The sequence below is a fragment of the Lynx rufus genome, unplaced genomic scaffold (genome assembly GCF_022079265.1).
Source record: "Lynx rufus isolate CCGP_SWC_20201006 ecotype Redwood Valley unplaced genomic scaffold, mLynRuf1.p SCAF_17, whole genome shotgun sequence".
Classification (NCBI taxonomy): domain Eukaryota; kingdom Metazoa; phylum Chordata; class Mammalia; order Carnivora; family Felidae; genus Lynx; species Lynx rufus.
The window spans coordinates 16,389,866-16,966,581 of NW_025814831.1; the positions used below are offsets into that span (position 1 = coordinate 16,389,866).

At 43.2% G+C, this 576,716-nt stretch overlaps 4 protein-coding genes and 1 pseudogene across 11 annotated transcripts; 2 read left to right on the top strand and 3 right to left on the bottom strand.

Annotated features, from left to right (window-relative positions):
* Nucleotides 1-860: 860 nt before the first annotated feature.
* On the bottom strand, nt 861-35,267 carry SPATA7 (spermatogenesis associated 7). Its single transcript, XM_047079737.1, has 12 exons — nt 35,261-35,267; nt 32,827-32,901; nt 30,880-30,975; nt 26,543-26,590; nt 17,918-18,051; nt 11,201-11,673; nt 9,991-10,057; nt 7,189-7,304; nt 5,795-5,848; nt 4,743-4,820; nt 1,692-1,749; nt 861-1,445 (listed from the first exon to the last, which is right to left on the bottom strand). Exons 1-12 carry the CDS (start codon nt 35,265-35,267, stop codon nt 861-863), a joined length of 1,791 nt encoding a protein of 596 aa, XP_046935693.1.
* Nucleotides 35,268-44,553: 9,286 nt separating this feature from the next.
* Nucleotides 44,554-45,451, bottom strand: LOC124512434 (60S ribosomal protein L32-like; annotated as a pseudogene).
* A 41,552-nt stretch (nt 45,452-87,003) lies between these two features.
* Nucleotides 87,004-209,323, top strand: KCNK10 (potassium two pore domain channel subfamily K member 10). Its single transcript, XM_047079809.1, has 7 exons — nt 87,004-87,055; nt 141,770-142,104; nt 161,978-162,095; nt 172,907-173,067; nt 200,771-200,957; nt 206,695-206,837; nt 208,703-209,323. Exons 1-7 carry the CDS (start codon nt 87,004-87,006, stop codon nt 209,321-209,323), a joined length of 1,617 nt encoding a protein of 538 aa, XP_046935765.1.
* A 5,273-nt stretch (nt 209,324-214,596) lies between these two features.
* On the bottom strand, nt 214,597-360,862 carry GPR65 (G protein-coupled receptor 65). Of its 7 annotated transcripts, XM_047080261.1 has the most exons (6): nt 360,350-360,862; nt 347,176-347,251; nt 285,271-285,381; nt 269,536-269,622; nt 268,986-269,049; nt 232,219-233,753 (listed from the first exon to the last, which is right to left on the bottom strand). In XM_047080261.1, exons 1-5 carry the CDS (start codon nt 360,396-360,398, stop codon nt 268,986-268,988), a joined length of 387 nt encoding a protein of 128 aa, XP_046936217.1. In that variant the 5' UTR covers nt 360,399-360,862; the 3' UTR covers nt 232,219-233,753. The 7 variants fall into 7 exon arrangements, with proteins under 7 accessions (XP_046936219.1, XP_046936220.1, XP_046936217.1 ...); XM_047080263.1 differs by lacking the exons at nt 232,219-233,753; nt 268,986-269,049; nt 269,536-269,622 and adding exons at nt 214,597-215,011; nt 232,082-232,202 and having other exon boundaries at nt 360,350-360,859; XM_047080264.1 differs by lacking the exons at nt 232,219-233,753; nt 268,986-269,049; nt 269,536-269,622 and adding exons at nt 219,536-219,717; nt 232,082-232,202 and having other exon boundaries at nt 360,350-360,860.
* On the top strand, nt 360,797-422,514 carry GALC (galactosylceramidase). 2 transcript variants are annotated; one of them, XM_047080259.1, is made up of 18 exons: nt 360,797-361,029; nt 370,374-370,442; nt 370,691-370,754; nt 372,551-372,664; nt 374,637-374,776; nt 377,116-377,154; nt 379,834-379,964; nt 387,779-387,934; nt 389,008-389,132; nt 389,956-390,083; nt 403,277-403,366; nt 404,126-404,212; nt 406,312-406,462; nt 408,736-408,916; nt 412,353-412,516; nt 414,157-414,233; nt 416,821-416,924; nt 420,611-420,734. In XM_047080259.1, the coding sequence occupies exons 1-18, from the start codon at nt 360,835-360,837 to the stop codon at nt 420,633-420,635; spliced, it is 2,040 nt and encodes a 679-aa protein (XP_046936215.1). In that variant the 5' UTR covers nt 360,797-360,834; the 3' UTR covers nt 420,636-420,734. The 2 variants fall into 2 exon arrangements, with proteins under 2 accessions (XP_046936215.1, XP_046936214.1); XM_047080258.1 differs by lacking the exon at nt 416,821-416,924 and having other exon boundaries at nt 360,801-361,029; nt 420,611-422,514.
* Nucleotides 422,515-576,716: the final 154,202 nt, after the last annotated feature.

Below are 576,716 nucleotides of genomic sequence, written 5' to 3' on the forward strand. Positions count from 1 at the left end.
AGGTTGATAGAATGTTTGCCCTCGTAAGAAGGGACACTTTTTCACATAGATGACACACTGTTCTAGTTCACTGATAACTAGAAAGTCCTTGAAGCTTTAGATACTGCAGGAAAGTGAGAAAGAAGAAATTAAAGAGATTAGAGACCAGGCTTAATGTTTCGAGATCCGTGCCAGATCATAAACCATTTCCCACTGCATACAAAATCACTTAGGTCTGGGTGAAACACGCTCCCCCGAAAAGCAACTTTAGAAATTGGGGCCAACAGATCCTAGGGAGACCGCAGTGATTCTCACCTTCCATACCCGTGTATAATATCTGCACCCCTCAAGTGTGGGCAGCACCTATGACTTCCTTCTAATGATGGAAGGTCATTCCTGTGGTTACGTCGTTGATATGGGACTCTATCTCACTAGCAGTCTCTCTCCCGTTAGCCTTAAAGAAGCAAGCAGCCACGTTGTGAGCTGCCTGCAGAGGGGGCCGAGTGGGAGGGAACGGTGGACGGCCTCTAGAAGCTGAGGGCAGCTGACGGCCAAAGGGGAAGGAATTCTGCCAACAACTGAAAGCAGTTTCAAGCAGATTCTCGCCCCAGTCAAGCCTCCAAATTAGCCCACAGGCCCAACTGACGCCTGAATTGTAGCCTTGAGAGACCCAGAGCAGGCACGTCTAAGTTGTGTAGACTCTTGATCCACACCCATTGTGGGATAAATAATACATGTGTGTAGTTTGATGCTGCTAAATTTATGGTAATTTATTATGGAGCATAGAAAGCAAATACAGAAATCTTAATATATAAAAGAGAAAAAAATGGGAGAAAAGGAACACTGGATGATTGGTCATTTGGGATATTTATTAATGAAGATCAAATATCCAAAGGGCAATCCTCAATGCTCATTTCCATGATTTTAAGAGTTGGTCCTTCCATGTCACGACTGTTGTCACCTTGGACACCGTGAAGCTGAAGGGACGGGGAGAGTTCCGGGCTCAGACAACATAACTCATTCGAGGTCTCCACCTTTTCAGTGTCACTGTCGCCTTCAATGACATTCACAGAGGTTTCTTGGTCTGTTAAACTGTCTGAGACACTTGAATTTTTTTCATCCGAAATTGAAGGTCCGGGATTTGCTTCATCATTCACTTGTTGAATTATAACCCCTTCTGAATACTTCGATTTGTAGACGGGCAGGAAAAATTCATCCGGTGAGGAGAGTTTCTCGTTCTCACCCTTTGGTACGGATAGTAACATATCCAAAGCTTTTTGGTATTGCTGACGCTCCTGTTGAATTGTGGCATCGTGGTTACTTTTATGATGATTTTCTTCTGAGTCCTCAGCCTGTTCAAAACCCAGTGAATTCAGCATATCGACATCATCCAGCTTTACTAAGTTTTCCTTGGATGTGCAGCCTAAGTCCACCTTCAGGATACGCAGCAGGTGGCGCATTTTTCCCTAGGATTAAGACAAGAATAATGACATTAGCTGAGCTAGTCACACTGAACTACTTTTGCGGGCAGTGCTGTTAATCTCAGCAGGATTAATACTTACTTCACGCACGCTCCCCGCCCCCGCCACGCACACAAAAGGTACAAGGGCAAAACCGCTCTTGTTTTTAATGCATTCTTTGAGGCTATGGAAAAACTTCAAAATTCTTTCTATATTAGAATTTTTCTAATGAATGTCTGAAGAAAGACAAACCTCCTCCAAATGATGTTTATTTTGTTTTATGTGTCGCTCAAATAGTCGTTCTAAAAACCTGAAAGATAAATAGAAATGTTAATGTCTCAAAATCATAAAATCAACCAAGTACAAAATGGTCACGCAATAACAAAACTGCTAAAGGTTGGAAAATATTTTTCAGATTATTCTTTTTCTTTGCAAAACTAAACACTAATCCTTCCCTGTTCTGTCAAGTTCTCTGATTTGGGAGATAGTATGGGTCTTAAGTTATATTACAGACGCCATTGTTTCTGAAAGAGTATATACCACTTATACTTCTGTGAATATTTTATTTTATTTTTTTTGTGTGTTTTATTTATTTATTTATTTTTCAATATATGAAGTTTATTGTCAAATTGGTTTCCATACAACACCCAGTGCTCATCCCAAAAGGTGCCCTCCTCAATACCCATCACCCATCCTCCCCTCCCTCCCACCCCCCATCAACCCTCTGTTTGTTCTCAGTTTTTAAGATTCTCTTATGCTTTGGCTCTCTCCCACTCTAACCTCTTTTTTTTTTTTTCCTTCCCCTCCCCCATGGGTTCCTGTTAAGTTTCTCAGGATCCACATAAGAGTGAAACCATATGGTATCTGTCTTTCTCTGTATGGCTTATTCTGTGAATATTTTAAATGAGGTCCAACAGTTCCCTTCCCTCTGCCCCCGCCATAAAACAAAAACTTTTTTCTTTTTTCTCTCACCCACGTATGCACACAACAAATGCCTTTTCCTCCCCTTGTGTCTCACATCCACAACCCCCCCCAAACCAAACCCTAAAGAAAATTCTCTTACATGGAATTATTTTACAATGCTTCCTAAATTATACTTGAAAAAAATTCCACTGATGGTAAATCCACATAATAACCTAAAAGCTATCACTTATTAAGTACCACTAAGGGCTAGACATTTGTGCTAGACACATAATCATTATACCCCTAATCATGACCAATATTGAGAGAAAGGTATTGTAAAGATCATTTTAAAGATGAGAAAATAATCTAAGATGATAATTTCCTCTCTCCTAAGGTCCAAAACCATTAAGAGAATTTAACCCAGATGTGTCTGGCTCCAGAGAAAATCTTCTCACAACTATACCACACTTGTGGTGCTATCATATGAATGTGTCTATACCTTTGCTGAAAACTCATTTGTTGCCATTTTTATTATCAATGAAATTAGCTAATCTTAGATTTAGTAGTTCTGAATTACTTAGCCGTTTTTAAAAAGCCCAAGGAATCCATATTCTACCCTTTACAAACAATACATACTGTCTGGGTATCAATTTTGTTTTTCTAATCAACTATATATTTTGAACACCCTTCTGTATCAATAAATTCACTTCATTTTTTTTAAAGTTTATTTATTTTGAGAGAGAGAAGGAGTACAAGTGGGGGAGGGGCAGAGAGAGAGAGAGAGAGAGAGAGAGAGAGAGGATGAATCCCAAGCAGGCTCCATGGTGTTAGTGCAGAGTCCAATGGGGGGCTCGATCCCACAAATCGCTAGATCATGGCCTGAGCTGAGATTAAGAGTTGGACACTCAACCGACTGAACCACCCAGGCGCCCCCTGAAAACATTTTTAACCACTTAAAAAAATTTTTTTTAAATTTATTTATTTTGAGACAGAGAGACAGAATGCGTGTGAGTGGGAAGAGGAGCAGAAAGAGAGAAAATCCTGCGCTGACAGCGTGGAGCCTGACGCAGGGCTCGATCCCATGAACCACAAGATCAGGTCCTGAGCTAAAATCAACAGTTGGATGCTTAATCAGCTGAGCCACCTGGGTGCCCCCCGCCATAACGACTTTTTTTAAATGAAAGAAGTAAATAGAATACTATATTTAAAAAAAAACTTAGCTCTTTTTGGTATATCTTTTTATAGCAATAATAAATGTTTGCTTTAATTTAAAAAAACTTCACATAAGAATAGAAATAATTCATTAGAAATGTTGTACTTGACATAATACAACAGAGAAAGCATGTACACAACATGGAATTCTAAGATATGCAACATAAAGTGTGCCTCACTGCCCAGTGAACTTTAGATGAATAAATGTTCAAGCTGACCTAGGATCACACAGTTTCCTTAAGATGTGCAATATCGAATCCGGTTTTGTAAACTTTCCATTTCACTTACAGTGTGTAAACCTAGCCTTTAATTTGTGCTCACTTTACTAGTAACAGTTGTTAACAAAAATGCTTGCTTTGGATTCTTGTGACAAGTTTCAAATAGTAAAATGAGGTAATGGATCTTTGCAAATAAGAAGCAAAAATTCAGTTCACTAGTCTATATAACTAAGAGATATAATAGTAATTTTTGTTTTTATGTAGACTCTATGGGATTTTTACACAGATGACAATGTTGTCTGTGAATAAAGACAGTTTTACGTCTTTCTTTCAAATAAGGATATCATTTTTCTTCTTTTTCTTTTTTTTTGTGATAGATTTTTTAAATTGAAGTATAACGGACAAACGTTATATTGGTGTCAGGTGTACAACATAATGATCCCATATTTGTATGTATTGTAAAATGATCACCCAAATAAGTCTAGTGAACATCCATTACCACACCGTTACAGAATTTTTTCCTTGTGATGAGAACTTTTAAGATTTATTCTCTCAGCAGCTTTCAAATATGCAACACAGTGCTATTAACTATACCCACCGCCCTGTACATGTGTTATATCCCCATGACTTATTTATGTTATAACTGGGAGTTGTACCTTTGACCACCTTTACCCATTTTGCCCGCCCCCACCCTGGCAACTGCCAAGCTGCTCTCTGCGTCTAAGAGATACAACCGTATTTAAATGAGTAAAACCTCTGTTCTCCCCTGTAACTCCCCAAACTGTGAACTTGCCTCATATAGTGTGAATTAAACATTCTTTACAATTTGCTACCAGTTATAAGATTATGTCCCCCCAAGAAAGCACTATAATTTTTCATTTCCTAGGATATGGAAATAACTTAAAAAAATTAACCTCATAAAGAAGAGTATTTAATGTACTGTTTGACCGCCATAATTAAAAAATCTAACCTGTTTGAAAATAAACCAAGTTTCAGAATTTCATCTGTTACATCTTCAATGAAACTCAGATACAACAGTTCTTCCTCACTGTGAAGACAAAGCAGTACACAGCATATAATTATTTCCTACTTACTCTGAAAACTACAGGAAATATGAGTACTTAATTAGGAACATCTATCTCTGCTATGACAAATGTACTGCTATCTCATATTACTAAGAGGAATAATATAAAACAAACTATGTCTATCTTCTATTTTTTTTAATGTTTATTTTTTTTTCAACGTTTATTTATTTTTTTTTGGACAGAGAGAGAAAGAGCATGAACGGGGGAGGGGCAGAGAGAGAGGGAGACACAGAATCGGAAACAGGCTCCAGGCTCTGAGCCATCAGCCCAGAGCCTGACGCGGGGCTCGAACTCCCGGACCGCGAGATCGTGACCTGGCTGAAGTCAGACGCTTAACCGACTGCGCCACCCAGGCGCCCCTTTAATGTTTATTTTTGAGAGAGAGGCAGAGAGAGAGGGAGACACAGAATCTGAAGCAGGCTCCAGGCTTGAAGCTGTCAGCACAGAGCCTGATGCAGGGCTTGAACTCACAAACTGTGAGATCATGACCTGAGCCGAAGTTGGATGCTTAACTGAATGAGCCACCCAGGGGCCCCTATCATATATATATATATTTTAATGTTTATTTATTTTTGAGAGAGAGATAGAGCATAAGCAGGGAAGGGGCAGAGAGAGAGGGGGAGCGAATTGTAAGAAAAATTAGCATTCAGTCCTGACTGATTTAATAATGGTTTGTGTGATTCTCTTTTTTATTTATTTATTTTGAGAGAGACAGAGACAGTGCGAGTAGGGGAGGAGCAGAGAGAGAAAGAATCCCAAGCAGGCTCTGCACTGCCAGCCCAGAGCCCGACGTGGGGCTCGATCCCATGAACTGGGAGATCACGACCTGAGCCAAAACCAAGAGTAGATCTCTTAACTGACTGAACCACCCAGGTGCCCCATGATTCTTAATTCTTGATTTTCCCTAGGCACAATGAAGAGGTCAAAAAGATCTTACTCAGAATGGAGTTTTCTCTCTGGAGGAAACTGCAAAGAATACTGACATACTGCCCTGGAAACAGAAAATGACAATATTTGAACAAAACAATGATTGGCATGCTGTAAGTATTCAGTAATATTATATATCAGTAATAATAGATTGTAGAATTTTTAAAGTTCTTTCATATCTGTGATACGATCTCATCTTCAGAACAGCCCTGTTTGGTATATGGGGTCGGTATTATCTTCCCACTGACTGATGAGTTCACCAGGGGGCAGAAAGGTTGGGTAACTTACTGAAGTCATGTTGTTAGTAAGTAGCAGAGATATTTTGAACTAGTCTTGGGAACTACAAATTCACAATCCTTTTTAAAACTGGACTACAGCACTTATCTTACATAATTTTACTTTGACTACAGTTAACATGTAAATAATGCTGGAGACAGATATTTCCCTATGAAAGACTGTTTTTTAAGCTGATTATTATACTAAATTTTGTCATTATTTAGTTATATCATCATTAGTTAATTCCAAGCTTTTTATTTAGGTATGCTCAATTAAAATATTTTACTTTTTAGATAGAAACTACTAGAAAAGATAAATATTCCTTTCTTTAGGGCATTCTTTATGTCCATTGCAGAGACGCTTAAGAGATAGCTTATAAATCTTCTGAGCACTGAGGCATCATGAAGGTCAGCGGTGAACTGCCCACAGCTTTGCAGGCACCATCTCCCTGGGGGAAGGGCCTGGGCTCTGAGGGATCACAAGGGCTTGCCTTCTGGTCGGCTGTATGACACCTCATTCTTGCCTCTTTTTTAATCTCTAGCCCTTTTTTACTTCCACCTTCTTCATCTCATACATAATCTCTGACTCTGGAAATGCATTTGACAGCTGAAACTATCAAAGGCATTTTTGCTAAGCCATCATTTTTGTTTAGGTGCTGTATTCCGTGATTACTAAATACGATGGGTAGTCTGAAAAACAGTGCCCAATACACAGGGACAGATAAAACCCCAGCACATGGTGAATATTCACAATCATGAATTAGGAGTCCTCAGATTGTGAGGTTCTTCAGTATTATTTCTGCCATGTAAACTGGTTAGCATCACTGCTAGAGGATTTGCCTTGAGGAAAAAAATCCTTTTTCCTACGAATAGCAATGGCATATAAAACAAGCCAGTGCCCCCGCTTTTTTCATTAATGAATTAGCAAAATAAGTTCATTTAAACTTTTACTGAGTACCTACTTTGTAAAATTTCATTAGTAAAACTAACACTGCTACTGAATTGTGTAACACCAAAATAGATTAGAGTTCATGTAATTAAAATAGTACTTATGTTGCAAATATCGGATGTCTGTTACACAGGAAAGCAGTTAAATCTACAGTTGAAATGACTTCTGTAAATTGTTTACCTTGGTGAGGAACACTGGAAAGTTCCACCTTTAATCTCATCCCATGGTAAGTCATGCCCTTGTAAGGGTAAAGGAGTTATTTTTCCTTTGGTATCATATGTCATACAATTAGATGCCTGAGAATGAGAAAAATCGATCTTTATTTTGCTTCAAGAATACATTATGAAAGCAGAAATAAAACAAAACAGCAAACTTCAAAAAAGCCAAGGAGGGGCGCCTGGGATTCTCTCTCTCCCTCTCTTTGTGCCCCTTCCCCGTTCATGCTCTCTCTCTCAAAATCAACTTAAAAAAAAAAAAAAAGTCAAGGAAACAAAGTGGAGACATCCAGTAAATAAAAGTGACTGCTATATTATAACAAAGGATGTTTTTAGAATACATTGTCTACCCAACTAAGACTTCTTTCTTAAGTTTATTTAAAGTAAGGTAAGACAACTGCTTATTTCTTACATTTTAATGAGGGATATATTTTTTTTAATTTTTAAATTTTATTTAAATCCAAGTTAGTTAACATATAGTGTAACAATGATTTCAGGAGAATTTAATGATTCATCACTTACATACCACACCCAGTGCTCATCCCAACAAGTGTCCTCCTTAGTGCCCATCACCCATCTAGTCCAACCCCTACCCACCTCCCTCCATCTACCCTCAGGTTGTTCTCTATATTAGAGAGTCTTAATGAGGGATATTTTAAATCTGTTAAAGAATTACCACAAATAAACATGCAAAGAGAAAAATGAAGCAAATGTGCAAGTTTTAAGTAAACCTGAGAAAAAATACCCCATTATAACAAATTCAAACAGCTCATTCATGTCAAATGTCCATGTATCAACTACGGAGAAGCAGTGGTAGTTCTGGTGGTTCCGTCGATACTATTAACACACACAAATATCGGCAGCTTATTTTTTTTTTATTTTTTATTTTATTATTTTTTTTTTTTAAATTTTTTTTTTTCAACGTTTATTTATTTTTGGGACAGAGAGAGACAGAGCATGAACGGGGGAGGGGCAGAGAGAGAGGGAGACACAGAATCGGAAACAGGCTCCAGGCTCTGAGCCATCAGCCCAGAGCCCGACACGGGGCTCGAACTCACGGACCGCGAGATTGTGACCTGGCTGAAGTCAGACGCTTAACCGACTGCGCCACCCAGGCGCCCCACGGCAGCTTATTTTTATAGAACCCTTACTACGAGCTGCATCTGTGGCGAGCATTTCCTTGCAGTATTAGATGAGTCTTTACGGTGCTCATTCATGCACAGTGCTGCTAGAATTTGGTCTGATCCTCATGACCTTCAAGCAGACTGCTGGGGGCAAGGATTATGGAGTAATGGGACACACCATTTCCTTACCAGGTTATGGACAAGCATTTGGAGCACAACGTCATGAAAATGGACTTACTTCATTTATTTAGCTACCTACTGAGCTAACTCTCTTCCTAAATCTCAAGCTAGTCACAGTCCTCCTCTACTGACCCCTTCTCGGGCAAGGCACTTTCCCTGTATCAATTATTCCTTGATAAGTGACCCTACATGGTAAGTACAGTTTCTCTTGATGCAAAACTCCGCTCTCAGAGGGTAAGGGATTTGCCCTCGGGCTCTGAGAGGCAGGGCCCACGTCAAACAGGTATTAATGGCTGACATGGAAACCTACAATTCGTATTCAGAAGGGAAGATGGAAGTTCAGTATGATTATATTTTATTCTTTTTTTTTTTTAAGTTCATTTATTTATTTTGAGAGAGAGAGACAGAGAGAGAGGCAGAGAGACAGAATCCCAAGCAGACTCTGCACTGTCAGTGCAGAGCCTGACATGGGGCTCAAACTCACGAACTGTGAGATCATGACCTGAACTGAAGTTGGATGCTTAACCAAATGAGCCACCCAGGCACCCCCATATTTTATTCTCTTATTTTCGAGTCTGTGTTTGACATTTTAATAGACAAACTGTTTTTGCAAACAAATATAAATTAGGATACAAGTGTATGATTAACACTCCCAAAATAAAAAATAAAAACAATCAGTTTATGTGAAAATCAGACTTAAAGCTGTAATATTTTAAAAGAAATGACTGCTGGGTCGCCTGGGTGTCTCAGTTGGTTAAGCATCAGATTCTTGATTTCGGCACAGGTCATGGTCTTGTGGTTCGTGGTTTCAAGCCCTGCGTTGGGCTCTGTGCTGACAATGAAGAGCCTACTTGGGATTCTCTCTTTCTCCTCTCTCTCTTGCCCCTCCCCAGCTTGTGTTCACATTTTCTCTCTCAAAATAAATAAACATGCTTAAGAAAATAAAAGAAATGACTGCTGAACACTCAAAACATACACAGTGTAAAACAGAGCCTATGGTCCAGAAAAAGTAAAAGCAAATGTAAGGGGTGATAGCGACCTTTTCTCATAAAATGTGTAATTTCCAATAATATAATCAGTGGCAATTCTTCAAAAGAAAAATTACAGGCATAGAAATTAAAATGACTTCTATACAGCTTTTCTGGTTCCTTTAGTAGCCAAATCTGCATCTTTGAAGCAACATTTAAGGTATTTTATTCACCCATTCCTCTATCTAGCAGGCCAATCAACCATCTAGAAAAGATGCTAACAACAAATGACTTCTCAGACGGGGCAGGATCCATCTGGCCACTCAAAAGGAGCAACATGCCTTTGTAAATAGGTAGTCTTTCTCCATGCTGGCGACATCATATGCGAGAAGTGTCACTGAGAGATTCTTGAAGTCCAAATAGCTATACATATCCTATTAAGTGAAAGTGGCTGTAATTCCAATGCAGTACACAGAGAGATCTCACTTTTATTACCTGCTTTATGTTCTTTTCTGAATCTGTGAAGTTCTTGGTCTCAAATGCCTCAAAATCAGATTTAAAGCTGTAATATTTTAAAAGGAATAGTTGTCAAGCTTTCAAAATACAAATACCGTGATATGATAACAAGTTTACTGTCTTAAAAACCCCTCAAACTAAGAGATGAAATCCATCTATTCTTATAAAATGTGTAATTTCTGATTATATAATCAGGAAACAGATATGGTTTGGATTACACAGCTTCCTTTTCCTTTTTTTCAGTAGCAGCTAGATTTCAGCTGGATAGAATGGGACCAGGGACATGGGAACTATTATCCTCCAAAGTGGTCATAAATACAATCAGAAAAGGATATGATATGCTTGCTTTCCTCATTCCCCTCCACTCTTTAATCCTTGGGATTAAACGTACGCAGACTCATCTGATATTTCTGTACCTCTTATCTGTACCTAGAGAAAAAAATACTAGAGCTAAATTGTTTTTTGCTTTCTAAAATTAACTAATACTTAGGATGAGGTAAATAGCTCTTTATATAGCACCAGGAAAAACCATCACAAGTCAGCTAACACTAAATACTTTATAAGATTTGTTTGTTTCTTCAATCATTTGGCAAACTTTTACTGAATATTCATTATGTGCCAGGCACTATCATATATGAAAACATTATTGAGGCAAAATCTATGGAATTTCCAGAAGTTACCCCAATTGCCTGAATTATTCCTGGGGAGTTGCTCCTATGTAACAGTGGAGTTGAATATTTGTAGGGAAGGGAACCCAGGGAGAGTCAGAGAATCGGCTGTCCTCTTTCCCTCTCTAGCCCACTGTTTTGCCATTTTTAAAATGAAGCAATAGACATATTTACACAAATGCTACTTGATGACATATTTTAAGGATTCTCTGAAAGTATATTTAAAAGCACATACCATGTTTGAAACAATAAATTAAACTATGTAACATTCCTGTTTGTAAGGAAAGCTTGACAAGTTTAATAGGTACTTTTCAACAATGACTTGGGTAGTGACACTTGGGTAGTCACTTGGGTAGTGACACATGCAAAAGGAAAAGACATTAATCTCATTCCAATCAAAAAGGCACTCCCAGACCTTCAGTTGGGCATGTTAGGTACATGACGTAAAATAAGGAATATTATTACTACTTAATTTCTACAACACCCTGAAGGACTTACTGTTGGCTGTGAATGGGCCATACCTGCTTAAATCAGTCTGGGTTTCCGCTTCTATCCGCTGATCTGTAAACTCCTTTTTTCTTTTGGCAGGCGTATAGTATCGGTAATGTGACAGGAAAGATTTTGCTTCTGTTTTTAAAGTGCGTGGAGTGAATGGCAACTGTCTGTTGGAAAAGAGCTCAGAGTGTTTATCCAAAAGGTCCCCACTCGGTGCTTTTGAAATAACTAACTGAAACCGATGGGTATTTGGGCGCGTGCTCCTGGGCCCTCTGCCGTACGGAGTTCCAGAGCACGGTTTCCTAGGCCCAGAGGGGGTGTAGTCCACGTTGAACACGGAGGAACCGGAGTTCTTCTCAGTACCATTTGTGAGGATTTTATCAGATTTAGGTAGATTCAACTGCAGTCTCTCTGAAGAAGTTACTGGTGACCTTGTGAAGGATGGAAATCCATTCACTTCTCCGATTAACACGTCTTCATCTTGTGGTTCTCCTGAAGGCTAAAAACATTTGGTTTGCTACAAATTCTCATAACTGGGGATCTCTCCAGATTATATACCCAAAAATGGTTGCCTTAGGAGGTCTAGAGAACTATATATTCCTGAAGGTGTTAGCATTGATATGAACTTCTATTCAAGGTTTTGAATTATTAATATATAAAAATATAATTCTAAACATAACTAAGACCAGTCATTTTTCTTTCTGAAACTAAAAAAAAGCAATTATTCATATCTACCTATATCTGGTCTTGAACTTGTACATTGAGATCTACAGGTAGATCTCAGCTTTATCTGAAGGTTTCCAAACCAGCTGTGCGCACCAATCCCCTTCTTAACCACTGCTGGTGGCAGCACCCCCCTTCCCATCGGGCCTTTAGGGCAATCTCCGGGGCCAGCGGCGCCTGAGACTTGAAGGCTTTGAAGAAATGAAAAGGAACTTCTCTCCACTTCTCCTCACAAGTGGGGAGAGCCGAAAGGGAAGGCGTTTTGGACTGCTCCATTTCTTTTTGGTTTAATTTTGGAAGAACCATTTCTACAGGGTATCCAGAAAATCTTAAAACATAGATAATATTTTATTCTTTTACAGGGTGGATGTCCAAGAAGCTCTGTCTATGATTCCAGACTTTATGGACACCTGTGTATGCATTACAGAACTTTGAGGCACTTTATTAGGTAGAGGGGAAGTTACATAGAAGTCACGGATTCTGAGGTGACAATGACTAGGATTTAGCTGTTACATCTGTCCTACAAGCTCACGGGGAGAAAAACAAGAGAAAGATGAATCAGCCGAGTAAGAGAATAGCTGAGTGCTTCTTGTGTGCAAGGTACTGTTCTTGCCATTGAGTAGAATAAAAGAACGATTAGAACTTCTATCACGCTGCTAGTGGGTTACTACGCTTACGATGTGTAAGGTATAGTTCTAATTAATTTACATGCACAACTCATTTCATCCTCACATCAACTTCTGGGTGGTAATACAAATACTACTTAAAAAAATTTTTTTTAAACGTTTATTTATTTTTGAGACAGAGACACAGCATGAGCAGGGGAGGGTCAGAGAGAGAGGGAGACACAGAATCCGAAGCCAGCTCCAGGCTCCGAGCTGTCAGCACAGAGCCCGACACTGGGCTCGAACTCACAAACCGTGAGATCATGACCTGAGCCGAAGTCGGACGCTTAACCGACTGAGCCACCCAGGTGCCCCAAATACTACTTTGATTTCAGAGATGAAGAAAATGAGGCCGTGCAGGGTCTCACAGATTTGAACCCAGGCTGAGCTTATGCTCTCCACGATGACATCATATTATCTATTATAAAGACTCAATTGAAAATTATATATTTCAGGTTTTTAAAAAATAAACTCTACACCCAATGTGGGGCTCGAACTCATGACCCCAAGATCAAGAGTTGCATGCTGTACTGACTGGGCCAGGCAGGTGTCCCCGTATTTTAGATTTTTTACACCATGAGGAATTTTAAACTGATTTTAACTCTTTGCCTGATGGTGAACCAGTCAGCTAACCTAAGTACTGATTCATCTAAGTAAGAAAACTGCAGATAACTGAATAGTGTAACTAAAGGCAAAGTCACCGATTTCCTTTCCAAGTGCTTTCTAACCTGATCTCAAATACAAGGCAAAATTACTCAAAGCAAGGAAATATTTTGGCATTAAATTCTGAGTCACTAGGGTCCTTTTTTAATGATTTCAATATATTAGTTTTAAAAAGCACTCCCAAACAAGACTCGCAGCTTATATACCAGAAGAGTTTGGCTCCTGGGAAAAAATTTCTAAGTACGATCTGAAAAATCTTACAGGGCTATTAAATAATAATCACAGGAATTATTTATACTTAGAGGAACGGTACAAGCTGAGATCAGAGGCGGCAGAAATGCATAAAGCATTAGACTGCCTGCAAGAAAACTCTTATCAGTAATGGTTATTTAATAAACAAAACGAAACACCAAAGAAAGTCTTTAATTTTTTTTTTTTTTTTAATTTTAGAGAGAGTGTACACAAGCAGAAGAGAGGGGCGGAGGGAGGGAGAGAGGAGAGGGAGGGAGAATCCTAAGCAGGCTCCACACTCAGCTTGGAGCCTGACGCAGGGCTCGATCCCACAACCCTGGGATCATGACCTGAGCTGAAATCAAGGGTCACTCAACCGACTGAGCCACCCAGGTGCCCCCTCAAAGGAAGTCTTTAAAGGCAGAAATATACTCTCATCTGTCTCAAATGGGCTGGAAAAACTGCTTTTGAACTGACTGAAGGCAAGAACCTTCTTTACTTTTAGGTATCGTAATTCCAACCTTGCATCCTACACTTTTTCTTTCCTTGGAAACCTGTAGGACATAGTATGAAATCAATTGTACCAATCTGCTTTTTGAGATTATATAACGGTTTCCTGTAGGTACGAATATTGGAAAGCTTGGATGGATATAATTTTCACAGAAAATAAATAACACACTGGTAAATTCACCAAAATCTGAACAACAGGTAACTGTAAAGTTCTAAAACCAGAGAAGGGTTTATCAATTATATGTGAATAGAACAAAAATTCTGGTTGTAATCTGACCGCCTTCATTTCTTAAGTCAGCTTTACAGTTCAATGTGATTTGTTGTGAACTGTGATTTAAGAATTTATATAAAGTGATAATCGTTGCCCAGCTTATACACTCATCATGTTTTCACGTCAAGAACACGTACCCAACTTTTACAATCACAGAACAACTGAGTACTAAATCTTTTTCAGGGACGATGTCAGAAGAAACAGCACACAAAGATTTTGCAATTGTCAGATTTTAAAACAGTCGAGGAGTCATTTCAATTGCAGAATAGGATGGGTACAAATTATTTAAAAATCTGATTAACATTTGTTTTGCAAAAAAGTTTCAAATTCTAGTTTAAAAAAGAAACTGATAGCTCTTGTTTTTCATTGTTTTATATTGCTTTAAAAATGTTTCAGGGATGCCTGGGTGGCTCAGTCAGTTGAGCCTCTGACTCTTGATTTTGGCTCAGGTCATGATCCCAGGGTCGTAGAATCAAGCCCACTGAGCATGGAGCCTACTTAAGATTCCCTCCTTCCCTCCCTCCCTCCCTCTCTCTCTCTCTCCTTCCTTTCCCTCTGTCCCTCTCCCCCGCTTGTGCTCTCTCTCTCTAAAAAAATTTCCTAGATTTATTTAGGAATATGGGTCACATTCACATATTCAATTAATACTAACAGCACACAGTAGGTGCTGTACCAGTGATGTGAATGACTGGTGAATAACTGTGTGGGGTTACAGGGTACAGACTGGAAACACACTGGAGGCTCCTGAGGTGACAGCGTGTGAGTCAGAGTGTGAGAGAAAGAACAGTATGAGTGTCTGGACAATTAGAAGAAACGGTTTTTGATTATATGATCTCACATATATAAATGGCTAATATGTTCAGAGGCTAAAGTTAGCATGTTCTTTTTAATTGTAGCAAACTTTTCAGGATATACAGGTTATAACTAGGATAGGTGTCTATTAACCATAAAGCCCAATTATTAAAATAGTATACCCAAAATAATAATTTGAATCTGAATTCGTCTAAATGTTTATCAAGGCTTATAAAAAATGTTTGCAAATTGCAAGTTACTGTGAATTCTTTTTTTTTTTTTTGTAATTTTTATTTATTTTCAGAGAAAGAGAGTGCACTTGCGCTTGCATAGGGGAGGGACAGAAAAAGAGGGAGAGAGAATCCCAAGCAGGCTCTGTGTTGTTTGTATATAGTTTTTGTCCACTTGGAATTCACAGTAACTTGTGGGGCATCTGGGTGGCTCAGTCTGTTAAGCGCGGACTCTTGATTTCGACTCAGGTCGTAATCTCATGGTTTCTCAGAGCGAGCCCCGTGTCAGGTTCCTTGCTAACAGTGCAGGCCTGATTGGGATTCTTGATCTCCCTCTGCCCCTCCCTCACTCTTGCTCTCTCTCTCTCTGTCAAAATAAATAATCTTAAAAAAAAAAATCTTTTAAAAAAAAGGAAACACTTTAATACAAAAAATATTAAGATAAAGAAGTTCAAAGCACAGTGATAATAGGTTTGATTTGATTCACCAAGAAAATATATCATCTCTTAATCTGTATATATAGAATAATATACTTAAAATCTACAAAACAAAAATTAGTAGTACTAATTTTTAGAGAAATAGCTAAATACATAATCATGTGGAATACTTCTCTTAATAAATGATAGACAAGACAAAAAAATCAATAAGATTTGAATATATAAAAGATATGAAGTTTAATCCAATGAATACAGAATATATTAAATACTGCACGCAACAACTACGGAATATATTTTCTTCTCAAACACATAACGACACGGTGCATTTTAAGAAATCTGCCTCCCTACTGGGCTATAAAACAAATTTCTCAACAAATTTCAAGAAATGGGTATCATATAGATGTTCCCTGACCACAGTACGATTAGGCTAGAAATCTGGAACAAAGAAAAAAACTAGGGAAAAAATACATACAGATATTAAGAAATACTTCTAAATGACTCTTGGGTTAAAAAAGAAATAATGGAAAATACTCTTAATTGCATTGTAATAAAAATACCACATATCAAAACTTGTGGGATACAGCTAAAGCAGCATGTGGAGGAAAATATATAATCTTAAATATGCTTATACCGTCCCAGAAGTGAGGATGAGAATAAGCTAAGCAAAAGTAGGAAAAGTAATGCAAAATAAACCCAAAGAAAACCAAAAGGGGAAAAGGTAAGAGCAAACATTAATAAAATAGAAAACAAAATACAACAGAGAAAATTAATGAAGTAAAAAATATGCCCTTTTTAAAAAGACTTTAAAAACTGACAAATCTCTGGTGAGAAAAATCAGAGAGAAAATAAAGGCACAAACAAACAACATGAGGAATAAAAGGGGGAAATAATACACATTCAGGAGAGATTAAGAGATTATATTTAAACAAGTCTCTGCCAAAAATTTGAAAATTTAGATGAAATGGACAACTTCTGACATAAATACATTAAAAAATAGTTCTATAATGATTCAAAACATTGAAATAGTGGTCAAAAATCTTCTCAAAAAGAAAACTCTAGGCACCCAGATAATTTTAATGTTGAGTTCCATCAAATTCAAGGAATAAATAGTTCTAAATTCATATAAATTATTCTACAGGAAATAGCACATAGACATGAGTAGAGAAGAAGGAAAATTATAGGTCAGTATTGATAACGGAGGTAGATGCTAAAATCCTAAACAGTCTTAGCAACTCTACCAACTATGTATAAAAAAGGTATTGCACCATGCATGACAAGGCTATGTTTATACAAGGAATGCAAAGTTGTTTTAACATTAGAAACTTGACTGTAATTCACTACATAAACACATTTAAAAGAAAAATGATATCACCTTTTCAAAAAATGCAGAAAGAGTATCTGATAAAATTAACATGCATTCATGAGAAAGGAAAAACAAATCCTCCATCAGATGTTAAAGGGTGTCCCAGAACACCAATAGCAGGGGTCAGTAAGCTATAGCCTGCAGCCAAATCTGCTCGATTTTTTTTAATGTTTATTTATTTTGAGAGAGAGAGAGAGAAAGGGGCAGAGGTAAAGAGAGAGAGAATCCCAAGTCATTTCCACGCTGTCAGCACAGTGCCCAACGCGGGGTTGGATCCCACACAACGTGAGATCATGACTAAGCTGAAATCAAGAGTTGGGTGCTTAACCAACTGAGCCACCCAGGCACCCCTGGCCTACTGTCTTTCTTTTCTTCTTCTTCTTCTTCTTTAATGTTTATTTATTTCTGAGAGAGAGAAAGAGAGCGAGTGCAAGAGAGCAGGGGAAGGGCGCAGAGAGAGGGAGGCAGAGGATCCGAGGTGGGCTCTTGCTAACAGCAGAAAGCCTCACTCAGCGTGGGGCTCAAATTCACGAACCTTGAGATCATGACCTGAGACGAGGTCACACACTCAACCGAATGAGCCACCCAGGCACCCTTGCACTGCTGCTTTCTTAATAAAGTTTTACTGGAACACAGCCGTGCCTGTTCATTTATATAGCGTCTGTGGCTACTATCCAATGGCACAAGGGTCATGAGCGACCGTGGCCTGAAAAGCCTAAAATATTTACTATCTGGCTCTTTACAGGAGAAGTTTACTGATTCTGACATATGGCAAACACGCTACCACAAAGTCAGGTTGTACCACTGATGGAGTAGCTTAGAAACATCCGCTTTTAAAAGGTGAAAATACTATCTTACCTTTTGTAGAGTGGTAAATAATGACTTGGAATTATTTTTAGAATTGGCCGGCACTGCTGTCTTATTTAATTTCAACTCCTTTTCACATCGTGCCAATTCCTTTTTGAGTTTCTCTCTTCGTTGTTGGTCTGCATCTGAGGGGGAAAACAAATCTTTTAAAATGTAGAACAAAATAGAAAAATTAAGGTCTTGGTCGTGGAAGAGGCATAAAGGGCACTTTTTTTTTTTTTTTTTGCTAAAAAATGTTTACACTACTGATATATAAATAAAAATCCAAATACGTTTCTGTATAGAGAAGCTAACAAATACTTAATTTACAGAAACTGTAAGTGCGTTAGCTATTTTTAAAAAGTGTTTATTTATTGAGAGAGAGTGCACATGTGTGTGCAAGCAAGTGGGGAAGGGGCAGAGAGAGACAGAGAGACAGAGAGACAGAGAGAAAGAGAGAGAATCCTAAGCAGGCTCCAGGCTCAGTGCAAAGCCCAATGCAGGGTTTGATCTCACAAGCCTAAGATCATGACCTGAGGCGAAATCAAGAGTTAGATGCTTAACTGACTGAGTTAACCCAGGTGCCCCTGCATTAACTATTTATTATTTTTTTTATTTTTATTTTTTCTAAAAATTTTTTTAACATTTATTTATTTTTGAGACAGAGACAGAGCATGAACAAGGGAGGGTCAGAGAAAGAGGGAGACACAGAATCTGAAACAGGCTCCAGGCTCTGAGCTGTCAGCACAGAGCCCGACGCGGGGCTTGAACCCACGGACCGGGAGACATGACCTGAGCCGAAGTCGGATGCTTAACCGACTGAGCCACCCAGGCGCCCCTGCATTAACTATTTAAAGACCATAAACAAGATGTGACATTTTGGCTCCTGGCTAAGCCTAAGAGCTCAAGAAAGCAATTCCTAGCTGATATTCAGAGATATGAAAGTTAGAAAGCTTGATGTGTTGTGACTCTGTCGTTACTAAATGCAGAGTCTGAGTTGATCCACAGACTCTCAGCCAAATGCAGTATTATTGTCAATACTATCACATACAAGTTTAAGTTTTATAAATGACTTAAAAAAATAACATTATTTGCAATCAGGATAACGGATTTCTACTTCTCTTAACTGCTATTATTTGAAAATATAAATGAAAACAATGGTTTCACACTTTAGGATGCAAGTCAAGTACTGAGTTGTTATCAAAGATTTATCATTGTATAAAGGCTGAAAATAGCGAAATGAAAGCTAGATTACTAAAAAAAAGAAAAAAAAACTTAAAAAAAAAGCGGGGAGCCCAAAACAAGCGTTAGCAAGGATGTGGAGTAACTGAAATCCTAATGTGTTGGAGGTAAGAATGTAAAAAGGCACAGCCCCTTTGGAAAACAGTTTGGCAGTTTCTTTAAGAATTGAATATACTTGGGGCGCCTGGGTGGCTCAGTCGGTTGAGCGTCCGACTTCGGCTCAGGTCGCGATCTCGCGGTCCGTGAGTTCGAGCCCCGCGTCGGGCTCTGGGCTGATGATGGCTCAGAGCCTGGAGCCTGCTTCCGATTCTGTGTCTCCCTCTCTCTCTGCCCCTCCCCCGTTCATGCTCTGTCTCTCTCTGTCTCAAAAATAAATAAACATTAAAAAAAATTAAAAAAAAAAAGAATTGAATATACTTTGGGGCACCTGGGTGGCTCAGTCGGCTAAGCATCCAACTCTTGATTGTGGCTCAGGTCATGATTGCATGGTTTGTGGGTTCAAGCCCCAAGTCAGGCTCTGCAGAACCTGTTTGGGAGCCTCTCTCTCTCCCTCTCACTCTGCCCCTCCCCCATTCGCACATGTGCATTCTCTCTCAAAATAAATAAACTTAAAAAAATCATTAAAAAAGTTAAATATAATTTTACCTATGACCCAGCAATTCCACTCTCCGGTATATACTCAAAAGAGATGAAAACTTATGTCTACACAAAAGACTGGTACATGAATGTTCTTAGCAGTGCTACTCATAATAGCCAAAAACCCAGAAATGATGCAAATATCCATCAGCTGATACCAAACAAAATGTGGTATTATCTATACAATTTAGCAATACTATACCAATACTAATACTACTTAGCAATTAAATGAAGTACTGATACAATCTAAGGAAAAGGTGAATCTAGAAAACATTATGCTAAGTGAGAAGTCTAATGTAAAAAACCACAGAGTGATTCAGTTTCTATGAAATGTCGAAAAAAGAAAAATCTATAGATTAGTAGTTTCCTGAGGCTAGGGGTGGCCATAGAAAGCAGCTGCAAATGGGTACAAAAGATCTTTCTGGGCTGACATAAATGTTCTAAAAGTGGTTTGTGCTAATGCCTGTACAATTAAAAAAATTTTTTAAACATTTATTCATTTTTTGAGAGAAAGAGAGACAGAGTGTGAGTGGGGGGTTGCAGAGAGCGAGGGGGACACAGAATCTGAAACAGGCTCCAGACTCTCAGCTGTCAGCATAGAGCCCAATGTGGGGGGGGCTCAAACTCACAAACTGAGATCGTAACCTGAGCCAAAGTCAGATGCTTAACCAACTGAGCCACCCAGGTGCCCCTATGCAATTTTTTTTTTTTAATTTTTTTTTTCAACGTTTATTTATTTTTGGGACAGAGAGAGACAGAGCATGAACGGGGGAGGGGCAGAGAGAGAGGGAGACACAGAATCGGAAACAGGCTCCAGGCTCCAAGCCATCAGCCCAGAGCCTGACGCGGGGCTCGAACTCCCAGACCGCGAGATCGTGACCTGGCTGAAGTCGGACGCTTAACCGACTGCGCCACCCAGGCGCCCCTGCAATTTTTAAACTTAGTAAAAATCAGTGAATTTTATGGTATGCAAATCATTTGTCAATAAAACTGCTATAAAAAGTAAAGTCTTTTAATGCATTCGATTTATGGGACTATTTGATCAATTCAACAAACTCTGTAGAGCTATTCTAGTGTAGATACTATGAAGATTGAAATGATCAAATCAGTAGTAGTCTGTTAGATAGAAGAATGTATCTTATAAAAACAGATGGCTTAAACCCAGAGATTTCCTTTTTAAAAAGTGTCTATAAAATGTGTTTCTAAGTTATATTAATTATAATGAGCATCAGATCTATAACACAAGAATAATGAATATTAATTACACTTTAGTTTGGTGATAACAATCTTTGTAATTCTTCTGGCCATCACAATTTTCTTCATTGACATGGCAAAAAAGAAAACCTCTTGTCTCAAATGACTGAAAGCAGAAAATACCGTGTGATAAATAAGCACTAGCTAACTCTAAATTCCAAAAACCAAAAATAGGAGCAATTCTTTAAATACAACCTATATGCTGTCAACTCTCAATTTTTTTTCTGCATCCTGGACCTCTCTCTTGAACTCTAGACTCAAACTCCGACTACCTCCTTAAGATCTCCATTTGGCTATCTAATAGATATTTATTTCAAACTATTATAACGACCACGAGTGAGCTCTTGATTCACTTCCTCCCCCAAATCTCTTCCTATCATATCCCTCATTTCAGTAAATTAGAACCTATTTTGATTGACAGGCTCTAAGTGTTGGGAGTCATCCTTGACTCCTCTTTTTCCTCATACCCTATCCACATCCAACCCATCAGTAAGTACTGTTGACATGCATTTGAAATGTTTCCAGAATGCAGCCATTTCACACTTCCTCTACTGCAACCACTTTGGTCCAAGTCACCATTATTTCTTTTCTTTTCTTTCTTTTCCTTCCTTCCTTCCTTCCTTCCTTCCTTCCTTCCTTCCCTCTCTTTCTCCCTTTTTTCTTTCTTTCCTTTCTTTTCTTCTCTTTCTCTTCTTTCTTCTTTCTTTTCATTCATTCATTCATTCATTCATTCAAGTAAGCTCTACACCCAAAGTGGAGCTTGAACTCGCGACCCCAAGATGAAGAGTCACATGCCCTACTGAGTCAGCTAGGTGCCCCAAGTCACCATTATTTCTTACCTGCATTCCTGTCTCCTAACTAGTCATTCTGCTTCTACCATTGCCCCTTACAGACTGTTCTCAATTCAGTAGCCAGAGAGGTGCTTTTAAAAGTTAAACTGGCTCTATTACTGTTCTACTCAAGACCCTCCAATGGCTTCCAATTTCATCCAGAGTGAAAACCAAAGTGCTCACAATGGCCATAGCTCACCAGGTCTGCTCTCCCTGTCCCACCTCAATAACTTCCCCTCCCAGCACTCTTCAGCAGGCCCATTTCACGTCAGCTATGTAGCTTTCCTTGCTGTTCCCTGAACACACAGATCACGATGCCATTTCAAGGCTTTTGTAATTGCTATTTCCTTGGTCTTGACTGTTCTTCTTCCCCCATTTACCCACTTGCCTCTCCTTTAAATTTTTTTTTTTTAACGTTTATTTATTTTTGAGACAGAGAGAGACAGAGCATGAACAGGGGAGGGGCAGAGAGAGAGGGAGACACAGAATCAGAAGCAGGCTCCAGGCTCTGAGCCATCAGCCCAGAGCCTGACGCGGTGCTTGAACTCACGGACCGCGAGATCGTGACCCGGGCGCCCCGTCTCTCCTTTAATTCTTTCAGGTTTCTGCTCATTTTATCAGTGAGCCATTCTCCAGCAGACTCTCAAAGTCTCTTATCCTGCTTGATTTTTTTCTATTGCATTTATTACCTTCTGACATATTCTGTATTTACTTTTTTCTTTGTATTTACTTATTGTCTCCTTCAACTAGAATGCAAGCTCTATAAAAGCAGGTAGAACAGTATCCAGCACATAGTAGGTACCTAATAAATATTTGCTGAATTAATCAACGAATAAATTCTAGTGAACTAAACAACATATTATGCAAAATACCTGATTATTTTAAATTGGTGAATATGGATTTTAGATCCCAGGGTTTGGTTCAGTAAGGGGATTAATACATATATTCAGGCAGGCTTTTTATTACTCAAACTAAATAAAAAAGAGATAATCTTATTTTATATATTTATTGTTCAGGAAATTAATATCTGTATGAAAACTAAGCAAAACTTTCCCATTTAGGGGTGATTCTAGTTAAACAGGATTGTCTGATAATGACAATTGGGTAAAAACATCTTTTTTTTTTTTTTTTTTTGAGAGAGAGAGTGAGAGCGAGAGCAGAGGAAGGGCAGAGGGAGAGGAACAAAAAGAATCTTAAGCAGGCTCCATGCCCAGCGCAAAGGTCAACGTGTGGCTCGATCCCACAACCCTGGGATCATGACCTGAGTTGAAATGAAGAGTCGGACACTTAATTGACTGAGCCACCCAGATGCCCCAGGTAAAAACATCTTAGTGCAAATGATTCAGATTTTTAAAAAAAGATTCAATTTAGCTATCTAGCTATTATTTCATTTTCTTGTGTGTGTGAACTCTATACCTAACGGGGGGTCAAACTCATGACCCCTGAGATAAGAGTCACGTGCTCTACCAACTGAGCCAGCCAGGTGCCCCAAATGATTCAGATTTTTTTTAAGCTGGTAAATACTAAGCCAGTTTTTTGTGCTATAAAACATCATTAATATGATACAGAAGAAAAAATATACACCACAGAAATTAAAAATCTGGAAAGATCTTAGAGATTATCTAATTACCTTTCATTTTACAAGAGTGGAGGGTAAGAAATAAAATGACTTGCCCACATAACTTGAATGCTGTGGTCAATTTAGTCTGTAAAAACATACTTAATTCTGTACTCTTGCCTAAAACGCCTTTACTCCTCTTATAAAATTATTTGAACTCCAAGATTCCTTCAAAGATATGAGAGCCTACAGTAGGGCCTGTTACAAACTTACGTTTGTACATAAGGGAATACACAGAAGGAGGAGAATAAAAAGTGCCAGGTACAGGACCTGCAAAGACACTGTGCTCACTGAATGGCAGCTGGTGGCAATTGGCTCAGCTTAAAGGTCCTCTCGTTCCACTAAGAAGATATCCAAGAAGAGACCGGGTTCAAACGATCCTGCAGTCTTTGATCTTTCCCAGGTTGCACCTAAGGGGCATTTCCCTACCTATGGTCTCATTCGTTCATCACTTAGGATGCACTACCTTGGGCTGATACTTATTTTTTAATATGGAAATCCTCTCTGATTTTGTCTTATTAGTAATACTGAATTACTAGTAATACTAATGATCTACTACTAGACAAGCACAGGCCATGTCCTTTGGCTATTTTTAAGTATATATTTCCTGATTTGAACTCAAAGACTTCAAATGGTATCTTTTAGAACATTTTAAATAGGAATTTCAAATTTTGTGATCTGATTATTTCCTTAGTAAAGATTATTTAGAAATCTTGGGTCACTATAGCTTTTCACATACATATAACTATCAAGCTTATCAGTTAAGCTATTAGGATACAAATAGTAGACAATATCTATCTGGAGAAAAATGCTGGTTATGGTAGTTTAATGAATCATTCACTAACCTTAAAAAGCCAAGGGATATGAGAATCCTTGGCAAGCCCTTTAGAACTACCTAATTTTTTTTTTTTTTAATTTATATCCAAGTTAGTTAGCATACAGAGCAATAATGATTTCAGGAGTAGATTCAGTGATTCATCCCCTACATATAACATCCAGTGCCCATTCCAACAAGTGTCTTCCTCAATGCCCCTTACCCATTTAGCCCACCCCCACCCAACATCCCTCCAGCAACCCTATTTGTTCTCTATATTTAAGAGTCTCTTATGATTTGCCCCCTCCCTGTTTATATATTATTTTTGCTTCCCTTCCCCTATTTCATCTGTTTTGTATCTTAAATTCCACATAGGAGTGGAGTCACATGATATATGTGAAATTAGTCAAGACTAATTTTGCTTAGCATAATACCCTCTAGTTCTATCCATGTTGTTGCAAATGTCCAGATTTCATTCTTTTTGATTGTCAAGTAATACTCCATTATATATGTATATATTTATATATTTTATATACATACACATATATATATTTGTATGTATATAATTTATACACACACACACACACACACACACACACCTTCTTTATCCATTCATCAGTCAATGGACATTTGGGCTCTTTCCATACTTCGGCTATTGTAGACAGTGTTACTATAAACATTGGGGTACATGTGCCCCTATGAATCAGCACTCCTGTATCCTTTGCATAAATACCTAGTAGTGCAATCGCTAGATCATAGGGTAGTTCTATTTTTAAGTTTTTGAGGAACCTCCATACTGTTTTCCAGAGTGGCTGCATGAGTTTGCATTCCCACCAACAGCACAATAGGGTTCCTCTTTTTCCACATCCTCACCAACATCTTTGTTTCCTGAGTTATTAATTTTAGCCATTCTGACAGGGGTGAGGTGGTATCTCATTGTGGTTTTGATTTGTATTTCCCTGTTGATGAGTGATGTTGAGCATTTTTTCGTGTGTCGGTTGGCCATCTGGATGTCTTCCTTGGAAAAGTGTCTGTCTATTCATGTCTTTTGCCCATTTCTTCACTGGATTATTTGTTTTTTGGGTGTTGAGTTTGATAAGTTCTTTATAGATATGGGAAGTACTACCTTAATTTTTATACGTAGGAATGAAATCCAGAAAAGTTAAATAATTTATCTAAAGTCACACAGCAATTCAGTGGCAAAGCCTGGGCTGAATTCTAAGTTCCAAACTTTGAAATACAAGCTTCTTTTATTTACGGATAATTTTTAAAAGTTAGAAAATGCTTCCTCAAAAGGCAATATATCAACACCCATTAGGATAGCTACAGTCAAAGAAAATAACAAGTGTTGGGAAGGATGTGGAAAAACTGGAACACTTGTACACTATTGGTGGAAATGTAAAATGATGTAGCTGGTATACAAAAATACCATGGGGGTTTTTTCACAAAATTAAAACTAGAATTACCATATGATCTAGCAAGTTCACCTCTGGGTATATATGCAAAAGAACTGAAAGCAGAGTGTCAAAGAGATATTTGTACATCCACGCCCACAGAATTATTCACACTAAGCAAAAGGTGGAAACAACCCAAGTGTTTACCGACTTACGATTGTATCAACAAAAAATCTTTAAAAAGAAAGGAGATTCTAACATATGTTACAACATGGATGAAATTCAAGCACATTATGCTAAGTAAAATAAGCCAGCCACAAAAGGAAAACTACTGGATGGTTGTACTTACGTGATGTACCAGAGTAGTCAAATTCAGAGAGACAGAAAATAGAATGGTAGTTGCAAGGGGGGTTTGGAGCAGTTATTCTGCCGGGTACGAAGTTTCAGTTTTGCAAGGTAAAAAGGGTTTTAGAAATGGACGGTGGACGGTTGTACCGAAATATGAACACGGCTAATGCCACTGAAATGGTTAAGATGGTTAGACTTAAAAATGGTTACGATGGTAAATTTTATGTTATGTGTAGTTTAGTTCAAAAGTCAACATGTCAGGGGCGCCTGGATGGCTCAGTCAGTTAAGCTTCTGACTCTTGGTTTCAGCTCTGGTCATGATCTCACAGTTTGTGGGTTTGGGCCCCGCATCGGGCTCTGCACTGACAGTGTGGAGCCTGCTCAGGATTCTGTCTCTCTCTCTCTCTCTCTCTCTCTCTCTCTCTCTCTGACTCTCCTTTGCTCTCTCTCTCTCAAAATAAACTTTAAAAAAAAAAAGTCAACATGTCAAAAATTACTTACATTTGATGCTGGCACTCATGCTTAATGGAACTGAGCAGTCTACGGCAGCTGAAAGAAAAAAATCAGTTGTTCAGTATATTCTTAACATTTATAAATGACAACAAATATCAAATGTGGAAATCACAAAAAGTTCCAGAATTTGCAGTTCCTTGTTTTGATTTTTATGGTACCTCTAGAAGCGAAAAACATAATATCCTTGAGAAAAAAAAAAAAAACAAACACTGGTTGGGATTAACAGCTCATTGGATACTGCAGAAGGAAATATTAGTGAACTTAAAAACATAGCAATATAAACTATTCAAAATGAAACGGAGTAAAGGAAGACTGGAAAATAAATGCACAGAACGTCCCTGACCTAACCTACCTGAATCATGCACTTAACATACCTGTAATTGGGAGTCCCAAAACAAGTTCCTCCAAAAAAGCAAAATTAGACGCCCTACACCACCTGATTTCAAGATTTACTGTAATGCTATAGTAACTAAGCAATATGCTAATATAATAAAGACACAGAAGATCAATGGAACTGAAGAGTAAGTCCAGAAATATACCCTCAAATATGGTCACCTGTCTTTCAAAAACTGCCAAGGCAATTCAACATAGAAAGGACAATCTTGGGGAGCTTGGGTGGCTTGCTGGTTGAGCCCCCCACTCTTGATTTTGGTCATGGAATCGAGCCCTGTATCAGGCTCAATGCTGAGCATGAAGCCCCCTTAAGATTCTCTGTCTTTCTCATTCTCTCCCTCTACCCCTCTCCCCTGCCTGTACTCTCTCTCTCTCTTTGTCTAAAATTAAAGAATAACAAAAAACAAACGAAAAAAAAGGACAATCTTTTCAACAAATGATACTGGAAGTATTTGGATATTCATAGGCAAAAAAAAAATTACTCCTTATATCATATATACAAAGTCACTCAAAATGGATCACAAACTGAAAAAAAAAATGTAGGAACTAAAACTTACACTTCTAAAAGACAAAGAAAATCCTAGTGACCTAAAATTAATGAAAGATTTAAAAAAATTTTTTTTTGTTTTATTTTTGAGAGAGAGAGAGAGAGAGAGAGAGCGCGCGCGCGCGCAAGCAGGGAGGGACAGAAAGAGAGAGGGACAAAGGATCCAAAGTGGGATCCACACTAGCACACTCTGAGCCCAATGTGGGGCTTGAACTCATATGCTGCAAGATCAGGACATGAGCCAAAGCTGGCCGGTCAACCAACTGAGCCACCCAAGCACCCCAGGAAAAGATTTCTTTTTTTTTTTTTTTCAACGTTTATTTATTTTTGGGACAGAGAGAGACAGAGCATGAACGGGGGAGGGGCAGAGAGAGAGGAAGACACAGAATCGGAAACAGGCTCCAGGCTCTGAGCCATCAGCCCCGAGCCTGACGCGGGGCTCGAACTCACGGACCGCGAGATCGTGACCTGGCTGAAGTCGGACGCTTAACCGACTGCGCCACCCAGGCGCCCCGGAAAAGATTTCTTAAACAGGATATGAAAAGTATAAACTACTATTTTTTATTTTTTTTTAAGTTTATTTACTTATTTTGGGAGAGACAGAAGAAGGTGAGCAGGGAAGGGGCAGAAAGAAAGGGAGAATCCCAAGCAGGCTCTATGTGCTGTCAGCGCAGAGCCTGATGAGGAGCTCAAACTCATGAAACTGTGAGATAACGATCTGATCCAAAATCAAGAGTTGGATGTTTGACTGACTGAATTACCCAGGCACCCCTGAAAAGTTAAACTATTAAAACAATCGAAAAACTGAACTTGATTTCACATGTCACAAAATATAATTTTTCTCTAGATTTCTCAATCATTTAAAATATAAACTTCAGGGGCACCTGGGTGGCTCAGTTGGTTAAGCAACCAATTTTGGCTCAGGTCATGATCTCACAGTTTGTGGGTTCGAGCCCCACATCGGGCTCCGTGCTGACAGCTCAGAGCCTGCTTCCGATTCTGTGTCTCCCTCTCTCTGCCCCTCCTCTGCTCATGCTCTCTCAAAAATGAATAAATATTAAAAAAATAAAACAAAACAAAATAAAATAAATAAAACATAAACTTCATAAAACATTAACTAAAATTTAAAACTTTAGCTCTTCTAGGCACCTGGATGGCTCAGTTGGTTAAGCGTCCAACTCTTGATTTCAGCTCAGGTCATGATCTCAGCATTTGTGAGATTAAGCCCTGCATCAGGCTCTGCGTAATCAGCTTGGAATTTTTCACCCCCCCCCCCCCGCCCCCTGCCCCACAACTCACGTGTGCTCTTTCTCTCTCTCTCAAAATAAATATTAAAAAAAATAAAAAACACAAACTTTAGCTCTTCAAATGAGAAGATAAAAACTTTTTTAGAAGACATTAGTGAAAAACTGGTGAAATTCAAAAAAGTCAGTAGTTACTAGTATTCTATCAATAGTCACTTGTTAGTTTTAATAACTACTATGGTTATATAAGATTTTAACATTAGGGAGAACTGGGTGAAGGGTTTCTGTGACACCGTACTGTTTTTGCAATTTTTCTATAAGTCTAAAACAATTTCACAATAAATATTTTTTAAAGAATATGAAAAGGTAAGTCTCAGGGAGAAAATATATCTGATATACGACCTGTTTTTAATACATAAAGAACTCTCACAGCTTAGTATTAAGAAGACAAATAACTTATCTTTAAAAATGGGCAAAAAATTTGAACAGATATTTCACCGAAGAAGATCTACAAATAGAAAATAAGCACAAGAGGGGTGCCTGGGTAGCTTAGTTGGTTGGGCATCTGACTTCGGCTCAGGTCATGATTTCACTGCTTGTGAGTTCGAGACCTACATCAAGTTCTGTGCTGACAGCTAGGAGCCTCTCTCCCCCTCCCCTGCTCATGCTCTGTCTCTCTCTCTCTCTCTCAAATATAAAATAAAATGTTAAAAAAAAAGGAAAATAAGCACAAGAAAAGTTGTTCAACATCATAGGCATTAGAGAAATACAAGCGAAAACCTGATGAGCTACCACTATGTCTCCACTAGAATGGCTATGAAAGGAAGTACTGTTCTGGTGAGGATGTACAAGTGACAGAAATACACAATGGCAGTTTCTTACAAAGTTAAACATGTACTTACCACTTTACCCCACAATTCCACTCATAGTGAATAAATCTAATCAAGTAAAATGGAAGCATGTGTTCAAAGACTGTATGTGAAGATTGTATGCTTTACTCCTAATGGCCAAAAGTGAGTCAAAACAATCCAAATATCCACCAACTGATGAATACATAAACAAATTATGGTATAGTCACTGACTGGAAAACTACTTAGCAATAGAAAGAACTACCGATGCACACACCAACATGGATTAGTCTCCAAAGCATTAGCTAATTCAAAGAAGCTAGACACAAAATGATTCATACTGTATGATTCCACTTATATGAAATTCTAGGAAAGGAAAACTATAGTCATAGAAAGCAGATCAGTGGTTGCCAGGGATTGAAGGAGGAGACTGATTGCAAAGGACTAGGGAGAACTTTTTAGGATGATGGAAATGTTCTACATCAGGGGTCAGTGAACGTTTTCTGTAAAGGGACAGATGGTAAACTTTTCAGGCTTCGCAGAGTGATGTGGTCTCTGTCACAGCTAGTCGACTCTGCCTTTTAGTGCAAAAACCACCATAGACGATATGTCCAAGAATGAACACGATTGCCTTTATATCTGGACAATGAAAGTTGAATTTTATGTGACTTTCGCATGTTACAAAATATTGCTCTTTTGATTTTTTTCTGACCACTTAAAAATATAAATATAAATATTATTTCTAGTTCAAGACCTGTACAAAAATAGGTGGTGGGAGGGTCTGACCAACAAGCTGTAGTTGGCTAGTCCCTGTTACAGAATGATTGTTGTGGTGATCATACAAATGGATATATGTTCCAAAACACAGATGCTTAACTGTACACTTAAAATTAATCATTTTATTATATATAAGTTATTATCTCAACAAAGCAACCAAAAAGAAAAAAAAGAGCAGCTGGTATCTTCTTTGTACAATTTCTTTAGATGTGAAAACAAAAGCAGATTATAAACTTTCATTATATTAACATCAATATCTAACCACAAAAATGTATTAGGGATAACACAGGTAAAATGAAATAAGTAGTTATTATATAGATATCACATAGAGTTAACAAAAATGGCATTCTGAATTTTCTATGTATAAAAGTTATAGTTAACAGGTGATATCTTGCTACATGAAACATAAATACATTTATATATAATATATTCATTTCTGCCACAGATTTACCCTAACTAGAAGTGAAGCTGAGGATTTAAATTGGATATAGAAAGTTCACATTTGCACATTTTTACCTTTGGCTGAAAGGATTTTATTATAGTGAACAGCCATGTGATTCTTGACCAGGTGGAGAGTACTTAGTCTGAGAGAGGAGGAGTCAGTGCAAAAAGCTAAAAATTAAAACATATTTAATCATTATATATTTAGAATTAATATCAAGTTATGAGAAAAACAAGATATTGATTATTAAGCTCATTTTTATAAAATGTCCTGAAAATTAACATACTGACATATCTGTGATGCTGGGTATGTCCTAGCCTTCATCTTGCACTGGTAACTGACAAGCTCTTGACTACTTGGGTTCAAGCCTTTCTAAAACTGAGAGTTTGGGAAGAGATTCTGGAATATAATCTATTATCATTACATTTACAAAACTATTTCTTATTGACAGACATTAATCTCATAACTAAAAGCGTTTAGCTTGCTTGCCTGATTATAAAATAATGTTAGCATTGTTAATAGTTGAGTAAGTCAAACAAATCCAAAACTCTAAAATTCTCTGCAAAGATTCTTTTCTGAGGGGCGACTTCTAATTTTACACCTGAAAACACGATCAGTTTACTGCACTTTTTTTGAAGTATTAGGAATATACTAAGACAAATACGATCACATAGAAATTCCATAAGCTTCTCAATCTCATCTAAACTGTTTAAAAGATACCTTAGAAATAATTAAGCACTTATATATGAGTGTATAAAATGTAAATAAATCTAGGCATAACTTTTTAAACATTAAAAACCATTTTTGAGAATACATACATATAGTTAAACAAAACCAACAGCTAAAATGGCATATAAAGATTGAAAAGTAAGTGAATATCCTGTCATGACCCCTAGCCTCCCCTCCCAGAAGTATACTCTACTACCATTTTTATGCATCCTTCTAGGGAAATTCTATGCATAATACAAACATATACAGTAACGATAAGCTTAATACTTGTACTACAATTAAAATTTATTGAATAGGTACCGTGCATGCACTGTTCTAGATTCTTCACATGTAAAAGCCATTTAGTCATTATTACCATTTAAAAGAAGTGGAGACCAAGAGAGATGTGAATTAGGTCTTCAAGGTCGCACAGCTGATAAAGGACGCAGTTTAGATGTGAACCAAATCAGCTTCATACCTAGAACCACTATACCTACAGCAGCTCCACACATATATTCTTAAAAAAAAATGTTAGCAAACTACATATTGTTGTTGTTCATCCTGTTTTTCTAATGTATGTATACTTTACATCTAGTTTAAAATTTTTAGTTAAAAATAATTTTTCAATGTTTATGACTCTGCTTTATGTGTATATATACTTTATTACCAGAAATAAGTAAGTTAATTGAAAATGCGATCCGTCTTTCACTTTTAGAGGAACCAGAATCAAAGACTTTTCATGTAAGTAAGGAAAAAAAGATTTTCAATTATTTTGCCTAAAAATGCAGTTTAAATTTTGAAGCTATAATTATAAAAATATATTTTAAGTTCATGTTAAAAATTTAAAGCCTTTAAAGTGTGAAAACACAGAAAATTCAGATTTCCTTTTCATAGGATCGAGAACTCCAGTTGGAAAAGAGGCCCATCGGTGTTTACTCCGGATACAAATTGCATTTTTCAAGTGCTCTTCCCTTTCAGTCCCAGTGTCTTTAATAACCTCCTGACCACCATTTTAACAAGGAAGGTAGGCTGTATGCCAGGGTGGTCTGCCAGCAAAGAGTAGAGGTGGGCCGGAGATACAGCAGGGAGTGGGAGGCGACCAGGTCCACGTCCTGGGCACAATAGTAGTGTGAAATGATGGCCTCCTAAATTTTCTCAAGAATCCCTATACTATTTAATTATAATTAACAATACGAGGTTCAATATTGATTACATGAAGTAATTTTTCATCATGTCATACAATTTACAAATAAAGGAAACAAACAGTCAACCTTTTAACAAATAATCTTTTACCATTTAAACACCTCACTTACCATTACTTTTGGTGCTCAAGTGTCCTTTAAATAGGCATGGTGAACCATATCTGGGAAGGACAGAGGTTGCTCTGACTTTTAACAAAAAAATATAAATTAGGATAAGTAAAACACATCTTTCACGAAAACAAAAATACTGAGCATTTAAAAATAATAAATCTACCTTTGATTTTAAATATCAGAATTGTTTTATTTTGTTTATTTATTTTTAAGTAGGCTTCACGCCCAGCACGAAACCCAACGTGGGGGTTAAACTCACAACCGAGATCAACAGCTGAGCTGAGATCAAGGGTCGGACCCTTACCTGACTGAGCCACCCAGGCGCCCCTCAGAATTGTTAAAATTTTATTCAATCATATTACTAACCAGCAATGATACATCAGACAGACAAAAATTCTTCTGCCATAGATAAAAGGCCTTCTCTTTTAACAAAGTAAGTTGTTTCCAGAACAGGTGTACCTTGAGACTTCAGTTTCACTGGATAAAATGATAACTATATCAATTATGTTATCTGATACATATTAATTTTATTCTGTATACCACTGACCTACCAGATTTTTTAATAATTTTCAGATACAGTTGAAGTGAGATTTTGAGTTAATACATATGTATTAATTATTTAGTTAATCATAGGCCAGTCTGTCCTTAAAAATAATTTTAAGAAAGTAATCCCCGGGGCACCTGGGTGGTTCAGTCAGTTGAGCGTCCAACTTCAGCTCAGGTCATGATCTCACGGTTCGTGGGTTTGAGCCCTGCGTCGGGCTCTGTGCTGACAGCTGGGAGCCTGGAGCCTGCTTTGGATTCTGTGTCTCCCTCCCTCTCTGCCCCTCTCCCACTCACATTCTATCTCTCAAAAATAAATAAATGTGAAAAAAATTAAAATAAAAAGTAATCCCCTTACAAAGCAGTTTAATAAATTAGAAATTATATAATATAATGTCACTATGTAGAAGATATATAAAAATGTCAGAATCAGAACTTAATTATTAAAAGATGTCTTAAAGTTCATCTAGTCCAACTTACTTACACTCTTGTCTGGATCCTATCTCCCCTAAAGTCAGTGTCTCATCTTTCAGACCAGATGGATGGAAAATTAGACATCAACCTCCTCACAAAATTAATTTATTTCCTCCAAAAGTAGATTGTGTATTGAGGGGTAACCTTCAAGATAAGAAGGCTGAGTTACAGAGTTTAATGTAATTTAACATGCAAAATATGAATACTGTATCACTAAGACATGTTTTAAGTGTATAAAATGGTCAGTCTGCCATCAGGTGGGCTACTATAAGCTATAAAGGTGTGGAGGGGGCACAAAGTCTGGAAGAAATATAGATGACTGAAAATAGAAAAAGAGGTGTCTAGATAGAACTAAAATCCAGGACCAGAGAACAAAGTCTGCTAAAAGAGACTAAAATAGAAAAACAAGTTGAGATCAGAATGTCTGAGAAGATCCTTCTGTATCACAGGCCAGAGAGCAGGAAGGAAAAAAATTAACTTATTATTTAGGACAAGAGAGATCAAGATTACACCATTTGAATTGGTAATGACAGTCATGAAATTAGCATAGTTTGTTTCTACCAGGAAAGAAGGGGATCTGAAACCTAAACACACAAAAAAGCAAATTAACCAACAAAAACTCTCAAGCAGACCTTGTGTCTATGGAGGAAAAATAAGTGTTTCACTTTTTGCCTGCCCAGAACCCAATGCCCCTGTATGTGGAGACAGGACCTCAACTTGCCCTTGGGGAACCACTAGCCCTTCACTTTTAGTCCAAGTGGTTCAAGTACAGCTTATTCTACTGCTCAGAGGTGGGCATATAATCCAAATCTGACCAGCTATGCTGAGTGAATCAGGAATGACTATGTGACCCAGGTCCAGCCAATGACACACAATCCTGGGACTTTTACTGGAACCATTAGGAAAGAGACATTCTTTCCACTGGGCTAGAGCCCAGTGCAAGACAGAAATCAGCCTGGAACTTCTGGTGGCCATCTTGCACCATACAAGGGAGACCTATCTGAGAATGAAACCTACCTGGAGAAAAGTGGAAGACAGAGAGATTCCTGGTGATATTGCTTGAGTCTCTGGATCTAACCGAAGCTCTACCCTTACCAGACTTTTCTTTATAGGAGCTAAAAATTCTCTAAGACAGTTTGAATTGGGTTTCTTCACTTGTAGTCAAAAGTTAATTTATTGAATACTAACCGTGCCAGATACTGTTCTAAACACTTGGTAGCTACAAATGTACTTGATCCTTACAACAATCCAATGAGACAGGTATTATCATTGTCCCACTTTATAGATGAAGCACCATGAAGTAAAACATGTAATTTGCCCACGATTACACAGCAACTATGTGTAACAGATTCAGAGTTTGTGGATCTCAATCCAGGGGAACCTGATAAATGTTATGTGTTCTGACTGTTCCACTGACCAGCCATTCCTCCATATCTCTCTCTCTCTCTCTCTCTCTCTCTCTCTCTCTCTCTCTCTCTCTCTCGGGCCTCTCTATTCCCTGAGAAACAATGATATTGAAATTAGGCCAATTAATAACCCTACAATATCCTCTAAGTGCTCAAGTGAAAGGACAGTTATGTATCTCTCACTTTAAATCAAGTTAGAAATGACAAAGCTCAGTGAGGAAGGCATGTTGAAAACCTCGACAGGCCAAATCTAGGCCCCTTGTATCAAACACTTAGCTAAGTTATAAAAATGCAAAGGAAACGTTCTTGAAAGAAATTAAAAGTGCTGCTCCAAGAAACACATAAATGATAAGAAAGTGAAACAGTCTTATTGCTGACACATAGAAAGTATTAGTGGTCTTGAGAGAAGATCAAACCAGCTACAACAGTCCCTTAAGCCAAAGCCTAATCCAGAGCAAGGCCCCAACCCTCCTCATTTCTATGGACTAAGAGAGGTAAAGAAGCTGCAGAAAAGAAGCTTGAGGCTAGCATAGGTTGGTTCAGGAGGTTTAAGGAAAAGAAGCCATCTCCATAGCATAAAAGTATAAAGTGAAGCAGCAAGTTACCCAGAAGATCTAGCTAAGATAATTAATAAGGATGGCTACATTAAACAGATTTTCAACATAGATGAAACAGCTTTACATTAGAAGAAGATGACATCAAGGACTTTCACAGCTAGAGAGAAGTTCCTGGCTTCAATGCTTCAAAGGACAGGATGACTCTTGTTAGAGGCTAAAGCAGCTGGTGACTTTAAATTGGAGCCAATGCTCATTTACCATTTCAAAAATCCTAGGGCCCTTAAGAGTTATGCTAAATCTACTGTGCTCTATAAATGGAACAGCAAAGCCTAGGTGACAGCACTTCTGTTTACAACATGGTTTGCTGAATATCTATCTATCTATCTATCTATCTATCTACCTACCTACCTACCTACCTACCTACCTACCTACCTTGGTGTTCCTGGGTGGGCTCGATGGATATTTTAAGCCCACTGTTTTGAGGTCTACTGCTCAGAAAAAGATTCCTTTCAAAATATTACTGCTAACTGACAATGCACCTGTTCATCCAAGAGCTCTAATGGAGATGTACAATTAGATTAATGTTGCTTTCATGCCTGCTAACACATTATCCATTCTGCAGCCCAGGGATCAAGGAGTAATTTCAACCTTCGAGTCTTATTATCTAAGAAATACATTTCATAAAGCTTTAGCTGTCATTCCTCTGATGGTTCTGGGCAACAGAAATTGAAAATCTTCTGGAAAGTATTCACCATTCTAGATACCACTGAGAATGTTTGTGATTCATAGGAAGAAGTCAAAATATCAACATTAATAAGTTTGGAAGAAGCTGATTCCAACCCTCACGGATGACTTTGAGGGGTTTAGGACTTCGGTGGAGGAAGTACCTGCAGATGTGATAGAAATAAGAAACCTAGAATTAGAAGTGGAGCCTGAAGACAGGACTGAATTGATGCAATCTCACAATAAAACTTGAACGGATGAGGAGTTGCTTTTTTTTTTTAAATTTTTTTAATGTTTGTTTATTTTTGAGAGAGAGAGAGAGACAGAGGCAATTGGGGGAGAGGCACAGAGACAGAGAGAATGAGAGAGAGACAGAGAGAGAGAGAGAGAGAGAGAGAGAGAATCCAAAGCAGGCTCCAGGCTCTGAGCTGTCAGCACAGAGCCCGACGTGGGGCTTGAACCCACAGACTGTGAGATCATGACCTGAGCTAAAGTCGACCGCTTAAACGACTAAGTCACCCAGGTGCCCAGAGGAGTTGCTTCTTAAAGATGAGCAAAGTGGTTTCTTGAGATGGAATCTATTCCTGGCAAAGATGCTGTGAAGATTGTTGAAATGACAACCCAGGATTTAGACTATTACATAAACTTGGCTGATAACCAGAGGCAAGGTTTGGGAGGATTGACTCCAGTTTTGAAAGAAGTTCTACTGTGGGTAAAATGCTATCAAAAGGCATCGTTCGTGAACAGAGAAATCGTTCGTGAAAGGAAGAGTCAGCTGATAGGGCAAGGTTCAATGTTTAATGTTGTCTTATTTTAAGGAATGCCACAGTCACCCCAACTATCAGCAACTACCACCCTGATCGGCCAGCAGCCATCAACATCAACGCAAGATCGTCCACAAGCAAAAAGAATACCACTTGCTGAACGCTCAGATGATGGTTAGCATTGGTTAGCAATAAAGTATATATATTTTTTAATTTACTTTTGAGACAGAGAGAGACAGAGTGCAAGTGGGGGAGGGGCCGAGAGAGAGGGAGACACTGAATCCAAAGCAGGCTCCAGGCCCCGAGCTGTCAGCACAGAGCCCGACGCGGGGCTCGAACTCACGGACCGCGAGATCATGACCTGAGCCGAAGTCGGACGCTTAACCGACTGAGCCACCCAGGCGCCCCAAAGTATTTTTAAATGAGGGTATGTACATTATTTTTTAGACATAATGTTACTGCATACTTACTAGACTACAGTGTAGGGTAAACACAACTTTTATATACACTGGGAAACCAAAAATTTTATTTGACTCAGTTTACTGAGATATTTGCTTTATTGTGGTGGAACGGACCCTGCAGTATGTCCGAGGTATGCCTCTGTACTTTAAATTTTACATATATCCTTTCCCATGCTCCCACCTCTGCCATGGGATCGTATCTAAAAATAATGGCTCTAAGGTTTCACATTCCTCACCTGGACTCAAAGCCTGTTCTGCCACTTACTATGACCTTGGCAAGTTGTATATGACCCTCTTATTTACTGTGAAATGAGGATAATACCTATCAAGATGTTTTTGTGGATTGCATAATGAGATAACTTGGGAGTTGTTTCTGTTACACAGCAAGGATAGCTTATGTTGTAAAATTTCTAAAAAACATAAACATTAGGGGAGCCTGGGTGGCTCAGTCGGTTAAGCGGCCGACTTCGGCTCAGGTCATGATCTCGTGGTCCGTGAGTTCGAGCCCCGCGTTGGACTCTGTGCTGACAGCTCAGAGCCTGGAGCCTGTTTCAGATCCTGTGTCTCCCTCTCTCTGACCCTCCCCCGTTCATGCTCTGTCTCTCTCTGTCTCAAAAATAAATAAACGTTAAAAAAAAAAACATAAAAGCATGTTGGTTTGCTTTTTCTGGAACTTACGTTGACAGTGTCAGAATATACAGTTTGCTATCAATGGATAGTAATCTCGTATGTTCACAACAGGACTTATTTTGACCAATGATTGTGTAATAAAAGCACACTCATATTCAAAAACGAGACACTGCAAGGAACCATCTAGCAGCTTGGTTTAAAGATACTTTTAGGGGGTGCTTGGCTGGCTCAGTGGGTAGAGCATGTGATTCTTGATCTTGGGGTGGTAAGTTTGGGCTCCACATTGGGTGGAGAGAGGACTTAAAAATATATACAAATAAATAAAGATACTTTAAAGATATACAAATAAATATAAATATTTTTATATAAATATAAAAATGTATATATTTATAAATAAATAAAGTATAAATAAAATATATACAAATAAATAAAGATACTGGGTCCACTTGACCCAGACAGTATTCAATAAAGGGTAGGTGAATATAGTGATTGTGGATTAGTCCTTTGCCGATAACACTGAAGCCAACAACACTGCATCATTTGTAAACATACAAGAAATGCAAATTCTCAGCCCCCAGCAGACCTACTGAATCATAATCTGTTTTTTTTAAGTTTATTTATTTTGTGTGTGTGTGTGTGTGTGTGTGTGAGAGAGAGAGAGAGAGAGAGAGAGAGAGAGAGAGAGAGAGCGTGAGCGGTGGAGGGAGAGAGAGAGGGAGAGAGAATCGCAAGCAAGCAGGCTTTGCACTGACAGTGCACCGCCCGATGCGGGGCTCCATCCCACAAACCGTGAGAGCATGACCTGAGCCGAGATCAAGAGACCAACTTAACCAACTAAGCCACCCAGGCGCCCCCATAATCTGCATTTTAACACGATTCCCAGGGGATTCCTATTCACATTAAAGTTAAAGAATCCCTGGGTTATTTGTTTTGTGCGGAGGACGGTGGTTACAGAAGGGAAGATTTCGTATTTAACCGATTACTTAAAATGTGCCAGGAGTTATATATTATCCGCATTTAAACTTCAAGAACTCTATGACATGGACATTTTACTGTCACATTCGAGAGATGAGGAAATTGAGGGTCGTCCTTGCGGAGAGCAAGGGAGCTTGATCTGGGGGGACCTAAATTTAGTTCCTCTGCCTCGGAGCCACCGAGGTAAGAATGGCTGCATGCGCCGAGTTCAAGAGACCGGGCCTCCACCAGTCAGGGCCACAAATTCTGAGCAGGCAGGACCTCGTCCTCCTGTGCGCGGGTTAACACTGGGGCCAACAGTGGCGAGTCAACAGGGGACCTGAAGCCCCCAGGGCGCAGCCCCGACCCGCGCCCACGCGCCACGGATCCCGGACCCCAGGCCCGGTTACGCGGCGGCGCGAGGCGGCGATCGCCCTTGAGAGTTCCCTTTACCTCTCCGGCTGCCATTCATGCTTAGATCCTCTTGCAGCCGCCGTGAGGACACGCCGGACCCCCTTAGGTCCTTCCCCGGGCAGGGTCAGCCCCCGCAGCAGGGGACTGGCGCGCAGGAGCCGGCGCCGGGCGGCAGCCGCTGGAGACCGTCGCTAGGCCCGTTGCTAAGGGCCGGGGCCGCGGCGCCGGGATTGTGACGTCACCGCGCAGGGACGTGCTCACCCGCAGCCGAGCTCCCGGGGGTACAAGGAGGGAGGGGGAGAGCAGTTGAGGATTGTGGAGTGGGGAACGAGGGGAGGCGGCCTTTACTGGGCGGGGAAAGTGTCCCAAACACCGGTCTGTGGCCCTGGGATCCTGCCAGTCGTCCACAGAGCCGCCTCCTGTCGGGAGGTAAGTCACCGGCACCTGGCAGGTCTTGTCCCTGCGGGAAGAGCGGGAGACAAGGTGGCCTCATCGGGTATCCACGTCCCCTGGGTCCCGGAAAAAAATCAAAAGCAAATGTTGGTTGAGGTCAGGGTAACATTTAGTCAGTTCCCAATAGTTAAATTTCAGAGCAGTGAGCGAACATTGGGATTAGTGAAAATCCTGGGGGTGAAAGATATCTATATATTTACCTCTTGATTTTTAACCCCAAGAATCAGTTTGCATTTCCTTTCTGCTTACTGAACACTACCCCTCTTCCCTCCCCACCCCCAGCCTTTTTCATCTTAAGGCTCCAATATGTTTTTCTTTAGGCTGGAAGAGAGTTGCAGTATGAACAAGGCCTTGATTGATCTGTGGCTTTCTACAATTTGTTTAATGTTGAAGCAGTTACCTAGCTTTGGATCCTTGCAAATAAAATCATAATAGGGCAGGGAACATTCTGTAACCTGGTGCTTCTCCTTAGTGGCACCACTGACGTTTTGGGCTGGGTGCATAATTCCTTGTTGTGGGAGGTGCCCTGTACCTAGTAGGGTGTTAGCAGCATCCATGGTCTCTACCCACTAGATGACACTAGTAACCCACCCACTCCACCTCTGGCTGTGACAAGCCTGTCTCCAGACATTGCCAAATTTCCCAGGGGTAGGTGGCAAAATTGCAACCCCTTTGAGAACCATTGCTGTGATGGAAAAAGTACTGGCTTTGGAGGCAGATACGTGGAACTTTTCTGCCACTTGCCAACTTGATCTTTGGAAACCTCTCTGAGGCACAGGTCCTTCTTTTCTAAAATGTAAAAGACGCTATTAATGTTGTAGTTGCAAGGATTAATAAGTCCACTGCCTGGAAAATAAAACGAGGCTTTCAACAAATAATAGTTTTCTCTCTTTGTAAGACCCTATCTCAGAAAAGCTGGGGTATCAGAAAAATTCAGATGTAAGGGAGTAAGTCAGGAATCCTATGACAAGGAAAGGGGAATAAGCCAGAAATTCAGTTACAGTAACATCTGAACTCCTGGTTCGCTAAGACTAGGGAAAGGAGAACATTAGATTAAAAATCTGAGGAATGTGGAAGGATGTGTGATGGCTCTGTGGCCCCAACAACAAAGGTCTAACATGGGTAGAGAGTCACGTGTTACCCAGAGAACAAAAACTCTCTTGCCTACCTACTCACTGATACTTGAAATCCCTGTCTAAGAACATGAAGCCTTTTATTCCACTACTGGCATCTGGAAAATACCTTGCATATAATAGGTCTCTGGTAAGCATTTGTTAAACTGAATTAGAGCTAAAGCTTAAAGGGCAAACACCCCTGGGAAGATAACACAGTGACTTGATTCACACGAAGGTGATGCCAGCTCCTCTTATGAAAGTACATTTTAGGATATAAAAGGTGGATATTGCTTTTAAATATCTCCAAGATCAGGAGAGGGTTCTAGAGACAGCATTGCTTGGTACCCAACTTCAATTGAAGCCATCCTCATTATTTAAGTATTTTGTTCCAATTCTTTCAAAAATTTACTTTCTCTCTCCAGTTTTAGCAGCAAACATGTTATCCTAAGTTCAATTTAATATGTCCTTGGCTTTCACTCTGTGTGTATAAACAAGAAAGACAGGGTCCTTTCTGGTTGCTATTCCCAGGAGGCAATCCATGATCATAGGCAGGATGCATACAGCTAGTATGGGCTTATGGTAGAGTTAGTTCCCAGAAATACCCCTCCACTGGGAAGAATCACCACCAGGTGCAATGGACTTGGAGAGGGGCCATTCCTAAAGACCTTTTATTTAATATTTAAGTATGAATTTCATATTAAGAAATTATTCCAATGGTATACTTTTTATTGATATCTAGAAATTTATATGTTACATTTTAGAAGGAAATTATTTTTTGGCCCTAATGAATTGGCATGCTTACTTTTACTATTGGGTTTCCCTTTTTGTCTTAGCTGATAGAAAGCATAAATAAAATGTATGCTCAGTTGCAATAATTATTCATAGCCTATTTTTCTATTTACCTCTAATTGCCTTTATTAGGCAGGTGGCTTTTTTATTCCACTCTTGTTTTAATGACTCAGTTAAACTTCTGTTTTATTGGAGGAGCTCTAAGCCCTTTGGAACTGGAGATATAAATAAAATAAACTATGTATCACACATACCATAATATATAGTCTAATACATATAATAGTTTATTTACTGCATTTTATTTTATATTTTAAAAATCATTATTTCTACATTTAGTCTATATATTTATAGATAACCCTTAGTTTCATAATTCAGAGGATTCCTAGAACTCATGTTTGTCTGTTTGGACCTGCTTAACATCATGGTGAAAATTATCCAATAAAAGCAACAAGATGTAAAAGGCCAAGATAATCTTTTTTCCATTCATTGTGTTATCATGAACGTATTTTAATCCTGAAAGTCCCTGAAGGACAAAAACAAACAGGAAAAATTTTTTAAAGAAATATATAACAGGGCGGAGTAAAAGAAATACAATTACATGATGTGTGTGCATTTTGTGTTGACCAGTTTCAAAACAAAATCCCTTAGGTTTTGGTGACTGAAGAGCACTTAAGAATGTGAGCCATTGACTAGCCCTTAGTCATTCTCCAATCAAAATACTGCAGCTCCTGATTCATCTAATACTAAAAGAGAAAACAGAACTTGGACCTTGGAGGGGTTAGCATGTTACACAGTAATGGATTAATTTGTTGTTTGTCACTAGAGGGGGCTTTAAGAAAGTTTTTCTTTTTTAGAAAGTTTTTTTTTTCTTTAATGTTTATTTATTTGAGAGAGAGAGAGACAGTGTGCATGCGCACACACGAGTGGGGTGGGGGGCAGAGAGAGAGAGAGAGAGAGAGAGAGAGAGAGAGAGAATCCCAAGCAGGCTCCATGCTGTCAGCACAGAGCCCCACATGGGGCTCGATCTCACAAACCATGAGATCATGACCTGAGCTGAAATCAGGATTTGGATGCTTAACCAACTGAGCTACCCAGGTGCCCCCAAAAAGTTTTAAGCTGCATACCTGTGAGCAGAGCAGCCAAACTGAGGCAATATTAACCTACAAATCTTACTCAAGGAGTATAAGATGTAACTGAAAAACATTTTTAAAAGTGACCCTTAGGTAGAACTTTTCCAACTATAGTTAGTGACATACATGGTGAATTCATTTTTGAGCACAGGAAAAAAATTAATGGATTAAAAAAAATTCTCATCATTGTCAATCTAAAGCTTGATTTTTCTTAATTTTATTGTTTAAAGCAGGAGAGAATGGCATGACCATAATTCTCTATAAAGCAATATGCGCCCAACAGACAGAAGAGAGTGATAGCAGGATATACTGACCCCAAATGACCATTCTGAGTTCTAGTAAGGAATTGAACTTTGCTATCTCAGCACAGGCATAATCTTGCACACGGTAAGTGGTCACTCTAAGAACTATAGCACCCTCTGGAGTTTGTGCTGCATTTAATGTGCTCCATTGTATACTTTATCTTCATTTTTCCTATAGTGGAGAAGAACACGGAATTATGGCTCTATAGGCAGCTTAGCTGCTTGTTATTACTAACAAAAGAGTCAATCATATAGTGTGGCTCTTAAGTGAAGGCTGCTAGAATTGCAGATATTAGGCCCCTTAATACCTGTCATAGTCTTCCATTGCTCTCGTTTCTCTCCAGCTGTGTTCTTTATATCTTTTCCTCCAATTAAGAGAACAAGTCTCTGTGAATGGAATTTAATCATTCTGTGGTTACTAGGTAACCTGTTGCCATAGCTTAAGAAGAGCATTTTATCTCTTCTCCACTGCCAATCAGTTGCCACAATACATTGGGGCAATGCTTGGCCGAAAGGCTTGATAATCTCCGTCTAACGTATTCCCTGTTTACAAGTGGCTTCACCGTTAAAAACAAAGCAAAGCAAAGGACATAACCAAGTTGTCAGTCTATCCTGGTCATATTTATTTCACTTAAAAAGCAGGGTTCGGAGTTTTAACAATTAATGGATTTTGGAAAGTTGCAGTGAAGCTCTTAGAAGTGCGTCTGTGATTCACAAACTACCACACACGAATCAATTAAAACAACAACTAGGTTTTGTTAAGCCACCGATGAAAACCATACTTTATTTGTGCCCTATCTAGTTTTCCTTAGGGATTCAACCTCCTCTCCCGTCATACTTTGTCTTTTAGGGTATCTGCCTGCAATATACTCCCCAAACACTTTAAATTATTAGGCTGAATGACCCAAAATTGCCCTTTTATAAATCAAAAGTGGTCAAATAGAGACAATGCTTTCTTTTCTTTTTAGTTTTATGGCTCTATTTACACAAATATGACAGGCACCTAAACTGTCTATTCATTTTCTTCGCTGCGCAGCCTGGCTTCAGGATGGGTGCCTCTGACGGCCAGTGGCACTGCTCTTTCTGCAGCAGCTTTGCGGTTCTTGGAGGAGACATTGGGAGTAATCTCTGCCCAGTAAGATTTTTTGCACACACGACACTTCAAGCTCCTTGACCTTGTGGACTAGGAACTTCCGGAAGCCACTGGGCAGCATATGCTTTGTTTTCCTGTTGCTCCAGTAACCGGTGTTGGGCATCGAGATCTGGCCCTTGAATCTTCTGCCCACCCTATCGTCAGTGCCTCTGGGTCTCCGCCAGTTGTGCTTAATTTTGACATATTGGTTTGACTGGTGCCAGATGAACTTCTTAGCTGTCTTTTTTTTTTTTTTTCTTTTTGAGAGAGGGAGAGAGAGTGAAAGAGAGAAAGAGAGAATGCAAGTGGAGAAAGGGCAGAGAAAGAGAGAGAGAGAGAGAGAGAGAGAGAGAGAGAGAGAGAATCCCGAGCAGGCTCCATACTGTCAGTGCAGAGCCCAATGTGGGGCTCGAACCCACGAACCACGAGATCATGACCTGAGCCAAACTCTGGCACTTAACTGACTGAACCACCCAGATGCCCCTCTTGGTTCTCCCTGTCTCCGTCTTTTTTTTTTTTTTTAAGTTATTTATTTATTTTGAGAGAGGCAGAGGCAGCGTGAGTGGGGGAGGGGCAGAGAGAGAGGGAGAGAGAGAATCCCAAACAGGCCAGCACTGTGAGAGGGGAGCCTGACAAGGGGGCTCAAACTTACAAAACTGTGAGATCATGACCTGAGCCAAAATCAAGATTTGGTCGCTTAACCAACAGAGCCACCCAGGGGCCCCTTGGTTCTCTTTTTAATGATCTTGGATGTCACCAGAGGTCTGAGGGCAGCCATTCAGGAGGCATTTCCCACAGTGAGGACACAGTCTAGAAATTTTGGTTGTGCTCCGGGCACAGAAAGACTTCCTCTGTGTCATTTATAACATGTGGAGTGGATGTTTATATATGATAAACAGACAAATAAGAGACTGAGTGATTCTCTGAGCCTTCTTAATTTCCTTTTTATTTTATTTCATTTCATTAAAAAAAATTTTTTTTAACGTTTTATTTATTTTTGAGACAGAGAGAGACAGAGCATGAACAGGGGAGGGTGAGAGGGAGAGGGAGACACAGAATCCGAAACAGGCTCCAGGCTCTGAGCTGTCAGCACGGAGCCCGACACGGGGTTCAAACTCACGGACCGCGAGATTGTGACCTGAGCCGAAGACGGACACTTAACCGACTGAGTCACCCAGGCGCCCCCTTAATTTCCTTTTTAAATGAGCCTCACAGGGAACAAATATTTCTTTTTGCACCTCAGAAAATTTGGGGGCTAGAAGGATGCCAGTGATTCCTAAACCAAAATATCCATCTTGTAGAAAAACCTACTGGAGCACAGAGAAGATAAATAATTAGCCTATACAACTCAGCTTTCTGACTCTTGATTTAATGCTCATTCCACTAAGTCAAGAAATAGGCAGCTAGACAATTATTTCAGTGACCTTTCATTATGCCTGTTTGCACTTTTATGCACGTGCTACCTAAAATAATGGAAAAATCTTTTTCATGTGCAATCATGGACATATAAAATGGGAAGGGTAAATGAGACTTTGCTTCAGTCCTTTCTCTTAGGCAAACCTGTATCTAAGCTGTCTAAGATAAGTGTATGTATATTTTAGAGTCATATCTTTTTCTAAAAGGCTAACATATATTATTCTTCCAAAATGAAATAGAGCTCAGTTGAGCCCAGTGTTTCTCCTACCTCGAAGATGATTACTTTGCCGTAATCCAGAAAGACTGTCATTGACATTGAGTTTAGGAACATTTTATTTATTTTGTTTTGTTTTGTTTTATTTTATTTTATTTTATTTTATTTTATTTTATTTTATTTTATTTTATTTTATTTTATTTTATTTTATTTTATGTTTATTTATTTATTTTGAGAGAGAGAGCATGCAAGCAGGGGAGGGACAGAGAGAGAGAATCCCAAGCAGGCTCCTGTGCTGTCAGCACAGAGTCCCACACGGGGCTCGATCTAACAAACCATGAGATCATGACCCGAGTTGAAATCAAGAGTTGGATGCTTGACCGGCTCAGCCCCCTGGTGCCCCAGGAAACTATATCAGAGAATTATTTCTGAGAAGGGGCAGCTTCTCTTTTTCAAGGGTGAAGAAAAGAACAACACTAATAACTTCCTGTAAACTAAAAACTGTCACCTGTTATTTCAATCCTTAATTTATTTTTTTTTTAAATTTTTTTTTCAACGTTTATTTATTTTTGGGACAGAGAGAGACAGAGCATGAAGGGGGGAGGGGCAGAGAGAGAGGGAGACACAGAATCGGAAACAGGCTCCAGGCTCTGAGCCATCAGCCCAGAGCCCGACGCGGGGCTCGAACTCACGGACGGCGAGATCGTGACCTGGCTGAAGTCGGACGCTTAACCGACTGCGCCACCCAGGCGCCCCAATCCTTAATTTATTAATGAGTTATTCCAACTCATTAATGAGCACCTACTATGCACAAGACCCACGACTCTTCAGCTGACATTTTCCTTTCGGATTCTACAACACACAACCATATTCTCTCTAGTTCATTTACAGTGACCCTGGAACCTGGGCATTTATAGAGATATTGTAAAGTGGCAGGTAACATAGAATAACCATTAAGTGTGTGTTGGAATCCACTTGCTTGTGAATCCTGGCTTTGCTGTTTCCTAGCTGTGTGACCTTGACCAAAGACTCTATTTCTTCATGTGTAAGATAGCAGAGCATAATAATAGTGTCTACTTTATGTGATTGTTGTATGATCAGAGGTAATATGAATAAATAGCTTACCAAAGTGCCTGCCTGGCTGCCATAGTTTGGGTTTCCCAGAAGCTGACCCTGGGACAAGGATTCAAGTACAAGTCATTTATTTAGGAGGTCATCCCAGTAAACACCAATAAGGGGGACATAAGTGAGACAGAGAAGGGAAGGAAGCTGTAAAGGGTTCTATCTAGTGCATAACTGGAGCTCAGTCCCTCCAGAGAACTCTGGGAAACAGAACACCACAGAGTTACCCTACCCAAGGGTGGGGAGCTGGGCTATTTATCCACCACCCTGCTGTCAGACCATGTTTAAGGGCTGCTGGAGGCGGGGTGGGGGGTAATTCCTGAAGGGCAGGTAAAGTGGGCTTCCGTGTTCAGAGAAAGCTCTAGGCAATAAGGTGCAGGCACTCACTGTTGCAGTTGGGATTGGCGAGCAAGGAAGTGGCATTGACAGGGTCCACTTTCCTGGTGACAGTAGCCATTCAACATACATTTACTCCTTGTATTTTTAAACATCATTACCATTAAGTAAGCTTTTGGGTTCTTTTCAAATTGCGTACGACTGGCAAAGAGAAGGCGTTTGTTGTGAATACCTGTTATTTTTGTCTGCCCAGCATCCTTTCTCTTTTCTTCCTTCAGGAAATACATCCCTTGTCCTTTGGGTGATAGTCTCCATTTTTCCTCCTTCTCAGTCCCCTCTTCTCCTGCCCCTCCTTTATCACAGGAAAGGGGAGTGTGACTCTGGCCTGGCCAGAATGTGTCCAGCCAGCTGGCTATGGGGATTGATTCAAAGATGGGCACAGAAATCTAGTCAGCATCCGGTCCTATCAGCATCCTCTCTGGGACCTAGCTTCTACAGCTATTAGCACTGACTCTTTCTGCTGGGTTTGCTGAGCTGGGAGATAGAGGCCTATGCTGCTGACTGCTCTCTTACTCTCTGTGGAAAGCACAGGTACAACAGATAAGGGGAAACAGAGAGAGAGAGGAGGAGGGGGGAGAGAGAGAAGAGGGAGGAAGACAGAAGGAAACATCCTGAAGACATTATTTGAGCTCCCCCAATACAGCTCTGGTGGAAGCATTTGAACCTGACCTCCCAGTTCTAGGAGCCAATAAATTCTTCACTCTCACATGCAAGGGAAGAATCCTAATGGACACATTTGTAGCATTTCATGCTCTACAATTCTAGGACATCTTTTAACACCTCCTTTTCCAATGTAAATTCCTAAGTAGTTATAAAAGCTGCTAGCAAGATGGTGGAGGCAGGTATGAACTGGCGGTATCTTTCTATTCTGGAATAGCCTTCCTCTCCTTTGAGGTTCTGGCGTTTCATACTTTATTTCTCAGTCACAGCATTGAATAACTTTGGATTACCCCATGAGAAAGTTATTCCCTTTGCCATTCTTTCACTCCTAATTACATCAAGGAGAAGGTCTCAGTGTGATCCTACTATGGCTTTAACACCTGTCATCTCAGCTAATCTTCCATTTTTAACAAAGGCTGAAGTTCAGTTTCAGGCCATAGTATTTGAGGCATCCTTCTTTGTCTTTGTGGTGGTTGCTTATGGCACTTACTACTATTCTTCCAATTATAACTGAGGTATAGTTTTTCTTTTAAAAATGTTTAATGTAAAAAGTGAGTAAACTCAAAGGAAAACTACAAAGGAAACAATAGTGTTTGCTGGTGTAACAATGTGGCAAAAGACACATAGGTGACATGTAAAAGACTGGAATTTGGAAATCACCTGCTTAGTATAATGGTATCCGTGCTTCCTCAGAGTAAAAAAAAAAAAGAGATTAGGTAGACAAGGTACCACTCACATTTTCACATTTTCCACCCTGCGCTGTCTCCTTAATTCATTCCCTTCTGCCTGGATCACAGGGGCAAGTGAGCAGATGTACTGGCTAACATAGACATGTATGTAACCAGGGAGTGGAATCAGAATTCCCCTTTCTGTAGGCACCTGTGAATCCACCAATGAATGATCTTCTTGGCATCTTCCTCCCTTGGTTTCCAAGAAAGGATGCAACTCTCTTCCTGATGACAGAGAAGAGAGGCAGGAAATGGCTTCTTATAAGAAGAGGTGATGATTCCACCAAAAGGTGATGACTTCTTTCTTTTTTTTTTTCCAATCATCTTCACATTTTCTTTTGGGTGGATACTGAATAATGGCCATCCAAAGAGATCAGGTCCTATTCCCTGGATTCTATAAATGTTATTTTATAAGGAAAAGGGGTATCTGCAGAGGTGGTTAAATGAAGGATCTTGAGATGAGATGGTGATCGTGGATGATGTGAGTGGGTCCTAAATACAATCACAAGTGTCCTTGTAAGAGGGAAGTGGAGGAAGGTCACACAGATGGAAGAGAAGACAATGTGAAGATAGAGGCAGAGATCGGAGCATGTGGTCCACAAGGCAAGAGATCGTCAGCACCACCAAAGCCAGAAGAAGCAAGGAATGGATTGTCCCCTAGAACCTCCAGAGGGAGTGAGACCCTGCTGCCATCTTGATTTTGGCCCAGTGATACTGATTTCAGACTCAGGCCTCCAGAGCTGTCAGAGAATAAACTTTTGTTGTTTTAGACTACCCAGAATTTGTTACAGCAGTCCTGGGAAACTAATACGGCAGAATGAGATGTTGTCTCTCAATGACTGTCTCCAAGACAAGCATTTCTCAGAAATAACAGTGCAAGTACCCATCTCTTTTTGTTCTGATTTTTTATCTTGATTACAATTCAGGGAGCCCAGGGGAAAAAATCCATCCCACTGAACACTTAACACCATCCTTTTCCAAAAAGGAACATCACCAGGGCGTCTGGGTGGCTCAGTTGGTTAAGTGTCCACCTCTTGATTTAGGCTTAGTTGACAATCTCTCATTTGTGAGATCGAGCCCTGCGTTGGGCTCTGTGCCGGGCGTGGAGCCTGCTTCATATTCTCTCTTTCTCTCCCCTGCTCCTCCCCAGTTCACAAGCATGTGCACGTGCTCTCTCTCTCTCAAAAAGCAAATAAATAAAAATAAATAAGGAACATCACCATTAACTCCTAGCATGGTCATTAAAAAAAAAAAAATCTTGCTTTCCAGACAACTGAGAATGTTGTTTTTCATTTATATATAACAAACAAAAGATTCTCTCACAATTTATACTGGAGGCTACTACTTGCTCCCAATATCTATTTTCCCTTAAATAATAATTGCACTCCCAGGTTTTGGTTGGGCCATATGGAATCAAAACGTTTCTCTTCTTCCCTCACAAGAAGGATTCCCATGTAACAAAATTCTTGTTAATGTGTACAATAGAATGCTATGCTCCATTGACTTTTCCAAGTGGCAGTAAAGTTACTTTTAGGAGGATCCATTTACATAGCTTAGTTTGGAGACTATAAAAATCCTAACTATGATTGGTTAGGATTATGTATAACAGTGAATAATAGAAAACACAAAAGTTTAGTATTCTCTTTTGTGAATATCTGACTCCAGGATTAGTGTCTACGGGGTCTATTCCAGGATTGGTACAAATCCCCACAGTGTCACTCGTGCTCCATCTTGCCTGTCACCATACTGAGCATTGCCTCATTCCCAGGACCACATCATGGTCTGAGATGGCTGTTCCAGGTCCTGCCATTACATCCACATTCTAGTGATGAAAGGAGGAAAGGGAAAAAGAAGGGCACTCTCCCTCCTTTATGGGCACATCCCTAATGTTGCATACATTTTACAAGAGCATGGAAGCATTGTAGAATTAAGACTTTATGAGATCAGAACCTTTGGGCTGTGTGGTCTTGGCTAGTTGTGTGGCCTTGAACAAAGCACATCTCTGAGCCTAGATTTCCTAACATTTTATGTATGTATGTATGTATGTATGTATGTATGTATGTATGTTTGTATGTATGTATGTTTATTTTTGAGAAAGAGAGACAGAGCACGAGCGGGGGAGAGGCAGAGAGAGAGAGGGAGACGCAGAATCCGAAGCCAGGCTCCAGGCTCAGAGCTGTCAGCGCAGAGCCCACATGAGGCTTGAACTCATGGACTATGAGATCATGACCTGAGTCGAAGTTGAATGCTTAACTGACTGAGCCACCCAGGCAGCTCTCAGCTTCCTAACATTTAAAATAAGAGAGTCAAAATGCAACAAATGTTGTTTCTAGTACTTTTTCTATGAAAAACTGGGTATTTTAAAGATAGGTTTTTCCTAGTGTTCTAACAAAGGCTAAGCCTCTAAACTTTGGAGTTATTGTAGGACTTCTGCTATCAAGCTGCTTATGGAAATGGCAGACCTAGTGTCAGTGATTTCACCGATATTTTGTTCTTAGAAAATTATTCATGGTCTTAAATCACATTCAGACTCTCGGATTGTTGACATTACCATCTATAAAAATTGAAGAGTTTCAGGGTGAGGAAGTAAATTACTCTGCTTGGTGCTTCCCTGATGGATTGGACTGAGACATGTTATATCAAACCTATAAGAAATTGATTTCTTTTACCCATTTCCATTAAACATGTTTTTACCCATCCCATATACCATAGTTCAATGTCTTCCAATGGTTACAGTCTAAACTAGAAATCACAAAAGCCTTCAGGGGGTGGGCAGGTGACATAGATGTATGAGGACAATAGGTGCTTAGTCACTGGTACTGCTACCAGATATAACCACTGCTCAGGTACTTTGCCTTTTCCATGACAGACATAAGCCTTTTCATTCCCAGGCTGTACATCACACATAAGCACTAAGTGATAACCCATGATCTTTAGGGATTAGTGACCCAATCTGGTGGCTTATTAAGAATCTCCTAGGAAGCTTTGAAAAATATGATTCTTTGCACTCCCCCAACCTCCAACCTCACCCCAGATTCTGATGAAATTTATTTTCGGTTAAACTTGGGCATTGGTATTGTTTTCCACATCGCCTCTGGTGCTTCTCAGGTGCAGCAGGGTTGAAAAGCACTGGCGATATACTGTTAGAAGCTTATACTACAAGTAAAGTGGGATAATACGTTTGCAGGTAGACTCTCATTAAAAAGAGATGCATCCAGGGGTACCTGGGTGGCTCAGATGGTTAAGCATCCAATTTCAGCTCAGGTCACCATCTTGCTGCTCGTGGGTTCGAGCCCCGCATCAGGCTCTGTGGTGACAGCTCAGAGCCTGGAGCCTGCTTCGGATTCTGTGTCTCCCTCTCTCTCTCTGCCACTCTGCCACTTGCTCTCTCTCTCTCTCTCTCTCAAATAAACACTAAAAAAATTTAAAAGACCCTATTTTTTGCTTGCTTGCTTGCTTGCTTTCTTTCAGTTTATTTATTTTGAGAGACAGAGAAAAAGAGGGAGAGAGAGAGAGAGAGCACAGGAGAGGGGCAGAGAGAGAGGGAGAGAGAGAGAATCCCAAGCAATCTCTGTGCTGTCAGTACAGAGCCCCACTCGGGGCTCGATCTCCATGACCCAAGCCAAAATCAAGAGTTGGATGCCTAACCAAGTGAGCCACCCAGGCACTCCTATGCTTCTTTTCTGATCTCAACAAGCTGATCCTGAAATTTATATGGAGAAGGGAAGGAGCTGGAATAGTTAAAACGGTTTTGTCAAATGAAAAAGTTGGGAGGTCTCATGTTACCTTATTTCATGACTTACTATAAGGCCAAAGTAGTTAAGACAAAATGGTGTTGGTGAAAGTTTAGAACACAGATAAATGCAACAGGAGAGAGTCCAGAAATAGACTCATCCAAATACAATCACTGCCTTTTTTTGTAAAGTTACAAAGGCAATTCAATGTAGAAAGAATTTCCCCTTCAACAAATGGTGCTGGAACAACTGAATGTCCATCTGTAAAAAAAACTGAACTAAATATTTATCTCATACATTTTACAAAAATTAATTCAAAATGATTTCTAGACTTAAGTGTAAAACCCAAAGCTAGAAAACCTCTAGGAGAAAACTTGCCTGATTTGACAAAGCATGACACCAAGAGCATAGCCCATAAAAGAAAAAATTTTGATGAATTCCAATTTGTTAAAATTAAAAATACTTGGTCTGTAAAAGACACTTTTAGGACAATGAAAAGATAAGCCATAGACTTGGAAAAAATATTTTCAAATCACATATCTGATAATGTTCTTAGCTACGGAATATATAAAGAACCCCTAAAACTAAGTAGTAAGAAAACAAACAACCTGATTTTTCTAGATGGGCAAAAGTTCTGACTATACACCTTACCAAAGAATACGTAAGGATGACTCACTTCTATTTGAATGGGGAAAATAGTAATTTTACTCTGGGGAAATCTTTTGGATACCCCTTCACCAAGTGATCACCAGTAGTAAGTCATGTTAATACCATGTACCTCCTGAAATAATGCAATTCATGCTATATTTTTCCTTGAATCTATAACTTTGGTCCAATCAGGAGAAAACATAGACAAACTAAAATTGAGAGAGACATTCTAGAAAGATATATTACAACTACTCTTCCAAAGTGGTGAGGTCATAAACTGCAAGGAAAACAAGGTAAATGTGTTGGACTAAAGGTAACTAAGGAGACATGATAACTAAATGGAAGGATCTACATGTGGCTCCTGGGATTGGATCCTGGAACAGAGAAAGGACATTAGTGAAAAAAACAGAGAAATTCTAATACAGTCTGTCATTTAGCTATTTGTTCTGTACCGATGTTAATTTCCTAGTTTTGATAATTAAATGATAGCCATGCAAATCATTGACGTTGAGGGGAAGTTGGGGAAAGGGTAGATGGGAATTCTTGCAACTCTTTTCTAAGTTAAAGATTATTTCCAAATAAAAAATGAAAAAAAAACCACTTTACTCAGGTTAGTAGGTTTTATCCCATTTCAAAGATGAAAATACTGAGGCACAAAGTGATTAAGTGACTTTCCATAATTTTAATGAGTGTCATATCTAGTGTTTCAACTCTGGTCTGTCTAACTGTAAAGCATGTCTTTTTTCATTACCCAACTATCTTTTAAATCATGTTTCCCCAATTTTCAAGCTTATAGGACTATCTTTTTTGCTTTGTTTTAATTCCAAAGTAGAGGTGAATCTTTGTATTCCCAGCACCTAACGAGATGATTTCTTTAGGGAATGTGTCCAATAAACATTTGTTGGTTGGGATAGCATTTCTCTCCTCAAAAGTGTGAGTTATCAGGGCACCTGGGTGGCTTAGTTGGTGAAGCATCCAGCTCTTGATTTCAGCTCAGGTTATGATCTCAGGGTTGAGAGAACAAGCCCCGTGTCAGGCTCTGTGCTGGGCATAGAGCCTGCTTAAGATTCTCTCTCTCCTTCTCCCTCTGCCCCTTCCCCACCATGGCACATGCTTTTGCTCTCTCCAAAAAAAAAAAAAAAAAAAAAAAAAAGAATGTAAGTTCTTCACTATCTTCATAGAGACTTTTCCAAAGTCATACCAACATGCTTGTGTGTAATGACCCAATGTGTTTTCCTTCATCTTTCCCCAGCAAACAGGTGGGGAGGCTAAAAGAAAGGTGATCAGAAAGGCAGTCAGAGCTAACACATTCAGAGTGAGCCTCATCCATTCTTTCCCTGGGCTCTTGCATACTCTATATAAGTCACAGTATGCTAACTGCTATAACAAACCTCCCCCACCTCCTGCCCACATTTCAGCAGCCTGATACTATAGATGTTTATATTTTCTTTTCATAAATTCCAGTCCATGAGAGTATTGGTATTGCTAAGCTTAGCTTCACATAATCATTCAAGGATCTGGCTATGGAGGCTCCATCATTCTTTAAACATGGCTGCATGGGTACTTGGGCATGGATATCCAGCTGGCAGATGAGGGAAGAAAGGAGAATTACCATGGAAATTCTAATGCACCAGATGCAGAGGTGGCCCACATCACCTCTGCTTACATTCCATTAGCTCTACTCTCAAGGGAGGCTGAGAAGTAGAGTCTAGCCTTGTGCATGAGAAGAAGAGGTTATGGGTTTGGTTGTACACATGCCTGTCGATGCCCAAACATGAAGTCATTTGTATGGACGGGCTGGACTCAGCACTCAGAATCCCAGCAGCAACTACTAAAAGCAGACTCCAGCCAATCCCTCCGCCTCAGCATTGGTTGGAGAAAATCTCCCACTTCTTTGCTCTCTGTTGTGTCCTCTTCTCCTGTGCCTTGTGCACGAGCAGTTCCTGACAACAAATGCATGGGAACAAGTGGACATAAAAGAGAACAAAGCTGCCCTTGTTCCTCTAAACCCCAGCTGTCAGGGCACATCTCTAATACTTCAAGTACTGATTCCAAGTGTTTCTTGGAAGTGATCTCTTTAAATCAAACCAAGCCAGAATGCACTTAACATTCATCATCTCCTGCTTTTATGTAGCTCGATAGTGTGAGGTCTGTGGCATCTTGTCAGGCCCTTTGTTGTTGAGCAAGAACACATTTGTTTGAAAACAAAAAAAAGATGGCACATCAGAAAGAAGAGCCTGATTCTACTGCAGCAAATACAATAGGCCCACTCTTCTTCCTGAGCATGGGCTGCCATTGTAGGCCCAAGTGTTCTCGCCCATGGCCATTGTCTCTCCTACAGAGAGGCTAGTCTTACAGTGAGCTAGGCCCCAATGGAGGGCTTGTCATATCTAAGAGCCTGGAAAAACTATAGGCATTGATCAAAATAAACATTTTCTTGCTGTATCTTAGGGAGACAATTCCTTTTTCAGGGAACTGGATCTTCATCCATCCATTAAGTAGATGATTTGGATAACTTACTTTATCTCTCTTTCTCAATCCCTTCACCTATAAAGTGATATATGAATATTACCATATAAGGCCATTGTACAGAACAACTTAGATGATCTTTATAAAACACTTAGAAAAGTGTCTGGCACTTTATGAACACTCAGTAATTATGAACAGTTTTTATTATTACTGCTGTTTTTGTTGGTAGTGGCATTGGAGGTATTTTAAAAATACAGAGGCAAGAAGGGTAGTTAGAACACTACTTTAGTAATCTAATAATGGAGTAATAAAATTAGACGTAAAGTTGCAGTGGTGACATAAGATAATAAAGATGTATTGTTTGAATATAAAAAAAATATTTTCTTAACTTGCCCAAAGCACCTGAAATACTTAGTCATTACAAACATGTAGTCTAGCTTCATGTATCAGATGAGGTTTGTATAAATTTTACAGTGTAAATGTACACATCTTTCCAGCTGTTATTTTTGAGAATATTTCATCTACAGAAAGTGTTGAATTACAGCTTGTCATATATTGACACAAAGCAAATTGAAGACCTATGTGAAATATATAATGCACATTATATGATTTCTTTGCAAGAGTGGTTACATGGAGTCTAGATCCTAGACCATTGTGAATGCACATGAACACCAACATTTGTACCTGTCGACCCCAAGTGCTGGCCCTTTGACCACAACCAATCAGAATTTAGTGACTTTTGAGTCCTGAGCTTTTGCCCACACCATATGCTGGCTCTCAGAACTCAATAACTAATTGAGTTCTACTAAGCTGGAATAGTAGTAGTTGAGAAGCACCATTTTAAACCAACATTGAACTGGGGCACCTGGGTGGCTCAGTTGGTTAAGCATCTGATTCCTGATTCTGGCTAAGATCATGATCTCATGTTCATGGAATTGAGCCCAACATGGGCTCTGTGCTGACAGCGTTGAGCCTGCTTGGGATTCTCTCTCTCTCCCTCTCTCTCTCTGCCCCTCCCCTGCTCTCTCCCTCTCTATCTGTCTCTCAAAATAAATAAAAAAAACATAAAAAAAACCCCAACAACATTGAACCATAAAAAACTTGAAGTATCCGTGTTTAGTGATTGATAGCAATAATGCTAATGATGATATATTCTTTAAAATATTTTTAATTGTAATATTTGTGTATGTATGTATTATTTTAAGTTCTTAGTTTAATTCTAGTTAGTTAACATACAGTGTAATATTAGTTTCAGGTATAAAATATAGTGATTCAACACTTCCATATATCGCCCTGTGTTCATCATAACAAATGAACTCCTTGATCCCCTATCACTTTTTTCATTCATCCTCTCATCCTCCTCCCCTCTGGTCACCATCAATTTGTTCTCTAGAATTAAGATTCTGGTTCTAGGTTTGTGAGTGTATCTCTCTTTCCCTCTCTCTAATCTCTCTCTCCTATTTTTCCCCCCTTCACTCGTTTGTTTTGTTTCTTAAATTTCCCTTATGAGTGAAAGCATATGGTATTTGTCTTTCTCTGACTGACTTCTTTTGCTTAGCATTATACTCTCTGGCTCCACCCATGTCATTGCAAATGGCAAGATTTCATTCTTTTTTATGCCTGCATAATTTTCCATTGTATATATACACCACATCTTCTTTAGCCATTCACCGATCGATGGACACTTGGGTTGCTTCCATATCTTGGCTGTTGTAAATAATGCTGTTATAAGCAACAGGGGTACATGTATCCCTTCGAATTAGTGTTCTTGTATTCTTTGTGTAAATATCCAGTAATATGATTGCTGGATCATAAGGTAGTTCTATTTTTAACTTTTTGAGGAACCTCCAGACAGTTTTCCACGGTGACTGCACCAGTTTGCATTCCCCCCAACAGTGCCTGAGAGTTCCTTTTTCTCCACACTCTTGCTAACACCTGTTGTTTCGTGTGTTTTTGATTTTGGCTATTCTGACAGGTATGAGGTGATATCTCATTGCAGTTTTGATTTGTATTTCCCTGATAATGAGCGATGTTGAGCATCTTTTAGTGTGTCTGTTGGCTATCTGTATGTCTTCTTTGGAGAAATGTCTGTTCATGTCTTCTGCCATTTTTAAATTGGATTATTTGGGATTTTGGGGGGGGTGTCGGATTTTCTAAGTTCTTTATTTATTTTGGACACTAACCCTTTATCAGATATGTCATTTGCAAATATCTTCCCTGATTCAGTAGGTTGCCTTTTAGTTTTGTTGATTGTTTCTGATAATAATCTTGATGAAGTATAAAGACACTCTAAAATGTCAAATAGCTAGAGATGAAAGGTCGAAGCTGTAAGATACGATAATATTTAAGATTGTATAGAAAGGTTCAAAAGCAGAACTATGAAAGGGAACAATTCGTCTCACTTGTGCCCTGGAACTGAGTGTCTTTCTATCTCTGGAGCCCGCTCTGTTTCTCTGGGCTCTTGGCTCCAAGCCTGGTCAGGCTGGGTTGAGGGAGGGCCTACCAGGTAGGTGTATGACCAGTCTGAGGCTAATTGCTTTCTAGCTTCCAGGCCACTATAAAACGGTACAAGGAGTAGGACCATCTTGTCCACAATGAGAAGGTTTTACCCCTCCCAGTCAAGTAGTCAGGCAGATAGGGAGGAGCATGGACAGTATTCTTTGAGCATTTACTCTATGGGAAATACCATATTAAGTGCCAAGGGAATGATACAAAGTTGTGGTGGTAGGGGTGGGTGGAGGAAGACAAGGGCCTGACCTTAGAAATCAGATGTGACTTGAATGATTTTTATGTGAGTGTGGTCTCTCTGCAACTCACATCCCTGCCTTAGGGTAACTGTACGTTCCTGAAGGACAGGAATCCCGCTGAATGACAGCATGCTATAGGGAAAAAAAACCTTGTCAGTTTGACCTACTCTGATTCTGCTCTTATTTAACCCCTTCTGAGCCCCATATTTTTCCTGTATAAAATGAGCATAAACACGAGTGCCTGGGTGGCTCAGTCGGTTAAGTGTCTGACTTCGGCTCGGGTCATGGTCTCATGGTTTGTGGGTTCGAGCCCTGCATCGGGCTCTGTGCTGATAGTTCAGAGCCTGGAGCCTGCTTCAGATTCTGTGTCTCCCTCCCTCTCTGCCTCTCCTCTGCTAGCACTGTCTTTCTGTCTCTCAAAAATAAATAAACATTAAAAAAATTTAGAAAAATAAAATGAGTATAAACAGTGATCTAAAAGGGTTGTTTTCATGCACATTAGAGACTCCCAGTTAACCTCTCTTCCCTTTGGATCTTGCTTATAATAGATGCTTGATAGAGAAATTAATTAGGGACATTTTGTAGAATTATAGAGTTTTTTTTTTTTTAGTTTTTATTTAAATTCCAGTTAGTTAACATACAGTGTAATCTTAATTTCAGGTGTACAATTTAGTGATTCAATACTTCCAAATAACACCTAGTGCTTATCACGACAAGTGTCCTCCTTAATCCCCACTATCTATTTAACCCATCCCCACACCCTCCTCCCCTCTGGTAACCATCAGTTTGTTCTCTATAGTTAAGAGTCTGTTTCTTGATTTCTCTGTCTCTTTTTTTCCCATGATTGTTTGTTTTGTTTCTTCAATTCTGCATGTGAGTGAAATCATATAGTATTTGTCTTTCACTGACTGAACTTGTTTCACTTAGCATAATACTCTCTAGCTCTATCCACTTCATTGCAAATGGCAATATCTCATTCTTTTTTATGGCTGAGTAATATTCCATTGTGGATATGTACCATGTCTTCTTTATCCATTCTTTTGTTGATGGACATTTGGGCTCTTTCCATAATTTGGCTATTGTTGATAATGCTGCTATAAACATCAGGGTGCACGTATTCCTTTGAATTCCAAAGAAGACATCCAGATGGCCAACAGACACGTGAAAAGATGCTCAACATCACTCATCATCTGGGAAATACAAGTCAAAACAACAATGAGACATCACCTCACACCTGTCAGAATGGCTAAAATTCACAACACAGGAAACATCAGGTGTTGGTGAGGATGTGGAGAAAGGGGAACCCTCATGCACTGTTGGTGAGAATGCAAACTAGTGTCACCACTGTGGGGAACAGTATGGAGGTTTTCCAAAAAGTTAAAAATAGAACTGCTCTACGATCTAGCAATTGCACTACTGGAATTATAGAATGTTAAAACTGGAAGAGCCTTTCAAAATCATGTAGCTCAGCTATCTTATTCAATTTAATTATAATTCTCCTTTTCTTAGAGTTATGAATTGATGGGAGAAGAGCTGCTCCCATCAAAACATAATGACATCTTTTCTACTAGATAGAAAAAGATAAAAAAGAACGAGATACCAAATATTGGTGAGGGTGTAGAGAAACTTTATGCACATCTTTAACAAGCATGTATATAGATTGGCTCAACTTTTCCAGGGTGCTCAACTTTTCTGGATGATAGGAACCACAAGCTTAAATATATATGCTGTTTGGTGTAGCAATCTCACATCTAGGAATTTATCCTGTGGAAGTAATTGACCAATTAAACAAAGATATGTTCGTAAAAGAATCTTCACTGTAGTGTTGTTCGTAATAGTGAGATGCTAGAAACACTCTTAATATTCCTAAATAGGGGCTTAGTTAAAAAAATGATGATACACCTATTTGATAGAGTGTATCACAATTCTATATTAATTTGTATGGAAAGATTTTCGCAACGAAGTGAATAGGAAAAGCAGGTCCCAGAGCGTCATGCAGGGTAGCACTTCATTTTATGTACATTTATGAAAGTGCACAAAGAGATGGGAAGATGGTCACCATGGTCACGACAGTTGCTTCTGCATCATTTAGGCTAATTTCTACTCTCTTCTTTATAGCGTTCTAAAATGCATGGATTGTCTACCTGAGCATGTACTGATGCTATTATCAGAAGAAAATCACAAAGCTATTTTCATTTAGAAATAAGGTAGAAAAATAAAGACCTCTCAGGTCTTTCAGGGAAATAAAGACCGTATTTCCCATTTAAAAAAAAAAATGTTTACTTATTTATTTTTGAGAGAGCAAGTGAGTGCACAAGTGGGGGAGGGACAGAGAGAGGGAGAGAGAGAGAATCCCAAGGAGGATCCACGCTGTCAGTGCAGAGCCTGATGCAGGGCTTGAACACAGGAACGGTGAGATCATGACCTGAGCTGAAATCAAGAGTTAGACACTTAACTGACTGAGACTCCCGGCGCCCCCTGTATTTCCCATTTTGATAATGGTACTTGGGTGGTGTCACTGTGCAGAATCTATTATTTTGTATTTGTTTGTGTGTTTATTTTAAAGTTTATTTATTTATTTTGAGAGGGAGAGAGAGAGAGAGCAAGCAGGGGAGGGGCAGAGAGAGAGGGGGAGAGAGGGAATCCCAAGCAGGCTCTGAGCTGTCAGTGCAGAGCCCGATGTGGGGCTTGACCTCATGAACTGTGAGATCACAACCTGAGCTGATATCAAGAGTTGGACACTTAAGCGACTGAGCCACCCAGGCGCCCCTCTTTTTATTGTTTAACCTGACTGCCAAACCAGTTGTGTTCATGGTCATAACTATAGAAAGCCCATACTCCAATTATTTTCTCATGTTCTCCGTATCCCCTTTTGGACGTTTTGGGAGTTACTACAGGTCTCTTTTTGAAATGAGGCAGTGAATATATAAATATGTAAATAAATAATAAAGATTATTCCTGCCTTTAGCTAATTGTAAAGCTCACACCATCATAAATCCATTTCTTCCCTAAATAAAAGCAAATGGTTAGCCATTCTATAGTGTAAACCTGTCCTTAAATGACAACCAAACAAAACAGATTTCCTGTCTTGTGATAAAAGAATGTTAAGGACTACCGGGCAAGATGTAGGACGTGTACTGAGTACTGGTTGCCATGGTTTTGGCTGAGGATGGGCTATTTAAGCTTATCCTTAATTTGGATAGGCATGAGTCTCAGCTTTGCAGGGTTAAAAATGGTGCAGAAGGCATGGCTGTTTTTAGACTGAATGAGAGTCTGGCTATAGTAACAGCTAAAAATAGAAGGCCCTCTCTTTAATTAACCCTTTAGGTACCAAATTGGATAAAAAAAATTGCAGTATATTCTCTTTAGAAAATACAGCTGGAATGACAGAGAAAGCTGTTATCTAATTATATAGCATTTTTGAACAAACATCCTGACATTAAAGAAAAAACACTCTGCTATATATAAATATGTATATGTATATGTATATGTATATGTATATGTATATGTATATGTATATGAAAAAGGCCTGTTTCAAGCTTTAAAAATCAGCTAGTCAGTTCCCATGGCAGCTTTACTCTGTCGAAGGATTCCAGATCATAACCAATGTAACATTTTTAGCAGCTAATTTCTTCTTCCATTTGCAAATAGCACTTGGGAGTAAACAGACAGTGGACTTTTAGCCTTGGTTCTGCTGCCCATATTTCGTGTGACATGCTGTGCATTATTTAAAAAATGCAGATGGCCTCTGTATCAAGGACTTTGACACTGAAAATAGAAGAATCTATAAAAGCTAGATAAATAAGCATATGCTAGTTTCCACTCGGGATTTCCAACCCCTCTTTTTGGAAACCGTGGAAACTCTTTGATGGGCACATCGTGGTTTGGAAAGTCCATTCAAACCAGAATCAGAAAACAAAAGGTCCAGGTCTAGTCCTGCCCCTGATTGCATCTGAGATCTTGGGCAAGTCATTTAATCTGCTTGGGTCTCACTTTTCTTTTCTTTTTCTTAATGTTTATTTATTTTTAAGAAAGGGAGAGAAAAAGAGAGGGAGAGAGAGGGAATGAGCGGGGGAGGGGCAGAGAGAAAGGGAGACACAGAATCTGAAGCAGGCTCCAGGCTCCAAGCTGTCAGTACAGAGCCCGACGCAGGGCTTGAACTCAGAACTGCAAGATCATGACCTGAGCCAAAGTGGGACGCTTAACCAACTGAGCCACCCAGGTGGCCCTCTCACTTTTCTTTTTATAAACTCTTCAGTTTGAAGATGAGTTGTCTACTTCAACATGTTTTATTATTTCTTGGGGCGCCTGAGTGGTTCAGTCGGTTAAGTGCCGACTCTTCGTTTTCCGCTCAGGTCGTGATCTCGCGTTTCGTGGGTTCAAGCCCCGCATCAGGCTCCATGCTGATAGCAAGAAGTCTGCTTGGGATTCTGTCTGTCTCTTCCTCTCTCTCTCTGCCCCTCCCCTGCTCATGCTCTCTCTCTCTCAAAATAGGTAAATAAACAAATTTTTTAAAAAATTTTTTATTATTTCTTGTTTTTAAATAGTTGAATGATTTCTTCACATAAAACTCATGTGGAAGCCCATTATGGAAACAGAAAATGAGCTGGTCTGCTTGCTAAAGTTGGCCCAGGGGCATCTGGGTGGCTCAGTCGGTTAAGCATCTGACTTCAGCTCAGGTCACGATCTCATGGTTTGTGAGTTTGAGCCCCACATCAGGCTCTGTGCTGACAGCTCAGAGTCTGCTTGGGATTCTCTGTCTCCCTCTCTCTCTCTCTCTGCCCCTCCCCTGTTTACGCTGTGTCTCTCTGTCTCAAAAATAAATAAACAATAAAAAATAAATAAGGTTGGCCCAGGTTTGGGAAGAGTCCTGAGTATTTCTCTCTGGGTCTTTATCCAACCAATTCCTGGGCACCTTTGACATATTGAGTAGGATGCCCCAGGGCTCCTCAATGGCACGACTTGAGGACCATCGGGTTAGGTAAAATTTCATGTTTCATTCAGCTTTAGAAGTTAGTCTGTAGTTCTGAGAAATCTCAAAAAAATAATGCCCTAATAATTTTTTAGAAGGTTGGAGTCCCCATATTATACCAACAAAAATAAAGGATAGCAACTTCCAAAAGATAGTAATTAGTATTTTCAACATTATGGGTTAGAAAAACTGTTGTCTTGGGGGTACCTGGCTGGCCTAGAGGGTAGAGCATGTGACTCTTGATCTCAGGGTCATAAGCTGAAGCCCCACCTTGGGTATGGAGCTTAAGGAAAAAAGAAACAAAACCTGTTTTCTTGATTTTCCTAACACATGACATCAAGGGATACTGATGTGAGTCTTCTTCACTGCCTATTTGTTAGGAGACCTCACAATAAAATGATTTACTTCTTGATGCATCCCCTTTGCTATTTTGTCTGTTTACAAATGTCTCCCCATTAACTCATTATTTTGTGATGAACATTTTTTTTTTTTTTTGGTATTCTTTTTGGATTTTCTTATGGCGTGAGATAGCCCACGAGCTCCATTATTCTGAATAACAGAATGCTGCTTATAAGGATCTCTTGTTTATTGTGAATGTTAATCCAGCCTCCCCCTGTATTTACGCAGAACTGTTCTGCTTTTATTTACAGAGGAAGTTGCAACAGGGAGAAGAGCTCTGGTTGGATCAATGACTTGTGGGCTCACAGGGAGAAAGCTGGAGAAACAGATTCTGTTTCAAATCCGACCATTCGTTATTCTGTGTGTTTTGGGTACGGGGCTACTGACGGGAAGTAGCAATAGAACGAAGAAGAAAGCACATCGTCTCAGATTTTCTTCATTATTTCCAACAAGACTCAACAGGATCAACAACGAAGACTCTCTCTGATTCTTGCCTCAATTTCATGTCTCCAAGAGCTGTGATCTGCGTAGGAATGAAGTGTGGTGACATCTGCAGCTGGAATCGTGAGCGCTTCTGGGTGCTGTGCTCCAGAGATAAACTAAAGCTGAGCAAAAATACTATGACTTAATAATATGATCCTTATGAGAACAAAATATTGTGTACATCCCCAGATGATTAAAACTAACATTTATACTGTGCTTTCCAAGCCACTACAGTGGTTATAAATAGTTTCTCTACAAACTATTTATAGAGAAATCACATCAACCACCCACCACTTGTTAAAATGGAGCAAGTATTTTCACACAAAGGCAACTTTACAAAACAGCAGGGGAATTGGTAATGGAAGGAACAGATAGGCTGGAAATGACAGGCGGGAGACTTAACTGATTTCTTCCTTTTCTATTTTTAACCTTTAATGTGTAATATATATTCAGAGAAATGCACATAAGTGTCAGCCAGCTGAAGTTTCACTAACTTAACATACTTGCGTAGCTGGCAGCAGATCAGGAAGTGGAGTATTACAAACCCCCCGAGTCTTCAGGTCCCTGTCCTTCCAAGGTTACCTGGCATCTTGTCTGCTAACTGCACAGATTAGTTTAGTTTGTTCTTAGCTTTTATAGAAATTGAATGCTACCGCATGTTTTTTGTGGCTGGTTTCTTAGATTTTATTTTATGTTTGTGAGACTCATCCATGCTGTTTGTTCATTCTGCTACACAGTGTCAAGTTGTGCAACCATACCACAATTTATTGATCCATTCCAGTGTTGATGGGCCTTTTGGTAGTTTTTGCTTTTTGACCACTACAAATTGTGCTTCTCATGAACATCCTTGATCATATCTTTTGGGCATATGTTTAGGAGTGAAATTGCTGTCATAGAATAAGCACATTTCCATGTTAATAGGTTCTGCCAGATAGTTTTCCAAATGGTTGTGCTAATTTACACTCTCAACAGTAGTGGAGGAGAATCCTGGTTGCTGTATGTACTTTCCAACATTTGTTATTTTCTAGCGGGTGAGTAATGCTATCACTTTATGCTTTCAATTTGCATTTCCTTGATGACAAAGTTGAGCACCTTTTTATATGTGTGTCGGTTATTTGTTTTCTTTTTTAAAGTGATCTCTACTCCCATCACGGGGCTTGAACTCACAACCCCAAGACCAAGGGTCACATGCTCCACCAACTGAGTCAGCCAGGCGCCCCATATGTGTATTGGTTATTTCGAGAGCTTCTTTTGTGAAATGTGCCTATTCAGGGTTTTTGCCCAATTTTCTGTTGGTTGTTTATCTTTTTCTAGATGTTCTATATATATACTGGATAATCTCTTCATTTTCTTATGTACAATGTGATTTTTAAGTGTTTAGGTTTATGGTAGGTATGTTCTTCATGTTTTCACGTACTCTGTTTATGCAGACTATGCATCAATATGCATCTTAGATCCCTGTATATTCAGGCCTGAAAAACTTCTAACAGCACTTAGGTGAAAAAAGTAACCTTATTCCAAAGTTGAAAGTATTGCATGCAATCAGCTACCATAAAATGCATCATTATTATTTAATGACATTTTACATTCATGATCTATTTTTTTATTTTTAGCTTTTTCATATTGCTTGATTCATTGCTTAAAATGAATATGAAGATAAGAAAGACAACCCTCCCTCCTCAAATGTGAGAGAATAATGATCTTGCTTTGAATTTGTTAAAATAGACCATGATATCTTATTTGGGGAAGTTATCTATGGTGAAGTTCATAAAAATATTAAAAATTCTGGTTTGGGTTTCAGTTTTGCAACCTACTAGTGTTTCTTACATTAGTCAAAATAACCTTGAAATCATCATTTATTTGGAAGGACATTTGCCATTTTTGTCTGTCCAGGATCCTTTTGGCGACAGTGCCCAGTATCTTTTTGGAGAGCCGCCTTGATCACAGTTGGTCTGCATGTGTTAAGCCCACTATCAGCTTCAGCAGAGGGCAGGTACCACTGACTCAGACCTGATCAGATGAGCACCACATTCCTCAGGGCATAGCCTTTGGTTCAAGAATGACTGTGTGATCCATCCGTACCAATGACATATAATGAGATCAGTTCTGAGACTATAGAGGGAAAGGAAGCCTCTTCCATGCTGGACTTGACTTCAGGAGGATGTGAAGTAGAGCTGCTGTGACCTTCTTACAACCTCGAGAAGACACTCTGTTGAAAACAGAGCCAGACCAGAAAAAGCAAAGCTAAGAGATAGAGAGAAATGGAATTGAAATAACATTTTGAGCTCCTGGATCAAGCCATGACTGAAGCTAGTAGTATCTGGACTTTTCAGTAACATGAGCCAGTAAATTCCTCGTCTGCTTAAGATGGGTTGGATTATCTTTTTCTGATGCTTGAGACCTAAAAAGCCTTCACTAATGCAAATATCTGGCCTAGATGGGGTTTCCAACCTTACATGAACTATAGAAAAGTAAGGTAAGTATAGGGTTTTAAGCAAAGCCTCTTCTCTGAAAGGAAAGTACTGTTTCTTTCTTTAAAAAAATTTTTTTTAATGTTTATTTATTTTGGAGAGACAGAGAGAGAGAGAGACAGAGTGTGAGTGGGGGAGGGGCAGAGAGACAAGGTGACAGAATCTGAAGCAGGCTCCAGGCTCTGAGCTGTCAATACAGAGCCCAACACAGGCCTCGTACTCACAGACTGCGAGATTATGACCTGAGCCAAGGTCAAATGCTTAGCTGACTGAGCCACTCAGGTGCCCCAGGAAAGTACTGTTTCAAATAGTAGTTTTAAAATTTAGGTACCAGGATTTTAAGTTTCTCATAGGGCTTGTGTATAGAATTAGAAGTTTAGGGATGCCTGGGTGGCTCAGTTGGTTCAGCATCCGACTTCAGCTCAGGTCATGATTTCACAGTTCATGAGTTCCAGCCCCGTGTCAGGCTCTGTGCTGACAGCTCAGAGCCTGGAGACTGCTTTGGATTCTGTGCCTCCCTCTCTTTCTCTGCCCCTCCCTCTCTCATGCTCTGTCTCTGTCTCTGTCTCTGTCTCTCTCTCTCTGTCTCAAGAATAAACATCAAAAAAATAAATAAATAAAAAGAAGTTTATTGTAATGTAATGTTTGGTTAGGTTTCATTTGGTAGAGGGAGATGAGAGAGGAGAAATGTGTGTCTTATCTATGGTCGTAAATGATCACTGTATTCATGAAAGTGGTTCCCAGACACCTGTCCTTGAACCTGTTCTATCAGAATTCCTTCAGGAGTTTGTTACAAATACACATGTTGTATTCTGCCCCTGGGGGTCTGGATCACTAAATGTGGGATGGTGCCTAGAATCTGCATTAGAATTTTTTTTAATGTTTATTTTTAAGGGTGGGGGTGCAGAGAGAGAGAGGGAGACACAGAATCCGAAGCAGGTTCCAGGCTCTGAGCTGTCAGCACAGAGCCTGACATGGCGCTCCAACTCACAAACTGTGAGATCATGACCTGAGCCAAAGTTGGACACTTACCCAACTGAGCCACCAGGCACCCCTAGAATCTGCATTTTTAGACAAATCCTGAGATTGGGGGACCAGTGCTTTATTACAGGATTTCCCTCGCTAATCCCTGGCTGCTGATGTCCAATCTTCTTCCAAGAATTCTGAACCAAGCAAGGGAAGAAACTGAGCAGGAGAGGCAGTCTAAGAGACGGGAGAGAGAGACACAGACAGGCTGTTAGAGAAACGTACCTGCTGAAAGATTGAAGGTTGCTGGGGTGGAGTGGGAGGAGGGAAGAGAGAATTTATATTAATATTGTTCTTTAAAATCAGAGTTTTGTATAAATAAAAATAAGTTGGTTTGGAAATGTGAAGGTGCATGCATATTCCTTTTCCCTCCATGGATGCTTTACTTATGTGGAAGAGAATGAAGAGAAGGTAGTCCTCGCTCTTCTGTGACATTGTTGAGTCAAAACATGTCATTGTATTTCGCACACGTTGGTCTTTGTTTGGAGCCACAAAGAAGACAACAACTCCACTTTCTAATTGGCCATTGATACGATAGATAAGAAAACAGTGATTATTAGTTTTCTCCAGGAATCTTCTAGTTCCTTCAAGTCTATTACCATACAAGCCATAAATACTAAATATAATATAATAAATAATATAAATATAAAGGTTTACTTCAGGGACACATGTTGATTTCAGATGCAGTTTTATATGTGAAAAGACGCTAGGCTCAGTTGTTACATGATAGGACAGGTGCTCAATAAATGATTGTTAAAATCATTTACTTTATAAATCTGGTGTGAGGAAGAAGAGCTGACCCTTCTCTTACAACCCCAGGAGCATTACATTACACTAGCCATCATCACTTATATGCTAGAAGGGAGGGGAACATAATTTGAAATATGTTTTATCTGAATCCATGTCATAAAGATCTGTGAATCTGGGACCTCAGATCTCCATATTATACTGTATTTAACATTGAAAATGTATTTTTTAAATTAAAATAAAATTAAGTACAAATAAAGCTGGGTAGAACAAACTGTGGGAACTGCCTTTCCAGTCTTGCTATTTCATATTCTACCTTAGAATGTGAACAAAACAGGTTCTTTTCAGTGTCAAAATAGAAAAGTGTTTTTCTCCTAATCAAGCTCAAGCTCTTTGATTTAACAATTGGCTTGAATGCCTTTGTTGGGTGTGCACATTGCCATTTACTGACCTTCTCGATCAAACCACAATAAGAAGTCTTATACATAACTGTGAAATATGTAAATTTTACTTCCTTATCTGTCAACTCAATATATTTACTGTTTTGATTACTGTGGCTGCTGTCCCTCTGGCAAATAGCTCTCTTAGTTACCTTACAGTGGAAAAAGCATGGATTTGGAATCTCACTTGGCTCCTGCCACTAGTCAGGTGAGTTACATTAGCAAATTGCCAGGCCACTCTGGCCTTCTGTCTCCTCTTCTATCATCAGAGGGGCTGAAACCAGTGGTGTATATGTAGACATAAGAGTGAATGGGTCTAGGACTCACTTATAGACATTGGCTCCCAGGAGACACAGCCAAGTAAATAGTATACTTGTATCTTCTGACCAGAACCCCAAAAATAAGAAATAAAAAAACTAAAGGGAAATTTATTATTTCCTAATGACACAAGACAAAACAAAACAAACTCCACAGGTCATCTTTGAAGAATGCTAGGGAGCCAGCTTCTTGGTACATAAAGAGAAAGGATTGAGCATCTACCCTGTCTCTCCTGTATCATCGATAATCAAAGGTAATCAAATAGTTTATGAGGGAAATTTCTTTATACAGTAGTTCCAGCTAATAAATGCAAACATAGTGGTAGAATTAGAATAGCACCATTTTGCAACTGCAGATGATGATTCTAGGCATTGATCATGAATGAGCATAGAACAGCTAGGGGGCAGGCTAACAGGAAAGTTTATAATGGGTAGATCAGGTCAATAACTCCTGAAAGCATTGGTCGATCTTAGTGTCACACAAAAAGATATCCAGGCATTAATGCGATACAATGCAGTCCCAAACCCCACCTAGAAAGTGTTCTTCCCAAAACTACTGAAGCTGAATCTACTTGAGGTCTAATCTCTAGTTTACAGGAAACACGGAAGATAGGAGCATATTGAAGACACCCAGGGATGGATTAAAATCCAAGAAATTCTACCAGGCAAATGATCTGAGCTGGTTTCTTCAATAAATAAACTAAAAGGAAAAAGGAAAGAAGGAGAGGGAACTCATAGATTACGAGAACTAAGATAAGTATGAACCAAATACGGAATGCAACATTTTGTTTGCATCTTGTTTCAAACAACCAACTGAAAAAAGAAACTGTGTATGAGACCACTGGGGTATTTTTTTTTCTTAATTTTAGAGAGAGAGCACGTGCGAGGGGGGAGAGAGGCAGAGGGAGAGAGAGGGAGACTCTTAAGCAGGCTCCATGCTCAGCATGGAACCCGACACAGGGTTCCATTCCACGATCTTGGGATCATGACCTGAGCCAAAATAATAGTCAGATGCTCAACCAACTGAGCCACCCAAGCGCCCCAGACAGTTGGGGGGAAATTTGAATACTGACTAGATATTCGATACTATTAAGGATATTTTGTTAACTTTTAGGTAACATATGGCATTTTGTGATGCTAATAAAAAACTCATCTTTTGAAGTATTTTTGATGGAAAATATGATGATTAGGATTTGCTTCAAAATGATCCAGTGCCAGGGTGATGGATGGAAGCAGAGATGAAACCACTTTGGCTGTGTATTGGCGATTCTTGAAACTGGGTTCGGGAAACAATGAAGGTTCGTTATATTATTCTCTCTGCTTTTGGGTGTGTTTGAAGATTTCCTTCATTTAACTGTCCTGACTAAACTGGACACCTACTATTTGTACAGGATTTTGGATCTATATTTTTTTCAGTTTTTTGTGGCTGCCATAACACATTAACACAAGCTGGGTGGGTTAAAACAACAGAAAGGCATGCTCTCACAGTGCTGGAGATCTGAAGTCTGAAATCCAGCAGGGTTGTGTTCCCTCTAAGGGCTTTAAGGGAGAACTCATTTCTTGCCTCTTCCAGCTTCTGGGAGCTGCTGGCATTGCTTGCCTTGTAGTTGCGTCACTCTGGTCCCTGCCTCCATGGTTACATCGTCTTCTCTTCTGTTTGTAATCTCCCTCTGTCTCACTCTTTTTTTTATTTTTTATTTTTTTTAATGCTTATTTATTTCTGAGAGACAAAGCATGAGCAGGGGAGAGGCAGAGAGAGGGAGACACAGAACCTGAAGCAGGCTCCAGGCTCGGAGTGGTCAGCACAGAGTTCGACAGGGACTCAAACTCACTGACCTCGAGATGGTGACCTGAGCCAAAGTCAGATGCTCAAATGACTGAGCCACCCAGGCCCAGGCACCCCTCCCTCTGTCTCACTCTTATAAGGACATGTGTCGTTAGATTTAGGGCCCATTCAAAGAATCTTAGGTGATCCTTAATTAATTAGTTAATTAATTATTAAAGTTTTTATTTAAATTACATACAGTGTAATATTAGTTTCATGTGTACAGTTATAGTGATTCAACACTTCTACACAACACCCGGTGCTCATCACAAGAAGTGCCCTTCATAATCCCCATCACCTATCCCACCCATCCCCCACCCTCTTCCCTCTGGTGACCATCAGTTTGTTCTTTAAAGTTAAGAGTCTGTTTCTTGGTTTGCCTCTCTCTCTTTTTCTCTCCCTATGATCATTTGTTTTGTTTCTTAAATTTCACATATGGGTGAAATCATATGGTACTTAATTACATCTGCAAACACCCTTTTCCCAAGTAAGGTAATATTCACAAATTCCTAGGATTTGGATGTGGACATATCTTTTTGGGGGTCACCATTCAACCCACCACAATGACAAACTTCAATAAGAAGATTTGAAAACTAATAACCAAAATGAGTGTTTCAGTCTTTCTAAATTTGATATCAAAGAATAACTGTCAGGGGACCACTGGCTGGCCCAATCAGTAGAGCATGTGAGTCTTGATTTTGAGGTGGTAAATTTGAGCCCCACATTGGGTGTGGAGATTACTTAAAAAACACACACACACAAAAAAAAACCCAACTATCAGAGTTATCCTTAATTCCAAATAAGTGAAATATCCTTGATGTCTTTCTTTCTACTTTACCACATAGACAAGTCTTATGGTTTTTACTTCCAAAATTTAAATAAAACCTATTTTTCCCCATTGACACTCTCAGTGACTTACTCTTATTTATCATATTCTACAGTGGTCTTTTTACTGATCTTCCTGGCTTCCAACCTTGTCTCACTTCATTCCATTCTCTACTCGGAAGCCAGTGTAATTAAAAACAAAACAAACTCCACAGATCTAATCATTGCTCCTTCCTTGCTCATTACCTGAAATGGTGGTCCGTGCTTCCAGAATAAAATCCAAACTCTTTACCATAGCTTCAAAGCTGGGAGTAATTCAGACCCTAACTCTTTGTCTACACATGTCTGGGGCCATTCTCATTCTTCTCACAACTGTCCACCCCTCTGGCTTCTCTTCAACATGCTCAACCCAATTCCACCCAATGTAACCCCTAAAAAGGAGAAACTAGGAAGTCTTTACCTAGAATTGTATTGATAATTGGATAAGTTGTTTTAAAAAACAGAAATAGTAATTTATGTTGAATACAAATACATTATAAAACATGTAAACAAAGTGTAAATGCTCTCTTCCCATCCCCCCCACCATCCTACCCTCTAAGATCATGACCTTTTGGGTTACATTCTTTCAGAACATATGTTTAAATATCATAAATACATTATTATATAACTTGGTAACCTGCTTTTTTCTACCTAACAATGAATTGAGAATCTGTTTTCATGTTATTACATATATAGCTTTATCATTATTTAGGCTTTTGATCCATATTTCCAAATCACCCCAACCAAAGACTTGTACCAACTTGCATTCCGACCAGCAGTACATATATGTGCTCACTTCCCTACATCTCTGGAAATTTTTGTAATCTGTGTCAATCTGAGAGATTGTTGTTTCAATCTGCATTTCTTGGATGGTGGTGAAGTTGAATTTTTTTTGTTTCTGATATTGCTCACCTGTAGATCTTCATGATTGTGTAATTAAAAATGTTTGCTTGGAGCACCTGGGTGGCTCAGTTGGTTAGTTGTCTGATTCTTTATTTTGGCTCAAGTCGTGATATCGCTGTCAGTGCAGACCCTGCTCAGGATTCTCTTTCTGCCCCTCTATCATTCATGTACATGATCTCTCTCTCTCTCTCTCTCTCTCTCTCTCTCTCTCTCTCAAATAAATTTTAAAAGAAGTGTTGCCTTACATATTATTTTATTTTTACCTTTTATATTTTAGAGAGCACGATTGGGGTAGGGGCGCAGAGGGAGAGAGAGAGACAGAGGGAAAAAGAGAAAATCTTAAGCAGGCTCCAGGCTCAGCTTAGAGCCCAACTTGGGGCTTGATCCCATGACCCTGGGATCATGACCTGAGAGAAATCAAGAGTTGGACTTCCAACTGACTGAGCCACTCAGGTGCCCTAATGTTTGGTTACATTTTAAAATTAAATAGCAAACTATCTACAGAAGAGTCACGTAAGCCACTCAGCAGCACTGCTTTGTAGAGACCCCACCACCATGCCCTGGTGCCTTAAAACTGTTCATGTTTGTGTATTCAAGGGTATAGTCTGGGCTTTATTGTTTTCATTAGGGAATTCTTTATTTTCTTCTTGTAAGATGTGAGTTATAGAAAATCACTCACAAGTGCAGATGCATGAGGCACATGTACCCCAATGTCTATAGCAGAACTTTCAACAATAGCCAAATTATGGAAAGAGTCTAAATGTCCATCAACTGATGGATAAAGAAGTTGTGGTTTATATATACAATGGAATACTACTTGGCAACGAGAAAGAATTAAATCTGGCCATTTGCAGCAACGTGGATGGAACTGGAAGGTATTATGCTAAGTGAAATAAGTCACTCATAGAAAGACAGATACCATATGTTTTCACTCATAGGTAGATCTTGAGAAACTTAACAGAAGACCATGATGGAGAGGAAGGGAGGAAAAAAGTTACAGAGAGGGAGGGAGGCAAACCATAAGATACTCTTGGATACTGAGAACAAACTGAGGGTTGATGGGTGTAGGGGAGAGGGAAACGTGGGTGATGGACATTGAGGAGGGCACTTGTTGGGATGAGCACTGGGCGTTGTATGGAAACCAATTTGTCAATAAATTATATCAAAAAAAAAAGAAAATCACTCATGATATTCATGGTACCATGTCTGATATGATGCTGTAGATTTTCAAATGTACTGCTAGCTTACTTATGCTGTGATACAGCAGAATTACAGAAGGAATTACAACAGAAATACATTTAACTGTCCAAGGTCCTGAAATCTCACATACTTTTATTCTACAATCATGTGTATTATTTTGAACTCTGAGTGACTTTCTATCATTTCATACTTCTTATGTCCTCTTTCATGTATGTTTTTCTAAGGTTATACATTTGAGTGTGGATCAGTTGACTAAATAGAACAATTTTACATGTCATAGAGTGCCACAGTTTTAAGAGCTACTTAAAAAAAATCCAGAACAGATAAATGTGCTTACAATTGTGATTGGAGACCAAGTATCTTCAAACATAAGTGGGGGCACCTGGGGGGCTCAGTCAACTGAGTGTCCAACTTTGGCTCAGGTCATGATCTCACGGTTCATGAGTTTGAACCCTGCTCTGTGCTGACACTCGGAACCTGGAGCCCGCCTCGGATTCTGTGTCTCCCTCTCTCTCTGTCCTCTTCCTGCTCATGCTCTGTCTATCTCTGTCTCTCAAAAGTAAATAAACATTAAAAAATTAATAAAAACATGAGTGAGCATGATCCAAGCCACAGCTGAACAGAGACCTAATTACAAATGGAAATTTTAAAGAAAGAGGTGAGCAGACCTCTTTAAGATCTGCATCAGGGATGTAAATAAATTAGATGATCAACTCAAAAATCAGGAGTGCTATACTTAAAATTAAAAAAGAACCTGTAAGGCAAAAGGGACATGTGGAAATAATGTTTTGCTTTAATGGAAAATATGGAGAGCCAAGGAACAGGATGTGCCATTTCATGAAAAGGAATAGTGACATTGGAAAGACACACAGTTTGTACTATTTTTGAAAAATCTAGTCCTTACCAAAAACAAAGGTCAGCTGTGATCAGATATGTGGCTCATACACCATCTGTGATGGGAGAAGGAAAGTCAAACTAGACCAAGGAAGGAAGTGTCAGCATTTATTGAATGAATGAGCACTCTATGTAGCTTTATAAAAATAGGCCCAGTGCAAAGAGAAAAATAAATTAGAAAAGATAGTTCCTTTCTCTCTGAAAGAGATAGGGCAGACACAGAAAGAGAGGACTCAGAATCCCAGAGTTTAACCCTTTCTTTGAACAACAGCTCAGAAAGGCTAAGTGACTTGCTCAAGATCACACAGCTTATTAACAGCAAGACTGGGGCTAGGAATTGGTAGTTCTAGTCTCTATCATGGTGGTCTTTCCAGTTGGACGGCTGTCCTATATGCAAAAAGTGTAACATTCATGTGAATAAGCATGCACCAGAGTTAGATGCAAAAAGAGACAACAAAATGGAAAGATGATAGAATTAATGGCATGAGAAGGAATTTTGCAGTGTGAATCAGGGGAGATGTGTCAGGTTTGATAAAAGTTTTAAGGAGGGCAATGAAGAAGACAGAGGTGGTGGTAGGTACAAAGTTACTGAGGGGAGCCCCATTAGCCGTATTCAAGCATAGGAGTCCAATCAGAGAAAGAGTTGGAGGAACGTGTTCAGCAAATAAAGGACAAGAGTGTCATAAGTGCTCAAATAACCAGGCTGCATCTGAAACAAGGAGTTTCAGATAACTAAAATTTCTGGTTACGCACATTTGCTTTTTTTCCCCCATAAGCCACACTGTCCACTATGGTTGAAAATGTTTCTCAAACATGGTATTCCATTTTCTGAAGGCTTGAGGCCTATCAGGATATTTCTGTTCCAGTTCTGACTCTGTCACAGACCAGCTGTTTGGCCTTGGGAAAGTCACCTTACCTCTTAGAACTCCATTGCTGAATCTGTAAAGCTGCGGGCTCCATGCCAGACTTTGAATTTTTTAAAATATTTATTTATTTTGAGAGAGAGAGAGAGAGAGAGAGAGAGAGAGAATCTGAAGCAGGCTCCAGTCTCTGAGCTGTCAGCACAGAGACCAACATGGGGCTTGAACTCACAAACTGTGAGATCATGACCTGAGCCTAAGTGGGAGGCTTAACTGACTGAGCCACCCAGGTGCCCCTCCAGTGACGGACTTTGCGTGAAAGAACCACTTGGGGCTCTTGTTAAAGGAGTAAATCCCCGGACAACCATCTTAGGTCCATTGAAACAGGATCTCCAGAAGAAGCATTTGGACCACGTAATCTTTTTTTTTGTTACCAGGAAAGTTTGGAAAGCTCTCATACATGATGTCTGACGTTCGTTCTACTAATGATTACATTCTATGATTCAGCTTTCTCACTGGAATAAGCTCAGACTTTCTAAAGCAATTGCATCTTTGTTCGACGGACTGGGGATCACTGCCAGTATAAACATTGTAAGAATCTGTAGCTTTGCATGGAGAAAGGGAAGAAAAATGGACAAATGCTCTAGCTTCCAGTTATCTCCTTTTGAATATAAAATTTAATAAACGAGCTCTCTGATGTCAGCTTTAAAAATTCTATCTGCCAGAAAAGACACTCTATCTTCAATGTGCCTGCATTACAAATAAAAATCTCAGCATCAAAGACAGAAAATAGTAGGTGATGCTATCTCCTAGGGATAAAGTAGAAGAGAGCAAAAAATCTCTGTAAATTTCACATCCTCTCAGTAGTTTTTCTATTTTTTAACATCTATTTTATTTTTAGTTTTCTAAAAGTAGGCTCCATGCCCAGTGTGGGACTTGAACTCCTAACCCTGAGATTGAGAGCCCTGTGATCTACTGACTGAGCCAGTCAGGTACCCCAGGAGTTTTCCTAATCCAATAACAACTTACGCAGCTGGTCAGAAGTAGAAGGTGATATTTTATAATTAAACATATTTAACATTAATATTTTAGAATTAAATTTATTATTTCCATCATTCATGGCACAAAAGCAGTGGAGGCATCACTGTAATATGAAGTTCAAGCCTAATGGTATAGATTTCATGAAAGAACATGGCTAGGATGTTGAAGAGCTATGATAGTTTGATCTTCTACTAACTGAGAAAAATAAGGAAAACAAGAAAACCTGAACATGTCCGGAAATGATAAACATAATAATTATATATATGAATAAATGAATAGTAATAAAGTACTTTAAAGTTAATTTGAATTCATGTATGGTATAAAGTACTAAATATTTTTTTCCCCAAAATTGACCTTGAATAATTGGAACCCATCATATACTCCTGCTCAATATATCCATCTACATATCTTATATAAGGGGCCAGAGCATACAGTTATGAAGTTTCTGCATTGCACCAAGCTGAGGGGACGAATGGGGGCTGAGGTCCATTCCAAGTTTTTGACACAGTGCTGTGCTTCCTGATATCAGTATGTCCTCCCCCACCTGACTCTGCATTCCCAAGGAGTGTCCTCTGACTTGAACAAAGGCACTGTCTACAAATCAAGGCAGTGCCATGGTGCTTTTTCCACTGGAGGGAGTGCCACTCACTAATAGCCATTTAGGCTAGCAGGAACTTTGTTTATATTATCATACAGGATAGCAGTGGCCATCTAGACTGGCAGCGACCTTATGTATATACTAGCAAATATAGTCTTTGACCCTTCCAAGATGTTGCTGAGGGCAGATTTAATTCAGTGAGTTCTGATGAGCCAAGATTTTACTTTGGTCCAATGGATGGCGGGATAGTAATTGATGGTGGTTTTCTAAAAATGTTGGGTTCTTTCTAACTGAAGGTTATAGTCACTTAGAACTTTATGGAATCCAGGGATATGGCTCTTTGGAAACTCTTTTTGAAGAATTATGCCCCATATTTAGAAAGAAATGAAAAAGAATTACCTTCCATAAAAGATATAATAAGACTCCTAAAAATTACAGTTGTCAGCTTAACTTTGATTCCTGATGAAAAGGGTGGTACAGATCAGTAATTATTTTGCAGGTCTGAGTGGATCAATATTTCAATATGTATCAGGAACTTTATATGACTATTTTTAAAACACAGTATCAGAATCTAAATATAAAAGTATTACGTAAACTGGAAGGAGATCCTCTTTCCATAATCAGCATTATTAATCGACCAGCAGACCTAGCAACATAATGTGGTTGTGCAGAAGTGGGTAAGACCTGGAAGGATCAAAGTAATTTCAACAAGGCTGTTTATCTGACTAACTACTTCAAGATGGCCACATGTTTGGTATGGTTTGGTGTGACGTCAGGGGCAATAACAAAGGTTATCCCACCTCCTTTCCTACACCTTTTCCCCAATACTTCTTTTATCTGTTTGATGATGCCTGATGGTCTAAGATTCATAGTCACTTTAAGGGGGGGAGAATATAAAGAACCCCAAAGCATAGGGCGATGTCAATGCAATGGGAAAAGGATAGAGATGGTTTAGGCTACCATTTTGAGTGAAACTGACTACTCCAGAGATCAAGATAACTTTATGTAATTAGCTCTGGGTAACGAATGGTAATTTGATCTAGAGATGAATGGGGGCCTGGTTTGAGTTCTACTGCCATTCCTAACTAGCCATGTTTACTTAGACAAACGGTTGTCCCCTCTGAGCTCCAGTTTTCCCCTTAACAAATATGTAGGTGCCTAATACATGCCAGGTTTTGTTTTAAGTGAAGTCAGGATGATAATAGTAACCATCTCCTAGGATTGTTATGAGAAATAAATGGGGTAATCTTAACAAGTGCTTGTTATGTGCCTGGCAGGGTAAGAACAGTCTGATGGATTACGTACTAAGAATGATCCTGTATATTTGTAAATGTCTGCATAGTTTACAAAGTACTTTCATATCTATTGTCTCCTTAAGCAACCCTAGAGGTAAAACTAGCCTGACATTTAGTACCCCATTTTGTAGATGAAGAAACTGAGTGAAGCCTCGCAAATTCCCCTGCTTGGTTGTACTTCCTACTGAAGACGATGGCTGGCTAAAATACGTGTAAGTTGGCCGAATACTTTGTACTTATTACTTATCCTTATTTTATAGATGGGGAAACTCAGTAAGGCTTAGACAGATTTAAAAAATTTTTAAAGAAGTTTATTTATTTTGAGAGAGAGAGAGAGAGAGGGAAAGCGCGAGTTGGGGAGGGGGGCAGAGAGAGAGGGAGAGAGGGAATTCCAAGCAGGTTCCATACTGTCAGTGTGGAGCCCGACATGGGACTCAAACCCACAAGCCAGGAGATCATGACCTGAGACAAAGTCAGACGCTTAACTGACTGAGCCACTTAGGTGCTCCAAGGCTTAGAGAGATATTGATGCTCTTCTCTGAAATTTGTAGTAAAAAAGATGCTTTTAAGTGGGGTGCCTGGCTGGCTTGTTTGGTGGAGCATGCAACTCTTGATCTCAGCGTGGTGAGTTCTAGCCCCAGGTTGGGTGTAGAGATTACTTAAAAATGAAATCTTGCAAGGGGCGCCTGGGTGGCTCAGTCGGTTAAGCGTCCGACTTCGGCTCAGGTCATGATCTCACAGTCCATGAGTTCGAGCCCCGTGTCAGGCTCTGTGCTGACAGCTCAGGGCTTGGAGCCTGCCTCGGATTCTGTGTCTCCCTCTCTCTCTGCCCCTCCCCTGCTCATGCTCTGTCTCTCTCTGTCTCAAAAATAAATAAAAACATTTAAAAAATTAAAAAAAAAATAAAATCTTGCAAAAAAACCTCAAAGATACTATTAAGAAAAGTATGAGTTGGCCAAATTCGTGTATATACTGGTAAAAGGGTAGATGAAGTTACCTGAAGTTACATGAAATTACACGAAGAAGAAGGCATTGGACAATTTCATCTCTAATATATAAAAGTAACCGAAAGGGCATCATTCTCTTCATCTTCATATAAGTATTGAAAAATTTAAAGAAGGCAGAGATTTAGACTGGAAGTAAGAAAAACTTTGACCGTAGCAGAGTTTCTTAAATTTAAAAAGAGCCCTTGAATACAGGGTTTGAAATGTCTTTCATTAGATGTATTTACTATTCTTCAATGGTCATTTCAATTGGAACCCGATTTAGAAGTAGAAAATTGAACCAGGAAGTATCTTGAAACGACCTCTTCCAAATCTCCTTCTATGATTCAGCAAACACTTAGATGCATTAGTCGTAGGAGAGGAAAGTTCTCACACTACATTTGTTCTAACCATTTTCTTTTTTTTTTTTTTTTTTTAATTTTTTTTTTCAACGTTTATTTATTTTTGGGACAGAGAGAGACAGAGCATGAACGGGGGAGGGACAGAGAGAGAGGGAGACACAGAATCGGAAACAGGCTCCAGGCTCTGAGCCATCAGCCCAGAGCCCGACGCGGGGCTCGAACTCACGGAGCGCGAGATCGTGACCTGGCTGAAGTCGGACGCTTAACCGACTGCGCCACCCAGGCGCCCCTCCATTTTCTTTTTTTTTTAATTAAAAACCATTTTTTAAAAAATGTTTATTTTTGAGACAGAGGGAGAGACACAGAGTGAGAATGGGGGAGGGGCAGAGAGAGAGGGAGACACAGAATCTGAAGCAGACTCCAGGCTCTGAGCTGTCAGCACAGAGCCTGATGTGGGGCTTGACTCCCTATCTGTGAGATCGTGACCTGAGCCGAAGTTGGACACTCAACCGAGTGAGCCACCCAAGACGCCCCTGTTGTAACCATTTTCAGCCAAACAAATATTTGCTATAAAAGAGCAAAAATGAAGTAAATATATTTTAAACCTTCCCATTGGACACTGAGACTATGTCCCACCCCATACTGAGCCAAACCTTTTCTATCGGTTAGACTTTCCCACGCCTTTCATTGGCTTCCTGAGGGAAGCATCTGTCAATATGTTGGGAAAGTAGGGTCCCTCTAAAAGATTTTCAACTCTTTGTAAGCTGAAAGGCTTTGGCATGAGACTCACCATAAATAAATAGGTTGTAGAGAACATGTATGACTTCTATGCGCTTTAACATTTTGGTTCAAGTTAAAATGTTCCTAGAATGATACGAAAATCTGGGCTCATTTGTTATGGTTGTAACTTTGCTGAATTCTTGTTTTTAAATTTAGTAAAATACCATATGTGCCTGTCTACTTGGTGTACATATGTGAAAGCACTCATTCATTCCTCCCTGAACCATGGCCTTTTGGGGGATGAGAAACAGAGATAAGTTCTTCAACTAAGGCTAGGACTAAGTCTAGGGGAGAAACGTGAGAAAGCAGGGATACAACTGTGTTCTCTCCCATGGATATTGTCATGGACACTGAATTTACAGAAGGTATTGAGTTCTTTTACTGACCTGCCGTGGTCAGTAAGTTGACTTATGTTTAGCTACATCATGACATAAACATTACCAGAAAGCAAATGAATTTGGATTCTTAAAAAAAAAGTCAATGCCATTAAAAAAAAAATGAAGGGACTTTTCTGGAATAAAATACACTAGAAATAACAAACAAATGCAATCTTTGACAGCATCCTGGTTTTTACCAAACACCTATAACTGTTCTGTGTGTTCAGAAATTTTAAGAATAAAAAGTTGAGGGGAAAACCAAAAAATTTCAGCGCCATCTCAGAAAAATTATGTGGGATTATGTTTTGGCGGTAACCCAGAGAGAGGGAATCACCTTAAAACGTGTTTTAAAGAAAGCAGGATTATATGTGTGTGCATTTTTGGTAAAATGTTGGGGATAGTGCCTTATGGGAACTCAATATTTTCTTAAGGACCAAAATTTAAAATACAGAAACTTACAAGGGAAGAGGAAAGCAGTTCCTAGTTATGAAACATGCTCGTCAGCGTGATGCTTTAAGTACAACTTGTTTGGAGTTCATAATATGCTGTCTTCATTAATCCGCAATCAGAGGTTTGAGTCACCAAAATAAATCTTCAGGGTTTAGCACACAGAGTTTGCTATTGAGCAGTATGACATATGATACCCTCTGCCCTTTAGCTACTGATGTGACTCCAGCTTTTCCAAGCCAAAAGCAGAATCCGAGATTACAGCAACATATATTTAAGGGTGTGTTTTTGCAGATGCTGGTTGGGACATGAAGCCAAATGTAGGCGTGATTAAATGCTTAGAACAAAGTGGAAACTTCACTGGGGGAAACATTTTTGGGAGGAGAGATTCAAGTTAACTTGAACGCATAACCTTGTTAGTTCTACCAGAGTGGGTAACCACAGGGTGCGTGTGTGCGTGTGTGTGTGTGTGTGTGTGTGTGTGTGTGTGTGTGTGTTGGGGGGGGTATCCTCACAAAAGGACACGGAAACTTCTCTGCAGTTCTTTGGAGAAGGAGACCTGGAGATGTCTTGCAGGGGGGGTGGGGAAGATCTTGGAAGGTGGGGATTTCTTCTGGACTTCAGGGAGAAATGATGAAACCAAAGGGGAACAATTCAAAGCAGATTAGTGAATTCATTCTGGTATTCGTGAGTTCAAAGTGGAGTCTAATCAGATCTGTCCTCCCGCGTCTGTTTGCCAAGCCGGCACCAGGCAGGATTCCCCAAGCTGCTTCATCACTCCCTGCGATTCTCTGTCCAGGACGTTCTCCGGCCTCACCCCGGAATCCGTGTTCAACTCTTCTCCGGCTGAGCTGTTCTTTGCCATCGCCCCCCCCCCCCCGAGAGACCGACTCCCCAACGCGGCAGGCAGCACCCCTCGGCTCTCACACCCATCCCGGACTGCGGCGTGAGGAGGGGGTAGCAAAGCCACCAACTCTCGGAAAACTTCCTCGCGGGAGGTGACTGGGGTTTTCCGGCTTCCCCCAGCCCTCCCGCGCCCGGCCACCAGGCAATCGTTAAAGTGGTGCGACAACTATTGCAGGTTCTGAGCTGCAGAGGCCGGGGCGACCCGCTGCGACGCTTCCCCGGCGGGGATCTGCGCCCTCTGCCACCGAATGCGCCCAGGACGCGGCCGCCGCCGGCCCGGGGCTGCTGGCGGGGCCCGGCCAGTGCGGGCAGACTTTGCGCCACGATGCTTTGTTTTCCTGCCGCAGGAACCCGAGGCGGTCTCTCTCCACCAGACTTAACCCGCCCGCAGCAATAGCCATGGAAGTTGCGGCGGCACAGAGGGAGAGGGAACCGCTCCGCGCGGCATCTGTTTTGGATGTTTTTTCTCTAGACAGTTCGCTTCTTTCCTCCTTGGGGTAAGTGGAATCTAGTGCGTAATAACCAAGGGGCAGAATCGGCGGCGGTGGAAGGGGGTTGCAGAAACACAAAGGGTTAATGTGCTAAGTTGTTTTTCTTGTGGGGGGGGGGCTCTTCCTTTACACCCTCCAGCCCCTCCAGCCCTTTCCACATACGCACTTTGGGAGCGGGGCTTGGTGTCAGGCGCATTTGGGGAGGTTGTGCTGGCATTACTTACTTACTTATTTACTTAATTTTTGGTGGACCCCTCCCCCATTTGTGTTGTCCACATACTGAGAAGGGAGAGTGAAAGTGGAGGAAAGAGAAAGCCCCAGAGGTTGGGGTGGGGGGTGGGGGGGCGGTGAATTAGCAGAGAGATCCTAAGGGCCTGTGACTAGGGCAAGTCTTCAACCCACATCAGGCACTTCAGACCCCTGATCCTACTCCTTCACCCCAGCAGGTCCATCTGAAACCTGCCTAAGCCTCCAAATAACGGTCCTGCTGATGCCTTTCTGGGGCAAGGTTCTCCCAGGGCCCCATGAAACTTCTGAGGGAAATCTCCAGTCTGTCTCATCCATAAGACCTGCTCTATATGTGTTTGTTGATTGACTGGATGATGCACCCTAGGGCTACATTTTGCGCCAGGGGAATTTGCCTTGGATATTAAACTAATTCCCTGATGTAGACCTCAGGGCAGCAGGGTAGCCCAATTCATTTTGCAAAGGAGGAAGGGCTGGGGTCCTAGATAATAGAGTATCTAGATCTTCACGACCCAAAGATCCTATCTGATGGCTTCAGGGTCAGATTTATGGGTGCAGGGACCAGATGAGCTCCCTTGGGTTAGAATCTCTGTGTTGTGACCTTGGGTGTGTTCCTTTACCTCTCTGGGCCTTGATCTTCTCATCTGTAAAATGAGGCTGGTTAGAGCTACTTCAACATGACACAGGGAAGATAAATACAGAGAAGTATGAGGCTGTGAGGGGCCATTTGATACATGTCAGTCTTTCTTCCCTATTCTCAGAGGCTTTGGGGGAGAGGGTATCTTTCTCTGGGGGCACCTCTCTCTGACTCAGATGCAGAGGAAAACATTGCATTGCAGTGACTGGGCTCGAGCCCTCCTGCCTGTGAGCAGTTAAGGAGAGGGCAGAGTGAACCTCTGAAGGCTGTTTCAGGAGCTTAGAAGCAGCTCACTTCGGGTTTGGGGACAGAATTTTTCTGGGGTCATGGCTGGAGAAGCAGAAATTCCTTGTTTGTCTGATTTCCGTGTCTCATCCATCCTCCCGCACTTCTCGTAGAGGGAAACAAAGTGTGGAAATGGACTCCCAGAGAAGGTGGCTGTTAAGTGCCTTGGGAACCTGTGTCTTCCCAAAGGGCTGAGGGGTCAGAGTATCACCATCAGACTGACACCAGGTTTGCCTGGATGGGGTCTGCATTGAACTCAGGAGTCCAGTCCCAGCAGCCTGCAGGGTCAGTGACAAAGCACTTACCAGCCCTTCCCACAGATGACAGTGGACCTCTGTGGATCTTGCCCTGGGACTCTGGAAACCTGGATGTGACTGCGGGGGATGGGAAGGACGCTGCTGAAACGGCTCCCAGAGGCCTCAAGGTGCCCTAGAGTGGGAACTGCCAACGTAGGGGTTCAGGACCATAGCAGGCAGTCTTGGGAATGAGCCTGGTAGTCACTTTCTTGTTCATAATTAAGGGCAACGACAAATCTAACCGGACCTCGTGGGCACTCGACAGTAAGACCCACGGAAGCAAGGTCCATACCTGTGCCGGTCTCTGCCACACGGCCAGCACCTAGCGCAGTGATGGCACGTAGAAGGGGCTTAAGATACAGGTCGAGTGGACAGTGAATGGACAGGAATTTAAACTACTTTCTGTCCAACACTACTTCATGCAGCTCATGCCTTCATTTAGCGAGTGTTTCTTGAACATCTACTATGTGCAAGTCTCTGTTGCTAGGAGCCGAAATAATTTTGTAAGCATCATTCATATTGGTACTTCGAGTGGCCCGTTCGAGAGCATTTCAGCACCACCTGGCTCTTCTGGAGATCGAGGCCTCACGGAAAGCCCCTGTGCGGCTTCAGTGAGAGCTGGGGTAGGGGAGAGGCGCCAGGTTCAGCCTCTTTCCGGGAACATGTGTGGGGTTCCTTTGCACTTGCCCGGTCTGGGCCCCCGGGCTCCCGGGGCCGCTAGGTCTTGGCAACTCCAGTTTCCTCTGGGGTCGTGGCGTCTCTCTCCAGCCGCCTCCCCCGCCTCCGAGCAAGCGGCCCCAGCCGGGCTGCAGGTAGCTGGGGAAGGGACCGGGCTGCGCCTGGGGAGCGAGCTTCTCCGGGTGGGGAGAGCGCGGCCAACGCGGAGCGGTCCCAGAACAAAAGGCTCATGGCTGGCACCGGCCTCTTTCGAGTGCGCTGGGGACGCGGGTTCGGGGCGCAGGCGGGAGAACCGGGCGCGGGGCGGGGGACTGGAGTGAAAAAATGAAGTGAGGAAAAAAAAAAAAAAAGGGTGTGTGTGTGCGCGCCCAGGGTGGCAAGAGGTCACCCCCGAGGCCGAGGTCTGCGGCGGGGCGGCCGAGGCCCTCCCTCCGCCTCCTGCTGCGCCTTCCAGGCAGCCAAGCGTGTCTCCGGCTGCAACTCCACCGAGCGCGCCGCGGCTGCCTCCACGCCTGCCCGCCCGCCGGCCGGCCGAGCCAGTAAGTAGCGGCGCGCCCGGCGCCCGCTCCCCGCCCCGCCGCGGCTTCCGGCCGCCGCGCCGCGCCCGCCGCCGCCGCCGCCCCGCGGGCAAGTCCGCCGCCGGCCGCCGCTCCCGCCCGGGCGCCGGGAGCCCCGCGCGCCGCCGTGGCCCCGCGCCTCCACCCGCCGCGCGCTCTCCCGCCGTGGCGCGGCGTCCGCGGCGCGCTTCGGGGAGGGTCGCCCTCGCCGCGCGCTCCCCGGGTGCCGCGCCACCCCTCCGTCCAATGGCTTTCGGGGGGTGGGGAGTGGGGGGCGTCGCCCGGGGCGGGGGGAGGCTAGGAGCCGCGGCCGGGGTGGGGCGTGTGCGCGGTGCGCGGCCGAGCGAGGCTGACGTGCCCGCCGGAGCGCGCGCCCGGGCGAGTGAGTGTGTGCGGGAGTGTGTGCGCACACGCCTTCGGGGGCTGGAGTGACACTGCAGTGGGTTTCTCCCTCGCGCCGGCCCTCCGGCTGCTCAGCCCCCCCACCTGCCGCCCCCGCGTTTGGGAAGCAGCTTGGCTCTTTTATCTTCCCGAGCCTCCCTCTCCATCCACCCCTCGCCAGTCTTACTTTTCCTTTCACCCAGGGGGCTGCAGCTGGCCACCCTTCCGCCGGTGCCAACACCTAAGCCGTTTCCAGTGTCTCCTTAGCCAGTCTTTTCCACTTATCTTTCTCCGGGGTTCCTCCACGAGCCAGTCCAAGGCTCCCCCATCCTTGGAAATTGTTTTGTTGGACTGCCGTACCGAGGCGTGTAAAGCTTGAGGACTTTATTATTATTTCGATTCTTTTCATCTCCTCCCCTTCTGGGCAACGGAGCCATGAAATTTCCAATCGAGACTCCAAGAAAACAGGTGAACTGGGATCCGAAAGGTTGGTATTTCCTACTTGGGCGGCCCTCGTCCTGCCTCCACCTCCTGCGCGCGCGCGCTTCCGTGAGTGGAAGCACTCTTGCTCCCGGCAGCGTGTGTCCTGAGGCTGGAAAATGCGCCTGGGAACCGCAGCGCGGGTGGGAGGAGGGCGGAGGCAGCGTGGGCTCCAAACCCAGATAGTGCCTGTCATTACCACATAATCATTGTCCCTCCTGGATTGTCTCAAAACCTATTTAAAGATACACCAAGCCGGCTCTTTGGCTTGAATTCACACCAAGTGTCGGTATTTGCTTTTGACTTTGCGTGTGCGTGTCTGTGTGTGTGTGTCCTTTGTTTCTGGTGATCTTTGTCTCTCAGGCAGATGGGTGGGGTGCCTCCCCCTGGATCTGGAGCTGCGCAGCCTGCTCAGGGTGTCCTCGGTGGGAAAGGTTTCCTGGCAGCAAGTGAGGCTCGGATCTGCAGCACGGGTCCCTGGAGGTGGCCCTTCTCCTAAGGCACGGGGCATAATGGAGCCCCCAGGGCCTTCCGAGTCTTCTCTCAGTCTTATTACCAAACCAGACAGCTAGTTTGGCTCAGACAGGACTAGAAGTGGGAGGGGGAAGGGGTTTGCGAGAAGGGTGGGGCTGGCAAGGGCTGGGGAGGGGGCGCGCAGCGTGTCCGCCCGAGCAGCAGTGTGGTCTACAAGCTCTAATGAATGTTGGACAGCGTTCCCTTGGCGCAAAAGAGAGCGACCAAGACAGATTTGTGTGTGCCTAGCGTCGACCACCGTGTCTGTAATTAGCATACAGATGTTAAGGCCCGTCTTGAATGACTGCCAGGCGAGCGGAACAAGTTGCAACCGAGTGTCCGGTTTTCGCAGGAATGCGTTTTATCATTTCTCCCAGCCTCTTCTGAAGCTGGGTTGGGCTAGGCAACAACTCTGTGTGTGTTGGGTTGCAATTTGTTTATCTGATGTGTGTATATGAGTTTAATATTTTTTTGGTTTTTGTTTGTTTGTTTGTTTGTTTGTTTTTGCGAGGGCATTTATTCTTTTCTCCAGACCAGAAAAGCAGAAACCCACTTATTTGTTGAGTAAATGTATTAGAAGCCGACTGGCTATTCACGAGTGAAGATGTGTTGCCTGTTTTCAACACTGAAGCTGTTACACCTTAATACAACCCAAACCCAACCCAGTTTTTGTCTGTTGATCTCTGGAAAGTGTGCCTTGTTTTTTTTTTTGTTTTTTTTTTTTTTTAATTTTATTTTGGTCCCTGCAAAACATATTTATTGAATGCCCACTACTTACCAAATGCTGTCCCTGGAGATATAGTCAGAATAGTATAGAACAAGTCTTCTTGGACTTTATAGTGAGGGACGTACACCTAAATCAGTCAATGCACAGAAGAGTGCCTAATTGTATGTTTATGTACAATCCATGAAGGAGTGCATCAGGGTTTTAAGAAAGTGTAGAAGAGATTGACAAGGATCAGGGAAGGTGAGCAGTCAGGGAAGGTAGTCAGACCCTTGTACTGAGACCTGGAAGATATGTAGGGCTTAATTGGCTACCGAGGAGGTGAACTGACACAGAAGAGGAAACAGCAAGTGCAAAGGCCCTGCGGCAGAAGGAACATGTGTATCTGAGGAAGTGAAAGGCTGTTTCCATGGCTAGCGTGGAGAGCAAGAGAGCATGTGTTTTTGAGACGTGGCTGGTGGATCCGTAGTGTCAGACCCCAACAGCCTCATGTTGTTGTAGGTAGGGTAGGATTGTGGGGTGGGGACAGGAGTGTTGTCTTTATCTTAAGTCCCTGAAAGTTTTCAAGCTGAGAAGAGGTATGGTCTGAACTCCGTTTCGAAACAAGCGCTGTGTGGCTCGGGTGAATGTTAGGGACCTGACACCATGGTGACAGGGACCAGGGTAGTGGCTGTGGTAATGGAAAAGTGGATGGGGTAGGGAGCTCTGGAAGGCAGAAAGAAAATCAACAGGTTTTGTGTGAATGCAGCGTGGAGGTGGAGTCATTGGAAGAACCGGGAAGACAGCGAGGGCAGGACCAGTCTTGCAGGAAAGCTCGAGCGTTCAGTCTGAAACTTGTTGACTGGGAGATGTCCCTGAGGTGTGTCAGGTGGGCAGCTGTCTAAACGATCATACTGGCATCTTCAGGGAACTCTGGTCGGGATGGAGGGCTGTGAAGCTTGCCTTGGTTTTGAGAATACGTTTCTGGATAATCGTCGTTCTCTCTCTCTACACATGACAGTGATAAACAAACACAGATGAATCCAACATGTTACAGCCTGACAACAGTGGAGAAGTGCACAAGTAGCATCTACAGTCACAACGGATGGTGCTAAAAATGAAAAGACTCCAATAAAAAGACCAACATTTAATGAGACATCATTGCATGCAGGTGTTTCATGCACATTATTTCATGCAATTATTCTCATAATATACTTCTGCGGTGGTATTGGCCCCACTTGATGGCCATCAGGGTGCCACTGAACTACCTTCCAGTAAGATGCTCTGACTTCATGCACGATCGTTCTTGCAGGTGGGCGTGGCAGTAGTCTTTTCTAGCCAGGAGGTGGAGGCAGGAAGAGAGTAAGGGAGTGAGGGTGGTATATCTCACGCCTGTATGGAACCACGTGCTCTACACACATTAAAAAATAGTTTATTATTAACTAATCCGTTACAATTTAACTAGAAGAATGTTATTTGCTCTTATTTAAACTTAAGAAGATACTGGCCTAATTTTGCGGGTGGGGGAACTAAAGAACAGAGAGGTTGAGTAACTTACCCAAGATCACACAGGTAGTGTGTGGTGCTGTTGGACTAGAACAGGGGTCCTTTTTTTTTTTTGTTTTTTAATTTTTAATGTTTATTTTTGGGAGAGAGAGAGAGAGAGACAGAGCACGAGGAGGGTGGGGCAGAGAGAGAGGGAGACACAGAATCCGAAGCAGCCTCCAGGCTCTGAGCTGTCAGCACAGACCCTGACACGAGGCTGGAACTCACAGACCGTGAGATCATGACCTGAGCTGAAGTTGGATGCTTAACTGACTGAGCCCCCCAGGCGCCCCAAGAACAGGGGTCCTTATACATTCTTTGAGTCTATGTCTTAAGTTGTTGGGACCTCTGGCTCTTGTCTGTGAGGCTCCCAGAGCTCAGGGGCTGGAGAAGCTCATTGTAAGGAGAAAGAGAAGAAGAAGGAAGAGGAGGGGGAGGGAGAGGAAGAAGAATGCCTTTCCTACTCAGTCCTTTCTCCATTAGCCCATCTAGCCAAATAGAATCTCCGCCTCTACCTCTGGTGGGCCAGTCACTGGCCACTGGACAGACTTTGGGTCTGTTCTTTGGAAGTTGGGGCTTACGCAGACCAAGTGTATTTTAGCAGGGCAGAGATGAAGGGGAACCTAGCATTATAACAGAAAAGGAGAGGCACACTTCCACAGACTGTAGGTTTTGAGTATTAACAGATTCGAACCTTCAGGTGGAGGTGCTCACAGATTGTGGAAGGAGGTTGTAATTATGATGTTTTACTTACAGCCCCATTACCTGACAATTTAATAGCACAGAATGAAGGCGGATTGAGAGCAGATTGGTTTTGATTGCCCTTGCGTGAATTAAGCAAAGCACTGTCAAGAGGTTTAGGTGCAAAACGAAGACCTAAATGTAAAATGATTATTCTCCGGTGAGCTGTGGCCTTCCTTCATATTTGTAAAGCTAAGCCTATGACAAATAGTTACTGCTTGTGTAGGACCTCAGAAAAAGTTGAATGGCACCAAGTCTGGCTTTTGTAGGAGAACTTATGTACATTTTATTTATTTATTTTTTATTAATTTTTTTTAACGTTTATTTTTGACAGAGAGAGAGGCAGAGCATGAGTGGGGGAAGGGCAGAGAGAGAGAGGGAGACACAGAATCTGAAGCAGGCTCCAGGCTCCGAGCTGTCAGCACAGAGCCCGATTCGGGGCTCGAACTCACGGACCGTGAGGTCATGACCTGAGCCGAAGTCAGACGCTCAACCGACTGAGCCACCCAGGTGCCCCAAACTTATGTGCATTTTAAATCACTGGGATCACCTGTTGGTATTTTGCTGAAAACTGGGATTGGCTTGCTGCTTTTATGTATATTTTTTAATGTTTATTTATTTTGAGAGAGAGAGAGAGAGAGAGAGAGAGCGCGTGCAAGCGGGGGAGGAGCAGAGAGAGAATCCCAGGCAAGCTCCACGCTCAGCACAGAGCCTCGTCCGGATCTCACGACCACGAAAGCATGACCTGAGCCGAAATCAAGAGTCGGACGCTTAACTGACTGAGCCACCCAGGTGCCCCGCTTTTATGTATCTTAAGGGGTTTTAAAAAGCATTAAGATCAGCACACAATATTCCCACACCTCAAGGCAAGCAGCTCAATATGGTGTAAAAAAACCCTGGATTTGGAGGCAAAAGAATTAGGTTCTAGAATAAGCTGTAGCAATAATTAGCTGTGTGACTTTGGGCTGCTCATTTCACTTCTTCTCATTGCCCCTCCCATGTGCAAAGGGACCATTGACATGGCCTCTTTGACCCTATCTCTTCAACCCTCTCCTTTGATCTGACCTTGGGGCCATTGGCTTCCTTTTGTTCCTCAAATAGATCAAACTTGGTCCTGTCTCAGGGACTTGCACTTTCCACTGCTTAGAACGCATTTTCATGTGGCTGGCTCCTTTCCACCTTTGAATGTCAGCTCAAAGGTCACCTTTTTAGCAAGGGCTTCCTTGTCGCATCCGAAGACCTCCCCTCTCATTCCCCAGCCTTGTCACTTTCTACTATGTCGCCCATTCAGTTGTCTTCCCGGCACTGGTCATTGTCCAAAAGCCTCTTACTCATGTGTCTCATTTGATGCCAGCCTCCCTCACTAGCGTATGAACTTCATGAACAGGAACTTGCCCTGTCTTGTTACTGTCATGTCCCCAGTGCCCCAGGAAGAGCCTGGCACCTAGTAGACACTCAGTGACTTTTGCTGAATGAGTAGATGGTTGGCGGGTTGGAGTGGAGAAGATCTCTAAGTCTTCCCGCATGAAGGAAATTCCAGGACTCCTCTAAGCTACAAGCGGCAAAGTACAAATAAGGAGAAAGGAAGAATATTTCTGTATAACGGGGTATTGGAAAGGACACAGACATTTCCACTTGTTGCAAACTCCCATCTCTCGAAAAGTCTCCAGCAGACTGTTTCCTCCTGTTCTCCCTGTCACCAGGAGTGAAAAGGCTGAATGGGGGTGCGGTGGGGGCTGGGGCAGGGTGGTGACGTAGCCTGACAAAGATACGGTTGGTATTCAATGAGTAATTCGGCTCAGATTAGCCATTGACAAGTAGCTCTTTTTAGGTATTTAAATCCACTTGAGAAAGAAGCAAACCTTCAGAGCTGAAGCTGGGTTTTTTAAATTTTTAATTATTTTTATTTCTTTAATGTCTGTTTATTTTTGAGAGAGAGAGAGCGTGAGAGGGGGAGGGGCAGAGAGAGACAGAGAGAAAATCCCAAGCAGGCTCCATGCTGTCAGCACGGAGCCCAATGTGCGGCTTGATCTCACGGAGCATGAGAACTCACGAACCATGAGCTCGTGACCTGAGCCAAAGTCAGACACTCAACCGATTGAGTCACCCAGATGCCCAAGGAGCTGGTTTTAGTTTTTTGTTTTTTTTTTTAAAGCTGCGTTTTTAGTGAGTACCTGAATGCAGAATTCCAGAGAGGCCTATCTTGTACATGTTTAGCGCTTTTCAGTTTACATAACGCTTCTTACAGGTTATCTCATTTGTTTTAGAAACAACCTTATTTTTGTTGATATTGGAACCTGAGGTTTGTTGAAGAGGAAATGAGTTATTTAGAGGCCCAAGGCTGCAAACAGGCAGAGCTGGGGGCCAACCCCGTCCTTTCGATCCTTAAAGTCCAGGCCAAGGCCAATTTCCCTCAAGCCTTCCTCCCTTCCAGGGTCTTTGTCCATCCCACACGCTTTCATTGACTCTTACCCGTAAGTGTATTCAGAAGTTTCTCTGAGAGATTTAGAGGAAAAAGGCTCTCAGTCTATCAGTGAGTCGGTAGTCGCTGGCTGTTTTCTGCAGGCCATAAACTGGCTGGCACTCTATCCCGTGAGTTCAGTTGAAGACCCTTGGATTTCACTTCCGCTGTCCTGGCTAAAAAAAATTTCAGTCTCTTATGGCCATCAAGGTCACTTGAGCGCTATCTTTGCTAATGTGTTTCCAGACACACATTTGTATAGCTTAGACTTGCTGGAAAGAAAGCCATGTATTTTTGATTTAGCATCCAACTTTCAGGGGATCAGCGTTCCAAATGGGATTAATAAATGCGCCCAAATCACCGCAATTATCCTAGAAAGTAAAAAGAAAAAATGTTCCAAAGATCGTCTGGGCCAAGATTTGGTTCGGGGTTCTTTTCCAGCAGTGTCTGAGGGAGCTTCACCGTTCTTTTGCCCATCCCAGTGTTCACTGAGTGGCATTAAGACAAGACAGGTTGATTTTGCTACTTCACCCTGTTTCCAAAAACATCTGTGCTTTGGCTCTGTCTTAGTCTCCTCAGGCTGTCATGACAAAGCACCATAGACTGGGTGGCTCGCACAATGGAAATTTATTTTCTCACAGTTGTGGAGACTGGAAGTGCAAGATCGGGGTGCCAGCAGGATCGATGTCTGATGAGAGCTCTTCCTTCGGGTTGCAGGTGGCCACCTTCTCACTGTGCCCTCACAAGGTAGAGAGACAGCACTCTGGTGGCTTCCCCTTCTAACGAGGACAACAGTGCTATTGAATTAGAGCCCCACTCTCATAACCTCATTTAACCTTAATTACCCCCTTAGGGCCCTATCTCCAATACAGTCATGTTGGTAGTTAAGGTTTCCACATATGAATTTTGCAGGGGACACAGTTCAGTCCGTAACAGGCTGTATATTAGCATCATAAGTCAGATGCATTAAAAAAATACAAGGTGCATCTTGCCCCAAATTGGGAGACTTCAACCACACCTGCGATATGGTGTGAAGGGTATCTCCTATGGCACAGAACTGGGGGCCCACTGTTGGCAAGAAAAAGGTTATAGAGATAGTGGATTATTTTATTTTATTTTATTTTATTTTATTTTATTTTATTTTATTTTATTTTATTTTATTTTATTTTATTTTATTTTATTTTATTTTGTGACTTTTAGTCCATAGAGAATTAGAAGAGTTTAATGAAACAGAATGAAGCCATTTTACTGAGAGCCAATTAGGAGGTTTCAGTTTGGACAGCTTTCTTGGCTGAAGCATAAAGGTGAATTAAAGGGAGAAGCTTCTGCTGTACTCAGATTCTGTTCTAAACGGCACTTACAAGATGAAGAGACACAGACAGAGACAGAGTCAGGGGCTCAGCTCTGCATGACGAGGTTTTGGAATCTCCCTAGATGTCAGTTACACCCACCTGGCAGATTTTTTTTTTTTTTTTTTACGGTGGTCAGAGGAACCATCCTCATCCACCTTTGGGCTCTGGTCCTCGTGGTATTGTCAGTGGACACTTAACTGTTTATCTAAGTTAGGCTCATTCCTGTTACCCAGCATTGAGAAACAAAACCTCATATTCTACTTTCAAGAACATTTATTTGTGGTTTGCAGACAGAGTTTGAGATGTTTTTTTTTCTCCCCTCAGAAGTGTCTGGGACTGAGTACTGTGAATTGAAAATGAAACCTGACTTTCAAATCCTCCATTTAGGGTCGGGGTGGCGGTGGTGGTGAGTGCCAGAACCATCGGCAAGGGGGTTGGGGGGAATTGCGTTCTCTTCCTCCTCCACTCCCAGAGCCGGGGAGGCTGGACGGATGGGCATAAGAGGTGGTGTGGAAGGGTAGGTAGGTAAGATTTCAGGGGATTCCATTTTCTATACTATCAACTTTGGTTCCATGACTCCCCCCCTGCCACAGAGGGACCTTTGAAGGAGACTAGAATGGTAGTGAAACATAGGATTTGGAGAGTTAACTGCTGCAATACGCAAACCACATCGTCATAGGGAACTTTACCTCCCTCATTCCCATCTCCCTTCCTTCTTCCTTCCTTCCTTTACCCCTCCTCACCCCTCACCTGCCCTCCCACAGAGTTCTGACCTCAGTCGCTATCTCTTATGCAGAGGATCCCATTTTTTTTTATTCATCTACCCAATGTAGGGGTGTTTGTAGTGTTTCAATTTAAAAAGAGATGCCCACAGAGACAGTGCAGATTTACCCAAGTGATAGGAATCTGGAAGTCATGGTGACCTTTGCAGAATGGCCCCAAATGCTAATTTGTATTTCTAAAAACAATTTTAATACCAGGAAAGTGAGTTACTTATGTGTAAGAATGCCTGTAGATCCCCCGAATATCAAATATTTTCTCAGGATAAAGACAACTAGTGTAACTTACCAAATTTAGTGTAATAGGAGCCTGACAGTCTGAATAGAGATGCTTGGTATCAGGTGTGATATTTGACAATTGAACATTTACTCACCTTTATCAGATGAGATAAGGAAGCAGGGTCCAAATGTTTAAGAAAAAATGATGGGAGAAAAAGCTTAGAAATGAAAAGATTCTATCCATTAACTTATTTTTTTTTTCTTTTTGCCTGAAAATTTGGAGGAATCTGTTGTTATCCGTTGTAACCATGAACCAACCTGGGTCAACTCCTAGATTCTACTGGTTGAGAATATTGCTTTGGGCCAAAGGCATTCATTTCTTTCGATGGAATTTTTTTTTTTTTTTTAATTTTTTTTTTTCAACGTTTATTTATTTTTGTGACAGAGAGAGACAGAGCATGAACGGGGGAGGGGCAGAGAGAGAGGGAGACATAGAATCGGAAACAAGCTCCAGGCTCTGAGCCATCAGCCCAGAGCCTGACGCGGGGCTCGAACTCCCGGACCGCGAGATCGTGACCTGGCTGAAGTCGGACGCTTAACCGACTGCGCCACCCAGGCGCCCCTTTTTTTTTTTTTAATTTTTTTTTTCAACGTTTATTTATTTTTGTGACAGAGAGAGACAGAGCATGAACGGGGGAGGGGCAGAGAGAGAGGGAGTCTTTCGATGGAATTTGAGGCCATATGGGAAGTAGTTATGGTATATCTGGTTCAGCATATATGTCTTTGAAACTTGGTGGAACTAAATGTATGTTCTATTTATTTAACTTAGCTTCTGGACTAGATGCTACCCTCTCTACAGGATTGGAGCTTAAGGTGGAAGGATCTGGGTTCTAGCACTGGCTCTGCCACTCTTATAGGAAAGGAGACGGTTGAGATGTTGATGGCTTGATATCCTTAGTTCACCTGGGTCCCATTTTGAGCTGTATCACTTACTAGTGGCGGATTTTGGCAAGTACCTTCATTTGTCTGTGACTTAGCCTCACATGTAAGGTGGAGATGATGACACCCTATACTTCTCTGATTTATTATGTGGGTTAAATAAAGTGATATATGCCAACTCTCAAAAGCATCCTGGAGCATTGTGAAGGCTCCGTGTGCCTGCATTATGTTGTTATCACGGTTGACATGGCCCCTGTTCTGAGAAGTCAGGGAACACTACGGCTCCAGCCGCTTGAGAAGCATCTATTTCATTATACAGATCATCTGGGAGCATGGCCTCCTGTACAGCCCCCCTCCCTGGGACTCTCCTAGACTGTCAGTATTCTTATCCCAGGTTTCAAAAACCTGGGTTGTTCTGGTCAAACCAGAGAAAAGATGAGAGAAAAAAATATAGTTTGGAATCATAATGCTTGAGTCTGAGTTCTTGTTCCACCAATTGCATTAGTTAGAATGATAAATTGGACAAATCATTTAACCTTTTTGAGCCTAAGTTTTCTCTTGGGTAAAATAAAGATCACAGTCAGCACCTGCTTCACAGTTGCTGAAATGATTAAATGAGATAACAAGTGTGAACAAGCTTTATAAAATGTCAAGTTCTGGACCAGCATTTCCCAAATTGCGTTCCATAAGACAGAAGTTAATCTTGTCAGATACTGTGAGGAAAAAAAAAAAAAAGGGCTTCATGGTTGGTCTACAGAATGATGTGTGTTCATTCATGCCTTCCTGAGGAGTGGGTATTGCTGTGGGACAAAAACTCTAACATTTGGTGGCTTAAACCAATGACAAATATTTATTATCTAATAGTTTCTGTGGATCAGGAATTTGGGAACAGCTTAGCTGGGTGGTCTGGCTCAGGAGCCACTACGTGGTTGTGGTCGGATGTCGGCTGGGGCTGCTGTCATCCGATGGCTTGACTGGGGCTGGGGGATATGCTTCTGAGATGATGTGTTCATGTGACTTGCAACTGCTGCTCACTGTTGGGGGGAAACCTCATTTCCTGCCAATGTGGCCCTCTCCACAGGCTGTTTGAATGTCCTCCCAACATGGTGGGTGGCTTCCCCCAGATCAAGCCGTCCGAGAGAGAACAAGGTGGAATTGACGATGCCTTTTATGATTCAACCTCAGAAATCACATATTGTTACTATAGCCACAGTCTTTTCATTAGATGTGAATTACTAAGTTTAGTTCATTCTTGGGATGATTAAGCTCACTTTGGAAGCAAGGAGTATCAAAGGATTTGAGGCTATATTTTAAAATTACTGTAAGCATTTTCCCCTCTTATTTATTGAATGTATACTAAGTTCCAGGCGCTCTGCTAAGTGCTTTATAGTCATTATCTCATATAATCCTCTTTATAGTCCAAAGAAAGAGATGGAATTATTGTCCTTGCTTTCTGAATGAGGAGACTAAGTCCGACACAGCTCAAGCGACTTGCACAAAGTTACCTTGTAGTTTTGTCACTTAAACTGGACCTGTCTGTTCATGCTGGAGCTCTCACCTCTACCCCTACACCCCCTCTGATAATCCTGTAGTACAGAAACCTGGTTGATTTTATTTAACTCTGCGTTTCCCACTTATCCACAGAACAATGATTCACTGAACTCATTTACCCTTCCTATTTATTACCTGCTACTCAAAATGATATTTTAGAAAGACAGTATGATGTTGATTTATGTAAGGAATGAATATATGGTCTCATAATAGATCCCAGGATACCTAGCAGTCCAAGCAAATTATTCAATTGCAAAAAGCATCCGTGGAGGCTGTCTCGGGTGGGCACGATGCTATGCATAAATCTATAGGACATTCACCAGAGAATAACCAACACGATAAACCCAATTTCTTTTGAATCCAGAGGTGAAGTGTGACAACTCTTGGGCCCACTTCTTGTTCAGATTCCCCTTCTTTGACAACCCCCTTCCTTTACAGATTCGGTGACTGAACATCTAGCCTCCTTGGACAAAGCCAGAAGAACAGGGCATCCTTCAGGCCGAGCAGCAGAAATGTCAGGGAATGGGCGTCTGGTGTGTTTCTGCAGCAGACCTTGCGTCTGTATGGTGTGACCGAAACCCAAGTCAGAATGTAGCCAAGATGGCAGGGATGGTGTGCCGGGGGGTGGGGGACCCACCCAGCACATGGGAAAAGCCATTGAGGGAGGCCTGTTAGCCCTCTCTGTCATATTTTAAGTAGGCTTTTTTCTTTTTTAACTACCTTGTTGCTTTTTCTGCACATTCTTGTAGAGAAAACGATTTCCAGGAAAAAGGATGCATTTGATGCCTTAGAGGTTCTCATGTTTCCAAACACTGCATGCCTGGCTTATCATTCTTGAAGCAATTTTACATTCTGAGGAAAGTTTTGGAGCTTCTGTGTCCTGGGCGGAGGAAGATGAATACAGTTTCTTTTGAGTGCCTCCACAGGCTTTGTTGACTATGTCACTTCCCGCACAAAATGGCAAAGAGGCCCTAGGCCCGCGAGAGTGGGTTTGAAGGAGGCTGCCTGAGGCCCCCTCCCCCTCATCACATTCTGGAGCCACCTCTCGTGGCGTCTGTAACCATAGTAACCACGGGCTGAAAATTTCTCAGGGTACTCATATGCCAGTGTACTTGCCTTCTGGTTCTGTGATTTCCCCCTCCGTTCCTTCATCCAGGAGCTACCCCCACCCTCCGCTTCCACTTACCCCTGCTAAGAGATGGACTTTCAGAGTGAATTTAACTTGTGACTAATTCTCCTACTTCCTGAGGCCCCGTTCTTCCTGCGCCAACAACTGGTTTATTAGGAGCCACACTGAGCCACATGCACATCCTTTCCTCAGTGCTTCCACTTTTCCTACGAGAAACGGTCGTAAGTCATGTAGTGTACGTACCGTGGACGTGACCGCAGCTGTGCACGAGGCTCGTGGTTCATGGTGCTGTTTCCAGTAATGCCCCTGCAGCTAAGTCTGGTTTAGATCTCAGGAGTATTTGGGTGTGTTATAAAAGCATAGAGAAAGCCAGTGAGGCACAGTAAGGTGAGCGCTGGTCTCAGGAGACCCGGATTGTGGCTCTGGCTGGAGAGAGAGGTAGGCATGGTGGGGTGCTGGCCATGTTCTGCAGGATGTGGTAGGTCATACGAAAGAGTTTTGCTGCTTCTCTGAGAATACAGGGAAGGCACTGAATGGTTTGAAGGAGGAAGATGACACGAGCAGATTTTGTATTTTTACAAATATTTGATTTGTAATAAATCACATATGAGTGATTTTTAAACCACTCATAAATTGAATGGTTGATTCAGCAAATGTTTATGGAGGACGCTTACTATGTGCCAGGCAGGGTGCCGGGTGCCTGACTCACCTGGGGGACTTCGCGTTTCCTCTTACGAATCATAGGAGTTTTGTTTTGTTTTGTTTTTAAATCTAGGCAGGAGAAAAGCTTTTCTTGGCATCTTTGATTTAGGATAGCCAATGCCAAACTGCTGGTTACAAATGGGAGGTGTTATCTTAAAACAATGGCCACTGCGTTTTCAATGTTTGTTAAATAACCTTTTCCCTGGCTTTGCTACATGGCCCTTGATTCTGTCATCATTTACATATCTGGAGTCAAGGAATCAGTAAAACCAACAACTACTGAGGGCCTGTGTTTTGCATTTCAGACAGCTTTCAGAAGCAGTTGGCTATCAGTCCAGCATAATGGGCCTGAGAAAAATTGTCAGCATCCCCTCCATACCCACTGTCACTTTGTTTCTGGAGTGTTGAAAGGCATTGTGACATTAGGGTATTTCTCCTTTGACTATAATGGGAACCCCTGAGTCTCTGTGGCCTCAGCTCAGAAGGCTTCCCAAAAGCCTGAATTAATGAGACGCTGTGATGTGCTGGTCCCTTTCTCTGGCAGGGTGAGAACACAGCTTCTATAGGAGCATGAATGCCTGTTCTCAGGCAATAATGTCTGCATTCAGACTGAGTTCTAAAGGCAGGCAGAGCTGACAGCCACAGGGGGGAGGGGCAGGTGGAAGCAGGATTTGAGGAGCCCTATAAGTCCTTGTCTGTTGCTGACCCACATCAGTCCTTCCCATGACCATCAGATCGCCTCAAATCTAGCAGTTACTTTCCTCGTCAACAGCCTGTCATTCATCTACGTGGTTATCCATGAACATTTATTGAGTGCGTGCCCAGAGAAATGGGGGCTAGGTACCAGACACAGAAAGACGCAAAAGACCTGAGGCTTTATGCCCAGAAAGTCCCAGTCTAGTTGCTGAGCCAGGTGCATAATCAAGTATCATAATATACCACGATAAATGCGCTGATAGCGATATGGATTAAAATCTCATCTCCAGAACACATCTCGTTAAAATGCAAATATATTTCTTTTTTTTTTTTTAATTTATTTTTGGGACAGAGAGAGACAGAGCATGAACGAGGGAGGGGCAGAGAGAGAGGGAGACACAGAATCAGAAACAGGCTCCAGGCTCCGAGCCATCAGCCCAGAGCCTGACGCGGGGCTCGAACTCACGGACCGCGAGATCGTGACCCGGCTGAAGTCGGACGCTCAACCGACTGCGCCACCCAGGCGCCCCGCAAATATATTTCTTTGGGTAACATACAAACTCTCAATTACCCATTGGTGCAGCAAAGCTAATCAAATTCCTAAAGGAGAACTGGGCCAAGAGAGAATGGGACGCAGAACCCAAACATATTGATGGGTTGGTGTAGAGTGGGGAAGGGAAAAGTCAGGAGTAGGGAAGACAGGCTGTGAGGAGGAGCCACACAGGGAGCACGTGGAGGACCTTGGACACCAGGCGCTGTGTGATGGGGGCCAGCGGGTAAAGGTGCCCAGAGGGCGGGAAACGGACACTGAAGACAGATTTTCCCTTGTGGAAATGGTGGCCAGTTCACATGAAAGGCACCTCAGGAATTGGAAGGGACTTTTCAGACATTCAGGAACGCCCTGGAATCTAGGGAGTTCAAGTGACCTGCCTTTGACCAGACAGCAAAGAGGGACAAAGTGCCTCTTTGCATCCTTATCTGCTAACCTCTGTCATTCCACATTGCCTCTTAAGGTAATGCCAACAGGTGCTGGGGCCTCCTTCGAAACCCATTCCCTTCTTTTTGGGAGGAATTAATGGAGAGCTGTAGCTCTGTAGAGCCTAGAGCATATTAGTTCGGAGATTCCAAACTAAATTCTATAATAGTGTGGATGTGGGTGTATATTCAGCCTCTTGGGGAAGGGCATCCACTCCTTTATTCAGTGAATATCTACTGCATGTTTTCTTGGTGCCCAACACCGTTCCCGGCTTGGGGGTGCAGGGACGGGAGAACAACACAAAGTCCCTGCCCTCCTGAAACTTACCACCAGGCCAGACCTCTCAGCCTCTCTTGTAGACTCAGGTCAACTTCCTCTGCATTGTAGAAATCTTTTTCAGATCCACATTTGACAAGTATAGGAGTTTAAGCAACTTTTTAAAGATTATTTATTTATTTTGAAAGAGAGAGAGAGAGAGAGAGAGAGAAGGGGCAGAGAGAGAATCCCAAACAAGTTCTGAGCTGTCAGCATAGAGCCCGACACAGGGCTCTACCTCATGAACCATGAGATCACGACCTGAGCGGTAACCAGGAGTCGGACGCTTAACCGACTGAGCCTCCCGGGCGCCTCAGTTTTATAATAAGGATGAAGATGAGGCCATTCTAATGTTACCTTGCTTTGTGAAAAAAAAAATGTTTAGTTTGATAATTTTGTAGGGAATGAGTGTCGATCCTGCTGGAGGCAGCAATATTCTGTTAGAGAATTCAGTGATTTCGTCGAGGGCCTCGGAACTGCCTAGTTGGCACTGAACTTTTCTTAAGAATCTGTGTTCATCGGGACTGTGTGGCTTGTGCACGTATCACTGGGAAGTGGGGAGAGTGTGACTCTCCCCCAGGGTGACGACATGTAAATTATCTCCGAGGAACCGCGAGGCCAACATGTTAGGTACTGAAATTCTCTCTCTCTCTCATTCTCTCTCTCTGGCAGATGGGAACTTCTTGCTACACGTGATTTCCAAAGTGTCTAAATTTACATATCTTCTGAATAGGGGGAAATTGGGGCTTGGGTTGGTTATGAGCCTGGCAATCTCTTCACTACATCTGGGATGCCGGGGCAGACTGAGGCCAACAGAGGGTCAAGGATGCCAGCCTGGGTCACGAAGGCTTAAGGAGGCAGCAGCTGGTTGGACAGGCTGGGTGTCCACTCTGAATCCCTGGGGGGCCGCAGGAATCCTACCTGGGGTTTGAGGCAGGGTCGCAGCGAGGCCACACTTGCAGTCCCGGGATTCTCGGCTGAGTGGCTGGGAGGGACCTGGAGGAGCCAGCCTGCCAGCAGTTACCAGAAGCTTCTGTTCTGCTTTAAACCGGTTCTAGCGACTGAAGGAACCCCGCCTGGTGGTGCTGATGAGGGGAACGGGGGCCATGCTGCTGCTGGCGATGAGGCGGATGTGATGAGGAGCTGTGCAAGAGCCCACATTTGTCCCCCAGCTCTGCCACCCCCCCAGCCGCTGACCTACCTCTCCGTTCCTACGCTTCCCCACCTGAGATCCAGAAATGATGATAGTGCCCATCCCCTAGGGCCTGTGGGACTTAAATGAGACAGTGGGCACAAAGGACGAACACGGTGCCAGGCACGCAGGAGACTCGTACACGATGATGACAAGGGTACTGGGCCTGCGCGCTTCCCGAGGGTTTGCTCTGCGTCCAGGCGCAGTACTCAGTGCTTAAGGCACACGCTGTAATTTATTCTTCACAGCAGCCTGAGTCACTTTGCTTGTTTTTCCAGTTCATGTCCTCATGTTGGGCCTAATGACCTGGGGACTCATGGCTTCCGAAGAATCTGCACATAGTGAGGGCTCCAGATCTTTTTGTTTTGTTCTGTTTTGTAGATAATGGCTTTATGGAGACATCATTTACATAACAACATTTACCCATCTAAAATGTACAATTCAGTGTTTGGTTTTTTTTTTAAAACAACGATATTCACAGGGCTGCGCCACCATTACCACCATCCGATTTTGGAAGATTTCATGACTCCCAAAGGAAGCCCTGGACCCATTAGCAGTCACCTCCAATTACCCCCCATTCTCTCCCCGTCCTAAGCAACCACAATCTACTTTCTGTCTCCATGGATATGTGTATTTTGGACATGACATATAAATGGAATCGTATAACATGTGGCTTTTTGTGACTGGCTTCTTTCACTTAGCACAACGTTTCCAAGGTTCACTCATTTTCCAGCATCTGTATCTACTTCTGATTGAAGACACGGGCAATCATCTGAGACGGGTAGGGTCAGCTCCATTTTGGAGGCGAGGACACCAAAGCTGCGAATGTGTAACTGCTCATGACCACCCCACTTGAAAGTGCTTGAGTTGAGGCTTGCTTCCAGGTCTGTGTTGGCTCCAAGGCCATTTGCTGGCCTCTGATGGGGCCTCTGTATCATGCTGAGTGTCAGGTCCAGGTAGAGGGCGTGTCCCGCTAGGTGCAGGTTACCTGGGCCTCAGGCCTGGCCCCTCTTCCTTCCTGTGGTCGAAGGAGTCCCTGCTCACAAGACTCTGATGGTCTCCATCTACCTCCTGGAGGAGGGTCTGATTTCATGGGTGCACACTCACGGGTGGCTCTGTGACTTGCATTGGCCAGTCTAGTTCTTTTATCCATTTCTCAAGGGTTATGGCATGAACTGTGAAAGTGGTGGAGGTCAAAATGAAGCCAGAAATATACTTTCTGTGTTCAAAGCCCAGAAGTCCACTCACCCGATGTAATGGAGGAACCCTTGTCTTTCTTGCCTCGTCTGTAACAGTAGATTGTAATTGACCACTACAAAGTGTGAGCTGGCCGCACTTTTCCCCCTCCCGGCCGCAGGAGTTTTCCTGAGACATGAGTTTGGAGTGCACATTCCTCAGCTGCTGTGACAGCGTCGGGGCCAGTGGGCATAGGTGTTCGTGGAAGGGAAGACCGAGCAGCAGCTGGCTCTTGAGCAGGGATGTGCGTCTTCAGTGTATGTTCCTTGGGGACCTACCTAGTCAGTGATGGTGAGTCAGCACATCCTACGAAGGGCTAGATTCCCCTTATTTTCCAAAAACGGCTTCTGTCCTGCTATTCTCTCACATGCTATTTTAGGGGAAGGGGCCCATTTGATCACTAAGAATGCAACTCAGCTTTCCATCTTGCTTCTGCCAAAGAAGGAAAATGACCTTACGTACTATCTCCAGGTTCCTCTGGAAACATCATTAAACCTTATTTTGACTTAAAAGTAGTAGTGGGAACTGGTCTATGAATTAAGCTGAAAGTACATGAAGACCCCAGGACTTGGTGATGGTTATGAGCTTGTTTTGTAGATTTCTCACGGAAGTGGCCCATTCCGGGTCTCGGTTTACGTGAGACTTTCAGCGTCAGCCCTGTATGAGGTAGCAGGCACGCCAGGGCCCATCCGTATCCCTTTACTCTTACCCCTTCAGGGCAAACTGGCTGACTTCCAACTGCCATTTCTTGAATCTTCTGCCATTTTCTTGACATTGCTGACTTTGAAGGCTCCGCGGAAGGCAGAAAGTGCAGGGAAATTAGCACACCCCAAGAGCACCCCTCAACCAATGACTGATGGTGGATGGTGTATGAATACCCCAGTTCCCCCAGCCTTGGGTCGGATAACTCAGGAATATGTTTTGAGTCTTAGTTTCTTAGTTCCTCTTAACGGGAAGAATTCCATTCTTCCACAGTGAAAGCGAGCTTGATATTGCACCTTTTGCTGGTTTTCTTGGCTGCTTTCCAATCCCTCTCTCTCTTCACCACCCCCCTACCAGTGCTTTATTCACCTCCCAAACAACTACTGGTGCTCAAGTCCTTATCTTAGGATCAGCTTCTGGGGGAAACCACATGAAGACATATGGTAAATCTTCACCTTTCCCTTGCTTCCCTGCCTCATTCCCCACCCAGCTAGCTTTAAGACGATAGGGCACAGTGCCCCAAGATGTTCCCCCGGCAGGCTAGTGGCTCTTAGGGGATACTATCCGCAGCTAATCAGCAGCTTTCTCTGCAACACATCTTCAGCACAAATCCTGGTGCTGATGAGTAATCTGTAAAGCATGAAAAGAGAGGTTAAGGCTTGATGAGACTCATCTCAGCCTCATCAAACCATTCTGTCTCCATAATTCTCCTTCTCAGAAGATGGCAAAATGGAGTACAGTTGATTCTCATTATCTGCAGAGGTCATGTTCTGTAAAGTCTCCTCGGGTACCGAGTTAGTGAATACCGGACCATTGCTTCCAGAGTTAGGTTCTTGCGAGTCGCTGGTCACCACCTTTTCATCAACCGATCGATACATAACCTTGTTTTACGTGTGCTTCTGTTGAAAGACATTTTATTTGACGTGTATTGTCGACTCATTAACACTGAACCCACGGCAACAGCACCGTAGCTCATGCCTGCTGGATGCTTACCTAGCACATAGTTTCTCCATAAGGCAAGCACAGCCTTGCACTTAGGAACACTAGAAAGCACTTCAGCACTGTGCTTGAGTGCTATTTTAAACAGTGAAATGACCAGCAGAAAGCCAAAATATGTGAAAAACATGGCACTAAACAGACCACGAAAAGGACACCTGCTTACAATACCAGAGCCACAACAAGAAGGCAGAGCAGAGCGTTGGCTTTGTCCGACCTTGGCTGGGAGCATGTGCATCGGACGACAAAAGCGTTTCGCTGCTCTGCACATGTCCACAAGTGACCGCGAAAGTTCCGTGAGTGTTGTTTTTGGGTTACAAATACATTTTAGCAAGTAGGAGAATCGGCAGATGTGGAATCGGCGAATAAGGGCCGACTGCCTTTTTCACCCCAGCACATGAGGACTTTCTTTCACTTACACGTGTGCCAGGCTCCGTGATGGATTCTGGGATGTTAATTAGATGTTCCCTGCCCTTGAGGAGTTTCCATTCGGATGATACAGGGGAGTTAAAACTATGACGCCGGATGAATTAAAAACTCCAAAAGAGAAAGAGTTCGGTGGGCATGTGAAGGAAGAAATTCAGAGTAACCCAGGACAGAATCCTCAGTGCAGGGAGAGTTTTAGAGAGGTCTTGAGAGACATGTTGAGCATTTCCTACATCACTGAGAAAAAAGGAAGTAATTGGTCAGAACTACCTCATGTCCCCGCCCCCCCCAACTCTGCCAGACTACCTGTATCTGGACCCACTGCCCTGCCTTTATTCCTCAGTGGATGAAGTGCGTCCACTCCTGTCCAAGGCCAACCCTCCATGTATGCTGGGGACCCCACCACTGATGCTCTGTTGGTCTCCTCCCTTCTCTCGAACCATCACCCTCTCCCCCTCTACTTGAATATTCCCACGAGTGTGTGAGTGTGCTTCAGAATCTCCCAGCATCCCCTTGGCCCACATCCCCTGCAGCCACCAGCTAATTCCTTTCCGCCCTTCACAGCATAATGGTGGGGAAGAGTTGTCTGGAGTCAGGGTCTCCACCTTCCCACCCCACCTCCTTTCTCAGCCACCACCGCTTCACAAGGGCTGCTCTGACTGAGGTCACCAGTGGCCGTTGCCTTCCCCTTTCTGTTCTTGTATCTTAAGTATCAATTAGGATGCTTTAGCTGCATGTGGCACAGTGTCCCGTTCAAAGAAGCCACAGGGGTGGCTTAGGCAGTTAAGTGTCTGGCTCTTGATTTCGGCTCAAGTCATGATCCCAGGGTTGTGGGATTGAGCCCCCTGTCGGACTCTGTGCTGGGTGTGGAGCCTGCTTAAGAGTCTCTCTCTCTCCCTTTACCGCTTACTCTCTCTCTGTCTCTAAAGCAAAAACAAAAAGCAAAACAAAACAAAGAAGCTTAAACACTAAGGACGTTTATGGTTAAGAGAGTTATCTTCTCACTGAACGGGGGTTGCCAAGGTGGCTCAGCTGTTTTGTAATGCCATCGAGGACCCAGGTGTGTCCAGCTTTCTGCCCTGCCTTTCTTCCTCACGTTGGCAAATGCTCCCCACATGGTGGAAAGAGGGGTGCAGAAGCTCCAGCAGGTCTTATGTCATCCAAACGCAGGGAGGAAAGTGAAGTGAGCTTCTCCTTATATTTCTCTTTTCATCATGGAGGACTCCCCCCCCACCCAGGAGCTGCACAGCATACTTCTCCTTGCAACAACCCCTAAACCAATCAGCATCAAAGGGCAACAGTGTTATCATTATTGGCTCGGACCAATTAAGAATTATCTCCTGAGTTTGCGACTGGGGCCCACCTTTAAACATGCTGCCGTTTAACCAACATATGGGTGAAATTGGGAGTGTTAGCAAGGAGGGGAGAGGGGCCAACGTGAAAGCACCGGGAAGCACCTGCTGCATCTTCCTTGACACCTTGAGGTCTTTTTAATAGCTGAACACTTTCTCCTTCTTGAAGCATGTTTCCCTGTCACTTGCTTTGTGACATTATTTCCTCGGGGTTTTCCTTCAGTTTTCATGGCCGCTCCTCACTCTCCGGTTGGCCGTTTCCCTGGTGTTCTCCTTCCAATGGCAGAATGCCCACGCCCTTGGACATGAGGTCTTTCTGATCTCTGTGGTTCTCCCTGGGTGAGGTCAGCAGCCCTTTGTACCTCCCAGGTGTATATCTCTAGGTTTGCACATCTACCTGCGCCCTTGACGTTCCTACCCACCCGTCTAATGGCCCTCTCCAGCTCCAGACCCTGAAGCGGGACTGTGGACTCCCCTCCCAAACCTGCTCCTCCCTGAGGTTTCCTTTTCTCCACAAACAGCACCACCGTGGATACTGTTGCTCAAACAAAGAATCTAGGCGCGATGCATGGATGAGTCCTTTCTTTCCTGCCCCTTGACGCTTCAGTCCCTTCATCAATAAGTCATGCCGACTGTGACCTCTAAAACATGCCCAGGATATGCTCCTGCCACTCTGGTTTAACACATCCTCCTAGCTGACACAGCCTTTTTACTGCTTTCCTTCCTGTTCTCCGTAATCCATTCCCCACAGGGCAGCCAAAGTGATCTTTAAATGCGTATATCACATCCTGTCATACCCAGAGCTTACAATTTTCGAGTAGTGCCCCTTTGCCCTTGGCATTAACTCTCAGCTCCTGATGCTGGCTCCCAAAGCCCCCTGCGAGGACTGTTTTTCCTCCTCTCCAAACCTCATCTAGAGTCTAGCCCTGTCTAGGTGTTTTTCTCTTCCCTGAATAAACCAGCCCCTTCTTATCCTAGGCCCTCTGTGGGACCCGTTTTCCCCTCCTGAAATTCTCTCCCACTGGATCTTCATGTGACTGGTTTCTCCTCACCTCTGACACCTCAGCCCAAACATCACCTCCTCAGAGATGCTTCTCTGTACACCCACTCGTGCAGATCACCCTCTGTCAGCACACTTGTCATTGTCACTCACTGAAAATGTTCTTTCCTATTTATTAATTTAGTAGGCTGAAACGAAATTAGTAAAGCAAAAACACGAAGGTGACCTCTCCATGAAGTCAAGGGAGAAGAGAGTTCAAAAAAAAATTTTTTTTTTTAATGTTTATTTATTTTTGGGCACGAGAGAGACAGAGGGCAAGCGGGGGGGGGGGGTGGGGGTGGGGTGCAGACAGAGACAGAAGGAGACACAGAATCCGAAGCAGGCTCCAGGCTCTGAGCTGTCAGCACAGAGCCCGATGCGGAGTCTGAACTCACACACCGTGAGATCATGACCTGAGCCGATGTCAGACGCTTAGCCCACTGAGGTGTCCCAAGGATAGGAGAGAGTTTTAAGAAGGGGACCTTACCTGGCAAGGTTAAATGCTCTGCAAAGACTCAAGAAGATCATGATCATGATATGATAAGGACAGTGACAACTCATGTTTATTGTTGCTATTCATAACCCTGAGCTGGGAGGGTGGCAGGCATTTTGCAAACATTGTCTTATTTCACCCTGACACTTTGTCTGTTGTCAGGGAATGCCACGATTCCCATTTTACAGAGGAGAACACTGAGGCTTAGGGAGCTCAGGTGCAGTGCCTGGTACCCGGTAGCTTTCAATTAACATTTCCCATGGGAGTGAATGAATTTTTACCAAGGTCCTGGAGCTTGTGAATGGTACGGTTGAGTGTCTGACCTGGGTCTGAGTAAAACCCAAGTCCATGTTCGTAACAACTGGACTATACTTCCTTAGATGATGATCGAAATATTGAATTATCTCTTAACAGATTGAGAAAGAGAAGTATAATATAGGATAGGTGATTTCTTATTTATTTCAAAACCATGATATAAGTAAAATTAATTTTGAGAGCAAAATCCTTCTGAATTTTGGGTTCCATCAAATCTTTGGAAAGGATAGATGAGTTCTGTAAAAGCGTTAAGGATGAACCCAGATCGAGTGACTTCTTTATTAGTTGGTATACTCTGAGGATGAATTCTAATGATAAATCCAGGTCCATTGGGCAGGAACATTGTTAAAACTTGGACTTTGGGATGAGTGCAGTGAGAATCCCATATGGGTGATGCTGCAGGTGAGCTATCCTGAACCATGTTCATGTTGGACACCCTGGTAGAGCACCCGGTGTTAGACGTTTTCTGGATGTGTTGGTTTTGACTTGTCCTATTATGAGACGCGTGTTTTGTACTTGTGTGCTCAGCACTCTTGTGGGCTGACGGAGACTTCACACGACATCAAGGACATAGTCTTTGCCCTTGCTGAGTTCTTGCTGAGTTCACATTCTGATCAGGGTGATGAAACGCACATGTGGATGAAAGCAAGGTCGCAGGTAAAGCCTGTTAACGGAGGAGATGAAGAATGTGCAGTACGAGATGGATTGGAATAAGAAATAGAAGGAGCGCATGGATTTGAGCTTCCATTAGCAGGGGGAGGAATGTGCACGGACCGGGAAAAGGAATGGGGAGGGAGAATGGTCTAAGCACAGGCAAGATGGTGCACATTTGCAAGCTTTGCCCGAGGGGCAGAAAGGATGGAGTCCCCCTGCCGAGGAACCAGAGGAAGGCTTCGGAAGAGGATTAGAGAAGTAAGAGCGGTCAGTGGAGGAAGTGAGATGCGGCTGGTTGTGGGGAGCTACTTAGGGTTTTCCAGACCTGATGTGACACGAAGGGATGTTTGGAAGGGACGAATCTTTCAGTGGAGGGTCGGGCATTTGGGAGCAAACCAGCTCAAACCGGAAATGCTAGTTTGGGCAAAGTTTCCTCTGCCACCTTGGCTTTAGAACTTTTGTGGCCATATTGAAATATCACCTGTGACACTAGTTACTTAATTTGCATTTTTTTCATTAAGTTGATTCCGCTGTTAAAAACTTAAATAGGGGCACCTGGGTGGCTCAGTCAGTTGCCCCTCTGACTCTTGATTTTGACTCAGGTCATGGTCCCAGGGTGGGGGGGATGAAGCCCTGTGTCGGCTCCTCCCTGAGTGTGGAGCCTGCCTGGGATGTTCTGCCCCTCTCGCTGTCTCTCAAGTAACAAAACAATAAAAACAAAAACTTAAATAAATTTAGTTTTGCCGTGAGCAATATCTGCCACTGTTTAGTTGATATGTTTTCTTTAGATTGCCGCCTTGTATTAAGAACTTAAATGAATTTAGCCTTACCCTAAAGCAATGGTACCTATGAAATCGTAGGTATTCTACACTATTTCCATTTTCCCGGGTGCTCGTGAAGATGAACCCATGGCCATTAAAAAATGCCTCATCTGTGTGTCACCTAATGCCATCTATGTACCACCAGTGGTTCCTGTACTACACTCTTGGGAACACTCAGAGCACTGTTAGAGCTCTCTGGTTGTGACATGATGAATTGAGCAAATGGGTTCAGCTGCATTTATTAGATACTTACTATGTGCAAACCACTGTGCCGGAGGAGATGGAAATAGGAATTATATGCAATCTTTGCTCTTAATGGATTTGGAGCAAGGCAGTGAGGGAATGGCACACCAATAAGACGGTGAGGTGTAGGCTTGATGAGGCCCATCCCAACTGTCAAAGTAACTTCCGTTATGCCATCTGACATCAGCTCTGTCCTGGGCAGCTGAGTGACTTCCATCTACGGAACCAGGGCTGGTAAGCTCTCCCGAGGTCCAGTTTACTTCAGGAGGTACCTGTCACATACTGCACGATGCCTGTGCAGATACGATGGAGAGTACGGTGTCCCAGTGAGTGATAAGCCAGAGAATGAAGGACGAAGGGGTGGTGGCGGGTGCAGAATGGGGTGAGGACCTCAAGAGCGATGCAGTGAGTGTATGCTCAGGGCTTAGGAGAGGATGAGTTCATAGCCAGCTCTGGTGGGGTGGGGGGGGGGAGGTGCGGCTCTGGAAGATCTGGCATTTGACATGGATTTTGAAGGATGACGTAAAAGGCAGGGATGGAGAGGGTGCGACAGAGGCAAAGGCATCCGCAAGGCACCAAAGAGGGAAACCGAGGCACTTGTTTGGAAGAAGAGCGAGTCTCCAGTTGTTCTGTGGGAAATGTGGGGAGATGAAGGTGGAAACGAAGGCCGGGGTCTTGTGGGCACCCTGGACTCTGGGTTGAGCACAGATTTATTTCCAGAGTCAATGAAGAGACCTTGAAGGCTATGATGTGTGATGTGTTGCACTTTATGAAACCACTAATGGATATGAATCCACATCCGGTAGATGCAAGCTGGGGACTCTCAGGAAGAAACTGTAGTAACCTGGGTGATGAATAATGAGATCCCGAATGGTCACGTGACAGAGGTCTGGGCTGGAGGGACCAATGAGGGAGTGAAGAAGAAAGATCTAAACAGAGAGGTCAGTGGAGAGGTCTGGGGATCGACCAGCCACCAGCACAGCGGGGTCAGTCCTTTCTCTCGAATTAACAGGTGGGGAGAGTGGTGTCATCCACGAGGTATGGAATACTGGGGAGCATTGTGTGTGGGGGGAACAAGATAATGTTTGCAGTTCTAGTATATGTGGGTGAGGGGGGAGGAGGCATCTTATAGGTAATTTTTTTTGCTGGGACAGAACAGAAGCAGTCCATGCTCTGTCAATTCCTTCTATTTTGTCTTTAAGCATACACCAAGATAAATGGCTGTATAATTTCCTTGTGGATTTGCATGCTCGAGAGGCATTTAGGTTGCACTGAAAATGGACATTATTGCTCTTGACTTGTACAAGGGTACCATGTCCTGGGAAATTGGACTCCCATATTTTGTGAAAAGTCATTCGAGTCACTCATTTTTACCCACAGTCCTTTCCCCTGCAACATCCCTGTATTGAGGGATGCTTACGTAACGGGATTCTTCCATTCCAGCTCCTTGTTTCCCGCCTGAAATGGACGTGACATCCAGCAGCTGTGGATGCAATTCTGCTTCTACACAGAGAGAAGTCTAATGTGAAATGATTTAAGCAAACAGCAGATGAAGGCTTAAAAAGAGCAGGGTCTGAAATTTGACTTTCCACTGCAGAGCAAAGAGAAGGGTGGACCTCTGATGCTGGTGGCACCTGTCACCTGGAAATTTTCCTGGAGCACCATCTAAATTTATGAATCTCCAAAATCCATTTGTTTTCATTTAGTCTCTGCTTGAATAGTTCTTGTTTATTTATTTTATGGAATGCCTGACTCTGTAGTATCTGAGGTGAAATGCACCACTTTCAATTGCAATGAATAGGCCAGAGCAGCTCTTGGGAGCTGCTCTGGGCAGGAAGTGGAGGTGAATTCTTCTAATGAGAACTTCTTTTGGGACTGTGACTCACTCGCCTGGGTCCCCGTCACCATGCAGGGATTGGTTGAGTTCCAGCAAATCTGGAGCTAATTTAGTGGTACAAAAGAAAGGAGAAGGGTCTGTTAAATGGATCTGCATTCCCAGTTATCAAAGACGCTAGCACTGTCTCCTAGCTAATAGGAACCCAAAGCGTGCCCTGCGGATGCTGCCAGATGTTTCTGAAGAGGCACCTTAGATTTTATAGTCCCAGAAACCGCACACTTAAAAATAGCATCAGACTGGCTATTAGGTAGACACTAAGCTTTTGGAAATCTATCACTGTTACCTGGCCTTCCATGTTGCTGAAGAGGCAGCAAACTTACAAAATGGTCAGAGCGACCTTTATTATTTTTTTTAATGAATGTAAGTGGAAGCTTTGTGAAGTGATGCATTTAACTTGTAGCTTGATTTCCCTCTTGCATCAAATTTTCTTTTTAAATGACGGAACCCCGTTATGATGTGCCTGTTAGGAAATGCATTCACTCATGTATATATATTTATTCATTTAACAAATATATATATATATATATATATATATATATATATATATATATATACATATATATTTACCATCTGCCAGGCTCTGTGCAGGACTCTTGCAAATAAGGATCAGAACTGTGTTTTGCTCTTAACCGTTTCTCCAAGGCAAATGTTCTCTTGTACCGCATTAATTCGAAGATGCATTATTTTCCTTACATTCCCGAAATCATAAGGTGTCTTACTACCAATGATAGGCAGTCGGTTAGCTGGCAATGTTAATTTTTTAGAAATATGTAAAATCATGATGCATTTTGTAGGTGATGTATTATATTTTGTAGGCGATGTGTGCACAACGTTATTGTTGGTACCATGCTTTGACAATATCATGGCCCCATTTGGAGTTCAGTACTAATGTTAAGCCTCTAATTTTAGGCACAGAGGTTGGTCCAGGGATGCCAGAACACAGATGTCCAGATGTCCAGATTAGGAGAAAAGTCAGAAGATGGACGGAGGGCCAGTGGTTCAAGCCACGTAGGCAGTAATAGCACGGTGGACAGAAATCCTCCAGTGCCTCACGTCTCTGTGTCTTCTGTCCCTCTCTGGTCTGCTACATAAATTCAGGCAGTGTGACTCTGACAGACATCAGGACAGAGTGGAAGGAATGAGAAATGAATGGCAGGGCTGCAGCATGGGAGACGGGAGAGTGACGTCAGTGTGTGTACCTGGTGATAAAGTGAACAACAAAGTTAGCATGATAGCAGCATCTATTTATTGAGTGTCCTACCATTGCCCATTTCAAAAACGCCATTTTTCAGCTTTATTGATTTATTCATAACTGACCAATAAAATGGTAACATGTTTAAATTGTAAAATATTTAAGGTGTGCAACGTGGTGACATGACATCCGTATACGCTGTGGAAAGATTTCCACCGCTGAGTTGTGACATCCATCACCTCACATATTTACACCCCCCTCCCTCCCCCCCCCCGTGAGAACACTTAAGTTCTACTTTCTTAGTAAGTTTCAGTTGTGCAATACAGTAGGATCAACTGCCGTCACCATGTTATATGTTAGAGCCTCAGACTTTATTTATCTTATAACCTTTTGCTAGCCTCTCCCTATTTCCTTCTGCCTCTGCTCTGACAACCACCATTCTACTCTGTTTGAAGTTTGATTTTTTTTTTTTTTTAAGATCCCACATATAAGTGGTACTACGCAGTATTTCTCCTTCTCTGTCTGGCTTATTTCACTTAGCACAGTGCTTTCCAGTTTCATCCATGTTGTTGTAAATGGCAGAATACCCTTCTTTCTTTATTTTTTTTTTATTTTTAAGAGGGGGGGCATGGGGGAGGGGCAGAGAGAGAAGGAGACAAAGGGTCTGAAGCTGGCTCTGTGCTGAGAGCAGAGAGCCCGATGCAGGGCTCAAACTCATGAACCATGAGATCTTGACCTGAGCTGAAGTCAGACGCTTAACTGACTGAGCCACTCAGGTGCCCCAGAATATCCTTCTTTTTAAAGGCTGAATAGTATTTCATTGTATGTGTCTATATATCTATGTATCTGTATCTATATCTATAAATCACATTTTCTCTATCCGTTTACCCATGGAGGGGCATTCAGATTGTTTTCCTCCCATGGCTATTGTGAATAATGCTGCAGTGAACATGAGAGTGCAGATAATCTGTTCAAAATAGTGGTTTCATTTCCTTCGGAGATAATACCCAGAGGTGGGTGGGATTGCTGGATCATATTGTAGTTCTATCTTTACTTTCTTGGGGAATGTCCAGACTATTTTCCAAGGCGACTACACCAATTTACGTTCCCACCAGCAGTACACAAGGGCTCCCTTTTCTCTACATCCTCAACAGCATTTGTAATCTGCTGTCTTTTTGATAACATTCTAACAGCGTAAGGTGATATCTTGTGGTTTTGAGTCAAAGATGCTACTTAAAAAAAATCCTGCAAGATAAGTATTCATTGAGCATCATTATTGCCCTTGTTTTTTGTGTGAACCCGGGGCTCAGAGAGGGTAAGTAACTTGCCCAGTGTCATATAGTTAATAAGTGATAGGAGCAGGATTCAGCTTTGGTCCATGGGTCATCAAAGTCCACTCCATTTTCAACATCCTGCAGGGCATCCCAAAGCCTCAGAACATGCAGGGAATTTGTGTCCAATCGGGAGAGGTCACAGAAGCCAACCAGGGTCAGAGCAGTACATGGAAAATTACATAGCATCAGAATCCAAAATTCTGGTGGCAGAATTCCACCAATGTCTTAAGTAATGCCCTCGTGTGCTGTAACCAAGGTGCATGGACTGGATAGACAAAGTTGGGAGGCGGCAGAGGCTCCCAGACCCAGGGGAGTATCTGGCAGCTTGGTGACTTATGTGCTGAGGTTCAAGAATTTATTACTTTACTGTAATCAGACCCCCACAGAACAGAAGTGCTGTTGTAGCTAAGATTCTAGAAATCAGGAATGGGTGTTTTAATAAAGCCCATGATCCCAAGAGCAGCTTGCTGTAGGGGTGAGCTCACAGTCTATAGTTGGGAGTTGATGAATAATTTTAATTATGTTGCTAATATCTGTGGGGATGTTCTGCCTTCAATGGATTCCGTTTAGATTTTGATCTTGTGGATATCTCAAGGAAATTTAAAATGTTTGGTTTATTATTTAGAATCACTGTGTTATTTTTCTTAGACCTATTGGATAGACAAGAGGAATTTTATATATTATAAGGAAGAGTCCTAGCTTTCAAACACCAAAGGTGGCTATTCAAATCTGGGAACTAGGAAGAGGTCTAAGTTGATCACCTAATAAGCCTTTCTGATTTGTTCTTGTGAGGGTAATAGAACAAAGTAGATTTTTATTAATTTAGAGGAAATATCTCCCTTAAATGGTGAGAACAATCGTCTTTCTAATGAGGCATGTAACACAATCACTATCACCCTTGTCATCACTATCTCTGTCATCGGTAATCATTTTTTTAAGTTCCTAACTACTCTCTGCCTTGTGTGAGGTGTCTTGCAAAGAGGCTTGGTCCCTGTCTTTTCGAGTTTCCAATGTAAGAGCAAACAGATGGAGAAACACATATGAGAAATCCATTGAAGAGAGTTAGAGTATTCTGAGTTAGAATAGTAATGAAAAGCGCAGTGAGGAATTGTAACCTGTATCAGGGTATTAGTGGTGACTGTATTTAAATTCTTTCTAAAGGCAGAGAGCAACATTGTTAAGACACCAAGAGAGGAGCAGTGTTGGGGCAGTGTCCTTGAAGTTGCATGTTAATTGTAGGAGGAGAAGGAGAAAGCTGGTAATTTTGCAGGTCAGGAATTGATGCTAATGGCAACGATGCTGCTGTGATTGGTGCTCCAAAGCCCAATCAGAACCTCTTTGGGCCTTTGCCCAGTACAGGTCGGAGGCCATTTGTAAGTCTGGATTGATGGAGACATGAGCCTAATGGGCCTAAACACAGTCACTGGATCAGCCAATGTATCTGTTAGGATGATTTCTGTTGCCGACGACAGAAAACCTGGTCCAAATGGGATCCAGCCCCAAAGGGGATTATTGGTTCTCATAACTGAGCAGCCTAGGCAGAGCACCATCTCGGGCTCAGATGATGCATCCAGGATTGGATATTTCTTCTTTCGTCCATTCTGCATCGCTCTGTTCCTGGACACCCTCCTACCTGGTGGTCCTACCTGAAGGCTGCCAGCAGCTCTGGGCTCCGTCCTTCCGGATTCACATCCTTCAGGACGCAGTAAGCTACATTGTCTAAGGCTCAAACAGAAGTCTCGCAATGAAATTCTCTTAGTCCTGATTGGCTTGTCCGGGGTCAGTTACTCATCCTTTAGCCAATCATGGTGGGAGGTGGGGATCAAATGCGCAGATTGGCTTAGCCTGGGCCATGTGCTTCACTCATGAAGCGTCTGCTGGTCAGTGATGTTCAGCACAAGGGCTGAGATTGGGCAGGAGTGGTTTCCCTAAATAGAGTCAGGCTGTTGCCCCAACGGGGCTGGTCGTGAGAGCGTGGTTGGGGCAGGGAGAGAGGGCAGATAAGACTGGAAGCAGGGATACCATTTGGGAAGTTACTGAGGTACAGGCAAGGAATCGCAGCAGCTTAGGTAAGAGGCGAGACAGTGGAGACACGGATGCCTGAAGCATTTTTTTTTTTATTAATGCCGTGTAATTGGTTAATTAAATGGGCTGGATTTTATTGGGAATGCAAACAGCAAAATGGCTGTATTTCTCTTCACCCGTGACTTTCACATTTGTTCTGTTAGGCCAACCCTGAATCATATCCCAGCAGTATCCTATAGCCTTTCCAGGCGTTTCTCAAATAAAATAAAAATAGAAACAAGAATAATTATTTTCAAGTATTCTAAACTCCAGTTTAATATAAACCCAAGTACCATCCTCTCATCTATGTAAAAGCTCTCCTTTCCCCGTAGTTCAAGCCTGGGCTGAGACACCACAGACCAGCAATGGAAACGGGAAGCCTTGTTTGTTCTCTTTCTCTCTGGGTCCAAACGCCTTCCCTGCTTGCTTTGCAACTTCTGGCTCCTCTGGAGTCAGGTGGCAGGGAGAGGGACGAGGAGGAGGCCAAAATGTTCTACTTAGCTGATGTCCTTCATGGTTCTCTGTAGCCTTACAGGCATCCAAGAGCTTTTGTGGGTTCTTGGAGACCCCCTGTGAAGATCTTCAGACTTTCCCACAGCATGAGTGATGCCCTCCCTGGCTGGTCCCTTATGATGCCCCCTCAGCCTCTGCCCGAGTACATCCTGGCCTATTTATTTATTTATTTATTTGCCCAAATAGATCCACTTTGGGGGGCAGGGCTTTTAATGCAGGCTCTAACCAAGCTATCCCCTTGTCGCACCTCTGTGTCCATTTGGCCCATGAGAAATCATTATGTATCTCTGTGCTGCCCAGCTTGGGAGGAGCGAGCCACTCCTTTGCTGCCCTCTGTCCTCAACCAGGCCAAACTGTGGGGCCTTGTGTCTGATTTTCCCCGGGCTGTCTTCATTGCACCCTTCCAGGGGGCACCCTCTGTGCGTACTCTGGAGTTAGGCAATTAATGCAGCAGGTCTGATTGCTAATGAATGTCTCACACTCTAATGTGGAACGGCGCAAGGCAGGCCTGTGAAGTGTGCAGCTCAGCAAGCCCGCAGCTGAGGGTCTGAGGTGCCGGGACCCTCTTCTGCCAACCACTGTCATCTCTCTGAGCAGTTCTCTGGCTGCTTCTCTGCCGCTGTGCTCCCCAGTGCTGTGTTTTCTCTAAGAAACGCCTTTTCTCCAGTGAATTCTCTTACATGGGCTGGAAGCAGCAGGTGGTTTCTGAACCAGTTGGACCTCAACTTAGCAATTTCTGCCTAAATAAAGGCTCAGTTTTCCGCCCTGGGGTGTCAGTATAAATCCTGAGGGAACAGGAAAAGCCCCACTTCACGTGGCATTGTGGTAGAGAAACCCTGTCGTCAAATGAAACCTCGCAGGACAGTCCAATGTATAAAGCAGACAGAGAGGGCGACACATGGTGGGTGAGGTGGGGAGCAAGGGCAGGTACAACAGGCTCGCTCCTGGGCACAGCTCGAAAATCACTGTGCCTGGGAAAGCCAGCCGTGGTGCCTGTGGCAAGGAGAGGCTCTCTCTCTTTACGGTTCTGCCCGGTTTGCCTTGTTCGTGGCTTTTAGGTGAAAATGACAGTTTGTGCAAGTCGTGTGGGAACGAAAATAGTCTTGGTGCTGCCCACTTCCGCTGCAGACAGACCACTGGCCAGGCCGAGATGATGGGCTCCTTTTTAGTGCATAGTTATGCCGGCTCACCTGCGTCCTGGTCTCCTGACACTGACCTAGAAGCTTCCGCACACACCTGCTTTGCGGGTGCCTTTTTTCTGTGAATGAAAAGATCTGCCTCTGAAAATAGTAGCGGCACAACCTGCCGAAATAATTCTGTCACTTTCTTGTGGTCCTGTAGCTTACGGCTTTGTTCCTTGCAGGAAAACCGGCAAGAATTTTCTACAAAGGTTTTTTTCTGTAAAGGTTTCCTCCTTCACACACAGTGCTTTGCAGGTCAGTGCTACTGCATCTGTTTTTCTGGGTGTGGGGCAAACTACCTAATTTCCCTAGGCCTCGGTTTCTCCATCTGTAAAATTGGGGCAAGAATGAAACCTCCGCCCTGGACTGGACGTAATGCGATTGTGTGTGAAACATACGCAGCCCCTGGCACGGGGCCAGCAGCCAGGACATGTCACTGATGGTGCTGCTGTCCTGTCGCTGTAACAAACTACCTTAAACTGGATGGCTTAAAACAAAACGAATTTCCTACCGTATTGCTCTGTAGGTCGGGATTTCAGATGTGGCTTTGTGGGGCTAAAATCAAGGGGTCAGCAAGGCTGCGCTCCTTCTGGAAGTTTTAAGGGAGCACCCTCTCCCTGCCCTCTCCAGCTTCTTGGCTCATGGCCACACCACTCTGACCTTTGCTCTCATCCTCACATCTCCTTCTCTGCTTCTGCCCGCCCCCCCCCCAATTTATTAGGACCCCTGTGATTACATTGGGTCCATTCAGATAATCCAGAATAATCTCTTCATGCCACATCCTTAACTCACATTTGCCATGTCCCTTTGTCACATAAGGTGATATTTTTACAGGTCCCAGGGATTAGGGTGTGGACAGTCTTAGGGAACATTATTCTGCCTACCACACTGATTATCTTAAAAATTAAGTATCCACAGTGTGCCGGACCCTTTGCTTTGGGCTGGGCATAAACAATGAATAAGATACTATGCTTGTACCAAAATAGATAAATGATAATCATGGCAGGTGACACTTACCCTTCACCGTATGCCAGGTGTTATGCTAGACACCTTAGGGAATTATCTTCAAGTGTCAGTGTAGCATTAAGGGGAAGGTTTTATTCCCATTTTGAGGATAAGGATAATGAAGTTTAGGAAGCTTAAGTACTTTTTCCAAAAGTCACACAGCTAGTGACATGAGCCCAGGTCTGTCTGACCCTCAGCTCTACAATTGATTACTGGATTATAAATTGCCCCTGGAAGGGTAGATGGGTGTGTCTCTGGCTCTTTTCCTAACAGAGGTGGACAAGTAGCTGCAATTCAGGACCCAGGGCAGAGCTCCCACGGGAGGCCAATGCTACGTCCCAATCATGGTCCAAAGCTGCAAGTTCATGGCCCTGACCGTTGGGCAGATATGTTGGTTGCCTTCAGGAGAATCTAATAACATGCGTTCATCTTCCCACCAAACTGATCCTTCCCAAGACCATTTATCACTGTGCTAATGGGGTCCTGCTTCAAGCTGAGGCAGTGTGTGAATAGCAGAGGCCAGTGAAGTTCCTCTCTAGTGATGAATATAGAAACCACCTGGTGATTTTAAAGGGCAAAAAGAAGGTATATTCAAGTGAATCTGAGGGAAGCATTTGAATAGTAAAGGCCACGTTGTTCTTGATCTTTGCTGGAATTTCCTTCAGTGGGAATGGAACTTTTACATGAAGGGCACAGGTAGGGGGACGGTTGGCCTCCAGACTGTGTGGTGTTTTAATGAGGCTGACCCAGCTGCTGGGCGCTAGGGTGACCCACAGCAGCTTACCCAGGCCATGTAGGATGGGGAGAAGAGGAAGAAGTTTCCAGAGGGTCTACCCAGGGTCTAGGATGGGGCTGAAGTGTGCAGGTAAGTAAGTGGTGCCTCTCCTGCTCTGAGCGTAGCAAGGAACTTTCCTGGATTCTTTCCTGCTGAAGGGGCAGGCTGTTTGGGGTAGGGTTTGCATTTCCACATTTTCGTTTTCTCCAGAGACAGCTTCTCTCTCTCAACCCCTTTGCCTACACCCCTGAGCTTCGAAGACATTGCATTTTAGACACGTTCACAGATTGGCTAGCAGAAAGATGTTTGTTATATTGGGGCAGATATAGTAAGGGTGTCCATACATTCTGACTGTTTAAGACAGTAGTTATTTTGAAGTCATTATTTTTTGAAGTAATTATTTTTCAATAATGATGACTGATTAAATGCATCCTATGTGGGATTAAATGTTTGACTATTTGTAAGACTACGTCTGTAAAATCCACAAATCAGAACAACTCGATGCTGTGGCTGGCTTTCCCTCTTCTTTTCCTCTCTCTCCCCCCCACTCCTTGCTCCTGCTCTTCCCTCCTCCCCTCACCCTTTCTTTCACTATCTATAGAAGGACTTTGGAACAGAAACTGGGCTCAGAACTTGTGATGGAAAGTTGAATAAGTATGAGTCCCTGACTGCCAGGGATTTGTGTCCAGTAAAGGGATTCGTTCATTTTATCCAACAGATCTTTGTTGAGCATCTGTGATGTAGCAGGCACCCATCTAGGTGCTGAGATGCAGCGATGAACAAAATACACTAAATCTGATACTCCAGATATCTAGATTCCAGTGGGGTGACACACAGTAAACGAGCAAATAAGTATAGAAGGTGATTTCAGCGGGGCGCCTGAGTGGCTCAGTTGGTTGGGCATCCAACCTCAGCTCAGGTCGTGATCTCACGGCTCATGGGTTCAAGCCTCAAGTCAGGCTTTGTGTGGACAGCTCAGAGCCTGGAGCCTGTTTCAGATTCTGTGTCTCCCTCTTTCTCTGCTCCTCCCCCATTCTCTCTCTTAAAAATAGATAAACATTAAAAGGTTTGCTTTAAAAAAAAAAAAGATGATTTCAGCTCACGATACAGTTTCAGCTGTGAACAAAACAAAGTCAGGCAGGGGGCTGAAGAGTGACTATAGGGTACTGGCTTTTCTGCAGTGGGGTGGGAGGCTATGGGGGCCTCTTTGAGGAGGTGACATGGAACAGAGTGCTGAGTGTTGACAAGGAGCTGCCCTGCAAGGATCTGGGCAAACATGTCCCAGCCAGAGGAAACAGCAAATGCGAAGTCCCAGAGGTGGGAGCTAACTTGGAAACACTGGAAGACCACTGTGGCTGGAGGGTATTTATGGGGAGCTAAGGACGGAGAGGCAGGCGGTGGCCAAAACTGGGAGAACTATGAAAGGGACTTTGGGTGCTCTTTGGAGCGTAATGGGAATCCTCTGGAGGCAAGGGAGTGTAGGGGTCGACTTTACATTTTAGAAAGCAGTCAAGCCGGCTCCTGCTTGGTGAATGGGCTGGCTGGGCCGGACACCCTGGTGCAGCTTGGTGCTTGGACGAGGAGAGGGAGGGACGTGGACCCGGTGGGGGTGGGGAGAAGTGGTGGAAGTCAGTATCCACTTGGAAGAGTTGGCTGGATTGGCTGACGCAGCCAGGGCGGGGCAGAACCACCATTAACTCTGGACTTTTCGGCTGAGCTCCTGGGGGGAAGGAAGGGCAGTGCCACTGAGATGGGGAATTCTGGAGAAGAGGCACTCTCAGGGTATGCGTGTGGGTGAAAACAAGATTCTTCTTTTAAGTCATGTCCGTGTTAAGTTTGAGAGGCTAATTGGACATCTAAGTGGAGAAATTGGGTAGACTGTTAAAGCCACAAGTGCTGGGGAAAAGGTCAGTGCTGGGGATGAAGATGTGGAAATCATCCGTCAGAGGCACAAGGAGCAAAACAAAATGTGGGAGGTGTACTCGTGGCTTTAGAAGGACGTCATTCTTGCTCTAGAAAACATGGCGATCTAAATTATGTCAACAGTGAGTGTTGCCTGTGCCAAGCACCGTGCTAACTGCTTCACACAGATGCTGTTTGGCAGGGCCCGCGCCTTGGAAAGCAGCCCTACTGCGCTGTGGAAGATGACCCATCCTGGGACCAGATCGCTGGATTCAGATCCCAGCCCTGCCTCTCGCTGGGGGTGTGTGTGTCCTTGGGCAAGTTAATTTAGTCCTGTGCTTTGTTGGCTCATCTGTAAAAGAAGGTAATACTAGTACCTACTTCATAGAGTTATTTGGATATTTACATGAGTTAATACCTGTGAAGTACCTGGAATAGAGCGCAGTACCTAATAAGCACTCAATACATGATAGCGATTTTATTTATTTATTTATTTATTTATTTATTTATTTATTTATTTCCAAGTTTTTATTGAAATTCCAGTTAGTTAACGTACAGTGTAATATTAGCTCCATTGATTCAGCACTTATATGCAATAGTGGTGTTCATCACTATAAATGCCTTCCTTAGTACCCATCACCCATTTACCCCCCCCCCCCCAACGCCCCTCCAGTAACACTCAGTTTGTTCTCTGTAGTTAAGAGTCTGCTTCTGGTTTACCTCTCTCTCTTTCCTCCTATGTTCGTTTGTTTTGTTTCTTAAATTCCACAGGCGAGTGAAATCATACGGTATTTGTGTTTCTCTGACTTACTTCACTTAGCATAATACTCTCTAGCGATTTTAGTGTTAGTATTTCTTGTGGTTGCTCTGTGTGGTGCATTTCAACAGATGAAAGAATAAGGTGCGTTATAATTAGAGTATTGTTTTGGAGTCTTGTTTTGACCTGTTTATTAGTCAGTGTATGGTGTGCTTGGGTTGTCTTCCAGGTTTGTGCCATGATTCCATTTTATGAACAAGCCCTCTACTGCAATATGTATTAAAATCTGTTTCTGTTCCTGTTGCTGTATAACGAACCACCCCAACTTACTGACATAAAGCAAGTATTTGATTATACTCGTAGATTCTGCATTTAGGAAATCAGGCAGAGCTCATTAGGGATGGCTTATCTCCGCTCCATGAAGTCTGGGGTGGGGGGCTCACTTGGGAAGGCTGTGGGATTGATGGCTTGTGGGGATCAGTGGAATCAACTAGGGCCGTCTTCACTCATGTGATGGTAGTTGGTGCTGACTCTCCGCTGGGGTCTTAGCTTGGCCGTTGGCTAGAGCACCAACACAGGGCCATGCCATGTGGCCTCTCCTTGGGGCCTGTTTGGGCTTCCTCACAGCATGGCAGCTGGGTTCTCAGAGTGAGTGTCCCGAGAGAACCAGGAAGAAGCAGTGTGGTCTTTTATGAAAGTTTCGGAGGCCACACAGTGCCACTTCTGCCTTAGTCACAAGCCTGTCCAGATTCAAGGCGATGAGGGCATAGATTCCATCTCATGAGAGGAATATCAGAACATGTAGGACAGGAGATGTTGTGGCCAGTTTTGGAAAAATACAGTCTGTCTTGAGGCTTAAACCAGGAGGCCAATTATGAGGCCAGTTGGCTTAAAGAATCCAGCGTACTTCTAAATTTTGGATGTGCTCTGAAGTGAGGGTCTCATTTATTTATTAAAGGACTTGATTGCTCTTGGCCTTTGTTGTACTGGAATTTTGGTTTGTTAGAACTGGTAAGCTCTCATTCACTTAAGAAACCCCGATGGAATACTGACTCTGTGCAAGACCCTTACTGCTGTCGGGGCAAACCAACATACCACAAGGAGCCTTGTAGCCACAAGGTGAATATGAATTACAGTTGGCTTTCAGTTAACTGGTCTCTGGAGAGGAAGAAAGCCAGTGACAATCCCTAATGATAGTTACAATAAAACTAGTCAAAACAAGACACGAAATGCATTTAATGCAAACGTATTCAGTTACCATTGTAGTCAACGTTCAGGAACACATTTCCCATTGTACAGACCTTATCTAATGCATTAATTATTATCACAACTAGCAATTCTTTTTTTTTTTTTTTAATTTTTTTTTTCAACGTTTATTTATTTTTGGGACAGAGAGAGACAGAGCATGAACGGGGGAGGGGCAGAGAGAGAGGGAGACACAGAATTGGAAACAGGCTCCAGGCTCTGAGCCATCAGCCCAGAGCCCGACGCGGGGCTCGAACTCCCGGACCGCGAGATCGTGACCTGGCTGAAGTCGGACGCTTAACCGACTGCGCCACCCAGGCGCCCCACAACTAGCAATTCTTAAATACTGCATCCATTCAATATAGTAAGGCCCCGAAGAGTATGATACCATTTAATTTGCAGTGTAACCCCCTGAGGCATTTTCCTTTTTCTAGAGAAGAGAGAGTAGTGGAGAGGGTAAGTGACACAAGCTGGCATTTGTACCCAGACCTTCTGCTCCCACGGTGCATGCTGAAGGTGACAGGACAGGTTCGTAGAAAGCTGGGACTAGAGCCCACATTCTGGATATTCCCTTTGGTGCTTTTGCTTCCAGATTCATGGTTTTCATCCATGTTCCATGAGTCTTCGGGGTCCTAAGGAGGTCTTGGGACTGAGTGTAGAGATTGAGAGGGAGGTAAAGCTCATATGACTTTGGGCCCTTGTCAAAATTCCAGCCATTACAGCTTGCTTTGAGATTATATTATATTGTTTTATACCATACTATACTACACTATACCATCCTATAGAAAACACAATGTACTATATAATAATACAACATTTATATGTATTTAATATTTAACATATTATGCTTATACTACATAATATAATATACAGTATTCAATATCCAAGAGTATGTGGGGTAGGTGAGAGGTATTCAGGCTTTTAGAACAAAATCCTCCCTTCAAAATTTCTTTTAATGGTTATTTATTTTTGAGAGAGAGACAGAGTGTGAGTGGGGGAGGGGCGCACAGAGAGAGAGAGAGAGAGAGAGAGAGACAAAGAATCCGAAGAAGGCTCCAGGCTCCAAGCTGTCAACACAGAGCCCGACGAGGGGCTCGAACCCATGAACCACAAGATCATGACCTGAGCCGAAGTCAGACACTCAACCGACTGAGCCACCCAGGCGCCCCTAAAATCCTGCCTTCAAATGGAATTTTACATCTCTATCTGTGTCTGTATTGTTTCTACCTAAAGTTTGAATTTCATTCAGTTCAATTGAATTTCCACTCAAAATTCAAACTTACAGAACAAAACCTTTTCATTTGAAGGAAGTTCAGTTTGATTCAGATCTTACCTTTGTAAGGTTTACCTGAAGCCTTTCCTTCAAATGAAAGTTTGCATTTATAGGTATAATTTCCACTTAAAGTTTGAATTTTATTCAGTTCAATTGAATTTCTCCTTAAAATTCAGACTTTTAGAACACAGCCTTTCCTTGAAATGGAAGGGTTTCGTTTGAAAAGTTTGAACGTCTCTGGTCTGTTCCACATCTTGTCTATTTTTAGTGCACAGATCTGGTCCGTAAGTGGTACCACAGTTATCCTAATTCCAGCCTCAAGATCTCAGTCACTAGCTAAAGTCTTCTCTGCTGGCAAGAGGTGCGTTAGCATCTGCTATGGAAAATAACCTTTAAAGTGCCCCTGCAAGCACAAATCCATAAAACTGAAAGTCATAGGAAAGGGAGAGAGGGTTTATCCAATTTTTAAAAGACTTTTGAAAGTGTGATTTAGATCTTATGTCTGTTGGGTTATCCTGACTGATTTAGTATGTAAATAGGTCCCAGCAAGAGAGATCTTACCGTGATCTTTGTTTTCAGTGTACTTTTTCATATCAAGTTTTCTTGACGGAAAGTGACTAAAAAACCTTAACGCGTGATAATCACCTTCTTTAGCAGACTGCAGAGTTGGATAGAAGTATCCAGCAATTGTTTGCCTGTGATGAAGGAAATGTGAGTTTTCTGGCACAAGAACATTTTTTTTTGGCTCATGTCCAAATTATAGGGTGATTACAAACTTGACAGAGCTTAAGTAGGCCTTAAGACGTAGGGCTGTCGTGTACGGCTGTGCAGGTTGTGTATTGCACAACTGTGAATGGCATTTCCTGGAGTTGTGCAATGCGGCAGTCCTGTCAGGAGGTCATGGATTCCAGCCTCTGTTGATCCTGAAGCATGAGAGGGCTTAATGGCAGGCTTCAAGGTAGTAAGAATAAGAAGATACTGGGGGCCTGGGTGGCTCAGTAGGTTAAGCGTCCAATTTCGTCTCAGGTCATCATCTCGAGGTTCGTGGGTTCGAGCCCCACGTCAGGCTCTCTGCTCTCAGTGCGGAGCCTGCTTGGGATCCTCTGTCTCCCGCTCTCTCTGCCCCTCTCCTGCTATCTCTCTCTCTCAAAAACAAATAAACATAAAATTTGAAAAGAAGCTATCATGTGCTGTGATTTACAAAGGAGTGCCTCTCTGTACCTTCAGTGTTCTCAGTTTAGGGCATTTCTGGCGAGTGCCTAGGAATAAAAAAGGAGTTGGTTTGAGATACCGTGCAGCTGTACTTAAATGGAAGGTCCTGCCGAGAGATGAAGTTCACCTTCGTGCTGGTGACTGAATGGCGGCTGCTTGCTCATTTGTTTTGGGGTGTGCCCACAAAGTAGGTGTCTCCTATGCCTCAGCTTTTGCTCTCTGTTCCTAGTGGGTGAAATCCAGTCCTGAACACCAAGGAATGAGGTTTGGGATTATGGCAGGATTTATTAGTACCAAATCGAGAAACTCAAGTTAAATTCTAAAATGAATACAGAATCGCGGGCCAAGGTGCTCTTTCAGAGAATTTCTTGTAACTGAGCATGAGGGCAGCAGGGGGTCTTGAGGGAGCATGGGTTTTAGGTGCACACGGGGTGCCTGGGTGGCTCAGTAGGTTAAGCATCCGACTCCTGATTTCAGCTCAGGTCATGATTTCACAGAATCTCCCTCTCCCTCTCTCTCAGCCCCTCCCCTGCTTGTGTGCTCACTCTCTTTCTGTCAAAATAAATATATAAGCATCTTAAAAAAAGGCTTAAAAATGGAAAGAATTAGATGGACACCAGGCTTGTATCCTGGGTCACTGCCTGCCTTGGACAAGGTGCTTATATCAGCCTCTAGCTGAGGGTGTTACAGGATTAGCTGATATTTAGGATGCCCTTTAGGTAAAAAAAAAATTATATTACTGATTTGTGGTGTAATTTGGTATAATTATACAATAAACCTCTTCCTTGGCTTCATATATTCAGAGCATTTATCGAAAGCCTACCACGTTCAGCTGCCATGTGCTAGGTACTGGGTGTATAAAAGCAAACCAAATAAGCAAGGTGTCTGCCCTCGGAGTTGATAGTCTCCCCCCAGGTGCTGACCTGGGCCGGTGGTGGGGGAGGCAGAAGGAGGGCCAGAGGTGGTTTCTTGGTCTCCTTGGAGGTAGAAATGACAGAACTCTGGGAGAGCAGGAGGAACAGGGAGGCTGAAGTGAGGTCGCCTCTTAGGATCTGGCCATTTGGCTTGAGCAAACTGGGTGGGTGTTAATACCATCCTGGGAGAGGAGCCTTCTTTTTTGACTGGTTGGTGATGGAGTACAATTTGGACAAACTAAGTGTGAGATGCAATTGAGATATGCCAGTGACTTGCATATATGAGGCTGGAAGTCAGAGCAGAGGTTTTCAGGAGCTGAAGTTTATTCTTAGAAGAAAGGGTCCCACAGTCCCCCTGCCCCCACAGTCCAGGACAGTTTTCCCAAGAGGCCTTCTCCTTGCAAATGCTTTTCTCTCTTTTCTGACCCCTGCTTCTATCAATGCGCATTGCAATGCCACGGTTTGGGTGAAGGGCTCCCGCAGCTACTGAATCAAGGCCTGGGCCTTGGCCTTGAGCGTTCCAAAGCCCACGCTCTCTTGGAACATACACGGAGCTAGGTTGGCCCCTCGAGTGGTGGCTACACGGCCCTCTGTGTAGTCCATGAGGATGAATTTGAGATTGTCTTCATTAAATATGTGGTTTCTGTTCCAGTTGTAAGTGGCCCAGATTTTATGGTGATGGCTGTGGTGACCCAGATATCAGCATCCCTGTAACCCGAGCAGCCACCCAGAGTTGCCTCGTTCTTCTGGACACCTCCAGTGCTGGCTTGGCTTATCACCTACGACGCAGCATGCCTGCGACTCTTGTGACTTTGGTGCACTGATCCCTGAGTTGCCTCCTGCCGGCCTCTGCCTGCTGCTTCCCTAGGCATAAAGATCTGGGAGTCGTCGGCAAGTGGGTGGCATTTAAAACCTTGGCCCCGAAAGAGGTCAGTCATGGGGAGGATACAGAGAAGAAAGGGTGCAGGGATGAGCCCTGTGAAAGTCCATTATTTACACATTTTTAGGAAGAGGAGCCTGTAGAGTGGATTTAAAAAGACCTCACCAGACAGAATGGAGGCACACCTTGAGAATGGGGTGTCAAGAGGCCAGAAGTGGGAGCATTTTAAGGAGCAAGGCCTTGTGTGTGGAGTTCTGTGGGAGGCCAAGTCAAATGAGGCCACGGTGTTGTGACCTGGATCTGGCAGGGTGGAGGGGGTGGGGGTCCTGCGAAGAGCTAGGGTGCTAGGGGTGGGAGCCTTCTTGTTTTTATATGGCTTTATGATTGGTATCACCCAGTATAGTACTTACCTACATTTTTGGTTGGTTGTGTTGGGTGGTTGATGGTTGTGTTCCTTTTGTCCCTCTGACTTAGGGTTGCCAGATAAAGTGCAGGACACTCCGTTAAATTTGAATTTCAGAAGAATAATTTTTTCGAGTATAAGTATATCCCAGAGATTGCATGGGACATACTTACCCTAAAAATTTTTTTATCTGAAATTCAAAGTTAACTGGGTTAACTACGCTTTAAAATGGCTACAACAGTGAATTTTATGTGATGTGAGTTTTAGCAGACTCTCAAATCTGGCAACCCTATCCTAACTAGATGGTCATATGGAAGCTACCATATGGTCTGTTTCTGGGTTGAGTCTCCAGGACCGGTAAGAAATGCCAGCCTCCAAGGACCTTTCTTTCTGATGATAGCTACTGCTTCCATTAAGTTCCCTTAGAGCACCTCACAGAGTGCTGAGCACATAGTAGGCACTCATCCAACAATACGAACTGCATTCTGTGCTGTGGTGAATGTTAGCTGTTAGTGGAAAAGCATGGAAGGACACTACCCTGATACCTGTGAACTGCTTTGAGAACGTCATGAAATGGGCCTCGCGGGGAAGTTTTCAGCGAATTAATGCTGTGGCACTTTTGGCTGTGTTGGAGGAACCAAGTGCTATCTCCATGACATATCTAATTCAGCCCTGTGGCTGTGAAGCAAATGGCTTTGCTGAATTCAGCACCTCCCAGTAATAGCAGCTTAAATGCAGCTGGCATCCGAGGGGCCATTAAGAATCTTGAAATGGCAGGGAACTCTTGGAAATGCCCACGAATTCCAAGATAGCTGGGTTGTGTCACTTGCGCTCTTAATTCGTTATGACACTTTCTATGCCCTTTTCCTCCTCCTTTCTATGAAGTAGAAGACTCCTAACCAAAAGACTGTATTTCAAATGATCCCTTTAGAGGCAACCTCAAAGCAATTAAGTACGGGTTGAATCCAAAGTGTGTGAAGCATTACCTATCAGCTAGGATTTAAAAAAAAAAATTTTTTTTTTTGTTCAATGTTCATTTTTTTTTAAGAGAGAGAGAGAGACAGAGTGTGAGTAGGGGAGGGGCAGAGAGAGAGGGAGTCACAGAATCCAAAGCAGGTTCCGGGTTCTGAGCTGTCAGCCCAGAGCCGGACGAGGGGCTCAAACCTGCTCATGTGAGATTATGACCTGAGCTGAAGTCTGACACTTAACCAACTGAGACACCTAGGCACCCCTCAGCTAGGATTTTCTCTGAAGGTTATATTCCTTGGTTAAAAGCTGAGAACCCAAAGGTTAGGTTTAACTATCAATGAAAAGAATTTTTTTTTCTCTTGTGGTTTTTTTTTTCCCCCTGGGCTTCACCATTTACAAGGACTTTGCATCCCTACTTAACATTTGTTTACCTGGCAAGCTGAATGGAGCACATTTATTTTGCACTAGTTTATTGAGCTGTACTATGTGCCAGTATTCGCTAATTTGTATTTTGTTGTAGGTTCTTGAACCGTGTCCTATGGTCCTTATAACTGGGTGGTTCCTTGAAAGGAAATATGGTTTTGGTGACTGCTTCATTGCTACTAACCCATCACATAGAGAGGTTGCCTGGGTAACAGGTGTGGGTCTAAGGCTCTGTGAGAAGGTGGTAACATGGAAGAGGAATTTAACTTCTGTAAATGATGCCAAGGCAAACTTCTGTGCACCCTGCTTTATGAGCTCTTTCTTGGGGGGCAGTTTAGGGACCAGCAGAGCAGATGCCAGATTTCCTCTTGATCCCTGCAGGGATCTGTTGGCTGTCTGAGATTTCGGGTGCCTTCTCTTGATCCTCGAGTACTGGGCCTTTTCTGAATGACACGGGAGTGGAGGTGAAGGTTGCCCCTCCCAATGCATCCATCTTTCACCTGGTGAGCTCCTGGACACCAGGGTTCTGCTCTGTCACCGTTTGTCTGCTGGTTCCTGAAGCACAAGACACTTGACCAGCATTTCTTGAATCCCTTTCATGAACATGAATTGAGCTCTTATTATATGCTGTGCACTGGGATTGGGATATGGAAGATTTAGAGGCAAAGGGTCCAGCGCAGGGGTCACCTAGAGGGATTTACCCTCTAGCAGGAGGGATTATTACAGAGAAAGGACTGCAGATGTTTGGGGGTTGGCGTGCCATGTTGGTTTGGCTAGAAGGTCCAGCTTACATTCAACATCGTCCTGGTTGGAAGATTCCCCTGGAGCCCGGGTCAGCCCTCGGATCCCCTCGGCAGCAGGGATCTCTGGCTTCATCAGACCCCCAACTTAGGTGTGCTGGTTTATTGAAGAACCCCCTCCCTGTCTTTTTTAGATCTGCATCCCCAATTTCTCAGTAAGTCCTTTGATTCCTTGAAGACTTCACTAATGAGAGCTATTAATAGTATTTGCAAACACTTCTCGGTCTTCAGAGGAATGGACTGCTACGTTTGCTACACCACTGTCTCCCCAGCCTCGTGAGGAGCAACGTGGGCATTCTTTTCCCTTTTAGGCTTTCTCCCTTCCTCCCTCCTGCACTCACTCCCAGCCTCCGATGGCTGCATTTACGGCGAATCACGGAAATGTTGCTGATGTCAGCAGCACAGATACTGCATTAGAGGAGCCACTCTAAGGGGGAATTATCCAGAGGGTGATGCTAAGAGGCAAAGCCATTTTGCGGGGTGTTTTGTGGAAACCGTTTTCTCCCTTGCATGGATCTCGTTCATTTCTGCGACTTAGGAGGCACAGTGAAGGGAGAGCCATCTGAAAATGTTTTTCCCATCCCAATTTTTTTTTTTTTTTTTTTTTTTTTTTTTTTTGTAGGAGGTTTTAGTGACTCCCAAGCAAGCCGGGGGCACTGGGTGGCTGCACTGGAAATGCAGGCGGCTGAGGCTGCTTGCAAAGCACAATGTACTGGGGCGTTGGGACTCCCGTCTCAGTGACCCTGCGACAAGGGCAAAGCGAGGGCACAGCTCATCCTACATAAACAGTTTGTTCTTAGAAGAATATAAATATAAACCAAAGCCCATGCTAGCTGTCCACAGAACGCGCCGTTCAAATGCTTTCCCCAGAAAATCCTTTTGTAAAGTAGAGAGCTGTCTTGCAGGGGATTGTTAGATACAATTTCAGGTTTATGTACAGGAAGATACACCTCATTTCTTCATGACGTTTGTCCTGACAGCTGTCTCTGAGCAGGGAGACAGGGAAGCTTCCTGGCTGGCACTGAGAGCCAGCTTGGGAAGGAAACCAGGGGGTTTCGAGTGGCAGCAATCCCCGAGGCTGTTCAATTTCCCAGCGACGTCCAGCAGCCTGGATCTGGTCTCCGAGCAGAGAGAAGGCGTAACAAAGAAGGGGGTGGCTCCAGGTGGCTCCAGGTGGCTCCAGGAAGGGACAGAAGGAAAGGGAGTTGAGTCTATTAGCTGGAGAGTGAAGTGTTGAACTTGGCATCTAAGCTGGGCAGGGAAGGAAGTAAACACGGGACGGGCGGGGGGCACGATGGACGGTGAGAGGTAGAGGCGGGACGTGTTATGGGGGTAATTATGTGGAGAGAGCCGGGTGGATAGGATGCTCAGGTCAGAAGTGGGTGTCTTTACCGGAGTATCTCTGGAGCAGGGACATTTCTTGTGAGGACGGCATTTGGGATGTGGCCATAGGAGGAGGCCGTCGTAGTGGAAACCATCGGTGCTCCGCCAGCTCTTCCAGATCCGTCTTCCCTGCCCTGTGCACCCCTCCTCCAGAGTCTGTACACTTCTCCCCTTGTAGCTTGTCCCTACAAAGAGTCCCTTTTCAGGAGATTTTTTTCTTGGTCTACTGGTGCCTCTGGCCAGGATGCTCCTGGGCATTTTTGTCCCATTTCTGTAGCCATGACTGACTGGGTAAGAGAAGGCAAGCCTAGCTCCCTGGCCTCCAAGTGGGACAAACTTGGAGAAGTAATTGATGCTTCAGGGTTCCTCTGGACTCAGGGGACAGGGCTTCACCTGGAGTCACACTCTTCCATGGTTTCTCGCCCTTCCCTTCTCTGCCCTTATGGCCTTTTCCTGGAAGTACTTCCTAAACAGAGTGCTTACCAACCAGTCTTCATCTCGGGATCGGCTTCTGGAGGAACCTGGCTGAGGTGGATTAGAGATGATGGTCATGGTGATGAAATGAGGGAAATGGGAGGTGTGGGTATTGGAAAGATTGTCTGTGGAACAACTGAACTAACTCAGGAGGAAAGCAGGACCTGGACGGAAGCTTCAGGGAATCAAGGAGAGAAGTCGGCTGTACCGCAGCCAGCCACAAGAGGAGGAGGAAGTGGAGGAACCAGAGGGTTTGGGTCTCAAAGGAACAGGGATTTGGACACAAGAGTGTGGAGTGTTATATTTCCGGGACAGTGTGGCCCTGATATTGTGGGTGAGGGAGATTGAACAACCTCTACCTGAATGCCACAGTCAGAGGACAGGGTCTTCCGGGGAAGCCCAGGTGTCAGTGAGGAAGGTGGAGGAAGGCTCCCTGAAGATGCTGAGGAAGTAGGGGAGGTCTTCAGTCCTGGTGGCCCTGAGGTGTCTTTGGAAAGGTTTGGGATGGAGGAGGGAAGGTTGGATCAGAGCAGATGAAGCAGAGAGTAGAAGAGGGATTAAAGCTACATAGAGGGGAATCAAAGCTACAGGGAGGTTTACATCCACTGGCTTACTTGGCCGTTGCTCTTTTCAAAAGAATTGGGTTCTTCAGCCTCCTGGTAGATGGTGGTTTAGCAGACTGGACACTGAGTATGGAGCTTGCGATGTGCTCCTGGCACATAGTTGGCATGCATTTGTTGTAAGTGAGTAAATGACGCATCAAGTTTCTAAACGCCCCTCCCCTTTCATCCCCATAAAACATTCGTGCACTTACCACCTCTGTATTTTATGCTCTGATAAATTTGGAATTTCTCAAAGTACCTCCGGCTACTTCCATCACCACCATTGGGTAGGATGCAGTGAACACGTTTCCCAAGGAAAGGGAGTTAGGCATGGGGTCATGGACTTAAGTCATAGGACCTTTCTACCTAATGGGTTAAGACATATTTTTCAGTTTTGCTTTCTACTGTGGATCTAGAAAAAAGAATTGCTTGGGTTGGTGCAACTACTTGTGACCTACGTGCTTGAGACAGCCAATACCCAAGGGAGTTTGCTGGGGTCAGAGGGCAACATGTGGAGGGTGAGGCAGGGCTGGGGAAGTAAGACGGGCCTGAGCACGTGGAACATTGGAGGCCACGTAAACAGCTGTGGGAGTAATTGTGCGGTTTTAAGCAGGAGCGGGACTGGAATTTTGGAAGGACCCCCTGGCTCCGGCCTGATTGGGAAGAGTCCCCTTCATGGAGCTCAGTGAGGAGAGGTAATTGCTGTTGACAAAACACCTGGGAAAGGCAGACCTCTGTCTTGAAGGAATGGGCCCTGAAGATGGTGTGTAAAATACTTGGCCCCAGGGTAAAGGAGATATTTTGGGACCTGCAGCAGCTGACATTCTTTTTAATCCGAAAGGTAGGGGGAAAATAATCTTTTTTTAAAAAAGTGCTTTAGTGAATTTAAATTATGGAGGAAAAAACTTAGCAAAAACTTAGCAAGAGACAAAATATGTTCTTCATGAAGCATTTTGGACCTAGACAACAGAACCCCAGCTGGGGCCGCGTGCCTTTAGGCCTTGACCAAATTAGTCAAGACAAATGGGTCCATCTCACCAGCGTGGTGGAGTGTGGGGCCTGTTGGAAAACCACAAGGTAGGGAGCCCCAGATCTCGAAGGAGGAACCGGGCAGTGGGAAGTGCCAGGGCTGTCGTGGCCAGCTCGCATGGGCAAGGAGGAGCTCTGGTCCTGGGCTCTTCCTCGTCTTCCTTAGGAATTGAACAAATCATGAAGAGCTCTCCTTGGACTATTTATTGTCTGAGAACACCACGACTCTGGATGTCTGTCTGTGGGGGGGCGGAAAATACTATAGTACTAGGACTGCTCATACTACCAGATTCAATGAATTCTGCAGTCGGATTTTCTGTTGGGCAAGTGTGTGACATTGACCTCATAAATGTTGGTGCAAGGCAAATTTATGGATGGAGGCGTGAATGAATCCAGGAATGGAACAAATTAGAAGTAAGAGGATCTCAGCTGCCGGCCGTGTGCTGAGCTCCACACTGAGACACAGAGCGGAGAGGAAGGACATCTGATTATACTGGGGGTGGGCAGTCGGGGAGGACTTCCTGGAGGTGGTGACACACGAAGTGAGTTTTGAAGTAGGAGGCGATGCCGGCCAGATAAAGAGTGGGGAGGAGAAAGGTATCGGGAAGCAAGATGGCCCAGAGGGCGGCATTAGCAGAGCTCAGCACGCAGGGGTCGGGTGCTGCTGGGTTTGGCTGGGGCGAAGGTTGCCTGTGGGGGCGTGGCAGCGTGTGAGGCTGGGGAGACCGGCAGGCACCAGGTCCTGGAAGGAGCCTGCGCTTTTTTTTTTCTTTTCCCCCACCCTCCCTACCCTCCCACCCCCCTCAACCCTCAGTTTGTTCTCAGTTTTTAAGAGTCTCTTATGTTTTGGGAGCCTGCGCTTTCTTTGCATCACTGTGCTGTCTTCAGAGGGGCTGAAGTGTGAGGTCCAGGCGTTCAGAGTCGCACCCGGGAGAGCGCCATCTGGCTGCCATGTGGAGGATGGATTTGAGGGGACAGGACCGGAGGCTTTCTAAGTGATTCCGGTGAGAGAAGACAGAGCCTTGCCCTAAAGAGAGAGGCGAGGACAGATGTGAGTCAAGGTGGCAGCATGTTCTCGGCTCCCTCCTCCCTCCCCTCCCCTTTCTTTCAGCCTGGTTTCCTCTAGTCTTGGCTCTCTGTCTCTAAAGGTCCTCAGAAATTTCCCCATGCCTTTTTCTTCCATCTGGAAAGAAAGCTTGGGTGTTTCGAGAGGGCTAGGAGAGAGAAATAATTAAACCCAAAGGGAGAGCCTTTGCTTTGGTGGCATTTGGGGGACAGGGCTTGCTCATTTAGTGTGTGTAGATGCAGAGTCGCTGCGTTCTTACCAGGACCAGCTTGACCAGCTTTAAGGCGCAGCCATCAGATGGAAGCTGGGAGAACGAGGTTTGGCTGTTGGGGCGTCTGGAGTCAGAGCAAACATGCACATCCCGTCTGCTCTTCTTAGAGGATGGCAGAGGTGAAAGCAGCCTCTGGGACAACTGCAGGCAGGTGGGGCTCCCGTCACCCCTCCCTCTTCCTGACACCCACCCTGTGCACTACCCCCAGGGAAGCCTTTTGAGGATTCCAGACTGAGCTTCCACCTGGAGCCCTCCGGAAGCTCCGAGCTGTCCGTGCAGGTGGCCCTGGACCGATTCCAGACCTGGGAGGGCTGGGGTGGGGGGGGGGGGAGGGCAGGAGTTCTTTGCTTCTCGCCAGTGTGTTGCAATCGCTTGTACTTTGCCTGGGTCAATAGGCAGAGTCACGTGACTGCGTGACAGCGGACCTCTGAGATGGCCGCATTCCACGTTTCCAAGAAACCCTGAATCCCGCGGATGTCATTTGTTTCGAGCGGCCTGGAGGAGCGGAAGGCATCCGGGGTTAGGTGTGTGAGGACAGATCCAAGGATGCCACTGTTTGGGACAGGCTGGTCAGGGTCACCTGTCAGTGCCTCACCTGTCAAGAGGGGTAGATAATGACAACTGTTCTCCACAGGAGGTTTTGTGACGACGAACTAAGGTTCACGCATGGGTGAGACCCTCGTCAATTTTCCCACCGACTCTGAAGGCAGGGACGTATCTTACTCATTTCTGTGTCCTCAGGACCCAGCACAGTGCCCGGCTGACTCAAATGTTTGTTGACTGAGTGCAAGAATGGGTGATGCGGTAAGTATAGGGCCTGGGAAAGCCTGAAAACTTCAAAACTACTAACAACTTGTTCAACCAAGAAGGAGCAGATTTGCACGCGTGCTCCCATGTCTACCCGTGTTTCGGTAAAAGCAGAATGGGCAGATGTTTATGAGGAAACCTTTTATCCTGTACTTTTCTTTTTTAAATGTTTATTTATTTTGAGAAAGAGAGAGAGTGAGAGTGGGGGAGGGGCGGAGAGAGAGAATCCCAAGCAGGCCCTGCACTAACAGCACGGAGCCCGATGCAGGGCTTGATCTCATGAATCATGAGATGGTGATCTGAGCCGAAATCAAGAGTCAGGGTTTAACTGACTGAGCCACCCAGGTGTCCCTGTGAGGAAACATTTTAAAATGAAAATTAACTTACGGTATTATCTTCCAGGCTTTGCCTTCTCATCAATTCTTGGCAGTGTTTTTTGCTGCCAGATACTTTTCTGCGGGAGTCGTGAAGAATGATAGATGGTTACTTTATATGACCCACCCGTTATTGATGCGTTTTAGATAAAAGGTCCCTTTCCACCAAAGGAATTTCTTTGGTTCCTATTTTTCTATTTCCTATGCTCCAGAAGAGGACTGACTTGGAAGTCACGTTATTCTCATTTTAATCCCACCAGCCCCCCAACCCTCCAACTGAGTCCTTATCATCCATCTTTCGCAGATAAGGAAACAGAGAAACTAAATGGCGGTCTCAAGGTTACCCAGCCACTGATAGATTTGGGACTGAAGTTCTGGTTTTTACTCCTGGTGATTTGGAAACTCGGGATTGGTGGATTCTATTGACTCTGCTCCCAGAGACTGTCCCTTAGCAGACTGGCATCAGGAACTGGTCTGAAAAAGACCTTTGCCAAGCCCAATTCTGCTGAGCCTCAGGGATGCTAGAAGCCCCGGAAACATCCATGAGGCAAGTCCATGAATGAGTCCCAGCTACAGATGACCCCCGAGCTCAAGGCCGTCATTAGGCTTCCTCCTAATGGTTATCACCTGTCAGTGTGGAGGATGTCCCCTAAGTGGGTTATCAACCCCTGGAGCTGGGAGGGACTGTGACCGCCACAGCACAGCACCTCGTGCTCATTTGGCATTACACAAATGCTTGTTACTGAGGGTGGTGGTGACTGATGGGGCTTTTGTTTATGGTTTGAAGGAATCAGCAACAACAACAACAACAGAAAACAAACAATTGCTCTATGCCAGGCACTATGCCGAGAAATGGAGATCCAACCATTAAAAGACAAGCTTTCAGACTCCAAGGAATTTGTAGGCTCATTGGGCGAGGGGCACGCCAGGTGGGCCTGGAGAGTCTGGGATGACTTCACAGGGGAGGCGGCTTAGAGCTGAGATTGAGGAGGTTGGGAGTTTCCCAGGCAGGTGAAGGTGGGGAGGGGGCTGCCGGCCAGAGGAACATCCATGAAGGGGTGAGGCGTGAGCAGAGCACTGCTGTGTTGGAGCACCTGCTCTTGGCTCCTGGGGTGCCAAGCGGTTTCCCGCTGAACACCACTCATCCACGTTGTATGTGCGGTTCGGACGTGCCCACGTGTCTTCCTTCTGTTCTTCATTCATTTTATCAGCGCCTCTTGTGGGAGGCACCATACAGGACACTGGGGTACAGAGGTGAGAGGGTAGACCCAGGGCCTGCCCTCCTAAAGCTCTAAGACGAGTGACAAGTAAACAGGTTCTATTAACAGCACAGGGCAGTGAGTGTGGGTCAAGAGAGATCTCATCTAGTGGGGGTGTATTAGCTTCCTGTTGCTGCTGTAACAACCTTAGTGGCTGAAAAGAATACATCTTTATTATCTTATGGTTCTGGAGGTCAGAAGTTCCAAATCGGTCTCATTGGGCCAAAATTAAGGTGTGGGCAGGATGGAATCCTTCTGGAGCCTCTAGGGGAGAGTCTGTTCCTTGTCTTTTCCAGCTTCTAGGAGTTGATTCCATCCCTTGGCTTGTGACCTCTGCTTCTGTCTTTACATGTCTTTCTCTGACTGTCCTGCCTCCCTCTTAGAAGGAAATTTGTGATTATATTGGGTCCACCCAGATAATCTAGGATAATTCCCTATCTCTAGATTTTTAACTTAATCACATTTGCAAAGTTCCTTTCCTGTTGTAAGGTAACACAGGCATAGGGCCCAGGGATTAGGATGTGGACATCTTTGGGGGCCATTACTCCATCGTCCACAGAGGCCGCAGGAGGAAAGGGGAGGAAGTGCTTCCGGAAGTGGTATTTGACCCCAGATTTGTCAAAGATGGGTGAGATTGGAAGCAGGGAGGTCACTTAGGCGGCTGCTGGATTGGTTCAAGCAAGATGAGTTAAGGTTGGTAGTCCTAGGAATGGTGAGAGGCGCAAGGGACTGAGATACAGTGGGGAGGTTGAATGAATGGGAAACATGGGGCAAGGCTGAAAGCAAGCTGCCCAAGACAAGATGCACCTCAGTATCAACAAGGGCTAGTAGGAATCCGGAAGTAGTGTTTTGGGGGAAGGATTAGCAAGAACATAATGCCCACAGTGCTGATCCTAATTCTTAAATCTTTCAATCAGAGATTCCAGGCAGTTTTGGGTTCAGTAAGTCAGAAGGAAATGTAACATTTTATTTGCAGCCATTATATACGATTATCAACAATAATGATTTTATTTTCTAGAATAAGATACAATAAAAGGTTGATTGCTCTGCTTGGTTTTCAAGAGAAAAGCTGATTTTGAGGCCCTAGGAGGAAAGGCAGATGTTTACAGACCTAGATTCCTGGAGGTGGCCACCCTTCTGGCCAGGCATTGTCAGGGTCATTGGTGCTGTGAACAGGCAGGGACATCCCGTGCTTTTATTTATCTTGAGTTCCCCAAGGCAGGGACTGAGCAGTGAGCTCTCTTGAGTGGGATTGTTGGCCCCACTTAGGTAATTAGGGTTGTCATCTCCTAATACCTTATTTACACAACAGCCAGGCTGCGCTATGGCAGAGGCTATAATAAGCATTAGTATAATGAGGGCAGAACAAAATCGAAGTTCACTGTCTGCTCACTGCTGCACAAGACAGATTTCCGAAATGCATGATAGCATTACATGTGCAACGCTACCCTGTTCCTCCTGCCATTCCAGAAAAGCCTCCAGCTTAACATATTTATTTCCAAGGTAACGAAATTGCCCTAACAGAGACCAGGGACCTTTGAGAATTCGATGTGTTCTCAACACGAGGGGAAATTTCTTTTCCAATGGCTTCTTTTTGGAGGAAAATAGAAGAAAAATTCTATTACTAATAGATCAGGAGTGATTACATCTAAGTCGCTGAATTTTCTATTGAGAACTGTGGTTCGGATCTATTTCTTCTTTTTTTAGGAAACCAAATTTATCGGCATAAAAACATCACTCATTATTCCTTCCCTCATTCTACTCCGTCTTTTTTTTTTTTTCCCCACTTTGGTAGTCTTCTGAAACCCAAACCTTTTTTTTTACCGTGTCTGAGGTTTTTTTTTTTTCAATATTTTTATTTATTTTTGAGACAGAGAGAGGCAGAGCATAAGCAAGGGAGGGTCAGAGAGAGAGGGAGACACAGAATCTGAAGCAGGCTCCAGGCTCTGAGCTGTTAGCACAGAGCCTGACGCGGGGCTTGAACTCACAGGCCGTGAAATCATGACCTGAGCCGAAGTCAGATGCTTAACCGACTGAGCCACCCAGGCACCCCTACCGTATCTGAGTTTTGACTTGTTTCCCTGATGCCAAGCTCACCCTTCTTTGTTTTGTGACCATGACCCTGGATGAAAGGGACTTTGAAACTCGCTAGATGTTAGTCTCTCCTCTGCTCTTGGTTATCACCCGGTCCTCAGTATGTGGCCAGAGTCGTTGGGCGTCCATCTCCGATTTATTTCCTCTCCAAGTTGAATAACACGTCTGTATTTCAAATATGGTGGTTTGTCATTTATCTTATATATCGTTTAACCAAGGAAGCTAAGGCAAGAGCTGAAGTATAAATCACGGGCTTTCAGAATTGGACCTTGTAGAGAAATATAAGCATTTCAAACTCAATTAATACTATTTTTTTTTTAAAACCAGAACTCCTGGTGCCCATTTTTCAAGAACTCACACAGGCGCCTCGCAACTGATCAGGTTCCCTCCCTGCCGGCTTGGGGAGCCGGTTTGTGATCCTCACGTTTGAAAGCTGGCTTGAGAAAGACATCTGTGCTTTGCTTCCGCCAAGTTCTGTGTCTTGTATTCATAAACAAACTCTCTCTCCCCCTGTCCTCCACCCTGTTTCTCAGTGGCCGTTCCAGCAGCAGCACCCCCGGTGTGCCAGCCCAAGGGTGCCACTAGCGGGCACCACGCGGCCCCGCGCCTGTCCGTCTCCTCCCGAGCCACGGTGGTAGCCAGAATGGAAGGCGCCCCCCAGGGGGGCCTGCAGACCGTCATGAAGTGGAAAACGGTCGTTGCCATCTTTGTGGTCGTGGTGGTCTACCTCGTCACGGGCGGTCTGGTCTTCCGGGCGCTGGAACAGCCCTTCGAGAGCAGCCAGAAGAACACCATCGCCTTGGAGAAGGCAGAATTCCTGCGGGATCATATCTGCGTGAGCCCACAGGAGCTGGAGACGCTGATCCAGGTGAGCAGGGGGTGAGTCAGCCATAGGATAGCCTGTGGGGAGAAGGGACAGCGTTGGTTCTGTCCTTGGAGCTCACCGAGTTTCGCCTTTGGTTGAGATGCTGCTGATGGTCAGGGTGGTCTTCTCCGGGGAGGCGACCTGTGAGCTGAGACCTCCAGGGAGCCAGAGAGTAAGGCACGTGATGATCAGGGGGAAGAGGGAACATGCGTGCCACAGCCTTGATGCCCTGACGCGTGATGAGTGGGCTCTGTTTCGCATCACCTGCTTTTGGGGGAGGTGGCCGGAGGCAGCGGCAGGCAAAAAGGCTTTGGTTTTTCCAATTCATTCCACCTATGTGTACTGATTAACTTCCTGATTCTGAAGTCTGCGTGAGCTGCTGGGCTAAGAGGGTGCCCTAGGTGCCACGGAAAGAATTTTAAACAAGCAGCGTTGTATTAACCTATCTCAAGTCAGTGAAAGTGGAGTAAAGACCACCAGAGGTGGCATGAGAGGCTGTTGGTGACTTGGGAGGGCCATTGTGGTGGATTTATGGGGATACAATAAAGACAGCAGTAATAGGAATAATCAAGATTACTGTTTTTGAACATTTATTGTATCAGGCACTGTGCTAAGGCCCTTGCATAGCTTGGGTATTAAGAAAATAGCACCCATAAAAAGATGGAGGCAGAGAACTTTGAGCTACCACCTAGAGAAGCGAGGCAGCGAAAGCAGGGGTGGGGGTGGCCTCGGCAGGGGTGAACTTGGCCATGGGAGGGCCATGGGAGACAGAGAGTCCTCTCAGGTGGAGTGATGGGAGGAAGTGAAACAGGAGGCTTCAGAAGTCTGTGAAGGGCAGAGAGTCAAGTCCCAGAGGGAGGAAGTGAAATGGTTGGGGGCCCAGTTGGAGGGTTCCACCGTGCGGGAGATGGAGGGTGGATGGCTGCCTTGGAGGCTGAAAATTGATTTCCTATCCTGTATACCCTCCTGAACCAGGAAGAGTAGGTCCTGGTGGATGGCGGTGACATTCATGGAGGCAAGGGAGAGCCACGTCTTTCCAGGGCTTCTAAAGTGTGCAAGGCAGAGGGATGGAAAAGATGGCTCCCACAACTCCTTCTGCTCTGGGATTATCTGCATTAAATTCTAAGGGTTACTGCAATCCAGGATATTGCAGGATTTGCAAGACTGGCCTGGCTCGTTCTTTTCTTTTCTTTCCTTTCCTTTCCTTTCCTTTCCTTTCCTTTCCTTTCCTTTCCTTTCCTTTCCTTTCCTTTCCTTTCCTTTCCTTTTCTTTCTTTTCTTTCTTTTCTTCTCTTTCTTTCTTTCTTTCTTTCTTTCTTTCTTTCTTTCTTTCTAACTGCACTGATAGGGTAAAGGAATTTGGGGGCTACCTATGATCTGGAACCTTCATAGCAATTATATTCCTTTAAAGAAATTTTGATAATCTGACTTGATTCTTCAATACCTAGAAATACACATTCTCTCCCCACCTCCCCCTCTGGGAATAAATATGATTTCATACCTGTGTTCCTATAATTTTTATGAAAAAAAACCTGTCAAATCTAAGGGTGGTGTTTTATATTACTCTTTCTTGGATAGCTTTTTCTTTGTTTTCTTCTTTTGTGAAAAAATGCCGTCAAGTTTGTGGTGATGAGAGTGTGGTACTAATCTGTTCTGGATTTAAGGGCTAGAATGCCATAGAAAAAGGGGGAAACAATTCTGGAGTAATTTTAAGTAAGAATGGGATTATACTTGTTGTGATGAGACCCTTTTTATTTAGCTGCGATACATATAAACGGTGGTCTGAATTGAATCTAGATTCATGCTTGAATTTTCCTTCCACAGACAGCGAGATCTTGGGGAAAAAGATCATGTCACATTATCTTTGCATCAATGGATGCATCCGAAGTTGGATGCTTAATGGACTGAGCCACCCAGGCACCCCTCATCCATGCATTCTTTAACTTGCTATTGAACGCCTGTTGTATCAGATAACATGCTAGGTGCTGGGGATAGAAAAGGTGAAAATAAAATACACCGTGAGCAAGTTACTAACCTCTCTGAGATCCAGTTTCATTATCAATAAAATGTGCCTAAAATCCCTCCCCCCTGGGGTGTTGAGAGGATTAAATTCTATGACTCACTGAGAAGGGCTTTGCACGTGGTGAGTGCTCAGAAAACACAATTGCTATTGCTGCTGCCACTGGTGCTTGTAGGATTGCTCCAGGAGCTTAGAGTTTCAGGCAGTGGCACCGTTTCTTTAAAGTTTTTATTTTAATTCCTGTTGGTTAACATACGGCGTTGCATTAGTTTCAGGTGTACAATATAGAGATTCAACACTTCCATACATCCCCTGGTTCAGGCAGTGGTTCTTAATGGGGAGGGGGGGGTTTGCCCCCCAGATGACCTCTGACAATGTCTGGAGGCATTTTTGGTTGTCAAGTCTTGAGGCGGTGTTAGTAGGGTCTGGTGAGTAGAGACCAGAGAGGCTGCTGACATCCTGCAATGCACAGGACGGCCCTGGCCACAGCAAAGAATTATGCAGGCAGGTGTCAGCAGTGCCGAGGCAGAGAAACCCTGGAGGAAGAGGCATGTAACCCAACAACCGCAATTCACTGGAATGGAGCTATTATTTTTCCAGTTTTATGGCGATGTAATTGACATGCATCACTGTATAAGTTTGGATGTACAGAAGAATGGTTGGGAACATATATTCTGTAATGATTACCACTATGTTTGGTTGGCATCCATCACCTCATATAGCTACAATAAAGAAAAAAAGCAAAAAGAGAAAAAAAAAATCTTCTCCTTGTGCTGAGGACCCTCGAGATTTGCTCTCTTAACACCTTTCCTATATATCACACTGCAGCGTTAGCTATGGTCATCATGCTGTACTTTTTGTCCTTACTACTTATGGATCTTATTTTAATTTTATTTTTTAACGTTTATTTATTTTTGAGAGAGAGAGAGAGGCAGAACATGAGCAGGGGAGGGGGCAGAGAGAGGGAGACACAGAATCCGAAGCAGGCTCCGGACTCTGAGCTGTCAGCACAGAACCCGACACGGGGCTTGAACCCACAAACCGTGAGATCATGCCCTGAGCTGAGGTCGGATGGTTAAGTGACTGAGCCACCCAGGTGCCCCTACTTTGGGATCTTATAACCGGAAGCTGATACTTTTTAACCACCTTCCTCCAGGCCCCCTCTCCCTCCCCTTGGCCTCTGATCTCTTTTTCTATGAATTTTTCTCTTAGATTCCACATATAAGTGAGGTCATACAGTATTTGTCTTTCTCTGTCTGACCTATTTGACTTAGCATAATGCCGTCTACTCATGTTCCACTGTATATATTATGTACCACAACTCCTTTATCTGCTCCTTTGTCGATGGACACTTAGGTGGTTTCCGGGTCTTGTCTACTGTAAATAATGCTGCCGTGAGCATGAGGTGCGTGTATCTTTTCAAGTTAGTGTTTTTGTGTTTTCTTGGACGCATTCCCAGAAGTGCAATTGCTGGATCATATGGTAGTTCTATTTTTAAGTTTCTGAGGAACCTCCATACTGTTTTCCAGAGTGGCGGCACTGATTTACATTCCCACCAGCAGCGCGAGAGGGTTCCCCTTTCTCCACGTCCCTGCCAGCATTTGTTCTGTCTTGTCTTTTTATGACGGCCAGAATGGAGCTACTAGAAGTACATAAAAATGGGAGCCCCAGTGACGCAAACAGAGGTCAGGGAAGATTTTGTGGCTCTTTATCTCTTTTGGTCCCTATAACCGTTCTACAAGGATAGTCTTTTGTGCCCACGGAAACAGAGGCATCAGGCAGCGAGGTTATGTGCTCAAGGTCACCCGGTTAGTAAGCAGAAGATCTAGGATTTACTCCTGGGCGGTCTGACCATGCATCCTAGGCTTTTAACCACCGCACATGCAAACAGAAACGTGGACTGTGGGAGGAGATTCATTCCCTAGGTCATGGGTCAAGGGCACCCCAATGGTGAGTGTGGCCCGTTGAGGAAGCTGCAGGTGGTCAGTGTGGCCTGAGCTGAGAGGTGTAGGGAGGGGTGGTAGATAAGACTGGGGAGGCGAGTGGGGCTGGATTTGGGAGGTGCCCAGAGAGCCTTGCTGAGGAGTTAGGCTTTCTGCCCTGGGAAGTGGGGAGTCACTGAAGAGTTTAAGCAAGGCAGTGACATGAAAATTTGCTGTTGGAAAAATAACTCTTCTAGCAAGGGGGGCTTTGGGTTGGTGGAAGGAGAAATTGAAGGAAGGAGGACTCATAAGGAGACTATTAGAACATCATAAGTGAGACACAGATACTGAGATAACAGGGAAGGGGCCACTTTTTTTTTTTGACAGTTATAGCAAACTATTTCCTTTTTTTTTTTTAATATATGAAATTTATTGTCAAATTGGTTTCCATACAACACCCAGTGCTCATCCCAAAAGGTGCCCTCTTCAATACCCATCACCCATGGAAGGGGCCACGTTTAAGAGAGTCAGATGAAGAAAACTTGCAAATGACTCATTCCCCATTCAGCAGAGATTTCTGGAGTGCCTGCTCAGTGCTCCTTGTTCAAGCAGAGGCTGCGTGGGCAGCATAGCGTGGCAATAAGCACCCAGACTCTGCAGTTTCCCTTCCTGTGTTAAATCTCTTTCCCGCTTCCCGGCCAGGTGACTCGGGAAATAGGGGAGTCACCCCGGGGCCTCACCTTCCCGTCTGTAAAATGGAGATAGTGGTATTAGTGTCCACCTGTTTGGGTCATATGAATAGTAAACAAAAAGTTCAGTTACTTGCAGCTGTTGTGATTACTACTATTTCTTTGTTCGGGAAGGAAGAAAAAAGCCAGAAAGGCCCTGAAGTATGTGCATCCTGGGATCCTCCTAAGGGAAAAGAGAAGAAAGCTCCTAAAAGGCCCTCCGGGGTTTCAATCCTAAATTTTGTCATTGACACATTTTCTCAATGTGCTTCTGCTGTTGAAGTGTGAAGTGACCTTCGCAGAAATTGCTCTGTGAGTGCCGGGTTGGGTTGCTAACACCGAGGGGCTGTGTCTTTGTGGCCTGAGCTCAGGGAGGAAATGGACCAGTTTCCTATTCCATTTAGAGGGTTTACCGGGGCCATCTAGATCCGCGTCTTTATCCAGAGCCGTGGTGGGGACACTGATCACTGTCTGCCCCTCCTCCATGGTTCCTCCTGTAGTTTGAGAAACATTCCAGAGAACCTCAGGGTCCCAGAAGACTCAGGCAGCCCCCAAGGCTGGCACAGGTCAGTGGAACAATAGGGTGGCCATCATTCCAAGGTGTGACTGAGTGAAGGGGTGGATGTCATCTGTACCTGACTGCTGTTTACCCCTAGTGAGGCGTGTGGATCTTTCTAGTTTGATGCCCTGGGGCAAGCCACTTAACCAGAGCTGGGCCTCAGGGGTTCCACCCAGAGGGGACACATAAGAGCCATCCATCTTTAGACTCTCACCCCCGAGGCGACGCGAGGGAGTCTGCAGATGACAGTAACAGAGAGATCTCCTGCAGAGCTGTCGAGGTAATGAAAAATGGCTACCACTTATTGGTGGTTTACTTTCTCTAGGCACTCTTCTAAGTGCTTCCAGGTCTGAGTTCATTTAACCCTTGCAATAAGCCTACAGATAGGGTTGCACTGCCGTCATTCCATTTTATGGATGAGAAAATTAATTCTAAGAAGTAACTGGTTCAAGGTAAGTCACAGCCAACGCATGGTTAAACTGGGATTTGAGCCTTGGGATACCTGACTCCAGAGCCCGTAGGTCTAGCCATTGGGCTATGCTGCTCAACTTGCATCAACGGTGAGTATCCCCCTATAGCACATCTGGGCCTTTTCTGAAAGCTTTTACCCCCAAGGAAAATACTGGAGGAAAAGGAGAAATTTTTAAGGAGACCTGGGCTATCTGACCTGGCACTATAGCATTACACGTGTGGACTATATTGTATTTTCAAAGCAGGGGGGGGGGGTCAAAGAGGGGGAGGAGCATGGGCCTGAAAGTCAGGTAGACTTGGTCCCTCACCCCAATGAATCTAAGTCTTCTCCTCCTACAAAAGGGTGGGGCAGTCCCTCTCATTCAGAAGCTGAAGAGGGAAGGAGGTAACCCACTCAGAGCACCCAGCAGAGTGCCTGGCATATAGCTCGTGTGCAGGAAACATTATTTCCTTGAACTTGATTTGATAGCCACCCCATCCCAAGAATCTCTTTATCCTCAGTGCTCTCCTATGCCTCCGTTGCTTATGTCCCTGACGCCAATACAATTGTCTTAGAAGCTTCTGTCATGGCTAGTCTCGGAGAAAGCAAGAACACCTTCGTCTTCTGTAAACCTCAAAGAATAAAATCATGAGGTGGCTTCCCTGACTGATGGGGAACCACACCCCAGCCTGGGTGAGTGATGATACGTGGCAGTTGGTTTTCAGGCTGTCAATTCTTAGATGTTTTAAGACTTTGCAGGTCTCCAGAGTAGCTAGTGGGGTCTCATGGCTATTTCTCTCCAGGTAGTAGCCACGAGGGAGAGGTGTTTCACAGGAGTGGGTGTAGTATTGGGTGAAATGACCACCAGGGAGGACTCGGGATGCTCCATTGTAAGGGTCTTGTAGCGCAGGCAACAAGGATTCCTCTCTCACTGGAGGGGTCCCCTGGGGACAGCTTGTATAACGTCTCTGACTCCCCCCCCCGCCCTGCACCCCCTAATCCCCATCCCCCCCACCACCCCAGTGAGCACACTACCTTGATGCTGGGAGGTGGACATTTTTCCTGGCATCCTTCAGTCCTTGCTTGGGCAAGTTGCTTAACTTCTCAGAACCGTCTTGACCTCAAAATGGGTACTTCCTAGTCTTGATGGTCTCTATCTGAAGCAAACCTGAAGCTCTCAACTGTCAGCCAGGTCTGGAATTTCCTGGAAGTATGAGCCTTTGTGGGTGGGGGTCCCTTCTCATCCTGCTATATCTTCCCTTCCCCACTTGGACTGGTGCAGGACTTTTTACATTAGTCAACAGGACCTCTGCCACTGGTTTTCCCTTTATGATCTCTTAGGGATTTTTATCCTTTGCTAATAAGTGATTAGAGTGTTAGATACTTTGCTCAGGACTCTGGCCTACTGACTCATTTTACTAGCTCTGCTCTTTGGGCCTGACTCCACCATGATTTGGTGGGACATGATTTCATTTAAGGTACAAGAGGCTGCAGGAGAGGATGGGGTACTGTGTCGTGTCCTGGGCGTGGACCTTTAATGCTGCCATGGTAACCAAAGCCGCTATTCTGCAGATAAGGGCGGGCCAGAGATCAGGAGCTGCCAAACTGTTTTCTCCAGGAGCAGGAGATGTTAGTTAATTTGCATGAGCCATGAACATTTCCCAAGGCTGTGACATTTACCATTCCCTTCTTCTTTCAAGCTCCAAATCCCTTACTCCATTACTCATTCATTCATTCAACAAATTTACTGATTTCCTGCTGTGCGCCAACTTCAGTGCTAAGTCCTGGGGACATAATGGTGAATAAAAGGTGGACGTAGTCCCTGACCTCTTGGAGCTTATAACTAGGATGACTGAACATCCCAGTTTTCATGGTTCTGGAATAATAATAGCATCTCTGTCTCTGTCGCAAGTATCCTGGTTTGAAAGATAAATCATATGGCTACCCTACTGATAGGTAGTAGGGGAGGCAAATCTTGTGCGTGTGACCACACAAATTAGTATAAATAAAACCGCCATGAGTGAATGCTGCAGACGGGATGGAGCCGTGGGGCATGTGAGCAGGAGGTCTGACACAGGGGGCACGGGGAGTCCAGGTGGGGCAGCTGAGTGCCAAGACCCTGTGGTGGAAGGGTGCCCGGGGTGTCTTGGGACTTGAGAGAAGAGGAGCATTTATGGCTGGAGGGGAGTTAGCAAGGTAGGAGGTTGGTAGGAGGTTGGACTGGGAGCAGGGGCAAGGGGAGCAAACCGTGCGGGGCCTGATGTTGGACTTTATCCTAAGCGCACTGGGAAGCTGTGGCCGTGTTTCAGGCAGCAGGGTGACATGATGTGATCAGTCACCAGTTTGCCGTTTGGGTCCCTTATCTCGATCCAAAGGGTTGCAGTGGTAGTCAAAGAGCTGGTTTTAAATCATTCATTCATCCATTCATTCATTCATTTAGTAACTACACATTCACGGAGTACCAACTATGGCACTCTGCTAAGTGTTACGCTTTGGATTTCTGAATCATTTGCCTTCAGAGGTGCCCAAACTCAAGTCTTCAGGGAGGCCGTCGTGTACCCTCCATGGCGTGAGGTGCTCTGCTTGGCCCTGTAGCATCAATCACTCACATTTGCCTCCACGCTTAATAGACTCTATTGAGTGACTACTGTCTTTCTCATCCGTCTCCTTCCCACAGCTCTAAGGTCTTCCAGGTTGAGTCTGTGTCTTTTATCCTTATGTCGCTCATGCCTGGCACAAGTAGCTGGCCCACAGAAGATGCTCAAGGCTTGAGGAATGAAGGAATAGGGATTTTCATATCTGTTTTGGAGACCAAGAGCCCTTCATTTCAAACCTTCACAGAAGCGAAGCAGAAAATTTGTTTCTGGGCAATAGAAGCCCTTTCTTTTCAGCCTTGTTGTCAAGAGTACTTCTCTTAAAGCATCTTCCTGTCTTTTTTTCCTGCATGAGCAGATTCCCTTGGTGTCCATGACCTCCAAAGTTTACGTATTTAGGAATGCAGCGATTTAAGAGAAGCGTGGCACTGGAGACACCGATTCAGCAGTCCGCGGAAATCTGTGCTGTGAGTCAGAGAGCAGAGCCAGCTAAGCCTTGTCCTTCCCCGCCCTGGGCCATCACTTCTTCGAAGCAGCTTTTGGGCAAGAAGTTTAGGCCACAGCTGAGGCAGCAGGTGACCTCTGCTGAGTGCGGGTTTGGGTCCTTTGTGCCCAAGGACGCAGCCCTGACAAATTGAAGTGACTCCTCCTGGCGGGTGTCCCAAAGTCAGAGGCACTGCCATTTCTCCAGTGAAGCAGTCATACACAAGATTGTTCAGTGCACGCAGGGTTGGGCCTGCAGCCCCTAGCCTGTCTCTACAGGCCTCCAGTTCATTATTATTATTGTTTTCATCCCGGAGGTTGTGATTCCATCAGTGTTTAGTGAAGTCCTGAAGCTTTTAAGCCAGAAATTAAAGAGCTAATGGAAATTGGCATGCTACTGGAAAAAATGAATTTGCAAATGAGGATTGTGTTCCAAAAAAAAAAAAAAACTCCCATAAAAATAAAACAAAAACCCAGCAATGAGTGGTACGGCATCCACATTTCTGTACAAATGTGCATGTGTCTGCTTCTCGTTTAAAGTGAAGCGAAAATCTTATTTAACGAGATTTTGATGGTGTGCAGCTCTTTTAATTATTTTCATTATTTATAATCAGATGTATTCATTTAGATAACTAATATTTACTGAATGCTTGTCACGAAGCAGGTGCTGTGTTAGACTCTTGTGATTAGAAAACAAATAACAGGGGCGCCTGGGTGGCTCAGTCAGTTAAGCGTCCGACTTCGGCTCAGGTCATGATCTCATGGTCCGTGAGTTCGAGCCCCGCGTCGGGCTCTGGGCTGACAGCTCAGAGCCTGGAGCCTGTTTCAGGTTCTGTGTCTCCCTCTCTCTCTGACCCTCCCCTGTTCATGCTCTGTCTCTCTCCTTCTGTCTCAAAAATAAATAAACGTTAAAAAAATATTAAAAAAAAATAGAAAAAGAAAACAACAGAAGATGCAAGATGGCTACTCCCTGTCCTCCAGAAGCTCCCAGTCTGGTATTAATTGTATCATTAGCTAACACTTGCACGGTGTTTACTGAGGCCAGGCACTGCTGTAAATACTTTATCATTTAGTGTTGACATGATCCTCTGAGGTGAGGGTAAGAAACTAACAGGAGGAGTTAAGTAACTTGCCCATGCTTGACTGAGAGGTAGAACTGGGATCTGGAGATGGGGAGTCTGGCCCCAGAATCTGTGCTTTTTAAAATTTTTTTTAAAAAAATGTTTATTTATTTTTGAGAGAAAGAGAGACACAGCATGAATGGGGGAGGGTCAGAGAGAGAGGGAGACACAGAATGTGAAGCAGTCTCCGGGCTCTGAGCTATCAGCACAGAGCCCGACATGGGGCTTGAACCCACAAATCGTGAGATCATGACCTGAGCCAAAGTCAGACACTAAACCGACTGAGCCACCCAGGCATCCCCAGTATCTGTGCTTTTTAACCACAATGTTCTACTAATGGTCAGGGAGACCAACTTGTCTTGATAATTGGAATCCAGTATGGCCATTGCTGGAAGATAAGGAAACACTTGGGCCCTTATTCACAGAGCAGGAGTCTATGTCTCAACCTGTGGGACCTTCAAAAGGACCTTCATTCACCTGTGAGGACGGCAGAGGGTCATGATTACCTGTTGGTTGTGCTCTGGAGAGACGTTGTGTCTTCACATAAAGGTATTGAGGCTCGGTCAGTGTATTCTGTTTAAAACCAAAGTACATGAGTTGTCATTCAGATCTGTGGTGAAGAGTAACTTCTTAGTCTTTGCTGAGAACAAGGAAATTCCTTTCCTTCTCAGTGGACAGAAGAGATGGAAATCTTGCTGATGCCAGGTTAACTTTATGGAGTAAATGAGGAGTTAACCTTTCATTCTTTGAGAAATGAGGACCAGATCACAAATTCGTCTCTATATTGTCCTATTTCATGTGGGAGAAAGTGACATAGCAGATGAGCTTTAGAAAAATGTTTGCAATTCTAGAGCTTCTCCAAAGTCTCTGGGATTGTCTCCACTTCCTTCTTGTTCCCAGATCAAATCATGCTCATTAGACACTGGTGCTGGTTATAGGTGCTGGCATGTTGTCTACAGAGGCACGGGAAATGAAGTATTAATTTGGGATTCATATTGAACACTCGAGCAAGGAAGAGTCTAAGTCAATAGCTACAATGAAAACAAGATAGCAGAAGCATCTCTCTTTCATGATGTTATGAATCATCTCTTACATTTCAGGGTCTCTTGAATGCCATAGCAATGGAAGGAATTAGCTCACGTTGCTGTGAATCCGAATTCCTGGAGTTCCTTCTGTAGCCCAGTAAATTCCCCCTCCCCACCTCTGAAATTGTGGACGGACTCATGTTTGATAGAAATGATCTCAAGTGCAGAGAGAATGGGGCATATGTCAAACATTCTCTGCAGGACCAGGGTGACTTTTGAGTATCACTTGGCAAATTGGTTACTGAGTCTGTACAGGGTGAGTCCAAACTGGGATGAAAGGGTGACAGTTCGTCAGGAAGCTTATTGATCTTACTGGAGCATGGATGATACTCTACTTCCTCATGAGCTTGTTGCTTTCCTCATGGTTTAAAATTTCTCATATTTCATCCTCCCGTGTAGTCAGAGAGAGAGAGAGAGAGAGAGAGAGAGAAAATTGATTCTACATTGTAAGGCACAATTTGGAAGGTAAAAGAGACCCCCAAATATGGCTTGATCCCACATGACAATATATAGATAGATTAGTCATTAGTGTATAGCCAGACACTAATGAACTGAGTTTTAGAACATTACCCCCACCAAAGAATTAAGTAGTGGTAGCAAGAAAGTTACTTATCTAAGACCATAGGCTCTGGGTGTATGGTCCAGTTAATTCAGATTTGCTCTTTTATTCTCTAAACAGATTCTCTACTGTTCTCTCCGTTCTGCAGGTGGCCTTCCCTTTAGATTTATAACCAGGCTGTAAAGTGTTGATGAAAGCTTGCTGTCAGGGACCCGAGGAAGGGCTAATATTTGCACGTAACTTGATACTTAGGATGGAAAATAAACATCGTCGTAATATTCACCAAGGCGCAGAAGGTGCCTCTCTCTTTTTCTCTTTATGGTCTGGACATAAAAAGTTTTTGTGGGCATTTCTTTGTGGGAGATGCTGAGGTGGTATGGCTGTAGGATGGCCAGCACAGGCAGAGGGCCACGTTGACCATCCGCCAGGTGGGAGGGGAAGGCACAGGCATATCAGTCCCCTCTCCCTTCTCCCTCCACCTTTCATAGGTGCTTGAGGGGTCCCAGCCTGGGTGGGATCCAGCCTGCTGTCTGCAAGGCAGGGAACTGGGCCAAGAGGGTCCAGGATGGGGAGAAAGAAGAACACCGAGGATGGAGAGAATCTTCCTTTCCGGCATTTAGGAAGCAATTCTGTTGGCAATTCTTAAAAAAAAAAAATGTTTTTTAATGTTTATTTAGTTTTGAGAGAGAAGGGGAGGAGCAGAGAGAGAGGGAAACACAGAATCTGTAGCAGGCTCCAGTCTCTGCTCTGTCAGCACAGAGCCCAACGCGGGGCTCAAACTCGTGAACTATGAGATCACGACCTGAGGCAAAGTCAGACGCTTAACCAACTGAGCCACCCAGGTGCCCCTCCCATTGACAATTCTAATAGCAGCCACTGGCTCACTTTGCCGTGCCCTAGATGTGGGACCATGGTCGAGTTACTTCCCTCTTCTAAATCTCATGTGTCCCACATGAAGATAGTGATGTCTGTCTCACAGGATCATCATGACGGTTAACTGAGTCACTCTGTGCACTAGTAAGTGCTCCGAAAGGATTCCTGCTATCATTAGTATTATTATATATGAAATGACAAGGCACACTTCTCAAAGTTTTCATACATTAAAAAAAAAATCCTCTTTCCATAATTTGACTATTGTTGAAAGCACTGCTGTAAACATTGGGGTACATGTGCCCCTATGAATCAGCACTCCTGTATCCTTTGGATAAATTCCTAGTAGTGCAATTTCTGGATCATAGGGTAGTTCTGTTTTTTAACTTTTTGAGGAACCTCCACACTGTTTTCCAGAACGGCTGCACCAGCTTGCATTCCCACCAATGGTGTGATAGGGTTCCCATTTCTCCACATCTTCTCCAGAATCTGTTGTTTCCTGAGTTATTAATTATAGCTACTCTGACTGATGTGAGGTGGTATCTCAGGGTGGTTTTGATTTGTATTTCCCGGATAATGAGTGATGTTGAGCATCTTTTCATGTGTCTGTTGGCCATCTGGATGTCTTCTTTGGAAAAGTGTGTATTCATGTCTTCTGCCCATTTCTTCACTGGATTATTTGTTTTACGGGTGTTGAGTTTGGTAAGTTCTTTATAGATTTTGGATACTAACTCTTTATCCAATATGTCATTTGCAAATATCTTTTCCCATTCTGTCAGTTGCCTTTAGTTTTGTTGATTGTTTCCTTTGCTGTGCAGATGCTTTTTATCTTGATGAGGTTCCAATAGTTCATTTTGGAGACATGTCGAGCAAGAAATTGCTGCGGCTGAGGTCAAAGAGGTCATTGCCTGTTTTCTCTGCTAGGGTTTTGATGGTTTCCTGTCTCACATTTAGGTCTTTCATCCATTTTGAGTTTATTTTTGTGTATGGTATAAGAAAGTGGTCTAATTTCATTCTTCTGCCTGTTGCTGTCCAGTTCTCCCAGCACTATTTGCTAAAGAGACTCTTTTTTCCATTGGATGCTCTTTCCTGCTTTGTCAAAGATTTGTCATAGCCAAATTATGGAAAGAGTCTAAATGTCCATCAACTGATGAGTGGATAAAGAAGATGTGGTTTATGTATACAATGGGATACTACTTGGCAATGAGAAAGAATGAAATCCTGCCATTTGCAGCAAGGTGGATGGAACTGGAAGGTAATATGTTAAGTGAAATAAGTCAGTCAGAGAAAGACAGATATCATACGTTTTCACTCATATGTGGAACTTGAGAAACTTAACAGAAGACCATGGGGGAAGGGAAGGGAAAAAAAATAGTTACAAACAGAGAGGGAGGGAGGCAAACCATAAGAGACTTAAATACAGAGAACAAACTGAGGGTTGATGGAGGAGGGTTGTGGGGGAGAGGGGGAAATGGGTGATGGGCATTGAGGAGGGCACTTGTTGGGATGAGCACTGGGTGTTGTATGTAAGCAATGAATCATGGGAATCTACCCCCAAAACCAAGAGCACACTGTATATATACACTGTATGCTAGCCAACTTGACAATGAATTATATTAAAAAAGAAAATCCTGACAGGGAAAGGCCCCTCACTTGATGGACGAGGAAACTGAGGCTCAGAGAAGCTGAGTAATGTGTAGAGGCTGAACGTTTGCCACTCGATCCACAGATTTGCTCTGTTGTGAGAGTAATAGGCCGATGGTGGTCGTACTGTCCACCTGGGTACTGAAGCAAAGGCTTCTTGGAATCCGCCATAGAAGTGCCTTGCTGGGGGGCCGCTCCAGATCTCCTCTCCGGTACCCTCCCACTGTTTGAAATATTGTGGTGTGGCCTTGCCCTTGGATGTAAGACTGCCCCTTTCCTCGCACTAGCATATTCACTTCTGCTGCTGGGAAATATTTATATGAGAATTGCTTCTGAAGCAGGAGAAATAAAAAGCAGCTGTGGCGAACAAATTAATACCACGCTTCCATTTCCTACCTGAGGCCCTTCCGCCGCAGCTGCGCAAGAACGTGGAGAGATGGGGCTGCCCTCTTGTTGGGGTTTTGAATCATTAGGGGCAATTTTGAGTCGTAATGAATGCGTTCTGCCAATTGCCTTTCTCTGCCTCACAGGGTTTGTGGCTTTCCTTCTGTCCATTAGTGGCTGAAAGTGTGCTCTCTTGTAATATATTTATGGAGTCACTTTTCATGCCCACCCCCTCATCCTGCCACAGCCTCTATCTAGCTAACTATCTACTTCGTAGACCCCTTTGCTGACCGTGCCCTCCTGGGACTAAGAATGTTGTAGACACAGAACCATCTTTGGGTTCTCAGACGAGGCCCTTTCCTTTGGTCCACGTGGTATAAGCTATTAGTAAAGTGACCATACGTCCTGCATTCGGTCTGTCTTTTGGTCCCACCATGATTATTAACAGAGCCCCTCTCTACTCGGCAAGTGTCCTGGGTTGGACTTAAGTCAGATAATCGCTCTGGCTGTTAGCGTCTGTGCATATGGCACCCGTTGGCTGTATTCTTCAGCCAGAGTCTCAGACCAGCTGAGTCATGATTGCTCTGCCTTTGTTGGTTTTTCTTTTCGGTGCCACATAAGGAAACAGAAACAGATTATCTCACCGAGTACACAGATCATAGGAGAAAAGCCACAGACAGTTAGTGGTCTCCTGTGGGTCATCATTCATTCCGCTGTAGTGCTAACACTTGTGATGGTATCTTGCGCCTTCCAGAACAGTGATTTGTGCAGCCCAGCATTGCCTTATGGGTTATAGCCCCGGGGAAAGCTGGGGGGGGGTACTTGCTGGGGGGTGCCTCCAAGGGCCATCTTTACCTCTTCCCTTCATATCAACCTCAGACCCCCCGCCTCACTTTCAGAGTGGCTGTGGTTTCTCTGTTATACCTTTCAGGTGGTCCTAATGCATGGAGGGGCGGGGGTTAGGGGGGTGGGAGGATGGGGGAGAGACAGATCCTTATTTATTTGTTCTCCAGGTTTATTGAGATATGATTGACCTATAACGTGTAAGTTTAAGGTGTATAATATATTGGTTTCATACATTTGTATGTTGCAAAATGATTACTACTGTGGAATTAGATTACACCTTCATCGTGTCACATAATTAGCATTTCTTTTTTTGTGGTAATAGTACCTAAGATCTGCTCTCTTAGCAACTTTTAGGCATGTAATGCATTGTCACTAGCTGTGATTGCCACGCTGTGCATTAGATCCCCAGAATTTACTCATCTTGTTACTGAAAGTTTGTACTCTTTGGCCAACATCTCCCCATTCTCCCCACCACAGCCCCTGGCAACCACGATTCTACTTTTTAAGATCTTGCTTCCATGCAAGTTAGCTTCTCACCTTCTTCTTCTCTTTTAAAATCATCACTATATTTATTTTTGTTGGGTTACTTTCTTAGGTTTGTCTGCCTTTACAGAAGAAGTAAGTTGCATGGGCCTGAATTTATTACTTTAGTTTGTTCATTTATTATTGATTTGAGCGTTCACTCCTGAGTTGTTTGCTGGGTAGTTGGGTGGGTGCTGGAGATTCCAACTTAGAGACTAAGAAGGAAATTCAAGGAGGAGTGGAATTAAATTTTAAAGCAATGCTCTCTTATCTAGAATACTCTTTCCCTGAAGCTTGAGGCTCTCATATCACATCTAGTGTAATTTTTTTTTTTTTTGATCCTCATAAGACCTCTCTGAACTTGATAGTGGTTGAACTTGTAAGTGAACACATGATGTGCATCGGGTCTGAGATTATGGCCTAACGTGATGCTACTCTTGGTGACACGCCTCTACCGTGTACCTGATCTTTTAAGTGAAACAGTACACAGCTCATATGCATGATTTCTTTATCTCTGTGCCTAGACTTTTCTAATGGCCTGGCTTAGCTTCACTTCTGCAGCCTGAACACAGAGAAAAACGCAATGTGAAAACAAGCACATTTAATTTTAAAACGTTTCACTTGGGTTCAAACAGTTAAGATCATTAGAAAATACTTTAAAAATTAATAAAGTTAGAACTCTGCCCTCCATCAGAAACATTCTTGTTGAGTTAAAAATGATGCTATCGCTTCGAGTGATAGCAGTCTGTTTATACTGGGTTTTCTCTGTGTGCGGGGCGTGAGTTTGCCAATGCATTTTAATTCTGGTGCTTTGCTGGAGTCTCTCTGATTCACCAGATCTGGATGGGATAATCAAATCTTATTGCTGGCATTGGGGATTGTCCAAAGCCTCACCAAGGGCTTGGGGACTTGTTGGAGAACTTCTTTTTCTCCTTGCTCTGGTTCTAAGTCTTGTTCGGCCCCCACTGTGCCTTGTATTTAATTTCCTCAAAACCACTTCAAGGTATTTGCTTGTGTCGCCCACTTTAGTATAGATTTGGGAAAACGAGGGAGGGATTTACATCACATATATAAACAGAGTTAACGTTTGCTACTGGATGGACCTGCTCTTGAGTGGCCCTGGCTTTGCTGTGGCTGAGCCCTGAACTCCCAGCATCAACTGACACTCCTTTCTCACCTTTTCTTTCTTGTCTTCCGGCTTTTTCAGGGCTTGCACCCTCTTTGTTCTGTCCTTTCCCTCTCAGGGTATAAAGTCAACCCGTCCCCATGTTTATTTATTTTTAAATTTTATTTTAAATGCAGAGCAGTTAAGATCTCACTGGTGCCAACAGCCAAATGCAGTTTGGTGCCTGCATTTGTGTATTTAAGGATATAGTCTAATTAGAAATGATCCGTTGAGAGGTCCTTCTGCCTGAATTCTTGGGCAGTGGCCGTCTTCAGCCTCGTTTATGTCTTGGAGGTGAGCCTGGAGGTGAACCTGGAGGTGGGGAGAGGACTGCCATCTATAGAGGAAAAGGCCAAGTCCCGATTTGAATTCTGGCCTCACTTCCCGGCTGTGTAGCCTAGGACAAGTTACTTACCTTCCCTGAGCCTGGTTCCCTGTCTCTAATGTGGGGATAACATTACTTTCTTGCACGTTGCAGAAAGGGTGAAACTGGATAACATCCAAGCAGCAGAAAGGATAAAGTGGAAAAACACTTCTGAAGCACCTGGCTGAAGGCACAAACTCAACAAATGTTCGTTTCCTTCGCTTTCCACCGACAAACGCTTTCCTTGAGGGCTACATATGTAAACATTAAATATTTATCAATTGCATAATTCAAAAAAAAAATGAGACTTGAAAAGGAATCTTACTCTGGATGTTTTGATGAAACAAATAATCCTCCCCACTTGTCTTTGCGGCGAATCTGTACTTTTATACGCAGCTTATGACGTTTGTGTACATTTCTCGGCACAGTGAGACTTGGTTGAACCCCGGCTCTCTCTGCAGCTTCATAGACAGTTGCAAATACTCGGTGCTGACGGTGTGATCTGAGCCCATCTAAGTGACTGTGGCCTAGAGCTGCCCCCAAGGTGTGACTTGAGGGCAGACCTAGCAGAGCTGAATAGGTAACGAGGACATAAACACTAGCTAAGGCCCGGGGTTTGGTCGGACAGCACTCACACAAGCACAGTGAAAATGGATCTTTTACTAGCAGGAAGGAGTTGCCATATGTCTTCCTCTGAAGCAGGGCAGAGCCTAGCGTCTGGTGAATAAGTGATAGTTGTCAATTAGGTCACTTAGACATCAGCTAAGACAGCCTGTACACATCCCACACGGCCGGATTTTGAACCCTGGGGTGCCAGAAACAGCCTCCAGGGTAGGAGCTCATGTTCTCAGGGGCAGGATAGAATAACCTGGAGCAAAAGGGATTTTTTTCCCCCCTGTTGATCAGTCAGTTGTGTAGGGGTCTCGGCCAAATCTAGCCCACAGCCTGTTTTTGTATAACCCATGAGCAAAAGAATGGTTTTTGCATATTTAAAGCATCGTAAAAAGAAAAGAAGAACATGCAACAGAAACTGTATGTGGCCCACAAAGCCCAAGATATTTACTCTCGGGCCCTTTACAGAAAAAGGTTGCCTAGAGGGTCTGAAATTCCTCAGATTAAGGAAGGCAGAATGTAATGACTGACTTTTTCAGTTGGTCTCATTTGTGGCAGACAGTGTCTGTTTTAACAAAGCTTAACGGGCATTATTTAGAATAAATATAATCACATTTCAGTATTTAATTGGGTCCTTTTATCTCCCTGTGGGGTTATTCCAACTGGGTCCGCGGAACGGTGTCTCTGTTTGTTGTTCCAGAAGTAGCTCATGTGTCTGTCAGCCCCGTCTGAAGGCTCCACCTCCTTACCACAGCTCACCTGTTCGAAGGTTCTTCCCACACTCTCCCCTGGCCTGAAAGGGATTGGCAGAGGCCAGCTCAAGAAGGACCGCTGGGGTATTTTCCACCCTATTCTACACATGCCAAGTCTCAGCGGGGGAGTGTGTGATCCAAAGCCAATGAAATATACGTGGCGCAGAAGTCTGAGCCTGGGAAGTGATTATCTGTGGGGGGCTCTGGTACATGGATGGAGCCTTCTGGAAGAAGTCAGATCTGGATTGGACTCTGCAGGATAGACACAACTGGGGGAGGGCATAAGCAAAGGCCCAGAGGTAGAAGGGAATGACTCATGGAGTGTCGTCCTGCCTCAGGTTGGAGGCTTTTCTAGTAGTGTGAGTTGAGGTTAGATCTTCGATGTGGCCAATGTATTGTGAATTTAAGGTGTGTGGCATTCCAGATCCTGTACCCAGCGAGGAGGAGTCACTGTCATTTATTTACAATAGGAGCTGTGTGTGTGTGTCTGTGTGGGTGGCAGGGTGGGGTAGAGGAATTGTCCGATGACAGGTGGGAAATTGGCTGCTGTTTCTTACCCCCTGACTCGGTGTTGGGCACTGGGCTGAGTGTATTATATGAACCATCTCATTCAATCCTCACAACTCTGTAGGGAAAGGTATTATTATCCCCAGTTTGCAAATGAGGACATTTGGGTTTACAAAGGTTAAAATAACTTGTGCACGGTTCTGAAGTTAAGAGTGGGTAGAGCCATGGCGGTCTGACTTGGAGCCCAGGCTCTGACCTCCTGCCATCCTGAAGCCAGCTCAGTGTAAAACATTGTAACGAAACAGAAATGGGAAGAGTGAACAGCAACTAAAAATTCTGCCTTCCAGGAATGACATTTTGGGTGACAGTCCTTCTAGACATCTTTCTATGTGTATGCAATAGACACGTATGCATTTTGCATAATCCGTGCCTAGATTGTCTAAATCCTGTGCCTGCAAATTTTACATAAATGGCACCATACTCTATATCTTTTTTTCCCCACCTAACATTAATTTTCCAATTTTAATAAGTGGGTTTTTAGTATTTCATGTTATGTCTGCACCCGCATTCACATGACCGGTCCCTTTTAGATCACTGCAATTTCTTGAGCAGGGAAAGAATTAGAGAGCTTTGGGTTTTTTTTTTAAGCTTTTTAACTGAATTTCGTGCTTTCTTGCTTTCTTTGCAGCATGCCCTTGACGCTGATAATGCAGGAGTAAGTCCAATAGGAAACTCTTCCAACAACAGCAGTCACTGGGACCTTGGAAGTGCCTTTTTCTTTGCTGGAACTGTCATCACCACCATAGGTATTCATTCCTTTGCTAATATCTTTTTTTGTGGGGGCCCCGAGAAACGGCACTTAGTCAATATTTGGTCCTAGAACGCTGGCAGCTTGAGGTTCAAAGGAGGCTTATGAAACACTGCTCGATAAATGCAGTAGTTGTAGGGGCTTTCAATAAAAGGCAAAGCAGACTAAGGAATTTCATTTTTCAAAACGAGAGGCTAGGGAGCCTTTAGTTTGAAAGGACCTGATGAAACGATCAGAATAGAAAATCAAAATATGGATTGGTCAGTTGAGCTCAAATTCCTTTCCAAAAATTGTACTTTTTTTTACTACTAGGGTTGTTAACGAAAGAATCCAAAAGTTCTACGAAGTTTGTTAATGAAGCACAACCGTTTCTGCCCCTCTGCCTTTCCTCACCTCCCCTGGGGCAACTGCTCTCCTCTCTTTTGATTATTTCAACATTCATTTCCCTGTCTTTAAATATTATACTTGTATTGCCACTTCCAGAAGTTTCAGTTTTAGAGATTATTTCTTGACTTCCAGTTGTGAAAGGTGAGGTATCAGAGTGGTCCCCCATCCATGGTTTTTTTTGTCTATGGTTTCATTTACTCTCGGCCCACTGTGGTCCAGAAGCAGACAGTCTTCCTTCTGATTCATCATCAGAAGGTCAGTGGTGGACTCGTGCTACATCACAATGCCTGCATCATTCACCTCACTTTATCTCATCACGTCGGCATTTTATCATCTTACATCATCACAGGAAGGGGAAGGGTGAGTGCAGAACAGTGGGATATTTTGAGAGACCATTCACATAACTTTTATGACAGTGTATGGTTATCATTGTTCTATTTCATCATCAGTTGTCTCTTACTGTGCCTACTGTATAATTAAACTTTATTATAGGTATGCATGGATAGGAAGAAACACAGTCTGTATAGGGCTTGGTACTGTCTGTGGTTTCAGGCACCACTGGGGTCTTGGAACATATTCCCTGTGATTCTCTTTCTTCCCCTCTGCCCTTCTGTTCAGGGCTCTCTTCCCATCCCCCTATCTTCCCAATATGGTTTAATTCGATCAACAGTGAAGGTTTGCCTTATTTTGACCAGGTAAATGCCCTTTATAACTGATCCTATGGTGATCTGTGATTACCTCTTCCCTGCACCGGTTTTTGTCTTATATTTGCGTGTGTCTTTTTTCTGATTCTTGGGGAGTTTTAGATTTTTGTGTTAGGGGTTAACTTTATAATTACAGTCATATATCATAAACTCTGTATTCGCTTTTTTAAGCAGTATTTGCTAGTTCTCTATCACAGGTGAAGACATCTCTTCTCTCACACAATTTTAGTCGATACTGTCCTTGTAATGCTTACTTTTAAATTGTTAAATATGCTTATGCTTCTATTTGATGATTTGCCCACATCGAATGATAACTCTTGGCTCTCAGCTGTGACGTAGAATGCAGTCAGTGAACTTACTCAGCGTCTCTACATCTTTCGCACTTGGGCTGTTGGGTGTTACTCACTGGATCATTCTATAACGTCAGAGTCTGTGATTTACATTGTGTTCTGTTACCTGATACTCACATGTGTTTTAGTCCTGGTCCCACAGTTCTATATTGTCAATGTTCAGCCCTCGTTCTTCTGCTGTGGCTTTTCTCATCACCACTTACTTGGCTCAAACTCATCTTCAAGTAGTTGCCTTATGAAGGGCTCATAGGAGGGGCACCTGGGTGGCTCAGTTGGTGAAGCGTCAGCCTTCGGCTCAGGTCATGATCCCACAGTTTGTGAGTTCAAGCCCCACTTCGGGCTCTGTGCTGGCGGCTCAGAGCCTGGAGCCTGCTTCGGATTCTGTGTCTTCCTCTCTCTCTGCCCGCCCCCCTGCTTGCATCCACTCTCTCTCTCTCTCTCTCAGCTTTGCTCAAAATATAGCCTTACCCTTGAGGGGCCGTGTGTCTGGAAATGAAATCTGTGACTCACATTTTATTTTTTTGAGGGTCTTCTGGGTGATAATCCACTCTTTTCTGACGTCTGTGCTGCTGGGGAGAAACCTGATGCCAGCCCAATTTTTCCCCCTTTTAGAAGGGATTTTACTTTGTTGCTTGGCTACACAAAGGGCCGTTTCTCTTTCATCTGATAATACAAGTAGGTTTTGTCCCTTTTATTTCAGGAAAGTGTTCTTGATTGTCATCTTTACACATATCCTCTGCCATGTGGTTTTGGTTCTGTTCTTTGGGAATTCTGACTATACATATATTGTCATTACTTTGCCTGTCTTCTGTGTCTATCATTTTCCACTATTCCTTTTTAAAAATTTTTAAAAATGTTTTTATTTGTTTTTGAGAGAGAGAGAGAGAGAGAGAGAGAGAGCGAGCACGCAAACAAGGGAGGGGCAGAGAGAGGGAGACACAGAATGAGAAGCAGCCTCCAAGGCTCTGAGCTGTCAAGCATAGAGCCTGACGCGGGGCTTGAACTCGTGAACCACAGGAGCATGACCTGAGCAGAAGTCAGACGCTCAACTGACTGAGCAACCCAGGCACACCCCCCCCCCACCACTCCTTTTTAACTCGGAAAATGTGGTTTCCATCTTGTTCCTGTTATCTTCTCTCTTCCTTTCCTGTTTTTTCACAGTGCCTTTTTTGCCATGTGCTCCTTCCAATTTTATTTTCATTTTTGTGATCATTAGGGGATATTTTTTCCTTTCGTATTTCTTTCCGGAATGCCATTAGCTCACATTCCATCTTCCCTTGTTATCTCACTGTTTCTTTCCTGATTTCCGGCTCTTCTGCTTTGTGGTTTTGCTGCGATGGTTATTGGAGGTGATTACTTCACAGGTGGTCACACGTTTTGTCTGGTTGAGGCAGCGTTTTTTGACTGAGTGCTTTTCACCTGTTGGTAATATTGTATATTATGTAAGTTCCATGCCCAGTGTGAAGCCCAATACAGGGCTTGAACTCACGACCCTGAGATCAAGAGTTGGATGCTTAGCCGACTGAGCCACCCAGGCACCCCTCTTGCCACAGTTTTAAAAAACAGAAGCTTTGTATTTATGCTGGACCGGTTTCCTTTCGAAATACTTGATGCCAAAAACAAACGATATTCCCGATCCAGCTATCTGCTGAAAGATTCTGTGCGGCCGGAGGAGGAGAGCCGGGAGAGGTAGGGTAACCTTCTAGGTAGCACATCTTTGTCCTCTTTTCTGCTGCCACAGAGAGAGAGGGTTTCCTGCAAGTGTGACCCATCTATGTGATTTTCTGTATAGTCCTGCCTCTTCGGCTTTTTTCTGAACCAGATCAAGTTCAAGGGGGCTTCTGCTGCTTTCTCTCTTCACCCTGTTTTCTACACTTGGTACGAACAAAGATAGTTCTTTTGAAGTTCAGAATGAGAGCCTCACCGTCATAATTGGATTTTTGCTGGCACTTTCTGGGATTTTCTACTGATGGGCCTTTTCTTCCTTCTCTGTGCTTCTTCTCTTTATTGTTTCCCATATGGTGTTGGTCCAACCCTTTTGGTAATCCTTACACACATGGGGGAAGCTATAAATAATATTCCTCTCCCAGCTCTGCTGAAAGTGAGAGTTTTCTGCCCCTCTACAAAAGTTTAGTCACATTGCAATAAAAATTCTCATTCAGAAGAATGGGAGACACATAGCATCGAGAGGCCCCTCAGCCCTGGAGGTGGAAGGATCGTCATTAACTCCTTTTATGCTCTCTGGGAGGACCTCCCTTGTCTGTTGCTCTCTGAGGCCCAGCTATGCCTTCCCTCTCCTTACCCTTCACGACCATCTCTCAAGTGGGTGTCGGATAGTGTGCCCTCCTTGGGCACTTTGATGAGCGACTCCCTATTAGTGCAAGTTTCCAAGGTTGAGGACTGTTTTAGAGGCATAGGCTTCTATGTTTTTAGAAGTTATTGTTTTTAGACCTAGCCTTTAGGACCTGTATTATTTCTACATTGGTGCATTCAAGAAAGTTATATGCAGTGAGAAAACTTGGGATGAGAGAGAATTGGCATTTCTTTTCAGAAAGTCCTTTAATCTAATTATAGGACATACCATGTTCACATTTGCAAATATACAAACATAGTAAAATCAGCTCTTACACATGTTGGAGGTGTGCATCACACTATAGTGGGATTGGGTCCTAGAAGCCTTTTGACACTCCAGGCAAGACTGGATCATTTAGTCCACAACTCACAGCTCCCCACAGAGGAAGTGGCACCGTTTGATATAAGGGCAAAAAGTGCTATAAAACTCAACGGCACCCGAGAGCATCCCTGCAGTAGATCAGAGAAGACCAGTGTCAGGTTAAATTGTGTCACCAGTCTGGTCAGTAAGAGGGAGAAATGTGTCATGCATTTTTGGAGGATTTATAGTAAAAGGATTAAAATTGAGGCAGTCTGGGCCACTTCAAGAGGTACATTTTGGGAGATGCACTCCAGTACCCAGTGTTGGATCCATGAGACATTAGTATGTGTTAAAGAAGACAGAAAAAGAAAAAAAATCCCAATTTTCTTGCTTTGTAAAATGGCTAAATCAGTGGTCTGCTGCAAAACACTATAGTTACATTGGAATGCACACTGATGGTATTTATTGTGTCAACTTGCTAGGATCCCAGGGGCTCGGTTTATTAAACGACAGCGTTCATTGAGCACATGACCTTTTGTGATGGGGAGTGGTGGTTCCATGTGCCTAATGAGAAACATTTGATATGTAACATGTGCTGCCCTTTTTAATGTATGTACACGGGAATCTTTGACTTTGTGCACATCACTCTTAATCCTTGGTTTCTGCTGCCTGGGTTTCACTTTATACACTTATATACACTTGTTTCCTGATAACCATTTCCTGAGTGGCACCCCTCCCCGCCGTGCTTGGCCTCCAGGCCTCAGGGGATGAATCATCTTTTCTAGACCAAGAAATCTAATACTGTGCATGTGCCTGGCCAAAGTCTTTAGTCCAGAGACGGGCATGAGATCTCGAATAGGCCAATAAGAAACTCAGTTCCTGGGCTTTTGCTTGAGCTTTGGAGGAAATGACTTCCTCTTGTTCTTACTGGAGTAAATCTGGAAAGAAATAGGCACAAGACACTGGTAGTCATTTTCCTGGCTAGACTTCGGATAACACTAAAGAAGCAGAGGAGGAAAGACAGAGTGATAAATGGGGTCCTGCTAACATCTTTTGAACTTTAGGTGGAGCTACCCACGAGGTGTTAAGAAATAAATGTTAAATCCCTTATTTACTGGGGGCAGTGCATTTCTATTTTTGCTTAAGCAAGACTGCATTGGGTTTTCTGTTACCTAAAACTGAAAAAATCCTAAGTGACACACACTTAATGGGTCAGAGATCACGGAGGGTCCATAAGGGTCCTCTGGTCTGGGTGGCCCGTGCCTGACTGTGCTGGTCACTGTACCTGCAGGCACTATCTTCTACCTTTTTTGGGCCACTCACTCCTGATGGAGAACATCCTATTGGATGAGCCTGTGGTTCAGGTACCTGTGTCCTGGTGACCTGGGAGGCTCTGGAGCGGGAGGCAGGACACTCTGTCATATCTGTGAATGAAGACCCTTCCCAAAAGTCTGAAGGGACTGTGAGTGCTCAACAGGAAACTGAAACCAAGCATACAAACAAAACACAAAGCAAAAATAAAATCCAACCCGAATTAAAAATCCACTTTACTATCATGGCTCAGTATTATTGCTAGAGATTAGGTCCTTGTTCTATTCGATGGTAAATTATTGTCTCTCTGACCCTCCCTTTCTCTTAATTGAAAAATAATACACTGTAAGCTGAAAATCACGGAGCTGGCTAAATTTTACCTCTAGAATGGAGGATATTTCTAAAATCCTACAGTTGGAGAATTCTAAGTAAAGCCTTAGTACAATGTTGGTAAGAATAATGAGGTGAAGAAATAATGTGATTTTTTCCCTTCAATTATTTGGTGGCAAATTCATTCATCACACGTGGTAGCAAGGCTTATAAGAAAACTCAGAGTCCTCAAATTCTTCCAGTTCTTGAGAAATTTTCCACTATTTAGGAGTCAGACAGTGGGGTAGCTGGAGCTAAGGAGCTGTCTTTTCATTATTTGTGAACTATCCAAACATTTGCCTATTTACTTGAGTTCCTATAATTTGTGATGTAATATTGTAGACAATTCCCCAAATCGCTGAGGTTCTTTGAAAAACATGATCTCTATTGGATTCCACTGGATACACCATCCATACCATAATCACATGTTGGAAGTTTAAGCCATTTCCATTTTGTGATTGTGTCCCACTGTGGTGTGAAGTCTTTGTGTGTCGAGTGTGGTCTTTACCTCTGGTTGTCTCCTGGGGAGGATCCCCCGAGGGGTTGTGGTGGCGAAGGGCATGGACTTTTTAAAGGCTTGCCAAATTGCTTTCCAGAAAGACTCTCATGAGCCACATGAGGTTATGTACTCGTCAGACGCAAGAAAAATGTGTTCATTATTTAGAATGTGTGTAGAGAGTTCTTAGGAATAACAGTCTTTTCTGAAAAGCAGTGATACTACTAAGCATCAGGGGTCCCTTAGCTGAAGGTATCAAAGTACTTCTTTTTAAACAAGGTTTTCTTATGTTCAGATACACAGGCAGACTTACAAGTGTGTAGCAAAAGGGAATATATTCAGGCACTTGTCCAAAATAGGAGCCACGTCAGAGGAAGACCAGACTCTGCTCAGTCTTTGCTGAGGGTGCCCTGTCCCCTGTCCCCTTTGTCAGTAACTAATTCTGATGTGGGGAAGTTCCACCTGCCCTTGGATGTTGGCTCTGATGGTGGGTTCCCACCAACTAGGGTTTCTAAGCGGGAGGAATGCTGCTCACTCCTTTGTTCAGATGCTTTCCCACAAACCATTATTTGTAGCAGGGCAGCAAATGACAACATTCTTGTCAACAGCTATGCAATGCTAGTCTTCGAGGCGTTTTTGGGTTGAGTCACCTGACTCCACTCATATCAGAGAGAGCCCCTGGACAGGTCCCAGATAGCAGCTAGTAACTGTCACTTGCCTGATGACCTCAGTTAAGAGTACCTGTGCCAAAGTACCTGAGCAGATAGTTCTACTTAAAGCAGCACCTGAACGGGATGCTAATCTGTGGCTTTGGAAATAGTCACTGAGGCCGACATTTAGTGAGTGCTTCCTAGATGCCAGGCACTGTGCTCCACAAAGTTATCTCACTTAGTCTCACATTAAGCATAGCCAGTAGGTACTGTTATTAGCCTCAGTTTACCGAGGCTCTGAGATGTTAAGTAACTTGGCCAGTATCTCACGACTAGTAAGCAGTGGAGCCCAGCTTTGTTCACCAGGGCCCAGAGCAGAATGAAAGTGTGGTCCCTTGCTAAAAAATGATTAAGAACATCAAAATGGCACCAGCAGATCAATAGACCAAGCATGGGGCCCTTCTTAGTGTGGGCGCACAGATTGCACTCCCAGAAAGCCAGTTCTGCACATGTAAGACAGTCTGGGCCTACAATGCACACTTTTTAGCCAGGTAACAGGCTGAATGGCACACGGTTGTGCAAAGATTCTGCTTACATAGCAAATGCAGGTGTTATGTGTGAGCTACTCAGGCAGTCTTCTTTAAACATGAGCTTTCTCTTCAAAAAGGGCTTGGAACTGGTTTCTAGCCAGAGGTGAACACAGTGAAGCCCTGCCTTGGTCCTTCTCATTTGTAACAGATGGGCCTTGCCGGGCTGGTCATCTCCTGCCAGAAGTCACCAGAAGTCGGTTGGTGGAGTAGCTCTTTGGACTTCTTTTGCTTAGTCCAAATTCCTGTGTTCTCCCTGACCAACTGCCTCTCTCGCTGCCACGTCACCCCATCTCGTTTCCCAGATGTTGCTGGCCCTCGCTGTGCCAAGAGATGCCCACACCCCAGATGCAGCTGTGGGCCCACCCAACTCCCTGCGCCAGCCCCACTGGCAGTACAGACATTCTGTCCCCTTGTCCTGGCACTGCGGGAGAACAGCAGAGTTTCTGGAGGGAAGAGAGGAGCCGGCCATCTGTTTTCTCCTGGGGCTTCATCTTCCTGGAGACGTATTGCTCAGAAGCGACTCCTTCCTACAGAAAACCCCGGGCAAGATGATAATTGCTACTACTTACTGAGTGCTTACTTTGTGTCATGATTTACATGTATTTAATCTGTACAGGCAACTCATACTTTGCATGTAACCCATTTTATCTTTAATAGCTACAAGGCAGGTGCTGTTAACAGCCCGGTCTCAGAGGAGGAAAGTGAGGTGGAAAAGTTAGGTAAATACCCAAGATCTGAGAGTCAGTAAGTGGAAGTGTCAGAACAGGAAGCTTTGCGGTCTCTAGCCATGAGCGTCCATAACCATCACTCTGAACTTCAAAGTTCTGCCAAGGATTTTGGAAGGATGGGCAGGGAAGTCCAACAGGCCTGGTAAAGCAGAGCCAAAAATCCAGGAATGTGGCCCTCCCATTGCCTCAGAGCAAACATCCAAAATGTGATTCATCTGGAATTTTCCCAGAGTGACAGGATTGAGGGTTCCACTGGAACAGCTTTTCCATATAGACCATCAGAGCCAGGGGACACGTGCACACATGTGCACACACACACACACACACACACACACACACACGCACACATGCATAAACACAGCATTACTCAAAGATGGCAATCACCTTATGCCCAGTATGAAGTGATGGCCTTAAATATATTTAAAGACTTATTTGAATATTAGTGAATATTACTCTACTTGTGTCCTTACCCGAGAACTTTAACTTCGTTTCGGTGTTCTAGTCTATGAAACACTGAAAAAGTCAGGAGCCAATTTCAGTAATGCTACTAGTGATAATACTACTTTGCACTGGTATAGTACCTTACAGTTCACTGATTTGTGCCCATTTCCCTTGAACTCCTCTCATCCTGGGATTTGTAGAGGTTAAATGCATCTGAGGACAACCAAGTGGAATGAGGTCGAGTTGAATCTGGAGCCTCTGTCTTCTCGCTTCTTTGTCATGCTCCTTGGATGCCACCAGAAATTCCCTGAACACAGTCCTTACCCAGACGGTGGGGCAGGTCTCACAGAAAGCTGGGGCAAGAGTGTGTACCTCTTGTCGGGGCTAATAAGACGCCCATTATTCAGCAGGTTCAAAGCCTCAATTTGTTTGCCTGTGCTGTGTCTGCCGTATGTTTCCTTCTCAGATACTCAGACTAAGGAAAACCTACATTCTCTGACGGTAATCGGGCAATACTGAGACAGTCAGGCAAGAGTCATAAATGTTTTCACAGGTCAATATCCACCTCTATAAAGTGAAGCTGGGTAGGCACATTTATTCCCCTTTCAATGTAAATCAGATTATTCTAGAGGGGAATTCTTAGAAAAATGGTTTTGTCCAAGTTCCTGAAAGCACCTGAAAAAAGTTCCAGGAGCCCTTTTTTTTTTTTTTTTTTGCACAATTAAATGGCAGTGGTGGTGAGTAGAAGAAATGCAAGACGAGGAAGGCTTGCCTGAACGCTCATTTAAGAAATGGAAACTGTAACTGAGATAATTCATGATAAGAGGTTTGAATGATTCTGACAAGAAAATTGGAAAGAAAAATAGCCAGGTGACTCATCACCCGAAGGCAGACAGCAGCAGCGAGGTCTCTAGGCTCATAGGAGGTGGAAGATGGGACCGCATCAACATTATCCTTGACTGCGCTGCACCCCTAACATAACCATAACCATGAGCCCAGTAACTCACCCATCGCATGGATCTAGAAACAGGCCCCACATGAGTTACCCTGTTATGGGAGAATAGTTGGATGACTATCTGGGCGCCAGTTAGCATAACATTGCAATACTCATTGGCATGAAAACTGAATAGCAAGTAATTTAGATTCTCATCTCTTTATAAGTCACAGTAATACCATAGCCCCTCCCCCACCCCTGCTTTTTTTTCCAGCCCTACTTCCATTAGTCTCATCCATCTAGTGGAAACCCAGTGCTCACTATACAGAAGTTACTTATGTAATTGCAGAATTCTTAAGAATGAAGATGCTGGTATTTTCAAGCACTACTTGAAATATACATTATAGCCATGACTATAAAAAGATTCTTTTATTTTCAAACATCCATTCCACCAATAGATATGTATTTAGTGCTTGATAGCCCTTGATGCAGGAAGCGGGTGGGAAGAGAGGCAGGATCCAGAAACGATGTAAAGTTCCCAGTAAGGAGCAAAAGCCAAGCAGAGCTAAACATCACTCATTGTGAGAAGACGCACAGTCTTCCTTCCCTGCTCTGCAGTTTTCAGGTGTCTCGGGGTGGGACTGTACGATCCATGGGTCCTTTCCAAATTTGTGCCAGGCCACATATCCTCCTTAGTGCGGAGTATCTGTTTCCCTATAGAGCCAAATATCGGGGGTAGCCAAGTCTGTTGGGTGAAGGGGATGCACATGAGATGAGACTATAAAGGAGAAGCTCCTTTCAAATCTACAAAGGGCAATGGCGAGCCCTTCGTGGATATTCAGGTCTGCCTGAACCAGGCATGTCCAAGATGTTTGGTGTTTCTGAGGTGGATGGTACCGATTTCCATCAGCAATGCAATTCTGGGTGACTACCAATTTTCCTAAAGTGTAATCTAATTAAACACATGAAGATCCAGGAAAGCCGGATCTCCTTAAAACTGTTTCCAAGGAGAGAAGAGAGAGAAGCAATGGAACAACGTTCTGATTGCTGGAGGGCCTTTGAAATGAAGCTCTACTCCCCGACTGCTCGTGGAAGTGCAGAAATCCTTCCGTCTATCTGTGGGTTCTCTGGTTCAGCCCTCTGATTTCTCTGCCACCTCACCACTCTCCCTCTCTCTTTTTGATATTTCTCACCAGGGTATGGGAATATTGCTCCGAGCACTGAAGGAGGCAAAATCTTTTGTATTTTGTATGCCATCTTTGGAATTCCGCTTTTTGGTTTCTTATTGGCTGGAATTGGAGACCAACTGGGAACCATCTTTGGGAAAAGCATTGCAAGAGTGGAGAAGGTCTTTCGAGTGAGTACTGTGTCTATTCACACCCTGACCTCTGCGATCCAATTGGCTTTTTAGCCTGACAGGATCCAGAAGGAATTATCAGGATGTAATCGTATCATTGTCACTTTTGAAGGAATAATGTTATGACCGTGTTTTCTCTTTTGGCCAACGGTGGTCACAGGTACTGTGCCTAAAACTCCTTTCCCTTCAGCAGCTTCCTTCTTGACAGTGTATTTCCAGAATCACAATACAAGAAGGTTAAGTACAGATTTGCCAAAACAGGTTTTCTGAAAATGGGAGAAACACTTAGTTCTGTTTTAAAAATGGAAGATTGGGTCCTAAGTGTGTTTGCAATAAAGTAGAGGAGTAAATCCATTTATTTTGTTATTAGAACTTATTTACTCCTTTTTGTGTCCAAGTGTGGCGTCTTTAGGCTGATCCTAGCTTCTAAGACCCCTTCCAGAAGCCTGCCTTGTCTAGATACTGCGTTGTGCTTTGTTATTTGTCTCTTCATGGTCTCACCCTATCTCCCCACGCCCCACCCCCACTTCTGAGTGCTCCTCAGCAATAGTACACTAATGTACTAATTTATACTAAGATGTTGATGATTGCTATTGTCTTAGTGGGTTTTTTCCACTTGAGAATACTTACCTTTAAACAAGGGACAAAAACTCAAGAAATTTATTGGTATGTGAAGGAGATGTGATTGGGTTGGGGTTCCCAGTGCCCTTTAACTCACACTTCTCCATATAATTTCACAGATAACTTGTTTGGCTTAGATGCAATGTCATTTCTGCTCTTTTTCATTATTGACCTAATGCTCAAGTCTTTCAAACCTGCTTCAGGGAGTTGTTTCTGATGATGTCTAATATTTAAAAGATGACAGTCTGAGTGAGAAGCATCTGGGTGGCTCAGTCGGTTGAGCATCTGACTCTTGATTTTGGCTGAGGTCATGATCTCACGGCTGTGCGATGGAGCCCAGCATGGCCCTCCTCACTCAGCCTGGAGCCTGCTTAAGAGTCTGTGTTTCCCTCTCCCTCTGCCCCTCCCCTGCTCGCGTGTTGTGCTCTCATTCTCTCTCACAAACAAAACAACGCAAAAAATAAAACTGACAGTCTAAAGACCTTTTCAGATTCTAACAGTGATGGGCAAAGATAGATCAGTGGTGAGTTCTAAAGCTGCACTGGTTTTTCTCTCTGAGACAAGAAATTGTGACTTTAGAAGGCAAGGGAGCTCCCCAGGTGAGCACTTTCAAGTTTGTTAAAGTGGAGTGGAAGAATAGGGCAGGAGAGCTGGCTTAGAGTTGCCTCTTCTGAGCTCAGTGATCCTGGGTTTACAGTGATCCTGCCCTGTTTACTCATCAGCGAAAGAGGAGGATAGAATTCGAATCCACTTGAGAAGGTTTTGGTGATGATTAAATGAAATAATGTATGCAAGAGAACTTGGCAGAGAACAGGGCCAGACACACAGCGTTCAGATCTGCTGTGTGTGTGTGTGTGTGTGTGTCTCCCAAAAGAAGCCCTTATTAGCGGGATAGCCATCCATTCAGATTTCATCTGAGGAGCTCAGGAGCACGTGGATTTTCCTGGAATGTCCCATAACCTTTGCTCCTGGGCTGCTGGCTAGCCAGCTGGCTCATTAGAGCATGCACTTGGGCTCAGTGGTCACCATGGAAACCGTCAAGGCTCAGCTTCTCTGCTTCTCAGATGTTCAGGTCTCCCTAAACCAGACACGGCAACCCCATCTCCAAGAGCCGTTTTGAACTTCTCGGAGGTGCCCTTTCAGCCACGGCCTCATGCCCCCACTCCAAGTTAGACAAAAATGAATCTGGCAGATTGAACACTCAGAAGAACAGGATTCAAATGGAGAAATGACTGATCTGGCATTTTTTATTTTTATGTAGCTTCTCCAGATCTCAGTTTCCTTATTTGTAGACAGAAAGGATTGCACTAAAAGCTTTTGAAATTCCCCGTTAGAAAAAAAAAAAAAAAAGAAAGAAAAGAAAGAAACGAGTTACTGTATTCTAAATGAAGGAAGAGATTGCAATCATTCTGACCACATCTGCTGCTGAATTTGGGGACTTAGTTTCCCCTAGGGAATTTTGAACTACAAATAGAGAGTACTATTCTCCTTCCCTTAAAGCTGCCTCTCGGGTGAATCTGAATCGTTCAGAGGACCCTGGGACAGAGCCTTAAAAACCTTGCATTTCATTTTTATGCTGATGGCACACTCAGTCCCTTGCAGCTCCATCAAGGACTGGGAGTCTTTCAGGAAGGAAACAGCAGTATATTATGGAATTGGCAACATGCGACATATGCATTTGCCCGACACCGGAGGGTGCTGCTGGAAGGGGTGACTGTACTTCAGGAATATCAGACGACTTCCTGAATACACAAACAACCGATTCTGCAGTTTGCTTGCCGCCTAGAGTTTGGGTGGAAAATCTCAAAGGTCTTTGCCATTCATTTATACTACATCTCAAAGGCCAGTTCCCCTTAGGTGATCAGTTGAAAACTGAAAATGTTATAAACCAATAAAAGCTTGGGGTTGTGGAGTTCAGCCCCTGTGGGGAAGGTCCTTTTTTTTTTTTTTTTTTTTCTTTTCCACCTGCTCAAGGGTTAAGTCTTTTTCTTATCTGCTATGTTTTCCCCAGCTGTAGGGAAGAGATTTTTAGTGGAGTAAAGATAAAATAGAAAATGCACTTCTGGGTGCCTGTATTTTGCGGTGTAGACACAGAAGTCAGATAGAGATTAAAGTGTTTAAAATGTCAGCTTTATTGCTGGTAAGCTAATCAGAGAACGTAGCTTTTGCTTTGATGCCAAAAGGACTTATTAACCACTTTGCCCTGAATCAGAAGGACTTCCCTGCTGTATTGGTTTTCTAATGATGTGTAACAGATTATCACAAGTGCAGAAGCTTAGAACAATACACGTTTATTGTATCCCAGTTCTATAGGTCAGAAGTCTGGGCAGGCTTGGCTGGGTGCTATGCTCAGCATATCTTGGGGCTGGGCTCTGGATCTGGGGAGGAATCTGCTTCCAAACTCGTTCAGGTTTTGGCAAAAATCAGTTGCCAGTGGTTGTAGGACTGAGATTCTTGTTTCCTTGCTGGTTGTCAGGTGGGGGCCATTGAGAGCTTCTAGGAGTTAGCTGGGTTCCTTGGCACATGGCCCCCCCCCCCCCATCTTTAAAGCCATCATGGAATCCTTCTTGTGTATTGTATCTCTCTGACTTCCCTCTGCCCCTCTGCCACCAGCTTGAGAATGGTGCCCTGCTTTTTAAGGGCTCATGTGACTAGATCACATGATAATTCCCTGTCTTAAGAATAACTGTGCCATATGACACAACATAGCCATGAAAGCAATAGCTCATCCTACCAGAGGTTCTGGGGATTAGGGTGGGATATTTTCATGGGCCATTTTGGAGATTCTGTCTCTTCTAGTCATTGGCAGCACAGGCCTCCTTAACGAGAGCAGGGTTAGCCCCACTAAATTTGCTATATCATAGAGAGGAGAACAAAGTATGCCTCTATGTAGCAGATGGTTTCAGATGGGAGGGGAAGGGGACTGAGGTGGAGGAACTCAGTCCCTTCTGCTGTGTCACTTGTCTGATTGAACAGTGGAGGTCGAGGCCTGGAATGTTACTCTGGGTGAAGTCCTTCCACTTAGAACATGAGGCCAGGAGAGTGGACATTGCCCCAGTGCTAATTAACAATGGCTTAAAAATTCAACACTTACTTACCCTGGAGAGGGAAGAGCCTAGAGGAAGGTTGGTGCGTCAGTTCCCTAAAGGCAGGTTAAGGACTGTGGTACCAATTCCGATGTGTGGATGTTCCCCCAACACCACCAGGCAATTCTCTGACACCTGTTGAGTGTCCTACAATTCAACTCAATTCTGACTCTATCTACCTGGAGAGCACATCAGTTCAGTTCCCACAGGTGAAGGGCTCAGTTCCACAAGATCTCCCTTCACTTCAGATGCTGGTCACAAGTCCAGGCTGTTACCTGTGCTTCTGACCACATGGCTGTAGATTAGGGGTTCCTACGACCCCATCCTTGAGTTCAATAAATCTGCTAGAATGTCTCTGGGGAAGTTGGGTCCTGACACAGTAGCACATAGAAGCTTTCTGGTTCACCAACCTGGAAGCACCCGGAATCCCCTCCTTTTGGATTTTTTTGGAGGCTTCATTACATAGACATGATTGATTCAATCATTGACCATTGATGACTGATTCAACCTCCAGTTCCTCCCCTCTCCTCAGAAATCCCACCAGGGCGTGGGACTGAAAGTTCCAAACCTCCCCCATCCTTAGGTGATCCAAAAGTCATGTCATTCACATAACAAAAAACACCTTGGTTACTCTTATCACTGGAAATTCCAAGGGTTTCAGAACCTCTGTACCAGGAAAGACCAAATTGTACCCATGTTTTGTTCTCTGTTTCTGCCCTGCTGTCCTTGGCATGTTGGCTTTTCATCTTCAGACTTGTTACTGCATGGCTTGCATGATGACTGCCTCAGGACCACATATGTTTCCACTCAACCATATTTAAGGCAGGACAAAAGATCTCCTTGTATTGGGAGAACTTTCCCAGAAGTTACCCTGTAGACTTCCCTCTGTCTCACTGACCAAAATGGGGTCACATGACCATTCCCAACTGCAAGGGAAATTAAAAAAGTAAGGATCTGACAAAGGAGAGTGGGATTTACTGGTTTAGACCAGTAGTTCTCAAAGTGTGGTTCCCTGGACCATCAGCATCAGCATCCTCTGGGAACTTGTTAGAATTGACAATTCATAGTGAAGTTAGAGCCCAGCAATCTGTGTCCACCAAGCTTTCTAGGTGATTCTGATGCCTACTAAAGTCTCAGAACTCTTGGCACAGAGGACTCATGCTTCATCTCCTGGGGCTGATGAACAAAATGAGAATTCTAGTAGAGAAGAAGAAGTTGGGCTAAACACACGACAGCATCTGGCTCAGGTGTCTGTCAACCACTAGCCACACAGACCACTCATAGGGAAGCTGTTCTCCCTCCTTGCCATAAATCAGGTGGTCTTTGGGATCTTTGAATCAGTCAGGGGAGACTAGCTTATGCTGGAGACTAGCTTTCTCTCACCCTTGCCAGGCTGCTGCAGCCCCAGCAACCCTCCAGGCTGAGGGAGAGAGCTGGGCATTGCACAATGGCCCTAGGAGCTTTGGCCTCCAGTCACAGCCCATTGGTTCCAACTAGTCCCTCAGCCCCACCCACTACAAAAGGAGCCTGGAATGCATTGTTTGATCTCCAGGAAGTGGTTTCCAGGTTGGGAAAATGCATGACTACTAGTAATACTTGGGATTACCTGTGAGCCCCACTCTAGGATGACAAGGGTCCTTAAAATTTAGATATAGATGGCCTGTGGGTCACTCTTTGGGGAACACTACTCTGTGAGACTCATTTCACTTGCCTAGACCCACATAGTGAGTTGGGGGTGCAGCCTGGACTCGAGCCAGCCTTATCCTCTTCCCGGCGGGCCAAAAATATTTACGGTCAAATATATTAATCCATGCTGTGAAACCAACGTGGAGTTTAAGATTTTGGACATGTCATGCTAATTCGTGGAGATGATTTTTAAGTATTTCTATACCACAAAGTAAAAATACTTCTTCCTGGGTCTCCGGAGGGAAATCTGGGCAGTTAGCAGGGAAAGATAATTATTTGGGATTAAATAAGGCTGACCTTGGTTTCTGAAGCAGATTTTGGAAGCGGGAAGCTTCTCTCTCCCCTGCGGTGGGCTGGCTCTTGTGTTGGGCCAGGCTGACTGTGACCTGATAGGATGCCGTAGGAAGGCTGGTCAGGTTTTGGACTGGATCCCATGTTCTTGGTCTGAGCTGGACTTTGGCCTCTGGTGGGAAGCAGCTGCCTCTTTTTATCAGGCTGAACAGCAAGCTTTTTGATATTACCTTTAGAACCCAGAGACTCTTTTTTTTCTTCTTTGGTCTCTTCCCCCAAGGATACAGCAGAAATGTTTATTTGCCTTTGGAGCCACAGGAGCCTGGGTGTAGCTGACAAATAATAACACATTACCCTAGGCTTAACAGCACCGTGATTGCTTGGGGACTTTAGAGCCTGTGAAATGCTTAGGATGGGGTGATGACAGTCTCAATCTGCTAATGATGTACAATTAGTGGGCCAATCAATCACTTTGGATTGAAGGCAGGAGGCTGGTGGTGGAAGCCAAGGACTGCAGGAGGCCTCTGCCATGTGCCTGGCATGAGTCGGAAAGACTTTGAAGGACACACATGGCGGGAGCCTTCTGTTACTCATGAGTGGTCTCGGAGCTTGCCCGCAGGAGCAAGGGGGTTAAATGAAAAGAATTATTATTTCAAGGAGATAAAAGCTCTTGTTTTAGAAACTGGGTGTTCTTTTCAGCTCTGTGGGTTCAACTACAATTTCCGATTCTATTAGTAGTGGAAATATTCATTGGGGTATTAGTTATGCACACCAGCCTACAGAGGTAGGGGAAGGGCGAAGTCGTGGGCTGAGTGCCCAAGTGTGTGTGTGTGTGTGTACACATGTGTGTATGTGTCTGTTTGCCTCCGTAACATGCCTGCACTAGGGCATATAATGTATTAAAAATTCCTGAGAAATAACTCAGTAGAATTCATATTACATGGATAATGTGGGTTTATTTTGATCAGAGGGAAGATCCTGGTTTGAATGTGAACAATTACTCTCTTACTTTCCCTAAGGGACTAGAAGGAGGTGGGAGGTAATCATTTTAAGACGCAGAGAAAGTAAATATTTTTAAAGCTTTATCAACCAGGTGTCTTCTAAATTAGTTTAAGGATATCGTGTGGCTTTCATGATAGGCCCAGCTGTGCACTTGGGACAAACGACATAAATGACATCCACAAACTAGACTGCACAACATCTCTTAGTGACAGCCCGTGACACAGTCTGTCCATGAATGGCCCCCTTTTTTCTGTCTTCGTGTAATGCAGGGTTGCTCAGTCTTGGCACTATTGACATTTTCGGCAGACTGTTGTCACAGGACCTGCCCTGTGCATTGCAGGATATTTAGCAGCGTCTCTGGCCTCTGCTCACTAGATGCCAGAATCATCAGTGTCTCCAGTTGTGACAGCCAAAAACATCTCCAGACATTAGTAGGTTTCCCATCAAGGGCAAAATCGTCCCCGTTAAGAACCACGGCTCTGCTGAGATGTAAGGGGTCAGTTAACCCACAGGTCCCAAGATGCATGCCCGGATCCCCTGACTGAATCTTCTACTCAAATTCTAGTATCCCCACCAATGGTTTTAACTAGTTTTTCAGTGCTGGTGTCATTCCTACCCAGAGTGCTCCTCTCTCAGGTGGGTCCTTAAAGAGGGCTTTAGCGATATTATGCTCTGGGAATAAGATCATTTCTTATCAATGAGGGAAAATGCCTGGGGACTTCACCCTGATGAATACACATAAAGATAGATTGTTCTGTTATTTTTTAGCAGGCAAACCATCTCAGCCCTGACTTTAACTGACCCCATAGGGACTAATCTAACGTGTGATTCTTCCTCTTTTTCAGTTTATCTTTGATAGCTGGCCGGTGTCCCTTTGGTGTTTCCTGTTGCCATCTGAGATCACTGTAGGCCTTAATGGCTCTTAAAATGCATTTGCAAAAAAATAAAATAAAACACAATGAATCTTCACCTTTTTCTATAAACATTAAAGCTATCAAACTCTACCTAAAATATAACTACTTAAAATACTGCTCACATAGTGTTTAACATTTAAACATTTTTAAGTAGCATTAGCGAAGTCTCTCTCTTTCTGGCAAGATTTGATCACAGATAACTTCTGGGAATCTGACTGTTACTTAGGAGTAACCAACCCCTCGTGAACTTCTGTATATAGGGACCTTTGTGGGGAGCCTTGGATTGGTAGGATCTGGTTGAGGTCAGACTGAGTGTTATGGCACTACAGTATCAAAGTCTAGAAATGAGTTGCTAATCTGCTTTGAGAGTGTACTGTATGCTAGACCCTGGGTTGTGGGCTTTACCCAGAATAAGTTGCACAACAGCCTTCCCAAATAGACCATTATCATCTTAATCTTATGAGATTGGAAGGCTTAGACTGGTTCTGTGCCCTGCCCAAGGTCACCCAGCCCATAGGTGACAGAAGAAGGATTCCAAAGGAGGTGGCCCTGCCCCAGTGTGCATGCACAGACTTAGTCTTTCCACTTCCTTCCTTCCTTCTCTTGTAAGGTAGGAATAGCATCTGATGGTTCAGAAGGGTCTCCATGAAAGGTGTAAGACCTGGGGACAGACAAAGATGGCTAGTTGAGGAGAAGTTAGTATTGGCGTCTGTATCTGTTTTCCAAAGGTTTTAGTTTTCCAACTTTATATGATCCATCAATACTGTGAATCAGATCGTAGCCCCTGATTCTTCTCTGTGCACCTGAGCTATTTCCCTAATGCTGGCTCATTATCAGCAAACATCTCTTTCTTAGTGTTCCCTTCTCTTGGAGATTAAGCTAGGATTTAAATGCCCCCTTGTTCATGTCTGCTATGTGACTAATGTGAAAGTGAGCTTCTAAAAGAGGGGCTTATGCTGTCCCAATGGCTGTCTCATTTGGGGCCACCTGCGAGAAAGAGGTGTTGCCAGGCAGATAATATTCTCCATTCTTGATTCTTCCACCTCATCGTCCCCCTTTGTACAACTCACTCAGTGTTGACAATAAGAGGAACACACAGCTCAAAGCCAAGCCTCTTGGTCATCTGTGCCAGCTGGTCTTGCCCTCAAAAGCATTCTCCTTTTTCTGGATTCATTGGGTTGTCTCGACACTCTGCTCCAGGGATTTTAAGAACCTTAGGTTTGAGGAAACCAACACCACGATCTTAATTCCCATTGGGCATTTAACTCGGTCTTAAACTCAAGAAATGGTCATCTTATAGAGGAAAGTGTCTGGGAAATTTTTACGGACATTCATTATCTGCTAGCACTCGCCCACCATTAACACACAGTCACTTCCCAGAATCTTGGGGGTTTTATTAAGACATTTAATATCTTTGCATGTTGGGGCCACCAAAAGTCTAGTGATGCTTTAGATCTACCACATGGGAACCTGTCTCTAAAACTTCCAGGTACTTTTGAGTTAACGAATTTAATGCAAGAATTTTATTAGGACTCGCATTTTTTATCGGTCTCAAAAAACCAACGTAACAGGTGGATGATTTCCCACGTTCACCCTTCGTCACCAGTTTTCACAGGCGAGTTTGGTCGGGCTGGAAGGCGCTGATTTAATAACAATAATAATCCTTTGCCCTTTTATGGAGTTCTTTCCTCTTTTGGGGGGGATTACATATATCAATGTAACCCCTCCTCCCCCTTTTTTTCCGCATTTAGCCTCATGCTGCTTCTGTGAGTCAAGCAAGTGGTAACCCATTCGGTGCGGCTTCCGACAAATTAGGTTCCTAAAAATTGAGAGACGCTCTGGTTGAGCTGAGTCTGCCCATCGCAGAGCTGGGTATATGATCAGGGCGTTTACACCAGGGCGGCACTGAAGGCAGTTTCCGAGTGACTGCATGTCAGTAGTCATTGATAAACTTCTCATGGCTTTAGGAAAGGGAAATTGTTTACAGTACATCCTCACTGGGAGGCGTGCCACTGTTGTGAACACTCACCCCAAAGAGGCAGCTCCCTTGGGGGTGGCTACCTGACAGGCATAGGATGGTCACACTGATGAGCAGGTTCTGATAGCTCTGTGTAAGGCAGGGCTGCCCGAATTAAATCTAGCCTAGGAAATGTGCATTCCTGTTAGAGGAAACACACTTGGTCTCTCTGGAGGAAAATGCTTTGCTTTTTATTTTCTGCAGAGAGCTACATTGGTGCATTGTAGCATTTTCGACTTAATGGTTTTGCGCTCTGACTTGGAAGTTTGCTGCTCAGTCTTAGTCTCTTGTTAGCATAGAGCTGTGGTTCTCACCCTGTGGGTGGTGGGTTCCCAGGGGCCTGAGGTGCTATTTTCAAGGATCAGAGGATTGCTTTTTGTGATGCAAACATCGCTGGTAGACAGAATAGACAGTATGTCTCCTTCATATATATGCTACGCTTTTTCAAATGTATGCAGAGGAACCATCATCAAGAATTCCATCAGTGGGTAGGAAATGTCCTACGGTGTGGGTATTGAGGAATTTCTTTTTAATGTTCAAAAGGAATTCTTATACTCAAAAAAGTTGAGTACAAAGGGGCAGAGCGACATTGGCTTTTCAAATCAGTGCCGTTTCCATGTCATTCTGGGTTCCCTTTTTTTCCATGGAATTAACATTTTTGTCCTGGCCATAATCACTGTTTCAAAGAGGTTGTCGTCTCATTTAAGGTAACCCCGGGAGTCAGTGGGATACTTTAGAGCCTGCTTCACTGTTTTTCCTTATGCCTATTTTTTTTTTTTACCGTGAGAAAATATATATAACATAAAATTTACCATTTTAACCATTTACAAAGGTACCGTTCAGTGGCATTGATTACAGTCATATCCTTGTGCAAAACTCACCACCCTCTGTCTCTAGGACTTTTTCATCCTCCCAAACTGAGACACTGTACTCATTAAATGCTAACTCCTCATTCTCCCCTCCCCCAGCCCCCTGGCAATCTCTATTCTACTTTCTGTCTTTGCCAATTTGACTACTCCGGATCCCTCATATAAGTGGAGTCATACAGCACCTTTTGTGACTGCTTTATTTCATTAGCATAGTGTTTAAGGATTCATGCATGTTGTAGCATGTGTCAAAATTTCCTTAAAAAAATTTTTTTTTAATGTTTATTTGTTTTTGAGAGAGAGAGAAGAGACAGAGCAGGACAGGGGAGGGGCAGAGAGAGGGAGACGCAGAACTCGAAGCAGGCTCCAGGCTCCACGCTGTCAGCACAAAGCCTGATGCAGGGCTCGAACTCATGAACTGTGAGATCACGGCCTGAGCCAAAGTCGGACACTCAACCGACCAAACCACCCAGGCGCCCCAGAATCTCTTTCCTTTTTAAGGCTGAATGATAGTCCACTGGGTGTATGCGTACTGCATTTTGTTTACCTATTCATCTGTTAGTGAGCACTTGGGTTGCTTCGCCTTTTAGCTATCGTGAATACCGCCGCTGTGAGTGCAGGTGTCCAAATATCTGTTTGACTCCCTGTTTTCACTTCCTCTGAGTACGCACCTAGAAGTGGAATTGCTGGGTCACATGGTAATTCTACGTTTCATAGTTTGAGGACCTGCCAGACTGTTTTCCACAATGCTGCACAATTTTACATTCCCACCAGCAACGCACACGGGTTCCAATTTTCTCTACATCCTCGCCAGCACTTAGTTTCTGTTTTCTTTTTTTTTTTTTCTTCAATTTTCATAGGCCACGGAGGTAGCATTGGGTAAATTGCCAGCTCACTGCTCTCACGTCCTGGCTGCCTCAACAGCTGCTGTTTGCACACAGGAGGCAAAATGGAGAGGCTGTGCCTCGTGTTCCTCTTGAGCTTGTCCCCCTGCCCTCCGCACTCACCTCCATCTGTGTCCCCGTGCTTGTCCCCATCCTGCTTCCTTAGCTCCGGCCCCACAGCAGAGCTGCCTGGAGGGAAGGTGGCTCAATGCCAGGCCAACCGGGGCTTCTGCAGGCTGGTGACGTCCGGTTTCCACCTGGCCTTGCTGCCGCTCTGACAGCCTTGTGTGTTTTGCTCTCCAGCTCCCCATCTTGGCTGCTCCTGCATACCTCTCCCCATATCACTTTTTTTTAAAAAAAAGTTTATTTATGTAGAGAGAGACGGAGCCCACGTGAGCAGGGGAGGGGAAGTGAGAGAGAGAGAGAGAGAGAGAGAGAAAGAGGGAAAGAGAGAGAATCTCAAGTAGGTTCCATGCTGTCTGCACAGAGCCCGATGCAGGGCTCAAACTCACGAACTGCGATCATGACCTGAGCCCAAACCAAGAGTCAGATGCTTAACCAACTGAGCCACCCAGGTGCCCCTCCCCAGATCACTTGAATAAGCAACTATCAAATAATGGCTTCTGTGTTCTCAACACTGTGGGGTTGAGAACTGTGGCAATAAACAGGAGCTACTCCTTCTCCAGGAAGAAAACAGACCTGTACAAAGACCGATGTCCTTATGAGTCCCGGGCTAGGGTAGGCTGCCTCAGAAGTTGCACTGCCTCAGTGTATGAGGCCTGATCCACCACTTACCAGCCATGGGGCCTTGAGCTTTTTCCTTGAAAAAATTATTTATTTGCTTTTATTTTTTGACTTCAAATTTTTAAAATTAAGCTCTTAATTTTAATTCCAGGGTCATTATCATACAGTGTAATATTAGTTTCAGGTGTACAACATAGTAATTCATCACTTCCATACATCACCCAGGGCTCATCGCAAGTGCCCTCCTTAATCCCCATCACCTATCTCACCCATCCCCCACCCGCCTCCCCTCTGGTCACCATTAGTTTGTTCCCTATAGTTGAGTCTGATTCTTGGTTTGTCTCTATTTTTTTTTCCTTTGCTCATTTGTTTTGTTTCTTAAATTCCACCTATGAATGAAGTCACATGGTATTTGCCTTTCTCCCACTGAATTATTTCACTTAGCCTAATACCCGTGTTGTTACAAATGGCAAGATTTCATTCTTTTTTCCTGCTCCAATAGTATTCCATTGCATAAATATTTATCAATGGACACTTGGGCTGCTTCCATAATTTGGCTATTGTAAATAATTCTGCAATAAACCATAGGTGTGAACATATCTCTTGATTTAGTGGTTTTGTATTTTTTGTGGAAATGCCCAGTAGTGTGATTACTTGATCATAGGGTAGTTCTATTTTTAAATGTTGAGGAACCTCCCTACTATTTTCCACCGTAGCTGCACCAGTTTGCATCCCCACCAACAGTGCAAGAGGGTTCCCGTTTTTCCACATCCTCACCAACACTTGTTGTTTCTTGTGTTTTTGACTTAAGCCATTCTGACAGATGTGAGGTGATATCTTATTGTAGTTTCAATTTGCATTTCCCTGACGGTAAGTGATCATGAGAATCTTTTCATGTGTCTGTTGGCCATATGGATGTCTTCTTTGGAGAAATGGCTCTTAATGTGTTCTGCCTATTTTTATACTGGATTATTTGTTTTTTGGGGTGTTGAGTTGTACAAGTTCTTTATTTTGGACACAAACCCTTTATCAGATATGTCATTTGCAAATATCTTCTCCCATTCAGTAGGTGGCCTTTTAGCTTTGTTGATGGTTTCCTTCACTGTGCAGAAGCTTTTTATTTTGATGTAGTCCCAATAGTTGAATTTTGCTTTTATTTCCCTTGCCTCAGGAGACGCATCTAGAAAAATGTTGCTATGACTGATGTCAGAGAAATTACTGCCTGTGCTGTCTTCTAGGACTTTTGTGGTTTCAAGTCTCACATTTAGGTCTTTAGTCCATTTTGAATTTATTTTTGTGTGTGGTGTAAGAAAGTGGTCCAGTTTTATTCTTTTGTGTGTTGGTGCCCAGTTTTCCCAGAGCCATTTATTGAAGAGACTTTTGCCATTGGATATTCTTGCCTCCTTTGCTGAAGATTAATTGACCATCTACCTATGGGTTTATTTCTGTGGTTTTTTTTTTATTCTCTTCTGTTGACCTATGTCTATTTTATGCCCATTTTCTTTATTTGAAAAATAGTAGCTATCTCTTTTGACACTTAGTTGATGCATGAGAACCTGCCTGATACATAATCAGCACTCAGTAAATGCTGTTACAATAAGCACACCATTAGCTACGGGAGCCCAGAGGAGGGACTTGTGGATCCTAGATTGTATATTTGACATGGCACACATCTTCAGTGGCGCACCTGTCTTATGTTGCATAATGATGGGTTGTTCTTTTTAAGTGAAGCCTAAGGGCCTTGAATATAGAGCTTCTGTGCCTTTCTTTTCCTGTACCCCTGCCATACCTGCTCTGTGCTAAGCACTTTGGAGGCGTAAATACTGCAGTAAATACTTGTTGATTGTGAACTGATCGGAGCTGAGGGAGAAATGAACACAATTCCTTTCCACGCACCCAAAGGGTGCAGGAAAACACACTCCCCGGCAAACCTGAATGAAGAAGAGACACTTGCTGATGCTGCCGTTGGTCCCACCCCTCTTGGGAGTGGGGTGTGGGGGTGCGAGGGCTGGAGAAGTGTAGGGAGCAGCCGTAACAGGGAACCTGATGGGCAGGACGGCTTGGGTCTCAGACAAAGCTCGTCGTCAATCATTGTCCTACAAGGAAAAGCTGCCGTGGCCATGACTCAGAGAGGGAAGAATATGGAAGTTCTGAGTGTGCCCCTGCCGTTCTGTCTGAGCGAGGGGGGAGGTTGTGCTCTGTCTACATCCTTGGCTGCACTTAACGGGCTGCAACTGTTTACGCAGATGTGTCCATGATGTGCCATCACAGACACAGATTCTAGTAAAAGCAAAGTCAAAGAATGGAAAAGATTTTAGCCGCATGCTGATTGCCTCTCAGCTTGTGTGTGCTCTCACTTGATCGTGAACACCAGGACCAGTTCCTGTTTCCCTGAAGCACCAGAATGTGCCTACACTTTCTTCCCGCATGATACCTGCCCCCCAAATATCAAAAGGGACCCTTGAAAGATGGGCTTTGCCGTACTCACATCCTGTCTCCTCATGTTCAGATCCTACGTGTTTGTCGCTGTGGCTTCATGTAGATAGAGCAATGTCCCCTCTGTCGGTTGTTTCTGTTCCTTGGCAGAAGTGAATTTGACCGTAAGCATCAACAGTCTTTGTGTGTGAGCCTGGGGAACGTTTGCAAGGGCTCGTTATTGTTATTAATGATTAATGATGAAATTAATGTTAAATTATTATTATTAATATCTGGCTGTCTACCTATCCCCCACCCCCTCTTCCTGCTGAGGAAGCACAAACACATGTGTTGGGCACCTTGTATCAGTCAGTGCATGGGACTTTCCCTTCTAATTTAATGCGGTTTTACAGTTCAGTTTAGACGATTAGCAATAGGGATATATAGCATGCAGCTAAAAAAAGGAATTTATATATGATTTTAAGGATAGAGGACAGAGAGCTGCTGTGTGATTTTTTTAAAAAAATGAATTTCACCGAGCACCGTAGCAGGATTGTCACCAAGGCTAACAAGAAAGCAAATATCCACATTTAAAATAAAATGCAGGCATATAAATGCCATATGGTGCTCTCGCAATGTTATTACCCCTTTCTTTGGCTTGCATCATTTTTCTGACGTCGCCGTTTGCTTCTTGCCTCTGCTGCTTTTTTAAAAAAAGTTTCACTTGCCCTTAGCCCTTTGGTTCTGTATTTCTATGAGGTATATTTCTCTTCTTCCTTTCTTTGGAGGCTTGTCAGCCTTTTCTCCAGGGAAGAGGAGGAAAGAGGACCTGTCCAGATGGCCCTATAAACATGTGACACCTGCTTCTGGGAGCTTCTCTAGCGGGAGTTTGAGGGTTGAGGAGATTGCCCCCTGCCTGAAAAATGGGCACATTGCTTCCCATCTCTTTTCTCCTTTTTAAAGATGATCACATGCCTTTTTTAATAATATCTCTAGAAACGTCTTGAATCCAAATTCTTCTCTCATCATTAGGGAAACAACAACACAGATGAACTCACTAACTATACCTTGTGAAAAATTCATATCAAAATTTTAAAAAAATTGTTTTTTTTTTGTTTTTTTTTTTTACAATTAACATTCTTCCTTGGAGTGGGATCCTTGATGGTTGCGTTTGGGGGACGTATCTCTGCGTCCACAGGGGAAATTCATAGGGGCTGTGTCTACACTGAATGTGCCATGGTCTCCTGTTCAGATTTTTGCATGGGATATTTATGGTGCTTTGGACAGGGCCTGTCGTCCCCTAGCTCTGAGGGGAAATGTCAGGTCTTCAGGGAGGTTTTCCTGACTCCAAAAGGAGGTCAGCACCCCCTACTCCCGTAACACCTTGCAAACCCCCAGGATGGCATTCATCTGTCTGAACTGGAGTTACGTGCTTCATGGCTGACGTCCCCATCAGCCTGAGAGCTCTGTGAGGCCCAGTCTCTAGCCCAGGGCCAGAACCCGGAACCCGGAGAGCACTGAATCCATGCCTGATGAATGAATAAATGAATGAATGAGCATTAGCCTGCATTTTGATATGGAAAATGACCTTGAAACCAAAAATAGTGTTGTATACTAATAAATGGCAATGGAGGAAAAAAACCCACCCTGGTCTTCACCTATGAAGTGCAAATATTTTGGTTAAAGGGGGGGTCCAGGAGGGGGGCTGTCCTCTGATCATGCTTATTGCACACTGCACACGGTATTTATGTGCTAGGGGCTTTTGTTTCATTAGGCAATACCTGTAACCATAATTCTCCAGACTTTGCAAGGCAGCCTTGAACACAATATATACAGTTTACTTTTATCCAGTCGTTCTCAACCCTGTAATACCCAACACCATCTTTTGGAGCAAATATTCATTAGTGCCCACTTACCACATTGAAATAAATCTCCTAGATTGTGCAACTCATCTACACATATAATTTGGAAAATTTCAATAGTATTTTCTAGCTACAGTATAAAGGAGAGATAAAAGGTAGATCATTTACAATAGAATAATATGCTTCAGTAATAGGCATTTGGGCATGAAACCCTAGGAGACCCACCGAAGCAGTGAGACCCTCGCGTCTGTGTATGGAACGCGGTAGTTCCAAACGTGGGTCAGTTGAGGTGTGTCCCCCAAGTGACTAAGATGCTACAAGGGATGTCCCCCCAGTGATGTGCTTTTCAAAAATGGAGAACAGTCCTTGGCAGTGTTCCAACTAGTCAAGATTCAACCTTCTTGCAATTTACATTGATTGGAGTCACATTCTTGTAAAGTTCAGCCTATATTGAAACTATGCAAAAAAATTGTGTGTGTGTGTGTGTGTGTGTGTGTGTGTGTGTGTCTACACGTAAAAGGGAGTTGAGTTCTCAGCTCAGGTAATTATAAACATGAATTTTTCTCCATGGGATAGTCAAAACTCACAGTAAGTTTGGGATTCTTGTCTGGTTGGTGACACTAACTCTTGTACATTCTTGCCCCCTCCCGCTGCATGCCCGGAGTGCCCCTGTGATCGTGACAACCACAAACACCCTCCCAAATTTACCAGTCACCTCTTAGGGGGTTACAGTCTGAATGGGGTTGTTAAAAAAAACACACCAAACTTCCAGGGAGCCCCCGTGTAGCTTCGGGAACACACACATATGATTTCTCTTCTTGTGGGAAAGGCTATGTTCAAAAGCCAAGACTCTGTCCTTCGTGCAGTTCCTGTGCTATTAATATTCAATTCCATTCCACAAACCTGTCCTGTGTGCCTGCGTATATGGCCATCGCCTGTGCCCCTCTGTAGTGGATACTCTTACTAGTGTTCTACGTTACAAAATCCTGACAGTTTATCTGTTCCTGGATGAACAGTTTTCTTTTATGTCCTTTGTAGGTTGGTTTACCTTAAATGATTACTCCCCTGTTTTCCCTAGGTGCTAAAAAAGAGGGAGCAAGTGTAGAGAAACACATCGCACATTTGATACAAAATGGGGGAGACACACATGTGGGTAGACAGCAATGCGGGATGAGTGGGTCCATCGACAGGGGAAAATGCAAAGAACAGAGACAGCCAGAGGGAGGAGAGGTAACTCTAGCCAGAGGGCAGAGGGCTTCCTGCAGGAGGCAATGGTGGATTTGTGTTTCGAGGAGCATCAGGAAGAATATCCCAGCAGACAGAGCAGCCTTTAAAAAGCACAGACGCAAAGAGGCACATCTTTGCGTCAGGCTCAACTGACTGAGCACGCAAAGGTGGCTCAGTCAGTTGAGCATCTGACTTGGGCTCAGGTCATGATCTCATGCTTCATGAGTTCGAGCCCCACATTGGGCTCACTGCTGTCAGCACGGAGCCGGCTCCGAATCCTCTGTCCCCGCCCCCATCTCTCTCTGCCCCTCCCCTGCTCACGCTCTCTCTCAAAAACAAATAAACATTAAAAGAGGGCACAGAAGCATGAAGCGGGATTCTGTCTCTTTAGAGGGTAAGCTGCAAAAATGACTGGAATTACAGGCAAGACGGAGAGGGACAGCAGATGCTTGCCAACAGTGGGGCTTCCGGCACTTCTGCTCAGGAAGGGGGGGTGACACATTCTGCGGGAAGAGGAGGTGGCAGGGCAGCAGGCAGGATACAATTACCGCCTTGGAGCAAGGCCACGTCCTCACGGCTGCCGCCGCCACTGTAGGCACGTGACCCTGGGATTCCGAAGGCTCAGACAAGGCCCATCTCTGTTCTTTACTGTGGGGAGTATGGACTCCGCCTTCTCTCTTCCAGTTTTCCCTCCAGGGCACGGCCATCATGTCTGTCCCAAAAGCAAGAAAGACCAACTGCATCCTTACGGATACTTGTGCTGTTTCTCAAGGGAGCCATGCAGCATTCAGGAGCAGTCCACGTTGCCTCTCTCCCTTTTCTCTTCCTTACCCCTCCCTCTCCCAGTCCCCCACCCCCTCCTTTTCCTTCATTACAAAGCTGACAAAGAGAACTTGGCCATCGTAGAGGCCGAGTGGCCATTCTGCCTTCTCTCTGTCTTTGACCCTAGCCCGATCTTATCTATTCCGTGGGAGAGAAAAAAAGTGGTTTGGAGGCGCCTGGGTTAAGCGTCTGACTCTTAATTTCAGCTCAGGTCGTGATCTCACAGCTTGTGAGTTCGAGCCCCACATTGGGCTCTGCACCGACCGTGTGGAGCCTGCTTGGGATTCTCTCTCTCTCCCCCTCGTTCTTCTTTCTGACCCTACCCTACTTGCTCTCTCTCTCAAAATAAATAAACTTAAAATTTTTTTAAAAAAATTAAAAAAAAGTGGTTCTGCAGGCATGCCTCTGGGAATCTTTGCTCCTCACTTAGGAATAGCTTTTGGGATACCAGAGAGAGGAAAACACACAGAAAACCATAGAAAAGATACTCCAAGGCCAAGTCTGTCACATCTGTCTCACTAGTGTCTGGTTCAGAGTCTGACTTTTGTCTCCGTGGTCGGGGAAGCCTGGGCTACATGCTTGTGTCTTTGCAGGGGGGAGCCTGGGAGAGCGAGTACTTGGCATTCTATAGCTTCTGTCCTGGAAGGAGCATTGTTCTGTTTTGCTCATCAGTGAAGTGAGCTCAGTAGGTGCACGATAAATATTTATTGAATGAAAGGGGAGAAAGTATTGAATTCAACTTCATTCACAGCTTGGAAAATATTCTGCAAAAGAAAATTTGTTCAATCTGGATGTTTCTATCAAGTTGTCTCAATGCAGGGTTTCCCAGTTTAGGATTTATTTCTTTAAAAAAAATTTTTTTAATGTTTATTTAGTTTTGAGAGAGAGTGATAAAGAGAGCGCAAGCAGGGGGTGGGCAGAGAGAGAGAGAGAGAGAGAGAGAGAGAGAGAGATAGAACCTGAAGCAGGCTCCAGGCTCTGAGATGTCAGCACAGAGCCTGATGCAGGGCTTGAACTCACAAACCATGAGATCAGGACCTGAGCCGAAGTCAGACACTTAACCGACTGAGCCACCTAGGTACCCCAGGATTTTTTTCTTTTTCCTTCCTTCCTTCCTTCCTTCCTTCCTTCCTTCCTTCCTTCCTTCCTTCCTTCCCTTCTTTCTTTTCTTTTCTTTCTTCTTTCTTTCTCTTTCTTTCTTTCTTTCTTTCTTTCTTTCTTTCTTTCTGTGAAGCCATGTTTCATTCTTTCTTAAGCTCCTCTGTTTCGAGTCTAACTAGAAAGTGCATGCATATTTCTTTCTGTCTTCTTTCCATTTTCTTTCTATTTCCCAACAATTCTCTGCAAACCTGTCTGGGCAGACTTCTTGTACCTCCAGGAAAATTCTAGGCCCTCAAACCATTGTTTCATTCCTGCTTTCTATACTCCAAATCTTTTCCTCAAACGTGCTCCTCCTTTTCATAGACTTATTGTTTTCTTGCTTCTCATTGCCTTTTTCTCTTCTAGTTGCCACATCTTTGCCCCATATAATTTCTTAAGGCCTATTTCATTATTCTCTATAGTTTTATGATTGTGAGCATCCCTGGGTGCTTTCATTAAAAAGTCTTTCTCTAGAAAGAAGGAAAGAAAGGGTGTAACTCTTGGGGAGGGGATTGCTTCCACATCCCCAATAGCACCCAGGCATCTCCACGGGTGTTGACCCAACAGCACCCACGTGCATTTTAAAGGCATTGACCTAACTCTGGCTGATCTTGGGGCTTTCTTCAGGTCTTCCAGTGGGTGAGATAAATATTAAGCCACAGAAAAATGCATGCTTCTTTGCCACTTACCTTGATTCCTGGGCCTGTAGACAGGCACTCTGGGCAGCCCACCAGAGGCTCGCAAGTGTCTGCCCTCTGGGTTATTCATACCTGCAAATGGAGGGAGGGGGGCATGTGAAGGCTTTCTTCTCTCCCTCACTTCCTGAGTACGCTTGGATGCTGCTTCCAGGCAACAGTGACCTGGCTCTGAGATGGCCAGGAAGGATGAGGAAGAGTCAAGGGCTCCTGGATAGTCCACTGTGACCCTTTTACTTTACTCAATGTGTTATGTGGCTGCATTGTGACCATTGTTCCCCAGCTCCATCCCCTGGCCTGTCTCATCCCTGTGCGGGGGGGGTCCCTGTTCCTCCAGAAAGCCCCTATGGGGCCTGGCTTTGCTTAATGACTTCCCCAGTTCCTCATCTCCTTCTAGGACAGGCCCCTCAGTAGGAGGTCCATTGTAATCACTTTCTTTCTGCTTTCATTACCTGTGCTCCTCCTTGGTGGGGTGGGGGCCATAGTCTAAACAAGGGAACTCGCCTTCCATTGAGGAGAAATTGCCCCAGTGGACACAGTCTGACCTCTTTCTCCCCTTCATTGTGTAATAATTATTGAGCTATCACTAACATAAAAAGCCATGGTACCAGAAGGCTTGCAGGGAGGAGACCATGGTACCAGAAGGACTGCAGGGAGGAGAATTGAGATGATGGGGGTCCTTGAAGGAGCCAAATAAATAGTGTCCCCTCCTTCCCACCCAAGGTATGAACTGATTGAGAAGTAAGACAAAGGAGATGATGCACTAAAGCACAGTATTACTATATTTTCTCAACACTGGAGAATATGGCTTGTATCTGTAGAAAAATGGGGTTCTTAATAACAGTGCCAGAATTAGACAGGAGATCACAAGGCCACTTTTTGAGGGCACTTTGTTCCCAAAAGGAAAGGAGAGGAAGAGGCAGAGTGCTCAATTCCTGGGTCAGAGTAAGGCTGGAGACATGCCATGTGTATCGTAGCAGGGGGAGCCCCCTGCTCGAGAAAGAAGCATTGGGGTGGGATCTTGTTGCCCTGGCTGTTGTGGACTGCTTGACCTTGAACGCTTGTTAGCCAGGGGAGGAGAAGAGTGAGGCGGCTTCAGGTGTCTGTAGCATTGTTATTGCAGTATTATTATCATATGCTCGTACATATAACGGTGGGAGGGCATTTTGGGGTGGAGGCTGTGTTGTTCACTGTGCTGCTGAAGTCTGGGTAAAGTAACTTTAGACTTTGGATAGGTGAGCAGCTAGGTGGGCATTGATCAAGGTTGCCAGGGGTTATTCTGTAGAGGTGGCTCATCAGGAGGGGGGTCCATCCTCCTCTGCTTTCCATGGGCTTGCTTTCCAAACCTCAGCTGAAGAGCAGAACCATTCTTCAGCCAAGGTTACATGTGGGAGTTTCCTCCATCGGTGTGATTGCCTGTGTGCTGTTCCAATCCTGAGGGTACGGTTTCTGAATTCTTAACTAACAGAGATCCAAGGGTTATCCATCACCGTTGGCACGCTTTTGTATTCCACATTACCAGAGCTACAAGAATATTTCTGTCTTCTCTCCTACGTGGTATTTTTAATCAGTGGGATGTCATTAGGTACTATACTTTGCCTTCAACACCTGCACCAGGGCAGGACACCATGGACAGCGCCACAAAGACTGCTCTCACCCAAAGACTTGGTGGTTCCCACCCCGCCTTGCGCACTAGACTTTGTGTGCATGAGGAAGGAACTTTTCTCTCTTTTCAGACTGCTGTGTCCCTTGCAACCAGAACAGCCTGTGGCATATGAAAGGTCCTTAAAAATTATGTGCTGAATGAATTAACTGGCTGTATTCTGAGTGCAAGCTCTTGTGTTCCAATTGAGTATTATCTCCAAATGTTAAACACCACTGAATTGTAGAGCAGAAGACTTTAAAAGATTTTAATTAAAGTGTTCCTGGAGTAGAACAGCTGAGAATGTTTATTATTTGTGGATTTTAATTTTTCTACATTCCAGGTGCACCTATATTGGCATTTCAGTGATAAAAACAATTTAATTATATATACCAAAAGCTTTTTAAAAAACTTTGCATGGTGATACCAGGAAAGCACTGAACTTGCCAATAATCTATTAGATGCTGCAGTGTGGCTCAGAGTCAGGTGCTAGATGAAACTTTTGTGTGTGTGTGAATTCAGCTATTGAGCTGAATATAAACAAAATACATTTGTGTGTTCAGCCTTTGAGTAGGACATTCTCCATAGGCTCCATGAAGATTTTGCTACATGATTCTCACTAACGTGTGTTTATAGTATCTCTGCCATGGAGATCATAGGCAAATGCTGTTTATAAGCTCTCCTCAAAGTTTATAGAATTGCTGATACTACATGGTTATTCATTATAATGTTGAAACTATTTGTTAGAACTTTGTGGAAAAAGAAATCTTTGTGGAAAAACATAATAATATCAGAAAATAAAGTCAGTTCTTTTGAAAGGCAGTTCCTATTATCTTTCCATTTTGAGAAATTATTCTCAGTTGAATTGTATTACCATGGTGATGTGTTTGCATTTCAACAAAACCAAACCAGACTGTAAAGTAGAGCTCTGCATGTCTAGCTCCTGTCCTAGGACTTTCATTGCAGTATCCTTATTATTAAATAAAATCTCCTATGTTCCGGCTAAAAATCACAACAAAGAAGCAATTTCCTCGGCCAGACACAACAATCTGGATTGCTGATCTCAGAATTCGAAGAAATCACATAAAAGTGAAAAGGAGAACAGGCATTAGAGAGGTAAAAGTCAAATAAAGGACTCACCCACAAATGAATAGAAATATACTTGTTCTCTAAAATAAGACTGCAGAAGTAAGCCAACACAGGAAGGGCGTTTTGCTTAATGAGAGTTGGACGTGTGGCTTGATCCCCTGAGGTCTGAAACAAGTAAACCCTTTCAGGATTGTCAGCACATACCTCCCTGTCTCAAAGGAGAGCTCTTAGAGCTGGCTCTCCTGCTCTCTGTTTGTGAAGTTTGTTTTACTCTTTGGAATAATTGCACACGTAATTCTGACAACTAAATGCAAAGTCTACAGGAGGTAGGTTTTGAGTTCTTCGAAAATTCCTGCAGTTCGTGCCAATGGGAGGCAGGAAATCGTTTCGCATAATGCTATTTGCATAAGAAGGAAAGAACACATCATTTATTCTAATCAACAAAGTGTGAAAACAAGATCTGGACAGATGTGCACAACCATCCTATCACTCCTGCCCAAATATTGCATCAGTCCATCTTGTCCCAGATCACAATTTTGTCCGCCCAAGAACACATTAGCTCAGTCAGATCTGGGTTCTCACAAAGCTTTTTGCTAGCTGCTGGGCTTACTGGTAAATAAGCAGTGTGGTTTTGCTTAGCAACCCCTCCGTGGAAACACAGCACGCTTTGTAAGCGGTGGGGAGGTGGGGAGGCGGCTGGCTTGGGAAGCAAGGTATGTGCCTCTCAGGGTCTCTGCAGCTGGTCTCTGACATCGCAAACATTATCTTCAATCCTTAGTCTCGCAAGGCTGATGAAGAACTAGGGGGAAATTAATTGGAAGGCAAATATAAAGTGTTCAAGATTGTGAGCTGAGACTGTCTGAGAACTCAACCCAGAGTCAACACAGAAGAACCAAGAGAGAATGAGGACCTTTTTTCTCATTAAAAATGAGGTAATTATAGGAGATAATGTATCCAGGAAGCCCACAATGACTTCCTGAAGCTAAACAAAGATTATCTTAAGCCAGACATGAGGGAACATTCCTCAGTAGCTAAGGGCAGCATTAAATCTGGGACTGTCCACATCTAAGAAAAGATTTGAACTTGTACATCCAAGATAATCATTAACAGTCACTGAGCACTTAGCAGGCAGTGTGATCAGCTTTTGCACACTCATTTAATTTTCCAAACAATCCTGTGAGGTGGGTTCTTTTACGTCCATTTTATAAAGGAAGAAACTGATGTGTAGAAAGATTGACAAACTTGCTTGAGGTCACCCAGGTATATAGCAGAGGGGATGGGAGGTGTGCCAGGCAGTCTGTTCTTAGACCCCGAGTTCCTATCCACCATTTTACAAGTGGTAGGGTGCAGTTACAGGGCTAATGGGGATTCAAAGTCCAAAGATCACTGGATGAGGTGTAAGGTAGTTTGTGGTTCCATCTTGAAAGCTGTGAAGCGTCCAATTAAGGCAACTGTTTTGTTTCATTTTAATGTCTGGAGGGCAGCAAAAGCATGGATATCCAGAATAACATATATTGCTAAAACCTTACGTCCACACCTTGTCCTTTTTTAAAAAAGGTTTTTTAATGTTTTTACTTTTGAGAGAGACAGAGACAGAATGCGAGTGGGTTAGGGGCAGAGAGAGAGGGAGACACAGAATGTGAAGCAGGTTCCAGCCTCTGAGCTGTCAGCACAGAGCCTGATGTGGGGCTCGAACTCCCCAACTGTGAGATCATGACCTGAGCCAAAGCTGGGACGCTTAACCGACTGAGCCACCCAGTCGCCTCCACACCTCTTTCTAAAGTGAAGTATGGGTAGACAGCTTTTCATACACACACATGCAAGACACTTGACTTATGTCCCTAAAATACCCCAATGATTGACTTCTCCATGCATTCACTGAGCATCAGTGTAGGGTGTCTGGAAGCAGCAGCCCAGGAACACACGTGCTGGCTTGGGCAGTGAGCAGTGGTGAAATGTTTACCTTGCTGATAAACTCTCCAACAGATAATACATTTAAGACACCACTATTTAGCCTTTGTTACATATCTCCCTCTTTGCCACGAAACGAATCCTGTCCTGTGCCATCGTCCCTTCTGCCCACCTCTGAGAGCTGGGGAATGTCCCCCAGCTTTCACATACTTGCAGTCCTCCTTTGCCAACCTCAGCCTCATGTGGGTCACAGTTGTGTCCCCACCCTAATTTATGACCTCACAAGTGTCTCACAAACATTTAGTTCACTTTACTTTTATTATGCGTTTGTGGAGGACAATTTATGGTGTGTGTGTGGCGGGGGGGGGGGAATGGTGTGTCCATTGCCAGCAATTAGATGAATTTAATGATTGATGGCGAAATCTCCTTTCGGGCTTTGGATTTTTATATACATCTATAAACAAAACTAGGCCAGTGATACATAAGTTCCTGGATTCTCAGAGGGACTCAACTGCCCTCACCCAGTCCTGCTATCATATCCAGTCTGGAAATTTATGAGATGGGGAAGACATTCCCGTGGTTCTCAAGTGATTTATCTGGTCACAATACTTCCGTGCAAAAATACTTGGAATTTTCATTTGCAGTTTCAACAATATCAGTAAATTATCACTTTTTTTTTTCCAGATGGCTTTTCTGAGGAGATGAGGAAGGGACCATGTAAGAGCATGGATCAAATAATTTTTCCCTGTTCCCACTTTATACACTGAATGTCCTCTTGGGAGTTAGAGCACATGACTACTTTTCATAAGGAAGGATTGTATTTCTTTGGGTCTTCTTGTGTGTTTTTAGGGAATATACTGATCCCAGAACGGGGGTGGAAATCGTGCTGACTTAGATTTGTGCCAAAATATGTTCTCCACTGTAACTGCTCTTACTGACTGCCCTGTGTCCTCCATTTTGCCGCGTTGAGCATACCTGGGACTGGGACCCCAGTCAGGTGGGGCTGAATGTTTCTGAGGCATGATTAGAGCGGACAGCAGCCTTTCCTCCTTTCAGCTTCCTCATCCCTGAAAATTTCCACTGAACAAGCAACACCATCCTTTCTCCCTCAATTGAGGAGGAGGGGATGGAAGGAGGGGAAACCTAGTCATCTTCTTGACTGGCATTTCCATGGTTGACCCAAGTGGCTCATCTTAGAAGACACAATTGACTCTCTCTGTCCTGGGAAGATGTCACTGCTTATTACTGAAGGTTAGGAATTCCCGGACAGATCACATAGTAACACTTTTTTATTCTCAGTCTTCCTTTCTAGAAGGGAAGCAGGATGGCCTGTTCTTCATGGGGGTTAGTCTGGTTGATTTTGTTATGAGGGGGTAGGTTGGAGGGGCGGGGCGGGGGGGACTCTGGCAACTTTGTTCGAGCTGGGAAATTGTTGAGTAACTTGAAGTCTGGTTCCATCAATAGGCACTGGACTGGGAGTTAATCACATCAGAAGTCTAATCTTGGCTTTGCCTCTAATTAGCAAAATCATTTTATGCTGGTCCCTCAACCCCTCCTGGCTTCTGGTTTTGCGTCTATAAAATGAGGTGTATGAATGCAAAGGTCTCTCTGGGCTCTGAGGTTCTCTGCCTTCTAATTCACCAGAAGGCAATGAATAGGAAACAGAACACATGGTAAGGATTTCCTAGATCCAGTGCCCCACATGTGGTGTATTTTTGCAGAACATCAATCTAGGTGGTGTAGAAAGGCCCATTCATTCTGGTATTACATGGTTTTGGTTGGGTTATAGTGCTAGGGCCCCCTGATGACAATTGACATGCCAGTCCTGGGAGCTTTGAGAAGACCTTAAAGATCATTTAGTCCAGAGGCAATGCCAGTGTTGTCTTGAGTGCATTCAAGGGGAATACCAATGATGCTTCCAGTCTACCTCTGGACTCCGTTGGCACTGTTTCTTTGAGTGACGTCAGTCTAATACCCAATCTAAATGCTCTCACCTCCTGCTGGCTCCTTGAGAAGCTGATCTGAAATGAAGCTCCTGTCATTTTCGACAGTGACCCCATCATTCTGGCTTAGACTTTTGTCTGTCTTTGGTGGATAATACAGCCTAAACACGCCGTAGCGCTAGCTCAAACACATGTGTTTTGAAAGAAAAGTATGTTATAAACGTACCACTTCAGCAGGGAAGGAGGGTGAAGAAGCTGGAGTCTGTCTCAAATGAGTATGGGGGTGTCTGTGTTTTCCTTGTCCTCTGAACATTTTAGTCTTTCTCAGGCCAGCTGTTTTTGTTTTTGTTTTTTTCCCCAACACGTTCCCTTTGATACAAGGGAAACTCGGTGCCAAGTCCATCACTGCCACTGTGGAAAGAGCTCCAAACCTGTGCCCTCCTAAAGGAGGGTCGATAATACGTGAGAAATGGCAGCAACCCCTTCTGGGGAATAATTATATTCGCACCAGCGAGGAAGTTAGAATCAGCATTTGGAACCACTTGAAGGACATTCAAGGCATGACCTAAGCAGGGTTTCTTGACCCACGGTCCATGGTTTCTTGACCCGGGGTCCATGAACAGCCTTCCTGGGGTCCAAGAGCCACCTATAGAGCATCTGAAAACTTCTGTCCGTGCGTTTTTCTAGGAGAGGGTCCACAGCCTTCCTTCCTCTGGTTCTCCCAAAGTTGCCCATGACTGAAGAAAGGTGAAAAGCCACTGACATAATACATTTTTTTCTGTGCCTCTCTGTCCTCTGAATCCAGGGTGATAAAGCTGACCTATCTTTCTGCTTTGCTGTTCCCAGAAAAAGCAAGTGAGCCAGACCAAGATCCGGGTCATCTCAACCATCCTGTTCATCTTGGCCGGCTGTATTGTATTTGTGACGATCCCTGCTGTCATTTTCAAATATATCGAGGGGTGGACAGCCTTGGAGTCCATTTACTTTGTGGTGGTCACTCTCACCACAGTAGGCTTTGGTGATTTTGTGGCAGGTAAGCTCCCTGGGCATCCCAGTCACCAGGGCCCCCAGCGGGGAGAATATTCTGTTGACAGTGCTTTTTACAACCACCAGGGGGCGCCTGGGTGGCTCATTGGTTAAGTGTCTGACTTCCGGCTCAGGTCTCCCGCTCACAGTTGGGGAGTTTGAGCCCCGTGCCTGGCTCTGTGCTGACAGTGCAGAGCCTGGTGCCCGCTTCGAGATCTGTATCTGCCTCTCTCTCTGCCCCTCCTCCACCCCCCCCCACTCAAAAACAAATAAACACTAAAAAATTTTTTTTAACCACCAGAAAAAACGTTATGGGAGAAGCAAATGGAAACATCTCAATGTCACTGCTGCTGTGCATGGACTCATTTCAAGCCCGTGGTTCCATGTAATATAAAAAGCCGCAGATTCTGGTGTGAAAAGAAAGCCGGCCCCTTCCTCCCCAGGATGTTCATTGCCCTTATCATCATATGAATTATGCATGAGTGAAATGAATTTCTCATTGAATGTTAGACTTATGATTTGCATTAAAGCTCCTTGAATGAATTGATAAAGACTGTATTAGCAAGTGGCAAATAAGGAACTTCGGGGAGATTAGCATAGAGTTTAGCCTGCAGCCATCTGTGGGTTAGGCTTCCTGATGCTGCCCAGGGGAGGGCCGTGGTCCCCACAAAAGTTATCCTGGGCACAAAATTTAGGACTCAGCTGACTAGTAGAAGCCGAGACCCGTCCCAAGGGAGTAAAATTTAACGGATTCTGCATGAATGTATATTTTAGAAGCAATAGCCTTCATTGTGAAAGTCAATGCCAATGAACTATGTTTATAGAAGCAAAAGAAAACCACCATCGATTTCATCCGGGGACAGGGAGTTTGAAAAGGAAATGAGATCTGGCTTCTTACATGTATGGCTTTCCCAGAGTGTGGTAGGAAGGCAAAGAGAGAGAAACAGGCCATCCTTCTGTGTCCTAACAGATAATTCTAGGGGGTTGGGCAATGGATCGTTGCCTACTCCAAGAAGTGAACGCTTTGATTAAACAACTCTGTCCTAGGCTCAACATGTTTGAGTGGTGTGTGTGTGTGTGTGTGTGTGTGTGTGTGTGTGTATGTGTGTGTTATTCACCAGTTCCCGGTTAGGCAGCTGCATAGACATTTGCACGCTGAGATCATGGGCCTCCCATGCTTTATTTGACACATGATCCTGGCAGCACCTTGGTTTCCTCACAGAGTATGGTGCTCGCCAGGATGACAGGGATCTGGGAATCCGGAAAGCAGGACATTCTGGAGGGGATACTGAAGTCTTTTCAAAAGGTGCCTGGGTGCCTCCACATTCATTCCAGGCTACTAGGGGTCTTCTAGCTGTTACAGCAGGGCAGATGAAGACTGCAGTCCAGTTTGTAAAAAATAGCAGTTTTTATATTTTTTTTCTTCCTTTTTATTGCCTAAGGACAAAGCATTGCAAAGTCAAAGTGATTAAAAACTTTACAAACTTACAAAAGCCGGGGGTCTGGGTCCCCACCAGTCTTTCCTTATGCACAGTCACTGTGCGTCTCCTCGCCTTGGGTCAGGAGTCACTTCATGCCATCCGAGCAGAGGCCTGAAGCTCCGGAGAGAAACCACAGGGAACCCGTTGGGACGATTTCACAAACTTCTGTAAGTTCCCCCAGGGCATGGCTCGCACTGGTCTGTGCTTCCAGGTGCGCTCGGTGTTAGTCCTGGGCTGTCTGCTGGACTGTCTGTTATAGGACACCTGTGACGAACCTTCTCTCTAAACACCTGCTCGACTCAGCCTGTTAATCTGCTAATCTGGGGCACAAATAGCAGAGCCTTGGAATATAAAATTTAAAAATTTATTTACTTAGTGATCAGCAAAGTTTTAATTTGAATTTAGGTTATCCGTTTATTTGTTTGAAGTTTATTTTGAGAGAGAGAGAGAGAGAGGGAGAGAGAGAGAGAACCCCAAGCAGGCTCTGCACTGTCAGTGAGGAGCCCGACGAGGGGCTTGAACTCATGAACTGTGAGATTATGACCTGAGCAGAAATCAGGAGTCAGACTTGGAGCCATTCAGGCAACCCCCAGGTTATCTGTTTACATATAATTAATTATACAATGCAAGAAAATGCAGGGAAGCCTGACATTAAAAAAGATGACATTTGACAATAACGTAATTGAATATCTTACATTTTATTGTTATAAATTGTGATCTTATAAAACCAAAACTATTATAATCTATTCACATTAGAGTCAATGTATAAATACCTACTATCTACTTTTGTTAATATTATTGAATCAAGGCTTTCATGTTAATTGAAAGGTGAATATGAATCTGTAAAGTAATATGAATTCCATTTTACAAAACAGCACTGATTGACCGAAAAATAAAAAAGAAAATGAAATAAATGAGCCCCAGATTTAATGCACATGAATGTTCTCGGTTGGCCGGTGTGATGGGACTTTATTTAGAGCCTTGCTGCTTCAGTAAAAATGTCAGAAAGAGGTAGCTTTGATTTATTTAGATCCTAGATGAATACAGTTGGCCAACCTAAATGATTTTGCATATGTTGGTTCTAAGTAAAAAAGTTAAAGATAACCCAGGAAAGAAAATGTGTGACTTGTTTAACATTATGATGTGTATATGGGTCCCTGCTCTTCATCGTGGATGGGAGAGAAGAAAGGTCATGCATGTTCTTTACCTTCTAACCCACAGTGACTGCCCTTATTAGGGAACACTGCCCAGCTGGTGTCTTTCCTCCCCCGAAGGAAGGGGAGGGAGGGGAGGAGCAAGGACAAAATGAGAGGGGCCTCTGGTGCTTCAAGGGGTCCTGCCACTGATTTTGATTTATTATTTCTTCTTATTACCCCCCATGGATTGAGAGCACTTAGCACATACCGGCACTTGACTTTATCTTTACTTACCTCGCAAGGGCATGACCCCCACAGTCACAGGCCTGGCGCTGGTTTAATTCCCTTGTTTACTGTTGATTACAAAGCCTTATTTCTTTTGTTCTGAGGTCTCCACGGACAGGGTGTCTCTTATAATTCACAGTGCTGACTGCGAGCGGACCAGGCCTTCCTAAATTTGGGTTTCCAGAACTTCTGTAGATTGTGGTCCAAAGATGCATGCCTTTAAGGCATGAAATTTGTCACAAGCTTAGCAACAGGGAAGAGGCCCGACCATTTCAAAAAGGTGCATCAGCAAGAGTTGATAGTTGCTCTGAGTCAGCATCACTTCTAGAAATATAATCGGAACGTTGGTCATCATGCAGGATTAAATGCTGGCTTATTTTAATAGCCGACTTCCTTTGGGACAGCCTAACAACTTCGGAGCATTTCGAAACCCTCAATGGGAGCGCACACACGGAGCTCTGAATTCCAGACAAGCGGTTGAGAAAGGAATCCACCAAAGGGTGCCTTTTGTGTTGTTTGCTAGCGCACCCTAGTGGCAGTCTTTGGCGGGCGGTGGTGATTTGCTGAGGTCAATATTTACCGTCGGCAAGCCCCTCCTCCCCCCGCCCCAGGCGCTGAGGACCGAGCTGCACGATTCTCCCGCCCAGCGCGGAAATGAACCTCAGAAACCACTTACTGTTGCAGGAACCCTAGAGAAAGCTATGGGGGGTGGGGGGGGCGGGGGGGGGGGGAGCGTTGCCTAAAAGGAAAAAAAAAAAACAAACAAAGGCAGCTGAACCAGACCGAAGTGTGGTTGCCCCAGAGCCCGTTAGCGATGTTTGGAATTCTCATGTTAAGAAATGGCAGTGGCTGTGGAGATCTTGAGGCCTTGTGGGCTGCCCTGCACCCTGGGTTCGGTCCCACTGACAGGAGCCACAGGCCACAGGGCCTGCCCACGTGCCTTTGGGAGGTATTACTGAGACCATAAGAGCTCAGACTGGATTCCGTGGGGCTCGATGAGGTTGCAACCACCACTCAGTGGGAAAGACTAGTAATCACTCCTCGTGTAACACCTTAATTACCCATACATTGCTAATGTTCAGTTGCCTTAGAAATGGCCGCCTGGGGGCTCCCGGGCGGCTCCGTCGGCTAAGCGTCCGACTTCAGCTCAGGTCATGATCTCTCAGTTTGTGAGTTCGAGCCCCCGCATCGGGCTCTGTGCTGACAGCTCGGAGCCTGGAGCCTGCTTCAGACTCTGTGCCTCCCTCTCTCTCTGCCCCTCCCCTGCTCACACTCTGTCTCTCTCTCCTCCTTAAAAATAAATATTAAGGAAAAAAAAAATTTAGAAATGGCCGCCTGCCTGCCTCACGGGGCAACAATGTGTCACAGGGTGAGAGGCAGGCTGATAGCAGCCATGTCATGGAACTTCTTCACTTCTTCAGGAGACAGCGCTGAGGTTGGAGCCTATTTTACACGGCTACTTTTGGTAGGGCCTGTAGGAGGGTGAGAAGAAACAGGCTAATTATTTGCAATAAATGACTGGTCCTTTCAACGGAACAGCCGGTCAATGCCATCAGGCAGCTGGCCGATTTGGTTTGATAGATTTCTACCGTAATCCCTACATATAAAATAAAGGGATTGGACACGCTGGCCTTTTAGCTCGAGCACGGTGATTCTAATTACTCAGACTGATTGACCTTTTGGATTAGCATCGTGTAAACACCATCCCTCAGTTAGTGTGAAATCACTACTGCGAGGATCAAAGTCTCAAGGATGCCATTAAGTCTAATTTTACTTCCTCACATCCACTCTGCTCTTAGTAAATGCGTGTGTTAAGGGGGAAATGGTTCCAAGCCATTTGGGATGATTGATCCTTCATTTTTATTACATTAAAAAAATTTTTTTAAGTGTTTATCTATTGTTGAGAGAGAGACAGAGTGTGAGCAGGGGAGGGGCAGAGAGAGAGGGAGACACAGGATCCGAAGCACGTTCCAGGCTCCGAGCTGTCAGCACAGAGCCCTATGCGGGGCTGAAACTCATGAACCGCAAGATCATGACCTGAGCCGAAGTCGGACGCTTAACCCACTGAGCCACCCGGGCGTCCCTATTTTTATTACATTTAAAGGAGTTTATGAAAAAAAACTGATGGCTGGGCCTGAGCTGTTGTCCATCTCGCTCATGTCTTTCACTGTCAAACCAAGGTTGAGAAGAAGTGGACCAAACTGGCCACTGACACGTTTCTGTTGTTGTTGTTTATTTATTTTGAGAGACAGAGTGTGTGCACATGAGCAGGCGAGGGATAGAGAGAGAGGGAGAGAGAGAATCCAGGCAGGCGGCAGGCTGTCAGTGTGGAGCCCAATGCAGGCTCCATCTCACAGACTGTGAGACCATGACCTGAGCTGAAACCAAGAGTCGGACGCTTAGCCAACCGAGCCACCCAGGTGTCCCTGAAAAGTTTTTGTTATGGGTGTTACTGTTAGTGGTCAAGAATCAAAGAGAGTTGGGGCGCCTGGGTGGCTCAGTCAGTTGAGTGTCTGATTCTTCATTTTGGCTCAGGTCATGTTTCCAGAGTGGTGGGATTGAGCCCTCTCAGTCTCTCTCTCTCTGCTCTCTGCCCTGCTCACACACGTGCTCTCTCTCCCTCTAAAATATGTGTGTATGAAAGGAAATTAAGCCACAGGCCAGGCTCCTTTAGGGAAGGGACAAATCTTTTCCTTGCCTGTCACCTCTTGTATACAGCAGGCCTAACAGCTGCGTGTCAGATGGTGATGGGAAGACATCTCTGCCATGTGGACCAGAATATGTTTGTTCTGTAAAGACCATATGCTAGGCCCTGGTTAAAATAACGTTTGGTTGTTTTCAGGGGGAAACGCTGGGATCAATTACCGGGAGTGGTATAAGCCCCTAGTGTGGTTTTGGATCCTTGTTGGCCTTGCCTACTTTGCAGCCGTCCTCAGTATGATCGGAGATTGGCTACGGGTTCTATCCAAAAAGACAAAAGAAGAGGTAGGACTCCTTCCAAATTCTATGAACGTTCCTGAGATCAGATTAGCTCATGTCAAGAATTACCTGTCTCTCTTCTATGGGCACAAGGGCTTCTTAAATAAACGGAGGGCCCCTGTGGCTTCCTCTTTTTGAAGCATTCCCTAAAAGCCAAGGTCAACGGAATAGCAGTTATTTCTGGATCCCTTTTCGGCAGGTGAGAACATCTGGTGACTCACCGGGCCAGAGATCCGGGAAAGACTAGTAAACGATGACTGCTTTTTAAAAAATGAAAAGGGAAAAAGGAAGAAAAAAACCAAACAGCGATTGTCAGCAGGGGTAGGCTGTAGCTGAGGCTGGTGTGCAGACTGGAGGGAGAGGTTTAGAACGTTTTTAAAAAGCTTGAGAAAGATGGCCTGTCCTTCAGGTCTTGGGGTCTATATGGAAATGCAATAAAATACTATGAATCCTTCTTGGTTCCCTGAGACTGAAGTCCTTCAATAGTGGCCAGCCATGAGGAAGCAAACACAAGGGGTCCCTTTCACCATCATCCCCTCTCGGTTATCAGATCTATAGAAACAGACATACCCGTGTGTCCAAGACACGCAGCCTTTACTCCCTCATGTAAATGTGCGTGAAAACAAAGGCAAGAAAAGACATAAGAGGAGAAGGTAGATTCTGTGGTTAAAAACAATGTCCATGTAGTTCTTCTAGGAAGAGGGGAAAAGATAAAGGCAGGCAAGAGAAGAAGAAAGGAGCTAAAGAATGGAAGGGAGATAAGAAAGAAAGAAAAAGAGGAACAGCTTCTTTAAGGGCACCTGCTCACTTCCTAGAAGACAGACATTCTATACAGAAGGCCCCAGGAGAAAGTTACTGTGTGGGAATATTTCCTTTCCCATATCATTCCCGGGCCCAAGTGTTAAATTTTCCTGCCTTGCATAAACACTGTCAGTGTAGTCTTCAGTCCGATCCCCCAGAGAGCTAACTGACCTGCTGAAAATGAGCCATAGTGAAAGTAACCACATCAATATTGACTTTCCTAAATGCAAAAATGCAAACTTCTGAGTTAGTTGCTCATCCGTATAGAAAGACATGGGACTACTAGTCTCGGTGCTGCTGAATGAGAGCCGAGAAATTTGGTATTGATCCTCCTGCGAAAACTTCACTCTGGAGGAAGAACGTTCTGTGGGCTTTTGCAGAACATGACCAGGAAAGTTTGGTCACCAGGTGCTCTGGAGGGTCTTCTTAAACCAGAGTAAGCTCGACAGCACACGACCGTGTGGCCCAGATACAGGGTGAGCGACGGTCCCCAGGTTGTCCAGGACTGCAGAACACAGGACTCTGTGTTTTACAACCGGGACAGTCCTAGTCTAACTGGGACAGGTGGATCACCCTTCCCAGACAGGAGCACTGGGGAACAGAGAAGGGCCAAGGACCCCCTGAACATCTATCTGCTTTGCACCCCCTGGTGCTTTCCTCCTGGGAATGTCTCTCTCTGTCTCACATAACGCCAAGAGCTCCGTGAGCTAGACATGATTACCCCACTTATGTTGGAGGGATGAGGCCATACAACTAACAAAGGGGTGGGTGCGTAACAGGAACCCAAGCCTGTCTACCTCCCAACAGTGATATCTCCCGCAGAGAGCTCTGCCTCCCGTTCAGTCACCGCCTCCACATCTCAGGCTCCTGCCGGCGGCTTCTCTAGCAAGTGTAACTCCCTGATCCCCCCCTCCCTCCCCCTGGGCCTGTGCTCCCCCATCTCCCGGCCTCCCTTGAGCCAGCCTTCCCATCAGGACATCCAAGGGCTGTGGGCGCTGGGGGCGGGTGGGGGCTCGAGTCAGGCGGAGAGAGGACTTTCTCATCCTGTCGCCTTTCTGTCTCCCGGCCAGGTCGGTGAAATCAAGGCCCACGCGGCCGAGTGGAAGGCCAACGTGACGGCCGAGTTCCGGGAGACACGGCGGCGGCTCAGCGTGGAGATCCACGACAAGCTGCAGCGGGCGGCCACCATCCGCAGCATGGAGCGCCGGCGCCTGGGCCTGGACCAGAGGGCCCACTCGCTGGACATGCTGTCCCCCGAGAAGCGCTCCGTCTTCGCCGCCCTGGACACGGGCCGCTTCAAGGCCTCATCCCAGGAGAGCATCAACAACCGGCCCAACAACCTGCGCCTGAAGGGGTCGGAGCAGCTCAACAAACACGGGCAGGGCGCCTCGGAAGACAACATCATCAACAAGTTCGGGTCCACCTCCAAGCTCACCAAGAGGAAAAACAAGGACCTCAAAAAGACCTTGCCCGAGGACGTCCACAAAATCTACAAGACCTTCCGGAATTACTCCCTGGACGAAGAGAAGAAGGAGGAGGAGACGGAGAAGATGTGCAACTCGGACCACTCCAGCACGGCCATGCTGACTGAGTGCATCCAGCAGCAGGCCGGGATGGAGAACGGGCTGGTCCCCACGGACACCAGAGACCAGGAACTCGAGAACAACGCATTACTTGAAGAGAGAAACTAAATGCTGAGGACCTTGGACTTGACCAAGCGTCGTGTTTTTTATATTCACCCTGAGACACGTGCCTTAAACAGACTTCTCGTTAGTCCGAAATTACATAGCATCGAAGAATATATTTCACTGTGCCATAAACGACTGAGATGAGAAAGATCGCTCTGCCAAAAGGAGTCAAAGAACAAGGACTGCACTTCTGGCGGCGGCCGCAGGACACTGGGGGAGTGTTCGCACACGCAGGAGGTCGTGGCCGCAAATGTTAAGGGCGTGTCTGGGACGGTGCTTGCACCCCCGTGTGGTGCCACCCCGGCCCCAGCATGTAGAAAAGGGCAGCTATTCCTTAGACCAGCCTTCTGAAAGGAACAGATGTGTCTCCTAAGTGGAGTCTCATTTTCCGAACCTACTGTTAGAGATACGTGCACACACAGAAGGGGACCAGATGGGGGGTGAACGAGTACCTGCAGGGAGGGTCTGAGTTGGCATTTTGGCATGTTGCTCCGAGCTTGAGTTTTGATACAAACCCTTCAGGGCGCACCTACTCTTTCTAGGCTCCAAATGAGCGTCTGTGGGACCTGAGAGCACGTGGAATTTGTTGGCAACAGATCAGAGCACACGTATTCAAAGGTGCAATTGCTTTCCTCATTACAAAAGAAAAAAAAAATCACAAATGCATCACACTGTGGAATACCACCTTAACCAATGACAGAAGCCTACTGAACTTTGTGTTTTTGACGAACGATGAAAAAAGTGAACCCGCGAGCATCGGCGGACACTCGGCCTCATTTGCTGCATGGTTACGGGCACAACATCATGCATTTTCCTCAGTGGGTGCAGTGGTGAAAATAAACTGGTTCTGAAACGTTCACGTTCACTTTTCTAGTGGAACTTCGGTTATAAGTCGTTTTGATAAGAGGGGGAAAAATACCAAAACAATTGCCTTGCATGATGCCAGTGGCTTGCTGTTCTGTCTAGCTGATCCTAATTTTTTTACAAAAATAGACATCCTGCATGTCTGAGACATACCAAGGAGGACCATGGCATCATTCCATCTCAGGGCTTTTTGTCCCTTTGGGTGTCTTAAGGTAGACATAGTGACGAGGTCCAGTCCTGCTATCTCCAAACGAAAGAAAGATTCCCCCAACAACTCTTGTACACGAAGATTGAATTGTTTTAAAATTGCCTGCAGCTTAAGTGCCATTAATGCCATTTACAAATAATGCTTAAAAGAAATATTTACAACATTCCACTTTTATGTTTGGGTGTTCCTTATTTTGAAAGCATCACTTCTTTTCCTTGCTTGTTTCTTTAGCCCACACCTGCTACTCATGAAAGTTGGAACCCCAGTGTGATCGATCGTTTCAAGGCAAACAATAGCAACACCTGATAATTGATTGTGCCATGAGGTTGAAATTGTGAAGGAAAGTGGGGGAGTGGCTAGTCATAGGTTTTGAGAAGATTCTGAATTGATGATTTTTTTTTTTTTTTTTAATCAGAAAGGGCAAAATATGTGCTAGGCTCACCATCCTTAGCCTTTTGCATAACTGGCTGGCCATTCACACTTAGCTACGTGGACCACACTCTGAAGCCTTTGGACTTGCAAACCCAGGAGGTTGCAGGTTATAGTCCTCCCAGGCTCAGCACCGCCTGTTGGGGGCTTCACACAATTCACACGCAGAGTGGATTTAATCAAGAGATCACAGGACTAGTGGAGACTTCCCAAAACCATCTAATGCTTTCTGACTTCTGGGGAAAATTATATCCGCCACATCCTTGACCACTGGTACCAGGGCAGACCTCTTCCTGCCCGTCTCCCCAAAATGCCTGGACCACATGTAGCTCCCCTTCCCCCTGCCCCAAATTTTGGGCTCCAGTTAAAGTTCTGGCATTTCCTTTGGGAAGGAGCCAAAAAAGAATCACTTTCACGAGGCCCTTCCTGTCCAACGGTAGATTTGGTTTAATGCCTCCACTTGGCTGGAGCTGTGGCTCACTGGTGACATCCTGTGTCCACACATTAAGAGACACAGGAAACGACGCTTATGCAGGTGTGGGCGTTGGCTCTTACTGGGGGAGTCCTTCAAGCCTGCAAAATGTGTTTTCATTGGTGGATAACTGGGACTTTCTTATTCCAACAAGTTAAAACCTTCCTGATTAAACTATATATCGATCCACCCTGTATTACTTGTCACCTTCTTTATAGTAATGTGTTAAAAATTCTAGACCCTACGGACAAATCTGGCGAAGAGGCTTCCCTGTCATTTATCCAGTGGTTTCCGTGGGCCAGGCACTAGATTTAGGCACTTTATGGGCGTTAAATGCTTGCTGAAACCTCACAGGAACACTGTACTAGAAGTGGTTATAAACCCACTATACAGATGAGGACACGGGAGCTCAGGGAAGCTAAGTAATTTACCCAATGGCACACAGCAAGAAGGTGGTAGAGCTGGCATTCAAAGGCTGTCTGACCAAAGTCTGCTTTTGACTTTGCTATAGCGTCCATGTTATGCATTCTTGTGTGTGTGTGTGTGTGTGTGTGTGTGTGTGCATGTGTGTCTTTCTAGTTTCATGGACACGGCATACAGAGGTGGGGAGAAGATCTCCGTTACCAAGAGGGCACAAGGTCTTTGCGGAAACATGACCTCGCGGGTTACCCTTGCAGTTACGTAAACATTATTTTGGTTTGGGTTTTGGGAAGGCTGTATGCGCCACACTTTCTGTATTGTTAAAACTGCCCTTTGAAAGCACTCTTTTGCACTTTACTTGCTTAGTTTGCAGGAACTCCGTATACAGCAGGAATAAAACAATTCAAAGCACTAAACTAAGCTGCACATTCTACCAAATGGAACAGGTGTTGGTGTGTGCTTCCCCAAACGAGTCAAATCACAGTAAATACAGAGGGATCCAAAACAGCCCTTGGCTGAGAGTGGGAAAATCTCCAATATAACCTGTTCCCTGAGTACAGGGGGGGACAAAGCCCCAAGGAATATAATCAAAGAAGAGCCCTCCCTCTGTGGAGATTGATCCATTAAATATGCAGTGTTGGACAAACTATAACATACTCTCCAAAGGAGATGCTGAGAGGGAATAAGAGCTTGGACTCTGCTTAGTGTGTACAAGCTAAGATCTGGGGGGAGGCTAGTTGTGAAGCTGTTTGAATGTCACCCTTGTAAGATGGGGCCAAATAGCATGTAGCAAGACTGCTACAAATTCTAAACACACGTCAGCACAGCCCTGCCCTTCCAGCCTGCGCCCCACCCCCTGCCCACATAAACCTGGAATAAATGCCTCAATTTTGCACACGGGAAGAACACATGTTCCGTATCTTCAGTGGGTGGTGACTTTTGCTTTACCTGGTAACTGGGTACCAATTTCTTCTTCCCTAACAGATCTGGAGGTTTACTGTTGACAGCTGAGGGATGGTTTGGAGACTAGAGCTCCATACCAACTCCTCACCCAATAGCAAACTCTAAGAACTTAGTGCTTTTGGGGTAGGGCCCTAATGTGTGTGTAGGTAGGGGTATTCCTGGCCTACAGGTGGGGTGACTGGGACTCTTGGTCTGTGCTCCCCTGTCCCAGCCTGTGATGGTGGGCAACTGAGTCCTTGTGCATCCAACTTTGTTACCTCATCAGCACATCGAGGGAACTGAACACACAAAATCATCGAGGTCCCTTTTAGTTCTGCAGCATTCTGACCAAGCATCCCCTGGTCCACGAGTTTGTTAAATTTATTAAGAACCATATTAGCTGGGTTTGTAAATACCGACTAATGGACCCCTTCATCTTAGGCTAAGAGAAGAGCTTAGTCTCCTGCCCTTTGGGATTTGTTTTCTGGGTAATTGATGGAGACCAGATGTATTTGGGAGCCTGGTGTCCAAATTAGAATCATGCCCTGTGTAGGCTCACTCTATCCTCCCTTACAGCAGGCTGTCACCCGGAGGGCTCAGGCGATGCGGACATTTTTTGCATGGCGTTAAGATTATTTAAAGAATTTTAAGCTGTTGCTATTTGCAGTCAAATGTAGTAAAAGTTCCCTTTGATTTGATTACTTCATGAATTCATATACTATACACAGGTCTCTCTCTCTCTCTCTCTCTCTCTCACACACACACACACACACACACACACACTGGAAATGGCTGCCTTGGGTTCTATGGGGGACCGTTCCATGTTGAAAGTCCTAATTGCACTAGACATTAGCAAACCACCTCCTTCCTCCCTCTGAGAGGAGGACTTCCTGGCTGAGTCAATGCCGCTCATCTATTTGTGTGCTTGGTTTTGGGGATTAGTGAGAATGTAGCCAGAATTTGGGTGAGGCAGATTTATACTCATTGGATTGGGTAAGAATGGAGACCATCCAATGTATACCATGGTTTCTGAACCATAGGAAAGGCATAAGAAAATAAAACAAACGTGCAGAGACTCTCTAAAAAAATGAGGAAGAAACCAGTATTGCATTTCTTGTCTTTGCTTTCCATATCCCGCTGATGTTTCAAGTGGAGGTTATTTCTGTGATGATGCACCTATGTGCAAAGACGGTGGCTGTGTCAGCAGAGAGAACTTTCATCAGTATAGTTAGTGTAAGAGCTAGTTAGCAATGGTCTTAAAAAATAAAAATGGGGACTCTCTGAAACAAAGGTGACTTTAATTTGGCATTGTCGATGCTGTATTCTGCATATGGAAACTTTGGGATAGCATGTTGAGGACATGGCTTATAAACAAAGCCCTGCACTCTGTCTTTGCGCGATAAACCACCTGTGTTTTTCTTCACCAACTTGCCCGCAGTCCATGTAAACTTCAGTCCTCCTGTGGCAGTCCCTAGGTCACATGACATCAGCGCAGTGGCATTGAGGAGAAATAAGAAGCGTCTCTGATTTTACTGAAAGTGATTATCATTTTCACAGGTGCCTAAAATTTGAAATCTACCTTCTGTTCTTGGTTCTTAAGTGAAAAATCTCTCATAGTTCCCTGTGCATTAAAAAAAAGAGCCCTTGAGAGGACTCTGCTCCATCAAAACAGCAGACCTGTGCTGCGGAGGGCAACTGGAAAACCTCTCCTTTGCCATCAGGGTGCCGAGCTTGAAGGGGGAAGGTGCAGTGGTACCTAGAAGCGATATGCAAACTAACCCACATACCAGCCTCCAGCCTCTCCCGTCCCAGACTCACAGGCAAGGGACCCAGTGATGATGAAAACCCTTGTGTGGAGGTGTTTTACCTATTTCTCTCTCTGTAGGATTTCATGGTGCTTTAAAAAAAAAAAAAAGGCATTTTACTGAAAATGCGGGGTGGGGGGAGGAGGGAATTTCGTAATGTTCTTAGGAAAAGTACAAAAGCAAATTTGCTTGTAACATTTCAATAAGCTGTGCTGCTATTGTCTTTATTTGATGATGATGTAATTTTTTTTCCAATGATGCAGAAAATTGCAACAAAGACCTTCTGGAAGATCCAATCCAATGTCTCTCCTGTTTTCCTTTCTCTTGTGGGGCCAAGCATGGTTCACAGCGGCTGGGTCGGGAGCTATACTCAGGTCTTTTAGGGAATGGCTTCTTGCCTGGCCGAGCACCCGCTTACCTGCATGCATCAGGCCAGAGCCTATGGAAGGAAACCCACTGTCTTGCTGGAGGAGGAGACCACAGTTTGACGCAGAAGATAAGCTCCTCAGGGCAGGAATTAGGTCTTTCATTTCCAGCGCTGAGCACTGTGCCTGATACAAACAGAGACACTCAAAATTATTGGTGAAGTGATTTTAATGCCTTTATTGATAGCGCATTTGCATCCTTCAAGGCAGATTTAATTTTTTCATGACTTAGAAGTCTTTTGGAGCCAAGACTCCTGAAATAAGCAATTTATACCACTCCTAAAGTATCATCTTGGTCAAAACCCCGTTTACCTACAAAGTAATGAATTGGGTCTGTATTTTACAACGAACTCTAAAATTTACCGTGATGGTTGTTGAAATAACTAGACTCTAAAATGACTACTCTGAAGGATAGCTCTCATTTAGATGTATGCTGATGGAATATTTGTTTTAAGACCAATGTCATTACTACAGATACAGTTTTAATGTCTATGAATTTAGGAAATAAGGGATTATGCTTTGTGGGGATGTCAAACATATGGCAAATGGGTCACCACCCCTGACTCCTGTGCCCAAGGCAGCTCTCTTTATCACAGAGTTACTTCCCTATCAACCCAGATACATTCTCAGAATCCACTTTAAGACTATAGCCAAGGTTAGTAGTTTTCAAAATATGGTCCAGTGACCCTCGTAGGTCCTCAAGATTCTTTCATGGGATCATGAGGTCAGAACTGTTTCCAGAACAATACTAAGACATTACTCTCCATTTTAACACATTCCTTCAGGAGGGCATGCATTTAGAACTGAGTAGCATTAGTCACTCAGAGGACAGAGGCAAGGCAGTGTGATGACTTTTGTTGACGGTTAAAGAGTTTTCCAAAATTCTTGTAAATGGACATATGTTTCTTAGAAAACCCCAAAGTATCCAGATATAATTGGAAAGGGCTTCCTGCTGTGCCTCATAGGAATGGATCTTAGAAACAGCCACAAAACAATATTTCTCTGGTCCTGCGCAGCTGCTTTGTGGGGATCCGACCCCTCAAATTCCTCTCCAGTTAGCCCTAAGAACCCTAGAGGCATCTCACGGTTACTCGATTTCTTGGCCACCATGCTGTAGTCAGTTTTCTAGAAATCTCTCTGCCCCTCTGGGACCGGAATTGATGGCCTTCCAATGATCCCCTTGTCCACCTTCCCTGTATCCAGAGCTCATGAAGGGACATCTTTTTCGCTCATTGTTTCCATGGGCCTGGCACAGTGCACAGAACGTGGTTGGATTTTATCCAAAAAAAAAAGACATTTTTTTGGTTGAATAGCAAACCCCAAACCATGGGTGTTGAGTAAAGGGCCTCTGTGGAGAGTAGGAACAGATGAAGAGAGCCCAAATCTGGGGTGAACTTAAGAGGAGCCTGGATGGATTCAAAAGCACAGGGTAGCTGTCCAGACAAATGGGAAATATCTTGGAAGATTTCTGGATACAGAACACTGACTCCAATGACAACTTTTACCTGGTCACGTCTATGACCTTACATCAATCACAGGCACCAGAGTGGTATAAACAACCTTAACACAAAACTACTGTGGTTTTAAAATGCTAGGGTACACCTGGCTGTGTGAATTTGAGGTGGCACACAGCTCAACATCCATCCTGCCTTTGTGGGAAATATTTCAAAATTTTAATGACTTGTTCTTAGAAATAAATTGAAAAAGGGGCTCCTGGGTGGCTCAGTCAGTTAAGCGTCCGACTTCGGCTCAGGTCATGATCTCACGGTTTGTGAGTTCGAGCCCCGCGTCGGGCTCTGTGCTGACAGCTCGGAGCCTGGAGCCTGCTTTGGATTCTGTGTCTCCCTTTCTCTCTGCCCCTTACCTGCTCATGCTCTGTCTCGCTCTGTTTCTCAATAATAAATGTTAAAAAAATTTAAAAAAGAAAAAAATTTAAAAATATAAGAATCTAAAACTAAAAAATGTATATATACAAAATGTCACACAATCTATTTGAAAGAGTCGTATTTACTAAATGAATTTTAAAGGTCATTAATTATTACTTGGAATCATTTAAGATAAATAAGGATTTTTTCCTCACTTGGAACATGACAATATTAGAATATTTTCCAATATAGTAAACTACGCTATCTACAAACTGCCTACAACAATGGTTCTTCTGCGTTATTTGCAAATACCTGAGGCAAAGAACAACTGTAAGACTTTGTAAGATATAAACTTGTTTTGAAAAGAAGAGCCTTAGAGAACTCTACCATTCTGGAACCAACACTATTAGTTACAAATGTAAGAAACAGAAAATACACATAACACTAACGTAATTGATGGATGTACATTTTAATATTTTATGTAGAACATTAACCTATGCCTCAAAAGAACATTGTTCTGATTCCATAAAAAGAAGAGAAGTAGGGGCGCCTAGGTGACTCCGTCGGTTAAGCGTCGACTTCGGCTCAGGTCATGATCTCACTGTTCGTGGGTTCAAGCCCCGCATCGGACTCTGTGTTGACAGCTCGAAGCCTGGAGCCCTCTCTCTCTGCCCCTCCCCTGCTCACATTCTGTCTCTCTCTCAAAAATAAACATTAAAAAATTAAAAAAAAAAAAGAAAGAATAGCCTGTTCCATTATTTCCAAAAATGAATAGAAGCCTGAAACAATTTCTCCACCGAATGATTGTTGAGGGGAATAAAAAGAGAGACATAGGTAACAGTGATGGTAGCTAGTTAAGACTGCACCATCCATCCATCCATCCAACCAACCATTTAACCTACTCTGTATGAGATCCTGGGACAGTGGCAAGGGATGGCAAGGTTCCTGCCCACAAGAATGTCACATGTGCAGTGAGGCAGCCCTGTGCAATGTGCTCTGGGATGCTAAAATCCTGCCCTTCGGTTGGAGGAAGAATAAAAATAGGGTGGTATGTGATTCTGTTCAAAAGCACAAGGAGTTCTCACAAGGGGGCTAGGAATTCAGAAGGCATGAGGATCAGTGAGCACCATGGCAATCAAATCGGGCTTTCTGTAAGAGGCACATCTTAAAGAAGGTGTAGTAGGACCAGTTAGGGAGCAGGAGTGTGTGAGTGGCTCCAAAGCATACTTCTGGGTAATAATATTTAAGATTGACCCGTCTGTCTGAGGATACCACAGATAAATCCTCGCTTGGGATTACTTTGTTGTAAGACTTTCTGTTAAGGGGCGGGGGGGGGGATGCTTTAAAATGACTCAAGAAATCACAATGTTAAGCCAAAATTAAAAGATGAACAGAAGATTAGCTCTATTAGTCACCAATTACAACAGGAATTATAACTCCTTCTGATAGCCACGTGTGACTCAATCCCATGCAGTATATGAGTTCCTCTTCCTTCTCTGTGTTTTCCCTCCTTGCCTTTTGTCAAGCAGATCCTAGGTTCTGGCTTCATTTCCTCCAGGGAGGAATATAATGGCAAGAATATTCCTGCTGCTTTGATTCAAAAGCCAGGTCCACAGGAGGATTTCAGGTGACAGGAAGCAGAGGAGATTGGAGCACACGGATGGGAAAGTATCTTCCCTGAGTAAGAGGAGACTCCCTTAGGTTGGGGATGTTATGCCCAGAATTCGTGATCCCCAAAGACCACTAGGGAGCCGAGTCCGATGCAAAAGCAAAAGAGCCTTTATTCGAGCTAGCTCGAGCTCAATCCTCTACCTGCACCAACGCAGCGATGAGATACCAGGGAGAGAGAGCGAGTTTCAAAAGCACAAAGGTTTTATTGGGGTCTAGGGGCAGTTGGTGAGGTAATGGCTGTGGCCTCAGCCGATTGGCTGGGGATGGGTCGTGGCCTCGGCCGATTGGCTGGGGAAGGGTCGTGGCCTCGGCCGATTGGCTGGGGAAGGGTCGGAGTCCTGTTATGCAGGTCGCTGGGCATGTTTTGATCAGGAGGTTTGAAGGGGTGAGCGAGAGGTTACTCAAGGGGAGGAGACGTGGTCTAGGTGAAGGACACAGAACAAGATGGAGTCGGCCGGCGTAGGCCCGCCCTTTCAGGGACAGACTCTGGGGTCTCCCCAGAGGGGGCCTGCATGCAGCCTCCTGGAGAGAAAGGACAGACAGCATGATGAGCCTCAGTAGAGGAGCCCTTGGGCAGCCCCGACAGAAGGCCAGGGGCCCTGGGGGAAGGCGCTGGGACCCAGGATCCTAGCCCAAACCAGCAACCACAGTAGGACTTCCCACATTCCCAGTAGGGTGGGTCTTGAAAGGGAAATTTACAGAAAATAAAGAGCGTCACTGTTTCTTGCAGACCTGAACTGTTTTTCTGTCCTAAATGATTCTTCTTGGTTTGAACCTGCACCGTCTTATTTCTTAGGCAGGAACAGATCAAGTTTTCTCCCTGATTTGTGGATGATCCCTGTTCTAGAAATACTGCGCATCTGGACTGGACAGTCTCTTTTTTTTTTTTTTTTTAATTTTTTTTTTCAACGTTTATTTATTTTTGGGACAGAGAGAGACAGAGCATGAACGGGGGAGGGGCAGAGAGAGAGGGAGACACAGAATCGGAAACAGGCTCCAGGCTCTGAGCCATCAGCCCAGAGCCTGACGCGGGGCTCGAACTCACGGACCGCGAGATCGTGACCTGGCTGAAGTCGGACGCTTAACCGACTGCGCCACCCAGGCGCCCCTGGACAGTCTCTTTTTGAGGAAGGGGTGGGGAGGTAGCTTCTTGTAACTAGAGACCAGGAATGCCTTCGGCTGATCTCCTACTTGTTATTTCCTTCCAGCCTCAGCAGTAGCAAGGTGGGGCCCAGCAGAGTTTGCCTCCTCCCTTGGGCAGAGAGGACGGTGGTTGGTGGCAGAAGTGAGGGGCTCCTGTGGGGAGAGAGATCCAATTAGCCACAGGACTGGACTGCACATGCACCCAGGCCTGGCTACCCCCTGGACGTCCAGAAGCACATTCTATGCCCGCTTCTTGGGCTCTCTCCCTTTACTAGCTCAGCACTGTGGGATCTGGGGTCCAGGATCAATTTCTGGCCAAGGTGAAGAAGGACTCATCCTGGAAAATAGGCATATGTGCATGGCTGGGAGGGGCCCGCCTCCCCCTTCCCTCTCTCTTGCCCCCTCCAGTCCTCTTAGGAGCTCCTAGAAGAAAGATGAGCTGACTCCTAGAAGCTGACTGCATATTAGGAGTGGGGCTGGATGATTATCTTGCACAAAAGTGTTCTGCTCTCTCGAGTTCTTTTTCCTTTCGTCAGTCTGCCCTCTGTGCATCCCCACCCTCCACCCCAATTCAAGCAAGAGAAGGATGTGACTGGAAAGGAAGCAGAAATAGCCTAATATTTCCCTGGCCTTTAATTTTCCCAAAAGTCTGAATCCTTAGTGATGCTGAAAGAACAATGAGAACTGGTAAAGGAGAAAAGGTAGGGGATACAGGCAAAAGTGTCTACCAGAAGCTAAAAGGCAAAATAATCTCTCCAGAGAAGATGGCTGCCTAGCCGGCAGGTGGGGCCACAGGGTCTGCTTCCCTGTGGGGGGGGGCGGGGAGGGGAGTGGGCGCTAAAATCCCCCAAGGGCAATATATCATGTGTTCTGGTGTGGGGTGGGGCAGATGAGCCAAAACCATTGGGCAATGAGTATAGAAGATAAGGGGAGGGGCCCCACATAGATAACCTGACTTGTGTGAGGCACAGAGGCCCGTCAGAAAGCTAAAGCTAGCCTCAGATTTGGGGAGGGCTGGCCCCGAGCAGGCTAGAGGTTTCAGAAAGATGATCCAGCAACCGTCGAAAACAAGAAGAGGTGGGCTGAGGTCATAGAAAGTACTGGAAGGGATCTGAATTGAAGGGACTAGGGAGAGCCTTCCAGGAGGAAGTAGGCGCCTTGCATGGAGATGCGGGCAGGCTCCAGGAGACCTATTTCTCCTCCCTGGCTCTCTGAGGCTGCCCCTGTGCCTGCTCCACAAGAGGAAGAAGAGGTTGCTGGGACAGAGGAAGAGGTCTCTCAAGACCGGCTCTTCCCAGGGCCCAGCCAACTAAGACAACACAATGCATCCATCGATGGCTGAAAATGAGTGTAGAGGGTCGCTTGACTCACCGGGGATCAGGCCACACACTGAAAACGCCACACGCTGAAAAGGCTGAGCTTCAACTAGGTGCATCTCAAGGCAGCGTGAGGGAGGAGGGGGCCAGCTGCACTAAACTATTTGCCAAGCTCTAGCCATAGGCCAGGTTCTGGACCTCTGCACAAACAGCTCCCATCTGTACAAGGGGAGGTGAACATTACTGAAGGTACAGAGCTGGTCTTCTGTCTCATGTTCCTTCCTGGGGGGAAGTTTATTTCAGAGAATCAGCAGATAAAGGGAGCCAGAAAGTGTACAATGTGAATCTCTGTTCAACAAAAACAATGTTCAGTGCTTAACAGTGGTGGGGGTCTCCCCCATTTCTGTATCTTTAAGCTAAGGCTTCTGGGCCTTTCTGGCAAGACCCAGAAGATGTCCCAAAGACCATTAGAACAAAGCAAGAGGTGGCCTTTTACATAAGAAGATTAAAAAAAAAAAAGAGGTTAGAATTTTTTGGGTTAAAATACATCAGGTCTACCATATACGAAGACCGTAACTATGCGCCAGGCACATGCACCTATAATTAATGATTCTATTGCTAATTAGTTAAATAATTATGTACTCAATATTTAACAGTAAATATTTCTATTCCTCTTACCCTATGCTGTTATCTGTACAGAAGAACATAATTGATTCAGAGGGAAAATTCTACACCAGTATTTGACAAGTCCTTGTCTTCAGAGAGTATGTTTCCCCCTTTCAAATTTATTTTCCCCCTATTTGTTTTAACTCTCAAAGAAACTGAAGAGCCTTTCAACAGTAACTGGCTTTTCAGACACATCCAGAAGGTTAAGCTGGAGAGTCTCCCTTGTTTACCACAACAAAGGTGCAAATCACGTTGGCTAAGTGGGTGCCTGAGGGGCCAGACAACTTGAGGGATGCCCTTAAGGTCACACCCACTGCCAGCACCAGCCAGAGGGTCAAAAGGCAGGGACAGAAAATAAACATGTGCTCAGCTCCAGATCCCACATTCCTCTCACTGGCGCTTCTCTGCCCTGAAGCTTCTAATCCCAACATGAAAACCACACCAGAGTAGAGGGGGGAGGGGCTCCAGCAGATGCCGCTGCTTTGTCCTCAATGGCACCAGGTAGGCCCGCAAAACTCCCCTCTCTCCAGAGTCACTTGGATGAGTTTCTTAAGGCAGGATACCAACTCCCAGAGGTAGGGGACTCTTCCTCCCCTTCCGTTACAAAGGAGCAACCATCTGCCATTAAGGCCCCCTCCAAAGCCCCCCTTATCCTGTGGTCTCAGCGAAAGCACTGGTTTTGGCCAGACTCAAGCAACAGCGATGCCTTGTAATGACTGTACCTGAATGTCAACAGCACTCCCCAGCCCCCAGCCCCATCCAGCTCAGGTGAGAAGATAAGTCGGAGCTCTGGTTACAGGCTGTCAGTAACATCAGTAGGAAAAGTCAGAAAGTTCTCTGCTTATCAGAAAACATGTCAGGCTGTCCAGGGGCAAGTGTGCCATGGAAAAGACAAGGTAGTGGCTTCACCTTCCTCTTTTTCTGTCTCCCTCTTTTGTTCCCCGAGTCCCATCCTGTTTGAAGCAGCCAAGGACAGTGGTCTGTTGGAGGGACTCGGGTGGGCTTAATTGTTACAGGGACATGTGGAATCCTTCCCCTAGGCCACACCTGCCGTCCTCATCCTGGATGGTTTCTCTTCACCAGATGTGGCTCCCGGAGAGAGAAAATGGAGGTGACTGGCCATTCCTCCCCGTCTCCCTCCTGCCCCGTTCTCCTGACTCCCACAGTCGGTCCAAGGTCCGTGATTTGCCTCCAGTGTGCCAGGTAAGTGGCCTTCGGCAAGAATTTCCTCCTGCAGTTTGGGAGGGTTTGGCTGCAGGTGATGCTTTTGCATCTATGCACATCCCATGTTTCACATGGGCCCTTTGAAGTCATGTATGATTCCATTCAAAAGTGCATCTTGCATTTAGACATCATTTCACATCAGAAGAGCCCACTTCCCTCTGGCTTTAGGAGGCCAAGAGGGCTGGTATTGGGGGAACCTTCAGTTGGGGGGGATACGACTAGCATTTGTGTGCTTTGGAGTTCAGTTTCTGAGCTCTGCAAAAGCATACAGTTTTGTTTGTTGAAAAGCTGCATCCCATTGGCCACATGGGGTCTGGGAGGGTGGGTGGTGGTGGTATGATGCCGAGAAATGGGCAAGAGAGGGGATGGGACTCCAGACTCAAGTAGAGCCTGCACCCTTCTTCAGGCGAGGCTGTGACAAGCAGGGACGTGGCCTCGGACTGCCCTGCGGTACACAGAAGCTGCACCCCCCTCCTCGACCTCACCAGGGCTGCACTGCATGCCCAGCAGCCTCGTATCCCGGGTCCTTGTGCGCCAGGCAAACCGTCCGGGCCAGGCATAGACAGTGGGGACAAGAAGCGGTTTGCCTCTTCCTGTCTTCTGCTTTCTCTGCCGCCGAGCAGCCAGTTTCTGTCTGCTCTGCTCGCCCGCCGGGAGGCTCCACGCAGAGCCGGCATCTGGAGGGCAGCTGCTGCCGCCAGCCCCACCTGCTAGGATGTCTTCCTGCATCCAGACTGTCGCCCCCTTCACTCCCAAACTCTTCCCTAGGAGGCATCTTAGTCCAGTTGTTCTGAATGCAGCAAAACTCCTCAGGGAGACCCTCCCTTGAAAGGGAGGGCCTATGCCAGCCGACTCCATCTTGTTCTGTGTCCTCCACCTTGAGTGACTATGTCCCCGACATGACCCCTTTTCCGGGAAAATCGCAGAAATCTCAGACCGCGCCTCCTCCCCTTGAGTAACTTCCCGCTCACCCCTTCAAACTTCCTGATCAAAACATGCCCAGCGACCTGCATAACAGGACTCCGACCCTTCCCCAGCCAATCGGCCGAGGCCACGACCCTTCTCCAGCCAATCGGCTGAGGCCACAGCCATTACCTCACCAACTGCCCCTAGACCCCAATAAAACCTTTGTGCTTTTGAAACTCGCTCTCTCTCCCTGGTATCCTCACCTCTGCGTCGGTGCAGGTAGGGGATTGAGCTCGAGCTAGCTCGAATAAAGGCTCTTTTGCTTTTGCATCGGACTCGGCTCCCTAGTGGTCTTTGGGGATCACAAATTCTGGGCATAACACCCTCACACGGGCGGTGGTTGGGGGGGGGTGTAGCCAAGGGTGAGAATTGCATCAAGAGCCACGGGCAGTATTTCTCAGGCTCTGCCTGCAGCTGCCCTCCCCTCGAGTCCCTGGAGTTCCTCTCAGACCATCTTGAGTCTCTGAGAGTGACTCTCTCATGCAGTGCTCATCATTTCCCTCTTGAGCTGCTGGGCTGTGTGAGTGCTCTGGGCTGCTGCCGACAATCGGACTGGCAGGCAGGCCATGGAAGATGCCAGAAGGTCCCGGGCTACTGGCGCTTCACTGTGCACATCCAAGAGAAGGTCCTGGGTGGTGCTTGTGCCAAAGGCACTGAAAACATCGCCATCAAGCCTGCTGCAGTCCACACTGCCTTGAGTAACTAGTGGGTATATACTGGCAGGGCCCGGGGGGTGCATACGTTCATTCTTTTACGTTATGGTGACTATCCTTCTCTGGTCAGTTTTCACTTCCTTTTCAGAGGCTGGACCTTGCAAGAACATGGGGGAGGATGATGCCCACCCTCCTCTAGGACTCGGAGAAGGGGTGTGCAGAGCAAACGTCTTCCCATTGCTCCTACTGGGAGGGCAGGGGAAGGAACGAAACAGTGCGCCGAAGCACAGCCCTAGTCAGAGATTCCTGCGGTTTCCCCCAACCACACTCAGAGCTGGAGAGCTGCCCGTGGAGGGGTAGAGACTGTGGAAGGCACTTATTCCAACCTTCTGCACAGGGCCCAGATCCTCTTCACAGTAATCCTGAGAGATAGCCTTCCAGCTGCCACCTGCGCATCTCCAGCGTGAGTGGGGAGGGGTCCAGAATGCGGCCCAACATGCCTGTTGTGGCACCCACACTTGGGTGTCAGGCCCTCCCCGATTTACTTGAAACAGACATTGCTGTCTCCCAACACGCTTGAGTTCCTAGGAATAGATTGCAGGGACAGCCGCATGCCTCCCAACGTCCCCAGCTAACTCAGGCCATCTCTGGGAGTTGACACTTTCTTCTCGTAGCGCTATTTATTGCCAGGCTTCCAGCACACAGGAGCTGGCATGCCATTAAAGTGACAAAGGGGAATAAGAAACAGGTGAGGGTCCTAGGAGAAAAAGGCACAGAATATGCACCTACTAAGAGGCCGGAGGGAGGGATTAACAAACAAGAGTGGCTTCAAACTTTGTTTTCCATCTTCTTTTCCATCTGGGGTTCAAGTGTGGAGAGAAGAGGATCATTCACTCATCCCTTCACCCAACATTTATTGAATGCCTACTGTGTGCGGGGCAAAGGCGGGGATCCGGTGATGGATCTGCCCAGGGGACCTCACCATCTTGTCAAGGGTGAAATCCATGACGTCGATAAATGTCATAGATAGATAGAATGTGATCAGTGCAATGACAGAGGTGTGCCCCTGGAAAGGGGTCCCAGCTGCCACGTAGTGGAGGAGACGAGCAGGCAGGGGTCCAGGCAGGCAGGCTTCAGGAAGAGGCCAAGTAGCAGTTGGCCTGGGGAGGGGCATAGGTGAGGGTTCTAAACAGAGCAGAATTGTCAGCAAAAGCGCAGAGATGTACAGGTTGGGACGAGCCATGTGGGTGCTGTTATAATGGAGAGACTGGGGCGCCTGGGTGGCTCAGTCCGCTAAGCATCAACTTCGGCTCAGGACATGATCTCAGAGTTTGTGGGTTTGAGCCCTGCGACAGGCTCTGTGCTGACAGCTCAGAGCCCAGAGCCTGCTTTGGATTCTGTGTCTCCCTCTCTCTCTGCCTCTGCTTGTGCTTTATCTCTCTGTCAAAAATAAATAAACATATATATATATATATATATTTTTTTTTTAAAAGAATGGAGAGACCAAGATGGCGGTGTGGAGGGAGGCAGGCTGTGACGGCCTCAAATACCACGTGGAGGACCTTGGACTTTATCCTCCAGGCTGTGGGAGAGTACTGAGGGTCTGTGAGGAAGGGGTAGGCCTCAGAGGAGGGTTCAATGACCACTTTGTCAAGGAACATGAACCCACATGAGGGAATAGCGCAGTGGACCTATAGAATGCATCCAATGCTTTCAGGTAGGAAAAGCAAGGGTTCACACATCTGCCCATCTGGTTAAAGGGACTTCTTCACTTTGGTAGGAAATAGCAGCGAGACCCAACCCAGGTTATTTAGAACTTTGATTCAGTGTCTTCTTTCTCAGAAACGAATTCAACACCATTTTGTTTTTGTTTTTATTTTTTTTTGTTTTGTTGTTTTTGCTTTTTTTTTTTGTTTTGTTTTGTTTTGTTTCAGCTGTGGACTTGAGACTGGAGCTGCTGTCCCTTTCAGTTATTTGATCTGTATCTGCATATATTCCCTGCCCCCCCACCCCGTCCTTCACTTCCTTCCTCCCTCCTGATGAAGATTTTTGGGGTGATAGTGGGGTTCGTGGGGTCCAGAGCCAACGGCAGAGAATTCTTGAAGACGTCTTTGGTGCAAAAAGGTGATTTTATTGAAGTCACAGGGACAGGACCCGTGGACAGAAGAGCTGTCCTGGGACCCTGAGGAGAGACTGGTTATATACCATGGAGATGGGGGAGGGAAAGTCCGGGGAAGTTTCTAGTGAGACTTTCATATGCTAAAGAAGACTCCGGAGGCTACCTGAGGCCTAGCTATTGTCAAGCTATAGTTGTTTTTCCCTCTTGCGAAACATTAGCATTAAGACAGCAGGGAGTTTCTGGAGAAAGGTTTTACTCTGCCTGCCTCAAGTATTTGTCAATGGGCTGTGTGCAAGTTATAAGGAAATTTAATTCTATCTGCCTTTTCCTTCTTGCCTTTGTTCCCCACGTCACTATGAGGGGATGATGGAAACTTGGGTCCTGCAGGTCGAGGATCTCTATCAGTTAACCCTTTGTTTTCCCCCTTTCCTTTGTTTCTGGGCAGCCGGAAGTGCCTGAGGAACAGCACACATATCCCACCGGGTTGGGGGCGGAGGGCGGGGGGGGGGGGGGGGTGTTTGTGGCCTGTCAGCTTGCCTTATCCTTCCTTCACTTCTACCTTGCCACTTTCCTTTCTTCCTGCCTCCCTCTCTCCATTCTTCCCTGTTTCCCTTCCCACTTCCCCCTTCCCTCCCTCTCCCCACCCCCACTTCCTTTCCTTTCACATTAACTACGCATTAGTAATTCTTCCTACTATGGCCTGTGTGCCTTCTAGTAAAGGGCTGTGCCTTTTCCTGAAGTTTCCTGAAATCATTCATCCTTAGATGAGGCCAGCTAGGCTGAACTCCTTTGTTGGTAAAAACAGAAGAGAGTAAAGAATGGAAATAAGCCTCAAGCTGGGAATTAGCCCTCCTCCTCATAGAATTAGGTTATGGAGGGCCCCAATATGGGGGAAATGCGGATCAGAGTTTTGTGGTATAAGCCATCAATCAAATAGGTAATCAAGAGGCAGACTCTCAATCTTGGCTCTTCTCTCAACACAGTGTCTACTGCCATCAATTAACAGGTTGGTCTTTCTTGGAGACAACATTGGTTTGGTTAGCAATACAGGGACCTGCCCCACCCCGCCCCCCCACACCCACCCTCCCCCACCCCCCCCACCCCGTCCCCCACTGCCCGGCTGCCATGCTGGAACAGTGAGGCTGCTCCCCAAGGTCCAACTTTCCCTTCTACTTCTGTCCTCAACTTGCAATTTTACATCTGTCTGTTTGCCAGGCCCAAGAATGGGGTCGTCATAGGGATTTGCCAGCCACAACAGATCTTAAAAAGCAGAGTCTCATTATGTCAGAGCTAGAAAGGGCCTTAGAGATGAGCTTCGCATTCATTCAGGATATTTTTAGGGAACACCTGTTTGCCAGGCTTTGCTCTAACTTCTGGCCCTGGCACTCAGGGGAATAAAGAATAGGGCACACTGTTCTCTGGATTTCCCTTTTTGTCTTGGCCACTAGAGACATTCTGAACCTCTTCTCCATTGAACTGAGCCCACTGAATTTTTCAGAAATTCCACTAAATTTTCGGGTCTTTCAGTTATCTACTTGAGACAGGTCTTCTGCTCATTTAAAATTATTTCATTTGTGTCTGTATGTAGGTTTTCCAATTGTCTTATTCTCCTTCCCTCTGTCCTTCCATTCCTTCCTTCCTTCCTTCCTTCCTTCCTTCCTTCCTTCCTTCTTACCTTCCCTCCGTCCCCTACTATTCATTGCCTACTATGTGCCAGGCTTGGCTGGGGCACTGAGATAAATTAAGTGGCTTATAATCAAGTAGGAGATAAATAAAAAAAGAGGAGTGACTATGGAAAAAGAGTCAGGTGTTCATTGGAATGTGAAAGCAAAGTCTAAAGCCCCTCCCCCACAAGACTCCTCCCCCCAGATTGCAGTGGCACTTTGACTTCATGAAAGTTCCATTCAGTTAAACTGTCCTTTGGCCTGTCAAAGCCTCTCAACACTTGCATCCCTTCAGAGACACAGCACTGGCTTCTCTCCGTGTGTGTCTGAAGGCACTTTAAAACCTGAGGTTAAGATCTATTTTCTCCAATGTTCATCATTTCCCCCCTTCTCCATGTAGTTTTTATGAGGCTTGCTCCACTCTTCAGTATGAATTTCACATTGACTTGGGGTCAGAAGTTTTCTAGGGGAACAGAAAAGGAACAGAAAGGGAACAGGTAGCCCTTTCTGTAATACAAGCGTGAGGAGAAAGTTACTTTGAGGAATTGGCACAAAGGTGGATTTCCCAGCCAATTTGTGGCTGAACAGGGCCTGGAGGGATCCAAATCTTGAGGTCTAGTTACATGCATCTATTAGGCAAAAAAACAGTAGGACATCAATCTAGTGTTCTTTAGGTAAATATTTTTTTGATCCACTTCTGTACTGCAGAGGTGTTTACTGAATAGCTAACTGAGGCTAAATTTAGAAGTCAGCTTTTAGTAGTTGGACTAACCTCATGCTTTTGATGTGATTGGTCAGAATCATTTTCAAGAGAGTACTGCTATCCTTAGTTTTCAACAGCCCCAAAAGAAGGTCACCTTGGAGAAGTGGTTTTCAATGGTCATTCCCTCAGAGACCATGCTCTCAGCCCAACCTCAAACCATGCACATACCTCATATACCCACAAAGCGTCTCTGACCTGTCCAATGTAGCTCTTGCTGGTTTTCACAATCCATTTCCAAAGCTAAGCAAAACAAAGAGATCACTCTCTTGGCTGGTAGGAAATAGTAGTACTACGTTTAGAGAAAAAGCCAAGGAAATAAATATATGGATTTCTTACTCCATCTTCCCCTACTACTCCCACAAGAACTCAATCAAATTCTAGAAATTGTTAAAATTTTAAAAAGTCAACGATGAGGTGAAAGGTAGTGACCAAGATTAAGCCTTAAGAAAATACATCCAAGAGCCCAGAAAGTATCTGTTGTGAGTGCTGAATGCCCAGAGTGCCAAGACCCAAAGCAAGAGTGGAGGGTCCAAAATGCCCTCATTGCCATAAGTGGTGGGGGAGGGAAGGTGAGGGAAGAGGAAAGACAGTCAAAAGTCACCAAACAGGGGCACAAAGAATCTCCCTATTTAGATTTCCCTCAATATTCAATAAAGTAATAAAAAGTCACAAATGAGATTTAACACGTACCTTAAAAGACCCCCACAAACAGCAGTGGGAAGGGAAATACTATGAATCCACATGACTATTAGGTTTTATGGAGAACAGGAGATTGGGTGATGGGAAGGCATTGGGCAATATTCTACCAAGCTTCTGAGTTAGATTTTGTGACATTTTTTTCCTAATCATATTCATAATCAGAAGTTGGTCAGATCTCTCCTTTTCCCTTCTCTCCACCTTGCCATTTCTCTTCTCTACTTGCATTTATTTCTCTCATGACTTAGGGACAAGGTCTTTGGAGTGAGCTGGTTTGGGCTTCAGTCTTGACTTTGGCACTTACTAGCTTTGTGACCTTAGGCAAATTAATCTTGTTTGGCATGTATTTCCTCTTCTGGAAAACAGGAATGATAATCCTTGTCTCACAAGATTACTGTGAGCTTAAATGGAGCTATTATATGCAAATCCTTCATACTTGTTGGCACCTGTAGGCACTCAATAAATATAGGTTTTTTTTCCTAGAAGAATGGCTTATTTCCAAAGCTAAGCCCTGTACTTGTGCCCTCAACAATCCTGTTCTTTCCTGATTTTCCCGTTCTTTCCTCCTCTCTTACATCTTCAACCTTCCTAACTTCTTGAGACTTAGTGGTTCCCTCCTTGTGACTTGGAAGTTGTGGGAAAGGATCAGTCAGGCAATGAAATACCTGTGCATTCTTTAGAAAACTTGGATCCAGAGATGGCTAGAAAAGGATTGGTTGCTCTGGGTCCATTTGTCCATCCATGAGATAAGGCCATGAGAATGGGTAAGAGCCTTCTACCCAAGCATGAGGAGCAAGAAGACTAGAACCTCAAGTCACACCAAAGGAAGAAGCAAAACCAGCAGGAGTTAGTAAAGTAGGGGTAGGGGGAGAGACGCAGAAACCAGAGCTAGGGCTAGAACAGGGTGGGAGATTTTTGAGAAAGAAGTAGTAAATAAAGCATTCGCGTAAGGTCTGAAAAGTGTCCACTGAGCCTGGGCTTGTCATTTAGGAGGTGACCTGTAACCTTTGCCAGAACATTTTCAGTGGTAGAGGAGAGAGGGGCTTGGTTGCAGTGAGCTAAAAGGAGCAGTTAAAGGGGTAAGCAGAGGCGATTTCTTTGGCAAACTTGGTGGAGAAGATGAAGCAGTTGCATGGGAAGGTGGAAGACCAGTGGGAACTTTGCTTTTTCCACAAGTGTGGATAGCAGCACTGGGCACAGTTTAAAGCTGTACAGAGGGTACCTGTTCAGAGAGTTTGAGAATACCAGGAGAGAGAGAGCTCTGGGGAGAGGCAGGGTCTCGGGTCAGAAAGAGGGGAGAGAGGCTGGATGTGGAGAGCTTTGGTGGTGGGCTAGCCTCAAACATGAGGATAGATTACATTCCTTGAAGGAAATGGAGTGAGGGTGGATGCGGATTTGGATACATTCATAGGTGCAGGGGATCTTGCTGACCCTTTTGAGGGCTTTACTTTCCTTCTCTGAAGTAGGAAGACAGAATGCCTGCTGAGGGCAGGAAGCTGGGGATGTGATGGGGATTTGGTAAAAGTGATGAGGGTTTGGAATAGCTGTGGTGGGATATGAAAAGGTTGCCTGGGACACTGAGATCCCAAGAGAAGCTGCAGATCCTGGATGGTGACTTTCTCAAGCAGTGCTCAACAGCACAGGGGTAGGAAGCAAAGAGGGGGAGAATGTTTGGACTGGTCCAAGGTTGGATACAGGACAGTGGTGGGGCTGGAAGATAAGAAGGGGCTAGGGCATTGAGGATGTCAGGAGGTGTTGGGAAGGATTCACTGTGAATCTCACTATGAGTCTTTCCAGAATAGGAAGAGAAGCCACCGAGAGAGGTGTGGCTGGGAGGGAAGAAGAGGAGTACAGGGTCAATGAGACTGAAGAGCTGGTATAGGCCAGGGAAGAATTAAGAGTTGGATGGACAGTGGGAGATGGCGGCCAGAACTTGGGATTTAACGTTTCAAACATTTCAAACATTTTAGGGGTTGGCAAGGCCCACACAGAGGGTCTGGCTGTTGGAGGGATAGAGTTCAGGCTTTTCCAGCATACCTTTATTAAGCTTGCTTATTGTTCAAGCCAGTACCATAACCACACTTGTCTGCACCTTAATGGAGAAATCCACTTGTCCAAGAAATCTTTGGTAGTGGGGGGCAAGGGCGTTCAAAACACTTTCCTTTCCCCCTTGCATTTAGGGATTCTGAGTATGAGTCCCTTTGTCTTTCTCTCTTCTCTTCCTTTTATAACACTGAGTAACTTTTAAAAAAGGTCACCCTGACAATTACAGGAAGTTTACAGACTTTTCATATGTGAGGATATTTTCCTTTATCTTAATTCTTAGGTTCTTGTCCAGCTGGACAGGTCCAAGATTTTGCTTCTGGCTATGGTTGTCTGGGACAACAGAAAGAATATCCTTCAAGGGCAAGCACAATCTTTCACGTAGGTGACAGAAGTTGGCTTCTTACCTGTCATAGAGTTGTTGTTGTGTGGTTTGATCCCCATCCTGTCACTGGGACTGTGATTCGTTGCTGGATTCTCAGGTTCTGCACTTTTTTCAGGGAATCTGCTGTTTCCTGTAAGCAGTCACTGCAGAGGAAGTATATGTTTTTGCTAAAATTTCCCCTTTTGGCCGTTTGCTCTTTCCCCAAAGCTTGCAAATTGAGAAGGCAGAGGAATTGTAAATGAGTTCTGAATTTGGGCCAAGTGGAATCCAAATCCAGACACCATGGAGCTTCTGTGATTCTTCCATAAATAACTTTCCCTTTCTGGCATGGTAGAATGTTCCCTCAACTGGAAGGACAAGTCATGTGGGCCTCAGTGTCCACTGTGGTCTGAGAGTGTGGTGTATGATCTCTTGTAACCTTGATGAGCTATGGTGTAGGGGTATCTGAGCATACCTGTATACTTTTATCCATTTTATTTAAGTAGATATTACAAAGGAATGGGCATCTTTGATAGGTTCAAGAGTAGGTGCAAATACTTCATTAGAAAGGAAGTAAATGTATCCTCCCTAGGCATCCTTAATTCATGTATGTCCTGTAATCATATAACACTAGAAATTAGGAACAAAAGAGTCTTGTTACTGTGACCTGTTGAATGAATCTGCCCTGTGGTTTATAATTGCATTTTTAGTGTTGAATGCAGAGAGAGTCTAGTTACTGATTTCCTAATGCCTTCAGCAGGCATTAATCAACTACAGAGGCATTGGCAATATAATCTTCTTTTCTCCTCCTGAAAACCCTTCCTCTTTTTCCCAACATTTTGGATTCCAAGAGAAAGTAGTTTGAAAAAATCAATGGCTCTGTTTTAGTTTTGTTCTGGTTCTGTTTCTGGAGTGGTTTTGGTACCTGTTTTTCTTTTGGTTTCAATATGGTGAGAATATGGAATCTAATTTTTTTTTTTTTTTAGCCCTTTTAGCTTCTGGAAGGACCTGGGATATGCCCTCTACTATATGTCACTTCCTGTCTCTCTTGTGCTCTCTTCCCTTTTCCTTCCACATTTTGCTGAATATTCCGGGCATGAAAGTACTGGAATTCCTTCATAATATACCCTGGTCAGGGGTGAGCTCTTTACCACCACGTTAAATTTTGCTTACGTTGGACCACCATCAGGCAAAATTGATTTTAGTGAGTTTTTTCAATCAATAGGACCCAGAAGATGCCAAGGCCAGAACGGTCAAGGTTCTTGCTATCCAAAATATAGACCATGGTCCGGTCACGTCGGGGACATTGTGTAGGAGTTCCTTAGAAATCCCAAATCCTAACCCCAGCCCAGACCTAAGAATATGCATTTTATGAATATATACTCAGGTGATTCATACACATGTTAAAGCACAGAAAGTGCTGACTGAGATGGCATGTTAGAAACCCATTGGCCCAGATAGCATTTTTTTTCTTTCACCCTGTCTGATTCATGACTGCCAGAGTTAGTCTGCTTCAGAGGCTGTTGGTCTTTGGTTTTTGTTTTGTTTTTTAGTTCAGAGAGGGAGAGAAATGGGGACCATTGGAAATCTGTTGAAGGACAACAGAAAGCCCTCTTGGAGGTACTGGAATTATGGGAATTTGTCCCATCTGCTTGGTGTCCCAGTCTGCCATCTTGCTGCCAATCTCTTGTGAAGTGCTTGGATGTCACTCCATTCTGAGAAAAGAAAAACATGTAGGTAGAAAAAATATATGACAGCTCTGGCTTCCATCCTAAGATTTATAGATGCCAAATGCAGCCCAAGAATGGTAATTACCAATGGGTTTTCAGGATATGAAGGAGAAACCTGTTTTGATAACTCTTATTAATTACATATTAGCACATTCATTTTGGACAGCAGTGTCGGGAAACTATTAAGAGAAATAACATTAGTGTGTTTTGTGGCATTCTGGCTATAGGCAGGACATTATCTGTCTGTGGTCTCCTCCTGAGGCTTGGGTAAGTGATGACCTGGGATGGAACTAGAACAGTCTTTCAGCAAGAAGCCTTTCTCTTCTGTACTGCACTGTAATGTGGTGAGATGCACTGATTGTGACGCTTATGATTCAGAAGGTGAGGACACGGTGATCCATCTCTTAAATGAAACCCACATCACTTTGGTGGCCATAAACTCAGATAGTCCTTGTTAGTGACTAAGTGTTTGGGGGTATATGAACACATACAAAAACCTAGGATTGAATATTTTGAATGATCATTTGTCATCCTTTTGAAACATCCATGTTCATTTCATGGGCATCCATCACTCCCCTCTCCACTCCAGGTTGATGAGTTGAATTACATGCAAATATACCTGGATTCTTTGTCTCTCAGAGACATGTTCCCTCAAATGCCCACACTGGCAGTAATGGGGGACTGGTAACAGGTTTAAATCAATGAGGGACTTCTTTTATCTCTCTCTATTGTCAAATTGCTTACAAAGAGAAGGGCAAAAGACTGAGGAATCTCCACAAATCAAAATTATAATCCTCAGGTCTTATCACACATACTTACGCAATTTCAAGAAAGAACAGTTCTTTATTAGTTTAAAAACACATGCTCAATATTAAATTTGAGTAGTATCAGGGGGAAGAAAAGTAACAAAACACCTGCAGTCATGTCTGTGCAAAAATAATATATTTTAGTTTCTATTTAGCTTCTCCCTCTCCCAGATTTATCTACAAATACATATAACGCATATAATATTTATATTGTTTTCAAAAATTTTTTTGTTAATATTTTTTTGAGAGAGACAGAGACAGAGCACAAGCGGGCGAGGGGCAGAGAGACATAGAATCTGAAGCAGGCTCTGAGCTGTCAGCACAGAGCCTGACGTGGGGCTCGAACCCACCAACTGTGAGATTATGACTTGAGCCAAAGTCAGATGCTTAACTGACTGAGCCACCCAGGTGCCCCTATATTGTTTTAATAAAAATGTTACCATGGTAACATACTTTGCCTGCCTTTGCATTTAGCAATGCATTACATTTTCTCACATTAATAAATACCCTTTGCTATGATGTTTAATGGCTGCACCCTGTGCAGTTTAGATTTCTCCAAGAAATGGGGATAACAATAGGTATGGGTCTAATTAAAATGAGGAACAAGAAGAGAAAAAAAGCCTCTTAGTCCCAGGAGCATTGCATTTCACTAAATTCATTTCTCCTGGGAAATCATATGACTGAATGGCAATTTGGTTTCTTGTTTTTGTAACTTGTTATGACTACACATGTAAAGTTGCATACACTTGACTCCATCTATCATTTTTGGAAATGATTTGGGGCTCCAGACGTTCTCTTGTTACCAAGATTCTCAGATGTCTCAACCTCCATCTGCTTTCCATCTGCTTCTTGAAGTACCTGATGGATGCATATGCAAAGCCTAAATTATGTAAGTTGATACTGAGTAGGGAGACAAACTAGCTGAGGAGAAAAAGCATTCGTTCTTCCCTATCTCGGTTTGTAAAAATGAGCCGCCCTTTTTTGTTGCCTGCGTTTATTTTGGACGATGGCTTATATAGGTGATCTGAAAGTTTGTGACTTTATGACTTTTAGGATATGCCAGATAACCTTCCAGAAGCAGAGCTGGTATCATGAATCTCCCCAGCTGGACACACGAATGTGGTTGCTAACTTCCCAGTGGAGGAACTTCAAAGTCCATGGCCCGGCACATCATGACCCCACCCCTGTCCGCTCTTATTTCATGATGCTTCCCTACAATAATCTTGCAATCCATGGGTCCATTCATACCGGGGACACTAGCTCCTATGGGTCTGGGGAAATCCTTGACAGGCTTCCTCCTCCAATAGGACCCTCCTTTTTTCTTCCCCTTGTATATCCCACCCATCCTTACTCAAGATTCAGTCCTCCATGTAGTCATGCAGCCTTCTGGACTTCCCAGCTCATGAAGCTTACTGCCACAAGTGGGAGTCTCTTGGCTGGTATTCCTCAGAGGCTTGATTGCGTGTTTATCTGTGCATACTTGGTTATATGCCTATGTGTAGGGACACATCCCCAAGAAAAGCAATAACCTTTTCCCATGTACAAGTCAGATTTCCCATAAGTTGACAAAAAAAAAAAAAAGCTTTAGAATATATTTCTTTTGCTTTTCACAGAAGCCACTTAAAAGCCTCGCAAATCACACTGAAGTCATAAAGGTGGGAATGGATTCTACATCTTTTGAATCGGCCATGGCTGGCCACAAAATGAATTAGAATCTCCGTGCTTTCTCTCTTTTGTCCTCAGAAAGACTTGTGCCCTTCGCTTCAACTGTAGTCTCCAATCACAATGAAAATGTAATAGGATGCATGTGGGCAGGCAGAAAGGGAATAAGCCACAAAATATGGCAATAGTGTGAGCTGATGAAGAAAGAAACCAGATTCAGAAACATGGAGCTGGAAGCAAAAGTCTCCTCTTCTCCTATCCCTCCTCTCTCTCCTTGATTTTCTGTAATATATGCTCAACACTACTTTGTAGTTACTTAAGCCATACATAATTTTACATGCCTCTTAAATTTTTGTTGGTGTCTTTGGAAACAATTTGTGTAGGGGCAAATTTGCCCATGAGTATTTCATAACCCAGTGTAAATCTGCAGAGCTAAACTGTAAGACTCTAATAAACAGGGCCATGCTATTTATTTCCTAGTGTTCCCAGTAGTGCCTGGTACTGAGTCCTTATGCAAAGTAGCTGCCCAATGTAATGGACTAACATACCTAACCTGTATGTAGAACATACCTATATGTCCTGCCAGACGCAAACCTATAAAGGACCACACACTTCCATAAGGAATTTCTGCCTTCTTTGGGGAAGGTGGGCATAGGGGCAGTTAATTGGGAAACCCTTACTAGCAGAGGCTCCCTTATAAGAGCAGGAACATAGGGCCATCCCCCCCCCCCCCATCCCCGGCAACGCTGTCAAGTCTTGTGGTGGTGCTTGCTATGGGTAGGATGGGGAATAGCTCTTGACAAGATGAATGGATTGTCCTATATGGATGGATGGCTAGGGCCTCTGTACTCTTAAGGGAGTGAGGGAGGAGGGAATTAATGTTGAGAGCATAGACAATCACTATAGATAATGGAGGAAGAGAAGAATCCAGAGGCCCAGTCAAGAAAACTAGAGGCCCTTTGGGTTTAGGGAGAGGGAAATTCTTTTCTGTCTTCCAAGTGTTGACAACCTCAAACTCTCCCCTTCTTGTGAGCACCGGTATTCAGTGGGTGTAAGAAATTAGTATCTGCATTTAAGATGCTCCCTACCTCCTGTATCCAGGCCTCTGCCGGCGGCCTTCCCCTCTAGCAGAGCACTTGGGGTCCTCTCCTTACTGCTTCCTCCTCACCCCTTTTCTTAGTGGACAGTACTTTCCAATAACTATTTCTGTGAGTGTGAATCGCTCTCCAGCTGTACTTTCCCCCATGCAAATGCAGACAGATAATAAATGTTGGGAATAAAAGAGAGCTTCCTATTTCTCTGGTGTACTCTTCTGATCTTAGAGATGTACAGAGACTCCCCAACGTCACATCTAATAGCGGTACTTCCAGGGGTGGGGGCAAGGCCAGACCTCCTTCCCTACTGCCTGAACACATTGGAGCAAGAGCTGTTCAAGTGGGGTTTTCTGGACTCACATTGGACCAAAGAACAGGCAGATGGTTAACCGTGGTTAACCTGCTGACTTTGACAACATGGGCGTCATCTGAATCGTCCAGATGTCAGTTTACCCAAATTATTTGGAATGCTCTCCACTCAAAGCTTTAGGTGGGGGACACCTATGCTTCTATTCCCTCCAGAGACTCTTCCTGGTTAAAAGGAGTCAGAAAAATTGCCTCTCCCTTATTTTCTGAAGGTCATGGGATTGGTGTTACAGAGCAGAACAACTACGGATATGTGTTCTCCACTCCCCTAAAATGTGAACCTGACGGCTAGTAGCGGAGTTCCTGATCTTCACACGGCTTCTAAAGCAGCAAGTGGTGCTTCTGGCTGCTGCTTTCCCCTGTGGGTCTCCATCATCTTTGGGGTCAGCTCTTTGCTCCCGGGCCTAGTTGGCAGCCTGTCCTAGGCCTTGCCCCTGCCTGGAGCCCCAGCCTCCCAGCTTCCTGCTGTCCCTTGGGTTCCCAGGCTTCTTCTGCCTTAGGAAAGATAGGAACTCCACAAGGACGGACACTTGTTTCATTTTCATACCCACCTGGGCCCAAGAAAATTTTGCCAGTGTTCAATTAATAGTTGCAGACTTGACTTACTTGCGCTCCCTGCACAGAGCATTTCCTTTCTGATGTTAATTTGTGACATGTTCACCTAAGACAAAACCAGTCCAGGATTCCTCCATTGTGTGATTGGTTGACTTACACAGTTTCACTCTCCCAGTTTTCACGACCTCTTAAATTTCTCAAGGTGGCACAAAGGTCTAAAGCTGTGTTCCCACTCGGCCCACCAGAAGGCTTACTGCCAGATGATTAAAGAAAGGATTTGGTATTTTGGTGAACTCACTCTCCTTCCAGGAGGAGATACTGATCCAGCTCAGCTGAGACAGACAAAGCCTCACAGTGGCTTGAAGCCAGGAAACTCCACTGACATCAGAACTCATGCGGTCCCAAGTGTTATAGGACGTATTGCTGGGTGTTGACACCCACACCTTCCCATTTGCTAGAAGATAAGGAGGTCTGGAGTCATCTGCTTACACTGGTATCCAAGGGTGGAGGTGAATGTGACATTGTGGACACAAAAAGAGAAAAGCAAAGCTGATTCCTACCCACTCTCTCCCCCAAATTAAGAAATGATGCTCATGTCAAAGGATAAAGGGAAGCAGTCTGGACAGCTGAAAGGAAGGAGAAAGGTGGTGGGCAGTCACTTTCACTGAGGACCCACTCTCAGCTTCACACTCAGCTGTGCTCTTTGGCATGAATTATATAATTGAACTCTTGTAAGAACTTGGCCAGGTAGAAAACTTATTTCCATTTTACAGACGCAGAAACCGATGTCCAGAGAAAAATCTATGGGCTTGTCCTAGGTAGACGTGGCTAGTAAGTGGCAAAGTCCCAGTCTTTCTGGCCCCAGAAAGTTTGTGTTTTTTGCACACTCTCATATTGCTTCTGTGTCCTGACTAAGGAAGTAAAAATAGTATGCGGTGCTGTGGGGTTGAGAGAAGCAAATGGACATTCTGGAGACAAAAATCAGATTTTACGCATAGCAACGTTGGGCTTTCAGTTTTTTTCTGACACTTATTATCATATTTTCTGTCCTGAATCCTGTGGGATCTCCTCTGCAGAAGTGGATCAGAATATTTAGAAATAACGACAACCTTAGGGGACTAATTCAGAATATATCAGCTACGTAGGCTAGTGAAAAAATGTATCAAGACTTCAGAAATAAAAGTAGTATATATTTCCTGTGAAAAAGTAATAAAAAGGGCTTTGGATTGGTGACTTTCAGCCTCAGTTGGTCCTGTGCAGTCACTAGCAGCCTCACTGCCGAATATTTGGGATGGAGCTTTAGAATGACTAAAACAGATGATAGTTTCTGTAACGTTTCCCCACAAACTCTAAAAGAAAATTGTCATTAGACATTTTATGATTGACCTTCTTTTGTGTTTTCACCATTTACTAAGTCTGGGGGAAGATATAATGTTCGTGTCAATGTCTTCATGATCAAATTCCAGTTAACAGGACAGCTGTGGAGACGAGCCCTCCGGGATTTCTGCTCCGGTTCTGATTGGTTATGGGGGCATTGTGGAATGACGGAGGAAGGGGAAAGAGGGAATATTCTCCCAAGAGACTGGAGAGTCCAGCTCAGGATCCTGATGGACGTGCCCCAGAGAAGGAGGATGTGAGGAAAGGAAGGAGGTCAAGTGCTAGTGCCCACCAGGGAAGCGAACTTGGGTTGGGAGAAATGGGGTGACCAGAGCAGCTCTCTGGCTAAGCTTGAGCATAACTGGCTGCCCTGAGGCAGAAGAGGTGACGTGGTGAGAGAAGGTCCTGGTGAGACAAGGTGGGGAGAGAGCCGACCCTGAGTCTGCTTCTTTGTAACTCAGGCCCTGGGTCATCCTGCTTCCCAGGTCAAGGACTCTCTCCTCTGGTGACCACATCACCCCCATTCCAGGGTCTAGTGCCTTCCCAAGCCCATCTAAGGGTTTTCCGTAAGCCTGGAGTTTCTCTAGTTCTTTCCTTTCTCCATTTTTCCTGATCTGGCCACATTCTTTCTTTCACTTTCCTTAGTATCTTTTAACTTTTTCTTCTCTTTTTTTTTTTTTTTTTGCCCCGGTCACCCCAGAATGAAACAGTGCTACTTTTCTGTGTACCTGAAGGCTTGGGGTTAGTGGGAGAGATTTTAGCACCGCATGGACTAGTATGCGACATGATTCATTAGCCATCCCGGGCTGCGGGGCTGTTTTTATAGGTCTCCTCTCTCCCTAGGTCTCCCCCACCGTTGCTGCTAACTAACCTTACTACCTCCCCATTTCTTCCAAGATCCCAGGCCCTTCACTGCGGCATCTGCAGACAGCTCCAAGATTCTGGTTGCTTTATTAAGCAAAGTAATTTAGCTTTGTTTGGCTTAATCCTCACCCATCCAGACCAGCTCATGTCTCACATCCCAAGGGCCCATCAAACTGATATCTCAACAGAAAAACTGTCTATGGGGAGATGGATCACGCTACTTCCCAGAAAGCAGAAGTGGTAGAAACTTCTGGTTGTTTTTTTTTAGATAGAAATTGTTTTCTTCCCTTGGCATTGAGAGCGGGTGAGTGAGAGGAAGTGAGTGAGAGGAAGAGGTGTATAGAGGCTGGAGGAGTGTGCACCCAGCTCCCAGCTCTGCCCATGTCTGAGGAGCCTGCAAATCCTGTGTTAGGTTTTCTGTTGGATTTATTACCTTTGCCCCCAGAGAGGCCAGTGGCTTGGTGGTGAGTGTGCCGCTTATTGAATAGGCCACTTGGGAAATTTCATGGAACTGATGACTCAAGACTGCAGTTCAACATGACCTTGGGCGAGTCCTTGACAAATAGGAAAATAGGACTTTCCAACACAGCAGTCTTTATGACCCTTTCTGCAAGAGGTCTCCCTCCTTCCTCAGGCCTCAGATTGCACAGCCTGGATACTGCCTCTTGCATCACTCACTACACCCCATGGCTGGGAGCTGAAATGTCTTCTGACATAACGTATGTGCACCTTGCCGGCAGGGCCTCAGCAGTGGTCACTCTGCCTATATAGAGGAGAGTAAAGTGAGGGGCTGTGGAGTTTTGGCTTTGTTTTTCTTCTTTGTGGCCTTGTCCACTTCTGCATCTATGGCCAGCCTTCTTCTGCAGTAGCATTGCTTTTCCTACTATTTCATAACCTACCACTCAAAAGTCAGGTCCTCCTATCTTTCTTCCCATTCCCCCCAGGGCAACTGGCTGTTTAATTTGCCACCCAAACAGGATTTGGTTTAGTTTAGTAGGATGTCCAGTTCTTAGAGACAGTGATAACTCCTGCCTGAAAACTACCCTGTATTGACCAGGAAGGGCCAACATCAACAGCAACCCCCAATTGTCCTTTTGTGATGTGGGATTGACAAACAGGGCCTTGGGGAGGAGACATAATTTTTGTCCATCTAACTCCTCCTGCAGAACAAATGGCTGAAAATCAAATCCAAGGCTAAGTTAAGAGATTCCACCCCTCTCTGTCTTTGGGGCAAATATCACGCGTGTATGCTATTTGTTCATTGTCATTTCATTGAACCATGTACATAGTTTCCTTTCCTGAGAAACAAGGAACTATCTAGTGAACTATCTAGGACTTTATGTGGAGAGTGCAGCTATAGCTATAAAAGGCCCAAAGTTAGAGGATATCTCTACTGGGAACTATCAGTGGGTACCATTTTCTCCTTAACCCTCAAATCAAGACATAGGGACTCCTGTGTGTGAGAGATGATCCAGGAGATGGAGATTAGATGAGAAAGTGTTGAAATATTATTTGGTTGTACAACAGGACTGAATATTTGAAATCAGGACTGTTTTGGAAAGTCTAACATTGTGGGTTAGACTGCTCTGGCTCTAGTGCCCTTCCAAACAAATCTCCTCCCAGTGAAATGGGTTCTTCTGATCTCAGTTCCCTGATTATTTATCTGTTTACTCTCATGAGGCGCTGGGACAAACTACACACAATACTCCAAAGCCTGTCTACACTGACAGTTAAATGCAAGTTCCCTACATGTTGTTGGTATTCAATGATTAAAAATTTTAAGAGGTTTTTGGCACTTGCTATTGGGGTAAATTATAAAATGCCCCTCCTTGATCTTCCTCTCTTCTCTTCCACAGCCTGTGAATTTTGGTTGTTTGTGAAACAAGAGTCATTACTATTGGAATATTATTTAAGGAGACACGTGTCAATGCCATTCCAAAAATGGTACCCATTTATACCACTACTTAAAAGGGTGCTGTGTTACATGTCAGAATTAGTTAGCACCACCAGACAACAAAGCAGGGAGTGATCAGAAGGGCTGAGGTTGTGCTGGACATCTTAATCACCAACATCACCAGGAGGGTGGGGTAGATTCTGGGGCACTAAGCCCAGAAACAGATTCCTATAACTTGAGCTTCAGTTAGGTGGGCAGAGCTTTTCTGGGAGGCCCAGCAAATTCTCATCATGAAGGTAGAAATTCAGGGTCCAGACAGACTGGCTATTATTATTTAAGAAAGCTCATTCATTTTTCTCATTCATCCATCCAAAGTTCTTTCAATTGACATGTATTTTGTTCCTTCTCTGTGCTAGGCACTAGATTTACACTAAGGCTACATAAAAATGGTTAAAATTTTATCCAGCCTATAAAGAGGTCTACTAGACATGACACTCAAGTTGAAGCAGAATGACAACGGAATACAAAAACACCATCCTAGAGACAAACTACGTGGAAGCTGTGTAATGTTGGGGCAAAGCTCCTCACCTTGCTGGGGTGGGGAGAATCAGGACAGGCGTCCCAAAGAGAGGGTTTCTGCTCTATATCTGGATCTGGCCCAACAGAGTGCTGGGGGAGTGGAGTGGAGATCCACTTTCCGGCAGAGGGCACCTGCTACTGGGCTGTACTGCCCTGACTTGGCAGTGGTTAGGTCCCTGGCTTGTGTCAGTTGGGGGATTGGAAAATAAGAACAGCAAATCTGGAGAATTAGACTGGAGAATCAGAACGGGACCTCAGAACACAGGGTACAGGGAAGAAACCCAATTTTATGATGTGGGGCACACAGAGATCTGGGTTTGCGAACCCGTAGCCGCAAGAACCCTGACTTCCCTGTTATTGGAATGGACACATAAGATGCAGTGGACTTCCCTGAGGGGATGTGTGGGAGCTCAGGGATCAGTCCTGGGGTTTAGAGGTCAAGATGACAGCCAAGGGGATCCCAGGTGTAAGGCTGTATCTTTAACATCATGGATAGGCCCCAATCCCCTGTCAGTCTACAGGCAAGAAATTTAAGCCCAGCGATTAATTTTATGACTATTATTCTAAATTCACTTTCTGTTATATTATTTAAATCCTTTTTGATCAGTTCATTAGCTGTCGTTATTTCCTGGAGATTCTTCTGAGGGGAATTCTTCCGCTTGGTCATTTTGGATAGTCCCTGGAGTGGTGAGGACCTGCAGGGCACTTCCCCTGTGCTGTGGTGTATAACTGGAGTTGGTGGGCGGGGCCGCAGTCAGTCCTGATGTCCGCCCCCAGCCCACCGCTGGGGCCACAGTCAGACTGGTGTGTGCCTTCTCTTCCCCTCTCCTAGGGGCGGGATTCACTGTGGGGTGGCATGGCCCATCTGGGCTACTTGCACACTGCCAGGCTTGTGATGCTGGGGATCTGGCGTATTAGCTGGGGTGGGTAGGCAAGGTGCACGGGGGCAGAAGGGGCAGGCTTAGCTCGCTTCTCCTTAGGTGATCCACTTCAGGAGGGGCCCCTCTTCCGTGGGCCTCTCGTCTGCGCTTGGCTCCGGAGACTCCGTTCTGCTAATCCTCTGGCGGTTTTCTGGGTTATTTAGGCAGGTGTAGGTGGAATCTAAGTGATCAGCAGGACGCGCGGTGAGCCCAGCGTCCTCCTACGCCGCCATCTTCCCTCTCTCCTCGCCAAAATAATTTCTCCAGAGTAATTAACAGGCGTTATCTACCCAAGGAATGGAACAAATAGGAAGTTCAGGTTCTAAGGAGCTGCCTTGTTTGTGCCAGTGGCCCCACGCTAGCTCTTTATTAATTGCACCACCTGGGATGCTGATAGTGAACTGAGCTTTGGAACATTTCAGGCCTGGCATGGAATGCAGTTTTTACACAAGCTGCCACAGGGCACTGCTCTCCATGTGCTTTCTTTCCTGACCACTCTTCAATTAAGAAGTGTGTTATTCCCTTTCAGCCGGAAAATTCTGTGATTTCTTGTCTTGTGGTTGAGAAATCCGATTTCACAGCTTATCTTCCGTTAGATGAAAGTGTTTACGGTGTGTCTGGAGTTGGAGTAAGTTCCTGCGGGTGCCCAAGAGCAGGGGCCTCCTCTCTCCTCTCATTAATTTGCTGATGCATGCACTGACGCAGCGGTGAGATACCGGGGAGAGAGCGACAGGCAAGAAATTTAAAGCTAAGCCCTGCCAGGTGGGTGGTGGAGTCAGAAGGGGCAAGAGGGGAGGACTGAAGCAACTCAACCATTTCTTTCCTGAGGCCAGCCTTGGTTTGGAGCTAGACTAGGGTGAGGTACTGGCCTTGGATAGACCCAGCTGTGTCAGGGAAAATGGACAACTGGGGAAGCGGTCCAGATGAACTGAGAGATTATTTATGCTAATGTTCTGGGAAACTGTGAGCTTTTCTGGTGAAGAATTAGGCCATCTATAAACAGTCATGCACAAATGCGTGCTCAGTGTTGTTGCAAAGATGGACAACAAAGTTGAGCAGTAACAAAAGGAAGACTTGTCAGGGTTTACCCAATCAAACTTGGAAATCCTCTGTGCATCGGACACAGGATGTCCCTGACTCTTGCTGCACGTCTCTGCTCAGGATCCCTCCTGGAGACCATGGACGTCAGGAGGCTATCTTTGGATCCACAGTTGTGTGCTTTTTTACCTAGATTCCTGTAGACGCACCTCATTCAGGGAATCCTTTTCTGCCTGTACCTTATGCATGTGACAGTCTGGCAGTGGTCTGAGATCTGGATCCAGGGCCTTGACTTCAGAGAACTAAGCCTTTGAATCCCAGTTTCCAGCTCTAAATGCTCTTTGAGTTGCCTCTATATGCCCGCCCTTCTCAGGGGCATGTGGCCCTGGACCCCAGCTTGCTCTAGCCTGTCTCCGATCCACGCTGTGCTCCTGGTTATAGCTTTACCCATGGTATGTCTCAAAGCCAAAGTTAAATCTCTTCCAGAAGAAGATGTCAATATTCAGAGCACAATATTGTGTACGTGGCCTACACGAGTAACTTCTGGGGAAAAGAGTTTTAAGAATAGTAACTACCTTTAGGGTGAGATTTGAAACTCAGGGCCAGAGCATTTTTTTTTTTTAAACTGTGGGTATGTTTTCTGAGCACAGAGGTACGGACAGCTTGTTGGGAGCAGTGTCAGGTTCATGAAGTCGGAAAACATTTGATCCATTGATTCAAACAAAATGCCATATGAAATGGCATTTCTCTCTATGTTCTGAGACTCCAGAGGTGGTTGGCTTCATTCTTGTTTCTTGCCCCGTGTGGTCCTTACTGGCCTCAGGTTATGCACTTGGGCATTTTTAAAGAAATCAAAACCATGCCCGATCTTCCTGTCATGTGATTGTTCTTTCACTCTTATTTTTAAATTGACCCAAAAGCTTTCCTTTCAGACCATATTGGCCTCACATGGCAGAGATGCCCACAAAATGCTAAATTAACTGAGAAAGGCCCTTGACCTCTGATAAGGGCCATTTTACCTTGTACTCTAAGTATAAATTACTCTCCATTGGCAGACCTTGGTCTTTTGGGTTATTTGACTACTGTGACTAAATATGTGTGTGTATATATATATATATATATTTCAGTCCAAAACTTTCAAAAGTGGTAAAAACATTATGGTGAAAACAGGGAGGATTACAACTGCAGTTTTGCAACTAATATTAATGCTCCGACTTAAAATATATTTTGCTATGCCAATTCAATAGTAAAAAAAAAACACTTAAGAAATTCATGAATTTTTTTTGAAGGAAGAGAAATTAGCGTTTTTTAAATATGCGGAGTCCAGACCAGTTCAGCCGATGTGGGCTACTGACGAGCTAATACAGTCAGTATGCTCTCTCATTGGGTACCCTGTGATGCCAAGTGCTGCTGGGTTGATCCCTGTCTTATGCTGGCAGCCCCAGGGAATGTGAGGAATAGATAGCACATCTATATTTAAGTTATATTTAGGGCATATTTAGCCTGTAACAGAGACGCTTGAAGAAGAGCTTTCCCTGGAGATTAATTGCCAGCTGGTGTTGATGATACTTTGGGCTCCCAAACACCTCCGGGTGGGCTTTTATTTCCAGGAAATGGCTGGTGTCTTAATCATGACTTCTTACTTTGCCTGCTAAAATAGAATTTATATTTGGCAATCTTTATTTAATGTGGTTTCTCTTTCGGAGGCCAGTCTGTCTTACTTGGAGAGGACTAAAACAGCTGGCACAGTCTCATTGGGGCGGTAAAGGACCCTTTATGAGGACTAATGTAGCTCTGCCTCATTCCCTGAATGTAGAGGAAGTCCTACTTCAGAGTAATGGGTCTCCTTAGAACTTCCCAGCAGTTCATGAAAAGGCTTGTCCTTTGGAAGGGAGGTTGTTTCAGAAAAATACCACTTGTTGAAATTTTTAGGTACGGAGAAATTTATTTGTGGGGAGATGTTACCTAAATATCGGAAAAAAAAAAAAAAAAAGATCGGACAACCCTCAAAGCCAGAAAACAAAAAATACAGTCATGACTCTTCTGGTTTCCCCAGAGACAAGGCTGTTACCGCTCTAAATGAGGTGATGGGTCTAGCTAGCTCTAACTGTAGACAGTCGCCGGGCTCTTGAAGAACACCAAGGCTAACAACAGAAGAAAAGCCATCAGCCCCCCTGTGCTGACTGTTTACCGTTGGAATCCGTTCTGATTGGTTGGTGCCCGTACCATATACCAGTTGTTAAATATTTTGAACATCAGCTCCACTTAGCTTAGAAATGATCTGGGAAAGGAATAGCATTTTAAAGGATGTGGATGGGTCAGAGGTGACACTCTCAGATGGGAACGGTCCCAGTTCTGGCAGCACTCGAGGAGGAGGAGGAGGAGGATAGGATGGTGAGGGGGAATTGACTGGACTACCCAAATTGGGTACCATAAATTTGAGCCTTCACAAGCCTTTCTTACAAAGTCCATCTATAAAATACATTGACACATGGAACACAAGGAACAAGAGTGGCCTGGAAAGGTATTGGGGGTCAAGATCCTGGAGCTCATGGGGACAGTGAGGGCAGGGGAGTCCCTGGGTGAGCTGATGAACAGAGCTGGGGTATGAATGGCTTGCATCCAGTGGTCAGACAGGGTAAAGCTGGCCTCCCTGGAAGCTCTGGGTGATGGCGGGCACAGCCCAAGTGTCCTGCCATCTCAGTCACTTCTCATCCTTTCTGGCACCAATCCCAGGGAGCTGGCCCAGTCTGGAATGTGTCTCACGTAGGGGCATGCCCAGATGAGGCCCCGCTCCCCTCCAACCTCCTGCTCACCACATCCTTCTCATGGCCCCCAGTACTTGTCTGAGAGTTCAGAATGGACCCCAGTTTGTAATTCGTATGTGCCCTTGTTTTGTCCATGCTGGGAACTTGGAGAGAAGGTCAGATTTGCCCTACACTGTGGTTATGGTATACCACTGTCACTGTACTTTCAATAGTTTTGGTGTGTGAAAAAATTCAAGCATGTGCATATTTGTGTTTTTCCTATCAGATTCTCTATGTTACCCGTGGGCAATGTAACAGAGTTTCTGGAAACAATCTGTGTTTGGCTTTAGGATGCTCTGTGTGGCTTTTTCCTGGAGCAGATTAACTGTCTACTTCTCTTTTGGGGAGTGATATTTAGTTAGATTTCATTCCTTGATGGCACACCAACACAAGGGGTAGTGAATGTTTCCCTCTCAGTAGATCACAAGGGTGTTAAATGAAAGTAGGTGCTATTCACTAAGTTCTATTTTATCTCTTATCTTTTGGTATGTCTTAGGTTGACTACTTCTGATGATGTTCTTTGGGGTTAATGGCAAAATATCATGCTTAATGAGCTAGCAAATGCTGCTGGTTAAGGACTTTCAATTTTTTGCATGTATGTCACCAGTTTTCATTAATATGATGCTTCAGTGCTTTATGGAAGTAAAGGCTTGAAGACTCATCCAGTTGTCTGAAAGCCCCTTGAAAATTTGGTTGGTGTTCCTTTAGGAAAAAGATAGTCAACCTCCTGTTGAGGGGTCAAAGTACATAGGGCTGGGGCTAGATATGGGACTCTGAGCAGAGGGTCAGTGCTAAGGACTCCTTGGCATTAGGCAAAGAGAAGTGCAGTAGAGATGGCAAGGGGTGTGTGTGTGTGTGACTGTTTGAAGCAAGCAAACACCTCACCCTGTCACCTCATCTTGTGACTTTTTTTTTTTTTAATCCTGGTAGAGGTATACTTCATGCATCAAAAGGCAGAATCTGTGTGAATGGCCTATGAAAAGAGAGGTTTTTTTTTTTTTTTCTCTCTGCACTGGGATTTCAGGTAAAGCCTTAAAGTTGGGGGCAATGGGTGAAATAAATAATTCTGCATTTATCCAGAACGTACCAAAGAAAAACCAGACATGTTTTTTGGACACATGTACCTATCACCCAAATTCTTTCTTATAAATTGGAAGGTTGGTATTTATTGGGGGAACTATTTTGAAGGGAGTTTGCAGGAGTAAAGCTGCTATGGGTCTTCTCCTCAGAGAAGGGACTATAGGAGAGGAAAAGAGAGGAGAGGACAGGAGAGGAAAGGAAAGGAGAGGAGAGGAGAAGAGAGAATGTTGTTCTCATTCATTAGCCAAAAGAAGAGAGCCCAACAAAACTACCAGAACTTCTCACAGACTTTGGTGTTGTCTGCTAGAAGGGGTGACCATGTCAACATTCCCTGGCTGAATGCCAGCTGGGGTTCAGAAACTCATTAGCTTTCCTATAGAAGAACAGAGTTCTCTAGAAAGGTTGACAGGTGTCCCCTGAAGAAGTCTAAAGATGAGAGGTTGGCTGGGGAAACTCAAAGTAGTAGGGAGAGAAGGGCAAGTTCAGGGGCTGAGCAGGCTGTACTTGCAGTTCTGAGGGACAAGAATGTATCCCCCCAAAGCATCAGGTAAATGTGTAAAAGGATCAAGGCTCAAGTTGTCTTCAAAGGATGCTGTCTAAGAAGGCTATCTGTGAGGGTAAGGGGACCTCAGAAGCATACTGCCAAGGCAGGACCTGATGGGGTCATGTGGCTTCAGCCTGGGGAAGAATTGTTTGGGTTAGGGGATGGTGTCACAGGTAGTCCCCCAGGTAGTCTCCAACATGCCCATAACTGCTACGCATAAAATAGAGCCAGTATTTATATGATGGAGGCACTTCAAGAGCCAAGAGAGCACTGAAAAACAGCACCAATTAAGTAAAAATTCCTTTGATATTTTGCCTTTCATTCCTCTTGTGTTTGGAGAACCCAGAAGCAGGCACTGGGCAGAGTGAGGTGCAATAGGAGGTACTGCAAAGAGAGAGAGCCAGATAACGACTCCCTCCCAAGATGCTGATTCCCAAACCTGAAATCAAGCCCAAGCTTGGTGAAGAAAGAAGTTTTAATTGGATGCAAGGTTAAAGTTTTGATTTAGAATGGTCTGGATTGCGTTTATTAATTTCTGAAGACAGGGCTGTTTTTTAATGGTTGCAATTGACTGGAAAATGATGAGTCTGCCCCAAACATTGGCAGGAAAAAACAAAAACCATTTCCTGATTATATCATACCCAGTCAAACCATATACAAGCCTGATTTTAAAAAAAAATCTGCATTTCAGATATACCAATGAAGCTTACTTACTGTCCTTAGCTACATTGGCTTCATTCTAAAGATCTATCAAGATAGTGGTAGTTCATCTCCACACTGGATATTTAAGGGTAGGCAAGAATTCACCTGAGGGAAACAAAAACATAATGCTTTCTAGGGAATGAGTATCATGGAAAGACTGATACCAGACCATCCTGTCCTCTCCAAAGCAAGGAGAAGACTCTTTGGGCTCTGGCTGGAGTTTTTTGCAAGATAGTTTTTAGCCCTTCTCCATGGACCTACGTGGTTTCCTTACTCTCCATTGGGATGAATAATCTAATTCTTGCTGAGCCTGATTTCTCTATGGGAAGACTCAGATTGAAGGGTCAAAAAGATCAGATTGAGCTCTTATGGACAACCAAAGCCAATGATGCCTTTGGGAACTTTTCTGACCCTTTCCATTTAAAACCCCCAAGAAGAATCCAGAAACTCTTTGATTATCTGTATTCATATTAAGACTCAAAAACAAGCAAGGTTTTGTTTCATTTGATCCAAGAATATTTTCTTTCTTTTTAGAGGTCACTTTAGGAGTCTTAAAATTAAGCACAGACAAACAAGAAATAAGGAAGCCTCAACAGCTTCCTTCGTGAATGACAGATCAATAATCATTTATGCTAATGGTCTTGGATGGGTCTCTTCCTTTCCCACAATTTGTTCTAGCTGGCCATATCTCAACCTGAAGACCATTTTCCTTGGTGTATGCTGGCAGCTCCACGTTAAAGTCTCAAGAGAGTACTTTCCAAAGAATAGTAAGGCATTGCTAAGATCCCCAAGGACTTATTGGCACTGTTCTTTGACAGCCCTTTCTTACACAGAAGACGAAGCATTGCTTGAGTCATACTTCCTCTTTGTGAAGGCAGATGCAGGAGAAACAGATGAGCAGGGTTTCAGATGTGAGGATTCCTGGGTTGTCTTTCCAGCACAGTCATGGACTTTCAACAAAACCTGAGGCTCAAAGCCAAATACATTGTTACGTAATCTAAAGCCAGAGGGCGCTATTACACAGAGGACGTTAGAGCCTTTCTGGAGGAAGCTATGCTTAAGTTGCCTTTTTTTTTTTTTTGAAAGAAGCCAGCTTCTAATACCCAACTTCTAGTTTAAAAGGATTGGTTTTTTTTTTTTTTTTTGGTTTGTTTGTATTAATTTCAAATTCGACCCCTAAAATCTGGCTTATGTTGATTTTATATTTTTTCTTCTAGAGCTAGTCAGATTTCTCATTACTAACACAATATTTTAAATTGCTCTTAGATTGAGTTAAACTTTTTTTTGATGGTATGGGAAAAGCATGGGAAATATTCTCCTGAATCCCCAAAACAGAAAAACTTAGCATTTGGAAGAACAATAGCAATGTGTGCCCAGTAAAGACAGTGGATGAAGGTCATTGGGCATCTTGATGAGAAGTCCCTGGTTTTGTAGGAACCATAAGATGAAACTTTCATTTTTTTGTAATTGGAATTTCTTGATTGAGGATTCAGTTGTTGTTGTTTTTTTTTTTTTTTTCTTATTCTGCAGAAAACTTAACCTTGGTTCTAAGAGACAGGATTGGCCAACTCATCCCTATATTTGACTTTACCTGATGATAAAAATTCCTACAGCAAATGTCTCTTGTTTGGCCCAAATTAATACATCTCCTTTACTTTTAAAGGCGGGGAGTTAGGGCTCTTACTCTTGTTTTAGGCAACCAAGAATGAGAGGGAAGTCAAAACACATGGCCTTTAGTGAGGTCTTGTGAATAGGGATATCTCAAATGGCCAACAAACCAGGGCAAAGGTCACCGAAGACAGACACCATCTTGGACTCATGATGAGCTCCCCACATCTTCTTGCTGGGATCAAAATCTTGCCCTGACCCTGAGGCTTGCCTGGCCAGCTAATAATTTTCTCAGATATTTTAATTCTTCTGGGAGGGTAGACAACGATTGGCATGTCCTCAGACACTCACTGGGGCAGTCCCCTTCAAACAGGAGACCACCTGGATTCACTGTCCTGTTGGCTTTCTGAATGTCAATTGTCATACTTTCTGGGAGCTTTTTCCCAGCAGGATTTAATGCTGGTTGAAATCTTCCCTGTGTTCATTATGTTCCTCTAGGGGCTGTGTCTTAGTTGCTGGCTGTGGCTTCTCTTCTCTTGTTAGAGGTCTCTTGATTCCTACAACACAATCAGTTCCTTTCATTTCACAGTGCTTGCTTCTTTTCTGTTCCCACTAGCCCATGGCTGAGGTATACAGTATGCCTTGATGTCACTTCAATCAGAGTAGTGATAAGTAGGGACATATGCAGAAGTTTACGTTTGGAGAACTTCAGAAATTTTTCTTTTGGGTGGTCCTTAACCACCAGGAATCATAAGTCCATACAGAGGCAGAATTTCAGCGCTTTTGATTATGTGCTTCGGAGACTATCCCACACAATTCTGAAACAACCAATCAGTACAATTAACCACTCCTTTGCAAGGAAGCATGAAAATATAATCATGCCTTAAATAGTCTGGTTACAGTGTCACTTTGTTTCCTATCAGCAAAGAGGAGGCATTCAGTGACATCTCAAAATAACATCCCTTGGCATTGATTTTTAAGAGCTTACAATTCAGTGCAGTGTGGTTGCAAACAAATATTCATTAGGTTTCTACTCTGAGCAAGGAATTATGCTAAATACTCTATGGGACTCGAAGATGAATGAGGAAGGATGATAAAATAGAGTGAAAATAAATAAGAAGATCTAAAAAACTTCATTAAGAAACTGAATTGACCTGAGGGGTAAAATATGTATAAGAGAGAGAGCTGTAGAAGAATTCTTGTACAAAAGCACACTGGAATAAATATTCCTTATGAATCTCCTTCTTTGATGAGAAGCACCGATGCTGAGAAAGACAAAAAAAAGAAAGATCCAAAAAGGAAGGAGAAGCTATTGCCTGTGTGGGAGCATCAGGCATGAGAGAAATGCCTCAGGAAGGGAGAGAAGCAGGGAAGCACTTTTTGTTCAAGATGGTGGGTTGGACACACATGTCTAATGTTGCTCCTTCTTGCAACACCTCTAAAGACTTACAGTGACTTTTAAGGGGCATAAATCTATAAAGATAGGGAGCATGCCACCCCTAATACCTGGGGCCCATGAGTAAGAATCTGAGTAAGAGGTCACGGCATATGTTTAAATATTTAAAAGTTATAAATCAAGCTAACAAGCTGTTAGAGTTTATCCTCTTGCCTTGACAAATATACCCTCATAATGACAACACTGAACATATAAATGTATATTCCTACCACATAACTGCACAGAGTGCAATTTGGGCAGTGGTGCACACACTTGAGCATGACAGTATGCGTCCAGCCCCATTCTCATCCCTTGCAAGAGCCCTCTCTTGACCATTCCTCAGGTCTAGGATGTACACGTTGGAGATTCAGCCTACTGGATGGATGGAGGAGGAAACCCTGGCAGGTCCAAGGCATGTCCTGCGGACTCCTTGGAGAGGGAATTTGGGGGCCCTGCATACAAAGAGTATGATCTTAAAGGGAAAGAGGAAAGACCCTGGGTGGACATACCTCTTGCTTCAAAGAAGCTTTGCCTCCTTGGGATGGAAGCAGCTCAGCTCAGTTAACTCACCCAGAAATTTCTGAAACTGGAAAATGAAAAGGGTACAGAGTAGCTGACTTATCAGATACCAGTAGGGAAAGGAAGAACCAACCTGGTTTAACTATAAAATCCTCAAAAAGCTCTGAAATTGGGAAGAGGGTGGTGGTTCAGGGACTTCTAGAAGTGTGTATTTCCTATAAGAAAGAAGGGCTGAATGCTGTTTATGAAGTGATGAGATCCCTAGGTTCTTTCTTCTTACTTCATACTTGTGGAGCAACCACTCTTCCTTCACCCAGGAAAGAAACTAAGCTTATTATCCATAAAGGGAGAAAAAGGGTCTATAGACCAGGAGCAACCAGGCATAATTGAAGGCAGGGTGCCAAAGTGAAAATATGGGGGTCTAGTTGAAATACGTCTATGGAAAACAGAGACCCCACTTCTAGTTTCATCTTTCTCCATTCTGTTTATGAACACTGGCATCCAGGCAGAAAATTGGAAGATCTTCTCTGGAAAATATAGTTGGATCTTCACAGTCAATGTGCCCTCCTCATCTGCTCAGAGCTTCTAGTCCACAGGAACAGACAACCAAAAATTAGCAGAAGTTTGAAGTAGACTTGTAATGATAAAAGCAATACGAAAAAAACATTCTGGAAGAAATTGTGAGTGAAAAACACTTCAACCAAAAAAATATGCTCTAAGAAAGTTTTTATAAAGGATCCAGCACCCATTGCATGAAGAACAAACTGCCATAAAATAGTACTTTGAGAATATAAAAAGGCTTCTGAAAATGAAAAGCTTGATGTTAAAGAAGAAAATCCAATAAAGGGCCAGAAGAGAACACTGAAAAACCTCTTCAGAAAATAGAACAAAATGGCAAACATATAAAAAAAATAGGAAACAAAATAATAAAACTAGCCTACATGGTCTAATATCTGAATATCAGGCATTCAGAAAACACAGTAACAAAGAGAGTAATAGAATATAACCCATTAAATAATGTCAAGAAAAGTTCCCAAATGGAAAGACCTGAGTTCCCAGATTGAAAAGCTCACAGTATCCCAAAATATAAATGATAATAGATCCATAGTGGTGTAACCCATGTAGAATTTATCTGAAGTCACTGTAGCATTGGAGAAAATTCTACAAACTTCTAGGAAGAGAGAGAAGGACCCCCCCCCCCCCCGCTCCCCCCGGCCCCACACACACACTCAGAGAGAGAGAGAGAGAGAGAGAGAAGCAATAATAATAACAACAAAACCCCTAAATGAAAAGCACATCTCATGCAAAAGAATCACAATGACCAGATCCTTCTTAAAAGGAATAGCCACACTGGAAGCTAGAACATATTGGAGTCATAGCTATAAAATTCTGAAGGAAATAAAAATTTCCAATAAAAAATTTTGTACCCAGAGATGCTATTAATGAATGTGAGGCCAGAATAGATACATTTTCAGACATGAGGTCCTCAGAATTTTACTTCTCTATATAGCCCTTCTTGATGGGATAAAAAAAAGCACCAAGAAATCAGAGGACATGTTGTGTTAGAGACAATGCTATGTGTCCCCTTATCCCAGAACACAGGAAGACTAAATATCCTAGCATCCCTTGCAGCTATGGAGCCATATGACTGAATTCTGCCTACTGGAATGTGGGAGGAAGTGAGGTGCCCCCCCCACCCTCCAACTCCCAAATCAGGTCTGGCCCATCAGGTCTGGATATAAAAATATCAGAATGATCTTCTGGCTTCTCCTTCCCTTCCATGGTCACTTTGAGACCTTGTGTTCCAGGTGCTGTCTGGTGGAGAGCCACCTGATTTGCATTGGACTGTGACATGAACAAGAAGTAAAGACTTGAGTCATTGAGATTTAGGGTTTGTCTTCGTAGCAACTAGTGTTGCAATTTCACTCATAGAAAGTGGGTGTTGAGGTAACAGGAGCTTGGCATTTGCTTAGTGGTTCAATGGTGAGTAACAAAGGAACTAATGTCAGAAATTAAGAAATGGGGACCCAAGTCACACAGTGACAAACATTTGATAAAATGATCACTTGTTGTGATGTGGGAGCTAGTGGCCCAAAAAGAACAGATTACAAAGAATTGAAGCGTTGGTGGGATCAGCCACTCTGTGATCCATTTGGCAAGGAGTTGCCAGTGATAGATGGCCTTTGGAAATAATTGACTGGTGTGCAAGGAGAAATCACAAGGAATAAAAGGGGTACAGAAATTTGGGCCCAGAAAGCCATTTTCTTATAAAGCACAAAAGATAAGTGACATAGACTTACAGTAAAACTTCTCAGATAAAGTGACTTGGGCATGATGGTCCCATTCAAACCTGATGGCCTCAGTGTGGTGGTCATTGAACTTGGAGAGGAACGGGGAGGGAGGGAGGAGGAGGCAATGAAAAGGGTCTCTATATAGGAGGCACCACTATGTTTAGAAAAGAACTTTGGGTACACTTGTTGCCTATGAATCTGATTGAAAGTGAATACCTCAGAAACTCCGGAGGCTCCTGAGGGAACTGTGTTGCCAAAGAAACCAGGAATTTGATTACCCCCCTCCCCCCAAAATCTTGAACCATTTGAAAATAATCCCTGCAGCCCAACCTCCACAACCAGAAGAGAGACTTCGCAGACTCTATACTTTCCTCCTGAAGGGACGCGCTTGCCAGCGCTCTGGTCAGATGGGAGAAAGGAAAATAAAAACCAGAGTCATTGAGAGAGCAGAGGAAAGGGTCACAGAGAGTAGCCACAGACCTTCCTTCCAGAGGCATCCGCAGGGCCCCATCCACAAATCTGCCTTGCCTCGGAGTGCCCAGAGGGATTTCAGAATTACTCTAGGGCAGTGATTGTTCTTCAACTTTTTTGGGAGAAGTACTTTTTGTCTCCAAGTTGCCCTTTTATTTTGGTGTTTCTACAACCGGTGATTTTTGTTTTTACTTCATACTTGTGAGAGCAACAGTTGGGCCAGAGCCAGCGGAGAGTACTGCTTTGGTTGTCTTGTCTACCTACTGGAAGAACGCCGAAATGGTTTGGTGCTCAGATGGGCAGACTTGGCAGACATAATGCTAGGCATTTCCCACACCATTTCTTCTTCCTGGTGCACAGGAAGTCTGCCTGCCTCGACCCCCCTCGTAGTCATAGGTCAGGGTTCCTATGACCGAGTTCTGGCCATTGGGAGGCAGGTAGAGGGAATGTAAACCATTTCCAGGCCTGGCTCTGAATAATCCCATATACACTCCTCCAGCTCTCTATTCCCCTTCATGGGCAACTTTGGAAGCATGTGTTAGAGACAGCGTAAAGAGTGCAGGCCCATACACCATAAGCGTGGCCACAACTGAGCGACTATGTGACCTGACTGTACAACCAGGAGGATACAAATGCATTGTGTAAAGCTTGAAAGGTCAAGGTTTGTGTTTGCCAGCACTTCTTACTCTCATACACATGCAACATTGATACTGAGAGTGGTAAGATGGCAGCAAAGCCATGTGAGATCCTCAGGACGAACAGTGAGAGCCACACGTAGGGGACCACTGGTCTAGCTAGGGCAGGTCTGAGGGCTCTGAGAGGCCTCCGCCGTAAGGTGAAACTGGTAGAGTATCTGATATGAATGCTATTCAGGGGACCTAAGACTCTGCTAGAAAATTCGAGTTTGAAATACTGATGAGAATACAGAAATTAAGGGGTGTGAAAAATAATTCACTCCAAGAAAAAGCAAGATTTGTGTTTACCAAAGGAAAAAAGAGTTATAGTTTGTTACATGCCTCACTTATAAATAGCATATAGAGTCATGATTTTATAGGCACCGACACGACCATGTTGGACAAAAGGGGATGGGGATGGAAAATGTGTGAGGTATTGGTGAGAGAAGGGGAAGAAAGGAGGAGACTTATTTTTCATATCTAGGAAGCCAGTAGATAATGCCTAAAACTCCCCAAATGCAGATACAGCAATAATAGTACATTATTTAGAGATATGCGTGTTTTCATACCGAAAGAATCGATTGAAAACAATCCCTTCTGAAATACTGTCATGTCAGAGAAGGAGAAGAATTTTAAACCATTTTCAAGGGTTAATTTTGTGTGATAGTTGCCTTAATGGTAGCCATTCTTCACGCAGGCTATTAAGAGAAACGAACCTGGTTTCTGTAGAGGTATTAAACCCTACCTTCCTGTCCCCCACCCCCAGCCCCGACAATCCAATGCTTCATTACTCTGTGTAGCTACATTGTCCCAATGTGTGATCTGCACAGGTGGCTCAAGAATGATGCTCCTATCCACAATTTCTTCTCTGATAAACCAAAAAAATCACAACTGTTATTCTTTCCTTTCTCTTCAGACAATGTTGCCTAACTAGTCACGGTGGATCGGCACACAGAAATCATTTTTTCTGTGGAAAATGTGTTCCCGGTTTTCGTTCTCTCCTTACTTTTATTAAGTCAGGGGCCCGCAGATTATGGCCCAAGGGCCAAATCTGGCCCATCACCTCTTTTTGGGTGGCCTGTGAACTTGTGTGGCTTCACATTTACCTCTCCTCCATTCACAGATATAAATTATAAAAGGGGTAGTGAGAGGGGCGCCTGGGTGGCTCAGTCAGTTAAGCGTCTGACTCTTAATTTTGGCTCAGATCATGATCTCACTGTTTGGTAAGTTCAAGCCTCGCACTGTGTTGGGCACAGGCGGCACGGAGCCTGCTTGGTATTCTCTTTCTCCCTCTCTCTCTGCCCCTTCCCCACTCGTGCTGTCTCTGTTTCTCTCAAAATAAAGAGAACTTAAAAAAAAAAAAAGTGGTAGTGAGACCAGAATCAGAGACTTTTAAATAAAGAGGACCAGGAGTTTTGTCTAGAAATAGATAGACGAAGTGCTAATCAATTAACTTCTCGAAGACACAGTTGTATTATCTCCAGTGTGACAGTGCCTGTCACAGAGTGATAGTAAATGCTCATTGGCTTTCCATTCTAGCATCCGACACGTAATAGGCTGTTGGCAAACATGTACATGCATGTCTGAATGAATGGGGGAACAGTAAATAGGTATCACCGAGCACCTGATACATGGGAAGCATGATGGGGGCTGGCATATAGAAAGTGATTCTTAGAATTCTTAAAATTTCATCAGATTAAAATATTTTGTGACGATGGTATTAATACACAATTATCAGTTAAATTGTGTGGTACAGACCAGTGCCTTCAAATTGGGGTACTCGGATCCCTGGGCATCTCTTTCCTGGCATTAAAAAGCTGTTCTTTCCCATCTTCCCCTTTCCATAGCCCATTTTCCGCTGCATCTAAGAAAGATAAACACGTTACCGTTTCCAGTTCTTACTGTGACCCATGGCTTCGGGTTATACACCCCGCTCTCCTCCAGCCCTGGGCCAGGGCACAGTCCATTTGAAATACTGACTTGAGGGAAGAGTCTCTTAATTGGTGAAATTAAAGACCACCCCCCAAAGCTTCCTCTCCTTTTATGTCTTATGTGTATTTCTGTTAAAGACGAAGCATGGCATTGGAAATGGGGGATATTTGGGCCCCTACGGTCGTATTCTGCAATCAGAAGTACATTGACTCTAGGCCATGGACCTGACTTTCATGTAATTATCTGCTCTTTTATCACTGTCACTGAGAAATGCATAGCTGTTGAGAATTTGATGAAGATAGAGCAAAGAAAATATTGATAAGAAATAATAAAAGCTAAACATGGCTCTCTCCCTTGTGGTCACTCCCCCAACAGACTTCATGTAAGGGGTCCTTCTCAGTTGTTCTCAGTGCTTATCCCTGGGACAAGTCATTAGCTGGAAAGAAAGGTACCTATGAGTAGCCCAAGCAGAAGCGATCAGTGATGGTTAGTTAAAAAACAAAAATGTAATTGAAATATTTTCAGGAGCTATCAGATTTTCAAATTACCTTGGATAAAGCTTGTGGATGAAACTTTTGTGTGTCTCCTTTTAGTTTAAATCTGTATGATAATCCTGGCCTGCTTGTCTTACTTCAACTTATAAAATGTTTCATTCTGTCCATCTCCTGATAAGAAGTAGAAAACAGGAGGGCAGAAGCATTGGTGAGACGTTGAAGCCCATGGTCTTTTGTGGAACAGAACTTTTTCTTTGCATAAATCATGTCCAATCACAATGTCTGATGACATTAATGGCGTTATTTCTCAGTCTCACACCTTATTCTGTTTTCATTTTTCCTGTAGTGTGTTCTCGAGACAACAAATGGGATGGATAAAACCCACAAGTGTATAAAGCAAAGAAAGCTAGTAGTAGCTTATGAGATATGGGTCAAATTGATAGGACACATTTGGGATAGATAATGGGCAAACAAAGAGCTTGTGAGGCACAGGCAGAATTGGTAAGTGTGTCAAGTATAGACAGTAAGTAACCTGTAAGGTGTGTCGAAGATGGAATAAGTGGAATGTGTGACAGAACAAATGTGTGTTGCTTACAGATACAAAGACATGGGAAGACGAAATTATAAATAATGAGGATGCCACTTCTGGGCATCTTGAAACTGGCCATCCGCCGGAGGTTCCCAGTATGGTCCTATTCTGGCCCCACTTGTGCTCTGCCCAAGAAACTCAGCCAAAACCCGGAGCTATCGAGCAGGCTAACTGCCAGGCTGTTGCCGTGGCCAGGCATCTGTGTTCTGAGTCTCTCGGCTGGTGTTTGTGTTGGCTCCAGGCACTTTCTGCCTGCTAAGCCCTCTTGTTCAAACCTTAACTCTGGTTTTCATAAGCCCACCTTCAGTGGGAGATACTGATGCAGGAAAGACAAGATGTAAATGTTGTGCGACCCAAGATTTAGGTAGTGTTGTTTCCCCATCCTGGGCTGCAGGACACTTGAGCCTTTCTTCCTGGGCCCCTTCCTGCATCGAGAAATATTAAAATTATATTTTCCTACAGCATTGGAAGAAAGACTAATGTAATCCAGGCTGGATTATACTCTTGTCTTCTTCTTCTGATTTTAAAAGAAGTTACAACAGTTTTGTGGGCCCCAAAAGTGTTGGGGGCCCTTAAGTACTATGTCCAAGGTGCCCGATGGAGAAGTTGCTTTGGTCCATCTGCTTGTACCCCGTGCTAAGTGTGTTAGCCTACCCCATGTCTTTTTCTTGCTTCTCCTTGTGCTTCAAGTTGATCAAATCACAGCTTTGTGGGATTCAAGTATTTTAATTTGAATATTTAATGTGATTTTTAAGGTTTAATGTGAACCTTTCTGTTCTGTGACCTTTGAGATAGCTTGCCTGAGAGCTAGTTGAGAGGTAGTTGGAAACTACCATTATGTCAAGGTAATTCCCTCCATGACATTCCCCAATGCCAAATATCTGCGTATAGTATACATATGCATACCCTCTTGCTTTTTCCCCTGGGCTCCCTTCACAAAGAGCTTCTTATTTTTAACTATACATTAAATTTTGAACTGTTACGAGTTAATGAAAAACAGCAAATCGACTTATGCTTGACTTTATAACTTATAAAAATCCATAAACCAATGACATTAGATCTGCATAATTATAATCTTGACAACCTTTAGTAGTTCATCCTACAGTAGTGTAAGCTTACCATTGCGATTTGTGTCTTTTTCAGCAGATTGTGTACATTAATGCATTTATTTGGATAAAAAATTAAGTCAGAATTGTTGTCTTCTCCTGGCAGTCTGATTCAATTAACTTGATAAGGAGGACTGGTTTTGCTAACTAGTTATGTGGCAGTTATTTTTCATAAATTGAGTGAGCTAAATATGCAACACCAAGGTTTTGACCATATATGTATTCTATGAATATCACATATATGTAATCAGAAAAGCATATTGAAATTAACATGTATTTTCATAGCATTTTCCAAGTATGTTGGATTAAACAAGATAACTAAAAAAAAAAAAATTCCAATGTGAACATGGCATCTGTCTTGGTGTAAACTGTTTCCCTCTCTGCACTTGGCCATGACCTAGCTTCAGTGCCTTCTGTGGTAAGGAAAATGACTACCAAAGATGTCCACATGCTAATCCTTAGAAACGGTGAATATGTTACACTACATGGCAAAAGGGATTTTACAGATGTAGTTTAGGTTACAGACCTTACGGTAAAGAGATTATTCTGGATTATTTAGGTGGGGCTGCTCTAATCACACAAGCCTTTAAAAGCAGTGAACTTTCTCCAGCTGGAGACAAAAGAATGTGACCAAAGAAGACAGAGGGATTTGAAGCACAAGAAGCATGTTACTCACTGTTGTTCGTTTTAAAGGTAAAGAGAACCGTGATCAAGGCTCTAGAAGCTGAGAGACGCCTCCTGCTGACAGTCACCAATGATACCCCAGTCCTACAGCCAGAAATAACTGAATTCTGCCAACAACCTGAACAGGTCTGGAAGCACCTTCTTTTCTGAAGCTCTCACTGAATTGCTGAAGCTGGCCGACACTTTGATTTGGGTCTTGAGACCTGAGAGCAGAGGTGCCGACCGAGCCCATCTTACCTACAGAACGGGGACATAACAGATTTGTGTTGCTTCAAGACACTAAATTGGTGATCATCTGTCACAGCAGTAAGAGCAAAGGAATATATATCGTTCTAGATTTCAAGAGAGTGCCACGCCTGCAGCTGGCCTGTTTATTGCTAATTTTCTATTCTATTCCCTCCGGGACAGTGGTCCTTACGGAAAAAAAATGCAACTGTTTCAATCTCAGTCTTATTGTTATGCTCTAGTAGCATTTCTTTGAAATGAAACCTAACTCAAAAAGATTGGTTTTTAAAAGCCCTTTTATCTCTCTATTATCTATCCATTTATTTTAGTGACCCAGGTGACTGGACAGGGTAATCATGGAGGGCTGCCTGGTCATAGAAGACCAACAGCTACGGCTCTGGGAAATGATCCCTTGACCCTGGACTCAACATAATGTAACAGAGGACTAGTTCCTTCATAAGGGACTGGGACACTACATTATTAAACAATCTTAGCTCCCAGCAGGTTATACATACTTCAGATTCCAGAAGAATATTTGGGAGTTCTTTACTTCAGGTTTGAGGGTCATTCTTGAGTCCATTGCTGGTCCACGGTGGGAGGGAGGATTTGTGAGTGGTTCCTGTTTTATGCAATTCATTCCAGGCTTCTCCGTGGCCCCAAGTCCTATGTCCTAGGTCTTGTGGGCGGTCAGTTACGTTCGGTTCTCTTACAGTGTACTGGGAACCTATCCCTTGTCTTGATCCCTGCTTGTAGCCAGTACTCCTCTATTGATTTCCTTGGTCCCAGGATCATACCTTAGGATCCCAGGAGCCTCCTAAGCCACTGTCTAGTCAGTCCTATAATATTCTCCTCAAAGAGAACAAAGTGGTGACAGTGAGTGAGTGAGGAGCAAGCAGTAAGATCTTCATATCCTTTGGGTAGAGAAGTGAGGCAAGCAGCCCTTCCGTATCGACAACATGAAAGTCCCATTTCCTAATCCCAGTGAATTATTCTCAAAGAGTCCTACTGTCTTGAGCTGAATGCCCAAAAGCTACTAATAGTATCCTAGCTTTGTTACATGTCATGACCCAAGACAAGACTTGGGAGGTAGAGAACAGAACTACGAGTGGTTAAGGGAGTGTGGAGAGAGAGAGGCCATGTGGACAGAGAAGAACAGTGATCTTCAGTTAGCAGAGGCAGTCAGCCCATGGCAACCCCAAGGGAGGAAACTGGGGGGATAAATGCGCTGACTTTACTCTGCTTCTTCTACCTTGTATCTCCTGCAGGGACTCCCTAGTAGCTATACTCTAGCCAGAAGCTAGAGTTAGGGAAAATTAACCCTTGCATGTGATCTACCCATGTTAGCTTTGCAAGGCACAGGGCAGCTTGGAGAGTGGATCTGGAGATACAAGGGAGCATATCTAGCAGCTCTGAATAGTATGGTGCTAGAGACCACACCCCAGTTTGGCTCACTGGGTAAGACCTGAAGTCCTGTAGGAGTAGGGGTTCAGAGGCCAAGAGAACAGGGGTGCGGTAGTGGCTATGCTTTTAAGGAATCTAAAAGCCTTACTCCAGAGTGCTAGGTTTGAAGAAACTGACAAATGGCATCACAGGTCACGGTCCTGGGGCATTGAGGGACGTCCTGATAACTACCCCGATTCCAGAGGACATGTCTGTGTTAACTTCAGTGAGACCCTCATTTAGGACTATGGCACTCAGGTCCCCTGAAAACTGTGTGTGTGTGTATGTGTGTGTGTGTGTGTGTGTGTGTGTGCGGATAAGCACGCATACTCACAGCAGTCAACACTGGAAAGTCAAGGTGTGGAGGGTACGAGACACCTTTTAGTAGTATTGTCTTGTTCCTAAATATTTTACTCTGGGAACAGCCCTGGATCTATAGGAGCTGGTTTCTCACAGCTACATATGTACTAAACGACACTACCCCTTAGCTACAGCTGAGTGATTCAGGAATGGGTACCTGGCCTATGTCAAGGCAGTTTGAATCCTTTCCTAGTATCTTGCTAACTGGAGGATAAAAAATAAACTTTCTAGTCCAGGGGAAGAAGGCATTATTCAATGGGACATTCAGCAACTGGCGGATGCCCCATTTCCTGCCACAGAGGAGAAGTCCTCCACTTTGAGAAGAAACAGTCTACCCAGGAGAAGTAGAGGCAAGACACAGAGTCCAGGAAGTGCTCAGTTTCAGTTGCTCTTGACTTCCAGCTGCACCTCTGCCTTTGCCATTTGATTGTTCAATCCTTTAGTAATGTAAGTTGCCCCACTATTCTTTCAATAAATATCTTTTTGTGGGGGCGGGGGAGGCGGGTTCAAACCTTGCTTAAAGTTAAAGAGCCCTTTCTAATAGAGCTGATAGAGCAGATAGTTCATACTGATCCCACCACGTGGGGAAAAGATTGCATGCAGTAAGGATCAAATGTAAGGAAGTCAGAAGCTAGAGAGATCCTCATGGACAGGGGGGCAAGATGAAAAGCCTGATTAAAGCTTGGACTCAGAAGGACGGGGAGGATTCTTTGTTGCAGAATATTCCAGGCAAGGAGAACAGCATGTGCAAAAGGGCGGTGGTTCCGATTGCAAAGATAAATTTCCGTGGCAAAGAATAGTTGAAGTCAAAATGTGTGCAGGGGGAGAGAAGGTGGAAAAGGAACTTAACTGTTGAGGACCTTGAATGCTAAGGGAAGGAGTTTGTGGTTTTTGAACATGAAAGTGGTATCCCAGAAGCTATATTTTAGGCATATTGACCCGGTAGTGTGCCAGGTGAGCTGAAGGGTGTAAGAAGTGGTGTTAAATGGTCTGATCATCCTGAGATGGCCAAGGGCCTGGACCAGAGCAGTAGAGGTGGGAATGGAGAGGGAGGCGGGGGGGGTGTCGTTCGTCTCTGTACCCTTCACATTCCTTTGCAGAGTGACTGGCATCTAGCAGGTGCTCCTCAAATTCTTGTTAATAAGTAATGAGTTCTAGTCAAGTAATGTTATATCCACATTATCATCATAGGCTCTAATATCTATGTATGTAAGACTAGAACTTTAAAATAAACTGTATTGTTGAATTATTGAGGACACTTGGTCTGGTTATTTTAGCTGTCACTGAATTTCAGTAGAACCTGAGGTAAATTAATTAGAGCAATACCTGTGCCTTATTGTTGAGAACCAATCATTCCCTTTATTTTTTTTTATTTGTATGTTAAATATTTTTAATGTTTATATTTGGGAGACAGAGGGTGCAAGTGGGGGAGGGGCAGAGCAAGAGGGAGACACAGAATCTGAAGCGGCTCCAGGCTCTGAGCTGTCAGCACAGAGCCTGACGCGGGGCTCGAATCCACAGACCGCGAGATCATGACCTGAGCTGAAGTTGGACACTCAACCGACTGAGCCACCCAGGCGGCCCCCAATCATTCCCTTTATATCCCAGCAAAAAATCAGGTGCTGGAGGAAAGCTTGTTCACGTGGCTTTTAGAAACTCGCTTTCCTTGCATGTTTGAAATCTACTGAGGCCATTCTATTAAAGAATCATCATTTCATAAGAAAATACAATAGCTTCAACCACTTAAAATGTTAATTGGTATTCTACAACCAAAACATTAGTCTGATGTAGAATATGAAATTTTCCTTTGCCTTATAACTTCTTTTTAGAGAAAATGGCCAGACCAAAGAGCCTTAGTAATGATGCAGGAAGACAGAGCATTAAAATGCCTCATATATTCCACGGATCTCCTATCTTAAGTACTATGTTTTCAGTACTTCATGAATCTCTCTCCTTTTATTAAGTGGGAGACGCTGTTCTCCCACTGTGCGTGTCTTCATTTTTTTTTTTAATATGAAATTTGTTGTCACATTGTTTTCCATACAACACCCAGTGCTCATCCCAACAGGTGAATGTGCGTGTCTTCCTAATTTCCCATTCACTGATGTCATATTAGTAGCTTGAAATTCTGGTGGGATTAGCAAATAGTATAAATCAGGTCTTCTGGGGCACCTGAGTGGCTCAGTCAGTTGAGCATCCGACTCGTGATTTTGGTTTGGGTCATGATCCCAGGGTCGTGGGAGTGAGCCCCACATTCGGTTCTGTGCTGAGTGGGGAGCCTGCTTAAGATTTTGTCTCTCTCCCTCTGCCCCTGCCCCTCCCCCAATAAAAAAAAATTAAGTCAGGTCTTTTATTTATATTCTTGGTTGTCTAGACCCAGAGGCTGGCGAACTATGGCCTGTGGGCCTTCAATCTGTTTTTGTAAATTAGGTCTTAGTGGAATACAGACCCATCCATTTAGTTTTAATGTTTACTCATTTTTTTGATAAAGGCAGAGTGCGAGTGGGGGAAGGGCAGAGAGAGAGGGAGACACAGAATCTGAAGCAGCCTCCAGACTCTGAGCTGTCAGCCCAGAGCCCGACGCGGGGCTCGAACCCACGAACTGTGAGATCATGACTGAGCCAAAGTCAGATGCTTAACCGATGGAGACACCCAGGTGCCCCCAGGCCCATCCATTTAATACGCATATTGTCTATATGGCTACTTCCAGGAGACAATGGCAGAGTTGAGTAGTTGCAAGAGAAAGCATACAGCCCACCAAGCTGAAAATATTTACCGTGTGTCCCTTTAACAAAAGTTTGCTGATCTCTGGTCTGGACTTAAAAAGTGATGAGGTAAATGCTAATAATCAAGATTAAACTTAAGAGTGGGCTGTGTTCATGGCAGAGAGAGAGAGAGAGAGAGAGAGAGAGGAGGGAGAGAATCCCAAGCAGGCTTTGTCTGCACTGTCAGTGCAGAGCCTGATGCGGGACTCCAACTCACAAACCGTGAGATTATGACCTGATCTGAAATCAAGAGTTGGATGCTTCACTGAGTCACCCAGGCGCCCTGACTCTTACAATTTATGATGAAAGTACAACGTATAATATACATAGCTCTTTTTCTTTTTTTTGGAGAGCCAGTTAAACACTTACGAGCACGTCTCTGGACAGACCTGGGTAAGGTCAAGTAGGTCGTTTAGCCTCTCTGAGCCTCGGTGTCCATGTCTGTAGTGTGTTATAGTAAGAAGATACTAGTATTATCCGCTAGACAAGGGATCAGCACATTTTTTCTCTAGAAAGCGCCAGCTAGTAAACATCTTTGGCGTTGTGGGCTAGCATGTGGTTTCCCTCACAAGGACTCAGCTCTTGTCACCGTACCACGAAGGCAGCCCTAGAAAATGTATAAATGAATGGGTACGATTGTGTCTGGTACAATTTTATTTAACAGGCAGCGGGCTGGGTTTGCCGCTGAGCGATGGTTTGTTGGATCCCGTGCAAGATTATACGCTTCCCGAGAGCGGGAACTGTATTTCTCGCGATGAGACTTGTGTCCTTAGAACTTGGCACGGTTCCTGGCACACATGGCAAGAAATCAATAAATATGTGTAAATACGAAAACAGCCACGAAAATGAAGCGGCGAATGCCACCTGCACCAAGACGGCTAGTGCTCGCCAACAGGATGCTGAACAAAAGAAGCCGGAGACAAGAGAGCGCCTGCTGTATGCATCCATTTCTACAAAGTGCAGGAGCAGGCAAAACAGAACGCCCCCTTCCAGTCAGGATGGGCTAACAGACTGAACTGATCCCTCCCACCACAAGCAACGGGAAAAAAGCAGGTAGAATGTATGATTTAATGATGTATGACCCTGGGCCAAGAGGGCAGCACTGGTCTGTGGTCTCTGAGAACAGGGGAAAGGAATGAGGCATCCAGACACAGCCTGATGGTCTTTCTGAGCGCTGGACACGGGGACAGGAATTTTTTTTTAATGTTTATTTATTCTTAGAGAGAGCTCGTGTGCACAAGCAGGGAGAGGGGCAGAGAGAGGGAGGCATGGAATCTGAAGCAGGCTCCAGGTTCCAAGCTGTCAGTACAGAGCCAGACACGGGGCTCGAACTCACGAACTACGAGATGATGACCTGAGCGGAAGTTGGACGCTTAACTGACTGAGCCACCCAGGTACCCCCAGGGACGGGAATTTGGAAGTGCCGATGTGGCTGTAATTTGGAGAGGAGGGAAGTAAGTGAGCAGAGCCCCAGAGAGTATCTTCGTGTTTCTGGCTGGGCGCTAGCCTGCACCTGAGTGAGAGGAGACGACCCTAGGCCGCGGAAGGAACCATACCATCTGACTCAGCAATTCCTGTCTTGGGCTGCTATTGATATTTGTGCACAAGTTTTCTGTGGACACAGGTTTTCACTTCTCTCGGATACATACCTAGAGTTGGCATTGCCGAGTCCAATGGTAACTTTATGCTTGACAACACGATTTGCTACGGAACTAGTTTCCAAAGTGGCTCCACCCCCTTGCCCGCACCTGCTATTGTCTGTCTCTTTGACTGTAGCCATCCTAGGGGGTGGGAAGTGACCTCTCACTGTGGCTTTGATGTGTATTTGATTTTTTTTATTTCCCTGATGGATAGTGATGTTGTGTAATTTTTCCTCTGTTTATTGGCCATCTGTAGATCCTCTTGTATCACCATCTATTTTTAAAATAAAGTTTTATCAAAACATAGCCATGCCTTTTGTTTACACATTGTCTAGGGCTGTTTTTGTGTTACAAACACCAAGCTGAATAGCTGCAAGGGAGACCATCTGGACTGCAGAGCCTAAAATCCCTCTGTGTGGCCCTTTATGGAAGGAGTTTCCTGACCCCTGCCCTAGACCACAGGCCTGAACAATTGTAGGGTTTAAAACCCCATTTCAGTTTTCCAGTGACTGGTTATTTTCTGGAATGAAGCATGATCAGTGCTACAAAATGGAACGTCCTAGGTAAAGTGGCACAGGTGGTCACCCTGGCCACTGCACAATACATGTTTGCGAATGAATAAACAAAACAACTGCTTGCCACTTTGAAAGCAAGCATCACGGAAAAATATTCCTAAAACACAAAAAAGATTCTTACCTAAGGCTTTCTCTTTCTGGACTGGAGTGGAGGGTCTGTTGAAGCATAAAGAAAAAAGAAAGATCTAAAGGAGAAACCACAAAATAGGTAAATTGGAGGCCACCCCCAAGAGTCACAATAACCCTTGCAATATTAGAAGGTGGGACCCTAGCTCTGTGGTCCAGTTGTGTCATTAGCCTTGACTCATGGATTAGTTTTCTATTGCTACATAAACTCCCACAAACTCAGTTGTTTAAAGTAAGACCCGGGGGAAGTTCTTTGGAAACAGCCAAATAACAGTCTCTGAGAGTCTTCTCTATAAAAGCAATGGGGACATTAGCAAAAATTGTCCAAATTAACTTTTTCAGAACTCTGTAAAATTAACCAAAGGCTTGCAATGATCTAAGGAGAATTCAAGAATACCAGCTAATCTTGGCATGAACAGTGAACTGTAGGCATTTTAAAGTGCCCTATTTCCACCTTCCATTCCCAAGCTCCACGGAAGCTTTGAAAACCAACAGCTTTGCAAACCTTGTAACTAGGAATACCTAGTTACAGCCGGAAGCCTCACCTCCACTCGAAGGGGCTGAAAAAGTTTGGAGGTTTCCAAGAGTCTCTCCCCAGAGAACTGTCACTATTTGACCTGTCTGGCAGTTCCCTGAAAAAAAAAAAAAGTCAAAGTATTTGAATAGAACATTCCTCTAAAGAAGATACAGAAATGGTCAAAAACCCATGAAGAAATACTCAGCAAAGGGGCGCCCGGGTGGCTCAGTCAAGTGTCTGACTCTTGATTTTGGCTCAGGTCATGATCTCAAGGCCCCTGTGGGGTTCCATGCTGAGCTCAGAGCCTGCATGGGATTCTCTCCGCACCCCCCTCCCCCTGCCCCTCCTCTGTGTGGCCCTTTACAGAAAAAACAATTTTTTCAGAGCAGCACACACGTGTTCTGTCTCTCAAAAAACAAAAACAAAAACAAAAACCCACAAGGAGATAACACTTAACCTCCACTAGCCAGACAATTAACAAGTGTTGGCAACTCCCCCCCCACCAGAAAAAAAACCCACAAAACACACAAAAACAAGGGTTGGCACGGATGTAGGCAAATTGGAACCCTCACACATTGCCGACAGGGTTGTAAAATGTGGCAGTCCCCTTAGAAAACAGTTTGGTAGTACCTCAAAGTTACTCTTTGACCCAGCAATCCCAATCTAGGTATATACCCTAAGGGAAATGAGAAGCCATGTCCATGGGAAATTTGTACACAAATCCTAATAGCATTTATTCATAATAACTAAAAAGTGGGAAACATCCAAAGGCCCATTAACTGATGAATGGATACACAAAATGTGATACACTCATACGATGGAATATTATTCAGCCCTAAAAGGGATAAAATCCTGATAACACGCCGCACCGTGGGTAGATCCTTGAAAACAACATGCTACATGCAAGCAACCGAATACAAAAGGTCACATACTGTAGGATTCCACTTACAGGAAATAGCCAGAAAAGACAAATTCATGGAAACAGACAGTACATCAGTGGTTTCCAGGGACCAGAAGGATGGAGAGGACTGCTAACGGGTACAGAATTTCTTTTTTGAGTGATGCAAATATTCTGAAACGAGACAGTGCTCCAGCTGCCCATCTCTTTGTCTACTGAAAACTCTTGAATTGTACACTTCAAAATGGTGAATTTTATAGTGAGGCATGTGTCAATAAAGCTGATAAAGCAAGCACCCATTTATCCGCTCTCAGTGCTGTAGGTCAGAATTCCGGCACGGATGGCTGGGTTCCAGCTCAAATGAAGCTGGTGTTTGGCTGTGTTCTCACCTGGAGCACGGAGTGCTCTCTCAAGCTCATTCCTGTCGTTAGCAGAATCCAGTGTCTTCCAGCAGCCGAACCGAGGTCCCTGTTCACTTGCTAGCTGCCAGCAAGGGGCTGCTGGCCACTTCTGCAAGCCCCAGCCTCCCTTGTTGTGTCCCCCTCCATTTTCAGGCCGGCAGTGATGCTTGATGGAATACTTCCTGTGCTTTCAATCCCTGACTTCGGTTCCCAGCTGGAGAAAAATTCTGCTTGTAAAGGGCTCACAGGACTCGCTGGGTTTCTGTCTTAAAGGTTCGCCAACTTGGCGCTTGATGTTTTAATTACACCTGTAAAATGCCTTCAAGGCAGGACCTATAACGGTGTTGGAATGAGTACTCAGGACGCTAATATATTTGCGTGATCTTTAGAATTCTGCCTACCACAGCCCATATCTATGGTCATTCTGCTTGGGGTGGAGGTAACCGTGACCCTTCATTTACCTCAAGGTTCCATGTTGCTAAAATTGTGTCCAGCATTTTGATCTCTCCAACTGGCCCATCTGTTAGGAATAGTTCACACGAACATCGGGTGTTGTTCTGTTCCAACCTTGGCCTCAAAGGGTCAGTGTGATGCCTTATGTGAGTTGAAATACCTCTGTAGGAGGGTCCACTGGGGGGCTACCAGTGGTGGATCTGCAGGCCGCATGGCCGGTGATGATTCCAGCTATCGTGGGGTTTCTCCTCTGGCGAAGGGCGAGCTGGGGAGGAGTAGCGTCCAGCCCTGTCAATGCGGCCTTGAGCCGGTGTCCTGTCTTCCTCTTTGTGATCACTGCCATTTCAGGCTGGTGAAAACCCCAGACTTAACCTTCAGGTACTGAGTGTTCACGGTGGTGTGGTGGAGGTTGTCTGGAGGCACTGGTGGGGGCCATAAGTAATAACTTATGATAAGAAGCATCACACGGATACAGAGAAAAGAGAAGTTACATTTTTCCAGCACAGAATCAAAAGAGGGTAAACCAGAGGCCTGGGTACTCTGTTTTGTTTCTTTTATATCACTCCCTAAAAGGATACCGGCAATACGTGATAAATACGAGTGGAACGAGGAACTGAGTGAGGGCTATTTCCAGGGCCTGATTGTGCCTGGTCTATAAAAGCGTCAAAGGCCTATTTCCTTTTAAATTGTTTTCTTGGAGTCAAAATGCAGATGATCTCCTCCAGTTTATGACTAATAGTGGATTTCATTATTCATGGGTTAGCACAGTCCCTAAGTCTGCAGAAGGTTACAAGACCAGGGACACATCAATTCTGCTCCACTCGGAGCCCGAGAAAGATGACTGATAGGCGGGCCGGCTGCACTCCAGGTCCTCACTCCCAAAGCCTAATCTTTCCATACAGATGCTGAACAGGCCTTGGGCAATTTGAGTGAGGCTCCCAACGAATCTTTTCTCCCTCAGAATAATCAAATTTTGAGAATGTGCTATAGGAAAGAGCTGTCACGTTCCATTAGGTTAGCTCTGTGACTTGCACGGAAATTGTCAGGTAACTCAATTGCCGTAGTCCAATCATTTACAGGCATAATTTAGTTCACTTAGAGTTAATGATTAATAACATGTCCTGTTTGGAGCTGTGGAAAACAAGCAAGGAACTGTGGTGCATCTGATAGTTCACAGGGGCTGCAGAAGCAGACTGCTAGGGTTAGAATAGGCATCCAAAGACTGTGATATCAGAGGAATGCTTATGATTAATTTAAATTATACAATGCTCTATAGTTCACAAAGCAATGTCACTTATGGTCTGTCTTGATTCTCAAGGCAATGTATAAGGTCAGTATCATTATCATCTCCATTTATAAGTGCAGATACTAAGGATCAGAGGCAGTGCCTCATTCAAGGTCACTTGGCTGGTTTGTAATAGAGTAGAATGAGAAGCTGAAATTAAACTCCCATTATGGGTGGAATTGTGCACCCCCTCAAAAGATATGTCCCAAGTCCGAACTCCTAGCACCTCAGAATGTGACTTTATTTGGAAATAGGGTTGTTGCAGATCAAATTAGTTGAGATGAGACCATACTGGAATAGGGTGGGCCCTCAATGCAATATGACTGGTGTCCTTATAAGAAGAGGAGAGAGACACAGAAGATACATGGCCATGTGGAGACCCAGAGACACAGGGAGAAGGTCATGAGAAGATGGAAGCAGAGACCAGAGTGATGCGTCTACAAGCCAAGGGGTGCCAAGGATCGCTGAACATCACTGGAAGCTAGGACAAGCACGGAACAGATTCTCTGTCGCAGCCCTCGGAGGGAACCAACTCTGCTTGGGCTTGCAAGCCTCTAGAACCGTGAGAAAGAAATTACTGTTGTTTTAAGTTACCCTATTTTTAGTACTTTGTTATGGCTGCCTTGGGAAGCCAATATGGATCGTAAGAATAATAAAAGTTTCCATTTCTCTGGACCCTGGGTGTGGCCCATATGCATACTAGTATGGAGTCTTTTATAAACTCTTTAAGATGTATTATTATCAGTGACTTTTTTGTGACTTAACTGAGTCAAATAAGCACAGAGGTGGAGCTGGGAGCCCAGCCCCAGGCCCGAATTTAAAACTGTGTCCTGTCCACGATGCCCCTGAGCCACGAGAGGGCCCAAAACGTTTGTGGCAGTGTTGGGGCAGTGCTCCTCAACCCTTTTGGGCTGCTCCTTTATTTGGGTTCTTCCAGGGACCACTGACTCAGTTTGAACTCCACCACACTAACTTGTATCCTTTTGTTATGAATAACCACAAAACAGTGCCTGACCCCCAGAAAAAGCTCAGTATTTGTTCTTTGGGGAACAGGTAATAAAAGCTCCTTAACCTGTTACAGTCCATTGAAATTCACAAAGGATTTTCACATCGATTCTTTAATTAGATTGTTTACAAAAATAGCTTGAAGGACGCTTTAAGTGTGTTCCTGTCTTTTTCCTTTCTTTCCAACTTTTTAAAGAAGATTTTGCCATGTCATCAACCAGATAGTAAGCTTCTAGGAGGGAATGGATATTTTCTTTTCTTTCTCCTTGAATGATACTGGTTCTTGAATGGGTTTCACTGGATCTAGACTTATGGTCTTGAAATGATCGCCCAGACCATTCTGAAAATGATTATACAGAATGAATTGGAGAATCTCTATATAAAAATTAAAAATAGAACTCCCAATTTTTATCTCCCAAATCATAGAAGCCATTACCAACTCTTCCTGAATGTTGCTGTGATCCATTTAAAAATTCTTTCCCTGCTTTACTAGACCGTGAGGTGATCCCAGCCGTCACTATTCCCTTTGGACTATGAGACTCGGGGATAAGGAGGGATCAGCCTTCCAGTTCAGTGCTCTGTAGTTCCCGGGGTCCTGGAAGATGAGAGTGCTCTTCCCAGAGTATCACAGGCTAGGACTGCCTTTCCAGAGTCCATGAAATGCCATGGCCATGTTCTTATCATGTTCTTGGGTGACCACTAAATTCCTACCCATTTTAGCATCTTATTTATGTTCAATTTCCTCCCATATTAGTTTTCATGATGTTTTTGTCTGGCATAGATGCCCCAGGCAACTTATTCAAAGTTGAGGTAGGGAAGCCTAAATGGACTGTTTCAGATTTTTAGTGACACAAGAGATGTTCAGTATAATTCCACTAAGTAAAAGGAAGTGGCTAAAAATATGCATAACGGGATCCCAGTTTTTAATTTTTCTTTCTGCTATTACAGAGGTGTGACTTCGAACAAGGTACCTATATCCTCCATGAGTATCAGTTTTCTTAGATGTGCACAATAGCATGTACCTCGCAGGGTTAATGGGAAGGTTAAGAGTGGTGCATTTGACAATCTTTAACAAACTTTGATGAGTTATACCTTGTGTTAGTTTACTAGGAGTGTCACAACAAATACCATAGACTGAGTGCCTTAAACAAGAGAGATTTTTTTTTTACTCACAGTCCTGGAAGCTGGAAGTCCAAGACCAAGGTGTCACAGGGTTGTTCCTTTTGAGGCCTCATCTCCTTAGTTTGCAGAAAGCCGCCTTCTCCCTATGTCCTCTCCTCACCTCTCTGTGTTTGTCTGTGTTCTGACTTCCTCTTTTTATAAGGAGACCAGTTGTATAGGATTACGACCTCATTTAATGTAATTACCTCTATAAAGGCCCTATCCCCCAATACAGTCACATTCTGAGGTACTGGGGGTTTTGGAGTGCTGGGGACACACAACTCAGCCCGTAAGCACACCTCCTGCACAGCCCACAGTCCACTTCCACGAGGCTCCTGCCGTCTTCTTCCAGCACCTGCGGAAGCTAGTTCCTTCTGCCTGGAGCGTCAGATCAGCCTCTTTGGCAGGTCCAGCATCCAGCCCTTCCTCCCTTCTGAAGTTCAGCTCAAATGTAAGAATCTTTAGGAAACATGTTTGGATCCCAACCTTAAGGAATTCATCTCTCCCCCTCCAGGACCCTGAGCTTTTCTCTTGCATCTGTATCAGAGCAATGCTGTCCCATATTTACTTCTGCATCCCCATAGGCCTAAGACAGGATCTGGCACATAGTAGGTTTTTAGGAAGTAACCAGGTGAACTGCACTGAATGTCCGTTAGTGATACCAATGCTTTCCCTTTGTCTGACAAAGCTGAGAAATGCCTTCATTTGACTGGTAATGGAGCATTCTGAGGGGGACAGACCAGAGCAAAGAGCACGGTCCCAATGAGCCATTAAGACACGTGGAATAAATAAGTTCATTGATCTTCCTTCTTGTTTATTTCATGTCTAAGAAGCCTATCTTAGGGTGTGTTTGAGGCAGCCTAACATTCATAGATGCTGACATGAATGTTAAGTGACTTTCCTGATTTATAGATAGACTTTGAATTTTTAATCAATATAGGAAAAGCTATTTTGCCCAGGAAGTCTGGTGTATCATGTGGAGTGATTATTTAAACTGCTTGTGTAGGAGGATAAATAGTGCAAAAAGGAAAGTCTGCTGTGAAAATGTGCAGAGATTATTTAAGCAGGGCTGTGTTTTTAAATGTATGGAAATGCATACACATACATTTTTTTCTGTCCCAACAATTTAATTTAAAATGGACTTCCTCTGGATACTGAGGATTATGGCACAACTAAAAGAGTGGCTATGTGGAATTATCCTCACCTCAAGGACGTTCCCTTGCTCCCACCACCTCAATTACAAACATGTGAGCTCTTATGAAATCTTAAAGCAGGGGCGCCTAGGTGGCTCAGTCGGTTGGGCATCTGACTTCAGCTCAGGTCATGATCTCGTGGTCTGTGAGTTCGAGCCCCGCGTCGGGCTCTGTGCTGACAGCTCAGAGCCTGGAGGCTGCTTTGGAGTCTGTGTCTCCCTCTCTCTCTGCCCCTCCCCGACTCGTGCTCTGTCTCTCTCTGTCTCTAAAAAATGAATAAACGTTAAAAAAAAATCTTAAAGCAAAAAGCATGCCTCACACACTTCCCTTTTCCAGGCAAACCTGAAACAACACCAAGCCAGGTGATAGATAATCTTCTGTTAACAGCTTAAGCAGTGAAAGGTCCAACATGCTTGTACATAGTCTAGAGAGTTCCGTACTTTACAGCCTTTACAGCTGAAATGTCTTTTAATTTTTTTAAAATTTGAATTCCAGTATAATTAACTCAGTGTTAATTATAATTAGTTATTACACTCAATTATAATTACTCAATGTTCACTGTGATTAAGTGTGGTCATTAATCCCCATCACCTATTTCACTCATCCCTCCGCCTACATCCTCTCTGGTAACCATCAGTTTGTTCTCTAGAGTTTAGAGTTTGTTTTTTAGTTTCTCCCTCTCTCTCTCTCTCTCTCTCTGTCTTTTCCCTTTGTTCATTTGTTTTGTTTCTTAAATTACACGTATGAGTGAAACATATGGAGTTTGTCTTTCTCTGATTGACTTTTTTGCTCAGCATTTCTTCTCTCTCTTTTGGTGCAAAAAAGGTGGTTTTATTAAAGCACAGGGACAGGACCTAAAAGGTGGTTTTATTAAAGCACAGGGACAGGACCTAAAAGGGGGTTTTATTAAAGCACAGGGACAGGACCTGTGGGGAGAAGGAGTTGCCAGAATTATACTGTCTAGATCCATTTGCAATCTTGTTGCAAATGGCAAGATTTCATTCTTTTTTACGGCTGAATAATATTCCGTTGTATATATACCACATCTTCTTATCCATTCATCTATCAATGAGATGCCCATCTTTAAAAAAAGAAAACAATTTTACCACTAATGGGCAACTTTAAAAAAATCCTCTGTTCCTTATGCAAATTCCTTATACAAGTTCAGTAAAAGGTGTTAGGATGGATGAACATATGAATTGAAAATTGAGACTTTTTCCAGCAAACTTCCACATCTTCAGAAGTAATTTAATTTTGCTCTATTCTTTTTCTTTGATGACTTCACCATCCACCCAGCCTTCAGACAAAGGCTCGTAAGGGGTGCAGTTGACATCCCCTCTCTTGTCTCCTACATCCCGTGAATAAGTCCAACAACTTTCCTCAAATCTGTTCTCTCTGTCCCATTCCTTCTGCCCCTGCCTCGGATCATCTCCTTTCATCTAGGAAGAGAGTCATAGTGGCTTAAAACACAAGATAGAAGTGTTTTTCTCTGTCATTTAATGACCCAAGCTGGGATGGAGCCTCTTCCTCTGCAGGGGCCCAGATTCCTTCCATTTTGTTGTTCTGCTGTCTTTAGATACTGTTCTCATCTGTACGGCCCAAGATGGCTTATCATTGAGCCTAGATTCAGGAAGAAAGAAGGGAGAGATGGGAAATGAGAGGGTTTATCCCTTTCTTTTGAGTCAGGACCAAGAGGTTTCACATGTAAGTTACACTCACATCCCCTTGGGCAAGATTAGTCACATGGCCTCCCTTCACTGCAGTGAGATGGCTGGGAAATGTAATCTTCATTCTGGACATCTTTACGTCCAGGTAAAAATTTATTTTACTTACTTACTTACTTAATTAATTAATTTTCTTCCAAGATTTATTTAAATTCAAGTTAGTTAACATACAGTGTAGAATTGGTTTCAGGAGTAGAATTCAGTGATTCATCACTCACATATTAAACAAGCCCTCCTTAATGCTCATCACCCGTTTAACCCGTCCCCCCCATCCACTTCCCCTCCAGTAACCCTCAGTTTTTTCTCTATAGTTAAGAGTCTCTTATGGTTTGTCTCCCTCTCTGTTTTTCTCTTATTTTATTTTTCTTCCCTTCCCCTATGTTCATCTGTTTTCTTTCTTAAATTCCACATTTGAGTGAAATAACATGGTATTTTTCTTTGTCTGACTGACTTATTTCTCTTAGCTTAATACACATTCTAGCTCCATCCACATCACTGCAAATGGTAAGATTTCATTCTTTTTGATGGCTGAGTAATATTTCATAATATATATATTCCAGTGTTTATAGCAGCACTATCGACAATAGCCAAATTATGGAAAGAGCTCAGGTGTCCAGGTAAAAATTTTAATCTTTATGTAAGAAGGGAGAAAGGATATTGGAGAACAGTTTGCAGTATCGACCTCAACTCCTGACTGGCTTCTTTGCTTTCTGCCTCACCAGATTTCCCCTTTTCCTCAACTCACACCAAAGGTACTCTGGCCATACGTCTTTCTCTTTGAAAGTATTCAACAAGCTCCTTACGGCCTGTGGACAAACTCTTACCCCCCAACATGGATTGAACAGTTTTCTTCATATGCTGGTTCCTGTCTACCTTATCTTCTAGTTCTGTCACCTTTGCACCTTATTCTCTAACAACCCGGAACTTGAATAACATGGTGTTTCATGCCTCAGTGCCTTTGCACTTGCTGCTTCTTCTTTTAGGGATTTTCTTCCACCTGACAAATTTCTAGTTGACTTTGAAAACCATTCTCAGAGGTCATCAGGGAGTCTATTAACCTTCCCTGTCACACCCTTAACCAAGAGAATTAATTGGTCAGTTCTTACACCTCATACTATACTGTTCACTTTTGGTCCTTAATATATTATTTAGTCATCTATCACCTCTTCTACCCTATGAGCATTATCGGATTCACCTTATATTCTCAGAACTTAGAACAACATTCGCCACAGCATAGTTCAATAACTGCTTGTTCGCTCTTGACTGAATAAATCAATGGGCAAGTGACAGAATGATTGCATTATATCAGTCCCGATTTAGCACTCTTAACCTTTATATGGGGTCTCTTTCTTCTGGTTAAATTTTTTTTTTACGGTTTATTTATTTTGGGGGGGAGAGACAGAAAGAGAGGGACAGAGGATTTGAAGCGGTTTCCATGCTGACAGCAGAGAGTCTGATGCAGGGCTCGAACTCATGAGCTGTGAGATCATGCCCTGACCTGAAGTCTGACGCTTAACTGACTGAACCACCCAGGTGCTACATATATGGGGTCTTCTTTCGATAAAAGTACCATCAAGTACTTACTCTGCTTGAGGTTCACTTATTTTGTGTTAGAGTAGTAGCAGTTATATCTAATTTAATCTTTATAGTTCTGTGAGGTAGGCATTATTATGCTTATGTTACAGATGGGAAAGTGAGGCACCGAGAACTTAAGTAACCCACTTCATTTCTTTTTTAATTTTATTGACTATAGGGAAAGTGGAGGGTGGAAGAAAGTAGAGTAGGCGTTTGGAAAGTAGGTTGGGCTGGCAGCTATGGGACTCTCGTCCAGTTCTATAATGAATTAGCGTGAGTGTCCAGGGATATGGCCCTGTTCCGCTCTGGCTTCCGTTTTCTCATCCATCATAAGAGGGCTTGGCTCAATGATCTCTAAGTTTCCTTCCAGATCTAAAAGTCAGTGATTTTCTTACTTTTCTAATATAACAAGTTGAAATGTAACCCTCCTCCACACCAATATGCTACATGCGCACAGCTGTGATTTTGCTAAAAATGGACACTTTCTAAATGTTAAAACAGTACATGGTAGAGAATAGTCAGTTCAGAGCCAACAAAACCGACTCTGCCAGAGGACTGACACTAAAGTAAAGCCCTGGATCCCACTCAGTATCAAATCTTCCCAGAACAGAGGATGTGACTTGGCATTGCTTTCACTGGAGCTTTTTAAAAGGGTACATCCAGATATATTTAACCACCAAATAAATTTGGATCTGGGAGTATTGCAATTGAAATGTAGCTACATATATACCCCGGATTCTCTCTGTGACATGAGTCCACAGTGTAGGAAATTCTATACAACTCCTGTGTGTGTTGACAAATTCCGTGTGTGTCTTTTCTTGAATTATATCAGAAATCTTGAAAGGTCTATAATACTATCTCCCAGCTTCCCTACCTGGGTTCTGAAACAATGAAAAGAAGACAAACTTGTTTAGCAGGTGGAGATAAATGTATCTCCTTTGTGGTGTCCAACCCGATATTGGAGAAAATGGCTTCTACTGGTGGCCAAGGCAACTGTCTACCGCTGATCCCTAGAATCAGGAAGATATGAACCCAGACCTGCTAGATTAGGATGAGCCTTTTCCCAGCAAGTGTATAAGTTAAGCATTCTGAGTGTTTCCTTATAAACTCACTATGGAGAGACTGCTAATTACCAGCTAAATCCCGTCTTCCTGTACAGTAATACATTCCCCACTTTTCAGTGGGCATGGTGGCTCCTCAGAATAAAGACTACATTCCCCAATATGCCTTGCAGCTAGGTGTGACCCTGTGACCCAGGTCAAGGGGGATGGTGTGGTGGGGTGGTGATAAGAGCAAGTCTGCTCAGTTTCTAGAAGAGTGATTATCTGAGCTTCTCTACCCAGTTTTCCTCATCCCTTCTGCCAAGACTAAGGAGCTGGAGTGTCCATTTGGACCACGAAATGGAAACTGAATTTTGACGATGGCATACAAACTAGAAATGAGCCGGGGGTCCCGGAGACTTCATAGAAGCCCTGGACTACCTATCTTGTACTTATGTATGGTAGACAGAGACGAACTTGACCTTGTTTAAGCCACTGTTATTTTAAATTTCCTGTCACTTAGGGCTGAGTCCAATTCTTTTTTTTTTTTTTTTAATTTTTAATGCTTATTTGTTTTTGAGAGAGAGAGAGAGAGAGAGTGAGAGAGGAGAAGGGGCAGAGAAAGGGAGACACAAAATCCGAAGCAGGCTCCAGGCTCTGAGCTGTCATCACAGAGCCTGACACGGGGCTCTAACTCACAAACTGTGAGATCATGACCTGAGCTGAAGTCGGATGTTTGACTGAGCCACCCAGGTGCTCCAAGGCTGAATCCAATTCTAATTGATATACTCTCCAATCAGATAAATCATTCCATCGCCTTGGGTGCTAAGTTAGGAATGGGGTGACTAAGGTTGGGGAGCAGCCTAGAGTGTTACATTAATTTACGTACCTCCACATGGGTAGGGAAGAAGAGTTCTCCTTCTGACAGGTTTACTTATTCAACAATTATACACCATCTGCTATGTGCCAAGTACCCTAAGAACTTTACAACTATTATTTTTCAAAGTTTATTTATTTTGAGAGAGAGAGAGAGAGAGAGAGCACGCAGAGAGGGGCAGAGAGAGAGAGGGAAAGAGAATCCCAAGCAGGCTCTATGCTGTCAGTGCAGACCCTGATGTGGGGCTTGAACCCACAGACTATGAGATCATGATCTGAACTGAAACCAAGAGTTGGATGCTTAACCAACTGAGCCACCCGGGCCACCCTACAACTATTAACTTATTTAATCCTCACAGCAATCCTATCAGGTAAGTATTAATAATATCCCCATTTCACAGATGAGGAAACAGAGACGCAGAGAGGTTAGGTAACTTGCTCCAGGTCACATTGTCTGGAAGTGAAGGAGCTTGGAAACTAACCCAGGAAGTCTAGATCTAGAACTCATGCTCTTCACCACAAACTAGGCAGTTTCTTTTGAGGGACAGACACAGACCGTCTTATATTATCTCAAGTTAGAGATGTTTGCTTTTAGGATAGACGGAGAGGTCAGAAAAATAAAGAATTATCTCAGTGGTCACCTGAGAGGTCTGTCTGGTTACCCTTTCAGCGGGATGGGTCCATCCTCCTAGACTATCGTACTAGCATTATGGTGACTCAGTTACTCTCCATCATAAGTCCTCTACCACCTGTGGCTTCTCCTTTTTGCCTTCTCGGTGTGCACACATTTCTGTGCACCCTATTATCCAGTAACGATATTACCTTCTCCATAAAAAGGATTGATGGGATCAGCCTGTTATCCTCCAGTAATGCCCAGTCAGGTAAGGTGTTTGCACCAGTCACTGTCTTTGCATGGTCCATCTGGTGACCCCCTCCCCAGGTCACCAAGAGTGCTTCAGGCTATGCCGCCCCCTTCCAGGACTCTGCCACACAGTTCGCATTCAGTTTCTTCAAGCAGGAGGCGTGCCCAGCAGAGATTTTGGACATGCTGTCCTTGTTATCTTTTCTTTGTTAGTCTTTTGCTTTATAAATGAAGCCAAAGACATAAATGGGATATTTAACGTTTACTCTTTCTTTTCCTGCATCTCATCAAAAGAAGATGGAATGAGCTTTCGTTACTTACTAGTAATTTAATCAAAACAGGTGGACTACATTTTAAAACAAAGGCTAAGATTTTGCTAATAATCTTTATCTACCTTAGTTTTCTATTGCTGCATCAATAATTACCACAAACTTAGTTTAAAACAACATCCATATACTATGTCGCAGATTCTGTAGGGCAGGAATCTGGGTATAACTTAGCTGGTTCTTCTGTTCTGAGTCTTACAAGCCTTAGGTCATGAACAAGCTGGGATCTCATCTGGAAGCTTGACAAACGAAGATCCCTCAGGTTGTTGGCTGAATCGGTTTCCTTGAGGCTATAGAATTCATGGGAGCTGGCTTCTTCACAGCTAGCAATGGAGAGAAAGACTATCTGCTGCTTTGAGCCTCTGACCCCTTAGTCCTCTTAATGGACTCATCTGATTAGGTCAGGCCCACCCAGGATAATCTCTCTTTTGATTACTTAATTGAACTGTTAAGGAATTTAATTACATCTTCAAACCCCTTCACTTTTGCCATATAACATAACTTGATCACAGTTGTGATAGCCCATCACCTTTGCCATGTTGTGTTGATTAGAAGCAAGCTATAGGTCCCACTCACACTTAAAGGGAGGTGATTATCTAAGGGCATGGGTCATTGGGAGTCATTTTAGAATTCCACCTATCGAACCACCCATATGGAATCCTTTCAATAGCCCATGTACCTGGCTCTCTCCCTCCAAAATCTATTTGTCATTCCCTTGCTCTCCTTTTCCTATAGGTTTATTTACTTTCTGAGACTTGCTTTATTTGTTACTTACTATTATATTGCTAAGATTCATATGTGTTGGTATGTGCTTTTATAATCTCTTTATTTTTAACTGCTACATAATAATCCACGAAATGAATTTGTTTCATAATATTCATTTGCTCTCATGTTAATGGGTATTTGGGTTGTTTTTTCTCTGCTATTGGAAACAATGTTGATGTGAACATTTTTTATAGATATGTAAGACTCTGTTTTCAGAATATATGTAGGAGTGGAATTTCTGGGTCATGAGACATGACTAGTCAACTTTAGTAGATTATGTCAACTTTCCCAAACTCACATTTCCAACAGCAGCATGTGATAGATTCATCCCCAGTACTTATCATAGATGATATTTTACATTTTTTGCCCAGGAAAGGCATGGAAATTGGTGCCCCATTCTGGCCTTGATTTGCATTTCCTTCCTCACTAATAATGTTCAATGTCCTTTATATGGTCACTAGCCAACGTTTATTCTTCAGTGAAATACTCTTCATGTCTTAACCCGTTTTTCTATCATTTGCATTACTTTAGTATTTATCTGTAAACGTTCTTTTTAGATATTCAGCTTGCTTTTCTTGTCAGAAACATAAAGGAGTTGGCTTCTGAGGACAACGGCTTCTGAGTTCCTTCATCTGTGAATTAATAATTGGTGTTATGCTCACTTCTCGAAGCTGACGCAAAGAGCCCATGGAAGAATGTACGTGAAAGCACTCTGCACATGAAAAATGAGGTGATAACTTGTTTCAGGGTAATATAGGCCTGATAACTGGCAAACATGGAAACATTCAAATTTGCTTTTTTAAAAATGTGTATTCATTTTGAGAAAGAGAGAGAGAGAGAAAGAAAGAGAGAGAGAGAGAGAGAGAGAGAGAATGTGCACCAGTGTGGGGGACAGAGACAGAGGGAGAGCAAGAATCCCAAGCTGGCTCCACACTCAGAGAGAAGTCCAACACGGGGCTTGATCTCACCACTGAGAGATCATGACCTGAGCCAAAATCAAGAGTCAGACGCTCAACTGACTGAGCACCCAGGCACCCTGGGAAGCATTCAAATTTGAACTGGGAGGCAGTATAGTGTGTTGAAGAAGCACACAGACTTTTGCACCAGATTGTCTGGGTCCAAACCTTGACTCTGGTTACGAACAGTGTGACCAAAGGAGACTTCTGTAACTTCTATGTCTCAGTTTTCTAAGGTATCAAGTGGGGATTTCAATAGTGTTTACCTGACAGGCATTTTTAAGGAGTAAATAAATTAAATATAGCTAACACTGAGAACGGTGTCCAGCACATAATAACCACTATATTAATATATATGGAGAGCATTATTTCATGTGGATTTCCAGGTCCTGCTAGATGCTAGGGCAGTGCTCTGCTTAGCAAACTGGGGAGAATCACTTTCACACCGCCGCCCCCCCCCCTCCGATATGTGTGTACTCTTTCACTCTTGACTCATTTCTAACAGGTCAATGTGGATTTTTTTTTTTTTCTTTCATGGATAACTCTTTCTTGAGTAGTGGATTAGTAGCTGATGGAGAAGTAAGTCAGACCATTGAAATGCACACATATCAACATAATACAAATAACATATAATAATAATAATACATCATATAATTCTGTCTCTAAGCTCTCCTCCAGCTTTCATAGCCCGTGATTCTGTAAGGAATGTTGAATTACTTTTACCAGACTACCCAAAGCTGGACGACAAGGCATGATAGGACTTAAATTGCTCTGCTTTGTTGAGTCTGAAATTATGTTCCGAAGCAACAGTCATCGTGTATGTAAAATGGACTGCCAATTATTTGAATAAAGAGAAGTAATATTGTCCTGTATTAGCTGTCTTTCTTTCTCCATTAATAAAATTCATTTGTTCCCATTTGTTCACCTCTCTTTTGTTCTGCCAGGCCTTTTTTAATCCATAGATGCTTTTATCTGCTGCAGACAGACTGAAGGAGTCTGATTCTTCTAGCGAATATATTTTTAGCATCAATTAAAGCTTATGTCGCCTGCTTTTCTGAGCAACTGGCACCCTGCATTGTTCAGAACCACCTGCATTCAGCCTTCAGGGAACTGTACTGCTTTGCTAATGGCTGAGCTATCAAATGGAGGCATAAACACTGCAGGTTGTAAGCTGGAGAAGGTAGCTAATTATGCTAAACAGGAATATTAATAATGCAAGATGTGCAAACAAAAACACTCTTACCAATGCATCAAGGCATGATTCCTCTTCTCCTTTTCCTCACTCCGCACCCTCCACTCATCTGAAGGACATGATAACGACAGAAAGTGGGTCTCCTCCAGCAGACTCTGGATCCTGAACAGCAAGAGATGAAATTGACAGTGAAATTACCCATTGCAAAAAGAGAAGCACCATGTCGGCTTCCGTTGGAGCTGGACTTTTATGAAGGATTTGAAAACAACAGAAGTGTGTTAACTGGTAGAGTTTCTCACAGTGACTCAGGCCAAAGGTCGGGGATATTGTCAGGTCTTGTCAGAGATATTCTAGGCTACTCCTCTCCAGCCCAGAGCAAAGGAAAGTTTGATACGTGGGCAGGTAAGATTTGGATCCATTGTGAGGAACAAATTCTTCTTTCCTGCTCTCCCAAGTAAAAGGATCTCAATACATGTCGTTCTCAGGAGAACCTGTCAGCTGATACAAACTGGATCTCTTAGACCAAGTCCCTACATGAGTCTTAATATGTCATTGGAAGGCATTCTGATTATCTATTGCTGTGTAATCGACTACCCCAAAACTTACCGGCTTAACGTAATCTATTATTATCTGCTATGGTTCTGTGAGTTGACAGGGCTCAGCTTGGCAATTCTTGCTTGGCATCTCTCATGCAGTTGCTGTGAAATAGCTGCTGAGGCTGGAGTCATCAGAAGGCTCAAATGCACTGCATGTCTAGGATGACTTCCTCACTCATAGGTCTGGTGCCCGCCTCTCCAGCTGAACAGCCTAGATTTCCTACATGGCAGCACAGCGCTCCAAGAAAAAGGAGTGGCCTGGCACAGCACCACTTCTGCCACATTCTATCAGTAAAAGCAGTTAAAGGCCAATTCAAACTCAACAGAATGGAGCGGCATGTGGATACAAAGAAGGCAGGAATTGATGGTGCCATCTTTGAAGACAAGGTACCACAGCAGGTGCCTACACCTCGGGAGGTCTCCCAGGAAACTTACCCTTTGGGAAGCACAGAAACTTTCACTGCTGGGGCTGGCGGAGAGACCTTCCTGCTTAACTACTATTCATCCTTCAGCTCTTAGCTGAAACACCAGTGTCCCCAAGATGCCTTTCTAAGGCCCCACCATTAAATTAGATTCTCTTGCATGTTTCCTTCATTTCATTTTATCACAGTTTATAACTGCTTCTTTCCATGATTATTGACTTAATGTGTGTCTCCAACACTGGACTGAAGGCTGGCCATCACACTTGCATCGACTTGTGGGGCCTAGCACGGTGCTAGCTCTCAGTGAGAGCTCAAGAAACAACTGTAGTGGATGAACAAATGGATACGTGGTGAACGTATCTGGTTTTCCCATTTGGCTTCAGTGATTCACACAAAGTTTCCATAAAAAGGAGTCAGAATGCCCTTTCATTAATTTGTGATGTTTTAAAACCAATATATACTGAGTACCACGTGGGTACTAGACACGGCACCGGACCATGGGGGTAGAACCCAGGACAATAAGGGAGAGGTGAACTCTGCCTTCAGAGTCTATAGTCTATGTGGGAGGGCAGACAAATAAACATACTACTACAATCCAAGAGAAAAGTGCCAGAATGGTAGGGTAGGGTAGTGTTCATAGTGTGTGCTGTGTTTCCCGCCCCCCCATGCACACACACACACACACACACACACACACACTCCTATGGAATTTCATACATAATTTCAGGGCCCGTTGATTACTCCTAGTTTAGATGCTGTAACATTAAACACACTGCATTTATACTTGCAGTGCTATTATTTTGGGTTTATTTAGAATGACTGGGGAATGTCCTTCTTTGATGAGAAAATTAAAAGTAAACTTGCTACATTTTAGATGTTCATAATAATGGAAAGCTAGAGTTCACACCAGAAGAACTGGGCTCATCAAGGGGTTGAAAAGTTTGCAACATGTTCCCAATGTCAGAGCTAGAAGTTAGGGTTTTTCACTTTTGGACCTGCTTGCATTTCAGATCATGCAAGCCAAATTTACTTTTGAATCTACTCTGTTCATAGTCCACAAGTATTTGTCTAAATGTGAGTAAAATACAGAGCAGTTGCAACATTGCCCATTGCAAAAATGCCAAATTTTATTGTGTCAGGTCAGCTGCCTATCCCACTCTGAGAACAAGAGTGAACTTCTAACATACTGGGATAGAGAGTATGGAGTTTGTTATCAATGTTAAGTGATTGGAGGGTTTTGAGTGGAAGAGAGGTATGGTCGTATTTACATTTTAAGGAGACATTCTTGCTTCTGAGTGGAGTTTCTTCAGATTACAACAGTTTAAGAATAAAGCGAGAAGACCAGTCAAGAAGCTTCTGCAATCGGCGAGGGTAACATGAAGACTGCAAGCAAGTGCCTCGAATAAGAAGGGATTTAAAATCCTGTCATATTTGTATTTCTAAAAGCCAAGGGGGCTTAGGTGTTTGGGAATGTGAGAGGTGCCTTCAAATACAAGACGGGCTGTCATGTCAAAGATGGATTAAAATTATTCTGAGTCCCCAAAAGGCAGACCCGTGCATGGAAACCACAGGGCATGAGATTTGTGCTCAGAATAAGCAAGCGTTTTCTCTCAGAGCTGCACAAAGATAGAAGGGCCTTCTGGGAAGTCTGGGAGTTCTCATCCCCAGCACTGGATGAGCAGGGGCTTGGAGGACCCAAGGGAGGAGATGGGGAGCATCTAGGAAGGATGTTGAACCAGATGATGCACAGGCTTACGCTGAGATTCACTGATTTTGGAAACTCATAAATGTAGCAGGATTGAGAGCTGTGCATATCGTCATTTTGGCATAACACCACTAAGATAGAGAAAATTCATAGTTATGTTCTCTATCTTGAGGCTTTTAGAGAACTCCCATTTTTTTCTTTAATCTTTTTAGAGAGATGGTGTAAGGCTCTGGGTGTAAGTCCAGGCTCTGGGTTTGGGAAACCGAGCTCAAAATTCTCTGTCCCCACTTGCTAACCGCCTGAGTGTAGGCATATAATTTAATAATTTAATGTCTTTTCATTTATCTATTGAATGGGGATAACATTGCCTATTTTCTATGGTTGCTATAAGAGATCATCTGTACAAAGTTCCCAGCACCTAGTAGGATTTTAATACATGGGAACCAGAAAAACCAAAAAAAAAAAAAAAAAAAAAAAAAAAAAAGCCCCCCTCCCGACCAAAAGCAAAATATTTTCTCGTGTTAGCAAATGGAAAGTAGCTATTATGTGCAGGAAGTGGGTACTATGAGTCACAGTGATGGAAGATGGGCAAGCGGACATGCTCACTGATTGAATCAATGGAGTGCCAATTCCAGGATATTATTCATTTTTTTCCCTTCAATTTGATGCATCTTTAAAGATAACCATTTATACTAGTTCTTAAAACACTCTGAGAAATTGGCAACGGTTTAGAGGCAATGATGCATGATGCTCAGAGCTTTCTCCAGACTGGTACTGGGAAGCTAGAGGGAGTAATTGGGACTCTTCCATGAGGACTGGTCTTCCCGTGAATAGTGGGGCGGGGCGGTGGGGGGGGGGGGGAGATTGGTCTTCAAATAAGTATGATTCATGGTTTAGCAGAAAAACTGCCAAGTTCCCCATGAAAACTGAATAGCAAGTCAGTTCATTATACACAGTTCCTATATATACTGTAGTTTATTGATATTATAATCTGTTCCCAATGAAGGCAATTAACAAATCCATTTAGGAAGGAGTGCATTAGGGATTTTGTTTGCTTTTGTTTATCCTTTAGGTGCCTGAATGATGTTTTGCAAATGAAACCTGCCTCCCTTCCACTACCTTTGGGTTTCTGTTCACTTCTACACATCCAATACCTGTTACTGTACCCAGCACACTTATGGTTCTTGCTAATATTTGCTGACTGATTGGAACTGTCCTCACTATGTGTCTCTGGGCGCCTTTGCCCACTCAACACAGGGATGCTCAGAAACTGGTTATAAAGTTGTCTTTATGTGTATATCCACTATACCCACTATGCATGCTCCCTGAGCCCAGCAGCTGTGGTTCTCAACTACTGCCAACCTTGACACACAGCCTCCATAGCTCTTTATATCGACAATGAATGACCCATTCACATCAATGCAATAGTGTGAATAATCTGCTTGTGCATGTGACTCTCTGTTTTCTCAGGGTTTCCTATAAAGTCCCCAACCTGAGAAGAGCAGATAACTTCCCCCATGCTTTTAAGAGAGTGACAGGGAGCTGGCAGACATGCTCTTAATGGCTTTCTAAGATAACCTTTTTTTTTTTTTTTAACATTTATTTATTTTTGAGAGACAGAGGGAGACAGAGCACAAGTAGGGGAGGGGCAGAGAGAGACACACACACACACAGAATCTGAGCTGTCAGCACAGAGCCCGAGGTGGGGCTCAAACTCACAAACCGTGAGATCATGACCTGAGCCGAAGTTACGCTCAACCGACTGAGCCACCCAGGCGCCCCCTGAGATAATCTATTGATCCTGTTACTATCACCATCCATCCCTACCCACTCCAACCATCCTGTGTAAAGTGAAGCTGCACTTTTGAAGGGAGCTCACCCAATAGTTTATTGACATGGGGAATCTGGGCCTCATGGGGAGTGGTGTGGCATTCTCACATCTCCTGATCCAAGTAACATAGAGGTCATAGAAGCCAAGTCAAAAAAACTGTCATAGAGTTTTGTGGGGGGGGGGCAGTGGGGAGGTGTGCTTCAAGAAAGGGAGACTGACAGTTCCCTGGCTGGATGCTGGCTGAGCTCTGAACCATGGCAGCCATTCTTTGAGGCTGGAGTTTAGGAGGCTTCCTGAACATAGAGAACAAGGCTTAATTACAACCTGGAAAATTCTGGAGGTAGGAGGCAGATGGTACAGCCTGCAACAGCTGCAAGAAGAAAAAGGAGGAGAGAACATTTGGCCTACCTTTCTTTGCCACAGAAAGTGGTCAAGCTTGAGCCATTGCTTTGGTCAGTGTGCACCACTATAACAGAATATCATAGACTGGGAGGCTTCACAGAAATTTATTTCCCACAGTTCTGGAGGCTGGGAAGTCCAAGATCAGGGTACCACCATGCTTGAGTTCTGGTGAGATCTCTCTCTCTCTACAAATGGCTGTCTTCTTGCTGGGTCCTCACATACCAGAGACAGGAAGCAAGCTCTCTCCTGTCTCTTCTTATAAGGGCATTAACCCCATCATGGGCAGTTAGGGTTTCAACATATGTATTTTGGTATAACATAAACCTGATCAGGAAAGGGTGATTAGTGGAGGCAGGAAAAAGGAGAGGGACAGAGCTTGGCATTAGATACGAGGCTCAAGTTTTGTTTTGTTGGACAGGACTTTATAGTATCTGAAAATTAGTTTTTACACCTGAAAGGAGATTATTCATGAGACCAAAGAAATCAGAAAGCCACAGTTTCTGCCTGGGATGTCATCAGAATGTGCAGAAAGGATCCATCAGAACATGCTGGAAGCAGTGGAAAGAAGAAAATAAAGCTGTTCTTATTTGTATCCTTACTGGATTCATTCATTAAACTGCTTCTACGTGCAGTGTAGACATTACTGAAGAATTGATAGGCAAGAGGGAAGAGAGGCTTTTCCTCTCTGTGGAGTGGGTGGTCCTCAACTCCCTCATGGTGCTCACTCTCTTTTCTCTAGCACAAACTTGCATACCCTTGCATGCAGGCCCCTTAGTGATCCCTGGTGTGAAGGGCGTGACATCAAGGTTGACATGCATGGGGAGGCAGTGGACATTCTTGCACACTTCCCCCAGACTTTCTTTTGCCAACAATAAACCTGTAGCTAGCTTTACAGATTGATCTCAATCTAATAGAATACACTTCCATTTAGGTGAAAGTAAGCAGGTGTTGTGCTCAGAAAGGAGACCAAAGACAATTTCTTAAGGTTATTCTGGATTTCTGGATTCTCAGTGAAATGACACTCAGTGGGGTATCTCAGTTGTTAGACATGAAAAGTTCACAGTGACATTAGGTATGTGCTTTTTATACCCTCTTTCCAAACTCCAGGTGAATTTCCTATTTTAGGATATCTTCTCTCCTTAATTTAAAACTGCTGAGCTCTATCCTATTCAGTCAGTGTGAAGGCTGTGTTATAGTATCACCACACAATAAATCAAGAACGCATTTGTTATTTATGAGAAAAAATAAAATAAAATAAATTGCTGAGCTCTAACATTATTATCCAGATGGTTTTATAAAATGATTTTGAGTTCTCATTTGCTTTTAATAGATGAGCTCATTCGGATACGAAAATTTAAAAAATAACCTAACAGTATCAACTAACACAAGTGACAGTCATGGGTCTTTCTATGGAAATCACAACGAGATCGTACATGATTGGGTAGTGTTAGATCCATCCTTCAAGATGGCCTCTTCACAGTATGGTTGTAGTAGAAGCTAAAGAACAATAGCATTTAGTATTGCTAAATTGTGATGGCCTTCTGACACATTCTACTCCAGTCTGTCCAGGTGTGTAATCTTTGAAGTCAGGGACGTGTAATCCACCAGTAATCCTGTGGATTATATCTGCAAAATATATTTTCAACCAATTCTCTTCTCCCCACCTCCATTGCCACCACTTTAGTCTGGACACCTAAGTGGTCTCTTTGCTTCTAATTTGCCTTTCTTTGATCCATTCCCCACATTGGAGCTGATGTGATCAAACAGCAAAAACAAAAACAAAAAACAAGTGGGTTACGAAGGTGAATGTCTCTTCTTCAATAACCAATAACTGAGAGTGGGGGAGTACAGACCAGCCAGGAATGTATCTGGTTGAATAAATGTTAAAAATTCTCTCATTCCTTGTGCATCTCTCCAGATTTGGGAGTATAGGTGAGAATGCCCAGGCCCTTGTTGGCAGAAAGCCTCCTGGAGGATGCTTAATAGGTTAGGAACAGGCTGGGTTGAAGTCTCCCCTCTTCCACATTAGAGCTCTTTTTCCCTTTTTTGGTAGATAAAAAAAGTCCTGTTTGGCTCTGAAAACTATTGTTGAGTTTGTACCAAAGCCATGTTGCCCATGGGCTGCTCCCAGACATTGGCTGGCTGTGCATGGCAGAGATTAAACAGGCCCATTCCCAAGAGATGTAGGACTCCTCCGATGAGCAACCCTTGGCTTCAAGACACCCCCATGGCCTTGCCTAACTTTTCTTAAGCTGGATGGCTATCTAGGAAGCATCCACCCAACCTTGCTTCCTTCCTTCATGCAGAGTCAGACCTGCATCATGATCTGATGGGTCTCTCAGCCTTTCCCGGCACCCTTCCGATTATCCCCCATAGATGTTCCCCCTAAGAAATTTCTTGCACATTTAATCCTGTCTTGGTGCCTGCTTCTTGGAGGACCCAGAATAATGCACTGGTGCACAGGAGATGCTTGATAAATTTACTCAGGAAGTAAATGGGAAAACTGAATTAAAATTTGATGCTTTCCTCGCTTTCCTCTTTCTGGTCCTTTGCTTCTCTGTGCCCAACTCCTTGTTATAAAATAGCTGCATCTGAGGAGAAGCTTTGAATCATCCTCCTCTCAAGCCAGATGACTTTGGCACCTAGGACAGTTTCTAAGGTGATGGAATCATAAAATTGCATGTAAATTCATTAAAAATACTTTTCGTGGTGTTCTTGAAAGGGTTAAATTAAATCAATATAAAGACTTTAACACAGATCCTGAAACATAGTAGGTTCATTATATATAGATAAAATGTGGTGGACACATACCAGAGGGTCTCATGCGTCCATCTGAAGCAACATAGTAAATGTACATACATCAGCAAAGATGAATCACAAATTATATATGTTGATTAACAAGAGGGCTACTAGTTGGATCTACTGTTTATATTTGGTTGGAGAATTCTGAGTGCCTATGGTAGGCCCAGAAGCCGGAGTTCTTATTCCTTATGATATTTGACTATGAAACGGATTTTGGGTTGCAATCAGAGTCATGGTGGCAGCTGACACTTTCCATACACTCAGCTTATGTTCAGTAACTTGCTGAAGATCACAGAGCTAGAATAGGAGAAGATGGGCTTGTCTAGGGTGGTAGGGTTGGCAGTGATATGAAGATGGGACGTGAGGCAAAGAGGAAGCTAGGGTTAGCTGGAGCTCTCGCGAGTACCATGTTGCCCTGGACCCCGGTGGGGAGTCATGGCTGCCATGGCAACGCTGGAGTTCTTTCTCTGCAGCACCTGGAGGCAGCATCAAGTGGCAGGCAAGTGTGGGCTAAGTCCAGAAACCCAGCTGTTATGTAGCTTTACCATTCAGCAGTGTGGAACGTTGGGGAAGATACTTTACTACACCATGATCTCTTCCAAAAAATGGAAAAGTGCTACCTATTCAGATGGCAGTATGAGATTCCTATGAAATGATACACGTGTTCTGGTTTCTGTGCTAACAAACCTTCCCAATCATAGTGGTGTAAAACAGCTCACGATCCATGAGTTGGGAATTTGAGCAGGGCTCTGATAGATGATTATTTCGGTCCTTCTGGCAACCGCCTGGGGTCACACTGGTATTCAGCTGGTGGCTAGATTTCTCTGGAGGGTTAAGAGGGCTTTATTCACATGCCCGGGGCCTTGGTGGGGATGGCTGGAAAATTGCACTCAGCTGGGCTGCTCACCCTCTCTGTGTCATCTCGAGCTCTTCCAAATGAGCTATCCATCAGGGTAGTCTGATTTCTTATATGCAGACTCAGAGCTCAAAGAATGAGCATCTATACAAATAGGAAACAGAAGCTACTAACTAGTCTCTTAAGACCTGGGCTGGGAAACTGGCACATCACTTCCTCCACATTGTATTAGATAATCACAGAGCCAACCCAGATTCTATGGAAGGGGCCATAGAATCCACCTGTTGGTGGAAGGTGTCAAAGAATTTGTAGCCATCTTAATACACAACATTATGTAGTGTAGACTGCATGATTATTAGGAGTGTAAGCTCTGAAGACAGAGTGTTTTGGTTTCACTACTTCCTACCTGCATAGTGGACATATTACTCATAAGAATCCTACAGCTCAGTTTCCTTGTCTGAAAAATGCTATAAAAATAGACTATCCCTTCTAATGCTCAAAGAATCTCTTTGTTTCCTATCTTTGAATTATATTACAAAAACCTTGAAAGGCATCAGACTCCAGAAAAGGGAGAACAGAGAAGAAAATAAACTTGCCATTTAAAGGTTTCTCTCACTACCTAGGAAACCGCTCCTAAGTAAAATGGTGTAAATCAATTACCACTTATTTATATAGAAAAATTCCTGGGCATTCCCAGACCCCCAAAATCACCTCTTTTAGGCTTTTCTGGTACCTTTTCTGGTACCACATCTTGCTAACAGATGCACAAAACAAATTAAGATAAAGCACAGATGCTCACAGACACAGTTCATAGCCCTGTGGGGGCTTGACGCTGAGATGCTGAGATGCTGAGATGCTGTGTGGTTCCCAAGAAGGAGCCTGGCATCTCCCCTCTTGCTGCTGGGGGTGAGTGATGCCCCTATAAACAGCTTGCAGCAAACAAATGCTGAATGCTATTTTTGCTTCATGCTTTTTTTACTCTTTTGTATAAGCGAAAATCCTCTTCAGATTTCTTTCGGTTAGCCAAAACAGGTGTTAATATAAGTCCTTCTTGAAAGCAAAGTGGTGTCAGGCAAACTTCTGGAAAGCGGACGTACCTGTACTTAAGTGTATTGAGACTGTTCATTGTGTTCTTCATACCAGGCTAATTATCATCCACGTGTTTCCTCATCAATTGTCACAAAAACTCTAAAAGGCACTGATTGTCTCCATGTTTTGAAATGAAGAACATTTGAGACAATGAGACAGAGAAGCTGGTCTAATAGCACACTGCTAGCAGGTGGCAGAACAGGCATTGCTCCAAACAGAAATGTTTTCCTGACTTCAGGTTCAGTTTGTGCAACAGCGAGAACCTCTCCCCAAGAACTGTTTTCCTTGCAACACATCCTGAAGGGTTTCCAGGGCTCTCACCTCTAAAAGCCAACAGCCAATTATCTGAGCTGGTAAGGGAAGGTACTGCAATAAGCTGGAAAGCATTTTTCCTCTCATAATCCAGTATATTCTAACTTTTTTAAAAGGCTGCATGTACATCTTGATGATTACTTGTATCTTGGGCCCATGATCCCTGATCGTTTAAGAACTCTGACATCCTATTTATTTCATAGGCAGAGCAGCCTAAGAGAGAAGGGAGTTTCACAAAGTTTCAGAAGTAAACTTCTACGGGCACTTGGACACAAAATGATCATTTTCACCACCCATTTATGGCAAGTAATACTGATTTTATATTTATATTAGTGACATAAATGTTGCTTTAAAAAAGTTTAATGTTTATTTTATTTTTAAGAAAAAGAGAGAGCAGGGGAGGGGCAGAGAGAGAGGGAAACAGAGGATCTGAAGTGGGCTCTGAGCTGTCAGCAGACAGACCGATGTGGGGCTCAAATTCACGAACCGCGAGATCATGACCTGAGCTGAAGTCGGATGCTTAACCGATTGAGCCACCCAGGTGCCCCGTAAATGTTACCTTTAAGTAAATTTAAATACAAATGTCAGTGAGTTTAAGAAAAACAAATCATAGTAAGATGGTGAGTGGCTGGGGCACACATTAGGAATTTTTAATTACTGAAATTCGGGAAATACTGGTGCAGTAAAGATATCCACTAGATATTGGGGGTTAGGGTAGATTTTAAGATCTAAATGGAGAGAGGGATAAATACAGAAACACTGTATATGAGAGTCATGCTCAGTCCTGAAGCTGCTAATTAGCTGCCAGACTTTGAGCAACTTCTATAACATCCGTTACAGACATCAATCAGTCTTCTTATTTGCAAAATTACAGAATTGATTTAATTTATGCTGAAAATTCAGTTTTTGCTCTACGATTTTGCAACATTTCCTCTCTTCTTCCAACAGACCATTTCTTTATTCAGAAATGAAAAAGAAAAAGCAAATTTGGATTGTATTTTTTTATGCGTCTAAAAAAGTAGATGACAAGGCTTGTAACTCAGCACCTTTTCCTTAGAAACAAAATTTAAAATAGCATCTAGAGTGGCGATGGTATCTGTGAACTTCATTTTTCTTCACTGACTTTCAAATATATTTCTGTGAGCATCATCAGTCCCTCATAATTATATCTTCAGCCAACATCATAAAATATGACCAATATTATCTGTCATCATTATTCATTGAAATATATCATCAAATACTGTTCCAATCCTCCAAAATTACACTGCTGGTAATATTGTTGTGTATGTCACATTCCAACAAATTCGTGAAAATTCAAAAAAGATATATATTCTGTATATCAAATTCAGAAAACTTTGTGTAAAAATATGTGAAGGAAGCATCCTAAATGCAGAGACATTTCTTGTTGAGGCCAGACAGTCACTGAGATGCCCAATCAGCCCTCAAGTAGCATCTCTCAGCAGTCACTGACCTTGGAGTTGACATTGTCCCAAGTGGACAGGCTCTGAGTTATCGGAAGCTTTCGCTCAGCTCATCCCTCAAGTCCCATCAAAGGGGCTGGGGGCGGGGGGAAGACAAAAGACAAGAGGAAAGACCAACCACCGCGTTCAGACATTGGATCGTCTCCCAGCCATAGCACTAGTTTTGGAGGCTGCACCTATGTTCCAGTCTTGACACTCAGAGGTAGTATGGTTGTGAGTCCAGAGCTGAAAAGAACCAAATCATTTCTAAGATGATGACGCTGTGTCCTATAGAAGTTAAGTGGCTTACTCAAGGTCACAGGGTGAGGTAGTAGCAAAGTCAGGACAAGAACCCAAGTTGCTTGCCTCCTGTGAGTTCAGTGCTTTTCAATTCTTATTCTAAGTTTTGAGCAGGGAGAGAGTCATAGGAAGATACATGTCATCTCAAGTCCCTACTGTCTCCTGGCCTGACTGGCACACAACCAGAGTTGCCCTGACACTTGAAGTCTATCCAACTGGTCACTGATACTGCCACCCTTTGTTTTCTTGAGAGTTCTTAGAGACGCAGTTGTTCCCTATGCTCAGAATGACTGATGCAAATGAAAAAGGGCCAATCTGAGTGCCAGCTGTGAGGCCTGCAGAAACTATAGAGCTGGCCCAGACAACACAGATGTGTGGTGTCCCCCAGGCTCAGCAGCCTGGACTTCCTGCTGTGGGCTACACAATGTACTCATCATTCTAGCAACTGTGACAGAAGAGGGTTCTTAGGAGAGCTAGGAAGACTTTTCCCAGACGTTTTCTAAGAGTTTCTACAGTTGCCATTTATTTTTTCAAATAATAGCTGAATACCCACTCATTCCTTGACCCATTTCCCATTTATGCATTTATTCAAACATTCAAGAAATATTTACTGAGCACCTCTTAGACGCTATCATCATGATAATTGCTAGCATCATGCTAGCAACATGGTAGTCATGTATATACATCAGTAAATCAGACATGGTGGCTGCCTTCAAGGAGCTCCGTCTATTAGGGGAATCAGTCATAGAACAATACCCATGTAATGAAGGGCTATGGGTGCTACAGGAGAGGAAGGATTTTCATTGGCTTCACGTAAGCTTATTTCTGGACCAATCACTATAATCAAGGTTGTGTGGTATTATGACTGGCTACACTTGAATAACATGTCCATGGCTGGGAGACTGACAGCTCTCATCAGAACCACATGTTTGTTTTAGGAAAGAAGAATTCCCCAAAGATATGAGGGTTGGATGCATGTGGAGGGATGAATGTTGTTATCAGAAGAAGGGAGAAAATTGGTTATGAATAGGCTAAAAGAAAGGATATACCCTAATCTCCTCTGGTAAACATTTCCCACTCTTCTTCATCATGCCAGACATGTTTTTCTTAGGAGCAAAAGATTTGCAAAATTAGAAATAAGGTTTATTTAACATATTTTCAAATGGCAACACCAGTGAAAATAAAAAGGCTCCTACAAAGTTAGGGAAAAATGAATTTTCCTATAGCCATGGTAGCAAATGGCTACCAGGGCCAGTTTTAACCTGTTCCCATAGATCAAGGCAACAAATTTCAGTTGAACATTCAGTTAATGGTTAATGAATTAACTACTCACAGTTAGTGCCTCACTTCTAAAAGTCAATCAGTGATGGACTCACTCTAGTAATACACATCAGGACTGCTAACCGACCAATAAGAATCGTACCCAAGTAACTCTGCTTCTATAGGTTGTCAACCCTTTACTGAAAGTCTGCCAAATTCTTGAACTCTGTGCTGCATCCAAACCCAATATAACATCAATGCTCTGTTTTGCTCAGAGAGACTGGGTCCAATCAGCTTAAATCCCTTAGTGTAGTGAGCAATAAAGTATTACATACATACATTAGCAAAGTCCACTAATGTAACACTTCACCAATTTGAGTGAAGTCTAGAAACCTTACTTCCCGGTACATCCCTTTACCCTCCCCTATCAATAACGTAAGTGTCTTAACTATTTTTGCTACATACATTGAGAACCACACTAGACAGTGTTAAAAAATTTTGCTTCAACTATCAAACAATATTCAGAAAACTCAAGAGGAGAAGGAAATTCTGTTGTATTTATCATATTTTCCCTCTTAGTATGTTCTTCCATACTTCCTGATAACCTATGATACCTTCTTTAAAATTTGCTTTAACCATTCTTTTAGGGTAGGTCTGGTGGGGACGAATTCTTTTAGTGTTCCTTCCTCTGAGGATATCTTGATTTCCTCTTCATTCTTGAAAGATACCTTCTCCAGATGAAGAATTTTGAGTTGACAATTCTCTTCTTTCAGCACCTGGCAAATGTGCCACTTTCTTCTGCCCTCCATGATTTCAAATGAGAAATCCATTGTTCTGATTGCTTTTTCCCATACTGATAATGCATTGTTTCTCTCTGGCTGTTTTCAAGATTATTTTTTTGTTTTTAGTTTTCAGAAGTTTTGACCATGATATATCTTGGTGTAGATTTCTTTGAGTTTATCTTGTCTGGAATTTACTCAGAGTAACTTATTGAATATGTAGTTTTACAGCTTTTTCTTTTCTTTTGCCAAATTTAGGAAACTTTTAGCCATTATCTCTTTGAATACTTTTTCAGCCTGCATCTTCTTTTCTTCTCCTCTGGGACTTGGTATAGTCCCACGTGTCACTGAGGCTTTATTTTTTCAATCTTTTTTGTTGTGGTTGTTGTTCCAATTAGGTATCTTCAAGTTCACTGATTCTTTCCTCTGTCCCCTCCATTCTTCTGTTGAGTCCATTCATTGAGTTTTTTATTTTGGTTTCTGTAATTTTCAGTTCTAAAATCTGCATTTTGTTTTTCTTTGTATCTTCTAATTCTTTGCTGAGAATTTCTGGTTCTTAATTTGGTTCAAGCATTTTCATAATTGTTTGTCAGAGCATTTTTATGATGGCTGACTGACAGTCTTTGTCAGATGATTCTAATATCTGTGTCATCTTAGTGTTGGCAACTGTTGATTGCCTTTTCTCATTCAGTTTGAGATCTTCCTAGTTCTTGGTATAACTGATTTTTGACTCAAACCTGGACATTTTGGGTATTCTATTATAAGACTTTGAATCTTATTTAAATCTTGTATTTTAGTTGGCTTCCACAGATGTGATGGTGCTGCCTCTTCACTGCCAAGTCGGGGTGGGAGTTCAGGTTCTCCCCTTCCTTTCTGTTGACCCCAAGGGGTTGGGGATCTTTGTTACTTTGTTGCTGCAGAAGTGACACTCCAGACTGAGTTAGAAAGGCCACCCAGCTTCTATTAATCTCTGATGGCACTTACTCGGAACCTTCAGCCACCAGGTGAGAAGCTTGGATACCCTAAAACTGCCCTGCAGAGAGAATATATGAAATAACTACATAGAAAGGAGAGATTTCCTGAGGATTCCCAGCTGCTCCAGTTTCCAACTGCTTGAGTCTTCTTAGCCCAGGTACCAGACATGTGAATGAAGATGCACTCAAGATGACCCAGCTCCATCACCACCTGACGGCAACTTCATCAGAGACCTCAAATGAGAACTGCCTAGCTAGGGTTTCTCAGTCTTGTGCTGGGTACTTCCTTGTAGGGGCATTATACCATATTTAGCAGCACCCCTGGCCACTGCTCATTAGATGCCGGTGGCACTTTTTCCAGTTTAACAACTAAAAATGTTCCCAGAACTTCCCATCTACTTGCTAGATGGGATGCTTCCTGATCTATGCATCGTTTAATAAATCCAATTAGATTTTCAAATTAAAAAAAAAAAGTCTCCAGATGTTTGCAAAAGTCCCTTGGGGAAAAATCACCCCTACTTGGTGAGCTGCCCCAGCCAATCCCCCTGTATTGATGAACAAAATAAATGATTGTTTAAAGCCTTTGTTTGGGGTTGTTTTACAGCAATAGATAATCTGAGGGGTGTGGGGGATGCAGAACATCATCTCCTCTGCAAGCTATCTGATGCTATGTGAAGAGTTGGATTCTGTCAGGGACCTGATCAATAGTCTGTTCCTACTATCCCTGGAATTTTTATTATGGGCTATCTCTGGCATCTAGATAGGAATTTATCATTTATAGAAGGACCTGTAGAGAATTATAATTTAAAAACACACATATCCTTATACATAAAATATACACAAGGCGATTAAATGAAAATAATAGGAAAAATTGGAAATCATTCAGGGAAATGGTCAAGTTATTGTTTTAGTAAGTAGAAAGTGTTTGCTGATTTCATTTTTTCCCCTTATCTTTCTAAAAACTAAGAGAAAGAAGCACTTTGGAGTTTTATTGTAAACTAATTTGTGAGTGCTACATGTGTGTGAATTCCTAAGAGGAATTTACAACAAGGAATCTTAAATGAAGGACATCAAAAAATGTCATAAACACAGTTTTGTTTTTATGTAAGTTACAGGAAAATTCCCCCTATGGCCAAGGACCTGACACTCCATCATAACTCAAAGGAAATATTTCTGTCAGAATGAACCTGACGTAGCTCAGGTATTTTTGCTGATTTAGCAAGACACCAGGATAGTACTCAGAGAAAGCAATGAACCAGGAATATAACTTGAATAGTGTCCCATTGATCAACAGCCTTATTTCTCATGAGTTTAAAAGTTTCCTGTTTAAGACTCATAGTTCTTAAAATCCATATCATGCATATAAATGATTGCTTGTTTTCCTTTTTCGTTTCTTGGCAGGTAGCAAATCCATGAACAGGATCAAGTTATCAATCAGCAAATTAAAAAGGAAAAAGGGATGGGGCAACAAAACTCCCTGGATTTCCACCACTACCTTCTTAGATGTTTGAGGATTCCGTCCAACGAGTTTGACTCTTGCAATTGAAATAATGGTAAAAGATCATTATTAGCGTTCCTAATGGCTGATAACGGGTCAAGGGAGACCCTAAATATCTTATGTCACTCCAAGTGTTTTTTTTTCTCAAGGTAAGGAGTGTAAATCTAGATTGTGGTGGCAATACACTGCTTTCTTGAGGACAAACATCTCTCAAAACCAGCAGCTTTTGCTGTTGTTTTTAAGGGATCTGTCCTCTGCAGTAAGTGGCTGCCATGGGGCAGGTAAGTTTTATTTGGGGGGATGTTTATTTATCTGCCTGATGACTCCCCAAGAAATCATCAGAGGTCCTTGTGTGTAAGGACCCAGGACTACTGGCGTGCTAAGGATGGGAGGCAGCCTCAGGAAAGGTAAGTTGCCAACTATGACGTGCTGAGTCACTGCCACAAAATCAAGCTGAGTTGAGGATCTTTATTATGAAGACACATCTGTCATGTACCTCTACTTCTTCAAGATTTTCAGTTTTTAACAATTAAGCTGGAAACAGCTTCTAGTATCTGAATATCAGATGTACTAACATAGCCTAAGGAAATCATGTGTTGACAGAGTCAGTTTCTTGGTTCCTAGCAAATCCTGAATCACCTTTAATCACTAGGTCAGCCCAGGGCCACTGAGTGGTGCAAGTGATTTGTAAGCCTATAGTGTGAGAGTACATCCTGACTCTGTTTTTGAAAAGGCTTTCATTTTTTTAATCTGTTGTTTTGACTCCTTGTGATGGCTTCTACAGTGTGACCGGGAAGCAACTTATCTGCAAACCACAGTCATGAAGAGTGAGGTCTCTGTTCCTCCTACAGAAGTAGCTCCTTGGAGCAGTTTATTAACATGCTAACTTCTAGACAGATCTTAATTCTTCCTGAGAACTCAGAAATATACCAGGTCACTTTCAGTCTGATTTCAGCCACTTTGGAACTTAAAGGTTTGGGTCCACATAGAAAGGGCACTGACTGGATGGATAACCCTTTCAAACTAAAGTACACTGATTAATCATGGATTTGAATCTCAGTAGTCCCACAACGCAGCTGAATGATATTGTGTAAGATCTTAACCTCTCTAATCTATGGTTCCCTTTTATGTACAATGAAGAAAAAATAATACTTTTTCCTCTTATGGTTGTTATATGAATTAAATAACATAAAGTTTGTAGCTCAGATTCTGGCAAACAATAAACCCTTGGAAGATATTAGCTATTGTAATGATTGCAAATAATCATGGGGGAAGGAGAATCAAGTTCAGTTTATTACAGCTTGAAGAGCTGGTAAAACAACTCTTGTTTCGTATTCTAATTGTAGATAGTAAGAATTCTTTGGGATAATATATAACTTTAACTTGGAATATCTCAGTGGATAGAAAATAAGGCAAGGTCAAATTTTAATTTTCTAAGAATGATTCCAACATGGTATAAATTATGGATTAAGTATAACTTTTCTAAGGGTAGAATATGATAAGAATTTATTAATTAGAGACACATACATTTCTATCTTTTAGGTGCTCATTAGAAAATAGTCATTTTAGTATGTCTAGGATGCCCACTTTTCTCCAGACATCTCAACGTACAGTGGGACTTGTCCCTCCCACATGTGCTACAATTGAAACTAGTCCCTGCATCAGTTTTGGCGTAAGCAGAATCCCATGCTTTATTCTTGCTATTTTGGACTGTGACTCATGTCTTCTTGTTCCTTAAAATTATTGTTGCAGGGTTAGATTTCCTGAAAATTTTGCTTGTTGAGCTGAGTGATAGTCGCCTTTTTAGTTCCTGTGAATAATGTTTTGTTCCCCTGAAAAATGTAAACCCCCAGATAAACTGTCTCATGTGGAGAAATTTCAGTGATGATGAGAACACTATGGTCTAGCAGAAAGGGCAAGCTCTCTGAAGTCAGCTAGATATGGGTTTTGGTCCAGATTCCACCCTGTCCAGGCTGTGTGGTCATGGGCAAGTATCTTTCTCTCTCTGAGTCTATTTCTTCACCTGTAAAATGGGAAGACACTACATTATTACATGCATGCTTTGCATGCAGTTTATAGTAAAAGCCCAACATATGTTGTCTCTTGTTATTAAAATTATAATTACACCCTGGACTATTGTAATCTGGTAAAGCTGTCGAGACCATGTTATGCTACAATCATAGTTATGAAGTAATGAGCACAGTACCTATTTCCAGGGTAGGAACTCTCTAAATGATAGCTGTTAATATTATCAGTAGTTTGCTCCTTGCTTATAGACTCTTTCAGGGTTGTGTTGAGTCGGTGTGTGAGGGAAGAGGAAGAAGGAGGAAGCCTGATATGTCAATGTCACCTCTCTTAGGACTTTGAACAAGGTCATCTCAACTCTCTTGCAGGAGTTCAGTGACAGTGATAATGATAATAATGAGGATGAGGATGATGGTGGCTCGTATTCACTGGGCACTTACTCTAAGACAGACACGGCACTCAGCGCCTTCTCTCATTTGTTCCTCCTGATGTGTGAGGTACAAGCCTGCCTCTCCCCAGAACACACTTTGAGCTTCAGGTACAAGGAGTTTCTTTGGGGGATAATCTCAGGAACATGGTGAGGGACTGGGAAATGACACCAGGGAGAGGAGGCCAGGAAAGAGTGAGGTGAGGAGTGGATGCTGCTGTAGGCAACTGGGGTCTAGAAGCACAACTCTCGCAGTGGGTCATTGGATGTTACAGTAAGCGAGGCCCCTTGCGCATCTATTCCTTGGGGCCTAGATCATTGCACCCTAACTACTGGGGATGCAGGGCCATATTATGGTCATTGATTTAGGGAGCATACTATATCTTGGAGGATAACACCCATCTCCACAGGGTATTATCTCCAATCTGGTGCTTCAAACTGTCCAGTTGCCCTGATGGTGTGGGACTAGTGATCCTTGCTTAAAAGCTCACTGGCAATATCCTTTGCTATAAAGTGAGTTAGTTGGTCTGAAGTGAGAAAATTATTTCCCTGACAGAGCCCCCTCTTTTGAGTCCAGGCTAGGGAGAAGCATCACATTCTGTGTCTTTATTACCTACTGTCAGAACTCCCAAAGGAGAACTTGGCTTTGCAAGACTCAAGCAGCTGGCAGCGTGTTAGGAAACAATTGCACAGGTACCTGTGGTGGGGAGGGGATATGAATGCAAATGAGAGTTGGAGGGGCAGAGGGATAGGCACAGGGTGCTCAGCCAAGACAGGGGAAGCTCGATGCTGTTGGTAGAGGCTCCCAAAATAGACTGCAGAGGAGGGGCACTACTTGTAAAAGGACAAATCCTGACGCCCGGGGTCCAATTAAAAGAATTCTTACAACCAGCACTATTCTTGAGCCAAAGCCAAAGCACTGCCCCACCAAAGGAAAAATCACAGAATCCATCTTAAAATTTGGTTGCAGAAAGAGATCATCTTGTCCAAATGTTCCATTTTATTTAACAAATGAGAGAAATGGGATGGGGAAGATGGAACCACTGTCCATTTCAAGCACTTGGGAAAAAATTGGGAGTGGAAGGAGTTTGTATAGACATGAAATCATCAGTTTGTGAGGTTTCCTGAGTGGGATGAGGCTCACAGAACAGAGGACAGAGATCAAACAAAGGCCACACAGAAGGAGGCTGGGTCAACAGGAATAAAGAATGCTTGGGACACCAGGTGGCAAATGCAGATTGTTGTCACAGATTGTTGTCCCGTGCTGTGCACAGGGACATTAGGGAAGCCAGCAGCATCTAGTGCATCCTGTGGACTGGGAGGGATGGGGGAGCCTTTCTAGGGGAGGTTAGGACAGAAGTGAGTCTTGAGTGACAGTCTGAGGGAACAGAAAGAGCCTAGATGTGGACTCAGCAGGACTCTGCCCCACCACTGACCTGGGATGAATTATTGAACCTTTGAGCCTCGTTTCTGAGAGTTGTAACACCTTCCTTATGTTGTTTAGGTCAGGGGGCTGGTGCAGAGACCTGCTGCTGGTACAAGCTGTGGCTGAAAGTGTAAGGGAAAGTGGATGATGGGCATTGAGGAGGGCACCTGTTGGTCAATTTTTTTTTTAATTTTTTTTTCAACGTTTTTTATTTATTTTTGGGACAGAGAGAGACAGAGCATGAACGGGGGAGGGGCAGAGAGAGAGGGAGACACAGAATCGGAAACAGGCTCCAGGCTCCGAGCCATCAGCCCAGAGCCTGATGCGGGGCTCGAACTCACGGACCGCGAGATCGTGACCTGGCTGAAGTCGGACGCTTAACCGACTGCGCCACCCAGGCGCCCCGAGGAGGGCACCTGTTGGGATGAGCACTGGGTATTGTATGGAAGCCAATTTGACAATACATTTCATATTAAAAGAAAAAAAAAAGAAAGTGTAAGGAGCTCACTCAGCATGCATTCCAACTCCTCTATAGTTTGCCTCCCTAAAAAGCCAGAAACCACGTTCCCCAAACTTCCTGGCAGCCTGGTTCAACATGTGACCCAGATGCAGTCAAGCATTTGCACCTTCATACAAATAGGCGGCAGGAATGAGCAACATGGCTGCTGCTGGAGGAAGCAGTCCCTTGCAACAACTGCAAAGGTGGGGACATCTAGTTCTTCTGGGATCACTGGGGTAGAGCTTCTGGTCTGGTTCCTAGGCTCACAGGAGCCAAGTGACACGCAGCAGTGATTCTGCTCCAACACTCCCATGATACAGTGGGCACTGCTCTGTGAGCCTTCCGAACTGGGCTTTCTGGCCCTCCTAAAGCTTGTGTTGTCTCCTAATATCTTATAACAAACCCCTTTCTGCTTTATCAGCACAGAGTATACTGTTTTCTGCCAGTAAGAAGCCAGACAGATGTCATCCTTCTCCCCCAAATCCAGGCCGTCACCAACTCCAGTTAATGCAGTATTTTCAGCCCGTCCACTTCCCTCCTTCCCGTCTGCTGCTTCCCTGGTTCAAAGCGTTACCATCTCTTGCCTAAGTCCCATGCACAGGCTTTTCATCCACAGCCTCCCAGGGCTCAGTATCTCTCTAAGCTCAATATCACCCCTACTCCAATTTGTTCTCCAAACTGACACCAGACACATCTTCCTAAAGTGCTCATGACACTCTCAGTGCAAACTCCCCTCCTCACCCACATACTCTAAACTTCAGCCACGTGGGGTCACTTTCTATTCACAGACTGTACACTTGGTTCTCTTATCACTAAGCCTGGGTGCATTTGCTCTTTCTGCCTAAAGCACTCTCCTCTCCCCCACCAGAACTTTTACTCGTATTTCAGGTCTTGGGAAACATTTCTTGACACCTCAAGTTCAAGTTAGGGGCCCTTGTGCTTTTATAGCATCTCCAAAACATATTGTACATGGTGCTTATTTATCTGGATTCCTTCCTGGACAAAAAGCCCTATGAGGGCTGGAATCTCGTCTGTTTAGTTTACTATGCCTCCCAAATCTGAGACACAGCCTGAAATACGTGGCCACTCAATAAGAATGAATTAAGTAGAGAATGGCACCAAATGCCCAGAAAGGTCTGAAGTATAAGGATTGACCATTGTCTGTGAGTATTGGCAACCCGGAGGTCACTGATGACCTCAGCAGGGGAAGTTTCAGAGAAGTGGCAGCCAAACCCAGCTCCCATGGGAGCAAGGGGGACGCAAACATTGGAAAGCCATTGGTTTGTCACATCAGGCCTCACTCTGTAGCTGACCAAGTTGTTCTGATGATGTCAGTGGGCAGGACAGGCAATGGAAACAAGAAGGCATCAGACCTACAAACTGTTCAAATTTTAATTTTTTTTTAAATAAGAACAACAATAACAGATTATAGTTAACCTATAATAATGAATCCAGTCTGGATTGTATTCAGCTTTGTAACACAGTCATAAAATGTCATTTTTCATATTATTTGAAGGAGGCAGAGGGTCCTGAAGACAAAAGTGTTCAGGGCCCCTAAGAAGTGGTAATGCAGCCCTGAGCAACTTTGCTGACTTTCCAATCTAGTCCTGTTTCTGAGATTCATTTGTCACGAACTAGGTCACCCTCTTTCTTCTCTCGGTCTTTGGTTCCGCCCCTGGATCTGGCTCTTCCTGGGTTGGTTTGGCTGGGGGCAACCATATCCTCTGATATCTAACAGACTGTGGTTCAGAAAGGTCTTATCAGAGGGCCCTGACAAAGGAAAAGTGACACTGTTTTTCATGATTTTCACAAAGATATTGGGTTCAGCCTTTGGGCATGTCTGTTTCTGTTTCTGCTCAGGGCTAATGAAGCCTGTAAAGATACAGTAAAGATACAATCTTCCTGGAACTGTTGAGGGAAGACCCAGCCAAAACTCTGCCAACACAGTGCAGTGTTGGGCGGTAAGTCCTGACTTTGCTCGGTGAAGTCGTTAGTAACTTCCATAGATGACTGGATGGATGAAGTAACCCAGGGAAAATAAAAAGATTCCCTGGGTGATGATGACTTCCACTCCAAGCTCATTAAGAGGAATAAAGAAAGCTTAATCAGAAAACATGCTAACTTGCACACTCCTTTCCCAACAAGGTAGGCTTTGTTCTAAGTAGAGGTCTAATTTGCTTTAGACAATGCAGAATATCAAACTGGGAAATTTCTCAACTTTACAAAAATCTCAGCATCTAGAAGAGGTAAAGTTTCTCTGAAGCCCATGCTCAGTATACAGGGAGTTGCAGACAGAGGCCAAAACAAAGACTGTCTTCCAAGGCTTTTCCTTTTGGGAACCATCTATAGCTAGGACACGAGATCCCAGTTTGTGGGAAATGGAACTAAAAGTATGCATGCTCCCACCCTACCCCATTCTATGGCTCTAGAGCAAATGTTATGTCTGCTCAGAGATTCTGCAGGTAGAGTTTATCATACGAAATCATTAATACATTCATCCTCTTAAGCTCTTTCAGAGCATGGGATGCTGGTATTGCAAATGTGAATAAAACTGCATCCCTGCTTCCTTTGCTGGCACTTTTTGTAGCCTGATGTCTTACACATTTACTTGTGTATGTCTCTCTCCCCTCACTCCTTGTACCAATACAATTGTAATCTCTATGAGAGTGGGGACTTTTCTCTTCTGCTCACTGCTCTGAATTTAGTGCCTAGAGCAGTGACTGGCATTGCTAGATAAATGCTAGATAAATTGCGTGACTTTGCTGAATGAATGAATGAATGAATGAAAGAAATTATTTTATAATAATTCTTAATCCTGAGCAAACTGCTAAAAAGAGAAGCCCATGAGCTCCATTCAAAGAAGTTTTTATTACCATTCCCTAAGAATTTGGCTTGGAGAGCATTTATAAAATTTTTTTTTTTAACGTTTATTTATTTTTGAGACAGAGAGAGACAGAGCATGAACGGGGGGAGGGGCAGAGAGAGAGGGAGACACAGAATCAGAAACAGGCTCCAGGCTCTGAGCCATCAGCCCAGAGCCTGACGCGGGGCTCGAACTCACGGACCGCGAGATCGTGACCTGGCTAAAGTCGGACACTTAACCAACTGCGCCACCCAGGCGCCCCTTGGAGAGCATTTATAAAGATGCGGTAAAGTTAACATGGAAACACCAACACTGTTCTTCAATAAAAACTTCACATAAATATGTAACAGGGCATTGCAGAGCTCTACACGAACCTCTTACAGGTTATTCACTTTGAGGAATTTAAGTTTCATGTGAACTAGTAATTGTCTTTTGTAAGTTTTAAATATAGCACTTGCCAGCTCAATAATGTAATTCACCTTTTAGCTGTTTAAAGTAGTAGTTCCTTTGTGCAAGACTAGATCCCTTCCTGGGAAAGATTGATCTGTTTGCAATAATCTCTGCATATGTTCAAAGACTGGTTGGCCTGTATTGACATTTAAAAAGAAAAAAAGACTTGAATTCTGAAGCAAATCAACAAAGTCTCCAGGAATGAGCCATATGGCTTTGGAAAATAATCTGATAGATGGAGTTCAGGCTTAAGGATAGCAGGTATAGAAGGGGGCCTGGGTGGCTCAGTCGGTTAAGTGTCCTGCTCTTGATTTTGGCTCAGGTCATGATCTCATGGTTTGTGAGATCTAGTATTGTGTCAGGCTCTCCGCTGACAGCACGGAGTCTGCTTGGAATTCTCTCTCTCCCTTTCTGCCCCCCTCTCTCTGTCTCTCAAAAAAACAAAATAAAACAAAACAACAACAAAAAACAGGTATAGAAAATTACCATGTGGAGTGACTGCCTCTTGATGCCTGGGATTCTATTATTGAAGACTCATTCCTTTGGGTCTCAAATGTCCTCTTAATCTTTTGAGGTTTCCCATATAGAGAACAAAGATACTCTAAGCCATCATTTGCTAACCATATATCTGGAGGAACCTGACAGAATTATGAATTAATGAAGCGGGGGAATGTATGACACCAGGGAGTTGAGGCGGGTGGTGAGGTGGCGGGGGACGGGGGGGGACCATGAAGTATAGATGCCTATGCTACCCAGTTTCTAGCCAGAAACACCTTTAGACTCTTTATTTAGAAGGATGGCTATCTATCTGCGGATGGGAATGGGATGGGGATGGTAGTGCTTGAAGCTAAGTCTGCACAGCAGTTTAAGTGAAATAAACACAACATCCATTTATCACATCAAGGAGTGGGGAGAAAGTTACTGATGGAAATTATATAGAACAACAACTAAAGCTTCCCTAAGCTCTATCTTGTTGCTATCCCTGGCTCAAGTCCATTGTTGTCCTGTGAGAACTGGGCCCAGTATTTTACTGTTAGAGCAGTTGCACTTTCTAAAGAAGCTAAAAATCCCAATTTTTATGGGAAATGTCCTGGCTTTGCTGGTGATAGTTTAGGTCAGGGAGTAAAAAAAGACCACCATGATAAGGTAACATCTGAGTACAGTCTTGAGGAGAGAGAATGTGAACCATAAGACAACAGGGATAAGAGTCTCCCAAGGAAAAAAAAAGAAATACTCAGCCCTGCAGTAGGGGTGTGTTTGAGAGTCAGCGAGTGGCCACTGCATCTGGAATGGATGAAACTGGGGGAAGAATGGAAGAGACAAGGGCAGAGGAGAAGCAAGGCAGGGAGGTGGGCAGGCAGAACATGTAGGTGCAGACAGGTCTAGGAAGGCCATTAATCAGGCCTTGATGGGGGTAGCGCAGGAAGCCACTGGAGGGCTGTGACCACAAGAGTAGCATGAACTAACTTGGGGGTTCTAAAGTTAGAACTGCTCTGGCTGATGCTGGGGAGAGAATAGTTTATAAAGGAACAAGAGAAGAAGTGGGGGGAAAATCAGAAGACATACTGGTTTGGATGAAGTTTTGCAGTGACAATGTTATCCAGGTTACAGTGGCTTTAAATTGAAGGTGGTTTCTCTCTCACTCCTAAGTCCAGAGGTTTGAATCTAGAGGTAGATGGTAGTTTTATTTACCAAGTCCTCAGCAACTGGAAAACATTCAAACTCATTGCTCTAAGGACTCATCTGGGGCATGAATGCAGATAGAAATGACTAAACATAAGAGCGCTTCTCTGCAGGCTAAGGAGTCATCTGTGTAACAGGAAGCAGGATGAGGACAAGATAAAGTGGGAGCTACAAAGGGTATCTTCCAGCTCTCTCTTAGAAAGGGTCCCAGAAATTCCATAGACATTTTTGTTTACATCCCCTTGGCTACACCTAACTCTAAGATAGATTAGAAAATCCACATCTGGAAGACCAGGAACCCAGATAAAAATTCTACCAGTACAGAAGTGGGGGGATAGATATTGGGAGGGAATGAACAATTTTGATTATAGGCTACTGTTGCAGTAATCCAGGTGAGAGATGATGGTGATGGAGGTTGTGAGAAGGGGTTGACTTCTGGATATAGTTTGAGGTAGAGGCAAGAGGATGTGCTGTTGCACTGGATATAGGGTGTTAGGGAAAGAGAATAGTCAAGGATGATGAAGGTTTTGACTTAAGAAACTGAAAAATGGAGTTACTTTTATTGAGCAGACTTAAGAATAATCAGGAGTTTGATTTTTGGGAAAGTTGGTTTTAACACCCAAGTGGAGATGTCAGAAAAGCAGTTGGATGTACAAGCCTGGGGTTATAGAGAGAAGTCTGGTTTAGAAATAGAAATTTGGGATCTGTCTGTATAGATATGGTATTAAAAGCTATGAAACAACAAAATCACCTAGAGAATGAGTGTAGATAGGAAAGAGGAAACAGAAGATACTACGCCCAAGGCACTCCAAAATTTAGACACTGGGAAGATGAAGAAGTGACTAGTAAAGAAGGCAATCAATCAAGAGAGAGGGCTCCTTAGAAGCCAAGAGAGTAAGGATTTCAAAAAGCAGTAACACACCATATCAGATTCTGGTTGAATAAGATGAAGATTAATAATTGAGCATTGAGTTTGGCAACATGAAGCTTGTTGGTTATCTTGATATGAGCTGTTTCTTTGACATAGTGAGGAAGAAAGCCTGCCTGGAGTGGATTCAAGGGAGAATGAAATTAGAGAAGAGAGTAAATACAGAGTTGTTGTTTTTTTTTTTCCTCCTGGGACATACCTATAAAAACCATCAAATAAAGGAGATAGTAGTTGAAGGAGGGTGTGGAGTTAAGTTTTTTTTTGCTTTTTTAAAATGAGATTTATTGCAGTATGTTCTGTATGTTGATGGGAAAGATCCAGTGTGGAGGGAAATTCTGAAGATGCAGGAGAGAAGGGAAAGAGCTGAGGAGATGAGAGGAGATGGTGCCCAGTGCACAGATGGAGGTTTTGGCTTTAGAAAGGAGCACAGACAATTCACCCAGGAAGGAAGGCAAATTACATGGGAACAGATGCAGGTAGGCAGTCGAGGCGGTGGTGGGAGCTAATGGAAATTCTCCCCTCATGGCTTCAATTTTCTCGTTGAAATAGAATTCACACTCATCAGCTGAGAATGAGGAGGAGGGTAAAGGAACTGGGGTTTGTGGAGAGAAAAGAAAATATGAAATAGCTCTGCAATAGACTGATCTGGTGAATGGACTATGGAAACGTGATAGGATTGCTGGGCAGCACTGGACTTGAGTTACGTCAGTGGTCACAAATTTAGTATGTGAGCATGGGAGGAGGTAGAGTTGGATGTCAGCAGAGTTGGGTGTAAGCAGAGAGAGAGAGAGGGCAGAGAGGGGTGATGGGGGAGGGAGAGGAGGGGTTAAGGAGAGGGTACTTAAGAGTACATTAAGAGTCATAAGGAAGAAGAGGAGACCATACAATGTAATCTGCTCATGGGATCCCTTGATGGGATGGGGTGAAGGACAGTGTAATAGAGGTCTTGGATTCAATGGATCAACCATAGCCTTCCTCTGAAAAGTTGACTAAATGTGCAAAATAGACATTGCTGCTTTTTGACATATTGTGTTGGAGTATGCTAAACTGCAATTAAAATAACCCCCCAAATTTCAGTGGCTTAGAAAACAAAAAGCCACTATGATAGCATTCAAGTTGATGTCAGCTTTCTTCCACAGTCATTAAGGACCCAAATTGATGATGCTTCTGCCAACTTCAACACATGACACCTGGGGATCATCTAAAGCCTTGCTACATCAGTCAACCAGTAGCGAAAAAAAAGCATAGAGGGACAGGTGTGATGGGCTTTTATGAGTCATGCTGGGAAGTGGCATATGTCATTTCAATTATATTCCATGAAAGATAACTTAGTCACTTCTCTGCAGGGGATGCTGAGAAATGAAGTCTACTAGCTGTGTGCCCAGAAAGAAGGAGAGAATGGATTTTTGCAGGCAATCACTATTTTCTTTCAAAATTTTTAATGTTTATTTATTTTTGAGAGAGAGAGAGAGAGAGAGAGAGAGAGAGAAAGAGAATGAGCACAAGCAGAGGGGGAGGGGCAGAGAAAGAAAGACAAAGAATCCAAAGCAGGCTCTCTGCACTGTCAGCACAAAGCCCGACATGGGGCTTGAAACCACGAACCATGAGATCATGACCTGAACTGAAGTTAGACACTCAACTGACTGAGCCATCCAGGTGCCCTGCAGGCAATCTCTTTTGTAGCGAGCAATCTCTGCTATTAGCCCCTATGGCCAGCATAATTCTTTGCATAAAACATCCATACTCACTACGGGAGAAAACCCACAATTTCATCTAGTTGTTGCATCTAATTCAAAGTCTAGGATCTCTAGGAGATGCTCAGACATCTCCTTCAGGTCTGTATATGATTCCTCAAGGTCCAGCACCCTTCAAACTAAAAGACAAGTTACCTATGCTCCATCTGCCCACCCACTACGTAAAGAGGACAGGATAACCTCAATAAACATTTCTAAAGCAGTCCCTGGTGCACAGCAATGATGGAATCCTGTTGAGGAGGTAATGGGAAGACCCTCAACCCCTAAAAGAAAATGTCTTCATAGACTTTTGGTTGGTCCCGTACAAGGAACTTTCTTGTCCATTGTTCTCAGTGGCCCTGGGCTCTGCCTTCCTGGAGAATATTCTTGTCCATTTTCCTCATCTCTGTGTATGGAGTGGATATTGTAGAGTATGTTATTAAGAGTTGTGTGCCTTTGAAAACCCACTTGCTACTGGTGCGTGAGAGTAATATTATAGACATAAGCTTGTGGTTTCTGAGCAACAGGATTTGCTCAAAAACTTGACAGGTTTCTGACTTATTTCCAGTCAGTTTAATGTGGTAGTAAATAAGCCTCCAATTCTTTTATAGACTTGCCCTAAAGCCCTCCTTGTCCTCATGGAATCTACATTGATGTCTGAAATAGGCTTGAGTAGCAAGGCAACATCCTTGGTAATATCTTTACCACAGGGGTTGTGTCTTGTTTTTCTTTCCTTTTCTTTCTTTCTTTCTTTCTTTCTTTCTTTCTTTCTTTCTTTCTTTCTTTCTTTTTCCCTTCTTTCTTTCTCTTCCCTTCTTTCTTTTCTTCTTTCTTTCTTTCTTTCTTTTCCCTTCTTTCTTTCTCTTCCCTTCTTTCCTTTCTTTCTTTCTTTCTTTCTTTCTTTCTTTCTTTCTTCAAATCTTATAATATTTGAGGTCCAGAAACTGTCAGTTTTCCCAGCCCTCAGAAGCCCTGAATTTTGAAAGTCTTTTTTATCCCATTCCACTTTAGCTGGCCAACTAGTCAATTCTTGCCCGAGTTCATCTCCTTCTTGTAATACTTTGCTAAAAGTAAAAAATAGCAGCCAACAAACACTAATATTATTTCTCTTTCTAACTGCTTTCTGTTGAGCTACAGACTTAATAGACTCTTGGCTCTTGGTCTGCCTTCCAAATTATCATAGATGATAATTTTATTTTTCCCCATGGATAACACCGGGCTCTAGCTTTCCAGCTTTTTTTTTTTTTTACTTTTGTTTTTTGTTTTGTTTTTTAAGGGAGAGAGAATGTGAACAGGGGAGAGGAGCAGAGGGAGAAAGAGAGAATCTTAAGCACACTCCATTCTCAGCACGGAGTCTAACACGGGGCTTGATCTCATGACCCTGGGATCATGACGTGAGCCGAAATCAAGAGTCACATGCTCAACTGAGCCAGCCAGATGCCCCAGCTTTCCAGCTTTTGATATCCATTTTCTTCCTTCTGTCTGAATTGTAAGCTAATACCGTACATTTTAGGTGCTTGTTATGGCACTCACTTTTAAGTACTGATTTCTCTGTTGATTAGGGAAGATGGTAAACAAATAGACCCCTAAAATTGGGTGGCTTAAATAAAAATGTGTTCCTCTCTTATGCAGGGAGTTTAGGTCTGCAGCTTGAGTGGCATAGTTTCTCAGGGATTCAGACGTGATGGTGAGTCTGCCATCTTCCTCACATGGCTGCCAAGGTTTCCTTGTGGTCGCCTTCTCAGACAGTGATGGAGATAAAATCTGTGTAGAAAAGACCAGATGAATGCGTGATTCTTTCTTCTATTAGTTTTCAAGATAATGAGTTGGTCTCCCAAATCCTTCTCTAAATATGACCTATTATTTGATAAGAATAACTATAAATGTATAAATTTAAATATATTTGATAGAGTAGCAGTCTATTGTAGCCAATTTCTTCATTAAAACTCAAACTGTCCCATTTCTTGCCTTGGGGAGACACTTCAACTTGGTTCCTTTTAACATGACCCTTATAGGGTAATAACATGTTCCAGGATCATCTTGTATATTTCTTGACACAGTCCTGAAATAAGTCACATTTCTAAGAAGCCCTTAGTTCAAATTGTATTCTGGGCATTAGGGATGCTCAGTGCTACTGGGTTAGGTTTTTGTTTCCAGAAATTTTCAATGGCCACATCTAGGAGCAACCCACTGACATCATGTACACCCAGACTGTGATCTTGAAATGAAGGTTTCTTGAATATACATACATATATACTCTTAAGTATAAATTTGAATTATATCAATATAAATTAATTCAATTCAAATTTAGGACAAATGAATTGTTATGTAATTTCTTCTAATTTACATCTGTCTCTTCCTTTTTCCATACTAAGAATCCCTTTTCTCTAGAACACAGGTAATGATAGAATTAGGAGAGGCCATAATTATTAATTTGTTTTATCCTACATCATACACAAAGTTTGTCCCATGATACCAATTTCAATACAACACCATCAAAGGATTGTTGAAAACAATTTTTAATTTTTTTTTTTTTTTGAGAGAGAGAGAGCACAAGGGGGGAAGAGGACAGAGGGCAGAATTGAGATGAAGGAGAGAATGCTAGAATCACCTGGGAGAACTCTGTTCAAATTATATACATTCTGACCACTCCAACCTTCTAATTCAGACACCAGAAATTTTATTTGAAGGACAAAGTTAGGTGAATTATTGTTAATTTAGTATGAAAGCATATGAAAATCCAATCATATTGTTGTCTTACTACTTCTAAGAAAAGGTATACTCATTATTCTTGGGCCATGGGACAAAGGTTGCTGCACTTATAAGGGCTGAGCTCTTCACAGCCCCCAGAAAAACATTTGCTCTACCGTGAGATCTCTAGTAGGCCACGAGGAAGTAACATGCAGAGGACAAGAATGTGGCAAACTTAAAAATTTTTTTTTAAGTTTATTTATTTTGAAAGAGAGAGCAGGAGCTGAGGAGGGGCAGAGAGAGAAGGAGAGAGAGAATCCCTAAGCAGTCTCCTCACTGTCAGTGCAAAGCCCAACGTGGGTCTTGAACTCTCGAACTGTGAGATCATAACCTGAGCTGAAACCAAAAGATGGATGCTTAACGGACTGAGCCACCCAGGTGCCCTGAGAATGTGGCAAACTTTAAGTCAGAGACAGCTTCAACCATGTTGGAGAGGACTGAGCAGGCACAGAGGGTGACAGCCTGGCCACCATGGAGCACACGAGCATCAAGGCTGGACACTCAAGTGAAGGGCCAGAGCTGGACAGCAATATCACGTGGAGCCTCAGGGCCTGGATCCCTCACCATTTTTCCAGCATCATATAACCTCCAGTAGGGGTGAATGAAAGAGCCCCAAGAATGACTGAAGCTTTCTCAAACTGAGCACCCCCCACCCTTATCCCCAGGCCCTCTGAGAATCACGGATGTAAAAATTCCAGAGTCTCTTTCTTAAGAAAGGATCTTTCCTAAGAAGGGCCCTTTTGGCAGGTTCTGAGTTCCAAAGTTTTCTCTAGTAACTTTGAAATGGCTCATGTTTATTAGATGCAGTTTTCCAGGTACACCGAGATTCAATCTGGAAGAGACCTCCAGCCTCATGGAACCCTCACTTCACAGATGAGACAAACTCAGGATTTGGCCAAAGTTTCATAGCAAGAGTGTCGTTTCACTAGGACTAGAATTCAGGTCGCCTGCCTCCCATCCCATTCCTACATCCATCACATGCTTTCCACTTCAGTAAAGGTAACTTGATCCAGAAGCACAATTTATTTCTAACCTCCTGCTATTAAATGTTAACTGCTTCTCGGTTTGCATTCAACTTACGAAATCACATCGTGAATGTACAATGGGAGAAATTCAGCAGGATGAATTCTTTACTTTTGGACCCCCTACTGTTCTCACATATATTACTACAACTCTCAACAGGGAATTTGAGTTTCGAGGAGACAGTGAAATAAATCCCGTGGAGTCATTACATCATGTACAGCCATTGTGGGATAAACATCCACGGAACACACAATGCCTCTGGCAGGCTAACAGCTTGTTTTGAAAGAGGCTTGTCTTTAGAAAAAGATATTGAAAGGGAAAACAACTTACTTTTGTTTTTGATTGAAAAACAAGGCAAATTTAAAATGTGTTAGTGTGTGTCCTTATTTGTGTCTGGTCATTTCTTGCAAAAACCTCAGTCATTCATATATATAGATCTGTAGTGGCACATCCCAAATGACTGTCAGGGAGTTTGGGTCTCTGAGAACACACATGGAGAGCTACAGCCTATGCCTCCCTCTTGGAGTGTCATTTTGCCCATTTAGCATACTAAAGGCTTTGGAGGTCCTTTTATTTAGTCCATTTGCAAAACCTCTTTGGCCATGGAACCCCTGTTAATTCTTTTCATTTAATACCCTTAGAACTCAACTTCCAGATAATACACTTTGGAAAGTGCTGGTTCATGATGACTCTCCAGGAGCTTAACACTCTGGAGGGGCATTTTGGTCATAATGGCTCTCTGTGGGGGTCCCATAAACGTAGCTCATGCTGTGAACCGATCACCAAGGTGACCTTTGACATCAGCAGGTTCTCTTATGTATGTCACAATGCGACAGTGTCTTTCAACGTCTGTTTCCAATTCCTGCATGTTTGAATTACTCTTAATGAGTATTAGCTATTAACTATGGTTGAGACCTAGACCTCAGCAGAGACACCCCTGACCCTCCAGCTCCTGCTTTCATACTGACTCTGTCACCATGGCAGAAACCTTAGTATTTACTCTGTGTTAACAAGATGTCCTTCCCCCAAGCATCAGGAATTCAGTCCACGGAAGACTTGGAGGCTCACAGATTACTTTATCCTTCCTTGCTTTTTATCCCTCTTCATTCTCTTCTCCAGCCCCTCAAAGGCCATCTAATTTCTCCTCGATATATGCATGCAATTTTGGAAACTACTTTGTTTTGACATTGCCCTTGGGAGGACTCCCCTTATACCCCAAGTATCAAATACTTAACGAAGTGTTTCCACCAAACTGATGGAATATTCCTCCAAGAAGAATTCTGATTACATGTTCCCATAACATCATTATTGAAATGACATATATATAAAAAGAGAGGGAAGATGCCAATAATAGTGCTTGCTCAGTGCATGCAAGTTCCTTTCTCCCTTCCTCTTTCTGTTGGTCTGGAAGTGCCACAATCAACTCTGGCTACCCAACCATGTGAGAAGCTTTTAAGATACATCTGGGCTCAACTTTTAGAGATTCTGATTTAAATGATGGAATCCATGCATCAATTTTTAAAGCACCCCAGGCTATTCGATTGTAGACATTAAGGTAGTGTTTCACTGATTCAGAACATGGAACCGATGAAGGTGAAAAATGCCATCACTTACCAAATTATAAGAAAACAGAAATATTGAAAGATTCCACAGGCTGCTAATGTACCTGGTCACTCACAGCTTCTATTGAACTATCTACCTGATCAGCCATAGCTCTTCAAATACAGCTTTCCTACCAGATGCTCAGAAGTGCGGGACAACATAGGGATTTGTCTCAGTTTTTACCCATTGAACTTCACTCTAGTGAGAAGGGGAAAATACATCTGTAACATTGGGGCACTTTCTTTATAGCTGTCACTAGTATGATTTTACAGTTAAAATTTTATAGCCTGGGATGAATATTCAACCAGCTTCCACGCACCCAGTGCAGGGCACTAGACCACTAGTAGTTGACTGTTAGGGCCATTCCTTATACCAAGTATTTTAACCTGGGCTTCCTTAGAAGCACAGCTTAAAGCAAAGGGCTGATTCCAATCCCAGAGATCAGTAGTGAAGGACATGGAGAAAACAGAAGGGATATAAGGAGAGCTAATATGAGGATTTGTTAACAAGCAGGCTGCCACTAGGTGTGACTGACTGCTCAATTCTAACCCAGTGGGAAACTGATGAGCAGTATCCCTTGGTTATCCATTTTGTACGGATGACTCACCTAGAGTCTGGAAGGGACAGGACTAGAAAACTAGGGACAAGAAAGTCTGGAAGAGGTATGTAGATTGGCCCATAGGAGTGTGCACAAAGCATGCAGATATAATTGCCCACAGAAAACACCTACTTCAAAGGGGTGTCTCAACAGCCAGAGGCAAAGGCTGACTCGTGCTGAGTAGGTCAGCCAATCTCTCTCATTGATTTGCCTCTGTGCTGGACAATGGGCCCAAGAACAGAGTGGTCATGTGGCAGACACAGAGGCTTGTACAGGCTCCCTCTGACCTAGCTAATGCTACTCTTACATGCCTAACTTGCCAGGAGCAGAGACCAAGGAGATCAGCCAGCCTTTTGGAGCAGGTGGATTATAACAGACATCTTCCGTTCTGGGGTGACAGAAATGTGTCCTTTACTGGAATTGATATTGAACCTGAATATGAGTTTGCTTTATGAAGAGTTTACACACAGTTGTATTGTAACAACTATGGGCAAACAAAGGCAAGGTAAATAAGGACTCAGACTCCTCAGAGATGAAGGTCAATGTCACTTCACTAGTTCACCAACCCACACCAGTGTCCTCTTGGATGCTCAGACAAGAATAATTTCCTAAAGCACAAATTTGATCATGTCATTCTAGCTTAAAACTTTTTAATGGCTGCTTATTGACCTTACCATAAAAGTCCAAATTATTTATCTTAACTAAGACACTCTCTAAGATTTAACTTCTGCTTCTTTCCACCCTTTATCTTTTGCCACTTCCTTCCTCACGGTCAGGCTACGACAACACTGAACTACTTTCATTTCCTTAAAATGGAGCCAGGCCTTTCTATTTGCTGCCCCTTAGCCTGAAATACCCTCTACCAGTTGACTAATGCCTACTCAGCTGTTAGATCTCAGAGGAGGCAGCAAATGTTCTTGGACGTTTTCCTGGATGCTGTAAAATTGAGTTAGTATTGGTCATGCCCACTGACCCTTCTTAGCCCTTGCTGTAATACTCACTATGTGGTATTGTGTATCCCTGGATCCCCTATTAGACTGTAAGCTTCCCATACTCCAAGCACCTAGCAAAAATTAGGCACTTGACAAAAATGTTGAAAGAATGAACGAATCAAGTTTCTATTAAGTTGTTTACTATCCCTTATGATATCATTTAAAAAGATGGGTGTACTTTTCTTCCCCTCACATGCTTCTCCAAAGTACTTAAGAAGTAAATGAAATGGAATCGAACAGCATGAAATTGATTGAGAACTTTACCAGGGGTAAATTTTATATCGCTGGGCTTAACCTCTTATAGCTATCACATAGGATGAATAGACTAAATTGCATATATAGACTATATGCAGTAAGTCAGAACGACAAACGTCACATGATTTCACTTATATGTGGAATTTAAAAAACACAACAAACCAACGTTAAAAAAAAAAAAAGCAGAATGGACACATAAATGGAACAAACCGATGGTTGTCAGAGGGAAAAGGGTGGTGGGAATGGGAAAAATGGGTGAAAGGGAGTGGGGGGGGGACACAGGCTTCCAGTTATGGAGTGAATAAGTCACAAGGACGAAAGGTACAGCACAGGGAGTATAGTTATTGGTATCGTGGTAGCATCGTATGGTGGCAGATGGAAGCTACGTTTGTCGTAAGCGTAGTATAACATATAGCCTCATTGAATCACTATTTTGTACATCTGAAACCAAGGTAACACTGTGTGTCAACTATACTTCAATAAAAGTAACTTGCAAACCATTTAGCATTCTTAGTTTTTATATTTCAAAAATCTGTTGTGATATTTTTATCACAAGAGTGGTTGCAAAACTGATCACATTGTCTCTTGACCATTCACCTCACTGATGGCCCTGAGCTTTATGTGGTATCATAATAATTAGAATTTAGACTTCATAGTGACTCTCAGAGAACAGCAATTCAATATGCTTGGTCCCTGCTCTGCTGTTAACATGGGGTCCTCAGGAGAGAGTGGCAGTCAAGTATCTGCCCCATGTATCTGTAATGTGTACACACATGTCCCATGAAATTAGAGGGACAAAACTCCCCTGCATCTTGATCCAATGGGGATCAATCAGATTTCCTGTAAGAGAGAGAAAGAAAAAAAAAAACCAAAAAAACAACAAAAAAAAAAAACCCTGCTAGAACAAAATGGAAACAGAAAGTCTATCTAGTATGGTGGTCAGAGTCATGGTTTTGGGACTCAGATATTTGAGTTGAAATCTTGTTCTGCTTTTAGCTTCTCCAAACTTCAGTCCTTTTGTGTACAACGGAGATAAAAACATCTACTTTGCACACCCTGTGGGGGGGAATTAAAATATTGGGTGTAGAGTCCTCAGCACATGGTCCACTCTCATTGTTCTCACGGAGGCTATCACTGATGAGTTCTCAAGAAACTGGGACAATAAGGGAATCTGATCAAAAGAGGTTCAGAAACCAGAATATTTACAAAGGGATTGGCAGGGCCGGGTGGGGCGGGGCGGTGAAGAGAAGGAGGGGGTGAGAGGCAATGAGGGGAGTGGGGCCATTTTCTCTAGTTTTTATCGAACCCCAGCTTCCAGTCTGGGGGTCAGAAATCTAGGCAACCTAGGAGCCAGCAGTGCAGAAATGAGTTGTGACAAGCTCAGCTATATTATGGAAAACATTCTCAGCAAACTGCAGGAGAGACACAGCAGGAAGACCCATGGCTAATGTGCTGCTTTTACAGGACTTTCACAACTCACTGGGACACATGGGGACACTGTGTGCATTTGCCTACTCATAAACATATAATAAGCACAGTGACTCACTTGTCAAGCAGAGGACTTGAACTTTCACAGTAAATCATCTCCTTACAGCCAGCCTGGAGTCGATGGGAGGTTCATTTATCATTAATTCATTTCAACATTCACCCGGTAAAAAATGCCACAGATGGAAAAGAGTTAAATGGGCTTTGGAACTTTCCTTGATGTAAGAATTCACAGCCATAAATAAAGCATACTAATCTATTTCTTAGGCTCACACACGAAGGTTTAAATGATCAGTATAAAATTAGTGCTTTATTATTCCCCAAACACTTTCATATCCAATTTTTCATTTGTACTGAATAGTAAATACCATTAGATGGGTAGGGGAAATGTTATCTCCATGTTAAAAATGAGGAAACTCAGTCTCCGAGAGGTTATCTGGTTTGCTCAAGGTTTCACAGAGCTAGTAAATAAAGGAACAAAAACTCTAACCCCAAACCAACAAAAAGCCCCAGTGGACATCACGGATGCTGCTGTCACGTTTGCTCACAACCCCGTGTGCCTCGATTGATGTTTATTATAGATGTTTGGCAGGCAACGCTGCAGTACAGGAATTTAGACGTGGGCCTACGTTCAGACATCTCATGGATATTTCCCTGATTTAGCCCGTGAGGAGAGTGTGACTGTAACCGAGAAATGGAATACTTGTCTGTTCCTCATCCAGACATCCTTCTCCACCCAGCGTTGTGCCCCAGAGGCTGACCTCTTGAGCCACAGCAACACAATTCCTCACCTCTGGCTTCCTAGCAGTTCAGTCTGTTGAATAGGGAGCTCCTGCAGAAAACTGGAAGGAGGGGAGAAGAGAAAGGTCTGGGTATCTGTCCCTTCCCCCCGCTGCTATTTGGAGCCTGTATCCTTAATAAAGGTCACAGCTTCAGGCCAGCCACACTCTGCAGACAGCCCTCTGCGCCTCCAGGTTTGGGAACCAGTCCCTGCTTTTGCCCCTTCAGCCCCAGCGGTGTCTTTGCCTCTGGCCCTTCCCGACATTACCTTTCAGGATGCACATTGTGGAAAGTATCTGTCCTTGATGCGGAGGAGTCCAATTTCTCCCCTTTCAGAAATTAAATAAACGGGGGCACCTGGGTGGCTCAGTCGGTTAAGTGTCCGACTTCGGCTCAGGTCACCATCTCACAGTTTGTGGGTTCGAGCCCCGCATCAGGCTCTGTGCTGACAGCTCAGAGCCTGGAGCCTGCTTCGGATTCTGTGTCTCCCTCTCTCTCTGCCCCTCCCCGGCTCATGTTCTCTCTCTCAATCAAAAATAAAAAAATAAACATTAAAAAAATAAAAAAAAACCCAAATTGGATGAACCTATATCCCTTTCAATGGAGAATAATACAAGGTGTGTGTCTGATGTCACAGGTGTATGTGGACCACACAGTCTAGAAGGATGCAGTCTCAGAAACAGACTCTCCTCCGTCCCTCTCTAGATAACCGCATTCTGACTTTCCTTTGAGAAGCCACCCTCTCTTCTTCTTTCAGTCTCCACAATTAAGATGTGACCGCCCTACACTCCAGGAGCAGGCATGGTCTATGAGAATCGAGAACTGTATACCTCTAACCGTAACGACTGCTTTAAAGTGAGGAACAAAGTCAGGGGAACCAGAATCATGATTTTTGCCAAAAGTATCAGGAAAGAGACTCTCTTCCCACTGGATTTTCTAAGCTGTGGAGCCTAAGTCTGGAGGTTCCAGGAACCATCTTCGACATGATATAAAATCTTCTAAAATACAAAAGGCAGAACAAGAAGATGGCAAAAAATGTGTTCCTGGCAACATGAGCTGAGCATCTGAATTCAGCCATACCCGAAATTGCCCCTGGACTTTTCTTCTCTAGACCAATAATCTTTTTTTTCCCTTCAGACGGTCTGATTTGTCACGGGCCTCCAAAAGAATCTGCAGTAAAGGAAAAACTCTTGACCTGGGAGATGTGAACCTTATTCCAATCTCTGTCATGGAGAAGTTGTGGGATCTTTGGTAATTTATTTTATCTCGCTGGGCTCAGATTCCTTATCTATAATAGAAGAAACATGTAGTAGATGTTCTTCAAATGTCTTTCTAGAACTAAATATGGAGGAGGAGAAACAGTGGCCAATCTTCTAACTCAGGTAGAACTAGGAAGGAAGTTAAGTCTTGCAATGAGCTCATTCTCTGTTCCCAGCACTTTCAGGATAGTAGAGGGGCCGACCTGTTCTCGGTCCAATCAAGGCTACTGCAGAGAAAGACTATACCCAGCCCTTGTTAGCCACATTGATATTCCTAAGAGATCTCACGTCGTCCTACCCCCTTCAATTCAATTCAATCAACCAAGCACAGCACGTAATTTTCATATCTCTCTTCAAATCTAATCACATCAAATGACCAAATACATATTCAGTGCCTACTATAAGCAAGATGTGGTTATAGGTGTTGTGATTATTAGCATTCTGTCTTTATGTGTATCTTCCTTGGAAGAGACTGAATTCATTTTCATCAAATGAATGCCAGAGAAACAGATGAGCTTTGGAGAAAAGAGGAAGGACACTTTTGAAGAGTGTTTAATCCTCCTTATTATCCACCCACCCATCCTTCCAGCACCCAATGACCAGGATATTGTTTCTAGGCTCTTGACAGTAGCTCGGTTTTCTGCTGTTGTTTCCCAGTGGATGAAACTTCAGCTTAAGTAAGCTAGCCTTATGTAAAAAATGAGTGTACCAGCATAATCCTACACAATTTGCCAAACATTTGTTGAGTTGTGAGGTCACATTTTTACAGACTACACTTGCATGTGGGAAAGAAACTTATTCTCCTGCCCTGGAAACTCCATTCCCACTGACGGTGGGGAAAAACACTTAAAATTTGTACAAGGTATTTCAGTCTCTGCTGGCTTATGCAATCTCTTAAAGACTTGTTTAGTATCTTTTGGATAAACAGTCAAATCCAACAAGACTCCTGTTGCCTTTAGGACTCCTTTTAGATATCCCATAGAATGGCACCTCCCATAAGATGGCTCTTGGGAGGAAAGGAAAGCTTACCTGTCCTCTCTGCAGAGGGGGAAGGGGGTGATGTCTACCTGCTGGTCCTGGTGCTGGCTGTTCTCTGGTCCTCTCTGGCCTTTGAGAAGATGTCCTGCCTGTCCATCTGGCATCTTCCTGATAGTCAACATAACTTATGATCTGACCTAGTGGGGGTCTAGTGTTCCCCCTTACCTGTGTCCTCACTCTATCTGCAGATCTTCTAGATCTTAGCAGTCTGCTCCATCCTGTCCTGGCTCTAGGTTACCTACCTGCAGCTTTTGCCACAGAGATCACGTTTCCCCCACGGTGATCCATGGTAGACCCATTGGCCCTCCTCACTCTTCCATACCCTCCCACCTCTAGGAGCATGTGAGAATGCTTAAATACCCTCCTTGCCCCTGTCCCATGAGTCTACCAATCCCCAGGTATCTTTTTTTGCATAAGCATGGTATGCCCCCTGTCTATTTTCCTGTTTCTTGCTGTTTTCTCATTTTGGTGTGGGAGTTCCCTGAAGGTGGTCCCCTCCCTGGTCCCCAAACAGACTATGGAGCAGAAACCCTCTCTGTTTCTGACTTTTCTCATTGACCTCTCTAGGTGTGATGCCAGGGACATGTCCTCTCGCTTGCTCTAGCTTTCTCTACCCTATGGCTTTCTTCTAGAATCAGACGGTACATCTGCTTCATCTTTCTGCCCAGTGAGACATCACAAAGTAGTATTTTCTTTCATGAACTATGACTTTTGGATAACTCCTTCCTTTTTCCTGGACAATAAACCGGGCTTTAATGATGGAAGGGCATTGAGAGAACATCACTTATATGGGAATGGAAAGTGTAATCACTTTAATATCTTCTAAATATGATTCCTGCTACATCTAGAATGTATAGAGCTCTATGCTCTTTTCCAGGAAGGGACCTAAGCATTGGTTTGAAGGACATACAGAGGTGAATAAAACATGGTTTCTGCTCTCAAACAGCTTTTGACCTAGTGGAGGGGATACAGGTGAACACCACTAGCTAAGGCATGGCAAAGAACCCACATGTGTCCTCACCACCGTGCCATGAGACCAGAGAGGGGAAAGACTGTCCAGCTTCCTTAATCTGACAGCTTTCAGTCTAATCGCTTCTTGTCAATTCTGCTAGTTGGAGACCATAGCCAGAAACCGTTTCGGTCATGGTTTTTGAGTCTTGATGATTTCTGTCTCTTAGCAGCCACAGGTTAGGACTGAACTCGAGACTGGAAGGGACCCACAAATATACCCCTTGCCTATGGACCGTATGCCAGTTGTATCCTCACTGTGGGAGAGGTTGTACCTTTATTCTGGGTAGGGGTAATTGATAAAGAAGGGCCTGGGATACGGCTGCATTATTAGAGCAGGAGTTGTCAGAAGTATGGCCTGCCTACATCAGTTCCTGGGGAACTTGTCAGAAATGCCCCACCCCACCCCTACTGGATCAGAAGCTCTGGGAATGGGGGTGTAAAGGAAAACCCTACCCAGTTTTTCCGTACAGTATGTGTTTTGTGTGTCTTTTTTTACTACTCACACAAAACACTCCACTTCTGACACTTCTGGTCACCACACGTGTGGGAATTTTTCTCCACAACAAACAATTCTGCGGCACGAGCTTGGTGTCCCGCGATGTAACGCAATTCTGATGCTGTCTACCTGGAGACAGGGTCAGATCCCACTGGTGGAGGACTCAGTTCTCCACGACTGCTTCCACCCACTTCAGATGCCAACTGCAAGTAGTAGGTTTCAGGTTACCCACAACTTCTGTCTGATCTGACTACAAAGCAGGCTCCCATAATCCCTCCTCGGGTTCCATTCATCTGCTAGAGCTGCTCACAGAACTCTGGGAAACACTTACATGGACCAGTTTATTAAAGGATGTGATAAAAGATACAGATGGACATCCAGGTGAAGAGATTCATTGGGTAAGGTCTGGGAAGGTCCCAGGTGCAGGAGCTTCTGTCCCTGCGGAGTTGGGTGCATTATCCTTGCAGGGTGAATGTGTTTGCCCACCTGGAAGCTCCCTCAACTCAACTTTGGGGATTTTTAAGGGGTTTTCCTCAGGTAGAGCATGATCAATCATGAACTCCATTTTTAACCCTTTTCTTTTCTCAAGAGAATGGGGGTGAGGCTTAAAATTCTAACTTAAGGGGCGCCTGGGTGGCGCAGTCGGTTAAGCGTCCGACTTCAGCCAGGTTACGATCTCGCGGTCCGGGAGTTCGAGCCCCGCGTCAGGCTCTGGGCTGATGGCTCAGAGCCTGGAGCCTGTTTCCGATTCTGTGTCTCCCTCTCTCTCTGCCCCTCCCCCGTTCATGCTCTGTCTCTCTCTGTCCCAAAAATAAATAAACGTTGAAAAAAAAATTAAAAAAAAAAATTCTAACTTAAATATTTATTTGGTTTTGAGTGAGCAAGAGAGAGAGCGAGAGAGAGAGATGGAGACTGAGCAGAGGAGGGGCAGAGACAGAGAGGGAGAGAGAGAATCCCAAGCAGACTCTGCATCATCAGCACAGAGCTCAGTGCGGGGCTCAAACCCACGAACCTTGAGATCGTGATTTGAGCCGAAACCAAGAGTCAGACGCTAACCGATTGAGCCACCCAGGCGCCCCTGAAGATTCTAAATTTCTAATCATGTCTTGTTCTCTCCAGTGACCAGTCTCATCTATGCCCCATCCACGAGCCCACCCAATCACCTCATTAAAGCAAGACAGTCTTATGACTTAGGAATTATAAGACTTTCAGGAGCTGTATGTCAGGGATGGAGTCAAAGACCAAATATTAGAAACAGAGATGCCCCTAGGACTTTTATCACTTAGGAAATCCCAAGGGTTTCAGGAGCTCTGTGTCAGAAAGCCCGTCGAAGACCAGCTATGGATGTCTTATTATAAATCACAATGTTGTAGCAACACAGCATTCCATTTTAACAAGTCTTCCACATGACTCTATTGCATGCAAAAGTCTGAGAACTGTGACTCTAGTCTCTAAACTGTGCAACTCAACACCTGGACCCAGGGCCTGGCAGCATCAGCATCACCTGGGAATTTGCTAGAAATGCAGTGTCTCAGTGTCTGCCTCAGAATTATTGAACAGAGATCTTTTGAACCAAGATTCCCAGATGATTCTTATAAACATGAAAGTTTGAGAATCATTGCTCTAGTGATGGGACGTACAATCAACCTGGCTTATAGGTAGGTCATAGGTAGACGGGATTTTTTAGAAGAAAAGTATGCTTCTTTCTCTCTCTGTTCCAGCAGGCCACCTCCAGCCAAAGCTTTGACATCTGACACACTAAAACCCAATTGTGCACACACAAAAAAGCAGCTTTATTTTGCCTCACTGGTCTCTTCTTCCTTCTGAGACACCAACCTGCTGAGTAGCAGGGTACAAAAAGTTATTCTGCTTGTGAATTAAAAATATCTCGACCCCTTCCTGCATAAACTGTCTAACTGGTTTAACTCAGCTACTTTGGGGTAAACACTCAGTTTTACAGGTAAGTTCCACGTACCCTAGCTCCTCCCACGATGGCTCTGGAGTGGAAGAGGCTTACATGACCTTGTGATGGCAGGGGTGAGGCCAGGTTAAGCTGCTCATATGGCATTCTATGCCAATCAGAAAAAAATGCATCTTCCTTAAGACACTTTTCTTCCAGTCATGCTGATTCTGTTAGAATACTTCGCTGCCAATGCTCCAAAGCTGCTATAATAAATGTATAGATCCACAATGTCTGTGAAATGAACGGTGCCCCTCAGACATGGATTTCTTGTGCAGTGCTCAACCAGCACAACTGTACGCTAATCTCTATTTGGGTACTACACTGATACGCTTCATAATGAATATGGGATTTCTCCCAGAGGCTTGCAGCTGTCTGTAGGGAAAGCAGATTGCTAGCATTGACTCTTCCCTCTCACCAACTCTGGAAGTTCCCACTGCTCCTCAGGTTGTGAGGTTGAACATTTGTCTCTGACATATTTATTCTAATTTTTCCTTGTCTCATCCCCAGGGCCAGTGGGGTCAGGATGCCAGGCTTTTCTATTTTCTTGCATAATAAGATCTTCCTTTATATCATAACTTGCTCTCACTTCCCTTATAGGAGACTCCGAGTGTAAGTCATCTAGTTTGGTTCTTGATATGAAAAGGAAGCCTGAGGAGTTTCAAAATTCGTTTCTTTCTCCATAATGTCTAGCTTTTGACACTCTGCTCACTAGTGACTCACAGATAATACTGACTTCCTTTTTCTAGCTAAAATTCACCCTTTTTCTGAAGTGTGAAAACACATCGCTTTAGTGAATGGGCCCCTCAAGGCAGCAGCATTTATTAGATTTGAAAATATATCAGGAAAGGTCTTACAAAAATTGAATTGTTTTACCTTTCTCTTGCAGAACTTTATTGAAGCCTGTAAAAAGAAGCTCAAAGACTCCAATGTCTTGATTTTTTTTTTTTTTTGGCAATTCCCTGATGTGAGAGCCTTGGTAGACATTTTCTGAGTCCCAGGTTGCAACAGGAAACAGTTTAAATGGTTATTTTGCTACCATTTAATAACAATGGCCAGTAACTTCACCAGCTAGACATGTCCTCATTGCCCTCTCCATCATACATCTTCAGCCCCGCTTATTCAACAATCTTACAGCACCCTCACTTCCACGTTCCACATTCCAGTAAGACCCTTTGGGGTTCTAAGAAGGAAAAAACCCTGACTCAGATTGATTTAAAGAACAAGGAGGTTTATTTGGTTCATGTAACTGTAGTGTGCAGAGGCTCACCACATCATAGGACCCAGGTCCAGTGCTCTGCCATTCCCTGAGTTCTTCTTTTCTTCCACGTGATGGCTATTTCATAACCACAAAATGGCCATGAGATTCCAGTACCTTAACTGCCTAGCACATCATCCGGAGCAAAAGCCAGAGCCCTTATCCTAGCATTACGAGCAGGTTAGGTCACATGCCCACCACTGGACCCACTGAATCGTTGGTCCAGGGCATTGGGCTGCTTTGATTGGCTTAACTCAGGTGCATGGCCCACTCCTGAAGCCAGGAACTAATGGATTTTGAAGGGAATGTCAGACGGTTTGTACTCAGTCTTGTCAATGAGCCCTGGGCCCCAGGATAGTCAGGGAGGCAGCAAAGAGCCCGTGAGGTTACACTGGTAACATGACAGCTTAGGTAACATCTGTGGTCATTTGTTAGAGACTGGAAATCGAAGACCACTCCTCTATTTTCTTAGCATGGTGTGAACCTCCCTGATTCTGGTATGAACCTGAAAGAGGAGGACAGCCCAGTAATGACTGAGATGGAATTTCCTATAGCTTGGTGGTATCTGGGCTGGGAGTTGCAATTAAATTCATTTAAAGAAAAGGTAGCAATTCATATATAAATTATACATAAATATACATATATATTTAGCACTGAATCAACGAACAGACTCATGTTATTGAATAGTCTGCAATACGATCAAGTCAATTTTCTAACATCTTACCAAAGATTTGGGGAATGAACATCATAAAATTTCTTATAAGTAAGGAGTGACAGATGGAAATCAACATGACACGACCTGTTTTTATGGATTTAAGATGAATAATATGTCATTGATAATATCTCTATCTGTTTTACTTTAACAAATGTAAAAAACGTTAATTAAGGCTTTCTAAAAAGGACACTCTCTCTCTTCAAACTTACTTTCCCATATAATCTTGACAATTTTCAGCCACAATCCAAATCGTTGCAAGGGTTTCAGATACTGAACTCTAGGGCTAGGACAAAGTAAGAAATTGTACCATTCTTAGTTCACTCCGTTAACTAACTTATCATTTATTCACTCAACAAACAATTCTGATTACTAGTGAGAACACCCTTAATAGTAGTCCTTTTAGGGGTCAGAACAAGATTTGTAGAGCAAGAAGGAGAGTCTCCGCTTATCTCAGACCCTGCTTTGCCTTGGCAATCCTTTAATCCAAGGAAGACTGGGCAAGTGTTACAATGAAGTAAGTAGGTCTTCCTTTCCCACAGATATCACACTTTGAACACAGATATCACACTTTCCCTTCTTGGATGAACTGCCAGTGATGCACCAAAGGCATTGCCCTGAAGACTTAAAATGGCTTTCCTTAGCATCAGCAAGTGTCATCTCCATGAATGGGTGAATGGCATGAGAGCATACTTTTTAGGTATATATATTGAAAAACACTGATAGAGCCTAATAGATCTGGCCCTCACGTGCGTCCTTGCAAAGATTCATGGTACACCTCTCTGTGGCATTTCTACAGAGGCACTTTTTAGTCCATTATTTCAATCCTTTGATGTGCTATAATTAACTGTGAAATGAAATCAGGGTTTCCAAGTTCATCCATTTGTTAGTAAGTGTCAATAGTCTTGGAGTCAACACCATAAATTGTACAATAATTTTGAACAGGATTCTTTTGGAAGGATGTTTACAAGTTCAATTACATACCCGAGGGGGATCAATGAAATGCCAGGAACTCACGTTAATATTTTTCATAGCACCGGCAAGTCACATCATTGTAGAGCAAGATTTCTTGGTTGTATTTGATTTGAAATTAATGGAGCACACATTTCCTCAATAACAAAATTTATATTTTTATTCTCAGAGCTTGCGGCGAACAATACGGAGTCTTCCCTAGCTTGTTTTTTTATTGGCTTGCTTTTGGAACACATAATTGCAACATTATTTGAGAAATCATAACCTATTTTCTAAATGTGTAAAGATTCACTGGTGTTTCATAAAGGGCTTAACAAAATTATAGGCAGAAGAAAAACAGATTAGAAGCCATTATGTGTTTAATGATATGTAAACGCCATTAAGTTATGACTGCCTTACTTATCTTTGGGGAGGTACAGATGTAAACGATTCAAAACAACAGATATATTTTTAGTGCTGAGATATACAACAATAAATTTGAAATTAAAAGTCATACAGATATTGAATTTCCTAGATAATAATTTTATCATAGTAGAACTGCAAACTTCTGATGTTTCAAATGTGTTACATGCCTATGTATGTGAAGGGTGGCCAGGATTTTCTTACACGGGTAAGACAACTAAATAAGTCATCCACGTTATACCCACAACCCTGCAGTAATTACACAGTGTAGCCTGTATTCTCTTACATGTAGGGTGAGCAATTTTGAGCAGCTGGAAAAAAAATATATGTGGAGTTTAAACCAAGTGAAATTATCTGATGATTACTGAGCTTTCCAGGAAGCACAGAAACAAGTCATGGAAACTGAATTTCAACATTTCCCCCCTTCATTTCCAATTTATAGGGGATATGTCTTGTGTCTTGGATAGAAAAACCGTCACATTATGGTACTCTGCTCTTTGGGAGTGGCGGTCAGCCCAGAACAACATACAAGGTTCTAACTAGAACATGATCGACACCTAGTGGCCACAGGCAAGTCCTCTGTGGGATTTGTCTTGGCCAGCAACACATGATGCAGCAAGAAAAGGATCTTTGGAGGAGAAGGAATCCGAACTCCCACATAGCTCCCCCTCAACCAAGTTTGACCCAATTTTGCCATTGTCAGCTTGTTCCTGCAAACAAGGGGCGTTCGGCGAATGCAACTAAATAACATGAACTTAATCACCTTGTGCTCCATCTTTAAGCTGTATGAGAGGCCAAAAAAAAAAAAAAAAAGAAAAGAAACAAATGGTCATTTTTTTTTAAGTTGAATCCAGTCAGGTGTTTATTTTATAAACAAAGAACAAAACAGGATGTTCCTGCTTTCTTTTATCTATTTATTAAAAAAATTTTTTTAATGTTTATTTATTTTTGAGAGAGAGAGAGACAGAGTGTGTGTGAGCAGGGGAGGGGCAGAGAGAGGGAGACACAGAATCTGAACCAGGGTCCAGGCTCTGAGCTGTCAGCACAGAGCCCAATGGGGGGCTCAAACTCACCAACTGTGAGATCATGACCTGAGCTGAAGCTGGACGTTTATCCGACTGAGCCACCCAGGTGCCCTGTTCCTGCTTTCTTCCCCATCAGTTATTCTTCCCCATCGGTTTCTGCCCAGAAGATGTAAATAAAACAACTCAGCCAGAACTGGGTTTTTCCAGAGTACTATTTTCCAGAATAGTCTTTGGCTGCAACTTCTGGCTGAGGGAAAAAGAAGGGAGTAGAGATAGGCAGAATCTTAACAATGACCCCTTGACTGCTGATCTAGTAAAAAGAAAATGAAAACACCCATGTGGCACATCATTTCAGAAATTAAAGAGGTAATTCATGTTCTCCTAGTTGGTATTAGACATCTTACATAATAGTACAAACATGTGCTGAAAGATCCCAGGAATTTTTGTTTGTTTGTTTTTGTGAGATGGGGCAGGTTGTCGGGTCTGTGAATATGTGTTATTTGCGTGTGGGTGTGTCTGTCGGAGGAACAGCCTACTGATGCATGGCAGGGTTCTCCAATGGACCTAGACAAAGACGTCTGTTATCCCAGAGGCCTTCTCGAGTCAGGGTGTTGTTGTAGCTGTTGTGCTTCCATAGCAACCTGTGGACCGGTTTAGCCAGCCAAGAACAGGGGCTCATGCATAAATGACAGATTGATGGCAGTGGTGGCTGGACTGAAAGCAGCCCAGGGCAAGACAGATGCGTTGGAAAAAGAAATGCCCCCATGCCATGCATCACAGATTCTATTTTAAAATTGGCATTGTGTAGGGGTGCCTGGGTGATTCAGTCGGTTAAGCACTGACTTTGGCTCAGGTCATGATCTCACGGTCCGTGGATGTGAGCCCCACGTCGGGCTCTGTGCTGACGTCTCAGAGCCTGGAGCCTGCTTCAGAATCTGTGTCTCCCTCTCTCTCTGCCCCTCCCCCGCTTGCTCTGTGTCTCTCTTTCTCTCAAAAATAAATAAACATTACAACAATTAAAACTGGTGTTGTGTAATTCAAAATGAATAAGTTTGCAAGGTCAACGGAGGTAATTGGTAAATAATTGTTTACCTGATCATAACATTAAAGAATGGAAATATAACGTCTTTGGGAGAATTTATGGCTTAAATTGCCAAGAGGAAATGGAATAAATGACGTTGGGGAAGCAGATTTGCCAAGGTTGCCCCTAAGCAGATGATGCTGTATCATTTGATCCAAATGAGGTGGTTATTTTTGGTATCTTTTAACTTCTCCTTCACCCACAAAGCTTCTTCAGACTAGGTATGAATGGAGGTTTTAAAAACCTGTGCTCAGTTTGCTCACTGGCCTGTCTCAGATGTCTAACTTTAGAGTTCATGAAAATAAAAAATAACATTCTGAATAAGGAAATGAAAAGGGAGAAACTTAAACCAATTAAAGACGGACACCTGCCCATCTGTTCATGGTGACGTCCACAGAATTGTGAACTGCCAGGAGCAGGTGCTGTTGAGAATGTGCCACAGAGCCAGGAACAACGGAGACCCTTAAGTTACCTTAACGGAAGTGCTTAGCCACCCGGAAGAAGTAAAGAGGGCAAGGGTGTGCTGCAGCCAGCCCTGGTCAGCTCACGTTGCTACATTCCTGCCCCAGTGTCCTAAGAACTCTTCTGTCTCTCGGTGACAGGGTTTTGGAGTGATGGGGGTTCAGAGCTGATGGCCAGGAGAGAATTCTTGAGGTGTTTTTGGTGCAAAAAAGGTGGTTTTATTAGAGCACGAGGACAGGACCCATGGGCAGAAGAGCTGCGCTGGGGTTGTGAAGAATGACTGGTTATATGCTACGGAGTCTGGGGAGGTAAAGGCAAGAGGAAGTTTCCAAAGGGATTTTCATATGCTAAAGAAGACTCACAGGATACTGGAGGCCTAGTTATTGTCAAGTGAAGGTTGTTTTTCCTTCTAGCAAATCATTACTATTAAAACGGTAGGGGGTTCCTGGAGAAATGTTATACTCCCCCTGCCTCAAGTATTTGCCAATGGGCTGAAGGTTAGAAAGAAATTTAACTTTACCTACCATTTCCTTCTTGCCTTTGTCCCCCATTATCACTATGGAGGGGTGACGGTGGGGCTCCAGGAAACCGAGTCTATAGGTTTCTGGAGATTAGGCTATGGAGAAGATTGCCTTTTTTTCTCGTAATTTACTAAGATACTTGTAAACTGATGGAGACTTATGTCCTGCAGGACTGTGATCTCTGTTAACCATCTGTTTTCTTTCCTTTCCTTTGTTCTTGGGCAGCTGGGAGTTCCTGAGGAATATCAGGCATATCCCACCTGGGGGTGGGGCTTGGAGGTGACTTAGGGGGTGTGGGTTGGGCTGGGGGGTAGGATGAGGAGGGGCGGGGTGGTCGGAGCGGGGCAGGAGGGGTTGTTTGCAGGGTGTCAGCTTGCCTTATGCTCCCTCATCACTGGGTAGCTGTCTACGTATCTTGACAAAGATGAGAATAACTAGTAATAATGAACATTTAGAGATCTCATCACAGTTTTACAAAGTGTTTTTCATGCCTACTTGTTAAAAGCAAGTGTTACTATTGCCCCCGCAATCTACAGAGACTGAGCCTTAGGGAGAGCATGAAAATTCTTTAAGGTCAAACAGTTCGTAAGTGGATGATGGGTGGCATTCCAATCTGGGTCTTCTGCCAACAAAGTCCCAGGAAGATAATAGTGACAAGGTCTTTCTCCTTCCAGACAGACTTTCTGTTCAATGGAGGACTGTAATTAGGAATTTAAAAAGCTTTTCAAAACTGAAGGGTTAACTTCCCAATGTTGGGACTGTAGGTGATTGGAGATCCTGTCTAGAGTGCTTTGCCCTGAAACCAGGAGAACATCCCCCAACCATGGGCTCTCCGAGACTGGCCTGCTCTGACAGGATGGATAGGCTGCTCAAAGATTTTGGCAGCTTGGTTCATTTTTAACTTACCCTACAACATTCTAAATCAATGATTCTGTTGCTAATCATTAAGTAGGACATTCTTATTAAGGGTGCCACGGATTTGTATTCGCCGCATCTCTTTATATAGCCAACTGAGGGAAAGTCCTGACCAGCTCTTCGTAACAGATCATCTTAGCTACTATCCATGTAACTGATTATATTGCCAGAGGTATTCATTAATAAAACAACTCTCCTTTTTTCCCTTATTCTGATATAAGTCCAATGACTCTCCCGAATAACTCTTTATGCGTATATATCTTTTGCATCCCTACAGAAAGAAATGGTCGAAGTGTTAAGAACAAACAAACCAACAAATATAAAGGAGGAAAAGCAACTCTAGAGGGAAGTCAAGATCTTGGGGTTCAAGCCTGGCCCTGCTTCCAACCTAACTGTGTGATCTTGGACAAGACACTTAATTGGCATTTGAGTTTCCAGATGCGGGCAACATTGTTTCCGGACCTCTTACTTTTACAAGTATTCACGTTACAGGCTGCCAATAATTTACCAATAGTTAATTAACAGTCGAAACTCTTTTAATTACTCTTCATTTTAGTGGTGGATCTTTAGCTTTTAGGCATATGTAAGTGTATCTCAGCATGACCAGACAGAATCTACTAATTCTCCAGAGACTTTATGATCAGAAAAATGCAAAGAACAGAGAGTACGCAAACAGCCTCAGAGCAAGATGGCTTTCTCTTGTGTACCTGAACCATCACTGAAAACTTTAATAGAAAATGTAGACAGTATGTGCACTCACTGATTTATTAGTGTGTGCCTACAACCTCATTACTGAAAAGATACTAGTTGGGTTTTTATTGTTGTTGTTGTTGTTGTTAACAGGTAATGTGAGGGCATCAAATGGTACCAAAACATTTGTAATCAGATCATTTTGCAGGGAGGAGGAGTAGAAGGACAGACAGAAGCAGAGAGGGAAGAGAAAGAAGAGGAGAGAAGGAGAGAAGGGGAAGTGTCTGATAAAAAAAAAATACTTTGGTTCATAAAATTGTCTACCTAATGAATGCTTACTTAAAATTAGGCAGAGTGATGTCCACAATGAGAAAATACAAATATAAAAGAATACATTGTATCAAGATTCTCTATTCAAAGTCCAAAAAGAAGTCCCTGAATGTAAGATTTAATGCAATAAGTTTCTTTGTTGTCTATAATAGGTCTTTTCGTCTAGACATTAAACTTCTGATAATTTCAAGTATGTTGTACTTAACTGTAAAGTTTTTAAAAACTATCATTTTAAAGGAGTAAAGAAGGTCTCTGAGCAGCTGAAAGAGCTTTCACAGAGCTCATAGATTTACATCATGGAAGAGGCCTTCAGACTCTTGCTCAGAGCCCATTTGCTTTTTGTTTATAAAAAGTCTTACAGTCTTAATGACTAGGTTTCCAAGTTGATGCAAACTTCCTAAGACTTCATGAGACCATTTCTTCTGTAACCCCAATACTTAACACAAAGCCTAAGTATAAAAAGAGCTCAATAAATATTTGTTAACTAATGAGAAGGTTAGAAGCAGTATTTAGTAGTTGGGGTTGTTGGAGACAGGTACATACAGTCGGGAAAAAGGATAGTTGATGGTCTGAAATCCATAGAATGACTGAGAAAAATCATGAAAAGCAGACACAAAGCTCACTGATTTAAGGACATAGAGTTCCATACATCTTACTGACCTCTGAAAGGTTATAGCATATATTAAAAAAAAAATCAATTGCCATCAATAATAACGATCCTGAGTCACTAGGATAATATTAAATTTTGTTTAATACTCATTAAAAAAGATCTTCTAAAAGATTTCCATTGAAGAAGATTAGAATATTCAATTGGAACACCTACTCCCCCCCATGCTAGATTTCCTCTTCAAAATGTAAACTTGAGGATATGATACTGTGTACCTTAAAAAAAAAGAAAAAGTCTTCACTTCTATTCCAGGATGTCTAATTCCACGGTGTCTCTGGTAGACATAGAAAGTATGCTTTTTCTTTGCCCTTGTGAGTTATTAAGCTTCCCACTACAGAATTTTAATATATTCCACATATCAGCTCTTCCTGTTTCAGTTACAAAACAGTACAGAATTGGATCAGCAACACAATTTAAACTTGTTAGTGCCACCGTGATTCTATACATTGTGTAAGTTGGATTCCCGGACTTGTTGTGGTCAAATATATGTTTATCAGGGTTCACATCATGCTCTAAAATGCTGCGAATCAGCAGCATCACATGAAAGGGAGTGAAACACAGGACGAAAGTCAACGTGATGCTAATAAGTAGTTTTATGATTCTCTTCTTTTCGTTGTTTTCCGTGGCTTGATTATGCTGCACAGCTTGGTAGACTTTCTGGTTGCAAATCATTATAATGACCAAAGGTATTGCATAGCCTGTACACGTCCTAAACAAGTTCAAATTGATTTGCCATTTCTCCAGGGGGTATTTGTCATAGCATAAAGTAAAATTAGACTTTTTGGCCTCACAGTATTCTATAGTCGTTTCATCTTTCCACAGAATGATACCATTGAACATGGTTTCCAACACCCAGATGGACAGGCTGACCACGAAGGCAGATCTTCTTGTCCTTAGAAAAGAAAACCTCAAAGGGTGGACAACTGCTAAATACCGGTCAACGGCGATGCAGGTGAGGAATGCTGTGCTGCTGTAAAAGTTCATGTACATGAAGAAAGCATTCCCTTTGCACAGAGCATGGGAGAACGTCCAGTTGTCATTATTCCAAGTGTAATCAATCCATAGAGGGAGAGTTGATGTGTAGAGCAGATCTGATAGTGATAAACTGAAGAGGTAAATTCCTAATTCATTTTCCTTCTTTGCTTGCAGAAAAGACACACACAGAGACCCAATATTGGCTGGAACACTGGCTATAACCACAAAGATGTAAATAACTGGAAATAAATAGTGATCGAAGTAGTGCTGTTCTTCAAGGCATGTGCTGTTCATTTTTGTTTTGTTTGTTTTGTTTTGCTTTTCGTTTTAAGGCAGCAGTTGCATTTGGTCTGAGAAGGTCAATAGCAAGGCGAAGCCTTGCCTCCTTCTAGTTTGTTTTTAACATCTCATTCTTTTACTAAAATTTCTCAATTCTTCTTTGCTTTCCAAAGTTCTGATTAATTCGTTAGTGCTTTTAAAGGGTGGATGTAGACTGATTTTCACAAAGATATCAGTGGTTGGAAGTCAGAATCCAGCCTCCTGGCAGTTAGCGCAAATGGTCATGGATCTCAACGAGAAGGAGTCCACGTTCTTGTTATCACAGAATGCTGATGAAGAACCCCCAGCAATCACCTGGGTCATCCCTCGGTGTCCACAGAGTGTGGTCTCCAACTTGTTTTTCTTTGCAAAACTCAGAAGAGATCGGTGCACATGTGAATACAGAAGGCTTTGTTTTCACAGAGACTGACATCTCTTTTTAAATGCCTTTGTTTCTGTAATGAAAGATGAACTAGAATAGTTTAGATGTTTACTGGGTATAACACGATTTTGAAATAATCCTCTTTTTTTTTCACTGCTTGCAGGTAGCAAAAATGTATTAAATTACAATGAAGGCATTTAAAAAGGGGAATTATTTAATTGACTACAATGAAGGAAATCAAGCTGAGAAATTTTTTCTATTTCCAATAAGAATTATCCACAGGGTGACAGATTAGGGGGAATGCTATTTCTCACTGGACATGATCACAAAACTAACGTTAAAAAGTCATTTTAGGAACTAATAAAAAAGATGGAAATTTAATGATTTGCTTGAAATCAGTAAATGCTTTGGAGTTGTATGATAAACTGTATAGTTATATGATTTCAAATGTTGGGTTTTGCATGCAATCTAGGTATAAGGCACCTTCAATATCAGCTTATTGGCCAAGAATATGTTGTCACGAGAAATTTAATAAAGCGAAACATTTTAAAATATAGCAACTTGCTAAAACTTCATAAATAATTAAACCACACTGCCTCTTATGTTTTTCCCTTTGCTTCCTTTGGTGGGCACTTTATCTTCCTTGTACTTTTGTGAGAGAGAGGGCAGAATGTTCTTAATTCTGGGTAACGTCTTGGCATCATCACTGTCTGCCTTTTTACCTGATTGTTTATTAGCTAGTTTCTTTTTAAAGGCCTGATGTTATAGATTCACAAAGGAACACAGACTCCGTTCTTGTCTTCACAGGGGAGTAGAGAAGTGCCTTTGCTAGTGAGGCCTGTTGCTGCTTTGGATGATTTATGTGACGGGGAGCTTCGGAAGATTTGCCTTCTTGTTGTGTGCTGTGGGGCCTCGATGAGACCCAAAGTCCCCCTTTCCAAGTGTCAATGAGCCCTGAGCACAACAGAGGCCTTGCCACCACAAGCCACAAGGGTTCTGCTAGCAGAATAAACATATGCAGAGTACATCTTTATACAGCACTCTTAAAAGAAAGTGGAGAACTAAATTTCCCAAAATCTCATTGTTTTCCCACACCTAGAAATATGAACACAATGTGAAAAAAACCACCTTTTAAATCAATAGGTGAAACTTCCAGAGAGAAAAAGAAAATTGTGATGGATAAAAAGAAAGTGGGAGCTGAGATCGGGAAGGTGAGTGAGCAGAAAACTCTGAATGTCCAGGAGGCATATTTGGATCAGAAGAACTAACTAGAGCCTCTGAATGCAGGGGAGCTAGAGACACAGCCCCAACCCACTCAGGCAGGAAGTGGCCCTCCGCCACCCCACGCAGGTTGGAGTCCAGGAGCCGCTGCCCACAGGCAGAGGGTGAACTAGAAAATAAACAAAATAAAATAACAAACCGGACAGCCATCTGCAGACAGCAGAGAAAGTTGGCAAGTTTGCTGTCTCGGCTTTGTTTCTCTGTGGGGCTATGATGGAGAATCCCTGAGGATTCACAGCCTCCGGCTGGTCCGCACTTGGGAATGGGGCCTGAGTCTACACTATTTTTTTTTTTTAATAAAGTTTTTAAAAAATTTTTATTTGTTTATTTTGAGTGAGAGAGAGAGAGAGAGAGCACGAGCAAGGGAGGGGGGGGAGAGAGAGAGAGACAGGGAGAGAGAGAGAAGAATCCCAGCAGGCCCCTCACCACCAACAGTGTAGACCCTGACGGGGGGCTCGAACTCACGAACCGTGAGACGATGACCTGAGCGGAAACCAAGAGATGGATGCCTAACCGACTAAGCCACCCAGGTGCCCCTGAGTCTACACTATTAGTTTCGTCCTGTAAACTGCAGGCCAGCCATGAACTAGTACCAGACCTATGTGCTCACCTTCATCAGTCATCAAGGAAATACAAACTAAAACCTCAAGGAGGTACAACTAGGAACCCACCAAAATAAATAAAATGAAAAAGATAGAAGGCAACAATATTGTGGTGAGAATTAGAGCTCCTGGACTCTTCTGTCCTGTTGGTTGGAAAACTGCTTTGGCACTTGTGTATATACCACACTTATATATGGTTCGGCGATTGCTCTCCTAGGTGTACGGTCAACAGAAATACATACGTATGTTTACCAAAAGGCACGTGGTAGAATGAGGATATCCACAGTAGCGTTATTTGTAACATCCCCCAGTGGAATGGCCACTTGGGGTAGAATAGATAAGTAAATTGTGGCATAGTAACATAATTGAAATCTATACATCAGTGAAAACGAACACATCATTGTTGTGTCCAATAACACAGCTGAAGCTCAGAAACACAATGCAGAGTGATAGAAAAAGGCAGGCACAAAAGAATATGTACTAACTGATTAAAAACTAGGTAAAGTTAATCCAGGCTTGTCCGAAATCGGAGTAGTGGTCCACTTATTAAAGGCTTCCTATGTGCTGGGCACCACATTAAATGGCTTGCATGTTTGTTACAATTTATCTTTTACTACAATTCTGTGCTATTTATTAAAATTGAGCCACACATTAACTAATTAGCCCCCGAATACCTATCTAATCTTTCGTACAACTTGGCTATAATCCTAGGTTGGAATGCTAAATAAAGCCTCTTGACTCTTAACTATTTTGCCTTCTACTTTTTACATAAAAATGCCTTAGAGGGCACCTGGATGGCTCAGTCGGTTAAGTGCCTGACTCTTGATTTTGGCTCAGGTCATGATCTCAGGATTTGTGAGTTCCAGCCCGGCATTGGGCTCTGCACTGACAATGTGGAGCCTGCTTGGGATTCTCTCTCTCTCTCTCTCTCTCTCTCTCTCTCTCTCTCTCTTCTCTCTCTCTCTCTCTTTCTCTCTCTCTGCTCTTCCCCCACTCGCTATCTCTCAAAATAAATAAATAAACTTAAAAAAAATACCTTAGACATTTGAGGTATTTTTGCAGCAATGCAGACCAGCTGTGGTGAGAAAGAAGAGTATCTTCTATTTTCTATTGAAGTTTCTAGCACTGATAGATTAGGACAAGTCTTTTAGCCATAAAAACAGATCTAATTAAAGAAAATAATTTGTGAAAAATCGTTTCTGTAAATTAGATAGAAAGTAACCACATGTCTTCTAGAAAACATCACTTTCACATTGTCTATTAGACTACACAGGCTTCAAATAAACTTGTGAAAATCACCTTACATCATGTCCTCACACTTAGTGACAATGTGTTGTTATGTGCCCACAGATTTCAAGGGTTTCTTTTCTATAACGGATAACGTAGCAGATTCACTTGGACAGGCTTTTATTTTTACTGCATTTGATTTGAGAAAAGATGACTAAAAGGGGCAAATATTCTGCTACCACACTCAAAAGAATCTCCCAGTTCTTAAGAGTCATGAGGCTGAGTTTCAAAGAGTCTATTTTTTACTTCCGGAATCCTCTGTGAATTATTTCAAAGTTGAAATTAATTGTCTTTCCCCACTCATAATGTGGTAGCAAAGAAACTGAACATCAGACCGATTGTGAGATAGAGACCTCTGCAGCATGATATGTCTGTATTGTTGCAAACAGTCATATGGAGTTGAAGGCGGCACCTATCTCGTCAGTTCAGACGCAAGAAGGAACACTAGATATCATACCACCTGCAGGCACAGCTGGACCAGCAAGGGAACGAACGCAACCCCACTAGCTTGCAAGTAGTTAATCAGCACTACCTGAAAGATAGAATTCCCAAATGTACCTAATGCAATCTCTAACAGAAAGCATAAAGATATTTTTCAGAATTTAAATCTCTTGAGATGGAAAAGACCTTTGGTGGGGACCAGGATCAGAGCACCTGTTAACGTGACCTCATGGGTCTGTACTCAGCAGTGTCCACCTTCTCAGGAGACCTCTGATAACGTGACCTCATGGGCCTCTACTGAATGGTCTCTACCTTCTCAGACCTCTGATGATAAGACCTCATAAGCCCTCACTCAACAGTGCTCACCTTCTCAGGAGACCTCCTCTGACTTCAGGGGCCCCCACTGAATGTTTGCCTTCTCAGGAGACCTCTGCTTCACGGGCATGGCTTCACGGGCCCCCACTCAACAGTGTCCAGCCTCTCAAGAGACCCCTGCTAACATGACCTCACGGTCCTCCACTCATGAATGTCCACTTCCTCAGGAGACCCTTGTCCCAAATTTTGCCCTTCAAACCTCTCACTTGCAAGACACGGGGGAGTTCAGGACTGAGGAGGGTTAGCTCCCCATTCTCCTGGCTGGCACCACACCAATGAACAACCTACCTTTCTTCACTTCAAAAGCTCCGTGACAGTTTTAACTGACTTGCTGCACATTAGGTGGACAAACTCTGGTTTGTTTTGGTTACAGAGGGTCATATTAAACATTTGTCAGAAAAAAAAATCAGGTGCTGCTTATCTTGGGGGAGGGGCCGAGTAATGACTGGAAGAGGGCACAAGGGGGCCTTCTGAGAATTTGTAATGTTTTGGCTTTTGATTTGAGTGTTGATTCCGTGAACAAGTTCAGTTTGCAGACATTCAATTCATCCAGCTGTACACTCAGGACATGTGTGTTTTTCTGCATGTATACTACACTGCAATTATAAAGTTAAAAAGTGGAATCAAAGGCTGTGTGAGATGAGATATAAAGAATCCTGACAACCAACCAACAACTGTATTACCTTCAGATGGAGCATAGAGGCCTTCCTGAGAACTGACAGGATTTTACTTCTTTTCTCATATATAAAAAGTAATTCATAGAGGCCAAAACAATAAATAAACAATATGAAAATGAATTCACCAAAAAAAAATGCTATATTAAAAAACGAATATTCCAGGCACCTGGAAGAGTACATACAAATTGTCCCTTGAGGAAAGGTCAGCCTAGGCTTCTCTGTGAGGAATTCTCCCAGAACAAATGGATGGTTGCCAGAGGGCAGGGGCAGGATGATGAGCAAACTGGGTGAAGGGGAAAGGAAGGCACCGGCTTCTAGTTATGGAATGAAGGAGTCGTGGGGGATGAAAGGTACAGCTTAGCAAATATAGTCAGTGGTTTCGTATATAGTCAGGGCTGTGTGGCGGTGACGGATGGTAGCTACATTTGCGGTGAGCACAGAATCACGTACGGAGCTAGTGAGTCACCATTTTGTCCACCTGAAACTAACGGAACATTGTGTGTCCGTTATACTTCAATAAAAACATTAAATAAAAAAAAAAAGAATTCTCACAGATAGAGTTCTAACAAATATGAGCTCATTAAAACACACACGTGCGCACGCATACACACATTTAACCACTATGTTTGAGATTCAACAAAAATGAGAAAGATGAGTAGCAGATCCACAAAACCTTAAGAGATAGATTATACAATCAATTTACAAATCTATTAACAAATTAATAGATTCACAACACAAAACAAGTGTGTTTAATAAGAAATAAAGAAAGGAATTTTAACACATGTGTAGGGAGGAAGAGACTTCAAAAGACGGGTAGGCATATTTTTGGAGCGACTGGGAAAGGCTTTCCAGAAATAAAAAATGTAATAATTTAACTTAAAAAATTAATACGGGGATTAGCTTCAGCTGAATAAAAAAATTAATGTACTGCAAGGTAGATCTAAAGAAATAATACAGGGGGAGCCTGGGTGGCTCAATTAAGCCTCTGACTCTTGATTTCAGCTCCAGCCATGATTTTCAAGGTTTGTGGGATCGAGCCCCATGTTGGGCTCTGCCTGGAGCCTGCTTGGTATTCTCTCTCTCCTTCTCTCTCTCCCCTCTCTCACTTATGTCCTCTCTCTAAATAAATAAATAAATAAATAAATAGACATTAAAAAAATAAAGAAATAATACAAAATTATCAGTGTGAAAGATATGGGAAAATACCAAAGAGACATGGAAGATAAAGTGAAAAGTTCAGGATATGTTTAACTAGCATTCCATAAGGGATAGAAGAAGAGAGAAAATAGGAAGAGGCAACGTTAGAAAAGATAATCACTGAGAGCTGTCTAGAACTGATGAAGGACATGGATGGAATCCTCAGATTTATGAAGTCCAGCAAATTCTAAATAGGATTAAAAACAAAGATGGAAATCTACATACATGTAGACACCTTGCAATGAAGCTGAGGATCCAAGAGTAAGAGACAGAAGGCCAGCGAGAAAAAATGGTGTACCTACAAAGAGTAAAATTTACAGAGACAAAGGACTTCACAGAAGTAGTAACAGAAACCAGGAGACAGTGGGTTGATAGTTCCAAACTGCTATGAAAATGTATGTAATCCTATAATTAAATATCTGACAGAACTAAATTTCAAAACCAGGGCAAAATTAAGGACAATTTCAGATAAATTACCAGTTGGGGTGCCTGGGTGACTCAGTCGGTTGAGCATCTGACTCTTGATTTCAGGTCAGGTCATGATCCCTGAACCCGTGTTGGGCTCTGTGCTGGGAGTGAAACCTGCTTAGTATCTTTCTTTCTCCCTCTGCTCCAATCTCTCTCTCTCTCACACACACACATAATAATAATAATAATAATAATAATGATAATAAACTACTACTGACGAAATTTACCCCCAAAATCTTCATTAAGAAGACCTTTAAAGGATGAAAGTGAAGAAGGAAAATGATACTAGAAAAAAGTCTGAGATACACAAAAAGCTGAATAAGCTACTAGGATGGAACTCTGATGCTACACAGTGTCCCATCTATCACCAGGCTCACATGTCTGGGGAGAACACCTCAACCACGAAGATATCCCTCCTTGGGACCAGGATTGAGAGATCGAGGGGTGCCCCTTCCTCCTCTATCCATCCATTGCACAGTGACATTTCACATATGATACCAAGCTCTGTAGATAATAGTTGTTAAATTAATTTGTGCGAATCTAAGGGTTTTTTTGCTTCTGAGATTTTAATGGAATACATAATTCTTATCATTCGTACATTTTTTTCAGACATTATTTTTACTGCTTTTAATAAAATTATGACAAAATTGTTTTTAGAACCACTGCTGAGAAATGTGGGCAAGTTGCTAATTTTGACAAATCCCAAAAAAAGATAATCCCCAGTGCATTAAAATATATCTGTTATTAACCAGCTCCTCAAATAGTACAAATCACTGATGACAATCATCAAAAGATAAAATGTTTTCCTACAGGTTATAGGAAATACTTGCCTTCCTTGATCAGTTTACTAGCTACTTATTACGACTACTATGTCTCAGACACTGATGGTCACTTATTAAGTAAGTATTATTACTTAATATTTATTAATACTAGAAATACTATTTCCAAATTTCACATTATTTCTGATGATATAAAAGGTATCATGAGACCATTGTACTAATGAGGAAATGCGTAGTTCTAGAGCTGGGAGCTGGTAGATTTCCTCACAGCCACTTAATTCAGTTTGCCAATAGGATGTTTCCTGAAAGGGAATGGAGCATAAATATTCCTCTTTTGTGTCTCAATAGGTTTACCTAACTATTTCTAAATGTCAGTTCTGACACCCTTTAACCACTGCTCAGAAGTGCGGGAACCATGTGGCAGCCTCATTTCTCTTTGTCTTATAAAGTTCTGCTTTATTGCATTTCTGTAGCCTAAACTTGGTAAAAGGTTGTGAGCATTACTGACAACCATGCCTGAGTCGTTATCTACTTAAAAATATTATTTTGTTGTTAAATCTTACACTTACCCATGTTTCTTGAGGAGATGATTTTGTCGACCGAGGAGCCAGATAAATCTGCTTGCACTGAGATGAGAAACCAACACTGTGAGGGGACAGGAAATTACACTTGTGTTTCAACATAAACCAATGAGGAGGCAGCATCTTAATAAGAAGGATGTTCATTATTCAAGTTTGACCAAAGACAGTCTCCTAAATAGTTTAAAAGCGGTTTCTGTTTCTTACTTACCAGAGTATAATTTTCATGACTCACTCTCCTCTTCGCATCTTAATTACAACGTATACTGATATTCGGTGTGTTTTATTTAATAGAGTACGTGCTAGACTTTCATGTAATCACTCACTCATTCATTTAGTCTGTCAACACATACATCTATTACATTCTTAGGACACTGTGCTGGGAGTGATTTAGGACCTGGCTATAGCATGCGAGAAGCTCATCACCTAGGGGAAGAGAAAGGCATGTTCAGGGATCACCATGATACAATGGCAAAAATGGGTAAGTAGTACTCCAAACGAGGTCAAAAAAAAAAAAAAAAAAAAAAAAAAAGAAAAAGAAGAAAGAAAAGAAAGAAGAAAAAAAGAAAAGATGAGTTATGGGAATGTGTGACATAGGAGAGGATGGTCTACATGGATTCAGCATGATGCACTTCCTGGGAGAAAAGCAGTTGAGGGAAAGTGGGTGTTGGGTGTATAATCAGCATGTTCCCTTGCTTAATCCTGGCACCTTTGTGAAGTCTTTTTTTTTTTTTTTTTTCTTTTTAAGGGACCAACAGGATTAGCTATATAGTATTTTATTGTAGATCTTTTTTTGTTTTTAATTTTTTTAATGTTTATTTTTGAAAGGAGGGGGAGGGGCAGAGAGAGAGGGAGACACAGAATCCGAAGCAGGCTCCAGGCTCTGAGCTGTCAGCACAGAGACCAAAGTGGGGCTCGAACCTGTGAACCGTGAGATCATGACCTGAGCTGAAGTTGGATACTCAACCAACTGAGCCACCCAGGCGCCCCTCTTTTTGTTTGTTTGTTTCTTTATTTATTTTGAGAGAGAGAAAGAGAGAGAGACAGAGAGAGAGAGAGAGAGAGAGAGAGAGAGAGAAAGGCACCTCTATTGTAGATCATTTTCTCTGATTGTCCTCTTGGAATAGAGGGCCGGGAGTGCTAAAAACCATGCTAAAACCAGTTGGCTAACTGGCTTAGGTAAATCAATAATTCTATGTAACATGGTTGTATGAGAAAGACATGAATTGTTCTAATGAAACCTCATGTAGCACGTTACATGCTGACATTTGCTGCCAAGTCTATAAATGGTTTAATATGAAGTGAAATTAACTCCCAGAACTTTTGAGATATAAAAAAGTCAGAGACATCACATATGAACCTGGCTCTCATAAATCTTTATTACAAATGAAGGGGAGGGGTGCCTGGGTGGCTGTGCTGACAGCTCAGAGCCTGGAGCCTGCTTCAGATTCTGTGTCTCCTGTCTCTGCCCATCCCCCGCTTGTGCTCTGTCTCTGAATGAATGAATGTATCTTGGGCGCCTGGGTGGCTCAGTCGGTTGAGCGTCCGACTTCTACTCTACTCAAGTCATGATCTCATGGTTGGTGAGTTGGAGACCCGCCTCAGGCTATGTGCTGACAGCTCAGAGCCTGGAGCCTGCTTCAGATTCTGTGTCTCCCTCTCTCCCTGCCCCTCCCCCGTTCGCATTTTTTCTCTCTCTCTCTCTCTCAAAAATAAATAAACATTAAAAAATTAAAAAAAAAAACAAATGAAGGGGACAAATTATAAGCATAGAATTAATGTGGGATGGATGTGACTTAAAATTAGAAACTATAATCATGACAATCTGAGTCTGTTTCTGTAAAAGGACGTTAGAGGATGTTCTTGGTAGCCTTTTTTGTTTGTTTGTTTTCTACACAGAAGTAGAAAAGATGATCTTGTGATATAACCAAGACTTTTAATCTTGGAGTTATTCAGGACGTGACACAAATGTAATGGGGTTTTCTGTGCTTCCTTTATAGGTTTTTCATGGAAAATAATAAAATTAAGAACACACATTTATAAAGTACATGAGAGTTTGCCATGTAATTTAGCATATAGTAAATTAAAACTTCAGAATACTTTATATTTTTATTGAAATAATGACAAATTTAAGTATAATCTGGAAAATTAATAACAAATACCTTAAGACTTTACAGAAATGAAAGTATGATTCCAGTTTACTTGTGGCTCTACTCCACAATTCTCATTTTTGTTTGGTTTTACACATCTGCTTGTCTGTAGCTTCTGTGCACAGGTACGCCACGGCCCTCACAATGTTTTATTTTATCTAAATAGACTACACTTCTGCTTTTAGGGAAAAGGTATATTCATATTCATGTCTAGTATTTATATATTATGCTCTTCAGAACAAAAAGGTATATAGTCACGAGACACAAGAGACACAATCAAACTTTCACTTCTGATTAAATAGGAGAAAAACTGTAGGTCTCCTGTGCTAAAACGTTGCCTGTTCTACACCGTAAGACGCTGAATGACTTATAGGAAATGTGCTTCTTGTTTAGTCCAGAATATATGGCAATACGGTGTTTTCAACCACAGGGCTATCTCATAAGCCGTTGGAAATTTCAAAGCATTGAGTCTCTGGGACATTTTAACGGCTACAAGGTGGAAAAAAGCCACGTGGCAGGTGTTCAGAACACCGCCTTGAGGGGGCTGGTGTTCCTGGTGTGCCAGGCGTTTGCTCTTCTGAGGCCAGCCCGAGCCAGTGGCAGGGCACTCTGTCTACCCATGGGGAACAAGAAGAGAATGTGGTTCTGCCTGGTTCCAACGTCTCCACAGGGCAGACAGCACAAGAGCCTAATCTGCTGATGAAGGGTCCTCTGGTTGGCCACATGGCCTGCTTGGTGCAATTTCGCGAGCTAAAGCAGCCAAGTAGGCATGGCAGGGTATGTTCTGAAATACTGCTGTATTTTCCCAGCCGCGTTTCCTTTACTGCCTCCACCCAGTGCAATGAGCTATTTTGCATTTATTGCATCAGAAGAGGAATTTTTGGCAGAAGAGTAAAGGGTCAGGGGGAGAAAGACAGTCCTAGGTTTTGAGTTTCAAAAATATGTCTGCAGCTTAGGAGACTGGAAAGGACTGAGGCCCAGACAGTATGCTTGGGTGGGTACCTATAGAGACAAAGTGGAGTCTCCAAGAACAGGAAAGGGGCTGCCCCGTGGGGGTGGGACTTGGTTGTGAGAGAGGAAGTTCTGAGAGCTCAGATGTGGCATCTGAGACAGGGACTTTGCAGCCTGACTGCTTTGAACCCCTTCCCCAGCAAGCCCTGCAGTGGGGTGGGGTGTCAGTCACTCCAGATGAGCTATACAGTCTGGGGAGAAGAGTGGCCCTGTGGCTCAGGTCCAGGGTGAAGTCCAGGTGGCGAGACGCAAGGGTGTGTGTGGGAGAGGCTGGAGGCAGCCTCAGCAAGATCCCCTGTGCCCAGTGTAGCACACGGGGAGTAGAATCATTTCTGGAAGCCCCACAGGGCACACAGAAGTGACGGCAGGCCTCCGCCCATGTCACGGGGCTGCCAGGGGCCCAGTGTGTCACACAGGCAGCCTTGCAGCCATAGATGAGGGACAACTCAGGTGAGTCCTGCACGGCCTAACTACTGAAGACCAGAAGGGAAGGAGGGCATCTCGGGGGAGGCCAGCGTTGATAGGGGGTCACCTTAAGATACAAGGGTTGAGCTACCACCCTCAAGCATTCACAACGTGAGAATTCCCTGGACCTCAGCTGGCGTTGTGGGTGGAATTGTGTCCCTTCACCCCTCTGCCAAAATTCATATGCTGAAGCCTTAGCCCCTAGTACGTCAGAATGTGACTGTATTTGGAGATGGGCCTTTAAAGAGGTGATTAAGTTAAAATGAAGGGCCCTAATCCAATACAACTGGTGTCCTTATCAGAAGAGGAGACTGGGATACAAAGAAACACCAGGGGTGCATGTGCACCCAGGAAAGACCACGTGAGGACACCGGGAGAAAGTGCCATCTTTAATTCAAGGAGAGAGGCCACAGAAGAAACCAAACCTACCAGCACTTTGATCTTAGACTACAAAGCCTCCAGAACTATGTGAAAACGAATTTCTATAGTTTAATCCACCAGTCTGGGGTACCGTGTTGTGGCAAATACAGGTGGAACCCAGAGGAAGGAGAGGTTGGACCCTGAATTAATTGCGATTAAGTTTCCACTGCCCTGGCAGAATGGGGGATTAAAACACAATTTTAGCTGAGTTACAAAAGATAGAGAATGTTCTGTTTCTTGCATCTGTGGTCCTGGCCTGAGATTGGAATCATTTGCCTCCACGGGTCTCTAGATGTGGTTCTTGGATTAGCAGCATCAATGTCATGTGACTCATGTCACATTTGAGAGCTGCGATGGTCTGTCCGTCCCCAGGCCCAGGGCATCAGGAGCTCAGGTGGGAGTCCAGCAATGTGTGTGTTCTAAAGTCATCCAAGTAGTTTTGATGCTCCCAAGTTTGAGACCAGCTGGTGTCCGGGATGGGTGTCTGGGCAAGAGACTGGGAGGGAGAGAACAGAACCCCTGAAAAGAGGGGAGTGAGGAAACCCCTCCGTTTAAATTCCTGCCTTTGGTTACTTTAACCCTAATGTCTCTTCACCAGTAATTAAATTCCATTTTGCATCATTGTACCATCAGTTTCTTTGGCTCCAGCATTTTTAAAAAAAATATGAGCTAATACAGCCTGTCATTTCAGACTTGTAAGTGCTTTTGACTTCAGTGTCAAGTCAGACAGGCTTAAGTATAGTAAGAGTTAAAATGGAGATCTGTTACTAAACTGAATACTAGAGGCTTTAATATCTTAACTACCTTTTTAGGAGATCTAATATGAATTTCTTGACGTCTATAAATTACATAATTAACTTCTAACGGCCTTTACTATGTCCACTTATTGAAATAACGTAACAAAATGTTAAGAAGGATATTAACTCCAAATAGTTTCCTCTGATGTATTGTGGGTGTGCAAACTGCTGATTAACTTAATTTTTGAAGTCAGGGTAATAAGTATACATCCTTGTGGAAGTTTCTGTTTCTGTTGAGTCTGCTTATGGTAGGGACAGTCAGCTAATAGTTTAGGATTTAAGATCCAAAAAGCATTTCATGAATCCGAGTTTAAACAAGGCCAATATATTCTAATATTTAAGGAAGTTCGATCCAAAGGATAGGGAAGAGAGGTACAGATGATTGGCAAAAACTTGGGTCAGCTGGGGCCGAGGGGTTAGGGATACACAGGAGGGAGGATGTGCAGCCAGCTTGATTGGAGTGGGCTCTATGGTATCAGGACTGGTGAAGACAGGTTCTGTTACCCAAATGTGCTGGTAATAAAAAATCCATAGAACGCACAGAGCAGAGATTATAGTGAAAATCCAAGATAGAAATACTTGCAATTTTACAGGAAATAATGCTAGAGTCTTCATTCTCCCTGGTGCTTTTTTAGAGGCTGCCAAAATATCTTTGCAAATGTGCAGTAATTGAGCACATCCCTTATGGTGTTTTATAATACCCATTTACTTAATTTAATTCACCCAATATTTGTTACTGCAATATTTAATACTGTATCATATGAGTGGTTTGCTAATATGCATCATGAGTATGTGTGGTGATTTTAAGCTATGTTCACAGATTCTTTTCTCCCCTCCCCTTTAGTGTGGGCTAGACTTTAGCAACTCACTCTTGGTGAATAGAATAAAGCAGAAGTGATGGTCAGAAAGATCCCGTGACTTCCTCCTCACTCTCTTTGATCTGAGGGAAGCCAGCTGCCATGCCGTGAGAAATTGTCTACTTGGTGAGTCCCTGAGTGTGCCATCTCGGAAGTGAATCTCAAGCCTTCAGATGCTTACGGTTCCTTCCTAACATCTTTACTGCAATCCCATGACAAATCTGGAGCTAGAACCACCCAGCTAATGTGCTCCTGATTCCTGACTTACAGAAGGGAACAGTGAGAAACACTGAATATTTGGTGCTTTAAGCTACTGATTTTCAGATAATCTGTTACACAGCAACAGACAGTGGAGGTTTCATTACACGGGCATGAGTAAGTAAATCCTTGGCCAACTGGTGATTAACTCAACCTCTAGCCCCTCTCCCCTTCCAGGAGGTGGGGAAGTTGGGCTAAAGGTTCTAATCCTCTAGGCTTGCCCTGGGTATTTCTGGTGATCAGACCTCATCCTGAAGCTTTCCAGGGGCCCTAAGCCACAGGTCATCTCAATTGCAAGAAGAGGATACTCATCACTGTGCAGATTCCAAGGGTTGAACCTCCATCAGGAACCAGGGACTAAGACCAAAAATCATAACCAAAGATGCTTCTATTACCTCTTTCACTCAGGAAATTATGGGGGGTTTTAGGAACCCTGTGTCAGGTACTGGGGGCCAAATATATATTTCTTACTATATCACAATACCCCAACCACATTAAATAGGACAGAGGTGGGGTAGATAGTTGGTCATACCACTGACTGCGGGACTCAGGGTGGCAGGCAGAGAAAGAAGCATCTGGCCTGGCCCCTGGAGACTAGCAACAACTGGGGAGGAAGGATGTCAGGCCCAGGTGAATGCCCTGAGGTTGAGCTAACCTCTAATTCCAGTCCTGGCCCCTGGAATTACAAATAGAAAACAGAGACAGAAGCCCAGGCTAAGCCAGTAGGGTCAGACGAGAGTCATTTGTAACAGTTCATGTTTTCATAGGGTCTCTTTTCTGACCAGGGTCCACTCTGAGTACAGTGATAACGTGGTTAAACCTCTCAGTTCCATTCTGTTTTCCACCCCTTCCCTGCCTTTCTTAGATGCCCTGGACCTGCCTGCTTTATTCCTCCTGCAACCCAAACATGATCTCTTGAAAGATTCTGCGGCTAATGCATTTTAACAACTTAAACACGTGGGCCGAATCCCCCGGGGGGGAATTGTGGCAGCAGCTTAAAGAGGTATTATTTTGAACATTCAGATTAAATATTCTTTCAGAGAATCTTTCCACAAATATTTGTTAACACTTATTAGGTCTATTATGAATAAACATTGCCTGCCATAGCATAACACTACGCTGCTGTAATAGAAATTATAATGAATCATACACCGGACTTCCCCTTTATCAGACTTTAGAGTCTTGTAAAGAAGATACCGGAGAGATTAGATGAAGCGAAGGTTACTTTAAACAGATAAATCGAGGGAAAGGAAAGAAGGAGGGACCATTGAGTTGGATCTTTAAAAATGAGAAGGCTTTACACATTTAGATATGGGAGAAAGGATATTTTCAAACCATAACAGCATGAGGTAAGTCACAGAAAAGAGCACCCGACAGGTGTGTCCTGGGAAGAGCAAGTGATACATTTAACACAGTCTATTAAAAGAGATGGGGAACTATTTTTTCCGATTTCCAGTCTTTTGTGACTTATGTGCACACAGTTGTGAATTCTCAAAACATGCAGTGGTATGTTATTTATGCAATACATTTTCCCTTGGACACCAAAGTATATGTTTAAATTTTCTGAAGACAATTCTAAATTCTCCTTACGACTTTGGTTGTAACTTTATTGATTGGGGATCAACCATACGCTCAATATACAGAACTGGTGTCCTTAAGAGAGCTGGACACACACAGAGACATCATTAACTTGCAAGCACAGAGGAAGGATCATGTGAGGACACAGAGGGATGTGGCCACCTGCAACCCAAGGAGAGAAGCCTCAGAAGATACCAGATCTCCCCACAACTTGATCTTGAAGTTCAGAGCTGTGAGAAAATAAATTTCTGTTGTTTAAACCACCATTTTGTTGTATGTTGTTATAGCAGCTTTAGCAAAGAATGGATATTCTTCAGCTTTATCTTTAGCCGCAGAGGTAGATATTTACTGAGTGTGCCTAGCCCAGGGCCCAGGACATACTAGATCTGTTCTGTCCAATACAGGAGCCGCTGACCATATATGGCTATTGTGCACTTGAGAGGTGGCTAATACAAATTGAGACGTGCTGTACATGTAAAATGCACTTAAGGTTTTTGAAAACTGAATATGAAGAAAGAACATAAACTATTTTATTGATATATTTTACATCAATTACATATTTGATAATATACAGATATTTGGGAATAAATAAAATAGATCATTAAAATGGATCTCACTTGTTTTGTTAATATTTATTTTGAGAGAGAGTGTGTGTGTGTGGGGGGGGGGCAGGGGCAGAGAGAGAGAGAGAGAGAGAGAGAGAGAGAGAGAATCCCAAGCAGGCTCTGCACTGCCAGCTGGAAGCCAACACAGGCCTGGATCCCACAACCGTGAGATCATGACCGAGCTGAAACCAAGAGTCAGATGCTTGACTGACTGAGCCACCCAGTGCCCCAAATTGACTTTTTTTTTTAATGTGGCTACTAGAAAATTTCAAATTACATATGTGCTTTGCCTTATATTTGTTGGACAGCATAGCACTAAATGTTTTAAAAAATCTTTAGAGTGGTGGGAACCTCTGGCACTGTTATTTTCTTCGTGCTTAGGATTTGGGATCAGGTGGATTCTACAATTCTTCCCCTGGCGGCAGTGCAGAAAATGGTACTGACGATCCAAAGAATAGCCATATCACCAGTGGAAACATCGGAGGACAGCAAAACTTCCTGGAGTTCTCTTATTTGAGCAGATCCACTCGGTAACAACGACCAGCGGAAGAACCAGGGGTGGTGAAGTTGAGATGTGCATTTTAAAGCGGGGGAAATGCAGACACAGAGGCTGAGAACTCTTGGATGATTGCCTTTGCTCTGGATTGTAACCTCGAGTGTTAGTCACGGTTCTTTGCTGCGGGCAACAGCACCACCTGTGGCTAACTTGAGCAGAAAATGAAGGACTTAGAAAGCCTTCAGGATGCAACACAGAGTTGCTTGCTGAGGCTGCCCAACCAGGCTTGCGAAAATGGGCCAGAGCCAGAGGACCAGAAAGACCGCTCAGGTCACCGTGCCTGAGCCGTATGTTAGGACGGCACTTTTGATCGTGCTGTTCGGGGCACTCGGGGCTCCTCTGATGAGCCTCTGTGCTGCTGCCTCCACTGGACTCTGACATGGTCTGGGGTGCTTGGCTGTTCATACATCTGTCTAGCTACCCTTACATGATCAAAGTCACAGGCTCAAGGCACTGGCTGAGGGACACTGCAGAGCTCTCGCTGCTGGGGGCAGGAAGAGGGAATCAGCCATATGGGGTATGGGCTTGAATGACTGTCGATAACAAAAATAGGAAAAAAAAAATTCAGAGTAGTATAAAGACATGAATAATCTTTTCCTCCAGAATTGTCTTAGTTTTGTGGAGAGCAGTCAAGTTAAAAGTTATACTGTACTTAAATCTGTACGCTGTTTATGTCATTTATATGATAAACACTTCTGTAGCATGTAGTATATGCTGGTCACTTTTTTTTAAATGTTTAGTTTTGAGAGAGAGAGAGACAGAGGATGAACAAAGAGGGGCAGACAGAGAGGGAGACACAGAATCCGAAGCAGGCTCCAGGCTCTGAGCTGTCAGCACAGAGCCCGAAGTGGGGCTTGAACTCATGAACTGTGAGGTCATGCCCTGAGCTGGAGTCGGAGGCTTAACTCACTGAGACACCTTAGGTGCCCCTATGGTGGTCACTTCTAAGGGCTGTATGAATATTAACTCAGCTAGCCTTCATACCAACTAATTACTATCATCATCTCTATTTATAGATGGGTAAACTGAAGTCCAAAGATGGAAAGTAACTTGGCGAAAATCACACAGCTGGTAGGTGGTAGTAGAGATCTGACACTATGCAGGCTGGGACTCCAGGGCTGATTCTAACCACTATGCCACAGTATAGCTCTTTGCTATGGCAGTTTTTATGAGTTATCCTTAAGAAAATGTTTAGCAAGCAATATATAATTTATTCCACTATGTCGATTCTGTCCTATGAACTATTGTTATTGTCTTCACATACAGTCCCGAATTAAAAGAATTCCTATACATTTTTTACACTGATCAGGGTGATATTATGAAATGCGATCAAGCAACATGTCAAAGTGGAAAAAATCAGATAAACAGCAGATGCTACAGGATAGTTCATGAAGAGAATATACTTCATACTCTTTTATGCCCAGGAGATTCTACATTAAGGAATGTTTCTACTTTCTTTTGTAAATAATCCGTTTTCCTTATCCCCTTATATGATTATTCAGTGACTTTTTTAAAACAAATTTTTGTTTTTTTGGTATCGAGACATTAAGTGATACTTAGACCTCCAAGTTCTACAGGAATTTACCCATGCTTTGTATTAGAACTTGTAAAGTTTCACATTTTACATTTAGAGCTTTATCCATTTGTAGTTTATGTGTGGTATGAAGCACAGATCTCAAATTTGATCGTTTTCCAAATAGTTATCCAGGCGTCTCCATACATATACACATACGTGTTATATACGTTAATATGTGTATAATATGTATATGTGTGTATACATATGTATATGTATTTTGTGTATGTGTGTGTATATATACATATACACACACATACATCTATATATATTTTTTTAAGTTTATTTGAGAGAGCTTGTGAGCCAGGAGGGGCAGAGAAAGAGGGAGAGAGAATCCCAAGCAGGTTCCATGCTGTCAGCACAGAGTCCAACAGGGGGCTCCATCCCGCCAACCATGAGATCATGACCTGAGCCCAAATCAAGGGTCGGATGCTTAACTGACTGAGCCATATGGCCCCTCCATATGTTTTAAAAAGTTCCATCCTTACCCCAGCGATTTGAGGTACCATTTTCACAGTGATTTTTGTTTTTAAATGTTTATTTACTTTTGAAAGAGAAACAGATGCGAGCAGGGGAGGGGCAGAGACAGAGGGAAACACAGAATCCAAAGCAGGCTCCAGGCTCTGAGCTGTCAGCACAGAGGCCAATTTGGAGCTGGAATCCAGGAACCATGAGATAATGACCTGAGCCGAAGTTAGCCGCTTCACCGACTGAGTCATCTGGGCGCCCCCAGTGATTTTTTTTTTTTTTTAAGTTCAATTCAACTAATATATTTTGAGTACCTTCTGAGGTATGGACACTGAATTCAGGAAGTACAGAGAGGGAAAAGACTTGGCCTCTATCCTTCAATATGATGGCTGAATTCAGATTTCTAAAAGTAGAGCCATTTTCTAAGGCGAGACAACAGACTGCTATCAGACTTTATCAATAACCTTTCATTGAAAGGCAAAATCTCTCATCTTTCTCAAGAGACCGTCTGATTTTGATCACATTCGTCACTTTCAAAGAAAGAGATTTTGCTGTGACTCAAGTACAGCTGTGATACTCAAAAACACTGCTCCTTTAGGAGAAAAAGTCTTCACTTTCAAAACTCACCTGAAATTTGAGAACTGAGAACAACACTTCTCCTCTTGTTTATCTCACACTGCAAAAACCACAGGAACAAGGGGGAGCTGAACACATGAACGCTTGTCTGAAAAGTGCTATTTCCCTTTATCTTACCTCTTGAGCACATCTGACTGCTGTGTCCTGAAGCCCAAGAATCTCTCTTCCTTGGCTCAGATTTAATTGCTTTTTTATTAGAAACTCTCTTTTCGAATGGTGTCCTGAATATACATTAGAAATTTGAAACTGGAGATATTTTCTGTGGTAAGGTAAAATTACTTTGGTATATGGACTAATAGGAACTAGTGATATGTCCTAGGGATGAGAACACGTTTTCTGTTAAATATTCTGTGTTTCCTCTTCTACAGATATCACAAAGTATACAAATATTTGTGGTGTGCTCTACTGTGGCTTGCATCCACTGGTTTTCAGATTCTGGCTTAAACTACTGTGTTAGGGGGTGCCTGGGTGGCTCAGTCGGTTAAGCGTCCGACTTTGGCTCAGGTCATGATCTCACGGTTTGTGAGTTCGAGCCCCGCGTTCGGCTCTGTGCTGACAGTTCGGAGCCTGGAGTCTGCTTCTGATTCTGTGTCTCCCTCTCTCTCTGCCCCTCCCCTGCTCACACTCTGTCTCTCTCTGTCTTTCAATAATAAATAAACGTTAAAAAAAAAATTAAAAAAAAAAAACTGTGTTAGATGGGGTGGATCAGAGTGAATTCTGGGAAGGTAAATCTATGGAACCTGGGTAGTTATTGTCTTATATCACAGAATGGATACAGAAGGTACAGTTCAGGCATGTGCTGTATTGGGAAAAGAAGAAATAGAAAAAGAAAAAAGTGGCCCATGTATACAGGACCATATAATTTACCATCCAAGCCAGAATACTTTTTTAAGTTTATCTATTTTGAGAGAGAGGGAGCGAGAGTGAGAGAGGTGGGGGGAGGAACAGAGAGGGATAGAGAGAATCCCTAAGAGGCTCTGCACTGTGAGTGCCAGGCTGGATCTCAGGAACAGAGAGATCATGACCTGATGTGAAATCAAGAGTCAGACCCTTGAACCACTGAGCTCCGTGCCCCCCCCCCCACCTCCGCCCCGGGGCGCCGCAAGCCAGATCACTTTGAGGGTGAAAGGGGCACTATTAACATTTGTTAGAACAATAGAAATAAGCTGGGACCGTCCTTAGTAAACCAAGATAGATCTACAGTAATTTAAGAGAAACAGCAAGCATTGCTATCATGCACTGAGAAAGGACGGATGGCAGAATGGCCTGACAACTGCATTTTTGGGATGGCACAGATGGGAGATTTTTCCTCCTAGTATAATTGTGATCATGGAACTTAAGTTTGTAGTTAAGGGGAAAAACAATCTGATTCCAAATAGGACCCTGAAGATGAAGGCTCACACATCCTATAGTCTTTGGATCTTCCTCTTTGCCATTTTGGGGTCTCCAGGGCTTGTGTAGATACTGAAAACCGATTCCATGGGTATGCAAAAGGCAGATTTGGGATCAGAAATGCTTTCTCTGCAGCCACTCAGTCTCTTCAGTTTGCTTAGATACCAAGAAAATCAGAAATCTCACACTGACGCTGCATGTGGCAGAATCCCAGGACAATTCACAACTTCCCTATCGATTTTGGGTTATCTGCCTGGAACCATGTCAACGGGCTACGTAAGGTACTTGATGAAACTAAACGCCAAATATACGTAATGATTACCAGAATGGAGAACCCTGTCAGCTAACGTTAGCCAAGTGTGCAACGCATTCAGCTCGGATTTACTGAGCGCCTATTACCTTGTATTTCGTTTAATCCCATGTCCCCCGGCGGCTGCTCTTGTTTCATCTTACGCAAAAGGAAACTCAGGCTCAGAAAGCTAAGTGATTCGACCAAGGAGACAGACACCTGAACTAGGACGCAGTGGGGGCTGCAAGCTGGGTCTTCTCTCTTGCTTTGCCATAGATTGGCATGTGGTGGATGTGCCCCGAGATGTTAAGGAAGGTCCAGTTCTCTCGGCTGGCTTTGGACATCCATCTCCCCTGAGCTAACGTGCCCCAGCAGGTGAGGCCGGAAGAGGCGCAGGGAAGTGAGTACACATGAAGGCCACACTCCACAGGGCCTGAGCAGACGACACTCTGGGTCAGCTATCTCACCGCAATCGTCCCCGACGTGTGGCCCTCACTCAAGATGGCGGCGCCGGCGTCAGCAGTCTCCTGCCCTTCTCCATCATGGCGACGACAGGACCCGCCTCCCGAGGCGCCGGAGTCATGTGACCCACACAATGGCTGAGCGCCTACCCCACGCTTCCCGGCAACGCCGAGGGAAAGCCATGACGGCCGCCGCGGGTTCGGCGGGCCGCGCCGCGGTGCCCCTGTTGCTGTGCGCGCTGCTGGTGCCCGGCGGCGCGTACGTGCTGGACGACTCCGACGGGCTGGGCCGGGAGTTCGATGGCATCGGCGCGGTCAGCGGCGGCGGGGTGAGCGGCGGGCGGTGGGATGTGCCAGGCGTTGCCAGGGGGGCGCCCCATAAGCCCCCGCGGCGCAGCCTGGCGTTTCGACGCACTCCCGTCGCGGCCCGGCTGCCGGCGGCCGCACGTCGGCCAGAGGTCCGGGCGCGTGCGGGGTTGGAACCGGCGTCTGCTCGTTTTAGATGAACCTCTATGTAGAGACAGTTTTAATAGACGAGGATCCGGAGATCCACCGAGTGACAGGTGTCGATAGTGACAAGGCTGGGGCTCGCACCATCACCCTCCTACAAGCCTGGGCTCCCTTTGCGGTGGAGAGGGCATTCCTGAGGGTCGCTCCAGAAATGGCCAAGGATCCGGGGAGCATCTCTCTTTCCAAAAGGATGCTTCAATGCGGGTTGGGGAGTCGGACGCCCTGGACCACTAGTGCAGCGGGCAGTTGGCTAACTTCACAGGGGCCAGTGCACAGTATGTTTGTGTTGGGAGGCAAGACAGGTGCCTCAAGGCCTCTTTAGGAAGGTAAGAGGCCAGTCTGAGACTTGTTTTGTTTATAATGCTAGACTATGCTAGTATCAAATGGTAGTCTAGGATTGTTTATTGTTGGGGGCATTGTTTATTGGCAGTGGTCAAGGCCCAAGGTGCGGTGAGTTGCCCGCTGGAAAAGTCGGTGCCTGTGTGTCTCATTAGTGGCTATTTTTGTGTGCAGGGAGGGGGAAGCATTGGGCCAACAGCCAGGGTGGCTTCCCACCTTTAGGATAAGAATCACCTGTTATGGTTGTTAAAATGTACTCCCCATTCTGTAGTTCTGGATTGGGACCTGAGAATCTGCATTTCAACGAATACACCAGTTGATTCTCCTACTAAGTATTGAGAGCCTTTTTTCTTTTAAGTAAATTTAACTTTAGAATAGCTTTAGGCTTGCAGAAAAGTTTCTAAAACAGTACAGATTTCTCAAATACGCTGCAGCCATGTTCTGTTATCAGCATCCCACATTGGTAAAGTACATTTGTTACCACCAGTAGTGATAACATGAAAATCCATACTTTCATATTTTATATTTACTTAGTTGTTTCCTAATGCCCGTTTTCTGTTCCAGGATCCCATCCAGAATACCAGCTGTGTTTAATTGTCATGTCTTAATCCTTTCTTGGCTGTGACAACTGGGATGGGTTCATGTTACCTGGGCATTGCGTAAGACTTATGTGAAGGGAGACGGGGCCATTCCAGCTTTGTGTAAAATTGTGTGGGCATAGCTGGTAATTGTCTGAGATCCCTGGCCTTGCTGACAGGTGGCCTCTTGGCCTGGGAGCTTGCTTTAGTAGCATGATTGTTCTTGGCTCTAAAAATTTCTGTCACATGCCCTTTGTAACCTTTTTCCTGTCTTTGTTTTATCCCCTTCCATTGTACCCCAAATCACAGCTAGAGCTAATTTTATTTGATAATGTTAAGGCCCAACTCTTGAATGGGTTGTTTGTTGGGTTGAGTCAGATGGAGCTTGTATATTCAGATGCAATTCAGAACTAGCTTGATTGCTTGCTTGCTGAATGGATGTTTTGTACTGATCTCAGCTTCCTGATAATCAGTGTAGTGACTGGACTCGCCCTTATGACTGTTACTTTGGTTGTAAGATGTCCTCGGCAATAATCATCAGGAAACTTTGAAAAAAAGGGGGGATGCTATTGACAGATCCTGGCAAGCACGTGGCACACCTGGGCCACACAGCAAGATTGTGGGGAGGGACCCCTGTGTGTTTCAGTCAGTTGAGCTTCCAACTCTTGGTTTTGGCTCATGAACCATGAGATTGAGCCCCTAGTTGGGCCCTGTGTTGACAGCCTGGAGCCTCTTGGGATTTTCTCACTGCCCTTCCCTCTCACGTGTGCATGCGTATGCTCTCTTTCTTGCGTGCTCTCTCTCAGAAATAAATAAGATAAAAAAAAAAAGATTGTGGGGAGGGGGAGAGAGAGAGAGAAAACACCTGGGGTCCTGCTTTTATTGTGGCTCACTCATTGGTGAATTTAAAACTTAAGAGGGGGAATTTAAAGTACAGGAAGAGAAAGAACAAGCAGCCTAAATGGTCAGTTACTGAAGTCAACCAAGATCTTTAATGTTTATTTATTATTGAGAGAGAGAGACAGAGACAGTGTGAGCGGGGAAGGGTCAGAGAGAGAGAGAGAGAATCTGAAGCAGGCTCCAGACTCTGAGCTGTCAGCAAAGAGCCTGACGTGGGACTTGAACTCAGGAGCCATGAGATCATGTCCTGAGCAGAAGTCGGATTCCAACCACCTGAGCTTCAGCCCGAGCCCCTCAACCAAGACCTTTAAATCAAAGAAGGCTGTCCCCATCATGCCCCCATAGCCTGGCTCTTTATCTAGATGTGTGGCCCGCAATGTGTTTATTTGAAATTGCCATCTTTGAGGAGGATGCCCTTAGTCACTTGCATTCCAAAAAAAAAAAAACTGTCAAGGTATACACTACAATCCATCTTGATGCTGAGGCATCGGCGTCAGTGGTAACCCAGGATAGCTGAGATGTTAAAAGTCGGGGGTAGGGCACGTTGTAACCCAGAAAGTACACATCTAAGTAGGATTATAGTAGCACTCCTATAATAATTATACAGACAGTAGTCTGAAATCCAGTCTGTAGCCATTGTCCCAAGCTTAATGGGCCCTCCCCTGAAACCAGGTCAGTGATCCTGGGGCTCTAGAAATGCATTCAAAGATTTGAGTAATAATTGTGAAATATTTAAACATCTTTGGCCATCTTATGTAAGTAGGTTTGTCAAATAGGCTCTTCCAAATATGCTGCATCCCCGCCCGGGAATCTCAGATTGGGCTATTAAAAGTCCCTTAAGTCTGGGTAGCCAAGCCAAGGACTAGCCTTCAGACTTCACTTATAATACCTATAGATTTGGGCCAATTCCTCTCTTCTCAGGGTGCCTGAAATATCCTGAGGCTTTGGCCTCAGGGTACAATTAAAGGTCAAGAAGTGGCCTTCCTTACCTGGTAAGGCTGACAGGAACATTTAAAGACTTTAAAATAGCCATGTAAAACACCTGATGTGACTTCATTACAGTGTAGTTGACAAGGAACTTTGGTTATTCCTGTGACATAACATTCTAAGATAAGAACTAGAATTATAAGTGATAACAGACCAGCATATAGTAAGCCTCTAGGAATTTCATATGATTTCTGGAACACTAACATCAGTCACACATATTCATACAAATTTAACCTAAAGAAGGTTTTCCATTATTTATTTGACAGTGCTTTTCATGTAGTTTAACATAAATAAGCCTAATTAGTTTAACAATCCCTTTTTATAAGGAGAAAGAACAAATCTTTTGAGATTGTTCCAGGATCCCCTGGAAAATCCCAAAGTTAGTTCAAGGTTAAAAAGACTTCATTTAGAATTTGATTCTGGGAAGTTTGTCAGAAATATCAAAAAGGTTTTGAAACACTTGATTACAGGGGCACCTAGGTGGCTCAGTTCATGGAGCATCTGACTCTTAATTTCAGCTCAGGTCACAATCTCACGATTTGGTATATTGAGCCCTGCATCAGGCTTTTCGGACAGTGTGGAGCCTGCTTGGGATTCTCCCTCTCCCTCTCTCTCTGCCCCTCCCCACTTTCTCAAAATAAATAAGCATTTGAAAAAAAGTAATATACTTGATTACATAGGATCATAGATTGTGGTGAAATGTTACTTAGTTATCCATTTAATCAACTTTAACCAAAATTACAAAAGACTTTATAGGCAAATATGAAAGTTACATACTTGTATATAAAAAAAGAAGTTCTTTTAATAGAGAAGACTCATTTTCTTAAGTGATCAAAGGGGTGATAAAGACAAAATGAAGCACAGGAAATTATTTTGATAAAATACAGAATCTTTATTTCCTAGGCAGATTACTTAAAAGGTAAAAACCTTGCATAGTTTTATTAAGAACAGACCAGTAGTCCAAGAAAACAGCACTTTTATTTATTTATTTTTTTAATGTTTATTTAATTTTGAGAGAGACAGTGTGAGCAGGGGAGGGGCAGAAAGAGAGGGAGACACAGAATCTAAAGCAGACTCCAGGCTCTGAGCTGTCAGCACAGAGCCGGACATGGGGCTTGAACTCCTGGACTGTGAAATCATGACCTGAGCTGAAGTTGAATGCTTAACAGACTGAGCCACTCAGGTGCCCACGAGAAAACTGTCCTTTTAGTAGATGAAGGAAAATTAAGCTGTAGTTTTCAGAAGTACACTATTTATTAAAACTTATTTTTAAAAATCTTTATAATTTATTTCATTTTTAGCTAGCTTGCTACACAAGGTAAAATTCTTTCTTCCTCTCTTATTCTCTTTCCTGTGCTTTCTGTATCCATTTAGTTTGTGTATGTTAGGACAAAATTACTTCCATTTGCCTTAACAAAAATGCATCTCCACACTTCATGTCTTTTCTTAGCTAAAATACATGCTACTTTCCTTGCCTAGAGATATTTCCCTTATTTCTTGTACTTTTAGTTACATATATTAGGTAGAATTCTTAATTCTTAGAAACTTTAATTTTTACTGAAAACTAGCAAGTAAGGAATTGTGAACTTTACTAGCCAATATACTCTATACTGGCAAATTAATACATTTCATAATTTCTAGAGGCATATACCTTTTTTTTAAAGTAGCAGTTTTTCATTATACCACAGGACATGTATACTAACAAATCCAAATATCTTTAGCTTCTCTGTTATGAGAAACCAAAAGTAGATAAATCTGTGTTCAATAATAAATGTTTCAGTATTTTATATTTGGCAATGATCTATGTAGTTAATGAATTTCCATCATTGAACTTGCAAAACTCTAAGGTTTCAAGATACCAAAAAGATTAGAGTAACTATTTTTAAGTACACATAGCCATAAAACATAATTGTTGAAAAGTAGATGCCTTGGCAATCAAAGCCGGAGTCAGACATTTGCATTATAAAAAGAAAAAGCACACTATTGGGGCTTACACTGGAATGGATAACCTGGTCTGTAGTTGATCACAGATCTGACCTGCTTTGCCGGTTGGGGTGGGGTGGGGGGACAAACCTTTTACCTAACTCAACTTACTCTTCCTGATTTTTATGCTTTTATTTTCTCATGTTACCACCTTACTGTAAGGTGCTGGCGTGTTTCAGGGTAAACTGGACTAATGGGCCAATGTGTGTGTTCCTTATTACAACCATCCTTCTTTTTACTTTTGGGGTCTAAACCTAAAATAGCCAATATTTCATTAAATGGGGCCCATCTGTCTTAGTATCTTTACTTGTGGCATTAAATCCAGTGTTTAAACTTGCTGAAAAATGGAGACCTTTGGTTATTTTATTAACTCCGTTTAAAATTAGTAAAATGAGGAGAATTGTTTCATAACTCAGAGTAGGATACCCTCCTCCATTCAGTAGTGTCCCTTTGTGTAGTGAGGTGCTCATCTTAGATGCTTAATAAATATTGGCAGATGAAAATGGTCGTAACACGATATTTGCACCCCACTTTAGACTTCTGTATGGAGTCCCTGGTACATAGAACAGTTTGTGGCAGTAGTGTTTGGAATGTTCTCATTTAATATTCAGATCTGATAGGGAAGGCAGTATGGGGCAGTAGTTAAGGGCGTGGGTTTCAGGGGTACCTGGGTGGCTCAGTCAGTTAAGGGTCTGACTTTGGCTCAGGTCATGATCTCGCTGTTCGTGAGTTTGAGTCCCATGTCGGGCTCTGCCCTGACAGCCCTGAGCCTGCTTTGTATTCTCTGTCTCCCTCTCTCACTGCCCATTCCCTGCTTGCACTCTCTGTCTCTCAAAAATAAATAAATATTAAAAAAAAAAAAGTGGGTTTAAGAGCAGATTGTCAGGGGTCTGTTCTGGGCCCTGCCATTCACTGTACAGCCATGGGCAGGCTATTTAATCTCTCAGCGTCTCAGTTTCTTTTCTGGGGAGACTGTGATACCTGGTGGGTGCATTGTGAAGATAGATACAAAGTGTTTGGGATGACATCTGGCATGTGGTTGTTGCGACAGTATCATCTTGTTTGATCAATTAGAAAGGAGGAAGTTATCTTTACATAAAAAACTTGTTTGGGTATAAAATGTCTCAATAAATTGAGAACTTAGCCCGGGTCAGCTATGTGCTAAGGCTTCTTCCTGGGCTGCTTATAAGCAGCTCTAGGGCTTTTTCAGGGTCTGTGGTTGGTAATTTGGTAATTTGTTATTCTTTGATGGTGCATTTCATCATTTGGCTATACTACTCTGACCTGACTATTGCCATTGACCCATCTCTCTTACTCACTTACAACACCTTTGTGTTGAGAATGACACAGGCTTGCAATAGCATAACGATGTGGTGTGTTTGTTTAAAGTTGGCGCTCCCTGTGTTAAGGATAGAAGTGCATAGAGGGCAAAATAACCTCCAAACAAGGGGTTCTGTTTTTAAAATGTTCTTAAATGTTTATTTATTTTTGAGAGAGAAATAGTGTCAATGGGGGAGGGACAGAGAGAGGGAGACACAGAATCTGAAGCAGGCTCCAGGCTCGGAGCTGTCAGCACAGAACCCAGTGCAGGGCTTGAACTCATGGACTGCGAGATCATGACCTGAGCCGAAGTTGCACGCTTCACCTACTGAGCCACTCAGGCGCCCCCCAAAACACACCGTTCTAATGACATGATTCAGGGTGGGAAACATTGTTTACCTCTGATCAAGGATAAGTTATCGTGCATAGACTGTGTTCATTCACTTAAAAAGTACCTACTTTAGTATTTGAGTCTCTGCCATTCTGTAAGAATGGTGAGAACAGTGACTATATTTTTAAAAACAATTTGTATAATGCTGGTCATTTATTGAGAGCTTACTGTGTGCCAGCTACTGTGCTGTGTCCTTTACATATACCTTGTTTTAGCCTTAGAATAGTTGAAGCAGTTCTAAAGAGTAAAAAAGCCTACTTTACAACAGTTTGCCCTTGGTCACATAGCTTCTAAGCGATGTAGTCAGGGTGCAGGCTCCCTCTGACTCAGAGCCTCCCATATTCTGTGGCCTATGCCAGAGCAACAAACAGTACCATAAAAGATGCTAAATAAATGTTTGCCGAACAAGAGAATAAATGGGGATATGAGCTTGAGTAAGGCATAGTCCCTGTCCTCCAGAACTCAGAGGGGAGACAAAGAAGTATGGCAGTGAGTAGGGGGCCGGGGTTAGGAGAGTTAAGGTAGAGATGTAGACCTGAAGCCAGAGACACACCTACATCAAATCAGTGGGGAGGGGTGGAGAGGGGCCTTCCCTGAGGAGGATGAATGGAATTGGCCGAATGAGGGTGTGGAATGCATCCCAGACAGAAGAAAGAGAAGTGGTTTGATCTATCTAGATTGTAGGCATGAGAGTGGTGCTGGGTAAGGTGTCCAGAGTTATGATCCAAATAATTAAAGGATCTGGGTATAAAACTGAGAATTTGAACTTGATCCTGAAAGCTCTTGGTGGAGGGGAGGTCTTGACAGGTTTAAACAGTGTACTTTCGTGGTTAGATTTGCATTTTGGGAAGATTATTCTGGCAGGTAGTGTGGAAGCTAGAATACAGGGAGGCAGACAGGAGGCCCGGAGAACCTTTAGGCTGTTGTAATGATTGAGGACAGCCTGGATAAAGGAAATAGGGTTGAAGTCAGGGGTTGGATTGGAGAGTATTAAGGAGGTCTTGGTGACTGAAGATGGTTGGGAAGTTGGTGAAAGGTAGCCCTGAGTTTATGGTTCTTTACTAAGATAGCAAATGCAGGAGAAGGAACAGACTAAGGGAAAAGCGCTATGTTTGGTTGGGGATGTGTTGAACTTGAAGTGAATAGAGGGTAGCTCCATGGGTCTGCGTCTCAGTGGCAGGGGCTGGGGAGATTGTGGGTGTGAGGGAGATCAATTAAAAGAGCCACTAGAGTGTCAGTGGTAACACACATGAGAGTAGGAAAACAGAACATTGAGTATAAAAGCATCTTGCCCTTGGTGTCAGTGGTTTGAACCTAGAGCCTGTCTGGCTTCTAAGCCTAGGGACATGCCACTATTTCATGTTAAAACTTATTTCTTTCATTCCCCTTATGTATATAGCCCTGAGTTTATGGTTCTTTACTAAGATAGCAAATGCAGGAGAAGGAACAGACTAAGGGAAAAGCGCTATGTTTGGTTGGGGATGTGTTGAACTTGAAGTGAATAGAGGGTAGCTCCATGGGTCTGCGTCTCAGTGGCAGGGGCTGGGGAGATTGTGGGTGTGAGGGAGATCAATTAAAAGAGCCACTAGAGTGTCAGTGGTAACACACATGAGAGTAGGAAAACAGAACATTGAGTATAAAAGCATCTTGCCCTTGGTGTCAGTGGTTTGAACCTAGAGCCTGTCTGGCTTCTAAGCCTAGGGACATGCCACTATTTCATGTTAAAACTTATTTCTTTCATTCCCCTTATGTATATTGCTCCCCAAAAGATACATTATTGGTCCACTACTGGTTTTGTGAGTTCTTTGTTGAAGCAGTCATTGCCCATGGGTTAGATGTGGTCGTGTTCATCCCTGCATCCTCCACCTCTATCTTTCCATACATTCTGATACCAGTCTTGTGTGAGGTTTCCTTAGTATACCTTGGCCTGGGGATCATTGTGTGATCATTCTTTTTTGTGTGTGTGTGAGATCATTCTTAATAGGAGTGCCACTTACAAATCTCCGGTAAAGATGGGAGAGTACTGGTTCCTTTCAGCATTGCTGCTTAATTTCCTGCAAGATGTTGAAGGGAAAGGATTACTTGTTATTCATCCTTTCCATGATCCCAGGGTTGTGGGATCAAGACCTGCACTGGACTCCATGCTGGGGCTGCAGCCTGCTTAAGATTCTCCCTCCCCACCCCCTGACTCTGCCCCTCTGTCCTGCTTGCATGTACTGTCTCATTCTCTTTCTCTCTCTCAAGCAAACAAACAAACAAATAAATAAATGATAGAGAACCTTAGTTTCTAAGTTTCATTTCTTCTAATAATCACTCTCTGAGTTAAGTTCCTCACGACAAATTTGTAATCACGAGGTTCATCATAGAATTAACTTACCTTCCGGCAAACCTGCATCTCAACAGAAGAGAAACATGCCATGGCTTTGAATCTGTGTTTTAGCTGTTGGACAAACAACAGCCTTATTCGCCTAGCGATGGGCAAAATAAAGGCAGGTAAACAAGTAACCTGGGAAATGGCTTTCCTCAGCTCAACTTTGCCCACGAGCTGGCTAAATACGGGCATGCCAGGTGGTGCAGGTTGGCACTATGAAACCTGTTCATGATTGGATTTGTTTTATTCACACTTTTGAATTTCTTTTTTTTTTTTTTTTTTTTTTTTTTTTAGGCAACCTCCCGACTTCTAGTAAATTACCCGGAGCCCTATCGTTCTCAAATATTGGATTATCTCTTTAAGGTAATGAAAAAATAATTATTTAATGGCACCTGTGATATGTTTGAAGCTATGGTGAATTTCAGTGGTAGAATTGGTCACCTTCACATTTCTAGCTTTTAAAAAAAATGGAAAATTACTTTTGGATTAAGTGGCTGTTGATTTGAAGTTGGTCTTCTCATCTGTCAAACCAAAGGCAGTAATTAGTCACTGTCATGTTTTGCCCTTCATGCGGTGAATCACAATGTTAACACTCCTCCTTCTTTCCCCAGCCAAACTTCGGTGCCTCTTTGCATATTCTAAAAGTGGAGATAGGTGGTGATGGGCAGACTACAGGTAGGAGATTTGGGGAATGGGTTTATTTTCCTTCAGCACTTTAATCTCTACCTAACCTTAGGGACTGTGAATCAGAATGTAAACGATATCAACATTTTTGATGTTGATCATTGCTTAGTAGATTCTTATTGTTCCTCTTTTACTCTACTTAAAAAAAATATTATATCAAAATACTCACTTTTCCCATAAAATGGCATTTGGACTTTAGATGGCTTATTTAGTTGAATTAATTGGTAGTAAACAAAACCACAGTTTTTTAAAAGGCTATTTTCACGAGGCAGAGCATAGAGACAGGAGTTTTTATTGAGAATTTAAAAAAAAGAAAGCTTTTACCATAGAAAGCATGTAAAATATTATTGTTATTAGCTTTAAATAAATTTGTGGCAAAAATATGTCATCAGTATTTCAGAGATGCAGCTTTTTTCTCTTTTATTTTTTAATTTTTTTAAATATGTTTATTTATTTTTGAGAGAGAGGGAGAGACAGAGCGTGAGCAGGGGAGGGGCAGAGAGAGGAGACACAGAATCTGAAGCCGGCTCCAGGCTCTGAGCTGTCAGCCCAGAGCCCGAAGCGGGGCTTGAACTCACAAACCGTAAGATCCTGACCTGAGCCAAAGTCGGACGCTCAGCCGACTGAGCCGCCCAGGCGCCCCAGCTTTTTCTCTTTTAAAAACAAAATTATTTTTAGCCACTAAATTTTCAGTCTTCACTGTCACCATTTTGATTGACTTTATGTAGAACATGTAGTCATTTAATGTACAGGAAGAAGAAAATTCTCCCACAGATGATGCAGCTTATTATTTACAGGCCAGATTCCATTGTAGTGAACTTTACAGTATTGTCTCTATACATGTGTTCCTGTTGGTGACTCGGGAGTAACTTTTGTTAAAGAGATATGTCTCTGTGGTGGCATTAGTGTTTAATTAATATTGAAAGAAAAAATGCAAATCTCAAATGAAAGAAACCTCTATAAGGAAAACTTTCCCCAAGTTATTGTAAGAGGACATGCGTTTTATTGTCCACCCTTTGATGCAGAATTGATAATGACTGGCCATCTTCATTTGCTGAAGTGAAATTTTTCAGGTAGTTCTTGTGAATTCTGATGTTTACCTTTAAGAGGCAAGGCCCCACTCCTCGTGAGACCCTTCTTAACAAGGGCAGATGTTTGTGAAATGTGGTGACATATGAGGACAGATACCAGGATATCAGTTATCTACCTTGACACACTATGGAGGTTAGGATAGAATTTTCTTACAGAGGGGTTGTGTAGATGTATACTTATTCCTTTTTTTTTTTTTTTTTTTTCTCAAAGCTCTGTTGTCTTGGTATAACAAGACACGTTATAGGCTCAAGGCCTGGGTGGTGAGAATGGGGCTAAGGAGCTCAAGATTTACATTTAGGATGGAGAAGTTAAAAACTGAGGTGATCTGAACTCAAAGTTGGACATGGGGACTTGAAAACTCCAGACAGACCAGACCAAAAGCCCAGGAAAACATAGTCCTAGGACTCTTCAGTTACATGAGTTGATAACCCTTCTCCTTCTTTTAACCCTGCTTATAATAGAAAGCTGTGGTTTTATTTTTCAAGACCTTTACGATACATAGAATAATGAAAAAAGGTGAAATAATACACTTTGATCATGCATTGTCAAGTTATCTAAGATTATTCTTATTTGCCCATATCAGGATTGGAACCAGAATACACCTTCTCTGAAATGTGTGTGTGTACAGGGGAGAGTGGCCCTAGGAAACACCATTAAAGGGTGGTTTCCTTTCTCTTTTGCTCTCTCCCACGCAGATGGTACTGAACCCTCCCACATGCACTATGCATTAGATGAGAATTATTTCCGAGGATATGAGTGGTGGTTAATGAAGGAAGCTAAGAAGCGGAACCCTAATATTATACTCATGGGTAAGAAGTGAAGTTGCTAATGCTTTTGTAGTCTGTTTAACTTTCAAATTCTGAATTATTCATATGGAGTTACTCTTAATACTGAACGACTAACAATGTTAATACTACCCTTATCCTACCAGCCGCAAAGCCTGTGCCAGGCTTGATCCTTTCTTTGCCTTTATATTTTATGTCTGCTCTTTATATGCAATACCTCTGGAGTAAGGCATTACTCTTCCCATTTTACAGAAGCAGTAGGGGCTTAGAGAGGTTATGCCACTGACTTAGGTCAGATAGTAAATGCCAAATTCAGATATAGAACCTAATTCCGTTCTTGTGATGCTAAACTAATTTCCTCAACAAAATTTCTCATCAAAATTTGTAAAAGGGGGGTACTATTTAGAAAATTGTCAGTAGGCGTTATAGTACATCCCAGCTCTTTGCGAAATTATGCATTACATGCGGTAGTAGGTGCCATTTCTAGAAGACGTACACATAAAGTGTATGTTTTGAACCTCCACAGTGTGGTGGGCACTGTTCTAGGCATTGGGGATACCCAACAATCCAGCCGCTACCTTCTGCCCTTTCGGAGCTTAAGCTCTAGAGGCAGCATCGCTGGATGATTTCTCAACTTGTACTACTACATTCACTTTACAGGTTTCGTGTAGCAGTGCACAGACCCGTAAAATATTGCAGAATACACAGTGATGACGTCCTTGCATAGTTTGAAATGAATTTGATTTTTTGAAACAGGCTTACCCATTCAGCCTTATGAGTGAGATCAATGAAAATTCATTTTATAGGCTTGATTTCAAGTCATTTTCAAGGTCATTTTCAACAATCAAAGGACAAGCACGAGTTTTTCTAAATTAAAAAAAAAATGAGGAGTCAGTGTGTTCTTTCTAAATGGTCTTTTGTAAGAGATTCCAGAAATGTTGTGAGCAGTAAAAAAAAAAAAAAAAAAAAGCATCATTGACTTCAGCATGTACTCCCCCATTGGGCTGCTTTCATGGTCAGTTCTCATTTAAATGTAGAAAATCTGGCATGCTGAACCATGTTCTAACAAAGACTTACACATGGTGGGCCTATAGAATGTATTTGGCATTTCATTGTTTAAAAATGTTCCAGTATTTTAATGTCACATTTTTTATGGGATACACACTTAGGCATTCATTCCTCCTGAGTTTAGAAAAATAAGCATTTTGTTCTTTTAGTCTTGAATTTTTTCTGTGGTGAACTCGATTGTTTTTATATGTATATATATATAAACAATTGAGGAACTTAATGGTTGAGCTTATTTTGATATGTTAGTAACAAAATTAGGATGTAGAATTGTAATTAGTGCTCGTCTACTGTTCTCATTTTCTTCCTTACAAATAATAATTAGGGTGTTGGAAGAATGTGGGCTATTTGATTTATATCATACCACAAAGGGGTATTTTCCTGTTGAAACATTGGCATTTATATTGATAATGATGACAAACTAGTTTTGTTGAGTTTGATTATCTGACTAGTTAGTATTTTAAGGAGACTTAAGTTTTAAGAAGATGTACTAGTGAAAGAGGAATTTGTATTATATTTAACCTGTAGGAATATTTAGACATAAGCCTTTCAGAAGAACTCTTTGATTTGACTTCAGAGGGAAGAAATTGTATATTAAATATCCCTATAGCAGGCAGTGGGCATGTTGAGTTAAATTGTATGTTACATTTCTTTCCATGGGTAAGTATCTTCAAGAGAGTGTGTTCTTATTTCTTTTTCTTGAAAGAGCATTTGGAATTATGGAACCAGACTCTAGGGCTCAGGAAGGAGTTCCTGAGTTCATAAACTGGAAGGGATTTTGAGAATACACGCAAGATATATAATCTTTCCTCTAATAAGATCTCTATTGGCTTTTTGTTTACCCTGTGTTCTTTTTGGTTTCTTTTGCCTTGTTTTGGATGGTTGCCAGCACTGTAATACCCACCCCACCTTTACCTTTTCCTTCCTACAGGGTTGCCATGGTCATTCCCTGGATGGCTGGGGAAAGGTTTCAACTGGCCTTATGTAAATCTTCAGCTGACTGCCTACTACGTCATGACCTGGATTGTGGGCGCCAAGCATTATCATGATTTGGACATTGATTATATTGGGGTTGGTAATGTATTTAAACCTTGATTAACTTTTGGACTTTATTTGTAATTTCTTAAAGCAATTTGATTCTGTGGCATTTTGTTACTAACCATTTTGTGGTCATGAGACCCAATTTGTTCCTTTGGCATCTGATAACAAATTAAGTATGTGACCTTTTATTCCTCCTCTTTTCCCATCCAAATTCTAGCCCCTTTTGAAAACTGTACTGAGTGTATACCTTCTCTGAACTTTTTCTTTCTTTAATTTTGATTTTGATACTACTCCAGCCCCAGTTCTACTTGAAAGCTTTCCCTCCTTTCTCTAGTTGTTCAAGAATACCACATTCACTATCTGGTTAATGATTAATCTCATTTTGCTCTCTGAATCTCCTGCTGTTCTAAACCAGACGGTGGCAAACTTTTTCTTAGTGGGTCAGAGACTAAATATTTTAGATTTAGTGGGTCAAAGGCAGTATTAAGGATATTATGTAGGTAATTATATAGCCCTTTAAAATGTCACCATTTAAAATTGTAAAAACCATTTTTGGCTTTTGGGTTGTAAAAAATACAAATGGTGGGCTGGATTTGGCAGGCTGGCTGAAATCTGCCTACCCTGTCTTAAACTGTTATTTAACACCTTATAATGATTTAAAAAAATGTAAAATATGATGTCTTTCCAGCTGGTCTGTTGGCAGGCTGGAGGCACTGTACCTCTCAGAGCCCCACATGTACATGTAGTGGTCTCCGTATATGTTTGCATATTAATATGCCATATGTCAAAATTGATTTTAAAAGTGTTCAGCGGTCAGCAAGCAATTATTGAGCTCCTACTGTGTTGCAGACACTGTAACTTTGTATTCTAGGGATACCAAGATTAATAAGCCCTTAAGGAGTTTAGGGAGAGAGAGAGAGACTGGGTGGAGAAATTGTGATATCACAAAGGACACGGGGATAAGCCCAGGGTTGTAGGGAGCCAGAAGCAACAATATACTTTGTTTTTTGTTATCTTTCTTCAAACTATAATTGGAAATTAGTTTGTATTTGAGAACATTCTTAAATGTCAGGGTATTTTTTAATTTGTAGTGAAACTAATTGTAGATTTGGATCTAAGTAGCGCTTTATTATGGTAAAGTCACACTTGGAAAATGTTTCTGATAAAGAATGGGTAATTCACATCTCTTTTAGACTTATGTGCTGTGGTGAGGAGATTCTTTGATTAAAAATACTTTACTATATCACTAGAGTAAAATGAGTTTTAGTGTCTAGACTCTAGGCCATCTCTGTTATTAATAGTTTTCTCAGCTGCAAAACGAAGGTCTTGGATGTTCTCTTTCAATTCTAAAACCTCATCATGATTCTAAACCAGCGAGAGTTGTGCATCTTCCTTTTATCTATCCTCATTAAGAATTTGCCTTTGTGGGGGCGCCTGGGTGGCTCAGTTGGTTGAGCGTCCGACTTCAGCTCAGGTCCCGATCTCGCGGTCCGTGAGTTCGAGCCCCGCATCAGGCTCTGGGCTGATGGCTCAGAGCCTGGAGCCTGCTTCCGATTCTGTGTCTCCCTCTCTCTCTGCCCCTCCCCCATTCATGTTCTGTCTCTCTCTGTCCCCAAAATAAATAAACATTAAAAAAAAATAATTAAAAAAAAAAAAAAGAATTTGCCTTTGTGATGTAGCACATCACTGTGATCTTATGTGTGCTAAAAAAAATTATTTCTACGATGTACTTACTACAATACTCGGCTTTAGGTGTGCTGGTGGGATCTTGTAAGAATTATTACAACACTCCCCACGTCTGTTAGGTCTCCAGTACCTAATATAGTCCCTGGCATGCATTACATTGTCAGGATTTGTTGAATGATTGAATGGAAATTCCAGTTTTAGAAATCACTGGAATAAGTGACTTTTTGAAAAATATCCACCAAATATTCAAGGTTTTAAAAAATATTTTAATTGTAAAAAGTTATGTTGTCTTATAACATGTCTATAAATTCAAGAACAGGACATTCCATAAAGTATGAAAAATTGCTTTTTAAGAATTTTTTTTAACTTTTTTTTTAATGTTTATTTTTGAGAGAGCGTGCGAGCGCACACGCACGTGCACAGGGAAGGGGCAGAGAGAGAGGGAGACACAGAATCCGAAGCAGGCTCCAGGCTCTGAGCTGTCAGCACAGAGCCCGATGTGGGGCTTGAACTCATGGACTGTGAGATCATGACCTGAGCTGAAGTCAGAGGCTTAACCGACTGAGCCACTCAGGCGCCCCAGAAAAATGTTAAAGATGATGAGAGCAGTGGCGTCTTAGTGATCATGTCTACTTTCTGATACTTCACTTTCAATTCAGACTTTTTGACTTTCTGTTTTGCAGATTTGGAATGAGAGGTCATTTGACATCAATTATATCAAGGTCTGTACAACTTTAAATCTTTTTATCTTTAAGTTTTTGGTAAATAATTCCCTTACGGTACCATGGAAATTAGAAGTAGGAACGCTGTATTTTTTTACAGCACAGATGCTTGTTTTGCTAGTTCTGGCATAAAATTTGAGCAAAAACGTAGTCATGTTTAAATTCCTGATTAAAGTGTCTGTAATTCCCTGTGAACCCCAAGTTTCATTGTCTAAAGAGTTGTGTTGAATTTTCCCATTTTAAAATTTATTATTTGTAGAATTGTGATGATTATTATAAAAACAGCAGCATCATTTTAGACTTTTAGGACTTAGAGAAATGTAGCTTCTTTTTGTTTCAACTGAGCAAAGGAGGCAAAGATGAAAAAGAACAAAGACCTTAGTTTGGGGTCTTGTAATTGCATCTCAGGGAGCACAGATGCTGCAGTAGCCAGAAAAGCGTCTCGCTCACTTTTCTGGGGAAAGCAAGGAGTTTTTCTGAGAAAGAAGGAAGGGGTAGTTACATGATGTAGACAAAGAGAAGAAAAGAGAAAACTGCTAATTTGGTGCTGACCGGTTGAGCCACTTCTGATGACTATGTCATTGATTACTTTGTTGGTGCTATTACAAACAAAACTGTCCCTAGAAGGTATGAGTTAATTTTACTGTCCTCATATGATCTGAATGCCAGTTGCTCTGTTGAAATATTAGGAGGAATTGCTTGTAAGACTGATGCCACTTCTGGCCCAGTTCAAGAGTTCATCAGGTGGAAAGGAAAGTGGAACTTGAAAATGGGGTCTTTTATGTCCAGAAATTTTATATAGTTCCACATCCAATATCAAAATTTCCAGTATGCAGTCTCATTATTATTTTCTGTGGAATGCCTATTCTATTGGAATGTTCTATATGTTTCTATCTGTGATTAACAAATAGGTGGCAACTAACATTTGCAAAGTATGTTATTTTTTGAGTCACTTTTCCTAAATATTTGCCTCCACTTAATTCTCACTCCCTTCCATACAAGGTAACTACTATGATTGCTATTTGTCAGGAAAGGAAAAACTGAGAAAAATGACCCTCTGTCACTGGGAAACTAATGGCAATTTAACTTTTAAGGTGGAGATATTCTTTAGTTTGCTTTTCAGTTCCATTTGTTTGTGTTTCCTCCAAGAAACACAGTTTTGTGGTTATATTTTGTTTCAGGTAAAAAATTCTTTAAGTGTCTTATGTTTTTATTTTTTTAAATGTTTTTATTTATTTTTGAAAGAGAGAGACAGAGTGAGTGGGAGAGGGGCAGAGAGAGAGGGAGACACAGAATCTGAAGCAGGCTCTAGGCTCTGAGCCGTCAGCACAGAGCCCAGTGTGGGGCTTGAACTCATGAGCTATGAGATCATGACCTGAGCCGAAGTCAGATGCTTACCTGACTGAGCCACCTAGGGGCCCCTAAATGTCTTATGTTTTTGAGCAGGTAATATCCACTAAATTTCTTTCATTTATTCCCCAGCAGGCGTTGACTCAACTCCAGGCTTGTGAGGCCTTCCCTATGTACTTGGAAGATAAAGATAGAAAAAATACTGTTGCTGCCCAAGAGGGGCTCACATTTGGGGACTATAGAGTCCCATGTGGACAACTGAAATATCAGTCCTAAGTTCTCTAGAAGGATAATGCCCAGGCAGGGTTGTCAGAAGGTGCAGAGAGGAGATGACATTCTGCTTGGATGGATTAGGGAACGCTATTAAAGGAGGTGACCTGGAGTTGGAATCTTCAATATGGGGTGGATAGGAACTCCCCTTGTTGCTAGGGCAGGGGCGGACACTGCAAAGAAGTGAAGATTGACAGTAAAGGGATTTGGGGGAGGAGCAAGGATGAAAGGTGGAGTAGATGAGCTGGGGACTCTGAGCCTTGCACCGCCCAGTGTGTTTGCTGGGAGCCACGGTGCACTTCACTCTGTAGCCATGGGGTTTGATGGGGTGGCTTGCAGCCAAGGCCTGTAACTCAGGGTCAACTCCAGGCTGCAGGCGTTATCAGTGTAGTGGTGAGAATGTGGTGGAGGGGGCGTTGTGGGGTTATGGGAGGTGGGGCAGGGGGCTAGTATAAGATGGAGGCTCAAGGTTAGTGAAAAGCTGTGGCTTCTGGGAGCACAGGGCTGATGAGAGCCGCAATAGCTCCGAGTGGAAGACAAATTGGTGCGTGTGTCCTGGGTGACCCTGCGGTTGGCACAGCTTCACGGCAGGGTCTTAGCAGTGAAGGTGAGGAATTGTTTGTCTATCCAGATTTGAACGTTTTTCTCCTTGCGACTATACATGTGTCTCTCTAGTTGTGTCCGCTTCATATGAAGGAAGCATTAAGAACATTAGAATCTGGTTTCCTTTTTCTTTTAAACTAATGATCTGCAGCTATGGTGGTGGTTTTATTTATTTTACTATTAAGGGTCTGTTGTGGATTCCATTAAAGTCAGAGGGAAAATCCCTCTAGAACATTTTTACCTCTTTTTTTTTTTTTCTTTTTACATTCCCACCAAGTAAATTATCTTAATGATGGTGCTTTTATTTTCCAAAGGAGGCACATTTCGATTGAGAAATAATATGGACACTATCATCCAGGATGCTGATTTTCGAAGTACTTCAGCTGTTGTGGTTGTAATTCGACAGCTATAAACACAGTTGTGAACTTCTCTGCTTTCTGTTTATCTTCCCAAAAGGTGTTAAGAAGGATGCTGAACTATCAAGGTCTCCATCGAGTGAAAATCATAGCAAGTGACAATCTCTGGGAACCCATTTCTGCTTCTATGTTGCTCGACACTGAGCTCTTGAATGTGATTGATGTTATAGGGTAAGGACGGTTCTGCTTTGAAAACTTAACAGTTTCTGATTGCTTGCTTGGGATACTGTGTTTTTGCTTTTCCTTCCCACCTGATTACATTTGCAGAGGTAGCTTTCTTGTATTTACTTAACTAAAGCATGTATAACTGATATTTCATTCCTTTTTCTTTGAAATGTACATACAGTCGACCTTTGAATAGCACAGGTATGAACTAAGCCAATCCGCTTATGTGTGGAATTTTTATGATACTGTGAATGTATTTTCTTTTCCTTATTATTTTCTTAATAGCATTTTCTTTTCTCTAGCTTATTGTAAGAATACAGTGTACAGTAAATAGCCTATGTTAATGGCCTATGTTATTGGGTCTTCTGGTCAACAGTCTATTAGTAGTTAAATTTTAGGGGAGTCAAAGATTATACTCAGATTTTCAAATACACATGTTGGGGGGCAGCATGTTGCTCAAGGTTCATCTGTACTTTGGGATCTTTCTATGACAATGAAATGTATTGGTACTTTACAAATATTGTGTTAACGTTTGGGGTAATGAAGCATGGCTTTGTTTAGATTAAGGGACAGGGTAGTTTTTAAATTTTAGAAATTACAAATGGCAGACTTCCTGTGGTTGGGAGTTCTTCCATGAATGAACACTTATGTAAATGGTACGGCATGAACCCTGACCATGGCTCTTGTCATGTTTCCTCAGCAGGGTGGCTTTGACCCTGCTTCTTAGTCCAGCTCTACCATTTAGTCCTCTGGGTCTTGGCCTTCCTGAGTTCCAGCAGTAATTTTTTCTCTGTCTTATTTATTTGCTTCTTTCCAGTCTTATTTAGAAATAACTGATGTACATTACTGTGTAAGTTTAAGGTGTATGGCCTGATGATTTGATTTACATATATGTGAGATGATTATAAAGGTTTGGTTAACATCCATCATCGCATATAGATTCAGTGAAAAGGAAAAAAATTTTTCCTTATGATGAGTGTTCTTAGGATGTACTTTGTTAACGACTATGTATCACACTCAGTGTTAATTATAGTCATCATACTGTACATTACATCCCTAGTACTTATTTATAATTGGAATTTTGTACCTGTTGACAACCTTCCTCCAGTTCCCCCTCCTATCCCTGACGTAGGAGTATTTAAAAAAAAAATTTTTTTTTTTTGACATTTATTTATTATTGAGAGACAGAGACAGAGCGTGAGCATGGGAAGGGCAGAGAGAGAGGGAGACATAGAATCTGAAGCAGGCTTCAGGCTCTGAGCTGTCAGCACAGAGCCCGACGCGGGGCTCGAACTCGCGAAGTGTGAGATCGTGACCTGAGCCGAAGTCAGACACTCAACCAACTGAGCCACCCAGGCGCCCCCCTGACCTAGCAGTATTTTTTAAAGTGAATTTGAATTTTGTTTGTCATAACAACATATGTAAACATTTCAAAAATAGAATACACATATGTGTGAAATTGGTTCTTTATTTGGTGTGAAGACTGCTTGACATGTGTCTTTTTGTTTTGAATGAAGAATTTTGAATGTACACAAAGTAGGCAGAATAATATAATGAATATCTGTGTTCCCATCACTCAGTCTCCATAACTGTGACCGATGCCCAGTTCTCCATCACACATACCTGTCCATTCTGTTACCTGAACTTGGGTTCACCTCTTGGTGGCTGTGGGGCCAACAGATACAACCAAGCTAAAGAATAGGGAAAGGAAGGGTTTTATTTGTAAAGTAAAGGAGAAAAAGTAAAGGAAAACACCTGGAGTGTTTCCCAGAGCAGTGTCTCCTGGAACAATAAAACTGGGGAAATTTTAGGCTAAGGGTACATATGTATTCATGAAGGGACTTGTACTATGAGGCATTCAGCATGGAATTGGGGCAGAAGTCATCTTAAGATGACAGAGTCCAGGCCTCAAAGCTCAGCATCATCACTTCTGGGTATCTGAGTGCTCGGAAAGGTTTAGATCTTGCAAAGATAGCTCAAGAATGTGCGTCAGGTCAGTCTTTGGTTTTGAACCAGCACTGGGAGATTTACCACTGATTCCTAGTTCCTGATGTGATTAGGTTATCTCCTGGTCTGATAGTGGCTGTTTGTTCTTACGTTTTTTTTGTTCCCTTAAAATTGTTATCTACTGACATCTATTGTTCTGCAGTTTCAACATATCTCAGGAAGTTCTGCTAGAAACAGGCTTTGGGCAAGTAGTGCTGGTCAGTCAGGCATAGATCACAAGATGGCTGGGGGCCCACGATGACTTTTCTTACAGTCAAGGAAGATTTTCTTGTCTTTTTTTCCTCGGGGACCCCAGCTCTTTCCACTTACAGCTCCTCTCTTCCTTTTCCCACATTATTTTGAAGCAGATTCCACACACATGTTATTTCTTCCATACATGTTTTAAGACGTATCTCTGAAGATAAGGATTCTTTTTCTTTTTACCATAAGCAATAATACCATTATTACATCTAAAAATGTCACAGTTTTTTGATATTATCAAATACCTGTTTTTGTTAGTTTATAGTTCTATTTGATCGAATCTGGATCCAATTTAGATTCATACACTGGGATTGGTTGATATTTAAGTCTCTTCTAATTTTTCGGTCCTTACCCCACCTTTTTATTCCCTTTCATTTGTCAAAAAAAGCTGGATTGTGTGACCTGTAAAGTTTCTCACAGTCTGGATTTAATGGTTTCATCCTTTTAGTTTGGTTTAACCTGACCATTTGTCCTGTTTCCTGTTGGAAATTGATAGAGGCATGGTTAGGTTAGATTTAGGCTTTTTCTTTTCTTCTTTTTTTTTGGCAAGTAAGGTAAGATGTATTTAAACATTTCATACATTGAAATTAGAATATAATGTTTGCCTTTATTGTTAAAACTTTCATAAATAGCTGAAGCGTTGAGAGGAAAGAAAGTTGTATTGATTTTGAATATATTTGGCTAGGAAAAAATATTTAAATGAAGATAGGGGTTTTACTGTATCTTCATGAATAAGTTGGATGTTTAATTCATTTTATCTTTATTGATGTGGGTTTCTAATGCTACACAAACTCCTTTGAGCAGTGCTTTAGCTCTGCTTAATTATTTTCTAATTTTATTGCACTGTGGTCATTTAATGCTGAATTTATTTTTCCAAAAACTTTCTCAGGAACTTCTTTTTGTATTATTATATTAGGATGTAGTCTCTATCCGTATGTAAGAGTTAAGTGTATATTCTCTACCTTTTCTACCTTACTGATTGCATTGTTTAGATATTCTGTATGCTGATTATTTTGTTCACTTGACCATCCAGGGTTACCAAGAGTGTTAGTTTCGTCTCGCTAGTGGGTTTCAGTTTCATGCGGTTTATGCTTATGAAAGTTGCTGCTGTGTTATTTGGCACCTAGGTATTAATAAATGTCTTCTCTTCATTCTGGTTTGTAACAGTTGACCCTAGAAAATGTCATTCTTTGTGGTGCTTGGTTGGCTTACTAGGAAAAACATGTGACTCTTGATCTCAAGGTCATGAGTTTGAGCTCCACGTTGGGTTTAGAGATTTTAAAAAAAGAAAAGGAAAGACAATGCCATTCTTTGCTTCATTATGCTTCTTGGATTGAATTTTGCTTTGCCTATGGCTAAGAGACCTCTGTGTTCTTTTCATTTATATTTGCCTGATCTGTCTTTGCCTGTAATTTCATCCTTTACCTTTCGAGGTCATCTCATGTTAGGTGTGTTGCTTGCATTATAGCATAGATTCAGATTTTGCTTTTTTTGCTGCCCTAAAAAATCTTCAGAGTTTAATGAATAGGTTAAACTCATTTATATAACTGAAGGTTTTGTTTTCTATCCTGCTACATTGTCTTTTGTTATTTAATTATTTAAACTATATATGTAATAATATAAAATCTTGCTCTGTGATTTGTTTTCTTTGCACTTCTAAAAAATATTTATTTATTTATTTTGAGAGAGGGGAGTAGGGGTAGGGGAAGAGAGAGAGGGAGAGCGAATCCCAAGCAGGCTGTGTGTTGTCAGCATGGAGCCCAATGTGGGGCTCGATCTCACACACTGTTGGATCCTGTCCTGAGCCAAAATCAAGAGTCGAACGCTTAGCCGACTGAGCCACCCAAGCACCCCTTGTTTGCCCTTTTTGAAGGAGGTTTCTTTTTTGTTATATAGCAAGGTTTGGCTTTTGGTTCTATTGATTGCATTTGTACTGACACCTTTATACCAGTGGGTCTCAGCTGGGGATAATTTTGCCTCCCAGAGTACATGTGGTAATGTCTGGAAATATTTTTGATTGTTCCTGGCATGATAGGTGGAGGCCAGAGATGTTTCTAAGTATCCTCCCAAGCACTAGATAAGTTCCCCACAACAAAGAATTATCTGACCAAATGTCAGTAGTGTTGAAGTTGAGAAACTCTTTATACTAATCCTCTTAGTTTCTTTTAGTTATTATGTATTGGTTTACTATACACAATGGGAAAGTTATTTCATAACTTTTTCTTTCTCCCCTTCTCACTTCTACAGTGGAATTTTAATTACCAAAATTTCTTAATATTTGGACTTTTACATGAGCTTAAGCTTCTACTATCTTGATTTGTGAGCTGCAAGCCGTAACCTTTAACTCCCAGCCAATTGGCAAGCTTTATTTACATTTCATTTTCTTTTCTCTTCCTATTTTGCATCCACTATATTAGTTATACGTTATCAGAACATGTAACGTTTATGTACTACTCAATTACTCTTTCTTTTAGTGCTTGGGATTCTCTCTCTCCCTTGCCCTCTGCCCCTCCCCTGCTTGTGCTCTCTCTCTCTCTCCCTCTCTCCAAATAAATAAATAAATAAATAAACTTTAGGGGTGCCTGGGTGGCTCAGTCGGTTAAGCATCCGACTTCGGCTCAGGTCACGATCTCGCGGTCCATGAGTTCGAGCCCCGCGTCGGGCTCTGTGCTGACAGCCTGGAGCCTAGAGCCTGCTTCAGATTCTGTGTCCGCCCCTCCCCCTCAGTGCCCCTCCCTTAACTGTGCTCTCCATCTCTCTTAAAAATAAATGCATAAACATTAAAAAAAATTAAAAACCACGTTTCCTTTTAAAAAATAAAGATTTGATATTTAAAAAATGTAAAATGTTATTCATAATTTTTTATGTTGAATCATAGTGTTTTGGATCTAGTGGGTTTAAACAAAGTATATCATGAAAATTTCCCTTCTGCTTTTTTAAATGCAGCTGCTATAAAATTTAGCATAATGCACATATCGCCCACCTCCTATTTCTGTTGGTTTAAAGGGTCATGGTATTGTATTTGTACCTCTTAGTGAATTCACTGTTTTCTGTTTATCCCCGACTGAATGACTTCAGCATATGAAGGCATTCCCGATTTCACCAGCTGCCCTCTGACGCCTCCATGGAGGCTAGGGTCTGCTGCTTTGGGGCGCGACTGCCTGCTGTTCCACAGTTTCCACACCACACCTGCTGACCCTGGGTCAGTCCTGATGCTGCAAGACTCCTGGGGATTCCCTGTCGCCCACTTTTGATGAGGACGTTGTCTGTGGGTTTTCCCCTTTCCCATATCTGGTTGGTCTGTCTGCTTTCAGGAGGAGTACTGGGGAGTTTCAGAAACTCCACCATGATCCAGCTCGTCCACAAGTCCTAATTCTCTTTTAATACAAATGTGTTCCCCTGTTAGGATAACTCTGATTTACTTCCAGTAATCTTGTCATCTGAAGTTTGAAAAATCATGCTGTGAAATGACCAGAGATTTTTTGCCTAGTTGCATACATTAAAAATTAGAAAGAACCTTTGCGTTTTGTCGAACTAGTGATGGGTCCGGACGTTGGGAGAGACCCAGTTTTTAGTATCATTTTTTCCCCCCTGTTTTGCTCAGATCATGTAATAAATTACTCAGTTTTAATGTAACAGTTAACATTTTCTGAATGAGGGATGTGATACCTATTTCTGTAACTTTAAAAGATACTTTTTTCAGATTATAAAAATAATGCATGCTTACTATAGACAATTTGGAAAATGTAGAAACCTGTAAAGACAGACTTAGAACTTATACAGAATCCTAACATCTAGAGATCATTAGTAACATGATAGCATATTACTTCCCAGGTTTTTACTTTTTTCACAAGTATAATTGGACCACAGACACACCAAGAGTACATTTGGCTGAGGGACAACTGAATGAGTCTTAATATTAGTATGTGGCTGAATATCATGATCACAGAATGAAGTTCTGGGATATAAGAATGAAACTAAAATGCAGAACTCTGTTAAAATTATATTGTTCCAAAGATTAGTAACAGATACTGTTATAAAGATTAGTAACAGACTTACCGTGTTTGGCATTGTAGTGCCAGAACAATAATTTCCTAATCCTGTGAGGTACTAGCTTGCTCTTGAGGTCTCTGTAGTGTATGTTTACACAACCAAATTAGGTGTGTGTTTCTAGCTGGGTTCAGTGACTCTGCGACATCTTGGTAGTGCCTCGTTTTTCTTGAATACTTCTTTTTATGTCCCCTGTTCTCTGTTACGTGTTCTTTTCTTCCTTATGAAATCCTGGAATGCCAAATTAATGTTGTTCCATAATCCATCTTCAGGAGGTAGAATGAATTCCCAAATGAGACTTTTTTTGTGACAGATTCGTGACCTACATGGAATTAAATAACTAAAAACTAAAACAAGTCTTGACCATCATTTCTTTAGTGTAATGAATACTATGATACCAAACTTAATTATGATGTAATCCAGTCCCCATTATTCTGCTTGTATTGTTATTACATTTTTTGTAAATAATTGTTGTCCTAAAAAGTACACGCTCATGTCCCTAAAATTACGTAGCTAATATGCTCTCTTGTTCTTGTGTTGACTATTAGTCTATTTTCTACCTCACATTTGAGATTTCTCAATTGCTTTTATTCAATAATCGGTAACTTCCAAAATCATCATTAAAGCTGTATTTTACTCTTAGAATAATTAACATACATTTATACTTGGACTGACTTTTCTCAAATAATGGACTAAGGGAGGGGTCCGTTACTCTGGGGATGGGTTTCTCAACCTGTGAACTTTTGAGATTTCCACCGGATAATTCTTTGTTGTGGGGACCTGCCCTTGCATTATAGGATGTTTAGCAGTACCTCTGGCCTTTACCCGCTAGATGCCAGTAGCAAATCCTGCCCGCCTCTGCCTTCTCCACTGGGCAAAACCGCCCGGGCTCAGAACCACCACTGCTCTGGGAGAATGATTTGTAGTTTAACCAAGGTAGTTTTTTCTTTTTATTCAAGAGCGAACTCTCTGGACTTTTGTTGTGTTTGATTTTTTGTTTTTGCCTGGGAATAAATACCGAGCTGTCTTTCTCTTTGTCTACTCAGGGGTAGAAGTAGGGGAGGAGGTGCTACTTTATAAAATGGATTCATTAGTCTTATTTTTGACTTCCTTCTTACTCCTTCCTTTCTACTGTTCCGAGCTCTCTACTTCCCCTGGGAATCTGAATTCTGTCTCCAGCTCATTCATCTCTTGGAGTGTCCTAGGCTGTGGTCTCCTCTGCTGCTTCCATCTGTCTATGTGCTTCCATCCATTTTATGGTTTCTAGAAACAGAAATCTGTCACCCACTGATGATCTTCCTTCCCATTCTGCCTGTTGTTATAGGCTTATCGCATTTTAAGGGCATCCTGAGACACAAGAATGGGAAGCAGACGCTTCCAGTTGGTGTGACCTCTATCCACAAGCTGCCCAGTGATTTAAAATAGAAAACACTTGTAAAGACGTGTTTTTTATTCACTCAACAAATAGATATAAGTGGCATGTGCTGCCTTTTCCCATTTCCTCCCACCCTTTTCTTTTCTAGAGCTCATTATCCTGGGACCCGAACGGTGAGGGATGCGAGGTTGACCAAGAAGAAGCTTTGGTCTTCTGAGGATTTTAGCACTTTAAATAACGATGTGGGTGCAGGCTGCTTGGGTCGCATATTGAATCAGAATTACATCAATGGCTACATGACTGCGTAAGTTATTGAAAACTTTTAAACGTTTTTATTTTGAAAAATTTCAAAAACACAATAGGTAGAAGGAAAGTACAGTGGCCTTCCTATTTCACAGCCTAGATTCAGTGGTTGTAAACAGCAGTTTCATCTATACCTACATGTACACCTAAGCTTGTGATTTTTTTTTTTTATATTTAAATATTGTCAATATGTATCCGATAAAGTCAGACTTACTGAGATGTGATTGACGGTAAGATTCACGCAGTTCTATGGTTTTTGACAAGCCACGTATACATTTTAATGAACAATTATAAACTGCATATGTCATCACCCTTCACCCCTAAATATTTTAGCATGTGGCAATACCTGGGTCCAGAGCTTCCCTGAAATCCACAGAGTCACACTTTCAGGGTTCAGTACCAACCACTGATCGACATCTGGAGTGGGCAAGCTTCCATCGGCACTTGCAGACGGGACGGAGTCCTAGTAGTGCTGGAGCTGAGACCTTGTTCCGTACGCTTCGGATGCGTTAGTAGAGTGACTCCTCACAACGATCACGTGGGCTAGGCACACTTACTATCCTCATCTTACACATGAGGAAACTGAGGTCCAGAGAGGGTGAGTGGTAGAACCATGGTTTGAACTCAGGCAGTCCGGCTCTAAGCATTCTCAATCGTAATTGACTCAGCTTGAAACTGAGGCATTAAGAAGGCTGACTGTCAAAAGGAAAACAGGTATGGACAAAGCCTTGATTTGTATTTGACTCAAATTTGTGACATGTCTCGTGCTGATAAGGTGTGATTCATCTTCTGGCTGCACGACTGTTCAGTAAGACTCATACACCCAAAATACACTTATGTTGTTTAATTATGTGATTCACCGTGAAAAATACCTAGATGGATCCAACACTGGATTTTTCACAATGTGAATGAATTTAGGTGACTTCTGTTTTCTTATTTTGGGTGGTCATTTTTTGGTTCTTTACATAGATTTATATAAATTCTGATAAGGTGTTTTTACTACAGTCTTCTAGACCTTTACATTTTGATCACAAGCTCTTTTGGTATTTCTCTTTTATCAAACAAACTTTTCAGCACAATTGCTTGGAATTTGGTGGCGAGTTACTATGAACAGTTGCCTTATGGACGATGTGGGTTGATGACTGCTCAGGAGCCGTGGAGCGGGCACTATGCTGTAGAACCCCCCATCTGGGTCGCAGGTATGGTTCAGATTCCATTTCTTCCTTCCCACATTTCTCTCTAGGAGACAAAGCAGGAGACGAGAGTATATAAACTGTGTATGGGGGCATGGAATATTGCTCAGTACATTTTCAGGGCCAGCTTTGGAGGTACCCAGTAAATACATATTGTGCAAATAAAACTTGCTTGAAACCATAAAGCTGATTAGTTTTTGAAATGCACTATTAATTTTTTAACCTTATTTTTTGTAGTTGTATTACGATGGGTTAAATAGAGGTGAACAAAAGTTCAGAAAGGATAACTTTATCTTACTCTTGGAAAAAAAGACTTAATCAGTATTCTAAAATTGACAGTGTGGTTCATTTATTATTACCAGTAACTCTAACTACAGTTATTCTTACTACAATTGTACCATTTAACTGGACTAATTAGTCAAAAGTTGAAATGTGAGATTGGCAAGTATTTTCATCTAAAATAGTAAATAGCTTGTTAGATCCAATCAGACTCAAGTCAGTAGACAGCTTTATTTATTTATTCATTTATTTTTATTCAATTAAAAAATTTTTTTAAATGTTTATTTTTGAGAGACAGAGACACACAGCATGAGTGGGTGAGGGGCAGAGAGAGAGGGGGACACAGAATCGGAAGCAGGCTCCAGGCTCTGAGCTTTCAACACGGAGCCCAAAGCGGGGCTCAAACTCTCAAACTGCAAGATCATGACCTGAGCCAAAGTCAGAGGCTTAACCGACTCAGCCACCCAGGTGCCCCTATTCTTTATTTTTTTTAAAGAAACCCTTTTATCACTGTTTGTGTCTTACTGGGTCTTTTTCTGCTTTACTCTAGCCCATACCACTCAGTTTACTCAGCCAGGTTGGTATTACCTGAAGACAGTTGGTCACTTAGAGAAAGGAGGAAGCTACGTGGCTCTGACTGATGGCTTAGGTAACCTCACCATCATCGTTGAAACTATGGTAATTCTTTGTTGTTTTTATGAGATTAACTGTCTTCGTATTGGAAAAACAGTATAAAACACAACTAAACACCTTTAAAAACAAAAAACAAAAAACAAAAAACAAAAACCCAGCTTTACCAAAGTGTAATTCATATGTGATAAACAACTTGTAGGTGAAGAAGAAACTTCTTCCTATACCGTCTTAGGTTCAGAAGCTGGGACCCCAAAAATTAAACTGATGAACCCCCACAGAGTAACAAGAGGAAAGAAAACAGTTTATTTGTGCATGCACCTTGCATACGTGTGCGGGATACTCTGATGAGTAACTAGGAGGGGTGGTCAGAGTTTGGGCTTGTGTTCCTAGATTAGTAAGTAATGGATAGGGGACGAAAGGACACTTAATGGAAAATAAGTGCGTTTTTGGAAAGATAAATGGGTTTTCTGGAGAGCAAGCAGGAATGACTGTGGTACTGTTTGTCTGTACCAGACCGCGGCCTTCCCCCTGCCTTTAGGGCTGTAAAAGTCCTCTATGGAAGGGACTTGGGGTAGGTTTTATTCCCATTCCTCCTCTTTGGGAGTAGATCCACCCTGAAGAGGAATTTTTGGCAGCCTTATTTCCCAGAGGAAAATAAGCTTTAGTAAGAGCTTTGCTTTTAGTAAGCTAAGGGAAGCTCAGAGAAGACTTTTTTCTGGCATCTTTTGAATCTCAAATACTTTCAACTTTAAATAATCTGTATACCACAGTGGCATAGTTTATGGTGGCATAATCTGATCCCCTTCAAACACATACTTAAAATGCACAGTTTTACAAGTTTTGATATGTAAATGACCAGTAAGCCATTGTCACAATCAAGATAGAGAACGTGTCCATCAGCGCCCCAAAAGAATACTCGTATCACTTTATAAATATTCCCTCTGTCCTGCGACTTCCCTGATCATTGCTTTTTGTCACTATGGATTAGTTTGCATTTTCTAGAGTCGTGTGTCAGTGGAATCATGCAGAATGTACTGTTTTTTGTCTTGCTGCTTTCACTCAGCATAATTATTTTGAGATTCATCCATGTTGTGTGATACCTATTGCTAAGTAGTATTCCGTTGTAAGGACATACGGTAGTTTGCTTATCTATTTACTTGATGATGTTTGGCTCGTTTCTACTTTCTGGCTATTAACATAAAGCTGTGAACATTTGTGCACAAGTTTTAAATGGACATAGAGTTTTTGGGGGTAAATACATAGGAATGGAGTGGCTGGGTAATAGGAGATGTATCTGTTTAGCTTTATATAGAAAGCTGCCAAACTGTTCTCCAAAGTGATTGTACTGTTTTAAATTTCCATCAGCGTAATGGGAGTCCCAGTTTTTCTTTATCTTTGGGAATGCTTGCTGTGATCAGCTTTAAAAATGTTAGCTCTTAATAGGTATGATGTACTATTTCATTTTGGTTTTAATTTGCATTCCCCTAATGACATGATGTGGAGCCTTTCCTGTGCTTGTGCTTCATGTATCTTCTTTTCTTTTGCCATTTTTGTTTCTTTCTTATGGTTGAATTATATCCTTTACATATTTTGGATACAAGTCCTTTACAGATATGTGCTTTGTAAAGATATTTTCCCAGTCTATAGTTTTTCTTTTCATTTTGTTAACAGTGTCTTTGGAAGAGCAGGAGTTTTTAATTTTTATGGAGTCTGATTTATCCATTTGTACTTTTGTGGAACATGCTTCTCGTGTAGAGCTAAGAAGGTTTCCATACAGGTGCACATCTGTTCTAGTACCATTTGCTGAAAAGTCTGTTCTTTTCCCCACTGCATTGCCTTTTCACCTTTGAAAAAAAGTCAGTTGTTCATGTATAGGTGGAATTATTTCTGGACTCTATTCTGTTTCTTTGACCTAGCTATGTATCTTTACACTAGTACCGTGGTTACTTGTGTGTGTGTGTGTGTGTGTGTGTGTGTGTGTGTGTGTGTGTGTACAAACAATTCCTAGTAGCAGGTAGTCTTAGCCCTTCAAATTTGTTCTTTTTCAAAGTTGTTTTGTCTATTCTCGGTCGTTTGCATTTCCCTGAGAATTTTAGAATCAGCATGTCAGTTTCTACCAAAAAAAAAAAAAAAAACAATACTCCCAAAAAACCCAAAAACCAAAAACCACATACAAAAAACAAACAAACAAACAAACAAACAAAAAAACCCTGCTCAGATTTTGATGGGGATTGTCTTGAATCTTCAGATCAGTTTGAGGAGAATTGATATTTTTTTTTCAATATATGAAATTTATTGTCAAATTGGTTTCCATACAACACCCAGTGCTCATCCCAAAAGGTGCCCTCCTCAATACCCATCACCCACCCACCCTTCCCTCCCACCCCCCATCAACCCTCAGTTTGTTCTCAGTTTTTAAGAGTCTCTTATGCTTTGGCTCTCTCCCACTCTAACCTCTTTTTTTTTTTTTTTCCTTCCCCTCCATGGGTTTCTGTTAAGTTTCTCAGGATCCACATAAGAGTGAAAACATATGGCATCTGTCTTTCTCTGTATGCCTTGTTTCACTTAGCATCACACTCTCCAGTTCCATCCACGTTGCTACAAAGGGCCATATTTCGTTCTTTCTCATTGCCATGTAGTACTCCATTGTGTATATAAACCACAATTTCTTTATCCATTCATCAGTTGATGGACATTTAGGCTCTTTCCATCATTTGGCTATTGTTGAGAGTGCTGCTATAAACATTGGGGTACAAGTGCCCCTATGCATCAGTACTCCTGTATCCCTTGGGTAAATTCCTAGCAGTGCTATTGCTGGGTCATAGGGTAGGTCTATTTTTAATTTTCTGAGGAACCTCCACACTGCTTTCCAGAGTGGCTGCACCAGAGGAGAATTGATATTTGAACAACATCAAGTGTTCTAACCCTTTAACAAGACATATCCTCAATTTATTTAGGTTTTCTTTAATTTCTCCAAATAATACAGTTTTCAGTGTACAGGTATTTCATATCTTTTGTCAAATTTTGACTAAGTCACGTTTTCAATTCAATTGTAAATAGCAGTTTTTAACTTTTTAGTTCAATTAGTACCTAGTATAAAGTAATACAGTAGATTTTTGTATAAAGATAGTTTTCTGCAACATCACTAAAGTCACCTATCGTTCCAGTAGCTTTTTTGTGGATTCCATTGGATTTTCTTTGTAAATGATCTACAAGTAGAAATAATTTTACATCTTCCTTTCCAATCTGGGTATCTTTTATTTCCTTTTCTTGTCTGATTGGACTGGCTAGAATCTCCAATACAGTGTTGAATGGAAATAGTGAGAGCATATATTCCTGGATCTCAGGAGGAAAGCACTGAGTATTTTACCAGTATGGTGTTTTTCATGGATAAACTTTATCAGGATAAAGTTCACTTTTATTTGTAACTTTTTTTGAAAAAAAAAATCAGGAGTAGATACTGGATTTTGTCAAGTAGTTTTTCTACATTTATTGAAAACATTGTTTTTCTTCTTTTTTTAAATTTAGTAAAATAATTATATTAACTGATTATTTAATTGAAATTTGATTCACATACTATGAAACGCAGGCTTTAAGGTATAGAATTCAGTGGTTTTAGTACATTTACAGAGTTGTGCAACCATTACTGTTATCTAATTCTGCCACCCCAAAAAGTAACCTCATACCCATTTGCAGTCATCCTCCACTCCCTCCTCCCACGTCCCTTGGCAACCACTATTTTACTCTTTGTCTCGTGGGATTTGCCTGTTTTTGATATTTCATATAAGTGGGATTATATAATATATGATCTTTTGCGTTTGGCTTCCTTCACTTAGCTTAGTGTTTTTATGGTTCTATATCAGTACCTCAGTATAATTCATAATATTCCATCTTATGAATATGTCACATTTTGTTTATTCATTGATCAGTTGATGTATATTTGAGTTGTTTCCAATTTGTGGCTATTATGAATACTAAGATTAACATTCATGTGTATGTTTTTCTCTGGACATGTGTTTTCATTTCTCTTGAGCATGTATGTAGGAGTACGATTACTAGGTGAAATGGTAACTGTGTTTAACGTTTTGAGGAACTGCCAAATTGATTTTCAGAGTTGCTGTACCATTTGACATTGCTACCAGCAGTAGGTGAGGCTTCCAGTTTCTCCACATCCTCCCCAACAATTGTTATTGCTGGTCTCTTTGATTCTAGCCATGTTGGTGGTATGAATTGCTCTTCATTTGTGTTTTACTAGTGACTGATGACATTGGGTCACCTTTTATGTGTGTATTTGCCATCTGTATTTCTCCTTTGGAGAAATGCCCACACAGACCCTTTGCCCATTTTTAAATTAGGATGTTTGTCTTTTTGTTTTTGAAATATAAGAGTTATTCACATACCCTAGATAAAAGTCCCCTTATCAGATGTGTGACTTGTACATATTTTCTCCCATTCTGTGGGTTGTTTTCCACTTCCTTTTTAAAAATTTAAATTTAATTTTTAAAAATTGTAGTGTAGGGGCGCCTGGGTGGCTCAGTCGGTTAAGCGTCCTACTTCGGCTCAGGTCAGGATCTCATGGTTCACAAGTTCCAGCCTTGCATCTGGCTCTGTGCTGACAGCTTGGAGCCTGGAGCCTGCTTCGGATTCTGTGTCTCCCTCTCTCTCTGCCCCTGCCCCACTCATGCTCGGTCTCTCTCTCTCTCCGTCTCAAAAATAAATAAAAACATGAAAAATTAAAAAAAAAATTGTAGTGTAGTTGACATTATATTAGTTGTTTTTCACTTTATTAATGGTAAAAATACAAGAGTTTTAAATTTTGATGAAGCTGAATATATCCATTTTTCTTTTAGTTTTATGCTTTTGGTGTCCTATTTAAGAAATTATTGCTTAATCCAAGACATGATATTTATACCCATGCTTGCTTCTAAGAGTTTTATAGTTTTAGCTCTCACACTTAGGTCTTTGATCCATAATATTTTTTAAATAGAGGGTTAGGTATGTATCTGTAACTTCATCTTTTGCAGGTGGGTATCTAATTGTTCTTCACCATTTGTTGACTGTTCATTCTCTATTGAATTGTCTTGGCTGCCTTGTTGAAAATCAGTTGGCAATAAATGTGAGGGTTTTTTCCTGGACTCTTAATTCTATTGCCTTGGCCTGTGTATCTATCCTATGGGAGCATTATGTTGTCTTAATTACTATAGCTCTATAGTGTGTTTTTAAGTCAGGATACATGAGTCCTCCAGCTTTATTTTTCAACATTGCGTGGCTCTTCTGGGTTCCTTGCTTTTCCATAGAAGTTTTAGTATCAGCTTGTCAATTTTTGCAATGAAGCCAGTTTGGAGTTTGATAGGGATTACGTTTAACCTGTAGATCATTTGGGTAGTATTGCCACCATGACGATATCAAATCTTCCGGTGCATGAGTATGGGATATCTTTTCATTCATTGACATTTTTACTTCTTTTAATGATGTTTATAGGTTGCAGGGTATAAATCTTGTACTTCTTTTTGTTACAGTTATTATCTCTGAGTATTTTATTACTTTGGTAGAACCGTAAATGAATTGTGTTCTTCGTATCATTTTCAGAGTTTTTGTTGCTAGTGTATAGCAGTACAGTTGAGTTTTACATATTGACCTTGTATCTCACAAGCTTTTATGCTTTTTTCTTAGTTATAATAGTTTGTCTATATACAGAATTACGTCATCTGAAAAGAGAGATAGTTTTACTTCCTTTTCATTCTAGATGCCTTTGATTTTCCCCCCTTGATTAATTGTCCTTTTGTAAATATTGAATAGAAATAGTGAGAATATGCATTCTTGTACTGTAGCTGATCTTAGGGGACACACTTTCAGTCTTTCACCATTCAGGTGAAAGCGTAAGGTTAGCTGTGGTTTTTTGGTAAATATTTTGTATAAGGTTGAAGAACTTCCCTTCTATTGCTAGTTTGTTGAGTGCTTTTGTCATGAAAGGGCATTGAATTTTAGTAAATGTCTTCTGAGTCTATTGAGATGGTCATGTGTTTTTTAATTTTATTTTATTGATACAGTGCATTGTGTTGATTTTTGTCTGCTATACTAGCTTTGCATTTCTGGGATAAACTCCACTTTGTCATCATGTATAATCCTTTTTATCTGTTGCTGAATTTGATTTGCTAATGTTTTGTTGAGGATTTTTTTGTGTCCAAATTCATTGGAAATACTGGTACATAGTTTTCTTATAATCTCTTTGTTTGGTTTTGATAGAATGGTAATACCCCATAGAGTGAGTTGGGAAATGTTCCTTTCTTTTATATTTTTAAAGAGAATTTGTGAAAGGTTGGTATTAATTCTTTAAACATGTGGTAGAATTCATCAGTGAAGCCCTCTGATTTTGGGATTTTCCTACAAGAATGTTTTGGTTTATGGACTCTATCTCTTCTTACAGCTCTATTCAGATTTTGTGTTATTTTTGGAGTCAGCTTTGCTAGTTTGTGTTTAGAGAATTGGTCTATTTGATATATGTTACCTAATTTGTTTGCATATATTTGCTTATAGTATTCCCTTGTATATTACCTTTTTACTTTTGTGAGGTTGTTAAAAATGTTCCTCTTTCATTCCTGATTTTAGTAATATGTCTTCCTTTTTTTCTCTTGGTTCAAAAACCTAAAGGTTTGTCAATTTTGCTCATCTTTTCAAATAAAGAACTTTTGCTTATGTTGATTTTTTTCTCTATTTTTCTCTTTATTTCAATGATTTCCACTCTTTCCTTTTGTTAACTTTGAGTTTAGTTTGCTCTTTAAAAAAATATTTTTTTAATTTTCTTAAGGTAGAATATTAGGTTTTTTTTTTTTTTAAGTGTATTTATTTATTTTGAGAGAGACAGAGACAATGTGAGGGGAGGAGCAGAGAGAGAGACAGGGAGACAGAGAATCCCAAGCAGGCTCCATGCTGCCAGCACAAAGCCTGACGTGGGGCTCACACCCACAAAACTGCGGCATCATGACCTGAGCTGAAACCAAGAGTCGGACACTTAACTGACTGAGCCATGAAGTCCCCTGAGATATTTCTTTTTTTAAAATAAGTATTCAAAGTTATGAATTACTCTGTAACTAGTACTTTAGCTGTATCTCTTCAAGTTTTATTATGTTATATTTTAATTTTTATTCATCTCAAAGTATTTTCTAATTTCTTTTGTGATTTCTTCTTTGACCCATTGCTTATTTTAGGAATGAATTAATTTGTACATTTTTGTGAGTTTTCCTAACTTTTTGTTACTGATTTTTAATTTTATTCTATTGAGATTTGAGAGTATACTTTATATGATTTTAATCTTAAATTTATGGAGTTTTATTTTATTACTTTGCACATTATCTATCGTGGAGAATATTGCATATGTACTTGAGAAGAATGTATGTTGTGTTATTGTTGGGTAGAGTGCTATTCTATAGATGTTTGTTAGATCTAGTTGGTTTATAGTATTCAAGTCTTCTACTTCCTTGTTCTCTCTGTTGATAGTGGTTAATTGAAGTCCAACTACTATTGTTGAGTCATCTGTCCTCTTGTTTTGTTTTATATATTTTGGCTCTTTCTTATAGGTGCATATGTGCTTATATTTTCCTGATGGATTGATCTTTATATCATTATAAAATGTCTCTCTAGTAACAATTTTTGTTTGTTTTAAAGTCTGTTTTGTTTATTATGACTCTAGCTATTCTTGTGGTTTCTGTTAATATGATACACATTTTCCCCTCCATTTACTTTCAGCCCCTTTGTATCTTTGAATCTCCTTTTGATAGCATAAAGTTGGATCTTGTTTTGTTTTAAATGTACTCTGAACTTGGGGCCCCAGGGTGGCTCAATCGGTTAAGTGTCTGACTCTTGATTTTGGCTCAGGTCATGATCTCATGGTTTGTGAGTTCAAGCCCTGCATCGGGCTCTGCACTGTCAGTGCTTGGGATTGTCTCTCTCTCTGCCCCTCTCCTCATGCTTTCTGAGTCTCTCTCTCTCTCTCTCAAAATAAATAAATAAACTTAAAAAGATTGTCAGTGGAAGACATCCAGTGACTTCTTAAAAAAAAATGTACTCTGAACTTTTGATTGGATTGTTTAGTCCATTCATATTTAATGTTAATATTGATATAGTTGGATTTACATTTGTCAAGTTACTTTTTGATTTTTATATGTCTCATTTTTGTTGTTCATCTATTCTTTCTTAACTGTCTTGTGTATTAAGTGAATATGTTCTGGTAACATCTTAATTCCTTTAATTTTTTCACTCTATTGTAGTGAGTTACTTAGTTAATGGTTGTTCTAGGGTTGTACATCTTGACTTATTAGAATCTACTTCAGATTCATATTAACTGATTTCTAGTCAGATACAGAAATATTATTCCTATATATAGCTCTATTCTCCTTCCCCCTTTTTGTTCTGTTATTGTATGTATCATACTTCTATCTGTTACAAGCCTAACAAGACTTGTTATAATTACAACTTTTTAAAAAAAATTTTTTTTTAATGTTTATTTATTTTTGAGACAGAGAGAGACACAGCATGAACGGGGGAGGGGCAGAGAGAGAGGGAGACACAGAATCGGAAGCAGGCTCCAGGATCTGAGCCATCAGCCCAGAGCCCGACGCGGGGCTCAAACTCACGGACCGCGAGATCGTGACCTGAGCTGAAGTCGGACACTTAACCGACTGAGCCACCCAGGCGCCCCTATAATTACAACTTTATATATAATTTTGTCTTTTAAAAAATCTGAGAATAAAGAAGAGAAATTATATATTTATTTTAATCTTATTTACCATTTTTGGTTGTTTTTATTTATTGCTGTAGATTACTGTGGATTTGTCACCATCTGGTGACATTTCCTTATTCTCATACAGTCCTCTCCCCTCTGTGGCTACTTTGTGCTATTATTGGCAATTATATCACATTTCTATATTTCATAAGCCCAACAATACAATTACAGACATATTATTTTATGCAATTGCTTTTAAAATCAGTTATGGGAAAAAAGAAGAAATAGGCAGTTTTACTGGCTTTTATAATTGCATAATTACCTTTGCCAGTACTTTTTGTGGATTTGAATTACTATGTGTGATCATTTGCCTTCAGTCTGAAATACTTATTTTAAATTTTGGCAAAGTTGTATCTGGTATCAACAAATTCAGTGTTTGGTTATGTGGAAATGTACTTTGCCTTTAGTTTTTGAAAGATGATTTTGCTGGAAAAAGGATTCTTGGTTGACTGGTTTTCTGAGCATTTTAAATGTGTTACCCTTCGTTGTTTCTGATGATGAATCCACTTTTAATCTTACCGAGGGTTTCTTGTAAGTGGTAAGTTTTTCCCTTTCTGCTTTCAAGATTTTCTTCTTTTCTTTGACTTTCAGCATTTTTACCGGTGTCTGTGTACAACTCTTTGCTTTCACTCGTAGTTTGTTGAGCGTCTTGGATCTGTAGATTGTTTTTCATCAAATTTGGAAAGTTTTCAGCCATTTTTTCTGCAAACATTTTTTTCTGCTTCTTTCTGTGTCTACTTTCAACCCTCCCATGGTGCATATGCTGGTACTTACTGGTCCTACAGCTCTGTGAGGTTCTGTCATTTCTCTTCATTTCTTGATCCCCTCCCCCGCCCCGCTTCTTCGGGTTGCACAATCTCCATCAGTCTGTTTTCGTGTTCTCGAATTCTTCTGCCAGTTCAGATCTACTGTTGATCTCTCTAGTGAATTCATTTCAGTTCCTGTATTTTTCAACGTCAGAATTTCCATTTGGGTTTATAAAGAATTTTAGTCACTTTATCGATATCGTCCACTTGATGAGACATTGTGATTATTCCTCCCTTTACCGTTCTTATTTAAGCCCGTTTCCTTTAGTTTTTTTCAAACTTATCTATGGACTACTTCGAAGTCTTTGTTAAATCCAACATTTGCTTGTTCTCACAGCCACTTCTGTTGCCTCCTTTGTTGTGTAGGAGTCAGTTTTTTTTTGTTTCTTTGAATTTCTCATAATTTTGCTTTTGAAAGCCCTACCTTTTATACGAACGATATCATGTAGCAGCTCTGAGTCCTGGTCCCCCTTCCCCCCTGGTCTGTTATTGTTTGCTTGCATGTTTATTGAGTGTTTGGCTGGAGTATTTTAGTGAGGTTTATTTCCCCCTGCACCATGAAGCCCCAGGTGTTGCTTCCTAGAGGGTGCAGCTATGGACCTGTGCAGGATCACCCTGGGATGGCAGTGGTTTCCCAGGAACTTCTTTATCACACCTCTCTGTTAATTGCTGGTAGATTGCTCTATTGTTTTCAGCCCTGCCCTGGGACTTGAAATAGCTCCACAAACTGATCCAGTCAAACCCCAGTTTCTTTGCAGAGGTGGTGTCTGAAGTTAATGTTATGTTCAATCTGACCTCAAAAGGGTTCTCCTCAGCTGTCTGTTTCTGTGTCTTTCTGTAGCAAACTAGCTGGGTTGTGGTTAAGCTAATGTATCTAAGGAAGCTGCCAGTCTCTTCTTATTTGCTTTCCCCCAGAAGCCCTATTATTTTTGAGAGCATCATTACCAACTATAACTGCTCTGTATTAGTTTCTTTGGGGAGACTTTCTGAGTTCTCTGTTTCACAGCCTGTCTGTCTCCCTGCACAAAAATCTCTAAGCTGAAGTTTAGAGCTGGGATGCGGACAAGGGTGTTCTCTCTTTGTAACACTGCTGCTTTAGGAACACAGGGTGAGGGGTGGAGGTTTGGCACCCTGGTACTCTCAGTATCCCAAGGTGAAATCACGAATGGGAGCTGTGCAGAGGAAGAGAGCACCCCCACACCCCAACCCCCAGCCTCCTGGCCATACTTGTTGCTCCTTAGCATTGGCATCGAGTAGCTGAGGGGGTGGGGGATGAGAAATGCTGAAATTCTGCTTCTCCCAGGAAGCTCCTGCAGCCTCAAGCTGGGAGCTGGGAGGAGGAAGCCCTGTGTTCTTGGCTATCCCTACTTGGCATGCAGTTTCTGTCACTTGGCTAACGGAGAAAGGGACAGAGTGGATCGTGGTTTAAATGCCACGGGTTCTTGCTCTTTTGACTGAGAGTAGATTTTCTTAAATAAAAGTTTATTTGTTGCATGCCCTTAGGATCATTTCCATTTTTCTAAAAACCATTTCCACCAGTTTTGCTGGAGAACAACTTTGTGGAGCGCCCCACATTGCCATTCTGGAAGTAGAGCTCTGCTTCCATTTTTTTAGATGTGGTTTCCTTGAGCTCTTTGAACACATTTAAATACCTGATTTAGTGTCTTTGATTAGAAGTCTAGTATGTGGCAAGTAAAGCCGGGCTTGGTCAAACATGGTTTCTGTCGAGCACTTTCATTCCTTCGTGTTGGCCACTCTTTGCTATTTTGTTTTGTTTTACAAATCTCATCATTATTTGCTGAAAACTAGCCATATTACATAATGTAATGTGGCAGCTGTAGAAATCAGATTTTCTCCTGTCTAGCATTGGTGATCATTGCTTTTTATCGTTGTTGCCGCTGTTTATTTGCGTAGTGACTTTCCTGAACAAATTCTGTAGTTTGTGGCTTTATCGCGTGTGGCCACCGAAGGCTCTGCATAGCTACCTTGGTGATCAGCTCATACCGTGCAGAGGTTTCCTTCTGTTTGGAACTGCATGTCTCCTGGCCTCTGCCCGTGGGCCACGTGGGCGTGTTGGGGGGCACGCGTCTGCGGTCGCTTGGCTTCATGTTTGAGCAAAGCTTCAAGGCCGACCTGAGTTTCCCAGTGCAGCCATCAGGGCTATTCAGGTTATCCATATCTTCTTTAGGGAGCTTGGGTTTCTGTGTCTTTCAAGAATTTTTTCCATTTCACTCAAGTTGTTCAGGTTCTGGGCATAAAGTTACTGAAGTTTTTCCCTGTGGTTCCTCTAATATGTATATAATTTGTGTTGATGTCACCTTTCTTACTGTTGATGATGGCAAGTTGTGTTTTCTTTTTATCCTGATTTCCTGATTAGTCTAGCTAGAAGTTTATCAATTTTATTGATTTCTTGAAGAATCAGCTTGTGGTTTCTTGATCATTCTCTCTCGTTTTTCTGGGTTTTGTTTACGTGATTTCTCCTTTGCTCTTTATTTTTTTTTCTTTGTTTTGCTTACTTTGGCTCTTAATTTGCTCTTTTCCTACTATCTCCGGGTGGAAGCTGGAGTGTCATATCTTTCTTCTGTAATCAGTATTCAGTGCTGTAAATTTGCTCCTAAGTACTCCTTTCGTGGCATCCCACAAATCGTACGTTGTATTTTTATTTTGGTACCACTCAAAATTCTTTCTAATTTCCCTTTTTATTTTTACTTTTTCTTTGAAACATGGCTTATTTAGAAGTTTGTTATTTGGTTTCTAAATATTTTGGAATTTTTCTAGAGGGTTTTCCGTTATTTATCTCTGATTTCATTCTCTCGTGTGGTCAGAGGACATATTTTGTGTGACTTGAATCTTTTTGAACGTTGAAACTTCTCTCATGGCTGAGAATATGGTGCTCCCTGGTCAATGTTGCACGTGCCCTTGAAAAGGATGTGCGCTCTGCTCTTGCTGGGGGAGGTGGTCTACAGATGTGAGTCCAGGCCAGCTCCTGGTAGTTGTGCAAATCGCCTCTATCCTTGTTGCTTTTCTGTCTAGTTGTACATCATCTATTGAGGATGAGGCATTGAAATCTCTAACAACAATTGTAACTTTTTTATTGCCCACAAAGCCTGGCCTTCTGCTTCAGTGCTCTGGGATTGTTGAATCCCCTGAAGTGGGATTATGTCTCATAATTCTTTTGATCCCAGCCCATAGTAGCGACTATTTTTAGTAAAAAATGATGTTGTCAATTTGAGAACTGTTGGTTGTATGTACTTACTGAATTTAGTTGTGTATTTGAAGGTTATGTTAAGATGAGATGCCTTTTCGGTGAAAACATACAAGCATTTGCTTTTCATTTGATGCATTTTACATGGAATACCATTATAATATAAAAATTAATATAAAATGACTCTGCAGTTTAGCTGTGAATTTAAAGTTTATTTCAGTCAAAATGCCAGGGAGCTTTACTTCTGACTAGGCATATTCAATAGACTTTCAGTACAGGTTATACTAGAAAAAAAGTCTTTAGCGATATGGAGTAAACTCTTATTTGTCACCTAATATGTGCTATTCTATTAATCTTGGGCCTTAAATGTTTAGTTTGTTTTTTTTTCCCTCTATAATAGCTTGTATATCATTTGGGTTACTTACATGACTTTTTTTTCTTCTAGAGCCATAAACATTCTAGGTGTATACGGCCGTTTCTGCCTTATTTCAATGTGTCGCACCAGTTTGCTACCTTCCTTCTAAAGGGCTCTTTTGTAAGTAAATATGTGGGACTTTTATTTTGGTTTTGATTTGAGAATTTATATATTTTATCACAGACTAGCCCTTCTCAAGTGAAGTCTTATGTGTGTTACCAGCTATTAAGCATTTGTGCATAAATGAATAGAAGCAGTGGTGTTTTCTATCTGCTGACTGGTTTTAGTCAAACAGCGTGGAAGCCACTAGCAGGCAAAACTCTCCATGGCTTTGAAGAACACTTACCCAAAGTCACTTGCAGCAAAGTTGTTCTTGTTGGTAGAAGCATCAATTATGTAGTCTAGGGAACTTTCAAACTTTGATCTTTTCAGTATTCTGTACAAAGAAACAACAACAACAACAACAATGTAAAAAGGCACAAGATTCTTGTTATTTCTACCTATTGTTAGATTTGAATACAGAAAATACAGTGCCTTTTCTGACTACTAATTACGTAAGAATTGTTCTATTGGTACCAGAAAATTCCTAAAAAGCATTTCACACAGGTACAATAGTGAGTATTTTTGAAGCAAAGGCACCAGAATCTTTTTAAATGTTTGCCAAAAGTCTAGTATTTACAGGACATAAACTATTTGCTTGAACAATTTCTTCCTACTTTCAGAATGTTGCTATTGAAGACTTGAGGTAGGTCTTTGGCAAATAGAAATAGAGTGTGCATTATCAGCGGTTCATTCTTGCTGGTACTTACTCATTTTGGAAATCCTCAGAGGATATGATGAACCACTCAACTATGCTTTTTTTGTGTGTTTTCTCCTCAGAGTGAAATACCAGAGCTACAGGTGTGGTATACCAGACTTGGAAAACCATCGAAGAGATTTCTTTTTAAACAACTGGATTCTCTATGGGTAGTTTTCAAATAAATTCATATATTGTAAACATTGCAAACAGTAAAAGAGAACAGACATTTGATTAATGAATTAAGAATTTTTAATTTTATAACTGATTTTGTGGCTTAAGTATAATAGAGCTAAAGTTGTTCCCAGCGGGTGTGAGTGTGAGTGTGTGTGTGTGTGTGTGTGTGTGTGTGCGCATTTATAGAAATCCTCCTCAAGGCGTAATAGGAGTGTGTGTGTTTATAGGTGTGTTTGCTCTTAGTATCTAGTTTGCCACAGTGAATGGTACCCCCATCCCTTGGCCGCCCAAGTCACAAAATTGAATCTCATCTGCGACTGTCTTTTCCCACCTACTCTTTCTTTATACACCATCATTGATCAAGTATAGAGCATTCTATCACTGACATGTTTTTCTTATACGATCCTTTCTCCTCCATTCCCACTGGCTACTGCTTATTTCAGTTCCTTATTACCTCTCTCCTAAGATTTTGGAAACTACCTTCTGTTTTCTCAGCCTCCAGTCCGACTCTGTCTGGGCCACCCATCACACTGCGACTAGAATCCAGATCTGGTTTTTGTCAATCCATTGCTTAAGTCCCTCAGTGATTTTTCCTGTGAGTTGACCTCCCTTAGTGTAGCACATGACCCTCGTTGTCACCTCATGGGGTAAAAGACTGCTTTCGTTTCTCTATGCGTGTTCTGCTAACGTGGCCTGTACTCACGAATCTTCTTGCATTTTTCACAGCATGGCATGTCACTTTACTCACCTCTGTGACTTTGCACATGCTTTTTCTTCCTTCAAAACTCAGCTGAAGTGTCGCTTCCCCTGAAGCTTCCCCTACCAATCTTAGCTCACGGCCATCTAGGCACGGGTGCTTACTTAAACACTTTCCTCACCACACCTGGCACGTTGAGGATTGGAGACCTGCCTCATTTAGCTTTTTACCTCAGGTCCCTGCTACTGTGCTTAGCACATGGGGGTTCCTCAGTAAATGTTTCAAAGAACGAATTGGTCCAAGTAGGCACACTACTTCATGTAACTGACACAAATCTACTTTTCCTGGAAACTGTTAATGTTCTGTGAATCAGTTAGTCACCATCAGTGATTGGACACCGGTCATATATTAAATTCTAAAAATGAACAGTCTGCTTTTTGTACAATAAATTGCTAGAAATAGGATATTAAAATTGATTTTCCCCATAATAAAATAATATCATTTGGGGGGTATACCTGAGCCAGAATATGGTGTTACGTATTTCATAGGTCTGACCAACAATTTATTATTAAAGCAAAGATATGCTATAAACCCCTTTAATTCAAAGTAGGAAAAAAGCTGCTCAAATTTCACAAAATGGGCATACATCTAATGCCTACATTCATTATGCAGAGGATTCTGGTGTCTTCAGAGATCTACATTTAGCATAGAACAGCTGTGATGTAGGGAGTGTTTCTTGAAGGTCATGCCCCGAGCTAAGCATTTTATAAACATTGTCTTATTTAATCCTCAGAACAGCCCTAGGAGGTATGTATTTTCCCCCCTCATTTTGTGGAGATGTGGCTTAAAGAGATTAAGTTGCCAAAGGCATAGATGTGACATAAACCTAACTTGCTAATTGAAATATGTATGGAACGTGAAAGAAGCAGGACTTGTTTTTCTTAATAGTAGAAGGTTTTTTGTGCTTAACAGCTGGTTAAGCTGTTTATGGACTTTTCCACCTTAGTAAACTCCTAAATACTAAATAGGCAGATCTCTTATTTACATACATGTATTGAACACACACAGGCTTTGAGAGCTTGTAGTCTAATGGAGAAGAACAGACTAATAGAAATAGGTTTTGGTGTTGTCTAGTCATCCTTCCCTCCATGTAGTGAAATTCTTTTAAAGTCCTACCTACAAAGTGGAATTTTATAAAGTCTTCTAAATAACTTAAGAAAAAGATCGCAAAGACCTTGGTATTGGATGTATCCTTCACAAGTGGTTATGAAGTTGTAACAGAAGTGAGTTTGGCTCTTTTTTTTTTTTTTTTTTTTTTTTTTTCAAAAAGTTATTTGGCCCAAATGAGAGGAGCCCAACGCAGCTGGCCTTGACCTCCGCGTTTTCTTTTCTCAGCTTCTCGACAGCGGTGGTGCTTTCACACTGGAGCTGCAGGAAGACGAGCTCTTCACCCTCACCACTCTCACCACCGGGGGCAAGGGCAGCTGCCCGCCGCCTCCAGAGTCCCAGCCTTTCCCGCAGGTGTATGATGATGATTTCGATGTTGGTGAGTTTTTCATTTTTTGCTTGTTTTTTTTTTTTAATTTTTTTTTTCAACTTTTTTATTTATTTTTGGGACAGAGAGAGACAGAGCATGAATGGGGGAGGGGCAGAGAGAGAGGGAGACACAGAATCAGAAACAGGCTCCAGGCTCTGAGCCATCAGCCCAGAGCCTGACGCGGGGCTCGAACTCCCGGACCGCGAGATCGTGACCTGGCTGAAGTCGGACGCTTAACCGACTGCGCCACCCAGGCGCCCCTTGCTTGTTTTTTTTAAAACTAAAACTTAACCTACCTAACCAGTAGCGGGTAGATTTCTATGTGTCGAACTCATGCGTGATAAAGTGGCTGTAAAATGTAGCTCTAAATGTCCACATGGTAACTGAGATCTCATTTTTGTGTTACCTCAAGGTGACTCTCGACTTGAGGACCCTGTAGTTTTCAGTGCCAGAAAAAAAGCGTAGAGGTCAATGTCAGAATGAGAGCTATAATCCTAATTTGGTTTCGGTGAAGCCTGAGGCTTATTACCCTGCCGCTTCCCTGTTAGCGGAAGCCATTCCTGGCATCCTCCTGTAGCCCGGAGGTCAAATGACTTCTCTTTCTTCAGTGTCGGGGGCCTGATGGCTGAGGGCAGCAGTGCTCCCCTTGGCTACTTCACCTCATCGTCTGCCCTGCCCGGGAGTTTTATACTTGCACTCTCCTGCTTTTCTAGGAAGAGCTGTTCTAAAGCTGTTGGAAAAGCTTTTGATTTTCGGTAATTTAGCAGAACTGCTGGACACGTGAGAAGGCACGGTCATCGTGGTGATAGCCCCAGGTCACTCAGTAGGTGACGGAACTTGTTGATTAGTAGACGTGCAGCTTGTGACCTCACAGGCAGGGTCAGCTGGCTCTCGTATTTGCTCCTAAGATCTGTGGCTGTAGGAGAGACACAGGCAGGGAGACTGCCATTGTGAGAGAGTGACTTGACCCTCCTATCGCCTCAGGGCTGCTGTTTCCAGCATGGTTGGTTGGAGACTCCTGGTACCCCTTCCCGATGACCCTGGGTCACTGCCCAGCCACAGGGTCTCATGTCCCTTTCCCAGCAAGTGATGTCCTGGTTAACTGCAGGACGATGCCCTTTGGACTGTGTACGGGGCTCCTCTCAATTGTTTGCATGACATGGACCACAGGGACCCCCAGGGTTGCTTGGGGCCTTGTTTTCTTGCAGTTCTCTGAAGTGGCCTCTTAGATGAATTGGCAAATTATGCCGCCAGGCATAATCCTGTTGCTTTCCTTTGCTGACTTCTGTGTCGGCAGAGGTAACTGTTCTTGCCCTCAGTAGATGAGGCCTTGCCCTGAGATATGGCCTCGTTAACCAGAGAGAAGTTCCCCTGGCACCAAAGCTATTCTGTGACCTGAGGAATGAAGGGCAGTTCGAAACCTTCAGATCTAAAATGTAATGCTCTGTTGACCACAAAATAAACTAAAACCTAAAGTTAAACACTGTAAGTCAGGCTGTAGCACTACTTTATATGGTTCTTAATTTCTCAAATGATGAATATGGAAGCATTTAGAAAAGCATGAAGTGTGAAATAGCTGTAAGATGATGACCAGAGTTGCTCTTCTATAGTCTTCAGCATTGTAAGACTGTAATTTAATAAAACCAAGAACAGATTGATAGTGTGGGCCCAACTGTTTTTGCCTCATTTTAGAAATAGAAGACAATTTGTAATTTGTAAATTCTGTAGTTGATATGGTGAGCCTTTTCTAATCTCCCAGCTGATGACTGTGACCCGGGGTTTAGAAACTTGTTTGACAGATGCTAGAAATAACAAAACCATCTCTTATTCAGCCGTTGCCAGATGCTGGTTTATGTACACACTTCACATACATTCTTTCATTTAATTCTCTTGTCCTCATGCCCACTTAGAAATGAGGGAGCTTGAGAGGTGCCTGCGTGGATCAGTCGGTTAAGCATCTGAATCTTGATTTGGCTCAGGTCCTGATCCCAGGGTTGTGGGATCAAGGCTGGCATCGGGCTCTGTGCTGAGTGTGGAGCCTGCTTAGGATTCTCTCTCTCTCCCTCTCTCTGCCCCTCTCTCCTGTTTGTACTCTCTCTCTCTCTGTCTCTCAAATAAAAAAGAAATCAATCAATATTAACCTAAACCCTAAACTTCCACTTGTTATTAGTGTCATTTACTTATTTAGGACTTTTCAAAAGTATTTTAAAATGTGCTGAAGTATCAGCAGAGATTCTGTGAAGACTTTGTACTAAACGGAGAATTTATTGTGTTCTGAACAGATTACCCGTTTTTTAGTGAAGCTCCGAATTTTGCAGATCAGACTGGTGTCTTTGAATACTTTACGAATATCGAAGACCCTGGAGAGCATCGCTTCACGCTGCGCCAAGTTCTCAATCAGCGGCCCATTACCTGGGCCGCTGATGCGTACAACACTATCAGTGTTATAGGAGATTACAAATGGTATGTAAAATTGGTGTGCGTATGTAGACCTGGCTGAAATAACCTCTCATGTTGTCGAATATGTCCTGAAGTGAAGACTTTTCAACGGTCTTCCTTGTATAAGAATCTAATAAGTGTGTGATAATTGCTGAATATCATGACCACAAGCCATGGTTATGATGCCTCAGTGTCCTTCCCTCAGATTTGCTCAATTAATAGTGATTGTTGCTGGAACAGATTGATTTTAGTATAAAAATTGCGGACTTTTGGACCCAGTTATAATTGAAGATTTATTTATAAATAGACATTGTGATTTGTGGGGTTTTTGTGGATTTGCTGGAGAGTTCATTTGTTGATCTGGGGTTGCCACCTGCTGGATCCGTTCTAGACTTACACTGTTTTAGCCTTCGTGGAAAATCTGTTTACCAGGTGACGGTAGATGGCAATAGTGAGAAGCAGATCGGCCTTTACTGTCATTCCCCCTCGCCTGCCCTAGAGTACTACAGAGGATTGGCTGTCTCTGAACCCAAACTCTTATTTCTGGCTGGGACTCTAGAAATATCGAGAGACTCCTTAATTATAGCAGAGAGAGGAGATCGAGCACCATCCAAAGAGTAACCGAGAGTATTCATAACTTTGAAGATTTTATGTATTGAGATGGCAGTACTCCTCTTTCCTGCTGCAGTGGGTAAGGAGGTGGGGAGAGGTGGAGGGGGAAAGTGGGGAGAGAGGGAAAGAGCCACAGGGTCTGAGAGAGAAAGAACCAGGAGAGAGCAGTGATGCCTGTCGAGAGGCATCGTTTTCATCGTTTTTAGCCCTGCTTTCATTGTGTGATTCCCTGCTCAGGGATCTGCAGTGACTCTCTTCAGCTACCGAATCAGATCTCATCGTCTGTGTCTGACTTCCAAGACCCTTTCACATTTGGGCTCATCCTATTTATTATGTTCTCTTTCCCAGTATTTCCTCCTGGATTCAAAGTAGCCAGGTCTGTTCAGAGATTCCCCACAAGTCCCATGCTCATTTCTTTTTTTCTGGCTGCGACTCCCTCTAACGTGGGTAAAGGAGGGAAGGAAAACTGGGTCATACTTCCCACAACTACCTGTGGCAGAGCTATCATCCTCCCCACCTTCCAGATCAAGAAACCAAGACTTCCGGGTAACATTTGCCTGAGATCCTATACTTGTAAGTTCTGGAACTAGGGTGAGAGGCCAGGACTGTCTGGTGCCGTAGCTCATCTCTTTGGACTACACCTCACTGCTTCATTTTAATCGTTGTCTTCTTCCTAAGACGAGCGGGGGATGAGTGTGGTTTACCTATAGTGCTGTTTTAGAAACTCGGCTCTCAGTGTGTGCACAGCCATCATTTCTTCAGGACCGTATTTGTGGTGGGACTTCCCCTCTCATACTTAGGTTTAGTTGAGTCCCAGCCCAGTAATTTGACTATGGAGGGTAGGCTTTCCTGAGGCTACTCAAGACTTTCATCGTATTAGTGAGCTTTGGTTGGGATCTGCGGACTGTCCACAAAATGACCTCTCACTGCACACATCCCAGCTTTGCATCCCTTTGGATAAGTTTGCTTAATGCACAGGCTGGTTTTTGTGCCCTTAGCACGACCAAGAGGTTGTGGCTGTGGAAGACCAGACCACGCTTTTATTCTCCTTCATTCGCTGTAAAATTGCCAGCAAGTTCTGCCTGGGGAATCTCTATTCTGGAATGTGATGTAAACAAAGGAGGTTAGATCTTCTCCCGCCCTGACTCTAAATAGAGTAAGTTTGTGGTGCTGTAACACATTCACACTTCTGATGAGTCAGAACAGAGGTAGGGGATGTATGGAGCACTTCTGATCCTTAGTAGTTTCCTGCTGGTGACAGTCTGTAGAGAGACCAGCTCCCTCTGCTGGGGAGGATGTACAAGAGAGACTGTGCTTCTGTTAACTTTGCATTGGACTTTTCTGTAAAGTAGCCCAGCTTTGGTTAGACGATTCAACGTGGATTTTCCTGATTGTTGTGTGCCTGTTGTAGCTACTTCTTTTATATTTTTCATTACAGAGTAAAATTTTATTGTGCAAAATTCACTGATAAGAATCTGAGAAGTGTGAAAGCCACATAATTCTAGATCTAACTTTCCCCGCTTCCAAAATACATTTCTTGACATTCTTAGTTTTCTTTTAGGTAAATTGCTTGCCTCATTACTTGGCTTTGTGCATGCTTGCTTTCCTGTTCGCAGTTCAAGTTTGAGTAGGAGGTAAATTATTTTCAGAGATCATTTTGGCTTGGGGTGGTTGTATCATTGCAGAAGGCATCTAGTAGGGTTTATAAAAGAAGCCTGGAGCAGAGCTCACTGTTAAAGCTGTAGTAGCTGGTTGGCTGAATTTCCTCTCCTTTGATGTGCCCCTGTTGATCAGTGATGCCGGGCCAGGGTTTTACTGTCCCTATAGGGACAGGGATGCTCTGTAGGGGAAAATGGCTCTCAGAGTAGGATTCCTGAACCAGTGGCACCGGCATCACCTGGGAATTTGCTAGACATGCAGATTCAAGAGCCCAGCGCAACCCACCTGAGTCAGAAGCTGTGGGCTGGGGCTGACAGACTGACTTTCACAAGCCCTCCAGGCAATTTCAGTGCTGCTCAAATTTGAAACCCCCTGCTGTAGTGTCAGGAGAGTTGCCTCTGTCTTTGCAGAGAAATACCTTTAGATCTTTCTTCTGGGGTTTTTAAGTCTTGCTCGAGTTAAAGGTAAATATTAGCTCCAAAGTATGTTCTCCTAGGGGCTCCAAGCTTTTGTCTTCACTGCTTCTCTTAGCAGATGGAAATTTAGTAAATTTTTTTTTCAGAATTGTATGGAAACAGACCTTTTATGCATTCCTATGGGGAAAAAAGGCTTCTTTTAACATTATATTGTTAGGTTGAGAAGTTGTTTTATCATAGATCAGAAATGTGTTCTTTTTTTTTTTTTTTTTAAGTTTATTCACTTATTTTGAGAGAGAGAGAGAGAGTGGGAGGGGCAAAGAGAGAGGGAGAGAGAGAGAATCCCAAGCAGGCTCCATGCTGTGGGTATAGAACCTGATGCGGGGCTCGAACACATGAACTGTGAGATCATGAGTTGATCTGAAAGAGTTGGATGCTCAACAGACTGAGCCGCCCAGGCACCCCAAGAAATGTGTTCTTAAGAGACTTAAAAACCGTAAATACTATTTTCCAGTAACTCATTGAAAGAGGCAACGAAATGGCTTAACTTTAGTCACATAAAACTTAAAACTGTTATCAATGAAGATTCTTTTTTTTTTTTTTCCCCCATCAATGAAGATTCTTGAAGCCCATCCCTGCCACAAACACAGACTTAGCAAGTCACATATTCACCTCAATTAGAAGTTTGGAGGCATGTGGCTGTGAAATGACACATTTGTGCCTTACCTGGAGTGGCATAATAAAAGGTGCTAATGAACAGTTTCACTCTGCAGGTCCAACCTGACTGTGAGGTGTGATGTTTACATAGAGACTCCTGAGAAGGGAGGCGTGTTCATTGCGGGAAGAGTAAATAAAGGTGGTGTCTTGATTAGAAGCGCTAGAGGAGTTTTCTTCTGGATTTTTGCAAATGGAACCTACAGAGTTACAGGTGACCTAGGTAAGTGACTTCTTCTGTATGTAGCGCATGACTTACTCTGAAATATGCTGTGAGCTTCTTACTGTGTGATGAGAGAGCTTCATCTCTAGGTGCTTGGACATCTATTTGGGAAGAGATTCAGCACATTTGAGCCAACACCAAATGATTCAAAATCATAGAGTTAATGAGAGGCGGCTGTGGAAAAGAAGGTTGTGTAGAGCTCTTTCAGGTGGAGCTGAGCTAGGCGGTCAGGATAGGATTTGCATAGCCTGGGGTGATGTGGACGTAGTGGGGAGAGAATGCTCAAGAAGCACCGTAAGTAAAAAGCAAGACTATAAGAATGTGCTGGTATGCTTAGGGAAGTAGAAGGAGAGGGGTTGGTCTGCTTAAAATGGAGATACCCTGAGGGCGCTTGGGTGGCTCAGTAGGTAAAGAGTCTGACTCTTGATTTCCGCTCAAGTCATGATCTTAAGGTTTGTGAGTTCGAGCCCCGTATCGGACTCTGCCCTGACACTGGGGAGCCTGCTTGAGATTCTCTCTCTCTCTCTCTCTCTCTCTCTCTCTCTGTTCCTCCCCCACTCATGTTCTCTCCTTCTCTCTCTCTCAAAAATAAATAAACATTTTTTTTAAAAATGGAGATAGCCCGTTTCCCAATGTAGTTAATAATTTGACACTTTTCATTCATCTTAACAGCCCTTGTCTTATGTAGAATAGCATCTTATTCAGGAGAGGTGCTTAGAGTGTGTCCATGTTGAATTCTGTCTAATTCACTGTGGTGTTGGTGCCCCCCTGCTCTGTGGAAACAGACTGTATTGGTGCTGCCTCTTCTGCATTCTCGGTCTCTTGACTTTGTCCTGCATTAGTGAAAAAAATCTTCTCTCCTATAGTTTGTTACTCTTTGCCTCTTGCTAGGTGGAAAGGGCTCCACAAGTAATGAAGAAAGAGTGGGTAATAAGGACACCAGAGTAGGAATTGCAGAATCATAGCGTGACCCATCTAGAACATTCCTCACTGATTTTCCAAACCAGAAACCAGTCCAAACCAGGGAGGTTAATCGATTTTCCCAAAGTCTCAAAATGAGTTGGTGGTAGAATTAGAACTAATGATTTAAATCTGCGTCTTTAGTCCCCCTGTTCTTGTGTTTTAAACTGCCCACTCAACATCTCATCTGCTTTCTCTCAGCTGTTCAGATAGAATATATCCCCAGATTTATTCTTTATCCCCAGATTAACTGTTTTCTCTCTCTGATTCTCAGTTCACGCTCTATCTATGTAAGCAGTTACACTAGCTCGAAATCTTATGGTGACCTTTGACTACCACTCTTTTTTCTTTATATCCAGTCCAATCAAGTATAAACCTACGCCTGAACTGTAGAAGCCAACACATTATACTGGGATGGTTTGTAAATTTATTTCACTGGTTCTCCTGTGAGCTCACATATGATATATGTCTCAGAGTAGGCTCCCAGTACGTGCTTGTGGAATGCATGCCCGAATGAAGGATGTTTTGTTTTAAATCAGTAGTAGATCTGGAAATGTGGATCTTTGTTAAGGGTTACTTTACTGCATACACATGCCTCCCGAGAATCCCCACTGAGCTATGTGATTCTGTGATTTAGATTTTAAAAATATATCAATTAGGATAATCTTTGTGTGTTGCAGCTGGATGGATCATATATGCTTTAGGACATGTTGACGTTACAGCGAAAAGATGGTATACGCTCACGTTAATTATTAAGGTAAGTATTGCTGATCAGAATACCTGGAGGTAAAATATTCTTTTCTTGTGCTTTTCTAGCATTTTCTGTCCTCAAATGAGAGGGGGAAAAGTGTGATAAATACAGTGATGGAAATAGGCAGAGAATCTGCTGGGATACCAGCAGACTCTAGGGTGATAGTATATGTCGGGGTAAACCTGTATGAGAACCATCAACTCTTGACTTTATCACCCCACGATTTTTTTAAATTTTGGTTTTGTTTTTTTCAACTCAGGAGTAGTTGGTAAATAGTCAATAATTGATTTATTTTTTTCCAAGTTGGCCTGAGCCAAGATTATAATTGGAGCTTATAGATATAAGCAAAATCACATAAATTTGTTTTCGGTGGTTGAGACTAATTTGGTTTTCAGAGAAAAGTACAATTTTTTAGAAGTTGGTTTCCATGAGTATTTTTTTGTCATGGAAGGTACCAGATAAATTGTAGGATAAGAATGTCTGAAAATACTAGTCAAAATTGCTGAGTGATCATGAGTTCTTGATGGACACGCATTCAAGGGATGTGTAGAATATTCTTCTGTGTAATATACTACTGCTCTCTGCCATTATAATTCTGTCATAATTTGATTTAGGTTACAACAAGCAGTAAAATACGGAATTCAGATAACTTTTTGAAATTGTTCTCATCTCTTGCCCAACCACCAAAAAATGATACAGTAACATTTTCCAGGCAGTAACAGTAGGCTTTGAACATCTGGTTTGTGTGTGGCATAGTTTATTTAACTCTGCCACACTCGATGGCACAACTTTGTTCCCCGTTCTTTCCTCTTCTGGTGAATGGAGGCAAGATGGGCTGGCTTTCCTTGCAGGTAGAGGGGAGGGGTCTTTTACATGCCTCCTGGGGTGCACACGTGCTGGTGTTTGTTCAGGCAGATGTTTAGAAATGGAATTATATTTACAGTCTTGACAGACACTGCCCTATTGCTAGCCAAGCTGTATCCACTTTTATAGCAGTTATAATATATTACCTATTTTTAAAGATTTTTTTCAAACTAATTGACGTGATTTCTATTTCCCAGATAATTAGGGAGGTTGCACATCTTACTGTGTTTATTGGCTATTTGTATATATATTTTTTCTCTTCTCTGAAGTTACCCATTCACATTCTTTCCTCATTTTCTTACTGTGTTTTCTTTTTCCGATGGATCCATATGAATTTATGATATATTTTGAGTAGTCACCCATTTTCTTCTTTTTTTTTTTTACATTTATTTTATTTTTGAGAGGCAGAGAGAGACAGAGCACAAGTGGGGGAGGGGCAGAGAGAGAGGGAGACACAGAATCCAAAACAGGCTCCAGGCCCTCAGCTGTCATCACAGAGCCCGACGCAGGGCTCGAACTCACAAACCGTGAGATCATGACCTGAACCGGAGTCGGACGCTCAACCGACTGAGCCACCCCGGTGCCCCTATTTTGAGTAGTCATCCATTTTCTGTTACTTACGTTACAAATGTTTTTTGTGTCTTGTGTGTTTTAATTTCTAATGGTATGTTTCGCAGATAGAAGTTTTAAATTTTGGTGCTGTCAAGTATTTCACTTTTTTTTCAGTGCTTTTATGTTTTATTTAAGAAAGCCCGCACCTTTCTCACGGTTAGGAACATTTCTTTTCCTCTAAACTAAACAAAGTTGAGGATTTTTTTTTCCTGTTGGAGTCTTTAATACATCTGGAATTTATTTGTGAATCATAAGGGGAAGATCCCAATATAATTTTTTTAAACGAATGGATAGCCATCATCATTTATTACCACAGACCGTCCTTTTGTCTATGATTTGAAGGCTAACTCTTTGATGTAACAAATCATCACGTGTGCATAGGCTTCTTTCTGAACTTTGTTCTTTATAGTGCTTTGTCTTACCCAGTATCACTCTTTATTTATTTATTTATTTAAAAAAAAATTTTTTTTTTCAATGTTTATTTATTTTTGGGACAGAGAGAGACAGAGCATGAACAGGGGAGGGGCAGAGAGAGAGGGAGACACAGAATCGGAAACAGGCTCCAGGCTCCGAGCCATCAGCCCAGAGCCTGACGCGGGGCTCGAACTCACGGAGGACCGCGAGATTGTGACCTGGCTGAAGTCGGACGCTTAACCGACTGCGCCACCCAGGCGCCCCCAGTATCACTCTTTAAAACACTTGATTACAGGGGTGCCTGGGTGGCTCAGTCGGTGGAGTGTCCGACTGTGGCTCAGGTCATGATCTCACGGCTCGTGAGTTCAAGCCCCGCGTCGGGCTCTGTGCTGACAGCCTGGAGCCCGCTTCTGCTTCTGTGTCTCCCTCTCTCTCTGCCCCTAACCCACTCACATTCTTTCTCTGTCTCTCTCAAAAATAAATAAACATTAAAAAATAAATAAATAAAACACTTGATTACACAGTTTACCCCTTTACTTCCTTCAGGTTCTTTTCTGACCACCTTATATAAAATAGCACCCACCTCCTTTTGTGTCCCTCCCCTCCACCCCCCACCCCCCCCCCCGCCAGTTTATTTTTCTTACCTCCTGACGTCACGCAGATTCTGCTGATGGTTTTTGCCCTTGCCTCCTCCCTTCCCTAGAAAATGGCTCCTTCAGTGACAGGCCTCTTTCACCAAACACTGCTGCCTCTCCGGCATTCCTGGCACGTCTGCCATCAGAGCAAGAGCCTGGTGAATTCTGGCGAGTGAGTGAATGGATGCCCCCGAGGGCAAGTCCCTCATGATTTCTTTTTCCAAATTATCCTTTGTAAATTTAAAAAAAAAAGTATATTTATTTCTTGTATGTGAACTTTTAAAACATCTTTTCGATTCCATGAAAAATGCAGCCAGTATTACGTTGAAAATTTATACATCGGGGCGCCTGGGTGGCGCAGTCGGTTAAGCGTCCGACTTCAGCCAGGTCACGATCTCGCGGTCCGTGAGTTCGAGCCCCGCGTCAGGCTCTGGGCTGATGGCTCGGAGCCTGGAGCCTGTTTCCGATGCTGTGTCTCCCTCTCTCTCTGCCCCTCCCCCGTTCATGTTCTGTTTCTCTCTGTCCCAAAAATAAATAAATAAAAAACGTTGAAAAAAAATTTAAAAAAAAAAAACAAAAAAAAAAAAAAAAGAAAATTTATACATCAATTTGGGCAAAGCCAACTTTTTTTTTAGAATGATGTGTTTCCCCCCCCCCCCCCCCGCAAGACCTTGAGGACAAGAACAGGCTGCATTTGCCACTGTGTCCTCCAGTTTTATTTAGTGGTTCTTGCATACTTCTTGTTAGGCTTATTTTTAGCAATGTTTTGAATTTTTTGAAACCATGAAAGGGATTTAAAAAATAAATGTCCTTAATTTTTCTCAGGTGCTTTGTAGACAGGGGTAAGAAAATCAGCAGGGCTTGTTGGAAACAGGTGCCTTCTGGGCCCCTGCTTGTTCCTTCCTCCTCACCCCATGCGTTGTCCTGTGCCTCTGATACAGTGTCTCTGAACTGTTCGAGGTGTATCTTCTGGTATCTCTTTAATAAAAAAGTGATTTGTAACTTCTAGAAATTAGCTCTGGTCTCGCCACTGGAACAGGCGGGGATTTTGCAGATGTAACACCCGCGCCACCCCCAGCCCCACCGTCTCTTGTTCCGTCGGCCGGGAGCACCCGGCTTCCCTCTCGAGTTTCAACTCTGGGCACTTCGAGGCCTCCTCCCACTCTGCAGTCTGGTCAAGTCCCCGTCTCCTGGTTGAGTTCTTCACACGCCTTGTACCGCTTAGCTTTTCTTTATTGTGTGAGTTGGTGGGTATGTCTCCCGCTAGAGCGTAAGCTCCATGGAACGGGGGCCTTGCCTTTCTTGTTCATCCTAAATTCCCAGTCCTTTAATAGCACTTGGCAAATAGTTTTTTGCATGAATGAAAAGGCAAAGCAAAACAACATCTTGTTCGATGGTCCATTTTCCAAATTACAGCTAATAGGAGGATTTTTATATTTTTTTACTTAAGTCTTTCATTGGTCACCTACATGCCAGGTACTGGCATTAGCGAAATTATGAAGGTCATGGTTTTCCAGTTAAAATAACCAGTTGTCCCTCAGCTTGCCTCTTCCTATCGTGTTTCTCTCCCCACTGTAGATCTATAATCACAGACGACGACAGCTTTACCGGTAACAGATCTGGTTTGAAACTAGCCCACAGGCTGTGTGTCAGGCTGAAAGCACTGTGAGGCCAGCTTCAGTGTTCGTTTTCCTCCTTTTACCATCACCAAGACCAGCGTTTAGGAGGATTTTATATCATTTTGTCCTTGGCCCTCTTTCACTGCTTCTCAGCACTACTGAGGAGGTGGTTAGAGCGATAGACTGAAGCCTTACTATGTTCCACCTGCAAGTGTTTTATGTTGCTCAGCTTTTGTTTTCCTGTCCATAATATCAGGAATATCCATAATACCACATCCTTCTTACGAAGATCAAATGAGATTATATATATGAGCGTTTGGTACGGTACTTGTTACATGGTAAGCACTTCTTGACTCTAGTGAATATTCTTAGCAGTAGGCATGTTTGAACCAAGCAGAGCAGCATTCATATTTCCTTGCTGATGCATCCTGACTCCGCGAAAGTTATTTCATTTCTTTGAGCTTCTATTTCCTGGTCTGTAAAAGGGACATAACTTCTGTAAGGTTGTTTGGGGTTAAATGTGTCTTATTCTTTCATTCCACACATTTCTATGAAACACCTGTTATGTGTCCTTTTCTAGGTGGTAAGGGATGCAGCAGTAATGAAGACACACACGGTTCCTGCTCTCCTGGAGCCTGTATTCTCTAGGGCAGGGGTTGGCAAACCCTTTGTAAGGGGCCAGACAGTAAATATTTTAGGCTTCGTGGGCCATGTAGTCTGTGCAACTTTACTCAACTCTGCTTTTGTAGTGAGACAGCAGCCACGGACAGTAGATAAATGGACGCGTGTGGCTTTGTTCCGATAACATTTTATTTATAGAAACAGGTGGCTGGCTTGTGGGCCATAGATGGCTGCCTCTGGTTCTGAGACGGTAAAAAACCCAAATCAGTCAGTCACATGGTGAAGACAAAATGGGACACTGAGGTGAACGAGCTCCACTGTCCAGAGTGTCTAGGTAGAGAGGCAGGGGAAGCGCTCTTGGAGCTCGTGCGCTTTGAGATGAGCCCTGCCCGATGGGAAGAGCACCTTGAGCAGAGGACCCTGCCTCGTGTGAGGGACCCTGCTGGTGACAGGCCTCGTGTGTGGAGCAGCCCAGTGGCCAGAGGGCAGGGGTGGGGAGGAGGAGGTGATGTATGCTTGCGCGCTATGGCTACGTATTGGCTCAGTGTTAATACCCCTCATTGGTCGAGCGGCGGAAGGTGTTCAGTGAGCACTTTGAGAGCTGCGGGTAGCTGTGCACGCGTGTGGCTGTGCATGCGTGTGCTGGTGGGAATATGTGCGGCCCTGAATGTGGAGTTGGGCAGCTATGATTCAAGTTGTAGCTCTGCTGGTGAATCTGATTTTGACTTTTAATCTCACGTCTCAGTGTCTCCCTCCGTAACATGAAAGGGCGAAACGAACACCCATTGAACTGCAATTCTGTGACCTAAAAACAGGTTTTCTTTTGATCCGTAGCCCAGTGCTTTGGATCGTTAGTTCTTCACCCTTTGAAATTAGCTACTTTTAAGTGTTCAGCTGCAGTTGATACGCTCGTAAACGTGCTATAATAATGATGACAAGAGCTGGCATTTATTTTCCCCTGTGTGCCAGGCACTTGGCTAGGTAGGAATGGCCGCTATCTGAGGGAGTTATTTTTGTCTTTCTGTGTCGGTGACCAGTAAGTCATTCATTTCTCTGGACGTCTCCCTTCTTACCCCTGACCCTCCCAGCCCAACATCAGTTTAACTGACGGTTCCTAGTTTTATAACTTGAGGGTGGGCTCTCCATATGACTTTGAGGTGATAATTTGTACATGGAACAAAACGGATTTAGGTAAACGGAAGCTTTGGCTCTGGTAGTCACGTCTGAAAAGCTGGTGGCCGTTAGCCACAACACGTGAGCATGCACGTACTTGCAAATTACAAATGTTTCTTTCAGTGGGCTTTTGTTTAAAACTTTACAATGTTAGGAAAAGTTTTACATTTCTGTTGGTTTAGAGCATTTTGGTGGGGGACAAGGAAATATCAAGGCATTTATTCCTTGTGCTTCGGAAACTACTTACATAAGTAGATAAGAATTTCCTCAGAGAATTTTTTCTGTATTTCAAACTTGCGCTCAAACTTGTGGAATTGTGTTTTGCCATGGTCTTAAGTGAGAAGGATGTTCGCTCCACGGAATAGGTTGGCCACACGTATTAAGAAACAGACCTCAGAGGATCATTTTCATACGTCTTCAAGGGGTACATTTGTCTTTCCTCCAGGGCCCTTTCTCCTCTGGCACGTTGAATGGCAAGTCTATCTGGAAGAATATCCCTGTGAGTTTCCCGAAGAATGGCTGGGCCGCGATTGGAACTCACTCTTTTGAATTTGCACAGTTTGACAACTTTCATGTGGAAGCCACAAGCTAATATTCACAGAGCACCGTAGAACACTCCTTGGATTTTCTTTCTTTCTTTTTGGTTTTGGTTCAGAGCCAATTCTTGCCTTGATGGATCAATACATGAGCCTCTCGGAGACTAAAAATAGTGAAGAGTAAATGGGGAGAGAAATATATTTTTGCTTGATCTTCTGGAAGATATTTTTAAAACTAATGCCGAGGGGAGACATGTGAATCTGTAACATTACCCAATATGGCCCCTAAAGTTCAAGCTGTACAGGGGCCTGTTGTTAGGGGTGGTTTGGGTGGTTCACACCTTGAAGCCTTGGCTTTAATGCTGAGCTCGCTTTCTTCATCTTGTGTGCAAGGGCTCGTGCAGAGGGCAGTGACTTGATCTTCACAGAGGTGGACTGTGCGTCTGACTGAGCTGAGGGCCTCGTCTGGAGGTAATGCCACCCCAGAGGGAGCTGAAGAACACTGGAAGTGCTGCTTTTTGAAAACCACTTCAACATGTTAATCTTACACTCTATAAAGGGTATTTTTTCTTTTCCTTTTTACAGTGATGCTTTTGAATTATAGATGAGTGGATGATTTGAAAAATGCCTCATTAATAAACTACCTCTAAAGCTACTTCTGCAGTAATAAATATGAGCAGATTAATTGGGTTATCTGCAGTTTTTAAGTCTTTTAGATCCAGCTTTTAGTCGTGTAACCCATAAAACTCTCTGAGAACATCTTCCCAGGTGGCTGGAAGGAAGAGAATCCCACCTAGCCAGTGCTGCATGTGGCTCTCAAGATGTAGCAGTTTTCTTGTGTCTTATCTCATTGTGCCTTTCGTGGTCTGTCTTGTGTGTCACTGATGACAGACTAAAACAGCTAACGAATTATTTTGTCTTTGCTCTCGGAAGAAGGGGAACACTAAGCTTCTGCTGGTACATAGAATTGGATCATTCTCTAATATTGTGTGATTCGATGCATTTATTTCATTAAAGTAAAAATGTGTTTGTATTTAAGTATGGGGAGCATATTTCTCATGCAGTGTAATTGATACCTAAGCATTAATAGACATCCTAGAAACAACTCACATCATTCATGTTGATAAAGTAAATTCTGGAATTCTTTATAATGAAAGTTCAGAGCTTCACTGGACTAATTCTGCAATTTTGGAATTTGTAATAGTTCAACATAGGTGAAATTAACAAAGTTGTGTATTTCTATTATAATAAGACAAGAAGGTAAATATTAGAATAAATCAGGTTACAGAGAAAAATTGTAAATTAAAACCAAGTCTTAAGTGATTTCCATTCCGGTCTCTACATATGTTTTTAAGTTAACTTTATTGTGGCAGAATTCACATACGATAAAATGTTCTCATTTTAAGTGTACAGTTCAGTGAGCCTTGGTAGGTGGAAATACCCACAAAACCAACACCCCAACTAAGATGTGGAACATTTCTGTTACCCCCCAGAAAGTTCTCATGTGCACCTCTCGTAATTTCCTCTCACCCGCACCCGTCTCAGGCAACCATCGATCTGACTTCTATTGATGCTGATAAATTTTCCTTGTTCTAAAATGTTATAAAAGTGGCATCATCCACTATGTAGTCCTTGCTGAATGATTTCTTTCATTCAGCAGAATGCCTTGAGATTTGTCTATGTTGCTGTTTATATCAACGGTTTGCTCCTTATGTCAAAGAATATTCCATTGTATGGTTCTGCGACCATTTGTCATCCCCTTCTCCCACTTTCTGGTGTTGCAAATAAACCTGTCATGAACATTTGTGTACGAGTCTCTGTGTGGACGTGTGTTTTCATTTCTTAATAAATACCAAAGAGTGAAATTGCCGGATCTTTCGGGGAGTGTCTGTATCACTTTATATGAAGCTGCTAAGCTGTTTCCCACAATGACTGTATGATTTTACACTCCCAGCAGTGTGTTTGAGAGTTGCAGTTGCTTCACTCTCTTGCCAAAGCTTCATGTTGTTACTCCGCCTGATTTCAGGTGTGTGGGTGTGTGGCAGTGCATGAGACGTTGAGCATCTTTTCACGGACTTCTGTGTCACTCATGTATTTTCTTTTGTGAAATGTCTGTGTACCTTTTGCTCATTTTAAAAATTAGGTTTCCTGTCTTATTAAGAGCTCTTTATATATTTCAGATGCAATTTTAAAACTCAGATATATGTTTTATAAATTGTTTTCTCCAAGTATGTATCATTTCAAGAATGCAAAATTTTGATTTGGAAGTGCAGTTTATTTATTTTTTTCCTTTATGATAGGTGGTTTTGTTTTTCCGTTGTTTGGTTTTTTTGCTTGTTTGTGGGTTGTTTTGGTTTTTTTTTTTTGCATCCTAAGAAATCTTTGTCTATTCTAAATTCATAAGGATCTTACCCTTTTTTTCTTGTATAAGTTAGTTTCTATATTCAGTCTGTGATCCATTTTGCATTTTTTTTGGCATATGCTGAGAGGTGCGAGGTTTGACATTCATTTTTTTTTTCCTGTATGGATATTCAGTTTTTCCAATATCATTTGTTGAAGACACTATCCTTTGTGAAAAATCAATTGCCTATCACTGTGTACCTCCAGAAATAAATTCTCCATTCTGTTGTATTGATCTACATAGCTGTCCTTAGGCAAATGCCACACTGTCTTCATTACAGTAGCTTGAGAGTCAGTGTGGAACTCCGTTTAAATCCTCCCAACTTCTTCAAAATTGTTTTGTCTAATCCAGGTAAACGCGAAGTTTCCATATATATTTTATTTTATTTTTTAAAAAATTTTTTTTTCAACGTTTATTTATTTTTGGGACAGAGAGAGACAGAGCATGAACGGGGGAGGGGCAGAGAGAGAGGGAGACACAGAATCAGAAACAGGCTCCAGGCTCCGAGCCATCAGCCCAGAGCCTGACGCGGGGCTCGAACTCACGGACCGCGAGATCGTGACCTGGCTGAAGTCGGACGCTTAACCGACTGCGCCACCCAGGCGCCCCTCCATATATATTTTAGACTCGCCTTGTACATTTCTGCAAAGAGCTTCCACGATTTTTATTTGGGATTACATTAAAATTACAGATCAATTTGGAGAGAATGGATATCTTTGTAATATTGGCCCTTCAATCCATGAACATGTTCCATCTCCACATTTTTAGGCTTTCCATAATTTGAGCCATTTCTGTAGTTTTCTGTAGGGTACAGGTTTTGCACGTATTTTATTAAATTTATTATTTCGTGATTTTTTGATGCTGTTGTGAATGATATTTTTTATTTCATTTCTCAGTTGTTTGTTGTGTGCATCACAATACATTTCTACAATACACATTTTTCAGAATACACTTGCTTTTCTTCTGTTGACCTGCAATCCAACCACACTGCTAAATTACTCATTCTACTAGCTTTTTTTTTTTTTTGTAAATTCTTTAGGATTTTCTACCTACACAGTGTCATCTGTGAAACAGATAGGATTTCTTCTCTTGCAATATGTCTGCTTTATTTCTGCCTTATTGCACTGGTTGAGACTTCAGAAAACATAGAGAAAAAGTGGGAAGAGCAGACATTCTTGCCTTTTCATGACCTTAAGGGGGAAAATGTCTCACCATTAAGTGATTAAATGATTTTTCTCCTTTCTTCTATTAAGGTAGTACATCATTTTGTTTGATTTTCAAACATTAAAGCAACTTTGTGTTCCTGACATATGACAAGTGGGGTTTATTTCTTCGTTTATATATTAGTGGATTTGATTTGCCAATATTTGGTTAAAGGTTTTTTTTTTTTTTTTTTAATTTTTTTTTTCAACGTTTATTTATTTTTGGGACAGAGAGAGACAGAGCATGAATGGGGGAGGGGCAGAGAGAGAGGGAGACACAGAATGGGAAACAGGCTCCAGGCTCTGAGCCATCAGCCCAGAGCCCGACGCGGGGCTCGAACTCACAGACCGCGAGATCGTGACCTGGCTGAAGTCGGACGCTTAACCGACTGCGCCACCCAGGCGCCCCTGGTTAAAGGTTTTTATGTCTACATTTATGCAGAATGTCGGTCCAGTTTTTTATTTTTTTGTTTGTTTTTCTATTTTTGTCTGGTTTTGGTAACAACCTCATAAAATCATTTGGGAAGTGTCCCTTCCTTACCTCTTTTATCTTCTGAAACACTCTGTGAGGTTCTTCTATCTTAGACTCTGTCACTGGCATCAGTCACAGTCCAGGACAGAAGCCACACCAGAAAAAATGAAGTTATTAACTGGTAATGGGATTAACTACTAAGGGGTAATGGGAATTCCAAAGGTTACAGAAATAGTGGGTATAGAGACCGGCCACTTATTGGCAAGGGCAGAGTACTCAAGGAAGGGGCAAATTTGGACGAGGGCTTCCTTGCAAAGCTGAGACTCGGTCTAGTAGAGATGGTGTGGCTGTGGATGGCATAGAAGTTTGCTGAGATGCTGAATCCTGGGCTGACAGGCAGGAAACCACCCTCTGGGGTGTGTGAGGAACATAGACCAGCTGCCTCCTGGGCTACCCCTGAAACTCCCTAGAAAGTTACCCCTTTGTGGTGCTGGTGAAACTTCTGAGAAACGACGGGGGGTGTTGGGGAACATCACTGGAGGGTGAATACCACTGCTCGTCCCAGCCCTCCTGGAAGGGGTGAGTCACAGTGTGCCAAATGCTCCCAGTGGCCACACACCACAGGTGCAAGGAGGGAAAACACCCTGGGACAGGACGGCAAGCTCCTCCTCCAGCACGTCTCTGCTACCCAACAAGAGAGACATGTTTCCAGGGCCCAGCTGCAGTCTCACAAAGCAGGTCAAGAAGAGGGATTGGGGACTGAGAAGCCTTAACAGAAGCTGGGCTGTTCCAATTTCTACATTTCTTGTGTTAGTTTTGGCCGTTTGCGTCTTTCAAGGAATTTGTCCGTTTCGTATAATTGTCTAATTTATTGGCATAGACCTGTTCATAATGTTTCCTTATTTTATTGTCTATAAGGTGTTCTTAATATGGCCAATTTGTGCTTTCTCTCTCTTTATCTTTGTTAGTGTAGTTAGATTTTTGTCAATTTTATTTATGTTTCAAAGAACCAGCTTTTGGTTTCTTAAATTTTTTCCCCATTGTTTCTTTGTTTTCTATTTGATTGCTGCTTGTACCTCTATTTTCTTCTGTTTACTTAGGGTTTTAATGTACTCATTTTCTGGCTCCTTAAGATGTAAGCTTAGATGCTTGGGTCGCCATCTTTTTTTAACACAGACTTTCAATACTATAAAATTTTGTCTAAAACACCGAGCAACACCTCATGTATTTTGATATGTCATGATATCTTTTTTTAAAAATTCAGTTCAAAATGTTTTCTCATTTCCGTTTTATTTTTATTTTTTGACATTTGTGCTAATTAGAAGTGTTTCATTTCCAAATACTTGAGGATTTTCCAGATTTTGTTGTTGTTATTATTGATACTTAGTTCTGTTGTGGTCAAAGAATACACTCTGTTGGATTTCAGTTATTTTAAACGTATCTAGACTTGTTTCACGATGCAACTTACCTTAGTCAATGTACCCTTGAAAACAGTACACATTCTTCAGTGATTGGCTGTAATGTTTTCCAAATATTAATTAAGTCATGTTGGCGGATTGTGTTGTTTAAGAATTCTGTGTGTTTACTGATTTTCTGTCTACATGTTCTATGAATTACTGAGAGAGGAACATTAAAGTCTCCAAATACAATTGCGTGATTTCTGGTTTTCCTTTCATCTTTGACAGTGTGACTCTTCTGGGGCTTTTAGAGCTTTTATAGGGCAGATAGAATACCTTTCCACCAGGGCTAGTATAGCCCCGTTTCCTAAGGCAGGGAATTGTCCCAGGGCTGAAAGAGTTCTTTCCACCAGAGTTGTTCTAATCTTGACCATCTCCCATTCTCCCTGTGAGACTCCTGATATTTGTACAGCTAACAGGACCCTGGTAACTGTCCTTTCCCTGTTTATTCTTTGCCTGGCTCATGGAGTTTCATGCTATGATGTAGCTTAGTCTAGAGCCAAAGACATGGACCTGTCTGCAGATTTCTGGCCCTCTTTTCCTACAGAGCTTTCTTCTTCCTATGAGCTGCATATCTCAGCCTCCTCAAACTCAGATTTTTTTTAAAGAAATTATTTATTTTTTGAGAGAAAGAGAGAGGGAATGAGTGGGGCAAGGGCAGAGAGAGAAGGAGACAGAGAATCCCAAGCAGTCTCTACGCTGTCAGCACAGAGCCCATTGTGGGGCTCGAACTCATGAAACGTGAGATCATGACCTGAACTGAAATCAAGAGTTGGACACTCAACTGATGGAGCCACCCAGGCACTCCTCAAACACAGATTTTATCTTCACAGCTCTATAAGCCCATCCTCTGTATTTACCCCCTGTGTACTGGAATCTAGTAAATGCCTCCAGACAGAAATTAGGGATCACAAGGTTCATCTCATTTGTTTCCCTTCTTTCAAGGATCACAGTACTGGGGTGCCTGTTGTCTAACTCCCTGAAACAGTCTCTTTGAGTGAAGGTCCCATCCAGTTCCAGAAGTTATTCTCTCGTGGCTGGAGATAGACCTCTCAACCCATTCAGTTTAATATTTAGCATGGACCTTTTCCAAAATCCTTTATTTAACACTAATAATTTAAACCACATCCCATTATGACTTTGGTGCTGTTTCAGGTGGTATTTTGCTCTTCTCAAGTAGCTTGTGGCTCTTTGGGTAGAAAAAACTGCGTCTCCTACTTCTACATTCCCTGGTTTGGTGCTCAGTGAGGGTTTTACTTCTGATCAGGTTGATGTGAAACACTGGATTTGTATGTGGTTACTAGTAACCATGAATTGTATTCATTGAAACAGACACAGCAGAGCCTCTAGATGAGAGTGCTTTGTAAATTGCCAAACATACTTCACATATTGTCTTCATCCTTTCAGGCTGCTGTCACAAAATACCACCGCCTGGGTAGCTTATAGACAACAGAGACTTCTCACGGTGTCCTCACATGGTGGAGGGGGCTAGGGAGCTCTCCAAATCCTCAAAGAACCGTCATCCTATTCACGAGGGCTCTACTCTCACAAGCGAAACACCTCCAAAGGCCCACATACATCCCCATTCCATCACCACGAGCGTTAGGATTTCAACGTACGAATTTTGAGGACACAGATAATCAGAGCACAGTACACCAAAAATACCACCTGGGGGAGCACCACCATAAGAGCATTGAACCTGAGTCTGGAAGTTTGAGCTGAATGCCAGATTTGCTACTTAATTTAGCCTTGGTTGAACCACATAAGCCTTGTAAGCCTTCCAGAATGGAAGGAGCTGTCTGTAAAGCAAAGAACCTAGGCTGGTCACCAAGACACCTTCCAGCTCTTACACCCAAATTCTGTAACTTGCAAATCTGCATTTCTTTGTTTAATTCAAATCTTGCTTACCTGAAGAGGTAGCTTTGTTTCTAAATCAATAATGTTTGCCATCGTTTCTCATGCTGAAGATGAGCGCACAATGCCCTGCACATTTTCACTCTGGCGAAATGGCCTCGTCAAGTGAAATCATTTTGCAAACCATATTTTACTTCATTTTAAAGTAATATGGATGGGCTGTATACCAAATTCCATTCTTCTAGGTATGTGATTTGCTTAAAAAGACTGTCTTTATCACTCTCACAGAACTATTCATAATATTTTTAAGCTATCATGGTGTCCAAACAAGAGGTAATCAAGAGGTGTGTTTTAGAAACCACAGTGTTCTAGTTTTTGCTCATAGGTAGATTCTCACACTGGATTTTTCTTGTCTTGTTAATATTCTACTTTCACTTCAAAGAAAGCTTGCTTTTCTTTGTATGTCAGAAGTATTATAATTTGATCGTATTATTCTGAAGATAGCCTTTTTCGCTTAATTCAAGCCCATGGCTGATTTGAAACTTTTAAAATGCATTCTCCTCCCCCTCTCCCTCTTTCTTTTCCCTCCCTTTCTTCCCTTCTCCCTTCTTCCTTCCCTCCTTCCCTGCCATCTTCTTCTCTACTCCCCCTCCTTCACCAGTAAAATTGAACTTGATGTTCCAGAGAATTGATAATTGTTACTCAACTAGGAAAAAATGCAAATACTTTGAGGGATTGTAGGGGGCTGTTGGACAAGAAATTGGAAATGATTTTGCTCTAACAAGATATTTATAGGTTTCACATTCCTGGGGGTGGAAAACATTACAGAAGTAAGTGATTTCAAGATTATACTGAAAAGACAGTTTATTACTCTCTGCATCTGTTTAACAGATTGCACTGATTAATGTTTTTGAATAGTGTGGTATGTATTTAACACAACGTGGGAAGTGTTTCTAAGCCCACATTAAAGCTTTTATGTGCAAGGTGGTACCGTGTGCTTTGGGGATGGGCTTGGACTTTGGTATCAGTGCTATTGCTGTAGCGGATTTACTGCTGTGTTTGATAACAAACAGGCTGTCAAGCCCCTCGATTGGAAGACCCCACTAGACACAGGCAGAGAATACAATTTCCTTGAGTGTAGGTAAATGGCACAAAAACTTAACTGTGTGTGGATGGCTCAGTGTGGGGCACACAGAGGCATCTTCCCAGGCGGGGTTGTTCAACTTCTGGCCCTGAAGGCTCACAGGACTTCTCACCTACTTCTGACACTGTCTGATGGGGATGGGAATTGGTCAGATTGTTTGCAAACGGAAGGATTCAGGATATCTCTACCCACCTGCCTCGTTCCAGTTGCTCTGCTGGCTTTGTGCATGGGTACTCCCTAGGTGTAACTGGTAGCAACCTCAGAAGAGTCTGAGAATTCACTGCAAGACTAGACGAGCTGAAGATCAGTCTCTCAGGTAGAGCGTCCTGTTGTCCATCCAGGTCACAGGACCTCCAGAGGTCTCTTTCCACACACCCCCTGTGACAGATCTACAGAGACTCTAATTATTTTTGCAAATAAAACCACCCAAGATGTCATGACGGTTAATTTTTTGTGTCAGCTTGGTTGGGCCATGCACTCAGCTATTTGGTCAAACATTATTATAGATGTTTCTGTGAAGGGGCTTTTGTAGATGAGACGAACGTTTAAGGCAGTAAACTGAGTAAAGTGAAATATCCTCCATGATGTGGGTGGGCCTCATCCACTCAGTTGAAAGCCTCATTTGAAAAAATGACCTTGGAAGCAGAGGCGATTCTGCCAGCAGACTGCCTTTGGACTCCAACGACAGCTCTTTCCCGGGTCTCTAGCCTGCCAGCCTCCTCGGCAGATTTGGGGCTTGCCAAGCCTCTACAATGGCGGGAGCCAATTCCTTAAAATAAATCTCTCCATATTATATATCCTACTGGTTCTGTGTGTCTGGATACAGATGGTTTTACCCTGGAAATGTGTCTTGGAATTCTTAAACAGAGGTAGATAAAATTTTCTGTTTGGGGTACTGCATTACATTTCCTAATAAAAATGTCCCTGAGAACACAGAGATTTTGGGCTGGTTTTCATAGAGGATCGAAGAGAACATGGGATCTTCGATAATCATAATTACTGAAAATCTTCAGTAATCATAAACATTTGTGAATGTTGAATGAAAAGCTTACAATTAGTGTAACCGTGATGGCATGTTTTTTAAAATGTTTATTTATTTTTGAGAGACAGAGACACGGCACGAGTGGGGGAGGGGCAGAGAAAGAGGGAGACACAGAATCTGAAGCAGGCTCCAGGCTCTGAGCACAGAGCCCGACGCGGGGCTCGAACTCATGAGGTGTAAGACCATGACCTGAGCCGAAGTTGGATGCTCAGCCGACTGAGCCACCCAGGTGCCCCACCATGATGGCATTTTTCCCTCTGGCAGGTATAAAGGGTATAAGAACCACTAACTTTAATCCTCTAAAAAGAATGCATATGGCTTGCTTGCTGGGTTATGGTGATATTTAGGTAGAGAGTATGTTTAAAAAGCTGACTTTTGAAAATTCCTCTTTTGCCCATTTCAGTAGCATTTTACTCCTACATTGCTGTTCATGAGAGGAAGAAAAAGTGCCTGACCTTTCCCATTTAAGAAGATGTGCTGGAAAGATAAATTTACATGCCACTGACCAGAATTTGGTAAAATGCTAGCTGGAGTCATGGGAGAAAGTATGAAGTAGATCTTTTCTCTGGGCACCACGAGACTTCAAATGAAATTGGGGTTCAGTTTCGGAGAAGAAAAGGGAACACGAATGTCAGGGCAGGTAACTACCAGCCTCTGCCACAGGCACCTGGTTTTGTTAATGTTATTTACAAATTCAATCCATGAAGGGCGCCCGGGTGGCTCAGTGGGTTGAGCATTCTGACTTCTGCTCAGGTCACGGTCTCTCGGCTCGTGAGTTCAAGCCCCACGTTGGACTCTGTGCTCTCGGTGTAGAGCCTACTTTGGATCATCTGTCTCCCTTTCTCTCTGCCCCTTCCCCACTTGCACTCTCACTTTCAAAAATAAATAAATATTTGAAAGAAGATGAATTAAAAAAAAAAAGTTCGATCTGTGGAAACTTTGGCTCATTTTCAGTACTACTATCTTCAAGCCCATAGACCAGAAGCATCATTGTTGTGGGGGGGGATCCCTCTGCCAAACACTCACACTTGTTCTTACTGGAAGATGTGAGAACTGGCAGGGACTTGAGACATAATCTGGAACAGCGTTGTCCTTTTGCAGAGGAAGGCAATAGAGCCCGGAGAGGCGAGTTGACTCGCGTGAAATGAAAATGCCCTGGGAAGGCTTCTTGGAGCCGGAAGTCAGCCATCTCAGTCTGCCTCTGCCCCCACCCCGCCGATCCCTGTCATTTCAAGTTTAGATCAAAGTCAGAACCTTGTCTGGCCCTTCAGTGCTGCGTTGTGTCTATCCATGAAACTTAACTACCCACACTTGCCATTTGGGCCTCTGCAAGCCAAGTAAGAGGGTACACACCCTTGCTGTACCCCTCACGCGATTTCTTTCTCCGCAGTGTGAGGATCATTCCCCATCTCAGCATCTTGAAATGACGACAGCTGGCATCTATTGAGAATTAGTTTGTGAGCTCCGTGGAAGCAGGGATCAGGTTTGATTTTACGCACCCCTGCGTCCATCGCGCCTCGCATAGGCTTCGATGCGTAATACGTAATACAACACATGAAGGGCGGCTGGGTGAGTGGAGTGTTTACGAGGTGGCCGACACTGTGCCAAGCGCTTTGCGTGGGTTATCTCATTCCATCCCCATAATAACCCCACGAGACAGGCAATACTCGAAACTAGGATTCAAAAATGTGCCCAGGGATTCAAACCCAGTAAGTGTCAGGGACCATGCTAGTCTGTTTGACTCCATCCTGAATTACCAGGGTAGCTAGAGGTTTTGGGGGTTGCCGTTATCACACGAGATGTATAAAACTGTTAGATTAGAGATGGGGAGTTTTAAAAGCCTGACCAGCTGACATGTTATCCAGCACTCAAGGTAAGTTACTTAGCCTTATAAAAAATGGAAGAGTAAAACAGGAAAAGGCTGGCCTGTTGGGTTAGCCAAAGATCATTGGATATATTCCGGGGGGTGGGGTGGGGTGAAGTTGAGTGGAGAATAGTTATTCAGTAAGTTTCTATCCTCTCTTGTTTGAGATGTCGAGAGACTTTGCTCTGAGCTGTACATTCAATTTGAAAATGTCATTCTGTGATGTAATCACATCTAGATCATAGATGGGAGGCACTGAGATCTTACTCCCAGGCTTCATTTCCATGATGGTGAATTTGTGCAGGAGGAGAGCAGTGAGCTACAGGAACCGTCTGTCTGTGGTATCTCTGCCTCAGGCACTTCTCCTCCACCTCGTTGGGAGAGAATTTTTGCATGTTTGTGTATGAGGGTTTTTGTTTTTGTTTTGCTTGAGGCTTTTCTAATGCCAGAACCCTGGGTTAGGTGGCGAATATACGATCCAGCTTCTCAGACCCGTACAGAGAGACTTAAGCCATTGGGTGTGGAACAGAATCCCTCAAGCACACCCCTGGGACTGACCTGGTCTAGGGGTCAGGTCTTTGAGTGGTGGACATGGGTCAGAGGCCACATGGTTGAATGCCTTTATAGGTTTTGTTTTTTCTCTCCCTCCATGTTTCTAGAGCCTTGCTGTTCTCAGCCTTGGGTGCAGTGGAATCATCTAAGGAGATCTGAGCTATTGATGCCCAGGTTCCACCCCAGAGGATCTAATTTAATTGGTTTGGAGAGGGGTCTGTCACTGGTACTTATTTTAGAACCATCCAGCTGATTCTGAATGTGTAGTTGGGACTGAGTCATTTTTGTGGCCTCCCATGGCTCTTGCCCAGGCAACCATTGTTTTTTCTTTACTTTTTCCTCCTCCCTGTGTTCTGACTCATCTAGCATGAGGGCTGCTGATTATACTGGATGGCATTTCTAAGACTGTCAAAAACACTGGATTCGGTAGGGAGGGTACGGGAGGACGCCTTCTAAGAAAAGCACAGAGTGAAGTGTATGGAACAAGGGACTATTCTTTCTTTTCCTTAAAAAAAACTTTTTTTTAAGTATTTATTTATTTTTGAGAGAGAGAACGCAAGCAAGGGAGGGGCAGAGAGAGAGGGAGACAGAGGGTCTGAAGCAGGCTCTGCACTGACAGCAGAGAGCTTGATGCGAAGTTCGAAATCATGAACCATGAGATCATGCCCTGAGCTGAAATCAAGAGTAGGACACTTGACCCACTGAGCCACCCAGGCACCTTGGGACTGTTTTTCTTTTTAATTAGAAATTAATGAACAACTCTAAGGAAAGAAATAATAAAAACTAAATAAGTGTGAACTGGAAAAGTTTTATAGTTTTTCTGTAACTGGTAAATCGGAGTGCAGATTATCTCCTAACAAATGGAAAAAATAGGCCAAATGAATGCTTTTTAAGAAAAGACCTTCATAATACTGACTCAAGAAGAACCGAAGACAAGAGAATGACCAATTATCATGAAGGAAATTGAGCCATTTGCCATGGAACATCGGGCGCAAACTGATTCCACGTTTAAATTCTTGAGGATCTGATGGTTCTTAGGCTGTTCAAAATGTTCTAGAGCAGAGGAAAAAAAAATTAAACTTCTGAATTATCTGTTAGGAAGCAAGCACAACATTGGTATAAAATAATGGGTGAGGACAACATTTAAAAACAATTAGCTAAGAATCTAGTCTTCCCTCAGAACATTGATAAGAAAATCCCAATGAAAGTATAAGCAAATAGAATCCATCAAGGCAGAAAAGGATAGCTCCATGGCCAAGTGAGGTTCATGTTCACAAATCAAAGATGGATCAATAGTGGAAATCTGCTCGAGGCACCTGGATGGCTCACTCGGTTAAGCGTCCAAATTAGCTCGGGTCACGATCTCCTGGTCTGCTTCAGATTCTGTCTCCCTCTCTCTCTGCCCCTCCCCCACTCACGCTCTGTCTCTCAATGTCTCTCAAGAATGAATAAATGTTAAAAAAAATTTTTTTAAACAGTGCAAGTCTGAGAAAGTGACTCTCATGTGATGGGTAAAGGAGGGAGAAAAATATGTTGATTTCAATAGAAGCAGCCAAGGCATGTGATATAAGTTAATATACGTTCTGGATAAACCAAACAGTAAAACAGTAGTAGATCATATTAGGGACATTTCCATGGGTTATTTTCATTATGCTTAGTGGTGAAATACTAGAACCAGTTTTTGAAGTTAGTAATAGATGGGACGCCCACAGTAACAACCATCTGATTTAACAGACGTAACAAGAAGTTTACAGCACCAAATGGACCGTGTTTTCTGTGTTCCAGGCAAATCATTTCATCTTCCCAAAACCCTGCAAGAAAGAAACTATTATTCCCATTTTACTCATGAGGAAATAAAAGCACAGAGAAGTAACTTTGCCCAAAGTAACACTGCTGGGAAGTGACAGAGCTGGGATTAGAATCTTTGGCCTTCTAGAAGGGAAGTTCTGGATAATAGGAGATAGAAATGGAGATTGGAAGATACTTTGTAAAGATGGCATTCCCTTTAAATTTCTTAGTAAATTAAGCCAGACTCTAATTATAATTCCAATAAGATTTTCTTAACTTGAGAAAACAATTCTAAAGTCCCTCTGGAGGAATAGGTATTTGAGAATAGCAGAAAAAAATGATCTGTAAAGAAGTATAATGAGAAAGGAGTTAAAGTTGTAATAACAGTGAGCATGGTAATGGCCTGGGCACAAATGAATGGAGGACATGGAACAGCGGTCAGCAAACTGAGGCTCGTGGGCCAAATACACCCAGGCCCGTCCATGTACTTATTATCTACAGTTACTTTCAATGTGTGAGGGCAGAGCTGAAGAGTTGCCATAGAGACCATAGGGCCAGGAAAGCCAAAAATATTGACTGTCCGTTCCTTTACAGAAAACATTTACCCCTTGGCATGGAGTAAAGTCCACATTTAAGTGTTTGTGGATGGCATTTAAAAATCAATGGGGCTATTTGATTATTGCAGTTGTCTTATTTCTTGTGCCCCCACAATACACACATACATGTTGCAGATAGTAAGTAATAAGTGTACAGAAAGAGAAGATAGCCTTTCTTTTCTTCTTGTGGGAAGAGGCACCCTCATGTCGCCAGAAAGTCAGACGACCTTTGTAAAGGGCTGAGTCAACTCCCTGACTTAGCAGTCTTGCTTTGAGAAGAATCTGCCAAGGAAGGAGATAATCTCGTGAAGTTAACCAGAGGCAAGCCAAGCACCAGAGTATTGCTATTAGGCTATTGCTCTTTTTTTTTTTTTTTAAAGTTTATTTATTTATTTTTGAGAGAGAGAGAGAGAGAGAGAGAGAGAGTGCAAGCAGAGGAAGGGCAGAGACAGAAGGAGACAGAATCCCAAGCAGGCTCCAGGCTGTCCGCACAGAGCCCGATGTGGGGCTCGAACTCACGAACCATGAAATCATGACCTGAACCCAAATCAAGAGTCAGACACTTAACCAACTGAGCCATCCAGACACCCTAGGCCACTACACTTAATTGCAAAATATTGTAAGCAATCTAAATGCCCACTAGCCAGGGACCAAGGAAATAAATGATGGTACATTTATACCGTGAAATCCCAACCTGCCTTTGAAAAAGAGAGACATTGCTCAGGGACAGTATCATATGGTGATTGAGTCCACAGGCTTTGAAACTAGGGTGCATAGGTCCAAACCCTGATTCTTACCATTTACTAGCTATGTGATCTTGGAGCATAATCAGTTTTGCCATTTGTGAAATAGAGATAATAGCAGCAAAGTAGGCATAACAACAGAAAATAACCTTTGTGGCTGGGGTTTTGCAAGAATTGAATGAGTCAATACGATGCCTCCTTTTTGTTCTCAATGAATAGTCGATACTATTATGTTTGTGGCTCAAGACCGATGACCATGGCATGACATTTTAAGTGACAAATTAAGGTTTTGAAAGATCAAGTACATTACAATCTATTTTATATAAAAAAACAGTGTACATGTGAGCACACACACATAAATGATAGAGGCAACCACAGAATTTTCCAGAGTCTGTTCGAGATATTAACAGAAGTCCTCTTTGAATGAGATGTCAGTGATTTTAGTTTATTTCCACTGTCTTATTTGTGTGTGTGTGTGTGTGTGTGTGCGCATGTTTATAATGCACCACATAGAGTTTTTTTAAAAAGTTATTAAAAAAAACACAAAAGGCCAGGGTTTAAATTCCCTCCTTTTATTATTTTGACTTAAATACGACACAGCCCAGTTCTGGAAGACAGGGCACCAAGGTCCCTGGAGAGAAGCTGAGAGTGTCAGCCGGGCTTGGAACACTGGACCTCGGCAGGGAGCTGGGGTCTCCCAGCAGGAGTCAGGCACCAGCTCACATCACCATGGCAACCACATGGAAAGTTGACAAAGTAGTTTCGGGAAGAAAGCACCTTTCTTTATCATTAGGGGCATAAAAAGAAGAAGCTTCTAATTTTTGTATTTTTGACAACACTCCTCCTTCGTCTGTCAACAAGGCCCAGAGCAAGCATTCCAGTCCTTTGACATAGGCTCAGACAACTAGTGAATGATCTGACATGTCAGCTCTCTCCACAGACAGTTCTCTTTGGCAGATTTTTGCCGTTCTCATGACCTGTGGACTCTGGAGCTTATTGTTTAATAAACATGTTGGACATGAGGCATCCAAATGAGTGGTACTCTCTTCGAGACAGAATTAGCAAATCTTCAAGTTACTTGGAAGGTGCTTTGGAGCCTGGGTGGGAGGGTGATCCCCACTTCTGCAGCTCTGACCCATGATGGTTTAGCTTCAGCCTGGTCCCTCTGCTGGCAGGTGTCCCTACATGTCTAGAGAGATGTCTTTATTGTAGGAGAGTCATAATCACTAGAAATGAGTTGTTTTGACGCCCAAACGTGCCTTTCTTGAACTTCCATCAATTGATTCTAATCCTAGGGCAGCATTAACTCCCCCCAAAGTCTAATTCTTGTCCCACTTCAAAGCCCTTCAAGTAGATAGAGGTCACTGTCATGGACTGCTTTGGAAAGGGCTATTTATTTACTGTCTGTGATAGGGTACTTCAGAAGCTCTCAGGTTTCCAGGTGTGTGGAGATAAAACAGTCACACACCCCTTCACCGTCTTGTTTGAAAAGCTGAGATAGTTGCTCCTCGTCACCCTTACCATGTTCCTTTTGACCTGGGTTCGCTTCAAAAATCAGGACACCCACACGCACTGTTCATGGGGAGAGGCTATTCCTTCTCCTCTCCTCTTCAAAATAAGGGATGAGAGGCTCCCCCAGCCACGGAGAGTCTGAACCATCCCTCTTCCCTCTAGTGTGGGAGCTGACGGTCACACAGTGGGATGTCTACCCCGCTAAAGCCCTAGTGCTCTTGGAGTATGGAGTCAGGGACCAGCGGGAGAAGACAGGGCCCGGATGCAGCCCAGGTGAAGTTGCCTGACTTCCCCCATGAGCATGGGATGGATGTACTCTGTGGTCTAGAGCATGCCCCAGAAGGGGTGGCTGGCTGCCCGACGGGTCTCCCTGCCTGAGAGTTGCCTCCTGGGCGAGGGGCCTCTGCTCTTCTCAGGGGGTGCTGAGGGAGGTGGGTACAGGAAACATCTGGAAAGGGACCCTGAAGACCCATGTTCTCTTGAGAGAGTCCACAAAGGCACTCCTGAGAGTCCATTCTGAAGCCCTGTCCCATGAAGGGGACTGGTGTCCCATCAAGGTGACACAAACAGAGGCCGCTAACAGAAAGGAGCTGGCGCTTGGTCGTGGGCAGCTGGTGGGCACCTGGGCCTCCCCGCTGTCTTCCTGCCCTGACAGCACAGCAGTAGGAGGCGGAACAAGAGATGGAGGGAGTGTGTGGCCGCTGCGGGGTCGCAGGGCTGGCCTGCCTTGTGGGGAAGGCTGTGAATCAAGTAAGACTTTGAAAAGTCAGAATGAAGAGCATGTCTTGAAGAACTGGAGTTATACTGTTCTAGTAATTGTGAGTGATCAGAAAGTGAGGGAAATGGGCTGAAATCTTGCTAAAATCCTCTTTTGTCCAGCGGGTCTGCAGGTTGCAAAGCAGACCCTTTGGGCAGAGCAGTTACTGGCGAAAATAAGCATGTTCTACGTTTATACCACCAATGAGGGCGACCGCCAACGAATCAGTCAGCTTCACCGGGTATGCTTCTAAACAGCTGGTGTCCCCTGTGCCACCATGAAGGCTGCTGGGAGGTTGGATCACCTTGCCATTTTTAGAAAGTCACCAAGAAGACACCGGGTCTGCTGAATAAGGCTGTGAAGAGATAGCTCTCTACTTACTGTAGGCATGTGGCATAGGGATTGTGTGGGACAGGCCTGAGGGCTTGCGATGAGTGGGGTCCTTGTCCTGACCAAAGGAAGGATAGTCTTAGGAATGTAAAATCGAGGTGCCCAGTCAGCCAGCTATGAATGAACCGTGTCCTTTAGACCAGAAAATCATAATGGATTGGATGAACTTAGGAGTATGGGAAGTCAGAAAACCCATCCTTCCATCCTTCCTAACTTCTTTCTTTCTTTTTCTCTTCCTCTGTCTCTCTCTTCCTCACTGTGCTTCTCCTTTGTAGAATTTATGACAAGCGCACAAATATTTGTTTAATTTCTGTTGATTGGCTGCCTTTTCTACTAGACCCTAAAAGTCTGAGAGCACAGCCCTGTCTGTTAGGCTCAGCATTCTGTCTCCATTACCAGCCCAATGATGGGCCCGTGGCAGGCACTCAATCAATATTTACTAAATGAATGAGTACATGAACACTCAATGGTGGTCATTAAAATAATGTTCTTTAAATTGCTGGTTTTATTGTAAGCTAAATTTCCTGGTCTTATTAGGCTGTGATCCAACTTAAGATCTCGATTCCTTCTTAAGTGCCCACATTGTCATGTTCTGCACTGTTTTGACTACAGGAGTTCCCTCCCAATTGGAATTCTGGGGGTTGTCTGAGGGGTTCAGGAGAACTGTGCCCAGCATTCTCTGGACCCCCAGAGACTGTGAAGTGCTTATTCTCCTGCCCCAGCTCCTGGTAACCCTCTCCAGCGGGCATGGCTCCCTCTTTTGGTGTCCCTCTCTAACACCCCTATTCCAGCTTTGGGAGAACGTGGACTGCCCTCTCCCCTCTGCTTTTCCACGTTAGCCTGGGCAAGCTCTTCCTCTCATTGCCGGAAGCACACGAGAGACCCACAGAGAATAACGTAAAACCACCATTAGTGTCAGTCCTCCCAAAGTACTCACAAAGCTTCCTGGGCATCTGAAGAGAAAAGGAATCATATGCTTGTTTGCCTTACCTTAATCTAATATCTCTGCTGAAAGGCACACCCTCTTTGCATTATTCAATGAAGCAGTCTCAAACATCAACATTTACTTTACTCCATTGTATATATGTCTTTCTCAGGGGCAACAGGTGGGAACCTGCTAATACATATTTTTCTAAACCGAAAAAAAAAAAAAAAGTAAATTCAGAGCTCCTTTTCTTAGGAGGCAGAAACCATCTGCAGCATCCAAAACTTTCGGATCTGTTTTCAGTGAGGTCTACCCCCATTACCTTATTATTCACAGTTGTGGTGGTTGTTGTTTTGCAGGACAACACTCATTTGGATGTTACATTCTGATGCTTTGTTAGAAACCCAGTTACTTCTTTGCCCTTATACTTGTTTATTATTTATCCAACACATACTGATTGTTGAACATTTACAAAATCCTCCTTCTATGGATTTTACATTCTTATATTTTACATTCTTAGAGAGGGATCCGCGTATTTTTTTTTTCTATAAATGGTCAGCAAATATTTTGGGCTTTCTGGACCATAGGCTGCTGTGGTACAACTATTCAGTTCTGCCATTTTAGCACTCAAGCAGCCGTTGACAAGATATAAATGAACAGACATGGCTCTCTCCACTAGAACATTATTTACAAAACAGGTGGCTGGCCTGGGTGCTGTAGCTTGCTGACTCCAGTTCTAGGCAATAAAACAGATATATAATATGGCAGGTATGACTAAGTGCTAAAAATAAAAATAAGACATGGTGAACAGCAGGGGACAGATCATGTAGGGATTTATGCTGAATGAGATTGGAAATCCTTGGAAGATTTGGACAGAAATGGTCTGTCTGGTCTGACTCCCAGCTGCAAGGGAGCTGGGACACATTACGGAATGGGTAAGACACTTGGAAACTGGCTGGGAGGTTATTGCAATGATCTGGATGCAAAGGGATGCTTCTTGGTTCCAGGATGGCAGTAATGAGGTGGTCAGAAGTGGTTGCATTCTAGATAGATTTAGAAGGTCTGAGAAAAAGGAGGTTCAAGGGCGACCCTTAGACTTTAGGCTGAATCATTGGAAGAATGGCCTTTCCATCTTCTGAGCTGAAGAAGAGAGAAGGAGGGGCAGGTTTTGGGCAGAAGACTGAGTCCTGTTTGGGACATGTTGTATTTGAGATGCCTTTCAGACACCCAAGCAAAACTGTTGAGTAGGCGGTTGGATGTAGGCCTCTGAGATTGGGGAGGGAACTGGGGTTATAAATTTGAGAGTCACGACAGCATGTGGGTGGTCCTTACAGATCAGCGAGGGAACGAGAACTGATGTAGAAGACAGGTCTTGGGTTGATCCCTAGCATGTTCTGGCACTTGGAGGTCAGGGGGAGGAGAAAGCAGCCCAGGACACTGGGCAGCAGTGGGGCAGCATGGCCGGAGAGAGGCAGGGAGAGTGGGCTCAGGTGGAGAGTGTGACGGGCCAGCAGGATGCTACTGGTGGGGTGACAGGGGTGCAGGCTGAGATCTTTCGTGACGAGATGCTGAGGGCTCTGGAGGCGCCTGGGTGGCTCAGTCGGTTAAACGTCCAACTTCGGCCCAGGTCATGATCCTGTGCTTTGTGGGTTCGAGCCCCACGTCGGGCTCTGTGCTGACAGTTCAGAGCCTGGACCCTGCTTCGGATTCTGTGTCTCCCTCTCTCTCTGCCCCTCCCCCACTCCGTCTCTCTGTCTCCCCAAAATAAGTAAACATTAAAATTAGATGCTGAGGGCTCTGCATCTAATCTAAGCTCTTCCTGGACCGCACCTTGCCTTGCATTTCCCCCAGCGGATCCCTGCTGCCGCTGTCAGAGAACTCCCAGGCCATCACTCTTTCTAGGTCTCTTCATTGCCACACAAGTTGCATTTTCTTTGTGACGTGGCAAGTTGGGCAGGCAAACTGCACCTTCCAAATTGTCCATAATCCTTGGCTAAGCTGCTCTCTTTGTACTGAAAAAAGAAGCCAGCAGAGTCCGAGAATGCTCTCTGGAACAAAGAGGAAAATGTTTTGACAAAAATACGGGCACATCCTACTGGCCGCTGACCCCTGTCCCGGTTCCCTGGGGCAGGGTGGAACCTCCTTGCCGTCAGCCTCTCTACAGGGTGAAAATGCAGCTGCCGGAGAGGTGCGGGCAGCATTCTGCTTTCACATGTAGGCAAAAGCACCAGGGACTGTCTGTCATGCGTGGGCCAGCGTGTGAGTTAAAGGGCAAACACAGGGCAGAAAGAAGATGGGCAGAGGCGAGAGAACGGGCAGGAGGCCCGAGGAGGCCAGCGGAAGGAGAAAGACCAAGGCAGAATTCGTGGGAATGGAGGGGGCGGGCCTTTTGTGGTGCAACGTCTTGAGTGTCTTTGACCTAGAACTGGCCCCATGTTTAAGGTCATGGATCCAGGAAACCGGCCCCTTCCTTCCTCTCTCCTTTTTTTGTCACAGCAAAGATGACACCTGGCACTCTGTGCTCGCATCTGCTCATGCCTTTGTTCTATTTTTTTTCTACTCTGTTCAATTTGGGTGTTTGGCGTGACCGCCGGAGGTTTGAAAGCGACACTCCAGCTGTCCCATGCCCACTCCTACTGAATTCTCTTGAAATTCCTCCTGCTTGGCATGGCTTTCGCTAGTCCCCGCTAAGCAGAGTCTTGGGCAAGTCTCTGTTTTGACACGGAATCATGTACTTGGTGCCTCCCCCCAACAGTCTTGTTGGATTATTGAACATCTGTCTTCTAGGCTTCACATCTTGTGGTTGATGGATGCCCAGCTGTCCCTGAATGGAGCTGAGATCGTAGAACGGACGGGGCCTCTGCGTGGTTTGGATCCCCAGCCAAGGAACACACAGCTCTGCCCTGTGTTTAACCCATTTCTGGCCGGGAAAGTCCTGTAGATTAGTGGGATACCCATAACAACGGGGTATTTTTAAGTCATTCCATGCTTCTATTTGTTACCAGGCTTTATCAAATCCAGAATACAGCCTTTGTTTATTGTCCTGGCTACCAGGTAGCAAGTCATGAAAAAAGTAGGCAGAGGAGAAAAGAAGTACCTACGTAGGTGGTAGAAAAATGCGTTATTTTCATATCTGCTACCAGAAATATTCCCAGGAATGGAGTTATTTTAGGAAGGTGTCTTGACAAGTCATTTGGGGATGGAAGGGGAGCCCCGAGGGCCTTGAAGAGTCAAGACAACCAAAGGAATTCTGAAAGTGCTGTGCACATGATATTAAGACTTGGGGAGGGGCGCCTGGGTGGCGCAGTCGGTTAAGCCTCCGACTTCAGCCAGGTCACGATCTCGCGGTCCGTGAGTTCGAGCCCCGCGTCGGGCTCTGGGCTGATGGCTCAGAGCCTGGAGCCTGTTTCCGATTCTGTGTCTCCCTCTCTCTCTGCCCCTCCCCCGTTCATGTTCTGTCTCTCTCTGTCGCAAAAATAAATAAACGTTGAAAAAAAAAATTAAAAAAAAAAAAAAGACTTGGGGAGAAGGAGAAGAGGGGAAGCAGCTGGAGAAGGGGGCCAGAGACCTGTGGAGTGTGGGTGTCTCTCTTGTATTAGGGTTCTCCGGAGACACATAACCAAGTGGATATGGACGTATCATAAATGTCTGTGTATGCGTATCTTCATCTACTTACCTACCTACCCATCTATAAAGAGATTTATTGTAAGGAACCGGCTCATGCAATTGTGGAGGCCAAACAACTCCATGATCTGCTGTCTGCAGACACAGAAAAGCAGGTAATCTAGTTCGAAGGCCTGAGAGCCAGAGAACTGATGGTATAGGTTCCAGGTCTGAAAGTTAAAACCAGGAGCACCAAAGACAGGGAAGACCAATGTCTCAGCTCAGTCAAGCTGAATTAATACAGCCTTCCTCCACTTTTTTATTGTATTCGGGACCTCCCAGTGGGGAGGGCAATCACTATACTCAGTCCACTGACTCAAACCCCCCTCACAGACACAGCTAAAAGTAATGTTTAACTAGAAATCTGAACATCTCCTGGCCCAACTAGGTTGACGTACAAGATTAATCGTCACACTGCCTGTGTTGGTAAGGAGCTCAAGGAATTTTCTGCACAGAGATGATGACGCTTTCTTTGAAGGTGCTGCGTTTTAGTAATGCTGGTCTCCCAGTTTGCCGAAATCTTTAGTTGAGTGTATTGTGCACACTAGTGGATGCTTTTTCTAAGTGGTATGATTGTGTGTGTGTGTGTGTGAGAGAGAGAGAGACAGAGACAGAGACAGTGACAGACAGAGAATCATTTGTGTAGATGGAAGGAACTCACACTCCAGGATGTTTGCTGTGTTGCAGAACAGGGTTGGATGGGGAGATAATCTGGAGATGAGTGATTTCAGCAGAAGCAGGACCCTGTATCAGAGGGAGGAGAAAGGCAAGAAACAACCAGGAAGCTTTTGGATAGTTGAAATGAGAGTTAGGGCCACTCTAGTCTAGAAGGTAGGGGGCATGGTGGTGCCGGTGACCCGTTCCAGAAGAGTTCTGGAGGCTCCATTAACTCTTGCTAAAATAGCAAAGCCTGAGACTAATAGATTTAAAGTCTGACCATCGCTGCCCTCTACTCTCAGCAAAGCCAACAATCTGGATGGTGCCTGTACTTTATTCTTCCCTCTACTTCTTCTCTTGTAACCGAACTAGTGTGAGTTGGCCCAGTGGTGAGTCGCAGGTAGAAATCACACCAGGTGAGTTGCTGCACCAAAAGGAAACTTTATTTGCAGCAAAAAAGGAGATTAGGGGAATAACTTCCAAAGCCATGACTCCCCCAGCGAGGGCGAGAGGGTTCCTTTCACTTAGGGTCAGGATGAATATTTGATAGGGAAGCCTTGTCATCCTATGTAGAGGCAGGCAGAAGGTCATGCATGTATCTGAGGAAACATGCCTATACATACCTTCTATGTTTTGTACATGAGGCTTGTGCTCCTCCTTGGGCAGAGATTTCAGTATTCTAATGAGGTAAAGGTAACTGTCGGTCACTCCGTGGCCCACTCCTTAGTCCCTCTGCGCAGGCGTGGGTTTTGAGGGGGCGGCATCGAGTTCAAATTGGTCTGGGTGGTCTGGGCCAGTGGGAGCTTTTCATCTGGGCAGTCATTATTGCTTGAGGGGTATTTTGGGTTTCTGTCATGGGATGCAATGCCCCTTGAGTCTATTGCCCGAGTTAAGAGACAGCGGGAAAGAAGACCTTAAGGAAACATATGGGACAAAGGCCAGTGGGTACAAGCAGATGGGCGGTAAAGGCCGGTGACAATCTGTTGATAGCTTCCTATCTCCTTTATCAAAGGCACTTCAGTCTAATTTTAGCAGACAATATTGTGAGGGATGAGGAAGTAATTTTCTGCAATGGCTTGGGATAGAAGGCCCTTTCAGTAGGACTTTTATTCAGGGGCTTAGAGGAATAATTCAATAAAGTCCACTTGGTTTACACAGAATTTCTAAGATGCTGGCTGTATAAGATGAATTATATTTTCATGCAAGTTTCTTTTTTTTTAATGTTTATTCATTTATTTTGAGAGGGAGAGAGAGAGGGAGGGAGGGAGAGGAGAGTGGGGGAGGGGCAGAGAGAGAGAGGGAGAGAGAGAGAGAGAGAGAGAGAGAGAGAGAGAGAGAGAGAGAGAGAATCCCAAGCAGGTTCCAAGCTGTCATCACAAAGTCTGATGCAGGGCTTGAACCCATGAACCGTGAGATCATGACCTGAGCTGAAATCCAGAGTCCGACACCTAATGGACCGAGCCGCACGGGTGCCCCAATTTTCATGCAAGGTTCTGAATGGCCAAAAGACAAAACACAACTAGTGTTTCCCTAAAGTCTTTTTTTTTTTTTTTCAACGTTTATTTATTTTTGGGACAGAGAGAGACAGAGCATGAACGGGGGAGGGGCAGAGAGAGAGGGAGTCACAGAGTCGGAAACAGGCTCCAGGCTCTGAGCCATCAGCCCAGAGCCTGACGCGGGGCTCGAACTCACGGACCGTGAGATCGTGACCTGGCTGAAGTCGGACGCTTAACCGACTGCGCCACCCAGGCGCCCCTGCCTAAAGTCTTAAATGCCTTTGCAGATGTGAATTTATCTTTAATATCACAAAGTACTCTCTCTCGAGTGGGTCGACATGAACCCCTTCCCTCGTCCTCTGTGGTGGTCACTACTCAGCGTCAGCTGCTAAACTTGTCACCAAACACTAATCACGTAAGAAACGTATTAGGGAGGAATCCTATAAAATTGTGTTTCCAGAGTGGAAAAAAAAAAAGTGCAAATTTTAAATTCACAGTGAAGCTCCCACAGCTATTTCGGATGCAATAAAAGTCCATTTTAATAAGTATCGCACAGTTTACCTGTACCTATTAAGTGCATTTTAGAGATAGGCAAAGTGAAAGCGTAATCTGCTTTTAAGCATTCTCCTAATACGAATGACCCAAGTGAAGTATTTGGGCATGCTTGCACTGCTAAACGAGGCAGAAAACTTTACCAAACTTTGTGTTATTAATATTTCTTACGTGTTTGGCTCTGTTAGTAATGAATCATGCAATGTAAGTGAAAATCCTTCTGCGGGGTTGGGCGGCCAAATAGACCTCTCTCACCTCTGTCTCTAGTTCTCTGTTCCTGGGCAAACCACTTCCCTTCTCTGGGCTGCAGGTGCCTTATGTGTAAAAAATCTCGATTAATTAATCCTATGAGTATCGTCATTCAGGTTAAATTAGATAATACGTACAAAGAACTCAGCTCAAGAATGCTTATTCGAAGTACTCCATAAATGATAGCTATTATTATTATTATTATTAGAAACTTATAGTATTTAACTCAATGCTATTGTTTTTAGAGTCCAAAGTTCTATTTATTTTGACCATTTAAGATGGAAATTTTAAGTAAATTTTGCTCTTCCTGCCTGTTAGACTGAAATTTATTTTTTAATTTTTATTTATTTATTTTGAGAGAGAGAGAGAGAGAGAGAGGCAGAGAGAGAAGGAGAAAGAGAATCCAAAGCACGCCCTGCACTGTCAGCACAGAGCCCGACTTGAGGCTCGAACCCATATACTGTGAGATCATGACCTGAGCCAAAACCAAGAGTTGGACATTTACCCCATTTAACCCACTGAGCCACCTGGGCACCCCAAATTTTATTGCTAATGTGAACACATTATATTGTTATATTATATTATTATATTGTTATAATATTATTATAATATTATATATAATATATATAATTATTATAGATATAACATTTATAATATATATTTATAACTATTATAATATATTATTATAATATATATTATGTTGTCATATATTATTATATTGTTATAAGAACACATTACAATGGAAATTTAAAAAAGAAAAATGATTTACTCATAATCCTCATATCCTAATAAAACATTGCTTTTCCTCTCTTTGGATTTCCTTGCTCATATGGAGGCACATTTTGATGTTATTGTAATTTGTGTTCATAGCGCTATTCTATAGTCTGCATTTTCATAAAATGGACTTCATTTTTTGTAAGGTCTCCATAATTGTAAATTTTAGTAGCCATATAGCTTTCGGTTGAGTCTGGGGACCCTAATTTCACAGTCTCTGTTTTCAGTCATTTTTAAAAAAATGTTTATTTATTGGGGCACCTGGGTGGCTCAGTCGGTTGAGCATCTGACTCCGGCTCAGGTCATGATCTCATGGTCTGTGAGTTTGAGCCCCGCGTCGGACTCTGTGTTGACAGCTCAGAGCCTGGAGCCTGCTTTGGATTCTGTGTATCCCTCTTTCTGCCCCTCCCCCGCTCATGCTCTGTCTCTCTCTCTCTCTCTCTCTCTCTCTCTCTCTGTCAAAAATAAACATTAAAAAAATTTTTTTAAATGTTTATTTATTTTTAAGAGAGAGAGTGAGAGACAGGTCACAAGGGGGTGGGGGTGCAAAGAGAGAGGGAGACACAGAATCCGAAGCAGGCTCCAGGCTCTGAGCTGTCAGCGCAGAGCCCAATGTGGGGCTCGAACTCACACACCATGAGATCATGACCTGAGCTGAAGTCGGACGCCCAACTGACTGAGCCCCCCAGGTGCCCCTGTTTTTAGTCATTTTGGTCACTTCTAGTTTCCATAGATGAATATCTCTTGAAAAAGGAGCCAAGGGATTCTGGATTTGGAGACTTGGAAGAGGTGAGTCCTTTTGCTTGGCGAGGGTAGGGCTTCATAGCTGAGGTGTTTGGGGATGGAGGACTGGGGCTCTCGCACGTGCTTTTGGAGAACCAGCAGCAGTGGGGGTGAGGCCGGCCGAGATCCCCAAGGAGGAAACGTCGCCAGGCTGACTACACAAGGCTGACTCAGTCTGTGTGGTAGCACGCAGAGGGGGACCCCTTCTGGATTGGTCTGCTCAGTTTGGTAGCTAAGAGAAGGACCAGGCAACGCTCAGAAGTTCCTTCTGGAAGGCAGAAGCTGGAGTCAGTATGGTGAAGGCAACCTCTGTGTGATGTTGTGATTTATAATAAGAAATGTGTGTATTTGGTCTTTGTTTCAGCTTCTGGCACAGAGCTCTGAAAACCCTTGGAATTTCTGAAGGAATGAGAGTGATTAAGGTCTCTTGCTATGTTAATGAGGCGACTTTTGGAAAGCCCCTAGGTCACCTGAGGAAGGGGGCTGGTTGCCAGAGAACCAACCTGTGTTTAGAGGATTGGAACTTTCAGTCCCACACCCCTGGCTTCCAGGAATGGGCGAGGGGCTGGAGGTTGAATAGATTGCCAAAGGGCAATGATTTAATCAACCATCTCTAGGAGTAAAGCCTCCGTAGAGGGGCGTGTGGGTGGCTCAGTACGTTAAGCACCTCTCGATTTTGCCTCAGGTCATGACCTCATGATTCCATGGAGCCCTGCGTTGGGCTTTGTACTGTCAGTGCAGAGCCTGCTTGGTATTCTCTCTCCCTCTGTCTCTCTGCGCCTCCCACACGCTCTCTCTCTCTCAAAATAAATAGATTAAAAAAAAAAAAAGCCTCCAGAGAATCCCAAAAGGACAGAGTTTGAAGAGCCTCTGGTTTGAGGAACTCTTGAAAATACGGAGAGAACGTTCTCCGAGGCACGGAAGCTCTTGAGTCCTTTCACTCCTCTCCCTACGCATCTTTCCGTCTGGCTGCTGATTCACATCCTGTACTATCTTTTGTAATAAACTGATAGTCTTATGAGTGAACTGGTTTCCTGAGTTCTGTGAGCTGCTCTAGCAAATTACTTGAACCCAAGGCGGGGTTCCTGGGAACCTCTGATCTACAGCCACTTGGTCAGAAGTATAGGTGACCAGTTGCGTTGACAACTGGCATCTAAAGTGGAGGACAACCTTGTGGGACTGAGCCCTTAACCTGTGGGATCTGATGCTATCTCAGGGTAGACAGTGTCAGAATTGAGTTGATTTGTAGGACACGTGGCTGGTGTCTCAGAATTGCTTGGGGGTGGTAGGAGCACCCCCCCCCACCCGCCCCAAACACAACTGCGATTTGTACCAGAATGTACTCTGCTTCTGCTACTTTCTGTGAGCTCATTTAATCTTATAAAGTACTATTTACGCTATAAAGTCAGTTAACATTCCAGTTAACCAGCTGGGGAAACTGAGTCATAGGGGGTGTAAGTTGCCCGGGTCAACAGTTGCCATCTTGTTGGCATGCCCAGCTCCACAGGACTTCCCTGAGTTGAGAGCTGAGAGCGGGAGAACCCTGTGGGTGTCCATCTGGGAGTCACGTTAACAGCCTCAGACCAGTAAAGGACCAGTTCTGCCCTACAATTAAAACCACAAACTTGCCTTTCCTGCTGGGTAAATTGGGGCACTGCAGAGCAAGCTGAGAGGAAATGACTGCCAGTCGTATTCTTAGGAATGTTTCCCTTGAGTGCGACGCCTCTGAATATAACAACCCCGCGTGTGTGCATGTAAAATAGTTCTACTCGGAGGATCCTGGACGATGGACTTTGTAGCGGTTTGTGGCAAGGAGAGCATCTTAGCTGCCTTTCTCCAACAAGGACTGAGTCCAACACATTGTTGGATCATTACTACTCGGGATTTGCCGTTGCTGTAGTTCATACGAGACATTATGAAAACGTATATAGCTTAATTCAATAAAAAGACTGCATTTTTCACTTATTACATTGGCAAATACATATATATATATACATATTATAAATGTTATTTTATATACAATAGGTGATGTGTAAAACAACACATCATATGTTTTACGTATTTATAAATATTAGGTATGTTTATATATGTTTAAAATATAGTTTTAGGGACAAATATGTGTGTGTAAGGATATTTGTTACAGGGTTCTTTATAATAGTGAAAAATTAGAAATTGCTTAAGGAGTGCCTGGGTGGCTCAGTCGGTTAAGTGTCCGACTTTGGCTCAGGTCATGGTCTCACGCTCCATGAGTCTGAGCCCCGCTGTCGATGGGGAACTCCTCTGGATTCTCTGTACCCCTCTTTTTCTGCCCCTCCCCCACTCACACATATGCTCTCTCTCTCTCTCTCTCTCAAAAAAATAAATGACTTTAATGTCCAGTGATAGAAGAATTGGTAAAGAAATTATGGATACTCACACTTCGGAATTGAAGCATTAAGAAAATATGCTTGCAAAAAATGTTTAATGACGGGGGACACTGGCCATGATTAAGTTTGTAAGGGTGATATGTAAGATAAAAATTCCACATTATGCTTCCAGTTTTGCAAAGACAGTACAAACATATTTGTAAACCACAACTGGAAATAAATGCATAAAAACAACAAAATGAAAATGGTGATTATTTCTCAGAGGTCAAAACAGGGGTCGAGTTGTTTTCTTGTTTATACTGTAAAGTTCGCACGCTTTCTTCCAAGAACCTGACAAACACACATGGCAAACATTTGTGCGTACGGAGTCACTAGAGAAAACCCACACCGTGTAGATTTTCCCTAATTTATCCCAGTTTCCAAATTTTGCCCTGTTGTCAGCTGAGGCAATTTCATTCTGGCTGGGAAATGAGATGCTGTGGGGATTGGAGGACGAGAAAAGTCAAGGGTTTTGTAACTTAGGTTTCTTTTAATGTTTATTTATTTTTGAGACAGAGACAGAGCACGAATGGGGGAGGGGCGGAGAGAGAGGGAGACACAGAGTCTGGAACGGGCTCCAGGCTCTGAGCGGTCAGCACAGAGCCCGACGCGGGGCTCGAACTCACAGACTGTGAGATCATGACCTGAGCCGAAGTCGGACGCTCAACCGACTGAGCCACCCAGGCGCCCCTGTGACTTAGGTTTCTAACTAGAGCCTGCAGGTAAGCTGCTGGATGAAGGGAGAGCGGAGGTGAGTCAGGCAGACATGGAGGGCAGCCGAGGTGTGGTGGAAAGAGGGCCCCGAGGCTTCAGGTCTGGCCTGGCCACCGTGAGCTCTGGGAGCAGGACTTTGCCTGGTATAGAGGCTGGATGGACCCACGTTCAAGCCCATGTCCAAAGTTACCTATGTGACTTAATCTCATGAAATCTCAACTCAGTTGTAAATGACCACGTTACTGGCCGGTAGGGAAGCGTTAATGACACAATGTACCTAAAAACGGGAGAAGGAGTCTGGCCCGTACCGAGGGCATATAACCAGTGTCCAGCTCATGACCTTCCCTGGTCTGCATGGTTGCCTGTCAAATCAAGGAATTAGAATGGATAACCTCTAAATTACCCTTTCTCTTTAAAACATTTACGGTGCTTAAAAAGCCTTAGGCAAGGAGAATTTAATATTTCCCTAACTTTTATTTATCTTCCTTTGGCAAAGAATGAGTTATCGCAGTGCATGCGTATACATTAAGGAGCCAAGGAGCAGGGTTTGAAATTCAGCCGCGGGAGCGGAGGCTCCTAAAGGAAGCCACAGTGGGCCGTGCTTCTTAAGGTGAGGGATGACAAGGAACAGGTGACTGGGTACAGGTGCCTTGGTCTCCTGCCCTTTCCTGCAAAGATACATATCCAAGGGCTCTGTGTTTTGTTTTCTCTAGAGCAGTGGTTCTCAAGCTTTATTGCAAATTACAGTCACCTGGAGAGCTTTCAGACCATCCCAGGGTCTCAGAAGCGACTCACACCAATTAAATCTGCGTAGAACCCAGGCGTCGGTGTTGTTAAAGCTCCCCAGGTGATTCCAAGTGTGCACCTAAAGTGACGATCCCCGTGCTGTAGCGAATGGAGGGCCCGGAAACAAGTGTGAACCCCACATGTCAATTCTGACCACTGAGTGTGACCTCAGTGGTGCAGCGATGCATGTGTGAAGGGACTAGAGTAACATGTCCCCTTCCAAATAGTGACCTCTGTGTCGCATAACAGTGTTCGTAAATGTCTGGGGCCAAAATAAATAAATAAATAAATTTAAAAAGTCGCCAGTTTGAGGTCTGGTTTCTCAAGAGCACACCATGGAGCTGAACAAAAGGCGGGCTGTCGCCGATGTGATGGTGCTTCTTTCCAGGAGGACACATCTCTCGTTGGGATCTTCTCGTTTTTAAACCAAAGCAGATACCCAGGTTCTATTCCGGCCCACTGAGTATGACGGACATATTGAAAACACCCTTCTATGAAGACAGGAGGAAGGGATAATGTAAAAATACAAGGACAAACATACAGGGAAATTTATGAGGAATTCCAAAAATTGGTCTCCAAAAGAAGAGTGCATGTCTGACGTGAACCTCAGGACCTGGAATCCTTTTGGGTCATTTCCGGGAGACAGAAGAGCCGTCCTTCTAAAGTATGTCCACTAGATGGCAGCATCACCATGGTAAAATATACTGGCCTTTCTTGGCATTGAAGGAGGGATTTTTAATATTGAACAGAGGTTGGAACTCAGATGGTTTTATAGATATGAATATGCTGTTAAAATATTCTAAATTATAGTATATATATCTGATATATAATTCTTAGTATTATTGTGTAAATTATATTGGCATTCTCACTATAATTCATACCATCATTAATTATATCGTGTGCTGTTTAAGCAGGTTTAACGTTATAGCTAGAAGTCCTTTGCTGGCTACCACTACCTCTTCTTGGCTAATCTCAACTTTTGTTTGGGTAAAACTACATTCTTCAAAGGGCAGGGAATGTTTATTTATTAAATGGCTTTCGTCTATAGCATGAGCCAACCAGCTGTGATCCTGCTAATTATGGGTCTGTCATGATTTTCACTCCGTTGTATGATGTAGTCAGTTTCTTCTTTTTCTGCCACGATTTAATATCAACTCCATTTGTGATGTTTTGTGGATGCAATATGGTAAATCATTATGTTTTGACCTGAGTGCCAGGCCACATGTGAGCGGTTGGCAATACTAAACAAGACGTTCGTGGAGGTTACATGCTAGTGGAATATACCATGACACGCGTGTAAAGTACATATTTTAGTGCAAAGGCAACTGTTGTTTTTACAAATCCTGTGAAGATTTAGACTCTTGTTCTGTTGATCATGGAAAGTTCTTTCGGAAATGGCATGGGGATTGGGAAAAGGGTTGGGCCTGAGAATATCAGAGGTGGCTTTACAAATTTAAGGATTAGTAGGAGACCGATGCCAGACGTGTTCGTTGGGGACTAGGGCTGTGCTGCAGCTGTCCACTATTGTCACCATCTGTTATCTTTAGGATACATCCCCCCAGCCAAGACAAAGTCGTTTAGAAATATGTAGACAGTCTGGTTAATTTAGTTAGCTCAATAAGTGAATACACACACAGGCTGGTCCACAAATAGAACAAGTCATTGTGTGAGGCTTTGTAAAGCATTTGATGGTAAACAAAGCATCTTCAAATATATCACGTGTGTACCCTATGCCCAGAAAATGCAGCCATCTGCCCCAGTTGCCATAGCTAGCCAGGGAAGGCAGAATTCAGAAGTAGAATGGTAAAACATGTCAGGTGCACGTTCAGAGGTACCCAGTGAGTTGCTATTTTACAATGGTGGCTATTTGCTAGAAGCCTGGCTTTTGGTAACCAGGCATCGTAGTCTTAGGTCATGCTGTTTCCGGCTCAGTAATTTATGACTTGAGATCTTCAGATAATTCTCTTAGTTCCAGCTTTGGTTGTGTGTGTGTGTGTGTGTGTGTGTGTGTGTGTGTGTGTGCCTGATCTTCAAATTCTGCTCCTGGGGTCTTTGTGCCTATGCCCCACCCGTGTTTTATTTATTTTGCTTTTATTTTATTTATTTGAGGGAGAGAAAGAGCACATGTGTGCAAGAAGGGGAGGGGCAGAGGGAGTGACAGGGAGAGAATCCTGAGCAAGCTCCACACTCAGGCTCGAGCCTCACACGGGGCTCGATTTCATGACCCCGGAGATCATGACCTAAACCAAAACCAAGAGTTGGATGCTTAGCAGACTGAGCCACCCAGGCGCCCCTCCACCTGTGTGGAAGAGGGTGTGACTTTTTGATCTGTGGTTGGCAGGACCATACACAGACCGAGCTTTGTTACTGGCCAGGGTGTAAATTAAGCAACGGGCCCTTTCTAAGATGAGATGTGAAAAGACTGTACGTTGTCTGATTAGCCTGGAAAAGGCTTCCGGTCAGCCAGGCCTGGGAGTGATGCTCATTTATAGCCTGGGCAACGGGAGGTCTCACGGTCCGTAGCTGTGAAAGAACACTGAAATGTTAAAAGGAAAAGCTGTTGCCCGTAATCTTATAAAACAGGCTTGCTGTTTCCAACAACAACAAAAACAAGCAGACAAACAGAAAAAGAAAAGCGTGAAAAAGTCGGAACAGCAAAACGATGGAAGACTGTGGGTCAGGACCGGGCAAGGTGCCAGAGCTTCCCATAAAGGAACAAATATATTTAGAAAGTGGCAGCACCTTTTGACATTTGCTAAGTGATTTTGATGATTGACTTTTCAATTGGGTTTCTGTAAGTAAGCAAAGGAGGGGTTACCAGGGAAAAGCAATTTTCCCAATGGGAGTATAAAATCCTTCAGCCTAATGAAATGTTTTCTCTGGTTTAGAGATAACAACCCACTTTTGGGTTTTATGCCTAATATTGATTCTTTGTGTATTTTTTATAGAAGCCTTGATGAAATTCAGTTAATTGTATTTTATTAGACTGAGAGATTGTCTTTTTTAATATTCTCCAGTCCTCCTCACTCGTGACTCTTCCTTCTGTCTCTCTGCTCCCTGTCAATAGTTTAACTTTGATGGATGATTTGTGACAGTTGGAAAAAAATAAAATAAAACTCTCGCTCTACCTTTTTGATCTGCTTCCAGTTTGCGCAATTGCAACAGCTCTGAAAAAGCCAAGTTTCTTTAAGCAGTAAGATGCTGAAATATGGTCATTAAATCCTGATGGGTTTTTCATTCTGCATCCCATAATTTTAAGGAGACCCAGTTTCTGAAGTGCTTGGATAAATGCAGAAAGTATAAGAAGGTGGAAAGGAGGTCTCAAGGCAGCTTTTGAATCTGTGGGACACTGAGTTTATTTACAAACACTGCAAGAGCTCATAAATTATCAGGGGCTGCCGTACTGAGCAAAGCAGACCCAGGAACGGAACTTGGCAGGTTTGGGGGTCTGAGCAGCTTGGTGGCTGGTGATGGGGGCTTCTGTGGCTTCCCCCTGTTTACGTCTTGGGTGTTTTATCTGGCGAAAGCATTATCTTGAGAAAACTGCTTTTGCTCTTGGGCAATAAGGTGACTTACTTCTCGGGATAGAGGGTCTCATCAAAGAACTTGGACAAGAAGAGTTAGTGGTTTGTGGAAACTGTAATCTTTATTGACTGGGGTGGGCATGGAAAGCAGAATTAAAATGAGAATTGAAAAAGGTTCGGATTGATTTAAACCCAAAGAATAGTGAAAATGAAAAATAAGAGAGAGGCAGGATATTATAGTGCTAATAGTTCTGCCCCAGGAGACTTGGATTTTGGTCCTGGTTTTGTGACTTAGAAGCCATGTGTCCTTGGGTAAATCACTTAAATTCTCTGAGCTTCAGTTTTCCTGTTTGTGAGATGGGTTTTTTTTGGGGGGGGGGTTGCTCATTATGGGCTGGGGGAAGAACATCACATGTGTTATCTAATTTAACCATCTCAAGAACCTTTTGAGGCAGGAAGTATGATTGTTATTCGAAGATACAGATAAGGACACTGAGACACATCGGAGGTTGGACATTTCCTGAGTCTGTGACAGGGACAGGATTTGGAGACAGGCTGTTTAAGGCTAGTGTCTGAAAGCACTGTATACATGCTACCATAGAGCCACCCTGGAGACATAATCCTTGCCCCACTTACGAGATCGTGGCACGAGCCGGTAACTTAATACTGGTGCAAAGTGTTCTATAAAATAAAAAGTCACGCCAGTGGAAGGTGGCATTGTTTTCAATTATCAGTAGGCTTCCTAGTGTTAGATGTGGTGAGTATGCCTGAGACCAGACTCAAGGGCAATGAGGCTACTTTGCATCATGGGTGCACTAGTTTCCCAGGGCTTCTGAGACAGTACGGGAAGCCACGTGGCTGAGAGCAATCCACTTTTATTGTCCCACAGTTCTGGAAGCCAGACATAAAGGTTTTAGCACGGCCATGCTCCCTCTCAAGGTATCTTCATGTCGTCGTCTCCCTGTGCATGTCTGTGCCCAGATTTCACCCTTTGTAAGGACAGCAGTCATGTTGGATTAGGGTCCACCCTAATGATCTCATCTTGATCGTCTGTAAAGACCTTGTTTCTGATTAAGGTCACACTGACAGATACTGGGGATTAGGACTTTAATATATATATGTTTTTTCTGAAGGTAGTGGTGGTGATGGGGATGTAATTGAACCCGTAACAGTGAGAAAGTGCAGGGATGGGATATGGAGTCAGCCACACCAGAGTGCAAATCCAGCCTCCACAGTTGACGAATGCAGGCGACTGTATTAGTTTTCTACTGCGGCTGTAACAGATTACACACGTTCAGTGGCTTAGAACGGTATATGTTTACTATCTGAAAGTTCTAGAGGTCCAAAATCTGAATGGGTGTTCCTTAGCTAAAATTGAGGTGTGAGCAGGGCTGTTTGCCCGGCGGAGGTTCCAGGGAGAATCTGTTTCTTGCCTTTTTCAGCCTTCAGGAGCTGCTTGCACTCCTTACCTCACGGCCTGGTCCCTCCCTCCGTCTTCAAAGCCAGCAAGATACTATCTTCAAATCTCTCTTGGAATTTGACTTTGGCCTTCTGCCTCTCTCTTCCATTTTTCAAGGATCCTTGTGATTCCATTGTCATTTTAAGAAGCCTTGTGATTACCATCTGGATAATTTAGTATCCTCTCCCCATGTCAAGAATTATTCTGGGGGAGTTATTCTGCCTCCCACAGTAACTATCCTAAACTCCCTCTGTTACTCAGGAATCCTCATGGTTTTATATAAGTTGTTGAGAAGGTTGAAGGAAGTCATTCTCGTGACGAGCTCAGGGCCAGTGCCCAGCACGGAGTAGCAACTCATTACCTGCTAGCTGCTGATACAACATGCATGCAGGATTTTAATGGGAAGCTATCTTTTTAAATCCTTTGGGGGACCTGGGCAAATATTTCTGAGGTTTGTATGGATCCAAAGCAAAGCATAGGTGTTCTGTTTTCTGCGTGATCAGTAACGCTACATGTCACTAACAGAGCGGGGCTGGCACCTCATTTGCGTGACCTACATTCCATTCTTTTGGTTTGCTTTCCAAATCAAGTGGCAATTGATACAGATTATGCATGGGAAGACAGCCAATTTAAGTTGGTCATCTTAATATAGTTGACTTATTCCATTTTAGGCACCTCAGTGTCTTAAGACATTAAAAATTTTGTTTTTAATGTTTACTTATTTTTGAGAGAGAGAGAGAGACTGTGCTAGTGGGGGAGGGACAGAGAGAAGGGGAGACACAGAACTGGAAGTGGGCTCCAGGCTCTGAGCTGTCAGTACAGAGCCGGCTGCGGGGCTCCGACTCACGGACCTCGAGATCGTGACCTGAGCCGAAGTTGAACGCTCAACCGAGTGAACCAGGCGCCCCTAATGCCTAATATCTAAGACATTTTAATGGCCACTGTAGCACTTACTCAATCACCTCCCAATCCCCAGCCCCGGTTTAAATTATTTTAGAGTGTTTAATGTATCTTACAGAAGCAGCCTAAAGCCATACCGATAGAATGGAATAATAAAAAATTATTGTTTTTTATCACTACAATAACAATATAAATAATTGAGCAATACTTTATAGTTTTACAAAAGGCTTTCTCATAGACTATCAAATAAATGACTGATCTGATGGTTCTACAAGCATCCTAGCGTGAGGATGGAGGTTGGCGCACTGGCCTCAGAATCAGACTGACCTGCTTTTTATTCCCACCATCACCCCTTACGAACTTTGGGATCCTAGCCAAGGCATAGACCCTCTCTGGGCCTCAGTTTCCTCATCTGTTAAGCGAAACAAACATTGTAGTTCCCTCGTGGGGTTGTAGTGAGGATCCAGTGAGAAAAGAGCCACAAAGCACCGGGTACAGTGCTCGGTGCCTCTCCGCGATGATCAATATCGGCTGCCATTGTCACTATTATCGTAAAGGGGTGTTGAAACCGAGCTCTACCAGTTCTAATTGCAGCTGTGCCTTCGAGTTGATAGAGGCTACAGTCCAAAGTGAGATGCAAAACCACAAGCAAGACTTACAAATGGAGGCGAACAAGTCTTGGGTTCTGACTCACTGTTGGCCACTGGCCTCAAAGAGGTTGGAAAGATAGATGCATGGGTGGGGGATGAGGAGGGAGATAGGCGGAGCTGTGGTGGGGTGAGCATCTCCCACAGGGAGAAGGGTGGGAGGATTCTTCTCGGGGCCAGAGGGGTTGCAAGGAATTCACGCAGAGAATGTAATATGTGTCTCTGGCGGTTTGGGCAACATGATGTACTGGTGCGCGGCTCATCTCTAGAGGCCAGAGTGAGAGAGGCTGTCTAGCTAGTTGCGACAGAAAGAAGTGAAGGAGCAATTGCCACTGCCTTGGGGCCAGCTGCCCTCCCTCCATTTCTCTAGGCAAAGGTAGTGAGTCTTGTGGAGCCGATGGGGGCTGTGCTGGTGAGCAGTGGGGCTGTCTCAGATCTTCGATCTTAGATGTCTTAGATCCTGATCAAGGTGGCCGCCAACAGGGGTGAGGTCCTTCCCAACTGGGAGGAAGCAGAGGTCTGGATCTCTAAGTACCTGCTGGAGGGGAAACATTGATCTAAGTCAACAGAACTACAGGAGAGAAATGCTCACCTATGGGGTGAGGACACCATGTTTCAGAGACGCAGAGAAGTACTCCTGGAGAGAAGTGGATGCTAGGTCATCCCAAGATGAGACACATTTCCTTCTCTCCCTCCCTTACACTCTGATCCAGGAGGGTCATAAACCATGATTAGCAGGTTTGAGGAGAAGGGACGAATGTGCAAGGTGGGAAAGGAGAAGTCAAACGTCATCCTGCCCCAGGCAGGGAGCCAGCCTGCTCCGCCAGCTGTGAACACGGAGAGGTTGTGAGTGAGGGCATAAAAGTGGAAAGTTTTATTTATTCCTTTGGACCCAAAGATATGAATTACCCAACCAAGACTGCTCCGATTACAGTTGACCCTTCAACAACACGGGTTTGAGCTGAGTGGGTCCTCTTATACAGGGAGTTTTTACAGTACAGTAAGTATATTTTCTCTTCCTTAAGATTTTCTTAATCACATTTTCTTTTCTTTACCTTACTTTATTGTAAAAATACAGGGTATATAATATATGTAACATACAACGTCTGTTAATCGAGCGTTTATGTTATCGGTAAGGCTTCCAGCAGATGATAGCCGATTAGTAGTTAAGTTCTGGGAAGTCAAAAGTTATACGTGGTTTTTCCACTGTGTAGGGGGTCAGCGCCTCTAACCCCTGTGTTGGTCAAAGGTCTGCTGTACTTCAAAGTGTCCAAGGGATCCTGACACTTACCCTAAATCTGGTACAGGGGCCAGAGAAATCTAGTCCCGGGTGTCTGGGTGGCTCAGTCAGTTAAGCATCTGACTTCAGCTCAGCCCATGACCTCGCCGTTCGAAAGTTCGAGCCCCACCTCAGGCTCTGTGCTGACAGCTCGGAGCCTGGAGCCTGCTTCAGATTCTGTGTCCCCTTCTCTCTCTGTCCCTCCCTCACTTGTACTCTGTCTCTCTGTCGCTCTCAAAAATAAATACACATTAAAAAAAAAGTAAAAAAAATAAAGAAAAGAAAAAACCAGTCCCATGGAATGAACCGGAAAGGCCAGTGAAGGAAAGAACCGAAGCAGCTCTTTGATTATGTGCTACAAGTTATATTTGAGAGATGTAGTGATTTCCTCATTATTTCCGATCATAACCCTAGGGGGTAAGTATTACTGTGAGAAAGGATAATGTCTCCACAGATGAGGTGATCAAAGCTCAGAAGGCAGGCCTTGAACCCTGGATTCCTGATTCTACTTCCTCCACCACACCACTCCGCTCCCTCATCCTGGCAGCGGAACCGAAGTCCGTGAGGACCCTGGAGCCAGGAGCCAGAAGCGGCCACTGGAAGACCTGGATATTACATCACACTGTCTTGGATAGTAACTAAAGGGAAGCAAAAACACAGAATCTTTGACCAGTCTCTCCTTCCACATCCTGCGGCGTCCATCTTGCTGAGATGATAGGAGTTGGCATGACTGAAGTCTAGGAAGCAGCCAGGTAGGGGGTCACCTCTGATCGTGACAGATTCTGACACAGAAACCTACTATCAACCTTGTATAATTCTGTCAAGGGCATCTGAAGAAGAGGAATATGTTTAGCTCAGAAACAAACAAACAGTTGGGGAGGCACATCGGGTCCATTGGTGAGAGAGGAAGTAGGTTTGTTGCCTATGATCCCGGAGGTGAGACGCAGGAAAGGGGGTTGAGTTCACAGGCAAACAGACTTGGGCTCAGCAAAATACCTAGAAGTCACTGTGTTCTTCGTGGAGCCCCACAAAACAAGGAACTAAGTAGCTCTCTTTCACCTCTGACTTCTTCTCCACGTCTCTCCTCAGACCTGGTTTTTTCTGCTACCTCTCAGTCCCTCATGAGGGACTGAGGGTGGGAATGTCCTTCTAGATGACAGTTTTGGGGGGAAAAGGGGATAGGGTGTAATTTACTTTCCTCTCAGGGGGATTACAGAAAAGAGGACAGGTTTTGGAATCACACGCCATTGGTTCCAACAGTGGCTCTGCTGCACATACGTTGGGTGACTTTAGGCCAGTTATTTAAACTCCCAGACTTAGTTTCCCCATGTGTAAAATGGGAAGAATAAACATCACCGGCATCCTAGTGTAGTTGTGAGAATTAAATGCTTCTCACGGCCTGGCACCTGACGATAGCAGGCACTTATGGGAAGATGGCAGTCCCAGAGGGCACTCAGCATTGGTGTCCAGTTTACAATGCTTAGAAATACTGAATAGAACTAAATGGTACATTCTATTCAACAAGGCAACATTACAAGTCCAAGTACCTAGTGTTGTTATTGTTTTTAAGTTTATTTATTTATTTTGAGAGAGACAGAAGGTGTGAGTTGGGGAGGAGAAGAGAGAGAGGGGGAGAGAGAGAATCCCAAGCACTGTCATTGCAGTCACGAACCGTGAGATCGTGAGCTGAGCTGAAGTCTGATGGTTAACCGACCGAGCCAGCCAAGCGTCCCCCCAAGTACCTAGTGTTTTTGAAGAAGTGCTTTGATCTTAGGCATTAATGATTCTGAGCTTTGCTGTTAATATTGTTTTTTTTTTTTAAATAAAGTTCTTTTGTGCCAACGGAGAGGTGATAGTATATCTCATAAGGAAAACCACCGAGGGAAAACTTAAATTTTATATATTTGTTTAGTTCAACGTAATTATTTATGGACCCGAACTGGGTTTGAATTCCCATTTGGCTATTTCATTAGCTTTATGACTTTGGACGAATGACTTAACCACCTTAAACGTGTTTGCTCTCATAGAAAGGGCATTATTGTAACGGTTAAATGTAACGAAAATACATAGAGAAAAGCCTAATGGTTGCTGTGGTCTGAAGGTGTCCCCTCAAAATTCACGTGTTGAAATCCTAATCCCCAAAGGTGGTGGTTGTTAGTCAGTGAGGCCTTTGGGAGGTGCTGAAGTCATGGGTTTAGTGCCTTGCGAGGGAGGCTCCACAGAGAAAGAACAGTGTCCCTTCCACCATGTGAGGACACAGTAAGAAGGAGCCAGTTATGAACGAGAAAGGGGGCCCTCAGCAGCAGGCGGCCATGCTGGTGCCTCTATCTTGGTGCCTCCAGATCTGTCAGAAACAAATTTCTGTTGTTTTTAAGTGACCCAATCTGTGGTATTTGGTCACAGCTGCCCAAATGGACTAAGACAATGGAATTATGTTTTCAAAACAATATATTTTCCGGTAACAGATTTATTCATTGTTCACTTTTAGCTGTTGAACAACTGGGTTGGGAGGCATCAGTGTGTCAAAGGTACAGAGTTGGAGAACCACTAACTCCAGTGGTTCTCCAGTAGTCAGAGACCAGTAATCAGTGGTGTTCTGGTCTCTATGGGTTTCCTGTTGCTGCTGTAACAAATCACTACAAACTTGGGGACTTAGCACATATTTATTCTCTTAAAGTTCTGGAAGCCAGGAGTCTGCAATCAGTCTCACTGGGCCAAAGTCAAGATGCTGGCAGAGGACCAGTTCCTTTTGGAGAATCCAGGGGAGAATCAGCTTCCTTGCCTTTTGTAGTTCCTGGAGGCCCTTCTTGGCTTGTGGCCCTTCATCCATCACTCCAATCTCTTGCTTCTATCAACTCTCTTATTTCTGTGGTCCAATCTTCCTTTTCTAAGGATTCTTGCAATTACGTTGGGCCCACCTGCATAGCCCAAGATCATCTCCCCCTCTCAAAGTCCTTAACTTGTTCACATCTGCAAAGTTCTTTAAGCCATTTGAAGTAATGCTCACAGGTTCTGGGAATTAGGATGTGGACACCTTGGGGGACCTGGTAGAGGGCGATTCTTGTACAGGTTGGAAGCTTCTTTAGGAGCGACCTGTGGGCACTTAGAATCTGTGACCGCAAATGAAAAACAAGAGGGAAAAAATGTACTTGTTAAAATGAAAGCATTTTCCTCTTCTTCTCTGCCCTGGGCGATCATGTTTCATCCCAACTCAGCAAACCTTTTATCTGTAAATGCATTGTCTTGGGGTTACGTTTCATCTAATTTGTACTAATCCATGGGCTGGTTGAGCCACTCTCCTACTTTTTGGGGGCGTTCCCCCATTCTTCTGACACATCCCTTTTTTTGTACTTGCTTGCCCCCAACTGACAGGCCTATCACATTTATATAGCACTTTTCTGTCAGCACTGTTCTAAACACTTTGTATGTATTAACTCATTTAATGGGATATTCTATGATGAATATATATCCTCATTTTTCAGATGGGGGAACTAAGGAGGCACCGAGAGATGTAGCTTGCTCAAAATCTCAAGTGGGCATTGAGAGCATGCCTGGCTGTAGAACCCACACTTTAAACCACTAAATTCCACTACCTCTCTGCAAGACATTCTCACCAAATGGTCACTGTCTTCATAGAGCCCAGAAAGAAATGTTTTGGAGCCTGCTTCTATAGTTCTGTTCTGCTTTGTCTCAGAAACAAACAAACAGCAAACAACAAACAACAAAACAGAGAGAGAAAAGAAAGAGACTGAGAGAAGCTCTCATTGACTTGATCTAGAAGTCGCCCCAGCCCATGGGTATGCAACATGCACGTGGGTGATACCACAAGCAAGCAGTTCACATATTTCATCGTCCAGCAGTTAAGCTAGTGCCAAGCAGATGTTGATAGAAAGATTTCGGAGAAACATCATAAAGTGATGATTAAGCCAAAAAGAATTTGAATGGTAAAAACTTAGTCTTAAATCTATAAATTTATGACTACTCTGTGCATTTGTGTAAAAAATCAGTCTTAAATCTGTAGCCGTGCCGAGGACTTGGAAAGACAGAATGGGTGGAGTGGGGAGAGGTGATGGTGTTTGTCCCCTCCCACTCCCCCACTTTGGCGGACCTCCACTCCCAGCGTAGAGGTGACAGGAAGTACAGGATGGCAGACTGCACGGTGGGTAACAATCCGGGTTCTGGGCCAGACTGTCTGTGTTCCAATTCTGAAACTACCTCTTATTAGCTATGTAACCCCGACAGTGCTTACTGAACTTTTCTGTGCCTTAGTTTACTCAGTAGAAAATGAGCCTAATAATAGTACCAACCTTAGGGTTTGTTAAATGGGCTAATACCCATAGTCATTTGTCTCCCATGTAAATACTCTATACATGTTAATTGCTATTATTGTCCCCTTATCATACATAATAGTCTTGGGAGAATTCCATGCGTCTGGGAAGAGGGAGATGTTTTTGTTTGGATGGAAATCATAAGGGAGTCACTCATTGTTTGAGAGAAGGAGGATATAATAAACTGTCTTAGTCATCTTGGGCTGCTATAACAAAACACCACACTAGGTGGCTTAAATAACATTTATTTCTCATAGTCTGCAGGCTGGAGGTCTGAGAGCAGGGCGCCAGCATGGCTGGTTTCTGGTGAGAGCCTTCCTCCAGGCCTGCAGATGACCATCTTTTCACTGTGTCCTCACAGGTGGAGAGTGAGAACTCTTATCTCTCTTCCTCTCCTGATAAGGGCACTTATCCCATCACAGGGCCCCACCCTCATGACCTCATCTAGATCTAATTTCCTTCCAAAGGCCTCACCTCCAAATACCATCGCACTGGGGGTTAGGGCTTTAACATCTACATTTTAGGGGCACACTGACATTTAGTCCATAATATTGGCAAATGGAAAAGTTAAGAAGACGGTTTCAGATTGTGGAAATTGCTGTGAAGAAAAGGTTTTATAAGAATGGGCTCATTTGTGCCTGGAATTGGTGGGACAGGGAACCCTACTCCAGTTGGGTGCCCAGGTAGGCTGCTTTGGCCAGGATCTGAGAACAGAGAGGTCAGGCAGGAGTACCGAGGCTGTGGCAGCAGGAGGGCAAAGGCCTTGAGATAAGAAAGAGCTTGAGTGTTGGGGAGACAGCAGCATAATAAGTCCAGTGAGGCTGGAGGAAATGTATAGGGAAGCATGTGGTAGGAGGTAATGTCTGGGAGATGGGCGGGGCTAGTGCGTGAATGACAGGGAGGGGGGTTGAGTCTAAGCACGGTGGGAAGACATTGGAGGATTTTAGCCAAGTGGAGACATACTCTGATCTGTGTTTCAAACTTGATGTTGTTGTGCTAAGTGCTGTAATTTACGATTTGCATTATTACTATGGATAGACACATTTATTAAATACTTACTGTGTGCCAGGCATGTGTTGACCACTGTGCACACATGTGATACGGAGTAAACTGGAAATTTCAACAGAAGCACTAGGACACTTTGGATATGAAATTCCAACGTGAGATGTCAGAACATATGCAGATGTTTAAGGGTGCAGGCATTAGATGGTGGGAAAATCCCCCCGTAGGATATAAAAGGGTAAAGAGCGTGGGTTTGTGAATAGGATTTCTTTGGAGGCAGCTGGTGCCAGATCCCTCCCAATGTACCCCCCCCCTCCACTTAAAGGGCTTCAGTGAGACCACTTAGAGAGTGGGTTGTCTGCTTGTTATTTGGGGGGCATGCTGAGATGGGGTCTGACATGGGAGAGTGGGCAGGAGGGAGGAGAGGCGAGGTGAGGGAGAAGGTAGTAGGGAAGTAGGTCAAAGGTATATGAATGGTGAGCTGGAGGTGCAGACTGGTCAGGGTCTGGGGTCATTTAAAAGGAGATTGCCCAAGAGGATCATGTAGAGGGACTGAATTCCTCATGGGATGGACACTGGCTTGGGAAAAGGAGAAGATCTGAAGACAAGTCAAAATGTGATTGTTGTCTAGAACCGGACCTTCCAATTTCTGAATTGAGACTGTATTTGAGATGTGATTTGAGGACATTTATGATCTAAGGTGCACGTGTTATGGGCCGTGCTTCAGACAGACTTCTACCAAGTACAAAGAAACAACATCCCCCCCCCCGCGCCCCCCCCCCAACGACATCATAAAGGGAAGTGTTGAGTTTTGATTCTAACCCCTGAAAACCTCTCCAACGTTACTGGTTATAGATATTTTATGGAAACTTCTCTGAGGTGGGTAATCTCATTCCCGTGGAAAAGGTGAAGAAGTTAAGGCTTAGAGAGTTTCCACTAATCAGAAGGAGGCCATAAAATTCGGAGGGAACCAAACAGGGTTTGAACCCAGAGCTTCTCTTAGTCGCTGCGCCATGCTGCTGAGGAAGCAATAAAGGACCCTGCCATGGCAGTCTGACCGTGAACTGTTGGAAATAGTCATGGGTGGTGGGTTTTGATTTTTTTTTTTTTTTTTTTTAATAAAGAAGGCCAACACATCAAGCTGAATTTTTCATCTCTCGGTTGAAGATTGGCAAAGCTCCCCAGAATGAAGCGGGACTTCGGACCCACAGTTCAGGGGATCTTCGCTGGCATGTTACGAGAAGGCAGAGCTGGGTCTTCAGGAAGACGAGGAACGTGGGGGTGCTGCTTTCTTCCCACCTCCCCCCCGACCCTCTTCCCCTGCTGGTGTGTGCTCCCTGCTGTTGGCTTCAGAACTTGAAGTTCAGGGCCAGTCCTGGGGGCTGTTCATCAGGGCCTTCATCTTGTGGACAATGTGCTGAGCTTTGCAGGCTGGGGGAAGTTCATAAAACTGCAGAGCCCTGCTGGAGAAGTGAGGAATTGTACTTTTCAGAGGGGCTCTCAGGTACCCCTGAAGCATGGCCTGTCAGCCTCTCCCTGCTGTTCCGTTACCTTTCTCGGGGAGCGTCCCGAAACCAGCTTCATTTGCGTGCACCACCAACTCCAGTAAAGCCGTTGTTAAACACCCATTGTTAGGATCATGACTATCAGATAAATAAAATACTGCTGTATATTCAAGCATGGCCTTTACAGCATTATATTAAAACAATAAATCAAGTATCACGGACTCAGTGTTTGAGCCAGCTTTTATTGCATTATTCCATTCTCTCCATTATCCAGCTTTAAAATCCCTCCCCCTGCATTTATGATTTTGAAACATTACATCAGTTATGTCCCCATGGCACTTTAATCTAATCCAAAACTTTAAGGGGGTAGGTAAGTGTTTAGGACACCGGGCCAGGCTCTGATCATTTTATGAAACCGTTGTTTTATAGAAGAACATTACCTTTATTACCACATTCTATGGTGTGTTTGGGGGGACAATCTGGTTACAATTACAAATAGCATTTTTTAAGAGCTGCAGTAGAAAGGCCAGCCATTTGAAGATGAGATACGGCTTCCTCAATGGGTCGTAGCATATTGGTGCAAGATGTCAAAAGGAAGCACATCGATACCTCAGCCTGGCGCTTCTCCCCGGGGATTTTACGCTCACTATTGGTGCAGGTGGTTCCAATGGAAACACCTGACTTGGTTCTGAGCCCTGAAGTTCTGTTAGTAATTCATAGCACAATCGTCACCTATATCAAAGAGAGCCTTTATGTACTGGCTAATGCGGTTTGTTAAATTCACCCCAAACGAACTGGATGCCATTAAACCTTTAGAGTAATGGATTCTTTCTTACAAGATGGGAGGTCAGACTCCTGGGGGAGGGACTACATTCTGCCCCTTTGCTTCCCCACTTCTCAGGGAAGAAATGGGTGTCTCTTTCCATCAACTTCAAGCTGGTACCAATATCCATGTTTGCTGTTCCTCAATACGCGTTCCTTTTATTTACTTTGTCTTGCGGAGATAGTGCATGGATAAAAACGTCTTTAAACAATAACTATGTCAGTAGGATACTGTTTAACATTCAAGTGGCCTGTCTTTCATATGAGCCTCTGGGAAGCCAATAAATGTCAAAGAAATGTCAGATTGTGTATGTATTTATTGGGCCCATAGTGCGTTTCTGAGGAGGCTTTGTGGCATTTGGTTATCCCATTCTTTGAAGGCATCACACAGAGTAGGTGCCATAAATACATCAAACGAATTTCAGCATCCACCTCTGTATACTCCACGGTCCAGCACTAGAGTGTGCGAGGTTCTTCTCCCTTGGGGGTTTGCTTTGCCAGATGATTCTTTTAGCTCTGATATCAAAAGTAGGTGGGCAGACACGTCCCCACAGTCAGTAAAGGCCCACGTTTGGATGGTGTTTGATGTTCCTCTCCCTTTTGGTAGAAACCTTTTAATGTTGCATGGAAATAAGCTGCCGGGATTTTTAGCAAATGCTTGGTGGGCGAAGGAAGGTAGGCAGGGGAGTGGGCGCTGTGGAAGAAAAGTGGGATGACCATTGGCATTAGCAGCGGGTATGAGCAGGGCTTTCAAGACCCCTCTGGCCCCTACTAGGAAGATGCATCTTTCTCTCTGCACCTTGTACAGGAAGACCCCTGAGTGCCTGGCCTTTCCGAGGCAGCGTGGCCTTCGAGAATGGAGTTGAATTCACAGGCAGCCAGCTTGGATATCTGTCTTTCTTCTCTTTAGCAAAACTGGAAGAGACTGTGGCAAACTTCTCATGAAAAAGCTGCATCAATCTGAGAAATAAATTATTTATTTTTTGATTCCTCTTCCTACGCCCATTCTCTCAAACGACCCGAATTCTACAGCCCCAATTTTTCCTCTTCTTTAAAAAAAATTTTTTTTATGTTTATTTATTTTCAAGAGAGAGAGAGACAGAGCGTGAGTAGGGGAGGGGCAGAGAGAGAGAGGGAGACACAAAATCTGAAGCAGGCTCCAGGCTCTGAGCTGTCAGCCCAGAGCCCAACATGGGGTTTGAACCCACGAACCGTGAGATCGTGACCTGAGCCGAAATTGGATGCTTAACCAACTGAGCCACCCAGGCACCCCCAATTTTTCCTTTTCTAATCTTAAGAAACCCAACGTTTCTGAAGTGCCCACCATGTGACTGGCACGGTGCTTAGCCATTCACACTTATGTTATCTCTAGATAGGCCTGCAAGGCACGTGGAGCCTATGGTGCCATTTGACTCATGATAAAACTGAGGGTCTGGTTGGCCTACGTAACCTAACCTGCTGAGTGCCAGAGCAAGGGTTTGAACCCAGGTTTTTCCTGGCTTCCCACCTATCACCTCAGGGCAATGCCCAGAAGATACCAGCTCCTGACTTTCGGGGCGGTTCTAAACAAATATAAATACCTGGGCAATGTATTCAAAGCTGTTCAGTTCTGAGGTCCATCCAGAAGCAGAATCCTTACAGAGGTCTTTAAACCACACACCCTGTTTGTCCGACAGGTTGTTTTTTTTTTTTTTTTTTTTTTTAATAGGAGATGGAATCCCAGTCTTTTTACCAACACATGTTATACAGAAGAGGCAAAGTCAATCATTAGTCAATGCATTTGAAGGCAAAAAGGATGGGGAGTAGGGTAAGTTGAAATTGAGAAGGGTTTGGCTAACTCTAGTAATTCCGTTGTATGTTACTTATTTGAAGCCTTAAAACAAACAAACAAAGCAGAGTCTTGAATGTACAGATTATCCAGGAAGAGCATTAAACACAGTGATGCCAAGAAGTTAAAGGCTGGGCATGTCCTGTGTGTCGAACACACTAAAAGATTTCAAAGAACTTTTTTAGACTGTCTCTCTGGTAATAAAAAGAGGGGGGCTGAAGCTACACATGGGCAAAGTCATGTTTGTAGAAGAACTTTGGAATTTTGCGAAGAAAACTTCTTTGGAAGGAGACTCCATCAATTTAGTTTTATTGTTAGAATCACCCTTTACTCCCCCTTTGATAAACTGCCCTCATTTGTTGTTTCTCTCTCTTGTCTATCATGAATGGTTTTGCAGTTGAGTCCACCTGCAGATTGTTCTTTGGTGTGGCCTCCTCCAAGAGCGCTCAACCTCTTACCCGGCAGGCATTCATTCAGGTCCTGAGCTAGACATTTGCTTATATGTCCTCCTGAGATATTCCTCCCTTCAAGAATTCTAGTGACCACACTAAAAGGAGCATTCTTCACCCTAGAAGACAAGGGATATTTTCTGGCCTTTTCTCTGGAATTGCACTAATGGCAAATTTGGTGCCAAATGCTCAGTGAAATTGTTAGACTTAGAAGAATCTTAATAATTTGGACCTCACTGATGTAGAATGTATTCCAAGTCAGACATGTGCTTGAAAGGTTACATTCATTGCTATTAAAAACTAGGCTGCATAACACATGCTTGATTTCCCCTGAGAAAACATTTTTGAAAGTTCATTCGACACCTATTTCCATATCAATAATCAATGTGCTGCTTACTGATAATTTAAATCTGATTATTAAAACAAATCCAGAAGGAAATTGACTTGCCAATGTGTAGTGATCCTGTTTTGGCTAGAATATATAGTTGTACTTAATAAGCTTGCGTATCTTTGAATATCCAGTAATTCAGGACTTTGACCAGTCTTGGTCAGAGTTAATCTAATTAATGAGATTTTTCTGTATTTCAGTGTTGACAGCTTCCTTTTCATATATTTAAATTATATTCAATAATTTTTATTCCTAGAAATAAAAACAGATTACACAGGGCTTTTGGAAATATTGAGAAATGACAACCCTGTAGTGTTTAGTAAGGAAAATTGTAGTTTTTAAAAATGTTCCTTTTGTGAGAGAGAGAGAGAGAGAGAGAGAGAGTGAGTAGGAGGGGCAGACACACACACACACACACACACACACAAAATCTGAAGCAGGCTTCAAGCTCTGAGCTGTCAGTACAGAGCCCGACATGGGGCTTGAACTCACAAGCCATGAAATCATGACCTGAGCTGAAGTTGGATGCTTAACTGACTGGGTCGGCCAGGCACCCTGAAAGTTGTAGATGTTTTGAAGCTCATTTCTTCATCTTGGCCAGTATCACAGGTTCATGATGGTTGATTTTATGAGTCAATCTGACTGGGCCATGGTACCTAGATAGTTGGTCAAACATTATTATAGATGCTTCTATGAAGGTATTTTTGTTTGATGAAATTAACATTTAAATTGTTAGACTTTGAGTAAAGCAGATTACCCTTCGTGATGTGGTGGGTCTCATCCAATCAGTTGCAGACCTTAATAGAACAAAGATTGGTCTCCGAGCAAGAAAGAATTCTGCCAGCAACTCTTCCCTAAGTCTCTAGCCTGCTAGCCTACCTTGTAGATTTTGGACATGCACCTCCATGATTACATAAGCCAATTCTTTAAAATAGATCTCAACCCCATCCCCCAAATATACATACATCTATAGATTTAGATATAGCTCTAGTTCGTTCTCTGGAGAACCCTGACTAAAGAGACTTTTCAGAATATTAACTGTCTGAGAAAGTACCCAGCGTCATGCTTGGCACGTTTTAGAAAATGATTGTTTTAAGCTTTGTATGTGTGGGGAGTTGGCCGGCTTTAAGGTCTGATGCAGAATGCCATTTAATGAAGTTTGTCTCTATTTTCTGTTTGATGCTTGTATCGTATTTAGCACAATGGTAATGGTGAGTAAACATATGCAAGAATTTTGTAGAACACCTGGATGAGAGAGGGCAAAGCAGTCCAATGGCACAAAACCAGAGAGAAAATAAACTTTCATTTTGTGGCAGGATTCCATGCACAGAAATGGTTTCAGGCAGTTTCTAAATGTCACGCTTAAACTAGCACGTGTGAAAAGTGGGAGAGAAGAGGTTGTTGAACTTAAATAGAAGATGTTAATTTTTTTTATGTGTTTAAGGGAACTTTGGAGTATTTATACAAGCACAATTGGCCTCCAGTGGATAGTTCAGATAATAAGAGAAATTCTGGTTTTTGTGCAATCAACTAATAAAATGTGTAACGTTCGTTTTATGAAATAGTATTTTTTCCTTCAGGAAGGTGATGCATTAGAAAACATAGACAATTTGGCAAATATAGAAAGATGCAACATAGGGTGGGAATCAATTTTAAAAGATGATCATTATCCATATTTTGGGGTATTTTCTTTCTGTCTCCCCCCTCCCCAAGTCTTTCTTAGTGTTTGGAATTTACATGGTTGTATTATGTTATTATATATAAAATCATTTGTATTTCTTTTTTTCTGTTTATATAAAATAAATATTTATTGAAAATGTATGGAAGTGTTGCCACTTGTCCAAGGAGAAGTTAACCTCCCTAGAAATCAGAAAAAAGACTGTAAAAATTTAAAAGGAAAATCTTATTACTGTTAGAACATTTTTTTCCTTCCTGGGTAGTTGTTAGCATCTCGGCGAGTTTCTCTGGGCTATAAAACCGCAGTGGTATTTCAAAGGGGAGCGGTCCAGACTAGTGGTCAAGTGTCCCAATTCCAGAGCCAGACAGCCTGGTTCAAATCCCAACCCTGCCGCACCCCCGTGGAGTAAGCTTGGGTGAGTTTCCTCATCTGTAAAATGTAGATTAGAAAACTGCCTCTCTCATAATGGTTGCAAGGGTGACATGAAAACATGGGGGAGACAGTGAGAACAGTGCTTAGAACGTAGTAAATTCTTAACTGATGATCGCTTGTTACTAGATGACACGTGATTGTTTCTACTTACACCATTAATACAGTTTGCAAAGACATCAGCCCCTGGTTAGCGAGTATAAGGTAACAAGTGCTTTACACACATATCTTATTAATACAACCACTCATTACAACGGTTTGTGAGCTAGGCACGGCCATGCCCATTTTGTAGATGAGGAAACTGAGGCTTGGGAAGTAACTTAGCTTTGCCGAAGTCTAACAGCTGGTCAGTGGGAGGATAAACCACTGATTGTTCAGACCTCCTTGTGGCCTTTAAAACAAGGAAAATGCAGGTGTCTCCAGTCTCACCTGTGCAGGTGTGAGAGCAGCTCCAATTGGAGAAGGACGTGGAAGGGAAAGGAAAAGGGGGAATTTTAAAGAAGTTTGCCGTGATCTGCAAGTTCTGAGAATTCACATAAAGAACGGGAGTGATTCTGGAATTGGTTTCAAGGGGCTGCACACAGTCTTGTGGCCCCACTACTCAGACTAGACCATGTGAGTTACAGATTTTTAATCACAGTGTTCAAAATCTTTCCCGTTAAAAATAAGAAACAATAACCAAAAAGGAGAGTGTGTGTTCTCCGTGAGGAATTGCAGAAAAGGAAGACACATTTTCCTTCTTCAATTTTCTCTAGAAAATAAGTCATTGTATCTGAGAATGGTAGGGGAGAATTCGAGTCTGTTCCTATGCACGATTGTGTCATGTGCAAACAGCTCGTGAAAGAAACACCCAGGGTAATTTATCAAGGAAACTGCTTTTGACTCCATTCTTTTCCCTGGGGTTTATGAAACTTCAGCAGGTGGCATTTTGGTGTTTAGCATGACAAGCTTGTGAAATTGCAACAGCTAGCAAGGAGGGGGGCTGCTTTCGCGTATGAAAGAGAAGGGCGAACCCGAGACTCACATGGATTGAGCCTTTTGAATGCACGGGGTCCTGGGCTAGCCGCTTTAACATACACTGAACTTTATATCGAATTTCACACATCCAGTTTAATTGTCTCAGCGTTCATTTATTAATTCAGCCAATATTTATCGAGTGCCTACCAACGAGCAGATCCTAGGTGAGGGGCCGGGTTTACAAGGTGAGCTGGTGGAACTGGTGAGCAGGATAGCCACGTGGGTCTCTGCCGAGCTGGAGGGTGGTGTGAGCAGGCGTCCCTCCCTTGATGGGGTTTGCAGCCGCACCGCAGACATAGTGGCGTAAAGCAATACCCGTTTCTCATCCCACTGCAGTCTTAGGTCAGAAGCCCCGCAGGGCTCTCCCGGCTCTCGGCTCCGGGTCCCCTTCCCAAGCTGTCTCGGGTGGCGGCAACCTCATCCGAGGCTCTGAGGAAGCATAGGCTTCCAAGCACATTCAGGCCACTGGTAGGATTCAGTTCCTTGTGATGCAGCACGGAGGGCCCCCTTGCCTGGCTGTTAGTGGGTTGCTCTCTGTCACTAGGGCCACTTGTAGTTCACAGTCAGGGACCATCTCACGTACCCCCCTCCCACCTCATCTCAGCTGGCAGTGAGACCCCCTCAAGTTAAATCCCCATCACTCCTTAAATAAATGACTCTCCCTCTGGGGGCAACTGGGTGGCTCGGTCCGTTGAGTGTCTGATTTCTGCTCGGGTCATGATCTCGTGGTTCATGGGTTTGAGCCCCACATCTGGCTCTGGCTGTCAGCTCAGAGCCCGCTTTGGATCCTCTGTCTCCCTCTTTCTCTGCCCCTCCCCAGCTCATGCTCTCTCTCTCTCTCTCTCTCTCTCTCTCTCTCAAAAATAGAGACGTTAAAAAAAATAAATGACTCTACTCTGCTACCGGCTAGAGAATATTCTCTGGCCTACCAGTTAACGCTCAAGTTAGGCTCACCCAGATAATCTACTTTTTTGAGTAACCAAAAAGAAACTGATGGTTAACCTTAATTACATCTGCAAGTATTCTCTTTGCCATTTAATGTCGCAAGTTACAGGAATGATCTCACCATATCTGCAGGACAAGGACCATGGGGGTAATAGAGTTCTGTCTGCCCCAGGGGATAGATATTTTCAGCAGTTCCGTTAACACTGTCAAGTACATTTTTGCTTCTTTTTCAGTTCTGATTGTCTCCTGGTTTCCTGCTAGAGCCTGAATACCTTGTATGTTTTCTAACAAATCTCTGGAGCCGATAGATGGGCATAGGTGCCCATGCAAATGTGCTACTCAGAGTCCCTGCTGCAGAGAAGGTCATTGACTGATGACTTTAGCCCCGAATCCTTCCCCGCTTCATGCAAAACTTTGTTTCCCAAGGGCTGCTCCAGAGAATGTTCCACAGAAACCTATTTTGGCTCATCATTTGAGGACCCCCTTTCAGCCTGGTTGAAACTTTCTAGAACGGTCTTGCGGTCTGAGATTTTCGTATCAAACCCCCTTCTTCTCTCTCTCCCTCACAGGGCCCAGGCCCGCATTGCAGTCTGATGGCTTTCCTTACCTCCTCTGGACTATCCTGTTTTCCTCACAGGCATTTCCCCCAATAAGTCTCTTGCATATCTAATCCTGTATTGGCATCCACTTGCTGGAGAACTTGAGTCAACGCAAGTGTAGAAATGTCCCAGCTAACAGGTAGTAAGATGGGGTTCTGGGACTGGCTCTCTTACCACCAGGTAGCAAACAGGATATCGTTCCGACTGGGTTGTGGGGAGCAGATGGCCCCCCGGCACTAGGCAGACCGCTACAGACTGAATCGTATTCCCTCCAACCTCATATGTTGAAGCCCTAACCCCCAATGTGACTGCATTTGAAGATAAGGCTTTTATGAGGTAATTACAGTTAAAGGAAGATAAGGGCGGAGTCCTAATCTGAGAGGGTTGGCAGCCTTATAAAAAGAAAATGAGAGACAGATTCTTTTTTTTCCCCCGTAACCGTAACCGACTGACAAGTCTATTCAGCCGGACGCTCTTTACTATTTCCTGTGAAAAAAAGGTTTCTTCCCTGAGAACGAACTGTATACTGGAGAAAGGGGACATTTTGAGGACACTTGGACATGGGGTCTGAGTTGATGTTGCTACTGAGAGACCAAAAGCATCGTCATGGCCCTCTGTTACAGTAAAGGCCTGAGGGGGCAGGTACTAAATGATGTCCTGGATAAAGTCTGGCTCACCGTGGCCCACGGGCTCCTTGGGCGTCTTCAGTGGTCATTTCCATAGGCTCTGTCTGGGCTGTTCCAGCCAATGGCTGAGCACAGAGGCCGCGTGGATGCGGTCCCATTTCTGCAAGGTGCTAAGACTCCTCTGACTGGCGGCATTGGCTTAAGGACGCCCGGGGAGCCTGTTGCAACTTTTGTCAGACCCCATGACAGATGAGGACTGTGCACTCAAACCTTCCTTCTTCCCTGTCTCCTTCAGGCAGGACAGACCTGCCTTGTGGTCTGATGGCTCTTCCAGTTCTACCTGCTCCCCTTCCGCTTTCCCTCCCTGGCACTTTCCCCAATAAGTATCTTGCACATCTAATCTCCTTTTAGCATCTGCTTCTGGGAAAACCCAAATGCAATAGGACTTACAGGCAGGGCCTTGTTTATGCACATGGCTGAACGTGCTGTTCAGTTGGAGTCTTGCTTGAGTGACAGGTTGCCGGTCACACCACGTGCTCTTTTAAGTACTACAAAGCAGCAGAGGGGCGCCTGGGTGGCTCATCCGTCATGCGTCCAACTCGTCGTTTCGGCTCAGTCACGGTTCATGAGTTTGAGCCCCGCATCAACTCTGTGCTGACAGCGTGGAGCCTGCTTGGGATTCTCTCTCTCCCTCTCTCTCTGCCTCTCCCCTGCTCTCTCTCTCAGAATAAATAAACTTAAAAAAATTTTTAATGAAAAAAATATAAAGCAGCGGAGTAACATGTGTTCATAAGCCAGTAGGGCTGTGGTCATGTCAGGAGGTGATAAAATGCCACCTTTCCTCTTATATATGGGCTTGACAGCAGCTTGCTCAAAGACCTGTGTCTGCTTTTTAGCTATGCGGGTTTTGCCGAAGAAGGTCTCTCAATATCTGGGAACGACTCCTTATCGGGACATCTCTTTTCCTCAGGTTGCAGCAAATCAGACCCCTTTCCCAGGGACTCAGCACTGATCTGTTTCCTTCTGAAGCAATTCGTGATCTTTCTCTCTCCTCCTGACAACGTAGCTCCAGGTGCTGAGTTCGTAAACTAGTTTATAAAGAGACCTGCCCCTTCTCTTGCTCAAAGTGATTTCTCCAAGTTCAGGATACAGAGCTGTTATTACGTAGGTCGTGGGCATGGCTTTTGCCACCAACTATTTTGTTTTATGAAGCTATGGTACTGTTTTTCCTGTTTTTTTTGTTTTGTTTTGCTTTTTTTTTTTTTAATGTTTAAAAGGAACCACACACATGCACACAAAAGGAGTTAAGACAGCTGAGGGTTAGGAGAGGAGGGTCTGTAGAGTTGGAGTGGCATTCTGGTGTTTTGGGAAGACGCAGGTTCTGACCTCAACCCAGGTGTCCACTGACCAGGTGCCGGGTGGTGAGTTTTGTAATGCCTACATGCCTTCATTTTCTCATTTGGAAAAGAAAATGATAATGCTACAAGGATTGGGGAAAATAATTTATGTAGAAGCTCCGTTTATAAAGGAACCCCAAAATAATAAAGGTGAGGGAGCAGGGCTTCCTTAACCACTGGAAACCAGGAGGCCAGAATCATCGTGATGGCTGGAGAACCCCCCGGGGGGCAGCCAAGGGGGCTTGACCTGTAGGGAGTTTTTAGCATGTGTTAAATAAATGGGAGCTGATATTTAAGCTTGCATGAGTCCTATGATCCATTAATTTAGAGGTATAGACTCCTAAAAGTCAGGGCATTTGGGATCCACCGTGCCAAGGACAGGCCTTGCCCCTAATGAGCACTTCATCCATATACTGAATGGATGAATAGATAGCAAGGAGGTTGAGATGAAATCTACCTGGCAACTCAGGAAAGACCTCCAGTGGAAGAATCCATTCATTCCCTGAATCTGTGTTCTTCTTCCCAAAACATGAACAAAAAGGAGGCAGGGATGGCTTTGAGAGGAAGCCATTTGCATGCTGAAGTTCTCACCCCCTGGGCAAGCATTTTTGAGCATCATCAAAGCGCCATCCCCTGGGCTTGGTGGCCGGAAGTGAAAGCAGGATAAGACTCTAGCCATGTCTCCAATAGCCGTCAACCCAGTCACGGAGGGAGGCTATGGCAGGTCCCCCTGGAGTCCTACCAGCGTAAGGAAGGGCTGGCGCAGAAGCCTCCAGAGGGGGATGCCCCTTGCAGTTTCGTCTGTGGGGTAGTAAGGTGAACACAGGCAGTTTAAACAGGGAGCGTCCCCCTGAAGGTTCAACTCTGTGATTGAACCTGGTTGTGAGGGCATCAGGGAACTTTTTGTACGTGACGCAGCAGTAAAAGTACAGAAGGTAAGTTGTCTCTCAAGTGAAGGAGGTAGATGCAGCCGGCAACGCAACTCAGGCACGGTTATTACTTTCACCCACCAAGTCTTAGAGAAAGGGCTGAGCTTGGGGATATGTCAGGTGGAGTCCCAAGTTGGCACACCCATGTGTCCGAAGCAGTAAACACTTGGCAGAGTGGAGCCAGTGTCTCCGATTGACTCTATCTCCAGAGACTCTCTTCCAGAACCGGAGTAGAGATGTCCGAGTGGAGATACAAGAGGCCACCGCTCAGCTCTCAGAGCCATGGACGGACAGTTGGGCTCCGTGGGGTTTATTTCTCTACTGGGTTGTGGGTTACTTTCCCTAGTTCCACAGCAGGAGGCACGTGAGAAATTGCTCGAAGAAGCTATTGGGTTTCCCTGAGCAGTCCGCTTCGCGCCCTTTTCCAGCTGTCAGGGGGATTCTTCCTCATGAAGGCATCTGTCCCTGCGTGTGCCGCTTCTGGGCCACTCCGGGACTCTGATTTCTGCATTTCAGAACAATGTGTGCACGAGGGAGCCCCATTTTACTTCCCAGGTAGCCCGCCGCTGTATTAAGAAAACCATGAACGAATCCCTGCTTTGCCGTAACAGCCTGCCCCTCCCCCGCCCCATTCCCCAGACCCTCTTCGGCTGAGTATCTTTCTTTCTTTCTTCCTTAATACGTCCTCCTCTCCATTTCCTTGAGTCATTTTATTTACCCTATAATCATTTTCTCTACCAGTTAATAAACTCTGCTTTATTTCTTTTTTCCCCTATTCAGTGGGTAATGTGGTTTCGATGAATTTTCTGTCATTTGCCTAAAAGCGGTTATTAAGTTGTGCGGTAAGAGTGGCACGGGCTTCATCCATCGAGAAGGCTCCAGCTGGGTTCCAGGGGGCCTCCCCGCTATCATCTCATTTGTTCACCCAGAAAGTAAGTGGTGGCGTTGGAGCTCTCAAAGGCCATCGAACACAAGCCTTACCTCGCTGCCTTCACGCACGACAGGAGCCCCACTGCGTGTGCCCATTCTGATCCTTATCTGACTCACAAGGGTCACTTGAAGCCCATCCAGGGCTGCTGGGCTCCAGTGGCTATGCACTTTATTTATTTATTTATTTTTTATTTTTTTTAGACATTTTTAAACCTTTATTCATTTTTGAGAGGCAGAGAGAGACAGAGCATGAGTGAGGGAGGGGCAGAGAGAGAGGGAGACACAGAATCCAAAGCAGGCTCCAGGCTCCGAGGTGTCAGCACAGAGCCCAGTGTGGGGCTCGAACCCACAGACCGCGAGATCATGACCTGAGCCGAAGTCAGATGCTTAACCGACTGAGCCACCCAGGCGCTCCTATCTGGTTCAGTTTTAATAGCTAAACAGTACCTCATCATATCAATGTAGCCTAATTTCCTTCACTGATTTTCCCGTTCTTGATAGTTTAGGTCGCTTCCAACTTTTCATGATATATTCAAAAACGGACTGAGCTAAAATCTTTATGCACGGTCTTATTTTTTCCTTAGCAAAACTTCTTCCAAGTAGAATTATCGAGCCAAACAAGGCATATTTGTGAGGCTTTGAGAACATCCTGCCAAATTATTCCCTCCCCCCCTGCCCCCCCCCCCCAATCCCTGGATAATTTGTGCCAGTGTCCACATTCTCCAGTAGTCAGAGTATGCCCATTTCTCCTCACCCTGAGATTTTGAGTAGGTAGGAATTTTGTGGTCCTGGACAGGCTTTTAGAAGGACAGCTAGCAAATGTTTGGAATCTGGAAGTCTGCATCTAGCTCTGCACGATGATGGGTGGGTCGCAAGTCTACAGTATGGAGTTTGGAGGCCCCCATGTAGTGCTTGGAACCCTACCAGCAGAACTATGCATTCTTCTAAACTTGCCCAGAATTTCCTGTCTCACGTTGCCTTTTCTGTGGCCTTCCTTTTGTCCTGACCACCTTTATTTCTGTACATACACCTTGTACTGGGTCCTGTGCTCATCTCTTCTGGTCTCAGATTTTCTGTACGTAGATGCTGCTTCTCCATCCTGACTTAACTTCTCTAGGGAGAAGAATATTCTGTAAATTCAACCTTACCTGGCACCTGACAATGTATACAGTAGGTGATAAATACCTCCTGACTCAGCCTGACTTTCAGGCTAGACCACAGCCTTATCCTGTAGCTATTCTTAGTAGGTATTTATAGGGTGTTGCCCAAGTCATAGAAAAATGGCAGTGTGGAGGGTAGGAGTGTTTTCATCCAATTTCTAGAAAATAAAACCATACGGTGCTGGGGGAGCCTTTTCCTAAGCCTTCTGAGAAATGCATCATGTTCTTTATTATCCCCTCAAGGAGTCATATAGCTTGTTATTTTCAAGCCGTGTTACATGGAAAATCGAAGCTCAAATCAACTTTGCCTCTTGTCTCTCAGTTCCAGTCTCTTGATTTTATTTCCTGAGCTGGAGTCCGTAGGACGAAGGACGGTTCATAGGCTGAGTGGAGACAACAGGCTGTTTACCCCGGGGTTACTGGTGCCCAAGGAGGGCTAGCCTTCCTCCCCGCACTCTATCCCACCCAGATGTACTCTTCCTCAGCCTTTGATCAGGCTACCTTAACTTTAATGCTAATACCCAGAGCGCTTGGAATTCTGGTCAAATAACTTCTCCCACTTTCTCTAACAGTGAATTACCTTTCCATGTCATTGAGTCTTGACATTACTGAGTGGGGTTGAGAGGACAGTTCTGTGAGCGATAATAAAAGACAGTTAAATCGGGATGGGGTTTATAATTTGAGAGTAATTTGATGTAGTAACAGCAGCGTGAGTCACATATGGAGGGAGAGTCGAGAGCAAGGGGCATGGAGACCACTCACACCCATACCTCGCCGACAGTGGCAATTGCCTGTGAGGCGTAGGACTCCGTGGGAAAGTGGAGACAGAGCCGAAAAAGGGAGGAGAATGGCAATCTCTCAGGTCAGGCTTTGGGATCAACAGATTGACCAAAGTTTGTGATTTATTAGTTGGGAATAGCCACACTCAAGCGCTTAGCATTGATGGATATTTTTCTCATTACATTTCAAACATAGAAAATGGTCCTTTCTGAATGAGAAATCTGGGGCCATTTTAGTCATTAGTCATTTGAAACTTTCTCTCCTGGTGTTACAGAGAGAAAAAAAAATGACAAGAACTAAAACACATTCCTTGCTCTGAATTGCTTATATAGAACAAAATGAAATGCTTAAGTTCAGTAACTCCATTAGTCTGGTGGTTTGCCTCTTTTTTTTGTTTTTGTTTTTTTTCTTTTCTATTTCTGTTTTAGCAGCCTATTGTATTCAAACCTTTTATTACGTGGGAACAAAAATAATTGAATGCCTACTGTGCTGGGTACATATGTGTACATGTTAACTCTTCAGTGGGTCTCTGTGGCACCTATAAAATCTAACTGTCCCATGATCCAAGGAAGGTGCTCAATTAACATTTGATTATTAAAATGAGTGGACTCAAAGAATAACTCCTCAACTCCCCACGAATGGAGGAAGATATTCTGAAAATCCTGAGGAATTTCAGTGTCGATTTACCTTTGGGTGTGTCAGCATCGGACACATACACTCAGGATTCGTCCTGCCACGGGCCTGGTTGTAACCTCAGCTTAATTTCAGGCTACTCTTAGCAGCGGAAGACATACAGTTGGGTAGTCTGCAGAGAGCCTTTGTCCTTGAGGGAAACCAAAATATGCCACTCCAAAATATGTCACTTTGGCTTAAAGATCGTTTTGAGCCAAAGGCAATTGAGAAGAAGCAAGGAAAGCTTCCCACCTTCCCTCTATTTGCCTGAAAGCAGGACACAACTTTTCAAGATTGTCCCTCTCTCTCTCTCTCCTCTCTCTCTCTCTTTGCCAAGAAGGACCAAAGTTAACCACAGGAGACAACTTTAGCTCCTTATCAGCCTGGAGATGGCACCAGAAGAATCTATATAACAAACTGTACTAACTAGCTTTTAACTACCATTAGTTTCTAATCTATTTACCTTAATACAGTTTACCACCCTTGGAAACCTAAAATTATTTTTCTCTGTCTGACCATTTCTTTACAAATATATTGTTCTTTGTTGGAGCTGCTCCACAAGCCTGAATTCTAAGCCACTTTTCTGAGTGACTCATCTCTGAGTATTCTCAAGTGTTATCTAGGTAATATACATGTTAAAACACTTGTCTGTTTTTCTCTTGAGAACCTATCTTTTATTACAGAGCCCCAACTTTATAACTGTAGTAGTTTATAAGAGTCATAGATGCAGCCATAGCATCTGGGCACTGGAGCTTACATGGGCTTTATTCTGCACGATCTCATGTGTCTTCTGAGCAGTAATAGGAAGTAGGAGTTATTTGCTCACTTCCCATAAGGAAATTGAGGCTCAGAGAGGCTAAGGGACTTGATTGAGTCCACTCAGGATGCCATACTATCAAGTTTGAACTTGGTGCTGGACTTTTGACCTCGCCTACCAGTTCTCTCTTTATTCTGGGACAACATAGAAAATTGGTGAATGGCAAGTTTTAGGGGGCTGGTCTATTTACCAAGGGCTCATGGACAAACACAATGAAGAGTTGTATGTCTTTGGGTTAGATGTCAGCTTGTCTGGGGTACAAACTGCTCTCTGTGAAAGGGACTTGAAATTATTAAAATCTCAGAGAATATCCACAAATGAACTTGGCTTTCACACACACACACACACACACACACACACACACACACACACACATATCACCCCTTAAAGGCACAACAAAAAGCAAACAACTTATTTAAGCTTCAAAGCTTATTTTAATCATTTTGATAGAAATGTTTACAAAACGAGGTCAAATTTATCCTGTCTTCTTAAACAGATTATATGAAGTTAAGTCCTAAACTTTGTGATGGCAGGAATTGTGTCTATTTCATTCATGTTACATCCTTAACACAGAGTAGGTATTCTATAGACATTTACGGTATGAGTCAATAAATAAACAACAAAAAAAAACCCCCCACATTTCAATAGAACACAAAAATTTAAAGAAGTTAGCATGTTTTGGGTGGCGATCTCTTTTTAAGTCAATGAAGAGCTCTACGTGTTTAGTTTGTCCGGCACCTTCATTTTACTTTATTTTTTAAAAAACTCATTACTCTCATTACTTTGCTCTGGAGCTGCATAGAAGCACTTTCTCAGCCATAAATTCCCAGTTGCTAAACTCAGCTAGAACCAAGTCAAGTGCTTCTTCAACTCCATCTGATTTGTGTGGCCTACAGCACCTTGGATTATTTTTCCAAGTAAAAGGAAACCATTTGCTTGCTGACAATCCACTAATTTAAATACACCTTCAGGTATGGATTTTCCATAAACCTGGTAACCAGCCCAGCCGGTTTGGCTTTTAATTCTGAAATTTATTGGCTCTTGCTAGCCATTTGCAGATACGAGCTTATTCTTAATTGTTCATTTTTATTCTTACCCCAAACATAGTAAATCTTAATAGCTGTGCTTCCAACATTAAGGGGGAATGTGGTAGCTGTAGAGAAAAGTAGTCAAAAGCACATTAGATTAGCAACAATATAATAATGTTTCCAAGCTGCTCATAAGAGCTTATATTGACTTTCAGAATAATCGTACAGAGACGGTTTTTGAAAGGACCCTCCAGATGGATACGTTCTCCCCACCTCAAGATTGTCATAACATGTTTCTTCTTCCATCTCTGAGTCATTCAGAACTGTGAAAATTCTATTTTTCCACTTTAATTATGGAACTGGATGAGAATGTATTCTGTTGTTCGGCAGTATTACTAACGCACTCTATTTGTTTATGGCTCTTTGAGAAAGCCATTTTAATAAGGTCAGATTTGCAATTTAAATGAACTTTAATATTTCTTGCAAAGGCTGGGGCTGCTTATTTATGCGAGGGGTGAGCACAGTAGAAATTTATGGCTTGAAAATATGTTCTCCTGTTTCCTTTTCCAAATGGTGCATCTCAGGTGATAAACGTTTTCAACTATATTTATAATTTTTTTCGCGAAAAGGGCAGAAAATCCAAATCAGTGAAATAAATCATGACTCTAAATGGGGTTGTTAATACTGTATTTTTCTGCTTTTGCCATTAAAATATCTACCCCAAACCCCTATTGTATGCATGAAAAAATATCACTCATCTGCAATCCTGTGGGTGAACTCTTTGTTCTGGTGCTCCTATACCACACAAACAGGCAAAACCACAACATAACACAACGAAAATTATCCTCTAAACCTTAAGGAGTGGCCATTTATTGAATTATGCAATTGCTCTTGATGAACAGAACCCTAAGTAAAGAATGGAGCCTCGACGTTTACCTATCGGAGGAATCTGTGACTGAGTGTGAGGCAGGCCGCTTTATACCATATCCCTGCAACTCAGAGATCAGGAGCAGTGGGCTTTAGAGGAATTCATTTAATTGGCTGAGAAGTTTTTTTTCTTGATTGGGGTGATGAGAGCTGGAGAAAGTGTTTACAGATGATCTGGTGGAAACACAAAGACCAAGACAAGGGTGAGAAGATCTAAATGTAGCTTACGTCGTAAATGCTTGTAGGCACCCACGTGGAAAATATTTGACTACATAGGGTAGGATGACTTTTACATACTTTCTAAACCAACTTAAGAAGAAAAATGAGATGAGTTGTATACTTTAGCTTCAAAGGTTCAAATGTATCTGCAGACATGAAAATCGGTGGAAACTAAATCTCTGTGAAATTCCTTCCTCCCTCCTTCCCTTCCTCCCTTCCTTCCTCCCTTCCTTCCTCCCTTCCTTCCTTCCTTCCTTCCTTCCTTCCTTCCTTCCTTCCCTCCTTCCCTGCCTTCAATCCTGCCTTCCCTGCCTTCCCTGCCTTCAATCCTGCCTTCTTCCTGCCAACAAATTGCTAAATTCAGTTTCATCTGTTTGAGAGGCTTAGCATTCTCTTGAGTCAGGTGAGCTTTAGGCTGCCATCTTGTCTCCTTGCCTGCTCAGCCAAGCCTCAGGGAAGAGGAACCTCAATGATCACTTACATTTCCTCACCTCACACTTGTTCCTCATGTTACATCCTTCCCACGCCCATTCCTGACATTTTGTTAAAACTCTTCTTGCCGAGTCCAGCAAGACCCCCAAACTAGAAAGCCAATGAACATGGTCTGTCTTTGGTTTGTGTGACTTCTCTTGGGAATAGCCCTGCTTATATCGGTTGCTTTATGCTTGTGCTTCTCTTCACTTAAAAATCTTGGTTTTTCTCATGTATCTGTGGCTTCTTGATCTCTCTCAAGAGTACTGAGAGCCTAAATGCTCTGTCTCTCACGGTGCTCTCGGGTCCTTTGCTCCTCTTACCCCATATGCTTTTCTTACTAACGTCATCTGTACTCATGGCTTTAGCTATCACTTACAGGGAACATGAGACATAGGGTTTTGTAGTGTCCTGAGCTGGGCTGACATGGTGGTTCCCACTGGTTTCTTTGCTTGCCACCTCCACGAAAGGTCCCTAAATCCATTCACCCAACCAGAAGTTGGAGTCATAGACCCTTCTGCTTGCCCATCCCATAGCCAATCAATACATCGTCACTTTCCAGCTCCTTAAAATGCTCTCAAATGCATCTCACTCTCTATTCCTTCTGTACTTGTCTTGGTCCCTGTTACCTATTATCTGGATCCTTCCCTACCTCCACTCAGGCCTCATTCTCAGAGCCATGTTTTATGCTACACTGAGAGACAATTTCCTAAAATATAATACCTGGTCGTGTCACTCGTAGTCGCACCTCTAATGGTCATCTAAAGGTTTTGGTACAAATTCCAAGTTCCTTGACTATCTCTTTGTTATTGCTTTCTTTTTATTTTATTTTATTATTTTTTTTTAAATTTTTTTTTTCAACGTTTATTTATTTTTGGGACAGAGAGAGACAGAGCATGAGCGGGGGAGGGGCAGAGAGAGAGAGGGAGACACAGAGGGAAACAGGCTCCAGGCTCTGAGCCATCAGCCCAGAGCCTGACGCGGGGCTGGAACTCCCGGACCGCGAGATCGTGACCTGGCTGAAGTCGGACGCTTAACCGACTGCGCCACCCAGGCGCCCCAATTGCTTTCTTTTTAAATATCACCGTCCAAGAACATACAAAGAGCTTGGTCTGTACCATACTTTAGTCTTTGGAGTTTGTCAAGATATCTTTTTGTGGGCTTGTACAGAATGAAATTCTTTATTATTCGACCAGTGTTGGGTTGAAAAGAATAATTGTATCTAACTGTTTTTATTGATCAAGATTAGACTTCACTTTGATTTTTTAATCTGGAATTTATTATTTTTTTTTTTAATTTTTTTTTTCAACGTTTATTTATTTATTTTTTTTGGGGGGACAGAGAGAGACAGAGCATGAACGGGGGAGGGGCAGAGAGAGAGGGAGACACAGAATCGGAAACAGCCTCCAGGCTCCGAGCCATCAGCCCAGAGCCTGACGCGGGGCTCGAACTCACGGACCGCGAGATCGTGACCTGGATGAAGTCAGAGGCTTAACCGACTGCGCCACCCAGGCGCCCCTAATCTGGAATTTAAATTTTTCTTCAAACCCAGGAGATTCAAATGTTGTCTTTCTTCTTATTTTCTTCTCCTGTATCCTATTAGATATACGCTAGATGGTTTCATTCTCTTCACTACATATTTGAACCTCTTGTTGACATTGTTTATCTCTTTATACGCCTGCGCACATTTCTTTCTAGTTCATTGATCTGTTGTTTAATTTGCCCGTTGCGTCTTGGATTTCAGTCTCAGTGCATTCACTTTTTTCAGTTGTACTTGATTTTTTTAAATCCATTAAAAAAATTTTTTTTTAACCTTTATTTATTTTTTGAGACAGAGAGAGAGCATGAATGGGGGAGGGGCAGAGAGAGAGGGAGACACAGAATCAGAAGCAGGCTCCAGGCTCTGAGCCATCAGCCCAGAGCCCGATGCGGGGCTCGAACTCACGGACCGTGAGATCGTGACCTGAGCTGAAGTCGGACGCTTAACCGACTGAGCCACCCAGGTGCCCCTTAAATCCATTTTTTATTTTTTTATTTTTTTTTTTTTTAATTTTTTTTTTTCAACGTTTATTTATTTTTGGGACAGAGAGATACAGAGCATGAACGGGGGAGGGGCAGAGAGAGAGGGAGACACAGAATCGGAAACAGGCTCCAGGCTCTGAGCCATCAGCCCAGAGCCCGACGCGGGGCTCGAACTCACGGACCGCGAGATCGTGACCTGGCTGAAGTCGGACGCTTAACCGACTGCGCCACCCAGGCGCCCTAAATCCATTTTTTAAAACACAATGTCTTTTTCTATCATTAATGTTTCTATTCTTTCTTTTGTTCTCCTTAATGATTTTAAGAATACTAGATTTTAGTATTTAGGTATCGCAGGCATTTCTAATTCTTGGAGTACTGATTCTACTGTTTGCTGCAACTGCTGATTCTTCTTAGGATGGTATATATCTCCCTTTGATTTTTAAATTTTGATTGTGAGCTTGTCTTCAGTGGAGGTTTTTCGCCTGTGGTGGTCTTATGTATTTGAGCTATGGGAATATTTCCTGTGGGAAAGGTTTGGATTTTTTTTTCCCCCTGGACCCAGAAGTTTCACAGTTTCATGAAAAGTTTTGATGTTAATTTCTCAGCTTGAACCACGTATCTAAAGTGAATTTGGATGCTGCACCTGTCTTAATTCAAGCTGGGTGGTATGACATCCTAAGATATTTTTCTCTACCCAGAGCTGGTATGGTGATAAAAAAAAGAGAAGGGGCAAGGGTGGATTTCTGGATAGAGCAAAGTCTACTATAAAAGCAGGCAGAGGTTTAAGAAACAGGGAGGGGACAGAGAAAGGTGTTCCCAGAGACTGAAGGAAGGCCAAGGGAGAAGAGGATTTCGGTAAAAGATGTGAGTTCCACTGGGTTAAATTTAGCACATGTAGAATTTCCAGTTAAACTCGTCCTCACCAATTAATTCTGAATACTGATGAAGGCTGACTTTTTACGATCTGCCTTTGTGTAGGCTCCTTTGTGGGACCTTTCATATGCTAGAACACCATAAACTACATGAAGGACATAAAGAGTGCAGTTGTACACAGGATTTGGAAACATTAGTCAACAGGTCAACACGGATGACAGAAGTTGTGTGATTAAACTATTCCTCCTTGAAGGCATTTCTGCCAGTTGAAGTAAATTCAGACTGAGTTTGACATTCAAGGCCTTCGCCTGTAATGTCACTCATTTATATTCACGAATGTTCCACCATCACATCTGCTTGCTTATTGACCTCTATGGGGGCCCAGACTGAAGGCCAAGGTCCCTCCATATAGCAAAGCCTTCCCTGTCTCAACTTGCTGAATGTTCCTTTAAATAGTATCTCCTTGGGTTGCCTGGGTGGCTCAGTTGGTTAAGCGTCTGACTGAAGCTCTGGTCAGGATCTCACAGATTGTGGGTTTGAGCCCCACATCAGGCTCTCTGCTGACAGCTCAGAGCCTGGAGCCTTCTTCAGACCTGTGTCTTCCTCTCTCTCTCTGCCCCTCCCCCACTCACCCTCTGTCTCTCTCTCTCTCTCTCTCTCTCAAAAATAAATAAACATTAAAAAAAATAAACAAATCCCACACCCTTTGTGAAGCTTTTCTAGATTTCCCTAAACCAGTTATGATTTCCTTATCCCCTGAATTCTCATAATCTCATGTTAGCAATCCTCATCACCCCTGTTTGACCTTACCTGTTTTTCCCTATCTATGTGTCCTATGACCTCTCCCACCCTCACTTTTACTTTCTGGAGGGTAGACTCCAAACCATCTTCACCGTTGGGACACCCTAGTGTCTAGAATCATGACATGACAAAGGTTTGATACATGGCTGATAAATGAATTTATAGAGGAGTATGAAGATGATGTGCTTTGTGCTTTAACCTTGTGACGAGGTCTGGGATCAGAGCAGTTGATGCATGAAGGGTGCCAGGGTGGACCTTCAGAGTGTCCAGGAAGCTCTGTGCAGAGGCCACACACATCACTGTAAAGACAGCCATGTTGAGACCAGGGGCTTGTGCTCTGGGAAGAGAAGGGCTTGACGATTTGATTGAAGGTGAAGGCTATACCCTTTGGTGTCAGAATGAGGGAGGATCAGTTGAGACTTTCTGTGTATCCGCCGCCGTGAACATAAGCCCATTGTAGGTCAGATGGCCAGAGGCAGAGAAAATATACACACTCACATATCCATACTTACTGCGTCTATAAAGGTAATTTTTAAAAGACACACACTCCACACATCTCAAAGCCTCCTAGTAAGAGGTTGAGGCCCCATATCTGAAAAATCACGTATTAGAGGGAAGCCAACCTTATTCAGAGAAGCATGTGGAGCAGCTGTGACCAAATGCCTATTGTAGCCTGGTCTTGGCAGTAAAGGTGTGTGATTGGAAACCTTACCACTTGCGCCCACCAGGATGAGTCAGCAACAAAGTGGTCACGCGAGCACCGGGCAGACGTAGCCTGCATAGTTTCGGAGCAGTGATTGAACAATCATTGAAGCCTCCACAACTCACTTGAGTCTTGATGTAATTCATGGCAAAACTGTTCTTCCCACAGGAGTGTCCAACCAATGGCTCTACCTTTTCTCTCCTTTTGTATTTCCTCTTTTCTTATTTGGAGACAAGAGGGACATTTGGATAGAAATCATTGATATTTATACTTAGATCTCACCGTCTGTCGAATACCCACGTCAGCGGCAGCGAGGGTGAGGGTTCATGGCCAGGGATAAATGAGAAAGAAGCATGATGACACAGGATGGTCTATGGGCCAAAAGTCACTAGGGTACAGCTTTTGGATATGTTCAGATTTTTAAACAGCAGATTTATAGCCCTAATTATTTACTTTGAATTCATTTGTGTTCCCAGAGCCCACAGCATCTGGGTGGCACCGACTGGCAGTGGGGCACATTGGCCTGAACGTATTTGTGGTGTAGATCATTTGCCTGCGGGGCTGAGTAATGAAAAAATTCCAGAAATAGAGGCGCAGGGTGGATCTGAAGGAGCCCATGAAACCCTGAGGTTTCTTGCCCACATGCAGTGACACATGCTCGTTGACCCAGAAGGGCATGTCTAACCCCAGCTTACTGCGGTAGCTCAGAGTCAGTGGAGACACATAGCTGCTTCATAAAAGCTGCCAGATGAGGAAAAAAGGAATTGCTTTTTAAACGACTTGATATATTTGCTGAGATCACAGAAGTTCAGGCCAGCAACAGTTGTATTCACCTATCTTTTTAAAAAGAGGGATGATCCCTGAGATTACCTCTAGGAAGTTTAAGTGCATGGAGAAAAATACCCAACACATCTAAGAAGTAATGGAATCATGAGTGAATAAGCAGCTTGGTGTTGCCACAAATAAATCATCCAGAATGGGTCTGAAAGCTATTTAAAATTCACAGTGGAGGGGAACAAAGTCACTGCAATACATCTTGATTTTAGTAAGGCATTGGATGCCACGTCACAAAATTTTGCTCATGAAATTAATTGACACTGGTGTGGATACGAACACTGTCATAGCGACTGATAATTTTTAGGGGGTCTGTAAACAAGGCACGGTGATGAATAATAGTGTGCCATCCAGCCAGAGGTAGTTGATTAGTAGGGGTGCCAAAGAGATTGGTGTTAAGCCTGATCGTATGCAACAATGTTATTAATGGTTTCAAAGGGAAAGTAAAGAGAATGTTAATGAAATTTGCAAATTATACAAACCGGGGTGGTGCTGGAATAAATCCAATAAGAATGATGGATAGAATTTATTCCAAGAGATATAGACAGGTTCAATATATGGGTAATAAACAGCAAAATGAGATTCATTTTCAAAAAATGCAAACTAGGATAGATCAGGGGAAAAAATAAAAGAAAAAAATGATTCCTATAAGGGCACTAAGAATTTACTTAATTTGCAAGATGCTTCAGGGTCCTTTTTAGCGGGGCACCAACCTACCTCCCTACCTCTCTGTCTGAGTCATCTTTTCCTTTGTCGCCATCCCCTTGCACCTTGCTTCGTAATCCCCTTGAATGGTCTGTGCTCTTTGATACCTCTATGCTTTTGCAAATACTGTTCCTTTTGAGCAAATGCCTTTTCCTTTTATTTCTGTGTGTAAAATCTGATGCGGTCTTCAGGTCTCTTACTCATCGTTCATCTTCTTTGTAGTATGGTTCTCTATGCCCCCGAGAACCACTTTGTCCGCTCAATGGCCATCTCGCTTGGTAAACGCTTTTATTGGGACTCTTGCCTTACCGCATTGTGACCACGGAGAGGGAGGAAGGGCAGTGGCTAAGCACATGGTCTTCAGGGTCAGAGCCAGGAACCCAGCCTAAGTGCCACATCAACCACTTATGGGCTGTGTGACCTTATTTGAGTTCCATAGGCCTTTCCAAGCCTCTGTTGTTCGGGCTATAAAGTGGGCATTGTCTTAATCAGTTTGGACTGCTATAACTGAATATCATAGACTGGGGCCTTTAACAACAGACACTTATTCCTCACAGTTCTGGAGGCTGGATTCTGAGATCAGGATGCCAGCATGATTGCATTCTTCATGGAGAAAAAGAAAGCGAGATCTTGTCTTCTCTTTCTTTTTATGTTTTTTATGAAAAAAATTTTTTTAAATGTTTATTTATTTGAGAGGGACAGAGAGAGAGAGAGAGAGCAGGGGAGGGGCAGAGAGAGAGGGAGACACAGAACTCAAAGCAGGCTCCGGGCTCCAGGCTCCGCACTGTCAGCACAGAACCTGATGTAGGGCTGGAATTTATAAATTGTGAGATCAAGACCTGAGCCAAAGTTGGATGCTTAACCAACTGAGCCACCCAGGCGCCCCTTGTCTTCTCTTTCTATAAGAACGTTAAACTCATCATGAAGGCCTCATCTTCATGATTGAATCTAACCCTAATTATTTCCCCAAAGCTCCACCCCAAATACCTTCACATTGAGAGGGTTTCAACATATGACTTTTGGAGGGAGGGACACAAACATTCGGTCCATAGCAGGCATTTTGCAAGGATTTAATGACATATATATATATAAAAGAGTTTGGCCAGTTCATAAGCTAGTTTTCACTGGCAAGTATGATTGTTCTTAGTAATAATGTTTGCTTAAGCCTTTAAAAAAATTTTTTTTTTGAGAGAAAGAGATCACAAATGGGGAAGGGGCAGACAGAGAGGGAGACAGAATCTGAAACAGGCTCTGTGCTGTCAGCACAAAGCCCAATGTGGACCTTGAACCCATGAACCGTGAGATCATGATCTGAGCAGAAGTCAGATGCTCAATCGACTGAACCACCCAGGCACCCCGCCCTTTGGTTTTTTAAATCTATGAACTCTTTGAGGTCAGGAAAATTATTCTTATTCTTTATACTCATCCTAGTCCCTCATACAGTACCTGGTACCTTGCAGGGCTTTGAACCAGTGGGCCACACATTGGCATGAGTTCTTTCTGAAGCTATTGGAGCTGTTCCTTTTGCTATCTGTATTTTGGGTTTAGTAGAGAAATGGAGGAATTAGATAATTAAGCCCCTTCCCAGTTCTTTTTACAGGTGTTTCCAAGAAAAGCACTGACATTTCACCTGGGAGTTAGGTATTGTTTCAAACATCCGGTAGAGATTTCCCAGCTTCTTTCTAGTGGGATCATGTCTGAAGGAGTATGATCAAGTGTGGGCCAGATGGAACTAGAGGATGGGCTGGGGAACAAAAGCCATGTTAATGGTCAAATAGATAGTCTGGGAAGCAATGGGGGTGAGGTAAAGGCACTGGGAAGAAGGAAACACTGCAGTTATCTGATATGTGGGGCCTCTCAAGGTGGGAGCATGATCTTGAAACTTCATAAACCTTGAAATTAACAGTTTTGACAACAAAGAAAAAGAGTAACATGATGCCAACATGCCTTCTGACTGGTAGAATCCCTCTGGCTTTGGATTAGTCATTTTGGGTGAAATTCATGGCCCTTACATGCATTGCATTACTGAAAATATAGATATGAGATCCCAGGTAGGTTGCAGCCAGCCATTTCCTGAGACAACAGTGTGCATTGTTTGACATAAAGATATGCTAGAAACTACCCCAGCTTGCCCATATTTGCTCATCAATTCCAGCCACTGTCCCCACACATTTGCTAGAAATCTGGTATTAGTTAGTCCTTGCTGAGTAACAAACAGCTCAGCTAATGCTGTGTGATAAACACAGGTTTCAGTGGGTCAGCTGCAGTTTTCCCGATCCAGGTTAAATTTGGCTGGGCCAGGCTGGACTCCAGCCAGGCTCATATCTACTCACGTGGACTCTTCGGGTATGCTCTTCTCATGGGAGATGACAGGACCATAGGAAATTGAATCAAACCACACAAATCCATTGAAAGCCTCTCTCAGCTAAGGAACATCAAAGAGGCAGAGAAGTGTACATAGCTTACACCACTGGGGGATACTATAGTTACATAACAACATTGATGTGTAATTCTATAAAATAGAAGAGAATGAAGAATCGGAAACAATAATGCAAGAAATACAATCACCATCCCACTTCTCATCTGTTGTTCATGCTCAATTAACTGGTGATAAAGTTTCCCATCCAATTCTTATCTTCTACCAGCCACAACCACCAACTCCAATCTAACCTCTGGATGTGACTCTATTTTTGAACCTTTCTTTAATGACACCATCCTCCAGCTACGATGGCACTGGTCTCATGGACTGTCTGTATCTTCACGGAAGGCACTTGGAACCCAAGGACCCCTCTTCAACTGCCCTTACCACCCCTATCTTGGAGAGTCTCTGGGTTCAGATGGTAGGGCTAGAAAGAAGCTGTAATTTCTCATTAGCTCTGGCGAACTACCACTCCCCTAACAGACACTGAAGAACGAGGTATATATTTTACAATGTTTTTAAAAATGTTTATTTATTTATTTTGAGAAAGAGAGAGAGAGAGAGAGAGAGAGAGAGATGGAGAGAGTGAGTGAGAACGGGGAAGAGGCAGAGAGAGATGATCCCAAGCAGGCTCCACACTGTCGGCTCAGAGCCCAACATGGGGCTCTATCTCACAACTGTGAGATCATGAGCTGAGCTGAAATCAAGAGTTGGACGCTTAACCAACTGAGCTACCCAGGTGCCCTAGAAGGTGCATATTTTAATCAGAGTTTCCTGGAATATCTTTCAGCACAACCTGGCATTACTTAAATAGCTCTTTCTGGTTAAGTCAGGCTGATTTCAAGGAAATGTTCTCAAACTTGACTTTGGATTCAACATTGGGTACAGATTGAAGAAGAAGAATCAGTATTTCAGAGGGATAGAATGGTATTTAGAAATAGGAGTTCAGAAGACTTTCTAAGTTTTTAACTTACTCTAAGTTCAAAGGTTTAGCCTCTACTAGTTGGGAGGCCAAAAAATAGAGGCTGGCACTCAGTTGGTGGGCAGGAAAATCTATCTGTTTTGATCTAGGACCCAGGGAGTTCAGTGATCCCTGAGAATTTCTCTAAACTCATTATGTTCTTTTCTACCCTTCACCCTTTGTGGTCATGCCCCACTGACCTCTGCTTGTCCTCAGACCCACCAAACATCCACGCCTCAAGACGTTTGCAGGTGCAGTTAGTTACCTCTGTCTTGAATATCCTTCCCTGACTTGACTGGGCTAGTTCCTTTGCCATCTTGTTTCCTCCACTTACAGGCTCCCTTCTCAGAGAAGCCTTTCTTGTTTACCTGTGTTGTATAGTTTCTAATTGCTCCTCAGATGCACTTCCCACCCTTCTCCACTCTGTTCCGTGTTCTGGGAGACAACACCAGGCTTCCTCTTGGGATCAAAAGTCAGGGGTTGAGAGAGGTTCAGGGTCCTTATTCCTTGAGGTCTCTCTCTGATGAGTCCCATGGGTGCTCTGTCATCTCTATCAGAAGCCACAGTCAACAGGATCTTTTCTGTAACTGCAGAAACCTTCCTTCCCCTGCTCTGTTGGGTTGGTAAAGGTAGATTGCTGGTTTTCCTCTTGCCTGCCCTGCCAAAGAATTTTACCACTCCTGCTACTCTTTTCAACCTTCCTCACGCTTTTTAAGCAAGTAGTCTTTCTCTAAACTTTCCTCAATTACTCTGATTATGTTTTCCATCTGCTATAGTACTCTATCCAAATACCTCCTTGCCCCCATTTTTTCCATTCCTTTCTTTCACACCTTATCTTCCCCTTTATGAACTTTTATGTAGTATTAAGTTTTATTTGTTTACTTGATTAATACATGTGTCCCCTCCTGATGGTGAGTTCCATGGAGATAGGGACAGGGCTTTATTCATCAGTATATAGTCACCACCTGGTACTTTGTATCTGGCTCAAAAATGTATTTGTTGAGTGGGCAAACAAACAAACAAACAATGAATGGATAACAAGACACTTAGGTTGCCAGAGAAGAAGTGTTATTAATTGAGCAGTTACTATTCGGCAGGTACTATGCTGTGTGCTGTCCACACATTACCTCTTTCACAGCACCCTGTGGGTAGCTGAGACGAATGTCAGTGTTATAGAAATGAGGAGACTGGACTTCTGGGAGGTGATGTGGCTTTCCAGGGGACACATAGCTAGCAGGTCGTGGCTCCAGGATTCAAACCCAGTTCTGTCTGACTCCGGGTGCTATGGATTTAATCACTGCACTGAACTGGCTGGGCACTCGCAAGTCGTGTGGGTTCCAGTAGCCAACCTCAATCTTCTGTTTGGCTCCAGTGGAGAATGTAACCAGTAGCTGGATCAAAACTCCTGGTCCCCCCAGGGCTGCCAAATGGACTGTTCAAGCACATTCCGACTGTGCAGCTGATAGAATCCCCCATCATTTATTTCTCTCTCGTCAGTGAATAATAGAACCTGGCTTACGGAGGTCATGGGTAGTTCTCACCTAGTAGATTCTGTCTCCTGTCTATTCTATGTGTACCAAGGATGTATTTAATGATTTGCTCTTATGTATATAGAACATGTGAAAAGAGGTTAATTCCATACCAAACAGAACACCTGTCAAGAAATTAGGGCCTTAGTTTTATAAATCCCTAGCCTCTCTTTGATTATTGCTGTAACTCATGCAGACAGCAGATAATCTCTAAATTATACAGAGCTTCATGATTAAAATATTTTGCCCCTTTTTAATAGTTTGAGAAGAAAGAAGATGTGGCTTTGGAGGCGTGGTGTCAAATTAAGCAGTAATAGAGCCGCAGAGGAACATAATAAATATGCATAAAGACACTAAAAAAAGCATTTCTAATAGGTCCATACCATAGGAATTTGCTATGTGTGAAATTGAAAGACTTCCTAGGGAAAATCCTTGGCCCATTTGCTTTTAAATTCACTTTTTATGCCCTTTTGTTAAAAAAAAAAGTTTTAAGCTCCATTATTCCCTTGCAGAGGAATCTGATCAAAGGAACATTCCTGGAGCTCTAGAAAACCTTTGCTGAGGGCAGGTACCCACCAAGCCCCCTGCCGGCCCACAGTTAGGGTGGAAGACATCGTTGCTCTGGTTTTACCTCTAAAGACCAAGGCTATCACCCCAGGTATAATCAATCAATGAGAAGAGCTCAGAAATAGTTATCGAGGTCATCCGGGCTAGGCTTAGCAGGAGAGAGAACTGAAAGATAGCAACAGGCCTGGGAGAGCTCATAATTCAGCCGGGGACACTGGATGTCCATCTGTTGTGAGGGGAGGTCCCAGAGATTTGTTCAAGGAGCAAAATCTGGGGAGTCCAAGACTGACAGCAGACCGCCAATGGGGATGACTTTTCAGAGCAGGTGGGTCTTACACCTGGCTGTCAGAGATGATCTGGAGTGTCAGGAAGGAAGGCAAGGGCTCTTCAAGTGGAGCATGTTGCCCTTAGAAGTTTGGAAATGGGTCTGCCATGAATAAAGCTTCTTGCTGTGGTGAGGCCAGCACAGGGGCTGTGAAAGGGTGTTTTCAGAGCTGGTCGAAATCCTGATGCCACTTTAGCTGTTTCTGAGATGCATGTCCTTGGTTTTGCCTGCAAGTCTCAATTTTCATCTTCCTAAGATATCTGGATAGGGGAATGTTGGAAAAGACAGTGGAGACTGAAAAAAAGAATTTTACTCTTCAGGATATTCTGTCTGTTCTAAGAAAGCCAGCAAATTTGCATGTGGTTCAACCTTTTTGCGCAAGATTGATCACAGTAGTGAAATTACTTCCGTGGAGAGACAAAGCTTCCAGAACTTTTCTGCATGTTATTTAAGTATTTGGTAACTTTATACAATTTCAATAGCTTCATAAGTTGAGGTGGTGTGGTGGATTTATTTAATGTTTTCTCCATCTTAATTCAAACATTAACGTTTTAGAAAAGTATCTTAGACTACTTAAAGATCTCCAAAAATGTTGTCTGGGTTCTCCTGGTGTCTGGGAATTTGGGTTATATAAAGGGCAACTCTGTAAACAGGCTTGACTATCAGATAAATATATCTTCAGTTTGTTTGAAATCTTTCATGAAGGAGGTTGATTTTCAGCCTTTGTGAGTCAGATCACATTTTGATAGCAACAAAGAAAACAAATGAGCTAACATGACCCCTGTATTTTTCATCTTGCAAACCATGAGCTGAACTTTTACAGTTAATGTCTTGCTGAAGTTTGCCCATTTTCTTTTTATCTAGAGGCAAAGAAGTGAGAAAATAATGATTTATTGAGCAACTTCTACATGCTCTGTGCTAGGGGGTTTACAAGTGATTTCTTGTGTAGTTCTCAGAATGACAATCAAAGGCAATACTACTTTCATCATCTACAAAATGGCATAATAATAGTGCCCATGTCTCAAAGATGCCATTAGGATATAATGAGATAATGTCTGTACAGTATTTAGCTTAATGTCTTCCTCGTAGCTATAACCATTACTATTATTATTATCATTTTAATTTTATTTACCTCACCATGTTATCCAATCAGTAGGAGCTAGGATAGAAGCATTCTTATAAAAAGGCCAAAAATGATTTGTATCTGTAAGTAAGATGGGGAAAATTAGCTTATCTATTTATTATGTGCAAGAAATAGGCTGATATTTAAAGACTTCTTCACAATTCAGTTGGATTTGAGTGAATCCGAATTTAGCACATGTTTACGCTCAGACCTTGGTTTCTAGTATGATTTTCCAGGAAAAGGATCCAGGGCTCTTTGGAGCAATGGCTGATTCTAGGTCTGGGAAGGAAATTTACAGGATGAGCCTGGGTCATCTTGTAGTGTTAGAAAGTCAGAACATGCTCAAAAACAAAAGCAAAACAAAACAAAAACAAAAATGAATCCCCACCACAATGATGGGAGTATGTCAAGGAGACATAGTAGCCAATAGAAAGAACCTCCAATGGCCCAATCTGGAACAATATGAATAAGAAAATAAAATACTATTGAATTATAACCCAAAGTATAAAATAAATATCCAGTAGTCCATATTGACATAAATGATTGAATAATTAAATAAATGGAGGAGAAGAAAAAACCTGTACAGAGGATTAATTAAAAGATTCATTAAAAGATAAATTAAAAATAATTTATGTAGATTCCTTGTCCTCAAGAAGGTGGAGTACAGCTCCCCACTCCTTAAATGCAGGCTGTGCATAGTGACTTCCTTCCAAAGAGCACAATATGGAAATGGGGAAAAAAATGATTTTACGGAAAGTAAACTTGACAAAGAGTACCTCCACCAGGTGGCCAAGGTCAACAACATCGACAGTGATAAGTCACGTTAGTAGCAAAGATGTGAGAAAACTGTCACTTTTCCTCTGTGGTCTTCCTCCCAAATACCTGTAACTCCAGTGTAATCATGAGAAAAACATCAAGCAAACTCCAGCTGGGGACATTCTATGAAATACCTGATCAACACTACTCAAAACTGCCAGGGTCAGCAAAAACCAAGTCTGAGAGACGATTACTGCCAGGAAGAACCTAAAGATACATGATTAAATGTAATGTGATCTCCTGGATGCTATCCTGGGAAGGTGGAGGAGGAATCTCTCGGGTTCCATAGCTCTTTCCATGTCAGACATTGAGCTGGGTCACCAAACATCTCTTGGTGCTGTCTTGCTAAAACTGGCTGAATCTGGCCTGTGAAGAGCTGGAAAGGGCCAGCTAGTGGGTCCGATCTGTGGTGAGACTCAAGTTCCCAGTAGGAAGGTTATTCTTTTGCTTGAGAGCCTCTTTCCACAAGGGCTCGATTACAGGGAGACAAATCAATAGGGACACCCTTGAGAGGGAAGAGAGGTACTATTAATAGTTACAAGGGGAGAACAAGAGGAAGCCAGGGCTCTCCCAGGCAAACCTGGATGTATGATCGACCTACATATCAAAACATTCACAAGACTGGGAGAAAGTTTTGCCCCAACCATGCTGTTTCTGTGAAGATCCTTTGGATGAGCGAATGGACTCTTCAACCATCCTTTCCCTTTTTTCTCAGAACTCTGCATATATCAATCCCTGCCTATATTTGCCTGACACTTATATGTAAATGATCTTGCATTTACCCAGGTGGTTCAGTATTTGAATGTGAAATATGTGAATGTGAAAATGTGAAAACAAAATGGACATCTCTTGACAACTGATAATTTTCTTATTTCCTAAAGAAGTTTCAAAGAGTAAGCACTTTGAGGATAAAATCGTAAGTGGTTTGATGTGTGGGGATGAAGGAAGTTCAGCAAGCTTAACAGGAGGAAGGAAACGAGTCCAGGAAAGGATGCTGGTTCTCTCTTCTTCTGTGCCGTTCAACTTTCTGGCACTTTTAACTTGTAAGACACTGGTGTAATTTTCTGCTAATTCACAAAGTTCCTACACAAAGCTTTCTTTATCCAGTTCCACATATTACAACCCAATCAGCCACATTTCAGGGGCTGCAATTGATAATTAGCCATTATCCTTCTACATGTCAACATTGAAGGGAGCTGGGTGCCAAAGATAAGGATAAGCTGAACTGACAGAGTGCTGACAAGCCCCAGAGGTGTGTGGAACGAGAACAGCTTTGCCGATTGCCCTCTCCAGTGGTGAGGCATATACCAGGTTGCCGAAAGCACACTTTAATATGGAAACTCCTTTTATTCCTCATAAAATGCACTAGATTAGAGGAGAGTGAAAATGGTTGTAAAAAGTGAAGTGCCTCCAGGCACTGCTCCTGTGTGAAAGCTCTCTCCCCATAGGTTTGTTATCTTTGACACATCCTGATGGTACCTGACTTGGAAATTAAAGTTGCTGGCAGGCAGGACAGTTTTACTTGAAGCTTTATGTGCCTTAATCAATGGATCATTGAGATATCAGATGACTGCTATCTAGATGGCATCTAATATACTTGTAGAGAGCTTAGGTGGGTCTTGATTTCAATAATTTAGGATTTTAGGTGGCTAAGTTATATATCTCCTTTTAGAAGACAGTGCCATGGTTAATTTTATGTGTCAACTTGACTGGTGCCCAGGCATTTGGTCAAATATTATTCTGGGTGTGTCCGTGAGGGTGTTTCTGAGTGAGATAAACATTTAAGTTGGTAGACCGAGTAAAGCAGATTGCCCTTCCCAGTGTGGGTGGGCCTCATCCAATCAGTTAAAGGCCCGAATAGACCAAAAAAACTGACCCTTCCACAAATAAGAGAGCAATCCTCCAGTCTAACTGCCTTTGAGATGGGACATCGGGTTTATTTTTTCCCGCCTTTGGACTTGAATTGAAACATCAGGCCTTCCTGGGTCTCAAGTCTGTGGGCAGTCAGCTCAGAATTGTATCATTGGCTCTTTTGGGTCTTAAGCTTGCTGTTCGCAGATCATGAGATTTTGTTGGCCTTCATAATAACATGAGCCAATTCCTTATCTGTCTATCTATCATCTATCTATCTATCTATCTATCTATCATCTATCTACCTATCACCTAACTATCCATCTTTCTTTCCTATTGCTTCTGTTTCTCTGGAGAACATTGGCTAATACAGATGATGTTAGTTTGCTAAGGCTACCATAACAAACTACCACAGACTGGGTGGTTTAACCACAGAAATGTATTTTCTTACAATTTTGGAAGCTGAAAGTCTGAGATCAAGATGTTGACAGGGTGCCTGAGTGGCTCAGTCAGTTCAGTGTCTGACTTCGGCTCAGGTCATGATTTCATGGTCTGTGAGTTCGAGCCCCACGTCGGGTTCTGTGCTGACAGTTTAGAGCCTGGAGCCTGCTTCGGATTCTGTGTCTCCCTCGCTCCCTGCCCTTCCCCCTGCTCATGCTCTGTCTCTCTCTCTTTCAAAAATAAATAAGTGTTAAAAAAATTAAAAAAAATTTTTTTGACAGAGTTGGTTTCTTCAGAAGACTTGCTCCTTGGCTTGTATGAGGCCACCTACTCCCTCTGTACAGTTCTGTGCCTTATTTCCTACTCTTACAAAGATATCAGTCATATTGGATTAGGGTCCACCCTAAGTGACCTCATTTTAACTTAATCACTTCTTTAAAGACCCTGTCTCCAAATACAGTCACATTCTGAGGCACTGGGGTTTAGGGCTTCAACATATGAATTTGTGAGGAGGGGCGCAATTCAGCCTATAACAAAGACACTTTGTATGGATTCATGAGCTTCAAAGTCAGGCCTTGATGCTTTAAAAGTAAGTACTGGAAATGGCTTACATAGAAAAAAAAAAGAGAGAGATTTTTAATCAGGGGGATTATGAGGCCAAACAACCTTTTCTTTAAAAGTCTGTGCTATTTTCCTTAATGGAAACAGTTGAAAGGATAAGGGTGGTTGAATGACTCTAGAGATACAGCAAGCGAGGAAAGGATATAAAAAAATTGCCTTTAGATTCCTAAATGGTAAGTAGAGAAATTGCAGCAGATTGCTCGAGGGCATCTCAGCTTAGAAGTAAAGGCTTTTAACTGTGTAGCTTCTCTGTGAACTTCCTGTCATAAGATCCTTCTTAAATGGGACACATACATTAACCTCTTGTATTAGTTAGGACTCCTCAACCCAAAGGTGACAGAAAGCAAACTCAGTCTGCTTATGGAAAAAAGGAAATTTATTGGCAGGAATCTGGGTATTTGGGGGAAGATGAGAACAATCAGGCCACAGGAAAGATAAGGAGACCATTAGCCTTAGAAATGACTACAAGCAGGTATTCAAATGACATTAAGGCTTTCTCTTTGTCTCTGAATTTTGCTTCTTTCTGTGATTGGCTTCATTAATGTCTGTCTCTTTCTCCCTTTGCTTCCTTTCTTTCTCCCTCTTTCTCCACCAGATTAGGGAATACGCAGCAATAATTCCAAAGCTTTACATCTTTGGGCCTTACCTACCCAGAGAATCATGGATTCTCTTTGAGATCTAATTAATCCACTCCTGGGAAGGACTCTGGTTGGCTCTGAGTGGCTCATACGGTGGCAAGTATCTGCCCCAGACCAATGAACTGTGACCAATGGGCAGGGTTTTGTTTACAAAATGGCTGCTTTCACGGTGGGGGTGGGAGGGAGGAGGTTACCAGATAAAGGAGAATGGGCAAACAATCCTAGTTTTATCCTCTACACCTTGTGTTCCTAGTTTTTATGCCTTTTTAGAAAAATGACCTTTAGATTATTGATGGCTTCATATTGATGGGACTCTTAAAACTTTTGAATGAAAAATTCAAACCATAAACAATTCGATTTCTACAAATTAGGAAACATTCTGGCATAGCTGTGATGGATAGTCAAGACACCTGTAAAGTTTCAAATTTTGCTAAAACCAAACTAAAAAAACCAAATCAGCAGCAGTAGAGTATCTATTCTTCAAGGAGCTTTCAAAAAAGAAAAATGGAATTAAATATTTGTGGAAACAACATCTGATGTCTGTTAGGGTGACATATGAATAGATGCTCATATGTTTTGTTACCTACTCCAGGACAGGTTTGAAAGTAAAAAGGAGGCACTATTAATAATTATTCGAGGAGACCATGAGAACATAGTCACTCTTGCTTACATTACCCATCTATCTCTTCTTCCAAGTTGTCTACTTTTCCCATTAGAGCCCTTAACATATTAATCATAGTGATTTTAAATCCCCTGTGTAATTCCAATATCGATGTCATATCTGAGTCTGGCTCTGATGCTTGCTTTGTCTCTTTGGACTGTTTTCTGTTTCCTTTTATGGCATGCCACGTAATTTTTAGCTGAAAGCCCAAGGTGTTGGTTAACAGAATCAGAAGTAAATGGGCCTTTAGTGATATTTTATGCCAATTTGAGAAGGCATTGAGTTGTGTTTAATGTTTGCTGTAGATCCAGGTGTCAGAAACCTCAAATTCCTCTAGTGACCTTGTTTTTATCTCCCTTATTGGCTTTGGACTTCTCGAAGTACTTCAGAGAGAGTCTATGTCTTACAACTCTTTCGGTTGCAATCCACTCTTTATACTGATCCCTTCTGCTCTGGTGGTCAGGTATGTGGGAGGTGAAGCATTTTGTAATCTTTTGGTTAAATCTCAGTTTTTTAGCAGGGCTGTGACCTTCATGAGTGTTTCCCAACCACTCATGACCTCCTCCCCATTCCTGACTAGCTGAAATAGGATGACTGGAGAGAGAAAATGTCTTACCCCCAAGTGGGATACACCTCTGGTAGTCTTTTCTCCTGGCTTTTTCTGTGGAGAGTATTGACAATGGCTGTCTTCCCCCTTTTCCTGTCAGAGCCATGAGGGGATCTTTCTCAGATCTTCACCATGAGAATCTAATGGGGCTCCAAGAGTAAAAACCCAACAATGTGTCGGGGCACCCCGAAGGCTGTGGTCCCTAAGAGTTCCTCACTCTGATGCTAGTGCATCTAGCCTCCAGCAATTTGTCAAAATTACCATTTAAGTGTTTCTATCAGTTTATGGCTCCAGTGGCTTCTGTTGCACGTAAACAGATCCCTGCAATGGCTCTCTGGACCCACCCATCTCTTTAGATTTTAGGTCGCGGTTTGCCCTGAAACCTCAGTTCTCTGATGGGACCGTGACAAGTCATTGATTTTCAGGCTTTTCAGCTCTTTATGGTTGTAAAGAGAAGAAGGACAGTTTCCAAGCTCTTTACATGTTAGAGCTAAAACCAGAAGTCCTTGAACCTAGAAGTCTTTATATTCTCATGATAAACTATGTATCTAGTGAGGACAAAGTAAAGACATTTTTTGACATGTGAGGATTCAGGGGTTTTACTACCCAGAGAGATAATATGAAAAACATATATATTCTGGAAAAGTTACAAAGGAATTCAGACTTCTGTTTCTCACAAAATGGAGTAGACACACTTTCTACTTTCCCTACTAAGTACAACTAAAAATCTTAGACATTAAATATAAAACAAACATAAGAAGACATTGAAAGCTGAAGAAAAGAAAGTAGGCCAGACTCTTTTTTTTTTTGGCCTTATATATCCCAGGAATTGAAGAAATTGGCAGCCCAGCAACACAGATGGGAGAAGACAAAAATAAAAGTCATGACCAAAGCCTTCTCTGTCTAGCAGAAGGTCCAGGATGAGGGCAGTCCAGTAAGACAGAAAACTTTTAGACAATAAATAAAGCATGAAACTCTTAGATTTATTTTACATTGATGCACATGTTATAAACCTTGACATTGGCCATATAAAGTTAATGACATGTTGGACTGAGGGGGAAAGGAGACAAAGATTGGGAGGGTGTGAGGAGACACTGAGGCAAATATGGGGGTCCTGTTCCCTCAACATCACATATTGTCTAAAGGTAATGGGCCAAGATCTTGTGTAAAGCCAATGGTTCAAAGACTCAAAATGCGTAAGTAAGATTTGTGAATATAAATTAGAGAATAAAAAATATGACTGGCAGAAATACAGAAGACACAGTATTGGAGGCAGCGTGAATGAACTCAATCTCTCATTTTCATTGCAGAGAGTCAATATATCATGCTTAAAGTTAGCAAATTAAGAAATACAGTGTATGCACCCACTTAGTATTGTGGAAGTGAGCCCATAAGAATTACACAGGGGCACCTGGGTGGCTCAGTTGGTTAAGTGTCTGACTCTTGATTTCAGTTCAGGTCATGAACTTGTGCGTAGTTTTGGTATGGAGCCCTGTGTCAGGCTCTGCACTGACAGCATGGAGGCTGCTTTGGATTCTTTCTCTCTCTGTCTCTCTCTCTCTGTCTCTCTCTCTCTGTCTCTCTCTCTCTCTTTCTCTCTCTCTCACTTTCTCTCTTCCCCTTCCCCATTTGTGCATGCTCTCTCTCTCCCTCTCTTTCTCTCTCTTTTCTCTCTCTCTCTCTCTCTTTCTCAAATAAATAAAAAAACTTAAAAAAAAGAATTATACAAAAGAAGGAGTTATTACCTCTGAGGAATGGAACTCTTGGTTGCAGAGGGGGAAAGAAAACTTAGTTTTTTTTTTTAAGTTCATTTATTTATTTTTACATAGAGAGAGAGAGCACATTTGAGCAGGAGAGAGACAGAGAGAGAAGCAGAGAGAAAAGAAGACAGAGAGAATCCCAAGAAGGCTCCACACCATCAGCATTGATCCTGATGTGGGGCTTGAACCCATGAACCATGAGATCATGACCTGAGCTGAAACCAAGAGTCAGACACTCAACCAACTGAGCCATCCAGGCACCTCAGGAAAACTTAGTTTTTAGCTTTTGAGCAGGTCTAGTAATATTTGAATTTGTACTACTATATGGATATATTTATTTTATATTTATATTTGCTAGTAAGTTATTAAAAACAGAAATGAAAATTTTTACATAAAGACTTCCAAGGTCTCGGAGACATTTAGGAATTAAGACCTAAGTCAAAGTACTTGACAAGCAGGTTTTTGGAGGCAAGTTTATTATAAGTTTGCAGATGCTTTAGCCCTAAAACAGTGAGAGTAGGGTGTATATTCTGGTTTCAGAGATAACCCGAGGATTTGAAACTCCTCCCATATTCCTCACCATATATATCAATATATGTAGTAGCTAATCAGAGTTTCATATCAGGCTCCCAAGAAATCAGTCTTTTGAAGGCTCATGATTTAAGCCAGAAAACGGATCTGCTGCTAGGAATTGAGATAAGTGTCAGGAAGGTTTGTTGGACTCTAAACCCAGAGAAGGAAAAGGCATGTCTTGTCTAACTGTGGTCAGCTGCAGGGCGCTTAGGTATTTCATGGTCACTCCTAGTAATGATTAGACAAAGAGACACACAAAGAGAGTGTGGAAGTGACATGGATGGGAGGGTAGAAGTTTAGTTTCACCATCTAGTCCTGTGAGAGACCCAGGACACTGACTCTACACTGCTTTTGGAGAGAAGACAACTGATGTGCGACATGCAATAAAGTGCTCCCAGCAAAGCTCCATGAACCTGTGTATGGGGCAGGTGCTTGCAGCACAGGGGTGCAGTGGAGGGGTGGAGGTAATGAGGATCCCATCGCAGAACCTTTTTTGAAAAATGAAAGTTTTCCCACTTGGTTGAGCCTTACTGATCTTAAAGACCACTTAAAATTTGCATTAGCAGATGTTTGGAAGTTTTCTGGTGTGTCTGGAACCATGACGAACAAGGAGACATGTGCTAACTAACACACATATACATGCACAAATACAATGTGCACAGAGCCTCATCTTGGGCAATATTGGGGTTCCTGAAGAGACTGTATGTTGACTTTGTCCTTCAAATTCTACAACTCAGAGTCACAAAGAGATCAGAGTCTGTCAGTTGCAGCACTGGACATTGAGAAGTGAACTTGAGGCCCAAATGGGCTTCCCCTCCATTCTCTGTCTGGTCTCTTCTCCACCTCCCATTGAACCTGCAACCCAGACACAAGGATACTCTCTCTCACTGGCTGACTGCATGGAGGAGGGGGGCTAGTTTACAGTTAATGTGAAAACAGGCCAGAGAGTGGGAGAGATGGAGAAAGATGGATGGAGACTTGGGACTTGGCTAGTAGGCCTACGTGCTCTGCCCCAACCAGCCTAAGCAGATAAATGACCCCTCCTTATGAGGAAGAGGAATAAGGGGGTGGGGAGAAGGGCAATGACTTTCCCCCCTGTTCTTCCAAAAGGGAAGACTTTTTCTGTTTTAAGAGCCTATAGGCAGGTGTAGGGGAGGAAAATTTTTCCTAAACTCTATTAGGGTCCCTGCCTGCATCTGAAAATAAAACTGACAAAGACAGATCAACAGGAGAAAAACATTCAAATGTTAGTGTATATTTAACATCCATGGGAGCCCTCACAAGAAAATGAAGATCTGGAGAAGTGACCAGAGCAGGAAGCTTTAATATCTGTTAGACAAAAACCACATATTTGTGCAGAATTGACAAGACAAAGGGATTGGGCTGGGGGTAGTAAATGGTGAAGAAGTAACCAGGAAGGTAAGGGTTAATTTAACCAAGTTTGTACAGATTTCTTGGCCCCAAATTCCCATCTCTGGTGATAAGAATGTCTTCCCTTCTCCTTGTACAGGTCACATACGTTTCCCAGAGGAATTTTATGACTTATTTCAGGGAAGAAGGGCAGCAGATGGTGGGAGAGGTCAGAGCGAAATTCTTGCTTCTGACATTTAAAAAAAAGATGCCTTCAACTTAAGGTATTTAATATGCCAAGGTGCTACACATTTTGGAGTAGCAGGTCCTGAACCCGAGCGCAGGAACTTAAGGAGAGAGGCTAGGTCTCAGAGCTGGCAGATGGCTGTATGATGTGCCTTCAAGCCTACCTATGTCTTGTACATAGCCAATATGTTTGAATCAGCTCTGTTGACTGGTAAAGGATATTCACGTCTTTCCCCACAAAGGAAATTTCTTTTTTTAAGTTTATTTTATTTATTTTGAGAAAGAAAGGGAGAGTGAGCACGCACATGGGCACAAGGGGAAGAGGGATGGGGAGAGAGAGAATCTCAAGCAAGCTGTGTGCTCTCAGAACTAAGCTCAACATGGCGCTCTATCTCATGAACTGTGAGATCATGACATGAGCCAAAATCAAGAGTTGGACGCTTAACCAACTGAGCCACCCAGGAGCCCCCAAAGGCAATTCTTAATAAGAGAAAGCTGAATATTTTATTTTATTTTATTTTAATTTTTTAAAAGTTTATTTATTTGTTTAGATCAAACAAGCACGAGTAGGGGAGGGGTAGAGAGAGAGGGAGACAGAGGATCCCAAGCAGGTTTTACACTGCCACCACAGAGCCTGATATGGGGCTTGATCCCTTGAACTTTGAAATCATGACCTGAGCCATAATCAAGAGTTAGATGTTTAACCAACTGAGTCACCCAGGTGCCCCAAGAGCTGAATATTTTAAAAATGATAAAGGCTAAGCCAGAATCAGACTTTGGAATGTTTTGCTTTTTCACTCCCAGCTCAAATCAATGAAACCCTAGACAGTTAAAAAACAAGGGTGCCCTCCCATCTTTTTATTTAAAAAAAAATTTTTTTTAACGTTTATTCATTCTTGAGAGACAGAGAGACAGAGCATGAGTTGGGGAGGGGCAGAGAGAAAGAGGGAGACACAGAATCTGAAACAGGCTCCAGGCTCTGATCTGTCAGCACAGAGCCCAGTGCAGGGCTCGAACTCATGAACCGTGAGATCATGGCCTGAGCCCAAATCTGATGCTTAACTGACTGAGCCACCCAGACACCCCAGCATCTTTTTATTTTTGAGTTGATGTTGCCCACCACCACCAAGAAATAGATAGAGCACCTTTATTTTTACATTTTAATCTAGTAAAGAAAATGTAATCAGATAGTAATTGTTTGCTTTATACTACTAGATTTAGAAGGTCAACTCCCCCCAAATGTAGTGTAAAACCTAATTAAATGTAAAAAAAAGAGATTTCTGTTGGCTTATGTTATCCTATTCAAGCCTTTTCTACTCCTTTAAATATTAATGACTTTTGTTAATAATGGGATGGTTATAAAATAATATGTGTTAGCATTTAGGACAGAAAAAATTATCATTGAGAATAGCAATGGTAAATAAATTAATCTTAAATATCAACTCTAGTTAGCTGTTAGCAGTTTACTCAAATGGTGCCTTGAGAAGGATTCTGAGGCTGCATATGGGATTGATAAATTGTGCCTGCCAAAGCCAGGAAGGGGCGGTATTAATACCATGTTATTATTGTCATCTCTGTTTTGGGAGAACCCCATGAAACAATTGTATCAGCCATTTCCTGACATTGAATTCCATATCAGTTTCCTCATTTGTAAAATGACAATTAGATTGGATAAGTGGTTTTCAAACTGTGGGATAAAAGTTTCACTGTGATGGGGGTGCATTGTGGAAGCCCAGGGAATTATTACTGGCCTCCTATCCCTCTTTTAGCCAGAGCTCATCCATTTTTTATGTTTTCATGTTTTACGTATTGGCTTCCGTATCAACATTTGCTTGAACAAGTGTTCTTCATGTAAAGAGGTTAGAAAACTAGTGGATCGCTAATATTTCATCATTTTTTCTATGATTTATTTTCTCCATGTCCTTCACCACCACCACCCCCCACCCCAACCCCAGTAGAACTGGGTAAGCCAGAAAAAAAAAAAACTTCTCAGAAATATAGCATATAAGTTGGGTCTTGAAGGATGAGTAGGAGTTCACCATGAGGGGTGCATAGATGTGAATGTGTGGTTATTCCAGGATAATAATATTTCTTTTTTAATTTTAATTCTATTTTATTATATTTGCTTTTTGAGAGATAGAGAGAAAGGGTGAGACAGAAAGAGAGAAAGGGAGAGAGGGAGGGAGAGAGAGAGAGGCAGAGGACAGAGAGAGAATCTTAAGCAGGCTCCATGCTTGGCATGGAGCCTGATGTGGGGCTCAATCCCACGACCCTGGGATCATGACCCGAGCCAAAATCAAGAGTCAGACGCTTAACCGACTAAGTCAGGTGCCCCAGGATAGTAATATTTCTAAATGATCCATAAATCAAGGACCAAAGAGCAACGATTAAAATTCAGAGAGAGCTGTGAGTAGCTGCCAGGGTGGCCCTCAATGGATGGCCACAGTATGGGGCATTTGGGAAAGCCCAGAGTCATTATCAGACAATGACTCAGGCTGTTCTAAGACCAGATGTATAAAAAACACAAATTTATTAGAGTACAGAGGAGATGATTAATTGTCAAGTCCTGGATTATTCAAAACTCCTTCCCCAAATTCATGAGCCAAACTGGTAATCAGAAGACTATTCGGTGAGCCTGAGATAGCTGCTTTTGACGGAAAATTCATCCTGGCCACCGGAAGGTCTGCTGAGCCTCCCTGGACTACACGACAGTCCACCTCTCTCACCTGCCCTTTTGGTGCTGGTTAAACCCTCACCGATTATTGCTCTGGACACTCCTGACACATGGAGACTATCCAGTTAGCATCACGATTGCTTTTGAAGGTTTCTGAGCCCCTGCAGTGAGATGGCCAGTTTGGTGGGACTGCTGACAACAGGTGCTGACTTTCCCACCCCTCACTCCAACAAGGGGGGCTTGATCTCTTCATTCAGGAAGCACCTTATTGCTTCTCTGTATATGGCTCTCAGTCTTTCATGTTGCCCTCTTCCCCCGCCTTTTGTGAAAAATCAAAAGTTGGCTCTGATCAGCTGACATGTTCACTTTCCTCTTTTAGGAGCCTGCGTGCCTCAGTCCCACCTTCTGTGCTGGCAGAACAGAGATTGCATCTGACAGTGGCTGGAGGGTATCGCTGCCCTGCTTGTTCTTGGAATGGCTGAACACTCTTCTCTCTCTCTCTGGAATAGAACAACGACTCTAATTTGAGTGGTTAAGCCCATTTAAAGTCAGAGATGCAAACTCTCGCCTTATAAATTTTGATGGGGCCCCCTTTTCAGGGAGCTGTGTGCACCATATGTTCCAAGGTATAATTACACAATTGTGGAGTTTGGGGTGAAAGCAATAACTATAATTTGAAGGGGAATAAGGCAGAGTTTCAGTTTTGGCAAAGGGGCTTCCCTGATTGAAGATGGCAAATGTGGCTGGGCGCGTCTAAGGGGGCTGCTTCCACCAGGAATCATGCTCAACCCCCAATTACCGCGGGATGTGAGTGCAGACATTCGCTGAATCTTGATTTAATTTATTACTCTTGCTATTCCAGGGACTGTGCTGATGCCGTGGATACACAGACACACATTGGCTCCTTTTCTGTTTGCAGCCTCTAACACTTTGCCAGGCTGCCCCTGGCCAGTCTGGGATTGAAGGCCAACAGGTTGCTAAAGGGTGGGGAAATTCTTACTGACTGTAGTGGGCACATTAATGGCGCCCCAAAGACATCCCCATACGAATCCCTGGAGCCTGTGAATATGTTATAGCTGGAATCGAGGTTGTTAATCATCTGAGCTTGAAATGGGGGAGATTATTCTGAATTATTTAGGTGGGCTCAATGTAACCACAAGGGTCTTTCTAAGAAGAAAAGAAAGGCAGAAGAGAGACTCCAAGTGATATGACGTGAGGAACACTGGCCATTGCTGCCTTGGAGGGTAGAAGGGAGTCATGAGCCTGGGAATGTGGGTGGTCTCTAGAAGCTGGAATAGAGCAAAAAAACTCTAGACTCTTTCCCAGAGCTTCTAGAAAGGAACACAGGCCTGCTGGCGCCCTGACTTTAGCCCACTGAGACCAATTTGAGACTTCTGAATTTATAAACTGTGAAACAATAAATTTGTGTTGTTAGAAGTCACCAAGTTTGTGATGATTTTCTTTAACAGCAATAGGGAACTAATACACTGATGCACTTAACTAATTCTGTGTGAGTTGGCCTCTGCCTTCCTTGGGCTTGGCAGTCAACAGCTGATTTTTCTTATGGGGTTGCTTTCCTGTACTTTCTTCCCCCAGAGAATTCCTCCTCCTTTCCACAGACCCCCCGCCCTACCCCTCAACGCATACCTTGACTAGCGGTTCCTTACCCGTTTTTCCCTTGATATGGTGAATGCTTGTTCTAGTTGGTTATTTGGGGCTCCTTCCTCGGATCTTAGCATTTCAAATGTCGTTTCATGAGGTCTTCATTATTAGTCACCCTTTCGAGCCCTCTTGCTAGTTCTTTTTTTTTTTTTTTAACGTTTATTCATTTTTGAGAGACAGAGTGTGAGCGGGGGAGGGGCAGAGAGCGAGGGAAACATAGAATTCGAAGGAGGCCCCAGGCCCTGAGCTGTCAGCACAGGGCCTGATGCGGAGCTCACGCTCATGAATTGCTAGATCATGACCTGAGCTGAAATCAGATGCTTAGCCAACTGAGCCACCCAGGCACCCCAAGCTAGTTCTTTCTCATGTGGCTGGGGTATGGTGAACAGGAAACCCTCACGTCTTTTCCCTAACAACCTTTCTGGATGCCTGCCATTCGAATGCTGCCCTTCCCCTCCACCACCCGAAAAGGGCAGTCTGTTCTTTGTATTTCCCCGGAGTGAATCAGACACCGTCGTCCTGTGTCCCCCATGGAGGGGCCACTTATCAAGCTCTCCAAGTGGTGCTCATGAAGTCCGTTTCCCCCGCTTGAAGTGAGGGGCGACTTACCCCTGGGACAGTAGACCAGACCACACCCACAACTCTCGAAAAAGAGACCCTCTTTCCCTATCAGTTCTGCTCGTGATCCTTTTATATCAGCGGTGTGGGGGAGGGCCTAGGTGTTGCAAAGTGTTCCTTTACACCTGCTTGGGAAGTCCTGCTTGGTGGTCGCAAAGTTTGCTTTGGAATGTGAGGGCGGTTGGCATGTGAATGTTCTAACATATAACACTAACACCTTCCCCCCAAAATACTGGTAATATTTATGGGCTGCTTCATATGGCCTAGGCGCTGTGGTAAGAGCAGTGTTGAGAATTACCTCATTGACTCCTCAGTACCACCTTACATGCAAGTACTAATATGCTCTTGTCACAGTTAGGGAAAAGGAAGCCCGAAGAGTTTATTCATTTATTTTTTTTCAAAGCCACGCAGCCAGTAAGTGATAGAGCCAGACCAGCATGCTGAGAAATCACACGCAAGCTGCTCCCTTCCTAAGGATGCCCTGTCCTTCCCCGACGCGTCCCAGCCCTCTCTGTTCCTCACGACCTCATTCAAGTACCTCCTCCTTAGAAATTTCCCTGATGGCTGCAACCTTTGCTACGTTTCGTCTTCTGCCTCTCTTCCGACTTCAGTCACTGAGTGTGGCATGGACAGCTTGCCAATCGCTTTACGTGTATTAGTTTGACCTCCCGAGTCAGAATGAAAATGCCCATAAAAATGCAGACACCTCCCCAAGAACAAGTGACAGCTTGCAGCTCCGGTGCTTCCCAAATCCAAGCAGGACCAAAGAGGCATTTCTTGCTGCCGGAAGCCTGGGACCCAACGAGACATGGCTCTGACGGGACCGCACACACCCGGTTGCATTGCCAGCGAGAGCACTTCTCTGGGCCTCTAAAACGTCTGTCTTCCGGTTAGCGTGACTTTATAATTTTCCCCAAGAAAAGCTGGTAGTTTTCTTGGAAGAGAGAAACGGTTTGCCTCAAAGAGGCATTCAACTCTCCAAATTTGCCGAGACGGAAAACTGGCTGGATATTTAAAGTCAAATCCTCCTGCCCCCACCTTCTGCTCAGGCCAAGGGCCTCCTGTGACGGTAGTGTGAATCGAAACACCACGGGAGATGGCATCTAAGCTTCACAGCGCCTCCTAGCAGGTCTGGGAAATACAAGCCCCTCGCCTGGCACGGGGGTGTGCCCTGCAAAGTGGCCTGGTGTCTGGAGAGTTGACTCCTTACAAGAATCTTTCAGATCTCTCCTTTTCTACAAGCTTCCTGCTTCTCTTCCCACGTTTCCCCTCCCAGCAGGGAAACAAAGCCATCAGAGGGCACCTGCTTCCCATATAAACCCCCTGCTCCCATTGCTGGAGTACTGTTCTTGTTACGACAGAGGAAATCCCTCCTCTCGCCTTCAGCCAGTCCCCCCGCTCCTACTGTCTTGCCAGCTGGATTCCAGGGCCTTCTCTGGAACTTCCTGTAACCTGCTCATCGCGTTCCTCTTATCCACGCCCCCCACCCCAACGCTCGAACTAAACAGGCCTCATCACTTCTTGCTCTTCTTATAATAAAGGCAGAAGACTGTCACGTGGCCAATGAGGTCCTGTGTGGTTGGTTTGCCTCCCAGACTCATTTCATGCCAAGACCCTCCTCCTCGCTGTCTGGGCTGTTGCTGATTTGGCCTTCTCTCAGTTCCTTGGACACACACTGGTCTTTCCCCTGACAGCGCTTCTGTCCTCTCAGCCTGGAAAGTTCTCTCCCCACTCCACTCCCTCCTGCTTAGTTAATTCTTACTTCCTTCAGATCTCAGGGCCACTGTTGCTTCCTCTGAACTTCCCTGCTTGGGTAACGTCCTCCAACTGTCTGTTCCTATAACAGTGTGGCTGCGTAGCATTTATTTGAGTCAGAGGTTACATTTTTTTTGGTGCTTCTTTTATTCATATCTCCTTTCTCCAATACACTTTGGACTTCTCCAAGGCAAAGATTGTACCTGTGCCTAGTGTTGGTACATTAACAGTGTTCTATTAATTATTCTGACTTATATTTATTAAGTCCCTCTTCTATGTTCTATCAATTATAACTTCCATGGGAAAAGCCATAAAAGATGGGGAAGATCCAGGTTTTTGAAATCTGTAGAAGGATCTACAATTTGGAGGGTCATCTTACAGAAAAATAATAACAGATCATGGATATAAATTGCCTGTAGCCCCTGGAGAGAGGCCCCTGCTACTTGGGGTCCCTGAAGCGTAAGCTTCATTAGCTTTATGATGAATAGGCTTCTGCACAGAGTATGGCATTTGTTCAAAAGTGACTCCTGGCCTGGGTTTGGCTGCTGAGAGAGGAGAAGCTGTGGGATGGATGTCTGCAAGGAGCAGAGCAATGTGATCCCTGGGCACCAGCTCACTGGGGATCATGGGTCAACTCCTTTTGTGACTGGCGGTATCCCAACCGGGCCCCTGGGCACACTGACCTCCCCTCTGAGTGAATGGGCAGCAGGAAGCAAGATGCCAAAGCCCTTCTCTTTTAAGAGCAGCAGCACTACTTGCTGGTGGAAGCCAGAAATTCAGAGCATGTGGTAGCCAGGGGCCCCGTTGCCAGGCTATTTCTTCTGGACTCCATGACATGGATTTTCTTAATAAGCCCAAGGAATAATTCCCCGTCGAGTAAAGACACCAGTTTTGTTAACTGCTTAGCGCTGTCTTAGGCAGCTTCCCCCCCCCCCTGTTTCTTACATTGAATGTCCCCCTCTCTGCTTCCGATGCCTCGGAGAATACTTCCTTGCCTTCCTCCTGATACCCCAGAGCCAGCCTTGACCCTGTCACACACCTGAAAGGGGAGTTCAGAAACAGTCAACCTGGTTCCCAAAGGAAAGGGCTTGGGACCAAATGAACTGTGTCTGCCTCCCAGTTCGTCAATTTCTTGTTACTTAACCTCTGAAATCCCGCATTCTTCATCTGCATCATGGGACCAGAGTAACTCCCTGTAGGTTTATTTTTGATTTGCCAAAAGCTATAATTTAAGTTGTAAACATTTTTTTTTTTCTTTTTGGAGCAGACCGCTATTTTGTCTTCCGTGATTTCTCAGGAGCCACAAATGAATGAAAAGTTGTATGGCTTTCTTAGACGATTGTCTCTTCCTTTCCTTTCCTTTCCCCAATTTATATGGAAATAAACAGAAAGGAGACATGGAGCACAGAGAGAAGGAGGGAGGGACAGGCACACTTTCAAACAGCTAGTTTTGCATCATACTGGAAGAACTGGGGATTCCCATGGACGATAAAATGCATCTATGCGGCTCTGCCAGTCTCTCTCCAATGAGCAGGCAAGTAGGCAGGTGTGTTTTTCATGAAGTCAGAGGTGGAAACAACATAGGAGCTGCTCCAAGCAGCAGTGGGTGGCTCAGTGTTCAAAATTCTCTTATATGGATCTAATCTGAAAATGAACAAATATCCAGCACTGGAGATCATGGGTGCCGGGGCCACGCCCTTGTCCAGGTGACGGGCTTTTTGCTCTGCAGTGTTCACAGGCTCTTTCCTGCCCACTCTTTTGTACCTTTGGGGTCACCGACAGGACAGACGTTAATTGCTTTTTAATTATAATTACAGATAAGGTTTCCTTTGGATATTGTAGTGAGTTGAATGGTGACCTCCCCACCACCATCTCCCCTAAAAGGTATATCGGTAGTTTAATCCCCGGAACTTGTGAGTGTGAACTGATTTGGACAGAGGGTCTTTGCAGACGCAATTAAATTGAGGACCTCAAGAGGAGATCATTTTGGATTATATGGGTTGGCCCCAAATCCAATCACAAGTGTTTTTAAGAGATGCCCAGGGAGGATGTCAGGTGAAGAGGGAGGTGGATGTTGGTGGGGATGTAGCTACAGGCAAGGAAAGACTGGACTCACAGAAGCTGGGGAGGCAGGAAGGATTCTCCCCTAGCCCCTTCAGAGGGAGCAGGGCCCTGCCCGCACTTTGATTTCAGACTTCTGGCCTCCAGAACTTTGAGAGAATGAATTTCTGTTGTTTTAAGCTATCAAGTCCGTAATAATTTGGTATCGTAGCCGTAGGAGACTAATAAAGGTACATCTCGAGCTCCAACTTACACTTTATATTTCCAGATTTTTCAGCCTTATTTTTACCAGCTTATGGTGAATGTGCGTTAACAAATACAGATAATACCAAAAATATCTGTTTTTATCATTTCATTTGTATCAATCTCTGTTCACAAAGGTTATTTTCTCAATACTGCCTGAACCCAAGGGAGAGCCATTACAAAGAGTGCCCTGAAGCAAGCAGATGTTCCCAGGAATTGATGGTTGTGTTGCCCAAATTTCTATATACCATTCAATACACGCGGAAACATGCTGATACATGTTAGTAATTCCTATTTCGTAACTATCTCATAAATCGAATTCTTTTCTGTGTAATATATCCAGCAATTACTTACGCAAGTAGGAGTCTATGCTTTATCTGGCGCGTATTTGAAAGGTTTTGGCTTAGCTGGACCAGAGAATATAGCTTTTATGATGTTGAGATCAGAAAACATAAGCTGCTTTTTCAAGGGGATGTGTCTATCAAAGTCAGGGCATGAGACAGCACATAAGACCCTTCCTTTGCCTGTCAAAAGCGGCAGAGAAAGAATGGTGATAAATCATTGTAATAACAGTGGCAGTGGACTGTCAGCTCGGGGAGGGAATCCAGATGAATATCCCTTTCCAAGCCATCAGTTTTAAGCAAATGAGAGGCCTAAAGCACAGAGTAAAAATAACTGTTGTAAACCGAGAGAATGACTCCAGATACAGAAGATATTAACTGACGGGATTTCCTTTTTTGTACTTTCTCTTCAAGGATGTCCGGACACTGTACAACCTCTTTAAATCAAGGGTTTTACATTTGCAATTTCTTTTTAGCTCCGACAAGGGCCATGCTTGAAGTTTCTTATTTACCTTTGTCTCCCCGGTGCGTGGCACATGGTAATAACAATGGTGATGACAGTGATCGCAAACACTTGTTGAGTGTTTATTTTTTGTCTGGCCCTATTCTAGGTGCATTGCATATAATTTGTCTTTGCAACAACCCCAGGAGGCAGGTGCTACCACTATGTCCATTTGCACATGAGAAAACTGGGGTGCAGAGAGGTCAAGGAGCTTGCCCAAGCCTCACAGTTGGTTATGAGCAGAGGTGCATGTGACCCCGGGTGGTCATATTCCAGAGCCCCTGACCTTTGCAGCTCCAGAACGATCAGCAAAAGCTTCGTGAATAACAACAATAAATTCACTCTTAGCACTCACTGTGTCTGCCACTGTTCTAAGTCTTTTGCACGCGTTAACTCCTTTGCTATCGGTATGTACTTATTCATAAATAATTTTTCCTGCTTTATTGCCCCTTACTTGACATATGACCTTGTGTAAGTTTAAGATGTACAATGTGATGATTTGATACAAGTTACATTGCAAAATGATTACTGCAATGAGTTAACACATCTATCACTTGACGTAAGTACAATTTGTGTGTGTGTGTGTGTGTGTGTGTGTGTGTGTGTGTGTACATATGGGTGGTGAGAACATTTGAGATCTACTTTCTTAGCAACTTTTAGGTATATAATACAGGATTTTATTTTACTTATTTATTTATTTTTAAATATATGAAATTTATTGTCAAATTGGTTTCCATACAACACCCAGTGCTCATCCCAAAAGATGCCCTTTTCAATACCCATCACCCACCCTCATCTCCCTCCCACCCCCCATCAGCCCTCAGTTTGTTCTCATTTTTTAAGAGTCTCTTATGCTTTGGCTCTCTCCCACTCTAACCTCTCTCTTTTTTTTTTTTTCCTTCCCCTCCCCCATGGGTTCCTGTTAAGTTTCTCAGGATCCACCTAAGAGTGAAAACATATGGTATCTGTCTTTCAGATGGCTTATTTCACTTAGCATAACACTCTCCAGTTCCGTCCACGTTGCTACAAAGGGCCATATTTCATTCTTTCTCATTGCCACGTAGTACTCCATTGTGTATATAAACCACAATTTCTTTATCCATTCATCAGTTATTGGACATTTAGGCTCTTTCCATCATTTGGCTATTGTTGAGAGTGCTGCTATAAACATTGGGGTACAAGTGCCCCTCTGCATCAGCACTCCTGTATCCCTTGGGTAAATTCCTAGCAGTGCTACTGCTGGGTCATAGGCTAGATCTATTTTTAATTTTTTGAGGAACCTCCACACTGTTTTCTAGAGTGGCTGCACCAGTTTGCATTCCCACCAATGGTGCAAGAGGGTTCCTGTTTCTCCACGTCCTCTCCAGCATCTATAGTCTCCGGATTTGTTCATTTTGGCCACTCTGACTGGCGTGAGGTGATTGATATCTGAGTGTGGTTTTGATTTGTATAATACACTATTTTAAATACAATCATCATGCTGTATATTAAATCCTCAGAATTTATTCCTCTTATAACTGAAAGTTTTATCCTTTGGCCAATATCTCCCCATTTCCCTCACCCCTGACCCCTGGCAACCACCAATCTTCTCTTTGTTTCGAAGAGTTTGGCTTCTTTAGATTGCACATGTAAGTGAGGACATCCAGTATTTGTCTTTCTCTGACTTATTGTACTTAGCATAATTCCTCGGGGTCCATCTGTGTTGTTGCAAATGGCAGGATTTCCTTCTGTCTTATGGCTAATATTCCATTGTGTGTGTGTGTGTGTGTGTATATATATATATATATATATATACACACATATATACATATACGTATATATATATAGTGATTTCATTTCCTTCCACCCAGAAGTGGAGTTGCTCGGTCGTATGGCATTTCTATTTTTAATTTTTTGAGGCACCTCCATACTGTTTTCTGTAGTGGCTGTACTAGTTTACATTGCCACCGGTAGTGCACAAGGGCTCCCTTTTTGCTGTATCCAGGCCAGTGCTTGTTATTTCTTGTCTTTTTGAAGATAGCCACTCTAACAGGGGTGAGGTCAGAGCTCTTTGTGGTTTTGATTTGTGATAAGTAATCGAATCATCACTGATGTTTATTGAGTGAACATATAGGTACTTTAAAAAAAAAAATCTCTAATTTACTGGAGATAAGAAAACTGAGGCACTGAGTTTAGGAAATTCTCCAAAGGTCATAGCTATTAAGGGGAAGGAGATCTGACTTACAATTGCTGGGTGATCTGGGGAGTCCCTGGGCTCTGGGACCCTGACCCAGACAGATCTGAAGGAGTCACGGAAGGTTCTTGGTCTTGTCATAAGAATGAATTCAAGGTCAGATAGGAGGCACAGTGGGCAAGCAACACAACCGGGAAAGCTTATTAAAGGGAAACGTATACTTGAGAGATGGGGGAGGCAAGGGAGGGAGAGAGTGAGAGTCAGAGAGGGTGGGGGGAGAGAGAATGAGATACATCCTGGCGGGGTGGATTTCTATCTCTCATCAGCTGTTGTTAACTAGGGGCAAAATATTCATTACCTGGAGCAGGAAGCCGGCTTTCTGCTTTTTCTTCCTAATTTGGTCACCGCTTTCCTGTCGTGGCATCTGCCATCTTGGGCCTGTCTGGTTTGATCAGGCTTCTTGTAGAGAGCTGCCAACACAGGTCTCTGACCTTCCAGCTAGCCAGCCATGACTTCCTCATTGTTGAGCTCCAGATATCCTGCTGGAACCTAACTAAGTGCCTACTCTAACACTACTTACTGTCTGTGCTCCTAACCACTGAGCAACACCAAATCCTACATGAACAAATCATGAAATTCATCTTCATGGGTATGGGGTGGGGGTGGGGGAAGGCATTTGTTGAAAAGAATCACTGCCGCATCTTTAAGGCAGTTTACAAGTAACCATTTGCTGTAGTCAACTAATAAGCAACCAACTCAAGAACTTTTTTTATTCATTCATTGAAGCAGCTTTTTCAGAACCTAAAAGTGACTGCATAGCAGTGCCTTGCTACTCAAAGTGTCGCTCTCAGACCAGGAGCATTAGCATCACCTAGAAACTCATTTTAAAAATTCACATTGGTTAACATACAGCGTAGTCTTGGCTCCAGAAGTAAAACCCAGTGATTCATCCCTTACATATGACACTCTGTGATCATCCCAACAAGTGCCCTCCTTAATGCCCATCACCCATTTAGCCCACCCCCCACCCACCTCCCTCCAGCATCCCTCAGTTTTTTCTCTGTATTTAAGAGTCTCTTATATATATATATACCACATCTTCTTTATCCCTTCATCAGTTGATGGACATTTGGGCTCTTTCCATAGTTTGGCTATTGTTGATAGTACTATAAACTCCAGTGCTATAAACATTGGGGTACATGTGCTCTGTTGAATCAGCATTTTTGTATCATTTGGATAAATTCTTAGTATAGCGCAATCGCTGTAGGGTAATTCTATTTTTAATTTCTTGAGGAACTTCCATACTGTTTTCCAGAGTGGCTGCACCAGTTTGCGTTCCCACCAACCTGGGAACTTTTTTGAAAAGCAGACCCTCAGGCCCATCCAAGACTCATTGACCCAGAATTTGCATTTTAATAAGACCCCCAGTAGAGTCAGTGCAAATTGAAATCGGAGAAGGGCCCCTCTGGACCAAGGTTCTCAACTTTGGCTGCAAATCAGAATCACCTGGGGGACTGAGTGTGCTTTAATTGGCTTGGGGGGTGTGGCCTCAGCAAGGGGATTTTTAAAAGCCCCAGGTGATGCTAATGTGCAGTCAAGGTTAAGAACTTGGGGACTAGTGCAATGGTTCTTAATACTGGCTGCACATTAGGTTCATCTGAAATTTTAAAAATAAATCTCTGGGGTTGGCGTTTTTAAAAAGCCCCTAGTGATTCCAATGGGCAGCCAAGGTTTAGAACAAGTATAGGAGACCAAACTTGAGTTTTTTGGCCTTGTAATTATTCATTTAACAGTTATTTATAGCACTTTTTAATACAGGCAGGGAGGTGGGTACGAGAGCTATGCAACAGTAACCAGACACAGTCCCTGAGATCAGGGAGTGAGGTGGGCAAGTTACTTCTCTCTGAGTCTCAGTTCTCTCATCTGAGGGAGTGGTATAGTGATCAGGGGACTGTCTCTATCAATTTCTCACCTTTGGCATAAATTCCTGTCCACACACCTAGCTGACTTCAGGTTTCTAGAGAGGCCACCGCTGATTGGATGAGGGTGAACACCTGATCGAGAAGTGGCCAATCCACGAGCTGACCAAAAGCCTCGCACTTGTGCTGTTAGCAAAGTAATGGTTTGTTTGCTGTGTTCTTGGACCAGAAAATACTGTTTCCTAGAACTAGAATTAGGACTGAGAAAATAAACAAAGTTTGTGAGAACTTGTTTGCTCCCCAGGGAGCTGACCTTTCTCAAAGAGCCTTTCCCAGGATGCCTTGCAGGAAGGTGTAGCACCTGTGGGTAGCCAGCCTGGAGCTACCTGGAGGACCGGATTTGGGCGTGAATGGGTAAGGATGCACTGTGGCTTGCTGGTCTGTTTCTTGGGGTTTTCATAGACTCCCAGTAGCTATGCATTGGAAAGATGATTGGCCTTCACTCTAAAACAACATGCTGGGAAACATATATTGTCTACTCAGGGTCTCACATGGTATTGGGGATGTTTAATTCCCTTTGGCTTTGCCCAGAAAATGGGATTTTCCACTCATTCCGAGGAAACTGGTGCCAAGGAGGCATCTGCTCAAGTTCACCTGGTAAATCCAAGTCTGCCTGATATCACAGCTGTGCTGTTTCCATGATTTTTGATTTGTCCTTCGTTCTCATGCTTTCTACAGATGTTGCCCAGGAGGAGTTCCTCAGGACTTCTTTTTCTTGATAAGGTAGGTTTTTGGAAAAGTAAGAATGTGTGCATCATCTTTATGACTTAAGAGATTCCTCTGGGGTATGTTTACCTATTACTCTGCAAATTTTTCTAGAAAAATGAATTACCTTAAAGTTACATGAAATTAGGATCAGTTTTTGCCCATGTAAAGTTTTTTCTTAGTCTTCTCATTTTTTCCCCTCATAATGATATCATATGTAGGGATCGGAGCCCGCCTGTGTGATTTGAGGAATAGTAGAGGTTGATCACTTAATGGATTGCCATAATTCCTGGACAGTTTAATCAAGGCATTCTATATCTCTGTTAATGCTGATGTATTGCATTGAAGGTGCATCTGTGTCATAGTTAAATTAATTTATTGGGCAGGGTTACCAGCTAATCATTGAGAGAATGGATTACTAGACAGATGAGTTTCAATTAAATAGAGATATGCTATCAAAAATGGTAGCCATGGCCACATATGACAGTCAAGCACCTGAAATATGGATAATTTGAATTGAGATGTGCTATAGTTGTAAATCACACATTGGATCTTTGTAACAACAACAACACACAAGAATGTGAAATATTTCATTAAATGTTTTTGTATTGATTACATGTTGAAATGACAAAGTTTTGGATGTGCTAAGTTGAATAGAGATATTATTAAAAACTGATTTTACCTGTTTCTTTTTACTTCAACGTGGCTATTATAAAATTTCGAATTATGTGTGGTTCACATTTGGGCTTGCGTTATGTTTCTACTGGGCTATGCTATACTAAATATGGAGAGTGGCCAGCCCTTGAAGAACTGATGTTTATGAAGGGGAGCATGGTATAACCCAGTAAGGGAGTAGGGAAGCAAAAAAAAACTGTAACAAAGAAGTGTCAGAAATTTGTCCTTTTTCACATTTTGCTCCGAGTACAACTTAGTCCAAGAGACAAAAGGTAACTTACCTCGCCCAAGCTACCACTGTTGCAAATGCAACCTGGTAGTGGGATATATGCCTATGTATTTCCCCTCTAGATCTGCAGTAATGGTAACTCAGCCACCAGCAGAATCTAGCTGACACCCAGTTGATGGTTGACCAGAAATCCCATACCTTTCTGCCGGCCGCCATGGTACCCTGGAGCTGAAAATGGGTGTTGAGAACACAGTCTCTCAGGAGGCTCTGAGAAGGGCTTGAGTGAAATGGGTTTGCTGTGATGTGACAGATGGGCTCTGAGCGGCTGAGTCAAGACTGGGAAGCTCAGGCCTACCTGATACTGGTACATCTGGATCCGCCCTTGAGGTCAGGCTTAGTGATGGCCTGGTCGTGATAGGCCTGCTTGGAATGGGTTTAAATATTGGCTCTGGGGTGCCTGGGTGGCTCAGCTGGTTAAGCGTCTGACTCTTGGTCTTGGCTCAGGTGGTGATCTCATGGTTTGTGGGATCAAGCTCCGCCTTGGACTCTGTGTTGACAGCATGGAGCCTGCTTGGGATTCTCTGTTTCCCTTTCTCTCTTCCCCTCCCCCACTTGTGTTCTCCCTCTCTCTCTTTCTCTCAAAATGAATAAATAAACATTAAAAAAATAAATATTGGTTCCAATTTCTTGCATGTTCCCTGTAGTCTTCAGAACTGCCTCTTAGGGTTGATCTGGATGGAGTCAGAAAACCCCACAGTGAATCTATATATACCCTAGTCTCTGCAGTTCGCGATATGCTTGGCTGATTTTCAACAGGGTGCCAGAAGCCTCATTATGCTCGGTTCTATCAGCAAGGTGCCATGTATTCTCACAAGTATGATGTTAGATTATTAACATACAGATATTCTCTCCAAGGAGATAAAATGTACTGAAATTTGTTCCTGTAGTATAAAGATGAGCCAACTGTTATTTGTACCAACCTATGACAAATTTTTAAAAAATTTTAGATGGGCTTCTCAGTCTCCAACTTTTTTGTTTCAGTTGGGTAAAGCAAGGACCATCTTACCAGCACAGTATAAATTTACTTGCTACTAGTTTCAGTTATCTATTGCTGTGTAACAAAGTACCCCCCAAAGCATAGTGGCTTAAAACAATAGCCATTTCATTTCTTAGGATTCTGTGCACCAGGAATTTTGTGAGGTCATGGCAAGAACAGCTTGTCTCCATTCCTTGATCAGTTGAGATGGGTCAAAAGGGGCTGGCCAGGATGTCTTGACTACAGCCATATGACTGGAGCCACAGTTCTTGCTTTCAGCTGGATTTAATGGTTTTCTTCAACACGGTCTCTCCATGTGACTAGCTCAGACTTCCTTACAGTATGGTGGTCTCAAAGCAGTTGAACTTATTACATAAGTGGCTGGCTTAACCCAAGCAAAAACGGAAGTTATCAGGCCTCTTGATGTTTATTCCCCTATAAAGAGAGAAATGATCCTTGACATTCGGGAGCTGACCAGGCACTATCAGCTAAACCTAGGTGTTGCTAGGAGCTGTCCTGCACCACCTGGTGGACTGTGCTTTTTTTTTTTTTCCCCCATTAAATATAAACATTTTCACTGAAGACTGAGATCAATCAAAGTCATTCTGTACCCCGATGGAGCAAGACAAAGAAAAAAGTCCACTCCGTAGTCATGTCCAAAGGCAGACAAAAACAAGAACACTGTGGCTTATATGAGCAACTGCTGCTTCTTTACTAATTACAACATAAACTTTATTCCATTCTTTCTGCCTTCTAGATAAAAAATGATGAAGATACCCAGTCATATAATTACCCCTGCTTCCTGACAGCATCCATTCCAGGGCGAAGTCCCACTTCCTGGAACTCTGTTTAAAATCACCTACCACAGACCCAGTCTCCACAATAAGGCCATTCTAACACCCTCTTGTTGAGACACTCCATGGCACCCCCTGGTGTGCATTCTCTCTCATTGCAGCCAGTCAAAAAACCCAATTTCATTGGACGGCAGGTTTTACTCCTCCTGGTAGTCTTTGGCTAGCACTCCCATCGGGTACAATGTCCCTTCCATTGCATTATATTGGTTAAGGCAAGTCACAAAGCCGCCTCAATTCAAGGAGAAGGGAAACAGACTCCTCCTTCTTGTGGGTGGAGCAACGGGGCATACAAGGGACTGTGTGGCCATCTTTGGCAACAGAACTGTAGCACATTCATTCATACTTTACAGAGAGCAGCTGAATCTTGAAAAATGTATGTGGGACACTGGCATTGCCACCTGCTTGAGCCATATTCGGTGACGAGGACTTGTTCAGCTAATAGAAGGATTCAGCCTCTCTTTACACTTTCAAAATATGACCTTCCTTCAGTGTTTTTGTTTTTGAAATAAGGGACGCTGCCTCCCATCTTTTCCTTCATCCAACATGTTCCGCCCCCCATTGACCTTCGACAGCAACTTCTTGTTCTGGGGCAACTGTTGCCCTGCTGGTCACCTTCTGGAACCCTGGGACAAACGCCTTCGCTGGTTGTGTTGCTGTTATCCCCACTGTGCCTTGGAGAATTGGTGGGACCAAGGCTGCTTTCCTACCACAGCTCCGTCTGTCCCTCCCAGGCACCACCAGCTACAAGGTTGGTGTATGAAAGAGACTTCAGCAATGGTGACGTGTAGCACAGAGGGAAGGCTGTCAGCAGTGTGTGGCAGCTCGGCATCCATGCGGCCCTGGGGAGGGTCATCATCGTTCACCTCTCTCTCCTGCCCTCCTCCCCCAGTGGGAGAATGGACGCTTTCCGATAATTTCCCTTGTCGCCCCCTTTAGTCTACGGACATACAGCAATCATACATCATGAATCACCCCAGGGTGAACTATGATAATCTGCTTGTGTAAGACTATGGGTGTTTTTCTCTTCTTTTTGCTCATCTGTATTTTTCTACAATACAATATTGTTTTTGTAATATGACAAAAAAAAACCAAAAACAAACCAAACAAAACCAAGTCTCTTTTTAATTACAAACAAAAGAAGGGGATCTAAACAGAGAACCCTAATGATTCAGGTGTTTGGAAAGACTTTCCCCAGGAGTCTGAAATTTCTCATTACTTTGTGTTTAACCTTGCCAGTGAGTGTTTAGAATGTAGTATGGAAGGAGACAGTGCATTTTTTAATGTAAATGCTTAATGACTTTTTCAATACTTTTCGGACACGTGGTCAGAGAGCAAGTCCTAATAAAGACATGAGGTGTTGCCCGACTAGTAATCAATGTAGTTAGTGAGCAACTTGAGGAAGAAAAGAGGTGACTGTGTTGGCTGCCAGCAATGGCAGAGATAATACTCTGGAGACTCAGAAAACGGCATCGTAGGAGTTGTCTGTGGAGGCAAGATAAAAATGAGGTCATCTTATAATAAGATCCTGCAGAGACTTCACCGTGGACAGAGTTCTATAAAGCCCCAACTCAAAACAAATTCTCCCGGAGACGAGAGATGTCCTGCTTCTACTGCTGAATGCCTTTTCCTGGCACATGGTCACTGAACTTCAGGGTGATGAAATGAGAACACAGGAGCGATTAGTACACATTCTGTCGGCACAATAAAAAGGGGCATCATGACAGTTTCCTCTCAAGTACCTTGCTTTTTACTCACTTTGTCACTCATTTGCTTTTTCACTCGCAGGTAATGAGGTGGAATGAAGGGGGTAAAGGCTAAGGATGGAGGTTTCCTAGTTTAGGAACTCACATAGGCACCTACCGCGTGCCTCGTCCTGGGCTATACGCTTTCCCACTGCTGGGAAAGACTTACGACAGCAGTAATAACAACAACCATTTTTGATGCCTGTTGCGTGCCAATGTTGTGCTGTGTCCATTAGGATATTCAGGCCTTAAAACAACTCTGGGAGGTTCAGGCCAGTCCTATTACCTCTTCTTTTCTAGAGACAGTGACTGACACTCAGGAAGTAATTTACCCAAGGCCGCATAGCTAATATGAACCCATTCTAGGACGTTAAACACAGCATTAGGGTCTCTTTACCCTCAGTCTTGGGGTATTTCCATTAACTTCATTGTGGCATCTCCTTGACTTTGATTATTAAACGTGCTTTGTTGTTGTTGTTTTTGTTTTGCTCTGAGCAAGTGATATTTGCTGTTTTCATTTTGATTTTCTACTTGGGAGCCAATCTTTTCCTGGTGCGAATGTGGTAAACAGATTACAATGATTACAACAAAATCCTCCTATAATGCTCTTAAGTTTTCCCTCATCCTACACTGATCTATTAAATATCTAGCCTCATGCAAACCTAGGCAGTGATTCTCTCTCATAGTGTTTTACTACTTATTGAATTTTCTCTTCTTGATCCTTGGGGCCCATGTTGTAAAGGAGCATCCACAGCAATCCGTTAGTGGGAACAAAACCCCTGAAGGTATGAAGGGCCACGCCATTTGGTATTGGCCTGACATTTTTTTTTCCCCCTGGAATTCTCTTCCATGAGTGATGCAGTTTGAAACAAATTCCCTCATAGTGAGATATCTAGGGAAGCTCAGAGGAGAGCAAAAAAATGATGAAATGTTTTCAAAATAAGACCCTGGAGGAAGAGGTAAGAAACCAAACATGTTCAGCCTTGTGTCAAGAAGACGTAGGGGAGAAATAACTATAAACATGCATGCTGATGTAGCGGACAAAGTAAAAGGCAATTTGCCTCGTTACAAAGGAGGGCAAAAGAACTAGGAAGGGGGCTAAGTTATGGTAAGGAAATTTTAGTTTGAAATATGATATTCACGCATACTGAGGTAGCTTACTGAAGATTCTATTTCTACCCATTATCACTATTGGCGGTTTCCAATGTATTCACCCCATGTACGCACACTTTTGTGTCAGGTTGACTGTGGCAGCACATAATGACTGGCGGTGGGATGCAGGGAAGGGGATTCTTGTGTAAATGGACAACTATGGTCTTGTCTTGTACCCAGCTTGAACAACTGAGCACGGGTCAATGTTTGACTGGTTTGTAACTCCTATTTTATGGCTATAGGGCCATTTTCATCTATTTGGAAATTTATTGTGCTTCTGGCATCATCATCATCATCATGATCATAATCATAAACATTTACTGAACGCTTCTGAAAGTCAGGCGTTGTGCCAATGAGTGCCTCCCACGCATTTATTCATTTGCTTCTCACGATAAGCCTGCGAGGTAGGAGTTATTGTTACTCGACACACCCCTGGCACTGGTTTCCTCACCTGAGAAGTGTGTTTCATAGTCATGGTGCAGCTGAGGGCATGAGGAGTACAGTAAAGCCTTGGATTGTGAGTAACTTGCTCCGCGAGCGTGCCAAAGACGAGCAAACCTTTCTAACACATTTTCACTTGATAAATGAGTGATGTCTTGCAGTACGAGTAGTACGTGACGCAGGATGTCCCGTGATCACCACTGAGCCAATGGTTCTTGAAATTCTCTTTGATACACGAGTGCTTTGGATGACAAACATGTTTCTGGAATGAATTATGCTCGCAAACCAAGATTTTACTGCATTTAGCAAATAAAAGCCAGGTGTGCTACGAATCTTACAATGCGTGGGGCGGTTTCTTGAAGTTGGCCAGCTCAGAATGCCGACAGAATAGCTCTACAGACCATGTGAGCTCTAAAGAAGTCCCCAAGTTTCTGAGAAGCCTCTCAGCGCAGCTTTAAGGGGGCGTGGGCTCTTTCCTTATGATGGGCATTCAGACTCTTATACCAATGGCAGTAACTAAAGTGTACAAGCAGTAGAGGGTGATTATTGAAGCTTAAGGGGTCTGGGTTTTATCTATGGTGTCCAGTGATTCTTGGTCCCGACAGACCTCAAGAATCTTCCGGAAAGCTTTGAAATGTACAGATTCCTTGGGCACCAGCCCTGGAGATTCTGACTCAGTAGGTCTGAGGTGGATAGATAGCCCAGGAACCTTTTTGTTGTCGCTATTCTACGAGGGATTCTAATGACCAGCCACTGGCCCCACTGCCCTGCTTCAGTCCATCCCCTTGCACATGGGGCTGTGAGTGCTCGGGGTTGCAGAGCTGGGCTTAGCACCCAGGTGTCCTGCTTCCTTCTCTCCCACTGCAAGACTCTGCTCCTTGCTTGCTGCTGCTGCTTTGCGTTGGGCCTTCCTAAGGGAAGAAAAAGAGAAAGCGAGAAAAGGACATCCTGCATTTCTAAGATACACCAATGGTTGCGTGTAATTCCCCCTCTCCCCATGGCCTCCACTGGGGGTTGACTGTGCCTTTAGATTGCAGGCCATTATGTTTTATGATGATTAGTGCAGGTCCAAGATTGATCATGAGCACAGGTGGGAGTTTGCACCCACCCAGATAATTAGGGAAGCTCTCTAAATAAAAGCTGTAGCTCGAATACTTAATTACTAGGTGGGCTTGTGACTGTCAGGGAGTAAAGAGTTTACTTTTTAAGGGGTTGAGATGATGTCAGGAAGAAGAGTCAAAGGAGCCCTTTCAGCTGGGAAGTCAAACTGATGTCCCAGGAAGTCAAACTGATGTCCCATTGGGAGAAGCCCAGAAGAAGTTGTTTTAATTTTACCCAGCACCTTCCGAGCTCCAGAGTGGCTGAGGGAGGGGTCCTGGTTGTATGAGTCTGTTTGTATAGAGGTGTGTTTGTGTGTGACAACTTGGGGGAAGAGTTCACCTCATTTTAGAAATAAGGAAACAGAAACCCAGCAAGAGGTTAGACAAGCTGCTTGGGTCCAGGGGCAGCGCTGGGATTTGAACCACAGCTGTCTGACCGCCACGCCTGAACTCAGACCTGCCGCGCTCCCTGGCCACACACAGGGAAGGTTGTGTTGAGCCAGGGCAGCCAGAAAGAGCCCATCCAGGGGTCAGAACCCTCATGCTAACCTGAAGGTCGTTTTCCCAGCCCCAGGCTTAGAACTCCATTTTCCGTTTTCATTCTCCTGGCTTAAATTCTGGCCTACCTCTGTCTGCTTCCGGAATTGTACCCACCTGCTCACCCTCCCCACGTCCCATACCCAGCTTAGCAGGGGTTATGGTGCTCACCCCAGCATGCGCGTGGGACCGGTACCTTATCTGCAGCTTCTAGTCTGGCTTCAGCAGGGCAAGTGGGAACTGCCGCCCAGGGTTTCCGCGCCTCCAGATTTGCCTTCTCTTGTACGTGCACCTGTTCCGGAGTGGCGCTCTCGGAGGGGATGGCGTGTGGGTGGGAGACATGACCGAACGGACAGATGTTTGCCTCTGAGTCCCGAAGACCTTGGGCCTAAGGGAAACCAGTAGCAAAGTGAGATGCCCAGCTTCCCAGTTCCGAGCCTGGGCTGAGGGGAGATGGAGGGAAAGGAAGGGCCGAGTTGGCAGCTGGGGCCGGGGGTGGCTTACGTAAACCCCAGTTAGGTTTGGAGGAGTTACGATAGAGTCAAGTCCTCTAGTGCGGGGTCCACATTTCCAGCAGAGATTCAGGAGGTGTCAGTTCCCAGGACAGAGGTGACTGTGCTGGATGTCCACGAGGCGGACTGATCCCACCCAGCCCAGCGTGGCAGGGCACCCGCAGGGTCATCCTCCCTCACCGAAGAGTAAGGTGTCAGAGGCAGAGGGTCCTAGCCTCACAAAGGTCCCCAGACGCCAGCGTGACGTCAGAGCATCACGCTTCCGGGAGAAGGCAGGGGACATGGGAGATAGCGGGACCCAAACAGGCCTCGAAATCAGGAACAAGGGCTGATGCTGCGTTGAGCAGTGCAGACCGAGGACGGGTGTAGACCGAGGACGGGTGTAGACTGAGGATAGGAGCCTAGTTGGAGACGGGGGGGCGGGGGGGGGGGCATGTCCTGACACCGGTGTGGGCAGGGCATGAATGAGGTCCAGCCAGCCTCTTGTAGAATTTGCAACAATACCCTGGCCCTGCATAACCCCCCCTGAAACATAGCCACAACGCTGGGGGGACGAAGGGAAGGGAAATCCGGATCACGGGTTGAATGAGATTTCCCGCTAAAGCAATTAAGAGGATTCAAAAAAGTTACGGTTATGCTTTTTTTTTTTTTCCCCCAAACACGAGATTCTGAAGGGACAAGCCTTGCACTTTCATTGTTCTCGGGCTTTCTGCAGCCCATGGAGCCCTTCTTTGACTTCTGGGGCTGGGGAAGCAGAGACGGGTTCTCTGGGTTCACATCCATCACCTTCTTCTCCTCCGGCTGCTTTGAGTGCTTCCCTGCCCCCAGGCAGATTGCCGCCTCTGACAGCCCAACTTCCTCCTTTTGTGAGCCCCTAGGATTTAATCTCTGCGGGTTTAGCGTTCGTTTTGTCACTCCGATTTATCGGGTGGGATCATAGCCTGCTGCTGCTCCCTGAAAGGTACGCAAGCTACGGTCTATTAGGAGACGGAGGAGAGAGCAGTGACTTGACTGCTTCCGTCTGTACAGCCGAGCAGCTTAGCATTTGACTGATAGGTGTGTGAATAAGAAAATACCGTGGCTGGATCCCCATACTTCTGAGGAGTCCGATGACACACAAGATGCTGTGCTGTCAGTTGTATAAGTTCAGTTAAATTAATTGGTATCAATTCAATTTTTAATTAACTAATTAATGATTCAAATCTGTGGAGGACCCATCGTGTGCTGGGTTCTGTAACGCTAATGCCCTAGAATCATCCATCTATCTATCTATCTATCTATCTATCTATATTCTATCAGAGGAAGTTTCTGGAAGCAGCGCTCCAGATCGGCTTTGTATTTAGATTCTGACTTGTGCCTATTTCTCTTCAATTCAACCATATGAATCTGCAATATAGGAATCTAGTAGTTTTCTTCCCCTGGTAGCTTTCAAGCCCGCCTTTAAAATGTATTAACAATTGCTATTGTTTGTTAACACTAATCTGTGCATATTCTGAATGTGGCACTTCCCTTATATTATTTCATATACACCTCCTAAAAAACTGGTCAGGAGGAATGATCATTTCAGGAATACCCAGTAAGAAAGTGATTCTCAGAGAGGTTACTGTGCCCAAGGTGGCACAGGACGTAAGTGACAGCCAGGACTTGAACTTTGGCCTGCTTTACTCCGTGTCCTAAGCTGTACTGGAATGTACTGAGTCCTTACTCTGTGTCTGGCACTGTACCAAGAGATCCGACTCCCATAATCTCCTTGCTCCTCAGAACAGCCCTATGAGGTGGCTCCCATTTTACAGATGGAGGAACTGAGGCTCAGAGGTGATAACTTGCCCGTTGCTGGACAGTAGTAGACTTTGAAACTTGTTCTTTCTGATTTCAGTACCACCTATGTTATATCTACAAGTGTACATGTAATTAATTATATCCAAGTGGAAGGGAAAGAAATTAACATTTATTGAATGTCTTTTTTTGTACGAGGGCATATATTACTTTTTTCTAAAACAGCTCTAGTAGGTGGAAATTATCGCCACTTACTGATAGAGCAGGTTCTCTGGGCAGGTGGATTTTTAACTCACTGTCATAGAGCAAGTTAAGTGTGAACTTGATACTTTATCTGGTCTATTTTTTCCCATAACATCATTTTGCTTCCCAAAGAAATAAAAACCCACTTATAAAAAATCATTTTATGCATTAATTAGTTTTAATTCCTGAAGGACTAGCAAAGAAAAACATCTATGACTAGCACTAGGATCAATTCACTTAACTCATTGAATGGTTGGTGCTTCCCACTGTTTCTTTTTTTTCTTTTATTTAACATTTATTTATTTTTGAGAGACAGAGCATGAAAAGGGGAGGGCTAGAGAGAGAGGGAGATACAGAATCCGAAGCAGGCTCCAGGCTCTGAGCTGTCAGCACAGCTTGAACCCACAAACCTCGAGATAATGACCTGAGCTGAAGTCAGACTCTTAACTGACTGACCCACCCAGGCGCCCCTCCCCGCTGTGTTTCTAAGCATCTTTTAATTCACAAACATGAGTGAGTTGTGACACTTGTAATTCTTGTTAGGTTTACTTAAATAAGTGAGCATCTTTTCGTGTGTCTGTTCGCCATCTGGAGGTCTTCTTTGGAAAAGTGTCTATTCATGTCTTCTGCCCATTTCTTAACTGGTTTGTTTGTTTTTTAGGTGTTGAGTTTGATAAGTTCTTTCTTTATAGATTTTGGATACTAACCCTTTATCAGAGATGTTGTTTGCAAATTCTCCCATTCCATAAGCTGCCTTTTAGCTTTGTTGATTTTTTTCCTTTGCTTTGCAGATGTTTACCTTGATGAAGTCCCAATAACTCATGTTTGCCTTTGTTTCCCTTGCCTCTGGTTATGTGTCTAGTAAGAAGTTGCTCTGGCTGAAGTCGAAGAGGTTGCTGCCTATGTCTCTTCTAGGGTTTTGATGGTTTCCTGTCTCACATGTGGGTCTTTTAGCCATTTTGAATTTATTTTTGTGTATGGTGTAAAAGAATGGTCCAGTTTCATTCTTCTGGAAATACAAATCAAAACCACAATGAGATACCACCTCACACCTGTCAGATGGCTAAAATTAATAACACAAGAAACAACAGGTGTTGGCGAGGATGAGGAGAAAGGAGGACCCTCTTACACTGTTGGTGGGAATGCAAACTGGTGCAGCCACTCTGGAAAATAGTATGGAGGTTCCTCAGAAAACTAAAAATAGAACTACCCGATTACCCAACAATTGCATTATTAAGTATTTTTTCAAAGGATACCAAAATACAGATTAAAAGGGGTACATGCACCCAAATGTTTATAGCAGCATTATCAACAATAACCAAACTATGGGAGAGCTCAAATGTCCATCAATTGATGAATGGATAAAGAAGATATATATATATATATATATATATATATATACACACACACACACACACACACACACACACACACACATATACACACACACATATATGTGTATATACATATACGCATATACATATACATGTATACATACACATATATACATATGGAATATTACTCAGACATCAAAAAGAATGAAATCTTGACATTTGCAATGATGTGGATGGACATAGAAGGTATTATGCTAAGTGAAATAAGTCAATCAGAGAAAGACAAATACCATACGATTTCCAGTCATATGTGGAAGTTAAGAAACAAAATAGATGAATATCTGGGAAGGGGTGGGGAAAGAGGACAGATGGAAGCAAACCACAAGAGATTCTTAACAAGAGAGAACAAACTGAGGGTTGATGGAGGGAGGTGGGTGGAGGGTTGGGCTAAATGGGTGATGAGCATTAAGGAGGGCACTTGTTGTGGTGAGCATTGTTGTATGTAGGTGTTGTATGTAAGTGATGAATCATTGAATTCTGCTCCTGAAACCAATATTGCACTGTATGTTAACTGACTAAAATTTAAATTTAAAAATAACAAACAAAATTGGGCGCCTGGGTGGCTCAGTCGGTTGAGCGTCTGACTTCAGCTCAGGTCATGATCTCACAGTCTGTAAGTTCAAGCCCCGCATTGGGCTCTGTGCTGACAGCTCAGAGCCTGAAGCCTGCTTCAGATTCTGTGTCTCCTTCTCTCTCTCTGCCCCCAACCCACTCACATTCTGTCTCTGTCTCTCTCAAAAATAAATAAACATTAAAAATAACAAACCTAAAAAAAGAAATACTGAAAAGAAAAAAAAATAAAGAAGTGATTTTTATGGTGGAAGCCATGGAGATAGATTGTCTCTTGTATGCAGGACATATCCTACTGCCCGTGGCTTGAAAAATGCTGTCTGTGGGCTTATCATGTGCCTCAAGAGATAGTGACAATGATTTTTACGATAGGAGCACCGTTGTAACTTATGAGGAAACAGACAATAAGGGACTGCCCGTGTGGTAAAAATAAGTCATGGCTAAAAATGAAAGCGCTAATCCAGGCAAGGTGATGAGAAAAATAGTATGGAAACTGTCCTGTTGGGACAGATAGCACCAGACTCAAACACAGGGGTCAGGAGCCAGAGCTTCACATGTGTATTGTGTGTCTGAAGAACACTGCCCAGCAACTTCTCGTAATCCCTCTGTCGGAGTCATCTCTCCAACTAAAAATTGGGATGCAGGGGCACCTGGGTGGCTCAGTTGGTTAAGCATCCAATTTCAGCTCAGGCCATGATCTCACAGTTCGTGAGTTCGAGCCCTGCATTGGGCTGCGTGCTGCCAGCGTAGATCCGGCTTCCGATTCTTCCCTTCTCTGCTCCTCCCCCGCGCTCACACATGAGCCCTCTATCTCTCAAACATAAACATTTAAAATAAATAAATAAAAATTGGTATGCAAATTTTGCCGTTATAAGTGTTGAAGGCTAGAATGTCTAGCAGAATGTTAGGAATCATGAGTAAGTCCCTGAGAATCTAGGAGCCCAAGGGAAATTTAGGAAAGTCACAATTTTTTTTTTAAACCTGCCAAGATCCTATTTAAAAAAATTATGCCTTGTGATGCAGAGAAACAAAAGCCTAAAAAAAATTAGATTGTTCTATTTAGTTTCCTTTTTTTTTTTTTTAAAGGAAAAGTTTGTACTTAGTGACTTTAATCAAATACATTCTTTTTATTTGTTGCTTTCTTTTATTGGATTCTGGAACAAGCAGAAGCAGAGTGTGTGTGTGTGTGTGTGTGTGTGTGTGTGTGTGTGTGTGTGTTGGTGGGGAGTAGGGAGTCTCCATGTTATTGCCACAATAAATATTACAGTGCAAAATCCCGCCAGACTATTTCCTCTAGCGAGAGCTGTTTGAGAGTGTAATAAGGCTTGGTGACTGTGAATTCATGCCTTGTGTATGTTATTGTAAAATGAACATGGCGACAATACGTTGTCTTAATGGGTCTGGAACTGGCAGTGAATAAGAGAGGCAGGCTAGGGAAGGGGGCCATGTACAATAGTAGCCCAGAGACTGAGAGATGCCACCAGTTTGTCAGGGAGGCCGTCTTCAGTCTTTATACTGTGCAAAAGAGGTCCCTGCACTGGGTCCTCATGCTTTAGATGGTCCTGCTCTGGTCCTTTTCCAGCTGTGTCCTTCCCCATTGGGCACAGCGCTTGAGAGGCAAGGGGATGTGCTTACCCAGAGTCCATATCCATCCCTCTAGACCATACTTCAATAACAGTTTCTTGCCCAAATAGTCCACTCCCACTTCTGGGATCTTCTTAAAGTCCATCCTCCTGAGGGGAGGTCACTGTGTAGATAGGAATCCCTGGGTCCCTGTGCTGGCCAAGGGGAAGCTGTTTATAGAGGTGTGGACATACCTTAGATCCTGGGTGGGGTGTCCATACAGGCACACATGAGGTGTGACAGGTTGCTGGAGAGAGAGAAAAAAAAAGTGGAGTGGTCTCTGAGCTGAGGGCGAGCTGTCAACTTCCCCAACATCACCACCATGTTCTGTTATGAAACTCCAAAGGGTCTGAGACTGGCAAAGTTGAACTGGATCTCTAGGTCATTATGATGGCACACTTGTTAAGGTGGAAGGATAGAACGTGTTCTAGATAGCACTTTGCTAGCTTAGTCTATAATGCCGAAAAGGCTATAAATGTGGCATATTTAAGACCTTCGCTTGTCTTCCTGCCACAGGCCTCGCAAATATCAGGTATGGGACTGGCAGAGCCTGGCTGCACTTGAAAGGGGATATAAGACTGAGAATTTGGTCTAGCGTTAGGTTGGAAATAATTGGACGTCCCCAAAGATGACTTACCAGTTCTGTGAGAAGGACAGAATTAAGAGTGTTGATGTCAGGCAGAGGTGGAACAGACCCCAGCTCTCTTTTGGACCTCTCCTCTTCCTCTCCCTGGCTTCTCTGCATCTCTTGGAGATATAGTCTGGTTGGACAGAAAGCAGATGTAGTGGAAAGTATATTCAGAGCTGAGTTGATGGGCAATCTTTCAGCACTGCCAATTATGGGCCTCAATTTCCCTATTAAAATAGTGATATTTACTTCTGGGGTTGTTTTGGAAGATAAGACGAATTAATGTAAAGTGGTATAATGCGAACTAGTCTTCAAGTTGAAGAGCTGTTCAACCAAGGGCCCCTCCCTTCTCTTTCTGCTTTGATAAGAATAAACTTTCCTGTGTTTTATTTCCTTGGATACTTACCAAAAGTCTTATTTAATATTTAATATAATTCTCACTAATGACATAACATGAATACTCTCAGGAAAAGTTTTGAAAAGTGACTCCTGGAAATAGTGCACTTTAATGCCACAGAAATATTTTGGGGCAACAGGGTCCTTTAATTCTCACTCACAGAGTAACCAGTGCCCATCTCAAAGGCTTAACTATGTTGAGATGCAGGTTTCATCGCTCTGGTGTTATCTTTGACATATCAACATTGGCTTCATCTCAGTTATTGGATTTTGATTTATTTCCAGAATTACCTGGACTGAGTTCAATGCCAGAGAGTATTTGGAATGATGGACTATCACATGGACTTCATTTTCTTGAAATGTCGCATGCTCTAATGTTCCAATTTTTCTCAGCAGACAGTAGTGTGATGGTTAGTTTTATGTGTCAACCTGACTAGGAGACAGTACCGAGTTATTCAATGAAATGCTAATCTAGGTGTTGTTGTGAATGTATTTTGTAGCTGTGGCTAACATCTACAGTCCATTGACTTTAAGTAAAAGAGATTGACCACATTATCTGGGTGAGGCCCATCCAATCAGTTGAAAAACCTTAAGAACAATCAGGTTTCTCTGAAGAAGAAATTATGCCTCTATCTGTCTGTCTATCTATCTATCTATCTATCTATCTCTCTATTATCTAATCTTCCTTCCTTCCTTCCTTCCTCTCTCTCTCTCTCTCTCTCTCTCTCTCTCTCTCAATTGGTTCCCTTTCTCTGCTAGAACCCTGACCAATACAAATTTGGTACCAAGGGTAGTTCTAGAAGTACAGAATCTCAAAGATGAGTTTCTGAATTGATTCCAGCTTTTCTGGAATTGTTTTTCTAATCTGGCAGAGTCCAGCTACATTTACAAGGGGATATAAGATTGAGAATTGGCTCTACTGTTAGACTAATGTGATTAGACTGTTTACATTTAGAGGCACTAGTAACGCCATTTCCTGTGGTAAAGAGGGCACTGGTAGTCTGTGGCATGATGTGGCAATAGAGGAACACAAAATATCATCATTGGATACTCCTAATCAAATGGGTATAAAAGGCAAAGTTCTGGGTAATTACATTTGATTGGTGTTTCAGAATATTTTAGTCAAATTAAGGAGTATAATGATCTTGGTTGCTTGCTTCTAACTGGCCTGGAGAAACTAGGGAAACACAAGGATGAACTCAGAGGTGTAAATTCCTAGCTCAAGTTCTGCATACACGTCCTGAAAGAAACACCAATCTTCTATTGTTGCAGGACTGAGATTTCTGAAAGCCAAACTCTGAGTCTTATCCTATGTGTAGCATTAATACAACAAACACCGAATCCCAACCTCACAGAGTTTCTTCTGTTAAAGTGGGCCCATTGGTGGGAAAGAATAGGATCCTGAAAATTGAAATGGGATGTATCAGGAAACCTCAATGAACCTGAGGGTACTGGACCCTTAAGTTCTGCTGGGTGTTCTTTGCCAATAGTACCTCCCCTTCCTTGTCTGAGGACGTTAACACTGCTTTGTCCGAAGAATCTGTAATAATCTCCCTGATGTGATTCCCTGGCAAGACACTGCCAATTTTCTTCAGGACATACTCCATACCCATCTTTGCTTTAAAACTCTAATGAGACTGAAGTTCCAGGGGGTGAGGTGCAAAGTGTGATGCATGAGGAGATGCAAAACATACCCAGAGAACCTCATGATTTTTCCAAATCATACGGATAATAATCTGTGATATGTGTCAGGATGCATAGTAAGGGAGTGGGGTATCACAGAAAAAAACATAAAGTTGGGTCAGGCTGAATTTAACTGATATGCGTTCACTAAGCAAAACTCCTGGATTCGGTTTTTTAGCCTGAAGATTTAGAAACCACTCTAAGTTTGTTTGTTTAATTGGCTGAAACATGGACCGAAAGGTTGTCTGCTCTAAGCTAAGTTGAGGGGAGCCTGGGTGGCTCAGTTGGTTCAGCGTTCGACTTAAGCTCAGGTCATGATCTCATGGTTCATGGGTTCAAGTCCCACATCAGGCTCTGTGTTGAGAATTCAGAGCCTGGAGCCTGTTTCAGATTCTATGTTTCCCTCTCTTTCTGCCCCTTCGCTACTCGTACTCTGTCTCTCGAAAATAAATTAATTAAGTTGAAATGGCAGAATTGCCTTGCTATACTATTCGGGAAGGTTTTTAAAGGCTTAGGGAGATTGGAATTTTAGAGTAGATTTATCATCTAAGACCCACTCATCCACCCTGGGAGGACCTAGGGAACACACCTTTCATTACGACTGTGAGAAATAAATTTTTGAGGGCAGTCTCAGCGTCCTTCGTGAGCTCTGTGGTTGCTCTTCCTTTCAGGTCAGAATTTACAGTGGGGACTGGTGACACCAAAGAAGGAAGCAGAATAATCTGACTCACAAAGAGGTATGGTGCTGGCTAGATGATCACAGTGTCCCTAGAAAAAGAGTAGATAGACATTCTACTGAATTCTCACTTGATCTGTACAAGTGGAAGTGTTGCAGGTTGGGGGAACAGGAGTCTAACTTGAAGCATAGAAATAGTTATGCATCAAATGGTGCCCTTCCTAAATTTGTATGGTGAAGCCCTAATTGTCAATGAGACTATATTTGAAGACAAGGTCTTTAAAAGGGTAATTAAGGTTAATTTTTTAAAATGTTTATTCATTTTTGAGAGAGACAGAGTGTGAGCAGGGGAGGGGCACAGAGAGAGGGAGACACAGAATCTGAAGCAGGCTCCAGGTTCTGAGCTGTCAGCACAGAGCCCAATGTGGGGCTTGAACTCATGAACCGTGAGATCATGACCTGAGCCGAAGTCGGATGCTTAACTGACTGAGCCACCCAGGCACCCCTAAAGGAGTAATTAAGGTTAAATGAGGTCATGGGGTAGAGCCCCAATCCAGTATGACCTGTGTCTTTATAAGAGGAGGAAGAGGGGCATCTGGGTGTCTCAGTCAGTTAAGCTTCTGACCCTTGATATTGGCTCAGGTCATGATCTCACAGTTGGTGAGACTGAGACCTCGAGCTGGGCTCTATCCTGACAGTTGTGGACCCTGCTTGGGATTCTCTCTCTCTCTCTCTCTCTCTCTCTCTCTCTCTGCCCCTCCCCACCTCATGCTCATATGCTCTCTTTCTCTCTCTCAAAATACTGTCAAAATATTTTTCTCTGAGCACAGAGAAAAGGCCAGTAGAGGACAGAGAGCCATCTGTAAGACAACTAGAGAGGCTCCAGGAAAAACCAAACTTGCTGACCCCTTGATCTTGGGTCCCAGAACTGTGAGAAAATTTTGATTGTTCAATCATCCAGTCTGTGGTATTTTGTTGTGGCTATGGGAGTAAAGTAAGACAGAGAGTCATGACTCCTCAGACAATCACTGGACTTGAGCCGATTAAGGCCAGGTTAGAAAGGAACCAGCTACACTTGCCAAAAATGAATACTTCTAATTTAAAAAAAAATTATTTATTTTTGAGACAGAGAGAGAGAGCACGCAAGGGAGGGGCAGAGAGAGAGGGAGACACAGAATCTGAAGCAGGCTCCAGGCTCTTAACTATCGGCACAGAGTCTGATGCGGCGTTCGAACTCACGAACTGTGAGATCGTGAGCCAAGCTGAAGTCAGATGCTTAACCTACTGAGCCACCCAGGTGTCCCCAAAGTGAATACTTTTAATCTTTCTCCTGGACTTCCCTAAAGGGATCTATTGTCTTTTACCAGAATAACTGCACTGGGTAAAAGGAAATAATCAGACCTTTCAGGGACTACTGGACACTTGCCCTGAATTGATAACTTCAGAAGACTCAAAATATCGTTGTCGTCAAAAACAGTAGGACTTATGGAGATTTGGTGATCAATGGAGTTTTAGCTCAGATTCATGTCACAGTGGATTCACTGAGTTGCTGAACCCATACTATGGTTATTTTTCAATTCTGGAATGCATAATTAGAAAAGACATACTTGACAACTGACAGAATCCACACATTGGTTCCCCGACCTGTGGAGTAAGAGCTGTAACTGGGGGAAGTCCAAGTGGAAGCCACTAGAACTTATGCTATCTAAGTAGTGAACTAAGACATTAGTGCCACTAATCAAGGACTTCAGAGACACAAGGTCGTGATTCCCACCACTCTCCACTCAGCTCACCTATTAGACTGTGTAGAAGACAGATGGATCTTGGAAAATGACAGTGGATTATTGCAACTTAACCAGCAGCTGCTGGTGCAGATGTGGTTTCATTGCTTGTGCAACTTAACATACCCCCTGGTAACTGATATGCAGCTGTTGTACAGGCATATGCTTTTTTGTTTTTTTTTTTTAAATATCTGTTAGTAAAGGCAATCAGTAGCAGTTTGATTCCAGCTGGCAAGGTCAGCAATACACCTTCACTGTCCTACATTGGGAGAATATAAATTCTCCATCCCTATGTCACAACTTCAGGAACCTCAATCAACTTTGGCTTCCACAAGACATCGTACTAGTCCATGACACTGATGCTATTATGCTGGTCAGTATAGACCCTTTGGACTTTGGATCAAAGCCTTGCCATACCCTGTGGATAACTACTCTTTGGAGAAACAGCTTCTTCTTGCAGCTGGGACTTAATAGAAACTGAATGCTTGACCAGAGGTCACCATGTTTCCATGTGACTTGACGAGTTTCCATGTGTTCATGACAGCATAATACACTTGCTATTGTCTGATCTGCCCAAGCCAAGATGGATGTGTACAGTGGCATTCTATTTTCAAGTGGAGGTGGTATATACAAAAATCAGACCCTGAAGTTTTAATAATTTACATGAGGAAGTGACCAAATGTCCATGGTTCCTATTTCTACTCTATTACTGTCTCTCTCCAAACGTGTATCTATGGCCTCATGGGGAGTTCCCTATGAGCAGTTGATGAAAGAAGAGAAACAATTTTGATGTACAGGTGGTTTTGATGTACATGCTATTCAGGCACCGCCTAAAAGTGGACAGCTGCAGCACCACAGTTCTCTTCTAGAACATCCCTGGAGTACATGGTGAAGGGAAATCTCTCAATGGTTTCTCATCTTACTTGTAAAGAGAAGTGGCCAGAGGTGTGAGTTTATATCAGTTCATGGGCAGTGGCCAATGGTTTGGCTGGACAGTCAGGGATTTGGAAGGGAAATATTGGAAAACTGGTGATAAGAAGGTCTTGGGAAGAGGTATGTCGATGAATATCTTTGGGAAATAGAGTGAATAGATCTCTGTCCTATGTGAATGCTCACAGAGGAGTAACCTCTTCAGAGGAGGGTATTAATAATCAAATGGATAGGATGACTTGTTTTGTGGCTACCAGTCAGCTTCTTTCCTTGGCCATCTTTCCCAATGGGCTCGTGAACAAAGTGGGTATGGTAGCAGGGACTGAGGTTCAGTAACATGAACTTCTACTCACCAAGGCCAATCTACTACAGCCACAACTGAGTGCCAGTCTATCAGTAGCAGAAACCAACAGTGAGTCTCTGATATGGCACCATTCCCAAAGGTGGTCAGCCAGCTACTTGGTGGCAGGTTGATTACATTGGACTGCTCCCATAATGGAAGGGGCAGTTCTTTGTTCTTACTAGAATAAACATTACTCTAGATATAGATTTGCCTTCCCTGCATACGGTGCTTCTGCTGAACTACCATCTGTGGACTAACAGAATTCTTTATCTCCCATAATGGTACTCCACACAGAATTGCTTCTGATCAAGGAACTCCCTTTGTAGTGAATGAAGTATGGTAATAGGCCCATGATCATGGAATCCATGAGCTTTATCATATTACCCATTATCCTGAAGCAACTGGTTTGATTAAAAAAGTGGAATTGCCTTTTGAAGCCTTAGTTCAATGCCAGTGAGGTGACAATACCTTGCAGGACTGGACCAATGTCATACAACAGGCTATAGGTACTCTGAATCAGCATTTAATACATGGTCCAGTTTCTCCAAAAACTAGAATTCATAGGTCCAGGAAATGAGGGAGTAGACATAGAAATGGCATTATTTACTATTACCCCTAATGATCCACTAGCAAAAATTTTATTTTCTACCCCTGGGACTTTATTCTCTATTGTTCCGGAAGTCTTAGTTTCCAAGGAAGAAACTATTTCCAACCAAGAGACACAACAGTGGTTCCACTGAACTGAAAGTTAAGACCATCATCTGGCCACTTAGGTCTCCTTATGCCTCTAAATCAACAGGCAATGTTGTCCTATGCTGGATGGGTTCCTTGATCCTGATTCCCAATGTGATTAAAGTAAATGGAAAACTAGAGGGACTTAATTCAGGCTGGACTAATGGCCCAGACCTTTCAGAATGAAGATTTGGGTCACTCCACTAGGCTAAGAACCATGACAAACTAAGGTTCTTGCAGAAGACAAAGAGAATATGGAATGAGTCGTGGAAGTAATCATAAATGCAAGCTAAGACCATATGACCAGTTGCAGAAACAAGGACTGTCATTGTTAATATTTCTTCCTAATTTTTTACGAATATATTTATGTGTGTATATGCCTGTATTAATATATATATATATATAATATTTTTGTTTTCTTTCCTCCCTTATCCCCTTATCATCTAACATAAGATGTATTAATAATAGTTAAGCTTACATCACAGTGTTTAAGTTATGGAATATCAAGGAGAAGTACAAATGACACCCCAAAATGTTGCGTCCTCTTCTGGGGAAAGGGTTAGTGCATTTTCAGTTATATATAAGGTCATTGGATCCTGTTAGGTGGAATTATTACTTGTTTTTGTCTTGATTTGGAGGTAAAGTATGGTTGAAGGAGGTGTGAAGTGGTGCCAAATTGATAAGGAGGGAACTGTAGTAGTTTTACATACCAACTTGGTTAGGTTATAACACCCAGTTATTCAATCAAACACTAATCTAGGTGTTGCTGTGAAGGTATTTTTATATGATTAACACCTACCATCAGTTGACTTTCAATAAAGAAGATTATAAGGTAGATGAACTTCATCTAATCAATTGAAAGACCTTAGGAGAAAAGCCGAGGTTTCCCTAAGGAAGAAGAAACTCTACCTCTGGATGGGAGCATCAGGTTCTGCCTGAGAGTTTTCAGCCTGCTGGTCTGCCCTAGAAATTTAAGTCCAGTTCCCACATTGTGTAAGCCAATTCTTTGAAATATGTGTGTATGTGTGTGTATGTGCGTGTGTATATGTATTAAATATGTTTATATATTATATAATATAAATATGTGCATAATACATACTATATCTATCCAACTCATTCTATTTCTGTAGTAGAACCCTAATACGATAGAAAACTAAATATGCAATGAGATATATATCACCAAATACAAAATTATATTAAGCAAAATGCTAGGTAACGAAAGCATAATCCTGAAAACTCATGAACTTCTTACACTTCATCCACCTGGAAGAAATGGAATGAAACGATTTTTCTGGCAATTTGTCACCCAAAGCCATATCAATTATAAGAGCTGCCTTTTATTGAATGTCTATTTATATAAGCCAGGCACAAAGCTGGGGACTTTACATTTATTTATGATTTTTAAAAAATGTGACAAAGTAAACATCATTTCTAATTTATAGAGTATGAAGTGGTGTTTCAGAGAAAGGGAATAACTTACCAAGAACGTGCTTGTGAAGGCAGTGCAGGGACTTGAACTCAGGTCAACCTGACTCCAAGGTCTGTGCTCTCCGTAAAAGAGATGACAGTATTTCAGCCTAGAATTCCTAGAAGGTAGCCCCATGTATGTGGAGTTTGGTAGTAGCCCTCATGGGGACAAGTGACAAATGACAACTTCATACACCATTCTCTGTGCTTGGGAAATGAAACAAGATGGTGTGTCAGCCTCTGGACAACTCGTGTGCAACCCGCTTAGTATAATAACCATCCAACTCTATGATGGGGGCAGTGAAAGATTCCAGTACTCATGCAGTTGTGTGTCCATTTGAGACAAGCCGAGGCGACTTATGTTTTCTTTCTTGGGACCGTGGTTGAACACCGAAGCTGAAAGTCATAAAACACCAGAACAGGCCAAAGAATACATTTAGTGAAACCCCTGGTTTTCTAAACGTAAGGTTCTTCGTTAGAATATTTCGGTCACTCCGAAATTTCTAATCCTTAGGATATTTATAGACCAATAATCAGGGCTGGGAAAGTTGAAATTTACAAGTCAAGTTGACTTCAGTTAATGAGGCACCTCTGGTATCGCAAAGAGAACATTGGACTAGGAGTTGGGAGACCAAGACTGAACATCCAACTTTGGGCCTTACTAAACACTGTCACCTTGTCCAGGTTACTTAATCTTCCCAATCCTCACCAACTCCATCAATAAAATGAGTACGAAATCCCACATGATGGCTGTGGGGTTTTAAATGTGCTTAAATGAGAACACGTGGGTTGAAAATCGTCTAGCGTAATTCATGGCATGTAATAGGTCATCAATCAATGCTTTGCACAACTTAGCAATCGCTCCCCTTTTCAGGCATACTAATTCTCTGTTGTCATTGTAGAGGTCTTAGTGGGAGAGTAATTCCAGGCACTCATCTCCTACCCAGGAAGCCAAGAGGATGGACATCTTTCCACTCCAAATAGGCCCGTGAACCTAGTTCGCCTCTCTTCCCTGGGACATCGCATCCTGAGTGAATGATGCAAGGTCAGGAGAAACAGAGATGACTCATGTTAGGAGCAGTGGCAGCTGAGGCTTTCTGACCAAGCTCTTCGAGTTATGGGGACACTGCAGGGTTGCTGCTTCAAGTCTCATGTCCTTGTGGAGCCTCCTGGTTTCCTACTCATTCCGAAGTCTGATCTTCCAGCTCTCACGGATGATGTTGGCAGTAGCACCCTCCCACCATCGATATTCTGAAGAATTCTTCCTTTGCTAATAAGTTGACTGCGGTTGGCTTTTATTTCTTGCCATTGGGATCCTGGCTGACACACATGTGAAGAACTGATATGAGAGAAGCAGTAGACTAGGGCTTATAGTCCTGTTTGCATATTTCATTAGGTTTGGTGAGTTTGCAATCGTTGGTGTGGGTGTAAAATTCCAATTTACTTCTCTAATGAACTCTTCAACGATTGACCTGCTCCTAATTTAGCTGTACATTATTATAGCTAAATGTTGGTTGCTACGAAAAGACCTTGTTTTGACCTCATAAGAAAACACCATTCAGAATCAACTGGAGGAAAGCAAAACACATGGCCCAAAGTCAGGGAAGAAATTCACTGTGTGTGTGTTTTAGGGCTGGCTTCGTCCTTATTACCATCTCTTTCCTAATACACTAACAATCTCTTGCACATTTGACCACTGTTTAACATGATCAGACAAATATTATTTTAAAAGGAGACATTCTGAGTTAAAAATGACCCTCCTTCTTGGGTGTGTTTTGTGGTTTCTGCGGCTGGAGGTTACAATAGGCCATTTGATTAATGAGCTGTTTTATTGGGATGCAAATAATGCATAATGTCATAAGATCCATATGTTGTACATTACCGAGGCATAAAACCTACCTTGGCATGAAATGGAAAATTTAAAGCGTCTTTCTTGAAAAAATATATCATGCTAAACAAAAAGCATGTGGGTATTTCTGGTATTTATGAAACTGGTGAATGCTATTCCAGATTTGCTTAGGTTTAGTGCTAACTCTGATCTTGTGTGTGTGTGTGTGTGTTCTGTATTCGTCAGAAGTACCTTTATGCTTCTGTTCCTTCTCAGTCTGTTCAGAATAGTTGAAAAGAGCCAAACAGCTGTTTCTGATAACACACAGTAGCTATAACCTGCGTGGGTTAGAATGAAAGTGGTAGATACTGGAAAAAATGTAATTATAATAAAAACAGCCTTTGGGATTGTAGCATGTAATTGCCTATGCATCACCAGAGAGGAGGAGCATGAGAAAGATATGTAAATACACAGTCCAGTGGATACAAATTTCAGAGAAATAAAACCCTTTGGGGGTATAGAGACTAACAAGGTGGTGGGTGTGAAGTGTGTTGGAGCCCTGAAGTTTTGGTTGATATTGGAGATTTCACCCTCCCTGAAACACTCATAAGGCCAGATGAGACCGATCAGCCAACTTTCCAGAACCTTCACATGGGTAACTACTCTTCCACCTTCGGCTTCTGCTCAAGTACCATTTCTCAAAGGGCCTTTCCCCAGTTACTCCCTGGCTGCCATGGTCACTCTTATTCCCATGATGTCATTTTATTGTCTTTATGAAAACTTTTACTGCCTGAATCACCTTGTTTACCTGTTGGTTTACTTATGTAGTGTATGCTTTGCAGGAGAAAATAGGCTCCAGGTCAGATGGGTTCACAGCTATAAACTCTGGTCAGTGTCTGGAACACAGTAAATGCTCAATAAATATATATGGAATGTTGACTTTAAAAGTGAGGATAATAATAATCCTTCTCCCTTGTAAGGAATTCTATAAGGCTTAACTGAGATAATGCTTGTGAACTTGACATGATGGTGCCAATGCAGAGTATTTGGCAACCGTTAGCTAGCATTATTATATGTATATTAATTAATATATAATTAATATAATTATTTAATATACATTGATTATATTGTTTATCATATTACAGATACTATATATGATTTATCATATTTCACATTTTATATATCATATTATATACATTAATAAATTAATTAAGGTGTAATATAATTATATAATTATATAAATTGTATATGTTATATAAATTATATAATTATAGTATATAAATGAACACTTATTATATTATGTAATATATTACATATAATTAATATATTTTTATATCATAATAACATATTAATTTTAATTAATAATTTAAATATAATTTAAATAAATATTATAATGACATAATATATAATTAATATATGTTAATACATATTAGTAATGGCCAGTTGGCTCATGTGATGGTCATGAAGGCTGAGAAGTCTGATGATCTGCCATCTGCAAGCTGGAGTCCTAAGAAAGCAGATAGTGTAAGTTACAGCTCAGTCCCCAAGTTCTGACAACCAAGAGTGCCAATGGTGTAAGTCCCAGTACAAGGGCAAGAGAAGGCCATGTCCAGCTCAGAGAGAGAGAGAGAGAGCCGATTTCCCTTTCTTCCACCCTTTTGTTCTATCCAGGTCCTCAATGGACTGGATGATATCCCCCGCCCCCCACCATATGGGGAGGGCAATCTACTTAGTCTACCAATTCAAATTCCAGTCTCCTTAGAAACATCCTCAGAGACATACCCAGACATAATATTTAACCAACTATTTGGGAACAGCATGACCCAGTCAAGTTGACACAGAAAATTAACCATTACAATTCGGATGCTATAGAACCATACAGGAGGTTGATTGATGCCCATGGGGAGTGATTTAACTTGGCTGTTATTCTGTAACTTATTCACCTAAATTTTGGAAAGTAAAGTTTCACAAACCTAGATCAAGAAAATTACACAGGGGCACCTGGATGGCTCAGTTGGTTAAGCATCTAGCTCTTAGTTTTGGCTCAGGCTGTGATCTTGGGGTTTGTGAGTTCGAGCCCCACACTGGACTCCATGCTGACAGTATGGAGCCTCCTTGGGGTTCTCTCTCTCTCCCTCTCTCTCTGCCCCTCTCCTGTTTGTGCGCTCTCTCTATCTCCCTAAATAAACTTTGAAATAAAGAAAAAAAACAAAGAATTAGTTGCACAGATTATTAACATTCTCTGTTTGCTATAGCAGTGAGATTATGCCTACTGTCGGAGAATTATGACTCCATCAAGAACTGGTATGCTATAACAAACTCAGCAGGAAAACTCTACAGGAAAGAAGTTGAGATAGAAAGCTCTTTCAGATCGTGTGGTGTCTCTGGGTCACTGGGTTAGCATTAGGAACCTTAATTATTTCTGAGCTTCATTTATTTAAGTGCTTTCTTAGAAATTTCTGGCTCAATGTAATTGCACCTACTCTAGCTTATTTGATGGCATTATACTCTGCACCTTTAATAAACCTGCTTTATTAGGAAAAAAAGATACATCGAATTTCTTTTATTTACACAGCACAACATATGTAGGCTTTATTCTTAAGCTTCCTATAGATAGAGTGATGAGATATGCGATCCTTCTTGACTGAAGTTCCACTCTTCAAGCAAAGTTGTGAATGTGTTGCTGTTTCTTTTCTTGATGATAGAATTTTACTTTCTAGCCAGGTTTATCTTGCCTACCAGAAGGTCAGGGCATGGGCCAGTCCCAGCTGGGGAAGGACTGTTACTCCTGTGAAATGTCTCCTTGCTGGTTCACTGCACGCCAGAGCTCCTGTTCACAGGTATTGATTTTTGCACAGTAAAATTCTGATGGCTTCCTCAAAGGGGCCAATTTTTTTCAGATTAACAGCTGCTCTGTTAATGTCAGAGGAGCTCGGTGGCTAAAAACGGTCTTTATTTATGGATGTCAAAGAGCATGTCTCAAACATCAGGCCTCTCAAATTCAAAACAAAAGGAGTGTAATAAATGGAAAATTATAGTTTATGTGAACTGTCCTCTTTGACTATAACATACTTTAGGTAATAAAGTCAGGGAATACAAAGACAGTAGATGTTCTTGTCATTAGTTATGTGGTATGTTGACTTTGTACTATTTCCACATGGACGCTAAAAATCTGTGTTTAGTGTTCTTTTAAATTTAATTGTATTAACGAACCAAGCAATGACTTGGCTATGTTTTTATTTTTATTTTTCCTGTTGTAGTAGGAACAAAGAGACAAGTAGGCACAGATCATCATTTCTATTTCACCAGACCATTTGTAGTCTAACGTGAGTCATGGTGGAGATGGGATCTGAATGGACCCCAGATATCAGGGCTGGACACAGACTTCCTATTTGTCAGAAAACTATCTACTTTTCCTGGAAGAAGACAGTGAAGGGGCTCTTTGGCTTATAGGTTGATCCGGTGTATCTCTTTTTGAATGAAAAGAAGAGATCACAACTGCCCCAACCAAGAAGACAGGGAAACTGCCCTACTACATAGAAAGTTGGAAGACATTTGCCACCAGCCTGGGTTACCTGTGGTTCTGGATTGAGGAGCCTGTGTGTCATGTAGGGTCGTCTCCCACAAGCCTTCTGATTTTCAAGGTTCCACAGGGAGTGCTCCCATGTAGCTATCTGTCACCTCTCTCTCCAACCTCTTCCCTGTAGCCTAATTCTTCATTTCTGAAAATTAATTAAAAAATCTTTTTTAATAAAAAAGTTTGTTTATTTTTGAGAGACAGAGAGAGATGGAGTGCAAGCAGGGGAGGGGCAGACAGGGAGGGAGTCACAGAATCTGAATCTCCAGGCTCGGAGCTGTCAGCATAGAGCCTGACGTGGGGCTCCAACCCACCAGATGCGAGATCATGACCGGAGCTGAAGTCGGACACTTAACGGACTGAGCCACCCGGATGCCCCTCTGAAAATTAATTTTTATCAGAGTAATGCAAGCAATAGCCTAAGAGTCACATATTAAAGAGCCTGTAATGGAAAACAGCTGCAGACAGAAATGCAGCTTGAAAACATGGAGGGAATGGGGAAGAAATACGTTGTTCTCTCTCTCTTCCTGTCTTGTGTCTCCCGTGGGCCAGTCCTTACCAGAAACGGGAGCCTGGGTGATGCATTCAACAGGGCAGAAGATGACTGCATGGAGAACCAACGAAGCTGGCAAACAACAAAAAAAATAACCTAATACCTACGCGGAGCAGCTATTGTGAGACTTACATGAGGTAAAGCTGAAAAACACCAGGAAAGTAACTGGTAGGTGGTGGGTCCTCAAATACACATTTTCCTCTCCCTTCGTTCCCCTTTCTCATTGATCAGAATCTGCTTTAAAAAAAAATGATTTGTTTAGTGCATAAGCTGTAAATGTCTTAGAAAGCATTTTAACAAGGATGAGACTAATTCAAAGCATTTAGGATATTTTAGTGTTAGTAACTTGTGAGTGGTATTTTGACGGGGTGGGTGGGCAGGAGGGGGCTTGCCTCCATCTCTTGTTCGCACCCAGGGGCAGCTGCTTGTTTAGTTTGCCCTGCCTTGTGTGGCAAGGTCCTGCCTGCTTTGCTCCAGGGCCCCCTCAGCTTTGCCTTTAGGACTCAGTGTGGCTGTTCCTACAGAAAGGTGCTGTAATCCGAAAATGCGGGTCGTAAATCTCTCTGGAAGCCGGGAAGCCTGGTTGTCTCAGACCACTGAGCCACCGCACGCAGACGCTCTCGCTGCAATGCATGCACCTTTGCATTCTCCGGCACAGTTGCCAAAACCACGTGCCATTTGGTCAGTGCCAAAGAAATGACTTTCTACCCTCTGAATCTTGTTTCCCACCCGTACTGTCCTTGATGCTGTGGGTTCTGATGGGTTGCCAGTGCCCTTTATTCTTTGCTATTAACTTCTCCCTGCCTCTCACCATTAACCCTTCGGTGGATCCCAGGGAGTTTCTAGGTTATGATTGGAGCAGTTGTCTGGTCCAGGGAGTGTACTGACATCCTTCGGGCAGAGAGAAATGGTCCTGTATTGCAGGACCTGCCTCAGTCCCTGGAGGCTGAGCTTTGACCTTGCTCAGGGAAGCTTTTCTGACCTCTGGAAGGGGCTGACCAGCAGAGAGTGCCCCTGAGAGCTGGGCTGGGCTTCCCGTTGGGATCTGGGACAGCCCCTAACCCCACGAGTCCCGAGGAACATAATTTTCTCTCAGGGCTCCCATCTACCCTCCCCTAATCTACTTCACTCAGTTTCCTCGTTAAAGTAAAAATCATCAATGTGCTTTTAATGTGGCTTTTTGTGTTTCATTTCCTTTGTTGCTTAAAAAATGTTTCCAATGAAACATTTTATAAGATTTCTATACAGTGCATACATTTTGAACATTTTGTTCCTATTAACATAAAATATTATTCTCATTTCCTCTTGTGTTGGGAAGAAAGAGGAAAAAAGTATTCTAAAAATTAAAAATAATTTCTTTGCTGTTAAGGAGGTATGAATGATTTATGAGCATAATAAAGGCAAGTCTCTTTGGTCAACATTATGAATTTGAAAATAAAACTTCTTTTCAGATTTTTGAAATGGCTTCGATGACAGTAGGCCCTAAAATAACAAAGGAGACCAGGTTAAAATGGGAAATTCTTTCCCTCTGCTTTTCCTCTCTGGGGGACATCGTGTGCTCTCTACCCTTGGGAAGCAAAGTGGAGTCATCCCAGGGTAGAGGCAGGGAACGCGGTGTCGAAGAGGTTGTTTCCAGGTGCATCTGTGGGTCATCTGCATCTGTACAGAGATGCACTGAAAAATCCCCTCTGTCATTTTTATATGTCCTTAAGGGTCATATCTAGTTGAGTCTTACCAAAGCTACCCATGTTGGCTGACTCGCTCCCGGTGACACGGGGTCCCTTGGTTCCTCCCACGTGCCGATCGCTCAGTAGCTCTGGGAAATGACCTAAAGGGCTGTGTGTTCTCAGGGTAATTCCCCTGAAACTCCGCCAGGTCTGCCTGTTAAATCCCATGCTTGCCAGAGTGAGGGGGTTCTGTGTTTGGTTTTTGGTTCTGCATCTCATGGTTCCCAGCCCATTGTCCCAGTTCTGCAATACTAGGCTATAGATTAAGCTGGGGATATCACCAGGGGAGGCTGGCAATTGCGAGGGTCCTCTTGAGTGGCGTTTCCTAGGTGAATTCACCCTCGTTTGAGGTCAAGTGGCTGGCAGTGCATGCTCAGAAACCAGATTGTCTTAGTGTATTAACAATGTGCTGGGGAATGGCCGTATATCAACCAGCTCATGGGGCTGAGGAAGAGCCTGGCCCTCCAGTTACAATAGAAATACCACCTTTTAAACACTTGCGTCGATGCCAGATCATTGCAGGGAGAAGGTACCTGCTTGGTGAGACCTAGAAAGACTGGTGTTGACATCACTAAGATGCTAGCTGCTGGATGTTCAAGTTCTAGGCAACTTACTGAGCACCTAGTTCAGGGAGGGCTCTGTTTGAGACACTGGGGATACAGCAGGGAACAAAGCAATCAGAAATCCTTGCCCTCAAGGAGCTTGTATTGTAGAGACTATTTGAGCCCAGAGGTCTGGGTAAATCACTCATGCACACGTTTGGATTTCTCTTTTCTCTCCTCAATGTCTCACAAGCTCACCCCAGAAGTGAAGGCATACTGAGGCAGTCCTTTGGAGAAATAACCTAAAGAAAGGGCAACGTGGTGAGAAATGTCTCTCCACGCCTTCAATTTTAACCCAGAAAATTCTTTTTAAAAAAAATTTTTTTTTTTACATTTATTTATTTTTGAGACAGAGAGAGACAGAGCATGAACGGGGGAGGGTCAGAGAGAGGGAGACACAGAATCTGAAACAAGCTCCAGGCTCTAAGCTGTCAGCACAGAGCCCGACGTGGGGCTCGAACTCACGGACCACGAGATCATGACCTGAGCTGAAGTCTGCCGCTTAACCGACTGAGCCACCCAGGCACCCCATTAACCCAGAAAATTCTATGTGTGGGAATAAGGACAAGGTTTGATACTTTGTTATGGTGTTCTCTCTCCCCCAGTCCTGCTAGCTACAGAAAAGGTCTTGTCAGCCTGCTTAGCAAATTTAAAACTGAAAGACTACGTGAGAAGGGACAGACCTCAGACAGAAAAAGGAGAGCAGCCAAATCCATCTTCAGGATCAAGAGCGCGTGGTGTTGCAGAGAGAGGGTTTGACTCGCAATATCCGAAACCGTGGTTAAAGAGAGCAAGAGAAGTGAAGACAGGAGGGAGGGTTTTCAAAATGGCTGTGTTAGATTATGAATTGAATTTCCTTTCATGCTTTTTTTGAATGGAATTACTGTTGAACTACTTTCGATTACTAGTCTGCAAAGATTAAGCCATGAAGGGCCCTAGGATTTATTAAAGTTTGTGAATTCTGGGTTCTGCTTTTAACCTGATTATTCTTAAGTCCTTCAGTCTGCTGGCCTCATATTTTCCTTTCACATACGGCTAAAATAGTATGATCCCCCTTTCCACTGACCTGCAGGAAGTCTGCTATCCACTCCAGTATTTTTAAGGTTCCAAAGGTGCGTCAACTGCCTGTCATCTCCCACTCCAACATTCTAGCTCGATTCTTCGCTTCTTCAATTCAGTTTTTAATGAAGTAATGCATGCGCTAGTTTGAAACTCAAATATTCAATGGATCAAAATGCAAAACAGAAGTCCTCAACTAATTGTTCCAACCAATTGTCCAACTCCTTGCAGGCAACCATTTTCAACTCTTCCAGCTCTTGCTTTCTTATACAGTAGAACCTTGGATTGCGAGTAACTTGTTCTGGGTGTTCTGCAACACAAGCAAACATTTCTAATGTATTTTAGCTCTATAAACGAGAGCTGTCTTGCAACACGAGTAGTACGTGACGCCGAACATCACATGATCACAACCGAGCCAATGGCTCTTCTCTCTCTTGCTGTGGGATTGTGGGTGATCGTCGATGCAATGTCACCTTTCCGCAAAACCCTCAAAAGGGGGTAAAAGCAAGTGTCAGTGAATAGGTTTCTTGTTAAAGTTTCACAAAAAGAAAAAGATTCCAGTGAGCCAGGAGTGATTCTGCTAGTGATAGTGAAAGTCGTCCTGCACGATAACCCTCCTCTCTCGTCTCCCTCACACCAGCCATGAAGGTTTTCAAAGGTAAGTGCAGGTTAATTTGTTTATTTCTCTTTATATTTTGTATTTTATTTATTATTTTGTATTATATTACAGTATTGTAATCATTTTTATATGAATATTTTTGGGTTATGGAACGAATCATGAGAGTTTCCACTATTTCTTATGGGAAATTCACTTTGAAATACAAGTGCTTTGGATTACAAGCATATTTCCAGAATGAATTATGCTTACAAACCAAGGTGTTACCTTCTTATTTCTAAATAAAACGCTTGCTTTATCATTTATTAAATTATTAACTTTAGGTGTTAAGGACGGATATTCTGTTACAATGGGCGAAGGTTTAACTCTCATTCTTCTACACCCCCCCCATCCTGCCCACCTTCTCTTCCTACGCTCTATTTGAATGATATAAAGCATTTTTGATCAAATCAGCAGTCAGGATTGACATTATTATGACTATGAAAAATATTAATAACCAAGAACTGTGTCATAGTTCTATTTTCTTTCTTGTACATATTGTTTTTTCCTAGAGTTAGTATTTTCCTCATTTTTTATTTGCTTATTTTTGTGTGTGTGCGCTTCTATTTAATATTTTTCATGCTGCATTGTATTTTCTTACACATCCATTAATATTATTTTCCAAATGGTCAAATAAACAAAATAACCTATCAACTAATTCTTTTTCCCTGGGTTCCTCTCTCCAAATGCTTCCTCTCTTGGTTTCCATTTGGACAGTTGCTTCTCAGGCCTGCTGCTCTCATCATGGATTTCCTTTTTTGTGTCTTTGTGTTGCATCCACTGTTTCCAACTCATTCTGCATTTGCCCCCTCACTTGAAGGAGGGAGCACATGCTCCTATACTCGTGGGAAGTTGTTCATAGTGATAATTATGTGTTTAAAATATTGCCTTTTTGTTTCTGATCTACCTTCATACTTAGTTGATCATTTGGGTATATAATGGTAGGTTGCAAATCATTTTGCCTCATAATTTTGAAACTATTTTTTCCATTGCTTTCTAATCATCAGATTTGTTGTTAAGAAGTCTGATATTATTTCATTCCATACACTTTGTCAATGACCTTTCCTCCCAACCCCAAGGAAATTTACAAGATTTTCTTCTTTTACTTTCTGGTGCTCTGATATTTCTTAATGAAGAGCCTATGTGCTTGCTTTTTATCGTTTGCTGTGCTGGACATGGTGTATTGTTCTTTCAGTCTGGAGAATCTCATATCCTTTGGCCCTGGAAAATATTCTCTGGTATGAATATGAAAATAGCTTTCTCTCCATTTTCCCTTCTATTTTATTAATCTATTGTTGAGTTTCCTGGGCCAATACTCTAAGTTTCTTATCTTTTCTCTTCACAGTTCTTTTGATTTTATTTGCTCTACTTACCAAAATGTTTCTTAGTTTTTATCTACCAAACTCGTTGTTACTTTTTTAAGAGTGGGGGGTGTAGAGAGAGAGAGGGAGAGAGAGAATCCTAAGCAGTCTCCATGCTCAGCGTGGAGCCCAACATGGGGCTCTATCTCACGATGCTGAGATCAGGATCTGAGCTGAAATCAAGTGGTGGATGCTTAACTGACCGGGCCACCCAGGTGCCTCAGTGTTACATTTTTTATTTTGACCAACAATTTTCCAGTTTGTTCCCCAACACTTGTCTATGCAGCATCCCATCTTCCTCTTATATTTGCCTCGTCTCTTCTTATCTCTCCACTTTCATTCTTTCTGCCTTATTGACTAACCTCATAGTTTTCTTTTCTTCCTTACTCCTCCCCTTCCTCCTTTTTCTTTCAGTTGTGGTATTTTGGGTTCTTTCCAAATGTTGAAAGTTGTTGCCATGTTTTGGGTTCTTTGCATGTTGGATGCCTTTTCCAAATGTCTGATTGTCTCTTCACATTTAATAGTGATGACTAAAAGCTGATTAGAAGTGCTGAAAGTGGGGACTGGACATATTCATAAGTAATTTTCAAGATACTGGGATTGGATGCTACCTGTAGAGCTGATATCAGTATCTGGCAGCTTTTTATTTGGGGATTGTAATTTTTCCAAAAGAAGACTTTTCAAATCTTCCACCTATAAGGGCTATTTCTAGAAGTAGAAATTTCACTTAAACTTCTGTTTTCAACTGTTGACCTCTCTCTTTCCTGGATTTTGACTAATGTCCTGAGTTTCCTCTGTTTGTCTTTTCCTGAGAATGAACCATGGGTCCTGTGTGTGTGTTTGTGTGTGTGTGTGTGTGTGTGCATGTGCGTATGTGATGGGGGGCTTCATGAGGTGAAGGAGGAGGCAAGGAGCCAACCCTTCCACAAAGGGACTTTTGACTCTTTATGGGCTGAACTGTGTGTCCCTCAAATCTATGTGTTGAAGTACCTCAGAATGTGATTATATTTGGAGACAGTTTTAAAGAGGTAATCCAATTAAAATGAAGTCATCAGAGTGGCCCTAATCCAATATGACTAGTATCCTTATAAGAAGAGGAAATTTGGACACAGGCAATTACAGAGGGAAAACTATGTGAAGCCACAGGCAGAAGACGTCCATTCACAAGCCAAGGAAGGTGATCTCAGAAGAAACTGATTCTGCTGACACCTTGATCTTGGACTTCTAAACGCCAGAACTGTGAGAAAATATATTTCTTGTTGTTTAAGCCCCTCGTCTGCGGTACTTTGTTATGGTAGCCCAAGCAAACTAATGTACCATGTTTTCGGCCCTGTTCCACATCCCTAAGTTTGATGATGCCTGTTTCCTTCAAATTCTGTTCTTTTCAAGGTCCTGTGGGACGAACTGGCTCACATCCCCTCTGCAGGCTGCCACCCTTGTATGTCACTCACTGTGCCTCTCTCCATCTGCTTTCTGTCTTCCTAAAATTTGTGGAATTATGAAAATTTCTTTAAGTGTGCCTCCTACTGTCTTTATTCGTTAGAGTTTTATACTAAAAACAAAACAAAACAAAACAAAACAAAACATCTTTTGCTGCCATTTTAGTGGTTTTCGAGAGAGGGAAGAGTTATACTTGCATTTTAACCTAAGGCGAATTTCTAAAATCCTAGAACCTTTTAATCTAGCAATAGCAATAATCAACATGTTATGAAACTGTCGTTCTTTTTAACAAATTACATACATACTGGCACCCAATTTGTTGGTTCTCAGCTCCCAACGCACGCTTCTTTGCCCTGTTTCTGATACTGGAGCTGTATCCTGTAAACATTTCTGGTTTACCAGATGGCTTGATACTAGGCTTCATCAATAGGGGACTTCGGAGGGACACTGCAGGGGGAAGGAGTTTCTCTTCCTGGTTCCCCTGTTCTTTTATCTCCGGCTCCTGTGGTGTGAGGCTGCCAAAGGCATATGGGGCAGCCATGACACAAACACTTCAGTGAGTTTCACAGACACCCATCTGTGAATTCCTAGTGAGTCTTGGGGGCCTCCTAATGGGGGCTTCCCAGTGAGTCCCATCACGGCCCAACAGGAAGTTTTCAACTTGCCAGCACGGGCCTATGGCACTTCAGTGAATTTCTTGCTATCCAGTGGGCCCCAGTCACAACTTCTCAAATGGGATCTGAATCTCAGCCTGGTGTAGTGGGATATTTTTTCTCAGATTTTTCTCTTTTTGGGGTGCTCTGTCTCAGCCCTAGAGGTAGTGGCTGTCTCCCTTATCTGCTGGTCTTGTATTTTTTAGAGCAAGGGTGTGCAAAACTTTTCTGGAAAGAGCCAGCAAGTAAATATTTTAGGCTTCACGGGCCATGGGGTCTGTATTACTCAATGGAATGTTGTAGTGAGAAAACAGCCACAGACGGCACACAAATGAACGGGCACGGCCAGATGGGCCACAGGTCCACTCCTGCTTCCCTATGCTCCTTAGCCCATAGGCATCAACCCCCTGTTACTAGTGAACAGTTCTTTATATGAAGTCCTCACTGTTCAAATTACTGGTGTGGTTACTTCTGACCGGACCCTGATTGATATACCACATTGAAATTTTAGGCGAGGACTTGGCTCGTGACTTGGGCCAGCTGAGAGTGTTTGTTCTGGATCTTACAATTCTGGTCAGTGTTAGAGAATGAATGAGAGAAGGAGTGACTCTGTGGCAGTCTTAAACAGTAAAAATAACAAGCGGGTGGATATTTTAGGCAGGGCTTTCTTACCTGCGTGCAGACAAGACTTGGGGCAAAGCAGAAAAATCTTCTCTTCTTGTCAGTCGTAAACTTCAGGTTCATAAAGTGTTCCCTCCCGTTACCTACTCTATAAAACTTTCACGTTTATTTTAAAATAATTTCCCCGAGATCTTCGGGTAGAATTGACACTCTAGGAAGATGCAGGGCGTTTTATCCTGGGGCTCACTCTCCCCTAGGCTCAGGATGGCAGTGCTCTTGGGGAGCACGTGTCAAATGCTCTTTGGAGTGGTAGTTTCACCGCCTCCCCAAGCTTTTCTGAGCCAAAATACATCGCAGCTGATTAGTTTCCTGCTTTCGAAATTGCTGTCAAGTTCCAGACTCATCTCCCTGAGATTATTCCCATCATCTTTATTGGAGGTTTGGGTGTCTGCAAATTCTTCAGTGACACATTTACAGGCTGTCTTTTGCTTTATGCTCACAGATGGCTAATCACAATGACACCGTGTATTTTACTAGTTTAATTCTCAGAGGGTAACCTCTTTTCCAAGATTTTGTTTCTCCATGCATTGCCACTACCAAGAAAATGTTCCCTGATCACAATGGGACAGAGAACACTTACCCCAAGGCTATCCCAAAGACAGGGCTCTGGGACTTCCTGAAAATCAGAACCTTGCCTGAGATGTTTCTGCCAGGTTCCCTATGGCTTTTAACTCACGTGATGGGTTAGGGAGAGAAGTGAAAGGAAAAAGCATGCTTCCAGGCAATCCTGGGGTAAAAGCAATAGCAGTTGGCAAAACCTTTGCCCTAACTGCCTATCAATTTTTCTCTTCATTATGATACAAGCAGGGAAGGTTGTAAGATCAGCTGTCGTAAATGATGAGTTAAGACAGAATTATGAGTACAGGATGCCTTATTGCTGGTGTCATACTGAAAGCTCTGAAGGGAAAACAGGGGAAAGGGAAAGAAACATTTTTTCCCCCTGCTCACGTAAGGCTTGGGATGGAGTATGAGAAGGCGCTCCGATCACCAGCTGAGAGCTTTCCACTGCCCCTCCTTCCCATCCCATTTTGGATCAACCAATCCTCTCTTGTAGATAGAATACAGGGTCCACAAGGCGCCTCGCAAGGAGTCAAAATCGGTAAGGTCGTCCTCTGGGTTAAGCTATAACACTGACTTAGATCAGTGTGAAAAAGTGCAAAGTCATCTTAGAAATAAAATGTTTTCTAGGCTAAGACAATGATGAATGGACTGTAGGTACCGATGCAGGCAAAGGAAGAAAAGGCTTTGCAGAAAGAAGTTGAAGAGAGGCAGTGCCTGTCCAGGTCCGTTGTGCAGGAGAGACACTCCATCCCCAGCCCCTGTCCCCGAGGAATCAGGAGCATCAGCCATTATCATCTTTATACTCACCCTTCGCCACATTTGATCTTTGGCAAGTCAACTTCTGCTCATGGTCTTACTCCCTGTGTGGATTTGTCTGCAGAGAGAGAATGGCTTGATCCCCAAACATCCCTATCACATCCACTTGACAGCTGTTGTCTCATTGGAAACGAACAAATTAGCAACATGGTGGCTGCCAAGTTGGTTGGTATCTGAAACTTGGGGTGCTAACAGATCAGTTATGTGCCATGTTGGATAAGGAGCCCCAGTGTGGGACCAGCTGGGTTCCTATGGCACTTGTAAATAGTCCTAAAATATGTCTGAACTTTTTTCAGACAGACATTTTTATTATCTAGAAACTTAATTCTAAGAGAAAAAGTTGATTAAATTGCAGCCATTAAGAGACTCAGAATACTACAGCGATGACGATCAGGAACTTCAGGTTCAGACAACATGGGCTCCAGGTCTGGTCCTCTAGCCTTTCTTCATGATGTCCATAGGCGCTTAGTTGGGTCTCTGTGTGCTCAAATTGTTTCACCTATCAAGTGAGCATAGTAGTACATAATAAAGTATTTATGTAACAGGTTTGTTGTGAGCGTTAAATGAGGTTTGCCCATGAAATATTTATTGCAATGCCTGGCACTCAGTAAGGGATCCATAAATTTTAGCTGTCATCACCGTGATTATTATTATCAAGTATTTTTTTTTCTCCTTTCCAAGGATCAAAGTCATATGTTACTGCCAATCAGAGTTTAGATCTGCCCAAGATAATCAGTGCTAAAACACCCAGTTGAAAGCACTTTTGACCAGGCACTACTCTAGTATAAAATAATAGTAAGCAAAAAATAAAAAAAAAACATGTTTATTTAACAAAGAATATCGAATTTAATTTCAGAGAGTAGTAAAGGAAATGGAGGTAAGGGCTGTGAGAGGGTGATGGCGATGACGTTAGATAGTGTGACTCTACTGGTTTTAGATCCAAGAAGCGATAGGAGCTGGATGGAGTGAAAGACCCTGAGAGAAAGTGGCATCAGAGGCTGAGAGCCAAAAGATGAGGTCAGCCCTTTATGCTCTGCAGCAAACATTCAGGAAGGGGGTACAGCTGATACAGCCTGGAGGAGAGAAAGAGCTTGGGAACTTTAGCAATAGAAAGAAGGCCAGTGAGGATGGAAAACAAGGATGGGGGATAGGCAGGGGGCAGGTTTGGGAGGGAGGGGTTGCAGGCTACCGTAGAGAGGAGGGTTTCAAGCCTAAGGTAGAAGGCATGACTGGGTTTGAAGCAGTGCAGCCAAGGCTGGAGCGAGGACAGTGGATTGTCACGGGGTAATGTATCCCCTAAGGGCAGGGAGACTGTCTGGAAGTTAAGAGCTTGGCCAGGGAAGAGAGAATAGTGGCTTAGGCTGGTGCAGAGAGAGTGGAAATGGAGAGAAATGGTTGGATGTGTTTTGGAAGGAAAACTGATAGGACTTCCTGACAGACCAGGTGCGGGGAATAAAGGCCAGAGAGAAATCAAAGACGATGGTTGGATTTTTGGCTTGAACAGTGACGTCAAGGATTGTTTCATGAAGTGTGGGTGGATGGACTGGGACAAAGTGGATTTGGTGGGGAAAAAATTAGGTTTATGAGAAATAAGTTGAGACTGTTAGATGTTGTTTCAGATATTTCGGTGGCCTTTGCGTGGCATGTTTGTGCTTTCTGTAAAGTTTTAAAAACCCCAAATCCTATTTCAAGGAGCTCTACCACCCTAGAACCCTATACTGGGAACTGTTCTTCTGTTCAACCCTTTGGTGACACATGAAAAAAATGTTACGTAGCAATGAGGTTTCCATTGTGACTTTGTGGTGGAACTGGCCCCGGCCCCTGAGCTTATTTACTGATCTATTTATTTCTGATGAGTTATTCTGTTCTGAGCTTCACATCAGCTCCAAGATCATCTCTATAATAAGAAGAGTCTCAGGAAACCCTAAGCCTAAGAATGTCTTTTGGATAAAACAAGGATCTTGTTTTCACGCAAATGTGGCCTCATAAATGAAGAGACGTAGAAATGGACGTAGAGCCAAGCTGTGGAAGCGAAATAGATTTTCTGAAACACCAATAGTTTCCTAAGGGATCGTTTGCCCATCTGGGTTTATTGGGACTGCCAGGAAGAAAAAAAAAAAAAAAAAAAGAAAGGTCATGTGATCATGTCCAAAGAGTATGCCGTGTCAGTTATGAAATAATTATTTAAATGGTATTATTTGGATACTGTCTGAATTCATATTTTTCTGCCCCAGGGATTGGGAGGGGTCAGGGAAGCCATTAGTGATTGCTGAGAAACCAATACTACGTATCCCAAACAAACCTGCACACAATGTCCCATAAAAATCTCATTACTCACCCTGTTCTCCCTGAATCAGCATTCTGGGCACTGTTGTAGATATCCTGTAAATTGCACATTTATAAATTACTCATTTATAACATCTGTCGGAAGGCAGCTATAGAAGCAGATAATCTTTTCCCTGTAGCCTCAGCTCTGTAGCAGCTTGCTTTCAGATTTTGCTTTGATCTTTTTTCAGTGTCCCTGAAGACTTCAGACCTGTTGTTGACTGGCTCCAAATTATCTGGGAGTGTTCCAATGAATCCGGACTGCCTCTTTGACCCAGTCGTGGAGGAGGCTGGAAACCAGCCATGTGCCAGGAATTAGACGTTGGGAATGAAGAGGTGAAAGAGACAGTCCCTGTTAAAGACGGCCACAGAGAGCTAAGAAAATTAGTGAAGACAGCACAGCATGCAAAGAAGTGCCATCGGGATTTGCACAGAGTATTGGTGAGAATGGAAGAAGCATCTAACGCCTCCTGGGTGACACTCCAGGAAAAAGAGGTGGGGAAATGCTTTAAAGTGACACCAGAGAACACTCACACACTGCTGGTGGGAACGTAAAGCAGTGCAGCCACTTTGGAGGACAGTCTGGCATTTCCTCCGAAGGTGAAACACAGAGTTACCACGTGACCCAGCAATTCCACTCCTCGGTCGGCACCCAAGAGAAATGAAAATACAGGTTCACACACACACACACACACACAACTTGTACGTGAATGTTCAGAACAGTATTACTCATTATAGCTGCAAAATGAAAACAGCTCAAATGTCCCTCCCGTGATGAATGGATAAATTAAATGTGGTGTCCGTACCCTGGAATGTTCTTTGACGTTAAAGAGGAAAAAAGTACTGATGCATACTACAACGTGCATGAAGCTTGAGAACGTTATGCTGAGTGAAAGAAGGCAGTCACAAAGCATCAAATATTGTATGATTTCCTTTGGGTGAAATATCTAGCATAGGCAAATCTGTAGAGACAGGGAGTAGATTACTGTTTGCCTAGATCTGGTGGAAATGGGAGCATTGAGGGGTTATGGCTGAGGGCCACAGGCTTTCCTTTTCAGGTGGTGCTTTGAAATTGATTCTGTAATCGTTGCACAACTTGGTGAATATACGAAAAGCCCTTGAATTATACACTCACATAGGTGAATTGTATGGTATATGAATTCAATCTCAATAAAGTTGTTAAAAACAACAGTGACACCTGAGGACCAGTAGGGGAGAAGGTTACTGGGCAGAGTGACAATAATGAGCAAATATACCCCATTAGCAACCCCCCCTTGACTCTACTGCCAAAATGTGTCCCCCAGATCCTTTCAACCTTCTCTATTCGCACCACTACCTTCCTGATCCAAGCCACTGGTATCTACCTGAACCACTGAAGTAGCCTCATAACTACTACACTCCTGTCCCTGTGCTGGGGGGTTGAGTGGCAGCACAGGACCATCCTTCTTCTCTGGAGGGGCTGAAAGTGTGGGGAGCTCATTTTCCAGAGGCCCTGTTTCGGGGCTCCAGACTGCCCATGCCCCTTCCCTAGGACCCCTTCCCTGTTTCTGCTGAGTATCCGGCTCATCCCTAGTCGCACTGTCTTCCCCTGTGACACTCGATCACGACTGAGAGTGGTTTTCTTTGTAGCTCATGTCACCTGCTGAGGTTCACGTATGTCCTTTCTTGCTCACTCTCCGCCTCCTTTCTGGAATGCAAGCTCCCTGCAAGCAGGGACTTTGATTCACAGCAGTATGTGCGGTGCCTCGTTCAGTCTCTCGTACACAGAAGCTTCTCGTACTCTTGCTTGCTGAGTGTGCGAAGACGAGGCAGGACGAGGACAGGGCGTTGAGGGCCTATCTCGCACCGTCTGTGGTTGGAATGCCACGGGGCAGTTGTGGGGGTGGAGGGAGGTGAACGGTGAGGTTGCTGGGAAGATGGGTCACACAGGGCTTTGCTATTTCCTAGCTGTGTCATCTTAGAAAAGGCATTTCATCTCTCCAAGCCTCTCCGGTTCTCCACTTTACAATGGAATTTTTAAAACCCATCTTGTGAGGGTCGAATGTGTACATTACATGAAAATCCTGAGGAAATTCATACATTGAACATTGAATATTCTCATGTGCCCACAGGGGCTAGGCCCTGAAAATTCAGAGATTAAAAAAGGTGTGTTCTCTGTCCTTGAGAAGCCCATGTCTGGCAAGGAAGACAGACCCACAAGAAGTCATAAAAGGTGTCTCACATGATTGTTGCCTCAAGGCCTCTCAGCCAGAGTGCCTGACTTCCAGCCACTTCTCATGACAGGGTGCCAGTCTGTGTTGTGTCTTTATTAGCACTGGGACCTCCTCAAGGACAGTGGCGGGCCTCCACATCTTCCACAGGGCCTGTGGGGCCTCTTCGGGATCCAGGTACTAAGGGGGTCCAGCCTGCCTCTTCTCTTGAATGGGGGGCTTGGCTTATCTTCGAAACCAGGTGATCAAAAATCCCAGGTCTCCCGACCTTGTACCCTGAGTTACAGAAAACATTTCCTTTTATGACAGGAGAGCTCTTTATTCTCCTTGCATCGCCTTTCCCGGATGCTTATTCAGTCAGGCGCCATTTTGACATGACTCTGCTTTCTAGGCGTAGGTTCTTTCCGCCCTGCCTTTTCACTGCATCGCTTCTCCTCTTGCAAACTTTCTCTCCTTTGCTAAAGTCTGTTGTACCCAGCCTTCATTGTCTTCAAAACTGCTGGGACTCTTTGTGACTGGGGACTCTGCTTTTTACCCTTCCAGGTTCTCAGAGCTTAGCAGTGCTCACAGAAATGTCCTCTCTGCTCCCCAGAATTTTATCCACACCCTGTAACTGTTTGGAGGCACAGTCCGCGGGAGTGCGTGTTTCTCAGCTGCTTGTGACATCAGGTTGGGAACTCCCTTGGGATGCCGGCCTTTGTCACCTCATCACTTGGTGTGCCTGGCACAGAGTGGACAATGGTGTATGGGATGGAGGTTTGATGGCTTGGAGTGACAATAATGTCTTCAAACCTACCCTCTTGCTCTCGTTTGGGTCTAAGTAAAAAATGCCAAATGAACAGCCTCTTCTCGGCCTCCCTCAAGCCAGCTGGGGCCAGGCAGCAGCCTTCGGGGTGACTAAGGAGGAGGAGGTGCGTGTTTTACTATCATACCTCCAGTCTCCAGTTTTCTCAAGGGCTTCATTTCTTTTGCTTGACTGGGGGAGCTGAGTGTCTAAGTAAAGTGCATTGTTTCCCCTGCTTCCGATTCACCTCAGGACTAGACTGGCAGCTGTGGGGCACCTGGGTGGCTCAGTCGATTAAGCATCTGACTTCAGCTCAGGTCATGATCTCATGGTTCGTGAGTTCCAGCCCCGCGTCGGGCTCTGTGCTGACAGCTCGGAGCCTGGAGCCTGCTTCGGATTCTGTGTCTCCGTCTCTCTCTGCCCGTCCCCCACTCTGTCTCTGTCTCTCTCAAAAGTAAATAAACACTAAAAAAAATAAAAATTAAAAAAAAAAAAGACTAAACTCATTCTGGTGCTCAATTGGAAGTTTTGAAGAAAAAAAAAAAAAAAAAAGACCGGCAGCTGTGTCTGAGAAGAAGAAGGTGCTGGTGGGGATGGAAGGAGAATGAGAGGTAAGTTTTGATTAGAAATAAATGGAAAAAATGAAAAAAAAAACTAAGGAAATGCATTATTCAAAGATTTACCACATGTTTGCTCAATAAACCTTTATTTATTGCCCAAAGTCTGATTCCTTTTGGAAGATTACCTTGGCAGACAGTCTATAAGTAACGGCAGTGCAACAGAATTGGAAACTCTAGGCAAGGGGAGCCTTAGAAAGTAGTTGTCCATCTGTGTGAACTTTAAAAAAGTTTTTTTTAAATATTTATTTTTGAGAGACAGGGAGATGCAGAGAAAGAGAGAGACACTGAATCAGAAGCAGGCTCCGGGCTCCGAGCTGCCAGCACCGAGCCTGAGGTGGGGCTCGAACTTGTGAACTGTGAGATCATGACCTGAGCTGAAGCCAGAGTCTTAATGGACTGAGCCACCCAGGGGTCCCCTGTGTGAACTTTTAAACAATTTTTTTTGTGTGTGTGTGGGGTTGGAGGGTGATGCATGGAGGAATGATTCCCTTTGAAAGTCAGCAGGAATGCGATCGTGCTGTCCTGGGTTTGCGGCTGCTGCCGTAAAATCTTCATCTTTTACCTAATTATGCCTGCTTCTGATAGCAGCTCTTGGGTAAAAAAAAGTTTTCTCCTTATAACTACACATCTGACTGCACATTTGTCAAAGTGTTGATCAAGGGCTCTTTCTTCTTTTAATAAACGCGATGTATCCATTCCAAAGCATCCCTTCTATAATTAATAACAATAAGACCCAGTACCTGCGGAGAGCGGAGACATTGAAAAAGAACCAGGAAAAATACAAGATGGTATCAGCAGCCTAACAGCAGTGCTCTCGGCCTTCTCTGGCCCCCGTCCAGATCGCACCTGCTACCCAGAGATCCCACCTGCCTATGGGGGGACCCTTGCCCCCTTCACGCTTCCCTTGGTCGTTTATTTTAAAGGAGAAAAAGTTGGATTGCAGTAAGAAGATAGATCCCATTTAGGGGGGATAAAGCTAAGATAAAATATTATACTTGCAAAACAATAATACAAGGAGTGTTATTTGCCCTGGACACTTACCCGCCGAGGGCCTGTCTGGTCACTGGTCACAATGCACATACAAACACAGGGAGATTCACAGCAGCCTTTTTGTTAAATTCTCCTCCTTCAGATGAACTATCTGGGAAATTTGTTGTATTAAAAAAAATTTTTTTTTTAAGACTTGCTTTTGAGAAGGAGAGACGGAATGTGAGCGGGGGAGGGGTAGAGAGAAAGGGAGACACAGAATCTGAAGCAGGCTCCAGGCTCTGAGCTGTCAGCACAGAGCCGGACCAGGGGCTCGAACCCATGGGCTGTGAGATCATGACCTGAGGCAAAGTCAGATGCTCAACTGGCTGAGCCACTCAGGCACCCCTGTACTTGTATGTAACGCCAACAGCTACCTTTTGTAGCTCGTGCATCACTTATACTATTTATAATAATAATCACAGCTAATATTTAGTGAAGCTCTCCCCGGGGGTCATGTGCTGTTCTGAGGCACTTCATGTATTTGATGGACTTCTCCAAAACACATATGGTAGGAGACTTGCCACGTATTTTACCTAAATTAAGTCAACTCTGGTCCTGCTGCTGCTTTTTGCATTGTGGGAAAGTAACTTGTTAGTATCTCCCTCCCTGCCTCCTTCCCTCTCTCCCTCCCTCCCTCCCTTTCTCTCTCTCTCTCTCTCTCAGGTCTTACCAGGACCTAAAGTATTGCAGGAGAAAGGGGCAAGAGTTCTCTGTGCATGAAATAGTCTGGGGTCCTTGATGAAGACAGTCACTGCTTGGTCACTTGGAGACCCTTAAATCTGGACAGCTCCACTGAGGGTATCTAGATCTCAGTCTATATATTATATGGATTTATATACATTATGTTTCACCAGAGAAGCCTGACTAATACACTGTTCTTTGCGAGACCATACCTGGAATAACAAAGTCTTATTTGGAGAGGTCTCCAAGGAAGTGAGAAGTTTGCTTTTTTTTAGATCATAATGAGAACAGTTATTGCCTTTTTCTAGAGAGAGCCTAGTCTTCAGCAGCCCAAACCTGTTTATCTCTTGGGGCAAGAACAGGAAATGGTTCTTTCATTCCTTTAAAAATAACCCACATGTGTAGGAAAAATAACACTACTTGCTCAGTGCTTATACTGCTATCCACACAGTTTGTCTCTTGTTCTCGCAATTTCTCACTGGGGAAGGGATGAACAGGGTGATCATTTCCTTTTTCAGATAAAGAAACTGAGGTCAAAGAGAAGTCAGGGAACTTCTCCAAACTGATCCAACAGGTTGTTCCTGGTAAGGTCAGGATTTACACTTGACCAGGCTGACTCCAAGCCCATCCTCTGGGTATTGTTGTGCGTTAATCTCAGTGTGCAGAAGCAGACTGCCTATGAGCTTCTAAGATAGTTTTGGGTGACCATACTGGCTTGGCCACCTCCAAAGTGCATGATGTGGGATGTGCTGGGTGGCCTGACCCATCCCCTTCCCGGTGCCCACTGCCCCCTGGTCACACTAGCTTTCTTTCTGCATCTTCTTTCTGTCTTCATCTTGGGTGCTTTGCCCTTTCTCTTCATTCTGCTAGAAAAGCCCTCTCCAGCACATTTTATTGGCTGGTCCGTCAATATTGAGCGCTCTACCTAAATGTCCCCACCTCCGGGCACCTGGGTGGCTCAGTTGATTAGGCATCCAACTTTAGCTCAGGTCATGATCCTGTGGTTCGTGGGTTTGGACCCCGCATCGGGCTCTGTGCTGACAGCTCGGAGCCTGGAGCCTGCTTCAGATTCTGTGTCTCCCTCTCTCTCTGCCCCTCCCCCGCTTGCACTCTCCCTCTCTCTCTCTCTCAAAAATAAACATTAAAAAAATTAAGTGTCCCGCCTCTGCCCCAGAGCCCCTCCAACATGTCACTCTGTAGCAAACCGACTGCTTCCTCCCTTCACAGCACTTATTAGTGCTTGAAGTAATGCTGTTGTTGGTTTCAGTGCTTATTTTTTATTTTTCCCTACTAGAATGTCTGTTCCTCGCGGGGCACTGTGTCTTTCATATTCAGCACCGTATCCATTCAGTGCTTGGTCCATACATAATGCATGCCCCCAAAATGTCTATGAAATTCTGGACTCACTGGCCCCCAATTTATCTTCAGGTGTATTATCAGGATGGTATTATTAACTTTCGGTATCATTGCTAGAAATCGAGGGAATACGTACATCTTGGTGCATCGCCAGCTTGGTGCTTGGTGCTCAATAAATAGTAGCTGTTCTGGTGATCATTGGCTGCTTTTCTTTTCACTACCCAAGGGCTTGGAAAAATGTTTCGCTGAACGCAATCTTGGCAGCAAAGAGGTCCCCAAAGCATTGCCTTGCCTGCCCTCAGCCTTGGGGAAAATAAATCACGTTTTCTATTTAAGGGTGATGTAACATCGCCACAGAAGAAACTTTATCTGTTTGGCCCTATCCATCATTTTTCTCTCCCCACCCCTCCCTGCCTATCCCTCCCTGGGAAGGCGCTCACATTTACCACGTGTGCCCTACCCACTGTGTTTCTGTCTGCCTTGGTGACTGATCTGTAGCTAACAAATCAGCTGGGATGGCAGCGTGGCCGCTGTCCCCTTCCGCCTCTGATGGAAGGTGCGGTTGCTCTGTAAATCATCGCTGGGAGCTGCAGGCTGGGTCCGCCGGGGCGCAGCTTCAGCCGCGCTCTGTTGAAGAGGCTGTCGTGTGCACTCTCCTTCAGGCAAGGTGGCAGCATTGTCATCTGCCCCCAGGATCAGGGCCAGCGCGCATGTGTGCTTTTGTGGCCCGTTCCGCTGCCTTCTTGAACTCTTAAATCAAAACCCGGCACAGCACAGAGGTCAGGAAGCCAGGGCTTCCAGGGGTCTTGGTTGGGCCTTTTTGTGACTAACGACAATAATAAAAGGATTGAAAAGGGATCTTTGAACATATTGTAGCAGAGAAAATTGTCACACGTTGTTGGGAACTTTCCCTTCCTTCCTCCACTCCATCATGAAGAATCACGTCATTTGTGGGATCTCTGGCAGGGCCACCGAGAGAACCCGGCCACGCGTCCTGACGACGACGACGATGACGATGATGAAGATGATGAGACCTTACCGGGCGCCCTGCACCATTAATCACTTTCCATACAGTCGTATTTAATCTTCCAGGAATAACGGGCTAAGGAAGCAGGTCAGAGACCTCTTTGGTGGGAATGCATGCAAAGCTGGAGTCCTGATTTTGAAATCTGGAAAGTACTGGGTGGAAGGGGTAGCGTTCAGCCAGTACCTACCCCGGCTTCAACCCTTACACATAAGGTATGCCATCTGCCAACGTTGCAAATTAGGTCACCTCTTCCCTACGTTTTTACAGGTGAAACTGAGACTCAAGAAGCCTTAGCAGCCTGTCCGAGATCACACCCAGTTGCTAAGTGGCAGAGCCAGGATTTAAATCAGATTTGTCTGACTCCAGACTCTGGTTACGGATAGAAATGGTCTGAACAGGGTCCGTCTTACAAGTAGGCAGTCAGATGGGAAGTCTGCCTGGTAGAAGTTTTTCCTTCAAGCCTTAAACTTTTCTCCTATTCCTAATGCACAGGCAATGCACTCGCCACGCACCCCAGTCTGAGGGTGGAACCAGACAACCTCTGCAAAGCACCATGAAGCCGCGAGGATTGAACTATTCCAAGCTTTCACTTTATCACTATTCCAGCTTCTAAACTTGTCATCTTTATAGTCCATTGAATTAATAAGAGAAGCGGATACTCGTTGACATTGACAGAGCAGGACACTGCATATTATATAAACTGCTCTGTGCAACCCCATCTGATTGCTGTAGAGACACGAATTCATACTTTTCACCATCGTAACCCATAATCGTAACCCAACATCCATTCAAATTAAGGTGCTGTAACTCTTTTTAGGAGTGGAGAAAAAAATTCTTGCTGCTTTTTCTAGTTGATTTATTGTTACATGACAATATTGGGTATATTAAATTTTAATATTGGTGCTGTCTTTTTCACCGTAAGTCTTGTGCTGAGGAGCTCAGAAATTATTTCATTTTAAAAGGGACATTTATTGCACCGTATAGGCAGGTAGGTAATTCCTTCCTCTGAGAAGCTCGTGGATTATTCTCCTTCTGAGGTGTGAGAACTTTTGATTTGCACTTGCTGTGCTGTTTAAGTGCAAAGGAAGGGTGATTTACTGTTTCCACTGGCATAAATAATGTGCCGTTTGTTTCTGCATCATTTTCCAACACCCACTATTGATAGTGCCTCGCAGTTTACCAGGCAGAGAATTCAGCCTTTTACTGTAAATGTCAGGGAGAGAGAATGCAAAAACAGCCTTGGATTTCAGCCTAATGTTCCAGTGGGTCCCCAGTCGCACTGGAAAGAGACAATCCAGTCATGGTGGGCTAGTGCTACAAAGCACCTGTCCTTTCCAGTTCATTTCTTGGAACCATTAAAACCCTTTAGGGAACATGGCAACCATCGGATCCTTACAGTAAGACCATTCCCAGGAGAATTTATGCTTTTACCGAAGATGAGGCATCTCTTCTGTTCTACTTCTCACCCACCAATTTTCTCCATGCTTCCCTACTCTGACCTTTTTAAACATATGTGCCAATTTGTGAAAATATTATGGGGGAACTCTGGCATAGCACAACTTCCTGGGATCTCTACAAAACAGATAAGACAGGACCTGTTTGTTCCTGACCCAACGTCCATTTTCTTTTTCTTCCTTGGCTATCAAGGCTGATTTTCTTTGGCGTGGCAATATGTTTGCCCTAGATACAAATTTCTCAGCTCCCATTACAACTTCAGGTGACCATTCTGGCTAATGAGGTGGAAACAGAAGTTATTGGGTAGACACTCTGGAAACCAGAACTGTGAGGCAGACGGTTGGTATGGTCTCATTTTTTTTGCCTTTCTCTTCTAACTTCTACTTCCTGTTCGATTGTGGACAGTTGGCTGGATCTCTAGTAGATCTCCACATTGACAGAGGAGGCAACCTTCAGGTCTTGTAATAAGGATGGGGGGACAGAATCCAAGGCACCTGATGACTTAATGTAGCACTACGCCAATCACATACCACCTACCTTAGGACTTTTATAAGCGAGAGAACACATATCTACTTTATTTAAGCAAATATAGTCATGTCCTATTATGGGCATCTGGGGGAGCCAGTCGCCATATTGTGAGGACACTAGAGTAGTCCTACAAGGAGGTCCACATGGTCAGGAACTGAGGCCTCCTACCAACAACCAGCATTGACTCGTCAGCTGTGTGAGTGGACCATCTTGGAAGCGGATTCTCCTAGCCCAGTCAAGCTTTCAGGTGACCGAGACCCTGGCTGGCAACTTGCCTCTGACTTTCACGAGAGACCCCAGATAAATGTTTATTGTTAGTTTAAGCTGCTACGGCAATATATAAGCAATACAGATTTTAGCATTAGGTGTGTATTCTTAACGTACATATTTTAAAGCTGATGTTGTCGAGTAATGCAAACCACTAATATTCTGAAACCCTATAAATGAAAATATCCACAAAGGCATTTAAGTGCCTCCTCTTTTTAAGGCATCATAGTTAAATATGGTGGCAGACTTAATCACTTTTTAGCCACCCTTATGAATACAGTCGATAATTCTCATGAATTTCACATTCCACTACACAGGCCATTTTCTTAACTGACCGTATGTCAATTCAGAATTAGACTAAAAATCCCATATTCGACTCCCCTGCTTCCTCACTATTGTGGCCCCCCTGCCCTCAGTTCTGAAAGGCTGGAGTGACCCTTTAAGCCCCAGATCATAGAGGATTGAAGATTCCCAGACTGCTTCCCTCCCCTTAATGACAGTGTCTCACAGGGAAAACTAGCCTTTGGAAAGGAACATGACTTCCCAATTTCAAGTTCAATTTAACTTGGTGGGAATGAAACTGCCTTCCCCATTTACCGTGAGATCTGCGTGGTTAGCTGCCTGAGTTCTCTGCTGATGGGCCCCCAGCCCCCTTCCTGATTTCCATAAACACTTACTAAGTTTCCAAACACCTGGCTTCGTTTACAGCAGTCAGAACCTTCCTCATAGAGCACGAACCCCACCCCCCATCCTGAAACTTCCGTGATCTTTAATCTCTCCCACCCCACAGTGACCCCTGAGCCCTGGAGGAGGTTGCCAGCTGAGCTGCAGAACATAAAACCTAGGGGTCTGGTTTTCCTTGAGCTAGAGCCTCTTTTAGGTTAGGTGCAAAGCTTCGGGACCCGAGGTGTATTGGTCACTTAGTTACGATTCGCTATCACTTGTTTGCCTCTTCCTAGACTGCGGAGCATTTCCGGGAAAGCCCCCACTTGTCATAACATCAGGGATGAAGGCTATCATGTCCACAGGGGGATTCATTAACCCGCATTTCAGACCTGCTTATTCCAAGATTCCATTTGTGACTCCATTTGATTGATAAATATCAAGGGCTTCAGCAGGGTAATGGCAAACTGTCCTGCTGAATTTACTCAAATCCCCCTGATTAATCCTGTCTCGCTGCCCAAAGCTATCATTATCACTTACATGCTGCCTTTTAATTTGGATTTTATTGCCCTCCTCCTTCTCTTCTGCCCTCTCTCTTCCTTTTGCTGTCCACATGCTTGCAGGTTAGAAGTTGAGGCCCTTGACTTGATTCTTGTTCGGTTGGATCCTTCCTTCCTCTCTCCTTTCTTTCTTTCTTTCTTTCTTTCTTTCTTTCTTTCTTTCTTTCTTCTCTCCCTTCTTTCTTTCCTTCTTTCCTTCCTTCTTTCCTTCCTTCCTTCCTTCTTTCCTTCCTTCTTTCTCTCCCTCCCTCCCTGCCTTCCTTCTTTCCCTCCCTCCTTCCCTCCTTTCTTTTTTATTTTCTTAAGGTGTATTCAGTTCTGTGCTATGAGAACTTCAGAACCCAAAGAAGGAACCATCATTGGCTCAGCTCTATGCCAGAAGCATTTAGAAACTGTATGGGTATCCCCATTTTTTCCCCTTTTAAAGCTATCTAGGTGTGTGCCTTTATAATAACACCTTCAGCCAGGCAGACGCAGTTGAGTGATCTATAAATAGGGTTTGGGATTGACTGATCAATCAGAGCTTCTCCTGCTGTAAGGAGGGACTAGTGCACCTGTGTTCTGGTCTGTGTTCACTTGTCAACCTCAAACTTGAGCAGTTTGGAGACAGGTTTGATTTTTGAGGCTTTTTCTTTGGTGAGGGGTGGGGTGGGTGGAGGATGAAGAGGAAAGTCTCATTAAGATATTGTTCTACTCTTGCCAAACAGGTAGTATAAAAGGACTCACTTGCTAGATATGGCCATTAAAGGGTAACTGCTTATTTTTCTTCTTTTCCAAATGGGCAGCTTATTTCCTGCTCGCATCCTATGCCCAAGGTAGCAATCTGGAAGCAGCTTGAAGTCAATAGCAGCGAGCAATTCCAACGTAATTTGTGCCCAAGCTCAGCTTGTGTATTGCAGCGACTCCACTCAAGCTACTATCAACTGACCATGTGAACACACACACTTACACATACAAGTACATGTGCAGATGTATGTTTTTTCTATCCAACTCTCTCACCTGTACCTTCTCTTCATTGTCAGAGGAAACAAGCCTGAACACACTAATGGTTTTGGCTGAAATGAAGGTATTTGCCCTTGCTACGTACAAATCTGAAGAGATAGGAACCTTGAAGTAACAGGGTTGCTCTGCGGTCCATCTCTCCTGCCTCCGTGAGAGTTACCAACCTCACGAACTGGGTGGGTGCAGAATCCAGTAGTCAGCCCGTGGGAGAGAATGCGGTGGTCCTCCCAGCTGCGGCTGAAAAGTCCTAAGGATCAAGAGTGATCAATAACACTTTTCTTTTCCCCTAGGTAGGCTTTTCTTCCTATACATCCTTCCAGTTGCCATTTTGGGCATCTAGGTTTGCAAGCCTTTGTCCACGTCCACTGGGACATCCGTGTTTGATTTGGGGAGAGAGAGACGTGCTGGGTGAACTTTTGTATTGATTCTAAAGGTCTTCCTGTGTAATACTTACAGACAGCTCTAAGGGCCTGCCTTGAATAAGCTGCCCTTTATAGAACAAGATAATGCTGCTGATACCCTAGGAGCCCTTTCTCTTTCAGGAGCCACGATGGGGTACGCTGAGCTGTCTACCCCTCATCTCTGCCCCAATAATGAGTCACTGCTCAAAGTTAGGCATACAGGCAGCATTGTCCTAAGAGTTCCAGCTAGAAGACCAATGTGAGTTGGGTGTGAATCCTAACCACCCCTTAGTAGCCGTGTAAATTTGGTCAAGGTTTTTTTTTTTTTTTTTTTTTTTTTTACATCTTTCTTAGCTTCAGTGAGAAAAGTCAAGTTAGTACCCCATTTGTTGTGACAAAGTTTAAATGGAATCATTCATTAGATAGATGAAGAAAGAAGGTGCCTATGGGGTGCCAGGCACTTTTCTAGGCGCTGGGAATAGAGGGGTTAATGAGCCAACAAATTCTGCCTTTGGTTACCGTGGTTACCAACTGGAGGGTAGCCGCATATGATACATAAAGGAGTCAGGACATGAGGTCATTACAGAGAGTGAGCAGTAGTATGAAGAAAATAAAACTCATAGATGCGTGAAGAGTAAGTTGGGAGAGGTGGGGTAATTCTACACTGGATGGTCCTGAAGGTTTCTCCAAGGAGGAAGTGAGTGTAAACCCATGTAGCCCAGCGCCTGGCAGGAGTTAAGAGCACCACAAATGCTGTTCCATTAAAATATGTATATATACAATTATTTATGTCTGGGACAGCCAGTGGAGTTTGCAAGCTGATATTCTGGCGTTATGATCATCTCCCCGGCCCTCTTTTCTTCAGCCTCCAAGCAATGGAGCAAACAGTAAAGCAAAGTACTTGGAGAGAAGGCTTTGTCGTTCTTCAGGTACAAATAAGACATTGGCCTTGCTAGAAATCAGAGAATGGGGCAGTCCCTGGATTGAATGTGCATATCCAAATTATCTTTGACAGGAGGCTTCACAGGAAGAGGCTTCCTTCCCGGATTCTGTGACATGCTGTGATTCCCTGGGTGTAAACAGAAGGGAGTTGAAATGGACTCATTCGGTGATCGTGAAGTGGGTCTTCCACTGTGGCTGCAAGAGCACTCAGGATATTGTCTCATTTGTGAGGAGGGAGAGCCGAGAGGCAGAGATGCCCAGGGAGACATTGAGACCCACTCCTCCAGCCCTGTTTTGGTGAACGGCTCCATTATTTAGCCCATAGAGGAGCCAGGAACCATGGTGTCTGGGTGAGACTCTCTCTCTTGCATTCAGGTGGTCACCGACATCTCCAGGGTCTCCCCCTTTACTGTCTTACCCATTCTGTTTTCTCTCTCTCCACCCCCACTTCTATGGCCTCTTCTAGGCTTACGTCTACTCTCTCCCTCTGATCCGCTATAGGCTTCACTTGAAACTCTTTCCTCTAGTAGTTTAAAAAATGTTAAGATCTTTAGGGCAAAAACAAGGCCGCTTTCTCTTTTGCCTACTCTACAGTAGTGATTCCTAAGTCATGGACTGAGAACTCCTCGGAGCAATGGCTAAGGAAATATTGCAAGAGATCTTTGGATCTGTTGTCTGCGGAGTGGATAAGTAAGTGCCTTAGTCTGTTTGCGCAGCTATAACAAAGTACATAGGCTGGGTGCCCATAAACAACAGAAATGTATTTCTTACATTTGGGATGCTGGAAGTCCAAGATCAGTATCAGCACGACGGGGTTCTGGTAAGCTTCCTCTTCCGGGTTGCAGATTGCACACGTCTCCTGTCCTAACAAGGTGGCAAGGGCTAGGGAGCTCTGCGGGGTCTCTTTTTTCAGGTAATAACCCCATTCACGGGGGCCCCACCCTCACGCCCTAATCACCCCAAAGGCCTCACCTCCTAATACCTTCATCCTGGGGAAAGAGGGTTTCAACATATGAATTTTCTGGGGCGAGGGGAAACACAAACATTTATTTCATAATAATAAGCTTCAAAAGTAGACGTATAAAGATTTTCAAATATACGTAAATACCGTTTTGACAATAAGATGCACATTTACTCAGAGTTGCTGAATTGAGTTTTTCATTGTATATTTGTAAAATCAATAAGTGCTAAAAAGGGATCTTTTCTCCCTTAGGGCCCACGACAGCGTTTTCATCTATAAGTGGGTCTTCGGCCTTGAGAAGGAATCTTGGCCATCACTGAGGTGAAGTACAGTGACGGATGTGTTGGGGCACCTGGGTGGCTCAGTCCCTTCAGCGTTCCGACCCTCGATAGTGGCTCAGATCATGATCTCACGGTTTGGGAATTGGAACCCAGCATCTGGCTCTGTGCTGACAGGGTGGAGTCTGCTTGGAATGCTCTCTCTCCTCCCCCCCTCTCTC

Bases quoted from the DNA above. Each gene is read 5' to 3' on its own strand.
- KCNK10 (XM_047079809.1), top strand. From the start codon at position 87,004: ATGAAATTTCCAATCGAGACTCCAAGAAAACAGGTGAACTGGGATCCG. The intron at 173,068-200,770 runs GTGAGTACTGTG...TGCTGTTCCCAG, and splicing joins GAGTGGAGAAGGTCTTTCGA to AAAAAGCAAGTGAGCCAGAC. The intron at 206,838-208,702 runs GTAGGACTCCTT...TCTCCCGGCCAG, and splicing joins CCAAAAAGACAAAAGAAGAG to GTCGGTGAAATCAAGGCCCA.
- GALC (XM_047080258.1), top strand. From the start codon at position 360,835: ATGGCTGAGCGCCTACCCCACGCTTCCCGGCAACGCCGAGGGAAAGCC. The intron at 374,777-377,115 runs GTTGGTAATGTA...TCTGTTTTGCAG, and splicing joins TGGACATTGATTATATTGGG to ATTTGGAATGAGAGGTCATT. The intron at 406,463-408,735 runs GTGAGTTTTTCA...TGTTCTGAACAG, and splicing joins TGATGATGATTTCGATGTTG to ATTACCCGTTTTTTAGTGAA.
- GPR65 (XM_047080260.1), bottom strand. From the start codon at position 339,093: ATGAACAGCACATGCCTTGAAGAACAGCACTACTTCGATCACTATTTA.
- SPATA7 (XM_047079737.1), bottom strand. The intron at 7,305-9,990 runs GTAATAAAAGTG...TCTCATTCTCAG, and splicing joins CAGAAAAGAACATAAAGCAG to GCATCTAATTGTATGACATA. The intron at 1,446-1,691 runs GTTTGTCTTTCT...TCTTAATCCTAG, and splicing joins ATAAACATCATTTGGAGGAG to GGAAAAATGCGCCACCTGCT.